Source organism: Mesoplodon densirostris, chromosome 8, assembly GCF_025265405.1.
Source record: "Mesoplodon densirostris isolate mMesDen1 chromosome 8, mMesDen1 primary haplotype, whole genome shotgun sequence".
NCBI lineage: Eukaryota > Metazoa > Chordata > Mammalia > Artiodactyla > Ziphiidae > Mesoplodon > Mesoplodon densirostris.
Genome location: NC_082668.1, coordinates 71771763 through 72327558, shown reverse-complemented (window position 1 = coordinate 72327558; position 555796 = coordinate 71771763). Strand labels below are relative to the sequence as shown.

The following is a 555796-nucleotide window of genomic DNA, read 5'->3' as shown; positions in this document are numbered from 1 at the left end:
TTGATATTGAAAGCTGTGTTTATACAAAATGATTAATTGAAAAACTGTGAAAACGAATTTAAGAGCTTGCAGTAAAAAAATAAACTTGTAGATTCAGAATAGATTTGTTTACTAAAATTGTATCATTTTTATTGCAGAGAATTATAAAGCATTTGAAGATTGAACTGCTTTATTTCTAATGAACACTCCTCTTTACCTATTAAGTCTTCACAGTTTTTCCAGTGACTATAATTACAGAATCAGTGACCTTATGTCTACTATAATCAAGGAAGCCTTAGATTCACTATGATCCAAGAAACTATTGAAATTGACCCTTTTATACAATACACAAATGTCTTTAGGAAAAGACTCTTGTTTCTAAGAGTCCGTTTTTCTAAAACTCGCATAGGATCAGGCATAAAAGTCCTTTTCTACTAGTACATGTCATGAAGCCTATTTTTTTTGGAAAACAATAATAATTCATATTGTTATCTTATTTCCCCCCGTCCAAGCCTTTCAATGTTTAGGCTCTCAAAGCATGCACCAGTTAAATAATTTTCTTGACCATGAAAATAGGTTCCATATTCTTAATTAGTTATGTATATATCTTGAACCTCATCATAACCCCCACATTCCCTCTCCTCCTGTTATGCACTGTGCATACCCCATTATGAACCTGTTTAGCTGATAATGAGGATGCCTATAATCATGTAAGTTATTGCAAATATTTGATACAATTAAAAAATGTGGGCTCAGTGAATTCTAAAAGTTAACATGTGATACTGGCTTGTGAGGTTCTTTTGTCATCTAGTGAAGCGTACAGAATTTTCAGTTAAGACATTTAAAAGAGCTATATCCATTAGGCACTTTACTAAACATACAACCTGCCATTACTGAATACTTTGTTAGAGCACAGAAGAGCATTTTCCAGCAAACAAATATATTTATTACATGTACAGCACATATTTGCATGAAAAAGAAAACACTAGCCAAAACATTTTTTCTATATGCTTTACTGGTTTCTTGTTTGTGCGCATTAAAGTATTTAATTGCAAAGAGTGCACCAAGGTGTTAAACTTAGACTAGACAGCTGTTCAGCTTTTTCTGTAGTAGCATTAGCAATCTGGCCATTTAACTACTTTAAGATATTTACATTTTATGGCAGGTAGCTGTAACAGCATTTACATATATTTCCTAGTCAGCAAGATTACCATATTCTTTCAACTTTCAAAAATCTCTTGTTTTTAATGGCCTCTCAAAGCCTAGTTTCTATGTCGTCTATGTCACGCTGATAGAGAGGTCCATTCAATATCTGTGCACAAAACCAATCTTCCCTTTGCCATCAAGTGTCCATACCTGTTTTGCTTTGCATTCTTATTCAAAAGCTAACAATCTTGGAAAGGGTATAATGTATATTTTCTTGATGGATGTACTTAAATTTTTACTTTGATTTGGCATATTCTTTCCCCTTCCTTTTGTAATACGTTATCTTCTCCAAATGAATAAGGGATATGCATTTTCCTTTCTCTTTTTCTTAAGCCTTAGAGTTTATTGTGTAAATGATACTAAAATACAGATATATACTAAATGAAAAGTTTTATTTTTACCAAGCACATCAAGCACCTTTGGAAAATACATACTCCATAAATACTTTGTTTTTAACTGATTTCATTTAAAGATTAGCAAATGATAAGCAGGAGAAGCAAGTCTTATAATGTTTTGAGGCTGTTTTAACTTGTAGTATAAATCACATATTCTGTAATTTCAGCATATATAATTTCAGAATATGTAAATTACATATTCTGTAATTTCAGTCAGCGAACATGTAACAATGTAGACACATGTGACAATGTGGAAGTGTAGTCTTGGAAAAAAAAGGAATGCAATTTGTCAATCCTGATGTTAATTCTCAAGGCTGTAATGTGACTCCAGTATTATAATCAACCATGTTATCTTGTTTCCTCCAATATTTAAAGCAACACTTAGAAATGTTTATAAATGACTGATGATTCTCGATTATCTTTATACAGTTCTGTTGGAAAGAAAATTGAAATTAACAATTCAGGCTGATAGTCTTTCCTAGTAAGAGAGTCTTAATTATGTGACAATGTGACATTGCTTAGTTCTTAATGAAATGAATTTTTTTAATATAAAACAAATTCTGAGAAAATTATTTGTTCCCTTTGAATAATTTGTTAATTACTTTAATTATTATTGTTGTTGTTTGCAAAATGTATTTTTGGAATGTTAACCTCTTTAACATACCTGCATACTTGAAATTGTCTTTTGTGTGAGGGCCTTAAAATTCATAATAGGAAGCTAAAGCAGTGAAAGGGAGGGAGAGAAGAAAATGATGCCAAAAGACGGTTTGCAAATTTAAACTCCTTGAATGAACATATCATAAAATGTTGTTGAGACCCAGGATGTCAGTTAAGAATGTTTCTAGGCAACCTTAATTTGCATGCTAGTGTATTTTCTTATTACACAATTTTATTTTGGTATTTGCTAAAAAAATAAAAACAAAATAATGCCACCACAGAAATTGCCCTATATATTGATAGTTATACTACCTCTTCTCTAGAGAAGACAATCTGTCTTTAAAGAGAAAACACTTTTCAATAAGTAGGGAATTTATTACTCTTACTGCTAACCTTGCTGCAAAGCTAAATGCATAAATTGTTAAAATATACTTTCCCCTTAGATTTTCAACTGTTGACAAAATGCTCTTGTCACCCTTTCATTTCTTCCATGTTAGTGAACTTTTCTTTGAATCAGTTCACAGTTTATCAGGAGACAAGGTAAATATTTAATATGTCAGTAATCATGGGGAAGAAGACAAACTGCAAGGAAATTGCTTTTGTGTGCAATTTGTTATAACATCTAGCTCCAAATCTGAGAGTAGATTTAGAGATTTGATGTTTAAGTGAAGTTGGCTTGCAAGTTCAAATTTTGTTGATCCTTGACTTCTCCTATGGACACTTAGCCATTTATTGAGTAGGATCATCTTGGACACTCATGTCATTGGAACAAACTTCATATCAATGTTTCAAATAAATGAGAATGTACCCCTTATTTCTTTTATATTTCTGCCTGTATTTCTGTCTTTCATGACACTGTTGCATGTTCTTTTCTTTATTAATTATATAAAATTCATCTTTGAATAACTTTATGAATGAAAACATTATAGGGATTTATGTAATAAAATTTGTTTCATTAGTTCCTCATACCTTTAAACATTAGTTCCTCAACACTTTAAATATTGTTAATGCAGTAACTGTTATGAAGTTACTTAAGCTGTGTCTATAGGGCAGAGAACAGTCCTCTTCTTTTAGATGATAATCATGATCAAACCACTCAATACAATAGTTGTCAGATAGACAACAAGGATAACTTTTCTGTGGTTGACTTAAGCAGTCAAGTTACCAAAATAGTAAAACTGGTTTATATGAGCAGACAGAGCTACAGCATTCAAAAATTACTTGTTAAAAGTTTCTTTTTTTGTTAAAATGAACTTTCTCAAGTGAAACTCATCCTCATGTAGCAAGTATCTCTCTCTACTTGTGGATGGTTTCATACCAAATGCTTCATGTAATTAAGGGACATTATGAGAGGACTAGAAAATATTTCATCAGATAATCTTGACTAAGGGCTTGTAACTCCCACTTACCGTGAAAACATAAATAAGAGTGAATAGTCATGAGTTTGGGGGAGTCATAGTTACATATGAAATTTTCCTTTGTTTCTTTGGATGTATGTAAAATGTTTGTAGAAAGATGGTAGAAAATGTTAATGAATTTAGAGTGTTTGGGGAATACACTGATGCTTCTTCTTTGAAAATTATAGAGTTAAACTGAGGACTATCTAGGAACCCAAATTGGCAGGCCTCCAGCTTTACAATACTTTGTAAGTGTTCTTGGTTATGTTTTGAACACTTAAATTTCTCAACAAATGGCTATGTCTATATTTATGTAGGGGCCACTCTTGCTCTACTTGCATGCCACTTTCACACATCTTTAACTGAAATCAGTGTGAATTCTGTATGCATATGGGATGTATTTTAAGATGCAGGATCATTAATGCTATATTGTTGCATACTATTTTTTATTTTTCATATGCCTTACAATATTTTCTGGGATGTTATTAAAATGAAAGCATTTTATTGCCAAAATAAGCCTATGTTGTTATTTCTAATCTGCATTAGCAGTAGAAAAATAATGTAGCAAAAACATATATTGTATAGTACAAAATTATAAGAGATATATATTTTGCCAATAATATAAAAATAGATTGAGGAGAAAGAAGCACATTTGTTATAGCACAAACTTACAACAAAATCCACTGTTAAATTTGGCAGTTGTATTTTTTAAAAGTATACAGATTTAGTTCTAAGTTTTATCATATTTATTTCCTCTACCATCTTTTTAACTTGCTGCTTGATACTTTTCCAGCAATTTACTTCATAGCCTTGCAATCTGTGGATGTAATTTATTTTACTTTATCCCCTTCCATAAAACTTATTAAATTTTATTTTGTGATAAGACTCCTACTATATTTACTGTTCTTATTTCTTCTCCTTCAGTAACAACTACAAAAAGTCACAGCAAGTGAGCTTATAGGGCTCCTCTGAATTTTGGACATGTTTGAAATGTTTTATATTTTTCACAGCCTACAGTCAGAATGAGAAATAAAGATGTCCCAACAACAAGAAAAAAGTATTTAGGGATTCTTCAATTTGTTTTGTACTGAATACCATTTTGAAACATAAGTAAAAGCCATTAGCTGTTTTTTTTGAAAGGGTGGTGGGAGGGAAAAACATAAACTTATTAATACTAAAAATAAAAATGGCAAATTGATGTAAAAAGATTTCCCTACTATTCTGAGAGCTGTTGATATCCCATACTGTTGCTATATCTCCAGCTACAAAGTGGGAAAAAAATGCTTTTATCCAGTATTTTTCTTTTCTTTAAATTTTAGTTATTTATTTTGATAATTTACCCCCTTTTATTTTTCTTATATAGGTAAATGTGTAGCGTTCTACAGGGCATGCTGGGTAAAATATACTATGCAAATGTGTACAGTGCTGCATGTTTTGTTCTCCCTCTGCTTTAGTGGCTTAAAAGAAAAAAAAAAGTGTTGTTATTTTTGTGAACCAAAACATTTAACAAAGAAAATGCAGAGTGCATGCATATAGTATCCTAATTTCTATGGATTTGTTTTATGGAATTTAAATGTGTACAAACCAACTGCATTAATTTTTTTTCTTTTATATAATAAATGAAAAAAACACTGAAACCAGCGTTATACCTCTCCTTTATATTATTCTAGAGATATACTGAAGATATACCGGAAATCAGTGGTATATGCCTGTACCTCTTATCCAAAAAAAAAGTCTAAACATTGACCCTCAAAACACAGGTTCAATTAAATGACTACTTCCTGAATACTCTGCTGGGTGTTACAAGTGATCGCAAAAGAAGTACTATATTAGGAAAGAGCTTGTAGTTAAATACATACACATACATGCATGTGTGCATGAAATAGAATATATTACAATGTATGTGTGAAATAGGATTGAATACAATATAGAAAAATAAACTAGATAAACCATATTGTTCACAAGAAATCCCTATATGATTATTTTAACAATTATCAGAAGTTTCCAAAGGTATTTTGTACCTGTAAGAATTCCATGGATGGCATACAGCTTATGACTTGACATTTCATGTGCTCAGTGTCAAGTGTCCGTACTATGACTTGATCCATATTTGACTCTTCTCTCATTGCAGTGCACAAGAAGTTCAAAAGAAATGTGTACTATGTTGATTATTACCACTTTATTAGGATTATACAGTGATTTATTATAGCCAAATTACTTCACAAGCATTATCACATTTGATCCATCTGACCCCCCCGATGGAAAATAGGCAGGGCATAGGTTATTACACAACTAAAATAAAGATGCCAAAGCTCATTGTAGTCTTTCTCTCTAAAGTACTGTTATCTAAAAATACATATATTAAATACTTTTAGGCTGATAGTCATCTGAAGCATACAAAACAAAGCCTGGAATACAGTAGTCACTGAATTAATGGTACCTCGGTTATTGGAGATGTACTATATAAGGCTACCCCAACTATCAAGGCATTTCAACCAACAATCTGCAAGTCCCAACTGGAAGAACTGCAGGTCACTGCAATCACTCCATCAACCTGGCCCTGAAGCCACCTTTTGCATCATCAGTGTATCGCCACTAATGAGATAGGTTGTAGAGAGAAGCATCTTGTTTGTCCTGTCATACAACTTGCAGATTAGCATAGTGGTTAGACTGGCCTCTAACCCTTGCCTGTGTTCAAAGCCTAGATCCAGCAGTAACTAGCTATGAGTTTGGGGCAATCACTTAACTTCCCTGTGCCTGTATCTATTTTGGTAGTGTGATTTTTCTTTTGGTTATGGGTCATGTTTTCATGTTTCTTTGTCCACTAATTTTTTTTATTGGATTCAAGATATTGCAAATTCTCCACTGTTAATGACTTGATCTTGCCTTCTTGATCTGTAAAGAACTTTGGCCTTGTTTTGATAAACAACTGTGAGTTAGTTTGATCCTTTCAAGGTTTGTTTTTAAGCTCCTTTAGGACTGGTCTAGAGTAAGGCTTATCCTTAGGCTAGTTTAGCTCCTCTTTTAAGATCTCTGGGTTGTCTACTGGATGTCCTATATATTCGGTGTGTTCTCTTCACACTGGCTGAAGGGAACTCAAATGATTCCTGGCCCTTTGTAAACCCTGGTAATAATCTGTTTTACAGCTCCCCAGTACTTGTTTATTTCCTCAAGTCATTACTGGCTAGCCTGGGGGGGGGGGGTTTCATACTGGTTTTATACTACACACGTACAGATTGATATGCAGCCAAAGACTCAATGCCTCAACCTATGTAGGTTTCAGGAGCTTTTCTCTGGATAGCTTCCTTCTTTCAATCAATCTGCTTTACAAATTCTAGTAGCCTTGATCTCTTGGAATGCTGATCTATGTCTTCATCTCCAGGGAATTGCCAGACTCTATTTGAGTTTCCACCCCCTCTGTAGCTGGCTGGAATTGCCTCCAGGCAGAAATCCACATAATAATAAAACTTGTCCCATTTGTGTCTCTTATCAGGGATCACAGTCCTTTGCTGGGTGTGGGCTGAAAACAGCTGTTTTCTATATTTTGTACAGTTTCCTATTTATTTAGTGGTAGGATGGTAATTCTAGACCATCCCACTCTCCTGTACATGGAAGCAAAATTCTCTCCAATGACATTTTGCATATCACTATAATCATGAATAAATGAGTCTTTAAAAAGTCTCATAAGGAGTCTGTTTTTACAAATAGCTTCATACCACCCAACAAACATTCCCAATTACTTCTTCAGTAGTTCCCAATTTGTATTTCACCCATGGATCCTACAGCTGGACAAGATTGTATTAGGAAAATTTCTTCTCCCCGCCGCCCGCGCACACACCACCCCCCTCCGCCTTTTTTTTTTCTTTTTTGAGACACTTAGAAGATAAGCTGGGAGACCATCTCCCAGCCTATAATGGAGGTTATAAAATATGAAGCCCTAACTTCCCAAGTTAATATGGATATGACACCCATTTAATAAGTTGACAGAGATGTGTGGGGAGTTTGCAAAAAGTTTTAGAGCTGCCAAAAGCATTACCTACAGTGGGCAAGAGCGGAAATTGTTGTTTTTCTAAATAGCCTAGAGAGTACTTTCTTATTTTTTTAGGAATTTATTTATTTATTTTTATTTTTGGCTGCGTTGGGTCTTTGTTGCTAAGTGTGGGCTTTCTCTAGTTGCGGCGAGCGGCGGCTACTCTTCGTTGTGGTGCGCGGGCTTCTCATCACAGTGGCTCCTCAATGCAGAGCATGGGCTCTAGGCACGTGGGCTTCAGCAGTTGTGGCACGTGAGCTCAGTAGTTGTGGCTCACGGGTTCTAGAGCCCATGCTCAGTAGTTGTGGCGCACGGGCTTAGTTGCTCCGCAGCATGTGGGATCTTCCCGGACCAGGGCTCGAACCCGTGCCCCCTACATTGGCAGGTAGATTCTTAACCACTGTGCCACCAGGGAAGTCCGAAAGTACTTTATTATGTAAATATAAACATAACAATCCATAAATTTAAATGGATTAATATAGTAATTTTCTTTCCCTTCATATGTCTCCTCTAAACTTCGTTTCATAATGATAAGCCCCAAAAGAAACCAAAGGACTTCTTCTTGAACAGTTGTTTAAAAAGAGACATGTTTCGGCCCTCAATGCTGCCCTTTGTTTCACAGGTACAAGTTTGCTACAGACAACTACGAAAAACTGTAGACTGTCTTGAGGTCTTACTTAAATGGGTTATTTTTCTATGTATTGAGATGAGATAGTGTATGACTAGGAGAAGTGGTGTGGAAAGGTGGAGTTTATTGCTGAATTTGTTTCATTTCATTTAGCTCTTGCACATGGTGGGCAGAGCAGTTCAAAATGCCTTTTACAGCTCCCGCACCTTTTTCTTTCTCTTTTTACGAAAGTTAAAGAGAATAGAAGGGGTTGGAGCTGTTTCTGGTTTCTTTGTGGAAGGGAAGAAGTAAACAACCTCAGTTTCTTGTTTTCCCACTCTTGCCTCTAACAAGAATAGAGACTAATTATCATTGTTATCAGATGATCCGGAATCGAAGGAAGACCTTAGAGACAAACCCTCTGCTGCTCGAACAGCTTTAGTGGCCACTAAAAATTTTTAAACATGTTGTGAACTGATCAAGATAGTAGTTTCTGGCAAGATTGATTTGAAAGTGAAGGGAGATTGGAGCGGGAACAGCCTTGAGGTGCAGGACGGCCATAAGGCGACCGCTTAGGTAAGGCCACCCTTCAGGGCGTCCAGGTCAAGAGATTTGAGAGATAGAGGTATTCAGCTTCCCTCAGAGCCCCTGATGGAATGCCATGTCTTTGAAGGCCAGGACGTGGGGCTTTTGGTGTTCTGTGCGTGCAGGGTTGGGGATGGGCACTCAGTGACATGTTCACATTTCGGCTCTGTGTAAGAAATGCAGAAAAAAAAAACCAGAAGTCGGCGGGGACGCCAAAGCAAGCAGCCCAGAGCCACCTGCCCCAACCTGCAGCCCGCATTTCCTGGATCCCGTGGCTCAGCCCCGCCGCCTGAAGGTCGTCCGGCTCAGCAGAGAAGCTAGGGCCAGGCCGGAACCCTTTCCCAGACCCCGCCCCTCCGGCCGCGCGCCTGCGCCTTCCCGTGGCCTCCGTCCCGCCCCTCGCCTCCCCCGCCCGCCCGGTCGTCGCCGCCTCAGCTGCCTGAGAGGAGCTGGGGGAGGACGGTGGCCCGCGAGGCTCGCCGCAGACAACGCGGCGGCGATGTCCGCGAGTCAGGCGGGAGCCGCGGCGGCAGCGGCGGGTCCTCGCGCACGGCAGGGCGTCCTGGGCTTCGGCCTCCCTCCGGTTCCTAGGAAGCGGGCCGACGGCCAGCGCGGGAGCAGCAGCGGCAGAGACGGAGGCTCCGGCGCGTCTCTCTCCTCCCCTTGAGCCTGAGCCGGGGGAGGCCAGGCGGCCGGGGTGGCTGGAGGGGGGTCCGCTGCCCGAGAATGGGAATTCTCTTCACCAGGATATGGAGACTGTTCAATCACCAGGGTGAGGGGCTCGGGCCGAGCGCGTACGGGTTAGGGAGAGCGTCAGCCCTGGCCGGGTGGGTGGGGGTCTCCGAATACTTCCGGAGTGTGGGCGGCGCGGTGGCGCGCGCTCTCTGCGCTGGGTGCGGGCTGCTGCGGCTGCGGGCCTTGGGGCTGTTCGCTCCCACTCCCAGCTCGGGAAACTCCCGACTCGCAGCCCTTTGTCTTAGGAGAGCTTCCTAAGAAATCCAAGCCTCAAATACACCCATTGCTCCGATTTCGATTGGGAGTGGAGAGGGTTTCTTGCCTTACGTCCGACGCCCCTGAGTGGCCCCGCTTGGTCCACGTTTCAGTCCTTTTTCTTCAGCAGTTGGGTTTGCACGCCACTGAGAAATGCTGGGGTTCTCTGGGATGAAGGTTACAGGTTGTGGCCCCAGCCGCACCACTGAGCACCCGAGGATTGCAGAATGCGGTAAAACCTGAGGAATCGCTCTTGGCTTGACCAGTACATTCAGGTTTATGAGCCTGCCCTCCACCTCCACCCCGTCCTTCCCCGCTTTGGGGAGATTCTTCTGCATCCTGAGTAGTGATGGTCCTCTCTCCTTTTGCCGTATTGACATCTGTGTTTAAGGTTAAGCTTAAGGTCAGTTTCCTACTCGTGTTGCTTATTTAGAGGTTTTGGGGGGCTGGATTAAAATATGGTAAAGTGTTTCACCGAAAGCACTTAAGAATCATATCATATGAAACATTTGTTAACTGTAGGTAACGACTAAGTTACCAGGTATGGAGTGTATTATAAAGAGATGCTTAAGTTCATCTAAATTCAAACATTGCCTTGAAATGCCTATCAGGTTTATTGAAATTTGTTACAAAATAAGTGTAAAACTGGGGAAAGAAGATACAATTTTAACAAAAAGATTCCATAGTCATTAAGATACACTATAGTTACTGGTGTACTTTTGTTTCTTTTTAACTCAAGTAGTTAAGGATTCATCATCCTGGCTGTCAGTAACTTAGTTTGTGTTTTTCTCTTGTGTAAACTGGTGGTGGTGTCACAGCCCAAAGTTTTCCAGTAAAGACTTAAATGAATGGTGGCATCTAATATGTACAAGCATCCCCGCCTCCTTCGTTATCCAGCTGCTGCTGTAAGAAGGCGATGGAGAGGGAGCAGAACTGGAACTTGTGATCGATCTCTAGTGTATCTTTTAAAAATATAAAGATGATAGTGTCGATCACATGATAGTGAATGGAAGAGCAGTATTTCAAATGATTTTCAAATGACATGGAGAATTTTCATAAGCTGGAGAAAGCCGGTTCTAATCTACACTGTCTCTGGCTAGCTGTTTCTGTTGAGAGAAGGGTGAGTGGGAGCCAGTCACTTAACCTCTCTGGGCCCAGGTCTCACCTAGAACAGCAGGGATCTTGACTGTGTGACTGTGGAGCCCACAAATCCTGAAAACTTAATCTGTAGGTCTTAAGAATTGAAACTTAACATTGCTGTAATACTGGTGGTGCTTATAGTAGATAAGATCTATTCTAGTTTTTAAATCCATAATTTTGTATTATTTTTAGCAGAGCTAGTATTTCAACTCTGATGTGAAATTTAGAAAGGCTTTGCTTGTTAATTGAGCTCTAGTCCTGCAAGAAAAATTAGGTATTTCCACTTTCTATTTTGAGTCAATGATAAAACTATTTGTCTCTGTAACTTAAGAATGAATTAGAACTTTGCCAACAGCTACTTGCCAGTAGTAAATAATGATATGTGCTTTGTTACCACTAGCAATCGCTGAGTAGTGTTCTTATTACTTGTGTTTTGTGGTAATTTTTGACTGGACATTTATTTCAGTGTTGGGAATTAATAGTAAGAGAAATTAATGAAGTTAAGTTCTAAAAATTTAGATGTCAACATTGTGAAAATGTGAATAAACTATTTCTCTCCTGTTAAATGATGTGGTTGTTTTATCAAAAGGGTCACTTTAAAAAATATTCAGCATTAAATCTAATGTCAGGTACTTGTTGGTCTTTTTAGTTCTGTATTAAACTGGATATGTATATGTGTGTTAGATATATCTTGGATGCTTTATTTTACCTTCAGAAGATACAGAACACAGTCCTATGTTCTTTTCACATAAACTGTTGGAAGGAAGTTTTGGGGGATTACAGAATTTGCTATGCTGATGAAACAAACTGTGTAATCTCTCTCTCTCTCTCTCTCTCTCTCTCTCTCTCTCTTTATTTATTTATTTTTTGAGCTCCATTTAAAACACCTTTTTCAGTTTAAGCTTAAAATGTGAGTACACAGTGAAACCTAATTGCATATTGCTCAAACTTGAAAAACCAGAGGTTCCGTTTAGGTGATATTTAAATCAGTAGGGTACAAACTTTGTCCTAGATGCTGTTGTATATATCATTTTTAAGTTTCTACAGTCCACCTATTTTGTGCTGGGGGACTGTTCTAGATGGTGGGGATAGACAAGGAACAAAACAAACAAGACCCCCTGCCTTTATGTGGGGAGACAGAAAATAAGCTAACTTCATCTTTATAGATAAAATAATAGCAGTTAATACTGACATGCAAGGTTAGGTTCTACATGTTTCATGCAGTTGATTTAGTCTTCACTTAATTGATTTACTCTTAACCACAACCCTGTGAGGCAGATATTCTCCCCCATTTTAAAGGGGCAAAGAAACATTAGGTACCTTGCTTCAGGCACTACAATTAAAAGTGATAGACCTTTTAGATAGAGATTTTAACCAAGATAGTCTAGTGCCTGAGTTAGTGCTCTTGAAACAAAACAAAACAAAACTTCCTTTGTATAAGAAGGATTCGTGTTAGATAAAAGGAAGAACTTTCAGACACTAACTATGAACTATGAAAGAAGTTGTGAAGTTTCCTCATGGATAGCCTTGTTTCATTCTTCTGATTGGTTCTTAGAAAAGGAATGATACGTTGTGAATGAGTTCTGGGCAAGCTCCCTGTGCTGCAAGACCTGGTGCTGGGAAAGCCACCTCTGCTTCTGTTGTTTTTTTCATTGTGTGGAATTCAGAAGTGTAGAAGAGTACATATAGAAGCTGAGTAGCCAAAGGGGTGAACTGTGCCTGCTATTAAAAATTTTAGCTCCAAATTCACCCTTTTTCCATGCTCTGTAGATACAGAACTGGGTACTTTAAGTATTTTTCTCTTGCCCTTTGGCACAGTGTTAGGCTCTGTCGGTAGACGGCATTGGAGGGACCCTGAAGGAGGAGAGTGTTTTTCTTCCTGGATATGGCGTGCTGCTCAGCAGGCTCTGTCCTGCTCATGCAGTGTGGACATCTCCAGTGGCTGGCTCTTGGATTGTGTAGTGGTCAGCAGCAGCTTCTTCTAGCACCCACTTCCATTGGTCTCAGAATGGAGGCCCTCTCGATGAACAGTTTTCCCCAGCATCCTAGAGGGAGGATTTCCAGAAAGATCCACTGGCAAGTTTGCTTAGGTACTTCTCTGACATTCAGTGAGCCCTGGCCCGGCCCTCAGCAAGGTCTGCATCTCAGTCCTGGGGAATTGGGGGAAGTTCTCAGCCCTAGAGGTAACGAATGCTCCGTGTATTTGTCATTCCTTTAATCTTTAGAGTTACTTCTTGTTAGCCAATCCCTCATTACTCCAATCCTCTGTAGTAGTTATTTTCTTTAAATTAAACTTTGAAAGTTCAAATTGCTATGTGGTTTATGTTTCCTGATTGGATCTCTACTTTTGCCCTGTATAATTGTTGCTTTTCATTCAGCAAAGTTTTTTCCCCCTGAAACTTCACTACCATTGCTATAAATCGCAAGTTTATTTTCAAACTTTGTTTTTATTGATGATACTTCTAGATTTTGCAAATTGAATTTTTGGTATGTAGAGACTTGATCGGTTATCTCCCTTCTAACTTTTATGTCTTCCAAATCTGATTTATTTATTCATTCATAGTTTATTAAGCACAAGCTTTATTCTGGGCTCTGTGTTAAGGCCTGAGAGAAGTGTAGTAAACCTGACAGAAATGGATTTTTTGCTCCATGTGAGACAGAACCCACGGGGCTTAGTAATAGTTTGGATATGAGGTGAGAATGAAGAATCAGGAGGACTCTCAGTTTATCTGCCTTAGTATTTGTAGTATTTGTGTTTTCTGGCTTTGGTATGATTCACAGAGATAGAAGCCCTCCAGGATGACAGTGACATTTCTTTTTGCTTAATTTACTGACTGGTAGCTGGTAGGATATATATATATATTATATATATATATATATATATATATATATATATATATAGACTCTTAGAACCTGGCAGTAAACAGAACTGGTAGGCTGCCTGCGTATATCAAAAGGAAGTGAAGAAGGGAAACAAGCATTTTCATGACAAAACAGTAAAGTATTGATTGGGAAACTAAAGCCTAAGTGATAACTCAAAATTCCATCCAGGCACTGTGACAGTGTATAGTTGTTTTGGCTTATCTGAGAAACTGCAAGAATGCTATGGCATAGATATTCTAGAAGAACCATACTAAGCAGTAAACTTGTCATGAAAGAGTTGGTATAACCAAAAGTTTTATTACATTTTCCCATAATAACATCTCTTTGTATACATATTATATATTCTATGGAATGTTTGTTTTGAAGTGCATTATAACAGTTTTTAGCTACAAATTTGTGTTTTTCATAGAACATTGTTCTGGTAATGAGAGACACAGGTTGGGGTGGTGAAAGAACCTAAGGATAGTCAAAGGAAGTTGATTTAGTATTAGAAAGTGTGAATAACCTAACACTACTGTTGGGGATAAACTGGCCCTTCACCATTGAGTCAGCACCTTTATCTTTGAGCCCATCGCACAATTATGTCTTAATTTTATAGTTCTCACTGTGACCCATGTGCTATGCCTTAGACTTAGGAAGCTGTTATATAGCCATTGGTGCTTTATTGTAAAAACACACAAATATTCAAATAGAGACAAGTCTTAGGAGGGAGTAGATATAAGTTGGTATTGAATGTGGCTTGTAGGAGTTTAGGTGGGGTGAAGAGGTGAAGGACCTCTGGATCATGGCCTCATTGGAATGCCCTCCAAAGAGATCTCAGACTGTTCCACAGAACATGTGGCTCCTTGGAGATTTTCTGGGTTCTGCACATGTTTGATGTGAGACTCTTTCTTCCTCTTTTCTTTTTAAAATATTTTAACCACTAAAAAAACCCCTCATGAGTTGAAATATGTTAGCTTGCATTCACTTGATTGACTTTAGAAATCTGCTTTCTGTCTTAAGAGTTTGGAGGAATGTTTGCATATTTATGCATTTGTAGGTGACAGGAATTCATTGTGTTTGTAAAATTAAATAGACAGAAGAGGGAGGTTGTTTCCAGTATGGACAGTGGTTTGAGTTGCTTCTTTACTACCCCTATCAACATCTCTGACACTCTTTTCTCCTGTTTACTCTCTACCATGCCAGACATGAATTCTGGCCCTGTATTGTCCACCAAACCTTCTCTCCCCAGTGTGCTTCCTTTATTTCTAGGTACTAGTGAAGAAAGACTTAACCAGACTTCACATCTTTATCTACCACAGGTTATGTTATCTAATTTCAGCTTATTGATTCTCTAGTTCATTCATTCATTCAGTGGCTGTAAAAGATGTGTCTTGAAACTGTTCCCTCCATCCTGTCCTCAGCTGGCAACTAACTTGTGTTAGGAGAAGCCGGAATCCAGTTGTGAGCCTCTTCTGCCATCTGCTTTATCTCAGTGTATGTGTGTTTATCGCACAATGGTTTGTTCACAGTAGTTTCACCTTATCATGTTCATCTTGTGGTCAAGTATGATACAGAATCTTTCTTTAGTTGTTGTTTTTTTTTTTTTTGCCTAGTTAGTCCTTCCTCACAGAAGTGGTAGAAGAGTACTGTGTTTGAAATCAAGAAATAAGTCCAATGGGGCATGGCTAAATTAAGCAGACCACTTTAAAAAACAAAACCAGATAGGGTTTTCACCTTAAAAGCAAAGGAAGCCAGATAGTTTTTCTGCTGATACATCCTACTATTACTCAAAATACCTTTTGAGACTCCTTTTAGAATTTCTTTATAGAGACACATTTAAAAATCATATCATTTAGGAATCACACCTCATTTAACAACAAAAAGGTAACATTCGTCTTAGCTGCCTTTTACCTTATGACTGAGATGATACCACGTGGCTCCCCTCCCCCTTTAAAATCAAATTCATCTTCAGAACACCATTGGGAGTGTTCAAAACAGTGTATCTCAGGCTCTGAAAGCAATGGCAAGAGAAAAGTAGCAAAATATTTTGAAAAACGGTAGCATGGTTAGAATAAGTGTTTAACCTTAAACACAGTGCTCTTGTATTTATGAGCGTGCTCTTGTATTTGTGATCTCTGTGTGTATAATTCATACACACATGCATTTTTTAGTCAGTCTGTAGTTATTTATCATAACTATATATATTCCTTGCCTAAATTTGTATTGTTTGCTTTTGCCCCTATTTTGTACTGTTTTTAGAGTATCATTTCTCTCATTGGTCAGAGTAATTGTATTTTCTTCCTGAGTACTGGCAAGTCTATCTAAATTTAGTCCTGCAGCTAATACATAGGGGTTTACAAAATGATGTTCCTGAAACTTAAAAATAGGTTGACGTTTTAAGAATTATATTATTAAAAATTGGTATTCAAGTGAGAAACTAAAAAAACTTTCATCCAAGTCAGCAGTCAGAGTGTAGCCCAATATGAATTCTGCTTATATTAAAATGTTTACATTGCTTGTATTACTAGAACTGAAGAAGATATCTGTCATCAAAAGGGGAATGCCTAATTTGGGGACATAGAAAAATATAGAGTCAGGCAAAATTGCCATGCCATTGAAAAACTTCCCAGGTAAAAAGGCACCCTGCTCCAGGGACTCAGTAATCTGGCCCTGATGCAGGTATGGCCCTCCTGTGAAGATGGATTTGTCAGTCACCACAGTGTTTAACACTCCCTTTGATGGGATTCCATGCTCCCCAAGTAATCTGATTTTAATTCAGTCACCCTACATACTTCTCCTTAGGCAGAAACTGCACTTGTCAGGTAGTTTCATTTTCTCAGTTTCTTCCTCCTAGTCACCTCTAAAGATGATAGACTGGGCCTGCATTTTTTTTTTTTTTTTTTTTTTGCGGTATGCGGGCCTCTCACTGTTGTGGCCTCCCCCGTTGCGGAGCACAGGCTCCGGACGCGCAGGCTCCGGACGCGCAGGCTCAGCGGCCATGGCTCACGGGCCCAGCCGCTCCGCGGCATATGGGATCCTCCCAGACCGGGGCACGAACCCGTATCCCCTGCATCGGCAGGCGGACTCTCAACCACTTGCGCCACCAGGGAGGCCCTGGGCCTGCATTTTTAAAATGACTTTTAAGAACCTGCGTAGGGGGAGCATGGTGATGTCAGTTTAGGACCCTGGTGGTTCTAAGCTGCCTGCTCTTTCTTCAAAGAAATAAGTGATTGGATAAAATGGATTGTATTAAAAATTTCTATTTACTTGATCTTCGTATTTTTGTATAACAGGAGGTACCTATGTAGCATTAGGAATTCCCCTTTATGGTAAATGTCAACTATTTGGAAAACATCTACCACCTGACTGCAAAAGCTTTTTCTTAAAGATCTCCTTACTCTTAGGTGTTGTAATCCTTAGCATTTATTATTTATAGAATGAATATTAATTCAGCATTTACTGAGTACCTACCTTGTACCAGAAAAAGTTGTAGTTACTAGGAATATGAAGATGATTAGCATGTGATCTATATACTTGAAGGGTGCCTCATTAAGCTGAGAAGATTAGTGAGTGTACATTATTATAAGTGCTGTGTTGGAGGCGTGGCAGAAGAGCAGGAGAAAGTGATTTTTCTTGGGAAGCTAAACCTTAAAGATTAGTAGGAATTCTTTAAATGGAGAATTGGAGAGGATAATTCCAGCACAGGTAAAAACCATGAGTAGACGTAGAGAAATGTTTGCCGTGAACATACGTGGCAGCTTATATAGGGAGAACAGCTTGAACTCCAGCTTAGATACCTGGCGGTAGTGGTGAGGGATAATAAAGCTGAAGCCTATTCATTTGGGACTGGCTTTATTTACAAGGCTGAGAACTTGTACCATGTTTTCCTGTCAAACTGGAGAGCCATCATTTAAATAAGAGAGTGGCATTATCAGCTTTATTGTTTCTAGAAAGATTACTCTAGAAACAATAGGAAGATGGACTGGAGATAGTCTGCTTAGGTACAGTAAGAGATGAGGAGGACTACAACTAGGACAGTGGGAGGAGACAGGTTCGGGATATATTTTTGAGGTAGAATAGAACTTGGTGACAAATTAGATGTTCGGGTTGAGGGACTCCAAAGGCATCTGAATTAATGGTAATACCATTAAGCAAGTTAAGTAAGATAGAATTAGGAACAGGTTTGATTATTGGGTTTTTGGTTATGCTGAGTGGCACTGTGTCTATCCACTAAGTAGACTGGAGTTTAGGAAACATTTGGGAACATGGATTAGGAATTGTCTTTCTTGGTGGTAGGCACACCCCATGTGCTATCTTAATCATGACGTAACCCTGAAAGAGAGGTAGTGTTGTCCCTGTTTTACAGTGACGAAGCTAAGAGTTAGAGAAATAAGTCATTTGCTCAGGGTCACATAACCATATGTATTTTTCCATCTTGCTTCTGTTATCTATTACTGTGTAACAAGCCAATCATAAATTTTATGACTTAGAGGAATAATTTATTACCGTCTCTCGTGGTTCTGTGAGTTCACTGAGCTCAGTTAGGAAGTTCTGGCTTGGGGCTCATTTGATTACATTTGGATGGCAGCTAGAACTGGAGTCATCTCCAACTCCACCTGGATGCATATCCAAGATGGCTTCTCTATTTGTGTGTCTGGTGTCTCAGCTGGAATGGCTAGAACAGCTGGGGGCAACTGTGTGTCTCTCTCCACAAGATCAGGCCACGTGATTAGCCTGAGCTTCCTCACTCATGCATAGCAGTCTTGGGGTAGTCGGACTTGTTACATGGTGTCTGGCTTACCCCAGGGGGAATTTTCCTAGAACCAGGCAGCAGCTGCAAGGTGTGTGATAATCTAGGTGTGGAAGTCATACAGCGTCACTTCTGCATTCTTGTGGTTAAAAGCAAGTCATAGGACCAGCCAGGATTTAAGGGGGGAACTATATAGGGGCATGAATATCCAGAGGCCATCTTTGGAGATTAGCTTTCTCCACACACTGCTGTCTTTCAGAATAGTTTTTAGACAGCGCGGCAATAGATAGGCCCCAAGATGCCTTGTTAAAATGTGAAAGGAGTGTAAGAAGAGAACTCTGGGAAACATGAATGTTTGAAGGAAGACCCAAGGAAGAGGAGTCAGTGGAAAAAAAAATAAGCATCAAGAGACAGAGGAAGAAAACTTGGGAAAAGTGATGCTTTAGAAGCCAAGGGAAGCTTCCCTGGTGGCGCAAGTGGTTGAGAGTCCGCCTGCCGATGCAGGGGACACGGGTTCGTGCCCTGGTCCGGGAGGATCCCACATGCCGTGGAGCGGCTGGACCCATGAGCCATGGCTGCTGGGCCTGCGCGTCTGGAGCCTGTGCTCCGCAACGGGAGAGGCCACAACAGTGAGAGGCCCGCGTACTGAAAAAAAAAAAAAAAAAAAAAAAAAAAAGGAGAAACCAAGGGAAGAGGAAGCTGCTGCCACCATAGCTATAGGTCCTTAAATTTGGTTAGAAAGACCGTATGGTTCAAATGTACTCAGATAGCTTACAGTTGCCTTCTGCCAGCAGCTTTAAAAGGCTGCCCTTTTTTTCCCTTCCCATTCACCCCATCTCACCTATATATACCCAGTTAAGGCCTAAAATGCACATTTAGAACTTAAGTGACTTAGTTAAGTTTAGTTAGTTAAACTTAAGAACTTAAGTTTCCAGTGTGAAACATTTACACCTCAAGTCATCCATAAATTGTTGTGATTACATTTGGGATACTTTACTGAGAGTAGGCTTCCATAGAGTGGAAAGAATGTAGTGCTTCTGGCTTCCTTCAGAGAGATGAGAGTTCTCTATGTAGAATGAGGGGGATAAGGAGGTCAGACCAGTGGCGTACTTCTGGTCTTGCTCTGATGTTCTTTTGAGTTACAAGAAGGTATAAAGTGCCATGTATTGAATTATACCATAGCTGGAAAGAATGGGTGAAATAGGAAAATTTTTAATTTTTGTTTTTGATTAATAAATCACTGGTGTTTTTCTTTTTTTCAGAACACAAAGTTATCATTGTTGGGCTGGATAATGCGGGAAAAACTACCATCCTTTACCAATTGTAAGTACTAACTACTTAAAATTTTTTATTTTATTGTTTATAGTTTTTCAGCCTGAGTGATATTTGATTAATGGAAACAATAAAAAATTATATGGAATCCAAGTTACTCTGTAAGAAGGCTGGTTGGCCATGAACCAGGAGCCAAATTTAAGCAACTGTTTCTTTTCTAGAGAGCTAGAAATTTATATGACATTGAGCATGTTGTTCAGTTGCTTGTGGAGAGTAGAGAAATATTTGTTTCTATAGTTCCCTGGAATGAATCTAGAGTGTTCCAGATAGTCCACTACCTAGCTCCACCTCTGTTTAAACCCTTCATTCACTCTTATGAGCTAGTGGAAAGGGGACATTTGGGTACAAAATATAAAAAGAGGTCATGCTGACTTATCCCTTAATTGAAAAATGTTCAAACAATCTAGCTTCCTTGCTAACTGTAATATATTTGAACTTTTTTTCCCCAGTTCTATGAATGAAGTTGTACATACGTCCCCAACAATAGGAAGTAATGTAGAAGAGATAGTGATTAATAATACACGTTTTCTGATGTGGGATATTGGTGGCCAAGAATCTCTTCGTTCTTCGTGGAACACTTACTATACTAACACAGAGGTATGTTTCTTAATATACTAAGTCTTCTATGAATATAATGCCTGGGAAACACCTTCCAGATATGAACTCTTATAGCTCATCTTTTTGAAATATCACAGTATGTTAATATAAGTAGAGTTTAAACATAGTGGAGTCTTTGATTCCCTCTTTCAGGGTCAGGGTCATTGTTATGTATATCCATTCTCATTGAACCTCTGTAGGGAGAATTGGTGATTGATTAGTCTGATTTTATATTGTTCCTAGAGCTTGCCTTATGTACTTGTTTTAATAAAGAATTCCATTTCACAGTTTGTAATTCCATTTCTCTTACTATTTATTTGTGTCTGCGTAGAGGAAATCCTAGTTAGATGAGAGGGCTCTGATGGTTTGAATTCTTGGCCAGAATTTTACTATGTGTTTTCTTTTATGCAATACAATTGCACATTAAAGAATTCTTTTTCTTTTGATTATAAAGCAATTTAGACATAATCATGTGTTTTATTTACATATTATTTGCCGAGAGAAAATTTCTGACGTTTGAGAGCTTCACTGTATAGACCTTATAAGATGAAAGGCTGTGATAGTTGTTTTTGTAGTGCTGATTATAAGTTAATAAATCTCCAAATGTATATACAGATGAATATTATGTCAGTAAGACACTATTAAGTGTCTCTAATGACTTGATCCCCTAACACTCCATTAAGCATTTAATTATGTCTTTTGGAGAAGGAGGAGTATATATAATTAGCATTCCTATATAAAATGCTGCAGGTATCAAGTTCATGGCAACACCTTGAAAATTAATAGCCTTGTTAAGAAGGCTTGGAGTAGAACAGGTGTTATAGTGATAAAACCACGTATCAGTAAGGTCTCAAGTGAGAGAAGAGGGAAAGTAGCAGTTCTGTTATCCTTCTGCATTATGGTTGATGAAATCTGAAGAATAGAAAAGATCCTGAAAATTACTGAGGTTTATTTGGAAATGAAAAGCTAGTTCTAAACAATAAATAGCACATGCTAATAATAGGCAGTCAGAATTAACTTGGGCATAACAAATGCCATCATAAAGCAACTATATTTGCTCCTGTTTCCCTGGTGCCTTTTGGTGTTCATGGAATTGAAGAAGAGGCACACTGTAGCTCAGCCCTGCACAGCTCCTTTCCAGTCTTTGATTGCATCTGGTCTCATCGTCAGTTCAGGAAAGAGTTGTGCCACTTACATAAGGAAGAGAGCATGGTTTTTGATATAGATTTATTCTTTCAATTTGTTGATTTTTTAAAAAATTGATTTCTTTAACTGTCACTTTATTCTCATATGCATGCCCTTTTAGATTTTTTTTAATTAATTAATTTATTTGTTTTTATATCTGGCTGTGTTGTGTCTTCATTGCTGTGCGCGGGCTTTCTCTAGTCGTTGCTGTGCGTGGACTTTCGCTAGTTGCGGCGAGCGGGGGCTACTCTTCATTGCGGTGCATGGGCTTCTCACTGTCGTGGCTTCTCTTGTTGCGGAGCACGGGCTCTAGGCGCGCGGGCTTCAGTAGTTGTGGCACGTAGGCTCAGTAGTTGTGGCTGGTGGGCTCTAGAGCACAGGCTCGGTAGTTGTGGCGCCTGGGCTTAGTTGCTCCAGGGCATGTGGGATCTTCCCGGACCAGGGCTGGAACCCATGTCCCCTGCATTGGCAGGCAGATTCCCAACCACTGTGCCACCGGGGAAGCCCTCTTTTAGATTTCTAAATTGACATTAATAAATAATGTCTGTCTGGAAGTAACTTAAACTTAGGATCATATTTTTGTCTTACTGACTTATGGTGCAAATAGGCCCATTAACATTCAAGATATTAATTTAGAAAACAGACATGTTACATATTGGTTAGAATATTAGCAGAGTATTCTAAAAGAATGATAACATCATATTGTCTTTTATTTCTCTTAAAAATTAGTAAATATGTTTGAATTAAGGATCAGACCTTTAGGCTTCACAATGTATAGCGGGTATCTCTGGTTTTCCAGTAATACCATACCATAAGGTTCTAATTTCTTGATAGCTGTTAGCCTGTAAATCAAATAAACACTTGATAAATTTTACAAATATCAAATTATGTAATCACTAATGATTTTTTTTTTTGGAATTTTAGTTTGTAATAGTTGTTGTGGACAGTACAGACAGAGAAAGGATTTCTGTAACTAGAGAAGAACTCTATAAAATGTTAGCCCATGAGGTAAGTAGGATTCTGGCATTAGATGTATGGGGGTGGGATATTTCTATCACCTTTGTACTTTCTACTTTCTCATGAGCATACTATTTCAAATTTTTTTTTTTTTTTTTCCAAATGAATATTTTTTTTTATTAGTTTCTGCTTTATAACAAAGTGAATCAGTCATACATATACATCTGTTCCCATATCCCCTCCCTCATGCATCTCCCTCCCTCCCACCCTCCCTATCCCTCCCCTCCAGGCAGTCACAAAGCACCGAGCTGATCTCCCTGTGCTCTGCGGCTGCTTCCCACTGTCTATCTAGCCTACGTTTGGTAGTGTATATATGTCCATGCCTCTCTTTCGCTTTGTCACAGCTTACCCTTCCCCCTCCCCATATCCTCAAGTCCATTCTCAAGTAGGTCTGTGTCTTTATTCCCGTTTTACCCCTAGGTTCTTCATGACATTTTTTTTTCTTATATTCCATATATATGTGTTAGCATACGGTATTTGTCTTTCTCTTTCTGACTTACTTCACTCTGTATGACAGACTCAAAAATATGGAACGCTTCACGAATTTGCGTGTCATCCTTGCGCAGGGGCCATGCTAATCTTCTCTGTATCGTTCCAATTTTAGTATATGTGCTGCCGAAGCGAGCACTATTTCAAATTTTTAAAAAAATTCTTTATCTGCTGCCATGCCTGCTTTATAATTTTGACACTTCCCAACTTGGAAGCGTATCTGGAAGCAGCAGAAAGATTGAGGAGTCAGTTGTAGTATTTTAATTCCGTTTATCTTAGATAAATTTGGTCTAGAAGTTTTCCTGGCCAAAAAGACCTAAGTTGACTTTCATTTTGCATTTTAAATAGATTAATTATACAGACGATTATCATTAGAAATGAGATTTTACAGTGTCAGGGACACACAGCGAGTCTTGATTGTAACTCAGTTATCTGACTAATATTTAAATTTGTTGCTCATAGGTCTCTGATATTGTTTCTTTAACTGAACAAAACTTATAACTAGCCACATTGTTTTAGTCCTTGAGAAATATTGCTGGTAGCATAATTTGAAAATTACATAAACTGAATAATATAGTCAGTAATGATAATAGTAACTATAAAATCATATAATATTTATAATACAGTCATATCTCTCTATCAGCAGTTTTGGTTCTAGGATGCCCAAGGATACCAAAATCTGAGGATGTCCAAGTCCCTTGTATAAAATGGCGTAGTATTTGCATATAACCGGTATGCGCATCCTCCGGTATACTTTAAATCATCTCTAGATCACTTATAATACCTAATACAATGTAAATGCTATGAAAACGTGCAGCAAATTCAAGTTTTGCTTTTTTGAACATTCTGGAACTTTTTTTTCCTGAATATTTTCAGTCTGAGGTTGGTTGAATCTGTGAATGCAGAACCCACGGATAAGGAGGGCTGACTGTAGTGGCAATTGATTATTTTTGTATGCCTTTTATTGCAGATGTTACTTTCTCAACTCAAAGGTGGAAATAGAAAAGTTAATATTCAGTGGAATTTTAATAAACCTTAAGAAAACTGGGATATCTTTGTAATGAAGTTTTATATTAATTTTAATATTGATTCAATGATTTGCTTTTGAGATTTTCATTAAGAATTTTGGTATGTTTCAGATGTAAGGAAACTTAGTAAAGTGGTTACGTAAACTGAAGTTTCTGTTTTGCTTGTGGTGATCATACCTACCAAGATGCACCTTCCCCTGTTTTGGACTGGTTATAGCAGTTGTGCTAAACCCTTTGGGGTTTTTTTAAAAAAACACATCTTGCCTTTGTACATGTATTTAACAGCTTTCAGTTCTAGTTTGAGAAACAGTAAGCAATAAAAGAGGCAGGGGGCTAAGGATTTTTTTAAATTTCCCCTTTGCATATTACAAGAATGTATCATTCTTCATTTTATACCAAAGCGTTATTTTATTGTTGGTTTATGAAGACTTTAGAAAAAGAAAAATAAGACACAAAGTGTATTTGTCTCTTGACTATATTTTTTACTCTGTAAACAGGTAGCCTCCCTATTTGATTCTTACTCTAATTGGCCAGTATGTAGGAGGATCAGTATTATAAAAAGCCCAATAGTAGGGCTCAAACAAAGTCATTGAATTTTATAAGTTGGATCATTAACTTGGATAGATCAATTAACCTCATCTGTTATGGATTAGTACGCTGAGGCCCAGTAGTTTATGGGACTTGAATTTAGGTATTCGCGTCATTCAGGCTCTTTGCTAGGAAAAATAAATAAAAGCCAGAAATAGGGCCTAGCTGGAAAGTGAAAGGAGAAGGGATGAGATTACCAGAGAAGCAGGGAATTACAGATGAACTTGGGAGCTAGAGTAAGCCACTTAATAGGGTCAGGAAGAGCCAAATAGACAGAGTTCTGGAGAGGGACATCCGGATCAAGGATGAGAATGTGTGAAAAACAAATTTTGGCATGGGTTAGTCAGATGTTTCTTGCATACCACAAAAACCAACAGAGTCGTATTATCATCATCAATAATGATTCTTTCTATGTATTACTAAATACAAAGCTATAAAACATTTAAATACATTTCTGAAAGCTTCATCTTAAATGAAGCATAAAACTTTGAAGCTCATGAATTTTTAAAAAGTTCCAAAGACAAAAGGATAGATGAATTTTATTCAGAATAACTCAACTTCTAGGAATTATCTTCACAAAGGAAGCTTTGCGAAACAAACTGACAACTACATATGGCATATAGAAGATGCTAAATCAGTATGCCTTGCATGTGCTGTTATTCATTTTCTTGACTAAACTAAAAAATATTTTTAGACTCTGAAGAACAGAAGTTGATATGTAGCAGAAGTATGTAGCAGAAGTTTTTCAAAGTGTTTAAAATGGGTGATGTGATGTACGAAAGATCACCGCTGTTTACCTTGTACTTTGACCTCTTGTTAAGTCAAGTTGAACAGCCTTAATCCAATGTATCTCTTTTCTACTATTATCATAATGCATAATTGGTTGTGAGGTTATTTAATAAAAAGTAAAGGAAGATTTTCTTTCCTCTCTTCCTAAATATTTAAAAGTGGGTAATATAGCTTAAAAAAAATCAAGAACCCTAAATAAAAAAATTTGAGCTTGTGAAATCTAGAAAAAGTATATTCAATATGGATTTTTTTTCTTTTCTTTTTTTTAGACCTTTTAGTAAATGACTTTATTTCTTATGTTTTCCAATTTTCAGTCCAGAGCCTTCTCCAAATAATTTTGTTACTAAAAGTGATGAAGATAGGTTACTTGTAAATAAAATAGCATAAACTATGTGTCCTAACGTGTGCCAAGTATTTCTGTTGTCAGATATTTCTAAAGTGTGTTCTCTGAACATGCCAGCGTTAGCAATCCTGACCTATATAAAAGATTTCAACACACACTGGCAAGAGATAGTGAAACCTAGACGATAGGAAGATAGGAATTAAATCCCATGGAAAGTCCACCTACTCAATGATTCAGCCATATATCAACTATTGATAACTGTTCCATGTTCTGATTAGGATAAGAGAAAAAATATCCATATACTTGATAATGTATATGTGCACTAGTTATAGTTCTTCCCTTCAAATTTTTGCCTTATATAAATAGATGAACTGAACTATAGGTGAAACAAATTGAATAGGAGCTCTTAAAACTTAATGTTCTAGAGTATCCCTTTCTGACCAAGCTATTCAGGTAACTCTGTCCTTATCTGTAGTGGTGTAGTTGCCATCCTGCAGAGGGCACTGTAACTAAGTCAGCCCCCTTTGTTATATAAAGCATATTGCAGAACTCCTTTTAACCAAATAAGAAATTTACTACTTATATTTTTTATTTGCATCAGAAAGAATCAAAGAAGTCATCGAAACTGTTCTAACAAGAGTAAAATAATGTGGAGCAATGTCAGTTTAAACCTACTGAACACTTTCTTGCTTCAAACACACATACACATGATTGAAACCAAAATATTCCACTAAGATCCCTAAGAAGAAGGTGGCATTCAACACAGCTGGGAAAACTTGCAGACATAGCACCAAAACCTTAGTTTTCTCAATATCTCTTAAAATATATAGGCAGAATTTTATGAGAGTTTAATCCACTTGTTGAGTGCATCTATCATAGTTTCTTAGTCCAGGATCCACAAATGGACTTTAGGATATCTATTAACACCCTAAAATCATACATAAACTTTTTTGGCATAAACATATATACATTTTTATGAGGGAAAGGTTCATAACTTTCCATAGATTATCAAGGAAGCTCCCGGCTGTAAAAATGGTTGAGAGAGGGAGAGGTAGAGTACAGCAAAAGGGGACATAGAACCTTTGGTCTGCTTTGTGAGTAGAGTGTTACATCAGTCATTTGGGGGCATGCACAAGGGTAAAGCTAATCCTCACTTGCAGAGCAAGAAGTGAACTAACATTTGTTGAACTGTCACCAAACCCAGGTACTGAACTGAGTGCTTTAAATGTAGTAATTCGTTCATTCAAACTACATCCCCAGGAGGTAGGTGGTGGTCTCAGCATTTTACAGATGAGGGGCAACAGCTATAGTAGGAAGATGTCAGCTCAAACCTGGCTCTATTATTGAGTAGTTATGTGACTCTGTATGAGTTACTTAGATCTGAGTCTTAGTTTCCTCATCTGTAAAATGGGAATAGTAAAGCCTATCTTGTAGCAGTCTTGTGAGGATTAAAGAGATTTTATTCGGGAAATGGTTAGTATCATGGGTGACTTGCTCAGATTAGATACTCAATAAATGTTAGTTATGAGGAACAGATTCAGAAAAGTTAAAGAACTTGCCTCAGAGTCAAAGCATAGAAGTGGTAGAATTGGGAAATTTGGTAAGTTTAATGGTAGTCTAAGAAGGCCCTATCAAATATTCAAATCTAACACATCTTCATGGACAAAGATAGAAGAGCTAGATCTCAGAAGATGAATAAGATTGGTTTAGGTTAGCACCTTCCAATTGAGAAAAGTCCTAAGGCCTAAGGCGTATATTGTATATAATGAGTTAGTTTATTTCCTAAATAAACTGGGAAGAAGGTTGTAACTTTAGGTATAGATACCTATACCTAAAGTATAGAGTGGGGTAGAATTTTGAAAAGCTCTTGAGTCCCATGCTAAAGAGTAGTTCTTAGTAGCCATAGAAGCCTAGTTTTGGGTTGGGGAAAGGGTTAGTTAGATATGTATTAAATTGGAAGATGTGACTGTTTGTTAAATTTAGCACTTAGGACCATAAAAATGTAATCTAGGAATGTAAGAAATATGTAAATCCATACAAGTATAGATTGATTTATTTAAATGTGTTCGGTTTGATGTTTACTTTCCGTCATAAGAGCTATGAGATACTTTTATGTCAAGTAGTTGAGAAATTCTAGGTTACAAAGTTTATCAAATATAATCTGTTAATTAAATTGGAAAATGTATGAAAAAAATGAACTGGCCCTTACAGTTTTGTTTGCTTTTATAGGACCTAAGGAAAGCTGGATTGCTGATCTTTGCTAATAAACAAGATGTTAAAGAATGCATGACTGTAGCAGAAATCTCCCAGTTTTTGAAACTAACTTCTATTAAAGATCACCAGTGGCATGTCCAGGCATGCTGCGCTCTTACTGGCGAGGGGTAAGATGTCTTCTTCATGAATAGCATGTACTTAACTTTGAAACATGTATTTCTTTTTAAAATCAAATATTTAAGGTTACCATGTACAGAACTTTGTAAGGGAGAGATGTAAGACATAGTCCATGTCTACAGTGAGAGAGATTTTAGCTTGGTTCTGTAAAGAATTAAACACAACATACACAGAATACACATAAACATACTGAACTAATGCATGTGAGCATATGGATGATAGAGTTGCTGTAGGAATTCTGAGAACTGGGCTTGTCATGAGTCTGGAGAAGTCAGGAGATAGTTCCTGCACTGGTGGTGCGACTTACAGTCTAAGAAAGGAACTAACACTTGCTGAGAGTGTCCTTGCCTTTACTGCTCTCTATAGACTGTTTCATTTATTCCTAACAATCATGTAGACCAGTTGTTTTTAATTCACATTTTATGCATAAAGAAGCTGAAATAGAAGAAGATTTGTATGTGGGACTAGTGTGCGGATATGCCATCAGTGCTGTCAAGAGGGAGTTGCTGCACTTAAAAAAAATAAAAGACTTAGAATTGGAGAGAGTGTGGCATGAGGGGGTGCCTGCAGTAGAATTTTGTCCATGTCTAATGCCCAGAGATGAAAGGATTTCAAGAAGGCAGTGGTTGTTAGCATTGTTATATGTAAGATATATAACATAAAATAATCTATACGTGGCATAGATAGATAGTGTCAGTAATTCAATATTTGGTTTACTCTTCACTGTGGTCTTAAAAGGAAGGGAATTTCTGCCACTTCAGGTAAACTCACGTATATTTGCCACAAGCTTCTGCCCTTTCCTGACACCTGAAGAACTTCAACCCCAAATTTAAGACCTTTATTTAGAAGGCTTCATGTATATATTTAAAAGCAGAGAAAAAAAAGAATTAAATTGGGGGGCTTCCCTGGTGGCGCAGTGGTTGAGAGTCCACCTGCCGATGCAGGGGACGTGGGTTCGTGCCCCGGTCCGGGAAGATCCCACATGCCGCGGAGTGGCTGGGCCCGTGAGCCATGGCCACTGAGCCTGCGCGTCTGGAGCCTGTGCTCCGCAATGGGAGAGGCCACAACAGTGAGAGGCCCGCGTACCGAAAAAAAAAAAAAAAAAAAAAAAGAATTAAATTGGAGTTGAAGCTGAATCTTAGGGTAATAGAAGCCACTGTTACCTGATTACAGATATTTGGAAAAGCATAATTAGATCCTCAAAGAAGCAAATCTGTTCATTAAAAAAAAAAATCAGACAATACCAATTGTCCACATACTTATTTAAGTAAAAACATCTTTTACATATTTCTTTGTCGAATAGTTTAATGCATGTCAAGATGCATATATAGATACAGGTATATCTTTATATATTATCTTTGTCTATCAAAGGTCTTTAGGCGAAAGCACTGATTATAATACTAAATTTGACAGCAAAGACAAATCATCTAGGATTGACAAAAGATTTAACTTACATACTTTGAGTAATTGTGTGGGAAATATATCATTAGTTAGGATACATATGAACTCTGGCAGTTTTATTTTTAGAAGGGGACATCAACAGATGGTGGTATCTTTTCAATTTGGGGTTTATGTAGACTTCCATTTGCAGCAGTTGGCAAGTGGAAATGTTTGGTTTGAGGGGTACTGTTGTTTCCCTGTGCAGTCTGACCACCTTGGTCTAAATTCTTGGTTTTAGTATTGGTGACATTTTGACTCCCATCTCTGCCATTTGCTAACCTATCTAAGCCTGGGCTTCCCTCTGGGAAGGGTTCTGGTCTTAGTGTTGTGAAGATTAATGAAGATAATGGATATTAAGTGCTTAGCGCAGTTTCTACTTTGCTGTTAGGTAACTACTATACCTTTAACAGTTTGGAATTAAATAATTTACTCACCTATTATTCTTATTATTTTATATCATTTCCTATGAGTAGTTTAAAAGTAAGGAATCGAGTAATAGCAGAGAAGTATGGACCAACACCAAAACAACCATTTATTTACCTCATTGCCCTTTTTTCCCTTCTATTTCTATCATCTTTTACATTGTTAGACTGCTATACAAAAATCTGAGTTCTAGCTTTTTAAATATTAATATAGTAGCACAGTTTCTCATATCTATAAAAGCTCCTTGTAGATAACGGTTAATGCTTCTTAACAGTCCTTCATTTTCTTATAAAATTATATGTACAGCCATTTCTTTCTTACTAAACATTTAGATTCTTTTACTACAATGAATATCTCTTTCTGTATTTTGGATTATGCTCAATTACCCGTTGTTCAGTGGTAACTGGTGTTAGTGATATGAGATTTTATTTCCTTCAGATTTTTAAAATATATAGGTGTAACATAAATATTGTGTGCATACTTTGTTTTAACAACTCGACTATATATTTAATATCCTGTCATTTCTACTTCATTTATATCATGAGCATTTTTTTTAAATAAATTTATTTATTTTACTTATTTATTTTTGGCTGAGCTGGGTTTTTGTTGGCGGCGTGCGGGCTTTCTCTAGTTGTGGCGAGCAGGGGCTATTCTTCATTATGTATGAGCTCCTCATTGCAGTGGCTTCTCGTTGAGGAACACGGGCTCTAGGTGTGCAGGGTTCAGAAGTTGTGGCTTGCAGGCTTTAGAGCGCAGGCTCAGTAGTTGTGGCACACGGGCTTAGTTGCTCTGCAGCATGTGGGATCTTCCCGGACCAGGGCTCGAACCCGTGTCCCCTGCATTGGCAGGCGGATTCTTAACCACTGCGCCACCAGATAAGCCCCTATATCATGAGCATTTTATCATATTGTAAAATAGTCTTTGAAAGGAAGTTTTTAATATTTCATCATATGATGTTCCATAATTTGTTAAATTTTTCCTCTATTGCCAGACATTTAAATTTTACTTTTTCCTATTAAGAATGCTTTCATGGGGCCTTCCTGGTGGCGCAGTGGTTGAGAGTCCGCCTGCCGATGCAGGGGATACGGGTTCGTGCCCCGGTCTGGGAGGATCCCATATGCCGCGGAGCGGCTGGGCCCGTGAGCCATGGCCGCTGGGCCTGCGCGTCCGGAGCCTGTGCTCCGCAGCGGGAGAGGCCACAACAGTGAGAGGCCCGCGTACGGCAAAAAAAAAAAAAAAAAAAAGAATGCTTTCATGAACAGTCGAAATACATAAACCTGTCTTTATCTCTGATTATTTTTTAGGATACATTTCTGAAAGTAGAAAAAGGGGTAGAGTATTGATATTTTAAACATTTTTGATACTTCTTGCTAAATTACTTTCTGTGGGCATTCACTGTGTAATTATTGAGCTCCTTGTATGTGTCAGGCAGTATTCTAGGCACTAGAGACATAACAGAACCAAAAATACATGGATATACTCTGTGAAAGTATGGCTTCACCACAATAGCACCAACATTGAATACTACTGATTTTTTAATCTTTGTTTAGGTAGATGAAAAATGATATCTTCTTTTAGTTTGCTGTTCATAGCTTTTTAGTTCATAGCTAAAATATCTTAGTTAATCAAGATATTTTATTTTCTTTATAGATTATGCCAAGGACTTGAATGGATGATGTCACGACTTAAGATTAGATGATCTCTACTGACCTATTCTCATAGACTTTGTATAAATGAAGTGCTGGACTTTACCTGAAAGCTGCAAAAATTAATGGTTTAGATATATTTATAATAAACTGATTTAAACAGTTAAACTTTTTCTATAAGAAGAAAAATTAAGACCACTTGTTTGAAAACAAAGATGAAGTCTCACCTTTCCATCTGCTTTCTCATTAGTTCCTTCCAAAGCAAGGTCTTAAAGCTGTGATGGACATTTTTCTCATAAAGAATCCTCTCAGGACATTGTGTAGCCTGTGGTAAGTACAAAGGGAGAGGAGGATATTTTTAACTTTAAGAGCTTTATTATCAAAAGTATTTTGCATAGGGTTGTGTAGGTATTGTGTATATACCTCAAATTCGAGTTAATGGCTTTGATTTATGTTCTTAAAAAAAGGAAATAACACAAAAATTAATAATATCCTTAGTTATAACCATAATGAGATGAGTACTGGCATTGGTGGTAAGTGCCATTTTGTACTTCCCCTATGTTCTCCATATCATACTAACCAACCCCCAAATCATTGAGCTGCTGTTAAAAAAGAAAGGAAAAAAAAGAAAGGCAAAAGCTTGACATTGTGTACCTAATTTTTTGTTGACCAAATCACATACATGGAAACATGTAGTCCAGCTGAGTGAAATATCTGTCATATTCTTGACTTAGTATTACTAATGGGCAGAATTGCACATTGAGCAGTCACCAGATTGCTCCCTTTACTGGACCTTATGTCATCTAAATTTACTGAGTAAATTGTTAATCTATTTTCAGTTAATCATTAATGTGATTAAAATTATCAAGTGATTTATTTCAGCAACTGTTGCATGAAATATGTCTACCCAGAGAAGAAGTATCACACTATAAATATTATCAAATAATTTAGCTACAGTCTTCTTAGATATTAAATTATATGTCAAGCATTTAAAAGTCAATTTAAGATGAAAAGTAAAGCATATTTTCTAAGCAACAAAGATAATTTCTTAATTTGAAAGTTTCTCATTTCTTAACTTAGGAGTTGGGATAGTTTGAGGGGTTTTTTTGTGTCTGTAAGTTTTCCTCTATCATCTTAAACCACATGAATGCATTGTTTGACAATTACAAAATACGAATCCTTTTTAATGTTTTTAAGAATTTGGTTTAAATATTGATCAACATAATGTATTATTTTTACTAAGAAGTAAGTTGGCCCCAAAACCTTTTACGTTTGCTAGGGTTTTTTTTTTTTTTTTTTTCCCCCGGCATCTGAAAATCTAAGGTATTTCTGTTATAAATGTAAACAAACTTATCCTAAATGTGTTAAAACATATTCTTGGGTACTCTGTTGGTATATCTTTCATGCCCTGAAAATCTGGTGACTAATCCCAAAATGGCATGTTTTAGAATATTCAAGAAAAAAAAAAACAAACTACTTTTAGTACCAACCTTTTCAATTTCAAAGATTTTGATGAGAAATAATAGTACATACTATAAGTATTGACAAAACTTTGAAAGTTCCTTTCTATAAAATATAAAATGCTCGTTAATAAATCCAAGTCAGGCATGGGAAATCAGCGTTTAAAATTAGATGTTTTGTGTTTTATATTTATATTATAATGTTCAAAATGCAAGTATAACATTTTAATATTTGTCAACTTGCTTTTACAAAAGTAAATCCTAAATTACTAAGCTCTATTTGTTCATATGTCCTCATACTTTTTCAAATCACTGTAAGAAATTGCTTGTATATTAAAAACCCAAATCCATTTTGTTGATGTTGCAGTGTCATCAGAGACAAATATTCTGTAAAGTAGCCCAGCAAATCCACACCTTTTATCCTGTTTGTCTTTTAATTTGAATAACCATGGTTTAGTCCCTTGAATGGCTGCCACATCAGTTCAACAGTATACCAGCACATTCCCTTGTCATCAAGGTGTTAGCCAAAATTTATTCTTTTTTTTTTTCAAGATTTATTCTTAATTGGATGTTTAAAGCATGTACTACATTGTTACAGTTGGTTTAGTAATTGACATGGCATCATGAGAATGCATGAAATCTTTTACCACATTTATGAAACATGCTTTTTTTGTTATATTCTACCCTCCAGGCCAAGCATTAGAAAAAAGGTGGTACCTTTATACTTGTGCATAAAACCAAAATTACAATGGGAAAAAATTTTTTAAATTTGTGTATGAAAATGCATCGAAATTATTGTAACAGTATTACTTCCAAATAACATGGACAGCCTCATGAATAGTCATATTGGTGATTTATATGTAGTTTTTAAGTGGAATTAAGCAAAGGGCAATGCTTTTGGTTTTTTAATATGCTACTTTTGGGTGTAAACAAACATTTTATTTAGGGTTATTATGCTCAGCTTTGAAAAGAACAAAGCCTCATACCTCTGTACATGTGGCTGTATTTAAATATCCTATGTTTGATACTAATTTTGAAAGTTATGTAACTTCTCTTGATATCTTGGTAAAAGTAACCATATTGCTATACACATTTAAATATGTTTAATTTTGTCATATTGCATTTAGGAAGTATATCTTACACAGTCTAATAAGGATTCTTGTTTGAAATTTTTCAGTTCTATCTTCTTTGGCCCTCATGGATGGGCAAAGAATACATTGAAGGCAGGTAGTTTGGGAGGCAGGGGAAAGTGGGTAGGGAATATGACATTTTGCCTTAAGAATAAAAAAGTGCTTCAGCACTGCTGTCTGGCATTTTTAATGCAGATAAAGTGATTTTAGAAGCGTGGCATGGAATAGAAAAGAGTTACTGTTTTCTGGCCTTCAAGAAGTGCCTAGTAGGTAGTGACAGTGAGATCACAGAGAAGTGCAGTGCACTGAGGAAGGGCTGGAAGTCCCTGAGATGTTCTTTTCTTTTCTGTCTGAGTGTATAGTATTAAGATATCTAGAAATGGGATTCTGTTGTCCCCTCTCAGAGGCACTTTACATCTCTTGCTGTGACTACAGCAACCACATACAGTACAGACAACCTCAAATTTTGTTTATATTAGTGCACATAGAAAAACTGTAGACAGCTTTCTAGTTTTCTCTGCAGGCATTTTTGGGAATATATCTGTAGTGTGTTCTACTTTGTATATAGGGGGTAGTAACACATCCCAGATTATCTGTGGACTTTGGAGTCATCTTCTCTCAGTTACCCAGTCGTTTCCTGGAATCAATCCATCTTTCAAGGCTGGGTAGAGACAAGGTTTCTTTGCATGACTTAACTTTGAACCCTCCCACTGTCCAAATATAATCTGGAACTTCTTGCTTTAGGATTGGCTTTCCCATAGCTCAGCCATCCCCTGCTCTCCGGTATCTTCATTGCCCATCAACGAAGATATGTTATCTTGGTCCTGGAGATATTCTAAACTTTACCCATATCCACTGTTCTCCAAACTACTAGTTTCTAAGTTGGTTCTCTGGTTCTTTGCTCTCCTCCACTGGCTTGATTCATTGATTTGCACTTTGCTCATTAGAGAGTATTATCAGAGTTGTTAAGTACATCACAATACTGGCTTGCTGTATGCACAGCACATAAATACATACCAGCAGTAGAGTCCTTTAAATTACACTCTATTTAACATTTTAATACTTCTTAATTTTAGCTTCTCACACTGAAAGGTAGATTCAGAAAGATAAGAGAACTACCTAGACTGCCAGCTCCTTGAGCTACTACTTAGACTTGAAAGGGATTAAGTTATATGTGTATTATCTTCCCATTACCAAAAATGAGTTTTGAGGAATAAAAGACGCCAGACCAAATTCATATGTAGTGTTTAACCTGAAGACATCCCCACATCCTTAAGACTGTAGACCACATTCCATTTTTTTCCCTCATGTTTACTTAAAGAACAAAGATAAACATTAGCTGTCTAAAGGAATTAGTAATGAGAAGCCTATCTTTACAAAATAAACGTGTTGAAATGGACTTTAAAAAACATCAAAATTATCAATCACCATGTATTGACACTATAGATGCAGACATAATATAGACAATACTTTTTTAAAGTTCCACTTATACAAAAAATAAAACTTCTATATCATGCTCCCTCAAAGAATGTACGATAATTTTAAGAACAGAATGGTGGAGTAAAGGAAAGAAAGAGAATTTAAAAACCTTGGATGCTAAAAAGTGACTGCTTCTATTAAATCCTAAAATCGTGTGTGGGATTGTGAAGAAATTGTAACAGGATACAGTTGGATTAATTATGCAATATTTCTTATTGAATGTCTAGCCCTTGTGTATTGTTCTAAAAACTAAAGTTTGAATCTTATGGTCTTGCTTGCTAGATATTGTGTTCTTTGGTAGAAAATTCCCATAGTCTGTACTCAACAAGTGCCTAAAACTGATTTGTGTTGATTTTTAAGTCCATCTAATAAATTATACATGTTTTCTATGGTATTATATGTGCTTGGCTTACTGATGATACAGCCCTGAGGGTTTTTAAGTCATAATTTTTGCTTGGTTTGACTAAAAAGCCTCAAAACTGAAGATACCCATCCTAACCCTGAGTAAACCATAGGTTAAGGAAGCACGAGCAAAACCATTTTTTCTCTTTCCTAATACAAATATTCCATGATCCTGGTGTTAGTTAATGCAGAGCCTAGAAAACTAGACTCTATTTCTGTTTTTTTTAAATAGTTTTAACACAGAGAAAATTACATTGTGTTTTAAAATCTTTAGTAAAAGTTTGTTGCTTGTGTAAGAGTAGCCTCTTAATTCTCATACTTAGTGGTTAGTAATTTTGAGTCGTATCATTTAGATCTTGAGCCATTTCATGTGTGTGCACACCAGAATCCTTCCTCTTTAGATTCTCCTTATAAAATGAAATATTTGATAGAACTCTACTATGTTTCTCATGTTCATTCTTCCTTCCTTCCTTCCTTCCTCCCTCCCTCCCTTCATTCCTTCTTCCTTTCCCCTCCCTCCCTCCCTCCCTTCATTCCTTCTTTCTTCCTTTCCCCTCCCTTCCTCCCCTCCTTCCTTCCTTTTTCTTTCTTTCTTTCTTTCTTTCTTTCTTTCTTTCTTTCTTGACTGTAAACTCTGGGGGCAAAGACTGTATTTTCAGTGATTCACAATTACATTTTGTTTATATTTAAAACAATCTTGCATGAAAAGTGAAATGTATTTATGATTTTAATTATTATAATATATACTATTCTCTTCCAAAACTTCTTACATTGGTGATGTAAAGAAGTGCTCTAATTATTTTTACTTGAAGTAGTCCTTTAGATGAGAGTAGCCTTTTGTTACATTATGTCCCTCTATGGTTCCTTAAGAGGAAGTGATACCTGCAGAGCACTTTTAAAGATATTTTCTGGGTTAATGTTCAAGATAACACATTGAAAAGGAAGCTATAATTATGTCTAATGAGGGCTCTTTTGGTTGCTAGATATGAGAAAATGAATACTAATTTTAATTTGTGCTTAAAATATATTTTACTAACTATATTGATTTTTAAATATAACAAATTTATCTTGTAGATATTAATCTTCCTTGCTTATTATATTTTCCTAGAGAAACTAGATGAAAATGTGTTCCAACTAGTCTCTATATATTGACATATGTGCTCTATGTATATTGACATAATTGAAGCTGCATTTAATACAACTAATTAGAAACCTTTTGAAAAATTTTAGGTTTGTTGTATTGGAATTTCTAATATGATACAAGGTTTTGACTCAAGCTTTGTATGCAAGGAGAGGTGGAAAATTTTTCTTACCTCTTTATCATTTTATTAACTTGTATTTCTCTGTATCCTAGGAAAATTGTACATTCAAGGAGTATTCCAAAAAGTGATAATCTTAGAGCACTTGGGTGCTTTTGTATTTCATCAGTGCTGATATGTTAGGTACCTAGGGAAATAATGCTTCAGGGCCTTCTTGACAAGACAACTTCGTGGGTGGCTGGGGGATATTTATGTTTGTGCTCATGTTGGGATGGAGTGGCAGATGGTATAGGGACCCCTCCATTGGTAAAGCAGTGCAATCAGCTTCTTTGCAGGTGTGTTACTTCATTATACTTGTAACATCATTCCTGTGTCCATAACTGACTGAAATGTCAAGTTGCAGAAGTGTAAGGCATTGGGTCAGGTGACCAGTAGTAGGACCTTGTTTATAATGCAATAAAGGAATAATGTTAAGGTATGTTTGAGGGGAAATAACAAATATGATTTTACTGGTGAATTTCCATGTTTAATATGTATATTAACTTTTTTTTAAAGTTGCATGTTAACCTGGTAAAAAGTGTTGTCTCTGCTTTATGCTTTGAGTAAAAAGAACAGCAAAAAAAAGACAAGTTAAATTGTTACCCTATTATGTACTATTACATATGCCTTTTCTTTTAGAAAGGTTAATTATAATTACTATTCACACATCCATGTTGTCAGTGTTTTCATTCTGGTTTATTGTCTTAATGTGTGCAGACTTGGTGATGGTAGCTCTATTAACTGTCCAGGGCTGGGATCGCCAGGGCAATTGAAAAGGTATGACGGTTGCATTATTCAAATGAAAAAACGATTGTCCTCATCTTCTCTAAGAACCTTTTTATGGAACTTCGTCAATTAATAGCATTCTATCTTTTACTTCTGGGTATTTGAATTGGACATGAACCTGATAAACAGTGTGACAAGTTTGTGTGATTAATTTGTCTTAAAATGTGAGGAAGGTCCAGTCGTTTAAAATGAATATTTTTAAAGTGAACAGTCATGAGAATGGTTGACAGTAAACAGGAGAAAAAGGAGGAAAAACGTTGTGGATGCCTGGGGACGGCACCTCCACATGCATGCTTGTTGAGTAGCGGTCTCTCTCCCCTTTGCAATGTAAGCTGCAGGACCACAGTGACCGCGATTGCTGTGTTTACAAGTTTACATCTCTCAGCGCCAAACACGGTGCCTAGTATGTGACAGGTGTTCAGTTTATACGTGTTGACAAACGAATTAATGAATTATTAATATTTTTGTGTCCTGCCCCCCACCATGAATGGGTTTTTCTTATGTCTGTGATTGTAACATACTACCTCATTTAATTCTTATTTCAATTTTTATCTCAACTTTTATTTAATTCTGCCTTATTTCAAAAGGAATTCAGGGTGACTATTTTTCTGACTAGTTCTTCTAGTAGAAATAAGACATATTTCCTTAAAAATGGCCTAAAAGCATCATGCAGTGCAAATAAATATATACAAATTTTATTTCTTTGAGATCTGTGTGAATCGGCATCTAGGAATGTCAGGAATGCAGCAGAGTTTGTGGTTTACCATCTGTAGACATTGAAATAGTAAATGGTACAATAGCTCTTTTGGGAAAACATCTGTGACATCATCTTCTTGATCTTTTATGCCCTTTTTTTAGTTTTCACATCTGGAATATCCTCTTTTTGGTGCTAAATAAACTTTATCCCATGAAAAGAATATTTTCACAATGTAAAATAGCCTCCGGCAGTCCTTTTGAATGTGTTCCTAATGACTGGAACCAACTTTTGGGGAATTCCATGAGTTGGGCTGCCTAAGTGACCAGTTATTCTCATCACGACATGGCTTACATTCTAGCAAATCATTCTATATCAAAATGGATAAAATCTTTTTGAAACAGATCCAGTGTTTGAATTCTTCTAGTATTCAAATCCCCAAGTAAGCTTCTACTGTATTTGCATTATTTTATTTTACGAGGAACATTGTGATTGACATCTTCCAGTGAAAGTTGTTTTCATAGTTAGGGGTATTTCTTTTGGCTAGAATCCCAGAAGAGAAAATGGTTTGATGGGATTTGAGAATGCCTATTATTCCATATTTTATTAATATTGTATATTTTGGGTGGGGGAATTTCCACTCTAATAAAAGGATAAGCATGTTGCCTTATTTTGCACATATTTGATTATTGAGACTTTTTCTTATATGCTTCAATGTCCTCTTAATTATTCGTTTTGTTCATTTATTGTTAGAATCTTAGTGTTTTTCTTGTAAATGGAATAAGTTCTTTAAATACTAAATATATTAGTCCTTGATCATTAAACTTCCCCATTTGTCCCTTTAATTTTAATAATTATCTTTTTTTTCTTTTTAAAGATTTAATTTTATTTATTTATGACTGCATTGGGTCTTCCTTGCTGCATGTGGGCTTTCTCTAGTTGTGGCTAGCGGGGGCTACTCTTCGTTGTGGTGCGTGGGCTTCTCATTGTGGTGCCTTCTCTTATTGCGGAGCACAGGCTCTAGGTGCGCGGGCTCATTAGTTGTGGTGCGTGGGCTCTAGAGTGCAGGCTCAGTAGTTGTGGCACATGGGTTTAGTTGCTTCTCGGCATGTGGGATCTTCCCGGACCAGGGCTCGAACCTGTGTCCCCTGCATTGGCAGGCAGATTCTTATCCACAGCGCCACCAGGGAAGTCCCTATAATTATCTGTTTTTTGGTTTTGTTTTGTTTTTGTCTTTGTTTTTGTTTTGCGGTACGCGGGCCTCTCACTGTTGTGGCCTCTCCTGTTGCGGAGCACAGGCTCCGGACGCGCAGGCTCGGCGACCATGGCTCACGGGCCTAGCCGCTCCGCGGCATGTGGGATCTTCCCGGACCGGGGCACAAACCTGTGTCCCCTGCATTGGCAGGCGGACTCTCAACCACTATGCCACCAGGGAAGTCCTATAATTATCTTTTTAGCATATAAAAGTGTTTATGAATATAAAAAAATTACATAAGAAATGCATGATTTCTTTGAGTGAAAACCAGAAAAGAGACATAATAAGCAAAAAGAAAATTAAAATAATTCATTGTCTCATCATTCTAATAAAACCAGTATCAATACTTTGGAATGGGTATATATTTGAGTCAGTATTTTGAATACAGAATTCTAAAAAACCCTGTAACTTTTCCACGATATACTATAAACATCTTTTACACATGAAACATTATTTTACTGGATGTATTGTGTTTGCCTGTTTGGATTATCATAATTTATCTAACCAGTCTTCTGTTGTTAAATTGTTCCTTATTTCTCACCTTTAAAAATAATACAGTTAATACTTGAATTTATTTTTTATTCAAATTACAAATTGAGTTGCTGTGTAAACGTGTTTGAATTTTTAAAAGGCATTTATTTATTATTTACATGTTGCCTAATTGTCTTACCCAAAGAGTACTCACATCCTGGTCAATTCTTCACTCAAGCACATGGCCATCTCTATATTAAGACCGTTTTTTTGTTTTTTGGTTTTTTTAATAAATTTATTTATTTTTGGCTGCTACTCTTCGTTGCAGTACGTAGGCTTCTCGTTGCAGTGGCTTCTGTTGTTGCGGAGCGTGGGCTCTAGGCGTGCAGGCGTCAGTAGTTGTGGCATGCAGGCTCAGTAGTTGTGGCTCACGGGCTCTAGAGCGCAGGCTCAGTAGTTGTGGCGCATGGGCTTAGTTGCTCCATGGCAAGTAGGATCTTCCCGGACCAGGGTTCGAACCTGTGTCCCCTGTTATGGCAGGCAGGTTCTTAACCATGTGCCACCAGGGAAGTCCCAAGACATTTTATATTATAGTAAGATTTGTTGACCTGTTCATCGCTCCTCACAGGTCATCACTACTATCGAGGCATTTTCCGGTTGTGCTGTACATTCACTAGTTCTGCCTCACTTAGCAAAGGGCCGCACAGAGCTTCTCTCTACCCTCGACTTTTCTATGATCTTTAGCCTTTAATTATTGCGCAAAGTTTTCTTGTTAATCCACTTGTAATGTATCCATCCTAATCATAGACTTTTTTTGGAAGAATAGAAGGGAAAAAACCTAAAAAAGATACTCTCAGCTCATGTTTTTTTAATGTGGGGGAAGAGTAATCTCTAACACTTTATCATCTAACAGAGATGACTGGTGTTCTGCCTTGGTGATGCTTTCCTGCAAATGTGTCAGTCTACAACTGGCAGCCTTTAATGCTAGTCCTTTTACTTTTCTTTTAAAGGTTCTTTGTTTTATAGGAAGTTTACATTCATTTTAATAATAGAGATTGTACTCTTTCCCAGTGTAACTGAAACTCCCATCTTACCATTATCTCTTGCAAGAAAATTGCTTTTGATGAACAAGTTTTTAAGTTGCAGGAACACGTCTTTGTATATTTCAAACACTTACTGTTTCATTCTCTTAAATTCTTAGCTACTCTCTGGGTATGTTTGAGGTATGAGATTGAACATCTTCATAGATTTTTGGTCATTTGTATTATATAAATTTTCTACCTCCTTTGTACATTTTGCTCCTGCTTTGTGAAAGTTGTTTTAAAGTACAATGATCTTTTGCCGTGTGTCATTAATCTTTTTACCTTTTGTGTGTGTGTGTGTGTGTGTGTGTGTGTGTGGTATCTTAAGTTGGTCTCAGAAGAATTAAAAATTTTAACTGGATATGTTAAGCTTTCTTTATGGTTTGTTCAAAATTTTTGTGATGGAGAAGATAACTACACCTAATGGTTGTAGGATATTTTTTTTGTACCCTGAGTGGATGATAATGACTTTATATTTATTCCTTTTTTCCCCCAGTAAACTGTTTGTAGTTAATGTGATAGGATCAGTTAGGAGGACATGATTGGCTTTTTATCTACTGGATATATGTCCTACATTTTCTTTGTTCTTAAGATTTTGCCTTTTTGTAGGACCCTACTTAAGCCATACATTGAATACAATTCAAAGGTAAAAAGTGTTGGAAGTCCTGTGTTAATTCATTCAAAATATATATCCAGTGTCCATCCATTAATGTCCAACATCTTAAGGGATTTGTTAAATTATAAGGTGAAACATGCTGCCATTAAATTTTCTTTACAAGGAGATTTTAACAATGTGGGGAAATAACTGATGTGACAGGTAAGTGGGGAAAAAAGGATACAGACTTTTACATCTAATATGATCTCAATCAACTATGTTTAGGAAAAAAGCATAGAAAAAAGGAAGAAAATGTATCCTAACAGTATATATTACAGGTTGTTGTAAGATGTCAGCATTATGGTTGATATTTTTCTGATTCTTTATGCTTTTGTACATGCCAGATATTCTATTGAGCACATTACGTTAATACTTAGAAACCAGTGTTGGATCATTTTTGTTTGTTTTTAAAGAATCTTAATGGGGTAGGAAAAGTACAAAAAATGTTTCTAATTTATAAGTAAATGAGATGCAACTCTGTTTTTTTGTTTTATCTTCGTCTAACTGCATTTGGGGCATTATGAAGAGAGATCAAGGTGATTAGTAAATATTAATTCACTGATACAATACCATTTGCAAACTCCAGTTGCAAGGTTGATTTATTTTGATAGAATTCCCATCAATCATTGTGGATATAAAGATATGAACTACTCTTTTAGCTTATTGTTGATATTTTACTGCTCTTGAAGGATTCTTGACCATGGATAAGATCCATTCAAATGGTTATTTTTCAAAAGATACAAGCAAAATGCAGTGAGAGTTAGAAAAAAGAGGTATTATTTCCTGTGCGGGGTTCAAGAAGTCTTCATATAAGCAGGCTGGTATAGTAAAACAAACACTAGGCTGGGAGACAACCTGAGTGATAAACTTAGATCTGCCGTGTATGCACTTCCAGTGCTTTAAGACCTCAACTTCCTCATTTTCAAAACCCTTTTTTCTTAAGTGATATTCTGTGAAACCCCATGTAAAACAAAAACAGATAAAATTGTTGTTTTATTTCTGTCCATTTTCTGTAAGTTCCCACATTTACTGGGTGAAAAAAAGGGGGAGCAGTATAATTAAAATTTAATTAGTATCAAATTTAATTAAAATTTTACATTTATTTAGGATTTTTTAAAATGTGTTCACTTTTTGAAAATAGGAAAATAATAATTGACAAAAAATGGGAAAGATTGATTTACCAAAGATAGAAATAAATTTTAAATGTTTCATGGTCTTTTTGTACATATAAATAGTGTTAGCATTTTGGCTTCATTTTAATAAAAATAGGATGTATTTGAGAGAGAGAGTGGTAGTCATTTTAAGAAAATATAAAATTTTTCTCATTATTAAGTTGCCTGCTTGTTTTTTGTACTTGATAAATGAGAGCCAACTTAAAATTATTTATAGTTTAATGGATTGCTTCACTAATATTTGCCAGGTGAGAACATTACTTTAATAAAAGATGTTTATACAACATTTTTCATGGTGAGTATGGCTCTCAAATGTTTTATTTTTATATTATCATTTGATTAAAGAACAAACTCATTTGATTCAGACAAAATTATTTGCTACCCCTTAAAATGAATACATTTAAGAGCCCATCCATGAAAAAAGCAAAGTTGATATATAAGGGAATTAATACCAAATGGGTAACAGTGGCTCTCTGTAAGGAATGGGATTGTAGGAAGTTGTAAAAATGACTTAGTTGTAACTATTCTTTTATTTTTATTTAATAATTTAATTATTAGATTAAATTTTTGTAATTAGTATCAAATTAATTACAATTAAACAGTATGTTATACTTTTGATATAAAGTTGGAACAAAGAAATATAAGAAATATAAATATATCTAGTGAATAATGACTATAAGCAAATAAATTATAATTTTCAGCTGACTTATCAAGATTAATTATAATTAATGTGCTGAATTTGAATATTAGTAAACAAGCTAACACTTTAAACATTAGTAATGTATTAAAAGTAAAATGACTCTTACTTTAAAGGAGGATTCAGGTAATTCATGCTAAACTTTCTTTTGACTTTAAGCTGCCGACAAGAGTGCCAACGTGATGACTTTCTGGGTACCGTTGCTGTAAACAAGCATATATTCTGTTCCTGCTGTGTGAAAAGGAGCCACATGTAATGATTGTGGTCTTATTCAAGGACAGAGTGCTGATGATATCATTTCCATAGACAGTACAATGCCGCAGCTGGCTCTGTCAGTCTAGGAGGAGAGCGCACTTAAAAAAAGACCATGAAGTAATTTGCAATTCAGGGGCAGTGTTTTAAAGGAAATGAGCTGGAAGTCTACTCACGAAAGTCAAAGGAAACCTTGTGCTTTTTTTTCTTTTTAATGTTTTTGTGTCTTCAAAGTGTAACCATACCAGCTTGCATAGCCCACGTTAGGAATTCAGGAAAGGGTGGACAGCGTTAAGAATTTTGCTTTTTGGGAAAGTTCTTTGGCGGGAGACCTTGGAAGAAAATATTATATACGTGTCTGGAATTTAAACCTATATTGCTAATTTCATCTAAGACATTTAAGAAATGTGTTTCAGGGATATTTATTAGTTATCTGTTCCCTTGTAGTGCAAGGCTGACAAGCATATAAGTGCACGAGTCCCAACAGCATGAAAGCAAGGAGTCAGAGTTCCCACCCTCCTTGGCTCAAGGAAACACAAGTGAGTAGCATTCAGTGGAGCAATAACCTGACCAAAAATCCATTAAGTGCATAGCTAGTTTTCCTAGGACAGTATTTTAGCTACAAGTGATTTTTTGACACCATGTGTATCTCCTCACTCCTCTTCTCTAGTGTCCAAAAATGTATCTTTCAGCTTCTATGTACAATAGCAAAATAAAATTCAACAGATACCTGAATACCTACCATGTCTTAGAGATGGTGCTAGGGGTCAGGGACGTAGAGAATGAAACCACGTATGTTCCCAGGTTGCTTAATCTCGTGGGGAAGATTTATGAACAGTTAGCTTGGGCAGTGTTAGAACCATAACATTAGACATGTAAGTATTTCTGCTTCTGGTTGTAAGATTTCTGGCCCAAAACTCATGAGAAATAAATCTGTGCCAGAGCATCTCTTTCTTTTATTAGGTATCAGTCACATAGCTTGGTTCTTCTTTGGGATGTATTTTTTTCATATTTGTGCCTACTGACTCCTCTTTCACCCTATATTGTGGGAATTCCTCAAGACACACCACCACTTTGCTACTCCAAGTCATTCAGGGTATTACCAAACCTCCCTCTCCGTCCCTGACCATTTGCTTTTTATTGAGACTCATGTTGCCTACAGACATATGTTGCCTGTGTGATTTCAGATGTCTGAAATGTGATGTGTATGTCAGGAAAATTCATCTTCTCTACTACCCACCTCTTGCTTCCTTTTTCCATTTTCTCAAACTTCATTACCATTGATCTTCTCTTGGTCCTTCAAGTAACAACCTCCTTACATAGAATGGCCTCTCCTTTTCCCCTCCCTCCGTTCAACCTTTGTTACCAGTATCTGTGTTTCTTTCCTTCTTTCCAACTTCAAACAAACATTTGGAAAGTTCTCCTGGTTTAAACTCAAAACTTTATTCCTTCCTCAAGTCTGTTCTTTCAAAATTACTGCTCAAGTTATTTAATACTAATCAGTTACATTATCACAAAAGTACTAGTATACCAAGTATTATTTTTAAAAGATAGATTTAGCAGAACAATGACAACATTTCAAAGAGATGTTTGCTAGTGATTATACATTTAAATAATGTTCTGTATGCATGTACTTCTTGAATTCTCAGTCCACTCAACAAAAATGGTATTAAAATTAATTCTAAGGTATTGTTTGAAAAGTAAGTGGATAGAGAACGGCTCTGAGTTGAACTTTAACATGTATTCAGAGGTTTTTCTAGTTGTCCAGACGTTTATCCTTTCCTCCTTCAAATACGGGAACCAGCTAAATAAGTCCGTTGAACCAAAAATCCCATAAAATGATCAGATGCTGCTGAATTCAACTGGCTGATTTTCTGCAGATTTACCTATTTACCTGTAAACCAATACTTTTTTTTTTCCTTAACAACTTTTCTTTACAACAAAATAAGTCAGAGATTCCTTGAAATTGTTTATTTCTCCCATAATTGTCCAAGGCAGGTGTTCCAGTTTGATGGCCAGGTCCTTCCGTCTTGTGACTCTGCCATCCCCAAGGCCTTGCTGTTAACTGCATCAAGCCTGAAGAAGGGGACAGAGCATGGAGGAGATATGTCTGCTTCTTAAAGGCCTCAGCCCTAAAAGTGCCATACCTGACTTCTGATCATATTCCATGGGCAAGAGCTGGTCACATGGCCACCAAAAGATCCAAGGGAGGCTGGGAAATACAGTCCCTGGCTGGAGAGCCACTTCCTGGTCACCACAGTATCACGATCAATGAGTGGGATTTGGTAGACAACAACTCTCTCTGTCATGTAGGGCATTTGGACAAGTTGACAAATAATTACAGCATGGCAGTAAAGAATACGGTTAACACAGACTGGGGGACAGGTCAAGGAAGGCTTTGGGGAGAGAGTGGCACTTGAGCTGTGTCTTAAAAGAAGAGTGAAAGTTAACCAAGTGAAGAAGAGGAAAATGATTTTAGGCAGAGAAAACGTGAAAGATGAGGTATAAAAGTATGATTAGGAGAACAACAGTAGTGCAGTATAAGTGGATTGCATTGCAGAGCTGTGATAAGGTGAGCCGAAAGACGTGGCTAAAGAGGCTTTAGATTCAAAGGAAAACTTGCGTATTCAAAATATTTTGTAGGATGTAGAATCCACAAGGTTTGGATGGGAGATGAGGTCTGAGATAGTGAGAGGTCATACCACCTATGGCCTTGTAACCACGGGGGAAATTTTGGATTTTATTGTAAATAAGGCTAAACTAAGGACACATGTATTTATTCAATCACAACAACCATATTCTGCCCCTACTCCCTAGAATACAACATTTCCTAAATGGTACATGTCAATGTAGTGTACTAGCATGGGACTCATTATTTTAGAGTGACATTGACATGTTTATTTGAATTAATGTTCTCAGCTGAGCTGTCTCATGGTGAGAACAAGTTCACATGCAACAGAAATGAAGACAACAGGTATAGGGAGAGGAGAGAGAATGAAAATAATGCCAAACAATGCTAATGTGAATGTTGTCTAAAATGAAACGTTTTGGGTATGGTTTTGCAAAAGCTAAGCCAAGATTCAATGTTGGGGGTAGTCTCCAAAAGGAAAGTTTTCCTCTCATTTAAGATAATGGTGCCATTTCCCCCAAAGGCTGTGGTCCAATTCTCGTGGTGTCTATGACAGACACTGGCCCAACTCCATGCAGAGGATTCGGGGAAGAGTTCAAGAGAGGTTCAAGAGAATTTATATTAAAAAACTCCTGCTTCTAAACAAGAATCTGGGACATGATAATATGAAAATGCACTTTTCAGAAGAGCCCTCTTTAGACTCAAGGAAAAATTTTAGGAAAGGGGAAGGTCTCAGAGTTGAAGAGCAGACTTTGACACAGTTGCCTGTAGGATATGATATGAGAGGCATTTCTGAGAGGACTTCCTATTCAAAACGGCAATGTAGCTAATTTTGAATAGCTAATCCCCGGACCCCTTGCTAACCCCAGGAACTTTCCAAAGTGCTTGGTATTAAAATATCATTCCATTGGTCAGGGTGAGATTTTTGTCTCTTAGAGTACAGTGGAATTGCCTTTACCCTGATATGACGGGTGCATTAATAGCCGAGTAACAGACAGGAATCCCATTTTGTAGAGTGTCTCCTGAAGCACCTAACTCCACCCACAGCAGGTACCCCTTCTCGCCCACATGAGGTATTGCAACACTTCAGTGGACAGCTCAGCTCTCCTCTACCATTTTCCTTACTTTCCCCAAGCTCAGCAGACAACCTTGCTTCATAATTTAAAAAAAAAAAAAAAACAGTCAAGGCTATGAGGTGTTAATTTCTTGACTTCACTGCCCTCTTATCTACATATTTACCTCCCTCTGCCCATTTCTGGGAATTTGTTTCCTCCACTCACTGAGGAAAGACACAGATTCTACAAAATGTGTCCTTGAATTTCTAGACATCTAGGCAAAAAGGATTTCCAAAAGGGAGGGAAGCAGGTGGCGGTGCTGTGAGGAGAAAACTGACCTTGCCCTTGGGCCCCATCTCTGCGGGGGAGGTGGTATAGGCTGGTGGTGGCCAGCCAGGGTTTTAGCTGGATTCAGTTTTGAATCGTCTCTCCATCCCTTACTGATTGTAATTTGGAGCAAATTAATCTCTGAGCCACCTCTTTTAGCTTCACTTTTCTTCAGAAAATCGGAATAATGTCTACTTTGTAATGAGAATTAAATGAGATCATACAAGTGTGGAGGAAAGAAAATGTAATTTAAAAACCTAATTTCAGAGGCTTCCACATGAAACGTCCTCAACAGGAAAACATATCCTTTTGATGAGGAAAGCATATTGATGGGCCACCTACTTCTGAGAGGCAAAGTACAGGCCCAGCTGGATCAGAGAGGTTGGGATATAGTGGGTATAAATGTAGCTTGCTCTGAGTAAAGAAGCAGTGAGACTTCCAAATTTTCTCCCTGAAACCCAAGGAAAGCAGTTTGGACCCTGGAACTAGAGGAAAAAGCAATGGGGGAATAAGCCCAGAGTGCTCTTCCCAAAGGCATAGTAGATAATAAAGTGACGGCTGCTTTTTCTTTGGTGCTCCAGTTTCTTGTTACCCTTTCCTGTGTCTTCAGTGAAGCTTTGCAGCTTCCTTAGATTTGTATTAACACTGCCTTAAGGAATCAGTGGAAGGTCATGTTCAGAGCAGGCTGGGGCAGGCCACAGGATGTCGACAGGGAATCAAGAGTTGCGTCTAGGGACTGGGAGCAAGTGGTGAGAAGAACCACCAGGAAAATGTAACTTCCTCTCTGGCGCTCCTCAGAAATATTAGGAAGGGAGCTGGACTCTCCTAGTTATCCATTTATTTGCATTTTGTAGTCTTTGCATCCCTTTGAGCCCAAAAACCTGGAGGACTTGGGGACAAGTGAAATACACTGAGTACTTTGTACTGCCACCACCTTAGAATAAGCTACCACCCCCTCTAACTTGGACTACTACAGGTGCCTCTTACACGTACAGCATCTTCCATTGTCACTTCCAATCCATTCTTCATACAATTGCCAAAAGAAGGTATTTTAAGCATAAAATGGATCAAGCCACCACCCTACTTAAATCTTTTCTTTGGCTTCCCACTGGATAAAATCCAAACTCCTTATCTTGACCTATTAGGCCTGCATGTTTCCATGAGCCGTGTGGTGTCCAATGGTCCCCTTCACCAACAGTGCTCCAGGACCTTCAGGGTCCGTACACACCCTTCTGTCTTCTGAAGTCCTCCTCCTCTTCTTCACGTGTCTGGCTCATCCCACTCAGGTCTCAACACCAGTGTCACCTTCTTGGTGTGATCTTCCCTGGCCACTCTAGGTAAACTCCAGGTAAATAGGTCTCACCCTCTGACCCTTGCTATTATCTATTGTGATACTCTGGCTGTTTCTTCATCACACTTACCCAGTTTTGTGATTATTCATCTTTTTGCTTTCTTATTTACTATCTGTCTCCATGAGGGCAAAGGCTTTGAGTACTTCGCAAACCCCACCATGCATCTAGCACCTGCTTTAGTGCCTGAACCCTAGTATAGGCACTCAATAAATATTTGAAGGATGGATGGATGAATGAACATGCATCCAGAATAACACCATTCAATAGAAATATAATGTGGGCCACATATGTAATTTTAAATTGTTCAGTGGCTACATGTAAAAGAAACAGTAAAATTAATTTTAATAGTGTATTTTATTTACCCAGTGTATCCAAAATCTTATCATTCCAGCACGTAATCAACATAAAAATTATTAATGAGAAATTTTACATTTTTTTGTACTAAGTCTTAAAAATCCATTGTGTATTTTACACTGTCATCACATCTCAATTTGACCTAGCCACATTTCAAGTGCTCAGTAGCCACATGTGACTCTTGGCTCCTGTACTGGACAGTGAGGTCTAGAGCATACTAGGGCTTAATATGTTGTAACTGTTACATGATAATAATGCAAAGCTTCAGCTGAAGAAAGGCTCATTTTGAGAGCTGCAGAGAGGAGATGTACCTACTGGCCAAGTCAACAGTACACCTGAGGCTTCATTCACCCGCTAGCATCTGGAAAAACAGGGAGACCTAGCGTGCCCTAATGGATGAGTAAGGCCACTGGAAGAGGAGTAAGATGGACATCTGTGCAAAAGCCCTTGCCTTCCAGATGCCGCAGAGCGAGTGCAGAGAGGACAGCAGAAAAACAACAGGCTTGCTGTATGAGTGGGAGGACAGTGGACAGCAGGCTTTGCCGGAAAGGTCTCTGCCAGCGGAGTATCTCAGAACGGAATCCATGCAGACACCATCGGAGATCTTGCAGAAACATACTGTTTCTGGGGTTTGTTGGTAACAGAGTATGTAACGCTGATTTTTTTTTTGGTGATTTTTTTCTTATGATTAAAACTTCCTTTGGCTAATTTGTGGCCAGCATGCTTCCAGTTAGGAAGTTAGAACCAGCCAATTAGGCTGTCTCCTGAAGAGTTTTAACCAGTTTTCTGGATAGGAAATTGTCTCCTAAAAAAGTGACTTTTAGATGAGAGCCTCTCACTAGATAATATTCACCACTGCATCCATGGCACAGTGCTTGGGAGAAAAATCCATTATGTATAGTTAAAACTCAGTTGTAATACTCTGAGAGTAAAATGTGTGTAGTATAAAGAGGTAAGCCACTTACTGGTATCCAAAGCAAGAAATGTCTCCCACCCACATTACGTTTCATCGCTCAATGCCATTATCATCTCTTGTCACTGTGAGTTCCTGAATTAGAGGGACAATAGGGCAATTAGTGCCAAGTCACTGAGCCCACCTCTTCGCTCTTACAGAGCAATCTGGGTAGTGGATTCTGAATCGTTTTACACAGAGAGTTCCCAAAGGCATCAGGGGAGATCTGTAAGCAGGAGCACGTTTATGGATGTTTGAGAATTCAGCAGCGCAGATCTGAGAACCCAGCCCACAGTCCAGAGCGAACAGTTCTAACATATTGACGTCTCCTGAAAATGAAGACCCATTCTTTGCAAGTTTCAAAGAATATCTGGCAGTAATATTTTGTTGGAGATCCATGATTTACAAAAGGTCCAATAATTTTGGTGAGAGGTTTCCTTAGTGGGGTGAGGAAGGTAAGACTCTTTCTCCAGCACAAAGAAAGCTGCTAATTTGATAAATTATCAGCTGTGTTTGACAACAAACAGAAACACGCCATGAAAACACAACTGTTCATTTCAGACTATATTAATAGAAAAATCTGGTAAACAAAGAAGATTAGCACAAGAATGTTCTACCAAGTAGATCTGGTTTCTCCAAGGAAATGTTAATCCATACTCGCTACAGGCTTTCACATTAAAAATAAAACATGAGTCATCATTGTCTCACTGATTATTTTAAGAGATTTTATAAAGGTTAACGGGTGTTTTGAGTCAAATGAGTCTTCCTTTTTATTTCTTTTTCTCCCCTTCAAATACTTATAATGAAACAAAACATTAAAATATATTTTTAAGTTCTTAAGGGGCCCTTGCCAGTTTCATGTCTCTTTCCCTCTTAAACTATATTATTATGTCTGAGCTCCAGTATATTTTCTACTTGCTGTATATGCATGTATCCAGAGATAAAATACAGTATTGCCTTTGCATATTTTAATTTTCAAATAAATGGTAACTACTGCTAATACTTTGTGTCTTCTTGCAGAAATTTCTGTGAACATACAAGCATATATGATTTTTTACGTACATAAGCTCATATACGCATTTCTACACCTTGTGCTTTTCACTTAATGTATCTTAGATATCTTTTTATATTTACCCATGTAGAGCTACCTCATTCAACTTAACAGCTCTGAGTATTCCATGTTAGATGCACCTCAGTTTATTACCCCAATCTTATCAATGGGCATTTAAATTGTTTACTTTCTCCTATTGCAAAAATTCCTCTATTACAAATATTGCTGAAAATATTTCTGTGTACTTAAAAAAGTATACTTATGAACTAAATTTCAAAGGCTGTGTTCATTTTAAATTTCAATAGTCATAACTAAATTGCTCTTCAAGAAGTATGAGAGTGTTTGTTTCCCCCTATTCTGGGTATTGTCAGATGATTTGACGTTAGTCAAGCACTGGTGAAAAATGGCATTTTATTGCTTGAATTTGCAATTTTCTAATGTGTGCAATAAAAGCTCTTTTCATCTGCTTATTGGTCCTTTTTTATCCTGTGAACTGCCTATTCATAGCCTTTTCTCATTTTTAAAATGTGATTCCTTTTTCAAGTTGCTATACAAGTGCTTTTTTATATTAGGGAAATTCAACCCATTCTCGTATGTATCGCAATTTTTTTTACCAGTTTTCTTTTGACTTTGTTTACGGTATTGTTTAAGTTACAGAACTCTGCAGAATTTGATTCTTTCTTCTCTTTCTTACTCTAGTCTGGGTCCTTGCCACTCAAAGATTTCCCATTGAACAATTACAGAACCAAAGCGGGGCATTACTAATAAACCTGCCTCACAAAATTGAGGAATCCCAGACCTTGGAATGGTTCAAACAGGCACTAAAGTTTATCTGACAGGACTGTTGTGTGGAGGACAGGGAGACTGGATTTGAAGATATTAAAGTTCCTTCCACTTTTCAGTAAAACCCATGGTGCTATGAAGAATCTGCTTGGAGTCATTTTTTGGAGTCTTTTAGAATGAGCCTTTTTGAGTTCTCCTTATTGTCTGTAGTTACTTGCATTTACTGTAGGAGACTTCACTGTCTTGGCTGCAATTTATGCTCATGTGGCTCTCTGGAAATAAAAGAGGTTGGAAATGTGTGACTCGGGCTTATGGCCAATACTCCCCTCCCCCACTCCACACCTCCTCTGCCCTCGAAGGTCCCAGCACCTCCGTGGCCCAGGTGGGGAACGAGGAGTGGGTTTGTGTGAGGCCTCCAAGGGCTGTTGTGGGACCATCTGTTGATCAGCCAGAACGAAATAAACAGCAAATGTTAGTAGTCATAATAATCCATGGTTGCCCTGAAAAACAACAAACTCTTGAGTAAAATCAGCATTAGTGTACTCCAAACAACCGTCACATCTCAGGCGCCTCAGAGTGAGCTTGCTATTTGGTAGTCAATGACCTTTCAGTGCCAGCCTGCCCCTGGATGTTACTGGAGGGGGACCAACTGCTTTCCCAGAGTGCTTGGGGCACCTTCCGACAGCTGTGTTTGCCCAACTGTTTGATGTCACCTTCCTATTTAGTCTGCGGACTAGATCTGAGAAAAGAAAACACAGCACAACAGCAAGTTCTAAACTGTAAATATGACATGGCAATAAAATGGCTTGTCTGCTTAGATATTGGGAATGCTCCATAGAGACCAAAAGGCTGGAAAGGGAGGATAGGATAAGATTTGGAATCCCCATTTCTAAATTAAGGCCTTCAGAAGTCTAGATTTGTTTAGCGTGTAAATTCCTTGGAACCGGCATTCCTCAATTGATTGGAGAGTCTGAATCTGGGCTGCTGACAGTCTAGAGGAGAGCGATGGGTACAGCAGAGTGATTAATCATCTCATTTCTTTAGAAATGGAAACAAAGATCCTCCGTCATTGTGCTGTGGCTTAGTGGTAAGGGATCTGGAGCGTATCTGGAAACAGTCCCCTAGTTCTGGCACTACCTGGGCCAAGACATTTTATCTCTAGGCTTAGTTTATCTCACTTTGCCCATCTGTGTAATGGGAGGGTCAGACTTCATTAGATTGTCTAATGAAACTCTAAGAGCTTCAGTAACCTTTGCAAAGTTAAACAGAGACCAGAAACTATCCAGGAAGCCTTGACTTTATCCATAAAAAGGGCTTATAAAGACTTTTAAAAATGTCCCCTGTAAATTTTATATAAATTTTGCCACTCCCTAAATCTTCTCTATCTTTGGAAACTAACTCCGAGGAGCGTTAGTTTCATGAATCTACTCACAGGAGCAAAGGGAATTTGACCAGCTGGAATAATTCCTCAAACTTTTAAACTCTGAGTCCAGATCTTGTCTATCACTGTCACTGATAACAGAAACAAATATATATTGAATATTTACAGTAAGTAAGAAACTTAACTTTGCCAGGAACTTGATTAAAAACAAAATCAGCCCTATGCCTAACAGACAGACTCACATGGTCATTGTAGAGGTAAATTTCAGATAACAAGGTAAAACACAGGGGTGGCATTTTCTGGATTACAGTGGAAAATGGCATCAGGATGCTCTGGATGGGGAGAGCCCTGACAGGAGCCTTGAAAAAGGAGGCCTCAGAGTAGTGAAGTGAAGCTGGGATGTGCTCCAAGCCAGGAGGAATTATGCACAAGGGCACACAAGAGCAATATTTGGGAGACACTGAGCAGGTGAGCCTCTGAAAGACAGAACCAGTGAAAGTGAGTGGCCAGCAGATTCGGCTGGAAGTGAGGTTGGAGGTTTTGGCAGAAACTGCTAGTTACTTACTCTGATATCTTTTCTTCTCCTCCTTAGTAATCTAACCCTGATTTTTAGCTGAGCTTCTTACTGCTCAGAATTAGAGATTACTTTTTCCAAGTTCCTTTGCAGTTAAGTGTGAACATGTGGATGAGTTCTGGCCTATAAAATATTGATACAAGCAGAAATGTTCTGGGGGACTCTAGGAAAGTGCATGTTTATCTTTCCCCTTTTTTTCCTGCTACTTGGAATGCAGATGAAGTGGCTTGAGCTCTAGCAACCATCTTGGGCCAGGAGGTGATTTGAGAATGGGTATCACATGCTAAAATTTCTAGAGAAAAAAGGAGGAGACTGGGTCATTAATAATGCTTGGAAGCTGCATACTAGCCCAAGACTGCTTATCTTCAGACTTGTTTTACATGGAAGAGATTTTTAGGGCATAATTCTTTAGTATTTTTCTTTAAAAAAATTCTTTTTATTAAAGTATAGTTGATGTATAATATTACATGTTACAGGTGTACAATATAGTGATTCACAATTTTTAAAGGTTATGCTCCATTTTTAGTTAGTATAAAATATTGGCTCTGTTACCTGTGTTGTACAATATATCCTTGTACCTTTTTTTTTTTTTTGGCCACGCCATGCAGCATGTGGGATCTTATTTCCCCAACCAGGGATCAAACCCGTGTCCCCTGCAGTGGAAGCTCAGAGACTTAACCACTGGACCACCAGGGAAGTCCCCCTTGTACTTATTTACTTTATGCATAGTAGTTGGTACCTCTTAATCCCCTACTCCTATCTTGCCCCTCCCCCTTTCCCTCTCCCCACTGGTAACCACTGGTTTGTTCTTTATATCTGTGAGTCTGTTTCCTTTTTTATTATACTCACTAGTTTGTTTTATTTTTTAGATTCCACACATAAGTGATATCATACAGTATTTGTCTTTCTCTGTTTAACTTATTTCACTTAGCATAATACCCTCCAAGTCCATCCGTGTTGTTGCAAATGGCAAAATTTCATTCTTTTTTATGACTGAGTTGTAGTTTCATTGTGTATGTATATATATATGTGTGTGTGTGTGTGTGTGTGTATATATATATACACACACACTTGCTTTATAGTAATTTCTAATAAAGTTCAATGAAGTTAAGGATAATAATAGTAGCTAACCTTTTTTTTTTTACCATGTGTCCTGTATTGCAAAAAGTATATTACATGTATTATTTAATTTAATGCTAACAGTAACTCTGTATGCTAGGTACTGTTGTAATCTCTACATTTCACATGAGGAAACCGAGTCTTGGAGAAGCTAGTAACTTTCCCAAGGTCACATGGCAGGTTCACAATAGAAATGGACAATATTTCCCTACTTGTTTAAGAAGAAGGTTAGTGAGCTCTCTCTGTCGCCCCAGACAGGTGTAAGCTGAGTCTGGGGTGCTGAGCAGAGATTTCTAGGCTAATAGGAGGATTTATCTGGCTGGTTCAGAGAGCAGGACATCAATTTTGACTCCCTGGGTTTTGAGGACATTTTGACTGTGCTGTCCAAGCATACTATCTGTAGTGATGTTCTTTTTAAATATATCACAGGAGAGAGTTAAAATATGAGAAATACATGTAAGTTAAAGGCAAAAAATGAACCCCCTGTTTATAAATTTATCTCCTTTCTTACAGATTCAAACAACGCATTTGGGGTATGAAGATAAAAGCTTTGCTTATGAACCATGTGTGAGCCACAGTGACTTTAGGAAATGATGATTCAGCAAATGATTCAACGAAAGTTGACAGTAAGCAAACTATTTCAAGTTCTCTTAGAGTCGTACAGTTGGAAGGACTGTGGGATGCTGAGGGCCCCCCAGCATTCCTAATCAGAGGTTGTACAGCCGTCTTCCATACATACCCTTTGGGTTACAGCAACTATTACCTCACCAAGCAGGCTGCTCCTTCGTCAGACAGCTCTAGTTATAAGAATGTCTCTGTCTATGTTAGCCCCTAGTCTACCCCTCTGTGACCCCCCTCGCCCTCCATTGAGCCTCATTCTGCCATTTGGAGCTGTTCAGGGATTCTGTCTAATTCCTCTTCCACATAATATTAACCTATGACTGTCTTTCCAAGTTCCAACTCTGAGGTTGCCTACCTCTGAACAAAAACTAAAACTCTGTGTGTGTGTGAGAGAGAGAGTGTGTGTGCGTATGTCTGTGGCATTGAGGGGAGGAAGAAGAGAAGACCAAGTCAGATCACTACTCCAGGACCGGCTGGTTCACTCTGGTGCTTGAACATGCACGTCCGAGCCTACATTTGCTCAGTGCTAGCTGGGCTTGTTACTTTCAAAGGTGGTTTTGCCTAGTGCTTTCTAGCTCAGAACATCCAACTGCTCTTTGTGTTGCCTGTGAGTTAACACATGAAGGAGGATGAGAGTGACTCCTGGGAAAGGGGACTGTCTTCAAGTTTACCTCAGTCCATGGAACCCTCAGAGGATGGGCATCCAGATGAGCTATCATTCCAGGAAATGCCTCTCTGCCCACACCCCCTCCTCCACCCCCAACACACATACCCTGAGCCCTGAATCAAAGGTAGGGCTGCTGCCACAAAGCTGATGAGGGACAGCTCAGTGGCTCATTAAGAATCGGAGAGGCTACTGCTTACCACAGCTCCACAGGCATCACAGTGACAGGGATACTCGAAAGGAGACACAGAGTCTGATGCTGGCTGTTTGATGTGGGAGCCCAGCCACACACACAGGAGAGAGGGCTCTGGTGTCAGCGCTGCAGCTAAATAGCCATCTTCCTTACCTTCTCTGATGGCCAGTGTCCTCATCTATCAAATTTGGTAGGAATCCCTGCCTTGCAGGCCTTAGCACCGATGTTTACTCAGTAGCTCTAAACTTCCTTCCTTTCTTGGCTCAAAATGTTAAGGCAGGAAATAACTTAATGAATATCATTAACTTGAGATTTCCTTTGTGGTTCATTATAAGGAAAAGAAGGAGAGAGAGAGAGAGAGATATATATATAAATGAATCAAAGGCAGCTGGGTTTGGTAGGATGAACATTGGCCCAGGAGAATCAGGACCCCTGGACTTTTAGCCCCAGGTTCTGCTGCTAACTGGCTGTGTAACCTCGGGCAAGTCAATTGACCTCTCTGGGTGGGCCTCATTTTTCTCATTTCTAAAATGAATGCCATAAACTGGGAAGTAATTTCTAGTGTATTATACTCACAAAAATTCTAATCCTGTTCTCACTCATTCAAGTTTGTTGTGTACCTTTCACACACCAGGAACAATTTCACAGCCAGGAGCAACTCCCGAGGTCCCTGCTCTCGAGGTGCCTGTGTCCCGGGGAGGGAGACAGATAATGAATAGACAAATACATGGTGATGGCTAGTTGGTAATGAGCACCACGAGGGACAATAAAGCAAGGCAATGTGATGGAGAGTGGCCGGGCTGGCAGGCGCTGGCCAGCACACAGTGGAAGGAAGTGCTATTTGGGCAGCAGCTTAATGATAGGAGGAAGGGAGCCCAGTGACTATTTGGGGGAAGAATGTTCCAGGCAGGGGCCACAGCAGGTCTGAAGCCTGGAGCTCCCAGTAAGAAGGCCAAGGGGATTGGAGTCCACTCTGGGGAGAAGTGAGCCTGGAGGGGCAGGAAGCAGGCCAATGCAGGAGATTGGATCTCACTCCAGGCGTGGGGACTTTCATTCTATTTTGGTTCTCAGAGCTGTTCAGTCCATGTGTAACAGGGAAAACCTGCTTCTCCCAGCTCCCTCCCATCTCCAGTGGTGCTGAGAGGTGAGAGGTGCTGGAGGTGAGAGAGGGAGGCTGGGGAGGGAGGTGGGCCGGGGAAGTGGGCATGCTAGGGCTCCTTGGCGAAATTGTGAAGTTGATGAGTGAAGGCAGGAGGCTGGCAAGAGAATGGCTTCCAGTTCATCTTGTATTTTCAAACTCTGAGTTCACTATTTAGAATGAAGAGAGAAGCCCCATTACATCCCACCTTTCCCTTTTCCCTTGTATTTTCTCCTCTGTGAGAACACAGGGGCAGTCAATGGCAGGGCCTGTACTTTGTCTCCTAGCTTATTTATTTATTTATTTTTGCGGTACACGGGCCTCTCACTGCCGTGGCCTCTCCCGCTGCGGAGCACAGGCTCCGGACGCGCAGGCCCAGCGGCCATGGCTCACGGGCCCAGCCACTCCGCAGCATGTGGGATCCTCCCGGACCGGGGCACGAACCCGTGTCCCCTGCATCGGCAGGCAGACTCTCAACCACTGCGTCACCAGGGAAGCCCTCCTAGCTTATTTTTAAAATATTTGCTAAGCCGAATAATTATGTGCTGTGCAGAAATTGTTCCCATATTATCTTCGGTCTTTATTTCAATACAACCTTTTGAAAGCAAAGAAGTAAAACCATTGTTTTCCTGGCCTCGGTATCTCCCGGGGGCGTGGCTGCATGGGCTGATGCATGTGGACATCTACTCTCCAGAGGGGCAAGTTCAAGCCCTCTAAAACAAAGAAAAGAAATAACAGAATAAAATAAACTGATAGGGCTTCCCTGGTGATGCAGTGGTTGAGAGTCTGCCTGCCGATGCAGGGGACACGGGTTCGTGCCCCGGTCTGGGAGGATCCCGCATGCCGCGGAGCGGCTGGGCCCGTGAGCCATGGCCGCTGGGCCTGTGCGTCCGGAGCCTGTGCTCCGCAGCGGGAGAGGCCACGGCAGTGAGAGGCCCGTGTACCGCAAAAAAAAATAAAATAAAAAATAAATAAATAAACTGAAAAATGAGTAAAAAGAGCCAGTCTGGGACTGGATTCATGAATCTAAAGCAAAAAAGGGCAGATACTAATGATGGACACGGATCAGCTACTTCCCAGACCTCAGATCAGCTGTCGCTTCACCCTTCCTTACCTACACTTGGACCAAGTTGAAAGACTCGTGTTTTGCATTTTGCCTCCTCTCCCCAGTTTACCTTTCCTAGAAGTCTATTGAGGAGGGACAGCTCCTGAGGGGGGGAGAAGGAGGAAGGAGAGAAACAGTGGGCAGAATGATGCCCACTCCTGAATTAGCCCCAAGAGCCTGGGATTGGAACTTACCCTCTGCAAGGAATGGTGGCCCTCTGGCCACCTCTGAAAAGTCTGTGCAAGACACCCAATCATCAGAACTAACGCCCTTTCCAGGATTATCAATGGGGACCACAGTGCACGTGGCTGTCACTCCCTGACTCATAACCTTCCAAAAGCATGATCAGGGCCGATGGGATCTGACTCTGATGTGTTCCTGAAGGGTTCCCTGCTAATCTCCTCCATCAATCCCTTCCAGCCTCCTTGGCTTGGCTTTTGCTTAAATAGATCAGGCATATTCCTCCCTCAGGGCCATTATATTTGCTGTTTCTTCTGCCCAGAATGGTCTCCCTCAGACACTCACATGGCTCACTCTCGTTTCATTGAGGCCTGTGCTCCAACTTCATCGTATCACAGAGCTTCCGTGGCTCTCCTGACAAGCTTGCCTCGCCGCCCTTCCCTCTCCTCTCAGAACTTTGATCTGTCCCCCTGTGTACTATCTGTCTTCCTCACTGGTATGTAAATTCAGGAGGATAGAGACTTTGTCCTTTTCAGTCATCACCATATCCACATCACCATTCCTGGCACATTAATTGGCACTCAATAAATATTCACTGGATGAATGCTTTGGTGGGGCAGAGTCGTACTTGCTGGTCCAGCAATGTCTCCAGCACAAGCTTCGTTCATGAGCCTGTGTATATCATCTGCACTAATTATATGCCCTGGTTGTGTGTGTCTGTGTGTGTGTGTGTACATGTGTATACATTCGCATGTTAAGAATAGCTCTAATAAAAGTGCTACATATTTTGATTTTTGAAAATTGTAAAATAGGCATGGTGGCAAGTTCAGGAACCTATGTGGCCAAAAAACAGAGGAAACGTTCAGGACCTCAGCCTTGAAGGCTTTCACTAGGGCTCGGGTTGGCATGCCTTCCTGTTGTCCTCCTAGCACAAAAGGGAGATGCCATCCAGAGCACATCTGGCCTCTGGGCATTGCTGAGGGTGGATCTCAAAGAGGGATCCAATTAATTAAAAAAAATAAAAATAAAAATAAATAAATTCTTTAAAGAGAGGGAATCTATTGAGCTAGTGTTGATAGGAACTTTGTATTGACCCAGATCTCTTTGGGGTCCTCATATCTCCCAAATAGCCTCAGGGACCTCTGTGGTTTCAGCCACATTGGATTGAGGAGTTTGATTGCTTTTTAGCTTGGTTTCTCTGTTTGCATGAAGCTGTTAAAAGTCATGAAAGGACCTCAACACCTCTGAGTTTCCTCTCTTCCCCAAGAAGACTAGCCCATACTGCATGAAATACCCATAAGGCAGTACCAAGAGGAAAGTTGTCACCCGTGTGTCATTCCTACAGCTTTTGTTGACTAGGTCTTTTTAGTCTGGCTTGCATTCATAAGCAGTGACATCATTTAGCATCTGTTAATACAAAATTCACTAAGCACATATATTTTGAATCTATTGGAACATTCAATAAATATTTACTGAGTAGCTACTATAATGCATTAAAATGAAAAACCAAATTCTGCCTTGTTTATCAGGAGCAAAATTCCAACATGTAAAGGAGGGGGGAAAATGGAGAAATTCTACTGTCAGCTATTCCTAGGGTAACCCCAAGAAAACTCCTTCCAACCACCCAGGGCCCCAAAGACCATGGTCAAAAGACCACAGTCAGGAAGAGTATTTTTAAATGTTTAAAAAAAAACCAAAGTGTCCTCAGGTCTATAACAATAGCTGATTTTCAGGGACTTCCCTGGCTGTCCAGTTGTTAAGACTCCGAACTTCTAATGCAGGGGGCGTGAGTTCGATCCCTGGTCGGGGAATAAGATCCCACAGTCTGGGTGGCATGGCCAAAAGATTAAAAAAAAAAAAAAAAAGCTGTTTTTTAAGTATTTGACATATCTCAGTTTAAAAGCCACAGTCTATTTAACCCTCTAGCAAACTATTGAAATTCACACTGCTTGGCAGGTAGACAGGCCAGAGTGTCGATTCAGAGAAAGGAAGGCCCATGGTAACCAAGTGTCACATCTAAAACGCCTGTGTGAGTAGGTGTGCACCTAGATGGGTCAGAGTTCTCTTGGTTTTCTGATACCGTTTATACCACTGTACAAGACAGTCAAGATTCTGACCATTGAACATGAGGTGTATTTATTGCAGTGTGGTCAGTTTAGCCAGCAGCAGGAAGCATTTCTCTCTCTGGTGACTGATTTGAAGGCCATTGCCCTGAGAATTTGGATTTTCTGGATCTTTTCTCAGGCATATGGGAAACAGATGGTAAGCACGTAGTCGTTCTCTTTTCCATCTGATCCTCTGGGCAACTATTGAGGTTGACTGGATGGTTCCAGTGTTCAAGTCATGATGGTTCTGTTAGAAATAACTCAGTTTGCACCTAGGGGTAAATAACAAGATACAACTTTTTCTAGTGAGGTATAAATTGGGTATCTTTGAAGTTATACATTTTGAAGAATTTAAAATGTCCAATACTTCTGAAAACACATAACCTTTAATGAATTGATTTTTGTTTTACCATTTCTTTTCCTTTTGTTATGTATTTCATCTTTCCAGAACTGACATGTTTAATGATAACATGATTATTTTCAACCAATGGTTGTGTAGTAATCATTACAGTAGCCTAGTTGTAAAAGTCATTGAATATCAACTCAAAGACTGTTGACACCAACATCAGAAATTTATACACACACCTACACACACATGTACTTGTGTATGTGTGTGTGTTCACATGTGTGTGTGTTATATATGGAGAAGGAGAAACACTGAATTACAGCTAATATCTCCCACATGTACACTGGACATTGAAGTGATACTCATTTTTAGTTTCAAGGAGTTGTTTCCCAGGCAAATCAGTAAGGCAATAACTTACTTTTTAAAAGATCCAAAAGTGTGTGACTGAAGGCTACTCAGAGGTAAGGGGCAGATCTGAGGTCAACGCTGTGTGACCAACTCAGTGTCTCAGATCCCACAATGTCCTCCAGGGCCATTTGCTGCTGCCCTGGTTTCTCACACCTAGCACCTTTGTATACCTATTAAGTTGGAAAATAGTTCACTATTCAAGGGCTGGAGGCTGAAGGTGGACCAGCAGACAAGGTGAATCCCAGAGGTTCTTTGAGATTCATTCGTTCAGTCAAACGTGCATTTATCGAGCAACTATTATGTGCTGAGTTATAGATGAATAAACACCACCACTCCTGCTTATAACCCAGTAAGATAAGGCAAACATAAGGCAACACATGGGATCCTCTTCTAACAGATGCCTGGACCATCTAACAGGGGCTGTGAAAATAGAGGGAAGATGTAACCTTGTGTAATAGTTTCCTAGAGCTGTTGTAAGAAAGTACCACAAACTGGGTGGCTTGAAATAATAGAAATTTACCGTCTTACTGTTCTGGAGGCTGGAAGTCTGAAATCAAGGTGTTGGCAGGACCATGCTCCCTCTGAAAGCTATAGGGGAGAATCCAATCTTGCCTCTTCTTGCTGCTGGTGTTTGCAGGTAATCTTTGGTTCCTTGGCTTGTAGATGCATCACTCCAATCTCCGCCTCCATCTTCATGTGGCCATCTTCTCCTCTGTGTCTCTGTCTCTGCACATGACAGCCTCCTCTGTGCTTCTCGTCTTTTTGTGAAGACACCAGTCATACTGTTTAAGGGCCTATGCTACTCCAGTATGACCTCATCTTCACTAATTACATCTTCAACAACCCTATTTCCACATGAGGTCACATTCTCAGATCCTGGGGATTTAGAACTTCAGCATACCTTTTTGGGGCGGGGGTGGGGGGATACAATTCCACCCATCACATCCTGATGTTCATTTTGTAAAAGTTAATGTAAAGCTTCTGGAGACTCAGTGCCTGGCCTGTTCCACTTTGTCTTTGGAGACTCATAATCTATTAAAAAACAACTCTTGAAAAAATTTTGTATCAGGATTGCAAGATTATAAATATTATGGGATACTTAAATGTTTTCAATCAACAAATTAACTTATAAAACAAAAACAGAGCGCAATATAATTATGTTACTCATGAGATGATTGCAGAACTTACTTAAAAATCTTAATTTACAGTGTACTCTAGGAGGTGGGATCCAAGTTTTAAGTTCCCTGATGAACGGCAACTTATTTTAATCCTGTCAGTTTATCTTGGTCAGCTATTGTGTAACCTCACTAGACTTAACTTCAGAGGCCTCCTCTTGAGGCCCTTTGTGAAAATGAGGCTGGGCCTCACAGATAGCACAGCTCCCCGTGAAAAGAAGCCATTTTTTATTGAAATGTACTTAGTTCCTTCCCTTCTGCCCACTGAGCCCACACATGCTGCCTTTGCTCTGGTTTAGTTTTCCTCACACCCTCATGCCCCTGACTCCTTGCCAGAGGGTGATGCCCCTGACTCCTTGCCAGAGGGTGGACACATTCTGTCCAGCCCACAGGTGGTTGCTATTTGCAGCAGTGAGCTCCGCATTCAACACTGTGTTGACCCCAGGTCTTGAGCCTGTTTGCTCTTGTCTGATGACCCAAAGACAGCTCAAGGGCTCAAGACAGTTTTCTAAGTGCGGCAAGCATTCTCCAGAGACATTGTGATGGCTCCTATAATATATTCTTCACAGTTTGGTAGAGAATATTGCTTTACCTCACCACATTGCTACTGCCCCCAGAGAAATGATAATAATAAGAACCAACATTTATTGAACACTCACCATGTATTAGGCACTGTGCTCACCTTTTTACAGAAATTCTCTCAATCTGCAGAAAATTTTATGAGGCCAATACAGATGTCTTCCTCATTTTACAGGAAAGGAACCCAAGGTACAAAGCAGGTAGGTTACTTGCTCAAGGTCACACTGTTAGTATCTTTGCACTCAGGTGCTCCAACCTCAGGGACAAGACTCTTCACTGCTCTGGCCACCAATGGAGGACAATGAATGGATGACCAGTGAGCAGGCAGATGGATGGATGGACGATAGAGCAATAGATGGACCCCTGTACAGTGAGCTCAACTGGCCTGCCCTAGAATATGTCGGGTCCTTTGGGTAATGTCACATCCCCACAGCCACAGACATGCTCGTGAGGCAGTAGTGCACAGGGGTTAAGAACTTGGGCTCCGGCGTGGCACTACCTGGGTTTGAACCCTGGCTCCATTACTTCTACGTAATGTTGGGCAGCTTGTTTGCAATTTCTGCTGCCTCTTAAGTTTCCTCTTATGTAAAATGGGATTATCATAGTATTTTACTCACGGAGCTTTAAAAGGATTAAATAAAATGATGCACTTTACAGTCAGATTAGGCCTGGCAAATAATCAGTGCTCACTAAATGTTGGCTAGTGTAATTGTTTCGGTTATTTAACAGCAATACCTTACTTTTGTCTTGTATCTATACCGCAGAGCTTTCAAAGCTTGTTATAATTGTTTTCTCATTTGAGCCTCATCCAGCCCCATGTGATACACAAGGCAAGCATTTATCTCTAGTTTATGGAGGAGGAATTCATCTCAAAGAGTTTAGGGACACAATAAATCCTAGAGCCAAAGATAGTGAATGCAGAATGGGCTGGAAAACAAGTGGCCTGACTGGGCCCTGAGGGGTAAGACCTACCCAGAGGAAAACTGAAAAAGTAGAGAAAAATCTAGCTTTGGCCCCTCCGTCCTCCTTTTCTCTTCACCCCTGCAGCCCGAGTTGCTTTAGGCTACTGATCCTCTCCAAAATTTGATATTGTCTTGAAGGGTTGTTTTTTACATGCCTATGGCTTGTTTAAGGAGGGCACTTGTGGGGTTTTTAAGGCCCTATAAGGAATGTAGCTGTGATAGAGATGGTTCAGGTGCTACCTGAGGAAGTGAAAGGGGAGGTGTGCTGTAGGTACTTTGGTGTGTCTGAAGTCCAGGAAAAGTTAGGCAGGAGCCAAAGCACAAATGGCCTTGCATGAAGAGCTTAAGCATCTTAAACTTACCTTTAGATGACAGACTGCAGTGGAAGCATTTGAAGCACTAGAGGGACATAGCACATTTGCATTTTAGACACACATACACCTAAGGGCTGATGGAGAATAGATGGGAGGCACGGATTCAGGGAGACCAGTTGGGAGACTGCATTGATAATTCAGGTGAGATGTATGGATTGGCCTGAATTAAAGCAGTGGCAATGGAGAAGGAGAAAAGAGGTCATCATGAGAGAGATTTACGAGGTGGCGCTGAGAGTTTGAACAAATGTGGAAGAGGGTAAGAACTGGAGTTAGAGGTTTTTACAGTCAGACTGTGGGTGACAGGAAATGCTTCCTAGAACAGTAGTTCTCACATTTCATCGTGCATCAGAATCACTTGGAGGGCTTGTTAAAATAACGATGCTGGGCCCCTACCCAAGAGAATCTAATTCAATAGGCTGGAGTAGGGGCACAAGAATTTGCATTTTTAGCAAGTTCCCAGGTGATCCTAATGCTGCTGGTCCTGGGACCATACTTTGGGAACTATCCTAGAGAATGGTATAGTTACATTTTGATGTAGCTTCTAGGAAGGATTTAGACACAAATTAGCTGAGAAGATAGAGGAGAGCATTTTAGGGGAGCTCAAAGGCATAGGCGAGGCAATCATAAGAGATCATGACTTGCTTACTGGAGTGGCCTTTGGAGAGCTTCAGCATGTTGGAGGTGAGATTTTCCTTGACAACCATGCCCCTTTGCAGTATAACCTGTTTTTGAGAACTTCCCTTCCTCATTGTGAAATGGCCATTGAATATAACGAGTCTTAGTGTGGATTTTCCGAGGTGCAGACACTGAAGATGGATTAAAGTGAAAGTACTTTATTTAAGAAGCGCAAACAACTCCAGTAAAGAAAGACATGTTATACAGGGAAGGGAAGACAGAACTATTAAGCCTCAGAGAAACTGGGATCAGTGCAAAGCACACACCTCAAAATTATTCCTACCAAGGTGGGAGGGAGATGGAGTATTTGTACAAAAACTCCTGACAGGCACTACAGAGTGTGGTAGCTGGTGACCTGGGGTGGTGTGTTAATTCCTTGGCATTTCTGGTCTGCAGCTTGCTGGGCAGTACAACTTCCCTTAGTGCTGTGGAAAAGAGCCTCAGGGACAGAGATGCAGATATGGCTTTAGAAGTGGTGGAATATGTCCAAAGGGGCAAGGGACAGACTGTACATTGATAAAACACCACCTGGGGGTAATCTTGAGCTGAATGCCAAAAATGGTCTCTGATAAGTCTCCCAGTCTGGGCCTTTAGGCAGCATGGCAAAGCAACAGTCAGCCTTGTAATTCAGTGTTTATTTTCATTTTGTGCATCTGGAGAAAGAGAAAGTCAGGAAGGTGAATTGAGCTGAGGTAGGAGGAAGGATTCCTTTAGCTGGCTAAGGATGGCAGGTATTTAGCCTCTGGGAATAGCACATTTTAGAGTTAGTATTCTCTACCTATTCCCTACATGTAGGACTATTCTTTACTACTCCCTATCTGTAGAACTATACTCTTCTTATTTCAAGAAGCAGAAGTCAGTTCCAAACTGCTAATGGGGTTTGAATTTTGTTTTGGATACTCACTTGAGATTAACACATTGCTAGCTTATTATCTCATAGTTTCTTATTATTACTTTTTCTCCCTGAAAATACCATGACTTAGGTATTTCTTTAAATGTTCTTCCCTGAAAGCCATATTTTCTTTGGCATCTAAATTAGATTTGCATTTTACTTTTGGTCCTTCTCAGTCTCTGCAGCCTTAGGTTCATTTTTAGATCAGCTGGTGTTTAGACCCTTTTGTCATCATTCAGAATTAAGCAAAATAACAGAGAAACGAAATGGTTCTGCTACCTGTTAAGCTCCTGGGGTGATTAAATGAGGCACACCTGTAACCAGTCAAGAACTGTACTAATCACATTGAAATGTCTTTTATTGATTTCATTAAAAAAAAGGAAACAGAAATTTTTTAGGTAAAAAGTCGTTATTAACCCCAGTGGCCCCTGGGATGACTCTAAGGTACATTGAGATGCCTCTTGGGTGTTGACCTGTCCAGAGAAATTGCTTGGTCAGTATTGGTTAGTTTTAAACTTATTATTATTTTTAAATAAAAATCAGGACTGTCATTCATACTTATTAAATTAAAAATATATGTCGTTGCTTTATAGTATAATATAATGGTTTTTAAATAGTGTAAAATGTTTTCTTTTGGAGATCAGATTGGTCTTGTTTGAAAGTTACTATGTGTCAATCTTCAGCTATAAATTCATCCTGAGACCCAAGATATGGAACATCTATTTATGGAAGATTAGCTGTGGTGTCTGTCACTCAGCAGCCCAAGGGGCAGTGGTGAGGTCAAGTTCTAAAGTGAACCTCACACATAGGAAGATATTTCATGCAACGCAGAGCCGAAAGGGTCATACAGCTTGCTCATTTTACAGATAAGGAAAATGAGTCCCGAAGCAAGGGAAGGATTTCCTAGAGTAAGACATTTAGTTGTCAATTAAATGACATGCAGGTCAGAGATGGGAAGGTTGGTAAACTGACCCTCTCTTCCCAGCCTTGGGTGCCAGTTTTTTTTCTGTGCCAGTCCTCAGGGTTTGTTTAGACCAAGGCAGGTCTGGAATTGCCACACTGGATAAATGTTAACGTCGGAATTCACAAAGTATATTCAGTGGGACAAAATTAACTTAAATATATTGTACTATGGTTGAATACTTTTCAGACATGCAAGGAGAAACCAAAGAAACCAGTAGATTTCTCTTCCTTCGAGGCTCTGTTTCTTGGAGCCATTACAATTGAATGTGCCTGCAAATCTCATAGAGGGGTTAGAATGCTCAGCACTTCCCACACTTCTTGCCAATGGAACCCTCTTCTCATGGACCAACTTATAAGACTAATGATTCTCAAGAACTCCTACTGGGAAAGGCCAGTCACAAATCCCTTGTTTACTTTTGAGGAAAGGAAGCCACAGAGAAGTTTTATGGGATAAGCTTCTATTTTGGAAAAAACTTATCTCAGGGGACTTCCCTGCTGGTGCAGTGGTTAAGAATCCACCTAACAAAGGAAGAAGTAAAATTGTCACTGTTTGCAGATGACATGATACTATACATAGAGAATCCTAAAGAGGCCACCAGAAAACTACTAGAACTAATCAATGAATTTGGTAAAGTTGTAGGATACAAAATTAATGCACAGAAATCTCTTGCATTCCTATACGCTAACAATGAAAGATCAGAAAGAGAAATTAAGGAAACAATCCCATTCACCATTGCAACAAAAAGAATAAAATACCTAGGAATAAACCTACCTATGGAGGTAAAAGACCTGTACTCAGAAAACTATAAGACACTGATGAAAGAAATCAAAGATGACACAAATAGATGGAGAGATATACCATGTTCTTGGACTGGAAGAATCAATATTGTCAAAATGACTATATTACTCAAAGCAATCTACAGATTCAATGCAATCCCTATCAAATTACCAGTGCATTTTTTACAGAACTAGAACAAAAAATCTTAAAATTTGTATGGAGACACAAAAGACTCCGAATAGCCAAAGCAGTCTTGAGGGAATAAAAAGGAGCTGGAGAAATTAGACTCCCTGACTTCAGACTATACTACAAAGCTACAGTAATCAAGACATATGGGACTTGCCTGGTGGCACAGTGGTTAAGAATCCACCCGCCTAATGCAGGGGACACAAATCAATCCCTGGTCCGGGAAGATCCCACATGCTGCAGAGCAACTAAGCCCATGCGCCACAACTACTGAGCCTGCACTACTGAGCCCGTTTGCCACACTTCTGAAGCTGGCACGCCCAGAGCCCATGCTCTGCAGCAAGAGAAGCCACTGCAATGAGAAACCCACACACCACTACAAAGAGTAGACCCGCTCGCTGCAACTAGAGAAAGCCCGCGTGCAGCAACGAAGATCCATTGCAGCCAAAAATAAATAAACTTATTAAAAAAAACCCAAACTAATCTCAGGGGTAACCAAGCACCAGTCATGCCCACTCTAGGCAGCTGTCTACTGAAATAATAATTCCAGAGTGCTCTATTTAGGCACAGTTTGGATCTGAGATTATCTGTTTAATTCAGGATCTGCAATGCCATCTTGGCCCTCCCTAAAGCATATCTTGAGTCACTGGAGAAGATAGAATTGACCCAGTTTTTCAGTGACCTCCAGACCACCTGTGTTCAATAGGTCAGCTAGACTGCCCATACCATGCTGAACTGGATTTCAGGAATAGACCTGCATTTCAGGGTCTTCCTGGGGCTACACTGCACTTGAGAATCAATGGGACAATTATTGTCCACTGTTTACCCACCCATGTTTGCTATATTGTCAAACATTCCAACTTCCAATGTTATGTGACTGACCATGTAAACATTGCTGGTAAACTCTCTCCACTTTCCTTCTTAAAAAACAAACTGTTCTGGTCCCGCTGACAGTGACGGAAAGGTGAGTTAGATATTAGTTCAAACTCTGTCAAGTGAGTTAGGCATTCCCAGACTGCTCATTACCTCACAAATAGCATTAAGAACTAGTTAACCTTCTTTTTTTTTTTTTTAAAGAACTATTTAATAAATCACTCTCAAAGGATGGCTTAGGTAGGTTGGTTTGGCATATACAGGACCTCATAAAATGTCACCTCCTTCACATGGCCTTTTCTTGCTAACTAGAAAGTGATACAGCAGCTTCCTCCACTAAGACCAGCTCATACAATCACTAATGGACATGGAAATGTATATTCAATTTTAAAAATTGTCATCTAAGCTAGGTGTACCTTTTATGTTGTAAATTCTATGGCTGCCTCTCTGTTCATATTAACATATACATGTATACACAAATACATGTAATGAATAATTTTTGAACTCTAGACCTTATTTTTAACAACAATGTAATGACATATATTCAAACTAGTATTTGGGAAGTCATTTTCCTGGAAAGATCCACACACACATACATACACACATGCGTGCAAGGATGCACACACACATACACATGTATATTTGTGTGTGAGGGCAAGAGTTGGAGGTACTGACTATGGAGTAAGTTCAAGCCACACAAGAAAACCAGCTTTGCTATTTTATCTTTATATCTCATGTTGGAAACTCTTTAGGAATCAGCAATTTAAGGCTGACTTTTTTGAGACCCATTCATTTGCGAAGTTTGGTTGGCAACGGACAGTAAATTGTTGTAAATTCTGATAATTTACTGCATAACAATTGAATATCTATGGGTAGTGGGTTGAAAGGACAATTTTGGGCTAGGCTGTGGAGAGGGGAGAACAGAAGCAAAACAATGAAAGCCCTTGGCTGTTCTCATTGCAATACAGAGATCCAGAGACTCGCTGCTTCAAAGTCAGGACTCTCGAAACCAGGAAACTTAATGAAGGACTCACTTAGAAGATAAACCTATGTCCAAGACCTCCAAGGAAGCAGGGAGAGGAGAAAGAGAACCTAGAAATGGATCAGAAGGTAATTTTAAAAGCTCCCTCTTCCATGTTTATGTGTTTTTCATTGTAGGGAGCATCAGTAGGAGGAGGTAGGAGTATTTAGAAGGGTGAGTAGGCATATTGCTGAAATTTAGTATGTCTGACATGGATTTTGGAAAGCAAATAACACCTGGGAGTTTTGATAATTTGAGAAATCTCTTATTCATACCTATGTATCCTGCTATGTTTTTGTATCTGCATGTTTCACAATTGAATGTATTTAATTGTATACTGTATAATGTATTTCTGATGTATATTTGTTTAGCTACTGTCTCTACACTAAAGAGACATTAGCTAAAGCTCTACACTATGTAGAAGAGAATAGCCATATGGGAATGTCAGAACATGCCATTTTCCACTGCTTAGCTCGGCATTCAGGGTCCTCCACAGCATAACTTCTACTTTAGAGTCTTCCATTACTTCTCTACATATACCTTACTTGACCTAAACCAGATTAATCTTCATTCCTCAAACATGCCACACACTTTCCCACCCCTATGTGATTGTTCATGCTATCTACTAATCCTGGAATGCTCTTACCCCTGTCATTTCTGGATCTTAAATTCACTCAAAAATGCTGTGTCCATGCTTTGGATTCAAGATGGCTGACTGAGCACACACGTTTATTTCCACCTTTCTCAAAATCCTAATAAATTTTATGAAAAAGTTATTAATAGTAATAAATGACAAATCAATAACAGGAATAAAAAGAACTTGATACATAGTATCTACTAGAAAGTCTATACAAAATCTAATTTACAGTGAAAATAAGTGCTTTAATATACCTAGAAATACACTTATACTATTAATGTGCAAGACCTATATAACAAAATCCATAAAACTTTAGTAATGGATGTAAAAAAGAATCTGGATGGGAAGATTACATTATCAAGTATCAATTCTTGCAAAATAAATCTACAAATTCAATGCAATTATTAAAAAAGAATCCAGGGGCTTCCCTGGTGGCGCAGTGGTTGAGAGTCCGCCTGCCGATACAGCGGACATGGGTTCGTGCCCCGGTCCGGGAAGATCACACGTGCCGCGGAGCAGCTGGACCCGTGAGCCATGGCTGCTGAGCCTGCGCGTCTGGAGCCTGTGCTCTGCAACGGGAGAGGCCACAATAGTAAGAGGCCTGCGTACCGCAAAAAAAAAAAAAAAAAGAATCCAAAGATAATTTTCATGGAACTTGATAAACTAATTCTCAGTACTTCTAAAAGAACAAAAGTATAAGAATATCTAAATGAATTTTAGAAGAATGAAGGCAGCTTGCCCTACAGATATCAAAACATACAAAAGAGCTACAATAACTAGAACAGTGTGATACTGATTTAGGAAGAGTCAAATAGATTAATTGAATGAACACTTTTTAGGGAAATTGATAAGCCACTTCTAAAATTTATGTAGAATATCCAAGACAGGTAGAGCCAAAACTCTCTTACAGATAATATGGTGGGAGGACTTGCTCTTCCAGACATCAAGGCAGATCATAAAGCTACAGAATTACAACAGTGTGATATTGTAAACCAGTGGATAGAATAGGGAGTCCGGAAAGAACTCATACATATATGGATAAGATTGATACCAGAGGAGGAATTTCATCAGTGGGGAAACAATGGAATTTTTAATAAAAGGTGCTGGCATAATTGGCTATCCATATGCAAAAAATAAAATTAGATCTCTTGTTCATTATATAAAAAAAAATTTTCCAGATAGGTTAAACACAAATATGAAAGGTAAGACTCCTAGTATTTAGAAGAGTATACAGGAACACATCTTCATGATCTTAGGGAAGAATTTTTTTTTTTAATTGGAGTATAACTGCTTTACAATGTTGTGTTAGTTTCTGCTGTACAATGAAGTGGATCAGCTCTATGTATACCTATATCCCCTCCCTCTTGGACCTACCCCTCCCCCCCATCTAGGTCATCACAGAGCACCGAGCTGAGCTCCCTGTGCTATACAGCAGGTTCGCACTAGCTATCTACTTTACACATGGTAGTGTATTTATGTCAGACCTAATCTCCCAATTCATTCCACCCTCCCCTTCCCCCTCCGTGTCCACATGTCCGTTATTGAAAGCACTAGTCACAAAGGAGAAAATTGATGAAAACTAAGAACTCCTGTTCATGAAATGTCAGTGTGAAAATAATGAAAAGAACCACAGAGAGGGGAAGATATTTACAACATATATAACCATCAAAGGATTAGTATCCTTTATAGGATACTAATAGATCAATGAACAGGGGGCCAAGAACTCAACAGAAAAATGGGCAAGAGAATTAAACAGACACTTCTCAAAAGACAACAAAACATCCAAATGTCTAATAAACATCGAAAAAAGAGTTCAACTTTACTAGTAGTCATGGAAATGCAAATTAAAACCACAAGATTACATTATTTCACACCCATCAGACAGATGAAATTTAGAAAGCTTAATCTTAAGTGGTGGCCAGGTTAAGAGTATACATGTAAAGAATGTAAAAAATTCTTATCAATTTACATGATAAGAATGTAAATTGGTACCAACATTGGAAAACAGGTAGCATTATTTAATAAAGTTGAAGATAAGCATACTCCTCGACCTATAATTTACCTGCCTACTTACATACTCTGGTCAGTTAATTGTCTATGAGTACCAGAATACACGTGCAACAATGTTCATTTCAACTTTGCTCTTAACTGACAAAAGCTGGATATACTCAGTTCCTCCTCACCAGCAGAATGGATAAACAGAAGTATTGTCATATTGTACAGTAATTAAATTATTACACAATAATAAACATTATTATATGATAATATTATACAATAATAAAAGTAATGACATTAAGTGAAAAGTTAAGTTATAAAAATTACATACAGCATGAATCCATTATATAAAATTTAAAAACAGACAAAACTAAACTATATAGTTTAGGAGTGCATACAGACGTGGCGAAACTAAAAATAAAAGCAAGGAAATTTTTACTCTCAAGGTCACGACAGAGATGACCTTTTTGTACCTAAGTGATAGTTATATAAGTGCTCACTTTACCACCGCTTGCTAAACTGTACACATAAGCTTTATACAGTTTTCCATATATTATACTTCACAACAAAAACAAAATTAAAGTAAAAAACAAAAACAAAAACCCAGAAAGTAAAAGGAGAAAAAAACAAGAAAAAACACAAGAGACTAGAAACAGACATCCATGTTAATTCAACAAGTGCTAAAAGTGGCATTTCAAATTCAATTTACTTGTTAAGTAGTGTCGAAACTGGAAAGAAGAAATTGCCTGATTTGACTGCATGTGGATTTAGAACATCTCTGGCCACACACACCACAAACAACTTGGAGGAAATACAACACACAGAAGAAACACATGGCCAATAGCTATAATATATTAAGAATGACTGGGGCTTCCCTGGTGGCGCAGTGGTTAAGAATCCACCTGCCAATGCAAGGGACACAGGTTCGAGCCCTGGTCTGGGAAGATCCCACATGCCGCGGAGCAACTAAGCCCGTGTGCCACATCTACTGAGCCTGTGCTCTAGAGCCCACGTGCCCCAACTATTGAAGCCCACGCACGTAGAGCCTGTGCTCCGCCAACAAGAGAAGCCACCACAATGAGAAACCCGCACACTGCAACAAGGAGTAGCCCCCGCTCATCGCAACTAAAGAAAGACCACGCGCAGCAATGAGGACCCAACACAGCCAAAAATAAATAAGTAAATAAATAAAATTAAAAAAGAAAAAGAATGACTATAAATCAGTGTAGGTGGGGAGATATGGGCCAATAATATACCGAATAAAAGATACAAATGGTCGATAAACATATGAAAAAATAACCAACTTTATTAGTAGTTGGTAAAGTGCAAAATAGAAAAAAATAATATATAATATGCAGGAAATTTTAAAATACAATGTAATTATTTGTGCAATTATATACTAAACTTATTAAATTATAAAATAATTACAAAATATAAAAATTAAGGGGGTTATTAAAGCCTGAGTCTCCTTCTAGCTTTACCTTTCTTAGTGTATGACTTACACCCTCATGCTCTGCCCCTAGACATTACATCTGTGTCCCAGGCCTAGAGAAGGGTGGAATGGAAAGAGGAAAACAGTACATGCCTGCTGAATCTGACCCTGCCCCTCAGTAAAATCATACCTTTCCCAGAAGGTTTATTCTCTAGAATTACACTTAAATCTTATTGGCAAAACTATGTCACAGTTTTCCCCTAACATTTAAGGAATTGAGGAGGAATGTATTTTTTAAATTAGCATATTTCTGTCCCAAACTAAATTGCGGTTCCATTAAAAAGCAAGAAGTTGGGCCTCCCTGGTGGCGCAAGTGGTTGAGAGTCCGCCTGCCGATGCAGGGGATACGGGTTCGTGCCCCGGTCTGGGAGGATCCCATATGCCGCGGAGCGGCTGGGCCCGTGAGCCATGGCCGCTGAGCCTGCGCGTCCGGAGCCTGCGCGTCCGGAGCCTGTGCTCCGCAACGGGGGAGGCCACAACAGTGAGAGGCCCGCATACCGCAAAAAAAAAAAAAAAAAAAAAAAAAAAAAAAAAAAAAAAGCAAGAAGTGCTTAGTCAACTCCTGCTGCAGGATGGAAGCACCTAGAACAGTGCCTGCTACATTGTACATAATAAATGTTAGTTAAAGGAGTGGGAATTTTCATATTATAATCTACATAATCCCCAGAATGACAGTGAGGGGCATCAAGATGAGACCTGAGTACCAGGAAATTAGGTTGGATAGAACAAAAGGCTCCCTGAGAGATCTAAGGTGAAATGGATATAACTATAAATTGCTACTTGATGTCTTTGAAAACACCAAGAGCGGATTTAGACAGAAAGTTTGAGGTAGTGATAAGCCTCTAGAATTGTGCTGTTAACACCATAACCACCAGCCCCATGTGACTATTTAAGTTTAAATTAAACAAAAAATATATATATAAAAACTCAGTTCTGAAAAAAAAAAAAACAAAACTCAGTTCTGCAGTCATGCCAGCCATATTTTGAATTCTCAATAACCGCACGTGGCTGGTGGCTACCATCTTTGTGGTGCTGGTATAGAACTTTTCCATGACTGCAGAGAGCTCTATTGGATACTGCTTATCTGGAAAAGTGAAGCTGATGGAGAAAAAAAAGGAGAGACAGAAAACAAACAACAACAACAGCAACAAAAACTATCAACTTGCAGAAAAACAAACCCTTGTGCAGGAAAAGAAAAATAATCATAATATATATATGGGGTTCAGCTATGAATGGCCTTTTGCTAATCATAATAATGTAAACATTGAATTCTGAATTACATAAATAGAACATTATTGGGAGGATAGAGTTGGGAGATGAGGCTTGTGTCTGGTGAGAGTGGGGGTTATATAAAAGAGAACTAAAGCCTGATCTTCCAAGGTGGGAACCTGACAGATAATACAAATGACTGGAAAAATCAGAAAAGAATAATATAGACATTTTGTTAAATGTGTAGAGATAAATAACAAAAGATTCAGTTAAAAGGGTTAAAATTATTGTTTCCAGGATGGGAAAAATAAAGGAATAGTGGAAACAGGAGGCACTGATTTTAATAACAAGCCTTGCAAAACTATTTGATTCTTAAATGATGTGCAGATAAAATTTGGTTAAAATAATTAATAAAATCAAACTGCAGCAGCAAATACTCTTTTACAATGCCATTTCCTCCATCAATTCTTTTCTGGTCCCCAGACGTGACACTTCTATACTTTGATATTTCAGAAAGCATCATCTGAAGCTCTGCTATTGGTACCTCACTGTACCGTGCTTTGTTTCGTAGCCAGTTATATAGGCTTATAGCCAAACTCCTATTGATTCATAAATTCTGAGACTAACTACCGACTGGTTTCAGAAGCTTCACAATATTTTGGTATTTCAGTCTAATATAGAGTAAAGAGTAAAGATTCCAATAAAATGTTTAAAGATGTAATAATTTAAAAATAATAATAGCTAACATTTATTGAGCACTTACTATGTATAAGGCATATGATAAGAAGCTACCAATAGATCAGTATCAATTGATTCTTTTTCCACGAAGAGGCCGTTGATAGGCCAGAAAAATAGAGGTGCTCTTTCGTCCTGAGGGCATAACTCCAGATAAGCATTAATCTATGCCTATTTTTTACTTTATATATTTTTATACTATATATATATTTGTAAAAGGCCCGTATTATTTTTCAATTTAACACCATCTTCTAAAAAGCACATAATGAATAGTAAGTCATAATTCTTCTAGTTTGCAGCTGCCAGGTAAATGATCTCATAATCCACACAAATATTCCTTGGTCATAAAACCTGTGGAAACGGGCTTCCCTGGTGGCGCAGTGGTTGAGAGTCTGCCTGCCGATGCAGGGGACACGGGTTCGTGCCCCAATCCGGGAAGACCCCACATGCCGCAGAGCGGCTGGGCCCGTGAGCCATGGCCGCTGAGCCTGCGTGTCCAGAGCCTGTGCTCCACAACGGGAAAGCCCACAACAGCGAGAGGCCCGTGTACCAAAAAAAAAAAAAAAAAAACCACACACAAAACCTGTGGAAACAAAATAAACAGGTATAATTAATTCAGATGATAAAATGATGTTCAAATTTTACCACCATATGAATCATGGAAGGGGGAGAGGTACGTATGTTTGAAATGTGACATTACTTCCTAACATTTAACCAAAAAGAACTATAACAATATGTTTAGTTTCAAATCCATATCAAGATGTGAGTGACCCATGGGGTTTTTGCCTTAGTACAGGGAAGTGGAAAGGGATTAAATCAGTGAAAATTGATTTCAGGTAGAAAATTGTTGGATGATTTTTACAAAGTCAATGTCTTACACTCTGACTTGCATTATAGAGCATTATCTTCCAGTAATTTACTGATTTCCATTTTATCTGCCCTTGCTGTTCAGAAATTGAACGCTTTTGTGCCTGCATTCACACTTTGCTTCTAGGAAGCATTTGAGTAAATAGAAAATCAGTAACCCAGTTACATATGAGAGGCTCTGCATTCCTAGCAGCTAGGCATGCTTAGAAAGGGAGAAGGTGATGAACATGATCTTGGCATCCTCCCCACCTGGTTTCGTAATAGAAAAATGATGGGGCCTAATCTCTCTAATTACGCCCTGTGGATACCTTATCTAGTGTCACCATCAAGTATTTTCACCAATCACTTCATTTTATCACATTTTTAAAAATTGGTTTTGCCAACTTGATGCTTTCTGGATCTTATTCCTCTGTTTCTTTCACATCAACACCTGTGACTTACCTGTGGCTCACCTGGTGAGCTGTATATGAGCGAGCATAGTTATCTCCATGAAGATTGGAAAATTGACAGGAAGAAAACAGTTGCAGAAGGGTTAAAGCCCCTCAAAGTCATGCTGATTTTCTTCTAAATTCTTTTGCATGAATATGGTATTAAACAGAGCTGTAGGAAATGAGAGATTAAACATAAATTTGAACCCCGTACTCTGGAAGTCAGGTAAAATTCCATTACATTTGAATACTTCTATGCAAGCAATTTGTTACCCTTTATCCTTTAGTGGAATTGATGAACAGGTGGTTTTCAGAAGATCACTCAGTATATTTAGCCTCTGAAATTTGAGCAACTCGAGATCTGATTGGCTGCTCTGGCCACATGATAACTCGGAGCCCAGGCTCCTCGCTGGCTCTTGCCTGGGGTTCTCAGGAGGGGAGAGTTGGGAGAGGCTTTGCTGCTGAGGAAATTTATTTGGTAGATTGAAGGTAAGGCCAATTTATGGCTTTTTCTGTAATATTCTTTCAGGAGATGTTCCACAACTTCCCTTGAAGTATTTTCCAAAGTTTGGGTTGTAACTGGGTAAATGAGTGATGCAAATGTGACTAGGGAAGTCTGTAACCCCATTGCCCTACTCAGACCTTACTAATACGTGACATGTAGTGTGTGATTAGAGTCGAGTCCTATATTAACCAATTTATTGCTTGACTGAGTTGGCTCTCTTGTCTAACAAATTTTTTTTTCATTTTTTGCCTTTTTTTTTTTTTCTAAATATATTAGTACAAAAAGGATCTATGTTCAACGTTCCTATATTTATCTGGTTCTACTGGGCTTCATTTGCCTCAGAAGGAGAGGCAGTTTTGCTAGCGTAACAAAACCAGCCACAGCTGGGGTATTGATTTACATGGCAAATATCTTTGGGCGAAAGGACAGCTGCTCCAAATCATCATCCACTTTTATCAAGAGAGAGTCCTACTCTCTGGCGTCAAACTAAGAAGGCCTTGGGAGATCCTTTTGCTAGTTCCTGAATTAGAAGCTTAGGCCAAGACCCACCATCTCATATGTACTTCAATCAATGCTTTAACAATTTGTTTTTTTTTTCAGGTTTGAACAGAGCTACAGAAACAAAAGAGGAAAATCCACACAGGCCAATGGTGTTCGGGAAGAGAATAACCCCGTTGCCTTGAGGTTTCTATTTTTTCTTTTAAAGTCAGTTGACAGATTTATTTTTATGTGTTCTAATTTGAAGCATAGGATCTATTGCATACAATGTAGTAAAACAGGATGGAGACCTAAGGCAGCCCTCCTAGAATTTTGGTGCTACCAGGAAAAACTCCAACTTTTTCTGAAAGCCAAGCTGAACTTTCACTAAAATTTTTGCTTGAAATTTTACTTGAAAACACTGTTCTCCAAGTATCTGGAAATGTAAATACTCTGTACCTTTGAATCCAAACCCTTTACCTCCCTTACCTCAGCTTCCTTTTACAACTTTAGCTAAATTGATCATGTAGCTAGAAGTAGCAATACAAAACATATTCCTGCGGGAATCAAGAGAGAGAAATTTGAAGCCTCAGTTTTTTTAGACCTGTATTTAAATGTCTTTTCTCACTTAGCCTGCAAAAATATATGAATATGTAGAATGGATTAGCCTTAAATTCTGTTTTTAGAATGTTATAAGATGGTTTCAGTCCTGGGGATAGATTCTAATGTGTTTTCTAGTGTATAGATTCTAATGTATTTTCATTCGTCTGGAACATGAAAAGTTTGTAGGTGCCACTACTACTCTGGGAAAATGGCAGATGACGAAGAATATGAGGAGGTGGTGGAGGTAAGATTTTTTAAAATCCTGACTCTGACAGCAGAGAATTTTATGTGGCGACAGTCAAAATCGTGTAGGTGAACTAATCATTCGAAAAACACATTGTCTATTATAACTTCTCAAGGAGTCATCATTAAAGCATAAGAAAGGAATATTTTACGTTCAGTTTCACTATAATTATGTGGGAGTAGAACTGAAAAGAAGTATCACTGTTTCCCACTTCTGCTTTTCTTTAAACTCTCAGAAAAAAAAAAAAAAGTGTGGGATAAAGACAGATTTTCATTTGTGTTCTGAAGCTACATTCTTCCCCACTTCCCAGACCCCATGATCAAAGGGACTGAGGGGATGAAGAGAAAGTTCTGAGAACTGAACTCTATTTCTTAGTGTCTGCACAGCCACAGAGGAAAAAGAGCTACTTACTCTTTGCTTCAATCAGCTAATTATCCACGTATAGGGCAAAATGGACCAAGTGTTCAGAATAATATATATATATGAGCTTATAGTCATATGGGAGATTTTATATATGTGTTTATGTGCACACACATACATATATAAAAGCAAACTCATGAGCTTATTTTTACTTGTCTCACAAGTGACTGCTGGAGCCACACTTCCCCACCAACTCCAATATATTTACCCAAGGGAACAAGACTAGCTTTTGCATTTGAATTTTGAAAAAAAACAAAGCTCATAGTGGGCATCTTGAAATATTCCCTCAAGATTATTGGTGGATATCTGACATGAGTTATAAAGTTGTTAATTGTTTATTTTATATTTATATATTTTTTTATATTTATTTTATTTTATTTTGTTTTTTATTATGTTGTGGGTTTTCTTTACCACCTCTTGCCTTTAGCATCCATGTGATACATTGCCATTGAATCTGAAGGCCCTTAATAATTACCAATTAACCGTGATGATCTACACATGTGAAAATCTCTAAGTGCCCAAGATACATGGAGGCAGCTTTGAAAATAGGTGCTTTTTAATAAGAATGAAATTAACTTTAAGAGTTACCCAGAATCAAATTCAAATTGAATGTGCCAAAATTTGTCTTTGGAGGATTATTTTATGGAGCAGTTTATATTTAGGTCAAGAAAAGTTTATTCTACAAATAAAATTGCTTTTATTACTGAAGGATATGAAGAAGAAGAAGGAAAAGAAAAAAAAAAAAAAAAACACCCAGACTGAGACTCATTCAATATAATGTTCAACTTCTCTGGCTTAAATGCCAAAGGTCATGTCTTCAGTGTTCAGTATTATCACTAGTGCATTTTACATACATCCCTGATGGTCAGAATAATCACTGTGAAGCACTAACACAATTATAAATTAAATTGCCTTTCCTATGATGGTAATACCAGGAGTACTTTTTAGCCTCCAACTTAAATATACCTTGTCTTTCTTAAACTAATCGTGTTTATTGGTCCCTGGAAATTGTCCTTAGTGCTAGATTTGATGGATTTAACTAGATGTCATAAAAATGGAGGAGGCTATTTTTAGGCATCTCACCCTTGCCATTTTGTTCCCATTACTGCTTCTGGGTCTGACCAGCAGGTGATAAACTAATAGACTTTCTGCCAGAGAGAATTGAACCAAGGTCTCTCTGACCTCAAAAAAGATGCCATGAGAATGGGATGGTGGCAGATTTAAGAAAACGGGCAGGGAAGAATTCACAAAACAGACAGGAACTAGCTTTAAAAATATATCTCCTGGGAATCTTGGACAACTAAATAAAATTGTACTGTCATTCTGTACTCAAACTTAAACTTGGAAAGAAAGGAAAAGGCAAAGATGGACTATCTAATTAGTGGCACAGCTCTAAAAAAAAAAAAAAAAAGTGAGATTTGGCCTGCAAGTTAATGCCAACCATTTGGATAATGTTGCCTTTTTTGGTAAGCTTTTTTCTAAGACATATTTACTAATGATGAGAGCCCAGCAAAGGTAAAATTTGATGGCTACCAAAGAGCTGCTTTTACTTGGATGCTAAGAAAATCCAAAATAGTTGTGAATCATTCACTTTAGTTTAACATTTCTTTTCAAGTCACTGATGTTTTGTGTGGCCAGAAAAATGGTTCTATGTAGATCAGCATCAAACAGCATTTCCTAAAGTGTCCAAATGATAGTTCCCATGTGATGAAGGCACAGCACACAAGAGATTCTCTGTCCTGTAAGAGCTTGTGATTTATGTTGCTATGTGTAAGGACACAGAGACAGAATTAGATTTCAAATTTTTAAAAAATAGTACAGGAGCAAAGAAAGCACAGGAGTGGGGGGCATTAAGCAAGTTTTATGCTAATTTTACTGCAAGTGAAACAGACCATGTGGCCTAGTGACAATGGTTAAGTAATTTGATGAGAGTTCACTGAACCAAGGGCAAAAGAAAGGCCCCCGAGAGGGATTTTGCCTTCAGTGTTTTTTCCTTCCCCCAAGAATATGTTTTGGTGGTAAAGAAAAAATGAAGCATAAAATGTTATACATTTTGTTAACTGAGAAAATGAACAAAGTGTTTCATTTTTATCCCTTTCCTTGTATGCCTCGGCCTAAACTAGTCTTTCCTTCTGTTCACCCAGCTTTGCTGGTTGATGCTGGAGGCAGGATTCCACTCTCCTTAGCATCTGAAACAAAATGTCAGCCAGTTCCTATCCACGTCTATTTATTGCTAGTGACGTCAGAAGTAGTTCAAAAGTAGATTTGACTTCATATCCAGCCTGCAGGCACCTCAGAGCCATCAGTGGCAAATCGCTGCCTAACTTTCCCACATTTTGTTGATGAGGAATTTTACCGTAGCAACCCTTTCGGGACCATCATGCTACTAGAAGCAATTTGCTCATCACTCCAGAAGAAACTCTTATTCCTTAGTACTCAGGGTGGTATAGGGATAATTGAGATGTGTCTGTGTTTTTGGATCTATCATTTCCATGATAACAATATTTTAAAATTTTATTCACACTAAGGTTTCTGGTTTTCTTCTTTTTTATTGTTAGTCAGCAGTGAGTTTTATCACAGTTCCTCTCTGCCAACCCACACACTCAAGATATTGTTATTATATTCTTTTCTCAACAAACTCTATCTAGGGTACCGTAAGAAAAGATTTTACTTGTCTCAAGTAAAATAGCTTCACCAGATAAATAGCCAGCATCAGACACTTTGCTCATCATTCTGTCTGCATCTCCTTGTCCAGTCTGAGGGCTTTCACTGTAGCTACCCTGATGTTTCACATAGTTGGAATGCGTTCCAAAATGTGAACAGCCTCCCTCATCTACTTCCTTCCCACAAATATTGAAAACCAACTGGACTAGTGAAATATGCCAAGTGGTTCTACTGAGGCAGAGCAGAGGTGATTTCTGCTTTAGTTCTCATGATAACTTTGTTCTCTATTTACAGTACTACACAGGGGACACAGTCTATGAAGAGGTGCCGGGGGAGGTAAGACCCAGCCCACACCTGCACGAGCTGCATGCTCATTAAAGCAGAAGGAGCCTTCTCTTCTCTCAGACTCCCAGGGCCACCGAACTGGCAAAAGGGAGAATCTGGAGGATCACTCACCTGTGTGCCCAGCAGCCAGTGTTAAAAGAACGAACGTTACCTGTTTTTACTATTCAATATATCCAAAATGGCTAGGGGTGGTTTCCCCTGTTACTCGTATTGAGTTTTTGGTGTAGGTGATGCTTATTAGCATAACGTCATTGGCTATCACCACTCTCTGACTGCAGCAAAGGTATTGCCTTGGACTTGTGATTTGCACGGGGACCAACAGTTTTATTGTGTAGTGTCATAACTTCTGGGGCACCAGCTCTGCCAAAAGAGATGGCACCTCCAAGCCTTTGTTCTTGATGATACAATAAAATGCTACTTAGATTTTGGCACATTAGGAATTCTGAGAAAGTTATTTCCATAAATATTCCAAGTTGGAACTTTTTTTTTCAAGCTCTCTCATGCTTCATTTTCTGCATGGAGCTGTTTCTCTTGAGCATGACAAATAGTGATATGGATGGCTAACCCTGAAGCCTGCATAAAAACTAACATCTGTAGATGTTGTAAATTGGTTAGTTTCTCACCATCAACCATACATCAGTAATAATGGGCAGAGAGCAACCTATTAACAATGATCTGACAAGAGTAGAGGTAGTTGTCATAGATGTACAATTTCCTTATCATTTAGGTTTCTATTTTCATAATTGATGCTGGAACTCTTCCTCTGGTACAGATGATATAAGCTGTGAAGGAAATTTTACTATGAGATGGATTGAAGATTTAGCTACTTATCTTCTTTTCTTACGTACTGTATTTTTAACCTTGGACTACACCCAAACTTTGGACCTTCGTTTCTTCCACTATAAAGCCTGTTGTAAGAAACAACAATCTCCCACCTACCACATATGTAGGACTGTTGTGAGGCTAACCAATTACCACATTATGTTGTCATCATTATTCTTGTCTACCTAAGCATTTATTAGTGTAAGTGGTACTCCAGTTCACATTAATTTTTTTAAAACATCTTTATTGGAGTATAATTGCTTTACAATATTGTGTTAGTTTCTGCTGTATAACAAAGTGAATCAACTCTATCTATACACATATCCCCATATCCCCTCCATCTGTGTCTCCCTCCCACCCTCCCTATCACACCCTTCTGGGAGGTCACAAAGCACCGAGCTGATCTCCCTGTGCTAACTGACTAAGCCAAGAGAATGGTAATCACTTGTAATATTGATGTGATTCATTTTTTCAAGTTCATCATTCTTTGTCTCATACTACAGAATGATTAAAACACCTGCAGAAAAAGCAACCAACTTTTTCTTAGAATCATTTAAAAGTTAATATTAAAGTCAAGAATTTGAGCTTTATTTGATTGTCTTCATTTTTTTGTTCCCTGATCCCAGTTTGCTTTTACTTTACCCATGCAGTTTAAGAAGATTTTTAAATGTTTGAAAATATTTTTATTTTTGATTTTTATCCTATCTTAAGGTGTTCCTTTAGGCAAATGGAATTTTAAGGTAATGTTGCAAGTCAGTAAAGAGGAACCATTTTATTCCATACAATCTGACACAATCAGCATTCAGATTTATGTCACACAATATGCCTTCACATGGATATAGCATGTGATTTCCTGCTTTGGCCTGCTTTAGATGTCGAGAAGTAACACCAGGGATATCAGTCTGACTTGAAGTTAGAATAATGTATATCAAGACTATGGTATCTCAGTTTTTGCTTTCATAACAATGTTGTCAAATTTTGACATAACTGCATGTCAAATTTTCAGACAGTAACAGAAATCTATGAAACTACGACAACAAAGACATCTGACTATGGGCAATCAGAAACGTCCAAACCGGCACTGGCACAGCCAGTACCAGCAAAGCCGGTGGGGAGGAAGAGAATCATTCGAAAGAAGGTGGACTCTTCAAAGTTCATGACCCCTTACATTGCACACAGTCAGAAAATGCAGGATCTCTTCAGCACAGTAAGTTTCAAACAACTTCTATTTATCTGGTTTTATTATTGAGAAATTACTGTTCTCAACCAACTCTGTTTTGGATGCTGGCTGGATTTTGTTTCTCAACCATGTATGAGACAAAACTTATTTTACAGAAATATGTCTTGTAACTCTTGAATTCTGCTTTCAGGTAATTTACTTGCACCATTGCAGCATCAGGGGAAGCATCCTTATTGAAATTATCCCCACAAAATAAGCATAAGGCCAACTATAAAGCATTTACTGGATCTAATCACTATTTGTTAGCCAGTCTAGAATAATGAAATCATAGTTATAGATTTATAGATATAGATTTAGTTGAAATCAGTTCACAGAAGCTAAATAGAACTTAATCTACACTATGTCTGAGCATGATGCCCTTCAAGTAGACTAGCTAACAATATATAACAAGGTCTCTAGGAGGTATAGTGAAAAAGAACGTGTAGTTGAAAAAACCAGGATCAGACTAAGAACTCTTCTGAAACTGAGGATCAGAATGTTTTACTGTACCTTGGAACAGCAGTTTTTTAACTGTGGCTGCACATTGGAATTCCCGAGGAGCTTTAAAACTACTGATGCCTGGACTGTTCTAGTTTAATTGGTCCAGGCAGGCCTGGGACCTGTAGAGGAGGATTTTTAAAAGCTTCCCAGGCTCTAATGTGCAGCCCAGGTTGAGAATCACTGCTTTTGATGATCCCTGGTCCTTACATTTCCATGTACAGTTCTATAAGTTACACTGACTGGCAGCAGGTTTAGACCCCTTTGAATGGATCTGACTTGTTGATTGTCCAGAGTAGAGTGAGGTCTCACTAGGTGGCCTGATTGCACATCCTCTGGAGGTTTGAAAAAGATGAAAGATACTCAGGGGAACATCGGTGGATATAGGATTAATGCTTATGTCAAAAGCATCCTGTTGTGGTTGACCAATAAATATTCATTTCTGGTTGAGTGTTAACTACTGGGGACAATTTGGTAAATTTCTAGTTCAGCTTCTTGAATGGTCTAGAATTTAGGTTTTCTAAAATTTAGATTTCTAAAAACAAGATTATCTTGCCTCTTTTATCACAGTTGTATTCAGCAAAGATAGAAAAATTTGTCAATTTATTGCCATAAAAATCTCATTAATTCAGACACTAATATTCAAGAATTTCTGATGGTCTGAACAAAATGTTGGCAAAGGTTTGTAATATTTTTAAAGTGATTAGTAATGAAATCAATAGTATAATTTAGATTGTTGACTATTCCACTTGAGTCTTCCTGAAGCATTAATAATGATAAATTATGCATATTATTGTTAAAGCAAGAACTCTTATATTTAGCAGAAATAATAAAATTGCATTCCTTTTCAAAATACTCATAATTTAGATATTCCATTAATTCAGCTGGTGTCTCAGTTATCTAAATTACTGAGATTTAGCTGCAACTTCTGAACTGAATATTTTTGCATTGTATTAGCAATCAAATCTTTTCAGACTTGACTCAATTTCCATACTTATTTCCTAAAATTATTGAGGTTCCAGCTTTTCATGTGTGAATTCAGACAATAAAAATATTGAAAGAATCATTTTAGGGCATTTCCAAGACAATATTTTATAATAAAATTTCTACTGTCTCCAGTATTCAGCTGTGTTTAGGAAGAACAATTAACATATCTATTTTAGTTTTTGTTGAGAATCAGGGTAGGGGACAAAAAGAGAGCTATGATAATTGTTATAACCTGCAAGATTAAGAAAATAAGATGGGGATGTGTGCATTGCCTGAAATTTCTGCTACTGTGTTGTCAGGTTTTAGGCTAATATCTGATATTCTTTTTAGAATAAATACAAGGAGAACTATGAGAAAGCAAAAGGGCAGCCATACGCCATCACAACTGATACCCCAGAACTTCGCAGAATCAAGAAAGTACAAGATCAACTCAGTGAGGTGGGCTGCATTGCTAAAATAAAGGAGAGAGACATTTCAAAAATATGCCTACTACTGGGAATTTGAGGGCTTTAAATAGGTGTGGAGAGAATAAGGGGTCGAATTACTATGAGCCAGTCCAGAAATCTAGAGGAAGCAATGGCCATAGATTGTGCTGCTGTAAATGTGAACCTAAAGAGATTTCTAAAAGCTTGACTTAAAGGTGGTATGAGAAGGGAGTTCCAGCTCGCTGTGATCTGCCATACTGGAGCACAGGGAGGCTGAAATTTCCCTGGGAAAGCAGACACGCAGTAAATACAGGTGCTCTATAGATCTTTGGAGATCACAGTTTTCTACCTAAAATGCAGAAACTTGGCTTTGTGATGCAGACATAGAGTGATTGGGTCAGTGCTCTTTATTATAAGGTATTCTTTAATATACTCATATGTTCATGCCTGTCATGAGTTCTAATTGTGCATTATTTTTGCAGGTTAAGTATCGAATGGATGGCGATGTTGCTAAAACTATTTGTCACGTAGACGAAAAAGCAAAGGACATTGAACATGCAAAGAAAGTGTCGCAGCAAGTCAGTAAGGTAAGGTCATGGGATGGATAGCTGGAGTACTAAATAGCATGTGCATTGTCTCTGCCTGGCCTTAGAGGAGAAAACTGGACTGGCCAGATCCTGCTCACCAGTCTCACTTGAACCCACAGGCATGGTGGGCTCTAACGGCAACACGTGTCAGGGAGGCTGCACAGGTGACTGAAGTGGCCGGTCAGAGCTATGGGGGTTGGAAAGCCCAGGCCCTGCCACTCAGCTTCAGGCAGGTGCTGCACAGAATGTGGTCCCAGTGTCACCAGAATCTCTTATTTATTTTTTAAAGAAGTTGGGAGGTGAATGTTTATGAGAAATCTCCAAATTTCAAAGGTAGGCAACAATGTTTTAATTAAAACATTAAAAAAAATACCATCTAAGTCAAACACATCTACCATCCAAATTCAGTGAATGACTGACAGGTTGCAACCTTTGTAAAGAATCTCTAGAGAATCAGAATCATGATTTAGTTTACAAAATTAGGCTTTTCAAGTAAAAGCTTACTAATGCAGGCAAATTATCATGGGATGTCGACATGGTCGATGTTTCCATAACTGATGCTGGTGGCACATCAGCAGGCTTTGCATGAGGACAACTAGAGTTTGAAAGACTCTTCATAGTGCTCTCCTTTGTGCTCTAAATCCTCATGCCCTTGTAGGAGACATCAAGCCACAGGTCCTCTGTTCTTTCTGTCCAGGTTTTATACAAGCAGAACTGGGAAGACACCAAGGATAAGTACCTGCTTCCTCCTGATGCCCCTGAACTTGTCCAGGCCATCAAGAACACAGCCATGTTCAGTAAGGTAAGGACCTCTGCTCTGTCACCACTTCTATCTTCTCATGTCCTCCCACACGTCATGCAGAGGGATACCCCGTAAACCCTGGCTAATCTGGAATACGGTTCCCCAACCATTTTGTGAGTAACCTTGAGGCATGTGGGGCTGCAGGGATAGGGCTGGCCAGGAGGAACGGAGAAGAAAGCTCTTGGGCCAAGTAGAGGAGAGGGTCTGAACAACCGGGGAAAACAAAGATGCACCTGAGAGCCTGCTGTGAGGCCCACAAAGACCCACAGAGTGTAGAGCCTGTGCTACACTTTGGATATTCCCAGCTGTCACTCTCATTAAAGCTTTAATTTTCTCACTCTTATTAAAGGTTTATTAAAGGTTTAAGCACAGCAATTATGCTAAGTGCTTCCTGGCTCCTTACATTTGCATTAGTACTTGCTGCAGGAGGCAGGTGCAGTTACAGAGGGGAGATGAAACAAAATCAGACATATCTGCCCTTCTGTAAATAAGACTTGTCAGGAGAAGCTGGAGAAGCTATTAATAAATATGACTTGGATTATGGAATTTGTGAATTCCACTTACCTTTGCTCTCACCTTGCCCTGGGTTTTTTATGCCAATGATGGATGAATTCAAAGTTATATATTTCAAGTAAATGTGTTCTCACATTCTCATAACTTTCATTCTTCCCTGATTTAGAAACTTTACACTGAAGACTGGGAAGCTGACAAAACTTTGTTTTATCCATATAATGATAGCCCGGAGCTGAGGAGGGTTGCCCGAGCCCAGAAAGCTCTCAGTGACGTAAGTGCAGTGCAGTGTGCACATTTGGGAGTGTGGAATCAGGACACCTCGAATTATGAGTTCTAGCCAGAAGTTCATTGCAACTCCTGTAAAAAGACTAAGTGCTATTATTGCAAAGGAGTACATCTAGAATCACTATAATTTATGATGTCTAATTTAAATTGATTTTATAATTTATATTACATATAAGTTAGTCTAATGCCCTCTTCTTACTGGTGAGGAACCTGAGTCTAAGGTCACATAAGTAGTTAGTGGCAGAGCCCAGACCAAAAGCCTCGTCTTGTGATCCCCTAAGACCAATGTTCTTTCCGCTAGAGTATGTGTCCTTCTACCCCGCTGGCTGGAGTTAAGTTTTTCTGTGACATTAGAGTGGCATTTAAAAAAACGTATTGGGATTATAGCCACCTTCCCAAATGTATTAAGGGGACAATGTTATTGAAGGATTTTGATTTGCTATCCTAATCATAAAGTCTGAACTGTGGTATGTCCCCTACTTCTTCACGGAGGACCTGACTACGTACTTGTCCAAACAGCTTTGTGTGGTTAACTCACAAAGAGCTCTTGCCATTGAGTGTACGTAGAGGATATTTCAGAGATAGTGAAAAAAAAAAAAAGTTCAGCAGCCCCACTGGCTAGAATTTTAGTACCCTAGACCTTGAAATCTTTATTAGAAGAACTTAAAAGGCGTAATAGAGCTCTTTGAATTGAGAGCAGCAGCAGCAAAGATGACCACTTGGGTCCAGCACTAGCCCTTGTTTTGAGGTACTTTATTTCTTGACCCCTTGATTTGCTAGAGGCCATACTGAAAATAAGACTGCTCTAGGCTTCAGGAAAACACTATTATAGAATGAGACATTGTCTTTCATTCAATAGACCCCTGAACCTCTTACATTAAACATAGACTTAAGTCACTTGGCATCTTGAGACTCATTAGAATGCATCCTAGGATCCTATCTTGCCCTGAACTGAAGTTATACATACTCATTTGAAGGTATCTCCAACTTTTGAGCTCTATTTTTTAATTCCTATCATTTGATATCAACTGCAAGTTTAATAGACATATTTCTATCCCAGTTTGCATATAATTGATTAAAATATAGCACAGATATAATCCTATCCTTCCACAGGGTAAACTAGGAAATAACGGACGCATAACAAAATTTTAAGACCAGCTAGTAAATGGCAGCAATTTTAATGTGTGGGGACCTTCTGCCTCTCTTTTTTTTTTTTTTTTTCTGTGGTACGTGGGCCTCTCACTGTTGTGGCCTCTCCCGTTGCGGAGCACAGGCTCCGGACGCGCAGGCTCAGCAGCCATGGCTCACAGGCCCAGCCACTCCGCGGCATATGGGATCTTCCTGGAACGGGGCACGAACCCGCGTCCCCTGCATCGCAGGTGGACTCTCAACCACTGTGCCACCAGGGAAGCCCTGCCTCTCTTTTAAGATTAGCTGTTTGGTTTTGAATCTCATAAATGTACAATGTTGTTGTGTGGCCTTTATCAAGTGATCAATAATATTTTTTATTGAAAGTCCATCATGCATGCATACCTGGCAGGATGAAAAAGTACAAGAAATTTTCATCCTTTCCCCCGAGAATTTAAAACCAGGCTGGTAAGATGAAAGTGTTCTATAACAAACAACAAGGCAAAAATAAACAAAAACAAAAACAAAAAAGCCAAACCCAAACCCTACAGTCTAATATTTGCTAAGAGAAAGACAGGACATGTGTGAATAATCAGAGAAAGCCATGTGGAGGTGGTGATCCCAAGGGAATAGGTAGTGATGAACAGGAAAGGCATTTTGAGGAGAAATAGTACTGGACAAAGGGACAGAAGTGAAATGAGTCTGGAGTTTCAGGGGACAAAGAAAGTGAATGCTTGCTGTGATAAACCATAATGGAAAAGAATATAAAAAAAGAATGTCTCTGTGTATAACTGAGTCACTTTGCTGTACAGCAGAGATGGGCACAACATTGTAAATCAACTCTACTTCAATTTTAAAAAATTTAAAAAGAAGAAAAGAAAGTGAATGCTGTGGGTGCTCAGTTAGGAAGGCACTTGTAAAAAACTGGTAACAGGACCTTGAAAATCAGACAAAATAGCTTTGATATAATATGGTAGGCATTGAGAAGCATCATAAGATTTTGGAGAGGAAAGCAACATGATAAAAGTAGAATCTCAGGAGGCAAACAGCAGAAGCAAGAAGAACTACAGTCCTGCAGCCTGTGGAACGAAAACCACATTCACAGAAAGATAGACAAAATGAAAAGGCAGAGGACTATGTACCAGATGAAGGAATATGATAAAACCCCAGGAAAACAACTAAATGAAGTGGAGATAGGAAACCTTCCAGAAAAAGAATTCAGAATGATGATAGTGAAGATGATCCAGGACCTCAGAAAAAGAATGGAGGCAGAGATTGAGAAGATGCAAGAAATGTTTAACAAAGACCGAGAAGAATTAGAGCAAACACCTGAAAGTAGAATCTGGAGAAATTTTGATGGACCATATGGTAGATTGAGACAGGGAACATCATGATTTGTACAACATTATTTTAGTAACACAGACAAATCAGAGGGATGATGGAGACAAAGGAGAGGAAGAAAGGAATCTGAAGGTGGTATTTAAAAAGTGTTAATGACATTAGATATTGGAGATAAAGGTGAGAAAGGAAACATCCATGAGTTTATGACAGACTGGTAGTCTGGGTGAATAGGGGTATAAGTGGTAAAGATGCCTTTAGTGAAAAGAGAAATAGAGTTGAGATAATGGAAGAAACATTCAGATCAAGGCATTTGATAAACTAGAAATTTAGTTCTATTGCACAGGTGTGAGATCAGGACAAGAGATTAATATTTGAGTCAAATAATTTTTAAAAACTGACAGCTGTAGACATGAAAATGTATGAGGGAGGCAGAACAGTGTATGGCCAAGGGCAGAGTTCTGGAGGACACCCACACTTAGGACACCTGGAAAGGAGCCAACAGAAGAATGACAGAACAAAGGTCGGAGAAGTTGAAGGGGAACCAGGAAATGCCATGTCATGTAAGCCTAGGGAGAAGTTTCCAAGAAGACTCTTGATCTCCAAATGTCTCCTTTTACCCACAAAATGGAGAGATGAAGGGTCACCTCCATGCCACTTTAGTGCTATGGACTTTGAACAATTAAAGTTGACCACATTTTTTGAGATATCTCAATAGAAGACATAATGAAGAAGAATTTATAATAACGAAGTAGAATCTTCCCATCCTTGCCTCAGAAAGACTTGGCAGTTGAGGTATGGCTTCTATTTTTGCTGCAGACCAAGTATCAGATTACCAGCATGCCTATTAATACTGTTGTCAGCACCATGAACTTCTACAATTATTGGACACAGGGACCCAAACAAGCCATTGTCCACAAACATACCACTGGGTAGGTTCATAGATTTTGAGCTAAGGGTTTAGTTTCAGAGGCTCTCTCTCCCTCTCTGTGTCCTTAACCCTACTTACCGTGTTTTCCTTATTATCTAAGTAGAGACAAACGACTTTGCAAACACAGAGTCTTTAAGCCGATCCAGAGTACAGAATTCTAACTAGACAGAATTCTGAACAAAGGTTCTTCAGAAATTAGGACTTCTATATCTGATCTCTCAGAAAGTTCTTGACAGCATGTCATACTTAGTAAGCATTTCTCCTGGCAGAATGTTGCTTTCTCCTTAAGGACTTAGCTAGTCATGGAAAATACAGGTTGCCCTATGCCTAGAATAAGTCTTCACCTATTTATTTATTTATTTATTTTATTTATTTATTTTTTTTGCGGTACGCGGGCCTCTCACTGCTGTGGCCTCTCCCGTTGCGGAGCACAGGCTCCGGACATGCAGGCTCAGCAGCCATGGCTCACGGGCCCAGCCGCTCCGCAGCATGTGGGATCTTCCCGGACCGGGGCACGAACCCGTGTCCCCTGCATTAGCAGGCGGACTCTCAACCACTGCGCCACCAGGGAAGCCCTTCACTTATTTAAAAGAAAATAAGCCATGGAATTAATACAAATACATTTTAAAATCTGTCTTTTGTATCCCAATCGACTTAGTATTTGTGAAAGCGTTTATATAGGCACTAGATAGATATTTTTAGAATAAGATATAGTTAGACTTGGTTAAATTATGATGAAGATGATTGTGACCTTGGAACTGTCCTACCTATTTATTTTATAAATAAGGATACTGCCACATGGAAGAAGAAATCATTTGTAGAAGTCTCACAGCTGAGTAGTGGAAGAGCTGGGAGGATAATTCTCCTCTTCAGATCTCCCCCGATGGCCTTAGTTTGTAAAACACGCATTCAGAAATCAGTCATCAAACCCTTGCTCCAGTCAGGTACTAGACAGGGAACAGGGTTCCCAAATGAGAGGTTGCCATCCAGAGGTCACAATCCAAGGTGGGACAGACATGTAAACAACCAGTTACAGTGTCATCTGATAATTCCTTTAAAGGAGGTAAGGGCCAAGTTGAGTGAGGTCCCAGGAGAAGGTCCTCAAGACAAAAAAGGCTCAAGAGGTGAAATCGTGCTTGTCCTGCGACATGAAGAATGAGTAGCAGTTTGCAAGCAGATGGGGAGAGGGTGGAGTTGGAGCTTCCAGGGAAAGGGAACAGCATGTCTGAGGTTCAGAGGCATAAAAAGACCTTGTGTGTCTGGGGATCTGTGAATGTTCTACATTGTTAGAGGCAGGGGTCAAGACTGGTGGAAGAAAAAGCCAGAGAAGTCAGTAGTGAAGAAAAAAGGGAGAACAGGAGCCAAGGGGATACATAGTTAACGGGCACAATGCTTATTTTAAGGTTAGAGAGGCCTTTTGTAGGCTTAAGGAAAGAAGCTAATGAAGAGGGAGCTGTTGAATCTGTAAGAAAGAAGAGGGGTGGCTTCTAGGGCTGGGTACCCAGTGCTACCGGAGTGAGCAGCACCCCATGTGCGGGACTCATGCCCTGCAAGGGATGCTTCCTCTGAGCCATGCAGGGGCTGGGAGAGGCAGGGATGAGGATAGATAAAGATAAGTGTGTAGCCTGTCTTTATGAAAGAGGAAGCTGAGAGGAAAATGGAGCAGATTGGACAGTGTTGGGGTTTCAGATGAGTCACTGGGAGTAGAGACTGACCAGAGACACAAAATGGGATGTTCAAGCTTCAGTAAAGGCAAAGTAGCAATTGGGTACCATAAATGCAGAGTTTTGGGCACAGAGCACCAAGCAAGTAGCTGTTCACAGAACATACCATTGGGTAGACACATAGATTTCAACTAGAGGCTTGGGTTCCAGAGGCTCCCCCTCCCACCTCTGCACCTTCTTCCAGTGTCCCTTTTAATTACCTAATCCATAGAGTTGTGTGATTTTCCTCAGCAGCACTCAGCATCCTGGATATAAGAATAGCTGAAGTGTGTGCTTGACTTTTCCAGAGCTGGGAGTTTGTGAGCAGGTGTGATGTAAAGACAAGAGGATGGGAGTTGAGGGTGCTAGTTAAGAGAATAGCTTTAGTTGTAAATCATGGTGTGGAGACGAATGGAAGGGGATGGATGTAAGGCCAATAGTCTTGGAGAAGGAAGACTCAAAGAAATTGAAATCACTAGTAAAACTGAGAGAAAGGGCCTGTAACATTTAAAAGGATAAATTACGGTACACTAAAATGTAAGACTTCAAATAAAGTGGAAGACATAGACTTTTCTAAAAAATGTCAACAAATGGAATGTGGGAAGTAGATTAATTTGCTATAGCTCTTGAGCATCCCTGTCTTTTATTTTGTCAGATTGCCTACAAAAAAGGTCACGCTGAACAGCAAACTCAATTCACATCTATTGCGGATCCTCCAGATATAGAATTTGCCAAGAAAGTGACCAATCAAGTGAGCAAGGTAAGTAAATAGGGCTGGGACACTGTTTCCCTTGAAAACTCTGCTGAATAATCTCAAACATCAGAGAAAGTAACTAAGGTAAACCTAAAAACGCAACACAAACACTAAGAGTATTTGTGTATATGACCAGAAAACTCTACAGCTAAAGAAACACATCCATTAACACCATGGCACCATGTTAATACTCAGCCAGCTTGATGACTCAGTGATTGATACATGGGAAAGTGTTTTGAGAACAGGACCCATGTTCTGATGTCCTTTGACATTTTGACTTATGAGAGGGATACTAACAGAGTAACCAAGTAACTGCAAATTTCCACAAAGGATCTGATTGTTTTAATTCAGTGCAGACCCTGTATAGTTTTATGCTCAGAGTCAGACTTGGTGAAAATAAGAGTGCATGAGTGGTCTCTCAGATGTAGTTTGGTTAGACAGCTCTGGAAAGTGCACCTCATAATTTTTAAGGCCCTGGCAAACAGCTTAGTCTGTCTGTATTTAGTCTGGTAAACTAGCTCTGAGGAACGCAGCCCTGACAGAGAATGCAGAGAAACAGATGTTCAGCTGATGAACAGATCCATGCTAAATTCCCATTTTAATTTGGCATAAATCAGGCCACTTTCTTCTGGGATACTGCTGCTTTTAAATACTTTCCTTTGCCCTCTGTGGAGTTGACTGTCAGTTTGGTCTTCTGCTTGAATTGTGATGGGACCTCAAGATTTCTATCTTGTTTAAGTATTTTGGGGGAAAGTATGTCTCCAGTAAAGGAGAAGCAAGAAGATTACAGATGATGAAGTCTATTCAGCAATATTTTTTAGTGTCTGATATTGCAGATTACCTACTGGTGTAACCAAGGGCTATTTGGATAAAAGATCTACTAAGTACAGTAAATTTTCACTGATAGGAATACCGTGAACCTGAAATTTTGCCCAGGCAGGGCTAAGCAGATATTAACTTTAGAACTAACTATTGACAAAGAGGTGGCCTCCTGAAAGTGTTGCTACTATAAATAAGATTGGAGAGAAGGACAATTAGAGAGAAGGATGGTTATTTATTTATTTTGGGGGGGGGGAGAAAAATAAAAAATGGCTTTCAAGTAGTCATTTAGAAAGAAAAATAAATCTATTTTTAATATTTGCAACATTCTTTTACCTCATTTGAGTATGCGGCGTGGGTACTTGAAAGTGATTTTAAAAAAATCTATTTCAAACTCCTCTATAATCAGTCTCTCCACTAATTTAGGCTTGCCAGTTAGTCTAGAGCTGTACTCTTTTTTTTTTTAAACATCTTTATTGGAGTATAATTGCTTTACAATGGTGTGTTAGTTTCTGCTGTATAAGAAAGTGAATCAGCTATATGTATACATATATCCCCATATCCCCTGCCTCTTGTGTCTCCCTCTCACCCTCCCTATCCCACCCCTCTAGGTGGTCACAAAGCACCGAGCTGATCTCCCTGTGCTATGCAGCTGCTTCCCACTAGCTAGCTATTTTATGTTTGGTAGTATATATATGTCCATGCAACTCTCTCACTTTGTCCCAGCTTACCCTTCCCCTCCCCAGATCCTCAAGTCCATTCTCTAGTAGGTCTGCATCTTTATTCCTGTCTTGCCCTTAGGTTCTTCTGACCATTTTCATTTTTTTCTTTTTCTTTTTTTTTAGATTCCATATATGTGTGTTAGCATATGGTATTTGTTTTTCTCTTTCTTTTTTTTTTTTTTTTCTTTTTGCGGTATGTGGGCCTCTCACTGCTGTGGCCTCTCCCGCTGCGGAGCACAGGCTCCGGATGCGCAGGCCCAGCGGCCATGGCTCACGGGCCCAGCCGCTCCGCGGCATATGGGATCCTCCCAGACCGGGGCACGAACCCGTATCCCCTGCATCGGCAGGCGGACTCTCAACCACTTGCGCCACCAGGGAGGCCCTGTTTTTCTCTTTCTGACTTACTTCACTCTGTATGACAGTCTCTAGGTCCATCCACCTCACTACAAATAACTTAGTTTCTTTCCTTTTTATGGCTGAGTAATATTCCATTGTATATAGGTGCCACATCTTCTATATCCATTCATCTGTCAATGGACACTTAGGTTGTAGAGCTACACTTTTAATAGTGTAGCCACCAGACACATGTGACTATTGAGCACTTGAAATGTGAGGGTATGAACTGAGTCCTATATGTGTGAAATATACACTGGATCTTGGATCTTGGACATGACAAAAGGTAAAATAGCTCATTAATTATTTTATATTATGTCAAAATGGCAATATTTGGCATCTGTTGGCTTAAGTAAAATATATTATTAAAATTAATTTCCCACCTGTTCCTTTTTTACATTTTAAAGTATGGCTACTAGAAAACTTAACATTACAGTGGTGGCTTGGATTATATGCCTGTTGGATTGCAACAGTCTGCTGGATGCAGAGCGAGCATTGGGTACTTTGAAAGCATTGCTACAACTGGGTTTGCTTTGTGGAATAACAATATGATCCAAGGGGAGGAGGGCTGTGGATGAAGGTCATTAGATTCAACCACGGTGATAGTTATTCATCCCAGTCTCATCCAGATTTCCAACTTCTTAATGGCTGTTGTGCATCCAAAATAATAGTCACATTGGGAAGAAGTGCTTGTGATGGGTAGCAGTCCATCCAACGACAAACCATCCAGTAAGAGAGGTGTAGGGCTGCCAGGGGTGACCTAGATGTGGGACTCGCTGCCTTTCTTTTGAAGTCTTCCTCACCCTTAAGCTGCTTTGACCCATGTTTCAGTATCATTTCCTTTCTCTCCAAAAAGGTAAAATCTCCTTTATCTACTCCTTTTCATACTTTAATTTCTTAGCATTTTCTTGTCAGATTATGTCTCCCAGATCCATCCCTTTGTCTTACAGCCTCCAGTTCAGATTTTAACATAAGGAACACATATCTGTAATGATTATATTGCCGTTACATTCTGTTTACTATCCTTCCTTACTGTACCTTTCAGAATTAAGTCTCTCACCTTTGTCTTTGGCCAAAGCCATCGAGTACATGACAGCACCTCCTCCTGCCTCAGCGCGTTTTGTAGAGATGGGTAGGCAGGCAGGGCTGTTCGTGTACACCGTGCCTACTACAACCAGCTGGGGTTGTTACAGGGGGTACTGTAAGAAACACTGGGAAGTCCCTGTACACCGTGCCTACTACAACCAGCTGGGGTTGTTATAGGGGGTTCTGTAAGAAACACTGGGAAGTCCCTTTAGCTTCTCTGTGCCTGCTTCTCTGCTTTCTTCCAGACTCGTGATAGGAAAGATATAAGATTTCAGGTTGGAATTTCCAGTTGACACTAGGTCTGGACCTGAAACGAGAAACTGGGATCTAGAATGTTAACCTTTTGAGAAGAAAGGATATAAGGTGTTAGAGAGAGGGCTGGGCTTCCTATAAGTCAAATTCTCTGGCTCTGCGTATCACTCACCCTTGGTACTTGTTCTTTAAAGGCGTAACAGAAAATGACTTTCTTTTTCTTTGAAGAGTATGGTGGGGGTATAAGCAGGCAAACACTTTGAGACCCCCTGGTAATGTCTGTGGACACATTCTATGAGCCAAGGAGGGGAAATTGCTCTAACCCAGCTCTGGCTCAGGCTCATGTCCCAAATTTGGGGTTAATTCTATTCCAAGAACATTCAAGCCAAGGTAGTCAATATATCATGGACTAGGTTTAATTTAACGTAGTTGAACATACATTTATGTGGTAACTTCTGCATACTGCATTTTGTGTTAGATCCTGAGGATTCAAAAATGAAGAAGATGTAATTCCTCTTTCCAAGGAGCTCACAGCCTAAGATTCAGGTGGTGTGGTGTTTGTGAGTTAATATGGGACAGCAGTTCAATTTTTTAATTACTTGTCAGTTCTCATTAAAACTTCTTTAAGTCTAAATCAGGAGGTCTTATTCATTGGCCTACATGCCAAATTTTGTTGTGGTGTTGCTTTCTGGATAACTAGGAGTTTTGGTAAAGCTCAGAAATTAATGGTGAAGTTCATCGGGCATGAAAATCTGGGGTTGAGTGGTTTTATTATAACTATGAATTATAGAAGGAAGATGCATCCGACTCTCTCTTCCCTCAAACATCAGGGACCATCTGTGAGTTCTCAATGAACTAAATCTCTAAACTCAGCAAAGTGGGGATTGATACCCCTATCTCCTGCACCCAACTTTCTTTTGGGCAAATTGACACTATACTGGGAGATTTGAAGACATCTGTTAAGTATCCAGGAAGGGCCTGGTCAAGATATTTTTAAAAGCCAACCACTACCACTTAATTAGCTGCCTTATTTGGCAATTCCCAGATTTTGCTTGTCTTATTTTCTTTCTTTTTTTTTTATCCTAGCAAAAATACAAGGAAGACTATGAAAATAAAATCAAAGGCAAATGGAGTGAGACACCTTGCTTTGAAGTTGCAACTGCCAGAATGAATACTAATAACATCAGCATAGTAAGTAGGAATGGATCGCCAGATGTCCTTGGGTTGAGAGGGTGACCCTTTCCTGTGTGACTTCTAGCCACCTGCTGCTCCTGCAACGGTACTGGAACATTTGAATCTAGGCACCTCTTCTTGGGGGTAAGACCTGTGTAGTGTTCCTATTTAGAAAGAAATTCCACAATCTTTCCTTCCTTTTGAGAAATGCTGTTTTTGTTGGATTCCATTATTCTTGCCTCGGTTTTCATAGGAACAATATGGTTTCAAAGTGAGTACACGTGAAAGGGGCCCTTTTAAGTTTGTTCTGTGTCTGGGCACTCGAACGGTACATTTATGAAACTGATTAGTTTCTTCCTAGATTCTCCTCCCTGGAAAACATAAGTCCTCTTTTTCTCTTCTCTTAAGTTCTCTGCCTCTGGCCTTTGAGAGCTCCTTATTTGAGGTTGTCTTTCAGCCTATTATAATTTTCCCAAGTCTCTGTTAAGTTGCTAATGGTTTTTGTGATGGCACCACATTCTGTAATTGTAATCTGACCTGCAGAAGTTAAGAGGAGCATGGCTTTGGGTAACATCTCCAAATGGCCTCTGTCCTCCCGTATAAAATATTTACATAGTTTGTTCCCTCAGCAGTTCTCCAGCATGTTTAATGTCTTACAGAGGAAATACCAGGAAGACTTTGAGAGTATGAAAGACCATATCTACTTCATGCAGACTGAAACACCAGAGTACAAAGTGAATAAACAAGCTGGGGTGGCAACTAGCAAGGTATGGGGACATTCTCTCTTTTATCTTGATGGTCTCAGTGTGGGTGAATTTCTTACAACTCTTACTTTTATATATAATGGGAAAAAAAGGTTCTTGGGGGACAATAAGAAAAATACTTTGGGATTACAATAGGGCTACCAAATTTTTTTTTAAAAAATTGCCATGTAGGAGAATTCACAATACTCAATTACCATCTTCAGCATTTCTTAGACTAAAGGACATTCTGATACCCAGAAGTAGAAAGGGCAAAAGAATTTCTCAAGAAAAAGCAACTGGCAGCCTTATATGCATATAGACACTTCACACTTACAACTACTATCATCTTTCTATTTTCCTACTAACTGGTGAAAATATAGTCACAGACAAGATACTTGAATCCATGGATCTGCTCATATACTCTATAGAGTGGCTTTGGTAAATAGTCTACTCCTAGGCATTCTAAAGCACTAGAAAGAACAATAAGTTCAAAGCCAATCAGACTTGATTCTAACCCTGGTGCTGCCTCTGCTGGAGCAGTGAAAGCAGAAAGATCACATCACTTAGGAGGCTATTTCAGTATCCAGGTGCAAGACAGTGATATTTTGGACCAGGAGGGTAGCACAGAAAGTGATGAGAAGTATTTTGAAAGTAAAGCTGACCTGATTTGCTGATGGGTTGGATGTGGGATATGAGAGAAAAGTTTTGGTCTAAGCAACTAGATGGATGGGGTTTCCCTTTATCAAGATAGGGAATATGGTGGAAGGAATAGGTAATTTCTTTTTAGAGGGGAGACCTGAGCTCTTCAGATATGTAAAATTTGAGATGCCTTTGAGACACCTAAGTGGAAATGTCAAGTGGGCATTTGATTACATGAGTCTGAAGTTTCAGGAGAGATATCTGGGAAGGCTGTATAAATTTGGGTGTCAGTAGCATATGGACTGTATGTAATGTCATAAGACTGGAGGCCATCAAGGGAGCAAGTGTAGACAGAAAACTCTAAGGACTGAACTCTGGAGTGCTTCCATGTGAAGACATCAGTGAGATGGAATTGGAGCAAAATTAGGAGAAAGTGATGTCTTGGCTTCGAAGCAGGTGAAGAAGGAAGGGAGTGAGCAACTGTGTCAAACGTTTCTGAAGTGGATTTATCAATGTATGGTCTCTGGTGAACTTAATAAGAGCAATTTGGTTGAATCGGCATAGAGAGGGTTCGTGAGTGAATGAAAAGAGAGAAATAGAATGTGAGTGTACTCCACTCTTCCAAAGTATTTTCCTGAAAAGAAAAGAAGAAAAAGGGGTAGTAGCTCATGGATAAGTAGGTGAAGAGGGGATTTTTTTAGTTAGGAGACAAAAATACCATGTTTCTATGCTGATAGAAGAAAAATCCAGTGTAGTGGGAAAATGTGATGATGTTGAGGGCCGGGGGAAGAAAGTGGCTGGAGTGTTGTCCTAGAATAGGGGGGAAGGGGAAGGGACCTGGCACTTAAGAGGAGAGGGGATGGCTTCCCCAGAAACAGGAGAGGAGGTTGCGAATCCCAGATGCAGATAGGCGGATAGTAGGGTTTGTGAAATTTCCTTTCTGGTTGTTTCCATTGTTCAAGGAAATAGATAATTCTATAAGATAGAGAGGTTATCTATATCATCCACTCCTGTAGAACACCCCCTGCGAGTCCCCTGTTTGGGCTCTAGGGGGTGGTGCATCTGTGTTTCAGAGTGTATCTCCTGTCTTTGGATACCAAGATGATTGTATTTGTTTCTGAGGTTCTTAAATGTTGGCAGATTATCTAGGATTCCCTCAACTTGTCTATATTCTCACATTACATTGCTTGAACAAATGGCTGGCACTGGAGATCATGGTCAAGATTAGGACCAGTTTCTTGTTTTCTTTCCTTTGGACATGCGCCTGAAGAGGGCTTTTGTGCCCTCACTTAAAGCTTCTGTCATAGCTGGAATTGAAGGTGCAAAGCAGGGAGGGCAGAAGGAGAAGATGAGGTTGCCAGCATTCATCTAGCCCCAGCCCCTTCCTCTTCCTCCCGCGTGTACATTAAATACACATGTGCTTACACACATAATCACGGATGAGGCATGAAGCTTCTAGCTTTTTTCTTTAAAAATGTGTTGGCACATAGGCAGCTGGAGGTTAAGAGATGAATGAGGGTTCTGGAGCAGCAGGTATCTGGGGCATGATGTACTGTCATTATTATGATGTGCATCTTTCTTTTATTATTTCTCTCTCTCCACCCCCACCCCCCACCCCTGCCTTCCCTACCTCTCTCTCTGAGGGCAGGGACCACGTGTTACTCTTTCTTGTATCTGTCCCAGGGCCAGGAACATAATCGATGCCCTATGGATATTTTTGAATGAATAAATGAATGAGAAGAAAAGATATCCTGAAAATGTATGCAGTTTCCCTGCTGCTGTCATAAGTTACTATGACTATTTTGTTTATGAAATGTCAAGCTGCCATTTTTCTAAAGAGAAAGTCGATTTGTGGAGCTATGTCATAATATCTGTAATAGAGACGAGAGCAAAAATAACCTGGAGAGTTACTTTATCACTTTATTTCACTCCTACAGATAAAATACAAAGAAGACTATGAAAAGAATAAAGGAAAAGCAGATTTTAATGTACTTCCTGCTTCAGAAAACCCACTGCTTAGGCAGCTGAAGGCGGCAGGAGTTGCCCTAAGCGATGTAAGTATATTCTTGTCAAAAGTGTGTTTTTAACCTTAGCAGCAAGAGAGGTGAAACTTCTCTCCTTCTATAATGAATAAATGCAAATAGAACTTTGCAAATACTTTAAGGTTATGGTGTAACAGTTTCCCTGGAGCTGTCTAACCACAGGAAGGCATTAGTGCCTCTGAGTCTGATGTGTGTCCATTTGGGGAGCCTGTGGACTTAGTTCAGCAGGCAGGGAAATCCTCGTTTGCTTATAAGCTCTAGGAGCCTATGCCTTTGTGTGGGCAAAGAGTACATTGTAGGAGTTATGTTGTGATTCTGACAGAGGCAGAAGGAGACTTCGAAAGGGGAGGAGAGAAAGATGAAGCCACTTAGTGCCCTACCCTTGTGCTCTTCAAGCCTGCTGCTAGGAGAAGAAGGGAAAGGTCCTGTGTTTCACAACTTCTCTCCCCAAACTCTGCCATTTTCTACTCAGGTCTTGGCCCCAGAAACCATCATTTGCGGATAGCAGAACTTAAAAGATGGCTCCCTAAGTCTTCAGAGGAATTTCTGCTTGTGGAATATTAAGAGCTTGCCTAATCCATTAGGTTTCAAATAGATTAGATAAGTGAGAACTGGGCCTGGCATTAAAAGACTAACAGCCCAAGACCACTTTGATTATATATCAATATATAAAGAGACTGAACATAAGATCAGTTGAGTTTTTCCCTTTTGGTTAGGCAGTATTAAGTTTTCCAGTATTTGAGGATTATATGTAGCTCTCTGTGTGAGTTAGTTGTCTATTCTTTGTCCCTTGAATTAAGTCAGCACCACAGAAATGTGTACATGTGACTGAGGAGTGGGGCGAGTGGAGTGGCAGGTGAGCGGATGTAAATGGATCTGTTCAAATAGCTGTACTGGGAAATCAATGCAAAGCACATCGCCTGCTTCCTAAATGAAGGTCATCTTTATCAAACATATAAAAACTGAAGTTCAAATCCATTTTGTTGAAAAAGACAGCAATATAAAAATATTGAAAATGAATAGCACTATTTACAATTTCAAAACTGAACATGAAAAAATCATGTTGTGCACTGTAAAATCCAGTAACTTTTAGAGCTAAAGATAAATCCTAGCAGAGAAGAGGAGTTAGTAAACTCTTGTATATACCTTATTTTTAAGGTGTACTGTCTGTTCGTATGATAAGGGATTTTTTTCCTTGGTGGAAAGAGGAAGAGTGTGTATTTCTCTGTGTGCTAGACTTTTTCCATGAAGGTTTGTTTTAAAAAAATGAAAAATTTGCTGTTGCTCAGAGTATTCCTGTTTATTGGGGCATCACTAGTGAGGGAAGAGTATTGAGTTGGGAGGTCTAAAAGGCAGCAATTCAGATACGCAAGAACCTCTACAACTAAGGTCTTGGTCTGAGGCAGTATAGTGGTTTCTTAATTTTTTGGAGAATATTAAAAACTTAGGCTTTACAATAATTGCTAATAGAAAAAGTTTATCATTTATGACACTCCAATGTTTGATTGTCAGTTTTTAGACAGTTGACAGGTAATATCTTTTTTCTTCTTCCTTTGTTTAGTGTTGGAAAATACAAGTGTAATAATCAGGGTGGGAGTGACAGGAATCTACTGTAACTGATTTTTTTTTCTTTGACAGAAACTGTACAAGGAAAACTATGAAAAGACAAAGGCAAAGAGCATAAATTACTGTGAGACCCCCAAATTTAAGCTTGATACAGTTCTGCAGAACTTCAGTAGTGATGTAAGCCACCCCATGGTCATTTCCTCTGTTAAATCAAAGACCCATCACTTTGCCAATAAACAAATGAAATATGTTTTGTCTTTCAGACTAAGTATAAAGATTCCTACTTAAAGAATATTTTGGGACATTATGTAGGCAGCTCTGAGGATCCATATCATACACACTGCATGAAAGTCTCAGCTCAGAACAGTGATGTAAGTTCTAAGGCAATTGTTTGACTTCCCAAATAACACATTTTTAGGGCATGAATACACTGGTTGCATCCTTATGTCTGATTTCTTTTCCTCATAGAAAAACTACAAAGCAGAATATGAAGAGGACAGAGGCAAAGGCTTCTTCCCCCAGACCGTAACTCAAGAATATAAAGCAATCAAGAAACTAGATAAGTGTAAAGATGTAAGTCTGTAGTATAAACTGTGAATGTTACCACCCTCCACAGTATCTAGTGATCAAGATGTGTTTAATATTTTGACACTTTTGCAAACAAATGCAAGCAAGGAGTCTGTAAGAATAACAGTTTGTTTCCCTGTTGTCACCCACATGTCTCAAGCGCTAATTCTAGCTCAATTTCCCAAAGAAAAGTAATCAGGAATCTGAAGATATGGGAAAGTTTCCTATATAGATGTAAGAGCATCTCTCAAAGAAACTGCAGTCTAATTAGAAAAAATGTGTTTTGCTTACTGCAAGTTTCTTTTCTTTTGGGGGATGGGGTTCTGCTTGCTTGGCCTATAGGCCAACTCGGATTTGACAAGTGATACTACTAAACGTGATTCTCTTTCCCCCACAGTACACCTACAAAGTCCATCCAGATAAGACAAAATTCACTCAGGTCACCGACTCTCCTGTTCTGGTGCAAGCCCAAGTCAATTCCAAACAGCTGAGTGATGTAAGTTCCCCTAAATATCCAAGAAATTCAGTTATGAGGGATAGCATATCATAACTCTATACGTGAAATCCAGTGACTTGTCACATTTATAAAAAAGGCTACATAACTTTTTAACAGGTTTAACTTGTATATATTTGTAATCACCTAAAATACTTTCCTATTTAGTTACCTTACATCTTCTTGGGTGGATAACAATTATAGTAAAAGAGTTCTGCAAGGGAAACTAACGTAGCTTAATGCACTGGAAAGAACATGAGTTTTCGAGTCAGAGAGAACTGGATTCAAATTCCAGCTCTATCATTTATGACCTGGGGCCTAGGAAAGTTGTTTAACCTCCCCATACCTCATAGTTCCCTTTGATAATTTGTGGTGGTTTTGAAGATTGTGAAAGAAGATATGCGCATAGTACACATCCTGACCCAGAGCGGGTATTCAGTACATGGGATTTCTCTGTCTCTCAAATAAGTTTTTGGGAAATGGAGTCTTTGAGATACATTTGATCATATAAATTTTCAATGTGAATTTCCAAACTTGTGTTGAACTAAAAAAATGAAAAATAAAAGTAACCTCAGTAGATTATGGCCAGAAATGAAGACTTCAGTTAGAGTATCCACAAACCATAATGCATGTGAGGGGACATAACCAGATTTGTTAGAAAAGATCTTCCAGTGATTGAGCATTGACAGCAGAAAGGAAGAAAGGCTGTCACTCTCAGAACCTGCAGGACCAATTGTGATATATAAAGAGGGGAGCTCCCACATATGAAAGTGCCACCTCTTTCCATTAGGGCCCTACCATGGTGATAGATATGATAACAGCTGTCAACTATCCACCACGCAGTGTCAGTAAGGCAGAGTGGCCCACCCTAGATCTGGATTTCTCTTTTGATCGTAATGACTCTGTCAGTTGTTATTTAACAAAATGTATTTTACATTTTATCTCATGAAATGTACCGCACAAGATTTTTTTTTTTTTTTGTATTTTGGAACAATCTTCTTCTGAATTGAGAACTAATTGGCTCATTCTCTCTCTCTCTCTTGCTCTCAGCTAAATTACAAAGCAAAACATGAAAATGAAAAGTTCAAGTGCCATATACCTCCAGATACTCCTGCCCTTATCCAGCACAGAGTCAACGCCTATAACCTGAGTGATGTGAGTTCCTCGTGCACTATGCCATGTGTTATAATGACAACTATGCTTTTATTTTTGAATTGCCTCATTAAATAAATATTTCAATGTTAAAGATGGGAATAACAGTTAACATTTGTATTGTGTCCCTATGCCTCTGCCAGGGTAACTTTAAACTCACCTTATAAAATGTGTGTAACAATCTTATAAGTAGCTTCACACAATGAGACAATCTTAATATATTTTAACCAACCCTCAAAATACCACCATTCATGTATGTTTAATTGCAAATCTTAATGTAAGCTCTTTTAGCCATATATCCTTTTATACTATACTATAATTTTCTTTCAGAACCTCATATTTTAAGATACAGTTTCATTTTGTTTATTCCCCAGGCATATAAAGTCCCTTAATTCACACAAATGCTACTTATTTCTACATGTAAGAGAACTTGCACTAACAAAGATATAGGGTATTCAAAAGGCATAAGGCCAGGTATCCATTGCTATCTTTCATTTCCAAACTTAATTTTATAGAAAAGTCAAATTACCCTTGAGGGTTTCAATTTCTTCAATTCTTTAAATAAGTACTAAAATTATCCAGCATCAATGAATATTGCAATGATTTGTGAAATAACCTTTTCAGAGGACTTTGAGATCAAATGAAAATGGTGCCTTTATATAATACAAAGTAAGTTAACTATAGAATATTTGTGCCACTCTATAAAATATTCAGTGTTAGGAATCAAATATTAGTATGATAACTAGAATGAAGTTAATATAATGCAATATTCTCATGGAGAGTAGAGAAGCTTAATCTTAGAGAATTGGAAGATTCATCTTGAGGAGAATTATCTAAAATATGCACAATTTCTTAAAGAAAATGGTCTATTTATTTTATATTAAGACAGGGTATTGGGTTACCCTCTAGTCTTTAAAGTGTGATAACATGCATATTACTTTTGCCCATTCCTGTGCTGAAATTTTTCTGTCCAGAATGTTTATAAGTATGACTGGGAGAAGACCAAAGCTAAGAACTTTGACATTAAGGTGGATGCCATTCCCCTGCTGGCAGCCAAAGCCAATACCAGGATCTCTAGCGATGTGAGTATGGCCTGGGCACCTGGACATGGTGGGCCTCAGCAATCTTCTTGATGAGTGAGATCTGGCACGTGTGATGTCTTTGCAGGTGATGTACAAGAAAGACTATGAGAAAAGCAAAGGAAAGATGATTGGAGCCCTCGGCATTAACGATGATCCCAAGATGCTGCACTCTTTGAAGACGGCCAAAAACCAGAGTGATGTGAGTGCTTTTGTGAATCTGTCTTGTTTTCAAGATTGTGTCCCAGTCAACATGCCCAAGGGTAATGATGTAAAAAGATTCCATATCCATGGGCTCTCTCAGGTTCACAACAATGAACTGCTGAGGAGAACTTTAGAAGTAGAATGATTCCCCAGGCTCTTGCACCTCTCATGTTTGAGGAGAGAAATTAATGATTTGTACTTGATCTCCATTTCACTTTGAAAAAACCTGTATTCATATTTAGTAGAATATTGATTGTAATTCTCAACACCTTTTGGAAAACATTAAGATGTTTTCATATTTTCTAATTGAAACGTAACTTAAAATTGTGGTTTAAAAAGTGACTTTATTTTGGAAGAAAATTGTGAGTCAGAGATAAAAATCTTAGTATAGCCAACATTGCTCTTTACTGACTTTAGTAATTAGTATTGGCCTAGGTCTAAGATTCCATTAATTATAGGCCCCATTGAGAATCTGATAAAAGATCTGGTCCATCTCTTTAGGAAAATGGAGTTTTTTTCACATCTTTTGCCTGACTTTCATAGAGAATTCGTGGATTCCCTAAGGATTGCCTTTAGGATATCTATCACATTCCAGTTAAAATTCTTACCATAGAGAGGCAAACATACACTATTGAAAATTGCAATATACACTGTGTTTTAAAATGTTTGGAGAATCCCTTAAGAGTGGTAAGAATGTTCAACATAGCTTGCAAATATTAGCTTTTCATGATGAAAGAGAAGGGTGTTTGTATCATTTACTTTCATTTTAACCATGTGTTCATATTGTGAGCTATTAAACCTTCTTTAAATCATTTCACATTTACTATATAGTCATATAGCACTTTAAACGTCTTATTCAGTTATTTTCTCTAGTAAATTCACACTGAATTAGATACAGTGTGATTATATATAGTCAGTATACAGTGCTCACATACATAATACTATCTTCTTCACCAGTTCCCTTATTTTGTCTCAACTCAAGAAAGTTATAGCTCCCATTGACAGCACATGTATGTTTATCTTTGGTTTTTACCCTACCACAGAACCCATTAGAACAATAAGTTATTAAATGCATAATAAGTGTTCAATAAGTACTTGTTAATTGATTCATGTTGGCAACCAAAAGAGATAGTCAATGATGAGTCATTCTCAAATAATATTCAGGCTAAAATCTAAGCTGCAGATACAGAGCACACATCACTTTTAAAAAGTCTTTTAAAGCCATTTGGGGCTAAACAACATGCCACTAAAAAACCAGTGAGTCAGGCTTCCCTGGTGGCGCAGTGGTTGAGGGTCCATCTGCCGATTCAGGGGACACGAGTTCGTGCCCCAGTCCGGGAAGATACCACATGCCACGCAGCGGCTGGGCCCGTGAGCCATGGTCACTGAGCCTGCGTGTCCGGAGTCTGTGCTCCGCAACGGGAGAGGCCACAACAGTGAGATGCCCGTGTACTGCAAAAAAAAGAAAAAAGAAAAAAGAAAAAAAAAACCCAGTGAGTCAATGAAGGAATCAAAGAGGAAATCAGAAAATACCTCAAGACAAATGAAAATGGAAACAACACTCCAAAATCTATGGAATACAGCAAAAGAAGTTTGAAGAAGGAAGTTTATAGCGATATAGGCCTTCCTCAAGAACAAGACAAATCTCAAATAAATAACCCAATCTACCACCTAAAGGAATTGGAAAAAGAAGAACAAACAGAACCCAAAGTCAGCAGAAGGAAGAAAATAATAAAGATAAGAGAGGAAATAAATAAAATGGAAATTTAATAAAACAATAGAAAAGATCAATGAAACCAAGAGCTGTTATTTTGAAAAGAGAAAAAAACTGATAAAGCCAAGATCACCAAGAAGAAAAGAGAGGACCCAGATAAACAAAATAAGAAATGAAAGGGACAAATAACAACCAATACCACAGAGATACAAAAATTATAATACTATGAACAGTTATATGCCAACAAATTGGACAACCTAGAAGAAATGGACAAATTTCTAGAAACATACAACTTGTCAAAACTGAATCAAGAAGAAACAGATATTTGAACAGACCAATCACTAGTAGTGAAATTGAATTTGCATTAAAAAAAAATGCAAGCAAACAAAAGTCTAGGACCAGATGGCTTCACAGATGAATTCTATGAAACATATAAAAAAGAACTAATACCTATCCTTCTCAAACTATTCCAAAAAATTGAAGAAGATGGAATACTCCCAAATTCATTCTGTGAGGCCACAATTACCCTAATACCAAAACCAGAAGAAGATACTAGAAAAAAATTACAGACCAATATCTTTAAGTATAGATGCAAAACTCCTCAACAAAATATTAGCAAACTGAATCCAACAGTATACAAAAAGGATCATATACCATAATTGAGTTGGATTTATTCCAGGGAGGCAGGATGGTTAAATATTTGCAAATCAATCAATGTGATTCACCACATTAACAAAAGGAAGGATAAAGATCACATGATCATCTCAACAGATGTAGAAAAAGCATTTGACAAAATTCAATATCCATTCATGATAAAAACTCATCAAAGTGGGTATAGAGGGAACATATCTCAACAAATAAAAGCCATTTATGACAGACCCACAACTAACATCAGTGATGAAAAGCTGAAAACCTTCCCTCTAAATTCAGGAACAAGCAAGGATGCCCACTCTTTCCACGTCTATTTAACATAGTACTGGGAGTCCTAGCCACAGCAATCAGAAAAAATAAATTAATTAAAAAAATAATAAAAAGCATCCATATTGGAAAGGAAGAAGTAAAATTGTCACTATTTGTAGATGACATGATACTTTATATAGAAAACCCTAAAGTCTGCACCCAAAAACAATCAGAACTAATAAATGAATTTAGTAAAGTTTAAGGATACAAGATTAATATACAGAAATCTGTTGCTTTTCTATATACTAATAATGAACTATCAGAAAGTAAAAAACAAAAGCTACATTTAAAATTGCATCAAAAAGAATAAAATAGGAATAACTTTTTAAATTCAAACAGAAAGTCACAAAAATTATAATCAACCTCATCAGTTCACTCAGTCCCATGTAATTAATTTTTTTTATCTTGATCTTTTGTTAGCACTTTTATGAATACATCAGTTTTCCATTAGAGTTCTGAAAATGCTTATTCATTCAGTTCAGCAGTATAGTCAGTTACCAGAAACCTGTACTTGTCAGAGTCTTTTCCATGAATTCCTTGAAGATAAAATCCTTTTATAGGAACATTTTTTCAAAAGCATCAGAGTACACCCAGAACTGTCTGTAAATGACAAAAGACTTAAAAATGACCATGGTTAAAGATTTGATGAAAGTTCATAATAATGCAATTGACAAGGAAATTTAGTTTTTTCTGAGATATACATTTTAAAGTAATAACTAGAATTATGACTTATAACATTATACCAGAACATATAAGATTTTTAGAAATTTCATGTAATGTCTGAAACATTTATATTAACGTATTTCCATGCAAATAACCCAAAGAAAGTTTAGTATTAGTTTTTTGTTTGTTTGTTTGTTTGTTTATACTTCAGGTTCTTATAGTCATCAATTTTATACACATCAATGTATACAGGTCAATCCCAATTGCCCAATTCAGCACACCACCATCCCCACCCCACCATGGTTTTCCGCCCTTGGTGTCCATACGTTTGTTCTCTACATCTGTGTCTCAACTTCTGCCCTGCAAACTGGTTCATCTGTACCATTTTTCTAAGTTCTACATACATGCATTAATATATGATACTTGTTTTTCTCTTTCTGACTTACTTCACTCTGTATGATAGTCTGTAGATCCATCCACATCTCAACAAATGACTCAATTTCGTTCCTTTTTATGGCTGAGTAATATTCCATTGTGTATATGTACCAAATCTTTATCCATTCGTCTGTCGATGGGCATTTAGGTTGCTTCCATGACCTGGCTATTGTAAACAGTGCTGCAATGAACATTGGGGTGCATGTGTCTTTTTGAATTATGGTTTTCTCTGGGTATATGCCCAGTAGTGGGATTAATGGATCATATGGTATTTCTATTTTTAGTTTTTAAGGAACCTCCATACTGTTCTCCATAGTGGCTGTATCAATTTACATTCCCACCAGCAGGGCAAGATGGTTCCCTTTTCTCCACACCCTCTCCAGCATTTGTTGGTTGTACATTTTCTGACGATGCTCATTCTAACTGGTGTGAGGTGATAACTCATTATAGTTTTGATTTGTATTTCTCTAATAATTAGTGAAGTTGAGCAGCTTTTCATGTGCTTCTTGGCCATCTGTATGTCTTCTTTGGAGAAATGTCTATTTAGGTCTTCTGCCCATTTTTCGACTGCGTTGTTTGTTTCTTTTTTTTTTTTTGCAGTATGTGGGCCTCTCACTGTTGGGGCCTCTCCCGTTGTGGAGCACAGGCTCCGGATGCGCAGGCTCAGTGGCCATGGCTCACGGGCCCAGCTGCTCCACGGCATGTGGGATCATCCCAGACCGGGGCACGAACCCATGTCCCCTGCATTGAAAGGCAGACTCTCAACCACTGCGCCACCAGGGAAGCCCCTGTTTCTTTAATATGGAGCTGCATGAGCTGTTTATATATTTTGGAGATTAATCCTTTGTCTGTTGATTCGTTTGCAAATATTTTCTCCCATTCTAAGGGTTGTCTTTTCGTCTTGTTTATGGTTTCCTTTGCTCTGCAAAAGCTTTGAAGTTTCATTAGGTCCCATTTGTTTATTTTTGTTTTTATTTCCATTTCTCTAGGAGGTGGATCAAAAAAGATCTTGCTGTGATTTATGTCAGAGTGTTCTCCCTGTGTTTTCCTCTAAGAGTTTTATAGTGTCCGGTCTTACATTTAGGTCTCTAATCCATTTTAAGTTTATTTTGGTGTATGGTGTTAGGGAGTGTTCTAATTTCATTCTTTTACATGTAGCTGTCCAGTTTTCCCAGCACCACTTCTTGAAGAGACTGTCTTTTCTCCATTATATATCTTTGCCTCCTTTGTCATAGATTAGTTGACCATAGGTACGTGGGTTTACCTCTGGGCTTTCTATCTTGTTCCCTTGATCTATGTTTCTGCTTTTGTGCCAGTACCATATTGCCTTGATTACTGTAGCTTTGTAGTATAGTCTGAAGTCAGGGAGTCGGATTCCTCCAGCTCCATTTTTTTTTTAATTTTTAATTTTTTGCTTTATAACAAATGTAATCAGTTATACATATACATATGTTCCCATATCCCCTCCCTTTTGCGTCTCCCTCCCAGCCTCCCTATCCCACCCTTCCAGGCGGTCACAAAGCACCGAGCTGATCTCCCTGTGTTATGCGGCTGCTTCCCGCTAGCTATCTACCTTACGTTTGATAGTGTATATATGTCCATACCTCTCTTTCGCTTTGTCACAGCTTACCCTTCCCCCTCCCCATATACTCAAGTCCATTCTCTAGTAGGTCTGTGTCTTTATTCCTGTCTTACCCCTATGTTCTTCATGACATTTTTTTTCTTAAATTCCATATATATGTGTCAGCATACAGTATTTGTCTTTCTCTTTCTGACTTACTTCACTCTGTATGACAGGCTCTAGGTCCATCCACCTCATTACAAATAGCTCAATTTTGTTTCTTTTTATGGCTGAGTAATATTCCATTGTATATATGTGCCACATCTTCTTTACCCATTCATCCGATGATGGACACTTAGGTTGTTTCCATCTCCGGGCTATTGTAAATAGGGCTGCTATGAACATTTTGGTACATGTCTCTTTTTGAATTATGGTTTTCTCAGGGTATATGCCCAATAGTGGGATTGCTGGGTCATATGGTAGTTCTATTTGTAGTTTTTTAAGGAACCTCCATACCGTTCTCCATAGTGGCTGTACCAATTCACATTCCCACCAGCAGTGCAAGAGTGTTCCCTTTTTTCCACACCCTCTCCAGCATTTATTGTTTCTAGATTTTTTGATGATGGCCATTCTGACCAGTGTGAGATGATATCTCATTGTAGTTTTGATTTGCATTTCCCTAATGAGTAAAGATGTTGAGCATCCTTTCATGTGTTTGTTGGCTGTCTGTATATCTTCTGTGGAGAAATGTCTATTTAGGTCTTCTGCCCATTTTTGGATTGGGTTGTTTGTTTTTTTGTTATTGAGCTGGATGAGCTGCTTATAAATTTTGGAGATTAATCCTTTGTCAGTTGCTTCATTTGCAAATATTTTCTCCCATTCTGAGGGTTGTCTTTTGGTCTTGTTTATGGTTTCCTTTGCTGTGCAAAAGCTTTGAAGTTTCATTAGGTCCCATGTGTTTATTTTTGTCTTTATTTCCATTTCTCTAGGAGGTGGGTCAAAAAGGATCTTGCTGTGATTTATGTCATAGAGTGTTCTGCCTATGTTTTCCTCTAAGAGTTTGATAGTGTCTGGCCTTACATTTAGGTCTTTAATCCATTTTGAGCTTATTTTTGTGTATGGTGTTAGGGAGTGATCTAATCTCATACTTTTACACGTCCCTATCCAGTTTTCCCAGCACCACTTATTGAAGAGACTGTCCTTTCTCCACTGTACATTCCTGCCTCCTTTATCAAAGATAAGGTGACCATATGTCCGTGGGTTTATCTCTGGGCTTTCTATCCTGTTCCATTGATCTATCTTTCTGTTTTTGTGCCAGTACCATACTGTCTTGATTACTGTAGCTTTGTAGTATAGTCCGAAGTCAGGGAGCCTGATTCCTCCAGCTCCATTTTTCGTTCTCAAGTTTGCTATGGCTATTCGAGGTCTTTTGTGTTTCCATACAAATTGTGAAATTTTTTGTTCTAGTTCTGTGAAAAATGCCAGTGGTAGTTTGATAGGGATTGCACTGAATCTGTAGATTGCTTTGGGTAGTAGAGTCATTTTCACAATGTTGATTCTTCCAATCCAAGAACATGGTACATCTCTCCATCTATTTGTATCATCTTTAATTTCTTTCATCAGTGTCTTATAATTTTCTGCATACAGGTCTTTTGTCTCCTTAGGTAGGTTTATTCTTAGATATTTTATTCTTTTTGTTGCAATGGTAAATGGGAGTGTTTCCTTGATTTCACTTTCAGATTTTTCATCATTAGTATATAGGAATGCCAGAGATTTCTGTGCATTAATTTTGTATCCTGCTACTTTACCAAATTCATTGATTAGCTCTAGTAGTTTTCTGGTAGCATCTTTAGGATTCTCTATGTATAGTATCATGTCATCTGCAAACAGTGACAGCTTTACTTCTTCTTTTCCGATTTGGATTCCTTTTATTTCCTTTTCTTCTCTGATTGCTGTGGCTAAAACTTCCAAAACTAGGTTGAATAAGAGTGGTGAGAGTGGGCAACCTTGTCTTGTTCCTGATCTTAGTGGAAATGGTTTCAGTTTTTCACCATTGAGGACGATGCTGGCTGTGGGTTTGTCATATATGGCCTTTATTATGTTGAGGAAAGTTCCCTCTATGCCTACTTTCTGCAGGGTTTTTATCATAAATGGGTGTTGAATTTTGTCGAAAGCTTTCTCTGCATCTATTGAGATGATCATATGGTTTTTCTCCTTCAATTTGTTAATATGGTGTATCACGTTGATTGATTTGCGTATATTGAAGAATCCTTGCATTCCTGGAATAAACCCCACTTGTTCATAGTGTATGATCCTTTTAATGTGCTGTTGGATTCTGTTTGCTAGTATTTTGTTGAGGATTTTTGCATCTATGTTCATCAGTGATACTGGCCTGTAATTTTCTTTCTTTGTGACATCCTTGTCTGGTTTTGGTATCAAGGTGATGGTGGCCTCGTAGAATGAGTTTGGGAGTGTTCCTCCCTCTGCTATATTTTGGAAGAGTTTGAGAAGGATAGATGTTAGCTCTTCTCTAAATGCTTGATAGAATTCGCCTGTGAAGCCATCTGGTCTTGAGCTTTTGTTCGTTGGAAGATATTTTATCACAGTTTCAATTTCAGTGCTTGTGATTGGTCTGTTCATATTTTCTATTTCTTCCTGATTCAGTCTTGGCAGGTTGTGCATTTCTAAGAATTTGTCCATTTCTTCCAGGTTGTCCATTTTATTGGCATAGAGTTGCTTGTAGTAATCTCTCATGATCTTTTGTATTTCTGCAGTGTCAGTTGTTACTTCTCCTTTTTCATTTCTAATTCTATTGATTTGAGTCTTCTCCCTTTTTTTCTTGATGAGTCTGGCTAATGGTTTATCAATTTTGTTTATCTTCTCAAAGAACCAGCTTTTAGTTTTATTGATCTTTGCTATCGTTTCCTTCATTTCTTTTTCATTTATTTCTCATCTGATTTTTATGATTTCTTTCCTCTGCTAACTTTGGGATGTTTTTGTTCTTCTTTCTCTAATTGCTTTAGGTGCAAGGTTAGGTTGTTTATTCGAGATGTTTCCTGTTTCTTAAGGTGGGATTGTATTGCCATAAACTTCCCTCTTAGAACTGGTTTTGCTGCATCTCATAGGTTTTGGGTCGTCGTGTCTCCATTGTTATTTGTTTCTAGGTATTTTTTGATTTCTGCTTTGATTTCTTCAGTGATCACTTCGTTATTAAGTAGTGTATTGTTTAGCCTCCATGTGTTTGTATTTTTTACAGCTCTTTTCCTGTAATTGATATCTAGTCTCATAGCATTGTGGTCGGAAAAGATACTTGATACAATTTCAATTTTCTTAAATTTACCAAGACGTGATTTGTGACCCAAGATATGATCTATCCTGGAGAATGTTCCATGAGAACTTGAGAAAAATGTGTATTCTGTTGTTTTTGGATGGAATATCCTATAAATATCAATTAAGTCCATCTTGTTTAATGTATCATTTAAAGCTTGTGTTTCCTTATTTATTTTCATTTTGGATGATCTGTCCATTGGTGAAAGTGTGGTGTTAAAGTCCCCTACTATGATTGTGTTACTGTCGATTTCTCCTTTTATGGCTGTTAGTATTTGCCTTATGTATTGAGGTGCTCCTATGTTGGGTGCATAAATATTTACAATTGTTATATCTTCTTCTTGGATCGATCCCTTGATCATTATGTAGTGTCCTTCTTTGTCTCTTCTAGTAGTCTTTATTTTAAAGTCTATTTTGTCTGATATGAGAATTGCTACTCCAGCTTTCTTTTGGTTTCCATTTGCATGGAATATCTTTTTCCATCCCCTTACTTTCAGTCTGTATGTGTCTCTAGGTCTGAAGTGGGTCTCTTGTAGACAGCATATATATGGGTCTTGTTTTTGTATCCATTCAGCCAATCTGTGTCTTTTGGTGGGAGCATTTAGTCCATTTACATTTAAGGTAATTATTGATATGTATGTTCCTATTCCCATTTTCTTAATTGTTTTGGGTTCGTTATTGTAGGTCTTTTCCTTCTGTTGTGTTTCTTGCCTAGAGAAGTTCCTTTAGCATTTGTTTTAAAGCTGGTTTGGTGGTGCTGAACTCTCTCAGCTTTTGCTTGTCTGTAAACGTTTTAATTTCTCCATCAAATCTGAATGAGATCCTTGCTGGGTAGAGTAATCTTGGTTGCAGGTTTTTCTCCTTCATCACTTTAATTATGTCCTGCCACTCCCTTCTGGCTTGTAGAGTTTCTGCTGAGAGATCAGCTGTTATCCTGATGGGGATTCCCTTGTGTGTTATTTGTTGTTTTTGCCTTGCTGCTTTTAATATGATTTCTTTGTGTTTAATTTTTGACAGTTTGATTAATATGTGTCTTGGTGTATTTCTCCTTGGATTTATGCTGTATGGGACTCTCTGTGCCTCCTGGACTTGATTAACTATTTCCTTTCCCATATTGGGGAAGTTTTCAACTATAATCTCTTCAAATATTTTCTCAGTCCCTTTCTTTTTCTCTTCTTCTTCTGGAACCCCTATAATTCGAATGTTGGTGCGTTTAATGTTGTCCCAGAGGTCTCTGAGACTGTCCTCAGTTATTTTCATTCTTTTTTCTTTATTTTGCTCTGCAGCAGTTATTTCCACTATTTTATCTTCCACCTCACTTATCCGTTCTTCTGCCTCAGTTATTCTGCTATTGATCCCATCTAGAGTATTTTTTATTTCATGTATTGTGTTTTTAATTGATGCTTGATTCATCTTTAGTTCTTCTAGGTCCTTGTTAACTGTTTCTTGCATTTTGTCTATTCTATTTCCAAGATTTTGGATCTTGGAAATAGAATCTTGGATCATCTTTACCATCATTATTCTGAATTCTTTTTCAGGTAGACTGCCTATTACCTCTTCATTTGTTAGGTCTGGTGGGTTTTTATCTTGCTCCTTCACCTGCTGTGTGTTTTTCTGTCTTCTCATTTTGCTTATGTTACTGTGTTTGGGGTCTCCTTTTTGCAGGCTGCATGTTTGTAGTTCCCGTTGTTTTTGGTGTCTGTCCCCAGTGGCTAAGGTTGGTTTAGTGGGTTGTGTAGGCTTCCTGGTGGAGGGGACTAGTGCCTGTGTTCTGGTGGATGAGGCTGGATCTTGTCTTTCTGGTGGGCAGGTCCACGTCTGGTGGTGTGTTTTGGGGTGTCTGCGGACTTTTTATGATTTTAGGCCACCTCTCTGCTAATGGGTGGCTTTGTGTTCCTGTCTTGCTAGTTGTTTGGCATAGGGTGTCCAGCACTGTAGCTTGCTGGTCGTTGAGTGAAGCTGGGTGCTGGTGTTGAGATGGAGATCTCTGGAAGATTTTCGCCGTTTGATATTATGTGGAGCTGGGAGGTCTCTTGTGGACCAGTGTCCTGAAGTTGGCTCTCCCACCTCAGAGGCACAGCACTGACTCCTGGCTCCTCAATTTGGGATGATTTGTTGTCTATTCATATATTCCACAGATGCAGGGTACATCAAGTTGATTGTGGAGCTTTAATCTGCTGCTTCTGAGGCTGCTGGGAGAGGTTTCCCTTTCTCTTCTTTGTTCTCACAGCTCCTGGGTCTCAGCTTTGGATTTGGCCCCGCCTCTGCGTGTAGGTCGCCGGAGGGCGTCTGTTCTTCGCTCAGACAGGACAGGGTTAAAGGAGCAGCCTTTTCGGGGACTCTGGATCACTCTCCAGCTCCATTTTTTTTTCCCTCAAGACTGCTTTGGCTATTCAGGGTCTTTTGTGTCTCCATACAAATTTTAAGATGATTTGTTCTAGCTCCGTAAAAAATGCTATAGGTAATTTGATAGGGATTGCATTGAATCTGTAGATTGCTTTGGGTAGTATAGTCATTTTCACAATATTCATTCTTCCAATCCAAGAACATGGTATATCTCTCCATCTGTTGGTATCATCTTTAATTTCTTTCATCAGTGTCTTGTAGTTTTCTGCATACAGGCTTTTTGTCTCCTGAGGTCTGTTTATTCCTAGGTATTTTATTCTTTTTGTTGCAGTGGTAAATGGGAGTGTAAAATAGGAATAAATTTAACGAAGGAGGTAAAATACCAGTACTCTGAAGACTATAAGACATTGATGAAGAAAATTGAAGGTGATACAAAACAATGGAAAGATATCCCATTGTCATGGATTAGAAGAATTAATGTTGTTAAAATGCCCATACAGGGCTTCCCTGGTGGCGCAGTGGTTGAGAGTCCGCCTGCCGATGCAGGGGAAACGGGTTCGTGCCCCGGTCCAGGAAGATCCCACATGCTGCAGAGCGGCTAGGCCTGTGAGCCATGCCTGCTGAGCCTGCGCGTCCGGAGCCTGTGCTCCGCAAAGGGAGAGGCCACAACAGTGAGAGGCCCGCGTAACGCAAAAAAAAAAAAAAAAAAAAAAAAAAAAAATACCCATACAACCCAAAGAAGTCTACAGATGTTATGCAATCCATATCAAAATACCCATAACATTTTTCACAGAACTAGAACAAATAATTCTAAAACTTATATGGAACCACAGTAGATCCTAAATAGCCAAACCAATCTTGAGAAGAAAGAACAAAGCTGGAGGTATTATGCTTCCAAACTTCAGACTATATTACAAAGCTACAGAAATCAAAACAGCATAGTCCTGTACAAAATCAGACACAGAGATCAATGGAACAGAATAGAGAGCCCAGAAATAAACTCACGTGCCTATGGTCAATTAAACTATGAAAAAGGAGGCAAGAATATACAATGGAGAAAAGACAGTGTCTTCAATAAGTGGTGCTGGGAAAACCGGACAGCTACATGTAGAAGAATGAGATTAGAACTCCATATACAAAAATAAACTCAAGATCAATTAAAGACCTGAAATCATAAAATTCCTAGAAGGGAACATAGGCAGAACACTCCTTGACGTAGTTCTTGGCAATATTTTTTTGGATCTGTCTCATAAGGCAAAAGAAATTAAAACAAACAGAAAAAATGGGACCTAATTAAACTTAAAATCTTTTGCACAGCAAAGGAAACTGTCAACAAAATGAAGAGACAATCTATGAAATAGAACATATTTGCAAATGATATGGCCAACAAGGGGTTAACATCCAGACTATATAAATGGCTCATGCAGCTCAGTATCAAGAAAGCAAACAATCAAAAAAACAAAAAAGAAAATGGGCAGAAGACTCGAATAGACATTTTTCCAAAGAAGGCATACAGGTGGCTAACAGTCTCATGAAAAGATGCTCAGCATTGCTAATTTTTAGAGAAATACAAATCAAAACAACAATGAGATATCACCTCATCCCTGTCAGAATGGCTATATCATCAAAAAGTCTACAAATAGCAAATGTTGGCAAGGATGTAGAGAAAAGGGAACCCTCCTTCACTGTTGATGGGTGTGTAAATTGTTGCAGCCACTATGGAAAACAGTATGGAGGTTCCTTAAAAAACTAAAAATAGAGCTACCATATGATCCAGCAGTTCCACTCCTGGGCATATATCCAGAAAAGATGAAAACACTAGTTCAAAAAGAAACATGTACCCCAATATTTGTAGCAGCATTATTTACAATAGCCAAGATATGGAAGCAACCTAAGCATCCATCAACAGAAAAATGGATAAAGAATATGTGGTGTATATATACAATCAAGTATCACTCAGCCATAAATGAGTGAAATTCTGCCATTTGCAGCAGTGTGGATGTACCTAGAGAATATTATGCTTGTAAAATAAGTCAGATGGAGAAAGACAAATACTGTATGATATCACTTATATGTGGAATTTAAAAAATAAAACAAATGAACATATATAACAAAACAGAGATAGACACAGATATAGAAACAAACTTGAATTGATAGTTACCAGTAGGGAGAGGGAAGGAGAGAGAGGCAAGATAGGGGTATGGGATTAAGAGACACAAACTGTTATGCATAAAATAGATAAGCAATTAGGTTATATTGTACAACACAGGGAATTATAGCCATTATCTTGTAATAACTTTTAATGGAGCATAATCTGTAAAAATACTGAATTACTATGCTGTCTACCTGAAACTAATATTGTAAATCAACTATACTTCAATAAAAAAATAAATCAGTAGGGAATTCCCTGGTGGTCCAGTGGTTAAGACTCCATGCTTCCACTGCAGGGGGGCACAGGTCCCATCTCTGGCTGGGGAACTGGGATCCCACAGGCCACTCGGTGGGACCAAATAAATAAATAGATAAAAATAAAAATAAATAAAGCCATTTGGATCTTTGACAACCTTTTATATGTGCAGGCATGTGTGAGCTTATCTGAACTTGAACAAAAGGGTCAAAACAATTTAGTCAAAAACACTTCCACACACCAACTGCTATTGCAACATTGCTTTATCCGTTTATTTCTAATAAAGACAAACTGTCTTTATTTTTTTCAGTGTTCTTGCATACCATCAGAAAGTTTCCATATTTTATTTTCATAAACCAGGGCCTAGATTTTACAATTAAGAGAGGAATTTATTCTGTGAAACTGACTACCCACGATGTTTTAGACAGAAGTCTATATTCCCTAAGAAAGTTAAAAGATTGGATTATTTGTAAAAGGAATTTCTGCACGAGATTTATAATGCACATCTATACTTGCTAGCTTGGATCACTGTCTTTAGAGCTTATGTGATTATAGGGAGATATAATAGATTTAGAATCTTCCTAAAGGAAAAATTCTGGGTCAGAATTTTTCTCTCTTTTAAGGTAATTGGTGAGCAGACGTGATGAAGCTGGGACTTTGACCTAATTAACACCCTGTCTAACCATTCCAGAAAACCAACCGATGAAAGTGCCTTCTGAGGCCAGTCAGGACATTTGGTTTATGAGAACACTGTACATAAGGGTCAACGTTACTTCAGTGGCTGAGTTTCATAAATTTTTCTCCTTTGAGGTCTTATAACTGCTGAAATCTGAAACTTCTTTTAAATTGTTACCAAAATTAAACTTAGTATGGAAAAACCTCTGGGGTTCTCAGTGGGGCTTATCTGTTGTCCAAAGTAGAATAGTCAGGTTGAAAAATCAGTAACTATTTACTTAAAGATGACTTTAGAACAGTCAGGAAGTCAAGTGTACAGCTCTACTTATGAAGGAGTCATTTTATAAAATCAGAAGTATGAAATGATTGTCAAATGATTTTTGACAGTTTAAAAAATACTTCTTTAATGGAATACTCTTCCAAGGTTAGATTACCTTAGCAGAAATCATGCTTGCTAGTGGTCCTTGAAAAACCTTGTTTTAAAATAAAATAATAGCTGGCTGAATCAGAAGCTGTGGCCCATTCCTACTGTCTAACAGTTCTTCTTTGATCTAAACAAAGATTTGAGAAGATCTGTTCATGCGTCTGCCCATGATTTTTGGGAGGGGCGGTTTCAATGATGTGAAACATATGATCACATTTTAGGAAAAAAGTAACTAACTAGAAGGAAAAAAAGTCTCTATCTTGTATTTGTTGTTTATGAGAGATCTCTGTGCTTTTCTGGAAATCCATTGAAGATTTGTGCTAATAAATGGTAATTTCCTATTCACAGCATGAATATCGTAAAAACTATGAAAAGTCAAAAACTATCTACACGGCACCCCTTGATATGCTCCAAGTGACTCAAGCTAAGAAATCTCAGGCAATTGCCAGTGATGTGGACTATAAGCACCTCTTACACAATTACAGCTACCCGCTGGACAGTATTAACATGGACCTTGCCAAGAAGGCTTATGCACTGCAGAGTGATGTGAGTAACCAGATTTTCTCTATTCCCTCTTTTTAAGGTAGAAACTGAAAAGGATTTCTAAGTTGAGTGATTTTTTGGCAATTCTCAGAAGTATCTGCATTGTCTTCTGTATGTAGCAAGTATGTAATGGGAAAATTATCCTTGGGATTCTATGAGAGCACGCCTCTCAGAGTTAGAGAGGCCTGGGTCTGGCAAGCACCCCATCCCAGTTTCCTTTTGGGAAAGTGATCAACATTCCTGAGTTTAGAGTCCTCCTGCAAAATTGGAATAATACAAAAGAATTGTTTTCATTATTTAAATGCATTCAAAATACTCTTAGCATGGTGCTGGGCCCTGGTGAATTCTCAGTAAACATTCACTATTATCATCATCACCATTATCATGATTATCACATTCATCATTATCAATAATTTTTTGTATAGATTGCTATCTTGTCTGAAAATAAAATATATTATTTATAGCATAACTTTTTATAATAGCTAGGTTTTTTTCCTGCAGATCAAAACTTCTTTAGGCAAATTAATTTGTCTGAGCTATACAACTGAATACTTTATCCTAACAATTCTATTTTTTTAAATGGTAATATAGACATAATATTTGCCATCTTTACCAGTTTTGATTGTACAGTTCAGCAGCAGTTAGTTACATTCCCATTGTTGTGCAACCAATCTCCAGAACTTTTTTGTCTTGCAAAAATGCAACTCTCTGCACATTAAACAACTCCCCATTTCCTCTTCCCCTCAGTCCCTGTTAACCACCCTTCTACTTTCTGTCTCTGTGAGTTGGACTACTCTAAAGACCTCGTATCAATGGAATTATGCAGTGCTTGTCCTTTTGTGACTGGTTTATTTCACTTAGCATAATGTCCTCAAGGTTCATCCATGTTATAGTATGTGTCAGAATTTCCTTCCTTTTTGAGGCTGAATTCTATTCCATTCTATGTGTATACATTTGGGTTATCCATTCATCTGTCAGTGAACATTTGGGTTGCTTCCACCTTCTGGCTATTGTGACTAATGCCACAGTGAACATGGATGTATGAATATCTTCAAGATCCTGCTTTCAATTCTTTTGAGTATATACCCAGAAGTAGAATTTCTGGATGATTTGGTAGTTCTATTTTTAATTTTTTGAGGAATTGCTGTACTATTTTCCATAGCAGCTGCACAATTTTACATTCTTATCACTAAAAATTCTATTTTAAGCATTATTATCTTATTTGTTTCATTTTGTTATGTTTCTTCCTCCCAAATAGATCATAGGTTTTTCAAAGGCAGGAACCAATGGTTTCTTGATTTTTCATTCCAGTTCGAAGGCCCACACTAAAGAACAATCATCTGAATTTTGTATCTAGAGTACATGTTTTAGGTATCACTTATAGCCAGACAACAGGAGTAGGTCATTATTTTAATAGCATCAAGTAACTGTCTCCCAGATAGGCCCAATTCCAAATGCTAACTGCTCTCCATAAGCAAATTATTGAATACAACTATATTAAAGTGTGTTGTTAGCCAATGTAGAAACACTCCTAAGCTTACCATTACACATGAAGGGCAATATGTGTAAACACTTAATACAAATAACTACTATCAAGTCTTATCAGAAAATGAGCAAAATTATCCACCTACAATACGGCCTTCAGTTATAATCTGACCATAGAAACATAATACATAATATATTCTAGTGAGCAAACATCTCATGTTTGATGATCTAAATATAACAATTTCATTTATTCTTTGAAATACAGCTTTGAATTTAGCAGATTGGAATTATAATTCCACATACTTTGGAAACAAGGATGAAGTAGAACATATGCCAACTAGAAAGAACAGTGAAAACCTAAGGGCTGTTAAAATCTCTCCCCAAGGAAATGTTTAAAATAACCTCAATGTATGGAATAAGGAAACTGGTCAGAAATCTTAAAAGCATTCTTTTGGGGAAAATGTTAATGATTTTACGAAGAAGGATGATGCTGAGTAAAGAAATGTAACCTTTCTCTTGGTGCTTTAGGTCCAATACAAAGCTGACTACAATAGCTGGATGAAAGGTTGCGGCTGGGTACCTTTTGGGTCCTTAGAAGTGGAAAAGGCAAAGCGAGCTTCAAACATTCTGAATGAGGTAAAGCCATCATATCTCTGTGTGTCACAGAGATAGATTTGCGAATGTGACCTGGTAAAACTTCTCAAACCATGGGAAATGCCTCCTTTACCACTTCATTTTCTAGTATTGTTGCTGAGGAAAAAAAAACCCAACTTATCATGTGCATGAATTATCTCGGTAGATAATCATACCTCTTCACATCACCAAAGTCGTTTATGTTAACCACTTATGACAGAAATACTTTTAACAGCTTTATCTAGGTATAGTTTGCATACCACAAAAATTCACATATTTTAAGTGTACACCTTGACAAGTTTTAATAAATCCATCTAGTTGCATAGCCATCCCCACAATTGAATTTTTTTAAACCGGTAAATGCATCTTTATTTTTCAGAAGCAAGATAGAAAATGAGTAGTATATTATGAAATACACAATATAGGAGTGAAATCAGCATGGTCAAGGGAGGTTGGACTGCAGGCTCTGTTAGGTCGTTGGATGCAGTTGATATCAAGAGGTTAGGTCAAGGTTGTTTCAACTTTGGCCTTGGGTTTCATGAGATCCCCCTACTAGTTAGGAATGGTTTTAGCAGCAAGAAAGAGAGAATAGTTGAAGTTATGGAGGCTACTCAAATACTTTGCCTTCAAAATAGTCAGGAGGGAGTTGGCTGCTGGCGTAGATTCAGGGGCTCAGTGATATCAGACCCACAATTGAATTTTTTTTTTTTTTTTTTGCGGTACATGGGCCTCTCACTGTTGTGGCCGCTCCCGTTGCGGAGCACAGGCTCCGGACGCACAGGCTCAGCGGCCATGGCTCACGGGCCCAGCCACTCCGCGACATGTGGGATCTTCCTGGACCGGGGCACAAACCCGTGTCCCCTTCATCGGCAGGCAGACTCTCAACCACTGCACCACCAGGGAAGCCCGAGATTGAATTTTAAGATGCTGCTAGCACCCCAAAAAATTCCCACTCCCATTTTCAACCCCAGACAACCACCGATCTGCTTTCTGCCTCTATAATTTTGCCTTTTCTTTCACTTAGCATAATGTTTTTGAGGTTCATCCATATCTCTACATGTGTCTGTAATATTTTCCTTTTTATTAGTGAGAGTAGTATTGTTTGCACGGCTGTATCACGCTTTGATTGTCCAGTTAGTGGGCATGTGGATTTTTTCCAATATTTGGCAATTGTGAATTATGCATATAATGACTATTATAGAAATTTTCTTTGAAGTATTAGTATACCTTATGCTATATTCTTGATGACTTTGAAGTAGTATATATGTTGTTATTCAGTCTAAGAAGAAACAAAGATGATCTTGGGGCTCTTAAAGCAGTCCCTTCTCTGACAGCAGTTGAACGTTCCCCCTGCTGTCAGGTGAATCCGTCATCCAGGAAGTTAGACCACATAAAGAAGGGTCAGAGGTGCTAAGTGAGGGTTGTCTTCCACACCCAAGTTTTTGTTGTTCTTATTGTTTTGTGCTTCTGTTTGTTTTTGGTGAAAACCACTTTATCTACTCGAGATCTTTCAGAAAAAATTCTGGGTTAGTGGTTTTCAGAAGTCTGAAGTTGAAAGAGGGATGCTACTATATACACAAAAGTGGGATGTATAGTATGAAAAAATGAAGAGAACTAGGAGGAGAATATAGGAATAAGGGTAGCTAGTTGTTGCCAGCTCCCAACTGAGACATCTTCCCCATGACCCCTCTCCTGTGTCTCCTCAGCACTTTAGTGATAACTTATATACTAACCACATTAAGCTTGCAAAGCAAAAGTCCTGCTTTTCTTATTAATAATCCATAGCTATTGCCCTAGTTCCTCACTTCCTCCTCCCTCAACTGGAGAACCTCAGTTGCTGATGGAGTGACAAGGAAAATGACATTCCTGGGAGCTTGTTTAGTGTCATGCAAAGATACTCCAAATGTCCTTGCATGCTTTTCTGTTAATCCTTTAGAAAACTTTGTGATGTTTCGGGATTCTGCTGAGCTTTCACAGTGCCTTCTTTCACATCATAAGCAAGAAATTAAAGTCATTCCTGAAACTTGTATTGGTCTGTTCTGCCCCAAACAATCCGAAATTAAAACAATTTCTTTAAAGGTTGGTTTTTGTATTGTAGTCATTTTTTCCCCCAAGCCAGCAAAGAATCAAATATTTTTATATTTTAAAACCAGGAAAATTTCTCGTCCCTCCAAAATAAATTTAAAATATTTTGATTTATTAGCTTTTGGTGAAAGTATTATTATCTTTCTCTTTTTAATTTGTCAAACAGAAAAAATATCGCCAACATCCAGATACTCTCAAGTTTACTTCGATTGAAGATGCTCCAATTATAGTACAGTCTAAGATTAACCAGGCCCAGAGGAGTGATGTAAGTGTTAATTCTCTCTGTATTTAAATGTTAACTAATAAAATACATTTGTATTCTAAATGTAATGATCACCTGTACTTATTAGGCAATCTAAAGAGACTCAGTTATATGAGCAACTGTATAATTCCCCAGGTTTTCATTAAAAAAGCACACCTAATTCATATCTGTAGATGATTATATATATTTCAGTGATTGGACATTGCTCTCGAAGGAAAAAGTAAGAGGGGCTTCTCTTGATAACCAGAAACACAAGCCTATTTCTAGGAAAGATCAGGAAAGTGATTTTAGACACTACATCATATGAAACGGTTATATTTAAAGTCAGAGGTAAGACAAAAATCATGCTTAGTAAAAACTACCCCTAAGTCCCTTTAGTCACCCACTGCCCACAAAATATAATATAGATAGTTGGTAAATCCCACCCTATTAACTTTTCCTATGCTCAGGAAAGTGTCTGCAGGTTAACTTTGTCTTTGGGTCACTTTCCTGGGCTCTTAGGTAGGTCCCCCTACCTTAGTCTGGAGGTTCTTAGCACATACCAAGGGACTTTTGCCAAGGCTAACAGGCACTAAAATCAGACCCTGTGCAATTGCATAGGAGATCTTAAATGCCTACAGATATTTTCTGGGGAATGTGGGGAAGGCACAGAGACTGTCTTTCATTAAAAAAACTCCTCTGTGCAATGTGATCTGCTCCAAAATTATTCTCCTGTGCCGTTAAACACTTTCCCCTACTTTATTTGTTTGTTTATTCATTTTTTTCTCTTCCAGATTGCCTACAAAGTCAAAGGGGAGGAAATTATTCACAAGTACAGTCTGCCGGCGGACGTGCCCCAGTTCATTCAGGCTAAAGTCAACGCCTACAATATCAGTGAGGTGGGCATGTGGGCTCAGCCGCTCACTGAGGGTTAAGCCTTTTCTACATGTGGTCTGAGTTATCTTCAAATGACATTTTTCTTTCAGAATATGTACAAAGCAGACTTGAAAGATCTGAGCAAGAAGGGATACGACCTGAGAAACGATGCGATCCCCATCAAAGCTGCCAAAGTTGCCAGGCAGGCAGCGAGTGATGTAAGTCCAGCTGGTGGTCACCTGTGTGTAATCAGAAAATGGGGGCAGGTGGGCTTCTTATCCAAGTCTGCGCATCTGCTGTCCCTGACTGGAAGCAAGCCAGGCTGAAACTATTTAGAGAAGAAAGTTCCCTAAACAGATCTGAATTTTCTTGGGGGTAAGGATTTGTATAACCTTAACAAATCTGTTCTAATCAAGCCCCCTAATTTAAAATTCTCATCTATATTTCTGCACAGATTCACGTTATTTCTCTTACAGAAATAAAGAAGTTACCTGCTATTTACATCATAATAACCTCCTGATGGTAAACCTTTATCTCAAAACTTGCTTAATTTCTATGAATTCCCTCTTCGCCTTACCTCTCTTTTCACTTCATTGCTTCTACAGACTGATGAATGGGCTTCAAGTGTCAGAGCCCCTAAGAGTCAGTCATTAGGTTGCATTAAAGTTAAGACTTTTGTTTCTTTTCCTATCTTACTTCAACTCAGATGTGAACTGAAGTCACTTTGCTCTTTGAGATTTAAATAAAATGGACTCCTGCCCCCTCCTGCTGTCCTGCAGGAAGTGGGATTCCCTCCCCATGATTGCTGCATTCTCTGAGGTTTTTGCTTTTCTGATCACCTCAGGCTCCTGGTTTGCACATGATGGTTTTGCTCTGGCTCACCTGGGCTCTCCTCCCCTAGATTTATTCTTTTTCTGCTCTGCATGATCCAGAGATGGAACTCAGCCCTTTCTTTTTGGTTTCCCTCCAAATCCCAAGTACAACTTTAGTGATTGTTTGAAATGGAGTTGTCACTGCAGCAATGTAAATACATTAAGACTGAATAATGAATGTCCATGTCCTAAAAGCCCTGCTCCAGAATTTCTCACTGATCCCCTTTCTCTGTGGGTGATCTCCTCCAGCCACCCCACCCCAGCATACACAAAAACCTTCCCTCACATCTCTGCTTCTCCGTTTCCTGGGTTTCTTCCCAAGTCTCCTCAAGGACGCTTAATTCTCCCCACTTTATTATTCGGAACCAGTTAGTGTTACACACTACTGATTCTGGGTCTCCCTTTGAATATCCAAAGACTCATTAAAATTGTACTATTACTACTACTAGTATAATTCTACTAATAAAATAGCCAGCTATTTGGCTTTAGAAGCACAGTATAATTGGTAGAGTTTGTGAAATATTTATCTTTTCATTTGTCTTTATCACTAAGTGGAACAGAACTTATTTTACTTTGTCACTGATATAAATTATAGTAACGTCCCCACCCCAACCTCCCTTGGGTGGCAGAAGCAACCACAGACAACCAAATGGGCTCTAAATAACATTTTAATTTTAACAGGCTACATTTCAAATATATACAAGCAAATATCAAATTGTTTCATTTTGAAATAATTTCTGGGAAGCTCAGTTGCTCAAATCATGGTCTCATTGTTCAGTAAAACCTTCATAACTGCATTAAAAAATATGCCCACCTTTGTTTCCAACAGGTTCACTACAAAAAAGATTATGAAAAAGCCAAAGGGAAAATGGTTGGCTTCCAAAGTCTCCAAGATGATCCTAAACTGGTTCATTATGTGAATGTGGCCAAGATGCAATCGGACCGGGAGTATAAAAAAGACTATGAGAAGACAAAGACCAAATACAACACACCCCATGATATGTTCAATGTTGTGGCAGCTAAGAAAGCTCAGGATGTTGCCAGCAATGTCAACTATAAGCATTTGCTTCATCACTACACCTACCTGCCTGATGCCATGGACCTGGAATTGTCGAAAAACATGATGCACATACAGAGCGATGTAAGTGACATTTACTCCACAAGACAGTCCCCCTCTAAGGAGGGAGCCTGCGTGAGAGAACCCACTGCCTGGGGCACTCACTTCTCTCTTCTCTCTTTGGTGTAGAATGTCTATAAGGAAGACTACAACACCTGCATGAAAGGCATAGGCTGGATACCTATTGGCAGTCTGGAGGTAGAAAAAGTTAAAAAGGCAGGTAATGCCCTGAATGAAAGGAAGTACAGGCAACATCCAGACACCCTCAAATTTACCAGCATCGTGGACTCCCCAGTTATGGTCCAGGCAAAACAGAACACACAGCAAGTCAGTGATGTGAGTACAACGAAACAGAGGGTGCAAAAGGATGGAGGGAGGCTTCAAAAGATGAGCTCATCATTTTTATTCTCTGAGCCTAATATCTTTTCCTTTTAAAATTATTATTTTATTTCATTTAAAAATAATAATTACACTTATTTTTAGTTTGGGCACTAACATTTTCTTTCTTTTTTTTTTATATCTTGCTTTTTACGTTCCTTTTAAAAATGTCTTCCTTTTTAACTGCCTATAAATACTGTGTTATTGGATAAAGTATTTGAGAAAGTGCAAAAAGTTCTACCCTAGAACGACACACCCACAAACAAAACTTAAGCTTAAATCCCATACACCTTATTGTGGCAAATGCATTATATTCAATTCTATATTAAGTTGCTCATATTTGCTTTTCATATATAAAATATTAGTACAGGGAAATAATACACATGAGTAGATGATTTCTCTCCTCAGAATTCATCATACACAATTATTATAGATACTTTTCTTTACTTATGTCTTGGAGGAGAGTAGTATATTGTTTGCCTGCCTGTCCATGAGCAATGTATACGCTCTGGCTAAAGACAGCTCTCAAGGAAAATTTGGTGTATGAAAGAGCTAAAGGGACATCAAAAACATTCATTCATTAATTCATTGAATGAATGTTTTTGAACACCTTCCATGTGCCAGGCATTATATTATGTGCTGATGGTATAAAGATGAAACAGACAAGGATGTATGGGATACAGGACAAGAGTATAAGACAAAGGCATGGATAGAAACAGCATCATCATATGGAGAGACAAATGCTACAGGAGAGGCATGTGCTAAGTAAGTATAAGAGGAGAGGGTAACTGCCTGCCAGAGCTTCCCTGGCAAATAAGGGAAGCCTGCATTACTGGCAAAAGGAAAAACATAATGACAGTCAAGAAGTAATGAATGGAAGGACAGTGAAGGATGAAGGATTTAGGATTGTAATCCTTCAAGACCTGATTATTGAGGGTCTTGAATGTTAATTTATACTCTGGACATTATGGGGTAGGTAACAGGAAGTACTGAAGATTTTTAATCCATGGAGTTGCATTATCAGGTCTGTGTTTTAAAAGATAATTGGCAAAAAATGCAGAGAAGATATTGGAAAGGGGAGAGATTGAAGGCAAGGAGATGAATTAGAAAGCTGCTACAGAAATTCAACAGAAACCTTATTTGGACCGAACTCAGGCAATAGCAGTGGGAAAGGAGATGTTTAGAAGGTAAAATTAACGAGATTCTCTGAATGTTTAGATGTGGTTTCTAAAGGCAGTGAGGAAGTGAAGATAGCTCTCGGATTCCTAAAAGAAATTATTTAGTATTTGGAGATTCATTTAGATATCAGCCATTTCAGATTTTACTTGTGATACATGCACACCAGTTTACATATGGTATTCCACACAGACATGCCTGGGAAATGGAGGTATATATGATAAATGACAATCAAGAGATTAAAAATCTACTTGGGATTCCAATTCTGTTTTAGTTTTAGAAACTGAGCAATTTCTTTCTTTTTCATTACCAAGAGGAGGATACAGTATGATTTCTACCCCATGCACTTTGGTGTCTTTCAGACATCTTTAAAATGGCAAGATAGGGTAAATATGAAGTGGTAAACCTCTTGCGTAGGCTGGATTTACATATAAGCACCTTTATATTATGAGGAAATTATTATGTGCTTTTTCTGATACAATTATAATTGGAAAGTTTTTAGGGGAATTGAAAGACTCATTCTAACTACGTCTTTCTCTCTAAGAATAAAAAACCAAAAATAAAAAAATAAAAACCAAGACTTTAAGAACTATTAACTCCACTAGCAAAAAATGACCTTTTCTGGCTTTAGTGAATTCTCTTATCCATTTTAGGGTTTCACATTTGAACTCATTTTTTATTCATATCTGGCAAGCAAAGATTTCTATTTTCTTAGGATTTTTTTCTCTCTATTTTAATACAGAGTTTTTGGGTCTTCCTTAATGAGTTTCTTGAGTTTCTTAAAATAGGAAGATGGCTTTGATAATTTTAAGTAATAGAAATTGTGGGGGATTATGCTAGGAATAACTTCATTAAGTGTGTAATTAATGTATTTTCCTTTTTGTACCATCCATAATGCATTTTATTTTTGTGACTATGTGTTGCAGATCTTATACAAGGCTAAAGGAGAAGATGTGAAACATAAATATACGATGGGTCCTGATGTTCCTCAATTTCTCCAGGCCAAGTGTAATGCTTACAATATAAGTGATGTAAGTAGGGTTTTTGATGGGGTGTGAAATCCAGACCTGATGATAAAATAATAGAATTTTAGAGTATGACAGGGCTTTGACAATTTAGGTCAATTTTCTCCATAGCCCCCATTAGAGCATATCCCATGATGATGGTTCTGTACCTCTTGAGTCAGCCTTTTCAAGTGTAGGACAACTCTAAAGGGTATAGCATTCTTCTTTGTGTCAAGCTCAACACATATTCCTCTAGTTTTCCTAGTTCTGCACATGGAGGAAGTTTTTATCCTCCAGAAAAATAAGGATAAATGAAATCCCCCCTCCTTTTTTTTTTTTTTTAACAACAACACTAAAATTTCTAAAGCTAACCACCAGGTCTTTCCTGGACCTTCCTTTCATAAAAGATTGAACTTCATTTTCTCCAGTTGGTTCTCACATACTGTGGTTTCCAGAACCTTTATTATTCTCCTCTGGATCCACTCCAGTTTCTCAATTTCCCTCTTCAATATGTGCCCAAACCAGACTTGGGTGAATGATTAGTACAGAGTCTAATAATTTTATGCTATACAATTTTATGTATGACATTTTGCTAATGTGACTTCTGTTTTTTAAATTGAAGTGTAGTTGATTTACCATTAATGTGACTTCTTAAAACTGTGTGCTATAGGAGATTCTTCTAGCTTCTAGCTGGAAAAGAACAAAGCAATCCCAGCTGTTGAGGAATCAGTGTAGCTGATTACCCCAGAGCATGCTGACATCCTTTTTCCTTTTCCATCGCAGGTCTGTTATAAACAGGACTGGCATGATTTAATAGCCAAGGGCAACAATGTGCTGGGTGATGCTATACCCATCACTGCAGCCAAAGCATCGAGAAACATTGCCAGTGATGTGAGTAAAAATTTTAGGTGAAATCTGGGTGATTGTCTTTTTTACAAAGTAATCAAATGGGTGCTTGTTAAAATGATACCACATTGAAAACAGTATGTTGAATTAATGACATTTAAATTCTCCACAAAATATTGTTTTGAAAACCTGTCACTTTTTCAATATTTTGTGATTCTTTTCAGTTGACCCCACTTGGTAGAGCTGTCATAAATCTGACAGTGGCTTTCTCTCCTGGTTCATAGCCCAAATTACCTTCCCTGACACATTTCCCGGACAGCCCACATTTATTTTCAGGGAGAATACCCCACCTGCCACTAACACGTTAAATTCAGATGACTGCCTGCATTATAATTGTACTAAGAAGATTGAAAAAATGTTAAATAAAATGTACAGATTTTATAAACCAAATGGGAAAAAGCCCACTTTTCTAGAATATAATTTTGATTTATTTCATCTGTAATAGAAAAAGTATACACTTATACTTCTTCTCATCATTGAAAAACAAAATTTTCCAAAAGCACGCACACCCCATAGATTTCACTGTCACACACTATTCCAGAGGCTACACTCTTCATCTGAGACAAGAAAAGAAAGAAACCACATGTACAGACCATGTGGAAGATAGGGTGTAAGAATTCTACAGCCTTCCATGTAGGGATGGTACTGAAAATGTGTTCTTCAAAGCTTTGCACATCACTCTGAAATACATTTCTAGTTTAAGGAGAAAGTGACAGTCTAAAGTATGACATTATCATTTTTATTTTTAGCCCTTACACAGAACTTTTTCTAACATGCCTAGAAATTACTTGATAATTCTTTTGCCTGCTAAACTCTTGTTTATAAATTGGTGCTTAAATGGCAGGAGCAGAGTGTCTTCAGAGTTTGGGTGGATTTGAATTCTCTTATATAAAAATTGAGGTTTTGATTTGTTACCTACTGTAGAGCTCAGTCTACACCCCATTGCCAATCTCAGCGGTGAGAGACCTTGGACCGCAGAGCTTTTGCAGTCAGGCTTTTACTGATGAGGAAAGGTCTCGGTGGTTCCTGCCCTTATTATATAGTTCCTTAATTCATCTGCAGCTGCTTCAGCAGTGTGCTTGGAGAGTAGCTGCTGAGAAATGGGGTTGGGTGAAAGCCTAGCTACCTGCCAGAGAAGAGGTGTTTTTTTTTTTTTTTAACCATATTAGGTCACCTGAGACAACAAACATAGTAATATTTTCCATCCCCCACCCCAAAGAGATCTGAGTATAAACGTCTTGCATGTATAGTTCTTTAGAGTTTCTTCTGCACCTGTTGTGTACATATCCTGGACCAATCAGAATCGAAAACAGAAGTATTTCTAGTATTCTGTGATGTGAACTAACATGTTGGATTAGGAAAATTCACATCCCTGGAAAGCCAAGAGATATATTTGGAATGTAGTCTTATGTTTTGGAATATGTTATGTTTATATTAAGTGTGAAAACTTAATAAAGTTGGCTCTATATAAAGTTCCACATGCAAATCATCTATAGCATTCGTAGCAAAGAAAAGAAACTGCTCCTGAATTTACCATGATACCCATTTATAACCCAGCAATGTTGGAAATAAATGCTTTCAGTCTAAGCTTCCTGGGGTTGGGGGGCGTGGGGTGTGGACTGTATTTCTTGTACAGTCTTCCAGAAAGTCACAATATTCTGAATGCCTTTGTGTGTGAATATAATCGCTCCACCTAATGTTCCCAGTGCTTAGGACTTTGCTAACCAAATTCTGCCTCCACAGTATAAATACAAGGAAGCTTACGAGAAGGCAAAGGGAAAGCATGTGGGTTTTAGAAGCCTCCAGGATGATCCTAAGCTCGTCCACTATACGAATGTGGCAAAGTTACAGTCTGATCGTGAATACAAGAAGAACTATGAAAACACCAAAACCAGCTACCATACCCCTGGGGACATGGTTAGCATTACAGCTGCAAAGATGGCCCAGGATGTTGCCACCAATATCAACTACAAGCAGCCGATACATCACTACACATACCTACCTGATGCCCTGAGTCTTGAGCATACCAGGAATGTGAATCAAATTCAGAGTGATGTGAGTATGTATAATATTATAGACCTAGAGATGCCGGTACTGAACAGGTGATCATTTCTTCCTATTTTAGTGGACTTCACAATACAATAAGGTATTTGAAAAATGCACTTTAAAATATACAGTCATCATTGAAAGAGTAACAAAGGCATGGTAGACACGCTGTGTTTTACTAGCTTTCTGTGCTCCTATTGCAATCATTGATATTATCTTTATTAACTTATGGATCAAAGATAAAGCCATGTTCTACTAAGTACATAAGCCACCCTGGCTCTCAACAAAAGGAAATGGTTACTCCTGGTGGGCCTGCTTCAACGGCAGTATGTATAATATAAAATAGGAGCATTCTCTATTCTTTCTGAAATCAAGAATGTTCTTTTTCTTTTTACTTCTTTTGTTTTTGAACTCAAGGTCACACTCTCATGCATGTAAATCTATGTAACGAGTCATCTAAAATGAACCAGGAGGGCTTTGTGATTGCAGCATGACTCATGGAGAGCTGCATGGGGGAGGGTGTTGAATATTCAGAGCATTTCCTGCTGCAGGAGCCAGGTTTTTGTAAGAATCATCCTTGGTAAAGGGAAAAAATTGTATTCCTTTATTGTTGCTCAGTGAGAATGTCTCTCTCCAACTGAGATGGAGGAGCCCAGGTGGACGGTGTGGGTGAAATTCAAAAGTTGTGGAGATTTCAGTGAAATCAAAAGGAAAGCCCAATTTATTGTCAAAAGAGACACTTTTTTTTTTTAGCAGTACCCATGGAAATATGTGGCCTACATTCTCTCCTGGAATGTTAATGCAGTCTAACAACAGAACTGCTTTTTCTTATGACCAAATTCTGGGTAAGGAGCTCTGTGGCAGAGATAGCCAAAAGCTCCAGTATAAACAGAAGCATGCTGACAGGTTGCTCTTCATTCCCCCCTGGATAGAATTACAGAGTCCAGAAACAGCTCTTGAGTATGCACTAGGATATCTCCTTATCTGAGATTACTCTTTTACAGCATGTATATAAAGATGAGTACAACAACTTCTTCAAGGGCGTTGGATGGATTCCTTTTGGTTCTCTGGAGGTTGAGCAGGCCAAGAAAGCAGGCAATGCATTAAATGAGAGAAAGTACCGACAGCACCCAGATACCATCAAGTTCACAAGTGTGCCTGATTCCATGGGCATGGTTTTGGCTCAGCACAACACAAAGCAGCTAAGTGATGTAAGTGGTTTTCCTTCAAACAGTTTTGTCCATGAATAACCCCATGACCAGTTACTTCACAATCCTTCTTTTTTTTTTTTTTTTTTTTGCGGTACGCGGGCCTCTCACTGTTGTGGCCTCTCCCGTTGCGGAGCATAGGCTCCGGATGCGCAGGCTCAGCGGCCATGGCTCATGGGCCCAGCCACTCCGTGGCATGTGGGATCTTCCCGGACCGGGACACGAACCCGTGTCCCCTGCATCGGCAGGCGGACTCTCAACCACTGCGCCACCGGGGAAGCCCCACAATTCTTCTTAATTCAATTCATGAGTGTGCATCTGTCTTAGCAAATCATCTGCTTTCAGAGGTATATCAAAAGGTTTTACTTTTGAAGCAACTTGGGACTTAAGAAGAACAGGAAGGAGAGAAGGACGATGTTCCAAATTTGCTTTGTTTTCCAAATGTAGCGAGTCTATGTTATTTATAAGCAGACCCCTACACTATACATATGAAATAAAATTATTTCTATTATAATCTATGACCTTGTCTGAATGGCAAACCAGGATATTTATTGCTCTGAGTTGCAAGAGTTCTACCTAGCCAGATGAGGAGAAGGCTAATGTCCTAATCCCCTTGCAAAATAAATAGGGCGACATTCTGAGAGAGAGAGACGCCTCTGGGGAAGAGTTAAGCAGTTTGCTTTCAGAGTCATCCAGAGTCTTTTTTCTGAGCCGAGGTCTATCTGGACCCTTTTTCTTAGTTAGAGGCTAATTACAATGCTCAGTGCTTCACCTCATTTGATAATTTCAGAGTTCTAAGATACCTCCCCCAGAAAGAGAGTGGTAAGTATAAAACAGAGAAGAGAGGACTTTTTGTGTCTTTTTTTTTTCTTTTTTTTTTGCTGTACGCGGGCCTCTCACTGCTGTGGCCTCTCCCGTTGCGGAGCACAGGCTCCGGACACACAGGCTCCGCGGCCATGGCTCGCGGGCCCAGCCGCTCCGCGGCATGTGGGATCTTCCGGGATCGGGGCACGAACCCGTGTCCCCTGCATCGACAGGCGGACTCTCAACCACTGCGCCACCAGGGAAGCCCCGACTTTTTGTGTCTTTAACCCCAGATATTTGAAGGTGGGGAATGCATTCTTCGGTTCAGATTTGAGGGTTCTCTGGATTTTATTTCTCACACCAGTCCCATATTACCACAGATGTTTCAAGATTAATTCTATTCTAGTGGTACTAAATGGTGTAGATTGTTCTGATTTCTTTTGTACTGACCGAGGTGTCACTTCTCCCTGTGTTTTTCCAGATAGCTAGGAAAACCCTAAACTCACTATATGAAGTCTTCTTCATCCCAGTAAATGCCATCAACATCTACCTAATTACTCAAGCCTGAAACCTGGCAGTCACCATTGACACCTTCCCATGTGAACCCCCCTCATCCAATGCATCTACTGAGTTAGCCTCCCAAATCTCTCAGCCATCCAGTTGGAACACTTCTCTGTCTTTCAGTTGCCACCAACCCTAGTTCTGGCCTCCATATCTCATGTGGACAACTGTAATAATCCATTACCTGGACTCCCTGCCTGGGGTCACACAAAAACCAAAAAGACTGTCTTAAGACATAAATCAAATCATGTCCTTCTTATACTTAAAACCCCTTAGTAGCTTCTCCTTGAACTCAAAGTAAAATCTAAACTGTTAACTTGGTTGAAAAGGCCCTCAGCTCTGTGCCCCCGCCCCCCTCCTGTCTAATCCTCCTGGGACCCCGCTCAGCACATTCCAGCCCAGCGACCTTCAGTCCCTCAAGCTGGCCATGCCCCTTCTAGACCCAGGACCCTGAATGCTCTTCTTCTGCCTGGACCCTTCCCTTTTCTTCAAGTTTGGATGTAAATATTACCTTTTTAGAGAGCCTTTGCTGACCCCCCACCCTGACCCTGTTCATTTCTTTCCTAAAGTTATTTTATTTACAACACATCACGAATTCTAGCTCTGTCTTACAGTTTATGTCCTATTCTCTGTTTCCTCTATTGGACTATAAGCTCCAAGAGGACAGGTCTGCCTTTTTCTTTTTAACCACTTTAAACACAGAACCTACCATGCTGCCTATTGATCAGACTGCTGTCCAATAAATATGGGTGGAATGAGCAGTGAATATGTCTGCCAACACTCCCTCTGTGTGATAATGTAGCTAATTGCCTTATAAATGGAAAAACACAAACGATAGTCTTCCTTTTTAAAGGAACGTGTGCTAGATGAAACTTACATTATGTTAGCTAATACGATTTGCACTCTGCCTCCTTTGTTTTTAGTTGAACTACAAGGTGGAGGGAGAGAAACGGAAGCACAAGTACACTATGGACCCTGATATACCGCAGTTTATTCAAGCCAAGGTCAATGCCTTCAACATGAGTGATGTGAGTATTTGGCCTGGTGCCCATCTAGTATTGCTTACATGGGCCTCTCCTTTCCAGTTCTATATAACTCTAGCACTGGAATTTTAGGGGGAGCAAACTGAGTGTGGACCCTTTGAGTCTTTGATGGAGGAGGTCATTGAGAGGACGTGATTGCCAGGTGAACCTTGAGCTGGACCTGGGCAATTGGAGGCTCCTCACCCCCTCCTGTCCTTGGAATGTAAGTTCTGCCCACTGTTCCCACAGTGGGAGCCATTTTCAAGGACACAGCCTTGAGAGACCAATGTGTTGTTGAGACCACTTGCACTGAATCCACTTGAGGCCTAAATAAACTTGTAAGGTTCTGGCAGGCGGGTGTGAAGATCTACTTGTCTTGTGGCTGCCCAAGACAATCCTTGAATGTACGTTCCCTTGTTTATTAAACCTGCCGCCTACCAAGCTGGAGTGGTCAGCCTGTTTTTTCAGTCTCTCCTTGCCCTCCATGTACGGGGACCAGTTTGCAAACCAACAGTCTCCAGATTGGATCCTTATCATAGAATATGAGACTAGAGCCTACCATACATTTCACTTAATGCAGACTTTTCCCAACTGTGAGCTATGACTCATTAGTGGGTTATAAAATCAATCTAGTAGGTTGTGTTCCATTTTTTAAAAAGTAAAACAAAATAGGACAGAGAGGATTGGAGAATACAGGAATGCACAGTCTGTAGTAAGGATAAGTATTGCTATTTCTATAACTTTTGTTTCAGTTATTGGTTAAACTTCTAAACTTCTAAACAAGTTTACCGTGATTTTCTTTAGAAACTCTTCTTTGTATGTGACTAGCATCTCTGTCTAATTGGTGGCGATGTTTAAATTTACTATTATGAATTATTTCCTTTTACTTTTAAAGCAAATTGGTAAATTCTAATTTAAAGACATAATCCAACCTGGATAAAGTTGTTCATTTCTTAAAAGATGATTTAGTCATTCTTCCTAACATTTTAGGCTCTCTTTTATCTCCAAATAAACATTTTTAAAGTACTCATTTCTATGCTTTTGGTTTATTTAAAACTTTTTCCTGCTTTTATAAGTAATATAAGTAATATTATAAGTAATATTAATTAAAGCTGGGTGGTACTACATATGAACTTTTAATTTTACTATCCACATCTTTCTGTAAGTTTAAAATGTTTCATTATAAAAAATACAAGAAAATAAAAGCATTACATGCTTATTATAGAAAAATTGGAAAATATAGAAAATTATGAAAAAATTAAAATCTTCTGTTATCCCACATTCAAAGCAATACCTTTCCATTGCTTTTTTTAATGCACACACATACATTTTTTATGGCAGTTGATATCATACTGTGTATATAGTTTACTGATTTTTTTTTTTAAAGAATAATTTCTAAAAGATGAACTAAGAGCCCTAACTCTGGATTCTTTTAATAGAAAGGGATATATTATGACATGTTTTATAAGAAAGATTTTGGTTTCCTGTTTCATTCCTCTTTTAATTATGTCAGATAATAAAATAATCTTTCCTTTTTTCAAGGCTAAGTATAAAGCAGATTGGAAGAAAACCCTTGCTAAGGGCTATGATTTGAGACCAGATGCCATTCCAATTGTTGCTGCAAAAAGTTCAAGGAATATTGCTAGCGATGTAAGTCTAATTTGCAAGTAGTAAACTCTGTTTATATTTAAAAAACATTTACATGGTGTATGAGGTTATATGAGCTATATTAGGAAGCAAATAAAAAATTGTGGTATAAAAATAATTCCTAATATCTTAGGTACCAATGATTTTTTTATCTTAAAAATATTTAAAAACTCAGTAAGTTGTTACAAAGAAGATAATATTTTTAACTGTCAAATACATGGAATTCTCATTAATATTATTATTATGAGCTTGAAAACTGCTTTTTTTTTTTTTTTTTTTTTTTTTTTGCGGTACGCGGGCCTCTCACTGTTGTGGCCTCTCCCGTTGTGGAGCACAGGCTCTGGACGCGCAGGCCCAATGGCCATGGCTCACGGGCCCAGCCGCTCTGCGGCATGTGGGATCTTCCCGGACCAGGGCACGAACCCGTGTCCCCTGCATCAGCAGGTGGACTCTCAACCACTGCGCCACCAGGGAAGCCCGAAAACTGCTTTTTATTTGGATTTTGTTAAGAAAAAAGCCTTGATATGCTAAAATATTACTAAATCAAAAAATTCTCCCAGTATTTTAAAAGAATACAATTTTTTTATAATATAATTTCCATAAAGAAAAAAATCTGGTGAAATATGGAAAACCAGGAAGAATTATATATTAAATGACAGCATTTCAGTTACCTACTTACTTATTTACTTAATTAATTAATTACTTTTTATAAGTTATATTTTCTATAGGAATTGATATACCTTGATAGAGTAGAAACTCATTCATTTGGAGTCCAATATACTAATTTTTATAATGTCTTTGCTGCAATTTACTCAGGATTATGCAAATACTTTATAAGGTGATGCAACTTAATCATAGAAACAGATAATAAAAACTATATACACCAAAAATCCTTAATAAACTTTTCAGGAACCTTTGATCGTATTCAAAGAATCCACTTATGAATAATCTAGATATAAACTACAATTTATTCCATTCTTAATTATCCCCAGAGCAGATCTCAAGACCATCCATTGGAAATATTTTGCTAGTTGTTTACTTAAAAATACTAAAAAACTTAGGTGTTACCTAGATTCAGACTGAATTTGGCTATTGCTTAATTTGTGGTATAAATTCAATTTAACACTTTAATATTTCATACAATCTACCCTATCAAACTTCTGTCTGCCCTTCTTTTTCATGTAGTTCAAATATAAGGAGGCCTACGAGAAAGCCAAAGGCAAACAAATTGGATTTCTCAGTCTTCAGGATGATCCTAAACTGGTTCACTACATGAATGTAGCCAAAATACAGTCAGATCGTGAGTACAAAAAGGGCTATGAAGCCAGCAAGACCAAGTATCACACCCCCTTGGATATGTTCAGTGTGACAGCAGCCAAGAAATCTCAGGAGGTAGCCACCAATGCCAACTACAGACAACCCTTCCACCAGTACACCCTGCTGCCTGATGCCTTGAACGTGGAGCATTCCAGGAACGCGATGCAGATTCAAAGTGATGTATGTAGCAGTCATCAGATTGTCAGCATAAAATTAGTTATCCATTTCTAGCTGACGGCTAAGAAGAACTAGAAATCGGCAATTCCATTTACTCCATCCTAAACCTGGTTGGACTCACTGTAATTAGGAATCCTCTCCAGAATTTGGAGTTTTAGAATTTCACTCATTTGAACTATATATATAGTTTTCTTTAGTTATTATGTATATATATACTTAAACTTTGGAAATTAGACCCAATATGTGTTGTATTCTGTGAAAGACTAACAGGTTCAAATGGGTGCTATATAATATCCCATCCAGTGTAAAATTCTGTTAACGTTCCCCCCAAGAAAGTTAAATTTTTAAAGGAATTATTGGGTCAGGATTTTCTGTTCAAAACCACTGTGAATACAATCACTTTATAATTAATTTTTTTCTGAAGGATGGTAGGGAATAAAAAGCAGGTTATTCTCCCAGTCCCTCCACCCTTTTTTGTTTTTTTCCTCTTTTTGAAAATGAGCAAATCATCTGGTCAAAGAAACCCAAGCCCTGACTCTTTCTGAAATGAGAATTTCCTTTCTCGTTGTGAAGAACCTGTACAAATCCGACTTCACCAATTGGATGAAAGGGATCGGCTGGGTGCCCATAGATTCACTGGAGGTGAAGAAGGCAAAGAAAGCAGGAGACATTCTTAGCGAGAAGAAGTACCGCCAGCACCCTGAGAAGCTAACGTTCACATACGCCATGGACACAGTGGAACAAGCACTAAACAAAAGTAACAAACTGATTATGAACAAGGTAAGAACTCACCTGCTGGCCTCAGCCTCAGAACCCCTGCAGTGCTCAGACCACTGAACCAAGCAGTGCCACTTTGACCTTCATCAGCGTTTTCATCTTTCTGATGGTCGTGGTCATGGCGGTGGTGGTAGAAGGGGGCAGTCTATAACCGTCATCGTGTCTAGAGAGCTCCCACTTATACCAACCCCAGGCTGTCTGTCAACCTCATGCTGACTGTGTGCTAGAACCACAAAACTCTATGTAATGTGTGGTTGGAGCACGATAGCCTTTGTTGTTTCAGTGGAAGAGGTGGAAGAGTACATCCCTTGTTTGATGATTTTTAAAATCATGTGTCCAGTCTCATCAGCCCATCTTCTTGCTATTTCATTCATTTTCCAATATCAGATTTAACCTCTTCTACCATGGAGATGTGAGTCTCTTCCTCTTGATAGCACATTGCAGATTTGTCCTGCTGTACAGTCATGTGCCTGCCTTTCTTGTTGTAGAGGCTCTACACTGAAAAATGGAACAAAGACAAGACCACCGTTCATGTCATGCCTGATACTCCAGGCATTTTACTCTCCAGAGTCAACCAAATCACCATGAGTGATGTGAGTAGATTAACAACAACAACAAAGATGCAAGGAGCGGGGGGTGGCAGGGGGAGGGAAGAGTTTGAAGGGAACTAATAGTTGTGGAATATCTGTCTTCCACATGACAACCACTTTAAAATTAGGGTCCCCATTCTAACACGACTAACAAGATGCTGGTGTTTTTCTGCTTCATCATTTAGAAACTGTACAAAGCTGGCTGGGAAGAAGAAAAGAAGAAAGGATATGACCTGAGGCCTGATGCCATCCCAATAAAGGCTGCAAGAGCCTCCAGAGACATTGCCAGTGATGTAAGTGTTTCCACTGATGCTTATTTAGTCTAAACGAGAAAAAGAGCAAATGAGCCAAGCTCATGTGTATGCAGGAGCTGTAATCAGCTCTGTCCAGTGTTGGTGGGACCACTGTCCCATGTAACACACAAGACACCTCCCTTCACCCAGTCCAAGGATGCTCTAATTATTTGTTCATCATTCAATGTAAAAAGTGACAGGGTCTTATTAAAATAAGTTACTTTTAGAGTGCTTAAGTTGTTTATGGGCAATTCCTAGCAAACATAGGGATGTGATCTATGCACTTTACCCAGAAGATCCATTACCAAGCTCTTTCCTGAATGTAGAGGTGTACCATGAAAAGTGGTGCCTGCAGCCTTTTCCGCTGGTTACACAGCAGAGTGGGAAAAGCTGCTTTCTAAAAAACCCTAAAACAACTTATTTACACATCACTTTGATTAACTCTGAGATGATATTTTTTCCCTCATGGACTCAAGTCTGTCAAGAAATTTGAAGTAAAAATATTTTGCTCCTAGGGCTTCCCTGGTGGCGCAGTGGTTGAGGGTCCGCCTGCTGATGCAGGGGACACGGGTTTGTGCCCCTGTCTGGGAGGATCCCACATGCCGCGGAGTGGCTGGGCCCGTGAGCCATGGCCGCTGAGCCTGCGCGTCCGGAGCCTGTGCTCCACAACGGGAGAGGCCACAACAGTGAGAGGCCCGCATACCGCAAAAAATAAAATAAAATAAAATAAATTTTGCTCCCAGTTCCCCCACCCCACCAACAACTCCTTCCTTTGTAAGTTTAGAGTAGCTCTAAAACCCTACACCTATGACAAAGCTAATGGCACGTAGTGAATTATATTTTGTTCTCTTTCTTTCACTATCTTCATCACCATGTTTCTTTTCCATCCACAGTACAAGTACAGGCAAGCCTATGAACAAGCCAAAGGGAAACAAATTGGCTTCCGGAGCCTAGAGGACGACCCCAAGTTGGTGCACTTCATGCAAGTGGCCAAGATGCAGTCAGACCGGGAGTACAAGAAGGCGTACGAGAAATCCAAGACATCCTTCCACACCCCGGCGGACATGCTCAGCATGGTGGCAGCCAAGAAGTCTCAGGAAGTGGCCACCAACACTGACTACAGGAACGTGATCCATACCTACAACATACTTCCTGATGCCATGAGCTTTGTATTGGCCAAAAACATGATGCAGATTCAAAGTGATGTACGTGACAGCCACAACATTTGCAGAGCATTTACTTTGGATAATAAGCAAATCATGAAAGACCATAAGTAATGACATTTTGAAAATCCTGAAAGAAATTCATATGTAATTTCCCAATGAGGTGTTTCATTTTTTTACCTTAGATTGAATTTATTTTTTTTAACACAAAAGGGATGAACCCTATCTATTATTGTTGTGAGCATTATTGGATGCTAGATCAGCAGTAACACATGAAATTTGGTTTCAGAAAGAATGTGTTGAAGGAAATATATCTAGCAGAGAGAGTCAGAAGTATAAAAAGTTCCTGATTAAGGAGTAAGAGGTAAAACAGAAAGTCAGGTAACTTGAGAGCTACTGTCCCTCACTCCCAACCAGCTTTCATTTCCAGCTTTATAATTGCCTATCTTACTTACTGATGAAATAATAAGGAGGTGATGGCTGAAAAGCTATTAGAATAAATGTGAGGAATGCACAGAGAGTGTAAAGCCAAGAATTGAGCTATAGAGGCCCTTTGGTGGCTGGGGAAAGTGAATATAAATTATGAACCAAATGCAGGCCATGCTGAGCCTATGTTTCTCTTTGGAAATATAAGAGATGAGCTATAGCTGGGGAGCTACATAAGTACCCAAATGAAAGCAACCGTGGTACAGTTATAGAGGGAAATGTCTGATTTGAGGGGAAAAAATTGAAATTTGCACAAAGTATCAGTGAGGTTTCTGGAATACCCGAAGGAGTTGTAACCATGGTGGCTGCTCAAAGGCTTATAGCAAAAGAGAGAAATGGAGTCCTCTAAGTCTCCAAGGGGACTTGGGGATTTTTGTAAGAAAGTTAGTCCAGCATGGTCACCTTTCTTGAGATAGTAGTCACATGGTAGATTGATCTATTTGGTATTTCTTAGCACTTTTTCTTTATGAAGACATTGAGAGAAGCAAATAAATCACAAAGATATTGCTGCTTGTTTTAAATTCCTCATGTAAGGAAATGTAGAAAAAATAAAATTTAGGGTTAAAAGTAATTAAAGTTGAATATACTATTGGTTGAAAACTGAAGTGGAACTTATGGAATATTAAATACTCGCTCATGGTTCTTGGAAGATTTTGTTTCTTCTCATCCTCGAACTTTTCCTCTTTTGCAGAATCAGTACAAAGCTGACTATGCTGACTTCGTGAAGGGCAGTGGATGGCTCCCTCTGGGCTCCGTAGAGGCTGAGAAAAACAAGAAAGCCATGGAGATTATCAGTGAAAAGAAGTACCGCCAACACCCAGACACTTTGAAGTATTCCACCTTGATGGACTCAGTGAACATGGTTTTGGCCAAGAATAATGCAAAAATTATGAACGAAGTAAGTCTTTCAATAATGTAGTGTTTCATAAGCATCAGGAATAAGCCAGGCATATCCTACATTTAATCTACAGGTTTTGATAACAGTTTTACCGCATCATAATTAATGTTTCCTCTACCTTGAAAAAGGGTCTTGTAGTTAAAACAACAAACAAAAAAGATAGAAATTAGTCCTAATAAGTGCCCTCTCCAAATGCTCAATGAACCACCCTACCTAATAGACATAACAAATTAAGTATGGACTCTTTTCTTTCAATGCAGATCTTGAAAATGAGTCCCATTTGTCTAAGGCGAAGTTAGTAGAAGCTCATTATGCTGAATCAGTAGACTGTAGGGCTGACAACAGCTGGGTGTTGCAGCCCACCCCTGCTTCCTTGCTCTTTTGATGGAATAAAAGAAAACTCCTAGACTACATGGCTGTAGCAGCATTCTGAGCCAGGACCTTCTCTGAGCAATGCTGAGAGCGATAGCTCTCCACCAGTAGTTCCCTGGATCATTAATGACTCCAGCCTTTAGAAAAGCCTTACTGTAGTTTGACATAATTAGCCATAATTTGATTTCAGGACCAACAAGTACATCACCCTTGGACATCTGTTTTTAAGTTGCAAATAATAAAATAATTGCAACAGCAATTGGTTATATTTTGTGCATCATAATTAGAAATGCCATTGATTAACCAAAAAGGGGAAAAATAATTTGGACCTGAACATGAAACGGTTGCAGAAAATGACGTAGAAAGATAGAGCTGTATTACGCTAAGTCTCTGAGTAAATCCTCTGGAGTCTTCTGAGAAAGAATTTTGTCAAGAAGACCAACCTCTTTGAAAGGGACTTGTTGACACAAGGCAAAAGCCTCAGTGCCCCTTTTAAGACTTAGAACTTAAACTACCACAAACATACATTAACTTTTTAAATATTAAATTAAGCCTTTCATTTTTTCAGTGTTAAAGATTACCATTTTAAAATAATCATGCCAAGATGAGAATCACAGAAATAGCAAATGCTAACATTGAGAGATATCTTGGTGGTCATCAGGTTGAACCCCTTCCTTGAAGAGTTGAGGAAAGGGTGGCCCAGAGAGGCAAGGCACCTCCCTTAAAGACACACAGCAGGTCAATGACATGGTCTGGACCAGAACCAGTACTCTAATGACTAACTATTGCTCTTTCCATTAGAATTGTGCTTCCAATACTATAATCACTAGCCACGTGTGATGACAAATCTCACTTAATTAAAATTAATACTAATAATTTGTTCTTCATTCACATTAGCTACATTTCAAGTGACTGATAGCCCCGTGTGGCTAGGGACTGTCGTGTTGATGGCATAGATGACACAGAATGTTTTCAACATTGCATAGTTCTGTTGGGTCGTGCTGGTCTTGATCAGAAGTCAGAAAATGAGTTGTTGTAAATAAAATTTTATAGTAACACAGCCACAGCTATTCACCTGCATATCATCTGTGGCCGCTTTTGCACTGCAACAGCAGAGCTGAGTAGTTCATAACAGAGATTCTGTGGCCCACAAAGCCTAACATTATTTACTATCTGGCTCTTTACGTTTACTGACCCCTGATCTAGAAAAAGACTGTAGCAGAAGTTTGGGGTTTGTTTTTTTAATCAAACCTGGCTAAAACAAAGAGATAGCATTTTTCACCTATAAGATTTGCAAAGATTTAAAAAGTTGTGTGATATACAGTATTGGAAAGGGAGTTAATGTAAACTTCTAATCAACAGTTTTTGTTAATATTTGTTAAAATTGAAACTTCAGTTGCCCAATACCCTTCAGAAATCCTCATGTATGTGCAAAGATGTACGCACATACCTACACACGGTAATATTTTTTGCAGGTTAGGGTCCCCAAAAAGAGATGCTGAGATGGAATTTGGGGTACAGGGCATTTTTCAGGGATCAGTACCAGTGAGGGGACTTGAGGATATGGGGAGGGGGAAAGGTAAGCTGGGACGAAGTGAGAGAGTGGCATGGACATATATACACTACCAAATGTAAAATAGATAGCTAGTGGGAAGCAGCCACATAAAACGGAGATCAGCTCGGTGCTTTGTGACCACCTAGAGGGGTGGGATAGGGAGGGTGGGGGGGAGGGAGATGCAAGAGGGAAGAGATATGGGAACATATGTATATGTATAACTGATTCACTTTGTTATAAAGTAGAAACTAACACACCATTGTAAAGCAATTATACTCCAATAAAGATGTAAAAAAAAGAGGGGGGCAAGAGGGGTCCGACTGTGATGCCAGCCCCACAAAGCCTATGCCAGTGCCCCAGAGGGCTCTCGAGTATATACAGCCTGCCGGAAGTGTCCTGAACTGGGTGGAACGGCCAGGCCTTTGTACCACCACTCTGATGAGTAACTGGATGGCCACCAGGGAAGAGTGTGCTCTTGAGTGAGGCAACAAAACCTTGAAGCAAGTGCCAGTTTGGAGGCTGTCTGCCAATAGTTTGTGCAACCAGTCCTTCCTTGAGTGAGTATCTGGGTTGTACATCTCCAGGCCCACCACAAAGATCATGGCATCATTGCTTATAGTAGAAAAAACTAGAAACAACAAATTAAATGTCTATCAATGGAGAACTGGTTAAATCAATTGGGTTACACCTCTTCATGGAATACTGCACAGCTCTTTAAATGAATGAAGTAAATTATTAAGAGGGCTGAAAGATGTCTAACCTATAATATTAAGTAAAAAAGCAAGATGTAAAACATGTTTTATATAACCTCATTTATATTTAAAAAAGGACTATATGTGGACTTTAATATGCATAGAAAATTTTAGGATGGAGATGCTATATCCAGGCTGTAAAATAGGAAGGCAGGACATTTTACTTTCCATCTTACATCCTCTCCACTGTCTTGTTTGAATGAGCACCTTTTTCCTTTAAATTTTTAAAAAATAAGAGCCAGCTAATAAAAATACATAAAATATTGATATTTGTGTACAATAATATATATGTACTAAGTGACTTCCTTTAAAACTTTTAAATACTAACTTCCACTGGTTTTTTCTTCTCTTTTCTTTCTTTCTTTTTTCCTTCCTTCCTTCCTTCCTTCCTTCCATTTTTCTTTTCTTTTTTTCTTTCCAGCACCTCTACAAACAAGCATGGGAGGCTGACAAGACCAAAGTCCACATCATGTCTGATATCCCCCAGATTACTCTGGCAAAGGCACATGCAATTAATATGAGTGATGTGAGTATAATTCCTCCAGTTGTCATCTTTCTTTCCTACCTATTTGAACCAATAAAAACAAATTAACTAATTAATGGCTCGATTTTGAGAATGACTGTTTTGACAATGAGTGGGAACCCACAAATGAGAATCTTTCTCTTTCTAATCTTGCTTTGCTAAGAGTAGGAGTAGGCCTGTTGATGGAACAGCAGTTAGGAATTCGAAGGGCAGTTGGATTTTGTTCTAGGAGTAGGTACTTCTTATCAAACTAAGAGAAGTAAGGAGAATGGTTTAGAGCCCAGGATAAGAGATAAAGAAAGAGTGAATCCCAGGACTTTCTTAAAGAGTCCCTCTACCAAGCTTTTGAAATGATTCTAAAGAGGCAGTCTTGGGAAAAGTTAAATGGAAAGGGAAGAATAACATTTTGAAGAATTTAGGTCAAGCCCCGTAAGGAATGTGCAACACTTACTGTTAGAAACTGCATAGGTGTTTTATTTCACTTCCTTTCTCATCCTAACCAGTTGCCAGGAAACCTCAAATCCTACCAGTGTTTTTTAATAAAGATTTATTTATTATTTATTTATTTATAATAAATGCTGCATCGTGTCTTAGTTGCAGCACGCGGGATCTTCATTGAGGCGTGCAGGATCTTCGTTGCAACACACGGGCTTCTCTCTGGTTGTGGCATGCAGTTTTCTCTTCTCTAGTTGTGGCATGCAGGCTCCAGGGCAGGTGGGCTCTGTAGCTGTGGCACATGGGTTCCAGAGCACGTGGGCTCTGTATTTTTGCCGCTCGCAGGCTCTCTAGTTGAGGTGCACGGGCTCAGTAGTTGTGGCATGCCGGCTTAGTTGCCCGGCGGCATGTGGGATCTTAGTTCCCTGACCAGGGATCGAACCTGGGTCCCCTGCATTGGAAGGTGGATTCTTTACCACTGGACCATCAGGGAAGTCCCCCTACCAGTTTTTTTCTTTTGTCTGTTTGAATTACACAGGGATTTGGAATTGTTGACTTCTTTTTGGATTGTAGTATCCACACAATTATATACATAAAAGTGTCAATTGCAAAACAGTGAAGTCTTTTGATGTAAAAACATGGCTATTTTATATTCTACTCTTGACTCTTATTTGACAAAATGCATCAGTAAGAATCTACTGGGCTTTCACATTTTTAAAAAGCATATTTACAACCTAATAGAGACCAGTAGCTCTTACTTTTTCTGGTGGTTTTTTGAAGATGTTTTAATTTGTAATAGATTTTGTTTTCAAACACAGTTATGTTATTTGTGAGAGCATTTAGCCCTTGAACCACAAATGAAGCATTCTGCTGAAAGATTAAAAAAAAAAAAAAAAGATGCTGCAGTGCCATTTTACTCTTTTAAAATAAACCCAGACTTTCCTATTTAGAAGAAAACTATTTCCTTTGCCTCTCTTTCCAGAAACTCTACAAACTTTCTTTGGAAGAGTCTAAAAAGAAAGGGTATGATCTCAGAACTGATGCCATTCCTATCAAAGCTGCCAAAGCCTCAAGAGATATTGCAAGCGATGTAAGTCTGAAGGAAAGCGGTCACCTGACTGGGAGTTTCTAATCTACCAAAATAATAAGGGCTGAGTTTTAGAAACACTGAGTGAATAAAATATGAGAAAGAAAGCATGCCTGCTAACAGTAGTCCCATTCTGTTCTGTAAATGCTTCTTAGCCTTGATCTTGTGTTTTCTCTGGTATTCTGAAAAAACAGAATGCCAGCCACATTATGACCACCTTTGTACTCCATCACCAAGGCTATGGCCGGTAGAAATCCAAAGCCCTTCACTAAGTTTTCTTAAGACTTGTGTTGTTCTTGCCTTCTGCCTCTTAGGCTCTGTCTTCCCAACAGGATGTCCCAGGAAGTGGTGTGCTGGGGGTCCTGATCTTTTGTGCTCATGATAGCTGATTATTAAATAATCATGAATTTTGCAAACCAGTTGTTAAACTATTGGTAGCTTGGTATCAACCGTAATGGGAGTACTTACACCACAGAAATTGGCAAACACTACAAATTAGGGCTTTTTTCCCCCAGAGAGCTGGTGTGCCAACACACCATTGCCATAACACATCACCTTTATGAAACTCAATTCTTTCATTTGGTTGTTTCCACAAGAAATCCACTCACAGTGAACATTTAATAATTTGGGGGTAATGAGAGGAGAACATTCAGAGCACTCGTTCCTTAGCCATCCCCCAGGTCTACTTTCTCTTTCCTCTTCCATCTCTGCTCTTCATTTTTCCTACCTACCCATCCCTATCCCACTCCTACATTGTCCTGAGGACTCCAAACTTCTCCCTCTATTGTGCTGGAGTCATTTGGCTCTCCCAGCTCCTAACCCCTAAGTTGTACACCCGAACCCACAAGAGATAGGCAGAATAAGGAGTTTTCCATGCATCAGGATCTCCCCCTGAAAGAGGGAACTTGGTGATAAATAGTAAAATTTCTTCCCCATTATACCAGAGTAGAGAGTCTTAAAAGAAAAAAAGCTCCACAAATATAAAGCTACCCTAAAATTATACTGTGTATCTCATAATTAAGCCTCTTCTCATCAGTGAAAGACTGGCTGGATGATTTTTCAGGGCAACATTAAACTGCTTAGAACATTCTGCTTTTTTTTCTCTCATTTGCTGTACACTTATTACCTACTAAATGTTCTTTAACAACAGTGTATGTGTGAAAATCTGGGTGGTGTATCATCACAAGATCCATGTTCTAAGCTTTAATGACTTTAGGAAGTCACTCACCCCTCTGGCCTCAGCTTACTGTTCTCTAAAATGGGGGCAGTAACAATAACTTTGCTGTCTACCTCACAAGGTATAGTTGTGATGATCAACTTACACAAATAAATGTGAAAAAAGTGTTTTGTGAACTGTAGAATTCTATAAAAGTATCCCTTTTTATGAAATACAGAATATTAACACTAGAATGATTTCTGGTCAAGGGAATAGCTCTGAATAAATATTCAAATTTTTCTTCACAGTATAAATACAAACACAATTATGAAAAGGAGAGGGGGAAGATGGTTGGTTTCCGCAGTCTTGAGGATGATCCCAAATTAGTCCACTCCATGCAAGTGGCCAAGATGCAATCTGATCAGGAGTACAAGAAAAACTATGAGAAAACCAAGACCAGCTACCACACCCCTGCTGACATGCTCAGTGTCACGGCCGCCAAGGATGCCCAAGCCAACATCACCAACACCAACTACAAGCACCTGATTCACAAGTACATCCTCCTTCCAGACTCCATGAACATCCAGCTGTCCAAGAATATGAATCACATACAGAGTGATGTAAGGCTGTCTTCTTTCTGAGTGATGGTTGCATTCTTAGCATGAGAAGGGAGATTACAGGCTCCTGTGCCACAGTTTTGTATCTAAATTGATAAGGTAAAGTAGAATGTGCTTCTTCTCTTTATAGAATGAATATAAGCAGGACTACAATGAATGGTACAAAGGGCTTGGCTGGAGTCCAGCTGGTTCCCTAGAAGTGGAGAAGGCCAAGAAAGCAACTGAAAATGCCAGTGATCAGAAATACCGCCAGCACCCTAGCAACTTCCAGTTTAAGAAGCTGAATGACTCCATGGACATGGTTCTTGCCAAGCGGAATGCGCATACCATGAACAAGGTAGACAGAACAGCTATCCTTCCTTGTAGCTCCCAGCCAGACAGGGCTAGCAGTCTCTGGTTCTTGTTTGGGAAATTTAATTTGGGCCCACCACTTCTATGCAGTGGCAAACAGTACCAGAGCACTCCCCTACACCATTTTCTTCTGCTCCCTACCTCTTATTTTTATTTTACTTGTGCTTCTAATTAAGTTAGGAATTATTTGTTCTTTTAAATTATTTTTTTAAGTCTGAGTTTATGTTTGGTGTCTTTTCTGAATCATATACTACTTTAGTTACTAAATTAACTTAAGCTAATTCAAATTGAGTGCATTCAAATATTGTTATATTTTTTCTTTCTTGTTTGTCCTAAAAAGTTATTAAATTTTAAATGTATGCTTTTTAACTTTCTAGTACCTATACACCGTTGATTGGAACAAAGATAAAACCAAGGTTCATGTGATGCCAGATACACCAGATATTTTACAAGCCAAGCAAAATCAAACACACTACAGTCAGGTAAAGCTACATAAAAATTTTGCTTGAAACTAATTGAACGTTTTAAATGATGGCATGGTATATAATTGATGTAAATGCTGAAGCAGTGGAAATGAATGACTCAAACTGGTTAGCGTAGGGATGTTGCAGTTTATGGTGGTTTAAAGCAAGCACTTTGCCTGTGATTATATATCCCATGGAGTAGGCATTGTGCCTGTTTTGTTTATTTCAGTACTCATTGTGCATGGCGCAGTATAGAAAATTGATAAATAGCTGTTGGAAGAAAAAATTGCACCAAACAGAACTAGTATGAGCTTTGGCTTTGCCATTTATGAATTGTGTAATATTGGGTCTAAACCTTAATTTCCTCATCCCTAAAACTGGGACCATAAAAGTGCCTATGACATTGAATTGCTATGAGGACCAAATGGGAAATTCCATGAAGGGCTCTCATCACAGTGCCTGGCACATAGTAAGCACTGGATGGCCTTCAGCTATTTTTATTATTGTCCAGTTTTAACATGTGCATCCATTCAATAAATTTGATTCAGAAAGATTAACTTATTTATTGCACTTTACAAAAGGCATTTCATTATCTATTACTTTTATCATTTAGATAATTAAAATATGTTATCTGACCCTTTTTTTAAAAATCAATTTAACATCTATAATCAAAATAGTGAGCCTCAACTGTACTTAACTGCAAAGGGAATCTACCTAATATACTTGATATGACCATATGGTGTCTGAACAGAAAAGGACATGATCAACTGCACTACCAAGGGGGTGGGGAGTGAGTCTCAGAGGCAAAAAAAAAAAAAAAAAGAAGCCAGATCATGTGATGCTAAGTCATTGCTCTATTAAACAGCTTGCTTTGTTTTTATCCATATCTTTAGAGATAAGATAGATGATGTTAAAATCTGATGTCTACTCTTTAGGTACACTTTTGTTCAATAATCTGTTTGGGTTTTAATATACACCGAATAATGCTAAATAATTTCTTTAATTTTCAGAAACTCTATAAACTTGGATGGGAAGAAGCTTTGAAGAAAGGCTATGATCTCCCAGTTGATGCAATTTCTGTACAATTGGCCAAAGCTTCAAGAGACATTGCTAGTGATGTAAGTATTGTTTGACTTCTATGAGGATATACTGTTATCTGAATCCAGTACCTTAATGCTGGTAATGATTTTCACAGATAGGCCCTACCTTTCAAAATGTAATGCCGTCCCCTTCACCTTCTCCTACCCTCTTCACTTACCCCAAATTCACTCTTGTTTCTCACTGATCGAATATCAAAAAAGGGGCTGCCTGGACAGAGACTGAGCCAGAGGACCTACAAGATGCATTACACTAAGACATGATGTTTCTAGACATTACAAAAGAACCAGAGATTTCCGTTTTCCCCTGCTTGCCTGCAAATAATTTTCCTGGCTTCTATTTGTTGATTTTAGACAAATTCAAAGAGCCAGATAATAAATAACCTCAACAACCTAATGTTAATAGATTTTTCTTTGCACATATTTAAAATTAGCTTCCAATTCTTTCTATTTAGTCCATCCTTGCATTTACATAATTATAATAAAGTGGCTCAGGGTATAGAAAATACAGAAAGTGGCAGGAATTTAGGTTTAAGATCCAGAGGACTTAACTTTCCCCTGGATATCTTGTCGAAAGTTCATAAAACAAGGATATTCGCTCTCCAAGGCAACTTCTTTTTTTTTTTTTGGCCGCACACAGTTTGTGGGATCTTAGTTCCCCGACCAGGCATTAAACCCCAGGCTATGGCAGTGACAGTGCTGAGTCCTAACCACTGGACAGCCAGGGAATTCCCAAGGCAACTTCTATTTATGATTGGAAAGGGTAGTAAATTTGATAAATAAACTGGATATAGTTCCTATTGATCAATTAAAGTTTTATAAGTATTCAACTTAGATATTCTGCAAACACTAAAACATATAATTTTGTTAACCCCAAAAACTAAGCACCAAAAACTCAGAGAACTTTGGTTATAGAGAATAAATTACCAGAATTTCATAGGGAAGCACAACCTCTTAATCAAAATCTTTGAAACAAAGCAAAACAAGGATTTGGTTTGGAGAGAAAGCATGTCTAAAGGCAGAATCTGACATAAAGAAGATGTGGTACATATATGCAATGGAATATTAGTCATAAAAAAGAATGAAATAATGCCATTTGCAGCAAAGACCTAGAGATTGTCATACTGAGTGAAGTTAAGTCAAACAGAGAAGGAGAAATATCGTATGATATCACTTATATGCGGAATCTAAAAAGTGATACAAATGAACGTATTTACAAAACAGAAACGGACTCACAGACTTAGAGAATGAACTTATGGTTACTGGGGGGAAGCGGGGAAGGAAGGGATAGTTAGGGAGTTTGGGATTGACATGTACAGACTGCTATTTTTAAAATGGATAACCAACAAGGACTTACTGTTTAGCACAGGGAACTCTGCTCAATGTTATGTGGTAGCCTGGATGGGAGGGCAGTCTGGGCAAGAATGGATACATGTTTATGTAAGGATGAGTCACTTTGCTGTGCACCTGAAACTACCACAACATTCTTAATGAGGTATACTCCAATATTAAAAAGTTAAAAAAAAATAAAGACAGAATCTGACAATAAATTCTAAGAATATAAGGGAAGTTTCTCTCTAATTCAGTTAATTAGAAGTGTTGAGAATTAATTAGATGACGTGTTATTACCCACCCTCTGGCTTGCAGGTCAATACTTCATTAAAATGAATAGATGTGGTAATGAACCTAAAGCAGTAATGATGCTTGAACGGTCCCCAGAAAGTAAACTCATTTTCATTTAATGTTAGTGCTCCCCCTGAGGTAAAGATAGTTTAGGAAACTAAATTGTGTCAATACTTTCCTAACAACACAATATTTGATAGTACCTAATTTCTTTTCACGTAAATCTGTTAGAAACTTTTGGAATCTTACCCTAAAGTTAAATTACCTATAAATGAATTTCCCACCATTGTAGAGATTGTATCTCCTCTCAGTTTCAAATGGTTCTTGTATCTATACGATCTAAGGAGAGTAGAGCTATTTTTTATGAGTATTCAATTTAATAAGTTAGAATCATAGAATTTAGAGTTAGAAGATAACTTAAAGGTTATTTAATCTAATCTCCCACTCAGCATCCTACCTCCTCTCCATTCCACTGGTCTCTGGATACTTACAAGTATAAGAATTTTTGTGTCATTCAGGGCAGGTTGTTTCCTTGCTGGATCATCTCTAATTGACGTTATCTATTTCCTTATTTCGAACATGTTACTGATCAACCCTAGGTCTGTGTTTTAGAACACCACAAAAGTAGTTTATTTCCTCTTTGACCTGATACCCCTTCAAACATTTCAAGTTTCTTACTTATTCTCCTTTGGTTTTAGCTTTATAGGTCCTTCAATCCTCTGATCATTCCACTTGTGATTTATTCTATTTTTTCAAACCCCTCTCAAAATAGAGTGCCTCAAAACTCGGTGTTGTTTTCCTGTTTCAGGTCAGGCCAAGCAAATGAGCTTCTGATTTGCCTTTATCTGTACCCCTACAGAATCTCTTACAAAGATCTACTTTTTTAAAAGCAACTTTGTCAGATTGCCCACATTGAGCTTATAATCCACATAGACTCTTGAGTATTTTTAGTAGACATAACCATGAAGCTGGGTGTCAAGAGAGAGTAGAACCTACTTCTGTGAAGTGTAATGTATGTTCAGCATCTGGTATCAAGTAAATGCTATTATTCCTCTCATTATTATCCCTCTTGTCATTGTCATCCAACAGTAATGCAGTTTTTCCCAGTTGAATCTAAATACTAGATTTCACTATTAATTTCTTACATTTATGTAGTTCGTTTGACCTATCTTGGCAATATGTTGAGATCTTGTGGAATTTTGTTTCTAATTTAATGTGTTTAGCTGTTTTTATGTGCATGAAGATATGGATCCCAAACAGGCCAAGTTTATGTGACATAATTATATGGCAAACCACTCAAAAACCCTGCTGCTTAATAAATTAATCTACACTATTAGGCCTGTTCATCAAGTCCTGAATCTCCCCAATTTTTTTTTTTTTTTTGCCATTCAGCCATACTTTTCCATCATTCCCATAAAGATATCATAAGAGCTTTATCAAATGCTACCGTAGAATCAGCATACACAATGTCTAGCACATCCCAATATATATTTCTACCTCTAGTTGAATTTAATTTCTCATCATAACCTGTCCTGATACTCAGCTACATTATGTTTTTTTGGAAGCTTCCACTTAAGTTTTTACATTTCTTGTTAAATGAAATTCTCAGTTTTGGAAAACAAACATGCAAACAAAGCAAACTGAGTTTAACTTGCCCTGTGTTTACGTTAATAAGAGAACTGTTTCCTCTGATTTCAGTTTAAATATAAACAAGGCTACCGCAAGCAAGTCGGCCACCATATTGGATTCCGGAGTCTGCAAGATGATCCAAAGCTTGTGTTGTCCATGAATGTAGCCAAAATGCAGAGTGAAAGGGAATACAAGAAGGACTTTGAGAAGTGGAAAACCAAGTTCAGCAGCCCAGTGGACATGCTTGGAGTGGTGCTGGCCAAAAAATGCCAGGCCTTGGTCAGTGACATAGACTACAAGAACTACCTGCACCAGTGGACATGTCTGCCTGACCAGAATGATGTCGTTCAAGCTAAAAAGGTTTATGAACTACAGAGTGAGGTCAGTTTCTACTAAGTCTCATAGTTTATGTAGTACTTCGTATCTCATATGAGTAGCCATTTAATCGTAGACAGAGTGAAACTAGATAGATAAGTTATTACTGAATATCTAAAATGCATCTGTTTGTAATGCATAGAATCACTTGAGTCAAGGGTCCAGATGAGGTTGGAATTTTGATGGCTTGCTTTGTATTTTCACAGAATTTGTATAAGTCTGACCTTGAGTGGCTGAGAGGCATAGGATGGAGTCCCCTGGGTTCTTTGGAGGCAGAAAACAACAAACGGGCTTCAAACATCATCAGTGAGAAGAAATATCGCCAGCCTCCAGACAGAAACAAGTTCACCAGCATTCCTGATGCCATGGACATAGTTCTGGCAAAGACAAATGCCAAAAATAGGAGTGATGTGAGTAACTTCAGAAATAAATAAAAGAAATTATAGTGCCTGATATCTGGTAGGTGCTCAATAGTATTTGCTTAATAAATTAGTAGAACAGCATAGCATCGCATCACACAGCATAATGTTTTTTTATTTGGTTACTTCATTTGAATTATCAGTTACCCTACACTGGATCATGTAAAAATGGGTTAGTATAAATTTTGTCACCCAAATCTTGCTTGCTTATTTATTTATTTATCCAAATCATAAAGAAAAAACTATTGAATGTATTTTTTTTCTTTGAAACTTGAGTGCATTAAAGACCCAGATTTTGTTGGGATAGAGTATATGAGAGGGAGATATTCTGAGTACCTTACACAGGCACAGTGGAAATGTCATAAAGAGTATATAGTTATCTATTTATCTGGTGGTTCCCAACCAGGGACAATTTTGTCCCACAGGGGACATTTGGCAGCACGCAGAGACCTTGTCATAACTTGAGGGTGGCATGCTACTGGCATCTGGTGGATAGAAGTCAGGACAGTTCCCTCACAACAAAGAATCATCCAGTATACAACACCAATAGTGCTGAGGTTGAGAAACTCTGATCTTTCTTAATCAGAAAGGTTAGTCCAGAACCAGGATAAAGGTATATGGAAATTCACAAGCCTTGGTTTGTTGTAGTCCTGAATGTCTTAATTGGCTCCTCTGGGTTACATGGACCATAGTAAGCATGTTCAGGAAGGAGAAAAGTGTCACCCCCTCACACCCCACACTGCACAACTCAAAGGGAAATTGATAAGTCCAAGGAACCAATGAGACTTTAAAATCTTGTTATATTGAAATAATTTCAGGTATACAGAAAAGTTGAAAATAGTACAAATAATTTATATGTATGTTCATCTTTATACATATATATATCTTTTCACCCAGATTCCGCAATTATTAGCATTTTGTCACTTTTGCCTTTTTCTTTCTCCCCCTCCCACCTCTTTCTCTTAGCTCTGTGTGTGTGTGTGTGTGTATGTGTGTATGTGTATGTGTATAAGTTGCTTCCTGATGCCACTCTATCCCTAAATGTGAATTTCCTGAAAATAAGAACATTCTCTTAGATAACCACAGTGCAATGATCAAAATCAGGAAAGTAGTGTTGAAATAACACTAGTCTACAGAATTTACTAAATTTTACCACAAGTATCCTTTATAGAAAGTAAAAAATCTTTTCTGATCCAGGATCCCATCCAAGACCACACGTTGAATTTACTTGTCATGTCTTTAGTCTCCTTTAATCTGAACTGGTTCCTCACTTCTTTGTCTTCCAAGTCCTTGACATTTGTGAAGAGCACAGGCCAGTTGTTTTGTAGAACCTCCCTAAATGTGGGTTTCTCTAGTGTTTCCTCATGATTAGATTCAGGTTTTGTATTTTTGGCAGGATAGCACATGTTGCATCCTCCTCCATATAGGCACATAATGTCAATCTGTCCCATTACTGATCATTTTAACTTTGATTACTTGGGTGAAATGGTGTCACCAGCTTTCTCCACTGTCTGGTTACTATTTTGTCCTTTGTAATTGATAAGTATCTTGTGGGAAGATTCTCTGACAATGTAAACACAGTTTTTCATCAGACTTTCACCCCCCAGTTTTAATAAATCAATGAGATTTTTGATCGGGTCCCTCTGTCTTCTGTTGAAGAAAGACGGATGATAACCCCGGGACATACAAGACGCTTTGATAAATCTCATACAAAATCCTTTGGGGGAATCCTAATCCTTCCAAATAATTTTGAGGTATAATTATATAATAAACCACATAGGAAATGAGACTCCCTAATATATAGACATACCCTGAATATGTCATCTTTTCAGAAGATAAGGGCTGTCCCCCAGTTAAACACCGAGGGAGACTTTTACAATCCAACAGGTGGAGAACTGCTGCTCCATTTGATGATGTTGGCAAAGGCTTTAAATACTTGGGTTGATTTCTTACAGGCAGGTTAGTTGTAACTTTGAAAAGGTAATCCATAATCTATATTTTTGAAGGCAGTTATGTCTCAGATGAGTCAAAAAATACTATATCTGTTTTCTGCTTATGTTATCTGCTTATGCTATTGTGATGCTTAATTTAGATGAATCAGTAATACTGTTTGAAGTTAACGACGTCACTCACTAATCTTACAGCACCACTGAAAAACACTTATTTCTCATTTTAGAGACATTATAGAGAAGCTTGGGACAAGGACAAGACTCAAGTGCACATCATGCCTGATACACCTGACATTATTCTGGCTAAAGCAAACTTAATCAATATGAGTGATGTAAGTTTCCAAATTCAGCATGTGTTTTCAGAAAGCTCATTTTATTTTTATTTTTTTTAATATTTATTTATTTATTTATTTTTATTTGGTTGCACTGGGTCTTAGTTGCAGCAGGTGGGCTCCTTAGTTGTGGCATGTGAACTCTTAGTTGCGGCATGCATGTGGGATCTAGTTCCCCGACCAGGGATTGAACCCGGGCCCCCTACATTAGGAGCATGGAGTCCCAACCACTGTGCCACCAGGGAAGTCCTCAGAAATCTCATTTTAGTTGCGTCTAAGGCAGTGAATTTATTTGGAATTTATTTTGAATACTTCAATCATTTTAATTAACTACAACTGACTTAGAGTCCTCATTTAGTGGTTTTAAGCCTGAACATCCAAATAATTGGCACTCCCTATGTCAGATAGAGTTGGAGGGATGTGCTCTCTGTTCATTATAGTCCATTACTACTCATGTTGTCATAATGTAATGGTTTGTATAGCTCTTCCCTATGTGGATAAGAACTTCTTGGGAGCAGAGACAATTCATATTTGATCTGCAGTGCTTAGCTAGTATAGTGCCTGATATACATGAAATTCAATAAAATTTAAATGAGTGAGCATAAAAAACTCTCGCACACACACAAAAACTCATGCACCAAAAAAACACTCATTCAGGATAATTTCATTTTTATTTTTATTGTTATCATGGCATAATCTGAAAATAATGGATGTAAAAATTAATATTTTAAAGACAAGTTCTAAATTCTAATACAAACACTTTAGCTTAAATAATGTACTGGAGTAATGACACAAAGGACTAAAATATAAAAACAAGTCCAAGATCAATAGGCACTTTAAACAATCTGGTTTCTAAATGAAGTGCATTAAATTAGATTCTCAATTATTTAATTATGTAACAAATCTGATGAAGCACATTATTTCACTTAAGCTTTTTAAATTCAATATTTAAACTTTCCTCAAAAAATCTTACATTTTAAAATCTTAACATTTTAAAAATTATGAAGCACTTTGTTTCTTACCTAAAAATGTGTATCCTACTTTTGGACAGCCCTATATTGTGAAATAGATTTTGTTTCACAATGTGTTAGCTACGTAGTCCGTTAGGTGTGATTTTCCCCCACTAGAGGTATTAGATGGGAAAAGGCATTGCTCTTGGGCTTCCCTGGTGGTGCAGTGGTTGGGAATCCACCTGCTAGTGCCGGGGACATGGTTCAAGCCCTGGTCCAGAAGGATCCCACATGCCACGGAGCAACTGAGCCCATGCGCCACAACTACCAAGCCTGCGCTCTAGAGCCCGTGAGCCACAACTACTGAGCCCACATGCCACAATAACTGAAGCCCGCGCACCTAGAGCCCATGCTCCACAATAAGAGAAGCCACCACAATGAGAAGCCCACACACTGCAATAAAGAGTAACCCCAGCTCGCTGCAACTAGAGAAAGCCCGTGCGCAGCAACAAAGACCCAACGCAGCCAAAAAAAATAAATTAAATAATTTTTTTTAAAAAAAAGGCATTGCTCTTTTCTAACAAAAACTTCTAATGAAACATTCAAAGTTAATTGGAAAACAGCACCTAAATGATCATTTCATTTCTCTACCAACTTACTTCTGTCTGTCTCATTCTCATAAGTATTTGGGAAGAGCTGACATTTAATTTTATTGATCTAAGTAATTGAAGAGCTTTCAAGTTTAAAACAGGATCATCAGCAATCAATGAGCATAATATCCAATTACATTTGAGTATCCTAGAGCACATATTGTACTATCCTCATGAGCTCTTAAAATATTTAGCACTTTGGGGCTTCCCTGGTGGCGCAGTGGTTGAGAATCCGCCTGCCGATGCAGGGGACACGGGTTCATGCCTCGGTCTGGGAAGATCCCACATGCCGCAGAGCGGCTAGGCCCGTGAGCCATGGCCGCTGAGCCTGAGCATCCGGAGCCTGTGCTCCGCAGCAGGAGAGGCCACAACGGTGAGAGGCCCGCGTACTGCAAAAAAAAAAAAAAAAAAATTAACACTTTGGATTCATTATGGTGCAGATGTTTATGGAAAATAGCTTTTTTCAAAGTGATTTTCATCTCTTAACAGAAACTCTACCGAATGGGTTATGAGGAGCTGAAGAAAAAAGGTTACGATCTTCCTGTTGATGCCATACCACTCAAAGCAGCAAAAGCATCCCGAGAAATTGCCAGCGAAGTAAGACTTTCTCCCTTGTTTGTATTGATTGGATTGCAATTTTCACTTCAAAGCAGTCTCAATTTAATTTTAAATTGAACAGAGTCCTCCAAGTAACAAAACATAGTGAAATGATCCCAGGGATGCAGTGTGAGATGAGGATAAGTTCAAGGATGCATTTATTATGTATGGAATTTGTAGGATTTAGCCTTTAATCTTTCCTATCAAAAACACCTTAAATCTGTGGCTCTCTACCCTTGGTGATATTTGGAATATATGTTCTCTGTAATTTGCCACAAAGATAGTAATATAAGTTAATCTTAAAAAGAATAAGACATGATTTCTTTTTTTTTTCCTTTAGTACAAGTACAAGGAAGCTTTTCGCAAGCAGCTTGGCCACCACATTGGAGCCCGGGACATCAAAGATGACCCCAAGATGATGTGGTCCATGCATGTGGCCAAGATCCAGAGTGACCAGGAGTATAAGAAGGACTTTGAGAAGTGGAAGACCAAGTTCAGCAGCCCAGTGGACATGCTGGGGGTGGTGCAGGCCAAGAAGTGCCAGGCCTTGGTCAGTGACATAGACTACAAGAACTACCTTCACCAGTGGACCTGCCTGCCTGACCAGACTGATGTCACCCATGCTCGACGAGCCTATGACCTCCAGAGTGATGTGAGTATAAGACTTTCCTTTGGCCAACAAAACACCATGTCTGCTTACCTAAGTATCAAAGTTCCCCAAAATGAGGGGAGTTGAGTTTACAGAAGTGAGTTCTACCTCCCTGGACTAATGCCCACTCTCTATCCAGTCACACAGACATCTGAGAACATCATTATTTCCAAAAAGAAAGAACCAGCAAAGCACTGATTGCTTTGATGGAAACCTCTAGATTATTGATCTAGTAGAGTTGGGTTGTTCTCTATGTTCTGCTTAAAATGTTTTTCATCTTCTTTGGAGAAATGTCTATTTAGGTCTTCTGCCCATTTTTGGATTGGGTTGTTTGTTTTTTTGTTATTGAGGTGGATGAGCTGCTTATAAATTTTGGACGTTAATCCTTTGTCAGTTGCTTCATTTGCAAATATTTTCTCCCATGTTGAGGGTTGTCTTTTGGTCTTGTTTATGGTTTCCTTTGCTGTGCAAAAGCTTTGAAGTTTCATTAGGTCCCATGTGTTTATTTTTGTTTTTATTTCCATTTCTCTAGGAGGTGGGTCAAAAAAGATCTTGCTGTGTTTTATGTCATACAGTGTTCTGCCTATGTTTTCCTCTAAGAGTTTGATAGTTTCTGGCCCTACATTTAGGTCTTTAATCCATTTTGAGCTTATTTTTGTGTATGGTGTTAGGGAGTGTTCTAATCTCATACTTTTACTGATTCACTTTGTTATAAAGCAGAAACTAACACACCATTGTAAAGCAATTATACTCCAATAAAGATGTAAAAAATAAATAAATAAAATGTTTTTCAAAATAGGTTTCTAATCTGAATATTTTGTGGATTCACAAGACATAGCAAAATGTTTAAATTTCCCAAGAATCCAAGCATTGAAATATATATATAATATAATGTATTATAATTCAAATTTTTATTTCTTTAAGGCATATCATTATGCTTATGTTTAGTGGTTTATCACTTACAATTTCAGAATTTGTACAAGGCCGACCTTCAGTGGCTCAAAGGCATTGGCTGGTTACCTAGTGGCTCTCTTGAGAATGAGAGGAACAAGAGAGCTACCCAGATTTTGAGTGACCACGTTTACCGTCAGCACCCAGATAAATTCACATTTTCCATCCTTATGGACTCCATCCCAATGGTTTTGGCAAAAAACAACGCTATTACCATGAACCACGTAAGTCCTTTTTTTTACTTGAGCAGGGTATCAATTTTTGTATCTGTATATGTAAACACTGAAATCTGTCTTGATAAAAGAAAAATCACATTCAATTATTTTGCTTGGTATTGAAGTGGTTTTTAAGTGTTGTGCTTCTTACTGATATGAGATACCTAGACGTAAAGGTGTCACAAGTACTGACGCACAGAGCAGACTCTATTTACCCTCATTAAGAACCAGATTCATCACGGGCCTATACTACTCACATCCTTTTTTTGTTTCTTTCAGCATCTCTATACAGAAGCTTGGGATAAAGATAAAACCACTGTCCACATTATGCCAGACACCCCTGAAGTTTTACAAGCTAAACAAAACCAAATAAATTTCAGTGAGGTAAGCAATATATTCATGGTGCATGATATATTTTTTCTTGCACTGCGCTTTATAGATCAAGCTTACGATGATTTATGTCTATTTCAGAAACACTATAAACTTGGCCTAGAAGAAGCCAAGATGAAAGGCTATGATATGCGGATAGACGCCATTCCCATCAGGGCGGCCAAGGCCTCCAGAGACATTGCAAGTGAAGTAAGTGCACCTGTAGAGTTCTTTGCTCAGCTTTGGCTCAAAGATTTCTTTCTCTCTCAAAGATATGTAGTAGAGCAAGTAAGCTATGAAGTTAAGGTTCTAGCTAACAGTTTTTTGTAAGTAAATAGTTTAAAATAATGGTAATAAAACTCTCAACATAAAGGTTAACTTCTAGGTATGACTGAGTCCACAGCAACATACATTTCAAAGTACTGTCTATTACCTGCTGAACAAAAGCACTGGCTACTTGACTATAGCTCACACAGCCTTTTGGCTTTTCCACATTATGTGTACTTATATACAATTGAGCTCATCATAGGATCCCTTCCAAACGCAGCCCATTCATTCCCTGTAAACCAGTGAACCTGCAAGGGCTGAAGAAATGGGACACATTATTCTATTTAAAGTCCAACGATCCATGCGCACCATGTGTTTATCTCTTCATCCTGTGATTGGCTGCAGATATTTACCTATTTCAAAATATGGGTTTACTCACATTTCTAGAAATGTTTGTCCTTCTATTTCTTTTGTCTATGAAGTCAAAAGCATATTTTCCCTTTATATCCAAAATATGGGAAGTAACTGTCATTCTTTAAAAATAAATGTTCAACGATCACAGAATGGTTAAAAGTATTAATATATACCAATATAATGGAATACCTGCTGTCACTAAAATTTATGTTTGTAGGTAATATATAATGACACAGAAAAATGCTTATTTAATAACTGAAATGAGCGGGCACAAACCCATATACAGTATGACTCCTAATTTTATTCTTTCTCTCTCTCTCTCACACACACACCCACACACCCACACCCACAAAAAGCTGTTTTCATCAGCAGTTATCACTGAATGGCAGAATAATGTCTTAATTTTTATTTTCTTTTCTGTATACATATACAAGCTTTATTTTCTAAATGGTTTACAAGATGCAGTCTCACATATTATTTATATATTCGGGGGGAAACATGTTTTTAACGAATAGGAAAATCTGAGCCTACTAATCATTTTATACTAAAAGTTATACTAGGTGACTATCAGTATTTTTCTTCTTCTAGTTCAAATACAAAGAAGATTATCGTAAGCAGCTTGGCCATCACATTGGTGCCCGAGCGATACGTGACGACCCCAAGATGATGTGGTCCATGCATGTGGCCAAGATCCAGAGTGACCGGGAGTACAAGAAGGACTTTGAGAAGTGGAAGACCAAGTTCAGCAGCCCAGTGGACATGCTGGGGGTGGTGCAGGCCAAGAAGTGCCAGACTTTGGTCAGTGACATAGACTACAAGAACTACCTGCACCAGTGGACCTGCCTGCCTGACCAGAGTGATGTCATGCACGCTCGGCACGCCTATGACCTCCAGAGCGACGTGAGTACTGAGGATCATGATGACGTGCAAAGGTGGGAAATCAGTGAATTAACACCCCTTGGATAAGTGGCACCAAACTCACCAGCCCCTGCAAGTGGGGCATGACATTTCTTCTTTTCCTGTGAGTGTTAAATGTCAAACCCTCCAGACCGAAAAGGAATATTGTCTGATACCCTGCCTGTCCACCAAACTACGTTTTCAAGAGTGTTCTTACTTTATTTCATATCCTTTTGGTGAAAATGTTTTCCCAAACCAGAGATAAATATTTATTGGCTATTTGTATCAACAGAATATGTACAAGTCAGATCTCCAATGGCTGAGAGGCATCGGTTGGGTTCCCATTGGCTCTTTGGATGTGGAAAACTGCAAAAAGGCAACTGAAATTTTGAGTGATAAAATCTATCGCCAGCCTCCAGACAAATTCAGGTTTACCAGTGTGACTGATTCTCTGGAACAAGTGTTGGCCAAGAACAACGCCATCACTATGAACAAGGTGAGGCTTCAGAGTTCAGAGAACCAAGGTAGGACTCCTAAAGCTAAACCAAAGGAAAAGAAGCATGATCAGGAGAGGAAAGAAATAGAGCAGTGAGCAACAAAAGATATCAGTCGGTCTATCTATCTATATCTATCCATATCTGTCTACCTAATGTCTATGTCATTTATATTTTAACATTTACTTCAGTAGTTATTTCATGGTTTTGATAAAATGGTACATATTTATGGAAAATCATCTCTGCATAAAAGATATTCTAAATTTCCTTTTGTTAACATACAATTCAGAGTGTCAGAAGGCACTCATACATATCTGTTCTACTATGAACTGCTTACTTTACTTGAAGATATGTGTAAAATACATAATGTGTATAAAATACGTTAACCTTTTGTTATTTCTCTTTATAAAGTTCTTGTGGCCTTGAAGTTTCGATTAACAGTACACTGAAGTTTTTTCCTGATGACATTTTATATTTTCCTTGCTAGCGTTTATACACAGAAGCCTGGGACAAAGACAAGACCCAGATCCACATCACACCAGACACACCAGAAATTACGCTGGCAAGAAAGAACCAAATCAACTACAGTGAGGTGGGAGCAGATGCTAATTCTATGACATTTGCATGGTGTTTCATATTTCAGTTAATCCATTCCATGGTGATGTAATGCTAAATGACAGCTTTGTAAAGAATGTCTTTTCTTGCTCCGTGTGAATACCAACTCTTTCATTTCTCGCTTACCTAAACATCAGTCTTCAAGTAACACATATTTATCATTTCGGAAGTGCAAATTTTAAGAATGAATGATTTAAGCAGCAACCAGAAGATTAACTAGACCTTCCTCTTTTATTAATTTAAGAAATTAGCAATAGACCAAAATACGTTTATCTCCTCCTTATGCTACATGGCTGTGCTAAATGTATTTTGCACATATGACTTATTTTTCCTAAATTGTACTTTAGGGTCAAAATTTAAGATTTTTAATGTACAAGATTTAAGTCAAGGATTAAAATCACAGTACAATCAAATAACGCTGAGCAACAGACAGACAGAGAGGATCTGTCAATATATAAATATATTAGCAAGCCCATTTCCTGTTCACTTTCTGTGAGCATAGAGCCGTGTGCCCCCATATCAGAAGCACAGATGTTTAGGCTGAGAGGTCAGTCTCCTCTAGTGCAGGAGTCCCCGCCCAATAAGTCGTCATCCTGCTTTGCTTAAGTGTTCTCAGTGACGAGGTGCTTATAAATCTCATAAATCAACCTATTTGTTCTGGAGAGTACCTTTAGAAGATGGTTCTCATGTATTGGGTCAATGGTTTCTCTCTGTAGACCCACATAATCCTCCAAGACCATGCAGAACCAAACTGTGCAAACTCCATAGGCACTATGTGCCTCCGCTACCACTTCACCCCAGGTTCTCTTTATAATCCAAACATCCCAAGCTCCTGGGCATTCCTCACATGACATCCCTGCTAGAATGTGACTCTCAGAACCAAACAAAATCCTGCGAGTGAGGAATGACTAGTGTAGCGTACAGTCGACATTGCACTTCCTCTTCTGGACATTTACCCTCCATTTCTGCACTCTGTGCCTTGGGGCTCCTTGGGGCTATGTCACTGCTGGTGTGCGTGGGACTTGGGGTCAACCAAAACCCTAAGACAACTTACATGGGCTTAAACTAGGTTTCCTCTATCTTGTATTTATACATTTGGCAACTTAAATCTCAGTTCAAAGATTGACATTTATCTCTCTGCATTTTTTTTCTTAGAATGAGCCTATTGGTTTAAGTCTGTGGAGATTTTTGTGACTCTAAGATTCTGTCAGATGATGTATTAGTTATTTCTTCCAGCTTTGTGCTACCAGCAAGGAAAATATTGTTTCTTTGACAGCATAAATCAATAGCATGTTACTCTTCTGCTTAATATAGCTGAGAGAATTTAAATTGATTAGCCACCACCTTAAGTCATTTTATTTTTCAGGGGTGCAGACTGTAATTTTAATGCTTATATAACTAGCTCTTAATTGCCACCCCAAACTAAAATTGTCAAGTCCCACTCTCAAATCAAAAATAAGTGAATTTTCAACTAAACCTGCACTATAGGTCCCATAGTGTTACAGGAAAGCGTGTGCTATATGAACAGATATTTTAAGAGACAAAGGGTCCCTGTAACTAGCCACTCAGCATTTCTGGAACTGTCAACTCTGTCTTTGCTGCAAAAGCTCAGAGATGTTGTATGTTGCCCTTGGTTTGAAGAGGCCCAGGAAGAATGCCTGAACCGATTGCCTAACCTGCCTGGTCTGCTTTCTCTGACTTTTCTCTATCAGCTTAGTTCAGTTCTATCATGTTTCTTTCTCGTTTAGCATAGGAAGATAGAATGCAAATTTGACGATGTCACTCCTCCTCAAAGATTGTTGTTGGTTTCCCTTTTCCTATAGAATTAAGGACAAAGTTATCTTAGCACCAGGCCTTCATAGCTGGATTCCTGTTTCTTGTCAGTCCTGTCCTGCCACTTCCTCTGACACTCCCCCCACCCAACCCCGCTTGATGCCCCTGCACTTTCACTCCCCCGTACTTTGATTCATGGAAGTTCCTCTGCCCTTGACCACCATCTCAGTCTATTGAAACCATATTTATCACTCAGGGTCCAATGCCAAGGTCATGCCCTCTGAGGAAACTTCCTGATTTTCAATTCAGAATAAATTTCTCCTTCCTAGACGTCGTTCTTTTTTTTTTTAAACATTGAATCTTTTTAAAAAATATTTATTTATGTATCTATTTGGTTGCGTGGGGTCCTAGTTGTGACAGGTGGGCTCCCCAGCCGTGGCTCGTGGGCTCCTTAGTTGTGGCAGTCAGGCTCCCCAGTTGCGGCCCCTGGGCTCCTTAGTTGCAGCTCTCCGGCTTCTTAGTTGCAGCATTAAGGCTCCTCAGCTGTGGCATGCAAACTCTTAGTTGCACCATGCATGTGGGATCTAGTCCCCTGACAAGGGATCAAACCCAGGCCCCCTGCATTGGGACCGTGGAGTCTTGTCCACTGCGTCACCAGGGAAGTCCCATGGAGTTCGTTCTTAATAATACGGTTAAAGCACCTTTCATGGTCTGACTTTTTGGCAGCTTGTTCCGCAGGTTATCAGTCTTTCCATCAGTTCTCCCAGAAACCTTGAAGATGGGAGAGGCCTCATATTCATCTTTGTTTCCCAAGTACCAAGCACAGTCATGGCACATAGTCGGTGCAGAATAAATGTGGATCAAATGAGTTTCCCTCCTGTCCACATTTTGCCACCTTCGGCCCATGAGTTTCAGCTTAATTTTTCCAGTTCTTTCCAAAACTGATTCATTGTTATAACTAAAAGTTTTAAAACCATGAATAATATCTGTATATAGTTAATGTAACATAAGTTTTAAAATAAAAAAACAAAGGTGCCATATTCCATATAGGTATCATGTTTAAGTCTCAACTTCAGCCAAAACCGCAGAAAGCTTAGAACTCTCAAAAGTGACATTATTACAGGCACCTACCTGTGTAGAACTTTGTGAATTATTTTAGTCCTCTGTCATTTTTGGATATGAATGTCAACATGTAACTGATTTTTTTTTCTTTTTGCCCAAATTTAGAGTCTGTATAAACTCGCCAACGAAGAAGCAAAGAAGAAAGGCTATGACTTGCGAAGTGATGCCATCCCGATCGTGGCAGCCAAGGCCTCCAGGGACATCATCAGTGATGTGAGTTGTCAGTTTTACTCCTAGTATGTGGTCAGTCTGAGGTGACATTTTCACTGAACTAAGTCTTCTAAAAGAACTTCCCTGGCCCTTTGGAAATATATCCTGATGTATTTATGTAGGGTTTTTCAAAAACCTAGTTTTGAGGGAAATGAAAAATTTGATGTTTACAAAAAAGTTTTATAACCACTAAGTCACAGTATCTTCAGTGAAAGCTGATCCACCAAGAATAGAGAAAGATCCATTCATGTGGAATTCGTTAAGAGTGTAGCTGCAGGCTTGGAGATGCTTATATAAAAATTGCCACAGTGGGCCTCCCTGGTGGCGCAGTGGTTGAGAGTCCGCCTGCCGATGCAGGGGATACGGGTTCGTGCCCCGGTCTGGGAGGATCCCATATGCCGCGGAGCGGCTGGGCCCGTGAGCCATGGCCGCTGGGCCTGCGCGTCCGGAGCCGGTGCTCCGCAGCGGGAGAGGCCACAACAGTGAGAGGCCCGCATACTGCAAAAAGAAAAAAAAAAAAAAAAAAAAATTGCCACAGTGCTTATAGGAAGTGTGACTCATAAACTTAAGTTCTCCCCGTGAGATTCAGGGCCTAGCTTTATATAGCATTTTAATATCCAGTATTCAAAAAATGCATATGACACTTGCCATTACACTTCACCCTTGTAAGATCATGAAAAGAAGGCAGTTGATCAGTGCCAGACTAGCCCAAACTTGCACCCTTAACACTAGCTCCTGGCTTGTGGCTTGTAACTCCCAGAATAAAACCATCATCCTTTCCTGGTACCTCAGGGAATTCTTGAGGAACAGACCACTGCTCTAAAAATCAAGACCCACTATTTGGGAATATGGTAATACGCTGCCCTTTATTTTGGAGGATCATATTAGTGACTCACTTTAGTTTACGTATGTTGTACCTTTTCTACAAATGGATTTATGCCAATAATAATATATAACAAAATAATAATAACCAAGAAGTGTTGAGAAATCTGTGCTAAGAATGTTATATGCATTATGTCACTTATTTTTCATAATTACCCTAGGATGTAAGATTGTGATTATCCCTGTTTTATGGGTTGCTTAAGCAACTTGTCTAAAATCAAACTCTTAGTAGGTGATGGAGTTGAAACTCTGGGCAACCTCATTCCTTCCCACTGTACTATATTGCCTCTGCTGACTCGTTTATCCTTTCTCACTCAGTTATCTTTGAGACTAGAAGCATGTATTTTGGATAATTGGCTCGGATTCTAGGACAATGTCTTTGGACATGGAATAATAACAACACTGTTGGTCCATGAGAGATGAGAACCCATGACTTTATTAGGAGCATGCTCTAAGCAACTGGGCTGCTAGGTCAGCTTCCCTAGTATAACCAGTTTCCAAAATGATGCCAAAATTTGCCACCACCACTGAATGCCTGAATCCATGATGAAACAGGAAATTCTCTTCTGTTGCTACTGCAAGTAGTCCTTGACCTTGACTTCATCCTCAAAGGAACCAGGCACTCATTTTACTACTTATTAAACACATCTTGTCCCCAGGTGCATCTCTTTTCTGATGTACTTTTAGTGCCTAACCCACTTCTCCCAGTCCCTTGGTCCACATGGCCTCTCCACTGTGTGCATTTGCTGCCCCCGGAACTATTCCTTGTTACCAGGCCATAGGTGATTTGGGGTGTACACTACAATTAGATGAATTCCATCTATTTTATTACCTCTATAAGCTTCTAGGGGAAAGGTGGGATATTGCCTTGAGTTAGTGCTTAGTAGCAAAAGTCAACGTACAACAGTGATATAAGCAAGATGATTTTGTACAGGCTTGTGACCTCTATGGGCTTATAATAAAAATCTAATTTGTGCATTTTCATCTCAGTACAAATACAAAGTTGGTTACCGCAAGCAGCTTGGCCATCACGTTGGAGCCCGGGATGTGAAAGATGACCCTAAGATGATGTGGTCCATGCATGTGGCCAAGATCCAGAGTGACCGGGAGTACAAGAAGGACTTTGAGAAGTGGAAGACCAAGTTCAGCAGCCCAGTGGACATGCTGGGGGTGGTGCTGGCCAAGAAGTGCCAGACGTTGGTCAGTGACATAGACTACAAGAACTACCTGCACCAATGGACCTGCCTGCCTGACCAGAGTGACGTCACCCATGCTCGACAAGCCTATGACCTCCAGAGTGATGTGAGTATAAGATTTTCCTTTGGCCAACAAAACACCATGTCTAATTTCCTAAATATAAAATTTCCCCCAAAATGAGGGGAGTTGAGTTTATACAACTGATTTCTACCTCCCTGGACTAATGCCCACTCTCTATCCCGTCACACAGACATCTGAGAGCATCATTATTTCCAAAAAGAAAGAATCAGCAAAGCACTGATTGCTTTGATGGAAACCTCTAGATTATTGATCTAGTAGAGTTGGGTCGTTCTTTATGTTCTGTTTAAAATGTTTTTCAAAATAGGTTTCTAATCTGAATATTTTGTGGATTCACAAGACATAGCAAAATGTTTAAATTTCTCAAGAATTCAAGCATTGAAATATATATGTAATATAATGTATTATAATTCAACTTTTTATTTCTTTAAGGCATATCATTATGCTTATGTTTAGTGGTTTATCACTTACAATTTCAGAATTTGTACAAGGCCGACCTTCAGTGGCTCAAAGGCATTGGCTGGTTACCTAGTGGCTCTCTTGAGAATGAGAGGAACAAGAGAGCTACCCAGATTTTGAGTGACCACGTTTACCGTCAGCACCCAGATAAATTCACATTTTCCATCCTTATGGACTCCATCCCAATGGTTTTGGCAAAAAACAACGCTATTACCATGAACCACGTAAGTCCTTTTTTTTACTTGAGCAGGGTATCAATTTTTGTATCTGTATATGTAAACACTGAAATCTGTCTTGATAAAAGAAAAATCACATTCAATTATTTTGCTTGGTATTGAAGTGGTTTTTAAGTGTTGTGCTTCTTACTGATATGAGATACCTAGACGTAAAGGTGTCACAAGTACTGACGCACAGAGCAGACTCTATTTACCCTCATTAAGAACCAGATTCATCACGGGCCTATACTACTCACATCCTTTTTTTGTTTCTTTCAGCATCTCTATACAGAAGCTTGGGATAAAGATAAAACCACTGTCCACATTATGCCAGACACCCCTGAAGTTTTACAAGCTAAACAAAACCAAATAAATTTCAGTGAGGTAAGCAATATATTCATGGTGCATGATATATTTTTTCTTGCACTGCACTTTATAGATCAAGCTTACGATGATTTATGTCTATTTCAGAAACACTATAAACTTGGCCTAGAAGAAACCAAGAAGAAAGGCTATGATATGCGGATAGATGCCATTCCCATCAGGGCGGCCAAGGCCTCCAGAGACATTGCAAGTGAAGTAAGTGCACCTGTAGAGTTCTTTGCTCAGCTTTGGCTCAAAGATTTCTTTCTCTCTTAAAGATATGTAGTAGAGCAAGTAAGCTATGAAGTTAAGGTTCTAGCTAACAGTTTTTTGTAAGTAAATAGTTTAAAATAATGGTAATAAAACTCTCAACATAAAAGTTAACTTCTAGGTATGACTGAGTCCACAGCAACATGCATTTTAAAATACTGTCTATTCCCTGCTGAACAAAAGCACTGGCTACTTGACTATAGCTCACACAGCCTTTTGGCTTTTCCACATCATGTGTACTTATATACAATTGAGCTCATCATAGGATCCCTTCCAAGCCCAGCCCATTCTTTCCCTGTAAACCAATGAACCTACAAGGGCTGAAGGAATGGGACACATTATTCTGTTTAAAGTCCAACCATCCACGCTCACCATGTGTTTATCTCTGCATCCTGTGATTGGCTGCAGATATTTACTTATTTCAAAATATGGGTTTGCTCACATTTCTAGAAATGTTTGTCCTTCTATTTCTTTTGTCTATGAAGTCAAAAGCATATTTTCCCTTTATATCCAAAATATGGGAAGTAACTGTCATACTTTAAAAATAAACGTTCAACGATCACAGAATGGTTAAAAGTATTAATATATACCAATATAATGGAATACCTGCTGTCATTAAAATTCATGTTTGTAGGTAACATATAATGACACAGGAAAATGCTTATATAATAACTGAAAGGAGCAGGCACAAACCCATATACACTATGATTCCTAATTTTATTCTCTCTCTCTCTCTCTCTTTCTGACACACACACACAAAAAGCCATTTTCTTCAGCAGTTATCACTGAATGGCAGAATAATGTCTTAGTTTTTATTTCCTTTTTTTTGCTTTTTATTTATTTACTTTTTTAACATCTTTATTGGAGTCTAATTGCTTTACAATGGTGTTTTACTTTCTGCTTTATAACAAAGTGAATCAACTATACATATACATATATTGCCATATCTCCTCCCTCTTGCATCTCCCTTCCACCCTACCTATCGCACCCCTCTAGGTGGTCACAAAGCATTGAGCTGATCTCCCTGTGCTATGCAGCTGCTTCCCACAAGCTATCGGTTTTGCATTTGGTAGTGTAAATATGTCAATGCTACTCTCTCACTTTGTCCCAGCTTACCCTTCCCCTCCCCGTGTCCCCAAGTCCATTTTCTACGTCTGCGTCTTTATTCCTATCCTGCCCCTAGGTTCTTCATAACCACTTTTTTTTTTTTACATTCCATATATGTGTGTTAGCATATGGTATTTGTTTTTCTGACTCACTTCACTCTGTATGACCTACTCTAGGTCCATCCACCTCACTACAAATAACTCAATTTCATTTCTTTGTATGGCTGAGTAATATTCCATTGTATATATGTGCCACATCTTCTTTATCCATTCATCTCTCGATGGACACTTAGGTTGCTTCCATGTCCTGGCTATTGTAAATGGAGCTGTAATGAACATTGTGGTACATGCCTCTTTTTAAATTATGGTTCTCTTAAGGTATATGCCCAGTAGTGGGATTGCTGGGTCGTATGGTAGTTGTATTTGTAGTTTTTTAAGGAACCTCCATACTGTTCTCCATAGTGGCTGTATCAATTTACATTCCCAGCAACAGTGCAAGAGGGTTCCCTTTTTTCCACACCCTCTCCACATTTATTGTTTGTAGATTTTTTTGATGATGGCCATTCTGACTGGTGTGAGGTGATACCTCATTGTAGTTTTGATTTGCATTTCTCTAATGATTAGTGATATTGAGCATCCTTTCATGTATTTGTTGGCAATCTGTATACCTTCTTTGTAGAAATATCTATTTACGTCTTCTGCCCATTTTTGGATTGGGTTGTTTGTTTTTTTGATATTGAGCTGGCTGAGCTGCTTGTAAATTTTGTAGATTAATCCTTTGTCAGTTGCTTCATTTGCAAATATTTTCTCCCATTCTGAGGGTTGTCGTTTCGTCTTGTTTATTGTTTCCTTTGCTATGCCAAAGCTTTTAAGTTTCATTAGGTCCCATTTGTTTATTTTTTTATTTTTTTAATTTATTTTATTTTATTTTTTTAGCAGTACGCGGGCCTCTCACTGTTGTGGCCTCTCCCGTTGTGGAGCACAGGCTCCAGATGCACAGGCTCAGCGGCCATGGCTCATGGGCCCAGCCGCTCTGCGGCATGTGGGATCTTCCCGGACTAGGGCACGAACCCGTGTCCCCTGCATCAGCAGGCAGACTCTCAACCACTGCGCCACCAGGGAAGCCCCCATTTGTTTATTTTTGTTTTTATTTCCATTTCTCTAAGAGGTGGGTCAAAAAGGATCTTGCTGTGATTTATGTCATAGAGTGTTCTGCCTATGTTTTCCTCTAAGAGTTTTATAGTGTTTGGACTTACATTTAGGTCTTTAATCCATTTTGAATTTATTTTTGTGTATGGTGTTAGGGAGTGTTCTAATTTCATTCTTTTCCATGTAACTGTCCAGTTTTACCAGCACCACTTATTGAAGATGTTGTCTTTTTTCTGCATTGTATATTCTTACCTCCTTTATCAAAGAAAAGGTGACCATATGTGCGTGGGTTTATCTCTGGGCTTTCTATCCTTTTCCATTGATCTATATTTCTGTTTTTGTGCCAGTACCATACTGTCTTACTTACTGTAGCTTTGTAGTGTACCCTGAAGTCCAGGAGCCTGATTCCTCCAGGACCCTTTTTCTTTCTCAAGATTGCTTCAGCTATTCGAGGTCTTTTGTCTTTCCATAGAAATTGTGAAACGTTTTGTTCCAGTTCTGTGAAAAATGCCATTGGTAGTTTGATAGGGATTGCACTGAATCTGTAGATCGCTTTGGGTAGTATAATCATTTTCATAATGTTGATTCTTCCAATCCAAGAACATGGTATATCTCTCCATCTGTTTGTATCTTTAATTTCTTTCATCAGTGTCTTATAGTTTTCTGCATACAGGTCTTTTGTTTCCTTAGGTAAGTTTATTTCTAGGTATTTTATTCTTTTTGTTGCAGTGGTAAATGGGAGTGTTTCCTTAATTTCTCTTTCAGATTTTTCATCATTAGTGTATAGGAATGCAAGGGATTTCTGTGTGTTAGTTTTGTATCCTGCTACTTTACCAAATTCATTGATTAGCTCTAGTAGTTTTCTGGTAGCATCTTTAGGATTCTCTATGTATAGTATCATGTCATCTGGAAACAGTGAAAGCTTTACTTCTTCTTTTCTGATTTGCATTCCTTTTATTTCCTTTTCTTCTCTGATTGCTATGGCTAAAACTTCCAAAACTATGTGGAATAATAGTGGTGAGAGTGGGCAACCTTGTCTTGTTCCTGATCTCAGTGGAAATGATTTCAGTTTTTCACCATTGAGAATGATGTTGGCAGTGGGTTTGTCATATATGGGCTTAATTATGTTGAGGTAAGTTTCCTGTTTGCCAACTTTCTGGAGAGTTTTTTTTGGTAAATTGGTGTTGAATTTTGTCAAAAGCTTTTTTGCATCTATTTGAGATGATCCTGTGGTTTTTATCCTTCAACTTGTTAATATGCTGTATCCTATTGATTTGCATATATTGAAGAATCCTTTCATTCCTGGGATAAACCCCACTTGATCGTGGTGTATGAGACTTTTAATGTGCTGTTGGATTCTCTTTGCTAGTATTTTGTTGAGGATTTCTGCATCTATGTTCATCAGTGATATTGGCCTGTAGTTTTCTTTTTTGTGACATGTTTTTCTGGTTTAGGTATCAGGGTGTTGGTGGCCTCATACAATGAGTTTGGGAGTGTTCCTCCCTCTGCTATATTTTGGAAGAGTTTGAGAAGGATTGATGTTAGCTCTTCTCTAAATGTTTGATAGAATTTGCCTGTGAAGCCATCTGGTCCTGGGCTTTTGTTTGTTGGAAGATTTTTAATCACAGTCTCAATTTCAGTGCTTGTGATTGGTCTGTTTATATTTTCTTTTTCTTTTTTCTTTTTTTGCAGGTTCAGTCTCGGAAGTCTGTGCTTTTCTAAGAATTTGTCCATTTCTTCCAGGTTGTCCATTTTATTGGCATAGAGTTGCTTGTAGTAGTCTCTCATGATCCTTGGCATTTCTGCAGTATCAGTTGTTACTTCTCCTTTTTCATTTCTAATTCTATTGATTTGAGTCTTCTCCCTTTTTTTATTGATGAGTCTGGCTAATGGTTTATCAATTTTGTATACCTTCTCAAAGAACCAGCTTTTAGTTTTGTTGATCTTTGCTCATTTCCTTCATTTCTTTTTCCATTAATTGTGATCTGATCTTTATGATTTATTTCCTTCTGCTAACTTTAGGGGTTTTTTTGTTCTTCTTTCTCTAATTGCTTTAGGTGTAAGGTTAGGTTGTTTATTTGAGATGTTTCTTGTTTCTTGAGGTAGGATTGTATTGCTATAAACTTCCTTCTTAAAACTTCTTTTGCTGCATCCCATAGGTTTTGGGTCATCTTATTTTCATTGTCATTTATTTCTAGGTATTTTTTGATTTCCCTCTTTGATTTCTTCAGTTATCTCTTAGTTATTAAGAACTGTATTGTTTAGTTTCCATGTGTTTGTATTTTTTACAGAATTTTTCCTGTAATTGATATCTAGTCTCATAGCATTGTGGTTGGAAGAGATACTTGATATGAATTCAATTTTCTTAAATTTACCATGGTTTGACTTGTGACCCAAGATATGATCTATCCTGGAGAATGTTCCATGAGCACTTGAGAAGAAAGTGTATTCTGTTGTTTTGGGATGGAATGTCCTATAAATATCAATTAAGTCCATCTTTTTTAATGTGTCATTTAAAGTTTGTGTTTCCTTATTTATTTGCATTTTGGATGATATGTCCATTGGTGAAAGTGGGGTATTAAAGTCCCCTACTATGATTGTGTTACTGTTAGTTTCCCCTTTTATGGCTGTTAGCATTTGCCTTATGTGTTGAAGTGCTCCTATATTGTGTGCATAAATATTTACAATTGTTATATCTTCTTCTTGGATTGATCCCTTGATCATTATGTAGTGTCCTTCTTTGTCTCTTGTAATAGTCTTTATTTTAAAATCTATTTTGTCTGATATGAGAATTGCTACTCCAGCTTTCTTTAGATTTCCATTTGCATGGAATATTTTTTTGTATCCCCTCACTTTCAGTCTGTATGTGTCCTTAGGTCTGAAGTGGGTCTCTTGTAGATAGCATATATATGGGTCTTGTTTTTGTATCCATTCAGCCAGTCTGTGTCTTTTGGTTGGAGCATTTAATCCATTTACATCTAAGGTAATTATCGATATGTATCTTCCTATTACCATTTTCTTAGTTATTTTGGGTTTGTTATTGTAGGTCTTTTCCTTCTCTTGTGTTTCCTGCCTAGAGAATTTCCTTTAGCATTTGTTGTAAAGCTGGTTCGGTGATGCTGAATTCTCTTAGTTTTTGCTTGTCTGTAAAGGTTTTAATTTCTCCGTCAAATCTGAATGAAATCCTTCCTGGGTAGAGTAATCTTGGTTGTACTTTTTTCCCTTTCATCACTTTAATAATGTCCTGCCACTCCTTTCTGGCTTGCAGAGTTTCTGCGGACAGATCAGCTGTTAACTTTATGGAGATTCCTCTGTATGTAATTTGTTGCTTTTCCATTGCTGCTTTTAATATTTTTTCTTCGTATTTAATTTTTGATAATTTGATTAATATGTGTCTTGGGATGTTTCTACTTGGATTTATCCTGTATGGGACTCTCTGTGCTTCCTGGACTTGATTAAGTATTTCCTTTCCCATATTAGGGAATTTTTCAACTATAATCTCTTCAAATATTTTCTCAGTCTCTTTCTTCTGCGATCCTATAATTCGAATGTTGGTGCATTAAATGTTGTCCCAGAGGTCTCTGAGACTGTCCTCAATTCTTTTCATTCTTTTTTCTTTATTCTGCTCTGCAGTAGTTATTTCCATTCTTTTATCTTCCAGGTCACTTATCCGTTCTCCTACGTCAGTTATTCTGCTATAGATTCCTTTTAGAGAATTTTTAATGTCATTTTTTGTGTTATTCATTGTTGTTTGTTTGCTCCTTTGTTCTTCTAGGTCCTTGTTAAATTTTTCTTGTATTTTCTCCATTCTGTTTCCAAGATTTTGGATCATCTTTCCTATCATTACTCTGCATTCTTTTTCAGGCAGACTGCCTATTTCCTCTTCATTTGTTTGGTCTGCTGGGTTTTTGCCTTGCTCCTTTATCTTTTGTCTGTTTCTCTGTCTTGTCATTTTGCTTAACTTACTGTGTTTGGGGTCTCCTTTTCACAGGCTTCAGGTTTGTAGTACCTGTTGTTTTTGGTGTCTGCCCCCAGTGACTAAGTTTGGTTCAGTGGGTTGTGTAGGCTTCCTGGTGGAGGGGACTAGTGCCTGTGCTCTGGTGGATGAGGCTGGGTCTTGTCTTTCTGGTGGGCAGGGCTGTGTCTGGTGGTGTGTTTTGGGGTGTCTGTGACGTTATTATGATTTTAGGCAGCCTCTCTGCTAATGGGTGGGGTTGTGTTCCTGTCTTGCTAGTTGTTTGGCATAGTGTGTCCAGCATCGTAGCTTGCTGGTCGTTGCGTGGAGGTGGGTCTTAGCGTTGACATGGAGATCTCTGGGAGAGCTTTTGCCACTTGATATTACCTGGAGTCAGGAGGTCTCTGGTGGACCAATGTCCTGAACTCGCCTCTCCCACCTCAGAGGCACAGGCCTGACACCTGGCCAGAGCACCAAGGCCCTTTCAGCCACATGGCTCAGAAGAAAAGGGACAAAGAAAGAAAAGTGAAGAAAGTTATTAAAATAAAAAATAGGGGCTTCCCTGGTGGCGCAGTGGTTAAGAGTCCACCTGCCGATGTCGGGGACACGGGTTCGTGCCCCGGTCCAGGAAGATCCCACATGCCACAGAGCAGCTAGGCCCGTAAGCCATGGCCGCTGAGCCTGTGCGTCCGGAGCCTGTGCTCCGCAGTGGGAGAGGCCACAACAGTGAGAGGCCCATGTACCGCAAAAAATAAATAAATAAATAAAATAAAATAAAAATTAAAAAGTAATAAAGAAAGAAAGAAAAAAGAGAGCAACCAAACCAAAAAACAAATCCACCATTATAACAAGCACTAAAAACAAACAAAAAAAAAACGGATAGACAGAACCCTAGGACAAATGGTAAAAGTAACGCTCTACAGACAAAATCACACAAAGAAGCATACACATACACACAAAAAGAGAAAAAGGAAAAAAAAGTATATATCATTGCTCCCGAAGTCTACCGCCTCAATTTTGGGGTGATTCTTTGTCTATTCAGGTATTCCAGAGATGCAGGGTACATCAAGTTAATTGTGGAGATTTAATCCACTGCTCCTGAGCCTGCTGGGAGAGATTTCCCTTTCTCTTCTTTGTTAGCACAGCTCCTGGGGTTCAGCTTTGGATTTGGCCCTGCCTCTGTGTGTAGGTTGCCTGAGGGCGTCTGTTCTTTGCTCATACAGGACGGAGTTAAAGTAGCAGCTGATCAGGGTGCTTTGGCTCACTCAGGCCGGGGTGGGGGGAGGGGTACGGATGCGGGCCGAGCCTGTGGCGGCAGAGGGCAGTGTAACGTGGCAGTAGTCTGAGGCGTGCCGTGTGTTCTCCCGGGGAAGTTGTCCCTGGATCACAGGACCCTGGCAGTGGCGGGCTGCAAAGGCTCCCGGTGGGGAGGTGTGGATAGTGACCTGTGCTTGCACACAGGTTCTTGGTGGCTGCAGCAGCATCCTTAGCATTTCATGCGCATCTTCTGGTGTCCGCGCTGATAGCCACGGCTCGTGCCTGTCTTTGGAGCTCGTTTAGGCGGTGCTCTGAATTCCCGTACCTCGCGCATCCCGAAACAGTGGTCTCTTGCCTCTTAGGCAGGTCCAGATTTTTTACGGGACTCCCTCCCAGCTAGCTGTAGCGCACTAGCCCCCTTCAGGCTCCGTTCACGCAGCCAACCCCAGTCCTCTCCCTGAGATCTGACCTCCGAAGCCGAAGCTTCAGCTCCCAGCCCCCACCCGCCCCGGAGGGTTAGCAGACAAGCCTCTCAGTCTGGTGAGTGCTTGTCAGCACTGATCCTCTGTGCGGGAATCTCTCTGCTTTGCCCTCTGCACCCCTGTTGCTGTGCTCTCCTCCGTGGCGCCAGAGCTTCCCTCGCGCCACCCCCCGTCTCCACCAGTGAAGGGGTTTCCTGGTTTGTGGAAACTTTTTCTCCTTCACAGCTCCCTCCCAGACGTGCAGGTCCCGTCCCTATTCTTTTGTCTCTGTTTTTTCTTTTTTCTTTTGCCCTACCCAACTACGTGGGGAGTTTCTTGCCTTTGGGGACGTCTGAGGTCTTCTGCCAGCGTTCAGAAGGTGTTCTGTGGGAGTTGTTGCACATGTAGATTCATTTCTGTTGTATTTGTGGGGAGGAAGGTGATCTCCACATCTTAATCCTCCACCATCTTGAATATCTTCCCTCATTTATTTTTAAAATAAGTTTATTTGCAATCTGGTGACAACAAAGCTTGTGTAATCTTCAAACAGAGAGCTTCCGAATATATGAGTTCACTTTTCTGTGTCTTAGTTCCTTCATCTTTTTTTTTTTTTTTTTTTTTTTTTTCTTTTTGCGGTATGTGGGCCTCTCACTGTTGTGGCCTCTCCCGTTGCGGAGCACAGGCTCTGGATGCGCAGGCCCAGCGGCCATGGCTCACGGGCCCAGCCGCTCCGCGGCATATGGGATCCTCCCAGACCGGGGCACGAACCCGTATCCCCTGCATCGGCAGGCGGACTCTTAACCACTTGCGCCACCAGGGAGGCCCAGTTCCTTCATCTTTAACCTGTGCTCCCCGGGGCCTGACCGTGCATGCACAAGGCCACCCAGTGGTGACATGCTGACTGCCACACCCCCTCTGGAGCAGCACCCAGGGCCCTGCAGAGGCCGAACACACGAGGGCACACGATGGCTGAGTGCAGGGCAACGTGGGGTCTGGTCAGGCGCAGGGGCCTATTTTCTTTTTTGTATACATATACAAGCTTTATTTTCTAAATGGTTTACAAGATGCAGTCTCACATATTATTTATATATTCGGGGGGAAACATGTTTTTAATGAATAGGAAAATCTGAGCCTACTAATCATTTTATACTAAAAGTTATACTAGGTGACTATCAGTATTTTTCTTCTTCTAGTTCAAATACAAAGAAGATTATCGTAAGCAGCTTGGCCATCACATTGGTGCCCGAGCGATACATGACGACCCCAAGATGATGTGGTCCATGCATGTGGCCAAGATCCAGAGTGACCGGGAGTACAAGAAGGACTTTGAGAAGTGGAAGACCAAGTTCAGCAGCCCAGTGGACATGCTGGGGGTGGTGCAGGCCAAGAAGTGCCAGACTTTGGTCAGTGACATAGACTACAAGAACTACCTGCACCAGTGGACCTGCCTGCCTGACCAGAGTGATGTCATGCACGCTCGGCACGCCTATGACCTCCAGAGCGACGTGAGTACTGAGGATCATGATGACGTGCAAAGGTGGGAAATCAGTGAATTAACACCCCTTGGATAAGTGGCACCAAACTCACCAGCCCCTGCAAGTGGGGCATGACATTTCTTCTTTTCCTGTGAGTGTTAAATGTCAAACCCTCCAGACCGAAAAGGAATATTGTCTGATACCCTGCCTGTCCACCAAACTACGTTTTCAAGAGTGTTCTTACTTTATTTCATATCCTTTTGGTGAAAATGTTTTCCCAAACCAGAGATAAATATTTATTGGCTATTTGTATCAACAGAATATGTACAAGTCAGATCTCCAATGGCTGAGAGGCATCGGTTGGGTTCCCATTGGCTCTTTGGATGTGGAAAACTGCAAAAAGGCAACTGAAATTTTGAGTGATAAAATCTATCGCCAGCCTCCAGACAAATTCAGGTTTACCAGTGTGACTGATTCTCTGGAACAAGTGTTGGCCAAGAACAACGCCATCACTATGAACAAGGTGAGGCTTCAGAGTTCAGAGAACCAAGGTAGGACTCCTAAAGCTAAACCAAAGGAAAAGAAGCATGATCAGGAGAGGAAAGAAATAGAGCAGTGAGCAACAAAAGATATCAGTCGGTCTATCTATCTATATCTATCCATATCTGTCTACCTAATGTCTATGTCATTTATATTTTAACATTTACTTCAGTAGTTATTTCATGGTTTTGATAAAATGGTACATATTTATGGAAAATCATCTCTGCATAAAAGATATTCTAAATTTCCTTTTGTTAACATACAATTCAGAGTGTCAGAAGGCACTCATACATATCTGTTCTACTATGAACTGCTTACTTTACTTGAAGATATGTGTAAAATACATAATGTGTATAAAATACGTTAACCTTTTGTTATTTCTCTTTATAAAGTTCTTGTGGCCTTGAAGTTTCGATTAACAGTACACTGAAGTTTTTTCCTGATGACATTTTATATTTTCCTTGCTAGCGTTTATACACAGAAGCCTGGGACAAAGACAAGACCCAGATCCACATCACACCAGACACACCAGAAATTACGCTGGCAAGAAAGAACCAAATCAACTACAGTGAGGTGGGAGCAGATGCTAATTCTATGACATTTGCATGGTGTTTCATATTTCAGTTAATCCATTCCATGGTGATGTAATGCTAAATGACAGCTTTGTAAAGAATGTCTTTTCTTGCTCCGTGTGAATACCAACTCTTTCATTTCTCGCTTACCTAAACATCAGTCTTCAAGTAACACATATTTATCATTTCGGAAGTGCAAATTTTAAGAATGAATGATTTAAGCAGCAACCAGAAGATTAACTAGACCTTCCTCTTTTATTAATTTAAGAAATTAGCAATAGACCAAAATACGTTTATCTCCTCCTTATGCTACATGGCTGTGCTAAATGTATTTTGCACATATGACTTATTTTTCCTAAATTGTACTTTAGGGTCAAAATTTAAGATTTTTAATGTACAAGATTTAAGTCAAGGATTAAAATCACAGTACAATCAAATAATGCTGAGCAACAGACAGACAGAGAGGATCTGTCAATATATAAATATATTAGCAAGCCCATTTCCTGTTCACTTTCTGTGAGCATAGAGCCGTGTGCCCCCATATCAGAAGCACAGATGTTTAGGCTGAGAGGTCAGTCTCCTCTAGTGCAGGAGTCCCCGCCCAATAAGTCGTCATCCTGCTTTGCTTAAGTGTTCTCAGTGACGAGGTGCTTATAAATCTCATAAATCAACCTATTTGTTCTGGAGAGTACCTTTAGAAGATGGTTCTCATGTATTGGGTCAATGGTTTCTCTCTGTAGACCCACATAATCCTCCAAGACCATGCAGAACCAAACTGTGCAAACTCCATAGGCACTATGTGCCTCCGCTACCACTTCACCCCAGGTTCTCTTTATAATCCAAACATCCCAAGCTCCTGGGCATTCCTCACATGACATCCCTGCTAGAATGTGACTCTCAGAACCAAACAAAATCCTGCGAGTGAGGAATGACTAGTGTAGCGTACAGTCGACATTGCACTTCCTCTTCTGGACATTTACCCTCCATTTCTGCACTCTGTGCCTTGGGGCTCCTTGGGGCTATGTCACTGCTGGTGTGCGTGGGACTTGGGGTCAACCAAAACCCTAAGACAACTTACATGGGCTTAAACTAGGTTTCCTCTATCTTGTATTTATACATTTGGCAACTTAAATCTCAGTTCAAAGATTGACATTTATCTCTCTGCATTTTTTTCTTAGAATGAGCCTATTGGTTTAAGTCTGTGGAGATTTTTGTGACTCTAAGATTCTGTCAGATGATGTATTAGTTATTTCTTCCAGCTTTGTGCTACCAGCAAGGAAAATATTGTTTCTTTGACAGCATAAATCAATAGCATGTTACTCTTCTGCTTAATATAGCTGAGAGAATTTAAATTGATTAGCCACCACCTTAAGTCATTTTATTTTTCAGGGGTGCAGACTGTAATTTTAATGCTTATATAACTAGCTCTTAATTGCCACCCCAAACTAAAATTGTCAAGTCCCACTCTCAAATCAAAAATAAGTGAATTTTCAACTAAACCTGCACTATAGGTCCCATAGTGTTACAGGAAAGCGTGTGCTATATGAACAGATATTTTAAGAGACAAAGGGTCCCTGTAACTAGCCACTCAGCATTTCTGGAACTGTCAACTCTGTCTTTGCTGCAAAAGCTCAGAGATGTTGTATGTTGCCCTTGGTTTGAAGAGGCCCAGGAAGAATGCCTGAACCTATTGCCTAACCTGCCTGGTCTGCTTTCTCTGACTTTTCTCTATCAGCTTAGTTCAGTTCTATCATGTTTCTTTCTCATTTAGCATAGGAAGATAGAATGCAAATTTGACGATGTCACTCCTCCTCAAAGATTGTTGTTGGTTTCCCTTTTCCTATAGAATTAAGGACAAAGTTATCTTAGCACCAGGCCTTCATAGCTGGATTCCTGTTTCTTGTCAGTCCTGTCCTGCCACTTCCTCTGACACTCCCCCCACCCAACCCCGCTTGATGCCCCTGCACTTTCACTCCCCCGTACTTTGATTCATGGAAGTTCCTCTGCCCTTGACCACCATCTCAGTCTATTGAAACCATATTTATCACTCAGGGTCCAATGCCAAGGTCATGCCCTCTGAGGAAACTTCCTAATTTTCAATACAGAATAAATTTCTCCTTCCTAGAGGTCGTTCTTTTTTTTTTTTTAAACATTCAATCTTTTTTAAAAAATATTTGTTTATGTATCTATTTGGTTGCGTGGGGTCCTAGTTGTGACAGGTGGGCTCCCCAGCCGTGGCTCATGGGCTCCTTAGTTGTGGCAGTCAGGCTCCCCAGTTGCGGCCCCTGGGCTCCTTAGTTGCAGCTCTCCGGCTTCTTAGTTGCAGCATTAAGGCTCCTCAGCTGTGGCATGCAAACTCTTAGTTGCACCATGCATGTGGGATCTAGTCCCCTGACAAGGGATCAAACCCAGGCCCCCTGCATTGGGACTGTGGAGTCTTGTCCACTGCGTCACCAGGGAAGTCCCGTGGAGTTCGTTCTTAATACGGTTAAAGCACCTTTCATGGTCTGACTTTTTGGCAGCTTGTTCCGCAGGTTATCAGTCTTTCCATCAGTTCTCCCAGAAACCTTGAAGATGGGAGAGGCCTCATATTCATCTTTGTTTCCCAAGTACCAAGCACAGTCATGGCACATAGTCGGTGCAGAATAAATGTGGATCAAATGAGTTTCCCTCCTGTCCACATTTTGCCACCTTAGGCCCATGAGTTTCAGCTTAATTTTTCCAGTTCTTTCCAAAACTGATTCATTGTTATAACTAAAAGTTTTAAAACCATGAATAATATCTGTATATGGTTAATGTAACATAAGTTTTAAAATAAAAAAACAAAGGTGCCATATTCCATATAGGTATCATGTTTAAGTCTCAACTTCAGCCAAAACCGCAGAAAGCTTAGAACTCTCAAAAGTGACATTATTACAGGCACCTACCTGTGTAGAACTTTGTGAATTATTTTAGTCCTCTGTCATTTTTGGATATGAATGTCAACATGTAACTGATTTTTTTTTTTGGTTGCCCAAATTTAGAGTCTGTATAAACTCGCCAACGAAGAAGCAAAGAAGAAAGGCTATGACTTGCGAAGTGATGCCATCCCGATCGTGGCAGCCAAGGCCTCCAGGGACATCATCAGTGATGTGAGTTGTCAGTTTTACTCCTAGTATGTGGTCAGTCTGAGGTGACATTTTCACTGAACTAAGTCTTCTAAAAGAACTTCCCTGGCCCTTTGGAAATATATCCTGATGTATTTATGTAGGGTTTTTCAAAAACCTAGTTTTGAGGGAAATGAAAAATTTGATGTTTACAAAAAAGTTTTATAACCACTAAGTCACAGTATCTTCAGTGAAAGCTGATCCACCAAGAATAGAGAAAGATCCATTCATGTGGAATTCGTTAAGAGTGTAGCTGCAGGCTTGGAGATGCTTATATAAAAATTACCACAGTGCTTATAGAAAGTGTGACTCATAAACTTAAGTTCTCCCCGTGAGATTCAGGGCCTAGCTTTATATAGCATTTTAATATCCAGTATTCAAAAAATGCATATGACGCTTGCCATTACACTTCACCCTTGTAAGATCATGAAAAGAAGGCAGTTGATCAGTGCCAGACTAGCCCAAACTTGCACCCTTAACACTAGCTCCTGGCTTGTGGCTTGTAACTCCCAGAATAAAACCATCATCCTTTCCTGGTACCTCAGGGAATTCTTGAGGAACAGACCACTGCTCTAAAAATCAAGACCCACTATTTGGGAATATGGTAATATGCTGCCCTTTATTTTGGAGGATCATATTAGTGACTCACTTTAGTTTACGTATGTTGTACCTTTTCTACAAATGGATTTATGCCAATAATAATATATAACAAAATAATAATAACCAAGAAGTGTTGAGAAATCTGTGCTAAGAATGTTATATGCATTATGTCACTTATTTTTCATAATTACCCTAGGATGTAAGATTGTGATTATCCCTGTTTTATGGGTTGCTTAAGCAACTTGTCTAAAATCAAACTCTTAGTAGGTGATGGAGTTGAAACTCTGGGCAACCTCATTCCTTCCCACTGTACTATATTGCCTCTGCTGACTCGTTTATCCTTTCTCACTCAGTTATCTTTGAGACTAGAAGCATGTATTTTGGATAATTGGCTCGGATTCTAGGACAATGTCTTTGGACATGGAATAATAACAACACTGTTGGTCCATGAGAGATGAGAACCCATGACTTTATTAGGAGCATGCTCTAAGCAACTGGGCTGCTAGGTCAGCTTCCCTAGTATAACCAGTTTCCAAAATGATGCCAAAATTTGCCACCACCACTGAATGCCTGAATCCATGATGAAACAGGAAATTCTCTTCTGTTGCTACTGCAAGTAGTCCTTGACCTTGACTTCATCCTCAAAGGAACCAGGCACTCATTTTACTACTTATTAAACACATCTTGTCCCCAGGTGCATCTCTTTTCTGATGTACTTTTAGTGCCTAACCCATTTCTCCCAGTCCCTTGGTCCACATGGCCTCTCCACTGTGTGCATTTGCTGCCCCCGGAACTATTCCTTGTTACCAGGCCATAGGTGATTTGGGGTGTACACTACAATTAGATGAATTCCATCTATTTTATTACCTCTATAAGCTTCTAGGGGAAAGGTGGGATATTGCCTTGAGTTAGTGCTTAGTAGCAAAAGTCAACGTACAACAGTGATATAAGCAAGATGATTTTGTACAGGCTTGTGACCTCTATTGGCTTATAATAAAAATCTAATTTGTGCATTTTCATCTCAGTACAAATACAAAGTTGGTTACCGCAAGCAGCTTGGCCATCACATTGGAGCCCGGGATGTGAAAGATGACCCTAAGATGATGTGGTCCATGCATGTGGCCAAGATCCAGAGTGACCGGGAGTACAAGAAGGACTTTGAGAAGTGGAAGACCAAGTTCAGCAGCCCAGTGGACATGCTGGGGATGGTGCAGGCCAAGCAGTGCCAGACCTTGGTCAGTGACGTGGACTACAAGAACTACCTCCACCAGTGGACCTGCCTGCCTGACCAGAGTGACGTCATGCACGCTCGGCACGCCTATGACCTCCAGAGCGACGTGAGTACGGCGTCCGTAACAGGGCTGTGTGTGGAAATAACTTGAACCATATGAATGTTATCCTTTGTAAACAATGCAGTGGCCTACTCAAGCTAGGATTTCTTGTTCATTGAATGCGATTTGAATCAGAGTATAGTTTTATTGCTTTATTGTGGATACATTTCTAGGCTTTATAAGGAAGTGAAGTTTACCAACTGGACTTGGTCTTATAAAAATAAGACTGGAATTAAGCAGCGTTAGAATTCAGGGTCCAACCCAGGAAGATGGTTTGTTTTATCCTTTTAAGGGGGAAGGAAATAACGCATTTTTATTTTTAAAAATTACTCAGAAATTTGTTTTTAGCTTCCTTGCAAAACAAATGAGGTTATCATTAGCAGAATACTGCTACAACACTAATCGTTACTCTTATGAAATAAAAGAAGTCACTGTGTCTGGAAGCTGTTGGGTCATTTCATTGACACTTTGTCCTCTCAGCACAGCTCTCTTTGTGGAGAGGTCATGTGGTAATGACAGAACCGGTACCTATTAGAAACAGAGGCAGCATCTCAAATCTGGATGTGACAGGCACATTTCCTGCAGCATATATTTTATAGACGTTTAGAGGAATTATTAAGCATTAGAGGACTTTGGAGAATAACATGAATTAACCATAATTATACATTAAATGGCTGTTCCTAGAAATTGTACAGCCTACCTGTGGAAACTCCCACATCTGTTCTGTAGCTTTCCACAACATGCAGAACCCTGTGTTTTGCAAAGAAAGGCTTTGCCTGCATATGAAAGATAGTTAAAAACGGTTAATGTCACCATAGAGTGACAGCATTGACAGACTGCTTGCCTCTGTCTATTTTTCAAGTGCCTTTTTGAGATCACCTCCTTCTCACGGTGACACAGTCTTAATAATGTGGGGAGCATTCGAAAGTTAAGAAGCACTCCAGAGGTGTAAAATGTTATTGTTTTCATTCTTGCTGTTGTTATTTAAGGGGCAATAACTAGTCAGCATAAGGCAATTCCAATAGGCTTTTAGTCTAGACAGTAAAATAGCTGTCTGTATGCTCTACTTAATTGCCGTTACAGGTAAAATCCTTCAAATGATCTGGGCAAAGGTCCAATTCCACCGTTGTGAAGTAGTTATGAATGCCTAATAAGTACACAAAAGTCTTTAGCAGAAAAAAATGACTTAAAGTGTTAAATAAAGATATGGAAAGACAATTCTGGAAAAGAGTCTGTGCTTCCCAGCCTGAGAATTTGGTGGGGAAGAGACGGGTTCTGGACCAATAAGACGGTCGTTTATTGTCCTGAATCTTGGACAGTGTTGAAGTAGTCAAAGGTCTGCCTCAGGGCTTCAGAGGTTCTATGTCATTATTATATTTTAACTTCTCTTTTTTGTTGTTAAACCAAGAGCTTTAAAGATATTTTGAAATATAAGAAAAAATACACAGAAAGCAATAAGAATCCAACATAATCCAACCACTGAAAAAGCCCACTCTTGCTCATGTAATTTATATACAGATAGTTTTATGTGCTATTTTTTCGTTATTGTTACATTAATGACATTTCTACCAATCATTGATATTCTTTAAAATGTGGCTTTTAATGGCTGCAGAGTGTTTCATTTGACTGGACCTAATATTTATTTACTGACAGCCTGTAGGTCGACATATGTGTGGTTTCTCTCACTTTGGGTTGGCATTCTTTTTCCTGTGCACACGAACGGTGAACATCCACTGAACTGGCTGACAGAAGATATTCATTTGGATTCCTCCTGTCCTAACAACCTGAAATATTCTATCATTTTTTGTTACATTTTTGGGTCGTTTTTGAACATACTTCCTCTGTTAGTCTGCCTAATACAGTGAGCCAGTTTTCTATGAAACCAACAAGAGCAACAACCAGAATTGTACTTTCCTACCAATTCTCTTTGCACCTTGACCCTAAATCTTTCAGTCTTACTGAAGAGTTCCTGCCTTTTTCCTCCTCACAGAATGTTTACAAGTCTGATCTCCAGTGGCTGAGGGGCATTGGCTGGGTCCCAATTGGGTCTGTGGATGTGGTCAAATGCAAGAGAGCTGCAGAGATACTGAGTGACAACATCTACCGCCAGCATCCAGATAAGCTGAAGTTTACCAGTGTGGCTGATTCTCTGGAACAGGTGCTGGCCAAGAACAACGCCATCAACATGAACAAGGTGAGCCCCAGCTGCCTCAAGCTTCTCCAAGATGCCCAAAGAGGTTTTTAGACCTTAATGACTAGTGGAGTTAAAATGAAATCCTCTTATCCCCAGTTGTAACCCTGATAACTATCATTAAGACTTAAACCTCCAGCTGAACACCTTATATCCTAGTGTGGTTTATTTTCCTAATTAGATCAGTAACATTCCTGCTTTAATTGGCTTTTTGTAATTCCTATTTCAAATGGTTTTCTTTTTTTTTTCAAATGGTTTTCTATCAACATATTCTTTGATAGCACTTATACACAGAGGCCTGGGACAAAGACAAGACTCAAATTCATATAATGCCTGATACCCCGGAGATCATGTTGGCGAGGAAGAACCAGCTCCACTACAGTGAGGTAGGGGCAAAATCCTGGGGGACCACGCTTGTTTTGTTGTTGTTGTTGTTGTTGTTGTTTGTTTTCTACACTTTTGTGGATATTCTCGGACGTCAGCTATCATGGTACGTGCAGCTCTGTGATATGAACACTCAGCCCATCCAACCTTTCATCTGTGGGTTGAATATCATACGCTATAGGATTCCAGGGGCAAACTGAAGTCACATTATCTTTTCCATTTATGGTCTTTACCAGTGTGGGTCAGGTGGAACTGAGGAGTATTTTTGGCATTTCCAAGGCGTAGGATAACCAGATATAATACTAGCTCATTATTTATATGAAAACATTATTTGTTATTTATCTGAAATTCAAGTTCAGCTGGGCATGCTATCTTTTTATTTGCTAAATCTGGCAACCCTACCAAGGGGACCTCTAATAATATGCACCTCTTTCCTGCCTGGATCCTGAATAAAATTGAGAAGTAAAACAAAGGAGTGGAACTAGAAGTCAAAATCTCACATCTCTTACTACTAAAGTTAGGTTCAAGGACACATTTGTATGAGAGCCAAACAAACCTGCTAAGTGAACCCCAGAATTAGGTTCCCCATCCAGGCACAGGCCACACTGGAGCAGGACAGTCAGCTCTACCTCCCTCAGGGGTGAGTCCTGCTTCGCACAGAGAAGCAGAGGAGGGCACTGGGCATGTTCCTAGAGGGAGGAGGTCAGAGCTGAGCTGGGCATGCCCTGCCATCCCATCCCTACCAATTAGATACATCAGGAAATCACTGCACCTCTCCAGGGTAAAGAGAGTAAAGGGGCAGAGATGAAATAATCGCGCTCCTTTTATAGAAAGAGAACCTCAGGCATGGGGAAAAAGTGTTCTCCATTAACAATACTGATTACTACTTTTTTAAAGTAAAATGCAGTTTTATAGGTGAATGTTTTACTAATATGATCCAGCCAAAAATTAGAATCATAAAGTTGTGATTATAGTCAAGTTAACTATGTTTTAAATTGTACTTTAATTTTTTTCTCATTTGTTTCTTTAAACATCATAAGATATTACATGATTTTCGAAAATGTTTAAGTAATAAAGAACTAGGTAAAAGTATATAAATATATATTTTATATACAAATGAATAATATTAAACACATTGTTCTGCAATTTTTTCATTTAGAAATATGTATAGATTGATGCTTTGCCTATCAATCTATATTACTAGATTATATTAACATTAACATTATATTATGTTGATATGCATAATGTATCATATAATCTATATATTATATATATAGATTACTCTATATGATATAAATAATAGATTATCAATCTATGTTAATGCTCATTGATATATTTCTTTTGTTTCTAATGCTACATAGTTTTATTTGGTAAAATATAATTTATTTACTTTCCAATATTGCTAGAAAGATAGATTGTTTCTGGAGCCTATCCTTTTTTAAATTTTGTGATACCTGTTAGACTCCAAATTGTTGCTATCAAAACTTTGCTTTAACTCTGACTTTCCTTCTATAGACTCTGTATAAACTCGCCAATGAAGAAGCAAAGAAGAAAGGCTATGACTTGCGAAGCGATGCCATCCCAATAGTGGCAGCCAAGGCCTCCAGGGACATTGTCAGTGATGTGAGTACCAACACTCCACATATGTACATGGCTGGGTGGGGGTGGGGCAGAATCAGTATTACAACAGCAAGATACATCCTGGTGCCAGTTAAAGCACATTTACTGTGCTTTAAATGAAATGTTTTTCATTTGAAAAGAGCTTTAATAATTTAACTCCAAAAGATTTTAATATTCAGTTCCTATATGCAGAGGAAGTATCCTAAACTTCATTAAAAAATGGAATTTGAATCTATATTTGTTTATATCTGTAATTATAAGGCATTCATCTGCATATTTTGAGCACATAGAAATAAGAAAATGACAGAAGAGTTGGGGAAAAAGCTTGGGTACGTGTATTGGTTCAGCATAAGAAAAAGATCTGGTTCAGCCAGGTTCAGGAAAATTCACCCTTCCCCAAATCTGGTCTGGATTCTTGCCAACCCTTTCTTTGAAAAATTGCCTTAAGTGCTTCCTTTGGGTTCTTTTTAAATGAAAAAAAAAAAAGTTTTATAACAACCAAAACCAACAAAATAGCCTGATTTCCCTTTCTGCTGTCTCCAAAAGAAGTTCCTTTGGTAGAGAATTCAGACTTCAGTAAATATATGCTAGGATTTGTGTAATTTTGTTGCCTGAAGTGGAGAGAAGCTAATCCAGAGTCAGCTCTTACCATCGCCACCAACAAAACACTTTCTTGTAGTTATATAATCCGCTTTTTCTCCTCAAGGAATCCCAACAAACCTCACCCAAATTTGGTGTCCAGTAGAGCCGGTATACAGGATGGAAACACAAGCCAGTCTATTTCAGGAGTCCTGTGAAAGTTAGCAGAGCCAGATTTGGGAGAGTCGGGGTGGGCAGGGGAGTGAAAAGTTTCCTCTGAACTCAGGAGTTGTTCTCAAAATCATGTGTAAAACTTCTGGGTTAATGATTTCACTGGCCCAAAAAAGATTAAAAAAACGACAGTTTACACTCCAACTGATTTTCTGAAAAGTGCTGCTGCCTTTATTTCCAGAGACTTAGTGTCTGCAAACCATAGAACTATGAAGTTTGGCCTGCTCGCCATTAGAGTATTGCTGTGAAGTCTCATCAGAGTTTAGGATGAGGAGATAAGTTGATATTCAGATGATTTATTTCTCTGCAAGAACTAACCAATTTTAAAATAATAAAGTTTTATATTAATAAGATTTTTAGCCCTTTTCATTCACTTTTATTTTCAAAATGACTACTGTTATTTCAGTATAAATACAAAGATGGTTACCGCAAGCAGCTTGGCCATCACATTGGAGCCCGGGATGTGAAGGATGACCCTAAGATGATGTGGTCCATGCATGTGGCCAAGATCCAGAGTGACCGGGAGTACAAGAAGGACTTTGAGAAGTGGAAGACCAAGTTCAGCAGCCCAGTGGACATGCTGGGGATGGTGCAGGCCAAGCAGTGCCAGACCTTGGTCAGTGACGTGGATTACAAGAACTACTTGCACCAGTGGACCTGCCTGCCTGACCAGAATGACATCATGCACGCTCGGCAGGCCTATGACCTCCAGAGCGATGTGAGTACTGAGACCCATTAAACACCACTGTTGACCATGCTTATGATGATAATACATAGTAATATGCAGATAATGGCTAGGATTAGGTAAAGCCCTCAGAAAAAAAATAATGTTTTTTTCCTCCCCACCCTTAATTTACTGTGCCTTAATTTTCTTTTAGAGAGAACATAATACCATGAACTATATCCAATTGGGCTTCATATTATAAAAGACATAGACATGAAGTTTGGCTATCCACTTTTCCAGTCCTTTTCATTTTTGAAATCAAGAATCCTAACAGCTTCAGTAATCCTTGCTTTTGTGTTTGATCTCACCAGAACATATATAAATCAGATCTCCAGTGGCTGAGAGGCATTGGCTGGGTCCCCATTGGGTCTGTGGAGGTAGTCAAGTGCAAGAGAGCTGCAGAGATACTGAGTGACAACATCTACCGCCAGTGTCCAGACAAGTTGAAGTTTACCAGTGTGACTGATTCCCTGGAACAGGTGCTGGCCAAGAACAACGCCATCACTATGAACAAGGTGAGCCCCCAATGTGGGAGAAAATAAAACAGGGCTGTATGTCCTTGAGAATATCTGTTACTAATTAAGTTAGTCCTTTTGTTTGTTTGTTTTATCTAGTTGTCATCCTGTGTATGGTGATTTGATTGAGTTCTCTATTAGGATTCCCCAAGTATATGTGGGAATTTCTGCTTTGACATCTCTTGTGAAATAGAGTTAGGAGTAGGACAGCTGTTTGGTGTTTAAATTGTTTTAAGTCTATAACAGTTATACATGTTTGGTATCAAGGTTTCTTTCTCGTTGGGTACTTATCTAAGTAAGTATAGAACAAACAAGTCAGGTGCAAATCTTCATAACATTTATCAAAAAGAAATCTAGGGGCTTCCCTGGTGGCGCAGTGGTTGGGAGTCCGCCTGCCGATGCAGGGGACACGAGTTCATGCCCTGGTCCAGGAAGATCCCACATGCCACGGAGCGGCTGGGCCCGTGAGCCATGGCCGCTGAGCCTGTGCGTCCGGAGCCTGTGCTCCACAACGGGAGAGGCCACAGCAGTGAGAGGCCCATGTACAGCAAAAAAAAAAAAAAAAAAAAGAAATCTAGAGATGGCATATCCAGGTACATTTGCAGTTAATAAACAGACAAGCAGACAAAATCATGGGAATAATTTGTTGATACAGCCTCAGTACATATGGACATGAATACATGCTTGGAAAATACTTGCTTTTAATTTAATTGGAGTGGAGGTGATCTTGTAATGAAACACACACACATTTTCTTTTCATATCTTAGTCTACACTTATATTTAGTGACAATAAATATCTTGTAACATCAAAGAGATTGAAGAATGTTGATATTACAGCAGACAGCCCAGATAGTCAGAAGGCTGGCTTTCAACTTTGTCATGATCTCTAAGTTGGAAACCTCTGTTTACAACAAACATTGTTGTTCTAATTCATTAACCTTTTTATCCTTCACAGCGCTTATACACAGAAGCCTGGGACAAAGACAAGACCCAAATCCACGTGATGCCTGATACACCTGAAATTATGTTGGCGAGACAAAATAAAATAAATTATAGTGAGGTAAGACCATTTGTTTTGACCTGAACACGTGATTTTGCTGATGTAGTGGAAAGGTCAGAATTATGGATTTAATTCTCATGTTGACCAATTATTTATTTATTTTTGCCATAACCTACCCTGAATATATGTATCATTATATTCAAGAATAGTTACAGAAAAAATTAACACAAGCTTGTAAATCAACTATACTTCAATTAAAAAAATACATAGGGAAATGGATAAATACAAAAATATCTCCATGTCAGGAGGGAAGGGGAACTCTCAAAGTCAACTATTAATGATAGAATCATATTGTAATTTTAATTAAAAAATAATTATTGCTATTTATCAGATTACTACTTGCTTCAAAATTTGTTCTATGAGTTTTTCTTTAGTTACCTCATCTGTAAAATGAGATAAAAATGTCTATTGAAGAATTTTTGTGATGGCTAAATGGGGTAGTATATATTATATGCCCAGTGTAGAGCCTGGCATACAGTAGCTGCTTAATAAACTTTAATTTCTTCCCTTTACACTCAAGTCACTGTGAAGATTAGATTTATTTAATATGCTCAAAATAACTTCAGTTTATTTACCAGAACTGAAATAAGAATTCTTAAATTCATCCGTCTCAAAATTGCCTGAGGACAATTAAAAAAACATTTTTTTTTACATACTATCTCCAGCCCCACTAAACTTGTCATCACAAATCTTTGCAGAATAGAAATACTGCCGCAGAAAAAGCTTCTTGCCCAATTGTTCTTGCCAAAGTCAAGAATTATCTGGTTCATTCAAGATGAATATTGATTTCTTACATGTTGTTTTGTGTCTTCATTAAACAAAAGAAAAAGGGCAGACTTCCCTTTAGTTTGAGAACATTGGAAATTTTAAATACTCATTTTCAAGACTTGACCATATTATTATTTTACCCATTAATTACTTTTGCCTATCATAATGTAGCCCTAAAGAAGAGGCATGACAAGTGAAATGAAGATGAGAGAGTTTCCTTTTGTCTAGTGTTATAAAACAGACCCAAGGACAAGCCTGATCACAAGGATTGATTGACCTTGGCTTCAGTCATTTTTGAATGAACAACTTTTCTCTTGGCCGCAGGGCTTCTCTGTTGGATTATCTTTTCCCAGACATTCTGCCTCACCCCAGGCAGATGAAGTTAGTTTCTATCCCAAAGGGATAATGCTTTTAAGACTTTCCCTTTTGTTAAAATTAGGTCAGATGAGGTAGAGTATTTTTTTTTCAGACTGCTGACAGGAAATTGGGCTATTTTTTTAATTTCTAAAATTTTCATCTGGATTTATTTCTTTAAAATTGCATGATTATGTTAATTCCCTAAAGACTGTCTCCTGAAGATTAGATTTCAAAACGGCCCACTTGAATTTCTTCTCAACCCGTTACCAATGGTACCTTCATTCCATCTTCGTTCAGTAAAGTTTAACAAAACAAAGTAACTATATCTTATTTTTTTTCTCTTAAACTCTCATTTACCTGTTCTAGTTCTCTTGGATAAATAATATACCAAACATTCTTTAAAACGTAGCCTTGAAGATAATAAAGGTGTTTTCTTTGAAGCCCTGCATCTTTTTCTAATGTTGAAAGAATGAAAAAAATTTGTTTGGCCTGAAGCTGCAAGATGATTCAAGCACATTTTTTCCCACTTATACATAAGGATAAACTTGAGAATTTATTCTTCAAAGGAAAATTATAAAGTGTAAAAGTATTTGACTTGGGCTTCCCTGGTGGCACAGTGGTTGAGAGTCCGCCTGCCAATGCAGGGGACACGGGTTCGTGCCCCAGTCTGGGAAGATCCCACATGCCGCGGAGCGGCTGGGCCCGTGAGCCATGGCCGCTGAGCCTGCGCGTCTGGAGCCTGTGCTCCGCAATGGGAGAGGCCACAACAGTGAGAGGCCCGCGTACCGCAGGAAAAAAAAAAAAAAAAAAAGTATTTGACTCTAGTTACAAAATGAATATCTCTAGAAATTTTTTTAAATTAATTTATTTGTGGCTGCATTGGGTCTTCATTGCTGCACACAGGCTTTTTCTAGTTGCGGTGAGCAGGGGCTATTCTTTGTTGCAGCGTGAGGGCTTCTCATTGCAGTGGCTTCTCTTGTTGAGGAGCACAGGCTCTAGGCATGAGGGCTAGTAGTTGTGGCACGTGGACTGAGGAGCTGTGGCTCGCAGGCTCTAGAGCGTAGGCTCAGTAGTTGTGGCACACAGGGCTTATTTGCTCTGCGGCATGTGGGATCTTCCTGGACCAGGGCTCAAACCCGTGTCCCCTGCATCGGCAAGCAGATTCTTAACCACTGAGCCACCAGGGAAGTCTCTAGAAATTTTTAAAAAGAACAAATGCCCTTGGGACTTTATCTCAAATACATTAAATTTATTCTTATTTACTTTAGCTTTGCCTTGTAAAATCTCAACATGAAAAAAATGTGAATTGTCACACATTAATAATCGACATTAAAAACATTTAATGACATCCTTCTTAGACTCTAAAGTCATTTTAAAATTATTAATAACAAAGCACTAAATTCTTGTAATGGTTCACAAGCAAAAAAGACTGAATACTACTGGTATAGATGATTTGTTTAATTCAGTGGTTCTCAAACTGTGTTCCCGTGGAATACCTGTGTTCTACCTTCTGTGTGCATCTGTCCTGCCACAGAAACTGAACAGTGGGTATTTCCCAATTCATAAAGAAATTATTATTATTTCATCAATTTTGTCCTTTTGTCTCATAAATATCTGGTACCTGCTATCCCTCTGTCTGCTAGCAATTTCCGGCAATCGACAAAATGAATAGAGAGCAAATCAATATTAACAAAGATGTTCAGAAACAATGGATTATCCTCTGTTTAGCACTGTTTGAATACAGGTACATGCTCATGGTGGTAGTGTTGTTGTTATATAATCGTATTCTCTGCTAGTAAAATTGGTCCTAATTCAATTTGCAGTTAAATAAATAGTCATTTCTTGGTTATTTCATGAAAAGAATAAGTGCTGAGTAATCCAAGCACATTTCAGAGTTAATGACTTAATGTGTAAAATCTAGAAGGATTTATCCAAGGAAAAGTTGTGTTAGACCTGCTGAAAGTAAAATTTCAAGTTAAATAAATAGCTTGTATACATAGGAAGTAAAAGGAAGAAAGAGATCTTTTTTTTTTAAATTTATTTAAGGCTAAACATACTAGTGTTGTTCTGCATCCAAAAGTAGTCTTCCTTTGACAGAAATACATTTTTAGGGTGAAAGTGAGCACTGTATCTAAAAGCTACTACTTCTTCCTTCAGAACCTCTATCGCCAGGCCATGGAAGAAGCCAAGAAAGAAGGCTATGACTTAAGAAGTGACGCCATTCCCATCGTGGCTGCCAAGGCCTCCCGGGATATTGCCAGTGATGTAAGAGTTGATCACATCCTTACGTTTGTTACCAACAGGCCAGCCACCTGCATAGGGAATCACACTCTTGGGACACAGCTGGAAGCCTCTGTAGTCATCATCTATCTTAACTGCCTATCTTAATTGCACAGGCAGATAAATAGAGGCTTTGAGACAGTAGGTAACCTGACCAAGATTACAAGTTTCCTAGAGACACACTGGGATATGGTTCCTTTGTTGCTCATCTTTTGGTCTTTGCTTAGTAAGACTGAGTGCCTTGGTCAAAGTTAAATGGACATATGTTGAGCTACTCATGAAACTTCATGAGCTCTCCTCAGGCTACACTCAAGGCAAAGATGCCAATAAAGAAGCAGGCTTAACTGAGTTCCCCATGACTTGAGGAAGGACATAGGATAGCAAAAAAGTTAAATGTCTCTTTGCTATGGGACCCACAAAAGTCAACATTCCTTTACCCTAAAAATTAATATATCAGGTTCCTGGACAACTTAAATATTAAGAGTAAATATTAAGAGTAGCAAAATTGTCCATTTTGGTAGGTTTTTCTTTTAAATCGTAATAAAAATACATAACAAAATTCACTGTCTTTACGATTTTCAGTATATGGTCTAGTAGTATTAAGTATATTTACGCTATTGTACAACAGACATCCAGAACTTTTTCATCTTGCAAAACTGAAACGCTATGCTCATTATCAACAAAAATTACCCATTTTAAAACTACTCCTTCCAGTTTATTTGTGCAGAGGACAAATTATTTCTCAGAATACCTTAAAAAAAAGAAAATTGATGAGCCATGTAAACAAATCCCTCCGATATGTTCTCACTTGGGTCCACTCACATGACCAACTTCTGAGAAACTGCTTGTCACTGTAATTGAACTCATTCAGTGTTCACTTTTTAATCACTTTTTTTTGTGATTAAAACACATAATTTTCTAGCATAATATAAAGGAATCAATGTGGAGTTATTCTCTATAGAGGTGTGGAAATGAACACCATATCTTCTTTTTTGGATGAAAGCATGTGTAGCATCACAGCATGTTTGATGAAATTCCCCTGATGTCTTGAGGATTTCATAGAAAAGCATCACCACAGAGAGAGCAACTGGGACCAGCCCTTGCCGCTTCCTCCTCATTTACTGGGTTCTTTTCTTTCAGTACAAATACAAAGAAACTTATCGTAAGCAGTTGGGTCACCATATTGGTGCCCGGATGATACATGATGACCCCAAGATGATGTGGTCCCTCCACGTTGCCAAAATGCAGAGTGACCGTGAGTACAAGAAAGATTTTGAAAAATATAAGACCAGGTTCAGCAGCCCAGTGGACACGCTTGGTATCGTTTTGGCCAAGAAATGTCAGACCTTGGTCAGTGATGTGGACTATAAACATCCTCTGCATGAGTGGACCTGCCTGCCCGACCAGAATGATGTCATCCATGCTCGGAAAGCTTATGACCTCCAGAGTGATGTGAGTACCCCCAATGCTGCTTCTGCATACTAGTGTTAACAATAATAATAATAACAACAGCAACAATAATACTAGTGCAATAATAATAATACAGTTAGCATGCCCTATTGAGAGTAAAATAAAATAAATAATTAAGATATATCTAATATATTATCTCTATAACACCGCATTACACACTTTATATTTTGTGATTTTGAAGATGAAAATAAAGGCAAGAGTTTTTAAAAAATATCCCATCATAAGAAAAAAAAAGTGTAGGTATGTGTGGTGATAGATCTCAACTAGACTTACTGTGGTGATCATTTTGCAATATACACACATACTGAATCATGATATTGTACACCTGAAACTAGTATATGTCAATTATATCTCAATTAAAAATGCAAATCAAGAGCGTGATTTGTAAAACTTAACATTACTATGTGTTGAAACTCACAACTACAGTTGAATTTCACCTCTTTTCCCTTTAAAAAAAAAAGGCAAAAGTTTTTGTGACTGCAACACTTACGCAGCATTGGTCTAAGTATGCGGTCTTTTGGGGAGCTATTAGAACACATTTTCCAAAGCTAAAGAAACTCTGCTTTTGTGTAAAGAGTCTTGTAATACCCTCAAGGGCAGGACTGTGCTTTTACTTTTCAAAAAAGATCTTTCATCATTCCTAGTACAATCCTCTGTGCCAAAAAATGCTTAGGAAAAAAATGTACTCAGGATTCAATAATGCTTTTGAATGAGTGATTGTGATGTCAGCTTTACCTGTTCATCAGTGCTTTTGTGTTTCTCTAGTATGATCCATTTTGTGACTGTGAATCTGAACAACTAATTAATAAAAGTGTTTCTTGTTGGTTGATTTGAAGAATTTGTATAAGTCAGACCTTGAATGGATGAAAGGCATTGGCTGGGTTCCAATTGGCTCCGTGGAAGTAGTTAAAGCCAAGAGGGCCGGAGAGATACTGAGTGATAACATCTACCGCCAGCGTCCAGACACACTGAAATTTACCAGCATAACTGACTCCCTGGAGCAGGTGCTGGCCAAGAACAATGCTATAAACATGAGTAAGGTGAGTCTTCACTCCTCACCATCGGGTATAGGAATTTACCATAGAATAAAGTAAAAATTCTGACATGTTACTACATTTTAAAGATTCCAGTAGGATTTACAATACCTTTTAAAATGATTTTCCCATTATAACACCATAGTTACTTAGTAATACTTCAGAATAGTAAACTGATGTTAAAAATACCATGTGCTCTAATTATTTCACAATTATAGATATTCTGCAACCCAATTACACTTTTCAGAACTGTTAAAAATTTTTCATAAGAAACAGTAAAAACTCTGAGTCAATGAAATAGTGAGCTAAATACTCTTGAAAATAGTAATTTATCTACATGAAAGGTAGGAATTTATGCAACTTTAGTAATTTTATTTCTACTTTGTACAGAAGAGAGGTGACTGGCACATAATCAAAAGAAAAACTGTCTGAACTCCAAAATAATTTTTCTCATTTTTTTTCATAGCACTTATATACTGAAGCCTGGGACAATGACAAGAAAACAATCCATGTCATGCCTGATACACCAGAAATCATGCTAGCCAAACTCAACCGAATAAACTACAGTGATGTGAGTAAACTACTGATCATATCATGAAGAGAAAGGCAAAAATGAACTATTGTAATAATATCCTTAGTGAAACCTTTTGACTAATTTATTGTACATTCTCCAGAACAACACTGTCAATAAAAGAGACAGTTCTCCCTTGATTCAAGAGATAGTTTTCCCTTGATTCAATTTTGGTCTATGTGGTAGGTCCACAGGTAGACTAGCCTTTTATGAAGATGACACCAGAGAATGAAATGCTTTTGGAGAAGTATCCCAATAGAGAATATACTCTTAAAGCCTTCCCCTACAGGTTAGTGTGCTTATCAAGTCATTATTTTATTCAACAACTATTTAGCAGGCAGTCACTTGGTTAAAACACAGTGAGTTACCGTACTGTGTATTCTTTTGCCGCTTCATTGTGTTCTGGTTACCATTTAATGTTATTTGCAAGCATTTTCCTAGCCATCTCTTTCAGGACCAACATTTTCATCAGAGTGAGGATTCTGAAACCCTAGTCTACACAGATCAATCAAGGTCTGTGATGATAATCCATGGTAAAATGGGAGAAAATAAGGACAACGCATTGAGTTGTTCACAAATCCAAATATATTCAATTTAAAAATACTGTATTTATTCCTTCTCCTTCTTTGGCATAAAAATGGCCTTCCTTTTATATTAAGATCATGACAATAAATAGCTGGGTTTTTGTTTTGGTTTTGGGGTTTTTTTTTTACAGTTTTGCTTGCTTGGCAAAACAAAATTTTAGCAACCTGATGCTGATTTCCCCAAAAAACTTTTGAGATTTACTAATCAATAAAACATCAAAGTTTAAACCATGTGCCTTAAAATCCTTGAGCACCTATGAAAGTTTTCTACAAACTCACACTAATACTTAATTTTGTGTAGTTTAAATGAGGACAGAGAAAGCTTATTAATAATAGTTTCATTTTTTATGAAAGGAGTAACGATTGATCAATTCTTTTTTCTGCAGAAACTTTATAAACTTGCTTTGGAGGAGTCAAAGAAGGAAGGCTATGACTTGCGTGTGGATGCCATTCCAATCCGAGCAGCCAAGGCATCAAGAAATATTGCTAGTGATGTAAGTTGATGTTTCTGGAAGAGGCATTTCTTTTTTTTTCTTTTTTTTTTTTTTGCGGTACGTGGGCCTCTCATTGTTGTGGCCTCTCCCGTTGCGGAGCACAGGCTTTGGACGCGCAGGCTCAGCGGCCATGGCTCACGGGCCCAGCCGCTCTGCGGCATGTGGGATCCTCCCGGACCGGGGCACGAGCCCTTGTCCCCTGCATCGGCAGGCGGACTCTCAACCACTGCGCCACCAGAGAAGCCCCTGGAAGAGGCATTTCTTACTCAAAGATGTTAACAAATGGCAGCTTTTACAGCTTTTCTTGCCAGAAATTTAGCCTGCAAGTCTCAATTTCCTTTAACGACCCCCACCATGTACAAAGTGGCAAATGAAAACAAAGAAAACAAAAGCTACTATGTCCAGTATACCTGCTAATCTGTCAAAGATGGAGTTATGTTCTTTAAAAATAAGTATTTTATGAACACTAAAAATGGGCTCATATATATATATATGTATATATATATTTTTTTTGCGGTACACGGGCCTCTCACTGCTGTGGCCTCTCCCATTGCAGAGAACAGGCTCCGGACGCGCAGGCTCAGCGGCCATGGCTCACGGGCCCAGCCGCTCTGCGGCATGTGGGATCTTCCCGGACTGGAGCATGAACCCATGTCCCCTGCATAGGCAGGCGAACTCTCAACCACTGCGCCACCAGGGAAGCCCTGGGCTCATATTTTTGAGCCTCAGAAGTTGAGCAGCTGATGACCCAGACGTTTGTAAAAAATGTTGTTGTTAAAGACATTGGTAGCACATGTAAATCAGCGAACATAAATGTGAACTCTTTCCTACTACTTCTATCCGTTTACTCTGGCATTAAGGGAAGATGTTAATTATGCATACATTTTAGAGTTTTGTTTAATCCTTTGTTGACCTTTAGTGAAGTTCTCCTACCAAGATGCCCATAACTGGACACAAGAACAAGTTGAGAAGTAAGCAAAGCTTTTACTCAGCACCCACTTTCCTCTCCTCTCTAGTCCTTCCTGTGTCATGAGAAACATCTCCTGAGGGTGTCCAGTACCCTCATTCTGTACCAGGGCTCCTTAAGACCCAAATCCAGACTTTCCTTCTTCTGGAAGTGTCCCAGACCTTAGACATATGCTTCATTCTTTCCATTATAAAAACTTTTTCTGGCTGTTAACCTGGAGAAGCCCACACTATGACCATCTCATGGTAAAATGGACCATAAAGTATTATTCTTGAATTTTAAAAGTAGATAGAGTGTTAACCCAAGTTATTACTCTCTCATGGTTGAAAGTTCAATGACATTGACAGGCAAATAAGGGAGATATTTCCTGGTGAAACTTTCTAAATGTAGTCTGTATCCTTGACCACGGATTCACTATAAATTCTGATTACAAGGGAAATATTCTAAAATATTCATCATATCGAAACATTTTTAGAAAAAAGTCACATCTTTAAATTAAGTAGATGCTCTTTTAAATTGTACACAATGTTTTATCTTTACTTGTTAAGCAAATGTAAACTAGGCAGTATAGTTTAGTGGAAGGGGAAAATATTAGGCACCAGAAGCTCTCCATTCTGGTCTCAGCCCTGCTACCTGCTTATGATGTGACCTTGAACAAATCACTTAACTCCTGGAGGCTTCAGGTTTCTATTTTATAAAATGGAGTTGATAATATTAAACTTTCTCCCTCACACTAGTGGTGGGAAAAATCAAAAGAAATAATGTGTCTATGAAACTATGAAATGTGATATAAATAAGATGTCCATATCATTAGACTTATATCTCTATTCTTTTTTCAGTACAAGTACAAGGAAGGCTACCGCAAACAGCTTGGCCACCACATTGGAGCCCGGGACATCAAAGATGACCCCAAGATGATGTGGTCCATGCATGCGGCCAAGATCCAGAGTGACCGGCAGTACAAGAAGGACTTTGAGAAGTGGAAGACCAAGTTCAGTAGCCCAGTGGACATGCTGGGGGTGGTGCAGGCCAAGAAGTGCCAGATCCTTGTAAGCGACGTAGACTACAAGAAACCCCTTCATGAATGGACCTGTCTGCCTGATCAGAATGACATCATTCAGGCTCGGAAGGCCTATGACCTTCAGAGTGATGTAAGTGGGTTTAATATTCTTTAGCAAGGTTTTAAGAAGGGATTCTAACTTTTGTGCTGTGGAATCTTTTGCCAGTCTGGTGAAACCTATGGACAACTTCTCAGGACAGTGTCATGAGATGCATCACACACACACACACACACACACACACACACACACTCGTTTCAAAAGAAACCGATTACATCGAAATATGGTTATCAAAATATTATACAAAGCAAGGGGAGGGATAAATTAGGAGTTTGGAACTAACAGATACATACTACTATATATAAAATAGATAAAGAGCAAGGGCCTACTGTATAGCACAGGGAACTATATCCATATCTTGTAATAACCTATAATGGAAAAGAATCTGAAAAAGAATATATATATATATATATATATATATATATATATATATATATAACTGAATTATATATAACTGAATCACTGCTGTATACCTGAAACTAACACAATATTGTAAATCAACTATACTTCAATAAAAAATAATAAAAAATTAAAAATAAATTATAAATAAATAAAATTAGATTATCAGGAGAAAAAATTAAACTAAATACATGATGTAGTAATATAGATGCTTTTTTATTGAAGTGTAGTTGATGTACAATATTATGTCACAGGTGCATAATATAGTGATTCACAATTTTTAAAGGCTATACTCCACTTATAGTTATTATAAAATATTGGCTTTATTCCCTGCATTGTACAATATATCCTTGTAGCTAATTTTATACATAATCGTTTGTACCTCTTAATCCCCTCCCCCTATCTTTCCCCTCCCCCCTTTTCTCTCCCCACTGGTAACCGCTAGTTTGTTCTCTATATCTGGGAGTCTGCTTCTTTTTTGTTATATTCACTAGTTTATTGTTTTTTTAGGTTCCACATGTAAGTAATATCATACAGTATTTGTCTTTCCCTGTCTGTCTTATTTCAGTTAGCATAATACCTCCAAGTCCATCCACATTGTTGCAAATGGCAAAATTTCATTCTTTTTTTATGGCTGAGTAGTATTCTGTTATGTATATATATAAACGTCTCCTTTATCCATTCATCTCTTGATGGACACTTAGGTTACTTCTATATATCTTGGCAATTATAATAATACTGCTATGAACATTGGGGTACATGTATCTTTTCAAATTTGTGTTTTTGTTTTTTTTGGATGTGTACCCAGAAGTGGAATTACTGAGTCATATGGTAGTCCTATTTTTAATTTTTTTGTTTGTTTCTTTAATTTAATTTTATTTTTTTATACAACAGGTTCTTATTAGTCATCCATTTTATATACATCAGTGTGTACATGTCAATCCCAATCGCCCAATTCATCACACCACCACCACCACCCCCCACCACATTCCCCCATTGCTGTCCATACGTTTGTTCTCTACATCTGTGTCTCAATTTCTGCCCTGCAAACCAGTTCATCTGTACCATTTTTCTAGATTCCACATAGAAGTGTTAATATATGATATTTGTTTTTCTCTTTCTGACTTACTTCACTCTGTATGACAGTCTCTAGATCCATCCACATCTCAACAAATGACGCAGTTTTGTTACTTTTTATGGCTGAGTAATATTCCATTGTATATATGTACCACATCATCTTTATCCATTCGTTTGTTGATGGGCATTTAGGTTGCTTCCATGACCTGGCTATTGTAAATAGTGCTGCAATGAACATTGGGGTGCACGTGTTTTTTGAATTATGGTTTTCTCTGGGTATATGCCCAGTAGTGGGATTGCTGGGTCATATGGTAGTTCTATTTTTAGTTTTTTAAGGAACCTCTATACCGTTCTCCATAGTGGCTATATCAATTTACATTCCCACCAACAGTGCAAGAGGGTTCCCTTTTCTCTACACCCTCTCCAGCATTTGTTGTTTGTAGATTTTCTGATCATGCCCATTCTAACTGGTGTGAGGTGGTACCTCATTGTAGTTTTGAGTTGCATTTCTCTAATAATTAGTGATGTTGAGCAGCTTTTCGTGTGCTTCTTGGCCATCTGTATGTCTTCTTTGGAGAAATGTCTATTTAGGTCTGCCCATTTTTGTATGGAGACACAAAAGACCCTGAATAACCAAAGCAGTCATCCGGGAAAAAAATGGAGCTGGAGGAATCAGACTCCCCAACTTCAGACTATACTACAAAGCTACAGTAATAAAGACAATATGGTACTGGCACAAAAACAGAACCATAGATCAATGGAACAAGATAGAAAGCCTAGAGATAAACCCACGCACCGATGGTCAACTAATCCCTGACAAAGGAGGCAAGGATGTACAATGGAGAAAAAGACAGTCTCTTCAATAAGTGGTGCTGGGAAAACTGGACAGCTACATGTAAAACAATGAAATTAGAACACCCCCTAACACCATACACAAAAATAAACTTAAAATGGATTAGAGACCTAAATGTAAGACTGGACACTATAAAACTCTTAGTGGGAAACATAGGAAGAACACTCTTTGACATAAATCACAGCAAGATCCTTTTCAATCCACCTCCTAGAGTAATGGAAATAAAAACAAAAATAAACAAATGGGACCTAATGAAACTTCAAAGCTTTTGTACAGCAAAGGAAACCATAAACAAGCCGAGAAGACAGCCCTCAGAATGGGAGAAAATATTTGCAAACGAATCAATGGACAAAGGATTAATCTCCAAAATATATGAACAGCTCATGCAGCTCAATATTAAAAAAACAACCCAATATATTTTTAGTTTTTTGAGAAACCTTCATACTGTTTTCCACAGTGTCTGCACCAATTTACATTCCCACCAACAGTGTAGTAATATATATGCTTTTTATTGACACATTAAATAAAAAGATCTAGCAGTGGGTATAAAACCAGCTTAATTTCAAAGAAGTGATGAACATAAATATGCAAGATGTCTGCAACAACTGTAATAGAATATGAAAATATTTATGACTTCTATTGCTGATAAAATTCCATGTAGTGTTAATACTACCATCATCTGTTGCCTATAGTTATAGCTAAAAGAAATGCTATGTTTCAGTTAGAGGTTAATGAAAATAAAGATGTTTTTTCTATCTAAGTTCATTGATGCCAGGTTAAGAAATCCTGATTTAATGCAACCTGATTTTCCAAATGAATTTATTGCATTATCATTTTTCTGACTACTTAACTTATAGAAAATATCTATTATAGCTTGTGGAAGGAAATATAAGAATGAGTTATATATATCAAGACAATTTTTCTAAGAAGCTGAAAACACTATCTCCCTAGAAATATGTTAAGTATTTTTGTTGTCAGCCAGTAGATTGTCCTTGGGACTCAAATACTACCTTACTGGTATAGTAGCTCCTTGTTTTTTTGATCAGGCTCTGACAAGTAGTCACTTTTGGAAGAATGATAAAAGTGTTGGCATTGTAAAAAAGAGTTTCCCCGAAAGCCATAAAAACAAAAAGAATTGTTACTCTTACTTATGAGAAAAATTCTCCATCAGCCAATTTTTTTAATTTCAAAGAAGAAACATGAAAGCAGGATAAAATATCTTTTTTTTTACTTGAACTACAACACAAGAAGAGGGACTGAGGATAAGATAAGTAAGAGTAAAAATATATATACTCTTTGGCTTAGAAACATGAGTATAGAATCATCTGAAAAAAGATCCCTTTTTGTTGTCCCAAGAAAACACGTGGATTCAGCATGTGGAAGTGTTCATCCTTTCTTTATGTTGTGCAATGTCTGTGAAGGCCCCTGCCCAATGAGATAGGAACAAACTATACTCTAACAGAGAATTATTCTCATACAAAGAGGTATAGGTAATCAAATCAGAGAATAAACACTTTGTATCAGGAGGCAGGCAGGAATTTCCTTAAAATGGTTTTTCATTGATGAAATCACATATTATTAGAGATTTCATAGGTCTTTAAAACAGCAAACATTGACTACCTTCAGGGACAAAGTGCTGGACTAGCCATTCTACACCAAAGTAAGGCAGTCCTGTGTCTTCCCCGAAATTTACACAAGATGCAGAATTATACACCATCTGTATACACCATGCTAAATCAAGATTTGACATCAGGCTGTGGAGGTAATTTCTACACATATTTGACATTGTTTCATTTTCAGGCTATTTACAAGGCTGATCTTGAGTGGCTGAGAGGCATTGGGTGGGTGCCTATTGGCTCTGTGGAGGTCGAGAATGTGAAGAGAGCAGGAGAAATCCTGAGTGACAGGAAGTACCGCCAGCCCGCAGACCAGCTCAAGTTCACATGCATTCCAGACACCCCAGAGATTGTCCTGGCAAAGAATAATGCCCTGACCATGAGCAAGGTGAGTCTCCAGCTTTTGCCAGTTGCCTGTGTCATACCTTCCACAGACTGGGCTTATAAAGTGAGAAATGTCCTGGAGGATTTCCAGAGAAAGGAGAGGTGATGGGCCTAATTCTCATGCAGGCCTTCAACAGAGCATGTGCTTGAATCCTAGTTGGACCTGCATGCTTCTCTCAACCCTGTGTCCCCTCATTCTCTGTGTGGGTGAGGAACTACAGCCTAGGACAAGTTCTCTGGAGTAAGGCATACACTCTTCTGAGCAGTGACCCAGAGACATCCACAAATGCACTACTTTTCTCTGCACATTCTGCTTGGCAGAGCAGACTCAAGGCATCAACATCTCTTTATCCATCCTGTAAAAAAAAAAATACAGTCATTTTGAATTTTGTTCAGAAGTGTTGGAAACACAGTGTGCATAGCAGTGCCAGTGCACAACTCAAATTACTTGCTTCCAAAACCATAGGTGGTAGAAATCCCACTTTGCAAAGTGAGATATTATTGCTGCTTTCATTTTTATTGTACAAGATCGATGATCGATTTTTTCCTCCAGAGTGCTGGCAATCTGTTTATTGATACTCAGCTAATTTCTTTATCCAACAGGTAGGCCCTTAATATGCATGGCTGAGATTGAATTGAACTTTTCTGAATTCTCCCACACCTGCCTGAATGTCTTCCAAATATCTGGGTAGTGAGAATGAGGGCTCAGTGCAGAATATGAAATTGGCTCTCAGATAGCAAACTCCAACATTTGGGGTATTAAAACTCCAGAAACTCTATTCTATACCACACTCATCAACAGCAGTCACAGTGATCATAACAATAGGAAACATAAAATTTGTTGAGTGCCTACTATGACTCAAGCACTTTACATATGTTACAGTTAATCTCCAAAAAATACTCAATAAAGTAATACACTAATTTCACCTCAACTTAAAAAAAAAGAGGTAAGTATAAAGTTTAAAAAAATACTTAATGAGAAAGATATGATTATCCCCCTCCAAAAAACGAGGCATGTGAGGCTAAATTTATGTACCTTTCTCAAGATCACACAGCTTGGACATAGGGGAGTTGGGTTTGACATTGGGATTGATTCTGAAGTCTAGGGATTTCTACTATATCATAGTTCTATAGCCAAGCTCCATCCTTGAAGGTTCTGTGACTAAGCTTGAGAGTCACTGGATGAAAAGAATCAATAATTGAGATCATGATGTTGCTTTACATTGGCTATGAAACGATCATATGTCTGTTTAAATATTGCCATGATTTACTCTCCCCATACCCTTTTGCTTCCCTCACCTCCACGTAAGTTTTCAAAAGCTATTTTACAGTTAAATGAGTTAAATTTTATAATAACTGCAATGTATTGGCTTTAACAAAGGGTTTTACCTCACCTCCCCCGTAGCATTTATATACAGAAGCCTGGGATACTGACAAAACCTCCATCCACATGACGCAGGACACCCCAGGAATCATGCTGGCCAAGAGCAATTCTGCCAATATCAGCCAAGTAAGAGATTTCCTGATTGTTAAGTCAGCCTTTAGTCTAGGAGTAATTAAAATACTTTTTCCATCTTACCACCTTCCTTACTGGAAGTGGCCTGTTAACTTTCTATAACTCTTTTCTTTTTCTGTTGTGTATTATCCTCCACCTAGAAACTTTACACCAAGGGATGGGATGAATCAAAGATGAAGGACTATGATCTGAGAGCTGATGCTATTCCCATCAAGAGTGCCAAGGCCTCGAGGGACATTGCCAGTGATGTAAGTGCTCTCTGTCTAACCCCCTTGGTCTCACCTTGCTGAACAACCACAGTGCAGCTGGTGGTCCACACTTTGTAACTGCTTCCTCATTACCCCTCCAGTCATGCTTCTTACCTTCCAAGACCTTTCCCTTTGTTGTCTCAGAGAAGAAAAACACATTTTGAAATTGTAGTTAGAGTTGTTGCAGAAAAAGTTTTCAGCAGTGAAGATATATGATTACACTACTGTTAACGTTTATGACAGCATAAAACATTAGTTTAAAATTGTTCAGAGATGTCAGAATATTCAAAATATGAAATTCTTATCCATTTGCTTGTGGGTTTTCATGTTGTCTAATTGTCAGCACGCATATGGTTTTAAAACTGGGCTTTTAAACATATATTTCTTATGTTTTAGTACAAATACAAAGAAGCATATGAGAAACAGAAAGGCCACCACATTGGAGCCCGGAGCATTGAAGATGACCCCAAGATTATGTGTGCCATACATGCAGGGAAGATTCAAAGTGAAAGAGAGTATAAAAAGGATTTCCAGAAGTGGAAGACCAAGTTCAGTAGCCCAGTGGACATGTTAGGCATCTTGCTGGCCAAGAAATGTCAGATTCTGGTCAGTAACATTGATTATCGAAATTACCTGCGTCACTGGACGTGCTTACCTGATCAAAACGACATTATCCAAGCAAGGAAGGCCTATGAACTACAGAGTGATGTACGTAACGTGAACTTTGGGAAAAGAGGAATGGGAGGACATAGATTTGTTAATTGTACAGACAGTGCCTCTGTGGACAGACCCATGGGTTGCTCACTGCACAACCTCAGGGGGAGCCAATCACATTGTTAAAACAAAACCCATATTTAGGAGTTATGTTATGGGAATCAAAGAACATAGATGAAGAACCCTACTTAGGTCATGTCCTCCCTGGCCTAGATTCCAGACTATTTTCTTCATGTCCTTAGTACTGTCTGGCAATGAAAATATATTTCAAACAAACGTAAATTATCTGAACATTTAAAAAATAACTGCCACTGTTGTACTATATCCAAAACACTAAACAGAGTTTCATCCTATTACAGGATGAAAAGGAAATGAGATTTGACAAAATATCTTTAAATTGTTTTTCAGTTATATAATTTCTTTGAAATATCAAATAATTACCATGAAATTTAGCATTATTACCATTTTATCCTTATTCATGGCTAGCATAAAAAATTATGCTTTTACAAATTACTCTGTCATGGATTTTGAATCCCCTGATTCATGTGAAATCTCAGGTCCTACTTTTTTGGAACCACCATCTCCTGTGCTTATCAACCCCTTAACCCTGTGAACTTACTTTGCAATTAAGGGGTGCTATGTCTAGCACTTGGAACAATATTTCTGTCTAATGTCTCTGTAGAATGTGTACAAAGCAGACCTGGAGTGGCTGCGTGGCATTGGCTGGATGCCAGAAGGCTCAGTAGAAATGACCAGGGTGAAGGGTGCTCAAGACCTGCTGAATGAAAGACTCTACAGGACACGCCCAGAAGCCTTGAAATTCACTTCCATAGTCGACACGCCAGAGGTTGTCATGGCAAAAGCCAATTCTCTGCAAATGAGTGAGGTAAGAAACATCCTACCGCCAGGCTCTCCTTTAGCAAGACTCTCTTCTCAGAAGATGCCACCCAAACGGAGCATCTGTGGATGAAACAGAGAAAGTAGATTGTTTCTCTTCAAAGACTTAAAGTGCTTGGAGCAACTCTAAGAATCTCTTAGTTTAGTTTAGTGAAGGCACATGCTAAGTAGAACTCTGACAAATGCCAACGCGCCTTTCCCCTACCTCACACACAGACTTGGAAGCACTAAAATGAAAAATGTCACTCCATTACAACTCAGCAAGCAAATACTTATTACAAAACCTGTGGCATAATGCTACACGGTAAATGGTAGAACACTGTATTAGTCAGGGTTCTCCAGAGAAACAGAGCTAATAAGAGGTATGAGAGTTTTATTTCATGGAATCGACTCACATGATTGTAGAGGCTGGCAAGTCCAAAGTTTGCAGGGTAGGCCAGCAGCCTCAAGACCCAGGCAGGAGTTGCAGTTCAAGCCCAAGGTAGTCTGCTGGCAGAATTACTCTTGCTCAGGGGAGGTCAGTCTTTTTTCTCTTAAGGCCTTCATCTGACTGAACAAGCCCCCACATCACAGAGCGTTATCTGCTTTACCCAAAGTCTACTGGTATAAATGTTAATCTGATCTAAAAAATACCTTCACAGAAACATGTAGAATAATGTTTGACCAAATACCTGGGTACGCTGGCCTAGCCAAGCTGACACAAAAAACTAACCACTGCAAACATATAACAAAACATTTTCCCAGGTTAAATAGTTGCTAAGGCTTAATGTTCAGATATCCATCTCTATTGCTGTATTAAAATAATATTTTCCTTCTCTCCACAGAAACTATATCAAGAAGCCTGGAATAAAGATAAAAGCAACATAAGCATTCCTTCTGACATGCCAGTCATACTGCAGGCCCAAATCAATTCCATGCAAATCAGCAATGTAAGAGGCATAAATATGAAGTGTAAATGTCTTTATGGGACAATATCTGTCAGCTTATGGGGTGTGTTATAATGGACAAATTACCTGCCTTAGAAATGTTTACAGCTTTGGGTGCTAGACACTTCCTCTTTGGCTACCATTCCCAATGCAGTATGAATGGAAATTCTCTTTCAAACATTAGTTTAGATACATATCTGGGCCCCTGCACTGCAAGAGGTGGGATACCTGAATCTCACTGGTGTCCTTCTTTCAACCTTGAAATCATTGTCCTATATCCAACGTCCACAGCTCAATATCATTGTATATTAATTGAGAGTAATGAAATCCCTAGTAAAGTGCCTCTTACACAAGTAAGTATAAGAGATAACAGTCTCTATTGTCTTTATAGGTTCTTGGTTGATCCAGAACTTTCTTGTTTGACATTTCAAGGCCATAAGAAAAGTCAAACTTTTAATTATATGCAAAGTGTAGGATAGGTATGATATCTATGTCACATCCCTTTAGCGGGACCTTTGAAAAGTCAAAGGGCAACATTGGGAAAAAATCTTATCAAGTCTTATATGGTAACTTGATGAAGGTTCTCTAGGTTCACAGTTGATTCTTAGTTCCCATTACTGTATAGTGGGATATTTTCACATTGTCCTATATTGTGGTGAATGCAAATAATTCAAATATTAGTAGATTTAGATGTTTAGCTTTAAAATTGTAGTCACAAGTACGCTGCACTCCACAAAGTAAATAGGCAATAACCAAAAGGACTCAGAAGCGACTGTTTTTTCTTATGCTGCCTTCATTTACATTGTGCTTTGTGATTCATATCATGACTACTTTGAATATGTCTACTGATTTTCAATTCTTGTAAGCAAACCTGTGTTTTCCCTCAATAGAAACTCTACCAGAAAGACTGGGATGAGGCCAAGCAGAAAGGCTATGACTTGAGAGCAGATGCCATTGAAATCAAGCATGCCAAAGCCTCCAGAGAAATTGCCAGTGAGGTACAGCTCCTTCTATTTCCTTGTGGATTTTCTTCTCTATACAACAAATTGGGAGAATATTTTTCAAGAATTTTGATTTGGTTTGATTTTTTTTTATTCTATGCAAACAATTGCATTTGCCTTGTGCTAAAGACTTTATTTTACAATATTAAAATGGGATGAAAAACACTGAGGTAAACATAGGTGAAGTATATGTGTAAATAACTTCTAAGCTGTTTCTAAGTAGAAGTAAAATATCATTGGGGCTTCCCTGGTGGCGCAGTGGTTGAGAGTCCGCCTGCCGATGCAGGGGACACGGGTTTGTGCCCCAGTCCAGGAAGATCCCACATGCCGCGGAGTGGCTGGGCCCGTGAGCCATGGCCACTGAGCCTGCGCGTCCGGAGCCTGTGCTCCGCAACGGGAGAGGCCACGGCAGTGAGAGGCCCGCGTACCGTAAAAAAAATCATGAAGATCTATACCAAATTCTTGGGAAAAATTCAGGAACCAATACAATGTGATTTTATCCTCCAAATCTTTAGGACATTCTCCATAAATATAAATCACAGATGAAAGTTTTATACAAGACTTAAGACCGAGATCACATTTTATATACAAGATTTTATGCTGGAGGTGTATGTATACTCCTCTGAGTAACCCTTTGAAGTTCATTTAACAGTAGTTTTAAAACGTACCAGCAGTCAAAATAATTATTCTACCAAGGCCCCCCAGCTCCAAATCTTTAAGCTACCTTTGTTCCTTTTCTTCAAATTCTTCTCTAGTTTTTGTCTTAGTATCCAGCTGTCTCTTCCTTCTTACTTCTCATTTTTATCTCTAAAAAGGCATAGCCAATCCATAGTATCTGCCTTATTCCCAGCTCTCTCTCTCTCCCTTTTGTCCAAACTTTCCTATGTTATCCAAATATAGGAAAGAAACAGAAATGATCTTACTCTTGTCCTAAGACACTGAGAACAAGTGTGGAATAGGTGGAAACTCTTATCCACAGGCCTTTTTTTGTCATCTGCTGATTCAAACCAACAGCCTTGTCTTCCATTCCTGAAACATGCTCCTTTGTTGTCTGTCTCCAAAACCACACATATGATTTTTTCCTACCTGAAGTACCTTCAGTACCCTTGGGGACCATCTGACCTAATTTCCACTTGCCAGGCAACCTTAGGGGCAATGATTGTCCCCACTGTGCCTTACTTTTCCCATTTGAAATATGTGATAATACTAATATCCACATCATAGAGATGTTCTGAGGATTAAATGAGGTTATAATTGCCACGCTTCAACTATTTTTAACCAAAAAATTCAGCAATTTCATATGAATCAACCTAATACATTTGAAGCACTCATAATAGTGTCTGACATATAGTGATTGCTAGTAAATGTTAGCTATTATTTTTTTATTACTCTTGTTCACCATACTATTTCCCTCCTGATTTGTTCGTGTCCTCTGTGAAACTATCTAAAATAGCCCTAATTTCCTTAAAGTGAACTAAAATATATAATAACTACCAATTTGAGCCAATTTACATTAAGGCTAAAAAAATATTCCAAAACCATTTAATGAAAAGTCCTCTTCATACATTATGTCCATATGTCTTTTTATCTTATTTTTTACAACTTTAGTACAAATACAAAGAAGGTTACCGTAAGCAACTGGGCCACCACGTGGGTTTCCGCAGCCTACAAGATGACCCCAAATTGGTATGGTGTATACATGCTTCCAAGATCCAGAGTGACAGAGAATACAAGAAAGCTTATAAGGAGTCTAAAGGAATCCACAGTACACCATTGGACATGATGTCCATTGTTCAGGCCAAGAAATGCCAGGTCCTGGTTAGTGACATTGATTATCGCAATTATCTGCACCAGTGGACGTGTCTGCCAGACCAGAATGATCTGATCCAGGCGAAGAAAGCCTACGAACTGCAGAGCGATGTGCGTATCCTGTCTCCAGACTCTTGGGGAGATGTGTGTCTATGTGTTTAAACACAGAATATTCCTTAAGGATGTAATTTAAACAGTACTCTTAATAGAATCTAACATATTCTGTATTTTTATGTAGAGTTTTTCTGAATATTTTCTATCTTATAGAGGATTCCTTCTTATAAGGCCTTATTCATCAGATGAAAATCACTCTCTTATTCTATGTAACTAAGTAGAAAATTTCAATCCCAGTTGTCCTGATCCATTACATTTGCATGATCAGGTATCTACATGTCAGAAACAGATGTAAGCATAAAAAAATGTTGGATTTCAAGTTTATCTGACACATATAGGAAAAATGTGTATATTTATATATATATTTAAATAATGTGTTTAGAGAGAGAGAAAGAGGAGAGGTGTACATAGATGTAAGTATGTATTTTGCTTTTCATTATACATGCTTCTAAGAAACTTTTTCTCCCAAATTCCTACAGAAGTTATCCCCGGTGGCACATGAAAGGCAGATTTCAAGTAGTGAGCACAGAAACTCAACCTTGCATAAAAACAAAATTATGTGCCATTGCTGCCTGTCATTCCACAAGTGCTAGTTGTTAGCCCTGCTCCAGTTCCTGTAGGATACTCTGAACTTCTCCCAGAGATGTGTGCCAGAGATGTAACACTCAAATATTAACATCTAATGTTGATCCTTGAGTTTCATGGGACTGGCCACCCAGCTGGTTTAAGTAGAGGTAGTGTGTGGTTTGCTGGCATCATGCTCTAGTAGGCAAATTGACTCTTCTGTACTCTGTGGTCCTCTCCTTCTTGTAGAACGTGTACAAATCAGACCTGGAATGGCTGAAGGGTATTGGATGGTTGCCAGAGGGTTCCGTGGAAGTGATGAGAGCAAAGAATGCCCAGAATCTCCTGAATGAAAAGTTGTATCGCACAAGGCCTGAGGCCCTCAAATTCACCAACATCGTTGATACCCCTGAAGTTATTATGGCAAAGATCAATGCTGTACAGATCAGTGAGGTAAGTCAATTGATGCTATGTTCAGACACATGGAAGAAGTCTCAATAAAAATTATAATTGTGAACTTTAAACTGCTAAAACCAGGATTAGAATCTTGAACATTCATGTATCCAGATAGAATTTCATATAGCCCATCAATTAACAGCATCCACATTTCATTTGTTTAGATAATTCTTTGGTCAATGTAAGTGTGGTAGGCATCTTCATGTTCCATATTCTCTGAAGTACACCTTGAACACATTTTGTAGACCTTGCCTGTAATACAGGTCCACCAGTTAATACAATGATCACAAAACCGCCACCTTTTTACTGCTATTCAATGGTGAAATAAGTTGAAAGGTCCAGGGGCAGCCCCAATATTAGACATTATGACAGTTATTTAGGCCAGGACTTGATTTTCAATGTGGATTATCATAGTCACCTGCAATGAGAGCTTACCTGCCAGATAATTACATGTGAATAAATAGAAGAGGATCTATTTACTATCATGTTACTATCATGTTTCTGACTCGTTTTACATTTATATTATAGCACACATGAATGTATTCTTCTTGCTGAAGTCACTTTTGGCACCTTCTAAATAAAAACACAGATGAAAAAAAATGTAATCTCCATTTACATCTGAACACATCCAAAGAAAACCTTTAATTGTACCTATAATTTTATTCATGTGGTAATTGGCTTATTTACTCATCACCGATCCTTTGTTTTTCATTTTTACCAGCCACTGTATCGTGATGCCTGGGACAAAGAGAAGGCAAATGTGAATGTACCGGCTGACACTCCATTGATGCTGCAGTCCAAGATCAACGCCATGCATATCAGCAACGTAAGGCCCTGCACATCCACTTGCTTCACACAGTGTTCTCTGCCTCACCAAACCTCTCGTCAAAATGCTCCAGAGAGCATTTAGCAAAAGGCATTTCCCTAATATTCCTTTTAGTTCTAGTCTTTAATGATAAGTGTCATTTGTGTGTGCTCGCACACCTACGTATGTGTTTATAATATAGAGACGTGTGTCCTTATCTTTGTTGGAAGGAAAAATGCGGTGGTTTATGCCAAACACACGACATCAAAACATATATATACATGTATAGTAATACTTAGTTCTCTTTTTAGTGGCCTATCATTGATTTTTCCCTTTAAAAGCCAAACAATATGTATAATTTTTCTCATTTTCACATGACTTACTATCTTTTAAATTCCCTTCTTTAAAAAAAAGTTACTGGAAGAGAACTTTACTACATGTCATTAAAAATGTACTGGAGCTTAAATTCAGTATGAAACCAGTCTATTTTGTAAATCTTAAGGGGAGATTAATTTTTCAGTGTAACTGTTAACATATTCTTGAACATATCAGTAATGCTGACTCAGTAGCTCCCTCTTCATATTGACTGTGGCACTGCAATCTCCGTTTGCAGAAACAGTATCAGCAAGCTTGGGAAGATGTCAAGATAACCGGCTATGACCTGAGGGCAGATGCCATCGGGATCCAGCATGCCAAGGCTTCCAGGGATATTGCCAGTGATGTGAGAGCTCCTCCTTGCCCTGGGTTAACAAACACTAATTCATAGACACTCAGAGAGTTAATACTTTACTAATCTTTAATTTAATTCCCCAGGAATTATATCTAATAGAATGAAGGGCATTGTTACTAGTGTCTTGCTTTAAAATCCCCAATTCAAGAACAACTTTGACAACAATTTGATGACCCACTTAACTTCTCTGCTTGGTTCTGCTGTCCGTATGTTTAAGCACAGATTTTTATTTTCTTTTCAATATCTTCTCAATATCGGTTAATGCATAAACACTTACAGAGATCCAGTGGGTACAAAGAACTACTGTTTGCTGAAGTGAAGCATGCATAGGTGGTTCCTGTGATAATTTTATGCAGTACATGGACAAGCATTTTTAAAATAGTTACATTGGTTTTAATGTGTGCTAGAAAAATACTGATTTTTTCTCATTTAAATAAGATTATAAATTTTAAAATAAAAATATTAAATAAGTTTAAACTTTAAAATATATTTATTTAGACAAAGAATCAAGTTGACAAAGTAACGTATGAAGTACAGGCGGTGCTTTGTGGCAAAACATGTGAGAATGGCAAACAGTGACTGAAGTCTGGGAAACAGTAGGCAGCCCTATATTGGAATCCAGAAGCACAATTCTTGCCTTTGAGGTGTTCACAATGTTTTCATGCTTACAGAAGACAAACCAATGTATCAAGAAGTATAAAACTTATAGTATGAATTCAAAGAAAAACAGTGCCCCAAAAAGAGTAATGTAAGGGAGATAGAGTTATTTGAGTAGGCTGTCTAGAAAAAGTGAGTTTGGAGAAACAATTCTTCTTTCTTCTGTTCACATCCACCAGTATCTATACAAAACTGCTTACGAGAAACAGAAGGGTCATTACATTGGGTGTCGCAATGCCAAGGAAGACCCTAAACTGGTCTGGGCAGCAAATGTGTTGAAGATGCAGAATGACAGGCTGTACAAAAAGGCCTACAATGACCACAAGGCCAAGATCACCATCCCGGCAGACATGGTGTCCATCAATGCTGCCAAAGAAGGCCAGGCATTAGCAAGCGATGTGGACTATCGCCACTACCTACACCACTGGTCTTGCTTTCCTGACCAGAATGACGTGATCCAAGCCAGGAAAGCCTATGACCTGCAGAGTGATGTAAGTTGTTGCTTGTGGTGCCTGAGGGGTGAGCTATTGCCCAGGAAGACAGCCTTCCACAGCTTTGCCCCGTTACTCCTGCCAGTGCTGAGGAAAATGCAATTCTCCCTGTCTAAGCACTTACTTCCCTTTAGTACTTTACCAAGTTTATTAATGACAAGCCTTAATGCTGGGCTTATTCAGAAGATTTTCATCTTCATTGCTAGTGGTGCTACTAGAATTTCTCTATAGATTTGTTAATGTGTGCACTGTTTGTAGTTTATTAAACATAGGCATCTTCATGGTTCTTCAACTGAATGACAGGGGCTCTCTTCCTTGAAATTAATTTGAAAGGTTAGCAGCATGCTCCAAACTCACTAGTTTCCCTTAACTTGGTATTCTTCACAACATTTTTTAATTAATTTACCTAAAGTATTTTTAGATTTACTTACCTTTTTGCTGACTTAATCTTTTGAAAATGATGAATTCCATCAGGATGTTTGTTTCTTGTACAGAATTAATACCTTCTTTTAATTACCTGAACTTGGTTGCCTTAAGCTTCAGGAGATGCTTTCTCATAATGAATGAGTTTGTTATAGGAAAGTATATCCATCATTTGAAATGAATTGCCAACTGGTGGATTTAGTCCCATTTCTAGATAAATTCAGTCTCTTCATTATCCTGAACCACATTAGTATATTAAGGAATGCATATCAATCAAGTTCTTAAAGAATGAGGAAGGGAAACTTCAAAACCTGTATGTAATCCTCTTCAAGAACCCCTTCTTCCAAATTTTGGGTATCCACAATACTTTACACACTAAAACATATAACATTCTTCATTAAGGTAGAAAGTTCCCTGCATTTTCACTCCTCTTACTCTTTATTTTAGTTTGATATTTGTATCCTATTAAACAGTAATTAAAATACCATTTCTGAAGAACACAATGGTTTTTTTTAATGAAATTAATAGTTGGTGTGTCACACAGAGCAGTTATATCTGGTTAACCACTTAACATATACCTGACAAAACAGGTTTAGATAGCCAAGAAAATGCAAATTCCAATTCAAAGGGAAGTGCTATCTTGGAAAAAGAAAACTCAGTTGAGATCAAAATTGTGGAAGTAGGGATTACATTCTTAATTATCCCTTTAAAAGTAATTATTAAACGCACCATGTGCCAGGTCTTGTGCTAATTACCAAAGGTACAATGGGGAATAAAGAACAAGACAAATTTCCTGACTTTAGGGAGTTCATACTGATAAAAAGGAACAGATGTTAACTAGAGAATATCCATAAAAATGGGATGGCTGAGAAAGAATGATCGTGGCTCTATGAAAAATGAGGTGGGGAAAGCTTCTCTGGGAAAGCACTGATTTAGGGGTAAGAAGGGAGAGCATAAGTTTGTTCCATGAGGAGGACACAGGGTGCATTCCTGCAGAATGACCAATGTATGCAAAAGGGGTGGTATGCAACCCACAAGCTGAAAGGCCAGTGTGGTCAGAACACATGGGTAAAAGGGAAGGACATATAAAATGAGGCTGGAAGAATAGGTAGGGACTGATGCTAGACCATCATCACCTTCTAATCTATGTTAAGATTTTGATCTTTATCCTGAGACCAGTGAGAAACCATAGATTGGGGGAATGTTGTGACATCAAATCTGAATGGTGAATTTTGTAAAGATCATTCTGGCCGTTGTGTGGAGAACTTGCTGGAGAGCCTATTATTATTGCTTTAAAAGTCCACCTTGGCTAGTGTGATGATTACCAAAATATTCAAAAATCTTCCACACATCCCCTAAGCAAAGCACTCCTTCGGCATCCTTCTGCTTTCTAGACTATGCATAGGCACCCCAACACAGAGCCCCTGCCACGGAAAACAAAGTAGGACAAAACAGTGCTATGCATATGAGGAATTATTTTTGTCAGGCCCATGCTCGGCTTTATCATTTTTTGTGGAAGAGAAAATGCAACATGAAAAACTACTTCCTTACTTTACCACGATTTAAAAAAAAACAAAACCCTGCCTCTCCTAACTTTGTTTTCTTTCCCCAGGCCATCTATAAGGCTGACTTGGAGTGGCTGCGTGGCATCGGCTGGGTGCCCGAAGGGTCTCCTGAAGTACTGAGAGTGAAAAATGCCCAGCATATCCTACAAGACAGTGTCTATCGGACACCTGTGGTGAAACTCAAGTACACAAGTATCGTTGACACACCTGAAGTTGTCCTTGCTAAATCAAATGCTGAAAATATTAGTATTGTAAGTCACATTTTTCTTCTGTATTAAAATTAAGTTCATGTTATAGAAAATGATAAATAACCTGGTAATCCATTTGTAAGATAATAATATTGATGATAACAAAGATTTTAATAAGTAATATTGACACAGTTGTTTTATTATTGCTTACTAATTTTAAACCAAAGCTCAAAGTATGAATAAAAGGTATTAATACAGATTTCATATCAAATTTGAGTAACTTATGTGAAAAGATTCTGGAAACTTTTACCTTAGTATGAAAAGATTTTGGATCAGAAAAATCGAAAGTTGTGCACTGCAACTAGCAAAATTACAAATTGTGAAGTAATTTTGTTATCATTGGTTCTTTCCATAGCCAAAGTACAGAGAAGCTTGGGACATGGATAAAACTTCAATCCACATAATGCCAGATACTCCAGAAATTAATCTCGCTAGAGCCAACACTCTTAATATGAGCAATGTAAGTACTGCAACAGACTCCCTTTTTGTTTGGAAAGTCACCCAATTGGTATGAAGATATCACTAGGGAACCCTTCATAGCCAAGGAAGAGAAGATTGAGTGGGTAAGGAGGCCCTTGACCAGGAGTGAGGAGAGGGGCAGACCCCTGGCTCTCAGTCACTGGGCAAGGCCAGTTATGGTGAAGCAATGTCAACATGACAGAAGAGAGAAGGGAACAAGGACAAGAAAGATAATGAAAGAGGAATGAAGAGACACACAAAGAAGAAAGGGGAATTAACAACAGATTCAGATGAGCACAAAGTAATTATGAGAGTTCTTTTCACAACTTTATACAAATTAATTTTAAAACCCAGGTCTAGGGCTTCCCTGGTGGCGCAGTGGTTGAGAGTCCGCCTGCCATTGCAGGGGACACGGGTTCTTGCCCCGGTCCGGGAAGATCCCACATGCTGCAGAGCGGCTAGGCCCGTGAGCCATGGCCGTTGAGCCTGCGCGTCCGGAGCTTGTGCTCCGCAACGGGAGAGGCCACAACAGTGAGAGGCCCACATACCGCGAAAAAAAAAAACAAACAAACAGATCTATAGGGGGCTTTTAAGGAAGTTATAAGTTACCAGAAAAAGAATAAAAACACATTGTAAGAAATTAATATGTTATTAAAGATTGTCCTTCCTCCTCTCTGATATCAGGGTCACCCAGAATGATTTCATAGGGGAATTCTTTCCAAACCTCAAAAAATAAACAAACTGACAGAGAGCCTAATGAAACAAGGAAAGCCATCACCATTATCAAAACTTGTCAAAGATAGTTCCATGAATGAAAACTGTAGACCAATAATAATGGGGAAAATCTTAAATGAAATATTAACAAATCAAATTCAGTAACACATGAATATGATATGATACAAACAACTAGGGTTCATTCAGGAATGCCAGGAGTGTTCTGTATTCAGAAACCTAATAATGTGATAAAACAAAAGAGAAAAATCTTATGCTCATTTTATTAGATTTAAAAAGACATGTGGCGGGGAGGGGGAAGGGTAAGCTGGGACCAAGTGAGAGAGTGACATGGACTAATGTACACTACCAAATGTAAAATAGATAGCTAGTGGGAAGCAGCTGCATAGCACAGGGAGATCAGCTCAGTGCTTTGTGACCCACCTAGAGGGGTGGGATAGGGAGGATGGGAAGGAGATGCAAGAGGAAGCGGATATGGGGATATATGTATACATATAGCTGATTCACTTTGTTATACAGCAGAAACTAACACATCATTGTAAAGCAGTTATACTCCAATAAAGATGTTTAAAAAAAAAAAAGACGTGTGGGACTTCTCTGGTGGCACGTGGTTAAGAATCTGCCTGCCAATGCAGGGGACACGGGTTCGAGCCCTAGTCCGGGAAGATCCCACATGCCGCGGAGCAGTTATGCCTGTGTGCCACAACTACTGAGCCTGCGCTCTAGAGCCCGTGAGCCACAACTACTGAAGCTAGCGGGCCTAGAGCCCATGCTCCGCAGCAAGAGAAGCCATTGCAATGAGAAGGCCACGCACCACAACAAAGAGTAGCCCCTGCTTGCCGCAACTAGAGAAAGCCCCCATGCAGCAACGAAGACCCAATGAAGCCATAAATAAATAAATACTGATGAATAAAAAAAAATTTTTTTAAAGACGTGTGACCAAATCCAATATCCATTCTTATTTTTAAAAATAAAATCTTAGCAAAATAAGAATAAATGAATATTTTCTTGTCATAACTAAGAATAAATCTCATATCAAAGGCCAGCCTCATCCTCAAGTAAGTAAGCTTCTCAGTCAAGTCAGGAATAAAACAAGAATACCCATAACATTACCATTTATTAATATTTGCTGGAAGTAGCTAAGTGATAAGCTTCTTATTCACAGCAAAATAATTACATAAGAATAAGTATAGGGCCTCCCTGGTGGCGCAGTGGTTGGGAGTCCGCCTGCCGATGCAGGGGACGCGGGTTCGTGCCCCGATCCCGGAGGATCCCACGTGCCGCGGAGCGGCTGGGCCCGCGAGCCATGGCCGCGGGGCCTGTGTGTCCGGAGCCTGTGCTCTGCAACGGGAGAGGCCACAGCAGTGAGAGGCCCGCGTACAGTAAAAAAAAAAAAAAAAAAAAAAAAAAAAAGAATAAGTATAAGAGATAAATATTGGAAAGAACAAGGCAAAATTATCATTATTTGCAGAATAAATCATTACATGCCCAGGGAAAGGAAGAGTATCAGCTAAAAAGTCTATTAGATAAAAAGAGAATTCGTTTACATGGCTAGCTTCACAGTTTAAGAAAGTTCAAGAAAGGTACCACCTTCATGGATCACAGCGATTTTTCTGTGTGTAGAACAAGTATGACCTTAGAAGAAGGATACTACCTTAATGCAGTCCACCATGGCTTGGAACTTTGCATCTTTCAAAAACTAATAAATCTTTGTGAGAGAAGGAGGCTTCCAAGCAAAGATTACTCACCATATGCCAAATTGCACCACCAACTCTCTTGTAATGAGCCTCTTGGGAACTAATTTTTTCCAAGGGCTGGGAAGAAAACAAAATTTTGAGGCATTGCTACATTTTTTTTGGGACCAGAATCAGTATATGGTGCAGCGTACTCTTATTGACAAGTGACTGGATGGAGAAACAGCCAGCTCTTCACTGCAGTGTAGTCTCCTCAGCCTCTTCCTTCTGAGCCATAGGTATCTTTGGCAGGGGAATTCTGGAAGTCTCATGTGCTCTCTTTTACATGATAAATTTCTCAGCTGGAAATACCAGAACCCTACCATTAATATCATGATATAAGCAAGACTAGTAATTGAAACTATGCCAAAAGTAAAGCTGTTAAATTTAGATATTTAGATACTAATGAGAATGACTTTTGTTTTGAAAGAAATCAAACATCCTATTTGAATGTTAACCAAAATATACACTTTCTTCATACATGATGTTGCCAGTAGTATAATCTCAATAAAATCCACTATTTTAAATTATTTCCATCATTTAGAAAGTACAACTTTTGCAGAATATTTGTATATCATTTTATGGGTAACCAAGAAAATCCATGTTAAATTAACTCATTTAGTCTTCACACTAATCACACGGGTAAGACTGTTATTTTGTTTTCATCATATGGGAAAGCTGAGACTTAGAAATATTAAGGAATTTGCCCACATTCTCAAAGTTAGTAGGTGAAGAAGTTAGGTCTCAAGCCCAATTTTTTTTTTAGTTCAAATAAAAAATATATTTGACCACATAAACAAAAAAAATATATTACATAAGAAAAAATAGTGTAACAGTATATGTAATAAAACAAAATAAATTTTAAAAGTTTAAATAACATAATTACAAATTTGCATGAAATATTCTCTAGTATAATATGTTTAAATGTGGAGAACACTTTTTTCTTTTGTACAAAAAAACAAGTCAAATGTTAAAATTGGACCACCCAAAATTCATACAAAAACTTGAATGAAAATTCATATAAAACTTGTCCATTACAAGGACAAAATTTATCTAAGCACTTGTTTTTGTGGGGTTTTTTTTGCGGTATGCGGGCCTCTCACTGTTGTGGCCTCTCCCGTTGCGGAGCACAGGCTCCGGACGCACAGGCCCAGTGGCCATGGCTCACGGGCCAGCCGCTCTGCGGCATGTGGGATCTTCCCAGACCGGGGTACGAACCGGTGTTCCCTGCATCAGCAGGTGGATTCTTAACCACTGCGCCACCAGGGAAGCCCTAAGCACTTGTTTATCAAATATGAAAAGGCCATGGAACTGTCAATGATTGAAATTCACTTCTCCTTTCTGCACTGTTCAAGCTCCCATAGTGATAGGTATGATTTCTGATTTATACATTTAAATTACTCTTATTTCTGAGTCTTTCTGACATCGTCAGTACAGAAGGTATCCACTTAAATGTGAATATATTTTTAGAAGGCTATCTGTAAATCAGTCACTACTTTAACTGACTTCTCTTTACAAACAAAACAGTGCTGCACTTAGAAAATAGCCGTTACATCCAATGGTGCTTCAGAAAGAAAATCTAACATTCCCAAACAATATGCATCATCAGTCGTATTAGAAGATCTAAGAAACCATACAGAGAGGAAAAAAACTCAAATGTAAAATGTTTATAATTCTGAAGATTAAAAATGGAATTAATTAAAGAGAATTATTAAACTAGAGAAATTCAATACTAGCCTGCCAATGTCTGAACTTAAACATATCCCAGTGCTACTAATACACCAATACAAGAAGCAGATAAACCCTTTTACATAAACCATGAAAAACTACATCAAAGCTATAATTCAAAAAAAAAGAAAAGAAAGAACTCTTGTCCAGCCCAGATCTTTGGATTCCAGACATGGTTTTGTTCTCCAGTACATTGGTACAGAATGATTCTTTCACCTATTCTCTTTTTTTTTTTTTTTTTTTTTGCGGTATGCGGGCCTCTCACTGTTGTGGCCTCCCCCGTTGCGGAGCACAGGCTCCGGACGCGCAGGCTCCGGACGCGCAGGCTCAGCGGCCATGGCTCATGGGCCCAGCCGCTCCGCGGCATATGGGATCCTCCCAGACCGGGGCACGAACCCGTATCCCCTGCATCGGCAGGCGGACTCTCAACCACTTGCGCCACCAGGGAGGCCCTCACCTATTCTCTTTTTTTAAACTGTTTCTGGGACTTCAAAAACTGCACCCCTCTGATATTAATTCTACTTGAACCCTTGGAGTCATTAGTAGGTTTGAATCTGGAACGATACCTCATTTTTCCTCCTCTTCAGAAAATTTACCGCGAAGGTTGGGATGAGATGAAGATGAGCTGTGATGTACGGCTGGACGCCATCCCCATCCAGGCTGCCAAGGTCTCCAGGGAGATCGCCAGTGATGTGAGTGTGGCCTTGTTTAACTCCTCAGTTTTTCAAACAAATGCCCTAGGTGCATTGAGAGTTCATGCTGTGATCCATCTGCTTTGTTTTTCTGTCTCCAGTATAAATACAAGCTTGACCATGAGAAGCAGAAGGGACACTACGTGGGTACCCTCACAGCAAGGGATGACAACAAGATCCGCTGGGCCCTCATAGCTGGCAAGATTCAGAATGAAAGAGAGTACCGTCTGCAGTGGGCCAAATGGAAGTCTAAGTTCCAGAGCCCTCCGGATATGCTTTCCATCACGCACTCTAAACATTGCCAGGCTCTGGTCAGCGACATTGATTATCGCAATTACCTGCACCAATGGATGTGCCTGCCTGACCAGCACGACGTGATTCAGGCCAGGAAAGCCTACGATCTGCAAAGCGATGTGAGTGGGCTGCATTTTAGCCTGAGCTCTTGAATCATTTTCCCATGACTCCCAGAAAGTTTATGTCATTAAATCCTTGCATCATCACTTCACATCTTTATATAGCGAAGAATTTGGTTTTGGTTAGAACTTATAGTATGGTATCAAAATCACCAGAGCCATGAAGGATCTGGACTTTGTATCAAGAAATAAGTGGTAGTGTGAATATAGTTCTTAACTGTTTCTGGTTAAAGACAGCTACTCTGAAAATATTATTTTAATAGAATTTAAGTAGCAACAGAGGTTTAAATTGTAACTAAAATATCAGCAGTCCATGGTCAGGATGTAGTCACAGATATGCTATTTTAGTTGACACAGTATTTTTAAATTTTATATTAAGTTGCCAAGGTTTTTAAATCAGGGAATTTTGTGTACAAATCTAGGGGTTCCCATTTTTATTGAAAAAAAATCAGAGGATGCAGCTCCAGACATGCGTTAGCCCTTGGCAACAATAACCTGGAGCTGAATTGAGGCTAACCCCCTTTAAATAGCAAATATGTCCCCAGCTGGTTTGTCATACCACCTGGCCTCATAGTTAATTTACTTATGTTACTTGTCTGGCTGCTTGAGTATGTCATTCTTAAATTGCGTTTCTCCATCAGACCAATGGATAGAATAAATATGACCAGGGTCACTGACTTCTTCCTGGTCTTATTTTCACAGGCTATTTACAAGGCTGACTTGGAATGGTTACGTGGGATCGGCTGGACACCAGATGATTCTGTTTCTTTCAATCATGCTAAGCACGCTGCAGATATCTTCAGTGAGGTATTCCAGGATCTTATCCTGCCATTCAGCACATTTCCTAAGAGACTGAACAAAAAATATACGAGCCAAAATGCAGTCATTCCCTATCAGCAGTTTTAACAATTTCAATTGCTGTCATTTAAGCCAACGTACATTTTTCCAAAATAATCCTGTACTGTCCCTTTCACATTATGGAATCACATCCATCTACGCTCAACAATGCTTAGAATTGTATAAATAGAAAACTTCTTTGTCAGCAATAGCAATACACTTGAGAGAAGTTTGTCCAGTTGAAAAAAACATGCACTGAGTTCACATAATGACACATTACATGGCTTTGGGAGCTAACCAAACCTGCTACTTCAAAATCTGTGGAAGGTGTAAGAAGTCAACCCATTTGTTAAAAAATAAAATGCTAAGAAGAAAGCCAAATTGCCAGGAAGATGCCATTGAAATACGGCATTCTATGCCTCTAGTAGAGAAGGGTCCTTAAATGCAGCATATCTTTATCAACTCACACAGGACCAGAAACTACAGCTATCTAAAAGATATTTTCTTTCCCATAGAAAAAATATCGCACAAAAATAGAAACTCTCAACTTTACTCCCGTGGATGACAGAGTTGATTACGTGACAGCAAAACAAAGTGGTGAAATCCTAAATGATGTAAGTACATGACTGTCATTCTAAAATTGCTCTCTTGGGAAGATATCATTTCCAAAGCTTTTCCACTTACTTACACTTAGCGTGCAGTCATTTTCTGAGACACAGATTGTAAACGTTGAGATGAATGATGCTAGCATTTGCTTGGACAACATTATGTTTTCTTAATATTAAAGAACTTACCAACTTTCTTCTCATTTCTAGATTAAATACCGAAAAGATTGGAATGACACCAAATCAAAGTACACCCTCACAGAAACCCCTCAGCTGCACGCTGCTCAGGAGGCAGCCCGAATACTGGACCAGGTATGGATTTTACCTGGATGCCTGGCACTTTGTATGGGGACAGAGGACCATAACATAACGATAGGAGACTTATCCCTCCATTCTGACTCCTTGGTTTAACCCTTTGTCGTGGCTCTCTGTCTTTTAGTATCTCTACAAGGAAAGCTGGGAGAAACAAAAAGCCACCAGTTACATTTTGCCTCCGGATGCTGTGCCGTTTGTTCATGCCCATCACTCTCGTGACGTTCAGAGCGAGGTAATTTATTCTGATATGAGTGTGCTTTGCAAAGGCTGGACCTTCCCTGTGCAAGAACCCATTTATGCTAAGACATGTAGTGTAATGGAGAGTTCCTTGTTGGCTGGCAGGCCTGGCCAGGCTTGGGGATGTTCAGAGTACCTGCTCCCTTCTGGTCCTTTTCCCATGGACTTTTGGCATTCTTCATCTTTTTCTTCTTGGCTTTAAAAACTATCATTTGAAGTCTTTGTTTTTTCTTCTATTCCCTGCTTCCCTAAAACCTCTAAGCTTTCAAATACAATATTGCCAGAATTAGAAAATAAGTGTATATTTTTCTATTTTTAAATTGATATTTCTTCGTATCTATTTATTTCAATGTTTCTGTTTTGTTTTTTAGCAAAGTGATAAAAATAGATTTTATTTAAAAACTATAGCAAAAGGGGAAAAGCAACCTCATTACAGAACTGGGCTCAAGTCCAAATACAGAATGGACAATTGAAGATTTATAGCCAAGGAACAGTGAGGGGTCCAGTGGACTGAAAGTTACTAAGAGGAGATATCAAGGATAGGGGGATTCCTGCTAAACTCTGCTAAAATTTAACAGAATTTTTGCTGAAACTGGGCTATGCAGCCCCAGCAAAGATAGAGACCAAAGTGGAGTCCTCATCAAGAAGAGAGCCCAGGGGAGCCTGACTAAAGTTTGATCATTGAGAGAGTCTGTCAGTACTTACGTAGTTCTCCTTAAATAATTACATCTACTGAGCGAAATAATGATTATTTTATTTCGATTATTTTATACAAAAGATTTATATATAATCTTGCAATTATTTCATGCAATCTTGTTGCTCTTTCCCTTTTACTTTTTAAAAAAAATATCTTTATTGGAGTATGATTGCTTTACAATGTTGTGTTAGTTTCTGCAGTACAACAAAGTGAATCAGCTATATGTATACACATATCCCCCTATCCCCTTCCTCTTGAGCCTCCCTCCCACCCTATTTCAATGTTTTTTTGATATTTATTATTGGGGGAGTAACACAAAAAGCTGGGGGACTGAGTTTGCTGATGTTTCAAGCCCCCTTTGCCTTGTGTGCTTGTCAAAGCTGATGGGATCTCTATTCCTCTTCCCACCAGCTGAAATACAAAGCTGACCATGTCAAGCAGAAAGGTCATTATGTTGGTGTCCCGACAATGAGAGATGATCCTAAACTGGTTTGGTTCGAGCACGCAGGCCAGATTCAGAATGACAGACTATACAAACAGCACTATCATAAAACAAAGGCCAACATCAATATACCTCCTGATATGGTCTCAGTGTTGGTGGCCAAGGAGGGGCAGGCCCTTGTCAGTGATACTGATTACCGCAATTACCTGCACCAATGGACGTGTCACCCTGACCAAAATGATGTTATTCAGGCAAGGAAGGCCTATGACCTACAAAGCGATGTAAGTGATTTTTGTTTCTTAATTATCTAGAAATGTATGGTCTACTCTGAGAATCATAAGCAGCATTCTAGAACCACCAGTCTATGACACTTGGGACCATAAATACTTAGTTTGCTCTCAGAAGGTAATTAAGACTGGATATGAAGTAGAGAAAGGCTGGGAGCAGTGACGGACAGCTTTGCCTACTGACTGTGCATTTCTGAATAACTTTCAAAGTCAATTTTTAAAAAATCTGCTTTTGTACCATCTCTGCCATCAACAGCTCCTCACATTTGCATGGAAAATTATCAACTGATTTAAAATAATAATTGGCTGGGGTGGGAGCTGAGATGGAGTTGGGATTTTGGCTATATTAGATGATAGTATAGTCAGGGACCTGGGAATGCCTCCTTCTTGCTTTGCTAAGCATCTCCTTCCTCATGGCATTTATGAAGGAGTTGCTTACAAGGAATCAAAGCAAAGAGGACACAATGTACTGATGAGCTGCATGAGGCCCAGAATCCCTTACGCAGAGTTTAAAGCTGGGATGGAGAATATATCTCAGGCCACCTCCCACTGAAGGCTGAATCAAGATCTCTACCTGCCACCAGCAGTCTTTAGGGAACTGAAACACAATGCATCGATGTGATGCTCAGGTGTGCCGAGGAGCTAACCCTACCTGGGTCTTCTGATCATTACCAAAACAGAAACAGGATGTCAAAGACTGCCTGCAGCACAGGTGGTGAACTTGAACATCCCACCTCACTGGTTGCTGCAGGAGGATGACCACTGTGGAACTTCAATCAGATTAGCAACTCCTCTTCATTTGGTGTGGGATGGCCTGAGAGAATTCAGGAAGTGAGGGGGAAGGGTAGAGATGGGCTGGAGGGATGCTTCCCCCAACCCTACAGTACATGAGCATTTACTTGTGTGATTTCCTTTACTTAGTCTAAATGCCCCCATGTATTTCTATGTAACTATAACTTCCTTGGTAAAACCTTCTCTTATGCTCACAGATGAAAACAATGGTCCCTTACCCTCAACTCCCACAGCATCTGCATGGTCTTCCTCTCATAGCCCTTAACCACTTTGCACTTTATAAGTAACTTCTCTTTATACTTAGAGGCCTTCCTTATACTTATCCCTCAAATAACCTTCCATAGTTCTTCATTTATAGTAACAGGCTCAAGAAATGTTGCTCAGGTGTACAGATGAAATCATGATTGAATCAATGAGACAACAGCCACTAGAGAGAAAACCCTAAAAAGCTTCTGAAAACATTGTTTCTAACCTGCTGCTTGTCATCCTGTGCCTGAGTCATTTATACCTGCATCATGTCTCCCTTCCTGCTCTCAGAATGTCTACAAAGCTGACCTGGAGTGGCTTCGAGGCATTGGTTGGATCCCCCTGGATTCTGTAGACCATGTGAGGGTTACCAAGAACCAGGAAATGGTGAATCAGGTAAGCAAAGCAAGTTCTTCTTACATAAGGCCTGGCCTCCTTACCTGCCATGTGGGGATATGTACCTATCCCCATGTGGGGGGGGGGTGGAGGGGACACCTGTCTTAATTGTCTCTATTTCTTTGCAGAGAAACTATAAGAAAGATGCTCTTGCCAACTATCCTAACTTTACAAGCGTGGTGGATCCTCCAGAGATTGTTCTGGCCAAGATTAACTCAGTCAATCAAAGTGATGTAAGTTTGCTTTGTGTATAATGAGGTACACAAACTGGAGACTTAGTTGTCTGTAGTTGAACAGGCTTGTGTAAGTCCAGATAACTGCTTGTGAGACGATAGGGAGTAAATTATAAGAAAATCTTTGGGGGAGAATGTCTTTTTTTTTTTTTTTTTTTTTTGTGGTACGCGGGCCTCTTACTGTTGTGGCCTCTCCCATTGCGGAGCACAGGCTCCGGACGCGCAGGCCCAGCGGCCATGGCTCACGGGCCCAGCCGCTCCACGGCATATGGGATCCTCCCAGACCGGGGCACGAACCCGTATCCCCTGCATCGGCAGGCGGACTCTCAACCACTGCGCCACCAGGGAGGCCCGGGGGAGAATGTCTTAAAAGTCACTAGTAGGTGGTATACTGTACCCACTTTTAGATAATATCTAAATTATTATCCAAAACTTTCCATTATATTAGTTATAATGTAAATTATATATCATGTAGTGAAATTTAACCAGTTGGTTAATCTCTAAATGTAGACTAATTATTATCTTGCTAGGTAGATCTTGTGAAACTTTAAATATACATTTAGAATAATCAAAGGTTTTGTTTTGTTTCCTTCCCTCAGGTAAAATATAAAGAAACATTTAATAAATTAGTAAAGGGCAAGTATATCTTTTCTCCAGATACACCATATATCACCCATTCCAAAGACATGGGAAAACTCTACAGTACCGTAAGTTCCATTTTATGTGATATACAACTCAGTTCCGAATTTTAAGCTCTTGTCAGTATTCACATTCTTGGCTGATTTTGTGAGCAACTGAACTTATAAAGAGATCTATTGTTTTTGTTGTATTTAGACTTGTTTATTAGAAGTAGCATATTATTCAGGGCAAATAGTGTTTATCCAGCTGGTGTTGTTTGAGCCCCTGTGATGTGCCAGGCCCTATGAGAGGCACTGAGGAGCTAAAGATCAATGAGACAAACCCTCCAGGAGCCCCTGTAAGTGAGGGAGACATTCAAATAAAGAGAGAGACAGTAACCTAAGAAGAGCTACGTCACTTCCAGGCGCACGTAGGACCAAGCAACTACCAACAGAGAGAAGAGAGGAAAGGCTGGTCCCTCTTTAGCAATCATGTACATATATCTCCAGCCAACAAGTGGAGGACTTGCCCTCCAAATTTTAATTCAGCTAATCTAAAGGTGATGTGTGTGTAGCCTATATGTGTATACGCCGAACGGGAAGCCATCTTTGGTGATTCTCTCTCTGTGTGCAAATTTGTTTTCACTTTTATTAGAACTGTAAATACAGTTAAACTCTGTTATAAAATGCCTCGGGGTCTGTAGATTTAATTTGCAACAAGCCCAAAGACTCTGCCCTGTTCTTAGGTACGCACACTAACAGCTGTTAATGAAGATTTAAGCCTTGCCTTCAAACATGAGTATTTTACCTTGATTTTACCATTTTCTTTCGAGTGGCATCTGAAAGAAGTTGAATGCAAACTTTTGTTGATACACCTTTCTTTGTTCTAGATACTGTATAAAGGAGCGTGGGAGGGAAACAAGGCCTATGGCTACACCTTGGACGAACGCTATATTCCTATTGTTGGAGCCAAGCATGCTGACTTTGTGAACAGTGAGGTTAGTAGGACTTTTTCCTTTCGTAAGTTTGAGAGTCTTTCCAGTCACAAAGGGCTGGTTAGAAAGTCCCAGTGATTTTCAATGTTGCACCTATTTCACAGCTTAAATACAAAGAGACCTATGAGAAGCTGAAGGGTCACTACCTGGCTGGAAAAGAAATCAGTGAGTTCCCCAACGTGGTTCACTGTCTGGATTTCCAAAAGATGAGGAGTGCGGTAAGCAAAGTTCACTGTAACAGAGGATCTGCACACTTAAGTGTAATAATAGTCTGCCTATTTATAATCTGCCCTTTGGTTCAAGATTAGCTGGGGGTGGGGTGGGATGGTGAGGAATGAGCCAGTCTTGAGACTGTCCCCCGCCCCTGCCAGTTAGCCCTGTGCACCTCTGATGGCTGTGAGTTTTCACCCTTTCTCTCCCGCCTCCTCCAAACACAGTGAGGGCTCTGTATTTGGGAAAAGGAGAAAACAAAGTCACTCTTTACCCTGTGTTATAAAAGGATGGGAAATTTTTAAAGAAGAAGAGTATATTAAAGTGTCATTGTTTAACCTCAGTCTATTCTAAAGGTATTGATCTATGTTGAAAATAAGACTATAAAAGAGATTGATGAGAATAATTTACATTTAATTCCTTTCTTATTTTTGTCTTTAAAAATATATTATTCTTTAGTTGAACTACAGGAGACATTATGAGGACACCAAAGCAAGTATTCATATACCCAATGATATGATGAATCACGTGCTAGCTAAAAGGTGCCAGTACATCCTCAGTGACCTGGAGTACCGACACTACTTCCACCAGTGGACGTCTCTTCCAGAAGAACCCAATGTTATGCGGGTCCAAAACGCGCAGGAGATGTTGAGTGATGTATGATGTCCTTTCTGCAGGTTGACTAAGTTACAGACTTCACCCAGCCCTGCCTGGGGCCCCATGTTCTAATTGTCCCTGTATTCCTAAACCCTGCTGCTTTTCAATACAAAGTGGCATGAGTAACCTTTTTTTTGGTGTAAGGATCCCCTTGGAGCAATGAGGCACCTATGTTAAATATTTTATCTGTTCAACACTAGACTAAAACTTAGCTGTTGCTCTCTTCCTAAACTTCTTTAGACCAGGGCATTAAAGACCTTCCAGGTGTTGAGAAACCCACCCTATGACTGCTAAGTACTAAGCACAGCCAAGGGCTGATAGGAAATGATCAAATGCTCGATTGTAAATTCAGTTAGTACCTGTCACCTTTCACAGTTTCTTCTTTCTTGCAGAATGTGTATAAAAGTGACTTGAATTGGCTGAAAGGCATTGGATGCTACGTTTGGGATACACCCCAGATCCTCCAGGCCAAGAAATCATATGACCTCCAGAGTCAGGTGAGCCATCTTCTTAGAGGGACTAGCTCACTGTGGATTGATGAGCTCCATGGTGCTCCCAGTGGAGTGATAACAAGGCTGTCCCTGTGCCACAGAGAAAGCAGCTTTGACAGTGCATGATCTAAGGGAACCAAAGGCCCCTGCCCAATAAAACCTCTCTGGTGGCCTGTTCTGGTGCTGGCCTTCCTCAGTTTGAGTCTCTCCTGTGATTTAAGGCTATAGACATTTACAGCAGAACGTTATCTGGGAGGTGTTTCAGAGTGAACTACTCTCAAGCATCTACACCTTAGTGTTGATCAGGTTAACTGGCAGGGAGTAGAACGTACATGCATACTTTGACCATAAATAGTTAAGTCTTGAAGTACAAAGTAGACATTTGGGAAATTTCCCAGAAGAAATTCAGCTTGGATAGGGCAGACTAATGGAATGTTGAAATTGAGGGGCTGCTGTCAGGGATGGAGTATAGGCATGGAAAAAACAACACAAGGAAGAAGTGATGTGGCAAAGATCTAGACTCCACTCTTGGTCAAGAGAAACTGTTAGTTTTGACAGCCATGCAAAGTCTCAAACTGTACAACGTATCCTCTGTTAGGATTAAAGCAGAAACCCAGAAATAAAGGTACATCTAAGTAGGCACAAACTGCTAAAGCTGATGGAAGACCTGCATTTTACCATTTTCGGTGACTTTTCTTTTTCTTCACAGATACAATACACGGCAGCAGGTAAAGAAAATCTAAAAAATTATAACCTGGTCACAGATACACCGCTTTACGTGACTGCTCTTCAAAGCGGCATTAATGCCAGTGAGGTGTGTCTTCCTTATACTTCTCTCCCAGGACAAGCCGTTATTGTCTTTACATATTGTCAAACAATAGAAAAGAATAACCCATCCTTTTTGTCTGTAGGTGAAATATAAAGAAAATTATCATCAGATTAAAGACAAATATACGACAGTTCTAGAAACGGTGGATTATGACAGAACCAAGAATCTGAAGGATCTGTATAGCAGTGTGAGTTGAGTTCTCTTTCTTTTCTCTGTATTTGAGTTACCTTTTTCACCTTTATAGACAATAAGAGATGAAAAGGGACAGACAACCTTACCCCCAAAGGTCTTTCCAATCTTTTACCTGGACCTTTAAATTCCTACTTTATCTTGTAAGTCCGCAGGGTTACAAGTAAATCAGCCCCGATTTGAATATTGTTCTATTTCATGCAGTTGACACAAATTCACCAACTCCTTCCTTATTGCAGACAGGTACTGTTGAAGCTCTTCTTTGTTGACCCTAGACTTGTTTTTCCGTGGCTTCTCCCTTGGCCAGTGACTTACAGACCAACAGAGGCACACTTTTTTTTCCTGCCTCTGAATTGGTTACATTTTTTTTTTTTTTTTTTCTTTTTTTTTTGCGGTGTGCGGGCCTCTCACTGCTGTGGCCTCTCCCGTTGCGGAGCACAGGCTCCGGATGCGCAGGCCCAGCGGCCATGGCTCACGGGCCCAGCCGCTCCACGGCATATGGGATCCTCCCAGACCGGGGCACGAACCCGTATCCCCTGCATCGGCAGGCGGACTCTTAACCACTGCGCCACCAGGGAGGCCCTGAATTGGTTACATTTTTAAACTTCATTTTGAATTAATTTTAGATTTACAGAAACACTGCAAAAATAGTACAGAGAATTTCCTCATACTTTTCTCTATAGTACAACTATCAAAACTAAGCAATTAACATTGTTACAATGTTAATTATAGGCTTTATCCAGACTTCACCAGTTTTTCCACTAACCTGCTTTTCTGTTCCAGATGCCAAATCCAGGATCCCACATTGCATTTTGTTGTCTTGACTCCTTAGTCTCTTCTAATCTGATAATTTCTCAATCTTTCCTTGTCTTTTTCTCATCTTGACACTTTGAAGACTACTAGCCAGTTATTTTGTAGAATAACTGGCTAGTATTCTTTCCTCAATTTGGGCTTATCTGATGTTTTCTCATGATTAGATTAAAGGTATGCCCTTTTCTTTTTTTTTTGCAAAAATAACACAGAATTGATGCACCCTTCTCAGCACACCATAGCAGGTGGTACATAATGTCAATAACTTGTGATGACCTTGATCACTTGGTTAGGTTGCTCTCTGCCGAGATGCTCCACTGTAAAGTTACTAGTTTTACCTTTGTTATTAATAAATATCTTGGAGGAGATCCTTTGGGACTATGCAAATATCCTGTTTGTCCTTATACTTTCTCTCGTATGTTTTAACATCCATTGATGGAGCTTGCCTGCAAGAATTATTACTGTGGAATATGCCTACTAGTGATTTTCTCTTTCCCTTTTTTCTTTTATATACATTTATTAACTGGAATTCTTCTGTAAGGAAGAGCTGTTCCTTCTCCACTGTTGGTTTGTTTACATATTTATTTATATCAGTGTTGGCTCATGGGTATTTATTTTATTCTATGGTAGAGTCTAATATTATTGTTATTTATTTTGTTGCTCAAATGGTTTCAGCTTTGCTATGGGGAGCTTTTTCAGGGTGACTCCTGTGTCCCCTTGATACACCCAATCACGTTTTTTGAGCGCTTCCTTACTGCTTGGCACCACAAGATGTTCCAGGCTCATCTGTATTTTCCCTGTTCCAGACCTGGAATCAGCCACCTCTCTAAGAAATCCCAGTTTATTTTATTGGAGAATGGTATTTTGAACCAAGATTTAAGCACTAAGTGTGCTCATTACTACTAGGATGTCATTGTTCCTAGGCCCTCTAAGTGGACAGAGCTTAGAAGTATATGCATGTATACTAACCCATGTATGCATACATATCTGTATCTATTTCTATACTTACCTAACTGTATCTATATTTTAAAACCATGAGTTCATACTGATACCTTCAATGCAGTTCAACACCACAGGGTTCATTCTATCCTTCACCCTTTCCTTATGTGTAACTTATTTTTCCAACTTGTGACTTTCTATTTCCTTTCCAGTGAAAAGCCTGCCTCTCATAATCTATGATATATCTACTTATGTGTGCAACCCTTGTATCCACATAAAGTATTTTCAGAATCTCTAACACACTCCTGTGAGAAACAAATTTACTAACTAGAGTAGGGTTTTTTTAAAAAATAAATTTATTTATTTATTTATTTTTGGCTGCGTTGGGTCTTTGTTGCTATGTGTGGGCTTTCTCTAGTTGTGGAGAGCAGGGGCTACCCTTCGTTATGGTGCACGGGCTTCTCATTGTGGTGGTTTCCCTTGTTGCGGAGCACGGGCTCTAGGCGCACGGGCTTCAGTAGTTGTGGCACATGGGCTCAGTAGTTGTGGCCCATGGGCTCTAGAGCTCAGGCTCAGTAGTTGTGGCGCACAGGCTTAGTTGCTTCGCAGCATGTGGGATCTTCCAGGACCAGGGGTTGAACCCATGTCCCCTGCCTTGACAGGTGGATTCTTAACCACTGCGCCACCAGGGGAGCCCTAGAGTAGGGTATTTTGTGTGCAGTTATATTTGCCTATAGCCTTAGAGTATCCAGTCAAGTTACCATTTTCCAAATTTACTTAACTCAGTTGTTTTCTTCACCACTTCCTTCACTGTAGTCTTGTTATACATTTGTATTACAATCAGATTTATTTGCTACAGTTTGTATTCCATTTTAGTCACCTCCTCCATTCTGGCTGATTCTTTGGTTGGTTGTTTTAATTTGCATACAGTAAATTTCACTCTGTGGTATGTAGTACTGTGGCTTATGACAAATGCATAGAGTCATGTTTTCACCATTATAGTCAAAATACAGAAAAATTCTGTATTACCTCCACATTGTCCCTTTGCTGCCCCTCTCCTCTCCCCTGGCATCCACAGAGCTGTTTTCTGTCCCTATAGTTTTACCTTTTCCAGAGTGTCACATAAATGTGATCACAGTATATGATATGTAGCCGTTAGGTCTGGCTTCTTTCTCTTAGCAAAATGCATTTATGTATTATGCACATTGCTGCCTAAATCAGTAGTTTATCCTTTTTATAGCAAAAAAATATATATTCCAAACCACAGTTTGCTTTTCCATTCACAGCTGAAGGACATCTGAGTTGTGTCCAGTTTTTGACAATTATGAATAAAGCTGCTATACACATTTGCATATAGGTTCTGTGTGTCCATAACTTTTTATTTCTCCTGAGTAAATAAATACCTAGAAGTGGAAACATTTTTTTAATCTTTTTTAATATATATATATATATATATTCATATATATTTTAATGTTAGTGGTTTTCATCCTCCAGGAATCCTAGACCTATGAGGGAATGAATATTGTATTGAAACCTCTGATAACTGCCAAACTGTGATAAGTGCTATGGTAGAGAACAAAATAATGGACTCTGAAATTATGGTCATGACATTAAACCCGTTATTCACTTAGGAGTACTTGGCTCCTACAGAGTGAGAAGATCTGGGGATTGCTAGGAAATGTCTGAGAAGGACAAAAACAGAGGAAAAATCCACTGCTGGAAGCTAGCCAGATTGCATTTTTCTGTGTTCACAAGAAGATTTTTAACCCCTATAGAACCTGTACAAGGAGGCCTGGGATAGAGTGAAAGCCACCAGCTATATCCTGCCTTCCAACACCATGTCCCTGACACACGTCAAGAACCAGAAGGATCTGGCCAGCCATGTAAGTCAAGTACAGATATGATAACCTTCCCACCACCCTTTACTCTTCCCTGCCCTCCACTTCCTAAATGTTTCTGGCTGATTCCTGTGTTGCCTGTGTTGCACACCAGCAAATAACTCCAGACACTTTGTCATCACAAAGTTTGTGCACTTATGCTTCCTCTCAAGGGCCCTGAAGTCCAGAGAGAGTCACAGACACTTACATGAAGGACAACGATGTGACCTTTTAGGCTGCCTGCCTGGAAATGACATGCATGGATACACTCTATTTTAGCCAGAAATGGGAATAGGTAGAGGACATAACATGCCACACAAAATACTCTTTTCCAATAGAATTATGTGGACATTGCTATAAAAAATAAACCAGTGATGTACAGCAGAAACTAACACAACATTGTAAATCAACTAAACTTCAATAAAAATTAATTAAAAAAATAAAAAATAAATAAATTGTACCCTTAAAAATAGTGAATGTGGGAACTAGTTATTGCACCAGACCCAAATACATGATTTAAAAGTAAATCATTATCTTTATCACTATGAAATATAAAAATTTTAAAATCTTGAAATTCAATTTTTTTAAAACAGAACTTTTCTTAGGTATAGACGTAATTTTTTTAAAATCCGAAATCACATGAGCTGTTTAAATATAGTATAGTATAAAATCTTAGCACTTTTAACCCTTTATGCCTAATATGTTCTTAAGTAAAACTTTTTATTGTAAAATTCCCTATAACCTTCACTGCAGTTCTAATAAGCCTAATTCTCTTTCAGAAACTTTACTTCTATTAGAGACATTTACTTCTTAATTATGAACATTTTATGTAACACTTTAGACCAGTATTTCTCAAATCTTTTTTTTTTGACCATGACCCACACTGAGAGATTTATTTTGTACTGCAAGTCAACACACACACACACACACACACACAACTGAAGTTTTTGTGAGTGCCTTCTGATATAAGCATTTTACAGAAGAGTACTTATCGCTACACTAAAGGCAGTGCATCCTGATCTTTCAATTCTATTCTCTTCACTTAAATGCTAATGACCCAGGAAACTGATTCCACTACTGTTTAATGGTCCTAGAGAGTCATAGTTTAGAAAAAGACTTTGTTAGACAATGTATGGAATTAATTTAATTTTTACCCAGAGGAAAAGTTAAATCTATATGATTTTTCCCAGAGCCAACTCTATTTGGAAGATTGCAAACAGACTAGCCCAAAGGAGCAAGCTTTCCATTTGGGAAGAGGATTTTTGTAAATAGGATTCAGAAAGTTCAGCAAAGACTTTTTCCTTTAGTCATGAAAAAAATCACAGAATACTATCTTCTTTATAATTGAAGAATAGCTTAGATGTAAGGAGTATGTGAACTAATGTTATGGAAAATTCTGATGGGAATTTTGTTTAGTTTCCAGTCAGTGAAGGGGTTTACTGGAGTTCTGTATATATATACATATATACTCCCATCTTTCCTTTCTTCTTCTTCTTTTTTTTTTTTTTTTTACTGAGATGTGGGTCTCTGAGTTGTGAGAGAATTGTTATTTTATTATGTGCTAGGAGATTGGATCTCAGCCTCTGTAAGGGCCTTACTTCCTAATTCATGAAATCATGAAGGATTAATTAATAGGCAATATGGCTTAAGAACTAGACGTTGGTTTTCCCATAGAAGTTAGTTGCACTGTATTTTTGGAAAACCTTGTAGAAACTGAAATTCAAGTATTGAGTCTCTTAAGCATCAGGCTTGTCAGTTATTTAAAAAGAAAGAAATTCCTGAGTACATTTTTCATCTTTCACTTATGGTTAAGAAAAACAAAACCAATATCACAAAAGAGATCATTTAAAATTTACATCATCTTTAAAAGTAGTTGTGGTAACAGTAGAAGTACCAGTATTGGTACAGGGGTTTTAAAACTGGTACCTAATGAACATTTACACACAGTCTGCTCTAATCCTCAGGTAATCTGGAGGCAGGCACTGTGCCACCTCTGCCTGTGGCCACAGAGAAGGAAACAAGCTTAGAGAAGTGCTGACCCCAAGGTGGCCCATCTTAGAGTCGGGTCCTTCTGTTAAGTCTCATGCGTTTTTAACAATTCAGATCCATTACTCTTCAAAACTGTGTTTCTTCCTTTGTATTTTCTCTCTATAGAACAAATATCGGGAAGAATATGAAAAGTTCAAAGCTCTTTATACTTTACCCAAAACTGTTGAAGATGATCTGAACACGGCACGGTGCCTCCGAGTTGGCAAGTTTAACATCGACGTAAGTGACCCCAAAGGCTGGCTTCAAAAGTCAAGTAACGGAGCCACGAACTATAAATCAGAACATGTTCTGTTCAACAACGCGTATGGCGTTGACCATGCACGTGTGAGGAAGCTAAGTGTTCTTTCAGTCCATACTGCTTCCCCCACTGCCACAATCTGTAGAAAGTGTCAGAAACTTTGAGTCCCCACCCTGCCCCCAACCAACTGCTGTAAATTGGTTCCCCTGACCTCTCTGGTGTCTAAGAAAGGCACATACCGCCATGATTCCTTGCGTAATTCCCTGTGTAACTGGCATGTTACATTATCTTCACAGCGCCTGTACAGATCAGTTTATGAGAAGAACAAGATGAAAATCCACGTGGTGCCCGACATGGTAGAGATGGTTACCGCTAAGGATTCTCAGAAGAAAATCAGCGAGATCGATTACCGCCTTCACCTCCACGAGTGGATTTGCCATCCCGACTTGCAAATCAACAGTCACGTCAGGAAGGTCACAGACGAGATCAGCGATGTAAGCCCATTGCTTATGAAGATCTCTCCTCCCCAGGCCCATACGCCCACCCTGAAGAGAGACTGACTCACCTCATTCTTCACCTGGTTCTTCAGCTCAGCCCTCTTCCAGTATTGCTTTTCTATACACCATAGGTCTGTCAGGAATTTGGGGCCATCCCTGGAAGCAGGGCTCTCTATGCTGTTGTCTCCAGGACACCCATGGCCTCAGGGCATAATGTCTTGCTTTTCGTTCCACAAGGTCATCCTGGGTCTGGAGGGTGTCCATGTCTTTGGTGTTAAAGTTACAGTACAGTTTTCTTTTTCTGACCCCCTCCATCTGATGCAATCCCCTAGATTGTGTACAAGGATGATCTCAACTGGCTGAAAGGCATCGGTTGCTACATCTGGGACACTCCTGAGATTCTCCACGCCAAGCATGCTTATGATCTACGCAATGATGTGAGTTTGCCTTGTTTTTTGTTTTTTTAGCTCTTTAAAGTATGTTTCCTTCTCTGTGTAGTCTACCGTCAAGGAGAGAGTATGTAAAGTATAGACACTGTCACACCTAGCTGCGTCTCAAGTGGTGCTGAGGATGGCTGAGCTGGAAGAAGATGCTGAGGAGCAGAGCGCCCATTTCTCAGGAGTGCAAACAGTGCAGATGAGCTGTCCCACTGTCCTCTGGTGGAGAAGGGACCCCTGGCTCTTCTCGCCACCGTCTGAACTATTCTGGATGTATTACTGCACACATAATCCTCATGAGAAAAAACTCATTTGTTAGGAGTCTTTGATGTTATAGATGGGGTCTATTTGTAAAGAGGATTAGCTAGGCAAAATAATACTATAATCAAGATTTCAGGAAGAAAGCTTAAACATTCCTAGGAAAGCAGTTGTCAAGCCTCCTAGAAGACTCAAAAAGATCCATGTGACTGTAAGCATTGATTACGCCGATTGTTATAAAATTCAAGTGCATGTTAGTCTGTTGAATAAGGGCTAATGTATGTAAATGCCATGAGTTAAAAGCAACCAAACCCTCTGTGAAAACCAGCAATTTCTAATATAATGAATGGTCTAACACAGGCTTATTTTCTTCCTTTCGGCAGATCAAGTACAAAGCTCACGTGCAGAAAACAAGGAATAACTACAAGTTGGTTACTGACACTCCCATCTATGTTCAGGCTGTCAAAAGTGGGAAACAACTAAGTGACGTAAGTGCCCACTGGGAAGGTTACTGCCGGGAGAGTAAAGGCAGGGCCACTGCTCCAGCAGAAGTGGGAAAAACCAAAGTAGGGCAAGGCCAGGCCTTTTCTCAGTGGGAAACCAGAGTTGGTGCCTTAGAAAGTACTTAAGAGTCTGCTCTTATTTCCTAAAACCTGATATGTTCCATCAGTTTCCTGGGGCGGCCTTGTAAGTGATCCAAATCTATGAAATCCATGGATTTAAAAAGCTTTTAGAGCTTCCAAGGTTACTTTTGTATCCTTGTGTCGTAAGCAATGGTTTATGCCTCGTAGAATCAGCCTTCTAATACATTAGTGCTCAGTATGGTAGGATGAGGAGGGGAAGGTCTCTGCAGTTACAGATGTGGCCTCTACCACGCATAAGCAGTGAGGCTTGAGAGAAGCTCTTAATCCCCCAAGCCTCAGCATCCTTATGCAGATGAGTAGAAAGTGGATAGAAAGCACCCCCTGTGATGGCACAGTGACACAGGGCAGGCTGCCCATTTTTTTTTATTAACCCCAAAGGTTAATAAGCAAATATTAACTCCCACCAATGAGTCAGGATGTGAAAACTTACTCTTTTGGAATAGGTAGTGGTAAAATACCCACTCTTCCTCTTCTTGTACCTGAGTTGACTCTTCCACTGATTTTTCAGTGTGAGGTCCATATACCCTGGCTGTGGTCCTGGTGGACAAAGCACAGTATATGAGATAGAGTTCCCAAGTCAAAGGGGAGCAGGCTATTATTTTTTATAATAGGAGACTTGGGTTTGCGTTTACTTTGCTTCTTTCTAACCCTGCTGCCGTAGTCCACTCAGCTCACTCTGCTTCTCTCTGCACCCAGGCCGTCTACCACCATGACTACATACACAGCGTCAGAGGCAAAGTGGCTCCAACCACAAAAACTGTGGATCTGGACCGGGCCCTTCATGCACACAAGCTCCAGAGTGAGGTGAGAAATGAGACCTGGACAGAGTGCCCAGCAGAAATCCAGGACTCAGCTGATGAGGGCCAGGCCTCTGTAGAAGTGGCCTTGGCTTGGGCATCCTCAGCCTTTACAGTTTACATCCTGACCTTGTAAATTGTAAAGGCTGTTTCATTCACATGAGCTAAGCAAAACAAAACAAAAAACAGTGCACTGCTTGTCTTCCCTCTTGGCTGAGAGCAAGCAGTGGGCATTTTTGGAGCAATGCTTGCATAGAAGTTACATAGAACAGGGTCAGTCTACTATCTCTGCTCTCAAAAAGCTTAAAATCCAAGACAAGATGACAAAGACAAGGCAGATACTCATAAAAGACTATTTATTCAGTACAATAAGAGATAAAGCTAGAAATTGCTGTTGGAATTCAGAAGAGAAGGAAACTAGATTCCACTCACATATTTAATATCCCTGTTCTTTGTTATCTGGTGGTGCTACTTTGGTCTCACCTTTAATGCTACTATCCTATACTGAATGTTAAAAGTAATTTGGTTTTTAATATTTTAAATACTATTCTTATTCCTTTAGCTCCCCCGAGAGACAGACTATTTCAAATCACAGATAGAAACTCCTTTCCTCCTCCTGCCAGGAATATGAGCCTCCTGACCTGACAACCTAACATCAAGACACTGTATTTATGGGGCCCTGGGGCTTCCAAAGATGCATCTTATAATTATGACTATCTCGGGGATTGGTGATGGCTTGAATATCAGCTAAGGGTAGGGTTAACCACAGAGGTGGCACTGGGTACCTATTTACTTTTCCCAAATTCTTGCCGGTTGCCATGCAGTCAACCAGGCATATGTTTAGAAACACAGAGGATTACTTTCTATAAACCCCTTCACTCATTGCTCTTTTTTTGAAAGCAATATGTTAAGAGTAATTTGATTCATTGTTTGACTCATAGAATTTAGTTAATTTCTTCTTGAAATCAATTCAGTGAGTGTAAGTACACTAAGTATCAAATTGAAAACCTGGATCTGACTTGTTTAACTTAGATCAGTCATTTGATGTAGCTCTCATTTAACCTGCTCTTCTTTATCCCTGCAGCACCTGTACCGAAGAGCTGGCCTGCACTCCCTGCCCACTGGATATAGGCTTCCGGTTGACACCCCTCACTTCAAACACACCAAGGACACCCGATACATGAGCAGCTATGTGAGTGGTCTCCTCTTCATTAAGATGGGGCTTAAAGTGGGCAGGGGGACGCTAATATTTGTTAATAGTTTATTCTCATCCCCCTAATCACACCCTGAAGTTTCAACATGATACAATGATGGGAGCAGCGAAGGGGAGACCATGTGTTTTCTAGGGGTGCTGCTCCTGCAATTAGGCAGTGCCTGGGTAGCCCAGTGGGTTAGCGTAGGATCTTCATGGGGTTGTATCTGCATCACTCAGTTACCTTGGCTTAGGGATCGTGGCTGCCATGATGCCTCTACTTCTTTTGGCCTTGGCACGGAAGCATCCTGAACTATCCCAAGCCATCTACTGGAAATGCAACTTCACACATGCACTACTGCTGTGTAGCGATAGTGTTGTCTTCCTTCTGCAACATTTCATTGCAGAAGATACAACATCACCGCGTGTTCCTTTGAAAGGAAAGGCTCTGATACGTGCCCCACTACTTACCCTCTGTGCCCATTTCATAGAAATCTCAGAGGGATAGTTAGACTCTCACTACCTGAGAGCATTGCCCAGGCATTAGCTCTGATACCAACCTTTCCCACTAGTGTCAGGTTCGGACTTGATGAACAAGGCCTGAAGAAGCGTAGGCTATCCCAGTGACTCTGGCCTTCAGGTCATACCCACAAACCAACCATCAGCTGAAGAATGAGCTCTTCATTCCACATTGCCCTCCAGAGTCCTGGGAATCAAACCTGCTGACCAGCAAAGTCCCATAGTCTGTGGCCCAATAATATGGTTTCCAAAGCAGAGTCACAGACTTAATCTTCTAACATCATTTTTTAAATAGTCTATAAAGCCATTCATCCATCAGTCTTACAATTAGTCTCTTGTTTCTGCTTTGCATTTCTTAATTTCCTAGCCATATTGGGACTAAAAATACAGGTTTTTCTTGCATTTTGCATACCTACTTACAAACAGATTTAATCTAGGCAACCCTGAGTTGTATTCCTTTCTGGACCTGGCTTTATTAGCCAACAAATAATTTTCAAGACTCAGATTATTACAAAAATTTTGTCAGTGACTTTTTTTCATACTTAATGCTTAGAGAGTAATTTTCAAATGAAAGCAACCGCCCTTTTCCATTTGAGAAATGTGACGCTTACTCTCTGTTCACCCATCAGTGACCTCATTCTCACTTTGCGTCTGCAGTTCAAGTACAAAGAAGTTTATGAACACATGAAGGCAAGTGGGTATACCCTTGGACCCAATGACGTCCCATTTGTCAATGTCCGAAGGGTCAACAACGTTACCAGCGAGGTACTGTAAATGTTAATTTTGTGGAGGAGTTTCAAAGACCATGGCTTTGTTTGAAATGCATTAAGAATTAATTGTATTTCAGCTATAAACTTACACATCAGAAAGGAGTAAGGAGATCCTTTTTTTCACCATTTTGATACTGATATCCTGTGGCAATGTTTTTTTTTATTTTGGTAATGCCATTGTAGAGACCTACCCCATCCATAGACTATAATGCAAATTGATTCCTTCTTTTGACATTTGTATTCAAAAATCTTTAGTAAGGTTGCATGTTAGTCTGACTCATGAACCTGGTTTTCTACATAGACTATTGGTCTGAATATCTAACCCTACTATCCAGCCATCTGATAGAAAGTGGAAAGACTGTGCTCAGAATTCTTCACCCAAACAAAATAAATATCACTTTCTATTTTTTCTAATTTCAATCATTTTCTGTATCCTTAATCTCACTTCTCATGGCTCTTTAAATATGTACAATATTTGATTGTTGATTAGTGTATAGATGCCCTCATCATCCTACACTAACCATCTGGAATGGTTTTCCCTCCAATGTAGAGACTGTATCGACAGTTGTACCACACACTGAAAGACAAGATCCACACAACTCCCGACACGCCTGAAATCCGCCAAGTCAGGAAGACACAAGAGGCTGTCAGCGAGGTGGGTATTTTCTTAGGAGAGAGGGGAGGCCATGGAACCCAGGGATGAATGTCAACCATTCGGTCTCTAATTTATGTGTTTATGGGCATTTTATTCCCTGTAGTTGATTTACAAATCAGACTTCTTCAAGATGCAAGGCCAGATGATCTCTCTGCCATTCACACCCCAAGTGCTCCATTGCCGCTACGTGGGAGACATCACCAGTGATGTAAGCATCTCATACGGGTCTTTCTGGAAGACTCTTACCAAGAGGCAGGCTTGCTCTCAGCAGCATGTAAGCCAATCAGTCTTTGAGCAGCCTTTTGCATTGAGTAAACTTCTAAACTGAGTGTAGAACTTGGAGGTAAAGCAGTGTGGAAGCAGGACCCCATATTTCTCCAGCTATGGAAATAGTAGTAAGAGGACCACTTGGGAGATACAAGAATGGCTGACCACCATTCTACATTCAACAACAAATCATTACCAGCTCCTCACTCCAAGTGGCCTCTGTCCAGGTCATGTTTAGTATCTTTCTCCTACTCACCCCTGCTCCCACCCACTTTAGCTACTTCCTGCTGAAGTTTTTCTTTTCTCCTTGTATGTTTACTTCTCATAAAAATACCACTCCATTTAATCTATGGTATTTTTCATCCATATAATAATAAAATAATAGCCATATCCTCTTCTCAGTTCAGGGTTAGCAATTTAAATTTTAAAAACCTGCGGGACTTCCCTGGTGGCGCAGTGGTTAAGAATCCACCTGCCAATGCAGGGGACTCGGGTTCGAGCCCTGGTCTGGGAAGATCCCATATGCTGCAGAGCAACTAAGCCCATGTGTCACAACTACTGAGCCTGCACTCTAGAGCCCATGAGCCACAACAACTGAGCCCATGTGCCACAACTACTGAAGCCCGCGCGCCTAGAGCCCATGCTCCACAATAAGAGAAGCCACCACAATGAGAAGCCCACACACTACAACAAAGAGTACCCCCTGCTCACCGCAACTAGAGAAAGCCTGAGTGCAGCAACAAAGACCCAATGCAACCAAAAATAAATAAATAAATAAGTTAAAAAAATTTTTTTAAACCTATGACTTATTTGAGTTCAAGCAAACTCAGAGTACAGGGTGGATGTGTTGAACCAAAATGAAAGATCCATCACTAAAAAAGTATCACTGCTCTGTCTTATTTGTTCTTGATTTATATTTGCTCATGACCAGCTATATTTCTATGTTTGTGACACAGATTAAATACAAAGAAGACTTGCAGATCCTGAGGGGACTGGGCTGCTTCCTGTATGACACTCCTGACATGGTCCGCTCCCGGCACCTGCGGAAGCTCTGGGTGAGTGCACACCGTCCCAACACGCAGCTCCTCCTGCACAGCTTCACAAAGCTGGGCAGAAGGAATCTTTGTCTGTAGCTTCTGTTAAGGGGAAATTTGCCATTAACTCACTGAGCAAGTCATGACCCACTCAAGATGATCTGTGCTTCCTAAAAAAGGTAATGAGCTTAGTTAAATGATGGTTATTTTTGGTCCTGCTTGGGAAGACCTCCAGGACACAGGGAGGGTCAGTGAGGCTTGCACATGCCAGCTATTTGAAAGACAACATGTGACCATGACATGCAATTCCTGAAGTGATTAATCAACTTGTATTTCCATTGCTGTTTTTTTTAAGTCTAATTACCTGTACACCGATAATGCAAGGAAGATGCGAGACAAATACAAAGTGGTGCTTGACACTCCAGAATACAGAAAAGTGCAGGAATTGAAGACACATCTGAGTGAAGTAAGTAACCCTGTCACCACAAGGGCCTCCTTCCTCTAGCGATCTTTTTTTAGGTAATTATATTGGGCCAAAATCTCCCTCTGCCTTTAATTACAGAGTGGCCACCCTGTCTAAACAAGTCAGTTGACCTCACTTTGCCTCAATTTACTTATTTTGTCCCTTTTTAATAAGATGAGGCTACTGATACTTGCCCTACCTATGACTAAGACAGCTGAGAGTTTACATGATTTTATAGATTAGAGAGGCCTTCTGTCTTACACTATTGTTGTCTCCAAACTGAATTTATTTCAAAAATTTCTCTCTCATTAATTCCTGCTGTCAGGAACCCTAATCATGGCAGTGCAATTTGAAAAGTTTTTCAATGGCTCTCTGCTCTGCTGCCCACTCAGGAAATTCCAAACAACTTAGTTTCATTTTCATCTGCCCCACCTGGCACCCAGGCTCCTGATTTATTGCCATTAGTTGTGCATAGATCTGATCCTCTCACCTATGTTGGTCCCTTGAGGGTTGGCCCCCCATCTTATTTAGATGTGTATCCTATAGTGCTTTGGCCATAACAGATGTCCGTGTTTGCCAAGGACGAAATGTGCTTTCTAAAGGTAAGGGCACCCCACAAATGTAAATGGTTGCTCCTATTATAGGTCAGTGGGCCATCCTCATTCAACTCAGTTTGTCTTGTGGACTCAGTTATCAGACTCCATAAAGCTGTCAGGCCACTTCATTGATTCCCCATTCTTAATAACTCTGATGGCTGCTGTTTAGGGATCACTTATGTCCTTAGACTTAAAGAAGCCTTGGCAAATCAGGCGTTGCCCTCAGTGGAGAAGATGTGCAGCCTCCTACACTTGGAGTGAGCCAGGGCAGAGGATGATTCATTCTTCAGCTCTTACAAATGCTACATTGAGCACGTTTGCTTTCCTGAGCACTACCCTCTGTTATTTCAACCAGTGCTAGCACTCAGATAGGAATGCGTATGGGGTTTCTTCTCAGTAAAGGTGCCTCTCCACGCTGGCTAAGTATCAGAATCATCTCTGAAATATTTTAAAACTACCCTTGAGTGGGCTCCAGCCTCAAGCCCCACACTAGATTCTCTATGTCTGGACATGTGCATATTTTCAGCTGCCTCACAGATGATTCTAATATTCAAGCAGTGTTGGAAACCACTGCTTTAAAGTATCACATCTCTCCTCCAGCCAATAATTAAATAAATAAAAATTGGTAACTTAAAGTGTTTATTGGCATCTTTTGAACTACCTTTACTTCTCTCAGCTGTCTAGGTTCAGAATTATCTAAAACTTTAATTTCTCTTCTTCCCAATTCCTATTGGGATTTTGTGCATATTATGCAACAACACTGAGGAAGAAAAATAGATATTTTCTAGTAGTGCAATTTCTCTCACACTTGCCTCACTGTAGAATGACCTGAGCTTGAGAAAATACTGATTTGAGCTACTACCCTGGATTCAGAAGGTCTGGGGTAGAGCCTGCAAATCTGTTCTTACTAAGGGGGTTTTAGGATCAGGTGAGTTTGGGAACACGGGCTTAGTAAAAAGTTTGATGGCCAAAAGTTCAAGTTATTGACTTTTGACTTATCTTTAAATTGTGCAGATTCTTGACACATATATATCTGTAGTACTAGGAAACAGAGATGTTGTCCCAAGGAGTATAAACAATGCATACCTAAGTACAGGGGAAATACACTTCAAAGGGAATCATAGAAATGGCATGGGAGAGGTGGGTCTTAGTTCCAGATTTACTTCCAATTTGTTGTGTGACTTTTTCTAATTCACAACTTTAACACCCTAATTTCCTGAGCTAGAGAATTGGACTAGGTAATGATTTGGGCTTCTTTTAGCCATAAAATTCTATGATTTGTTGATTTGATTTATTCAAAAATTTAACCTGGGAGAAACAGTAAATTTCTGTTTTGTTTATCTCCTTTCTTTCATTGGTAACACCAAAAACAGCCCTAAGCAGAAGAGCTATATTTTGTTTCAACTTGCACTTATATATAATTTACATGTAAAGAAATGGACACGTACATACATGTGTATATACATATTATTTATTTCCTACATTTTATCTGTTCAACCAGCATTTTTATCTGTGATTAGGATTTATTTGTTATCCATTTAGACTTTCTCGTTTACCTCATTATATTAAATATCCTCAATATTTATTAGAGGACTACTGTTTTTCAGATCTTCTATCTAAATATGAGGTGATAAAAGAATGATAAAACTGAGCTCCTGCATTCCATGGGCTCATAATCTCTGGGAAGAAACAGACATCAATATCATAAATGGTATCCTATAGGAATGATCAAGACAGTATGGACTCCAGGAGCTCTCCAGGCAGATAAGAGTGGGAACAAAATTCTAGGTAGAAGGCACAGTATGGGAAATTGGCCATAATGAGTTCTAGAAACTGAGACTAGTTTCAAATATCACATGGGGAGTGTAGAAGACTGTTGGGAAATGAGACTGGAGACATAGGATAGAAGAAGCCAGGTTATGAAGACTCGTGGGTGATATATTAATGATCTTGGACTTGATGAAAAGTCATTGATGAATTATTTCTGAGCAGGATAGATCTGAGCATTAACATCTAATTAGATCTGAACTCAAAGAAAATCTCTTTCTTGGGCTTGTGAAAGATGGGTAAGCCATGTGAAGTGTCCAATAGAGGATTTGGGAAGGTGGTTTAGAGGCTCTTAAGGATGTGTAGAAAGAAACAATACAGGAGGCTGAACTAGGGCCATGGCAGTGGGAAAGGAGAAGAAGGTCAGATTTAAGGAGTATCACAAAGTTAGGAGCCCAGGATTCATGACCATCTTGATGGGGGAATGAGGGAGAAGGGGTCTAGGATGACTCCCCAAGTTTCTGGCCTGCATGACTAGGATATCAAGGAACCATTTAACAAAATTTGAAAACCATCAACCTCAAATTGATGGTTGAGGTCCTGGGTAGAGATGAGGTTAACCAAGGAGAATGTATACAGTAAAAGGGGCCAACCCTTAACTCTAGCTAATAGCAGCCTTTGGGGGAGTGCAGAACTATAGAAGGAAGCCGAGGAGTGCCTAGAAAGATGGGAGGCCACCTAAGGGAGAATGGGGGAATGGAAGGCAGAGAACAGAGTTCAGGAATGAAATTGCTGAGCAGTTACAGTTGCTGCAGAAAAGCATTCTAGGATGTAGCAATTGTAATTGTTTGTGGTAGTCTTAATGCAATTCACTTCATTGGAGTGGTTAGGTAGAAACCAAACTATTGCCTTGTGAAATTAATCAAAAGAGAAAAAGGCAAAACAGATAGTTTGCTTGGTTGTGAAAGAAAGGAAAAAGGTCATTGGCAGAACTTGGAAAAGGCTTAATGAAGGGAGGGACTTGGGTCTGTTTGCAGAAGAAGGGAGAGGGCTGGAACACTGGGAGGGTTGAAGATATAGAGAGGCAGAGGGTAACTGCTAGAACACGGTCCTAGAAGGGACAGGTGAGAAGGGAACAAGAACACAGCAGGTGGCTTGGAACTTGGACAGGCTGCAGAAAGTCTCTAATTTTGATACAAGGAAAAAAAGAAAAGGAAGGCTAAGGAGGTTAAAAAAATGTATTGGTTTATTGGACAGAAACTGAGATTGTTGCAGTGGGAGAGGCCCTGCTTTTTCTCTGAAGTAAGCAATAAAGGCATCTGCAGAGCATAGAATGTGTCAATGAAGCAGAAATGATGGTTATGACTGTTTTATGTCCAGCTGGTGTACAGAGCTGCAGGCAAGAAGCAGAAGTCAATCTTCACTTCAGTTCCTGATACTCCTGATCTTATAAGAGCCAAGCGAGGGCAGAAGCTTCAGAGTCAGGTAACCTTCACACATGAAGATCCATAAACCTGCCACAGGGGGTGGTTCTGTGTGCCTGACCACTCCTGTCAGTAGCAGACCCTCACACTTGGCCGTCCTGATGCAGCCTCATGCCCTTTAACTTCAAGAAGCTGTTTTCTTTGGGGCTGTCTTCACTATGGTATGTTTTACATGAGCAGGTAATGCCATGTCTTCTAAGTTCTATACAACTTTAGTCATTGGATGAGTGGTGTGTGGATTCCAGGTGGTGAAAATAAATTTTTTAATTCATTCCATAGGACCTATATTTTGTCCACAGATAAATGAAACCACAATTCAGGCAAAAATGAAAAAAAGAATATGTTGAAGACTATCAGAATCCTCTCATTCTTCTATTAGCATTTTTTATCACATGGATTTAGACTAGACCATACTCAGCAGCAGGAATGTTAGATGACTGGAGCATGTATATGTGTTTCCTAATGTGAGACAGAGGGAGAAACAAACAGAAACACACCTAACAACAACAACAACAAAGAATCAGGACAAGTAGACACTGCCCTCCCATCTTAGGGTTAGAAATGAGTAAAGAGGACTGAATACTAAATAAGGGGTGTTTTATCTCTGTAACATCTGATCCCTATTCTTTGTTTTTAATTCTTATTGGCATATAGTTGATTTATAATGTTGTGCCTATTATCATTTAGTATCTGTATGTTGAACTTGCCACCAAAGAGAGACCACATCATCATGCTGGAAACCAGACCACAGCCTTGAAGCATGCTAAAGACGTGAAGGACATGGTCAGTGAGGTAAGTTGGGAATTCACCCAGGCACTGAGCTAAAGAAACAAATCCTGGGCTTCCCTGGTGGCGCAGTGGTTGAGAGTTTGCCTGCTGATGCAGGGCACACGGGTTCGTGCCCCGGTCCAGGAGGATCCCACATGCTGCAGAGTGGCTGAGCCCGTGAGCCATGGCCGCTGGGCCTGCGTGTCCGGAACCTGTGCTCTGCGATGGAAGAGGCCACAACAGTGAGAGGCCCGCGTACCGCAAAAAAAAAAAAAAAAAAGAAACAAGTCCTTTGCTAAAACCTTCACCTGCTGGGAGTTCCCTGGTGGTCTAGTGGTTAGGATTCGTTCACTGCAATGTCCTGGGTTCAATCCCTGGTGATGAACTGAGATCCCATAAGATATGCAGCGTGGCCAAGATAAAAATAAATAAATAAATTTAATTAATTAAAAAAAAACCTTCACCTGCTGCCTCTGATTAGAGAGCTCATTTCTATAAGTTGTGCTCAACAGCATCAAGAAACAGAAGGCAGAGCTATTCTCTTAACGAGCATGATCCAGTGTGTCCCTAGGCTGGATCTGTTCCATGGTTGTGAATTGGGAGGGATGAAAACACTTGAACTTAAATTTCTCTCTCTTCCATCTTTATTTCTTAGAAAAAGTACAAAATTCAATATGAAAAGATGAAGGACAAGTACACTCCAGTTCCAGATACGCCAATCCTCATCAGAGCCAAGAAGGCTTACTGGAATGCCAGTGATGTATGCATCCCTCCCTTCTTTCTTCATTGTGATGGGGCAGCTGAAGTGGAAACACCTAAGAAGCATAAGATATTACAGTCATATCCATAATTCAAAGTCCTGGCCCACAGTACAGATCAGGAAAGAAACAAAAACACAAAAGCCAAACAGACAGGCACAAACAATACCATTTGGCAAAGTCATTAAGAATAATGCTGAGAGATGCTGAAAACCTACCGCTTTTCTCATTGCTCTTCCAAGCAAAGATATGACCCTTCTTCTAATTCTTTGGTGGCATTTCCTAGGGATACTTGATGTTGCTTATCCATAAAATGTTGTTCTTGGAAACAGCCAAACACGGTTTCAAATCCTGATGCTGTGATTTGCCTGCTGTATGACTCCATATAATTTACCTAATTCTTTGGATCCTCTTTTCTTGTATGCGAGATGAGGATAAGAATTGTGATAATTAAATTAGACTAAACAAGATAACAGATACACGTTTCTAGCACAGTGCAGGGCTCTTAGTTGACACTCAGAAAATGTTTGTTCCAGGGCCTCCCTGGTGGCGCAAGTGGTTGAGAGTCCGCCTGCCGATGCAGGGGATACGGGTTCGTGCCCCGGTCTGGGAGGATCCCATATGCCGCGGAGCGGCTGGGCTCGTGAGCCATGGCCGCTGAGCCTGCGCGTCCGGAGCCTGCGCGTCCGGAGCCTGTGCTCCGCAATGGGGGAGGCCACAACAGTGAGAGGCCCGCATACCGCAAAAAAAAAAAAAAAAAAAAAGAAAATGTTTGTTCCTCTCCTCTCTTGATCACCTAAATCATGTGAATGACATGTTTGTAGAATTCAGAGGGACAGACTTTCATTTCCCATGCCACGTGATCAAGGACAGAGTGCCTTTCAACGGTAATGAGATTATCTGTTAATGAAGATATGAAATGAATCAACCCGGTTAGATGGCCAGTCCTTACCAGTTTTGTGTCCCAGAGCCCAATTATGAATGCATTGCACCTATTACCAGAACCAGGATCTCTGGAGGACTGGAGGACTGGTTGGGACTTAACCCAGCCAAAAGCTCAAAGCAACCCCCTCACCCTCAGTTTAGCAACATAGCTCTAGGATTTCAAGCATCTTAAGTGGTTACAGTAATCCCTAAGCAGAATTGTGAAAGTGTACAGCAAATTGGAACAATATCTTAGTTCCGTAATTTTGTCGGAAATTTTCAGTTGCAGCTAAAAGGCGTCTGCTAGTTGGAAGAAGACCATGTCGGTTTGCTTAAAAATATAAGCTGAAAAAATTATATGCTACCCTCAAAATCTATTTGCTAGGATAGTTTTTGTCTTCTTGTGACAACCCCATCTTTATCACTTCAAGGTTACTGTTGAATATTAATTTGAACCAAGCTTGCTCTGCATCACCACTTCTCAGGGATGTCCACAAAGTGAAATTGGCCCCTGGAGCTCATTATACGCCACTGGACAGCTCTATCCCCAGGGCTTTGTCAGTACCAATACTGGTAACTCTAACCTTTGAAATAGTCCAGCTGGTATGTGGCATTAAATTTAGCCTATCTACCGTGGCTATCCCCACAGGTAGAGCTAAAGGATCTTAGATTACCCATCTGAAAAACAAAGTTAAAGTTAAAGGCCTCCTTCACTATGTGTTTGCTCAGCTACCCAAAAAGAAAAGATTTGTTCGAGATTGAAAACAGAGTGCTCAGAGAAGTACTCATTTTGTGTAGATGAGATGAATCTTCTATGATATTCTTAGGTTAAGGTCAGAGCTGTTGACTTTTGAAATACCACAAAGATAAAGATTGAAATGGAATAAAATTTTAGGACTGCTCCATGGAAAAGGCATTTTAATACCAGGAGTTAGAAACTAAATCTTTCTCCTTTTTCCACGTACATTAGTGTGTCTTGGGCTCAACAAAGTTATGCTTTTTTTTTTTTCTCCTCCCAAATGAGCTTTTTGTCTGCTTGTTTTACGTTTAAATAAACTTTTTATTTTAAGTAGTTTTAGATTTACAGGAAAGTTGCAGCGATAGTACAGGGAGTTCCCAAATAGCCTATACCCAGTTTCCCTTGTTGTTACCACCCTACAATACCATGGGACATTTGTCACAAATCAATATTGATACATTATTATTAACTAAACTCCACACTTTATGCAGATTTCTTTAGTTTTCTCCGAATGTCCTTTTTCTCTTCCAGGATGTGAAAGAGGTTTTTAATCTCTCCAAATTTTTTCAAGGGAAAACATAAGAGATAAGGCTCAGGAGAGTTCAAGGTTAAAAGAGCTTAGTTATTTAACTTGGTAGTTCTTCATAATCCATGTGCTTTTCCTCTTTCCAGCTACGCTATAAAGAAACATTTCAAAAGACCAAAGGGAAATACCGCACTGTGAAGGATGCTCTAGACATCATTTATCATCGCAAAGTCACAGACCACATCAGTAAAGTACGCTCCTATATATTTCTACTTGTGTTGGGCTCAGTAACCCACCATAATTTTTAAAAGTATCCTCCCTTTCCTAAAACTCTCTGGAGACAAATGGACTTTTTTACATTAAATTTGGGTAAGACGTTAAAGCTGTCTTTGTGCTTTTACCACAGATAAAATACAAGGCGAACTACATGAGCCAGCTGGGAATCTGGAAGTCCATTCCTGATCACCCTGAGCATTTCCGTCATCGAGCAGTCACTGATGCAGTCAGTGATGTGAGTCTTGAAATCTTCTATTTTTACATATAAATTAATATGTCCACATGACAACAAAATCAAACACTGCATAAAAACTGATTAAATACTTGACTAAATTTTAGCTCTTGTGTATGGATGTTTAAGTCATAAAGCTCATTGCTAAATAAGTGAGCTTCAACTCAGGAGACAGAAAAATATATTCAAATTTATAAACCGGATTTTTCTTCTAAATGTGTTACATCATAATACACGACTGGAAGTGATATATTTCATGTAAATGATAACCTATTTTTGAGCAACTGAAGAGACAACTTCATGACAATTAAGTAATTAAGACACATGACAATGCTCATTTAGAAAGAAATTTCAGCTCTTTATATGAAAATACAGCTGCCGAGCTAATGATATACTCTCTAGGCAAGTATGCCTGTTAAATTTGAATTGCTTTACTTGGTATTAAAATGCAAAATTCCATATGCAATACAGTACACCATAAAGTGAGCAGAAATCAGTATTTTTGGAAATGTCTCTTAAATAATTATTTCAATACTTTATTATTCTATATACCTTAGTGGTCAGACCTTCTATTTGTTCTACTTGTATCGATCCTAACCTACTGCTATTTGGAGATAGGTACTTAAAACTCTTTGGTGATATTCTTCTCCCAGGTAAAATATAAAGAAGATTTGACCTGGCTTAAAGGCATCGGTTGCTATGCCTTTGATACCCCTGACTTCACTCTGGCTGAAAAGAACAAGACTCTCTACAGCAAGGTATATATCAACTCAACGGTAACGGCCACATCCATGAAATGTACTCCAGTGCCCACGGAGAGAATTAGTACTGAGGAAACAGCTTCTCATATTTCCATCCCTATCTCCTTGCTTCTTGACCCTAAAGTTGGAGTATATACTACATTATTCACTCTCCTCAGGAATTATTTTAGTATTGGCCTCATTGACAATAGTAATCATTTATTTACATCACTCATTTGAATTTGATAAAAGGCCATCTCAGTACAATTCCTCATGGCTCTTCCAGAATTTCCTAATATGTCTCTGGGTGATTTGATATGGAAGCAAATAGAAAGTGAGATTATTTTAATCTACAAACTTGACGTGTGACTTGAAGCAAATAACTTTGTTTTTATGGCCTCATTTTCCTACTTACAAAATAAAGCAGTTGGATTAGCTTCCTTTGAGTTCTAAAATAGAAGTCAGCACACTTTTCTGAAAGGTTCCAGATAGTAAACACTTCACACTTTGTGGACCACATTCATTCTGTCACATATTCTTTGTTACAATCCCTTAGTACTATATAAAAAAGTTTTTTCTTAGTTCATGGGGCTATTTAAAAACAGGTAGTGATCTAGATGCTAGCATACCCCTGCTCTAAAATATTATGATTATCTGATTCATTACTGGAAAACTACTTCTAATTAACGGACTAAAAACTGCCTTCGAGGGCTTCTCTGGTGGTGCAGTGGTTGGGAGTTCGCCTGCTGATGCAGGGGACACGGGTTCGTGCCCCGGTCTGGGAAGATCCCACATGCCGCGGAGCAGCTGGGCCCGTGAGCCATGGCCACTGAGCCTGCGTGTCCGGAGCCTGTGCTCCGCAACGGGAGAGGCCACAACTGAGAGGCCCACGTAACGCAAAAAAACAAAAAAAACAAAAAACTGCCTTCGAGTGCACATGGAAATACATTCAAAGTAAAATAATAATCACTATAAGTATTGAAACAAAGAAGAAACTGATTTGGACTTTTGTCCAATATGGAATATAGATCTATTTGACATCCATTCAATGAAAGTATGTATTTGGGGGCTAGTTTTTAAGACATTGAGGTGGGTATACCCTTCATTGCCTTGGGAGCCAGAGTGTGTTCAGTAATTACTTGTTATCTCTATGAATGAATTAATCACAATTGTATACAATAAATGGCATGTCTCATTCTTAAGATAATCACAGCATGCTATCAAGTAACCATGTTCTATTTTCTCTAGTATAAGTATAAAGAGGTATTTGAAAGGACGAAGTCAGATTTCAAGTATGTTGCTGATTGTCCAATCAATAGGCATTTCAAGTTCGCAACTCAATTGATGAATGAGGTATGTATGACCTGATCCAGTTGAGCCTATTAGCATTCCTTAAGTCTATAAATGACGTTTGATTAAAACCCAATACCTAAAATGACAGGAAAGCCATTTTAGTGTTGATTCAAGATTACGCATTGGGAAGGCTCTTATAATATCACTATCTGATGAGCTCTGCCAAAAGCATGAATAAGAACAAAGGAAAGGGCTGTCCAGAGTGGAGTGAGGTCCCCACAGCCAGCACAGCCTCTGCTCACACTAGCACAGGGCAGCACAGCCCTTTGGGTGACGAGAGCAAAGAGGTAAAGGATTTTGTTGACTCTCAGCTGAACTCCCTTCAACAGGGAGTGTATAGGATTCTGTGTAGAGTTGGAAGACCCAGAAGTTCAAAGTTAACTTAGTATCCCTTACCAAGGCACAGAAATGGCAGCCCTAAGAGGGTAGTTGTGATTCACGCCTTCAAATGTATTGCCATTGTGACTCATACATTGGTGCAGAGAAGTGTCCATTTGCACTCAGAATATTCCTTTACCTTCTACCCAGTTTTTCCTGGAACTGTCTTTGCAATAGTTTAAGGTAAATTTAGCTTAAAATGATGAAAGAAGCAAGCTATGAATTAATGTATGTATGGATGGTTTTTACATTTAATTTCCTATCTTTGTATTTTCCACAGATTTACATAAATTCAAAAACAATGTTAGAAAAATAGTAAAATGTGTCAGAAAGTGAAAATGTAGCCAATGGTATATTTATTTCAATATATAACTTTTTTGTTGTTTATAAATTTGATTTAGTTTATTTTCAGTAGATTTCCAGGTGGGATGACTCTGAAGAATTACTGTTGGTAGCTTCCTAGGAAGACAGTCTTGATATATTTTGTTTCTATTTTTCTAATTCACGAAGGATTTCCAGGTCTCTTTTATAATCAAATAAATTAACTAGCATATTAGAATGTGTCCATGAATATACCTTTTGACTCTCACAGCCTAAAGTAGTAAACCTGTAGCTTGTCAGTGCCTTATTTTAAATACAATGTAAGATGTCATAAAACTTAACATTGCTAATGACGTCATATGTAAAGATGGAACATGTTTAGGTACAAGGTACTTCAATTTTGATGTTATAACTAATCTAGTCCAAGCCCCAGCCTTCTCCAGGCCATCTTCCTTTGCTTAATTCTGTTCACCTCCCTATTTTCATTACCCTGGATGCTTTGGGAACCCACCTCTAGAAAGGACATTTTTTCTGGCTCTCTGAAGTATCTTGGGACATTTGTGTATAGCCTTGAAGTTGTACTCTTGCTATAATTTGATATGATGTTTGAGCAGAAAAAATACAGAGCTGATTATGAGCAGCGGAAAGATAAATACCACCTGGTAGTCGATGAGCCTAGACATCTGCTGGCTAAGATCGCAGGCGACCAGATCAGTCAGGTACTGTGATGGGGCCGCCTGGACGGCCAAGCAGTACTGTGCTCCAAGTTTCTCATGAGATGTCGTCCCGTCTGCTGCAAGGATGTCATAGGTTCTGCCTATGATATTGGGATGTTCTGTTCCAAATTATCTGTCTAGCCACCCAAAGAGCCCACGAGCTCTTTGAGTGTGCCAGTCCATGCTCTGTGTTCTCACGTGTGCTGTGGTGAACATGAGATGCACAGCTGGGTCCTCACACCCTTCATCCTTCAGGAGGGCCTGTGTGTAAACTGCAGTTGTAAGGTGCAAATTAAGGTGCAAACGCAGAAACAAATTAACGGAAGGAAAGAAGACAGAACTCCTTACTGTGTTTTTCTATTTCAGTGATGTCACCTTTTCTATAAGGCAGTTTTGGTGGGACTGGCTCTATTATTCCCCATTCACAAGGGCTGTGGATGGTCAACTGCAAATATCACATCACCCTGCTTGGCATTTTAATGCATTTGCTTGTCTTCACCCACACATACACGTGAAAACACAAAGTGTGTGTGCCTACATCTCTTCACTCAGAGGTGATCAGGATATAGAGCTATGTTCTTTTCTGTCTTCACAAGTCTCTTTTGTGCTTCACTGCTCTTTGCATGAACAGAGAAAATATAAATCTAGTGCCAAGATGCTTCTGAAACAAGGATGTAATGAAATTCTGCGTCCAGATATGTTGACTGCCCTCTACAACACATACATATGGAGCCAGGTAATGTCTGATGTGATGCGAAGAAGAGATTGAGAAGCCTTGGGGGCATTCATTTCTATGCTTTCCCTGATTTCCTTCCCTGGCCTCCTGACCAAGCTGGTTTCACATGACAAAGCTGCATAAATATTCACTCCCTGTAAATGAACTCTGGATGTGGCCAAGTGTGGTGCTGTAGCAGCCAACTTTTGTACGTCTTCTGACACTTTTGGAATTCCAAGTAATATTAACTGAGACTATTTCAAAGTTTTTCAAACTTTTCCAAATTGGTATAACTTTATGTTTTTCAATATTTGCCCCAAAGAAGTAGATTTCTTAGAGATTGAGGATCTTAAGTAAATTTGACAGTATTTAAAAGATGTGAATATTTGATGTTTTCATCTAATGTATCCATTGCTCAATAATGACTACACTGTACCATTTTGGAGAGATGAGGATGACAGCGCAGCTCTTTGAATATTGTGCATATTCATGGCCCCTCTTGAGTTTGATGCTGAATTTGCTAGGTTATTTCCAGCACATCTGTCCTCACACACCCTTGTTAACAGCACTGCTGATCACCTTGCCTTCCTACAAGGTCAACTGAAGCACACACCACCACCTTCCTGTCATACGTTGGAAGGTAAATTTGAAGCAGGAAAAGACAGTGATAATTGCTTAACTACCAGATACGATGTTAATAAAAGGCCATTGTTCCTACACGTAAAGAAAATTTTTAATCAGTCTTTTGTATTAGCAACTTGTTTTATCACTTTAGTTTGACATCAGATCAACACATGAAATGAGGAGGATGAGGTCCTCCTATGAACATTCTGTTTGCCTGAACTTTTACCTTGGTCCCGATATGATCATTAGATAGTTGTGCATGGAATTTTGCTGTGCTCTCTGTGTCTATACTGCTTGAAACCACTTATGTGCATGAAAAAAAAAATCATGACTTGAAAATTTCAAAAATGAATGTCTTTAAAAATAACTATTTCAAACTGTATGTATTCATTTTTTTATCTGTTTCATCTTTGATATGGAAACATACTTAAGAGATCATATATATTCGATGTAGCATATTGTGAGCGAATCATTACTTGCCAGAGTCCAGAGAACATGGGTCTAGTCCTGGCTCAGAGATTCACTCTATATTTGCCCTTAGCTCATACTCTTAACCTCTCTGGGCCTCAGTTTCCACGTGGATAAAATATATGGAAAATATTTATTATTATTATTATTTGCTCACTCTATTACACTATTGCTATCAAATACAGATTTATATAAACATTTCCAGTTAAGAAAGCATGACATCATCCCACACACCTATGGCTTATATAACAATCCTACTCTTTGCCGTGGGACTCTCTCAAGAGGAAAACTAGAGTCCCTGAAAGCCCTCTCTCCTACTTCAAGTAAACTTGTTCTTCTCTACAATTTAGATCAACTACAGGAAAAATTATGAAAAAACAAAGGACAAGTTTACCTCAGTTGTGGATACTCCAGAACACCTACGTACTACAAAAGTCAACAAACAAATTAGTGATGTAAGTACAAGAAACCCTGAATGGATTTTTGGCCTTGGAGGGGAGCACTTGCAAATGTGGAGGGGCATTTTATTTTATTTTTTTTTTATTTTTATTTATTTATTTTTTTTCTTTTTGCGGTATGTGGGCCTCTCACTGTTGTGGCCTCTCCCGTTGCGGAGCACAGGCTCCGGACGCGCAGGCCCAGCGGCCATGGCTCACGGGCCCAGCCGCTCCGCGGCATATGGGATCCTCCCAGACCGGGGCATGAACCCGTATCCCCTGCATCGGCAGGCGGACTCTCAACCACTGCGCCACCAGGGAGGCCCTGGAGGGGCATTTTAGATGGTCACAATGTTTGGAAAAGTGTTTTTTTGGCTGCATTAGGTCTTTGTTGCTGCACCCGGGCTTTCTCTAGTTGCAGTGAGTGGAGGCTACTCTTCGTTATGGTGCATGGGCTTCTCACTGCGGTGGCTTTTCTTGTTGTGGAGCATGGGCTCTAGGTGCGCGGGCTTCAGCAGTTGCAGCACACGGGCTCAGTAGTTGTGGCGCGTGGGCTTGTGGGATCTTCCTGGACCAGGGATGGAACCTGTGTCCCCTGCATTTGCAGGCAGATTGTTAACCACTGCCCCACCAGGAAAGTCCCTGTTTGGAAGATTCTACTGCCATTTAGAGGGAGGGAGGCAGGGACAATAAGTGTCCTACTATGCTCAGGACTCTTCTTTTACAGTAAAGAATTGTTCCAACCAAATTGGCAGACACCCCATTGTAGAGGCACTGGAGCCTTAGCAGAAAGCATGAAAGCACCTGTTGAGTTTATGGAATTCTCTTTCCTTTATATACACTCAATGACAAGAACAACCATGTTGCCTTTCTATGTTTACATTATGTTACAATGTCAATTGAGATACATAAAGTTGTCTCTTTCTGCCTTTTCATCTCCTTCAGATACTGTATAAGTTGGAATACAACAAGGCCAGACCCAGAGGCTACACCACAATCCATGACACACCCATGTTGCTGCATGTCCAGAAGGTCAAAGATGAAGTCAGTGATGTAAGTTACCAGGACGGCTTTGCAGCCCCTCTCACTCTGGCCTCTTTGTAACGTGATATAACAAGCCCAGGTCCACTTATCTATTCCTGTGTAACAAGCACTCTGAATGTAGTGGTCTGAGACAGCAGTCATGCTTTCTTGGCTCACAGTTCTGTGAGCTGAGTGGGCAGTTGAGCGGATGCTCTACCCCACGCGCTGCAGCTCAGGCAGGAAGGCTCACTCCCAGAGCTGGCGCCCGATCACGGCTGGGCTGGGAGCTCAGCCACTGTATAGACAGGAGCCCCTGTACGTGGCCTTTCCGTGTGGTTTGGCCATCTCACGGCAGAGTGGATGGGTTCTAAGAGGCTGGAGTAGAAGCTTCCAGACCAGTCTGAAAAACGCAGTGTGCCATAGACTCTATTAATACTCTATAAGTTTTGTCTTGGCTAAGAGGAAAAGGTAGCCATCAAATTCTAATACTCTGAATTAGAGGAGAAATTATATTCATATATTTTCATATATATAGCTAGATTTTATGGTGGAAAACTATCATAATATTGGTTAAAAAACAGATTAAATATTTTAATGGCTATATGGGCACCATAAAGAATAATGAAGGCAACTATGGAGTCCCTCCCCCAAAGCCTTGACTGAGGCTGGTGCTCAGGAATTCTTTGGTAGCTAAACAAATGGGTTCACACTATTGACTCTAAGTTGCCAAGAAAAATGCTAAATACATCAGTGCACTGTTTATGAAGGCAGAAATGTCTAAATCATTTAAAAATTTTTTAAATATTTTTTATGTTAAAATAAATTTTGACACTTCGAACATGAACATCGGGTATTCATAAATACCTATAAGGTAGATCCCTTATGTGGAGCAGCCCATTCCCTCTCAGTGTAGAAAAATGAAGCAATTCTATATCCATTTCCCTAAATTTCTGATTGTAACAATAACCTGAGATGTTGATGAAAAATATGAATTTCCAAGTCAGTCCCCTAAAGCTACTGATTTACTATATCTATGGTGAAGCACAGAAAATTGTGATTCTTATGATCAGGCAAGTTTAGTAAGCGCTACTATGGCTTCCGTAGAACAGTTTTACTCAGTCACAGTAAGACCTAAGATCCTTCTGCAATAACTAGTGCAAAGTCCCAGATGGAGCCCCAGGGCCCTGAAATTTAAAAGGAGCAAAAGTGGGTGAAGCTAGAAATTCCAGGCTAGACATGAAAAAATGACCAGTTGGGCTCAAAGAGGCTAAGCCTTCCCTTTTTTCCCCCTCCAATTCAAACCCACGCATGCCCAAACTTACCAGCGATGGCCCTAGCAATGACAGTAGTGATGACAGCATTCATCCATCAGTTCATTCATTCATCAAATATTTATTGGGTTCCTAAGTGCCTGATGCTAGGAATGAGGTGATGAATGATACACAATCTTTGCCCTCAAGGGATTCAGCTCAATGGAAAGAATAGACAGATAAATAATTATAACACCACATGATAGCAGCTACAACGGTAGGGGCATGGAAGGAGGGCAAGCCTGATCCCATCTGGGTGAGCCAATGGGGGAAGGCTTCTCTTCCATCAACAGTTTTCAAGATGTTCTGAACTCAGGAGTTTCTGATTTGGGGACAGGAAAACACACATAAATAGCTGTCCAGCTGCCCCTTTCAGCACAAGTTCCGAGGACATAAATTCTATGGTGACACTGGTGAACATACACAATGTGTCCTGGGGAGTTGGTTTTAAGATCTGAGACAGGATGGTGCGTGTCACATAGCTGCATGGCTGCATCCCTTCTTCACAACAGACTGATTCAGTCTTAAGGAGTATCTTATACTATATTATGGTTTTAATTTCTTGTTGTTTAAGATACTTGTGGGCTGCTATATAAAAAAAAAATTGACCTGTGTTTCCTCCCACAGCTGAAATACAAAGAAGTTTACCAGAGAACTAAGTCCAACTGTACCATTGAGCCTGATGCTGTTCATATCAAAGCAGCCAAGGATGCCTACAAAGTCAACACCAATGTAAGTTCCAGAAACGTCCCCAAGCCTAATAGGGGTTCATCAGCTTCTGTAGGGCACATGGCCTCTTTTGACACCTTTTCAGGTGATTGAGCTCTAGTGAGTCCAGATCAAGGGCTGGGCCCTAGAGCATGAGTGATAACACTGACCTCTAAATGCTGCCCATGGTTCTCACAAAGGAGAGTGGGGAAGAGCAAGGACGGCCCATGGATGTTATACCCCCTCAGCCTCCATGTTAGGATGCTGGAAAATGGGGGATTTAATTCTGAAATGAAGGTTACATTTTCGACAGTGTCTCCGGTCTCCATGTTCTTCTCCTGCCACAAACTCTAGAGCCTACTTCTCCTGAAAAAAAAAAAGAGAACACTTGAGCTGCTTGGTGCTGTCAGGAGTTGGCCTAGACCCTCCTCCTGTTCACATCTCCCTGCGCTGACTCATTTCTTTGTGATGGGGCATCTTAAAGCCTCAACCACAGAAACATTGTGCATTTAAATGAGTATCGACTTCCTAAAAATATATAAATGGTTATATAATGAAGTATTATAAAGCCCAACTAGTGCCTACTCGTGCTACAGAGAACTTATATTTATTAGGGCCAGCAAACTGAAATGCCTTTGGGGACTGGCAGGTAGCATACAGGTGTCCTGAGGATGGACAGAGGGATGGGTAGCAGGATTGATGTGGGACAAAGCAAATGCAGTAAAATGTACGTTGTAGAATCTAGGTGCTGGGTGTATGGGTATTCTCTGTAAGATTCATGCGACTCCTCATGCATTTGAAAATTTTCACAATAGAATGGGGAAAAGTTGGATCAATTTTTAACTTATAAAACATGTTTATCTTATTGTATACCAATTATACCTTGACCAAAAAAAGGAGAAAGAAAAAGAGTGAGGAAAGAAATGTGCCTGATGATGAGGGCTCTTCCCAAGGACACTCACTTCTGTGCCTCAGGTTCAGCCCAAGGCAGCCAGTTTCTCCAGCTCAGATGCAAGTCTAGCAAGTCCACAGGCACCTTTGATGCCTGGCTGCCCAGGTTTGAAACCCAGCTCCACTGTTCACTAGCTGTCTCACCTGGACAGCTTACTTAGCCCTTCTAGGCAGTTCCTCAGCTGCTGATTTCATACAGTTGTGGTAAAGAGTAAATGAGTTAATATATATATATATATAAAGCACTTTGAAAACTGCCTGGAATGAAATAAATACTGCAAGTGTTTAATACTTTTTTTAAAAAGTCTGAATTTAGTTACAAATTAAAAGTACTTGAGGGCCTCCCTGGTGGCGCAAGTGGTTGAGAGTCCGCCTGCCGATGCAGGGGATACGGGTTCGTGCCCCGGTCTGGGAGGATCCCATATGCCGCGGAGCGGCTGGGCCCGTGAGCCATGGCCGCTGAGCCTGCGCGTCCGGAGCCTGCGCGTCCGGAGCCTGTGCTCCGCAATGGGGGAGGCCACAACAGTGAGAGGCCCGCATACCGCAAAAAAAAAAAAATAAATAAAAAAATAAAAAAATAAAAAAGTACTTGACTCTGAAGATGATTAGACTGCACTGGCAGGGTGAGTTTGAAGAATTGTTTCGCCAGGAGCCTTTAAAAATTGTAGCCCCTATTCTGAGGCCAAAGGGCCCCACAAGAGGACAACTTGAGTGGCCAACTAGTTGCATCCATGGTACAGAAATTCTAATTGGGGCTCTCTCTTGCATAAAGAACCATGTCTTGTTATATGTTAAAATGCAAGATGAGTCCCTCTGTGCCACGTGTGCGGTTGTGAATTCAGGCCACTGAATGAAGTGACTTGTTTTTGTCTTGTTAAAAACAGCTTGATTACAAGAAGCAGTATGAAGCCAACAAAGCCCACTGGAGATGGACCCCTGACCGACCGGACTTCATCCAGGCCGCCAAGTCATCCCTACAGCAAAGCGATGTGAGATAAGAGAGGCAGTCAGAACTGCATGACATACCTGAGACAGAAAAATTAATCTTTATTCATAATAACCACTGTCACAGGTGTTAACCCTAGCTCATTTGAGATCCAAGAAGGACAAGAAGGGGGGTTGTAAGGTGTGGAAGGCAAGCTCAGGAAGCAGGCCTGGCCACAGAGCCTGGTCTCCCATGGCTGGGCCCAAACACTAATGGCTCAGAGTCCTGAGGGGGGCGGGGGAGAGCCAGGAGGGCTTTATCCTGGCCTTGGGGCTGGAAAGGAGGAGCCCAGCTTGCAGTGGGCCCAGCAGGAAGCCCCTGTCCCCATCCTGGTAGCAAATCCCCATAGTGCCCTTAAGAAGAGGACTCCCTACAAATTCAACCAAATACCAGCTTCCTCCTGTGCCTGTCACCCTTTCCCATCTTCCTCTGTCTTTCTTCTGTTACAGTTTGAATACAAGCTGGACCGGGAGTTCCTCAAAGGTTGCAAGCTTTCTGTCACTGATGATAAAGACATGGTGCTGGCCCTGAAGAATTCTATAATAGAAAGTGATGTAAGTATTCAGTCCCTTCCAAGAGGCCTAAGCTCACTCAGGGCTGTCTTCTGCAGCCCAGTGCCCAGGGGCCTGCAGCGTAGAGGAGGCTGCTGCCCACGTCCACACCAGTGACTTGGCAGAGCAGAACGGCAGCAGTGGGAAGCTGTTACAGCCAGGTGGCCACTCCTGATCTATACGGCACCTCAAGATAATCCACACACCGCAGTGGGGTCTCTGAAGGCCTGGTTGGACTCTATAAGGAGACGTATTCATTTCTGTGGGGTCATACACTTCCTATGCTTCCTGTGTTTCCTCATCTGGAAAGGAGGAATAATAATGCCTCCCAGGGTTTGCGGGAGGGTCCAATGACATATTTAAAAGTGCTGTGAACTAAGGCTGTATGTATAAAGATTCATCGTAAGATTCATTCTGATTGTTATTAAAGCCTCAGCTTACATGAGATAAAATCCTTTTTTGATATTTCCCAAGATTTCCAAACATGAGATCTTTTACTGAGTTTAATGATTCTACTCCGTCAATGATGCTATTCTCCCAGCTCTATTTAGTAACTTGGGAGCCTCATAAAAATATGCAGGAGAGTCAGAGGAGCTGAAGAAATACTTTTTTCACCCCTGCAGCTGAAATACAAACAGAAACATGTCAAGGAAAGAGGAACCTACCATGTCGTGCCCGATACACCTCAGATCCTCCTGGCAAAGACAGTCAGCAATCTGGTGTCCGAGGTAACCCTCCAGCAGCCCATAGGCTTGCCTTGCGTCTTGGGCTGATGCCCCAGGCAGGCATTTAAACAAGCTCTCTGTGCTTTCCCTCAGAACAAGTACAAGCAGCATGTGAAGAAGCACTTGGCTCAGGGCTCATACACAACACTGCCGGAGACCCGGGACACCATTCATGTCAAGGAAGTGACCAGGAACGTCAGTGATGTAAGTGACCAGCCCCAGGACTCTTGGCAGCAGCAATGGCACTTTACCTTAGAATCCAGCAAAAGACTGTCAGCCGCGTTTTTGCTGACAGTTTCCTTTACGTTACTTCACTCTTACCATCAGTACCTATATGTGAATTTTGAATGCTGGTTTAAAAGACAACTCAATATTTATTGGCTTTCCAACTACGGCAACTGTGGCAGATGTGGGTTTGGCCATAGGATGTATTGTCTAGCAATATATGACGTCACTAACCTAGTGGTAATAAAGGGAGGGCAAAAAACAAAAAACAAAAAACATAAATAAAGGGAGGGAGCATTCATGGTAAAGATCAGCCTCTCCCATCATCTCCCCTCTCCTTAAACTGCTGAACAATTTTAGAGAAGTAAAGTCACCTCTTTGTATCTCAGTAATCTCTGCCCACTACATCCTTACGGATAATGCTTTAATAATCATGGTATTGTATTTTATGAGCCCTGTGTGGTTCCATTTATTTTAAAAAGGTAGAAATGGTAAATGAAAGAGTTTAATTTGCTTGTCATCAGTTCTCCAAAGATTGGTGTGTGGTTCAATGACAGGTTCCAGGACAGAAATGACAGGGAAGAACTAGAATATGTATCAGAGACCCCAGTTCCAAAATGACACCAAAATGGAGAGCCACGGATTTTCCTCGAGATCTTCTCATAGCTCTTCAAGTAAAACAATTCTGTTCCCAGCTTTCTCTGCTCACATAAGTAATTCTGGCTCTTTTTAGACAAATTACAAGAAGAAGTTTGTCAAGGAGAAAGGAAAATCCAACTACTCCATCATGCTGGAGCCCCCAGAGGTGAAACATGCTATGGAGGTGGCCAAGAAGCAGAGTAATGTAAGTTTCTCCTCTCACTCTCAGGGGGCCACTTGAGCTGGTGGATCCCACATTGGTATATGCTGGGCTGGGTCCAGTGAGTGGTCACCCTAATTTCTATATCTGGTGGTCTAAAAAATACGGTAGTGGGGTTGACTTGGTTTTAATAAAAGCTTCCTTTCAGAAAGATGGCTTATCTCTCAAGTGAGCAAATGTTTTCTTTTTCCAAATAAAGGTCGCTTACAAAAAAGATGCTAAAGAAAACCTGCATTACACAACAGTGGCCGATCGACCAGACATCAAGAAGGCCACGCAGGCAGCCAAACAGGCCAGCGAGGTAAGGGTGTGTTTAGAAGGTACCCAGTCCCAAGTGGTCACTGCAAACAAGTAGTTGGTGGTCACTGGCCACCTAGAATGTGTTGCCCATACTGGTTTTCTTTGCTGCAGGTGGAGTACAGAGCCAAGCACCGCAAGGAAGGCAGCCACGGGCTAAGCATGCTTGGTCGCCCAGACATTGAAATGGCCAAGAAGGCAGCCAAGCTGAGCAGCCAGGTAACACAGATGGGCAAGCAGCAGCTCTGATGTGAGGAGATGTTTAAAGACCTTGCAGGAAAAGTGATTCCCAGAATGAAAGTGCAGTATTAGCAACCAAAGAGATACTGCAGCCCTCCAGAGCTTTGAAAATTATATCACGAAAAGCTTTGAAAAGTTATATCAGATGCAGTCACTTTTATTTTTTCATTCAGCAAACATATTGAATGCCTGGGCTAGAAACTAGAGGCAGTAGATGCCCTCAGACTATATGTCTATGGCTAAATAATTACAGTTTGGGGTTGTAAGTGTTTGATCGAAGTATGTACAGGGAGCTGAGGGGGAATGCCTAATTCTAGAAGATTTCATATTATTGAGTAGTTGGACTTAGAAATGTGTCCAAACTTGATTGCCCCATTACCTAATTTCCCTTGTGAGACCAATTATCTAGAATACTCCTGAGTTATGACAGGTTTTCAGACTTTAGATCAGAGACCCCATGATCAACCACCAGATCTTTCAGAGAGCAAGTTTTAGTCCCAAAAGACGAGCTCAGGAATATATTATCTATTCTCCAATTCAGAGATCCTACCTTCTTTTCATTGTCTGTTTTCTCAAGTATTTGTTTGAAGAAATACGTTTAGGATACCTATAGTGGTTGTATGTATGACTTTCAGCAATGCCAAACGTGGGATCCCAATCTTTTGGAAGATACAAGTAACATCAAGTGACAAAACAGGAGGGAATTATGAGGAGACAAAAAGTTCAGATGACTGATGACAAGCAAATACTATTTTTTAAAAGTTTTTGAATTTAAAACTCCTATATGGTATTTTTATTAGAAGTTAATGGAATTGTATAAGTACTCGAAACCAAGATATGAAATCACCAGCAAGAAACAGTGGAATCTCTAAGAATAATGAAATTAACACGAACTTTTCAGTGTAAAAAATTTTAATATGTTTTTAAATCTCCAAGGTCATACCACTAGCAAGTTAAAAAAAAGTTGAAATTTTGAAGACTTTGCTGGTTTTACAAATAGAGAAGCCTGTATTTCTTTTTTTTTTTTTTTTTTTTTTTTGAGGTACGCAGGCCTCTCACTGTTGTGGCCTCTCCTGTTGCGGAGCACAGGCTCCGGACGCGCAGGCTCAGCGGCCATGGCTCACGGGCCCAGCCGATCCACAGCATGTGGGATCTTCCCGGACTGGGGCACGAACCTGCGTCCCCTGCATTGGCAGGCGAACTCTCAACCACTGCGCCACCAGGGAAGCCCAAGAGAGTCCTGTGTTTCTAACCCCAAGTGAATCCTATGATGTGGAGAATGAGTCCCAACCAGATCGTTTATGAGCTCCCTTTCCTGGGTTTACTTCCCGGGAAAGGCTTGCCTCAGGATTGACAGCTTCATGGTGTGGCCCCTGGTCCAAGGAGACTTCCCCTCTGTGTGGGCCCTCCCCGTTCTGACTTTGCTGTCTTGCTGGTACTCTAGGCGGAATACGTCAAAGGCCAAAGGAGAGGGTACGGGCACGGCGCCGCATCTTATGACACCCCTATGATGAGGCAGCTTAAGAAAACTAATGTGCTCATCAGTGATGTAAGACTGGCATCAGTGATCCCATATATCTGTCTTCCTCTTTCTCTCACCTATCTTCTTAGCCTTGGTCAGGGGACTGACCAAGTCGCGCTCTTTTCTGTTGGTTTTGTGTTGGAACGTGTAGAATGCCGTGGAAATTTGTCAAAGGATATACTTTTGCACACATCTGTCTTTTCCTGCATGAAACTTTCCCTCTGGAACATGCCTTTGGAATAGGAAGGTAGAGTAGATTTGGAGATAGCCTCCTAACTTCTTTAGGCTGCTGACACCAATCAAAAGATGAAAACAGACTGAGAATCTCATCTGCAACCACACAAAGAAAGCCTCTGCTGATTACCATTGCTGGTGTTTAATACATTTAAGACTGGCATTTAATACAGCCTCTCAGTTCAGACATACTCTGAATCAACAGTATAAACTGCTCAAAATGTTTTCACTCATAGCTTTCACCCTGTTTTACAGTCTCAGTGGCAAGAAATGTTCTAATTCTTGGACCTGCTCTTCAGTCTTTAGAAGCGCCAGTATACAGTTCAAGTCCCTGAAAAGGAGAACAACTGGATGTTAGATCTTTAAATTTAATTGAACTTTGAAAGAATAATTGATCGGAAACCATTTTCTCACAGTATCTGAGCCCTTTGGGGTAATGGACACTGGTATTGCCATTTGCTGATACACGGCATTGCATGGTTGCCTCTCACTTCCCTGGTAAACAAGAAAAAGAAGGCTTTTCCATTCCATGTGCCGTGTGAATGTGGTTTTACTGTACTTCCTGCCTAATCCCACACCTTTCTAAGAATTCTTGGAGTCCTGAATCTGATGTGTGTCCTTACCATGCAAAATATCGTAGTTCTTAAGGTCGAACGTGTCGGCTCAGATTCCCAGCAGTTGTGCTCACCTGCACTTGCTTGGGGCCTTCTTGTGGAAAGAGGAGGCACAACTTTTTTTTTTTTTTTAATTAAAAAGTTAGAAATTTAAATCTACTTAAAATTAACAGAAAAGAACTGAAGTGAGACCAGTAGAAAGCTGCTCTTCAAATATTTTCTCAGAAATGAGTTATTTTCTAAAAGATAGAGGATTTTTAGCATTCTTCTAAAAGAAATGGATTTTATTCTCATCAGAGATGGGCCTTTGCATCTTTCCTTCCCCAGTCTGACTCTGCACATCTAGTTTACTTTGCTTTTTCTGTGTTTCACTGCTCTTGGGATCAGCCTTAGCCTTATGGGTTTCTATATCCTTCGGAAGAGTTTTCTCTTGGTTCAGACAACTCACCACCTCTGACTTTCCTTAGCAGGCTTTGCATTTCTTTATTTGGGGAGTGAACTTCCTTTCAGAGAAGAGCCATTGTAGCATTTATTCACATTGTGTTTTTCTATTATGTTTTCTGCTTCCTCCATTGTGTGTCTGACTCTGTGTGCCTGCATCATGCTGTACTGTTCTGCATGCTTATTTTGTCTACACATTTCCACTGGAGATTTATTCAAAATAAATGAGTCTCAGCACTGTGAATGCTTTTTCTCTGATGTGGCAGATTTCATTGTTCTTAGCATTTGAGTGGTCTCTCCTTTTGTTCCTGTTGTGCTGGATGTGTAAAGTTGTGGGGAAGTAAAGTGATGAAGCATGAGGGGTACTGATTTTAAATGCCTACAGTGTGAAATATCTGGTGACCAGATCCTGGTGTGCTAACTTTGAATGAGCGAGTCTTTCATCTTACCAATAACAGAAACTCTAGGTGTCCCGGAGCATCAAATATTGCCCTTTTAGCTGGCTAACTTCTAGAAATATCTCATTTTTCTTTATTCCTAGAGTGAGTAACTAGTAGAGTTCTACTTCTGGATTAATCCTAGTGACAAAGGCATCAGTCTGTTTTTAAATAAGGAAATGTTTCTGTCACTTTCAGTTTATTCTGTTGAATATCCCTATAAGTAAATCGTCATCTTTAGCTATTTTACCTAGGCGTTATGACTGTCTCTTTCTTTCATCAATCAGATCACATTTATTGAGCAACTATTAGTGCCAGGCATTGCGCTTATTTTTTAAATTGAAGTTATTTTGTCCTTTGTGTATTCTTACTTTTATGTATCCTGCAAGTATATTTAACCTTATTTTTCTCATTATGCTAAAGTTATCTCACTTCTTTCCTTCTTCTAGCCTGAAATCATACCGAAGCCATTAACCCCCAAAATCTGTGCTTCTTTTACTCGGAAGTTATGCCAATTTTTTTGCCAATTAAAAAAAAAATTAAAATGATGTAGCCAAAGTACATAACAATAAATCTCCTGATTTAATAGATTCCTTACTTCTCACCCTTCTTGATCATTTATAAAGCCTCTTGGAACTCCTGGCAATAGACCTAAAGTGCTTTTGGTTTTGCTAGTTAAGAGGACCAAAATGCTCTGAATCAAATATATTAGATCACTTCTCTGAATTTAGCCTGAAGCCTTTTCCCATGCATTTTTATTCTGCATCAAAAAAAGGTGAATATCTTTCATACCTCTGGATAATATAAAAATGAGCAAAACAAATACTGTATCACTTAATCTTATTCTCAATTGCCTGTTGTCCCAACATAATCATTAATAGTGCTTTTACTCTTAAAAATGTCCTAATTTGGATAATAAATTATATGACCCCTTTATGTGTAGCACATACTCTTTTGCATTTACATTTCCTCCATTCCTCAGTCAGATTAATTGATGCTCAGGAATAATTTGGATTTTTGCATTTGCTGTTAGGTTAAATACCGAGAAAATTTCAACAAAGAGAAGGGCAAGACACCCAAATACAACCCCAAAGACAGCCAGCTCTTCAAAACCATGAAAGATGCTAATAATCTCACAAGTGAGGTATGTGTTTGTTTAACTGTGGTAAAATATATAATGTGAAATTTGCCATTTTAACTATTTTTAAATATGTAATTTGGTGGCATTAATTGCATTCACAATGTTGTCCAACTACCACTATTATTTCCAAAACTTTTTCATCACCCCAAACACAAACTCTATAACTATTAAGCAATAACTCTCCATTTCCCCCTCCCACCAATCCCTGGTAACCTCTAATCTACTTTCTGTCCCTATGAATTTGCCTATTAGAGATTTCATGTAAGTGGAGTCATACAGTATTTGTCCTTTTTTTGGTCTGGCTTACTTCATTTACCATAATGTTTTCAAGGTTCATCCATGCTGTATAGCATGTGTCAGAACTTCATTCTTTCTTATGGTTGAATAATAGTCCATTGTATGTTTACATCACACTGTGTTTATCCCTTTGTCTGTCGATGGACACTTGAATTGTTTCCACTTTCTGGCTGTTGTGAATGAGGTATGGTTTTTCACCACCATCCCCAGCACTTGTTTCAGGATGGGACATCTTAGTGTGGTTTCCATTAATACCATTTTCCATTTCCTGTTTATGTGATTTCCTTTTTTCCCTTACTGTTGTACAGGTTAAGTATAAGGCTGACTTGAAGAAACTTCACAAACCTGTGACTGACATGAAGGAATCTTTGATAATGAATCATGTCTTGAATACAAGCCAACTCGCCAGTTCTGTAAGCTCAATCATTTGCTCCAGAAACAGCTTGTTTCACCCATTTTCAACTAAATTCCTTCTCTGAGGTCACTTGCATCTCCTCTGCTACTGAGGCACTATATTTATTAGAAAGCTCTCCTGTTCTCTGAGTGCATTCTTCCAAATTACAACATTAATCTACCAGTTCTCCACTGACTATAACACCTCTCAGAATATAAAAATGCTTCTATTTTGGGGCTATTTAAACTTTTTTTCAATTAACCACTCCCTTTCCCCCTTCTAAAAACATAGACTTACCATTTGGAATAGTTTCTTTCACTTTTAACTTTGCACCTTAAAACCTACTTTGAATAAGCCATATAACCTAAGTGTTTACATCCTTGTATTAACTGACAATACTGAATGTGGATCCTCATCCTTTTAAAACATTTTCTTAACCTCCCTATGTAGTGTTTGCTAATTTTAATTTGGTCTTGGCACTGTTGCTGTGTAAATATCTAATGTAAAGAGGAAAAATAGGAATGCTGAGCAGCTTTGCCATCAATGTGCCTTTTTTGCCACCTTCCCCTCAGTACCAGTACAAGAAAAACTATGAGAAGAGTAAAGGCCACTACCACACAATACCCGACAATCTGGAGCAGCTTCATCTAAAAGAGGCCACAGAATTACAGAGTGTAGTAAGTTGACCAAGACTGACTTTTTTGCTGCACATTCTTCTACAATGTCAAAATTTTTCATGGATTCCACCCCTACCCCCCAAGGATGGTAGTTATAGTTGTAATAACCATTGCTTGAGAAAATACCCAAAGATATTAGGGGCTTTGAATTTAGCAACACGTTGAAACAAATGTTTATGTTATGAATGATAGCAGTGTCAACATACATTGGAGAAATAGTGCATAGACATGCAATATGTGTTATTCAGGTTACTGACAGGGACTGGTAGCATAAAGATTACATCACAAGGGAGACAGACCCCTTAGAAAATATTTCTAAGGATGATAGGGAGCCTTTGGAGCAGGGGAGTGACATGCTCAGGTCACCACTGAAGTAGAGTCTCTGCGTGTGGAAGAAACTGCCAAATTTGTGAAATAATTAAGATTCTCAGAGGAAAGAACTTAGAGAAGGAGCTTGCTGTCACATGACCTTCTATATCACAAATTCAACACTATTTAGGTCCCCCATTGGGCATTAACCAAGAGGTCTAAATTACTAGAAATGCTCTCCTGTCATCTGTAAAGCAGCCCATGATCCCGGGCCTCTTTTATTTTATTTTATTTTATTTATTTTATTTTATTATTTTTTTGAAAATGTGTTTATTTTATTTAAAAATACCTACATCATCCCTTTCATATATATATTTTTTACTTTTTATTTATTTTTTATTTTTTTAACATCTTTATTGGAGTATAATTGCTTTACAATGGTGTTAGTTTCTGCTTTATAACAGAGTGAGTCAGCTATATATACATATATCCCCATATCTCTTCCCTCTTGCTTCTCCCTCCCACCCTCCCTATCCCAGCCCTCTAGGTGGTCACAAAGCACCCAGCTGATCTCCCTGTGCTATGCGGCTGCTTCCCACTAGCTATCTATTTTACATTTGGTAGTGTATATATGTCCATGCCACTCTCTCACTTTGTCACAGCTTACCCTTCCCCCTCCCTATATCCTCAGGTTCATTCTCTAGTAGGTCTGTGTCTTTATTCCCGTCTTACCCCTAGGTTCTTCATGACCATTTTTTTTTCTTATATTCCATATATATGTGTTAGCATACGGTATTTGCTTTTCTCTTTCTGACTTACTTCACTCTGTATGACAGTCTCTAGGTCCATCCACCTCACTACAAATAACTCAGTTTTGTTCCTTTTTATGGCTGAGTAATATTCCATTGTATATATGTGCCACATCTTCTTTATCCATTCATCTATTGACCGGGCCTCTATTTTAATGTGTTGTCACAAGGAATAGAGCTGAGATTGAGCTTTGCTATCAAGATGCTGTGTGAAACAGGCTTCTGTCTCTCTGTCTTTCAATGTCTCCTGTGTAAATTAGGAATATCTATAGGCTCCCCCCATTCCTGGCCACATGTGATGAGGATAAGGAGATTGTATTTGTAAAATAGCCTTGGGGGTCTTTTTGAGAATGACAGGTTTGTTAGTAAGTCAGTCAACAACTAGTCAACTGGATTTCATTTTTAAACCAATCTATATTGGCAGCACTGAATATGTGACCAGTTATGACCTCAATTGAGTTATTGATATATAATTAAAGCTGTATGCATTATCTATTAAATCAAGACCCCAGGTCCCTCATAAAAGTTCTTATGAAAGAAAAACTGGAGATTTTTATCAGAAATATTGGCTGAGGCTCTGGCTAAAATGTTCACATCTACACACATCAAATCTTGGCCAACCTTATCTGTGGGCGGTTTCCCCAGGCACTTTCTTGCCTCAAAGCTTCTCTTAGCTGATTCTTCTGCAGTGATTCCTTTGTCTCCTTGAATTGAACACAAATCCCGACCATGCCTTGCAAACAGTAATAATGTTCTCCCACCGGGCCAAAACAAAAAGCTACTGGATCTGAATCACAACAGGAAACTGTTTTGAGTGGCAATGAGATACCACCCACTGGACATAATGTATCAATTAAAAATACTATTGCTAAACTGGTGTCTGTCTTCAAATTGGCCAGAGAAGACATATCTCATAAAGCTTTTCATGACTAGGTGAAATACAAAGAAAAGTATGAAAAGGAACGAGGAAAGCCCATGTTGGACTTTGAAACACCAACCTACATCACTGCCAAAGAGTCTCAGCAGATGCAGAGTGGGGTAAGTCCTGCACAAACCCACCACACAGCAAATACACCATCAAGCTGATGAAAACAAGCTCTACCCACAGAAGTATCCAGCCTGTTGTTATCACAAAGTTGTGGATGATGGGACTCTTTAAAATGTGATGACTAAAATCTTTTCCATCTCACAAATCCTGTGGTTCCATTATAAAAAGAAATGATATGAATAGTAAACATTTACCATATATGTTTTATTTCAACTATCCTTTTCATAGAACTAGAACATAGAAAACTGTTCCTAACATTTAAACAAATTATTTTGAACATAACATAAATTTTTCTTTGAATGAAAAGTTCTCTCTGTGCAGACCTACTGTTGGCTTTGAATTGCTCATCTCTTAATAGGAAGCCTCCAGTCCCAAAAAGGAAGACTTTTTTCTTTTAATCAGGATTTTTATCAAAATATCAAGTCAACATGACATATTTCCCATTTTAGAAATGTAAGCAGAGGCATCTAAAATAATTTTAATTTTTAAGCAATAATAGAGAAGAATGGATCTTATTTTGAATCTTAGAAAGTCTGTTTTCATTGGGAAACAGGCTTATTTTGGATTTCTTTTTGCCTCCCCTCCATGGGCATATCTCCAACCATAAAGATAAATGTTTTTTAATAAAAGTAACATTTTGGGGAGCTTCCTGGTGTGTAGAATGCCAAATAATGAAAAATTTTGAAGGGTTTCAAACAATTGCTGAATCTGGGTAAAGCATCTATGGGAGTTCCTTGTACTATTCTTGATACTCTTCGATAAATGTAAAATTCTGTCAAAATTAAAAATGACAAAAATCAAGTTCCAACATCTATTCCAAGCCTCCCAGTAAGACAGCCTCATCCAGGGATTGGAGAGGAGATGGGGGAGGTCATGGCCCTTCCTCTCAACAGTGAGCAAAGCCTGAGAACTTGTCTGTGCTACATTATTCACCTTATCTGTTCAGTGACTTAAAATAATAGTCATGATTATGAAAAAGGCCAAATTTGCATTTGGTGCCCTCAGGTTCCCCTTCCTCTGGGGTGTTTTTGGTTTTTTTCCCCCTTGAGTCACTTCTAATTCAGAAGTAAAATCTTTTGTTGCCTTCAGAAAAATGTCATCAGGAGAGATGACAGTGGATTGAGAGTCTTGGTGGCACATCCATCCTTTCACTTTCAGAGGGCCAGCCCCCATCACAGCGGCAGACAGACGAATGAGAGGCCACCAAAGTTCCTCAGCCTCTGAGTTTCCTTGGGCCATTTGCTGTACACAGAGTATTTCCAGAACAATCAGGCATGTTTCAAATGTGTGACCATTAGCAGAATTAAGATCAAGTTAAGAGGCCATACACAGAAGGAAAATATAATTATTTTCTTCCTAGGATTGAGAAAGAAATGGTAATAAACATTCTTAACTTGTCTTTCCTTCCTACTCACTTTAGAAAGAATATAAGAAAGATTATGAAGAGTCCATTAAAGGCAGAAACCTGATTGGCCTGGAGGTCACGCCAGCTTTATCACACGTCAAATATGCAACCAAAATAGCCAGCGAGGTAGTGCCTACTTGGTCTTTTCTTTCCCTCCTGATCCAAATAATTGCACTAATGACACTCATCAACGTGTTCCTTCTACCATTTTCACTACTACCTAACTTTTCAGGTTTCAAGTTGGGTTCACATGTGTTTGGTACTACCCCCTAATCTATTACCCATGTTAATTCTAATTTTTTAATTGAATACCTAATAAAATGTGCTTACCTCAGCATTCTATTAATTTCTAGTTTCTTATTTGATACTGAATATTAACTGATGAAGCTTATACCCTGCCTTTATTCGTATTTTTATTTACTAAACTGTAACTCTTTAAAATTAGAAGGATTTTTTGTTTTGTTTTGGCTCTTCACCAAAGAGGAATAATCCAGGCTTTCTTGTCAGCATTGTTGCTTGTATTTTGTGCCATAGAAAGAGTACAGGAAAGATCTAGAGGAAAGCATCCGTGGGAAGGGTCTCAGTGAAATGGAAGATACGCCAGACATGCTAAGAGCAAAGAACGCCACTCAGATCCTCAATGAGGTGGGCACACAACCAACTGCATGCACAGAATCAACCCAGCATCTTCTCCTTCTTAGCCAAGTTGCATAAAAAAACCAGAAAGCAATAAAAAGAGAGTTTCTGAATTTCAGATTCCATATTCAACATGATTATTAACCATTAAATAAAATATCTCGATTTTGGATGTGTTGATATTATAACAGTCTGTTTCTATAGTGGCTATTGTAACCTGTTATTTATCTAATATTATTTGATTTAACCTTGATACATTTGTTGTGCCCATTTAAATAAAGGCACCACACTGGAGTGGTGGGCACCTAAGTATAATCCTTTACATGCCAAACCAGATTTAAAATGTGCTTTTATACTTTAATTTTCTAATAGAGAATGCTAAAAAGCATTCCAAAGGAGGCCTGGCATGAGTAGAATAGTTTCCTAAAGTGGTCTGCTGTTGTCACCACTCCATCCTGCCACAGGGAAAGGTGAAGGTGACATCAGCAATTGAGGTGGCATGTTATGTAGATCTGTATTCACTCTGCACATTTTTTTTTTTTAATGCTTCTATAGAAAGAATATAAGAGAGACCTGGAGCTGGAAGTCAAAGGAAGAGGCCTGAATGCCATGGCCAATGAAACTCCCGACTTCCTCAGAGCCAGGAATGCTGCAGATATTGCCAGTCAGGTCAGCGTTACTGTTCCATGTCAGTCTTTCAACAAAAAAAGTAGCTGTGATTACAAGGACACAGTGTTGTCCTTCTGTTGTCTTACTTGTTGATCAATTACAGTTAAACACATATAGTGGCATCCCTAAATATCCACATGGTGGAATCCATCTGATGAAAGGATCAGGGGCCCTTTGCCAGGGCTGCTTTCATCTGTGCTTCTCCTAGCTCTTCTGTAAACAATTGATGCCTTACTATCTGTTGATTATCTCTCTCCTTCTGCTTTCCCATACCCTACCCAACGACACCCTGCCCCACCCCCAACTAGATAGTAAGCCTTGCAACAGCTAGGACTCAACCTTTCTTTCTGAATCTCACTCTTTAGCATAAAGCTATAGACACAATAGGGAAGAAATGTTGGCTAGCAAATGAATCAACCCTTTTGGATAAGAAATATTAATCACTTCTTAGTCAAACTAAGCCAACAAATGTGCACATTGTAAACATTTACCCAACTATTGGATGTCCTTTTGCAGGTTAAGTATAAGCAATCAGCAGAAATGGAAAAAGCCAATTTCACTTCTGTGGTTGATACTCCGGAGATCATTCATGCCCAACAAGTCAAGAACCTTTCAAGCCAGGTAAGGACATTCATCAGAATATCACTTATTGACCCCAATCATGAAGAACAAGTCTTTCCATTAATACCGAAGAAGATGCTTTCAAATCACAATTTTTCCCAGTGAAAAAGAAGGGGTTCGTCTATGATGCAAGTTTGAGTTAGAGTTGAGATTTCCGTATCAGAATTAAAATAAAGGAGGGAATTTTAAGGTACTGAAGAACTCTTACATGGTACCACCCATAACTTTTTAAAATTTATTTTCCCAGTTTTATTGAGATAAAATTGATGTATATGACTGTATAACTTTAAAGTGTACAGTGTAATGGTTTGGCTTATATTTACTGTGAAATGATTGCTTCCATAAGTTTAGATAGCATCCATCATCTCCTAGAGATACAGTAAAAAGAGAAAGCAAAACAAAAAGAAAAAAATTTTTCCCTGTGATGTGAACTCTCAGGATTTACTCTCTTAACACCTTTCACATGTAACAGGGCTGTGTTAGAGCTGTGTTCACTGTAGTCGTCGTCATGCTGTACATGACATCCCTAGTACTTATTTATCTTATAACTGGAAGTTTGTCACTTTTGACCACCTTTCTCCAGTTCCACCTCACCCTCACTAGTCTCCTGCCTCTGGTAACCACAAATCTGATCACCTTTTCTAGGCATTTGTTTTGATTTTAAGTTCCACAAATAGGTGAGATCATACAGTATTTGTCTTTCTCTGTCTGACTTATCTCACTTAATGTAATGCCCTCAAGATCCACCCATGTTGTCGAAAATGGCAGGATTTTCTCAGTTTTTATTCCATTGTACATGTATACCACAACTTTTTTATCCATTATCTGTTGATAGAGGCTTAGGTTGTTTCCATGTCTTGGCTATTGTAAATAATGCTGCTATGAACATGAAAGTGAGGGTATCTTTTCAAGTTAGTGTTTTCGAATCCTTTGGATATATTCCTAGAAGTGGAATTTCTGGATCATATGGTAGTTCTGTTTTTAATTTTTTTGTGGATCCTCTATACTGTTTTCCATAGTGTCAAAACCAGTTTACAATCCCACCAACAGTGCACTATTCTCCACATCCTCACCAGCATTTGTTACCTCTTGTCTTTTTGATGATGGCCATTCTAACAGGCATGAGTTACCACCCGTAATTAAAGAATCAGTCTCATAATGTGGATGTAAAATTTGTGGGCAAATCTGGAAGAAACAAAGTAGACCGTCCACATTTGGATTATCAATTTTTTTAAATAAGATTGAGATTATGTCATCAACGCTAACCACACAATCTAACCCTGATTCCTCTTATGATGGGTAACTCTCCATCTTCCCACAAATAGAGAGAGAAAGAAAAGTAAGATGTCCTTCATGCACCAGGATATACCCTCATTTGTTTTAATCTTCACTGCTGATCAGGAATCTGCAGTTTACTTGAGTAGCCCAAAATTAGAATTTTTGCTTGTCTCCTAATCAGTGAGTTCTAAAGCAGTAGTTGCCTGGCCTGACTATACTTTGTAAACACCTGGGAATGTAGATTTCCTGGACCCACCCTGGGAGCTCTGGCCAGGAGCCTGGACCACACCTGCTCACAGCTCAGCGAAAATATCCTTGTCACCAACCAAGGACTGGCATTCAGGAGGCCTTGCTGATGGCTCTTAACCCTCCTGCTTTTCTCCACCTGCCTGTTGAATAGTCTGGCTCCATCCAGTTCACTGTAGACATCCCCAAGTCCCTGCCAGGAACCTCAGGGGCTGTCAACCTCCCTCGTGTGGACCAGTCCACAGGGGCCTCCCTCTGCCAGCTTTGCCATGACAATGGGTCCTATTAAATGCCTGAGCTCAGTTCTCCTGGAAAGAAAAGGCATGGCACTCACTGACCCAGAGGGCTCTGTTTTATAACTCCCTAACATCCTTAAATAGTCAAAAAATATAAAGGACTTCCCCTCTGCTGAGCAGGAAGGGCTATTTTAGGTCCCATTGGCCCATATCCCTGTGTTATTCCCTATCCTTATTTCTTGGAATCTATTTCCAGAAAAAGTACAAGGAAGATGCAGAGAAGTGCATGTCATATTATGAGACCGTTTTGGACACCCCAGAGATGCAGAGGATCCGGGAGAACCAAAAGAACTTCAGCCTTGTGAGTTTTTATTGAATCTAAGACACAGCTCACTGGTACCTGGGATGAGGCGGGGCAAGAAGGATGCCTCTGGGCACACATGCTTGCATACCTACCTGCAGCAGCCCACCACACCTCCCATCCCCTGCCCGGGAGCTGTGTGCTCCTGTCTCCTCTGAGCTCATCTTATATCTCAATCCCAACTCATAGCATTAAAGACCCATCTCTCACTTTGTTGGTGGTTTCCTGTCACTGAATATGAACTATCACTATCTTCCATTGGTGGTGACATCTTTTTCAAAATTAATTCTAGGCAAGATATATATATATATTTATATATATATATATATATATATATATTTTAAACTAGTTTTAGGGCTTTAAATATTTAGTTTCTTCACAAAATTCTTATTAAAGAAATTCCCGTTGGCTATGTGACTATGATTATTGTAGCGTAGAAATTTTTTTAAAAATATAAGGTTTTAACTTCCTTTACACAATATAGGACAATACAATATACAAAACAATGTTGAAATCTTACCAAGATGTTTGCTCTTTTTTCATAGCTTCAATACCAGTGTGACCTTAAAAACAGTAAAGGAAAAATTACAGTTGTTCAAGACACGCCAGAAATACTGCGTGTTAAAGAAAATCAAAAGAATTTCAGCTCGGTATATTTACTATTTATTTTCCATTTAATGCTAACCTAATAATATCAGGCTCCTCTTTAAAAATATACTAGCCGTACGTTGATTCAGACAATTAACATCTAACCTCCTCAGTTAATGCTAGCAGTTATTTGTTAAAATTCCCCATACTTTGCTCTAAAATCATCACCCCAGAGACCATTTGAAATAACAACTTAAATCTGCTAACAAAGGAGCTTTTCTTTCTTTTTAACTTTTTTAATCCCAGAGCAGTATCATGTGTTGTCTTGCTCCAGAAGATGGATTTCTTTCTGACACTGTGATTTATTATCCTTTCCCCAAATAACTGACTTTGTATTTCTTTAATGGATTTTGTGTTTCACATGGGAGGGTGTTTTAATCAACATTTTCTGGTTTTTCTCATCATGTATTAATACAGTATGATAATCTTAAAAGAAATCTCAAGATCTGGAAATTGAGATGTGTGTTGTATACATGGTTTGAGTTATTGATGCTGATGCAGAAGACAGTCCAGATACTCCAGCACTTGCCTAAGAACATTCTCTAGTGTCTTCTGTTTTCACAGAAGCCAAGTTTCCTAGTCTCTCTCCAGGAATTGCTGGGTTTTCCTTTCTTCTGTGTAACACTGTCCTGATTCTGAATGCCCAGGTTTTATATAAAGAAGATGTCTCACCAGGAACGGCGATTGGAAAGACACCTGAGATGATGAGAGTGAAGCAAACCCAGGACCATATTAGCTCGGTAAAGACAGCCACTGGGGACTCACTTTCAAAATTTTCTGCTCGCCTTTTAAGATTTACACTGATGTCTGAGCTGCACTCATGACTTTTGTCACCAGAAGCAGCTTAAGTTGCTAAAATAAGGGTCATCTCATAATGCAGTGCCGAGGCAGTTTTCATGAGGGCTAGTTAGATATAAAAAATGGAGAGGCCTGTGTCAAAGCAAACCAGAGCTGGACAGTAGTTTAAGCAGTTAAAACAACAACAAAAAAAGATTTTTATTCAGGACAATTGCGACATAGGAGAAAAGAGATTTCGGTATAAAGCTGAGCTCAATTCTGAATACAACAAGGGAAAGGAGGGATTTATGGGGGCAGGGATGGATGGACAGGGATGGGGGGATGGGGAGGTTGGGGTGTGGGGAAAGGATCAGTGGATGGAAAATAGAAGAAACATCGGGGGTAAATGGGGGATTCTGCCTAAACCGACCTACCAGGATTTTTGCTGGAGGCAGGTCAAGGTGATCAGACTTCTTCTGGGGGGTTGGGGGCAGAGGGCATTAAGGAATTTGATCAGATATCAAGGATGATGAGACATCCAGGGTGGGGGATTTTGGCTAAACTGACTTAGCAGGATTCTGGCTAAAATTGGGAGGTGCAGAGATGGTCTCGGAAGTCCGAAGCTCAAGGCCTAGTTGGGAAGAAGGTTCAGAGGAGCCTGACTCAAGTTTGGTCAAGAAGAGACTCCTTGTTACCTGTAAGAAAGTAGCAGTTGTGAATCAGAGACTGGCTCTTCCTGGGTGTGTATATGTGAGTGTGTCCATCCTGGGCCAATGAACTGTGGCTGTAAGATATGGGAGACCCCAGGGAAGAGAAGGGGCTTCAGTCTAAGTGTGGACCCCACCCCAAAGAGACCAGAGAGAGCCCAAATGTCCGTGTCCTTGGCACGGACCCAGTATCAGCATGTGGCCCCCTTCCCCCTAAGTATAGGTTTTGTGCTGTTTAAACTGCGACTTCGCACATCGCGGGGCTACTAATCAAACGCATGTACACGTTCCCACTTTTACACCTGCAGGTGAAGTATAAGGAGGCGGTTGGACAAGGAACCCCGATCCCAGACCTGCCTGAAGTGAAGCGCGTCAAGGAGACCCAGAAGCACATCAGCTCGGTAACGCGCCCCCGGCCCCTCCCCCATGCTCAGCCCTCCCCCCGCCGGCTGGCTTGCCTCACCCCGTCTCCCTTCTGCCGGGCTTCCCAAGCCCGGGGATGGCGCGAACCCTCCCTGCCCTGTGAGGGGCAGTGCGGTTTGCAAAAGCAGAAGAGGAAACTCTGTCTTTACGTAATCAAGGAGCACAAGGCACTAGGCTTCGTGATTGCTCATCATACCTGCAGTTTCTAAAGTAAAATGTGCCGACTAGTAATAAGTTTATTGGGATGATCTCAAGGTAGTTGACCAAAAGCATATACATATAAACATAAAAGTAATAGAAAATAAATATGTATACATGCATGGATGTATATACATACCTCCGGGCATTCTCCACGATCCGGAAGACCCTAGGCAGCCTAGCAACGTCTCCGCGGCCACCTCCCCTCCCTGGCCCTGTATCCTCTGCTCTCTCCTTGTAAATACAGCGCGTGTTCAAGGCGCTGGCTGTCATCTACCCACAAGGGTCTATTATACCTTAACCCTGTTCTCTAACAGGAATCGCAGGCACCTGTGCGCAGCGTGTGTTTTGGGGGAGGTGGGATTCTCCCACACCTGAAATATCAGGTTCAGCACACATTTCTCCCGACCTTCTGTCCAGCTAGCCCGGTCTCCGCCCACCCCCCCGTTCCCCACTCCCCCAGCGCGCACGTGCTTCCATCCGTAAGCAGTTTCTAAGCAATTGCTGGCTACTAGCAAAAGATTGTGTGAAGTTTGGGAAATAGTTGATGGCCCATAAAAGGTGAGGATCTTGGTTTCAGAGATCCGCCTGGCCCCTGGAGGCCCTAACTCTCATTTAATTTCCATTATCAGACAGCTGCTATTTCTCTTGCAAGTCGTTTGTATTATTTAGACCTCATTCCCTTCGCATTCCCTGCTTATACTCTGGCTCCCAGTGGTACAGACTGCATTTAGAATTACATGTCCACTAATCCAGGAAAACCAGCCCGCATCTCCTTTGCTGCTTCTGATTGCAACTTCTTGCCTTTCTCTGATTTTGTTTTGTTCTGTGGTCCACAATCTGTTCCATTGCCTTGCTCAGTAGAGAAATACAACTTTGTACCAAGATGGTAGATATTTAAAGATCCCGAAAAGTTTCCTAGCAAAGAAAAGATGTCAACACTAGTTTGTCAGTGATTTTAGGAATTAATCTGTGACAAACCCCTAGGATTTCTGTGTTGCTCCCCAGCCTGTGCTCTAGTGCAACATAGAATCCATCCATTTAAAAAGAATTCATTCCTTCCTTTAGGCTGAAAATTCTTAACATTGGGAGGGAGGGAGGAATGGAAGAAGCTAAGAGGCTCTGGAAGTTCCTTACTTGTTTCATTAACATTTACAGTCCTTTGACACTACCCAGAACAAATAGGGACTTTTCCCTGTTCAGAAACACTAATTGGCAAGATCCAGCAATCATCAGTAAAAATTTCAGAGAAAAATGCTCTTCCTGGAAAAATAAATTGTTTAAGTCTCCTTGCATTAAGGGTATCTGCAGACTAAAGGCCAGCTAGGAATTTTCAGAAGAAAATACAAAACAGACAGAAAACTCTCAACAACTGTGAAGTAACAGAGGATCACATGATTAGAAAAATCTAAGCCAAGCCACCTATTTATTGAAGTACAAACCTATTGTGGACCCACTATATTCAAGGGACTAATACTAGATGTTATGAAATGGTTAGACTTTTTTCATTGTTATATTCATTAGCACTATTTAATGCATTTTAGGAATGTACTAAATGTTGACTACAGAAAATGCATAATTTAATAGTCTTCAAGGTAGTAAAATTACTACTTTTGAAGAGAGAACATAGATATTTGTGGCATTTCCTTCCTTATTCCCTGAGTGTCATGTTTGAAGGCTAGATTGCTTTTATGAGTTTCCACCAAATAGCCCGCATATAGCTGTAATCCAAAGGATTCGTGGTCATTTTACTTTTTTAGATGTTCTCATTATCTTCTACAGGTTTTGTACAAAGAAAACTTGGGAACAGGCATTCCAACCCCTGTCACTCCAGAGATTGAGAGAGTCAAACGCAATCAAGAGAACTTTAGCTCGGTATTTACAAATATATCAAATAAGATACTTGATTTCCCATTAAAAAATTACCGGAATAACCCATCATCCTTTTTTAAAAAGCAACATCTTAACACCAATTTTGTGTGTGTCCGTGTGTGTATGTGTGTTCCACCTGACCAAGACCATCTGGACTTACACAAAATGACTCAATTTTCTGATGGTATTTTAACACTTTTGGTGACTGACAAGTGTGAACGCTTAGATCTGAAATACTGTAAATAGAATTAACATAAGATTCCTCATCATTCTACTTATATGCTATAACTCAACGCTTTCTGTGGTACCTTTTCATGCCCAGAATTAGCATTGTAGAGTTTATCCTTAAAATGTGAAGTAAAAAATAAAAGCATTATCCTTTCTAAATATTACTCACTAAAAAACTCCCTCCTCACACCCACCCCCTGCCCCCCATCTTCTCTCTTCCTTAATCTTTGTGCTTGTTTTGAATGTCTTTTGGGTACTTTCTTGTATCTCACAGGTTTTGTACAAAGAAAATCTGGGGAAAGGAACCCCAACTCCTGTCACTCCAGAGATGGAGAGAGTCAAACGCAATCAAGAGAACTTTAGCTCGGTATTTCTTAGGGGCCAAAAAATAAAATCCCTTAATTTTTATTTAAAATAATATTTTTAACACATTACCAATATATAATTTTCTTCCTGTAAAAATACTAAATTCATATAATTAAAATAATGATACCAAATATTACCCGTTTTCAACCCAAATCTTATTTAGTATTTATTTTAGTTCTGCTGTGAAATTTTAACTATGTTTTTCCTAAAACGTAGCTATTGATCACGTTCCTTAAAAACCTGTAATACTTAGTGTTTCCTTCCTCAAATTCCCCTTGAATAACAGTAGGTGTTTCTAACTGGTGTGGCACAAGTCAAAAGTAAAATCTAACATGCCTCCGAAAGGATAATGTTAGCTAGAATTTTATTTGTATTTATTGTGGCTCTGTTTGATGTATTTTGTTTGCAGCTCTTCTTAAAAGAATGTGATTCTTGAACATTTTCACTCCAGAGACAACATAGCAATTCACAGTAACTCAGAAATACAGATTTACTTGGCTCAGCTATTTTTGGTGTATCACAAGAGAGATAAATGAGCTTTCCTTGGAATAGTTTCAGGATCATTGAAAGCTAATATTTATTTAGCTTTTAATACTTATTTATTTTATTCCCCCAACCCCCCCCCCCTTTTTTGGTTCACTAATTTAGAGTTAGTTCACTAGTTTAGAGCAACTCATGAGGCATGTAAATTTCAGTTAACTTGAGTAGTCTCTGATAAGGCCTAGTCCTTGTCTTTGAGAGAAGGCCTATATAAGTGACTGACTCCTCCTGCAGCCTGGCAGCTCTGTGCTATGAATGCCTCTTGCAGACAGACCTCATACTGTGTGTGATGAAACGGCCAAAGGTGATCTGTACTTGTTCTATTTCTTAAAGTTATTTAGGCCAATTTTATGTCATTATGAAAACAAACAAGCAAAAATACTTTTAGAACCTATTTCAAAAGCTAAGTCTTCCTAAACAATGGGTCCAGGCTGATTTGATTGTTGATTTTGTGCACACAGATTCTGTACAAAGAGAACTTGAGCAAGGGGACTCCCCTCCCCGTCACTCCCGAGATGGAGCGGGTCAAGCACAACCAGGAGAACTTTAGCTCGGTATTTGGGAGAAAGCTCTTAACTAGTATTAAAAAAAATGATAATACTTTTCTATAAAACAAAACTTCTGTTAGTCCCTTTAAAATAATCAGTTTAACACATTTTTCTTAAAAAAAAAAATCTCATCAACTAAATTTTTCTGTTTTCCAGATCTTTTACTCACCATTTGATTCTAACATTTTATACTTCCTATAATAGTCCCTTAAAACTTTTCATCGATTCCTTTCCTTCCCTTTTCACGTTTTATGGGACTTTTGAAGTTAATTGATGTCCAAAACCCCCAAATACTATAGCTTTATTTACTTGGGAATACTTATATTTGATGTAGCTGCGTTAGCACTGAAAGAAAAGACACAGGACTTGAGGCCATGTGTAGAAATAGTGGCCCTTGCTGGGGACAAGGTTTAGCTTAACATAGATCCTATCTGGATAAACAGAGCACCAAGAAAGAAAAGCACTCAGTATTGGAACCCAAAGCAATCTTATCTTGATACTTGTTCTAAACAAGCCATTCCATGAATAGAAATCCAGATCTTCTGATCTTTTAAAAAATATACAAATTAGATTGTGAGTCTATATTTAATGTTATTTTCTTTTATTAATATTTTTGTTGCTAAAAAACTCTATACTACTCAATAGTCTGTGAAACTTTTATATAAGGATCTTAGATTTACTTATGCCTGAGATGGAGAATCAAATGTCATTAGGAAAATCTAGCTGGATTTTTTTGGGGGGGCTGGGGGGTAGGTAGGGCGAGTTTTGATCCAAAATGTTTTTTAATTGTCCATTTAAATATTTTCTGAAAGTTTGATTCTTTCACACAATTAAGTAACTTTCTTTGGTCCCACTGTCTTTTTGTTTTGTTTTAATTACTATTCACTAACAACCTTTTGATTTTATTAAATTTTTGGTATAAATTGATATTATTTTCGGAATGTTATATTCACTGTTTTCCTTATAGGTTTATATTATTATTATTATTCCTTCTTTTGGAAAGGTTTACATTAATTTTCAAAACTATTTAAAAATTATTTTCTTCTGTATTAGAGTAAGTATATTATTGCTCATATCTATTTGAGATATTAATGATCCTGATGATCCTGGACAATTTCTTTCTTTTAAGTAACCATTTGTGTTAATTTTTACATAGGTTGCATTTAGGCAATTTTTATCAAGTGGTGCATAGAGCCTTTAAGATTCTATGGAAGATAAACAGTGCTATGTATTTAGACTTGACCACCTCTATAACTTGAATTTACCCAACAAAGACCAATTTCCTATATCGCATAGATTTGACCTAGGGTTTAAAGTATCTGTTATTCTGTAAAACAGATGTTCTGTGTAGGGAAAATAAATATTTGCCCATCTAATTAAAAAATAACCTTTCTATTGTACACTAAGCATTTTAGTAATTTTATGAAATTTGATTTTTTTTCTTAATTCCTAACACAGAAAACCACCATTTAATATATGAGTTAGCTTAAAAGTTGAACATCACATACACTGGCACTTTAGCCAAGGAAATATGGAGCATGTTTTCATCCAGATTTGTGCTTGAAAAAACAGATTGACTTGGTGAATTTGTCTTTCCTGTTTGACGTCTGTGTTTCATAGTACGTTCCTTACACGATAGATGAAAGGGCTGTTTTTGACTGCTCTTGTTTTTTCTGGATGCTTTCTTGTATCGTACAGGTGTTGTATAAAGAAAACATCGGGAAAGGGATTCCAGTTCCCATCACTCCAGAGATGGAGAGAGTCAAACACAATCAAGAAAACTTTAGTTCGGTATTTAAAAAGCAAACAAACAAAAACCCTTTAACTAATTTTAAACCATTTTAAAAAAAGATTAATGGCTATTATTTTAAAGCCTAATCGACTTATCCCAGTAAAAACTTTGACACGTCTTGTGTCTTGTTTGCAACCTAATGCTGCCATTTCCCATGAATCAGTTTCCCCATTTTGGTTAAACATTAACATCACTTAAAAAATGTTCAATATGATATTCCAGCCTTTAAAAACATAGCATTCCCAGTCTCTAGGCACCCACATTATCCTGCTTTGGCAACTTTCATTTGAACGTAAAGCTTACAAAAATTTATTCTGCAAATAAGTTTAAACTGTTGGCTTCATTTCCTATTCTAACTTTCTTGGTCTCTACTGGTATTTGTATAGATATTTTCAGGGTTTTTTTTTTTTTTTTTTTTTTTTTAGCATTTTGTCACTGTTCTCCATTTAAATATAATTAATTCTTCCCAATATGTTCACCTAAACTAAAAATTAAATACCTTGACTTCTTTTGAAAATCAACAAAAGAAGACTTGTGTGTATGCATCTTCATATATGCAATGTTTATAAAACCTAAATACCCTTATGTGGTTTATTAATAACATTTCCAAATCAAAATAACTTCCTTGGTTCTCCTTCTGTCTCTGTCCTTTCTTTTTTTCCCCCAACCTCATAACAAGCTGGGGGGCGCAGCTCGTCGTTCCCTTCCATGGTGCTCTCCTTTGCTCAGTGATGCAGAGACTAATTCAACAAAACAGTAAAATTCTCCTTTTTAATTTCTTAGTTTCCCTGCTCCTTCCTGCATTCCCTTGCTTTTAAGGATGTCTTTAGGCTCCTACAGGTTGGATCTAGAAGCTTCTGGTATTTCCCTTCCTCTAACTTGTTCTCTTCCTCTTTGTCCTTCTACTCCCAACTGCTCTGCAAGAAGGGGAGAGTGGTTGATTGCTCTTTTTGTTCTGGATGCTTTCCTATCACACAGGTGCTATACAAAGAAAACCTGGGCACAGGAATCCCAATCTCCATCACTCCAGAGATGCAGAGAGTCAAACTCAATCAAGAGAACCTTAGCTCGGTATTTTGGAAAGAAACGGAAAATAGATGCCATTTAACCTCATAATTAAATTGATTCTTAACATTTATTCTTCTTTTAAATCCACTTCCCTTCCTTTGCTTCTAACATACCTCACTTAGCAAAAGGACATACTTTCACATTTCTGTGGTACTACTAGGGATTCTTTTTTTTTTTTTTCAAGTTAATTCTGATTTCTGTTCCATCTGGTATTTAAAAAAATATTTTTTGAAACCTCTTTTCTTTTAGTTTGCTTGGATAACAACACAACCAAGTTCTAACAATCTCAAATCCCCATGTGACTGTTTGGGAGGATAACTCCAGTCTTTCCCCAGCAACTAAGGGCCCTGCTACCCCAGATAGAGTCAGTTTCCTAATCCCAAGAGTGGCTGTCATTACATTTTTTTGTGGCATCTTGTCAGCACATAACTCCTGGCTCCTCGGACTACTGGGTCATTTGATAACAAGGAAGTTGAACTGACCCTTAAAATCTCACAACAAATGTAATGTTACTTATGGTTGTTTTTCTGGATGCTTTCTGATCACACAGGTGTTATACAAAGAAAACATGGGCAAGGGAACCCCTTTACCTGTCACTCCAGAGATGGAGAGAGTCAAACACAATCAAGAAAACATTAGCTCGGTACTTTGGCAAGAAAAAAAAAAAAACTACTTCTTTAATGATTTAAAATAATACATATTAATCCTACTTTTTAAAGACAACTGAAATTTTGTGAATTTCTTAATCACATTTATCCTTCTTTCCTGTAGAGCTACTCCTAGACTTAACCCCATAATAACAAGGTTGCTTTAATCCATATTTTAAAGTTCTAATGTCAGAAAGTAACAGATTTTCCAATAAATCATCCTTTGGCTCCTCTCTCCCCAAACTTACTCTCTATCCATTACCCCTAAGGTCTCTGTTTTACATACTTGTAAAATTTGGGGAGTGGAGTAGTAGGTGTGACAGGGCTCTTTCTAGACATTGGAGTTGTGATTTTGTTGTTTTTGCACCTGACTTTAGGTTCTAATTTACCCTGCCAGATTTGGACAAAGAGACCTTGGGGAAAAATAACCCCTAATCCTCTCCTTCAGGGATAACGACATAAATTAAGATCCAGTTGTGGTTTTGGCAAATGAATGTCAATTTACTTAAAAATGAAAGTGTCGCTCGAACTGTTTTTTGTTTTACCAATTTCAGTTCTCTTTGTTCTTCTGTATTTATCATGGTCTTCGGCTGCTAATTTTAGTAAGCCGTTTTCTGCAAGCCTGCGCTCTGTGATATTTTATACGTTTATAGATTGCCGGGGGATTGGGGTTTGTGTGGGGACATTAGCGTACGCAGTGAAGCGCCAGCGGCCTGCCGCATCTACACTGCCTGCAGGTTTCTCGGATACTGGAACGCAGGACTCCTGAGACTAGTGTGCATCAGAATCACCGGGAAGCCCACCCTCTGTCATTCTGTAGATCTGGCGTGGGCCAGAAAGTTTGCATTTCCAGCAAGGTCTCAGGTGATGCTGACCTTGCTATCCAGGGACCTCAACTTTGAGAACCACTTCTTTGACAGAATTCTTCCTCTTGAATGCCATATCTTGAACCTCCTGTGACCCCAAGAATGACACTGAGGTGACAGCGAGGCTGGGAATTTATCACGATGTTTCCTATTGACTTACCATGATAGTGATCTAATTGCTGAAAACATGTTTCCTTACTACGTACGATGATGTACTGAACTAAAGCAAGAGGCAGAGCACAGACGATAGCAAGGACACATTTTCCTGACCTGTCTATGTGAGTTCAAGGGTGGCAAAAGGGTCCAGGCTCCCTATGCTATTTAGGAAGCAGCCTCCACCTTCTCAGTGTTATTCAAGCGCGTGCCCCTAAGTCCTGTGAGTTGACCTGTCAGGAGCTTGACATGCGTAGATTAGTGGGAGAGTGAAGACAGTTTCCCAGCCCTGCCCCACATCCCGGAACTAGGCACAAAAACTGCAGTTCTGTCTTGCAGGCTGTAAGGATTTCAGGGCAGGGTCCTAACCTAGAAATGTGTGTCTTGCTGTAACTACATCAACTTGTTTTGGAAATGTATTTCTTTCCATCTAACCTTATTGCCCAAATGGTTTAGCACCCTGAGCCTCCTAACAAATGATCTGTTCTGTTTAATCTTTTGGTAACTGTAATTCTTTTTTTCTTTTTGGCTTTTTGGATCCATTGGACTCATGTAGGTTTTGTACAAAGAAAATGTGGGGAAAGGCACCCCAACCCTTGTCACTCCAGAGATGCAGAGAGTCAAACGCAATCAAGAGAACATTAGCTCGGTATTGTCTTGAGAAATGAAAGTGCTTTTAATTTTGCAAAGTAACCCGTGCCGTTTGACCTGCTCCTAACTCCATCCCAGGTTAAAACAAACAAAATGCCAGCTTTTTAGACTCTCCCCTAAATGATATACATTTACTGTTGCCATTAACTGTTTTTTAAGCTTTCTTCTAGAGTTGTACTCACTAATAGTAATAGATTAAACCTGGAGTTTTCTCCCCCAAATTGCATTATATTGAATAGCCTGAATACTGCCTCCTAGTGACTTTCAGGTCCACCTTTGTATTTCACAGGTGTTATACAAAGAGAACCTGGGGAAAGCCACCCCCGCACTCTTTACTCCCGAGATGGAAAGAGTCAAACGCAATCAAGAAAACTTTAGCTCGGTATTTGATAGAGGAAAAAAGAAATGGTGACACTTTTAACAAGCCTGGCAAACATGGTTATACCACTAATTTATCTCACAGTTTCCCCAAAACTTTTATCTTTTAAAATTCTTCTTTACCTACTTAAAAATGACATACCAACCCCACCGGCTCACCTGATTTACTTCTTTCTTCACTTTTTGCTTTCTACAATAACATTTTAATGGCTTTCTCTTCTTGAGGTGTTTTTATAGAGTGTGACATAACTGAGCCATAACAACAGCTCGATGATGGTTTTCAGAACTGGGTTTCTGCTCTCTGATATCTGGATGCTCTCTTGGCCCCTCTAGGTATTGTACAAAGAGAATATGAGAAAAGCAACTCCGACACCGGTCACTCCAGAGATGGAGAGAGCTAAGCGCAACCAAGAAAACATTAGCTCGGTATTTTCTAGGACTAAAGAAGGAGTAGTGCAACAACTTGGAAAATAACATTTTAACATCATAAAAAAGTGTCTTTCTCGTTCAACTGAAAAACACACTAAAACGAAGAGAGAGAGAGAAATGCAACATCTTGGAATATAACATTTTAACACCATAAAAATGTGCATATTTTTATTCAACTGAAAATTCACACTAAAATTAACATAACTGCGCTTTTAAATTCCAAATGATTGTACTAAGACATAACAAGTTAATTGCCAGTGTTTCCTCTTCCCTTTTACTTTACTCTGAGGTAGTCTTATGTAACCAAGTGTAACAAATTGACTTCCTAACATCCTCAATCTTCAGCAATACTTTGTTAAGATACTTTATGAAACAGGTAATATACTCTGAAATGGATGCCTTCTCTTTGATATTTTGGGTTTTCATTTCTGAGACTTTGATTTCTGTGTTAGCATATTGGTTTATGAAATCTGGACATAATCCTTCAAAAAATGATCACTTGTTTTAAAGGATAGTTCTTTCAAACGTCCGTATCACGTTTAGCTCCAAATATCATCCAATGTGCTGGTGCTACAATTCCCAGCAAATTCAAGAGATCACTTTTTCCCCTTCCTTTCAAAATTATACTTTGCCCTGTCTCCTCAAACTCAAAAGAAATCCTTTGTCTCCTTCAAGCCCTGCCTGTTCACCCTCATGCTAACTGTTCCTCTGTCAGTCACGGGCTAGCTGGGGCTTTTCAGGTGACTCAAGCTTCCCTCCCCAGCTCCTTTCACCTCCATCTGTTGGAAAGGTTGTGAGGCTTCAGAATTAGGACGGTACCACAACCTGTCCTCATTCATGGTCTCTCCTCTGTCAGGTGCTTTATTCTGATAGCTTCCGGAAACAAATACAAGGCAAAGCTGCCTATGTCTTGGACACGCCAGAGATGAGACGGGTGAGGGAGACCCAACGCCACATCTCAACGGTGAGTCAGGAATTCCTCAGATTGGGTGGGCGGCCTGTTGGAACATGTAAAAAAGGAAATGATCACACCATCCTATTTTCACCAAGTGAATTCATGAAATTTCAGGTGAAGTATCATGAAGACTTCGAGAAACACAAGGGTTGCTTCACACCAGTGGTGACAGACCCCATCACTGAACGAGTAAAGAAGAACACACAGGACTTCAGTGACATTAACTACCGAGGTATTCAGAGAAAAGTGGTAGAAATGGAACAAAAACGGAATGACCAGGATCAGGAAACTATTACAGGTAACTGGGGCCTGGGGAGAAAAATCAACGTTAAGGAAGGTAGAACACAAGTGACATTATCTAGAGCAAAGCAAAGGCCAGAGGACCTCAATCTGTGTTTTCATTCCATGTGAAAGAAGACCCCTATCATTTCACTGTTTGCAAAGCCGAAATCTACTTTATGCTTTGTTCCCCTCCTAGAACTAAGCTCAATGAGTGTTATTCAATCCGCCTGTGGTTGTTTAGGTTCATGCCTTGGTCTCCAAGTTATCGCAAGCGTCCAGGAACATCTGTGCTGATCCTGAATCTCACTTTCAGGTTTACGTGTCTGGCGTACAAATCCTGGCTCAGTTTTTGACTATGATCCAGCAGAAGACAACATTCAGTCCCGAAGCTTACACATGATTAATGGTATGTGATGCCACAAAAGGCTTACAACGTAAACATCGCCATTTAGTGGGCTAGCGCCAGTGGCTTTTAGGCTCAGAAGTTCATCTCCTCCAGGGCTTTCAATTTCCTGAGTTACCCATTCAGCATAAGAACACCTCCTTGACTAGTGAGCCAAGCTCATTTTCTAGACAAGTTAAAGTTAGGAAAGATTGTTTCACTGCCTAAGGGTAAGTCCCCTTCAGTCCCTATTATTATTATTTTCCTAAAGAAAAAAAGGTAGTACATCTTTCTGTTGGAGAAATAATGGAAAAAAAAAAAAAGAAATATATAAGCAAAGGGAAGAGAATGGATTTGCCCTTTAACAACTTTCTGAACTCTCTTAGGTCAAGGAAGATTAGCCACTCAACAAAACAGGCCACATGGCTTTATGCCTTCTATTCATGTTAAAAGTAAAATATGTAGTGCCTATAAGTCTCAAAGGATTTATACTCTAGTCCACTGATGAAGAGAGACCAGTAAATCAGTGGTTAAACCCTGACATGAACAATTTTAAAGGTCTGCACACAGATTGCGGAAACACAGAGAAAGTGTATCTAAATAAATTTGGAAGTTAGGGAGCACTTTCTGTAGAAGTTGAAAGGTGGAATTTGTGTACATTACTATCTGTTCATTTTAGTGAGCCCGGAAAATGAGCAGGATAGAGGGAAGGAGTAGTAGTCAGGGACAGACTCCGGGATTGGAAGCCTGGCTGTACCACTTAACGGATAGGGGACCTTCGGTGATTAAACTGTCATCTAGAAAATGTATAAGAGTTTTTGAGGGTTTAATCCACAGAAATCTACTTAAAACCCTGCATGCATGACAACAAACAAAAGCCAACTGAGAGTCGATTACCATTAGGCATTGCTGCTATAAAAAGTTTCACCTCTGCTCCCTCTCCAATGGATCTTACCTCCCCAGCACAAGCTCAGCGGCGGAGCCGGGAGCATTCTCGATCTGCCAGTGCGCTGAGCGTCAGCGGCGGTGAGGAGAAGTCCGAGCATTCAGAAGGTGCCCACCTCTCCACCTACAGCGACGGAGGCGTCTTCTTCTCTGCAACCTCACCAGGTACAAGTGGATGGCCCTGGCCTTGACAGCCATGGCCGGCCAGCTAGCTCCCTGGAGGTTACTGTTAAGAGATGCTTTGAGTAAAAACACAACAAAAACATCTGGATCCTTTCTTCTAATGAGAGGACTAGAATTGTGGAGAGGTACACGCAGTTAGCTATTTCATTTTCATTCCTCCTTTCTTGGAAATCATTCTTTTTAAATTAGGGGAAAAGACAGTGCTGCTCAGTTGCTAATCACAGATTAAATGAGGTCTAGTCACATTTTCTCCTAATAAACCATTTTCTCCCTCTTTTCAGCTTACAAACATGCAAAAACCACAGAGCTCCCACAGCAACGATCATCTTCAGTTGCTACCCAGCAGACAACGGTATCCTCCATCCCATCTCATCCATCTACTGCTGGAGTAAGTAGCAATAATTTACTCAAGTCATTCTCACTTTTTGATATGTGCAATAATGATTATAGGTATTCTGGTCTTTTTTTTTTTTTTTATTAACCGAACCTTCTATTTTACATAATGCTCTTTTACTACACATCTCATGCTAACAGTAATAAATTATCAGAAAACCTTCATTAGCAACTCACATTAATTAAAAAGTATTATTCGATGATTGAAAACAAACACACCAAAAAAAAAGCCTAAAGCAAAGTCATCATTTTGGTCTCATTAGACCCACCCACTATCTTAAAGCAAAACATCTGTGGCTTGGAATCATTCTTCCAGAATATACTGGGCTGGCCAAAGAGTTCGTTCGGATTTTTCCCTATCATCTTACAGAAAAACCCGAACGAACTTCTTGGCCAACCCAAATATATGTGTATGCACATGTCACACATGTAATCTGGTCATATCTTAGATATCCCCTATTCAATATACATTGAAGAAATAAGTCAAATCATGTTCACAATTCACCAGACTACTTTAAAACTCTTAGTTTAAAACCCTGGATCTCATTCATAGTATTACAAAAACATAATTCTTTAGGATTGAAATGAACAATATTTATATGTAGAAAACTATCTTTACTAAATGACATAAAGATTTAAGTTAAGTATTGAGACCCGTTATAGTTCAGGAAGGGAATCTTGAAGTCATTTCTCCAGAAGTCCATAAATTCAAGGCAATTCCAATCAAATCCTAGTAAAATTTAAAAAATTTTTATACATTAATCCTATAATTTATTTGAAAGAGTAAAGATGCAAGAATAAGCAAATTTTGAAAATGTTAATAGGAAAGGACTTAACCATATAAGAGCAAAATATGCTATAAAGCTATTATAATTAAATATGAATTTAGCATGAGAATAGATTTAAAAATAGATGAAGTCCATTGGCTTCCCTGGTGGTGCAGTGGTTGCGAGTCCGCCTGCCGATGCAGGGGACACGGGTTCGTGCCCCGGTCTGGGAAGATCCCACATGCCGCGGAGCGGCTGGGCCCGTGAGCCATGGCCGCTGAGCCAGCGTGTCCAGAGCTTGTGCTCCGCAACGGGAGAGGCCACAACAGTGAGGCCCGCGTACCGTCAAAAAAAAAAAAAAAAAAAAAAAAAAAAGATGGAAGTCCAAAAATGGACCCTAAAAGAATTACAAATCAGCAGAGGAAAAAAAAAGGAAAACTAAAATACTACAGAAAAATAGAGACTACTTTTACAATTGGAAATGGTGAAAGCCTTCCTCAGCAGGTTCCAAAATCTAGATATGTAAAGGAAAAGACTGACAGAGTTGACCGTCAAAGGTTAAATGTTTTTATAGCAAAAAGAAATGTCAAACTGGGAAAAAATATTATACTCAACAAAAAGATTAATATCTAAAAATGCATAAAGTATCCAAAGTTCATTGACATATTATCCCCCTTCTCTTCAAAATAAAACCTGGAAGCATATGAATAGACAATTTACAGCAAAATTTTAAAAAATGGCCAACAAAAAAAACATGTTCACCATTTGACTACTAACCAGAAATAGGCAACAATAAAGTAGCATATAAGAACATTATAGTAGTGAACTTTTTAAAAAATCTTACTTAAAAGGCACATGCCTTTGACCAAATACTTTTTTTAAAAGCTTTCTTTTGAAATATCTGCCCAAAGACAAACACTATAGGCTTAGTGGATGAAAACATGGTGACAATTAAATGTCCAGAAATATAGAAATGGCTAAATAATTTGCGATAGTACTAAAATATGGAATTTTCTACAGCAGTAAAAAAGAATGTGATCAATCTATATTTATATGGAAAGACTTCCAAGCTATATTAAATGGAAGGAACAAGTGAGAATACTATTTATAGTAGTATTCCACTTATGTGGGGCAGGGGGGAACCTATCCTTGAATGTGAATATATGTTGTGTATATTTCAGAATGCTAGGGAAAAATATGTAGGTCTCATACCAAATTACTTACCAGTGACTGCTCCTATGAAGAAAATTTGGGCACTTTCAAATTTTTTCTCTCTAAATTGTTACAATTTTTAAAAACCTTATTTCATTGTTGTGAGAACACAAGATCAACCTACGCTTATACTTTTAAGTGTATAATACATTATTGTTTACTATAGATTCAAGGTTATGTACAGATCCCTAGAGATCTCTAGAACAGATCTCTAGGGTTTATTCATCTTGCTTAACTGAAACTTTATGCCTGTTGATTAGTAATGCCCCAGTTTCCTTTCCCACCATGCTACAATTCTTTTTTTAAAAAAAACATTGTGGAGGTTAGCTTTCCAGAAACTTTCACTACTGGTATACTCCCAAATTCCCCAAGTGAGAAAAACATGCAATATTGCTATGATTTTTTAATTTTCTCCAAAACACTAGATTAGTACATCCACTAATGTACTTTCTGTATGTATTTGCCTATTTGGAATAGATATTTCATATAAATGAAATCACACAATATGTGGTCTTCTGTGACTGGCTTCTTAATGTTTTGAGGTTATCCATGGTGTATCATATATCAGTACTTCATCCCTTTTTATTAGCAAATATTTAATTGTATGGGAATACCTTTTCTTTATTCGTTCATCAGTTGGTGGGCATTTGGGCTAGTTCCACTTTTTGGCTGTTACAAATAATGCCATTATAAATATGGGTGTACAAGTTACTATGTGGACTTATGTTCATTCCTCTTGTGTATATACCTAGGAGTAGAATTGCGAGGTCACACGGTAACTTTTAAAATGGGAAGAACTTCCAAAACTGTTTTCCAAAGTGTCTGCACCATTTTCCTTTCCCACCAGCGATTTATAAAGATTCAAGTTTTTCCATATCCTCCCCAATTCTATCTTTTCGATCTCCACCATTCCAGTGTGTGTGAAGGGGTATTTCATTGTAGTTTTGCCTTTTCCTGATGACTAACGATGTCGAGCATCTTTTCACATGCTTATTGGCTCTTGGTTTATCATCTCCTTTGGAGAATTCATATCCTTTGCCCCTGTCCCTTTTCAGTATTGAATTATAGGAGTTTTTTTTAATATAGTCTGGATAGTGATCCCTTATTAGATATATGATTAGCAAATATTTTCTCCTAGTTTGTGAGTTGTCTTTTAGTTTTGGTGGTAGGTAGTTGCACATTCTGTTTTGTGCAAGTTAAGTTGGTGGAAACTAAAATTAGGTGTTCGGGTTAATTGTTGCAAATCTAATATATATTTCCCTTTTTCGTCTTTACCAATAGAAAATCTTCCGTGCCATGTATGACTATATGGCTGCAGATGCAGATGAGGTGTCCTTCAAAGATGGAGATGCCATTGTAAACGTTCAAACTGTTGATGAAGGTTGGATGTATGGCACCGTGCAGAGGACTGGCAGGACGGGCATGCTCCCAGCCAATTATGTTGAAGCTATTTAAGAACTTCAATGCACTGCACCTGTCTACAGCACCTACACATCTTGCCGTCAGCATTTGTTTAGACTCTCCACTATTCCCCGAGTTCTGAAGCTGCGTAGTGCTTTTTGTGTCAGTATGATTCATGGTTGTACCATCCCTTAACTTGTTTCTATATGTACCCCAATATTCACCAGTGAAACAAAGGTTAGTACAACTAATCTGTCCAATTATTAAACTAGACTTCTATCTTCTGGACTTGCACATAAAACTTGAGACAACATTAAACCCATAGGTCTTTTAATTGCCATTATTAAATTTTCCTTCGGGTTTTAAAACATCTAATTTCAGAATAGACATTTTTAAAGTTTCTGCATTGTTGTTGTATTACTGTTGCATCAACCCAGACTCTTTCTCCATTATGAAAATGTTTAACAGTATTTCTTTTCTAAATCAAGAGTTCTAAACATGTTAAACACATTTTTTAAAAAAATGGCAGAGATATTCACCTTTTCCTTGCTGACTGCTGACACTCTTATTTCTAATCCAGTTCTGAAGTTATAAAGCTGATAGTCAATATAAACTGGTGTTAAGCTAGTAACTAATAAAATCTGCAATTCTGCAACAAACACCACTGATGGAATGAGCATTATTTATTGTTAAAGATCTACAAATAAAAACTTCAACAAAAGCAAACCCCTGAAACTAGACTTCACTAAAAAAATTAAACTTAAAAAAAAAAGTACTGTTAAATGCACCAGACACAACATTGTAGATCAACTATACTTCAATTAAAAAAAAAAAGCACAATTGTAGACTTTCTCAAAACTCTATCCATACTTGTGTTCAGCAAGCTTTCCTTATGGCTTCACTTATAATGCTTTAGAAATAGCTGTGGGATCCAACAGTTGTGGGAGCTGTGGGATCCCAAAGGGGATCTTCCCCGTCTGTATCCAGTGGGCTGGCAGTTTGTGGCAAAGGCATGGGCAAAGGGTGGAGTGCCAACCAATAATGGCTTGTGCTTAAGTTTATAGAGTATCCTTTCTAAAAAGCAAAAGATCTGTCCACATTACTTCAGAGCTGTAGTAATACTGCTGTCCTAAAGCTTCTTAATGTGTGTCTGAGACTCAAGAGCAAAGAGTACACATGAAAAGGAAGGCAGAGGGGCTTCCCTGGTGGCGCAGTGGTTGAGAGTCCGCCTGCCGATGCAGGGGACACAGGTTCGTGCCCCAGTCTGGGAAGATCCCACATGCCACGGAGCGACTGGGCTTGTGAGCCATGGCCGCTGGGCCTGCGCGTCTGGAGCCTGTGCTCCGCAACGGGAGAGGCCACAGCAGTGAGAGGCCCGCGTACCGCAAAAAAAAAAAAAAAAAGAAAGAAAATGAAGGCAGAGACTGGGGTGATGCTTCTACATGCCAGGAAAGCCAAAAATTGCCAGCAAACCACAGAAGCTAGGGGACAGGGATGGAACAGCCTTCCTCACAGCCCTTAGAAGGGACCAACACTTGCTGACGAAGTTATCTCAGACTTCTAGCCCCCAGAACCAAAACAATAAATTTCTGTTATTTAAGCCACTCAGCTTGTGGCTGTTAACAGCAGCCATAGTAAACTAATACAGTATTTTTCAACATCACTAAGTATTTCGGGGTTTTTTTCCCTTACTTTAAAAGTATGGATTTACAGCTTCCTAAGGCAAAGAAATAAAAGCAAAAATAAACAAATGGGACCTAATCAAACTTTAAGCTTTTGCACAGCAAACCATGAACAAAACGAAGACAACCTCGGAATGGGAGAAAGTATCTGCAAATGATGCAACCAACAAGGGGTTACTTTCCAAAATATACCAACAGCTCACACAACTCAATACCAAAAAACCAAACCACCCAATCAAAAAACAGGCAGAAGATCTAAACAGAAATTTCTCCAAAGAAGACATACAGATGCAACAGGCGAATGAAAAGATGCTCAAAACTGCTAATTATTAGAGAAGTGCAAATCAAAACTACAATGAGGTACCACCTCACTCTGGTCAGAATGGCCATCATCAAAAAGTCTGCAAATAATAAATGCTGGAGATGGTGTGCAGAAATGTTGGTGGGAATGTAAATTGGTGCAGCCACTATGAAGAACAGTATGGAGGTTCCAAGAAACTAAAATAGAACTACCGTATGATCCAGCAATCTCACTCCTGGGCATGTATCTGGAAAAGACGAAAACTAATTAGAAAAGATACATGCACCCCAACATTCACAGCAACACTATTTACAATACCCAAGACAGAAACAACCCAAATGCCCATCAACAAACGATTAGTTTAAGATGTGACATATATATATATATATATAAGATCTCACACACACAATGGAATATTAGCCATAAAAAAGAAATATCGCCCTTTGCAACATGGATGGATGCAGAAAATATCATACAGAGAGAGAGAAAGACAAGTATTATATGATATCACATATGCACAATCTATAAAATAATACAAATGAATCTTTATACAAAGCAGAAGGAGACTCACAGGCATAGAAAACAAACTTATGGTTAACAAAGGGGACAGGGAGGGAGGAAGAGGGATAAATGAGAAGTATGGATTAAGAGATAAACTCTACTATACATAAAGTAGATACGCAACAAGGATTTACTGTGTAACACGGAATAATATTCAATATCTTGTAATAACCTATAATGGAAATAACCTGAAAAACATATATATAACTGAACCACTTTGCTGTATACCTGAAACTAGCACAATATTGTAAATCAACTATACTTCAATTTTTTTAAAAAAACATATGGATTTAGAAGTGTGTGGAACCCATAAGACCATGAATAAAATAGAGATCCTCTATGGTTAAAAATAGGCCATAAAGAGGGGAAGAATATGAATGGTTCATGTGCTCATGGAGGAATACAATGCTCACTTTTAGGCTGGTATCTGGATTATGTTATTCTCATTCATTTCAGGAGGCCTCACTGAAACACAAAAATTAAAAAAACAAAAACCAAAGAACAACAAGTACCAGAATTTATTTTTTTAGTTTTATTTCAGATTAAAGTGCATTTCTTTAAAAATGTTTCAATGTCCAGTTTCAATTGGCAAGTGATAACAGTCAACTCTCAACAGATTATGAAAGTTTTACTGTGGATCAGACACAGATTCTCCCTCCCTCCACTCAGTCATAATGAACCTGAAAATACAATTTTAGTATAGGTCTACCTGCTTCAAACGTTGTATAAAGCATTACACAAACAAAACTGACTGCACCCTTATTTCCCATCTACTAGTACAGTCAATTGAGGAATGAACAGGTACTTTTGTGAAGTTTCAACTTAAATCATTTGACTTATCAAATATAAATACTTTCTGAATGTAAAACTAAGCTCTCTTAGAGTTTATCAAGTGATGAAAACAAAAATATTACAGGGCTAATAAATGACTGATTTGGCTTCTCTCAGTCCTTTTCTAAGTGCACATTAGTCAAGTCTATCCACAGGAGGTAGTGTTTATATTGAAAGCGATCCATTACTCAACAACACAGAAAGCAAACTCCCCAAAGCCCCAATTGTTTTACAGGTGTGATTTAACCAATTAGTGCCAGATGCCTTTCCTTCACACATCAGGTCCCTTAATATCCATGGCAAACACAAAACAATGTTTTAAGAGTTTGGGAGAAAAAGGCGTACGTAAAAAATACTAGAATCTCCTAGTATATGTGTATTTGAGCAATGGTAAGATATAAATGGAACCAGGGGAACCCATTTTATAAAATAAAATCTAAATAATGGCAATAGAAATTAAATCAATATTCTTATCCTGCCAGCCAGAAGTAGCCAAACTGCCATGTATGAAATCTATCCCTTATGTCAAGGACTGGCACACTTTATGTCAAGTGTCAGATAGTAGTATGTTTGATATTACAAGCCACCACAGTCCTTCAGACTACTCAATTCTACCGCTGTAGCTGGAAAGCAGCCAAATATGTAAATAAGCATGACCGTGTCCCAGTCAAACCTTATTTACAAACAATACAATTTTAATTTTATATATTTTCATGTGCCACAAAATACTATTCTTTTGCTTTTTTCAACCATTTAGAAAACGTAAAAACCACTCTTAGCTCGTTAGATGTAAAAAAGAGGTGGCAGACTTCTCTGGTGTCGCAGTGGTTGGGAGTTCGCCTGCCAATGCAGGGGACGTGGGTTTGTGCCCCGGTCTGGGGGGATCCCATGTGCCGCGGAGCGGCTGGGCCCGTGAGCCATGGCCGCTGGGCCTGCGCGTCCGGAGCCTGTGCTCCGTGACGCGAGAGGCCACAGCAGTGAGGGGCCCGTGTACTGCAAAAAAAAAAAAAAAAAAAAAAAAAAGTCCAGTAAAAAAGAGGAGGCAGGTTGTAGTCTGTCAACCTCTGCTCTTTAAACTTACTAGGCAAAACTGCCGTCTTTCGTTTCCTATACTCAAAATCGATTCTTAATTCCATTTTTCTATTAGAAATTTCCATTCCATAGAAATAAAAAATTCCTCAGACTCCTATTAACTATTCAACTAAGTATCAAAATAGCTATTATACATTCCATTTTCGGTTCCATGACATTTTATTTTGAAAGTGAACTTTCTAGTTTATGCAGCTTATCCATCTAAGAAGTAACACTGTCTTTTGTTGGAAATTATTTACTGATGGGGGGTCAGAGTATTAAATGATAATGTATTTCTAAATAATTATTCAAGAGCTTTATGAACATTATGGTACTGTATTATGTATAGGATAACTCAGGGACCACTGGCTGCCAGTTATTTTCAAAATACACAGAACGGTTTGTCTCTGTACTTAATGACCTAATTGCTTTATTACTATTTCAGCTCAATTTGTCTTTCCCTTTCTCTTCATCATTTATCAGCGCATCAATCTCTATCAGCATATAAGTTTGCCATCTGATAAGCTTAGCTTCATCCAGTTATAAAATGGTACACTGTAGTGTAAAGATATTGTTCCCTCTACTACAAGTAGAAGACCAAAAGCTATGTAGGCTTTCTTCTTCCATGTGACATCAATTTAAAATACTATCTTTAATTTTATACTCACATGCAAAGAGAGAGGTTATCTTTTATTCTAATGGTATATTTCAGGGGAGTAAGCATTTACAGTTCAGCACTTGATTTTAACTGTTCTTTGGTGAAAGGACTGGCATATGAAGAAAAAAACGGTAAAGACCACATTGTAAAATTTAATATTCTATTCCAAGAACTAAGTAGACACTCATAATTGTATCAGACTACTACTCTATTAAGTATCTATAGATTTTCAAATCCAAATGACTCAGATTTTAATGGATACTTTCAAGAAACAATATACAAAACCTGGCATATAATAGACATCATTAATTGGGCCATGAGAAACCACAAAGACCAGATTTGTTTCACAGATTGAGCTATCAGTAAATTTTGATAATCTATTTTTAAAACCCATTACTTAACTTCTGGCGACGTTTCCTTAAGTGCTTTGGATGAGGGCAGCTCTTACAATAAAAGTATTTAAATATGAAGGAAATATAACATCTTAACAGAATGCCAAGAAAAACTCATTTTGGAAAATCAGATTATTCAACTTTCAACTCCATTTTACAACAAAACAGGAAGTTTTAACCATGTAATGTCGCAGCAGTCACCAGAGGTCTTCAGTGAAATGATTATAAGGCACATTTGTCAGAATTGACTTATTACAGCACTGCTAACTTTACTGCCAAATTAAACTTAGTTAGGGGTAGTCTGTTTTCAAGGTTTATTAATGAAATAATGAAGTCCCATAACTTAGTCTCTAAATGAAATCCTGCCTTCTAAATGCACCTCTAATATTGTGAAAATTTACCTTTATATTAACAAAAAAATCAGAACATAATTCACATGTACTCGTAAGGCTCATATTGTCCAAACTACTAAATAAGGTTCTTTATAACATAAAATATTTATCTTCCATATTTAAAAGGCTCCAAATGAGGCAAAATTCTACCTTTTACAATTTTATTTAAATTTTTGAACTGTAATTTGAAGCCTTCAAGACCAACCTGAATCCTCAATTCAAACATTTGAAAAAGTTTCTTTAAAAAAGACTAGCTTTTATCTTTTGTGGCAATAATTCTAAGGACTTAAATCTGCTTGGGATACCAAAACCTAATTTAATTTAGATCTTGAAGCCTCTTATGCTGACGACCACAAATGCAGTCCACATCAGCATTTGTATGGATCACATGGGAATTGTTAGACATGAACTATTAGGCCCCCATCACAGACCTACGTAATCAGAATCTGCATTTTTACAAATACATGCAAGTTTGAGAAGCACTATGTTAAGAGTCAGAACTTCACTCTAATGTTTGTATACAACATACAAGACCTTTCTAATGGCTTAGGGATAAAATGGACATGTGTTGAACTAATGAGCAAGCAGACAACTCCCCTGACTCAAGTCTTAGCCTAATAATTATTAACAACTGCTATTTTATGGTCTCCAAGCCTAGCTCATAAATTATCTCCCTGCAAATCAATTATGAAGAATATGAGATGGAATCTAGGCTTTTCTTAGTGGATTATAAAGTCAAAGTTGGAAGGAATGGCATTAAGAGAAAAATGTGACACTGTAACTCGTATTTTTGGTAAATTTCAACTAAGCCTGCCTTTGAAACAGCACTTATTTTTACTCATTCCTTTAAAAACAGAACTCTACTTGTATGTTTTCCACATACTCCTCCCATTTTTCCAAACTTTCATTTCTTGTCCTGCCACCTTTATTTAAGGCAAGATATAACCCAACTTTCTTGACATTTTTATGATTCTTAAATATGTAACAGAATCCCTGACTACTACACCAAGCTGCACAGAAAGAATGAATCATGGGCAATGTCAGGGTTACCATACTTATAAAGTTCACATTTCAATCTTATTTTTGACTGTATTATCCTACTGCATAATTACTTGAGCAAAAGCTCTCCACTATTCAACACTGGCTTTCGAACTTGTTCAAATAGCAGAGCATCTTTAATAATGGGCTCACTGAAATAATGAAAATTTAAATCCACTATGAAATCCATTTTGGAACATGGAAAATTGTACTATGGCTCTGCATTCAACTAGGTTCTTTATAAATGCATAAAATAAGAAATCACATTTGAGTGTTCTTAGTAATGTTTGCCATGTTTTATTAACCATTAGGAATTATTTGAAAAAAACTGATTTCACTTTAATAGTGAAACAACACACACTAGAGCTGATCAAGGAATATTAATGCTTTCAGCTCTTCTGGAATCACTCAGGAAAAAATTTGCAGAAAATTTTAAGGCAAGAAAATTGAAAATAAGGTGCCTCACATACACACTTATAACTATATCAAAAATGAAGACTTAGCAAACTGGTTTTTGCCCTCAAATATTTTAAAATATATCCTTATTAAACCACAATGTTTTAAAATTAAAATCTGTGCTTGCATCAAACTCAGTGATTTAAGTAAATGGTAATCATTTTGGTCACATTTTCTGCTATACTGTTCACCTTCCCAAGAACTTCATCCCACCAGCAAGTAAGTTTAGTTCACACAAATATTAAGATACGAAGTCATGAAATGAGCTAATTCTGACTCCTCTCAACACACATACACATCCCTTCTTACACATCTTCGCAAAAACATGTATGCCTCTTTACTGTCAAATACAATTTGGGAAATAAATGATAGACAATTTAAACCACAATTATAAATGTTTAAAAAAATTCCTAATTTTTCATTAGTTATTTCTTCAAGCTACAATCCTCAGTTCAGTGGTCCCAGAATTTCTTTTAAAATCATCCTCAGCATATAAATATCACTTAGACCCTAAAATATTTGCGATGTACTGATATTGGATTTATTATTAAATAAAAACCAACTTTTACAGTGACTGGGTGGCAGCCCCCTTCTGAATGTAAAGCTAACCAAGACACAAGGATTAAACTTTCTAGAAAGTTGCTGAAGAATGTGTGCCTTTTCAAGTAAGGGTTAGTTCTAAATAAGTCTGAAACTGAGAAGATCACTCACTCATTCTATTTCGAAAACAAATGAAATACTCTCACTGTTAAAAAGATGAAACAAATATGGGAAAGTCAGGCACTAATACTAGTTGGTAAAATCTACAAATAGTTTAATTACATACACCCTACTTTTTTACTCGGAAAAACATAAATATTTTGAAAGAACAGTTTCAAATTTCTCCCAAGTTTGCTTTAAGTATAGGTAAAAAGAGCAGATAAACTCTAGATTTCTTATGGTCCAAGTTATAATGAAAATACTCAAGCTAAATCCCCATTAAAGAGAAATGTAATGAGGCACACTTTCTAGTGGCTGATACCCTCTTCTAAACCAAAAGGGATGGGGGTTGCAGGGGAAGGTTATGGGAATGAATGGCAAAGTTGTCATGTAACACTTTCTCATTTCTATTACTTTACTCTTTCTGGTTACTTTAGAAAATAAACATATGTTTTAACTAACACTATTAACTAAGTACAAAACTATTTGTTGTTTTATTTGTAGAGACTGAATCCTACAAACATCTGCAGCAAGCCCATGAAGCACTTCTACCATCCATACTGATATCTCAGTATTCAATATATACAAAATTATGTTTCTATTAAACAAAGGTATTCACAAGAAGCTGCAGGAAAAAACCTCATGCAATTAACGAAGACTGAAATTTATAAATTAAAAACTTAATCTATACATAATGTACAAATAGTCGTGCATTTTTAGATGAATATTATATGTCTCATAAGAGTATATTTTCACAGGCAAATGCTGAACAAATATTTGCTAACGCAAATGAATGGAATTTTAGTAAATTCTGCTTTAATATTTAACCCCAGAAGTTGAAACTTTTGATCTTTTTCTTGAAATATAAATATTTTCTTGTCCAAATAACGTTGATGTCTGTGGAAAGCGTTCTGAAAGATTCTCTTGCATCTCATTTGGGGTGTTTTACCAAGAACAAATTTCTTAAACCTCAGGCACAACAAATGTAAATTTTAAAAAAGGAAATCAAGTATAAATACCTTATCAGTTCAGCAAAAAGTTCAAATAAAAATTTTCATTTTTACTTACTTAGAACAGGTATATTACATAAAATGTTCCATTAAAATACGCATGAGTAAGTGAAATAAAATGTATGCTATTTAGTTTTTGCTTTCACATTTCAATATTTAAATTTTTGGAAAAACTACACATAGCAGCCAAGAAAACATGTTATACAGGAAAAAAATGATCTCACTTACAAAACTGAACTTAGTAAGACATTGCCCTTCAGTGTTTGAGATGTTACCAACTTTGCAAACATTCAGTCTGAAATTGTGCTATATTTTAGAACTTACTTTATGAATCAACAAATCCAGTGATTTTTTTAAACTTCAATTTTCTCTTAAAACACTAAATAGAATTTTCATGGGCTGGTGACCTCCAACGTGACTGCAGATTTTTAATTATGGAGTTTGCCATGCTACCAAGTTTCTCATGCATTTCAAATAGCTGGCTTCCTGAATAATTATGGAGATCTTCTGAATCTAGTTGAAGAGCAAGTGCACTAATCTGGGCCACAAGATTTTTAGATAACGGAGTCTCTAAAGCAACAGGATCAATTAAATCTAAAAGAAAGGAAAAAAGCACAATTAAATCTATTCCAGATAAATCTTAAATTATATCTCTCTCCTTTTAAGGTAATAAAAATTTAAGTGCCCAGGTTTCAAATTAAGAGTGCAGGCTGAGGTATACCTGCTCAAGATGAAGAGAACAGGCAACAGAAAAATTACCATAGCTTATTCTGTGCCATTAAAGAAATCATGACTACTTCATTTTTATGAACAACATAACTGGAATGCAATGTTTATAGTTTATATCCTCATTTGAGACCTTGATAAGAGTAGAAGTTGACAATGAGAGAAAAAGCAACTAGACATACTTGAAGTCGTATCAGTTATTTTTTCACATACTTGGCAACTATTACACAAAAAAATACTTGTCTAATTCACAGGGCGTGGTCAAATTAAAACTAAAAGCACAATAACAAAATATTTCTTCAATAAAGTCAGCTGATCTTATAAAATTGTCCCACTTTGCTAAAATATACCTGAGGCAAGTCTTTCTTCATCAGGAGAAATAGATTTATTTTCCATTCCATTTACTGTTTTTTCGGAAATATCAAAAACTGGAATCTCTTCTAGTCCACGAGACTTCACCTTGATTTATACATTCAGACCAGTAAAAACAAAAACAAAAGCGACAAATTGAAAGTAATTTTTAACAGGACTAATAGTAACAGGACCACTAATGCTGGAAAACAATCTGACATACTATGTTTCACAGCCCATTACATGATAAGCTTAGCTAATACTGCTAAGAACCCATGTTCTACTAACAACACAAAAATAGCATTACATAGCACTATTTTTTCAAAGAGGTGGTTATGGGGTTTATAATATTTCCTAATGGACTTGTCAAGAAATATTGCAAATGGTAGCCATGAAAAACTACACTGTATTCCCCAGGTTGAGGAACAGGGGAAAAGCAAATCTAAGGCAGAGATTTCCAAGCTTAAATAATATATGGACTTCTTTTTTTAAAAAGAACACAATTTTCAAAGGTATTCCCAGGGCTTACTGATTGTTGATTGAGAAAATACTAATTTCAGAACGTTAGAGTTACCATATGACCGATCAATTAGATTCCTACATATATACCCAAGAGAAATAAAGAACGTTATGTCCACACAAAAACTTGTATATGAATGTATCTAATAGCATATTCATAATAAGAAAGTGTGTAAACAACCCCAATGTTCAAGTGATGAATGGATAACCAAAACGTTGTATAGCCATAGAATGGGATATTATTTAACCATAAAAAGGAATGAAGTACTAATACCTGTGAACCTTGAAAACATTATGCTCAGTTAAAGAAGTCATTCACAAAAGACTACAGGTTATATGACTCCACTTTTATAGACTGTCCACAATAGGCAATCTACAAAGATTAGTGGTTGCCTTGGGGGTGAAAATGCAGAGTGACTGCTAATGAGTACAGGGTTTTTTTTTCCGGGGTAATAACAAATGTTCTAAATTTAGGTCTTGGTGAGGGTTGTGTACCTTTGTGAATATACTAAAAAACCACTTAATTGTGTGTTTTGGGTGGGTGAATTTTATGGTATGTGGCTGGATCTCAAGCAGTTGAAATGCTTCAGCTATCAAACTGAAAATTACTAATCATTTTTTTTGTTCCACTGGTTAAATGTTTTTAAAGATCAAGTAAAATTAATACTAAATCAAGGACTTTCACGAATACAACAGAAGTCTTCAGTAGTCTGCAAACTCCAGTCCCAGAAATTCTAATAGAACACCGGCTTTCACCCTTAACAAACCCTATTTTTCATATATTCAGTTTTCCATAGTATCAATGAATACATAATGGGTTTCAGGAGAGTCTGTGAATTCTTCTGAAATGATATACAAAATTTTCCATATATTGATCCATTTTTATATGGCAAAAGAATCTTGGCTTTCATAAGAATCTTGAGAAATGTCCATGACCTAAAATGTTTGTGTTAAAAGCTGATAGGAAGAACAAGTAAAAAAAACTGACCACAATTGTGCTGGATATCAAATCAAAATACTGTTAACTACAAATCTGCAAGATTTTTGTAAATGTTTAGATTTGAACATCTAGGTTTTAGAAATGGCAGCCATGAAACCAATCACCTATTTGGTGGAAATAAGAGATAAGAGGGTAGGAAAATTGAATTCAAAGAATAAAGAGGTATTATACACAGTAACAGTACAAAATGAGCAAATCTATGGAATTATAAATGAATCTTTTAAGTTACTCTTAACTGCAGGGGAAGGGAAGATAAGGTATCATATAAAATGAGCTTTTTAAGCAAGAATAGTTTAAATGCAAACTTCTGTAACTGTATTGCTTGATCATTTATTTATACGCGATGTTATGACTAACATCTAAGTTTTTACCTGCTGCTCATGATATACTCTGAGAGCCTTTTTTACATTAGACACTTTTGGAGAACGGATAGGAAGAGTTTTTATTTCAGATGCTGTAAGAGTACTCAAATCACCAATTGTTTTTATATTCTTGGCTCTAATGAGTTGTCCCAGTCCTCTTGCCCTAAAGAGATGACAGAAACAGGAAAAATGTCATATAGTTTTATATTTATTCTGTTTGTAAGGACCTATCCAATTGAATTTCCTGATTTAAGCTCAATCATAACTGAATTTATATAGACCCACCTAGCCCACTCTGAGGACAGGCATATTGCATTTACTTTAAAACAAAATTTGAATCTGATGTGTATACCTGGCTTAAGCAAGATTAACCTTTACAAACATCTTATAAAGTGGAACTAATTATACTCCTTATAGTATTTATATTAGGATTAAATAAGATAATGTATGCAAAACCTGGCAAATATTAAGCACACAATTATCTTAGCCATTACTGTATTATGATCAATGCTTCTATTATTGCCATATCTCACCCATCTTCCCAGCTGTATTTTCATTTATTTCTAAAACAAAGTGTGTGAAAGTACATATAAATCAATTCTAAACATGAGAACCTTGATCATTTAAATATCCCTCTTAAGTAAGTGGCATCTCTAGGTATAAGCCAGAAGCCTAAATAACCACTTACCACATGTTGGACGTAATCTGAGGTAAAATGATGTCAACTGGTGCTACACAGTTCACCAAAGCAGGGTAAACACTTTCTGTTGGGCATGGCACAGATTCCTTAGCCATTTCTGCAATCTTAGAATAAATTTCAAAAGCTGTTAAATAGAGGTCACCTGACTGAACATGAAAATATAAAGTTGCATGAAAACTAAAGCACTTCTTACTAAACACTTCTTTGAGCTCTTAAATTTAGGGCTACGTGATCCTGGGGACAGAAATCCTTTGGCTGAAGTAGTATTATGCTAGATAGAAGAAAGGAGAAAAAAAAAACTCAGAACCCTAGATAACTGTAAATTTTTACAACTTTATTTTCACAACTTAAGCCTGCAGCAATGTCTTAAAATTTTCAGAAAATGTAAAAGGTAACAATATTACTGGATCAATGACTTGCTGGATCATCATTGCCTCTTACCACCTCTTCTCTTCATGTCTGCTTACCAAGTAAGCAGACAAAAGAACAATAAACCAAACCAAGTAAGTTTGTTTCTTAAATAGTTAATTTTAAGACAAATTACCCAACACAATTCTGTCTGCATGTGTATTTTCTAAAGCCTACAGCTTACCTTAGATTGCGCAGTAGGTGAAGTTTTAACACTTTTTACTACGGGAGAACTATTTGAAGAATGGCACCTAACAATAGAGCATCGCCTGTCAATGTCATCTGCCAATCCTGCTTGGTATATAGGATCTGCAAAGGAGACACGGCGAACCTGAAAACATAGGCCATGTTTTTATTTAACAAAATTAAAAGTTTAAAAAAAAAAAACACTGTAAATTCTCATTATAAGGTTAGCCAAAAATAGAATGTGAAGCTTAATTTATTTCACTAGAAGCCAACTGCACATAGTTGTAGTTCTTCCTGGTGACTGCTTTCATAGATATTACTCAAGACCAAGGGTCATTCCAATTATCTATGGTCTAAACTGCATAATACAGCAACAAGCAGAGTGAAAGAAGGATAGCAGCAGAAACTTAATGAAATTGCATGTGACAGTTAAAATTGTATAATCAAATTCTATTAACCTTACAGGCTTACTATGGACTGTAAAGAACAAGGTAAAGAGGCAGAGGCAGTACTAACTGGCCTCTGGTATATCTTACTAAGCTCAGTTCTTAACTCTGAGGGTTCAAGAATCACAGCAATTGGGTGGCTTTTTTTGTCTTTCTTAGCCCAGCTTGAAGTCATTTTGGCCTCTTCTAAACTCTTTATTCACTCATTCAGCTATCTGATATCAGTAACAGAGCACTTAAACCATTAAATATGTATATAAACGCCTCCTGGTCTTGACTCCCAAAAGACTGGGCAGATTTTGTACATTTCTGCTACAGAAAACTACTGTATGTTGTACTGTTGCCTAAATAAAAATTAAATGAGCTACTATCAAACAAAAACATGACTAGTTAACTGATATTAACCATCTAAAGTATACTGAAGAAATCAAATGCATTTTACCTTATGGCCTATTTAAACTTAAGATTAAAAAATAATAATAATAGTAAGAGCCCCCAAACAAAAGCAAACCAAGACCAAACTGAAAAAACCTCAAGTGGTGTTAAGTCTTCCCAAGAACTAATCTCTGAATTCTCAATATTAGAATTTTCAGTATATCTTGGGGAAGTCTTCAAAATGTGCTGGCTAAAGGCAAAAATTAAGTGCCAGTATAATTATATTTATACATACACATTTGTATACATAAACACATGTATTCTACAGTAAACGGTAGGTTCAGTTTCAAAATTAAGTTAAGGAATGCCTACATTGTACTTTTTCAAAACATCTACTTTACTAGAGAGGACAAGTTGAGTTATGTAAGCACATGCAACTTTTCCTTTTTATATTGTATTTGTGCAACAAATTATGTGCAAGTCACAGGGCCAGGGGTTAAAGCAGATACATAGGTAATCCATATGTTTACAAACCAAAGTAGATAAACTTTAGTGAAGAAGATGGGGACATAAAGTAATTACAAATGAAATCATATCCAGAAATTAATGAACGCACAGCCTAAAGAGATTTTTTTATTTTTTATTTTTTTATTTTTTGCGGTATGCGGGCCTCTCACTGTTGTGGCCTCTCCCGTTGCGGAGCACAGGCTCCGGACGCGCAGGCTCAGCGGCCATGGCTCACGGGCCCAGCCGATCCGCGGCATGTGGGATCTTGCCGGACTGGGGCACAGACCCGTGTCCCCTGTATCGGCAGGCAGACTCTCAACCACTGCGCCACCAGGGAAGCCCCCTTTTTTTTCTTTTTAATTAGACAATGTCTGAAAATAAGTTTATATAAATACTTAAATGTGAAACAGCATAATGTCCTAGTACATAGTAAGTGCTACCTGAAGCTACTTTATCAGTTTCTAAGTGTTTCCTCATATATTATGGTATGAAGAGCAGAAAAAAAATCACCATGAGAGATTATCAAGTTTGCAAAAAATGAACAATGGTGATGGTTGTATGAAGATCTGTAGCTTAGTGTCCTGAAATAAAGGAATATCTAAAGGGCTTTCAGGAACTTCCCTGGTGGTGCAGTGGTTAAGAATCCGCCTGCCAATGCAGCAGACAGGGGTTCGAGCCCTGGTCCAGGAAGATCCCACATGCCACGGAGCAACTAAGCCCGTGTGTCACAACTACTGAGCCTGCGCTCTAGAGCCTGCAAGCCACAACTACTGAGCCCGCGTGCCACAACTACTGAAGCCCGTGTGCCACAACTACTGAAGCCCACAGGCCTAGAGCCCGTGCTCCGCACGAGAGAAGTCACCAGAGTGAGAAGCCCACGCACTGCAACGAAGAGTAGCCCCCGCTCGCCACAAGACATAGCCCATGGGAAGCAACAAAGACCCAACGCAGCAAGCAAGCAATAAATTAAATAAATAAATAAATAAATTTAAAGGGCTTCAGTCTCCTTTCTCAACCTTTCCTTCTACCTGCCCTTTTCCCTAGCCACCATGGTAAATACTCAAAATGAATGGTCATATAAACCTAATATCTTATCATTCACCAGGTATCACCATATGGTCAAAATATTCCAATTAAACACGGACTCATTAATATTCAGCCTCAATCCCCTTACCTTGTGAACAGGTGATGAGACTTCATCTTCTTGGGGTCTTTTTAGTCCTCTCTTTAAAATGCTGGTGGATGGAGAAGCCAAAGGAGACCAGACACAGCGTGTCTGCATGCCACTAGGACTGTCATTTGCTGACATGAGTAAAGGATCAAGATCCCTTAATTTTTGAGGAGATGTATTATTGTCTTCTGATACCAGTTCAGAAACAGCTGTTTCAGCTGTCAGAGGTTGTGGCGTCTCCTCCACTTTCTCGAAAGTATGGTGAACTTCCGGTAAAGTTCCATCATTTCCTGCTACCATCTGACTGTCACCTAATTTTGTTTCCTCAAATTTATTAGGTTCAATATTTGTTTCAGTTTTATTAGAGTCAACCTTTCTTTCTTCAGTGCTCATCTCAAGTGTGTTGGGAACAGAGCTATCGATTTCTACATTCAATCTCTTTGTTTCAGCTTCTATAGGCTTAGAGGCTTTGGTAGTTAAGTCCTCATCCTCTGTTTCATTGACACGGTCAGTTTCAGTAGTCACCTCACCAATCACTGTTTCTTCACAATTTTCCATTTCAGCATTCATTTCTCCAGATGAGCCTGGATCAGATTCATCATTTCCTCTGTCTAGTTCCCCAACTGCTATTTGTTCAGAAATCTCTAACTGAGCACTCACTTTTACAGGTGTGGTATTATCAGAATGACCTGAATTAAATTCCATAGTTATTGCTTTGTCGGCACTGAGTTCTTCAGGTGCATCCGTTTTTTGACTGTTTTCCTCTGTTACCTCTTCCTCTGAAATATCAGTTTTGACACTCTTTTGTTCAGAGAAGCTAGCTTCAGATTTATCATTTTCTGCATTCAATTCCATAGCATCTACTTCTCCTGGATTCAATTCTGCATTTGCTTCAACATTAACAAGGTTCTCTATAATACTCAATTCCTTTTTGGGGATAGCCTCTGGCTTTTCTTCTTTGGTCTCCAAAGTAAAACATTCCAGTGAAATATCTTTGGAGTCACCTAAACATGGGTCAATAGTTTTACATTTTTTATTAGATGGCTCTTGGCTTTCAAGAGATATTGCTACCTCAGAATCCCTATCACAAGTTTCTTCTTTAAAATTTACCATTTCAGAAGGAAGAAAGTCTTGAATAGTATTTTCTTTCAACTCAGTTTCAGATATAATTAATGAATCATTAATAGTATCATTCTCCTCCTTGAGATCCAAATGAAAATTCACACTATCATGCTCATCTAAAAGTTTTACTTCTGAGCACAGATCAGCTTTAGAAGTTTCTGATATAGTTATAGGTGTCTCCGCATCTGTCTTTTTTGTTTCGCTGACTTTTACATCATAATTCTCTGTATTCTTTAACCCAGTGAATGACTTTTCCTGAGGTTGTGATTTTTCTCCACAGCAATCACAACCTTTAGATCTCCGCACCCTCTTACTTCTCTTGTGTTGGCATTCAAGTGTTTGAAGAGTTTTTTCAGAAAGCAAAGAAGTGTCTGATGTTTCTGTTTTTGAGGATTCACCCACACTATTTTCTAGAGAGTCTCGCTTATGTAATCTTTTATTGGCATTTCTAGTCCTTAGACTTGATTCCGGTACAGAAGGATTTGAAAAGGAATGTTCTGCACATTTGTTAGTTTTACTTTTTCCCTCATAAGTATTTGATACATCACCAGAAGCTTGTAATAATTCTGAAGATATTGTAGAATCTTGAAGAGTTACAGTATTACTTTCTTCTCTTTTTTCACAGATCTGAGATTTTGTATCTTTGTTTACTTCAGAATTCCCTTTATAATCATGTGTCTGACTTTCAACCTTTATACATTCCTGTTTTACCATTTTCTCTTCTTGATCTTCAATGTCAACACTGTCACTGCTTTTGTTTTTCCATTTTCCAGATCTTTTCTTTTTAGAACCTTCTTCTTTTGCCTCAGAACTATCAGATTCTGAGTTTTCAATGCTGGAAAGTAAACCCTGGGATGCTCTTCTTGTTTGATACCGTGTTCGTCCCCTTACTGTTTTCTCAGAGGATTTATCTGCAATGTCCTGGGCACCATCTCCCTCAGATTTAGTAGTCTCAAGATCTGGCTTTCTTCTATTTTCATCAATTTCAGCATTAGCGCTGGTTTCCCCAAAAGTCTTCTCATGTAAATTATTTCCTTTCTCAATTAAATTTTCCTGTACAGTTTGTTCAGAAATCAATTTTTGCTTAGGTAAAACATCATCTTTTACATGCAATGGACTCCTCTGCAGAGTCTTTTCTTCTTCCTTACGTCTTTCCCTTTTTTGATTATTTTCTTTATCTTGGCTATCAGTGGTTGGCTCTGCTGTTTCTGAACGTCGCCTTAAAGATCGTCTAAGGGTTTTATGATTTGGAGTTATCTGAACATGACTATCCTCATTTACTGTTTGGTCTGTTGTTATTATGGCTGGGGGTGTGTTTTCTTTGGATTCCAAATTAATTTCTACGGTTTTCTCCTCTACAGTATTGTTTTCTAATAGTATAGTATTTTCTATTGCTGGTTTAAGCATCGTATCCTCATACTCCACTGAAGACTCAGAGAGATGAACCTGATTATCTAATACACATTCTGTTTGATTAAGCAAACCAGGTGGGTTATTTTCTAAGGCTACCATGCCATCAACAGATTCCCGAATACTTTTCTCCTGATCAGATCTCATCAAGGGCTTAGACTTTTTATTCCCTATTGGTTCAGGCTTACTCGACCTTCGGCCTGATCTCTTAATCCCATGCACTGTTTTTTCAGAGTCAGATTTTGAAAGAGCCACTTCTCTTTTCTTTGCTTTTGGTGGATTATCTGTTTTAGCCATGCCTTCCTGGTTATTTTTCACTATAACAGCTGATGACATATTATTCAAGGGGGATGGACTAAAGGGTCTATTTTCTGAGCCATCAAACTTCTCCAAAGTAATAAAGGATTGCCTTCGACTTGTAAGCTGTGGGGGAGGAGTTCCAGAAATAGTGGCATTAGAAACCGAGCTACTGCTGACACCAAATGTATTTTCTGTACTAGATGCACATTCAGTTGGCGTCTTCTTTGATACAATTAAAGCCTTTTTTCTGGCATCATTACTGCTCAGTATTTCTGGATTGGTTTCCTCAATAGAACCACACTCATTATTCGAAAGGGAAGCCTTTTCAAGGTGCTCATCCATACCACAGTTTTCCGTGACATGTTGAGGAATGACAATGTCACTCTCCTTTTGTTCCTCCTGCACAGAAATGTACATATACATATAGATTAACCCACAAACAAGTCTGACTTTCTGGGGAAATTTTTGTGTAAAGCTTTAGTAATTCAAAGGGCAATCTGACTTTCAATATTTTGCAAATTTTCCAAAGGTGATGGTAGATGCTCATTAATTTGTGTTTCCAATTATAAGTATTCAATAAAGCCAAATACATTTAAACACACATGCACTCACACACAGATGCAGACCCACACATATAATGACTATAATTCTGCTAAAGTCTGCTAAGGAAAGTTAATGAGATTATACAATAAATCTTAACATTAATATAAGAGACTCCATAATAATGGAAGGGTGATTCTAAAAACCCCCAAATGTGAAATACCAAATATACCTTAAATATCATCTTGGAATCTTCCTTGGATTTTTCAGTTAAAGTAGGAATTTCCCTGAAATAAATAAGTGCATAAATTAGAACACTGTTAATTAAAAATTAGAAAACCAGTTACTTCAACAACTTCCATACTTACATAGACTCTTCCTGACCATACTGAGAAAATAAAGTATCTTGTGAAACATCCAGATTATTATACATGGCAGGAATATCACACCTGAAAAGGATTTTTCATAAGCAACTTCATTATCTGATATTGCTACAACTAGAAATTAAACTTACAATTCTACATCTAGTTACATTTTAACAACAATATAAAATCAAGGTTTAAATGCTTATTTTCTAGATTTTCCATGAAACCATCTCCCCTACCTTTTCCTCCCATACCTCAATAAAGGAATTGTTTAGAAACATTTAGCGCGTTTCAAGGCAGCCTTATACATTATGAAATGTAGTTATGCACAGTCTTTTTGACACTTAAAATACAGCACAGTATACAAATTATCTTATAAACTCAAAATTATGGTTTGCCACATCTAAATGTAAATATGGAATAATCAATTCAAGATAAAAGTATTACAAACCTCTTTGTTTTGAGTACTTCTTTCTGGTGTTCAGTTAGTATTCTTTCCTTTGTTTCTTTTCCTTCTGGAGGTATAAACACAAAGTCAGTAGACTTTTCTTCTTCCAAAGGCATTTCACTCTTTGCTTTTGGAGTTGAAGACTCTAGTTTCAACTGCAAATTGAAAACGTTAATGCGCATTTTGAGTTTCCAAATTATTTTCCAATACTTCAATCAATCGCTCTTCAGGCACTCTGATAAAGGTTTTTGATAATGACTAGGAAGTCTGAAGTTCAAACTCATACAATATTCCTGGTTAATAACAATTAGTACCATGTCCTTAACTTTCATTCTGCCTCTATTAAATACTCAGAAAATAAAAATTATTATACCTCTTTAAAAAGTAGGCAAGGACTTCCCTGGTGGCACAGTGGTTAAGAATCCGCCTGCTAAGGCAGGGGACACAGGTTTGAGCCCTGGTCCAGGAACATTCCACATGCCACGGAGCAACTAAGCCCGTGCACCACAACTACTGAGGCCTGTGCTCTGGAGCCCATGAGCCACAACTACTGAAGCCCATGCGCCTAGAGCCTGTGCTCTGCAACAAGAGAAGCCACCGCAATGCGAAGGCCACGCACCACAACAAAGAGTAGCCCCCGCTCGCTGCAACTAGAGAAAGCCAGCGTGCAGCAGTGAAGACCCAATGCAGCTAAAAATAAATAAATAAAATAAATTTATTTAAAAAAACAAACAATGGATCTCCATTTCCTTTAAAAAAAACAAAAAACAAAAAACAAAACAAAAGGTAGGCAAATGTGTGCTTACCAAAAAAGCATGGGCAAATGTTTTTCAGGCCAACACACAGAAATCAAGTGTTTTGGCAGGAGGAAAGTATATCTGCAGTTTCAAGTTGAAGCACAAACTACTCAAATTAAGTAAAAGTTGCCAAAATAATATGTCCTACATACCAATAATATTGGTACCATAATGTCATTTTTAAAAGTTTTCAGCACAGTTGTTTTCATTCTACTTTTCAGGTGCTACAAGACTGTGTCAAAGTTACTCTTTAAAAATAACATATTTCTTTCATTTTGCCAGGGCCATGGTCTCAAGATTCCAGAACACCCCTTTACTGGAGGTCCTGGAAGAAAGAATTATTACCTGAAAATTGGTTAATTGGCCACTAGCTACTAGATATTTAGTTTTATATATGAGCTTACAACAGATGTCTTGCGGATGCGTTCTCTTCTAATTCATTAACAGAAGTTCTACAACATTCTCCTTTCATGCTACCTATGTTATAGTTAATCTTATTTAGTTTCATTCCATCTCAAGGGGGCTGCTGCCTCGAGTAACTAAACAAATGCTCAGTGTTATGCAGACTTAACTTTACTAAGAAGTAATCATCTCCCAAGGCTTCTAGCTTGCCATGCCATCTTAATAGTCTTCCCAGGCCACACTTTATTATTTCCCTACAATCCCATCTTTTATTTAGTCTTTAACAGGTTTTTCTTCCCATCAGAAGTTGTATATTTGCAAGCTACCATATACTTTAATTTTAAAAGTTCTATTAAATACACTTTGAAAAACATACTTTAGCTGGTGGTTTCATATTGTCTTTTGTATCCTTTGTTTGTGCCAAAAAAGAATCTCTTTTTCCACTTGAGGTTCTTTCCATGCCACTTATCTTCATATTTAACTGTGAATTTTCTGTCTGTTTTTGTAAAAGTAAAACAATTTCACTATGTGCAAATGTTTTTTATTTATCCTTTTCACATTTTGATAATTACAGTCTAATCAATACTCATTTCAAATTTCTTTTGACTATTCATATCTACTAAGATCATGTCAAAGAAAAGAAAGCCACTATCTGATGCAGTAACAGCAAAGATTTGTTGTCTCCAACTTATATAGCAAGTTGTTTTGCATCCTGAAAATAACATATCAAATAAACACTATAAAAATGAATCAAATTACTGAACTCAAATATCCCTCTTATTACTGGAAAATTTTTAAAAAGAAAAACCAAAGCCATAAATCTTTAAACAATAAAACATACATGACAGAAAATACTATCAGGTCCCTCCCAACAGAATATATGGCTTTTTCAGGCCAAATTACACTGAAGGAGTCTAAACAAGTCTAGATAATCATCTGATAAGAATTTTTATTTTACCCAAAAACCAAAACTAAGTAAGAGCATTTAGCTAGCTATAACACTTTTTCTCCTACTAAGGTTCTAAACAAAAACCGTGAGACTCCATTTGTTGTTGAATAGGAAAAAAGTGCCTAAGGGTGTTCTACCTGATGAGTATATAGTGCTTCTATCTTTACTCCTTAATCTTTAGACAGTAATCAAGTACTATTAGCCAAAGTAACCTTGGTCCAAATGGATAATGTGATATCAAGGATGTGTTTCTCTGGCAGAATGAATGAGATTCAATGCAAAGAAATTAGAAAATGAAGTGTAGCTCTTGCTTACATAGGGATTAGTAACTAGTATTCCCAGTTTATATAAAGCAACATTTAACCATATATTTCAATAATTCCAACCTCTGCAAAACAATACATGAGGTGCCATAGTTAAATAAAAAAGATCATTAATGAACAAGAACCAGAGATTATTTAAATGAGACTCCATGGTGAAACTGACTGCCCTTAATTCCTAAGTTTTCTAGGCCACACAACTAACTTTATGGAAAACTCCTGTTACGGAACACTTCTGTTCAGGTTTTACTTGTTTATCACTTCAGTAAAACATTCTAAGCTTTTGTCCTTTTTAAAACTACACTGAAACGCAATAAAAGAACTACTCAAACATCATGCAAAAGTAAACAACACCCCCCCCCAACTTACTGTATCTGAATATGGTCCACTGGATTCCTCAATAATTTCAACATTTTCCAAACCAGGCAACAGAAGCAGAGATTTCTGTTTGGCTTGTTTTAGTATTGGTCTTCAAAAAAATACATAAATATATATGCCTTAAGTAAGCAGTAACGATGACACATTAACAAGAACACTTTAATTATAATTTTAAAGTGGCAAAATACAGCCAACTTAAAGACCGTTTTTTACTCCACATATATAAAACTGGGAGAAATTACAGACAATATTTGAATTTTTCACTAAACTCTTCAGTTTCTGAATTTTATTCTTTAAGAAGTTTTCCAATTTTCCAAATTTTAATCATAAAATTTTGAGCAAAATTTTAAATCAAAATTTTGAGCAAAAGTAGACTGTTACATTAAGTACACGTCACTTAGATTTAACAGCCATCAATTTCCTGCCTTTTGCTGGAAATTTCTTTTGTTAAGGATAATCTGAAATTGCTTTTTATGTTCCTAAAACTAAGGTTACTCTAAGGACCAAAGCAAAGGGTCAAATAATTTTAATAATCACCATGTACTCCAAATAATAATATTTCAACTAAGAAATCCTCTGCAATGATCCCTCATAAGGAAATTTCATGTTAAAACCAAAATGTCAATACACAATCAGAACAGAGTAACTGTATAAAAGAGTTTTGTTGTTAGCATACTTTAACTCCTCAGGATAAATCAACATCGTCACGTTAGCAAATGTGGCATTCCAGAACTGAGCACTTTGTTTTCTAATCTGTTTATTCTTGTGTGAAAATACTATGCATAATAATGGCGAGATCTGTTCAAGAAGTTCACTGTCATAAGTCCCAGTGTAGCTGATGTGTAGACAAGAAATAATTTCTCCTAGTAGCTTTTCTAACTAGGAAAAAGAAAAAGTTCATTAGGATAACACTTAGAAATGTTACTTTTCAAACAGGAAAAATAAAAGCACAAAGCATACTAAATTAAACTCACAGAACATGCTATTATTTCAATTTTTTTTTTAAAAAGCTCCCATCACCTTTAATATATAACACTCTTTATAGGCCGGCAAGAACTTACTTTATCGATACAACAGCTTGAATTCAAGCTTATTCTCCATTAACAGAAAAAATTATGATTTCACATAAATTATAGGAGATTAATAGTTGCCTACACAAGTTTTACCTATAAAACCTTGGAACCAATTACCTTCATATATAAAGGGATGAGACAGGAGATGAGTTATATGAATTTAAAGCAATATTAAATCTTTCTTTAAAAAACTATCCTTTGATTATATCCAAGTCTTGTTACTAAAAGTTCATTAAAATTAAGGTGTAATGACCCTTTAAAAAAATCAGTAAAATTATATTTAAGGAAGACAATTATTTAAATCCTAAAATTTTTCTTCATGAAAGTGTGTTTTATGGACAATGTCTATTTTTACCTTGTTGTTCATACAACTATATACTTTAGGAACTTCATCAAACCTATGAAGAAAAACAGAGTACCATTTATATTTTAGAACATTAAACCTAGAAATATCGTAATGCAGCACAAAAAAATGAGACACGTGTAGTGATATACAAAGGTGCCTGAAGACCTAACAAAAATGGTCAAACTGCAAACATTTAAACATGAAACAAACCTGTCTTTAAAGTAGGAGTTAAAGAAAAACATCTGGAATAGACCTCAAAGTATTAATACTAGTCACTTGTTTCCATGCTTTTTAAAAAGCATTATTATTTTTGATGAAGCTTAAGGACTAAAAAAGATTTGCAAAAACTTAATGGATTTGGAGTTCCATTTTGTAGTTTATAAAATCTGTTCCTAAAGCTTTCTCTGTGAATTTATGAAAGACAGGCTGTATTATAACTGAACCACACAAGCTTGCTATAAAGAACATAATGAATTCTTCCAAAATGCTTCTTTCAAGTATGTTACTTGGGATTTTTTCATGTTGTTTTTTAGGCACCGCTTTCTTTGGTTCAAATGTAAAAGGTAATGTGAATTAATACAAACTTCTGGAGGGTAATTCAGAAATTTAAATGCATATACCCTTTGAACCAACCATTTCAATTTTAGGGCCCTGTTCTGCTATTTAGCGGCAAATGATTTATGTACACATATGTTCAAATGTGATATTGTTAGTTATAAGGAAAAAGACTAGAAAACATATGTCCACCAACAGGAAATTGGGTGAAGTTTCATGAAGCCCTACGCAGACATTAAAAACAATGAGATTCTTAGGTGTATGATGCAAGATGCATCCAATATACTAAGTGCACACCATATATAATACTTAACTGCAAAGCAGTGTGTCAAGTCATATATATCATACATTTAAGAGGTATGCTTTTTGTATTAACAGTTCTGAAAAGACATGCACTAAAGTAAAAAGAGGGTTGGATTAATCATGAAAAATAAAGTGATTTCCAATTTCTATCTCATGCTTATTTATTACTTGAACTATCTTTTTAACAAAAGCATAGTTTCATATATTACCCTTTCCACTAAACTTTAGATTAAGATCTTTAACAGCAAAGCTGATATGAAAACAATTAACGTTTGCTACCTAAATCTAGTTATATATGTTTAATTCAAAGTTATTAAGCCAAAATACTTACTTTGACTTTTCGTAAAATAATGCCAGAGGTCTTGTTAAAGTTGCAAATATTTTTCGGATCATAGAAGGCAAAGAAATATGTCCAAGTACATTGGAAAGAATGCTGGTGATTGAGTTGCCAATAGCGAGGAGAGTATCAGAATGTACTTCCTTGAGGCTCAGAGTATGGAAAGAATAGATCACTCTCACAATAAGTTTAAATAAAGAAGCCAATTTCCCCAAGGGCTCCTTCTTCTTTTTGGACCAATCTGAAGGTCTCTGTGGTGCTAGGATAAAATTAAACTTATTAAAAACTCAAGTGTGTTGAAAAGTGTCACTGTTCATCTTTACAATTTATGTCTCACATTTACATGACATCTACATCTAATACATGTGTTTCTGTAGAGTGATACCCACAAATCTTAAAATGAAATACCATTAGTGGATAAACATCACTACAACATTATCTCTAAAAGAGAATCAGAGATAAGGGAAAACTGTTTGGCAGAGCTAGAATAAGAATTCCAGAAAAATGACTCTATTTTCTCTAAGGAATTTTTAAATGCATTAAAATTTTTATTTTATAGTCTCAGAATTTCAACAACTAATTTGTAAGAAAACACTAAATTATATAAGCTGTGCTCCAAAATTAAAAGTTTAAAGTCCATTTAAAAAATAAGAAACAAGATTTCCCTTAGAATCATTGCTCCCTGGCTCATCTATAGTACACTAAATCCCACAAATTAATACTGAACAAGTCAGAGATCCAAATCCTCAGAAATAATACGAGGAAAAAAGCCTAGATTTAAAGAAAAAGATGTATCTGTCCAACTTTCCTTTGCACCCTTCTTAGACTCCATCTCTCTCCAGGGGTAAACCCATTATGTCTTGTCAAGAAACTCGTACCTATTCCAAAATTACCTTTGTTTCCCTCAAAGAATCCATTCTTTTAAGGTTAAGATATCTCAGATTTAAGAGAAAACTCTAATTCAGTGCTTATTAATTAAAAATATCATGTGCTGAAATGAAAAACAAGTGTTGCTACTGAAAGGAAGTCAACCTTCTTCCCTAGAATCAGTTTCCCATACATGAATAATTTAAACTGGAAAGGCCACCCAGAAATTCTTGGCTAGTATGCTGAGGCTGAAGACAGCCTGTAGTCAGGGGAGCAGTTACATACAAGAGACTGATCAAACAGTATATATACTGAGGCAGGTAAATAGAGAAAAGGGATATCCAAGACCAGAATAAACCTTATGATATGAGAAAATAACTGAAAGTAAATCTAGAGAAACATAACTGTGTAGTTCACAAACACACCAATGTATTTCCCACCTCTGTCCACTCAGAGATCCAGAAGCAGTGACACCTTAATAGCAATGAACAGATTTTGGTTTCTAAATGCCATTCTCAGCTAAAAGGAACCATATTCCTTGGAGATTATGGCTAGTTCCAGGCGGAGGCAGGGAAAAATATAAACATCTTATGTCAAAGTTCTCAAAGAATAATGGAAACATATGAAAAGGTAATAGACACCAATAAATTAAAGCCTACTGAATAACAGAAATCCATGCTGATAAAAACAAAATAAATAGGGGACAAAGGAAGCTATATCTTACGTTAGGATGTCACTTGCACCTGTACGTGTCTGGTGCTTAGTGGCTTGATAAATAATTGTAGAATGGTTTATTATGGGAACATAATGAGATAAATAATTAAAATGGGGACAGCTTTTAGAATTAATGTAATTAAAGCAAAGGAGATAAACTCCTTGATACAAAGTAATATAACGTAATTAAATGAAACAATATGAACTACCACTTCGGGAAACATCATAGTGTTTTAAGCAAGAAGCATCAGTGGCTGAAAAACTCATGGGTAAAAGTATGCTGGGTTAACAAGGTATTTCCACGGTCTCAAATTACCTGCCACAAAACATTAACTTATTAATTATAAGTATTTACTAATTAACTTTACAGTGGAAAACCTGGCAGATACCATCTTAACCAAATAGTAAATGTTAACATCATTAGTAATGGGACAAACTGACGTGTGTGCCTGTTGACATAATGCACTGAAAAAAATACTCCTGTAGTATCCCAGTGAAGAAATGCACTCTCAATCTAATCCTGAGGAAATATTGACAGAGCCCAATTGAGAGACTCTCAAAAAGTAACTTTATTTGTATTTCTTTGCTTTTTTAAAAAAAAAGATTTATTAATTTAAAAAATGAATAAATTTATTTATTTATTTATTTTTGGCTGCCTTGGGTCTTCATTGCTGCGCACAGGCTTTCTCTAGTTGCGGTGAGCAGGGCTACTCTCCGTTGCAGTGTGCGGGCTTCTCACTGCAGTGGCTTCTCTTGTTGTGGAACACGGGCTCTAGAGCGCAGGCTCAGTAGTCGCGGCGCACGGGCATCTTCCTAGACCAGGGCTCAAACCCGTATCCCCTGCATTGGCCGGCGGATTCTTAACCACTGCGCCACCAGGGAAGCCCTGTACTCTTCACTTTTAAAGGTTGTGAAAGACAAGACTTGGGAAATGTTCTAGATCAAAGACTTGTCTACAACTACTTTGAAATGGTTCCAGGAAATAAAAATAAAAAGTATAAAGGGGAGTGGGGGATGAAAATGATGACAAAAGCAATCAACTGATAACTGAGAAATCTGAGTAAAGAATGTTTAGTGTCTGTGTATAATTTTTGCAATGTTTCTCTAAAACAAGTTACAAAATAAGTTATCCAAAAACTCTCAAAGTGATCCTTATGCATATTTATGAATAATAATAATTTTCTTTCAACTAGTTCTAATTTTTGTTTTCTCTCTCCCTCAACTTTTGCTGGCAGCTTTTAGAAATCTCCCCTAGCTTCCATAAATTTAAACAGCAAGAACACCTCTTGCAAGACAAGGAATGAAGACAAAAGACTTCTAATTCTGGGTTTATAGATCATGGATAGAATGGATATTCGTAATTTTTCAGAAGTAACAAAATAGGTAAAATTATGTCCACCTGGAGCTCATCGTCTTGCCTTATCAAACTTCGGTGGCTTACAATTTCTTTTCTTTTTTTTTTTTTTTTTTGCGGTACGCGGGCCTCTCACCGTTGTGGCCTCTCCCATTGCGGAACACAGGCTCCAGACGCGCAGGCTCAGCGGCCATGGCTCACGGGCCCAGCCGCTCCGCAGCATGTGTGATCTTCCCAGACAGGGGGAAGAACCCGTGTCCCCTGCATCAGCAGGCGGACTCTCAACCACTGCGCCACCAGGGAAGCCCACAAAAAAATTTCTGATATCATTGGTTATATAACCTTTATAGTTAAGATATTTAGAGAATTTTATTTTTCGGACAAAGAGGTAATCAGATTAAGTGTTGCTCAGCCCAAAAGGGGGCTGAGATTAAAAACAAAAAATTCAAGCACGTCCATTTCTGTGGCATCGAGGCCGGGATGCTCTGACCTGTAATACACTTTAGTCACATAATATGTTTCTCTACATTACTATTTAAAACTGAAACACCCCCCAAAAAAGCCAAAAACTCCCCCAAAAACCCCTAAAAATATTTTATGTTCTAGTAATCTTTACACTAATTCATCAAAGATAGATCTTATTAAAAGAAAACTGAGGGCCTTCCCTGGTGGCACAGTGGTTAAGAATCTGCCTGCCAATGCAGGAGACACGGGTTCAATCCCGGGTCTGAGAAGATCCCAAGTGCTATGGAGCAACTAAGCCCGTGCGCCACAACTACTGAGGTTGTACTCTAGAGCTTGCGAGCCACAACAACTGAACTCATGTGCCACAACTACTGAAGCCCGCGCACCTAGAGCCCATGCTCCACAATGAGAAGGCACCGCAATGAGAAACCCGCACACCGCAGCAAATAGTAGCCCCTGCTCACTGCAACGAGAGAAAGCTCGCACGCAGCAATGAAGACCCAACGCAGCCAAAAATAAATTTAAAAAAAAAAGGATATGAACCTTAAAAAAAAAAAAAAGAAAAAGAAAACTGAGTATGTTCCCAATCTTTCAACAGGAAAAGTAACCTTTAAACATCCCCATTTTTCATTACTGGAAGGTTCTTTCCTATACAATATGAAAATATATAATCACTGGTAGAAATATATAAGTTCAAAGAACCACTTAGTAGAATAAAATAGCTCAGTATTTATTACAATTTAGAATTAACCAAGGAACATAATTATAAAAATAAGACTTGTTATGATTTCAATTGTCCAATTTTATACAGTAAAAATTGAGTTAAACTTTTAGCATCATTTTAAATTTCTTGTAAAACCATAACTGATTAATCACTGCCACAATTTTCTATGCAGTTGAATGTCAACTCAATGATTATTTCAAATCAGCCTACCAAATAAGAACATTTTAACAAACGTCAAAGTTTTTTGTCCAGATAATCCTTTGTACCAGATGGAGTAAGTAAAATCATTTGTATTATTAGACAATCTCTAAATAGGACAATATTTATGTTTCTGCATAATAAAAAGGAGTTAGATTGGGGCAGGAGGGTGAGAGAGACACACACACAGAGAAGGAAAGAGAGCAAGCATGTGAGCTACTAGCATAGTAACGAATATGGTTACACAGCATCAGAAGTAGGTGAAACGAGATGGGAAAAGCTATTAGGGTTTGCCCTGACGACAGTTCAGACAGCCACGTTTATGATATATTAGGTAAGCAAATAAAATACTTACATTTAAGTTTGGGCTGATACTTAATATTATATGGTGAAAAGTCGATGCAATCAACCATTACAGTAATAATATGAGTGATCCTATCCAAGAACAATAAATTCTAGGAAAGAATAGTTAAGTATTGTATTAGAATCTTTTAACTACTGGCATGGTTTATATAAAGTGTAAGCATGAACAAAAATATAAGACTTTAACGCCCACATATAACATATAGTAACACATGTCATAGCTTATATCATTTAAGGTACATTAAGTATATGGTTATGAATATTTCCCAGTTAACTGCTGTGTGCCAAGTACTGTACCTTTTTTTTGTTTCTTAATATTTATGGAAAACAATTCAGCTTTAAGATGCCCAGAAAACTCAGCATATAAACCAATAAATTGAGAATCGAAGAGCTAGGTTCAAAATTAGATTCTTTACCGAATTTCTCTTCAAAATTACAGAAGTGTTCACTAAACCCAGCAGAAACAAAACAAAATGTGAAATGTTGCTAAAGCTCCCCAATACCCTTTCCTCCTCCCTCCTCAAATCCAAATGAAATAAAAATAAACCCTTAGAAGCATCAGACATTTTTCTGCAAACTTTTTTTAGACACGGGGGGCAAGGGAGACTGAAAATAGAACAAAGGAAATCCCAGCACCATGAGTCAAAGAACACCTCAAAAATAGTGAGCTTTCCTATAAGAAACTGAGTAACAGAAGACACAGGGAGGGTTCTGAGAAAAAGATATGATGGTCATTAGAAAAATCAAATGGGTAATTAAAAGACTACTGAAATTAAAGTTCTATAACACAGTTGCTCTTCTTTTATTCTCCACTACCTTTCACTTGTCCAATTCACTGGACTAATTCACATGTCTGCCACTAAAGACAACCTCCCCCTGTCAGTGTTAAGGACCAAGAGGAGGAAGGGAGAGCCCCCAGTTAACCTAAGAAAACCACATGGAAGGTTCAGTACAGATGATACATCCATATAGAAAACATGTTAAAGCTCCAGTGCTTCCTTCTTGCTCACAATTACAAGGCAAAGCTTGCTTGTAACTACAATTGGCTATCAAAGCCAGAAAAACAGGGGATCTCTCCTGGGTTAGAAAACACATTCCAGCTACCAATACTGTTCAATATTAACCTTTATTGACAAATATGAAGAAGGTGTGCTAAATACCAATAGAACTAATCCACGAGGAAAGAGGTAATAACAGAAACGGAAGAAAACTACTATCTTCAAAGAGGAAATCATATCCACTTAAAAACATAAATGTAAAAATAAAACTATTATAAAACACCTCAGCATTTAAACAGAGAAAGAATGGAAACAGAAGTATCAAGGTCCCAGAAAGCAGTAACAAAAATAAAGCAAAACACAAACAGATATAAAGAAAGAAAAGTAACAGACACAGAAGATGACACCTGAAGATCTAAGCACTCTTCCTGAGATGAAGGCACAGCTCTTTAGACTGAAAGGGTCTACCAAGTACTTAAAACAGTTTAAAAGATGCCTCAAGACACACCATGGTGAAATGTCTAAATTCTAAAGGCAAGAGGAAAACCCAAAAACTTTACAAACTAAAAAAGAGGTTAGTAACAAAAAAATTAAAAATTAGTGGGACTTCCCTGTAGTCCAGTGGGTAAGACTCCACGCTCCCAATGCAGGGGGCCTGGTTTTGATCCCTGGTCAGGGAACTAGAAGCCACGTGCATGCTGCAACTAAGTTCGCATGCCACAACTAAGAAGCCCGCATACCATGCTGCAACTAAAAGATTCCCGCATGCCACAACTAAGACCTGATGCAGCCAAAATAAATAAATAAATAAATGTTTAAAAAATTATATATATAAAAAAATTATTATCAAACAATGCATTTGTAACAGTAGCAGTAAGAAAAATAAGAACAGTCTTAGATGCATAAGTTGTAAAAATGAAAAAAATTTTACAGAAATGAACAAATGAACAGTATCTTCAAAACTGATAAAAATTTTTCTGAAACCTAAAAATTGTAACTAATTACTTAGTTACATATTTGACAAGGAGTTATCAGTCACATACATGTCTGTTATTCCCAAAATACAAAAATTGGACAATGAGGAACTCCAATCTCACTAATGAAGATATACGCAAAAAATTTTAAAACACTTATCTACAATGTTTTAAAAGATTTTCACTGTGACAAAGAAGGGCATCTTAAGGACACAAGTTTGGTTTAACATACGGAAATGCACATTACCAACCGATCTCATATACTCCAGCAGCAACCAAATATGGGCAGCGAAGAGACCATACATAACAGCTGAAGAACAGCTTTAAAACTTCCAAAAACTCAAGCAAGCTTGGTTAAGTTTAGAATTAAATAAATATTCCTTAATAGAAAAACTCAACATTATAAAGATGTAAATTCTTTTCCAAATTAATCTATAAATGCAATGTAACCAACCAATGACAAGCAAAGTCCCAACAGGGTATTTTATAAAACTTGATAGATTCTACATTTCTTGCAGAAGAGAACAAAGATGTAAGCCTATCCAAGACAATAATTTAAAGGTGAAAACTGAGGGTCAAGCTTCTCCCTAACAATTATAAAAGCCTTCAACAAATTCACTGTCTAGGTGGCCAGATAAAAGCCAGGGATATACATCAACAAGACAGAAAGTCCCTAACCTCATGGAGTGTGGGGGAAGTTACAGAATGAAGTACACAAATGATTTTGATAACAAGATGCTCAGACAGAAATTAACAAGACTAATTAAATTAAATAAGATTCTTTGAAGAAGGAAGCACAAACTTCAAGGGCAGTGGTAAGCAGTTAAGATTTTTCCTCCAAATGCAACAAAAAGCTACAGAAGTGTTTTAATCTCATTTACATTTTTAAAGTCGCTCTGACAAATACTATAGTACCAAAATACCATAATCAGAATTATGCCAATATTTTTAAAAAGAGAATATTATAAATACTTCTACTCTTCTCCGCAGGGGTAACCACTATTAAGAGCTAGAAAATCTATCTTTTCAGATGGAAAAAAGCATTCTTCAGAGTAATAAATAAATTTCAACTGGCAAGAACACTGTATTCATGTACATATGTGAGCATAAATATGTAACTTATGGGTAGAAAGAAAGAGGTCTATTCTAGAATGATACATACCAAACTGCTGACAGCAGTTGTTCTTTTTATAGAGTAAGGGAAAGGAGTGAATAGGAACCTATATTTTTAGATCTACAAACTTCTAGAGGATAGACTTTAAAGAGCTAACAGATATGATAAAGCAAGGTCCAGGACAGTAAGGTCCTTGTACGGTTCGTCTAGAATGGCACACACACACCACAGAGTAGTAAAAGCATATCACTGTTAAATGGTCCTGATACATGGACCTTAGAGTCCAAAGACACAAAACTTTTTTGCAAAGCTGTTACTCGTTTTATACTAACTTCATTACTTATAAACTAAAAGCATTAGTAAATGACAGTTCACAAATGTTTTCTCTATTTACTTGAAAAGAATCCTTTACATGCAAAAAAGGTCAGCATCAGGATAAACTCACTGAAAAGCCTTCATCTTCCAAACTGGACATTATCTTGGAAGAAAGTTCCTCACAGCACAAATTCTCCTCTGCAGTTGCCACCAAAGCTGCACAGCGAGCAAATGCTCTATATAATTCTGACCAAGTTTTAAGTAAGGTCTTCATGGTGGCCTAGTAATAAAAAAGAAATTTAGAAAACACATCTACACATCAAAACACCTAACAGAATACATCTTTAACATTTTTAAAACACGGTAACGTTTAAGGTGTCAAAGAGGAGACTAGTATAGGGTAGTGAGTTTGCCACCTCCACAGAGCTCTAACTGAAGAACTGTAATAATGCCACAATACCAGCAATTATCAAAGGTCAAGAGGAGCTTCTCTCTTCCTTCACCACTTTCCTTTCTCCTAAGCTGATTATAGGTCATAAGAAAGTCTTGTTTTAGGTAAAATTACTGTAGGGGTTCATTATAAAGGGTGACATAATATTTTCAGAAAAATGCAAATTCATCAAGTAAAACTTTGCCTTACCACTGGAATTTTCTGTGCTGAAAAAACATGGTTTATCGGTAAAGTCAGTGCACAATAGATGGCACTAAAATTATGTTCTAAGGCATCACCTTGATTCACTTCATTGGTCTGAAACAAGAAAAACAATGAAAAAGTTAGACAAATTACCATCTAATTCTAGCTCGAAGTAGTAACATCTTACTATGTGTAGTGAGTAGAATTGTGTCTCCAATGTTGAGATGTTCAACAGATGGTGAACTCCTAACCTCTGTAACCTTTGGAAATAGGGTCTTTGCAGATGTAATCATGCAATAATGAAGTCATGCCGGTTTAGGGTGGGCCTTAACAACCGGCATCCTTATAACAAAAGGGGAAGTTGAATAGACAGAAGATACTTTGAAGAATGCCATGTGAAGATGGAGGCTGAGACTGAAGTGATGCATCGACAAGCCAAGGAACATCAAGAATTACTGGAAGCTAAGAGAAGAATGGAACACACTCTCCTTCAGAGCTCCAGAAGAAACCAAACCTGCCAACACCTTGATTTTGAAATTCTGGCCTCAAGAGCTATAAAAAAATAAATTCCTATTGATTTAAGCCATCAGTTCATGGTAATTTTTTAAGCAACCCTGGGAAACAATGCACTGTGTTTTAAGTCCTAAAAAAGAATCCCAAAGGAGACTCCAAAATCTTTTACTATACACAGAAGGTAGATTCAAGCAAGGACTTATAAAAAGGGCCTCTAGCATCCTTTAAACAGTGGGAAATTATTTAGGAACATAAACTTTTTTTCTTCGGGAAGAATATGTTTAATGGAGTGTTGGCTCGAGCAGCCAAAATAAGGGCTACTGTATAACCACGTAACAAATTCTTTGGAGTCTTCATTCCATTTGAGAGTTATAACAGATGCTTTATCTGATGAACAGATAAAGCAGCTGATGAACTATTAATAGTGACAGAACTTGAGCTCCATACCCTGACAATATTGCCACTTTTTAAAGTAATTAAACGTAAGGGTTAGTCAACTCCCAACAATTAATGATTTAGGAACTACAATATGGCTCTGAGGTAATCACCAACATAGGATCCTATTGACCATGGGATCCTAAGAATATAGTCTAGTCAAGATACCCATATTATTCCCCGTAGTACAAATGAAAGAATCCAAGATATAAACAGGGGAATCTGTATATACCATGTAAGCCTTCTGGCTTTCTAATTACTGGAGAAAATGGACTGTTTAGTCCCCACTAAGTTATACTTTCTTGAATAAGGCAGAAACATGATGAAATCAACTAATCTAAAGAGTAGAAAATTAACCAATCCTGCAGAAAAAAATATGCAATATCTTCCATTCAAATACAAACTTCTATTCATATATCCCTGTGCTCTAACAAGGAAGAAAAATAGGGAAGATATTAAATTTGGGGGAAACATGCAGCTAAAATATCATACCTGATTTATCCATTCAGTTAATGGGGTGACTATAATACTCCACATTCTCCAAAGATGCTCCTTGTTTTCCAACTGCTTTGCATTTTGATTAATAACATTTAAGACAGAGTCACTGAAAGCTAGCGGTGAAGTTGGACCAGAAAGAACACAGCCTACAAGTGTTTCCAGGTTGAGAAAAAACCTGGAAAAAAAATTTTCAACTATGCATTAACTGTACTTTCTTCGAAAATACATTAATTACATTATAGCAAGGTTATAAAAATAACTGACAGAAAAGACAAAAAATGAATCTCAACTCTTATTTTGATTTTTTTCATTTTTAAAAAATTTAGAGTAAGTCAAAAGAATATCATTCATCACATGACAAACTTTACAAGATAAACAAAACTGTTTGTTTAAAATTACCTTTCATCTTCTACACCACATGCCAATAGATTATTATTGAAAATTAACTGAATTAAGAACAAAGCAGGAGTTCCCTGAAAAAAGATGGGAGATGGCAATCAATCTTCCTGTTACAAACAGTATACCTTCTTGTTATACTTGTTTTCTACAATCAATTATGTGAAATACGACCGTTTTAAGCTTGAGAAATTTAACTTTCGAAATTACTTAGGAAATGACAAAAACGATAGCAAATGTACTTCCACAAACTACATACAAAAAGCAAGCTTTTAATCATAGCTGTTATATCTATGTGAGCAATTAAAGAACAGAGAGAGATTCCAGATATAAAAAAAATGTTGACTTATAACTTGCTGGATCAACAATACCTACATCCAGAAGATATTAAATATACTTCACCATATGTAACCCAATGCTACTAAGCTTCCAAAATTTGTAACAGTAACCTAAACTATTATTATATAAAAGCAAAGAGAAAACTTTCCTTCTAGAACCCTTTGTTTAATCCAGGAAAACAGTTCCATTAATAGTGCCATACTTAATTCTTCACATTAATTATAACTAGTGTACCTTGTTTTATTGTGCTTTGCAGATATGGCATTTTTTACATATTGAAGGTTTGTGGCAACCCTATGTCGACCGAGTCTATTGGCACCATTTTTTCTAACAGCATTTGTTCACTTCATGTCTCTGTCATATTTTGGTAATTCTCACGATTTTTCAAACTTAACATTATGTGTCCTGACGGCTCCACTAACCAGCCATTATCCTGTCTCTCTCCATCTCCTCTGGCCTCCCCATTCCCTGAGACACAACAATATTGAATTTAGACTAATTAATAACACTACAATTGCCTCTAAATGTTTAAGCAAAAGGATTAGTTGCACGTCTCTCACTTTCAATCAAAAGCTAGAAATAATTAAGCTTAATAGGGAAGGCATGTCAGAAAGGCCAAAAGCTAGGCCTCTTGTGCAAGTTAGCAAAGTTGTGAACGCAAAGGAAAAGTTATTGAAGGAAATGAAAAGTGCTACTTCCGTGAACACAAGTAATAGTAAGAAAGCAAAACAGCCTTATTGCTGACATGGAGAACGTTTTAGTGGTCTAGATAGATCAAACCAGCTACAACATTCCCTTAAGCCAAAGCCTAATCCACAGCAAGGTCCTAACTCCTCAATTCTGTGAAGGCTGAGAGGTGAGGAAGCTGCAGAAGAAAAGTGTGAAGCCAGCAGAGTTTGGTTCACGAGATTTAAGGAAATAGCCCTCTCCATAACATCAAAGTGCAAGGTGAAGCAGCAAGTGCTCACACAGGAGCTGCATCAAGTTATACAGAAGACCTAGCTATTTAATTAATAATGATGGTGGTTACCCTAAACAACAGATTTTCTACCTGTTGATAAAACAGCCTCGTATTGGAAGAAGCCATACAGGACTTTCACAGCTAGAGAGGGAAAGTCAATGTTTGCTTCAAAGCTTCAAATGACAGGCTGCCTTTTATTAGGGGCTAATGCAGCTAGTGATTCTAAGTTGAAGCCAATGCCATTTACCATCCCCAAAATACTAGGGCCCTTCAGAATCATGCTAAATCCACTCTGCCTGTGCTCTATATAAATGGAACAAACCCTGGATGACAGCTCATCTGTTTACAACATGGTTTACTGAGTATTTTAAGCCCACTGTTGAGACCTACTGCTCAGGAAAAAAAAAAAAAAGAGAATCCTTTCAAAACAGTACTGCCCATTGATGATGCACCTGGATACCCAAGCACTCTGACGAAGATGTACAATGAGACTAATGTTGTTTTCATGTCTGCTAACACAAAATCCATTCTGCAGATCAAGGAGCAATGTCGACTTCCAAGCCTTTTTCAGAAATACATTTCATAAGGTTATAGTTGCCATAAAGAGTGATTCCTCTGATAGACCTGGGCAAAGTAAACTGAAAACCTTATGGAAAGGACTCATCATTCTAGATGCCGTGAAGAACATTCATGATTCATGAGAAGAGGTCAAAATATCAACATAAACAGGAGTCTGGAAGAAGTTGATTCCAACCCTCCTGAATGACTTAGAGGGGTTTAAGACTTCAGTGGAGGAAATAACTACAGATGTGGCAGAAACAGCAAAGAACTAGAATTAGGATTGGAGCCTGAAGATGTGAAAGAATTGCTGCAATCTTATGATAAAACTTTAACAGATGAGGAGTTGCTTCTTATGGATAAGCAAAGAAAGTGGTGTCTTAAGATGGAATCTACTCCTGGTGAAGATGTTGAAGCGACAACAGGATTTAGAATATTACATAAACTTAGTTGATAAAGCAGCAGTAGGGTTTGAGAGGACTAATTAATTCTGAAAGAAGTTCTACTGTGGATAAAACGCTATCCAACAGCATTACATGCTACAGAGAAATCATTTGTGAAAGGAAGAATCAATCACAGCAAACATCACTGTTGTCTTATTTTAAGAAATTCCCAGCCACCCCAGCCTTCAGCAACCACCACCCTGATCAGTCAGCAGCCGTCAATATGGAGATAAGACACCCCAGCAGTAAAAAGATGACTCACTGAAGGCTCAGATGATAGGCAGCATCTGTTTAGCAATAAAGTACTTTTAAATTAAGGGTTTTTTTTTTGTTTTTTTTTAATAGTAATAATGCTATTTACTCACACTTAACAGACTACAGTATAGTGTAAACATTAACTTTCACATGCATTGGGAAATGAAAAATTTCATGTGACTTTCTTTACTGTGATATTCACTTTCTTGGCAGCAGTCTGGAACTGAACCTGCAGTATCTCTGAGGTACGCCTGTACTTTGTCTATCATTTTTTCCTTTAACATAATCAGCGTATTCAAATTCAATTCTCTTGGAACTTTGCAATCTAAGTTTCACTACCTTAAGAAAAAAAATACCATGGATCTTTTTGTTTATTAGCTAATTTAGTATCATTACATTTAAGATACTTGCATTAAGAATATCCATATTAGCAACCTGATATGCTGGAGAACCTAGTACTTTCTGAGGAAGTCCTTTAATTGTAATTTCCATGAGAACCTAAGAAAGACAAAAGGTTTTACTGTACATTAGCCATAAAAGTAGTACCTTACTTAGTAAAAATCTTATAGTATTAACTATATTTTTAACAATTTATTACAAGTAATGTTCGTTCATTAATGTAAATACATTCTCATTAGCTTAAAATGTTCAAATACAGAAATATAAATAATAAAATGATGAAGTCCTTTCTTATCTCCAGGAATAATCAATGTTACTGGTTTGGAGTTTATTTTTTAGACCTAAATTTCCATATATGTAAGTACAGAGAAACGTTTAACTTCCTAGGCTGGCTGTCTTGTACCTATTGTTTTATACCATTAATGATATTGTACTGTAAGATACTTTGGAACTAATTTTCTTCACCTGACTGTGTTACAGAGTTTTCACATCAGTCTATGTAGACACATTCTTAACTGATAAACAAATGTGCAGTTTGTTCAAACTTTTTAAAAATTAATGCTCCTTGAGGCTATTTTCATTTTTTATACTACAAAAAGAAATTCTGCAATCAATTATGTACTCACTAGTGCCAGAAGCAAGTATTTCAAAGAACTGCTAACTAGAAGCTGTATCTAAGACACACCTCTCAAATGTGACAGAGATTACCAAACTGCCATCCAAAAATATTATTATACTGGTATTAACCTGAATTATATAACATAAGTGAATAACATGACAAAAATAACTTAGTGAAAATAAGCTTTCACGTATTCTCATTTGAACAGACACTAAAGATAATAATTAGCATTTGTTGACACATTTATTTTGTCCCAGCTCCATAATGCTCTGCATTTCATTATGAACTACTACTACACCTCTTCTTTATAGAGAGACAAGAGTAGACAGAGTGTCTAAGTTCATGCAGTTAATAGCTGGGCTGAGGTTCAACCTAGTCTGTACCAGAGCCCTTGCTACTAACCACTATCCTCTACTGCCACAGTAGATATGGTTGTCATGGCACATAAAGGAATCACTCAGAATCTACCTACGGGTGTGGTTTGTTCCATCTGCGGTTTATTTTGGGAAACTCACTATTACAAAAAATATATCCAATTCACTTTTCCCCTCTCTACTATGCGGGACATATTTAAAATGCAAAAGCTCTCCAAGATTATTACCAGATATTTTTTTAAATGTACATACTAACAATCAGTGGAGCTCAGCAATCTTGTCACAAAATTAGTGTTCATCCGAGTTTCTTCAGTTCAAGTTTCATGCCCCTTATCCCATTTTCTCTGTACGGCCTATTATTTTTCCTATCACACTAGAAGATTTCTGTAGTTGCCACTGTCATCATTTACTTTATTAAGAAGGTTTCAAATGACTCTATTTAGTCAATGGAACAGCATTTATTACAGGGCTAAATTGCTGATAAGTACTTGATATAAAATATCTTCCCAAATCCTGATCTGTGGTAGTAACTTCAATATAAAATTCAATTTCAGAATATGGTTTTAAAATTCCAGCACATATAGGTCTTATACTTACCAGTGTTTTCAATACAGGAAATACTCCTGACTTCACTATGCTTTCCAAAGATTTTAATAGAAGAGTCAAAACTTCAGAACCTGGTCTCTCTTTTTTGTTACCTATCAAAAAGGAAAAGGAGGGGTACAGTTCTAAACATGTACTTTTAGGGGTGAAAATACAGTCTTTTCAGGGGTAAAAATATATACTCAGAGAGCTATTAAAAAGTAATTTTGGGGGGCTTCCCTGGTGGCGCAGTGGTTCAGAGTCTGCCTGCCGATGCAGGGGACACGGGTTCGTGCCCTGGTCTGGGAAGATCCCACATGCCGCGGAGCGGCTAGGCCCGTAAGCCATGGCCGCTGAGCCTGCGCGTCCGGAGCCTGTGCTCCACAACGGGAGGGGCCGCAACGGTGAGAGGCCCGCGTACCGCAAAGAAGAAGAAAAAAAAAAAGTAATTTTTTTGTTTTTTCTTACTAAAGTGCTTTGTTTAAAGGTAAAGTCTGGAAGATAAGATACTTCAAAAAATGATTTTAAAATTAATTTCATATATGAAAGCCAAGCAATTCACTGGGTGCTATAAAAATCTTTTGATCATTATAGTGCTTACCAGATTCAATAACTGACTTCACCAAGCTAACCAGCTCCTTCCAAATAGCACTGACAATTGCATCTGCCAAACAAAATAAAAGGTACTTTAGAATGAAATAGATATGACTACAAAAGCTCTCCCTTTCAAGCTTATACTACAGAAATAAATTGAGCAATACTTAAAAATTTAAAATATAATTCTCCTTCTAATAGTCAACCTTGTAATCAGTTTACAATATACTATTCACCTCATTTTTGTTTAAAGAAAGAAATGTTTTTCAAAAGGACTGTTAACATACTCAGGGTAATTCTTTTTTTCATCGACTGTATTTTCTGTATTGAATACCTTTCACTTTTGAGACAAGGATTAAAGACTGAGAAGGATACCTGAAAGCCACTAGAAAAAAATTCTCCAACCAGTACAATAGCAAACTATTTAATTTTTAAAACCTGTCATCACTACTTAATAGGCTTTAAAACACAGGAGTTTAGGTGTAGATACTAAAATCACAGAGCCTAGGCCTGAATCACAGCTCCATCACTTACTATGTAACCTTGCACAAGTTATTTACTTCTCAGTACAACACAATCCCTTATATGCAAAATAGGCTAACACAGAAGGTTGCTGTGAGGATTCTATGAATTATATGTAAAGCTCCTGCAGCACAATCTGGAAACAGGTGGCACTATATAAATATTTACCATTTTTTCTTTTTAAACACAGGTTTAAATAATAAAAATCTTCTCTTAAATATTTACCAGAAGCATCTTTTCTAACTGCAACAAAGCTATCATGAACAGCAGTGATAAATGTATTTGCATGTTTGGAAAAAAAAGAAGAGCTGCTGATTAACGGATGTTCAAGTCGCTCTAAAAGAGAAAAAAAAGACAATTATGCAAAACCAAAGCTTTATGAAATAAATTTCTCGATGTAAAATGTTAGGTGGTCTGATATGTTTTCTATGAAAAAGATTTAGGGACTTCCCTGGTGGCGCAGTGGTTAAGAATCTGCCTGCCAATGCAGGGGACACAGGTTTTAGACCTGGTCCAGGAAGATCCCACATCCCGCAGAGCAAATAAGCCCGCGCTCAGCCACAACTACTGAAGCCCGCGCGCCTAGAGCCCGTGCTCTGCAACAATGGAAGCCACCGCAATGAGCAGCCCGCGCGCCACAAGGAAGAGTAGCCCCCGCTCGCTGCAACTAGAGAAAACCTGCACACAGCAATGAAGACCCAATGCAGCCAAAAATAAATAAATAAATTTATAAAAAAGAAGATATAGAAAATCTCTTTCCTCACCCCAAAGTACAGTGTTCTGAACTGTGTTAGTAATTGAAATGATTTTTAAAACAATTAAATACCTAAGCTCAGCGTAAGTTTGTTTTGCTTAGCAAAACTCAAGACTTCTGGACCCAACAAAAAATGAAGCAACATTTCAAGCCCCAAAACTTGTATAGAAGGGATTGTGGCCATTCCACCAAAATTTGAACTCAAGTTCATCCGGGGAGCTCCATATGGAGAAGCACCTTTAAACAAACAAACAAAATTGCTAAGTTATGTACAACTAAATTAGTTACCCAAATAAATATAGTTTGTTTACTTCATTTCAATGCAATGTACTTTTAAAAGTAAATAATTTGTTTTTCAATAAAAGTTGAAGAGTTTTTGTTTAAAGCCTACAACAGAGTTCCTAATTAAATACTAATCTTACTAGGTTAAGACTAGTGTCACACACAATTTAAATGAATTCTCAGACATTAATCCATACCTTAACATTAATATGCAGGCATTCCTAAAACTTAAAATATAAAAATTTGACTTAGAATAGTTAACGTAAAATATGAACAGCAAATAATTTTCTTTCACTGATATACATACTAAGCCACATTCCTTACATCTGTTAAGATCTGATATTTTTAATTATAACTCTAATATTCTAATTCTGAAACAAACGTAAGAGTCTGTAACGCAGTTCACATAATGTAGTGGAAAAAAGTTGATCTTATCCAACTACGATAACGCAATGACAGCAGTACACAGTAACACATACAGAAAACAAAACGATTTTGTGATAAGGCAGCCAAAATTATGTGAATTACACGGAGCAAAGACTTGATTCAAAGCCTTTTTGTAAAAATAAAGGAAAAAAACCCCAAGTAGGTCTATCTCTTACCTTTGTGTACAGGGGTCGCAGGATTTAAAGCTGGAGAAGTAGCTACACGAGATGAACTGCCTTGAGGTGAAGCATTAGAATCAATGCTTATTGTGCTTTGAATCAGAGGCACACAGACCTATTGGGGTTTAAAAAGAGAGAGAGATGGAGGGAACTGAATCTGTAAATATGTATAACTGTCATTTTTTAAAAAAGTCTTGTATAATACAGTTAAATATCCTTAAGAAGCAATCTCAATTGTTTTGATATGTTGAAATTTTATTGGCCTTTTTGATGCACAGGGTAAAAACTGAAATTTGGAAAAGTGAAAAATTTTATTACAAATATATTTGCCCTAAATATGTACTATCTATAAATTTCAACTCTACATTCCAGATGGAAAATTATACACATAAATAGCTTTTACAGCTTTTACAAATAACATCTACATGAGTTTTAATGCTATTGGTAGACAGACCATTTTAAACATTTTAAAAAACACCTTAAGAAAATATGAACTAAGACAACTCCAAGCTTATTTCTAAGATCATTCCAATACCTGTCAAATGTAGCCAATGAGTATGCCAAGGAATGAATGGGTGGGACAACTGGGTGAGATCAGCCTACTAGGAACTTAAAATGGTAGAATTTGAAAAAATTATGACCCAAGTTACAATCAATGCCCAATTTTAATCAGTTCATGCTCTATCAAGTTTAAAAACTTTAATGTATTAATCAATTAAAAATTTAAAGAGAACTTGCTAAAAAAAATCCAAGTATACTTGAGGAAGAACTGATAAATTCAGCAAGGTATGAAGGATATAAGACTGACATACAGAAATCTGTTGCATTTCTTTACACTAACACTGAAATATCAGAAAGGGAAAGTAAAAAAAAAAAAAAAACACCTTTTAAAATCACATCAAAAAATGAAGTAAAATACTTGCTGTACACCTGAAACTATCACAACATTGTTAATCAACTATACTCCAATATAAAATAAAAAGTTAAAAAAAACCCCAAAAATTGCTCCCCCTGCCTCTCTCTCTCCTTTTCTCTCTTACTCCTCTTCCTCTTCCTCTGCTATGTGAGGACACAACAAGAAAGCAATCATCTGCAAGCCAAGAAGAGAGCTCTCACCAGAGCCCAACCACACTGGCATCTTGACCCCAGACTTCTAGGCTCTAGAACTTACGCGGGCCTCTCACTGCCGTGGCCTCTCCCGCTGCGGAGCACAGGCTCCAGGCACGCAGGCCCAGCAGCCATGGCTCACGGGCCCAGCCGCTCCGCGGCACGTGGAACCCTCCCGGACCGGGGCACGAACCCGCGTCCCCTGCATCGGCAGGCGGACTCTCAACCACTGCGCCACCAGGGAAGCCCTGAACATGGATCTTGATGTTTGAATATGTTTTAACCTTGCATGATGTCTATACTAACATTGTATGGGTTGTTTGATAAATAAATACTTAAAAATAAAAAATAAATTAATTAATTAAAAAAAAAACCCAAAACTTAGGAATAAACCTGACCAAGGAGGTAAAAGACCTATATGTCAAGAGCTATAAAACATTAATAATGATTTAAAGAGATGGAAAGATATCCCATGCTCTTGGATTGAAAGAACTAATATTGTTAAAGTGGCCATACTACCCAAAGCAATCTACAGATTTAGTGGGATCCCTATTAAATTACCCATGGCATTTTTTACAGAACTAGAATAATCTTAAAATTTATATGGAACCATAAAAGACCTAGAATTGCCAAAGCAATTGTGAGGAAAAAGAACAAAGCAGGAGGCATAACCTTCCCAGACTTCAGACTAATACTACAAAGCTACAAAGTTATCAAAACAGCGTGGTATTGGCACAAAAACAGACATATAGATCAACAGAACAGAATATAGAGTCCAGAAATAAACCCACACTTATGGTCAATTAATCTCTGACAAAAGAGTCAAGAATATACAATGGAGAAAAGATAATCTCTTCAGCAAGTGGTGTTGGAAAAGTTGGAGAGCCACAGGTAAATCAATGAAGTTACAACACTCCCTCACACCATACACAAAAATAAACTCAAAATAATTTAAAGACTTACATACAAGACATGACACCATAAAACTCCTAGAAGAGAACATAGGCAAAACATTCTCTGATGTAAATTGTAGCAATGTTTTCTTAGGTCAGTCTCCCAAGGCAACAGAAATAAAAGCAAAAATAAACGAATAGGAGCTAATCAAACTTACAAGCTTCTGTACCATAAAGGAAACCATAAACAAAATGAAAAGACAACAAAGAATGGGAGTTTGGGATTAGCAGATGCAAACTATTATATATAGAAAGGATAAACAACAAGGTCCTACTGTATAGCACAAGGAACTATATTCAATATCCTGTACTAAACAATAAAAGAAAATATAAAAAAGAATATATATATGTATATAACTGAATTACTTTGCTGTACACCAGAAACTAATACAACATGTAAATCGACTATACTTCAATAAAAAATAAATCAAAAAGATAAAAGTTATCAGGGCTACCCTTTTTTACTTAAAACAAAAATAAGATTAAGCTTTTATGTTTAAATGCAGCAAGGATATCAAAATCTAAAGGAATCTGTAAAACTCACGTGTAACAATAATGAAAAGCTACAATGGGATTAAATGATTGGTTATCACTATGTAGCCTAGAAAAAGGAGATACAAAAAATTAGAATTGATCCAACTCTGTGTAGCACATGATTTCTATTTCAGTAATGCTGACTCTACTCTCAATTATATTCTAAGTCACATGCAATTCCTTTAAAAAAAGTCTTTCTTAATGCCTCTAGAGTAAGAATAGATATTTGAGTGTTACTGATTAAAAAGTTAGATGCTCCATTTCAGACGATTGGAGAATATCCTTTGAGGAAAATGAACTCAAGTTCTGTGTCTGGGTGAAAAAATCTTTTATATAACGTGCTCTGCTAACACAGCAAAAACAGCACTGAAAGATTAGATTGGTAAGAATCTAAGAACACATTAATAAAAAAAACCCACATAAAGTATTGTAGTCAACACTTTAATGTTACCTGTTCAAAATTAGCAGGAAGATGAGGTCCTAGTCTCATCAATAAATACCACCAGACTTCTAGTTTTGTCAGCGCTAGGGTTTCTGTTCTCACATGGATAGAACTCAAAGGCTGCATTAACAACTTCAGTCTTTTTGCACTACATAGTATTTCTTAAAAAAAAAAAAAAAAAAAAATTAGCACCCAGATAAAAACATTAAAGAGGTAAAGATTAAACTTTAAGAATGATAGTATGCAACAGCCTACTATAGCAAGAGAATAGATTTAAAAAAAATTTTTTTTTAATTACCAGCTGTTCCTGTTCTACCCAAAAGTTTCATCTTGACAAACTTTAGTACAATCAGGTCACAATACTTAAGGATTATTTTAAAAAATAACAACTAATATTTATTAGATACTGTGTGCCAGGGGTGATTTTTCCACCAGTCAGCAGTGTCTGCAATATTTTTGGTTACAACTGAGAGGCAGGGATACGGAGACTGCTACTGATATCTAGTGGGCTGCATCCAGGGATGCTGCTAAACTTCCTCTAACACACAGGGCAGTCCTCCACAACAAACTGTCCAGCCTAATATGCTAAAATGTTGAGAAACTCTTTCTAAGCTGCTTTAGTATTCTCATTATCCTCATTTCACAGATTAAAAAATAGAGGTATATTTTTACCTCAAAAAAAGTTGTCATTTAAAAATTTTACTAGTAATTTATTTTATCAAATACTTTAACTGTTGGTGCAATTAATGAGATTTTGGAAATCTAAATATTCATGTAGATTTAGTTCTACTCTACATTAGCGATAAACAGATTGCTTAAATTCCACACAAACACTAAATACACTTCTTTAAACAAAATATTTATACCAGAAGTGTTTACTATATCAGTGACGGGAGGATATATAAAATAATACAGTCTGTGCTCAATCAACTTATCAAAAAGACTTAAAAGGATTGTGAAGCATCTGTCAAGTCATGTATTTGGTGGAATAACATTGATCAATGTTTCTTACAAATATTCTGTCATTCAGCTTTCAATTAACATTTTTATAAGAAGAAAATAAAGTCAGACCACTGTGGAAACAAATCCTAATCCTTTCTGAACTCCTATCTATGAGAGGAGGAGAATACCAACAACTGCTGTGCAATACTCCATTCTCTTTTAGTTACAAGATCTGCTTTCACTCAGAACAGTGATGGGTATCTACTCTTTGACTACTTCATCTAGTTTCCCATTTAGCTATTCTCCCAATGAGATTTTTAAGTGGAACTGTATGTGGCATTTCTGAAATGTTGTTTACAGATGGCTGACTCAGCTGCGAAGCAGCTCATTTTTGCCCCTTTTGCCTTCCCCTCCTTCCTGTAGTCTGCAATTAAGGCATACTGAAGATGACAACAGAAAAAGACAGGCATCTGATTCCTTAATGACTTCCTGGATCCATAATATCAGTCATAGACTCTAGCTCTTGACTTATTTCAAATAAGACAGCATTTTATTTATCTTCTTTAAGTCACTCCTATTTGACGCTTTAACACAACTATACATAATTCCACCAGATTTAATCCTGGATACTTCACGCTGAGGTTCATAAACAATAACCAAAAAAAGGTGACATTTCCCATTAAAATCTGTGTCTGGCAATATTTTCAATAAAAGTAGTTGTAGTTAATGCAAATAGTTATTTACAAAACACATTTTAAAAGGGATTAATGGTCTTTGGCAAGGGAAAACATAGGATGAAATCAACATTATTTAGCAGATCTTGTAAACTATCAATTATACCTAAGATTAACTACCCAGTTAAGTAGGTACTCATACTGACCCACTTTTGGGCGAAACACTTTCTCACATATATATATTAAGCACCTCCAGTGGACAATAAAAAGGGTAAGGTACATCAAAAGGAATCACTACTACATATTAATGTTAGCCCACTATCAGGCACTGTTCTAAAGATCCTGAAAAAAAGTTCCTCAGTCGCTGATACTTTGATTCCATAGCAACCAAAATTGTTTGCTATCATCTATTGGCTATGTGACCTTTGATGAACTACTTAATCTTCCGAAAATAGTGATAATGCTTACCATCTAAGGTCTACTGTGATGATTAAATGAGAAGTATGTAAAATGCTCAACTAAGTGCTGGAATTCACTAAGAAAGCCACAAACAGCATCTGTCACTTTGTTCAGTTTTTGAAATAGTGTAAAATAGACTTTATATCTGTGATTTTCAATAATGCCTGGCCTTTGAATTCTACTTTTAGCTACAAATTTATTCCCCTAAAATAATATTCAATGATAGGTAAATATTCGATATAAAGCCCCCCCCAAATCAGAAAAGCTTTTTCATCTTAAGTCATAAAAAATCGAATTTTTAAATATTACTTACCTGGATTTAAAGCAAAATTATCTATTAAACTCTTCCAAGCAATAAAAGCTATTTTTTTAATCATGGGTGCTCCACTACGAAATCCCAGTTCTTCTAGCTGTAATAGAGAATTGATGAAACTCCCACTTCGATGCAAGGTCTAAAAAGGAAGAATCATTAAGAAGTTACTTACCTGCCTGAAACAATATATAGGCACTATCATCATTCATTTATCTAACTTACCCAGTGTTAATTATGTAAAATCTAAGGAATTTAAACTTTTTAAAGTACTGAATTTTGTATGCATATTCAAAATTCTACATCACAAAATATAAAGCTCCATGAAATAGGTAATGCATAATACACAACATTTCTAAAACAGAGAATATCAGAAATGTGATAAATCCCAAATTTTACTAACATAGTAAAAAAAGTATTCATATGAAAAAATCTGAATATTAAAGAAAAATAAGAAACTCAAACTAATAATCTTTTCAAATACACTGAAACAGGCAGGAAAAACAGTTAAGTAAAAGATGGATAAATGACAAGTAAACAATGCATCCCAAGAAAAAAAAACACAAAAAGAATGTTAATAGTCATTAAGTGACTATAGTCCACACATAATCTGAACAGAAATGTAACAAAAACAACTTGCTTAGAAATTCACAAAAATCCACAAGAAAGCTACTAGAGCCAATAAAATCATTTCAGCAATGTTGCAGAGTACAAGACCAACACAGAAAAATCAGTTGTGGTTCTATACAACAGCAATGAATGATCTAAAAAGGAAATCAGGAAAGCAATTCCATTTACAATAGCACCTAAAAGAATTAAACACTTAGAAATAAATCTAATCAGAGGTGAAAGACTTTTAAACTAAAACCTACAAAGTATTGTTGAAAGAAATTTGAAAAGGCCTAAATAAATGGAAAACCATCCGGTGTTCATGAATAGGAAGATTTAATACCATTAAAATGTCAATACTACCCAAAGCAATCTACAAATTCCACACAATCTCTATCAAAATTCCAAAAGCCTTTTTCACTGAAAAATAAAAGCTGATCCTCAAAAATTCATTATGGAATTGCAAAGAGCCCCAAATAGCCAAAACAACTGTGAAAAAAAAATTATAAAGTTGGAAGACTCACTTCCTTGACTTCCAAACCTACTGCAACAGTACAGTAATTAAAGCATATGGTAATGACATAAGGAGAAACATAATAGACCAATGGAATAGAGATCCCAAAAATACTCTCACATACACTGTCAACTGATTTTCAACAAGAGTGCAAAGACCATTCAACAAAATAGTCTTTTTAACAAATGGTGTTTGGAAAATTGAGTATCCACGTGCAAAAAAATGAAGCTGGACCCTTGCCTTACACTGTATACTAAAATAAACTCGAAATGGATCAAAGATCAAAATTTATGAATTAGCAAATCCAGAGAAAAAGCAGAATGGAGGTGACATGGGGCTGCAGAAGGAGGGGCAGAGGGAGTCACTGTTTATGTAACATGTATAGTTTTTGTTGGGGATGATGAAAAAGTTCTGGGTGTAGACATTGGTGATGTTTACACAACTGTAAATGCTTTTAATGCCACTGAACTGTATACTTAGGATGGTTATGATAAATACTATGTTATGTTTATTTACCACAATAAAGAAAATCACAACTCCACCCCCTCAAAAAAACCTGGCTTAAAGACAGAACATACAGTTGATTCTCATTATTCACCATAGTTACGTTCTATAAAGTTGCCTTGACACTGTATTAGCAAATACTGAGCCATGGCTTGTAGGGAAAATGCAGGGTTAGGTTCCTGCCAGCCTCTGATCACATTTTCATCAACCATTTGACACACAACCTTGTTTTGTTTGTTTTGGTTTAAAGACATCTTATTTAATATATATTGTTGATTCACTAACATTGAACTCACAGCAGACAGCACTGTAACTCATGCCTGAACAGTCTATCTAGCACATGTATTTCCCCCCTAAGGCACATCACAGCCTTCCACTGCTTAGCAACCACAGACAGCACTTCAGCACTACATTTTGGGGCCATTTAAAACTGAAATCACCAAGAAAAAGCATGAAACGTGAAAAATGTAGCATTAAATGGATCATGAAATTGACATTTGTTTAAAGGACATTAAGAATTGAAGCAAAAAGGCAGAACGTAACCTTGCTCAACCTCAGGTGGGAACATGCATGCTGCAGGACTCAAATTTTTTGCCACTACACATGCCTACAACTGACTGCAAAAGCAGCACAAATACTGATGTTGGGTTAATAAATAAATTTTAGTAATTTTCATATACGGCATGCATAAATAATGAGGATCAACTGTACTATGGAAAGTTAAGAAATTAAAGGGTCTGGCATGTAAAAACTGTTCATTAACTGTGTACTTACCTTCCCAAGAAGTTTGACAAACAAAGGCCATAATTTTAACACATAAGTCTCATTTTTACTCATAAATAGCTTCTGGAGTTCCGAAAGTAATTTCTAAAAACCAAAGCAAAAATATTTACCAAAAAGACTCGTGGAAAGAAAAAGAATACACTATTAAATTGATCTTCTCAGCCAAGTAACTTTTCCCAGTATTTTATCAGGAAAACTTCACATATATAGCAAAGCTGTTAAGAGTTTTACAGTAAATATCCAAGTATAAATACCACTAACATTTTACTATGCTTGTCTTATCACATATCTGGCCATTCTTCCATCCATCAACAGTTTTTTTCCCTACCAATATACTTTACCCTAAAAACTTCAGCTTGCTTATCATTAGAGTTCAAATGATAATGCTTTAACCACTCACTCTAACTTTAAAAATTAATAGCTTCATGGGTAACACATCTGAGAAAATTTAAGTTCAAATTTATTAAGAATTTTATACAGTGGACCCTTGGACAATGTGAATTTTAACTGTGCGTTCTACTTATACTCAGATATTTTTCAGTAGTAAATACTACAGCACTGCACAGTCCGTGGTTGGTCAATCCAAGGATGCAGAGGAACCACGATTACAGAGGGCCGACTATGAATTATACAAGGATTAAACTCAAGTTGTTCAAGGGCTGACTGTATACACACTGAAGAAATTAATAAATTTATCAATACAAAAACTTACAAAGACACTGGCGTCACTTTTAGACTCCAAACCTTACCATGAGGCATCCTGAATTTTTAAAAATAAAACCACAGGTTTTAGAATCTGGATGTCTCCACCACCTCCTGGATTACTGTAATGTCTCCCAACTAGTCTCCCTGTTCCTACGTAGAGCTTTTTCTCAACGCAAAGTGATCCCTTTAAAACCAAAGTGAGTATGCATATCACTCGTAGACTCAAAAGCTTCAAATATGGTTTTCAATATAACCCAGAGGAAAAACCAAATGCCTTACAATGGCCCCCGAGGTCCTATGTGATTTGGCCCTGTTTCTGCTATCTTCTCCTCCTCCTCTCATCCTCATTGCTCTAACCTACTGCCCAGTGTTTGCTGAACACAACCAAGTACTCATATCAGAGCAAGGCCTTTTGCGCTCATGGTTCCTCCTGCCTCAAATGAGCTTACTGCATATTATTCAGGTAGCTAACTCCTATATCGCCTTCAAATCACCTTTCAAATAACCTATTCTTTTTCCTTCCCTGACCACCTCACCCTTCCTCTCCGATGGCACTTTGCATCCAGTCCTTGCTGTTTTCCATTAATGCTCTTTACCAGATATACTATATACTTTATTATCTCTCCCACTAGAAAATAAGCTCCACAGGTTGCTTTTGTTCACTGCTATATACACAGTACCTAAAACAATGTCCAGTATATAACAGGTGCTCAATAAATGTTAGGAGAAAGGTTGAAAAACCTAAAACCTGAGGCAAGTAATAACTTTAGGAAACTGTACACACTAGATGCACTTGTGTGCATTAAATTTGTATCTACTGGGATTATGCTATAACAATCCAGATAGCGATGAATCAGTTAATGTTCTCGCTCTTCCAAAAATGCAATTTCTTGCAATCACCCTTCTTTGGGGATGGGGTAAAATGCCTGGATTGTAATAACACTGAATAGACAGCTCCCTTCCTTACTATAATATAGGATCAGTGTGACTACATTAACTTAAACAATTCTTTGTTTTAATTCAAAGAGGAACTTCCAGATCATAGAGCTATTACATCAATATGAGCCCTCAGCTTGGTGCAAAACCTTACAATGCAGTATCCAAAAAATCCTTAAAGTATTACTTACGGTAGTCATAAGCTGCTCTGTGATAGATGCTATTTCTTGTTGTTTCTGAAGTAACAACGGCATTCCCATCTCTAGAGCAGTAGCTCCCCGCAAATGTACCTTTTGGGCTGAATGAACCACTAAAGGTATGACCAATTTTGCCCATCTAATGGACTCTTCTCCCATTTGAACTGGGGCTTGTTCAATTAGCCTGTGTAGAGAAATCAATGACTAAATTAGTTTGACCTCACCTTTCACATCTAAAGTACCAGGAAAATATACAGTACACAAGTACACAGAAATATGCATAGTATGGTCCAACTGTTTTACAATACTATATACACATATATACACACACAAAAATAGATCTAATTTTTAATTGCTAATTTGTAGACTTCCCTATTATTTTTATAAACTTTTCAAATAAGGAGAACGTATCATCTTTCCTTCAGATTAAAAAACTTTAAATACTAATTATTTTTACAGAATTAAATTCAATATTCTTATAGGACAGGACAGCTAGAGAACCATGATACACTGTGAACATCAATCAGGGCATCAGAACACTAAGTAGTTAAAACATATAGCTCAACAACTAAAGAAAACTTTCAAAGAATGAAAAACAAGTTAAGACAAAGCACATCAACAGTTTATGCTGTCAGCACGTCCATTATGAAAAGCAAGGATGTGTAGGAAGAAGATAGGGGATTTTCCTGTTCCCCTCATCTGCTGCTAGGAATTACTTAATGCTTTCCTAAATGCCTGTTTCAGCTCACGTAAAAGTCTGTATTATTTTTTAAACTCTTGCAAAAGCTTTAACAGAGATAATTTTTAAAACCAGAACTGTGTTAGCAGCAGCAGCAGCAGAACCAAGGCTGTATTTTAAAGACTGTCTCAGTAAAAATAAAGAAACCTAGTAATTTATGCACATCTACTTCCTTCTTCCTGCTACTCTTTGACTTTTAGTCTAGAAGACATTTCCTTCTTTTAATGTTTGACTCAAATTCAAGTCCCAAAAGACTACTCCTTAAATTCTAAATTTACTGAAACTGCTCTTCTAAATTCCATAGCATACAAACTCATACCTTATGATGACATTTAATGCTTCATAATCCACAACAGCAGAATGCGTCTCTCCTCTATTAAAGACTATTTCTAATGAATCAATTATACTAGATACCTGAAAGACAGAACCAAATAAATACAAATCGAATAAGTCTGATTTTTTTAACTGGCATGTGGTTAAGAAGACATATACAAAAACTATACTCACTACTTTGCCAACAACTTCAGTGGGAAACGTCTGTTTGGATATCACCCAAAGTGCCCTAGTACGTACATTTTTATCTGAATTCTTAACAATATCATTCAGTTTTGAAAGCAGTTCTTGAATATCTGTCTCTGAAAAATAAGTAGTTTTAATTATGTGGAATCATTTACATCCTTTAAAATCTCTAACAGAAAAATAGAGAAAAATCCTGTTCCCTTCAGTGTCAAAAAGTTAAATGCATATCCAGAGAAGAGGACCAGAGAACCAATGTTGATATCAAACTTCTTCCCAAAACACAAAACTCGGGCCAGAGGGAAGGTATTCTCAGAGAAAACAGATAGTAGCCTCCAAATCAGATATTTTTCAATTAAAATATTTCTATAAGGTCTTATTATTAGGTATGAACATACAAGCCAATTTTTGGCAAGACATTATGAATCCTATATCTCTGCTCCAAAATGAACAACTCCTACTTTAGATTGCTAACATCTCTATATATAAAAAAAAGTGTTAACTTTTTCCTCAGAAAAAAAGATGGTAACAACTTTCTGATATCCTTAATCCCTATTCCTAATTTCCTCTCTCTAAAGATCACCTCCCAGTTTTCCTTTACCATGACAAGCTACTTACAGAACAATAATTAAGATCACAACCCTCCCCTGATATCCATGGGAAACTGGTTCCAGGACCCCCTCTCAGGAATATCAAAATCCAAGAGATGCTCAAGTCCCTTATGCCTTGCACATCCGTGGGTTCTGCATCCAAGGATATAGAGGGCCAAGGATGCTTGAAAACTCAGAAAAGCATCAGATCCTGTGCTTTCATTACCACTTTTAGCTCCAAATTATCTCATTTACCACTAGGTGAAAGAACTTTTCAATTTACAGCATGTTCCTTAACACATGCTTGTGTAAAATAAATGACCATCTAACTTCCAAAATTAATTCCATCTAATTATAAACTTCCAAAGCAGGTGTGTTTTTATAAAGGACAAGGTTCAGTTTTCTCAACAATTATTTTTAAATAGGCTTATTTTATTTTCTTTTACAGCAAACTTTATGGTAACAAAGTCAGAACTACATCTAAGGAAAAGAAACCTTCCAACAATGATATAACCTAAACACTCTCAAAAGCAAATCCTAAACTACAGGTTATGAAACTAATAGAGAGGTAACAGTACTTTTAACAGTATCAAACTATAAACTGTAAAAATACTATATCACAATAAATTTACCTGATAATCCAGAGGTAATTTTCGGATTATATAAGCAAAACCCCAAGGCCTGCAGAGCAGCACTACTGAGCTCTGAGTTTTGACTGGCAATGTGAGTCTTCGAAAACAAAATAACATTTGTTACAAACAAGTACAACTGTAAATTAATTTTTAGATAGCAAAAGTTGATTAAAAACAAAATTACATTTTAATCCCAACAATCAACAAATCTTTGAGAGCAGATTAAAAAGGAGTAAGATCGGGCTTCCCTGGTGGCTCAGTGGTTGAGAGTCCTCCTGACGATGCAGGGGACACGGGTTCGTGCCCCGATCCGGGAAGATCCCACATGCCGCGGAGCAGCTGGGCCCGTGAGCCATGGCCGCTGAGCCTGTGCGTCCGGAGCCTGTGCTCCGCAGCGGGAGAGGCCACAGCAGTGAGAGGTCCGCGTACCGCCAAAAAAATAAAAAATAAAAAGGAGTAAGATCAAGAGGCCATGGATACACCTTGGCAAAGAAAGAGGGAAACTAGGTAGAGATCAGCTAAACAAAGAATATTTTTCTTAAAAGGAAAAGAACATCTCCACACATCTGAAAGCCAAAAAAAAAAAAAAGCCAACAAATGGAAGATGCTGAAGACACTAGACAGGAAACAAAGAGTAGGAGCAAAACCCTTCCACAAAAAGGAAGCAAGGCTCAAAGGCAAAAGCTGACGTATTAGCTATGGAGTGGAGCAACACGTCTAACACAGAGAGGGAAGGAGATGGAATGTAACATTTACTAAGTAGCTAAAGTGCTAGGACCTTTAAACATTATCTCAATACTTCACAGACAGGAGAATTTGAGTCCATGACCATCTGGAATTCAAAGCCCAATGCATATTCTATATGTAAAAGTTATAAAATCCCAAACCTGTCAAAGGGAGTCTTGCCGTATGCCCCAACCCTACATTTACTTGTAACCCTGCATTTTTGGTACCATTTCCCATTCCAAAGTGATTTATCTTCAAATCCCCCCATTTCTCTGAATCCAATATCCAAGGAATCCTCGACTATCTGCTACTCTTGACAGAGAAGAATGGTAAATGTTAGTAGTCAAATATAAGAACAGACACTTCCTTGGAGCACCCCTTTCATAATTAATCAAACCAAACATACAAAATACTACACCCTGAGATACAGTCTTAAACACTTAAGACGATGAGAGCTACTACTATATCTCCTAGATAGTAGCTAATATGTGTGTGATCAACTTTTGATTTTCCTATCATTAACCACCCACATGCTTCTAAATAATTATTAGGCATTTTAGTTACAAACCCTATTTACAAACAATGCAACTTGACTCAAAACGCATGCAAATTGAGTTTCTGATCCTCCATGCTCTCAAATACCAAATACATTATGCATGTCTTCATCACAACAAATACACTACAAGAATGTGGAAAATGACAATGAAGAAAAATGGGACAATAAATAATACCATTAATATTGTTTATACTATTAACAAGTCCTGACCTACTACACAATAAAGTTCTTGCTTACGTGAACAAAAACCACTGATAACTATAACAGGAATATTTAAGGGTAGGCAAGGTAGTACCCCCAATGCCTCAACATTCGGCCCGAAATCATGGTAAAATGTATAATGAACATCTTGACAGAATAATTCCATTTAAAAGCACAAAAACAGGGTCACAAAAATAAGAACTAAAAGGGACTTCAGAGATTTAGTTCAACCTGTTCATTCTTAAAACAAGGAAATTAAGTTACGTGTTAAGGAAAGTCAAGTCACAAAGGCACAGTGTACTCAAGTGACGACAAGACCATAGGTCCTCAGTTTGATGTTAAACTACACAACCTCCCTATAAACAAGCAAAGATAAACAAGATAACCATAAGCAGTTTTTTAACTAAGCAAGAGTGGCAAAAACTAAGGGTGAGTGAAGATAAAAAAAATGAATGTTACCCATACAGTAGACCAATGACAAAACTACAGATTCATTTTATTTAAAAGTACATTGCTACAAAAGGAGAAAAAAAACAGATTAAATAATCTCTGATCACTGCTTTCCTATTAAGAGTGCAAATTTTGGATTCAAGTGGCCACGGCCGACTTTAGGCACATTAAACTAATTTCTTCTGCAAAGTGGGGATTAAAGACTAGCCTCACTGGGACAGGGAGGATTAAGTGAGAGAAAACAAGATAATTAAGATAGCACCTGATACATTGTAAGTCCTCAAATAGTACTATAATAACCCTGCTGTTATTTTATTTTAGACTCAAAGTTTTTGAGTTAATTGGCAAAACCTGTTTTCCTCACAAAGTAAAAACTATTTACTATTTACAACAAAGATACATACCTTTAAAACTCTGAATAGCTGAGGAAGTTTCTTCTCAATTTCTATAATGATTTCTTTTCCATCTTCTCCAGTCATACGACTTTAGAAAAGCAGAAAGAACACAAATTTATGCACATAGCAGACACAAAAATGAACTATGAAATACCTGCATAATCTTTTTAAACATTATGTTAGAACACGGGCAAACTAATTGACCCAGTGCTTAAGATGCTTAAGAACATATAAGAATATAAATGCGAAGAAACCCTCAGAATAACTTGTGCATCCACACTGTACACAGGTTTTGACAGCTTCCCTATGTGAAGAGAGAACAGGGAAATCTATCCCTAGTTACAAACTTAGAAACTTACTAAATCTTTATCGTTTTGTACCAGTTGTTACCCTTTCCTTGCAATTTCCAAACTACGTTTAACTAGAAAAACATGGTCTGTAGGGAGGAAAACAAAAAAACGTGGTAAGTATTTGCACTTAAAAGAGAACTCGGTTTATTGCTCTCTATTAAAAAACCAATTGTGGGTTCCCCCCCACTGTCCCGAAACACAGGTGGCTCACGATGAAAAACCACTACTCCAGCACGCTCCCTTCCAACCAAACTTTTCTTAACCCTTCGCTTGCAAGACACACGTGCAGGCTTCCTCATTCCAAACTTGCACCTTAAGAGCAGCAGCACCCGCAGCCGGGAACGTCACCTAGCACGCCGCACCCCGGCGTCCCCGCAGCTGCCAAACTTCCAGAATACACAAACTCGCTTCGCATGCCCCACCCGGACTATCTCCTCCCCAAGACCCGCCAGGGCGCCCCACCCCATACCCCCAGCAGGCCTCACCTGGTCAGAGTCAGGTAAGCGTCGGTCTGCTCTCCATGGGAGGCGGAAGGGTCTTCCAAAGTCTCCAACAGCGGCACGAGGGGGCTGTGGCCCAGGGCCGTCATGTCGGCCCCCCCTTGAGGCCCGGACCGGAAGAGGAGACAATCCAGTGACCGATGGAAACAGCTCCGCGGCGGCCCCGCGTGAGTCCGGGCCCCAGCCCCGCGCGCCCGCCCCCCCCTCCCAGAGCCACCGCGTCCACGCCCCGGGCCCCTGGCGCACAAACCCAAGGTCCTAACCTCCGCCTGCGCGCCGCAACACGCACCCAGGCCCACGCCGCGCTCTGCCCAGGGCCCGCTCCCGCCACCAGTTTCCCGGGCAGCTTTCAACAGCGGGAGGAGACCAGCGCGGCGGCGGGAGAAGCACGGGGAGAGAGGCGTCTCACCGCGAGGGGGCGGAGGTTGCGCCAGGCTGACGGTTCCCCGCCGCCTAGCACTGTGACCCCGATATTCACCCCCCACGTACGAAGATAGGCCTGCGTCCTCTCCGCTGCTGCCCTGCAGCACCCGGACGCTGCCCGACCTCGACTTTCCCGGCTCCCGCTGTTTACTCACGCGTGTGGCCCGCTCCCTCCTAGACCAAGATGGCGGCGGGGGCGGGCCCCGGAGCGCGCGGGAGTAGGACAGGCCTGGTGGGAGAGGCTCGAGCCAATCCAACAGGCAGCGGCGCGCCGAGGTCATCGATCGCCTCCCTTCCCCGCCTGCTGCCCCGCCCTACCCCTCAGGTCACCTTGCAGGTGGGGGTGTTTTGGCCCGTATTTAACCCGCGAGGGACTTGAAATTCAAAATGTAAGTGAATCGCCCAAGTTTACCAGACTAAATTTAGTGGGTCTTCAAACTGCAAGTCCAGTACTTCTTGAAGTATTAGCAATAAATCATTTAGCAACAGGAGATAACTGTACTGTGATGTTTAAGAGCTGCGTTTAGATTGGTCTAGATTCCAACCCTAGTTCCGTGTGACCTTAGCAAGTTAGTCAACCTTTTTATGCCTCAACTTCCTCCTCTGTAAAATAGGGATGATAATAGTACCTACTTCAGGTTCAGGTGAAAGCTAACTGAAAAAAGTTTGGAGAGTCCAGAGGCTCTCAAGTTTTAAGTATACATAACAATGGTCTGGGGATATTCATGATTAAACTGCTGGCTTCTGGGCCCCGCCTTTAGACATTGTGATTCCATAGATTTAGGATCTGCATTCTTTTAATTGGCCTCAGATGTTGAAGGGTGGGACTTGGCTAACAGTTAACACTTGGAGAAACTGCAGTATACCCGTTTTGTTTTTGTTTTTGTTTTTGTTGTCGTTTGTTTTTCAGAGAACTTTAATGCAGAAAATACACGAAAAGATTTGTATAAAATTTCTGGTGTTTTGAACGAATTGGAAATTGAGTACTCATAGGGAACAAGTTTTCCATCAGTTGTATACGTGTGACTTAATTCATAACAGTGAGTACGATAACTATTTACTCTATGAAAATCTGATTATGGTTAATACGGAAAGATACAGATTGACTTTGTCCAATTAGATTGGAGGGCACTGGACTTCTAGGCAGATAAAACCTTGCACATCGATACTCCACCTCTCAAAATGCATTTGCCGCCGTGGGCTTAACCCGCGGTGCTAATGAAGCTCGTGGCAAATGACAAGTAAAGCAAGCACGCGATAACGAAAGTGTTAGAACCAAAATGATGCTGTTATGTTTTTTTCAGTATCTAATGTGCATGACTCTGAGTGAAGACAACAAAGTGAACAGGAACGCTGAATAATCCCCTCCTAAATGGCCTGTAAAAGTCCTTTGAAATTGTCAGAAGAAAATAATACATACAGTATACCCTTAATGAAATAATACAGTATACCCTTAATGAAAGTCAATTCTTACCTTTTTATAGACCTCTGAGCACTTTCCACAGCACACAGAATTGTATCAACTTTAAACCAGGCATTTAAGGCCCAACAGCAACTGGTCCTTCCACTGTGGCCTCACAGGTTCCAGGCACCTGGCTTGAGCCTCTACTTATCCACACACAGTACAACTGCTTATCAACACAGTTCCAGAATTCAGGCTGTGGTTTGCCCACCTCTGTGTTATCTGCATCTAGCAAAATGTCTGCAAAACCAAGCACTCAACACAGAACATGTATCAAATAAAAAGATGAAGGAAGAGAGGGAAGGAGACCTGCAAGTTTTTGTTTTTGTTTTTCCAGAGCTTACCTCTGGAAATTAAAGACTCAAGAAATGGTGAAAAGCTGTGTCTGGGTGAGGTGTAGAGACACTAGAAGTAATGGCAGACACAGCTTTTCAGTTCAGCCTGATAACAAGTTCTTTAACCTTCGGAGGGGAATTTGCTCCTCATTTTCTGGACTTTGGCAAGACAATACTTAAGAAGGTAAAGAGGTTATTAGACAATGAATGAAATACATGGACAGGTTTGCAACATTGCGATTTCAGTATAGTGGAGCTGTTGTGTTGGAAAGTGAGAGAGGATCTTGAAACCCTATTATTTTTTATGGTGGCTACGAGATAAGTGGAAAGAACATTGAGTTTGCCTTTAGACAAGTACCTCCACTCAATCCTTGTGTGCCTTACCCGGCTTTACTCTTCTTTCTAGCACTTATCACAATCTGATATTACATTGTATATCTATTTTTTATTGTCTGCCTCTCCCCACTGTAATGTAAATTCCTTGTGTATAGGGCCTTTGTTCTATTCATTTTTTTCTAATTTCTCATTTATAAAGAAGAGGTTGGAGTGGTCATCTTGATCCTCTTTCAAATGTGTAGAACAGTGATCTTCCTAAAATGTTATGTAATATTTTATCATTGTCACTCCCATGCCTGAGATTCTTTAGCAGTTCCCATCAATCAGAGGATGAATTTCAAAACTCTTGGCATAACATGCAAGCCTATTATTATTGGGCCACTGCTTCATCTCCAGCCTGACCCCCACTTCACAGTCTGCCAGGATCTCTAACTTTTCTATGTCTTTGAAGGTCTATGTCGTTCCTTGTGTTTAGAATATTAAGTCAATTTTTCAAGTGTGATAAATGAGTCAACTAAAATCACACCTTTTAATGAAATCCTTCCCTCATCTACTCTATCCCAGTGGAGAATTAAATGTTTCTGCCTCCATGCTGACATAGCGCTTTGTACATAAACCTGTTAAAATGAGTAGCCCATTGATTTGGTTTTATGAGTCTGCAGTGGCAGAGTTGAGGGTTAGCCTGAGGGAAATTAGTTCCAGCCATTGTCTCAATCAGGGCCCCTTCCCTGTTCTTTAGTATTTTCTGATCTAAAGTACTAAGAGATTATAAAGTCTAGACAAATCTCATTCACCAGCTAGACCCTTCTCCAGACACCCTTCCAACCAGATTGCTACTCCCAAGCTTCTCTTTTATAGGAATTCTGAAGCCACCACCATGGACCTGCTCCCACAGAGCAATAAATTTGTACTGCCTGACACTCAATGAATATTTTGAGTTAATTTGTTTATTTGTCCATGCATTAATTCATCCATCCTTCCATATATTCACTCAACTAATATCTATCTGCTTTGCCTCTCCCAATCCTATATCTTTGTTTCTCTTCAGAACATCTCCCTCGGGATGAAAAGTTTTGCAACCTCAGTCCCATATTCCTGCCTAATTTCCCCATTCTTGTCTTTAATCACACATTTTTCAACAAAGATCAAGCCTATAATCTCATATCTATCAATGACTCCTTTCTCCTTCTTGCCCCAGTGGTCCTAATAATTCTTCTTACCTCATAATTCTTAGATCTGTCCAACTAGGATCCCAGTTTATAGCCTAAACATATCATTTCAGGATTATAATATTGCTTTTTTTTAAACTGTTTTTACTGAGTGCTAGATATATTCCTCACAGTGGTTCTAAGATGAAGTACTTTTCCTGGATTTACAAATAAACAATGTGAAGCTTAAAGAGTAAACTAGGGAACTTTACTGTAGTCATGTGTAACCCAAAACTAACCTATTTAAGCTGCATTCATTCATCAACATTTAATGAGCTCTGCTCTGTGGGGTATGCTTTTCATTGGTAGATTTATTCTTGAACATTGTAAGAAAAATTCAATATAAAGAGTCCTATGAAAACTCACTATTTACTATAGTAATCATTTAGTAAAATAAAGTATCCATCTGTAATCCAAATTACTAAAGTTAATGCATTGCACCCAGTTTTGGAGTCAAATTGGTGAGGATTGAAATACTGCTTTGCCACTGTGCAATTTAAGATCTGCCCCCCAAAATGCTTAACTTTGCCGTGTCTACATCAGTAAAATGAGAAGAAAAACAGCAACATCAAAGTCCAATAAATGATAAACATTATTACCTAGTGCCTAGCACAAATCCTGGCACATAGTAGGTATTTAATTGGTGTTTATTACATGAATACATGAATACATTACATTATTTGAAAAATCAGGTTTTTTTATGAAATACATGAGCTAGTTTAAAGTTTGTCATTTAAAAATTGTGGAGTATGAGGGTTCTGAAAGACATTTGAAACATTACCCAACATGATAACTATTTTACTGGATTCATTTAAAGAAAGGTAGTCTTTGAGATTGTTTTAGCTTTTTAGTCCTGTGTTGCTAAAAGATCCCGTGATGGACTTTTCAACAGTTAATAGATGGTAAAAGAAAATTTTTTTTAAGATTATTTCATCCCCTCATTAGTTCAGATACAATAAAAATATATAGCTAATAACATACTCCATGACCATCACGAAATCTACTACCTTTGCATTCAGACCTACTCCACAAAATTATACAATTGTATTAACTAAGAGGTGCTTTTAATCCTTTAACAGACCAAAGGCTTTATCTGTACATGTAGATACATGCTTTCCAGTGAGCTGTGCAGAGTTCCTACCATTTAGGACCAAGCCAACTGCTTTTCAGATGAGAAAATTGAGCCCCTTCAAGTTAAAATGAAAAGAGAGGGTCAACATAGTGTAACAGAGGCTGATTGCTAAGGTTTGAATCCTGACCCTACAACTTCTTAGCTGTGTGACTGGCAAGTCACTCAACCTCTGTGCCTCAGTTTCCTTTGCTGCAAAATGAGAGTAATTGTACTTGCCTCATGGACTTGTGAGGTATATGTAAGTTAATATCAATTCATGGAAACTGCCTAAACAATGAGTGTGTACATACTATAAATATTCAGAAAATGTTAGCCATAGAAACATTGGTTTCTCAGGTTTAAGTAAAACAACATGTTATAAAACCATGAATACTTCCCATCCCCTCCAAAAAAAACCACCACTTTTTCACTGAAATGGGTTTCCTAGCCCACATTAGAAGTATGAGACTACAGTCCATCAGCAATAATTTAATGTTATATTTCTCAAAGTGTGGTTCCAAGATCATTGCATCAAAATCACTGGAAATCTTCTCTATATGCAAATATCTGGTCTATACCTCTCAGACCTACTGAATCAGAAGTTCTTAGACAAGTCAGTAATCTGCATTTTTAATATGCACCTGAATGATTCTTTTCAATACCAAAGTCTGAGATTCCTACTGTGTTCAAGGCACAAGTTTTCTTTAACTTTTGTAGGACAGCTCTTAACTATTATTTGTAATTGGAATACAAAAATCTAGTTTTGAAAAAACCCACCCATGTATGGCAGAAATTGTTTGCCTATATTTCAAAGCAGATTCATGGAGAGAAAACAAGTCTTTAGAAGCTCAAGAGCTACAAAGATAATTGAAACTGACAGCCTTGAGGAGCCAAAAGGGATATGACTGATTGTTATGCTTTAGGCCCTTTTGGAGAAGGAACATAATCACAAATTTAGAAAATTAATCCAGTTCAAATTCATCACCAGGGCTATTCATGGGCATGATTAAATGCTCTACTTTTCTTGATCACTGGATTAAGGAAATTTTTCTTAAACTGCCTATTCTAGTAAGCTAATATAACTGAAAAATTTAAATCCTCGAAGTGTACTATGGATAAAACAGAATTTTGACCTAAATTTGTAAGCTTCATTGTCAGCCCTCATATGATACTGGTAGAAATGTAAATTGGTACAATCTCTTGGAAGGACAATTTGCAGTATTTATCAAAATTACAAATTTCCAGAGTTTTTGATGCAAAAATTCCACTTCTAAGTGATTATCCTACAAATATGCTCATTCATAAACAAAATAAAGTTTGGAGACATTTCATTGCAGAATTGTTCGATTTGAAAAAAAAAGAGATTAGAAACAACCAATGAGGACATGTTAAATAGATTATGGTACATCTATATTGTATAATACTAGTCAGCTAACTATATACTTACTAATATGTAGTGAAATCCAAAATATTTTAATGGAAAAAAATGTTTCACTAAAAGGAATCAGACATCCTTAGAGAAATGACTAACACCAGGGCTGGGGATGAGAAAGTATAAGAAAAGCCTGGAATATCTTTTTTGTGCCAGAAAGTATACAGTGCTTAAAAATGTTGGGAACACGTTTAAAGGACTCAGGAGCCAGCTTGAAAGGCTCCCACTGGCTGAATCTGGAACAGTGGATTATAAACCATTGAATAAAAAAAGAATCCATGAGCCCATACTGATACTTAAAATATAAATAAATAAAGAGAGGAGAAGGAATGACAGAGTTAGGAAATTGAGATTTTGCAACCATGATAGTAATAATTGATTAAGGCAATAATCATCAGTAAGTGTTAAAACCATTGAGCAAAAGTCTCATGGGGGGCACAGTCTCAAAGTATCTCCTCATAAGCAAATAAGAAGAGATAAATGGCAGCTTTACAATGGAGACACCTATGAAAATCACCAAAACTTGCACAAACTAGTATCACTGAGATTCCCTGAGGTAAGTCACTGGGGAAGCAACATCACTTCTACAGTGTGCCTACCAAAAATTCATAACCTGAATCTCTCCATGAAGAAAGAATCAGAAAAATACATATTGAAGGTTGTCCAATAAAAACAAAAGTCAGGGACTTCCCTGGTGGTACAGTGGTTAAGAATCGGCATGCCATTGCAGGGGACACGGGTTCGAGCCCTTGTTTGGGAAGATCCCATATGCCGTGGAGCAACTAAGCCCGTGCGCCACAACTACTGAAGCCCGCACGCCTAGAGCCCGTGCTCTGTCACAAGAGGAGCCACTGCAATGAGAAGCCTGCGCACCACAACGAAGAGTAGCCCCCGCTCACCACAACTAGAGAAAGCCCATGCGCAGCAAGGAAGACCCAATGCAGCCAAAAATAAATAAATTAATTAAAAAAAAAAAGTCAAACAACAAACTGGCCTATATTCTTCAAATGACAAGGTCATGAGGAACAAAGGAAAGCAGAGGAACCATTTCAGAATAAAGAAGATACAAGAGCCATGACAACTAAATGCATGCACGATCATGGATCAGTACATTTTGGAAACAATAAATTTTGCTTTAACTCATACAACTCAATATCAAAAACACAAACAACTTGATTAAAAAATGGGCAGAAGACTTGAAAATACATTTTTCTAAAGAAGACCTACAGATGGCTAACAGGCACATGAAAACATTTTCAGCATTGAATAATTATTAGTGAAATGCAAATCAAAGCCACAATGAGATATGACCTCACACTCATCAGAATGGCTACCATCAAAAAGTCTACAGAAAAAAAAAAGTGTACAGAGGTTGGCGAGGAAGTGGGGAAAAGGGTACCCTTGTATACTGTTGGTGGAAATGTAATTTGGTGTAGACACTATGGAAAACAGTATGGAGGTTTCTCAAAAAACTAAAAATAGAACTACCACGTGATCCAGCAATTCCACTTCTGGGTGTGTATCCAAAAAAAACCAAAAATACTAACTCAAAAAGATACATGCACTCCAACATTCATAGCAGTATTATTTACAATAGCCAAGATATGGAAGTAACCCAAGTGTCCATCAACAGATGAATGTATAAAGAAGACGTAGTATATAAGATGTAAAATATATATACATATACATATACACAATGCAATATTAGTCATTAAAAAGAATGAAATTGTGCCATTTGCAATAACATGGATGGACCTAGAGGGTATTATGCTTAGTGAAATGTCAGACAGCAAGACAATACTTTATGTTATCATTTATATGAGGAATCTAAAAAATAACACAAATATATATAACAAAACAGAAACAGATCCACAGATATAGAGAACAAAGTGCTTAAAGTGGTTACTAGTGGGGAGAGGGAAAAGGGAAGGGGCAAGATAGGGGTATGGGATTAAGAGATACAAACTACTATGTATAAAATAAATAAGCAGCAAAGATGTACAGCACAGTGAAATATAACCATTATTTTGTAATAACTTTAAATGGAGTATAATCTATAAAAATATTGAATCACTATGCTGTACACCTGAAACTAATATTATATTGTAAATCAACTATACTTCAATTAAAAAAATTTTTTTTGCTTTAAAGGAGTAGTGAAATTTTTTTTTTTTTTTTTTTTTTTTTTTGCGGTATGCGGGCCTCTCACTGCTGTGGCCTACCCCGTTGCGGAGCACAGGCTCCGGACGCGCAGGCCCAGCGGCCATGGCTCACGGGCCCAGCCGCTCCGCGGCACATGGGATCCTCCCAGACCGGGGCACGAACCCGTATCCCCTGCATCGGCAGGCGGACTCTTAACCACTGCGCCACCAGGGAGGCCCGAGTAGTGAAATTTGAACAAAGATTTGTTACAACAAATACGTTTTTTTGTTTGTTTTTTGTTGTTGTTTTTTGGGGGTTTTTTTTTGCAGTACGCAGGCCTCTCCCTGTTATGGCCTCTCCCGTTGCGGAGCACAGGCTCCGGACGTGCAGGCCCAGTGGCCATGGCTCATGGGCGCAGCCGCTCGGCGGCATGTGGGATCATCCTGGACTGGGGCACGAACCCATGTCCCCTGCATCGGCAGGCGGACTCTCAACCACTGCGCCACCAGGGAAGCCCCAACAAATACGTTTGATAACTGTATTGTAGTTATGTAAGAAAATCAGAATGAGAAATTCTCACAAATTTAGGGAAAGATCGATTTTTCTGTAGCCATAGAACAAAAGTCACAATCAGAACACATTCAGTTGATAAGCACAACTCATCTCCATGAACCTGCTTTTGTAAGCCAACTGATCATCATTAGCCGCTTGTGTATTACAGTCAGCTGATCAGGCATGAATTCACTCCAGAAAAGATGCCTTTGAGTACCAACCAGTCAACAATTGTCACTCAAGTAACCAAGCTTTTAAGGATCATGCCAACCCTTTTATGCCTCTCAAAGCCCACCCATCCTGAACTCCACGCCTTCCAAAAACCCTATGAGTCCAATAGTTGGCTTTGCTCAGACTCTGTCTGACCAGCATAGCTCTAGATTACTATAGTAAGCAGTAAATTTCAGCTTTGTCTTTTTATTTCAGATATCAATGGCAGTCTCATTATCCTTTGGTAATTCTGGAATTTCCACCAAGGTTTTTTTTTTTATTAGTTTCTGCTTTATAACAAAGTGAATCAGTTATACATATACATCTGTTCCCATATCCCTTCCCTCCCTCCCACCCTCCCTATCCCACCCCTCCAGGCGGTCACAAAGCACCAAGCTGATCTCCCTGTGCTATGCGGCTGCTTCCCACTATCTACCTACCTTATGTTTGGTAGTGTATATATGTCCATGCCTCTCTCGCTTTGTCACAGCTTACCCTTCCCCCTCCCCATATCCTCAAGTCCATTCTCAAGTAGGTCTGTGTCTTTATTCCTGTTTTACCCCTAGGATCTTCATGACTTTTTTTTTTCTTAAATTCCATATAAATGTGTTAGCATACGGTATTTGTCTTTCTCTTTCTGACTTACTTCACTCTGTATGACAGACTCTAGGTCTATCCACCTCATTACAAATAGCTCAATTTCATTTCTTTTTATGGCTGAGTAATATTCCATTGTATATATATGCCACATCTTCTTTATCCATTCATCTGATGATGGACACTTAGGTTGTTTCCAAAACTCGTTTGACAGTATTCCAGGTAAGCTCTGGGCCAACAGGTACACTTACTGATCCAAACTTTGCCATTAGGTCAGCTGCCAGGTGAGTCAGTCTCAACCACCTGAGCTCTACTTTCATTGAATTCTCATTACTGTGTGTATTCTTTTAGCCTGGGATGTATAACCAAGTAGTTTTTTTGCATAAGATCATTACGCTTAGGTCTTTGTTCTAAGTAATTAGACCTTTTGGTTTGGAATAGAGCCATTTGGTAGTTACACTGAGAAGTTTAATAAGGTTAATAGACCTTTTGCTTTGGAGGTCTACCATTTAAAAATGTTTGCCATTAACCTGCATATTCTCCTGCTGCTTACTTTGGTTTTGTTTTGTTTTTCAGAAATTTTTAAATATTTACTTTTAGAATTCATTTAAAAACAATAATCAGCCCACTATATGTTAATGTAAATATTATATTTTAATTACAACAAGATTTTATGAAAAAAATTAGAAGCATGACATTATGTTTTGCTTTTTTGTCTGGTTTAATAGAAGACTGCTAAGTTCTCCGAAAGGCTTCTACCTTTAATTTATTGTGCTGTGTAGTTTTGTTGAAGAGTAGGAAGAAAATCCAACCTGGCATAGGTATGTAGTTGGAAGAAGCAGTATTTTAATAGCCTTTTCAGATAATTGTGGATATTCTCCTTTTATGTAACACCAAAATTTGACAAGCAGCAGTTTCTCAAAGATTAATTGCAATGCGGAATCTGAAATCATACCAGTGAACTTTTTATACTCTGTTACATTAAAATACTTTGGTGTATCTTGAATTTTGAATGGATCTTTTACCCATGCATGATTTTATGTTAGTATGCATTGGTCACTTGAAAAATATTGTCATTGAATAATGTGCATCTTCCAAATGTTGACACATTTCGTTATACGTTACCAAATATCACCTTTGTTAATATCACTACTAATCTCATCAGAAAGTTCTTTCTATTGGTATATACTTAGTGGAATTCCTGGGTCACAGGAAATGAGAACATTTCACTTTATAAGGCTATGACAACTTATTTTCCAAAGTACTATTCCTAATTTACAATCCTACAAGCAATCTTATAGGAGAGCTCAACATTTTTTCCATCATTTGATAGTTTTGAACATTGGCATAAAAGAGTAACTTGTGGTGGTCTTGATCTGCATTTTTCTTTCTTTTTTATAAAAATAAATTTATTTATTTATTTTTGGCTCCGTTGGGTCTTCGTTGCTGCACACAGGCTTTCTCTAGTTGTGGTGAGTGGGGGCTACTATTCTTTGCAGTGCGCGGGCTTCTTGTTGTGGTGGCTTCTCTTGTTGTGGAGCATGGGCTCTAGGCATGTGGGCTTCAGTAGTTGTGGCACACGGGCTCAGTAATTGTGGCTTACGGGCTCTAGAGTGCAGGCTCAGTAGTTGTGTGCACAGGCTTATTTGCTCCACGGCATGTGGGGCCTTCCTAGACCCGGGGTCGAACCCGTATCCCCTGCATTGGCAGGAGGATTCTTAACCACTGTACCACCAGGGAAGCCCCTGCATTTTTCTGAAAATGAATTTGAGCAACTTTTCATATTTATTCTATTTTGTGAAATAGATGTTGTGCCTTTCATTTCTCCCTTTTTTTTCTAACAGCTTTATTGAGATAATTTACGTTCCTTACAATTTACCCATTTGAAAGGTACAATTCAGTGGTTTTAGTATGTTCACAAATTTGTGCAACCATCACTAAAATCCATTTTAGAACATTTCATCACCCCCCAAAAAACTCTATACTTTTTAACTATCACCCCACTCTCCCCCAAACACTCCCCTCTCACTCCCAAACAACCACTAATATAATATCTGTCTCCATAGATTTGTCTATTCTGGACATTTTATTTAAATGGAATCACATAATACATGACCTTTTGTGACTGGCTTCTGGCACTTAGCATTTTGTTTTCTAGGTTCATCCATATTATATAGCATGTGTTAGTACTTCATTCCCTTTTATGGCCAAATAATATTCCATTGGATGGATATACCACATTTTGCTTATGCATTTATCAGTTGATACATATTTGAAGTTAAATTAAAATCCTAGTGTATCAGTTACATCTCAATAAAAAAATCCTGGTCTAGAGCTAAATTAAGGGCCATACAGGCATGCCTTGGAGATATTACAGGTTTGGTTCCAGACACCACAGTAGACTGAATATTGCAATAAAGCAAGTCACATGAATTTTTTGGTTTCAGTCCATTTAAGGTTATAATTACACTATACTACAGTCTATTAAGTGTGCAATAGCATTATATCTTTTAAAAATGCACATCCTTAATTAAAAATCAATGCTGTTGAAAGAATGGTGCCAATAGAAGTGCTCACTGCAGGATTGCCACAAACCTTCAATTTGTAAAAAATGCAGTATCTGCAAAGCTGAGTAAAGTGAAGTGCAAAAAAATGAGGTATACCTGTAACTAAAGAATTTCCTAATCTCCAGCAGTACAGGCAAATTTTTGCTATAGAATCTGGAACTCTTAAAGATACTTATTATCATGGGCTACAGATCTGTACCAACTAATTTAATTACTTATAAGCCCTTCCGAAGGGAAAAATGTCTAAAATCATCAAGGCATGAAAGAGGAGATTTTTTAAAACTCAGCTGTGAAAATTTTTTAAATATAAAAAGAAAAAATATAAAGCAATTAATAGAAGCCTCTATTTTAAGGGTAGACTGGACAAAGATTCAATGTTGTAACTTAAACAGACTTCAGGAAACTTTCAAAAAGTATTCTGGGTTACATTCAGTATCTGGAATTAAAGAAGCCTTGTCTTCTCTTTTTTGTAGATTTAATAAAAAAGAAATTAATTAAAATGTAAAATTGCTAGTTTAGAAAATATCTAATATGCGGCTCAATGTTTCCAGATAGCTTTAAAAAGTAAACAGGCTAGGGCTTCCCTGGTGGCGCAGTGGTTGAGAGTCCGCCTGCCGATGCAGGGGACACGGGTTCGTGCCCCGATCCCGGAAGATCCCACATGCCGCGGAGCGGCTGGGCCCGCGAGCCATGGCCGCGGAGCCTGTGTGTCCGGAGCCTGTGCTCCACAACGGGAGAGGCCACAGCAGTGAGAGGCCCGCGTACAGCAAAAAAAAAAAAAAAAAGTAAACAGGCTAGAAATCAATATATCGTATGGCTCTGTAGATGAAATACCCCAAAGTGTCTCTGTTCTCTAAGATGTGAGAGCCTACAGATAAGGATACGTGTAAATATAGTGAATAGAAGGACCATTAAAGAAACTATGTACCATGCCAGGTAAGAAACAGGACAGCTATTCAAAAATCTATCCAGGGGCCTCCCTGGTGGCGCAGTGGTTAAGAGTCCGCCTGCCGATGCAGGGGATACGGGTTCGTGCCCCGGTCTGGGAGGATCCCATATGCCGCGGAGCGGCTGGGCCCATGAGCCATGGCCGCTGGGCCTGCGCATCCGGAGCCTGTGCTCCGCAACGGGAGAGGCCACAACAGTGAGAGGCCCGCATACCGCAAAAAGAAAAAAAAAAAAAAAAATCTATCCAGTGATATGGCTCCAGCGTAAACAAGAGCGCCCAACAATTAGCAATCCTTTTTCTATTTCCCTATATTTTATATAGTTATCACTTTATCATTAGTTCCACCTCTATATCAGAGTAAAAGATTGTCTAAAAAGCAAGAAGAAAGGCAAGTTGACTTCTCATGAAAAAAGAAAACAAAAAATTTTGTATTAAAGTAAAAATGATAGTGCCATGTTGGTTTTTTTAAAAGAAGACAAGAAAAATTTGAATGTATATAGTAAATTGTGGAGGACTTGAGAAGAAATAAACATTATTTACCTTGGTTTAATAGAACCACTCAGGTAGTCAAAATCTCTAACAATTCAGTGTCTCAACTATAACTGATATTTTGAGATCATTATCAGAGGGGTATTCTTTATTCTCTGTGATACAACATTGTGAAGAAAGTAATCAACAGAGCAAGCCTGAACTGCTATCCTTGGAAAAGCCTGTTTGCAAGGTTGAGCCTTGACTGGCATCCAGGAACTTAAATTTCAGAAGGGTTCCCAACATCAACTGATGAGAATGACTCACTAAACTGTTTGTACAAACAATATGGTTTCTGCTGAACCTTGCTTTTCCTTCTGGGTGTCTGGAATTTGGGTACATGCCAGACAGTGGGGCCTATGTGATTAGCCCCCAGTAGAAACCCAGGGTACTGAGTCTCAAGCTTCTGTGGTTAGTGACATTTCACACATTTCATACGTGTTGTCACAGCTCATCACTAGGGAAATTAAGCATGTCCTGTATGACTCCATTGGGAGAGGACCCTTGAAAGCTTACATCTGGTTTCCCACAGACTATGTCTAAGTGCCTTTTCCCTTTGCTGATTTTCTTCTAGATTGTCTATATCCCTTAGCCATGAATACAACTATATGCTGAGTCCTCTCAGTCCTAGTGAATCATTTTACCTGGGGTGGTCTTGGGGATCTCTAACCCAAACATCTATAAATGTAGTAAGTAAGATCTACTTTTAGACAAAAATATACTGCAGCTCTTATACTTGATTGGATTATAGTTCATCTAGATATGGGAATGTATGTGGTTCTAGAAAGTACCAAAAAGATAGCTATGGTACCAGAATTCTTATGGATGAAAGATTCCACTGATATAGGCAGATTAACTTGGAGCAGAGTCCATAAAATTACAGATTGATTTTTTTTTCCTTAATTGCATTATTTATTTATTTATTTATTTTGTACAAACATGAAAATGTTAGGCCATGCTCTATGGATTTTAACTCACTAAAACACCATTGCCTATAAAACCTATCTTTTTTTTTTTTTTTTTTTTTTTTTTTTTTTTTTGCGGTACGCGGGCCTCTCACCGTTGTGGCCTCTCCCGTTGCAGAGCACAGGCTCCGGACGCGCAGGCTCAGCGGCCATAGCTCACGGGCCCAGCTGCTCCGCGGCATGTGGGATCTTCCTGACTGGGGCACGAACCTGCGTCCCCTGCCTCGGCAGGTGGACTCTCAACCACTGCGCCACCAGGGAAGCCCAAAACCTGTCTCTTAAAGAAGCAAAATAAATAATTCTCTGTCCCGCTGAGTAATTACAGGCCTCAACTTATAAGTCAAAATAGCCTCAGATCTTCTACTAGACCTTTTAGTCTAATGGTGGCACACGTACTCAATCACTATTGCTAGCAGAAACCACTCGTTTTTTACTTATTGATTAACTAATTATGAATTATCATCACTTTCTCCTTCTCATGTAACCAAATACTGGTGTAGCATTCTTAATCCAGCAACTCCATAACCCTGTGAAGGAGAATCCCGTACTTGTGTTCCTGTAAATCAAGAAGACAACCATGATCAGAACAGAATTTTTGACACTATAGTATCAAATCCTTACTCAGTATTGTTTGTTGAAGGGTTTTATGTTAAAAATATGAAAAAAATATCAGGCTAATATACAAAAAATAGTCCTGTTTCTCTTATAAAATTTCTTACCAAAAGCCAAATTGTTCACATATCTGAACCATGTTTCTTTCTAGGGTGTATTAAATGGTTAGTATAAATGTGTGTATATATATATATATATATTACACTAAGATTAGTAGCTTTTAGAATAATTCACTTCTTTAAAAGGATATACAAATGCAAAGATTTCTAAGGTATCCTGTAAAATTGAATAACAAACACATCAATTACCTGGTGTCTTCATGTTAAAACAATTGTTGTCATAAAGCCAGACACTCATAGTAGAAGAGATATTACAGAAGTTAGTATACTATACTATAATCATTATGGAAATATTTTGCATATACAGAAATACATTAACAGATTGTCATGCTAACCAGATTTCTCTGATTAAAATCATTATGCAGGGACATCATTAAAACATCAAAAACAAAAATAGTAACAATAAATTGATGTAGAAGTTCAAAGATTTCATCACAGATGGGCAAAATCTGGATACCCAAATTCTGAAGATAAACACTGGGAATGATTAAGTTACAAGATCTATGAGGATAAAATCTGGCAAATCCACAATGGCCACCTGATAAGCACCCAGTAACACCCCAAATGAACACTTGTGGAAATCTTCCCTCAAACAACCCATCCACAGTCGGGATAAATTGGCCACAGAATCAAACCATTATGAGAACACTTCCAGGAACAGAGGATTTAGCCAGTTCAGGCCCTATCTGAAAACCAATTAACCTGGAAAAGTTGTAAAGATAAGGCAAAGACTAAGATCATGCCCTAAAAGATCCTTTGAGATCACTGAATGAATTGTAGCAATTGCTTCCCTCTATCATTTATGAATGTATACTATTAATAGTACATTTGTTTCCTGGGTAGGTTAAAACATTTGCTTGTTGAAAAGCCACAGCATTCACCATGGTTAAAATATTTACCATTAGATCTTGTATTTCCTGTGTAGAACATTTCGTCTTGTTTATCCAGCAGTATGGGGATACATTTAATTAGAAGTTATTCATGATTTTTTAGTAACACAGGATTTTGCTTACTCCAAAACCTTATTGTCTGTATCACTGACAATCCTCTAGAAAAATATAAAGGACCTTGACACAACTGAAAAGTTACATCTATTGGAGATCCTAAACTGACATTCTCCAGAGACCCTCCAGAAATTGATGGTTCTTGAAAGTGGACTGCTGTTTCAAGATATTAAGAATAAGCTGGTAACTACACACTGTGAAATGTGTTTTCACAAGACCATTGGGGGAGTTCCCTGGTGGCCTAGCAGTTAGGATTTTGGGCTTTCACTGCCGTGGCCCAAGTTCAGTCCCTGGTTGGGGAACTGAGATCCTGTGAGAGCCACATGGCTAAAAAATAATAATAATAATAATTCCCCAAACTGCTGGGACAATATTCTTCTGTATAGCACACTTAAGAAAAGTACTTTTATATAATTATGCTTTTTATTCTTTAGTGATTTAAAGTTGTGTGCTTTTGACTCAGTCTGTTATATTACCCTAACCAATAATAATGATGTGCTTATATGTAAGCTTTACCAAAAACAGTCACCACCTCTCCTCAATAAAGCTGGAAAAGAATAAAATTAAATAAATAAATAAATATTTTTTTAATGCTGGAAAAGAAAAAAATTAAAAATAAAAACGATCACTTTTCTAATTCTGTAATTGAGCTCTCCTAAGCTTGGCTAATACAGCCAGTTTGAAAATAATTGAAGGTATGTTACATAATAAAACTATAATAATTTATATTATAGATTATAAAATATATTTTATATATCAATAATTATATTAAAGTAATAACTGTATATCAGTTAACAATATTTAAGATAGTATATTATATTAAATTATATTACAATATTATCTATAATATAGTAATGAAGAAAAATATTCTTTTGCTGCAAGAGAGGGATATAACTATTCTTGGGCTGTAGCAGTAACTGTTTCTCATCACTACACCCAAAGACAATATATCTATAACTTCAAGATTGATTGTACCTTTTGGGCACCTCCTGGATTCTTTTTCCTATGTGAAAATCAGTCTCTTCAGTGCTGACCCAGAACCAAGTCTGTACAAGTGTTCTGTGGGGCTTTTTGTGAGATCATTCCATGAGTTTAACTCCCCAACACTCTCAATGAACTACATTTCTTAAAAAAGAATCTGAAAGATAAAACCCTTTGTAGCAAAAGATTCCCCTAAATATTTTCACCCCACCCACAAGCACAACTTGAGATGGTAATTAAAAATTTGTCCCTTCACATTAGCCCGACAGGCAATAGAACAGCATAGCCTTAATTTTTTTTGGTCAGCCAGGAGGGAGTCTGTGCCATTACTAAGACTTCTCATACAGGGAATAACACTTTGGGTGAGATAAAACAATCTATAGCCAAGTTAAAAGAAAAAACAAACTGACTAAGGTAGACTCAGGGAGTTGTTAGGCTTTGTTTTATTCCTCGGGCTTGTAAAATCTTGGTTCACAGTTATGGAGTATCTTCCGTTCCCTTTTATTACCAATATTACAGGTACTTATAGTTTTACTTGTTTGTCTCACTGTTGTTCAGTGTCTGTTGTCCAAACTTTAAAATGATTCCACACAGCCACTGGGCTAACAGTGATTCAACAAATGATTCAAAGACAAAAACAAGATAAAATCACAATGATGAACGTGCAAATTGAAAATCATATCTCCATAAAGGGAACCTCGATATTCAAGAACCATGAACAACAATGGTGAAAATCTGGACTTTTGGTCCTTCTTTCAGCTTTGGCTGAATGAGGACGAAAAGAGAAGACTGAGAATAAAGGAGTCCCCACAAATGCAGGAAAACACTGCTTACTCAGAAGCCATGATACTAAGTAACCATCAGAACTGGTCTTAAACCTGTTCGATTGATCAGCTACTCACCTCAGTGAACAACAAACTGATCAATGTCAGGTCCTCACTTCTGACAGTCAGCCAGCCAGGTATGAGCTCAGTCCAGTAAACATGACTTAGAGCGCCAGTCAACAACAGCCTCGCTAAGTCACCACACTTCAATTGCTGACGTTTATGCACGTACGCTTCTGAAAGCCTGCCAATCCCAAACATCCTATAAAAAAATCTCTTCCTGTAGTAAGCAAGAAATTCAACACTATTATATCGAGTGTTGGTCATATCATCATTGGACAAATATCACGCTGTTTTAAAGGATTTTAGAGTAAAACACGTGATGTCTGCAATTTAACTTCAGATGGTTCAGTATATTTGTTCATATCAGAGACAGAGAGGTAAAGCAAATGTGGTGAAAATATTAACAATATTTTGTGAGTACATCTAGGTGAGCATTCATTATAGTAGCCTGTAACTCTTCTGTAAGTGTTACCGAGTCCAACCTCGCCCTGCTCGCCACCCAACAGGCCAATGAGTCGGAGGCGAGGTGTTGAGGCAAGGAAGACGACTTTATTCGTAAAGCTGGCAGACTGACAAGATGGCAGACTAGTGTCTCCTATAAACCATCCTATCGGAGTCTGGATGCCAGTTTCTTTTATAGAATCAGAGAGGGAGAGGTGGTGAGGAAGTAAAGTAAAAAGGCAGAATAGAGAGGGAGAGGTGGTGGGAAAGTAAAGTAAAAAGGGTCATCATTCTTACAAAACATCTGGAATGACCAGCCTAGATGAGGGGATGTGTTAATTTCTTCTTTCTAGCAGCCATTCACAGGTGGGCAGGGTCAGATTTTCTCCCTGGGAGCCGAACAGAGGCACTTTAGTTTAACATTGAGGCAGAGGGGTGGGGTTCCCTGAGGCAGGCCATTATGTATGATTATAATAACAAAAGCAATGAAAAGCAAAGGTTAAAGTAGAAGAAACAGACCAAATATGGAGTCCAATTTAGCTCTTCCCTGTTATATAAGTTTAATTTTTCAAAATTAAAAAATGTAAACAAGAGCAGTGACATCAGCAGAATGGTGGAATAGGAAATTCCAGGCCTTTGTTCCCCATGGAGACACTGACTTAACAACAATATAGGTGCCAAATTGCCTTTATGAGAATTCCAGAAACCAGGTAAGAGGTTGCAACATGCCAAGTGAATGCAAGCCAAGAATAGACATAAGGAAGCAGGTAGGAAAGTTCTTATTTGCCTGTCCTAGTTCCTCCCCACCCCCACCCCCACCCCCAGTAAAGCACCAGGCACTCCCAACTCTCAGATTCTCCCTTGGGAGGGAAACAGAAAAGTGGAATGTGCATCCAATGTTCTGGCTTTTCAGAGGGCTGCCCAAGGGACTGGTTTCTGTCTTGCCTGACTCAGTGTGCGGATGGGAAAAGAATGGATGTGTACTTTGAATACCAGGTTGGGGGCAGCTGAGAACAATGGCCAGCACAATAGCTTGTTACACTAGAGAGACTGCAGTACTGCAGACAGACACTAGGGAGAGAAGGAGATTATGGGCTTCTAAGCAGCAGAGGCAAACTTTAACTGGGAAATCACTTGCACAAGTCCAGAGAAGATGCATACCCAGAAGAGGTTTGAGAGGTTCCCAAATCTCTAGCTAAGCTGATTCATTTTTCAGATGCCCAAATTTCAACAGATGAGCACAAGACATACAAAGAAACAGGGAAACACGGCCAAATCAAAGGGAAAACGAGAATAGCCAAAACAACTTTGAAAAATAAGCAGAAATTTGTAAAACTTTCTGATTTCAAAACTTATTATAAAGCTTCATGGGACTTCCCTGGTGGTCCAGTGGCTAAGATTCCGCACTCCCAATGCAGGGGGCCCAGGTTCAATCCCTGGTCAGGGAACTAGATCCCACATGCCACAACTAAGAGGTCGCACGCTGCAACTAAAGATCACGCGTGCCGCAACGAAGAGCCTGCATGCCACAACTAAGATCCAGTACAGCCAAATAAATAAATAACTATTAAAAAAAAATAAAGCTTCAATAACCAAGTGAATGTGGTATTGGTATAAAGATAGACCTATAGATCAATGGAACAGAGTTCAAAAATAGACCTACCCATGTATAGTCAATTGAATTTCCACAAAGATGCCTATGCAATTCAGTGGGAGAAAGGATACTCTTTTAAAGAGTGATGCTAGAACAATTGGATATCCATATGCAAAAGAAAGAAAGAAAAAAGGAAGGAAGGAAGGAAGGAAGAAAGACCATTACCTTATACCATTTAGAAAATTAGCTCATATTAACTGACCTAAAGGTCAAAATAAAACCTATGAAATTTCTGGAAGAAAATATAGGAGAAAATCTTAGTAACTATGGAGTAAGCAAATATTTCCTAAATAGGACTTAAAAAACATAAACTATAAAGGGAAAATGATACATTAGACTTCATTAAAATATGAAACTTTGCTCTTCCAAAAATACTGTTAAGAGAATGAAAGAACAGACTGATAGAAATATTTGCAAAACATATACCAAAGGACTTATATCCAGAACAAAGAACTCTTAAAACTCAATAATAAAAAAGACAAAGAAATAAAAATTTTAAATGGGCAAAAGAATTGGGCACTTCACTAAAAAAAGGTGTATGGATGGCAAATAAACACATGAAAAGGTGCTCAACATTGTTAGCCATTAGGGAAATGCAAATTAATACCACTCAATATTTGCTAGAATAGCTAAAATTTAAAAAAAGAAAGAAAAAAACCCCACCACACCAAGTTTGTTTGTTTGTTTTAATATTTATTTATTTGGCTGCATCAGGTCTTAGTTGAGGCATGTGGGATCTTTAGTTGCAGCATGTGGGATCTAGTTCCCTGACCAGGGATCAAACCCAGGCCCCCTGCACTGGGGGTGTGGATTCTTAGCCACTGGACCACCAGGGAAGTCCCACCACACCAAGTTTTGATGATGATATGACCAGCTAGAATTTTATTCATTGCTGGTGGAAATGCAAAATAGTAGACATTTTAGAAGACAGTAGGTAGATTCTTAAAAAGTTAAATGTAAATTTACCATACAACCCTGGAATTTCAGTCCTAAGTATTTACCTAAGAGAAATGAAAATATCTGTCAACATGAAAACTTGTATATGAATGTTCATAACAGCTTCATTCATAGTAGCCAAAAACTGGAAAAAGCACATGTCCATCAACTGGTGATACCAACAATTTGTGGTATGCAGTGGAACAGTACTCAGCAATAAAAAGGAATGATACAAACAACAACATGAAATAATCTCAAAATCGTTGTGCTAAATGAAAGAAGCCAGGCACAAAAGACTACATACTCTATGATTCCATGTCATTGAAATTCTAGGAAAGACAGAACTGTAGTGACAAAAAGAAAAAACTCAGTTATTGTCAGGGGCCAAGGGATGGCAGGAGAGGATTGACTACAAAGAGGCACAAGGTCACAATTTTAAAAGGTAGACATATTCTATATCATGTTTATTGTGGTGGTTATATGAGTATATATATTTATCAAGGATTATTGAATTATACACATAAATTTGATGAATTGTATTTTATGTATAATATAAATAAAATTAAGATAGAGAGGAGTGTGTATAATATGCTACAAAAAAAAGTTGAGTGGGGAAGGGAAAAAATATGCATTTACATACACTGTCTTTTGAAGGATATTGAAGACACTGGAAATAGCTCTTGAGGACCAGAAATGGGTAGATGGAGAAACAGGATAGGAGGAAGAATATTCATAATACATCATCTGTAAATTCTTAAGTTTTGTTAATATGAGCAGATAAACTAGCCCAAAATTAAATTAAATTGAAAGCAAAAAGAGAAAAAGAAAAATCTTAGTTGACTAGATGAAGAGCTGTATTAAGTAGATGATCAACAGTGCTGAAGATACTGCCGTTTAGGCAGAGCATACATGTTGCTTTTCCCCATAGCAATAACACTTTAGCTGGAACACTGATGTTTATCTAGCACTGCATTGTCCTCTTTAGCACTTTTAAACTTGATTACCTGTAACTTTTAAATTGAAAAAAAAAAAACCCAACTCATTACAATTCTAATCATTTTTACCTTCTAACATTGCTCTTTCTGGTTTTGCAAGAAACAGCTCATATACTGAAGCAATTTTTCCTACTTCTGCCTACAATATGTGAAGACACTGTCAATGAGGCATACTTATCAGGTATATAAACATACCTCTAAGTGATTCCTATTCACTGTAGCAGGGATAGAACTTCAAAAAGCAATATGAAAATTAGTTTTCGTACTGTATTGTACATGTAATTTTATTTTAAATGAACATCTTGACTCAGTTAAATCTAATACCATGTAACTTTTCTTTTGACATCATGAGAACTACTGTGAGGTTACTAATACTTAGGCAAGTAATAGTCCTATTTATAATTGTTTGACAGTCAAATAAGTGCTCAAAAACTGTTTTATATTTTATGAATACTGCTAAGGATGTGGCTTTCTCAGTGGAGGCCCAAGAGCCTGTGTTTTTAGGGAGTTTACTTTTATATATTGAGGTTTTGTGGGATGTGATTTCTTCTTGTGGTTTTCTTTGCTGGGAATTTGTTCAGAAGGAAATTAAATAGCTGTGGATATATATTTTAGACATTTAAAAACAGCACAAGACATGAAAACAATTTGCCTTCAAAATAAATTTTTTTTGAGGGGAATGAGTTGTAAAACATATTCTGAAAAAACTTCCTTTCCAAAAAATTTTCTTCAAAAAGATCTGAACTCAAATGTTATATTAAATAAAGTATTGAATATGTACGTATGTACATGTATAAGCATTAGTCAATTTGTTTTATTTTCAGAGAATGATATTGATATCAAGATCACATTCAATTGAAAGTAAGTAAAACTTAAAAAAAAGAAACCTCCCAAACCCACACATAAACATGACAAAGAAAAAAAATAGAGAAAAATACCTACAGATACATCTAAGCAGGTATTAAACTGAAAACATTCAAGTGAAGTGGAATTGCTAGGACATAAAAAATACTAGAGTAGACATGCAAAAGATGCTCAATTGAATAAAGAAAATCAAGTTTTAAAAAATGTTCTACAAGGTCACTTTTTTTTTTTTTTTCTCGGTACGCGGGCCTCTCACTATTGTGGCCTCTCCCGTTGCGGAGCACAGGCTCCGGACGCGCAGGCTCAGCTGCCATGGCTCACGGGCCTAGCCACTCTGCGGCATGTGGGATCTTCCCGGACTGGGGCACGAACCCGTGTACCCTGCATTGGCAGGCGGACTCTCAACCACTGCACCACCAGGGAAGCCCAAGGTCACTATTTTTTTTACTAAAATTATTATTAAAGATTATCTATATATATATATTATAATTCTTCCTTTCCAAGTATTTCTATAGATCTTAGAATATGATCATAATGTATCCTAAATCTCAGTAGGAAGGCTTGTAAATAATTCAGTCAAATCTCTAGAAGTCATTATAAACCATCTCTGATCCTGTGTATAATATTCTCATATAATACTCTCACTATACCATTGAGATATAGGGGAATCTGGGTCAGTGGTAATAGATAACATTTAACATCATTCTAAATATTCCATACATCTGAATATTATTTTCAGGAAAATCTTAGAGGATTTATATTCATTATCATCAATAATAATACCTTATATCCTAGAGTGCATTGTAATTTTCAAGTTAATACACATTCTTCAATTTACTATTTAAATTCCATTATCAAAATTTCCAAAGAAAAAAAAAAGTTAATTCTGATAAAGACCAAAAAGCCTGTGGAGGGAATATAGTCAATAATATTGTAATAACTTTGTATGGTGACAGGTGGTAACTAGACTTAAAATGGTGATCATTTTGTAATGTATAAAAATATCAAATCACAATATTGTACACCTGAAACTAATATAATATTGTAAGTCAATTACACTTCAATTTTTAAAAACTGGCGGGTGGGGGGGAAGACCAAAAAGACTATGGGTGGGAGGAAAAGAGTAAAAAAAATACTGGAAAAAAAAATTCATGATCAAGGAAGTAAAAAAAGTTTACATGTAGGCAGGAAAACATATGAACAGAGAAATGTTATACTAGCCTTAAATAATATTCCCCTAAGTTAATTTCTCTGAGTTTAGAAAATAGCTATCTTCTGTTTACAGCTTCTTATTGTTTATGCTTTGTCATCTAGAATTAGACTTTTATGTCTAAGTCTAACCCTGCATGAAACTGATTAAAAGGTGTTTCACCTTTATATCACTGCTCCCCCCAAATTGTAACATACATAGTAGCTTAAAACAACATGAATTTATTATCTTACAGTTCTGTAGTTCAGAAGTCCAATGGGACTCTTTGAGCTAAGATCAATGAGTCAGCAGGGATGCATTCCATCTGGAAGTTCTAGGGGAGAATCTCTTTGCCTTTTCCAGCTTCCAAAAGCCACCCACAATCCTTGGCTCATGGCACATTTCCTCCATCTTCAAAGCCATCAATGTTCCATCTTTCTGACTTTGCTTCTCTTGTCACATCTTTTTTCTGACTCTCTTTTTCTTAAGCCTCCCTCATCCACTTTTAAGGACCCCTGTGATCACATTGGGCCCACCTGGACAATCCAGGATAATATCCCATTTTAAGGTCCTTAACTTAATTACTTGTGCAAAGTCCCTTTTGTCACCTAAGGTAACATATTCACAGGTTTTGGGGATTAGGATGCAGACATCCTGGGAAGGAACACTGTTCTGCCTGCCACAAAAGGTTATATTTAATATCTTATTCTCTGACCACTACCTACTATCTCTCCAGTGCGTCCCCTTTCGTACTCTGATTTGACAATTCTTTGAGCCCACCACTTTTCTACTGTCTCTCATTTCCTTACTGTCCTCTCTTCACCCCTTATCGCACTAAATTCCTTGGGTTATCATTGCCGTCCCTTCTTACCCATATCCTCTACTCCCTTGCCCCTGTCTTATTATACTCACTTGGCAAAACTGACCCTGCTGACTCCTGCTCTCTCACTAATCTGTCTTTGTCCCCTGTCGCTGAACATGGCCAGAGGAAAAGAGACTCGCTGACCAATCTCCTGTTAAAGTCCATACCACAAAGGTCAAATGGACCCTTAATGCTGCTGGTTAACGACCCGCTATTTTCCTAGTCCATTCACTTTCTCACTCCCCTAGAGGATGTCTTTGTAGGCTGAGTGAGTAGTGCAGCCCACCAGCCATCCAGCCCACCCCCCCCCATTAGTGTCGTAAAGTCCAGCTTATCTCCCTCAAAAACATTTTTTTATTTTAATTAATCTCTGACTCAGTAATTCTACCTCTAGGACCTTATCCCAAATAATTAGAGAGCTATACAAATACATATATGTCCAAGGATGTTTATTGAAACAATATTTATGAAAACTACCTATAATTCCCACAATAAAGACAGGCTTACATAAAGTATGGAACAATCATAGCATGGGCAGTTTACAGAATACTGTAAATGAAATCATGTTTTTGCAGAATACTCAATGATAGGGGAAAGCGTGTACACCGTAAAGTTCAATGGTAAAAAATCCAAGATATCAAATTGTATGTAAGCAGCATTCCAAAATTTGAAATACAAATACATATAGATACATATATACATATACCACACATCAAAAAATGACTAAAAGAAAAATATATGAATGTTAGTGCTTGTTATTTTTATGCAATGGGATTATGGGAGATTTTATTCTCTCATTTAAAGTTTTCTGTATTTTCCAATTTTCCCCAAATTATCAGGTATTGCTTTCACATTTAGAAAAATAATAAATAAATGTTAATAATAATATAAAAGTGAGATCAAAGGGGCTCCAAAAGATAGAAACATAAATGCGGAATGTCTTTCTTTGCTTTATAAATGGCTAAATCTTCCAGCTAAAAAGTTTTTATTTCCAGGAGAAGTAGTACTTGTATTCTTTCCTTGACTGGATTTGGATAGAGGATCCACTGCAACATATTTGATTTGGAAACCTCCTGCTGTCACTGAAGCATCACTTAGAAACTTCAGGGTCATGACATTTCCTGGGGAGGAGGAGGATGCAAAAGAACCAAGATGTTACTCTCCTTCAATTTGGCTGACAATTCAAAGACTCATTCTCATAGGAGAATATAAAAATTCATGAACAAGACTCCCAGAATTCAGAACTAGATTCTCAAGCTGTAGAGTCTGTAGTTTCACTGCCAACTGGGACCAGGACTGTCATATTTTTTCCTGTGGCTCTCCAATCTGTCCTAGAGGAAATTTTGTCTATTCTGTTTTCAAAGGTATTATTTGTAGAAGGTACATCCATAGAATTACAGGAGAATGGCAGGCAGTTCACACCATTAAGATATGCATGGATTATTTACTAAATGATGGCAACAAGCCTTGCATTTGTTAAAAAAAAAAAAAGCCCACAAAGCTAGATCCTTTTACACAAAGCACCTAACTACATTTTACCTGCATTAAAGACCAAAATGTACCAAAAACAAAAAGGAAAAATGTTATTGTATAAAATAAATATAGGAATATTTTTCTTTTTCAGGAAGGAAAGACCTTCTTAATCCAGATCACAAATCCAGAATTCATTACAAAAACCCCATATATATAAGATGAAAGGCACAGCTTTAAGTGCCTTTCATCTTATTTTCCAAAGCAACACTATGAGGTGGATACTATTAAAATAGTCATTTTTATAGATGAAATTGAGGCACAGAAAACGTGAGTAGCTTGCCCAAGGCCACAGGGTTATAAATGGCAGAACCAGGTTTGAGTTCAGAGTTCATCCTGTGGTTCACTGTACTTTTCTCAAACTTGAAAGAGTTGTTTAAATTTAAAAAAAAAAATTTTTTTTTTCAGATTACTCAACTGGTTAAAATACAAATTGGCACTGTAGGGCTAGTGCTAATTTGGTGACATCTATCCACATCTAAGTGCACATCACCTATGATCCCAAAATTTCACTTCTAGAAATTTACTTTTTAAAAATAAAATAGCACTACAAAATAGAGGTTTAAAAATGGCTAGTGAAATGTTCAATAGCAAAAGAAAAAAAAATCAAAAACAACCACCTTCAGGATGTTAAATATTGGTATATGACAAATTATGGTACCTATTAGGTAGTCATTAAAAAGAATTAGAATGATCTAAATATTATACTCTGACTTGAAAATAGCTCCATGGTCTCCATGTATTGATATATAATGTTTGTATAATACAGGAAGACATCTGGAAGGACGGTCACCACATAGTTATACAATGCCTTTCTTGGGTGGGGAGAGATGAGAAGAGATTCTTTCTTTATATACCTTTTTTTTAAAGTGGTACAGTAATGGGTAATTTTTAGTTTATTTATTTTCTGTTTTTGTTTTTTAATATAAATATCCAGGGGTGAGTAAGTATATATTTAAGAAGAAAACTAAATCAAAATGTTAACAGCATTACTCTTGACTGATAGGATAATACTTTAAACATATTTTATATCTTCTTTTTCTATTACTTTGTATCAATGTATTCTTCCTGCTGTTTTGCTAAATCTTTGGCTTTTTATTTAACTATGCTCTTTTCTGTTGATTTGTTTCTCTTTGAATAATAAATTGTGTGGGTTTTTCTTTTTTTAGTTCCTTGCAGTTGTTCAAGAAAAACACTGATTTGGTGTTACATTTGGAGTAAGTTTTGTCTGTTTTGAACAAAACAAGAAAAATATTAAGTTTCAGGCTTCTTTTTGACTCTCCCTCTGTTTCATTTTGTTTTTATTTTAAAAATAGGATTCTCACCCCCCAACTACCTCCTACATCTCATAAAATGTCTTCTTTTAGTTTTCTGTTAACATAAAATATGTTCTCAAGTAAAGAATAAAAGATAAATAAAAAGTTTAACAGTTTACTCTTCCTAGGGAGGCTGTAACAGAGTAATGAATTCATAAATTTTAAGCATTCCAAGACTGAACAAGAATTTCCATCTCTTGTAATGATTCATAAATGAGAATTGCGTGCACTGCAAAGCTAGGGTGTGGGACTAATTTTAGCTAGTAGTATCTCAGCTTAAGGACTGCTTAGAAATTGCAACTCAATGTAGGTTTGTTGTTTTTAGTTGGAGAAGTATTGTGATAATATTTTATGATGTGGAGGAAAAATAGAGCAAGTCAGAATGCCAGGGACTTCCCTGGTGGTGCAGTGGTTAAGAATCTGCCTGCCATGCAGGGGACACAGGTTCAGGCCTTGGTCCGGGAAGATCCCACATGTCGCGGAGCAGCTAAGCCCATGCGCCACAGCTACTGAGCTTGTGCTCTAGAGCCCGCGAGCCACAACTACTGAGCCCATGTGCCACAACTACTGAAGCCAGCGTGCCTAGAGCCCGCGCTCTGCAACAAGAGAAGCCACTGCAATGAGAAGCCCCCGCACCACAACAAAGAGTAGCCCAGCTCGCAGCAACTAGAGATAGCCCACGTGCAGCAACGAAGACCCAACGCAGCCAAAAATAAATAAATTAATTAATTCAAAAAATTAAAAACAAAAAAAGAATGCCAATTACTGGTGCTGGTGATGAAAATAAAAATGAAATGAAGACATCTAAGAAAGTAAAAGTTCACAGAAAGTAGCAGTTTGAGGCAATAGCAATGGTATTGCTTATTGAGATAAATGTATGCTGCTACAGGGACATTTCTTGGGGTACATTTCAAGGAACAAAGTCACACAAAATAATTAGCAAGAGGAAAAAGATTTGGAAAACATTGCCTACTATAGCTAGCCTTTTTAGATTTACTATGCATAATTAGCATAGTAAAAATTCTCTGACATCTTCTAATAAAGAAACCTGTTTCACATTGTTTAATCCAATATTTCCCAAATTTACTTGACCTTAGAGCCCTTTTCTCATGTAATATCTATTAAAAACATCTAACAGAACTGTGTTCTTCACAAGACTCTCTGGGGATTGCTGTACTAATGTGAAAATGCAATACATATGATGTAAAAATTTTTTCAGTGATAGAAGGTATTTTTAACAACTTTACAAATTACTTCAATCCTTTATCAATGAAAAGTTTGGACCTTTTATTACCACATTTTATGGGAATTATAAGCTACAGCAGTATTTATGGATTTGCAGATTCAAGACTATCTCAGACTGCATTTCCTGCAAATAACCAGAGTACACATTTTTAGTGCAAGGAGTTGGTAAAAGTCTTTAAGTATAAATAAGCACTTCTTTGCCTTTCACAAGCTAGCAAGCTATATCTGTCTTCAGCTCTCTCAACTTTATAAAGTATATAGTAATAACTACTGAGTCCTTCATTTTCACTGACACTGAGAAAGCAAATCATAGTTTTGTTCTTCAATTTAGAGGCATTACCTGTACTAATAATGTCTTCTGGAAGCTCATCTCCACAGTATCTGAAAGAGAATTTTTTAAAAAGAGAGGTCACATGAATGATTATTATATAGCTATTGCAAGTGGCTCTTACTGATAATTGACGTACTTTATTTCCCCTAAGTAATGGCTCATTTTTCTATTATTTTACAACATTTTATTGTTATATTTATTTATTTTTACTTGAATTTGTAAGAGAGAAGAGAGGTTAAAACATTGTTTGAAATATCCTTCTCACAGTATTAATGAGATTCTTAAGAAAGAATTTGTGGCATTACTGTGTGTCTACAAAGCTTTTTGTGTGATAGACAATTTGAATCTATTTGGAAATTTTAAAAATTTGTTTCTGATTAATCTCGTAAAGTTTTCTTCACAGTTAGAGAAGAATGGGTGTATGACTGATTTAAAAGGGAAAGAATTACGTTGGACCTTATAGACATAAGAAGGTGTGATTTTTATCTGAATCATGGCTTGAAAGGAATTCCCTTGCACATGATAATATAAAAAGTAAGGGTTTTTATGAGTTTCTAAAACAATGTAATTTATTCCTGAGAGGGAGAAAGTCTATTCTAAAGGTAAATCACACAATATAATCCAATAAATAACAAATTAGCCTGTAGATTAAAAAATCATTTATGATTTTTTTTTTTTTTTTTTTGCGGTGAGCGGGCCTCTCACTGTTGTGGCCTCTCCCGCTGCGGAGCAGAGGCTCTGGACGCGCAGGCTCAGCAGCCATGGCTCACGGGCGCAGCCGCTCCGCGGCCTGTGGGATCCTCTCGGACCGGGGCACGAACCCGTGTCCCCTGCATCAGCAGGCGGACTCTCAACCACTGCGCCACCAGGGAAGCCCCATTTATGATTTTGTCTAGAGCTGTAATTGATTTCTGAAACTAGGTTTAGAATAAAAATGTTACCTTAATTCCCAAGGTAGGAGGTCCATTCTTTCAAAAAAGACTTTGTTCTTAATTCCTCCAACCCTACTTCTAGTCTTCTTCAAACTATTTTAAAAAACTATATATTTTTTCTATAGTAGTAGTCTCAGCTAAAGAACAAAACAAAACAAAAACCACTTTCCATACAAAAATTGCTATTCATTTATGCAACAAATGCCTTTGTTTTTCTTTGTATTTAAGTTACAGATTTCAAAGTCAATAAAAAGATATTGTCTGTCATTTTTAATTATCCCCACTACTATTTTCTTTCATTAAATTACTATTATGGATAATAGAGAATTGATAACTGATAATCTATTGATAATGGATAGTCTAAAATACACATTATTAAGTGGGGACCTGAATACATAAAACACCTTAACTGTACACTCTTTAATTTACAATATTTTGTAAAATATTGCAAATTTTTGTATTGTAAAATTTAAACTATGTTAAAGATATGGATGGGAACACAAAAAAAATGTGTCCCAGCATGTTAAAAAACCCAGGGAAAAGTACTGAGGAAAGAAATACTTGTTTTTTATGGCAAAGAAAGTTATTTTTAAAAAGATATCCGGAAGGGATGTGGGAACAGATGTATATGTATGACTGATTCACTTTGTTATAAAGCAGAAACTAAAAAAAAAAAAAAAAAAAAAAAAAAAAAACTAAAAAAAAAAAAAGATATCCATTGTATATTTAGCTAAACTATATGAGAGAAGGGGCTATAGTTTACTTATTTGCCTTATATCCATAATGCTTAGTACACTGCTTTGTACACAGAAGAAAGGCAACAATTATTGAATTTATAATTATTTTTAGGAGGTTGACCGAAATCAGAACATTTAAACCCCCCCCAAAATTTCCCAACTCATATATCTTCTTTCTCCTGTTAGTCAAATCTTGAGGTCTTTATAAATAGAATATGTAACTAATTGTTACAACTTAACAAATCAAAAAGCAGCTATAACTATTTTAATAAGTAGACATAGCAGCTGACTATGGCTTGTTATGAGTAACGGAGCAAAAAAAAGTTGTGGTTAAAAAAGGATACTCTGGGCTTCCCTGGTGGTGCAGTGATTGGGAGTCTGCCTGCCAGTGCAGGGGACATGGGTTCGAGCCCTGGTCTGGGAGGATCCCACATGCCGTGGAGTGGCTGGCCCCGTGAGCCACAGTTGCTGAGCCTGCATGTCTGGAGCCTGTGCTCTGCAACGGGAGAGGCCGCGATGGTGAGAGGCCCGCGCACCGCGATGAGGAGTGGCCCCCGCTTGCCGCAACTAGAGAGAGCCCTCGCGCAGAAACGAAGACCCAACACAGCCATAAATAAATAAATAAAATTTAAAAAAAAAAAAAAGGATACTCTGGGGCTTCCCTGGTGGCGCAGTGATTAAGAATCCACCTGCCAATGCAGGGGACACGGGTTCGAGCCCTGGTCCGGGAAGATCCCACATGCCACGGAACAGCTAAGCCCATGCGCCACAACTACTGAGCCTGCGCTCTAGAGTTCGTGAGCCACAACTACTGAAGCCCACACGCCTAGAGCCTGTGGTCCGCAACAAAGAGAAGCCACCCCAATAAGAAGCCCGTGCACCACAACAAAGAGTAGCCCAGCTTGCCACAACTAGAGAAAGCCCACGTGCAGCAACGAAGACCCAACTCAGCCAAAAATAAATAGATGAATAAATTAATTTTTTAAAAAAGGATACTCTGTTGCAGGAGAATAGATAAACTGGAAAATCAGTGTTGTAGGGACAGTTGGAGAGAAATAAAAGAAACATCATTCAAAATATTGGATGTTCATTAGCTTCCTGTATGGAGAAACAATACATACCTTCCCACAAAGCCATGGACATCATCGTAACTGTCATATATTTCAACATAGTCAGCCAAGCAAGCTGGATCATCTTCAAGGTCAAAGTCCAAAAAACTCAGGTGAATACGCTGACCATACTTCAGTCTAATGTGCCAGTAGCAGATTTGGTTATCATCATACTCATTTGGGAAGCCTGGAGTTTTAAAAATTTGCTTTGGATCTGTGAAGACACCACCACACTCCTTTGCTGAAAAGAGAAAAAAAAATGATAAGAAAGCATTTTTTAAAAATGATTCCTACTTTAAAAAAGATATTCATTTCTTTTCTTTTCTTTTTTTTTTTTTTTTTGGCGGTACGCGGACCTCTCACTATTGTGGCCTCTCCCGTTGCGGAGCACAGGCTCCGGACGCGCAGGCTCAGCGGCCATGGCTCACTGGCCTAGCTGCTCCGCGGCATGTGGGATCCTCCGGGACTGGGGCACGAACCCGTGTCCCCTGCATCGGCAGGAGGACTCTCAACCACTGCGCCACCAGGGAAGCCCATGATATTCATTTCTTAGTATCCATCTATTTAGTACTTCTTAAGAAATAAAAATAAAATGATTTAATATATAGCATCCATAGTATATTGTGTGTAACTGTAGCTAAAGAATAAATGTTTTTTCATTAATAGTTGCTAAATTCTCTAAAATGAACATAGACCACTTGTTAATTTTTTTTGTTCTAACTTTTTAAAAATTAATTCATTTTTGGCTGCATTGGGTCTTCGTTGCTGCGCGCGGGCTTTCTTTAGTTGCAGCGAGCGGGGGCTACTCTTTGTTTCGGTGCGTGGGCTTCTCCTTGGGGTGGCTTTTCTTGTTGCAGAGCACAGGCTCTAGGCACGTGGGCTTCAGTAGTTATGGCAGGCAGGCTCCAGAGCACAGGCTCAGTAGTTGTGGCGCATGGGCTTAATTGCTTCGTGGCATGTGGGATCTTCGAGGACCAGGGCTCGAACCTGTGTCCCCTGCATTGGCAGGGAGATTCTTAACCACTGTGCCACAAGGGAAGTCCCCACTTGTGAGTTTTTTAAAAAGTAAAAGAGCAAGAAAGAATAATAATTGTGCTCCTGTTGACACTTTTGCTCTGTTTACATTTTAAGCATAGGATGCATGTCTTATGTGTACACTTAAATGTGTTTTGACAAATACATATGCCCATATTACCAACAGCCCAATCAAGATGACAGGGATTTTGTTCTGTGGTGTCACCACTGTGTCTTCAGGGACTCAGACACTTAGAATAATGAGTCCAGTAAATTCTGTTTGGAAAATCAGTATAGAATATGAAGGTCACTTAGGGAATTTGAAGGTCACTCTAATCCAGTTAAAGAGAATAATTTATAATCATTCTGTACTCCTTTTACTGGTTTAAATTAGCACCTTAATCCTAATACTATTTGAGGATTTGGTGGAGATATCCATGTTGGTTTTTTCAAGTCTTTTACCATTTCATAGATTTCTGTCCTGTCCCATAACCTGTTATAAGAACAAACAATCTCTACCAGAACAGTGATTTTACAGTATTCCTAGAGAGAAAGCTGTGGAAGGGCCCCAGTTAATTTTAATTCCATATCACCTAAATGTCTAGTGTCTTGAAAAAAAGATACAAACTGGAAACTCAAAAATAATCTGAGTGGTGGTGATGGTAGTGGTGACTCTGGATAGCATTCAAAAGTATTTTTTATTATATCAATTAGAGGGTTTTTTTTTTTTTTTTTGGCCATGCCACGCAGCTCGCAGGATCCTAGTTCCCTGACCAGGGATCCAACCTGTGCCCTTGGCAGTGAAAGCGCCGAGTCCTAACCACTGGACCGCCAGAGAATTCCCCAATTAGAAGTTTTTTTACAAGAATATTCTCCTTTATAATAACTATTACAATAAAAAATTGTGTTAGAATCCTTAACACCATAGAAGTAAAGGAAGCTTATCACCCCAGGGCAGAACAGGCTCTTAGAAAGGCAAGGAAGTGACAAAAGAGGGTCAGGGATCTAGTCTGAGCTCTGCGTCCAGTCTATACCTCAGTTTCTTCATTGGTAAAATAAATATAGTCATGCCTCTCCTGTTACCTCCCTCACAGGACTATTCTGAGGATAAAATATAAAGGATAGCTTAAGAGTATTATGCAAAGTGTAAGCTATTCTTATTGTATTATTAAATATTATATAATACATAGTTTATATGTGCACATAAGCATGCACAGTGCCCTCTTTGGGAGTAATTTTCTCTGTCCCATAGCATCCTATCTTTGATGTATATATCATTAGATTAGGAAAAATATTCAAATATTGAACTAATTTTTTTTATATTTAGCTATATCTATTCAACTCTATACTTCATGTTACATATAATTATTGCCTCATCTCTTGCTTATTTAGAAAATGACAGATTTATAAAGCAGGCTGAGTCCCTGAGGACTGACAGCTAATTGATTAAGAAGTATTCATACAGGAGGCAGTCGGCATCATGCCACACATTCGGAACTTGAATGAGCAAGCTGACTTCTGAACACTTCTGAATGACCCTATTCTTCCTTGCTTCAATCAACTCTAACTTGGTGGTATTGATTAATTAATAATCATTGCTTTATTTTTCTGATACCATTATGATTTTTTTCATTCCAATTATTTTTCAATGAACTGTTCTCCCAGTGCTAGTTCAGGGGGCCCCCAGTCCCCTTCAGGTTGACCACATCCTAAATAATCAGTATATCACTGAATCCAAAAGTAAGCTGAGACTTGAGTAAGCACAAGTCTCCCAGGATTCTGTACACACATTCCCAGAGTAAAAAGCATTCAGCCTCTATGAGAAACAAAAGCAGCTTATAAAAATGTGTAAGTTAAGGTGGCATTCTTATAAAAGGGCAATGAAATACTGTAAGAATCTTTCCATTTATACTTCTACATCTTCCTTAGACTTTGACCTTTGGAAATGATTGAGTAGATGCTCAGAGATCCTGAAGTTTATCAATCAAAAGAATCAGATAATATATTTGGAAATAGAAGTTACTCTTAAGAATAAAAAGAGAGTTGCCTGTATAAATATATTTAAGAAAAAGGAAGAGAGGAAGAGAGAAAGAGAAGAAAAGAAGATATATGAATTATTAACAATGACTAAATATAGGACTAAATATAGTATACTGTAGGCTTAAAGTATGTCAAAGTGATTTGAAAGTTATAGTCTATATGAATGCACATGTTATTCATATTTTTTGAATTTTATTTATTTTCTTTATACAGCAGGCTCTTCTTAGTTATCTATTTTATGCATATTAGTATATATATGTCAATCCCAATCTCCCAATTCATCCCACCCCCCCATTTATTCATATTTTGTCTCAAGTGGGAATAGGTAACAGCTCTAGGAAAAATTCTTTACTACTTGGAGTATACATTATTGTGAGGTATAGGTTGGTTGCAAATGTGAGAAAATGTTCTCCAATGGTTAATACTATTAAATAATAAATTCTATAATAATATGCTAGAACTTCATTGTAATCTCCTACTTTGTCATGGACATTCTCGAAGGTAGATCCAAATGGGATACCACCTGAGGATGTTTATGATCATATATGTGGGAAATACTTTGTAACATGTTGTAACACTTTGTAATATTATCCTGGGGGAAATACATCCCAGAACAACAGTCTACTTTTTTCTCCAACAGCATTGACCAAGAATTACTGTTTATAATAATTATAATGTGTTAATTTTCTCTTTAAAGTTTTCCTAGCTGCAATCAACCATGGAAAAAGAATATGAATAAACAGGTACTTACAATAATAACTAGCATATCCAGTATATATTTGTTAAAACAAACCACAGAGTGAGGGTTGCTTAGTTTGGAAGTTTAAGAATTTATGCCCAAAAAGAAATTAGGGAAAAACTTTGTTTATTGTCTCCTTTTTCTCATTCTATTAAAGGGATAATTTTGAACAGTTAACATTTGGTAGTACTACTTCATAGTTTTAGCTAATTAAAGGTGACAAGTTTATAATCTTTTTTTTTTTTTTTTTTTTGTCCTTTGTAATCAGGAAGTTCCCTGGCACAGAAAAGAATTAAGTCATGATCTCACCTGCCTGCTAATTACTGGCTGTCTGAAAGTTACTTAAGCTCTTGAACTTTAGTTTCCTGAATTCTAAAAAGGGTATAACAATAAAGTGACAGTGTGGATGAAGAGACATGTCAGTGTGTGGCACAGCATAATCATTCTATGAATGGTAGTTGTTATTAATAATTATCGTTACTAAATTGCTCTCTCTCTGGAAGAAGAAGTCATTTCTTTTTACTAACCTCTTAACAACCTGTACCTGTTTTTTTGTTTGTTTGTTTTTGTTTTTTGCAGTACGCGGGTCTCTCACTGTTGTGGCCTCTCCCATTGCAGAGCATAGGCTCCGGACGCGCAGGCTCAGCGGCCATGGCTCACAGGCCCAGCGGCTCTGCGGCATGTGGGATCTTCCCGGACCGGGGCACGAACCTGTGTCCCCTGCATCGGCAGGCGGACTCTCAACCGCTGTGCCACCAGGGAAGCCCCCTGTACCTGTTTTTATATAGTATAAAATTATTGTTTTTGACAAACCATGTGGGTTGTAGCAATAAGCATCCCATCTTTCACTTCTGTTCAGACGGACTCCGTAATCAATAATACCAGTTTTTCCAAATCCACAGTTGGGCCCTGGCTTCACAATGGGGTATCCAACTCTGCCCTTGGCCATCCACCCAGCAGCACAGATGTGAAATCCTGCAAGAGAATGGAAGGGTAATGGCTTAACTGGTTATTCCCTCAGCTGAGCGAATGTCATCTCAACCAAGATGACCCCTTGCAACAGGGACAGTGTCTTAACTGACCAAATCCACTTCATATAAAAGGGGAAGAACTGTTTTCTTAAAAAATAAAGTTTGAACATATATAAAAGTCCTTGTGGGCTTCCCTGGTGGCACAGTGGTTGAGAGTCCGCCTGCCGTTGCAGGGGACGCGGGTTCATGCCCTGGTCTGGGAAGATCCCACATGCCGCGGAGTGGCTGGGCCCGTGAGCCATGGCCGCTGAGCCTGCTCCGCAACAGGAGAGGCCACAACAGTGAGAGGCCCGTGTACCGCAAAAAAAAAAAAAAAAAAAAAGTTCTTGTAACATCTGACTTTTACTAGAAAATGACATCTTACTTGGAAAACAAAAAAAAGCAGATGGATTAGGAAATAATAATACCATGGATATGAAAACAATCCAATTTCAGAGCTGGCTTCTTTTCACAAATGACCGAGCTAGTGCCATGAATTACCATCAATACTGAAAACATTTTTTTCAGATGATAATTTCTCCTTCAGGATCAGTCAGGATATCACTAATATTTAAAAAATTTGAATAGGGATAAAAGTACTCATACATTTCAAACAAAGCCTCAGCATTGTTTTCCTTACTCAACTTTGGAGGCTGTTTTAATATTTGCCAATGCCACCCAAGAACGATTTGACTACAAGTCCCCCATGGCTAGTAATGTCTCTGGCCTTGGTATACCTCATTCCATTTACTGCGTCACACACAGCCCTAAGGGTATAGACTGAGCAGTCATCTGGGGAGACTTTGGGGCATTTTCGAGAACACCTTTATTTTTGTCTTGGGTAATGTATAATAATAGTATGAGCTTTGCCAGGTATGTTCCTATCAGCAAAGGGATATCTTCAGTGGAGAAGAAAATTCTGAATTAGGGTGGCCTTTTGGATTCTCCTGAAAGTCCAGAAGAGACAGTAGCAACCCAGTTTTTTTAATATAAAGAAGCAAACAGCATTTGTTAATTACTGGGTTTTCACCAGGTGTCCTGACATCATCTTCCCAGTTTCTTTCATCTGCCACCTTACAACTTGCCTATCCTCCTTTTCTCATGGCTTTTGATCCTAAAGTACAAATGCATTCTCCCACTTAATGTAAAAAAAAAGAAAAGGAAAAAATTGAAAATAATTGGAAAAAAAAATCCACTAAGTTCACTATTTCTTCTACCAAGTAAATTTCTTTGTAAGACACAACATAGTAGCATCATTTAACAGCTGAGGAAAATGACACACAGACGTCAAGCAGAGATAGAATGATATTAAAAATGAATAGCCATGGCATTAAAATTAATGAGGGGTTTAAATGATATCGAGATAATGATGTCTTCATTTTCTTTTGATGTTTATTTATGAGCTCCCAATGGGGTGTGACCCCAACTAAGTTACTAGTAGTAGGAATTGTCTACCAGCTCTAGGCAGAGAAGATGGGAAAAGCTGGAGGAACTCTTAGCAGGGGTGGAGAGAAAAGTCTTAATAAGGGGTTGCAGGAAAGGTGGAAAATTTTTTTTCCAAGGGTGAAAAAGAAGAAGATTATTGTCAAAGCTGTTACCAATTTTTCTGGCTGCCTCTAACTGCTTGTAGGTGGCAAGACGGCCACCTTCATATTCACACACCGCCTTCGCTTCTGCATAGGTGAGCTTGTACTTGCCAGACCGCGCTTCTCTGTGGTACACGCCTGCTGCTTGTTCTGTGAATTCACAAAATGTCGTCAATGCACTTTTATCCATTCTTGTGGAACAAGGGAAATTTTGTGGCCTCAGCTGGAAGATTACATCAGCTATTGTTACTGCCAAAGGGTTCCCTGGGTCAGCTGCCTTGAGTGGCTAAGTTTTCATTGTTAGAAAGCTTTGGGAAAAAAATATGAATGAGGGGAATTTGGGGGGACATAGATAGAAACTTGAGGCTAAATTATTTTTTGAACTGATAACCTGAAAGAAAGTTTTAACACAACATTGTATTTCTGCATTACCCAAAGGTGATAGAGTTTTGACTTTTTTTGGGGGGGGGGCTTTGTTTTAAAAACTTGGAAAGGTAAGCAATAGGAAAAGAAAAGGAGTTGAAGGCAAAAGAAACCAATGAAAATTGGCTTACAATGAAGGAGAAAAGTAAGCCAAAATATCCATTTGAGGGAAATGACTAATGCAATATAATTGAGAATTTAGTAAACAAATCAAAAACTGAGGAAAAGTTTAAAGGAATCCAAAGCAAGCAAATATTACATTGAAGAAAAGAAAAATAGATTTAAATACAGCAGAGAAAAAGTGGGACACACCTAGCTACCAGTTCCTAAGTTCTTTATCTGGTTTGTCTTTTTCGGTTCACATTTGTTCCCAACGTATTTCAGATAGTGTTAAGTCATACATGAGCTGTCTCCCAATAGATCACTGTTTAAAATGATTGTTTTAAGTTTGGAGTGCATTTTGCCATAGAAACAATGTGAAAAGATTCCCAAGACAATAATCATAACATAGCTCTAATAGTCCTATGTTGACTGTCAGATTATTGTTAAGTCTTTGTCCCCTGACCTGTGCAATCAGCCACCATCAAGACCATTTCCAACGAGAACGTATGTTTCTTGGCATGCAGCAAGATATGAATCCAGCAGTATTAGAAATACTCTCTTCCCCAAGCTGAAGTTGACAATGCCACAATTCAATAGGAGATGCTGCTTGGCATTTTTCTGGACTCCCAAGGGATACTGCTCTTATACCTTATATGGAAAAAGCCTGTCATTAATACACAGTACCTTAGTGCATCTGATACTTATAGGTCAGAGAACACAAGGAACATCAAAGTCATTTTCCCCTTTGAGAGTCACCTACTTCCCAAGTGTCCTTCATAGGGTAAAGCCTCATTAACTAAACTTTTACTCGTTTCCAATTTGGCTGTTTTAAGAATATACCATGGGCTTCCCTGGTGGCGCAGTGGTTGAGAATCTGCCTGCTAATGCAGGGGACACGGGTTCAAGCCGTGGTCTGGGAGGATCCCACATGCCGCGGAGCAGCTGGGCCCCTGAGCCTGCGTGTCTGGAGCCTGTGCTCTGCAACAAGAGAGGCCGCGATAGTGAGAGGCCCACGCACCGCGATGAAGAGTGGCCCCCGCTTGCCACAACTAGAGAAAGCCCTCGCACAGAAACGAAGGCGCAACACAGCAAAAATAAATAAATTAATTAATAAACTCCTACCCACAACATCTTCTTTAAAAAAAAAAAAAAAGAATATACCATGAGGTACTTTGATAGGTGCTGGGGATCAAGCCCTATTCTCAAGCAACTCAAGCACTAGTGGGCAATGCAGGTACATCTATTTTGAAGTACAGGGGTACTAAGGCTTTTAGCAGAGAAGGAGACATGTAGTGCTTACTAGTGTATTGTGATGGAGATTATTGTTACTTTTTAAAAATGTTAAAACTGTATCTGTTCTCTAAAAGATCTTTATTTGAAAAAAATTTTGTAGGAATTATTTTGTCTGCCAAGGTTTCTCAAACTAAGATTTCCGTGATATTTTACTCCAGAAATAAAAATATGATGTACTAAAAACATGACAGCAAGCTCCAAATGGAGTCCCTTATGCTAAGCCCCACATCACCAAACCAAGACTTAAGTATGGTTTCGGCTCACCCAGAAATGGAATCTTAAACCAGTCAGTCAGAAATCTCCTGATCACCACCAGTTAGGTCATCTGCCTGATAGACCCCTGCCATCCCCTGAAGGAAAGTAACCTTGCCATAACCAACCTGCTTTTTCACCTAGTAAAACTTCCTTCTGCCTGCTCCCTTCTGCCTATGAAAGTCTTGCATTTTGTACCACTCCTCGGAGCTCCTTTCTATCTGTTAGATTGGATGCTGCCAAATTCAAATGGATTTTTGCTCAGATAAACTCAAAATTTTAAGTGTGCTTCAGTTTTTCTTTTAACAGATGTTTGCAGGAAAAAAATAAATTAACAGAAAAAATTTTTAAAATAATTTTAAATTTTCTTCCTGGTAGTTTTTCTTAAACTTTTGGCACCTCTTAAACTTGTCTAGTAATAAGATAGTAACTTAAATAGCAGAAATGTCTATGCTATAATTTTTAGTTTATTAAATAATATTAATATTCCACACTGTTCCTGAAAGAGACCCAAACTTCCCATTATTTTGCCTTATGAACAAGTTGAGAACCCTTGGCATGTGTACTTGACAGTTTTAAGCACACATTTATTTTAAAGTATTTCTCAATTCAGAATTTTAAACTACTAAGATGGTCCTTTGTACAAGAAGTCCTAATCTAAAAAATTTCACCTTTCAGAGGAAGTAATAATTTATTAATTTTTCTAGCTGTCATTCACTGAAATTAAAAATCTATTTAACCAGTAACTTCCTTTTCCTTTTAGTAAGTGGTGACACAATACTATGTTGGCTCTGATTTCTATTTCTGGTTCTACAGTGGACCAGTTGTGTGACCTTGTATAAATCACTGCCTGAGCTTCAGTTTCTTCATGTATCCAATGAGAATAATGACAGCGATTTTTGGAATATATAAACCATAAGACCCATAAGCATAGCTTCTGTATCCTAGTAGGAGCTCATGATAATGTTGCTTTTCCCTTCTCCTTTTTTGGATTCAATACAATGGCTAAAAAGAATTGCTTATCTGTACATTTTTTGATTTTCATAATCCATTTAAACTAGTTGAAGTCTCTTGTCCTTAAGTGTCTTTTAAAAAATTACTATCTAAGGAATTGGAGGATACAAGAGTTAAAAATAAACCTTAGGGGTCCCTTACTTCAGACTTCTCATTTTACCAGTATGGGACTGAGACCAAGAATTTAAAGTGCCTTGTTCTTGATAGTTGCTAGCAGATTCCTGCCTTCTAATTCAACTCTCTTCCCTCCCTAAATAGTTTTCTAATACTACATTGGCCTAACCAACTGTAAACAATTTATGCTAGGCTGACTGATCAATAATTTTTCTCACATTGAAGCATGAAGTGCAATCACTCCGGGCCTCAAATGTGCAGTATACTATTAACAAACATTTGGGTTTGCTCCTCTCTATCTCTAGGACAGAACTCCTATTGTCTAGGTTTATATTTTGGTGATATACAACATCACTTAAAAAAAAAAAACAAAAAACAACTCCAAATTACTTGATCATTAGCAAATTTGACAGCATTTCAAAGTTTATCCATGTGGGTTTAACTCTTACTAGCTTTATGATCATCTTTGTCATTTCTGACAAATAGGTGTATATTTCCCAAGTTTGATGGTGTGCAATGAAAATAAAGAGACTTGCTCATTCCTCTAGTAAATTCCAGACCCCATCTTGGCCAAATGGATTGCACTATTCAGCATGAAAGCTGTTCACTGGCTCAAACTGAAAAAAGAGGCTGCAAGGCTGTGCATTGCAATCGAGCTTTCTAATGAAATCCGCATGGCTGCAGTTATTACCAGAGAGAAACATGCTGAAAGGGAAAATATTCTATAACTATGTGCTGCTTAGCAAGCATAACATCAAGATCTAGGTTAATTTTGCTTTCTCTTTATTTCTCTATTTTATACAAGGATCTGTCAGTTTTCTTCTTGAGCAATTCAAATTTTTTTCACTATCAAACACAACAGTGAACATAAAGCAGTATTAATTTGTATCATGAGAATTAAAGCATTGTTTAGAGTACTATATGGGGTATTTTGGGTTTTCTCTATTTAGCCTTTTTTGGTCTGTTGTTTATATTCACAGGTCTATGTCATTCCTTACATTTAACAAAACAAAACAACAAAAGAGACTTTCCTTGTCTAACAAAAGAGGTAGAAAAGTATTTAAATGGATAGCTCAAACAAAAGAAATCAAGTGGTAAGAATGCATCCAGAAATACAAGCTTTTTTCATTTTTTTCTATATTACAAGCTGGCTTTGTCAAATTTGTCAAAAGATGTTTGGAAAAAGCATGATATACACTACAGGTCAGAGTACATGGAGCAATGATTATAAAATTATTGTATATTCCAATTTACCTGTTGTAATTCTCTTATGGTTACCTGCTATGAAATCTGACTAGAAATGCATTGAAATGCGAACAAAATAATATATTGGTGGTTTTATTTTGTTAAGGAAACATTCTGCACTATACCACCACATCTTCTTTGAAATTTTTAAAGCATATTTTCATATGGAATATAAATATTAACCTCTATTTTCTACTGAGCTGTTCACTTTATAAAAAGCTCTTTTAAAATTTTAGAAGGCAGAAACACTTTTTAAAAAATGATATATGCATTCCAGTAGCTATCTTTCCCAAGCATTTTCTTTGAAAACATCAGCCTTGAACAGAAGAGAAAAATTTACAGCTTTGATTCACTTCTCCATGAATTCAAAGAAGCGACTTTCCCAACAAGAAGCTCATGAGTGAAGTTTCTTACCAAGCCATATGGAGTTATGAAAAATTCCATTCTTGAATCCCCATCCGTGAGCCTCTTCCCACAGCAAGACAAATAAGTAAATTAAGATGATCATATCTCAGTTGTAGAGAAGGAATAGCCTGTTAGGGGCTGCTCAGGATAAATCCCCAGAGCAGAGGCTGAAATGTGTCTGAAACATCTGGTTTCCACATCTTTAAATGGTTTTTCTTTTTTTTTTTTTTTTTTTTTTTTTAGCTGTGAGGTCAGCAAGTACTCTCCAATGGCATTTTCCTCTGTAGAGTTATACAATTAACTCACTGTCTGAGGCAAATTCTCTGACTCATTTGCATTGGCAACCAAAACTAAGGATATAGAATGATCATCTACATTTTAAAATTCACTTACTTTGAAAGGGGATCATTTATTCTATCTGTCATGGACACTTTTCTCTTAGGAAGTTTGTTTAACTTGGTGCAGATACAGCAGTGGTTTCAAAACAACAAAAGAAAGACACCAGTAGGAATTTTAAGAGAAACCCTGAATATCTTATTTGCAGTAAGTCAATTATGTGGTATGGGGTTTGGGGTTAAACACTTGAACTTGACCCTGGTAATGTTACTTTAGTTTTCCTTAAACATTGCCAAGCTTGTACAGAAAGTTTGAAACAAAAAGTGTGCACAGCTGGCAAACTCTTAACTGTCTCCAGTGATGTAGCATTTCTTTACCCTCTCCTCTGTCTGCTTTTGTCCTGGGTGGGGTCTGTTGCAGTCCTTGGTTTATTGTGGTCAGTAGGTAAATACGTCAGCTTCCAGAAAAGTAGTTCAGTTTCAGAGACTTAGGACATTCCAGCATTTTGGGGCTATCTTATAATACAAATTTTTCCAGGCCACAAATCCTTGATTTTTTGGGAGGAAGGTGGGTGGGTAGATAGTCATAAAGTTAATTAAAATATGGCCTTAGGTTCCCCGAACCACTCTAACTTTGAAGATGATCGAAATCATAGGTAACAGTTATCATAGAAGAGTCACCATGCCTTGAAATACCCCCAAATTTCCTCTCCTTCTGTGCAGGGTCCTTGGGGAACCTGTCTGGTAATACCCCACTGCTCTGATGCTAGTGGCATTTCCTGTTGATTGACAGCCATTTTTTTTTGGCAGCTTTGGCTTCTCTTTCTCATTTGTCGTTCTTCGCTACTTAGCGTCTCTACTCTTGCTACCAAACTACTTCCCATTTGCTCCCATTATATTCATTTCTCTCATGCTTTCTTAGTTCCGCCATTGATATTGGAATCTGGATTTGCTCTGATCTAAAGTTAGCCTTGAATCCCTTAGGCATCTTTGTGTTGCACATCAAAGGCTTAGACTGATCTTATCTCTCCTGGAAAGAGCAGTTGGGGGGGTAGGCTGAGGGTGCAGAATTTACTGGATACTCAATGAGATGCACATAAAGCTGTTAGCGTTCAAAACTCTCTATTTTGGACCCACAGCAGATGAGAGATGAGGGGATTATAATATCCCAGTTCACTGACAGAATTAGAGGGTTTAAGTTTGGTGCAAAAGAGGATCTAGTCTAGACCAGGTAGGCATGACTATGAAGAAGATAGGCATGGTCAGCGGGAATAGGATAAATAGAGAGTTGGAAGGAACAAACCATATTTCTCTGGAAAGTGGAATTATATGAGTATTTTTTTAATTAATTAGTTTACTTATTTATTTTTGGCTACGTTGGATCTTCGTTGCTGCGTGCGGTCTTTCTCTAACTGCAGCGAGCAGGGGCTACTCTTCGTTGCGGTACACGGGCTTCTCATTGCAGTGGCTTCTCTTGTTGTGGAGCACGGGCTCTAGGCGCGCAGGCTTCAGTAGTTGTGGCTCACGGGCTCATAGCTGTGGCTCGCGGGCTCTAGAGCGCAGGCTCAGTAGTCATGGCGCACGGACTTTGTTGCTCTGCGGCAAGTGGGATCTTCCCGGACCAGGGCTAGAACCCGTGTCCCCTGCATTGGCAGGTGGATTCTTAATCACTGCGCCACCAGGGAGGCCCTATATGAGTATTTTAAGTTCGTGGTTTAGGAAGTAAATATAACTTTACTTGTGCAAGCCTACAGCAGAACCATCACAGCCTTCCCCATTCTTTTCCTTGTCATATTCTCTGCCCATGTGCTTTCTGCATCTCTCTAAAGTACTCAGTTCCCTCTAGGTCACATTTATCAAAAATTACTCTCAGGAAAGGGTTGGAAAAAAAATTTTTTTAAAGATGTTGGGGATAGGAGTTTATTAATTAATTACTTTTTTTTTTTTTGCTGTGTTGGGTCTTCGTTTCTGTGCGAGGGCTTTCTCTAGTTGTGGCAAGTGGGGGCCACTCTTCATCGCGGTGCGCGGGCCTCTCACTGTCACGGCCTCTCCCGTTGCGGAGCACAGGCTCCAGACGCACAGGCTCAGTAGTTGTGGCTCACGGGCCTAGTTGCTCCGCGGCATGTGGGATCCTCCCAGCCCAGGGCTCGAACCCATGTCCCCTGCATTAGCAGGCAGATTCTCAACCACTGCGCCACCAGGGAAGCGCAAGGGGTTGGAAATTAATCTTTACTTAGGTCAAATAACGAACAAGAGATACCCTTCTTTGTTCATCTGCATTTTAACAAAGCTCCAAGTATAGCAGGGTGTAAATGTTCAACTTGTTTTAACATAACATTTAATGATTACTTTGATGGATTAACCCAATCTAGGGTGGAGGATTTCTTTCTCCCCCTCCCATTTCCCCATGCAATTCCCCCCACCTCTGTACAATGTTTGGAAACCCTATCATTCAGCAAAGAGAAAACAGTGCCTAATCGTGTGGGCTCTGGTTTTGAGGGGGTGTTCAGAAAAGAGGAGAATGAGGGTTTTGTATGGAAAAGATGCAGGGGATGTGGGTGGGAATTCAGAGGAGAACCAGAGGGAGAAGGAGAGAGGAGAGCAGTGGGAGTTTTGTTTGTGAACTTACCTTGGAAGTTGCCCAAGATAATAAGCACTCCCTGCCCACCCCCCAGTACACACTACCCAGGATGTGTCTAAGGAGCTGAGAGAAGATACACGGATGAAAATTCCTTTCAAGGGCTCAGAAGACTTGGCCAGTCCAATGCTCTGCCTTCAGGGATAGATGTCACCACCAACACCCCCTGCCCCCAATCTCTTGATTGCACCCACCAGTCACTGGCTGAAACCCCAGCAGGACTGCTTTTATGCAGAAGTACCTCCCCTTTCAGCTGCTTCCCCACAGTGTTCCAATGCCCATAAGTCTAAGCAGCTACTAGACACCTAAAGACAAGGTAGGGACAACTCTACACTTGATTTGGGCTAAGACTGCACTGAACAAGCTTTAAGATCTCCTAAGCTGGCACAGTGGTTTAGTGATGTCACTATTCCACAAATTTAAAGTAAAAAAAAGAGACTCTAGGGTGGAGTTTCAAATATCTGTCAGAGGAAGAAGAAGACATTTAAAATCCTTTCAATATGCTTAGCCTCAGCTGACCGGGAAAAAGTATGGAGAAGGGTCAGGTGGATGTGGACCGAGGGGGAGAAAAAGGAAGAGAGGAAAGAGAAACACGTTCTAAGAGATCTCACGTCTGATTATACTTAAAAAAGACTGGATTTCAATTTCCCAGCAAGACATTGTGGGAAAATGCAATTCTTTGGCATACAGTATGAAAACTAAAACATAAATTCTATCATTTATTGATTATATCATATATTTTGTAATCTTGGAAAGTGAAGGAAAGAGAGGAGAATGTAAGAAAAGAAAAGTGTGGAGCTCAGTGAATTACGAAATATGTCAGTAGAGAACATCTTTAAGAACACTGCCAGTAAGGCCATTAAATAACAATACAGGGGGCTTCCCTGGTGGCGCAGTGGTTGGGAGTCCGCCTGCCGATGCAGGGGACACGGGTTCGTGCCCCGGTCCGGGAAGATCCCACATGCCGCGGAGCGGCTGGGCCTTTGAGCCATGGCCGCTGAGCCTGCGCGTCCGGAGCCTGTGCTCTGCAACGGGAGAGGCCACAACAGTGAGAGACCCGCGTACCGCAAAAAAAAAAAAAAAAAATTACAATACAGGAATGCCCTACCCACCCCAAGAGCTCCATATGGACTATGGTATGAATAAAGGTAATAAAAGCTCACTATGGTATGAATAAAGGTATAAAAGGAAATAAAGCTCACTTCCCTAGTGCACGATTTAAAACAATTGGAGAGAAATTCTAATGCATGGCATAGAGCAAGTTTTAAGAAATGTGTGGCATTCCACTCATTCATTCAATAAATACTTAATCTTCACATGGAATGCTGCAAACTTTTACAGGGCCAGTAGTCTGGATAGAGCCTATGTAGAACAATGGGAAATATATGGAAAAGTGAAACATTTAGTTATTTTATATCAAGAAGTTTTTAGAAAGTGAATATGGCACTGAACAGAACAATGGGCTTTCAAGTTTATGGGAAAACAGAAGTCAGAAAGAGATCTGAAACTGACATTGGATTTCCCGTAGGTATATGGTGTGACATTCATTAGTAATACCCACCAAGTATTTCTGGTTCTCCACCTTCCAGCAGCACTTTGGTAACATTGTACCCTGTGACCCTCTGTGGTTTGGTGGGATCATGTGACTAATTCTGGCCAATGAGATGTAAGCAGAAATTAGATATGTTATCTCAGAGATGAGCATTTGATTGCTGATTCTCCAGAACTCTCTTTCCCTCCTGTATGGAGGGAACTATTTGAGATGGTGGCTGCTCTATCGCTTGGATCCCTGATTGAGCCTGATGTTATGCAGCATGAATGAAATATAAACCTTTATTGTTTTAAGTCATTGAGATTTGGGAGTTGTTCATTACTGCTAGCATAACTTAATCTGTCCTGATTTATAGGAAGAAGTGAGTGTGTATGGGTGCTTAAAGCGAAGGATGACTCCAGAAGTCTGGGAGTCTAGGGATATTCAGATGCCAAAGCTGAAGCCAGGACGAGAAGGAGAAAGAGAAGAGCAAAGAGAAGGAGATAATGGTTAATGTACTTAATATCCTTCTTCTCCCCACCCCACCTCCTTATAACACACAACTCCCCAGTTTGCCTATGATCTGCCTTCCAAATTTATTTATGCATTCATTCCAATCAAACAATTCCCTATACCTCTGATAAATCTTGAAAACTCTTGCCTCCTCCTCCCTACCTCTTCTGTTCCCTTATTCTAGTTAGAAAATCACAGAACTCATTGCTGGGGACTTAGAGACCAACTGGTTCGAATTCTACCTGTGTTGTGAATCCCTGCTATGCTGTCCTTACTTATGTTGACCTGAAATCCTTTTAGTTAAACTTTGACTCATTTGTGTTCTCGAGGTTCACAGAATAAGTCTTACCTATATCTGCTTTCAGGAAAAATTGCCATGATCTATGAAGCTGGAACAAAGAATACAAATTTGAAAACAAATTTAAAATATACTCACTTAGAATTTGCTTTCTAAATATTTTTTTAAAGTAGGTCCAGAGGGCTTCCCTGGTGGCACGGTGTTTAAGAATCCAACTGCCAATGGGGACACAGGTTCGAGCCCTGGTCCTGGAAGATCCCACATGCTGAGGAGCAACTAAGCCCATGCGCCACAACTACTGAGCCTGTGCTCTAGAGCTTGTGAGCCACAACTACGGAAGCCCACACACCTAGAGCCCGTACTCCACAACAAGAGAAACCACTGCAATGAGAGACCTGCACACCGCAACGAAGAGTAGCCCCCGCTCACCGCAACTAGAGAAAACCCACACACAGCAATGAAGAACCAACACAGCCAAAAATAAATAAAATAAATAAATTTTAAAAAAAGTAGATCCAGAAATATTAAGTTCAGAGTGATCCTATCTTGATAAAGGAGAGATATGTATAAATATATATGAAATGAAAAGTCCAGAAAGCTATACATACAAATGCCAGATATCTCTGCATGGTTGGGTTATGGCTATTTTCTATTTTCTTCTTTTTGTTTTTCGTTTTGTATTTTGTAAATTTTTGTTCAATAAATATGTATCATTTGTATAATGAAAAAAGTTGTGATTCATATACATATATTTAAAGGCATTAACTTAATTGACATGGCAATGAAACTGATAAAGAATACCAAGAAAATCATGACTAGAAAAGAATATAAATTCTAAGAAAATTGAGTATCGTGCATCTAACCAGGTAAATGGGTGAAAGGATTAAACAGTCTTTCCAAGGAGAATGAGTTTAGTCATAATGGTATCAAAACTGAAGCCAAACCATAGTTCATAAATTTGTACTGAGGTCACGTGGCATACGTGCTTGCTTTCAGGTAACTTGTTATGTATATAATCAATCTGGACCTTAGCCAACCCATAAATATTTAATTTTTTACAAATGTTTACAGAGGGCATAGTTTATGTTAAGCATTATACTGTGTACTATGTGGGGATATAAAGATTAATAAGAGATGATCTCAAAGAGTTCACAATTTCCTATTTAAAAAGTTATGAAGTAGGCTTGATTCTTTTTTTTAATTAATTAATTTATTTATTTTTGGCTGAGTTGGGTCTTCATTGCTGCGCGCGGGCTTTCTCTAGTTGGGGCAAGCGGGGGCTACTCTTTGTCACAGTGTGTGGGCTTCTCATTGCGGTGGCTTCTCTTGTTGCAGAGCACGGGCTCTAGGCGTGCGGGTTTCAGTAGTTGTGGCTCACGGGCTCTAGAGCGCAGGCTCAGTAGTTGTGGCGTATGGGCTTAGTTGCTCCACGGCATGTGGGATCTTCCCGGACCAGGCGGATTCTTAACCATTGTGCCACCAGGGAAGCCCCAGGCTTGATTCTTTACCTGGGAGTTTTTGGAAGGGGTGTAGTTAAAGGTAATACTATGCCCGTTGTCTTTGCACATTCTCTAACCCAGTGAAGGGAGGATCTACCAGGAAGATTTTTGGTCTTAGCATCTTCAGTACTGATAATGCTGGCAAGACTAGCTGCTGCTTGCTGCCACCAAGACTGGTGGCTCTGCTCACTAAGTATTAGGTATAATTAGGTGAGTACACCCTTCTTCAAAGAAATACTTTATATCATCAGGGACAGCTTCCCTTTAGGGTAACTTCCTCCCTTTCTGCCTTTATGTTTTGCTCAATTGCTATGGGCAAAATCTTCTTGTCTCCTTCCATTCATCCTCCCTCACAGAAAGGTGAGGGATCAAGCATATATCCTAAATCTTCTTTGACCCCTGTTACCAAGCATCACTAGTGAGAGATCCTGAGGCTTTCTTCTTTTTTTTTTTTCAATTTTTATTGGAGTATAGTTGATTGGCAATGTTGTGTTATTCAGGTGTACAGCTGAGGCTTCCTTCTTGATTCCTCTCTTCCTTTCATCAGTTTCACCCCATCCATTCCCACAACCTGTGATCTCTATGTCCAAAACAAAATGGCAGCAGAGATTGTTAGATGATTACCAAACCAGGTTCCCCTTCTACCTGGGCATAGTCATAGACTACATTTCTCTGCCTCTTTTGCAGTTAGGTGCATGGAGAATGTGGCTAGTTTCTAGTTAATAGAGTGTGGGTTAACTTGATGAATAACAGTTTCAGACCAGGCCCATAACAATTTCCCACAGGTGGTCATGCATTTGCCATCTCATGACTGAATGAGGAGGACTTTCATGGTCCTGGAGGAGAGTGCAGTCAAAAGGTAAAAGGAGCCCCATTCTCTCTGTACCAGATAGAAAGAAGCACACCAGTCAGGAAGACCAAAGAAAATTCTACTCTGTTAAACCACTGAGATTGGGATTTACTTGTTACCTTAACTCATATAATACAGTTATATTGTGTTATATCTGCCTTTTTCTGTCTCTATGCTTCCACCCTAGTCCGTGACACCATAATCTCTTGCTTGGACTATTACAATAGCCTCCTGTGTCCTTCCATGTTTGCTTTCTACAAGTCATTCTCTGCATAGCAGCCTGAGTGATCTTTCAAAAGCATAACTCAGAACTTGTAATTCCCCTGCTTAAAAACTTAAGTACTCCTGTGGCACAAAAATAACGTCAGTCTCCTGATCTTGGTTTCTAACCTCCCCCATGTTCTGGTTCTTGTTCACATTTCCAACCTCACACGCCCTGCTCTAACTTGAACATGCCAAGCTTATTCTCACCATAGAGATTTTGCAAAAAGGCACGCCTTTCTCTTCATCTTCTTCCTTACATTCAAATCTCAACTTAATTATGACCCTCTCAGTGAGGACTTTGTTACCCAATCTAAAGCAGCCTCCTATAGCTTTTTATTGTAGGATCCTATTTTTTAAAAATAAATTTATTTATTTATTTTTTAGCTGCATTGCGTCTTTGTTGCTGCATGCGGCTTTCTCTAGTTGTGGCGAGCGGGGGCTACTCTTCATTGCGGTGTGCAGGCTTCTCACTGCAGTGGCTTCTCTTGTTGCGGAGCTTGGGCTGTAGGCCTGCGGGCTTCAGTAGTTGTGGCTTGCAGGCTCTAGAGTGCAGGCTTAGTAGCTGTAGCGCATGGGCTTAGTTGCTCCATGGCATGTGGGATCTTCCTGGACCAGGGCTGGAACCCATGTCCCCTGCATTGGCAGGCAGATTCTCAACCACTGTGCCACCAGGGAAGCCCTAGGATCCTATTTTTTAAAGGTCAAGTTTTTCAAGATTTAATTTACATAGGGCGAGTCACCCTTTATAAGGTGTACCATTCTATGAATTCTGACAAACATATACAATTGTGTACCACCATAATCAAGATGTAGGGGATCTCAAAGAGTGGATACATGTATATGTATAACTGATTCACTTTGCTGTACACCTGAAAGTAACACAACATTGTAAATCAACTATACTCCAATAAAAATTTTTAAAAAGATGTAGAGCATCTCCATCACCCCAGAAATTTCCCCAGTATCACCCTACTTTAGATCTATCACAACCTAATATACTTAAATACACTTATTGCGATCTAATATTTTTCTTGTTTATTTACATATTTGTTTATATTTTAACTCATTTGTTTGTTTTATTATTTGTCATCTTCTGCAAGGATATAGATCCATGAAAGCAGGGACCTTATCTTCCTGGTTTACCTCTGTATGCTGTGCCGAGAATAGTACCTGTTACATCACAGATTCTGAACAAATATTTGTGAAAGGAAGGAAGGAAGGAAAGAAGGAAGGGAGGGAGGGAAGGAGGGAGGAAGGAAGACTCTCTTTGGGTCTTGCTTGACATATGTTTTTGTATGTCCAATGGGGGTATGTAATAGCATCCCTTTTAGAGTACTCGTGAGGAGAGGAGGAGAGGAGATGTTGCCTCTAAGAGCCCCTAGCATCATGCTGGCATTTAGTAGTGTTCAGTACCTAGAGTTCCTGTGAAGTCAGTTCATCAGCCTTCCTTGGCCTGTTTGGCACTTTCAGTTAGACTGGTCTTATTTTTACTTTTGCTATTTTGTTCTGCGGTGCTGCCCTCCACGGGTCCAGGGCTTCTCTCTCACTAGTGTCAACTCTTCAGGTCAGGGTGATCAGTGACCTCCCTCAATAGCCTCCATACTAGCAGAAGAGAGAAGAAGCTTCCAGATTTCTTCCTGCTCTGGCCAGTAATTACACGTGTTTCTTTCACAAGACCCACAGTGCTATTATGAGGAGCAAGATAAGGGATTCTCTGTTGTCTCCTGTCTTTATGGTTCCAGTGACTCAGCAAATTGAGTAGCTCACCTTACTGTGAGGCTCTGGGCCCTCTCAAGGATTTATTCCCCACTCTGAGCCCCCTTTAGTGCTCAAAACCTCAAGAGAGTCAGCACCCTACGTGTCAGCCCTGACATACTTATCCAAGGGACCACTGCCCACAGCTGATGTTCATCTAGCTCCAGGTTACAGTTGTGAAATTTCAAGTGAAAATGCTTTGTCACTATTCCCTAGCTTCCATCTCAAGGGGGCTTTTATCTGCATACGCTGGAGACCTTTGTTTTAATGCTTCTTAGCCAATGTATGGTGGGAACAAAGCTCAGAGCACAGACTTTTTGCTGTAAGTAAAGCAGATACATTAGAAACTATACAACTTCTTACTAGGATGTTCCCTCTAACACCATGTATAATAAGACAAATTAGAAGCAACTGTGATGTAAATCGACAAAGGAATGATTAAATACATGATGGTTTGGCCATATCTTGGAATACTGTGCAACAGTGTAAAGAATGAGAAGGAAGAATTCCAAGACTGATGGGAAACATTTTTCATTAGTATTATTATTCGAGTATTTAAAAAATAATGTTGGTGGGCTTCCCTGGTGGCGTAGCATTTGAGAATCCGCCTGCCGATGCAGGGGATACGGGTTCGTGCCCCGGTCCGGGAGGATCCCACATGCTGCGGAGTGGCTCGGCCTGTGAGCAATGGCCGCTGAGCCTGCATGTCCTGAGCCTGTGCTCCGCAACGGGAGAGGCCACAACAGTGAGAGGCCCGCGTACCGCAAAATAAATAAATAAATAAATAAATAAATAAAATAATAATGTTGGTTACTGAGTAATTAAATTAATTCAGAAAAAATTTTTTTAATTTATTTGATCTCTTACCAAATTTGAAAACTGGGAGAGAGGTGGAGGAGCACCTTTTTAACACCCTCTTGTGGAGAGTGTATCCTCAATGTAGAAACAGAGGCCCAGAGAAATTATTGTGTTGGCCAAGAGGTTCGTTTGGTTTTTCCTGTAAGATGGCTCTAGTAGCACTTAGCTGTCTTTAATTTCATTTGAAACAATTTTATTAGTTTGTATTGTGACAGCTGTCATATCAAAATGCATTTAAAAAAATCAAAATTGGTGAATTTTAGTATAGCCATTTTAATACTGAAGATGGAAGGAAAAAAGCAACATTTCTGGCATAGTATGCTTTATTATTTCAAGAAAGGTTAAAAACACAACTGAAATGCAAAAAAAAGATTTGTGCAGTATACGGAGAAAGTGCTCTGGCTGACAGAATGTGTCAGAAATGGTTTGCGAAGTTTCATGCTGGAGATTTCTTGCTGGACAATGCTCCACAGTTGGGTAGACCATTTGAAGTTGATAATGATCAAATTGAGGCATTCATTAAGAACAATCAACCTTATAGCATGAGGGAGATAGCTGACATACTCAAAATATCCAAATCAAGCATTGAAAATCATTTGCAGCAACTTGGTTATGTTAATCGCTTTGATGTTTGGGTTCCACATAAGTTAAGCGAAGAAAACCTTCTTGACCCTATTTCCACATGCGATTCTCTATTGAAACATAATGAAAACGTTCTGTTTTTAAAACAAATTGTGACAGGCAATGAAAAGTGGATACTGTATAATAATGGGGAATGGAAGAGATTGTGGGGCAAACAAAATGAACCACCACCAACCACACCAAAGGTTGGTCTTCATCCAAAGAAGGTGATGTTGTGTATATGGTGGTATTGGAAGGGAGTCCTCTATTAAGAGCTCCTTCTGGAAAACCAAACGATTAATTCCAACAAGTACTGCTCCCAATTAGATCAACTGAAAGCAGCACTAGATGAAAAGAGTCCAGAATTAGTCAACAGAAAACACATAATCTTCCATCAGGTTAACACAAGACCACATGTTTCCTTGATGACGGAGCAAAAACTGTTACAGCTTGGCCAGGAAGTTCTGATTCATCTGCCGTATTCGCTAGACACTGCACCTTCAGATTTCCATTTATTTCAGTCTTTACAAAATTCTCTTAGTGGAAAAAATTTTAATTCCCTGGAAGACTGTAAAAGGCACCTGGAACAGTTCTTTGCTCAAAAAGGTAAAAATTTTGGGAAGATGGAATTATGAAGTTGCCTGAAAAATGGCAGAGGGTGGTGGAACAGAAGGGAGAATACGTTGTTCAGTAAAGTTCTTGGTGAAAATGTGTCTTTTATTTTTACTTAAAAATTGAAAGCACTTTTTGGCCAACCCAATAAACTGTCTTGGCTTGTCAAGGTCATATTTATCAGAATCTGGATTAAGACCCAAGTCTGTTGATTCTTGTTCACACATCATTAATAAAGCCAACATGTTTTCTCCCAGAGAAGGGAAATATGGTGTTTTCTGAAAGCCTTTATACCTACCTAATACCCTGGCACTGCACGGCCAATGCTCAGAGATATTGATGGCCTTAGGGTCAAGGGGAGGCTGACACACATAAATCATGCTGTGGCATCCTTGAAAAGGAAGATAATATTGCATATAATGGGATGAAACATGGTAGCTAATCGCAATAAACACATTATCAGTTGGAGTCTTTAAACAAGGAATTATCTTTAAACAGTGTTAATATTTGGATGTGATAATCTTGCCAGGGCCAAAATGTTCTAAGCAGAGGAAAATACACATGTGGAAATTCAGAAACTGAAACAGCTGATTCCTTTGGAGAACAGCACGTTCTTCAGTTTAGCAGGGGAAAGGGGCATGGTAGGAGATGGGGAAGTGATCGGAAATGAGACCAGAGGGAGGCACGAGCCAAATCTTCTTTGCAAACCTAAGGAGTTTGAATTTTTATCCTGAAGTTAGAGGGCATCTCTTAAGGGCCAAGAAACTGTCTACAGCATGTTTCTTTCCATAATTACTTCAACTTTCATGGCTCTTTTCAGGAGTCCTCTAGTTCATGAACTTCTATGACTCCTTGGTCCAATTAAATTCATTTATTTGAGAGAATTAAGGACTGCAATCTATTTTTTTAAATTTATTTATTTATTTATTTATGGCTGCATTGGGTCTTCGTTGCTGCATACGGGCTTTCTCTAGTTGAGGCAAGCAGGGACTACTCTTCATTGCAGTGCGAGGGCTTCTCATTGCAGTGGCTTCTCTTGTTGTGGAGCACGGGCTCTAGGCGCACAGGCTTCATTAGTTGTGGCACGTGGGCTCAGTAGTTGTGGCTCACGGGCTTAGTTGCTCTGTGACATGTGGGATCTTCCTGGACCAGGGCTCGAACCTGTGTCCCCTGCACTGGCAGGCAGATTCTTAACCACTGCACCACCAGGGAAGTCCCTGCAATCTGTTCTGAAGGAAGAGACTTTTTAATTTAATGGCAAAGCGTGTGTGTGTGTGTGTGTGTGTGTGTGTGTGTGTGTGTGTTTGTATTACCATATATTTAGTATACCTTGCCATTAGGTGCTATTGGGAGAATAAATAAATAGAAATAAATATATACAAGACCACACACATATATACACATTTTTGAAATAATTATTTATTTACCTATGTTTCAATAGCACTCAATGCATAACATTAGATTTAAAAGTCTCCTCCATGAAGTAAGTCAGACAAAGACAAATATCGTATGGTATCGCTTATATGTGGAATCCATAAAACAAAAAAACAAAACACATACAAATGAACTTATTTACAATACAGAAACAGTCTCAGAGACTTAGAGCACGAACTTACGGTTACCAGGGGGGAAGGATGGGAAGGAGGGATAGTTAGGGAGCTTGGGATTGACATGTACACACTGCTATATTTAAAATGGATAACCAACAAGGACCTACTGTATACCACAGGGAACTCTGCTCAATATTATGTAACAATCTAAATGGGAAAAGAGTTTGAAAAAGAATAGATACATATATATGTATAACTGAATCACTTTGCTGTATACCTGAAACTAATTATGACATTGTTAATCACCTATACTCCAATATGAAATAAAAAGTTTAAAAAAAGTCTCCTCCATAAGGAACAGATTGTAGCCCTTAACTCTCTTCTTTATAGAAATTCCACAGCAGCCACAAAATTTAAAAATTTAAGAGAAAAATGCATTCATAGAAGGACTAAAAATCAGGAAAACGCCATCATCAAGCAGAAATTTTGAAAAATTCCAAAGAGAAACAGATATGGTTAGCTAAGTAGAGGAAAATACATAAGCAGGAAAGTGCTTCTGCTAAAGGTGGGATTGGCTTCGGGATTGCTCTGAACACATAGCAGTGACTGTAAGGAATAGAAAGTGTCCCTTCAGCAATCATTAGTATGATTGGGGAAGCATCCAGAGTGGTCAACCAGATCAGCCCTGGCCAGGCAAGAGGGAGACAGCAGAACTGTTCCCTCCTAACTAGAACAGTGAGGGTGAGCACTTGGGCCAGAGGCAGGGCACTACGCTGGGGGACTTTTTTTTTTTTTTTTTTTTTTTTGCGGTACGCGGGCCTCTCACTGCTGTGGCCTCTCCCGCTGCGGAGCACAGGCTCCAGACGCGCACGATCAGCGGCCATGGCTCACGGGCCCAGCCGCTCCGCGGCACGTGGGACCCTCCCGGACCGGGGCACGAACCCGCGTCCCCTGCATCGGCAGGCAGACTCTCAACCACTGCGCCACCAGGGAAGCTCCCTGGGTGACTTTTTACACTCAGAAAGGAGCTGGTATTTCCAGAAGATAAGCTACTGTAACATTCCCAATAGGCATCAGATTCAACTCTTTCCCAGCAATAACTGGTGCAGACTCTGTTGAACAGAAGCAGAATTCTCAGACAGGCAAATGTGGTATCTCAAAGACACGGAGGAACTGAAAAGCAAGCATCGCCAACCATTAAAGGAATAATCACAACCGTGAAAGGGAAGCACTTAACTCAGCTAACATCTGTGGAAGTTGAATTTATAGAGCAAGAGGTAAGAGTGGGTTGTAACCATGAAACAAGAACAGAATATTATGAAAGAGATCCAATGAACAATGATGGTAATGAAAAATATGATAATTGAAACAAAACCTCAATAGATGAGCTGAATAGCAGAATGGAGACAACTGAAGACTGAATAAGACCTGGGATATAGAAAAGAGAAATTATCTCGAAGCCTAATAACGCAAAAGGACAGAAACATGAAAAGTATGAGAAACATTGAGAAATGTCTTATAGCCCCCTAGATTTCACATTTACTTAGGTAGATCCTAAAACAATGAGGTTGAATATATTCTTGTATGCTTATTGATCATTTGTATTTCTAGCTCTGGGACTCTCTTTTTATGCTAGGCTGAACTACTAAAACTGGGTGGATTTTAAGGATTGGCAAGAATGGTGACTCAGACTTGTCTGAGATCAAGGATACAATATTGTAGGGATGCTCCTTTCTAATGCACCTCATAGTTATCATGAAAGTGTGTCTAAAGTTTGGTCATCTCTGCTACCTGTAAGAATGTGGAATTCCTCAGATCAGGAGGTCCCAGAACTGTGGGCTTGTTATCCCTTTTTGGCTTGGAGAGGAAGAAATGAAAGTCAGGAACATCAGCACTCATGAGTCTACTTTATGATCATTTCAAGTACTACAAGGACATATTTCCATGTTTCATTTTTGCTGTGCCATTGGATCTGCTCAGAGTTTCAGTGCCAGAGAACTGCACATTGCTTTTCACACAACTTTTGCCATTTTTCATTGGGTGTTGATATTTGCCATTTCTAAATGTACCACATACATCTGTTTCCCCTTCCTCCACCAGAAAACAATCTATTCAAAATTTTGTTCCCTCTCCCTCATGAAACCTTCCTTTATCCTCCACAGGTAGAATGAATTTCTCTCAGACTATCTTAAGAGTTCATTTTTATGATAATATTTTCTGAATCAAGAGTCAATTCAGGACATATCATTGGCACATCAGTAAGGTTTGTTGAGCAAATGAACAAATATATTCTTGAAAACAGCCCTGTTTTGGTAAAGCCCTGCCACAAACATAGTTATTCCATTGAATTCACCTTCAACCTCAGAAGCGTACCCATCATAATAATAATGATAACTTGTAAGAGAGAGACAGTGTGGTACTGAGAAGAGAACAGATTTGAAATCAGATGGATTAGCTCTATGACCCTGAGCATGTTTTTTGTTTTTTTCTTTTTTTTCTGAACATGTTTTATCTCACTGAACTTCAGTTTACTTGTCTGTAATATGTGGGTAAATAGGTTGCAGGGTTCCTGTGAGATTTCTGTGAGCTAACACATGGGAAGTACCAGGCATATAACAGGCACTCAGTAAATGCCAATTCCCTTGGTGCTTTATAGCATATTTTTCAAAGAAGTCCACATTGATTATTCCATTGGAGTATCACAATCCAGGTGACATTCTTAATTTTGGAAAATTAGTTATGGTACATGACTACTGGTCCCAGAATATATAATTTGCAAATTAGAATAAAACATAAATCTGTATTTTAAAAGGTCTTCCATTTATTCTTTTCTTTTTTTTTTTTTTTTTTTGCGGTACGCGGGCCTCTCACTGTTGTGGCCTCTCCCGTTGCAGAGCACAGGCTCCGGACGCGCAGGCTCAGTAGCCATGGCTCACGGGCCCAGCCGCTCCGCGGCATGTGGGATCCTCCCGGACCGGGGCACGAACCCGTGTCCCCTGCATCGGCAGGCGGACTCTCAACCACTGCACCACCAGGGAAGCCCAGGTCTTCCATTTAAATTGTCATTATCCTTATATCTCTCCCCCTCACCAATAGAGCAGGGTGGAGATGGCAGCAGAGGTGCAAACCAACTGGCAACTGAATAACTTCAAATTCCCTCTCCCTCCCACTCTCCCTCCCTTCCTCCTCCTTCTTCTTCTTTTTCTCTGTCTCACACACACACACACACACATGGCTTGAGGAAATAAAGAGAAGAAAGACATTTCAAGAAATAGTGTACATTTAGGACTCTCCAAGTGGAATTTCCTCTCTTTCCCTTCTTGGCTTTTATCCCTCTCAGCTAGTCAAAGAAAATGTGCACAGCTGGATGTGAGAGGCGGGGGAGTCCTGTGTACTCTGACTGCTGGCCCATCCCCTCCTCTGCCTGGGATTTCCCAATTAAGAAGCGATGAGGAGATGGAAGAAGAAATTTTTAAGGGAGGACAGAGAAGTTTACTCTAAACCAGGGAAAAGGAAGCAGGGAGACTCAGAATGCAGGCAGACGTCTACTGCTCTCTTTTCTTTTAGTTAATAACAGTTACTGCCAGCTGTTACTGCTGCATTCAGATCTTCCTGGGTTTTTAAAAAGTGTATCTCAGGGACTTCCCTGGTGGTCCCGTGGGTAAGACTCTGCACTCCCAGTGCAGGGGGCCCGGGTTCGATCTCTGGTCAGGGAACTAGATTCCACATGCAAGCCACAACTAAGAGTCCACATGCCTCAACTAAGAAGCCCACATGCCACAATGAAGATCCTGGATGCCGCAACTAAGACCCAGCACAGCCAAAAATAAATAATAAATAAATATTTTTTTAAAACGTATCTCAAATTTTCCTTATTTCTGTCATCCTTCCTGGTGCGCTTGTGGTTATAGAAGTTCATTAGTAAAAGCGACAAACATGACTTCTTTATTAAAATTGATTTTTTTCAAAATAGTCAATATATTATAAAATAGAGTTATTTTATTCTTAAATATTTAATACAATTATAAGTGGTAGTGTGACATCTCAGGCTACTTGTCACTACCAGCTCATGCCCACTCCTTGCTAACCTGGCTGCCCTTTTGCTTGGAACAAATTCCACTTTAGCTTCCTAAATATTTGTATCTATGTCAGCCTTCTTGTTTCATCTTCTTTTTTGCCAGATTAGGGGTTTTTGATGGTTGGGGGGAGGGAGTGCTGCAGATAGGCAATTGTTTAACTTGTCTCTATGTTACGATTTTAAAAGTAATGTCAGGAACTGTCTCCCACCTCTCCAGACACATCAAAAGTCTCACTATTGATGAGTATGCCTTTCCACGCTGCTGTGTTTTTGTATAGTGATATGTAACTCTGGAGAACTGTGACTAACTTCTGAAATTTTTCTCTCTGACAGATGAACTTTTATTACTCTTCAAAATCCTATCCAAATGCCATCTCTTGTGAAATGATCTTTGCTTCTTTTGAGCAGTTTATTTCTTGAATCATTTCTACTTCTCTGTTCCCATAGTGCACGGAACACATTTCTACCATGCATACTATGGTATCCTTTTCATTTCTGTCTCCTCCATGTAGACTGTGATGGGTCTGAATGTTTTAAGGACTTTTAATACATAATACCAGCTTGCTCTCTAGAAAGGTTTGCACTAATAAACACTCCACCATCAGTATGAGTACCATTTTTCTTCCACTCCAACAAACACTAGATAGAATAATTTTTAAAAGTTTTGCTAATTTGGTAGACCAAAACTGGCATCTCATTATTATTCAATCTTACATCACATGTGGTGAAACACTGAACAATGCGTTTTGTGTAATAATGGCTATTTGTGTTTTGAACTAGTCATATTTTGAGCTCGATTCAATTCTGTTATTTTATTATTAAGCACTCCACCCACCCCAACCTCTTACCCCATTCTGTTTAGCCCTTCTGGGGATTATAGTACTTATTTGCAAAACCGCACTATGGTGATCTGATTAAGTTACTTCATGGGAAAGTACTATTAAGGCCATAATATTTTCCTGGAAAACAGCAGTGCTGACTTAATTCTTTGTGGTTATCTCTGCCCAGTCACACTACTTCTGAATTACACATCACTACCAGTAAGTCCAATAAAAATTTATTCCAAATGAAGTATCACTAATAAATCTGGAAATAATTTGAAAAGTCCCTGGTATCAGTGGAAATATTTTTTATGCTAATAAAATTTTATAATATATTTTATGTATTTGTGTTGAAGAACCTTATCAGGGAAAGAGGAAGTAGATTTAGAAAATGGTTAGAAAGTTTGTCAGTATTTGATTTCACGTGAATTTTAATAGTTCCCTGTTAATGACAATAATGATAGTGGACTAACAATAACAGCAACAACAATAATAACTAAGATATATTGAGTGTTTAAAAGGTGATGGGCATTGGGAATTCCCAGGCGGTCCAGTGGTTAGGACTCTGCACTTTCCCTGCCAAGGGCACAGGTTCCATCCCTGGTTGGGGAACTAAGATTCCAAGCCTAGCAGTGTGGGCAAAAAAAAAAAAAAGATGGACATTATTCTAAAGGCTTTACACATTTTAGCAGATTTAGTCTTTATAACTTACTCTACCCATCTCCAGCCTACTCAGTTTCCTGAGAGCTGAGGTTTACAAACAACATTGTTGGAGTCACTTGCCATCTGGCCTTTAGGGTGTCTGGCCAGTGGGAAACAGGTAGGAGATTGGAGGGAGGCAAGAGGAGGGAGATTGGGGCCTATATTTCCTGGCCTCCTTCCCATCAGCTTGAGGCAATTATCCGCATCCTCTGCTAAAGGATGCAGCTCTTGTCTTGTAACCATTTGCGAGAATCTACCCTCTGCATGCTAGGAATTCATTCTTCCCTTTGTGCCCTGGTGGTAATAGGCTCTGCTCAAACCTTCACAGCCAGTTCTTTTATTAAAGCTTCTCCATTATCCTCCTGGAGTGCACTCTCTCTTTTCCGGCCAGGATCCTGGCTGATATGCTTGACTGATAATTTATAGAATTCTCAGTTAGAAATTATCCTCCTCAGAATTTTAATGACATCAAAGCTTCATTGCATCAAGCTTTCCAGTGTTGCTGTTGAGAAGTCTGATGATATTTTGATTCCTGAATTTCTTTCTCCCCAACCCCAGAATCTTGTTAAATCTTCTCTTTGTCCCTGGTGCTGTGAAATTTCATGAAGTTGTATGTTCTTCGAGAGACTTTCCCCACCATTGTTTTGGATGGTGGGCTCCTAGCATCTGGAATACTCAAATATTGGGAATTTTTCTTTTTTCTCTTTTTTTTTTGGCCATGCTGTGCAGCTTGCGGGATCTTAGTTCCCCAACCAGGCAGGGATCGAACCATGTCCCCTGCAGTGGAAACGTGGAGTCCTAATCACTGGACCGTCAGGGAAGTCCCTTGGGAATTTTTCTTGATTTATTTGCTGCTTTCTCCTCTCTGTTTCTCAAGTTCTCTCTTTCTAGCATTCATATTACTGTATATTAGATGTTGGAACTTATTGTCTTATCCTCTAGTTTTCCTGATCTCTTCTTCTGTCTTTCACACTTGTCTTTTTTGTTTACTTTTCGAGAGATTTCCCTAACTTTATCTTCCAACACTTCTATTCAGTTTTTCATTTCTGCCATCATTCCTCTCCCTGCTCCACCCTCCAACCCCCTGAGATTGCTCTTCTTCCCCTGGAATGAACCCTTTTAAAAGTAGATATTTGGGCCTCCCTGGTGGCGCAGTGGTTGAGAGTCCGCCTGCCGATGCAGGGGATACGGGTTCGTGCCCCGGTCTGGGAGGATCCCATATGCCGCGGAGCGGCTGGGCCCGTGAGCCATGGCCGCTGGGCCTGCGCATCCGGAGCCTGTGCTCCGCAACGGGAGAGGCCACAGCAGTGAGAGGCCCGCATACCGCAAAAAGAAAAAAAAAAAAAAGTAGATATTTATATTTCATGGATGTACAGTCCTTTTGACTGAATAAGGATATTGGTTTGTTGGATTTTGAAATTTTCTTCTCTCTACTTAGTCTCTGTTGCCTCCAAGTCCCTTTTGTTCATTTGTTTTCATCACTGTTTTTTGTATTAAATGCTTTCTCAATTTCTGGTGACCCTTGAGTGTTTGCTCATACTTAAGAATTGGAAGTAAAAAAAGGAAGACCCAGAGTACACAGGTGAGTCTTGTTGGCCGGGATCTTCATTTTAGGGTGATTTGGCCGGGCTGTGTTGTTGTGAAAGGTAGCTTAAATCTGAGCTCTTAGACTGGTCCTATTCCCCAGATAAGAATCTTCCAATAACTTGCTTGGAAGAGATAGTCTGGCTGCCATTACCTGGAAGCCGAGTGGGGAAAGAAACCAGGGCCTCATCATTCATTATGAAAATATCCACTTAATACCTCTGTTTTGAGTACATTACTTCTACTCTCTATTGTAACTGATTTTGGCCTGTCCAGAGATCCTCTATTTTGCCCTCTTCAAAGGGGGAAAACAACCTTTGAGTCTTCTATAGAAGGAGAAGAGCAGTGATTAAGCTGATCAGAGTTGGGGTATGGATCTGGGAGTTACGATGATTACTCGACACACTTTCAACCAATTCTCACATTTTTACCACTTATGCAAGTATATGACACTATCAATTTTTGAGCATTTTTCTTTTGCTCTACAGTGTAATGGTTACTTCTCAGATTCCCTCACTACTAAGACAGGATCAAGCTTCCTTGTTCTGCTAAGGTAGTTGCCACTCACGTCTGTTTTCTAGCATCCAAAATCTTCATATTAGATAAAGATCTTTTAAAATATACCCATTTAGTGTCATTTTAGTGGGATTTCAGGAAGGAGAGAATAGTAATGCATTTGTTAAATCCACCATGTTTACCTATTTAAACCTAATTATAACTTTCTATGGCTGAAAAAAAAGAGATCCATAATAACCTGTTGTTTGCTTTCTATATACTTTAAAACGCTTCCTTCCCCAATATGTGGCTGTTTATTGATTGCTAATGAAACAAGACCACTTTACAATTGTTGATACTGGTAAGATATATTATTCTTATATGAAAACGAGTGATCTTCTGAAAAAGCAAGGTAACTCAAGAACTGTGCTCTGATATCACTGTGAGAATATCATATTAACAAGTTAATAATAGTCCACAATTTTGCCCTTAGCCATGGCCACCATGCAAACTGTGGCATTTTGTTCTAGCACTCTCATCTACCTTTTGAGAAATCTCCCAATACATGTATTTTCAGTGGGAGATAGTAGCCAACTTGGCCTTGACAGATTCAGGGGACATATGGCTTTGGATCTTCCTATTGGACACTGTCCTGCACTTTGTCATGCAAGGTTGTGAGGTCAGATCTATCACAGAGGCAGAGGCCTTGTTGTCCTCTTAGGTGACCATTGCCATGGTTTCTGTTGCTCAGCCTGGTCATACTGTCCACCCTGAGATTATTCCCATTTCTCAAGTGGGGCCATCTGGCCTCTCATCAATTTGGTCAGCCCTGATGACCTTCTAATAAATTTCTTTTTTGCTTAAGATAGCCAGCCATGATTCAGTCACTTGCAGACAAAACCCTTGACTGATAAACATGGCAATAAAAGGAAGGCTATTTGCAAGTGCCACCGGAGGCTGGATGCTGGGATGGATAGACACAAGTTCAACAAGTCTTCAGAAAATAAATTGAAAATTCTTGCCCTATTAGGAATGGATGGCCAGTATCCCCTGCCTATGAAAATGATGGTCGACTTTTTACAATCTCTGCTGCTTACAGTCTAAGAGTAGATCAATGCTCACTTCTGTGCCTCTAAAACCCCATGTTAGTTTTATCAGAGCCAAAGAAAATGACTCACTAATGAGCACCAGATTTGCCTTTGTCTAAAACGCCAAGAGAGTTGTTTAGTGATATGTGGGAATAATCCCTGAAAAATAGCATAAATCTAAAAGAGTCCGTAATAAATTAGGTGGGAAACAAAAGTCATTTTTGGTCGGCCAATATTATATTACTCCTATACATTCAGTTAAATACGTTCAATTTGACTTATATGAGTTACTTGAGGTTGGCAGCAATCTAAAACGCACACACAACATCTTAAAATATTACAAGTACTAAAGAAATGCATGAAACGAGCTTAATGTAAAAATAATTTGAACAATACTGAAATATATAAAGTGAAACCAGAAAGGCCTCTTCCCTAATCCTCATTCTCCCCAATCTACCTCCAATCCCATTCCCTCGCCATACGTAATATATATGTTATTCCTACATATCTCTACACACCTTTGTAGATCTACACATTTTTACATGTTTGTAACCTTATTATACGTGTTACTCTGTGACATGTTTTCATTTATCCAATACATCTTAGTGATCTTTTCATGTAAATACATATAGATCTCCTCCATTCTTCTTTTTTTTTTTTTTGCATAACAAGTTTATTTTTAAAAGGCATATAGACAGTAAACAAAGTAAACATCCCATCGAGATCTTAAACTTCAGCCAAGTGTTATCTGTCCTAGAATTGCTCCATTAAGTTCCAGTCTCTAGACGTCTTAAATCCAATAATCGTCATCTTCATCAGAGTCCATTACTTTTCTTCTGCTGAATTTAACTGTTGTTTTCTTTTCTGTTTGTTGGCTTACTTTTTCGAGGATTTCTATTAAACCTTGTTCTGATACCTTCCCACTTAGTTGTCCATACCGTGCCATCTGTATAAGGTAATTCTCTACTGCTTTAGTTTTCTCAGGCCTTACAAGTGCTAAGTTACTTAATCGGGCCCGGGCTGACTGATCCAGAACTTGGGCTAAGATACTGTTCCTCATTTCTGCTTCCCTTTGCTTTGCTTCCTGTTGTGCTACATCGCCAGGGTCCCCGTGCTTCGCTTGCAGCTCGGCCAGCCTGTGCTTCCTCAGCACTTTGAGCTCCTCCTCCGCCATGGTGCGGCCGTCCGGAGAGAGCAGCCGCGGCCACGCTCCAGCCCACTCAAGAGACCGCTGGCAGCCTCTCAGCGCGCCCGCCACCCTCCCCACTCCTCCATTCTTTTTAATGATTACAGAGTATAAATAATATGGCTAGGGCTTCCCTGGTGGCGCAGTGGTTGAGAGTCCGCCTGCCGATGCAGGGGACATGGGTTCGTGCCCCGGTCCGGGAAGATTCCACATGCTGCGGAGCGGCTGAGCCCGTGAGCCATGGCCACTGAGCCTGTGCGTCCGGAGCCTGTGCTCCGCAACGGGAGAGGCCACAACAGTGAGAGGCCTGCGTACCACAATAATAATAATAATAATAATATGGCTAAACACAATTAACTTGGTGAGTCCCACATTTATGAACGTTTGTTGTTTTGATTTTTCTCTATACAAACAACGCTAACATGGATATCCTGTGTTTTATATTTCTATATGCATTTAAGTTTTCTGTATGATAAACTATTCCCAGCAGTAGAATTGTTGGTTAAAGGCTGTGCATGTTTAACACTTTGAAAGATCCTGCCCCCCCAAAAGATCTGCTATGACTTTAATTTGCATTTCTATGTTTACTAGTGGGTTTGAGCATCTTCATTCATGTCTTTGTTTGTGAAATTAACTGTTTATACTATTTGTGCACTTTCCTGTTGGGTTGGTTATCTCTTTCTTGTTGATTTGATTGAAAAACATATTTATAATGAACCATGTTCATTCTGTGCAGTAGAAGTCTGTAAACAAATGGCAGTTTTACCTCCTTACCCGCATTTGCCTTAATTGAAGCAATATAAAAGCCTAATGGCTTACTCAACTTTTTAAACTGCAATGTCAAGGAGTCAATCAGTGCCAGCCATAGGCATTAGTCCAACTTGTACTATATGTCACAAAGTAATTTAAAAAGACAAAAATATGACTGAAATAGTATTCTCTAGATAGCTCTTTTAAATTATATACATTTAATTAATTTAAAAATTAGGGTATTTGGAGACCTAGATAAATTTATTCTAAAATTTATATGGAAAGGCACAGTCCCAAAATAACTAAAAGCATCTTGAGGAAGATGAATAAAGTGGGAGGAATCACTCTATCTGATATTATGGCCTACCAAGTAGCTATAGTGATCAAGGCAATGTGGTACTAGCCGAGGGGTAGACACACAGATAAATAGAAGCCAGAAATAGACTCACAGAAATATATCCAACTAATTTTTTTAAATAAATTTATTTATTTTATTTATTTTATATTTGGCTGCGTTGGGTCTTCGTTGCTGCGCGCAGGCTTTCTCTAGTTGCGGTGTGCGGGCTTCTCATTGCAGCGGTTTCTCTTGTTGGGGAGCATGGGCTCTAGGTGCACAGGCTTCAGTACTTGTGGCTTACGGGTTCTAGAGCGCAGGCTCAGTAGTTGTGGCGCATGGGCTTAGTTGCTCTGCAGCATGTGGGATCTTCCTGGACCAGGGCTCAAACCCACGTCCCCTGCATTGGCAGGCGGATTCTTAACCACTGTGCCACCAGGGAAGCCCTGTCCAACTAATTTTTGACAAACATGAAACAGTAATTCAATTGAGGAAAAACAGGAATAGACTTTTGTTACTGAACCAGGCTTGTTTTGCCTGATGCACAACAAGGTTTGCAGCAAAGAGAGGGTTTATTCGCAAGGCAGACCGAGGGAGGAGAGACAGGGGGACACATCTCAAATCCGCCTGCCCGAAGGCCGGGGGCTTGGAGCATTTATAGGGTAAAGAATAAAGAAACAGGGTAGTCTGAGGTATAGGGAGCGTGGGGAGTGTGAGGAAAGGTGACTGGGAAAAGGTGTAATAATCGTGGTTCTGTACAAGCATGACTAAGCTATAGGCCTCTGCACATCCCAGAGGTCACCGAGTGGACACTTCTGTGGGCCCAGTTGAAGGGTTGGTGGTCCCATCCAGTCTTAACCAGCTCAGCTGGAACTAGACACAGCTGACTCTTGGCTTAACTCAAACTACCTGAAGCTGACTCCAAGTTTGTGGAATGATTACTCAGGTAAACATCTTTCTGTTTAGGCTATGTGCAGCTTGGAGGACATGCAAGTCTTTTGTAGCAACAATTAAAATCCCTTGATTAGTGAAGGCATGTTATAGGGGAAATGGATTTAACTAATGACTATCCCCAAAATGGTGCTAGAGCAACTGGATATCCATAGGTCAAAAAAGGAACCGAGACTTAAACCTCACATCTTATTAAAAATTAACTCAAATGGATTATGTACTCAAAGGCAAAATGTAAAACCAAACTTTTAGGGAAAAACAAAAACAAAAACAAAAACAAAAACATGAGAAAACCTTCAGAATCTAAGACTAGGCAGAGACTTTAGGATCAAAGGACTAGGTCTTAGATTGGACCCTAAAACACTATCTGTAAAAATGAAAAACTAGTAAATTGGCCCTCATCAAAATGAAAAAATTTTTTCCTTTGCTCTAGGAAAAATGCTGTTAACAGGATGAAAAGGCAAGCTACAAACCGGGAGAAAACTTTGGAATTCATATATCTGACAAAGGACTAGTATCTAGAATAGATAAAGAACTCTCAAAACTCAATAGTAAAAAACCAAATAATCCAATTAGAAAAATAGGCAAACTTATGAACAGAATGTATAACTCACTGAAGGAAGTGGATAGTTGGCAAATAAGCACATTTAGATGTTCAACATCATTAGCCATTAGAAAATACAAATTTATGGCCTTCCCTGGTGGCACAATGGTTAAGAATCTGCCTGCCAAAGCAAGGGACACAGGTTCGAGCCCTGGCTGGGTAAGATCCCACATGCCGCGGAGCAACTAAACCCATGTGCCATAACTACTGACCCTGAGCTCTAGAGCCCACGAGCCACAACTACTGAGCCCACGTGCCACAACTACTGAAGCCCTGCGCCTAGAGCCCGTCCTCTGAAACAAGAGGAGCCATGACAGTGAGAAGCCCGGGCACTGCAACAAAGAGTAGCCCCCACTCACTGCAACTAGAGAAAGCCCGCGCACAGCAACAAAGACCCAACACAGCCAAAAATAAATAAATAAATAAATTTATAAAAAAAAAAGAAAATACAAATTTAAAACTGCAATGAAATATCACTATACATCTATCAGAATGACTATAATTAAAAATAATGACAACACCAAATGCTGATGAGAATGCATATAAACTGGAATGCTCATACGTTGTTGGTAGGAATATAAAATGGTAAGCCCATTCTGAAAACAGATTGGTGGTATCTTATAAAATTAAACATGCAAAGACAACCCTCAGAATGGGAGAAAATATTTGCAAAGTCTGATAAGGATCTAGTATTCAAAATATATAAAGAACTCTTACAACTCATCAATAAAAAGGCAACCCAACTTAAAATATGAGAAAAGCATCTGAACAGACATTTCTCCAAAGAAGATATACAAATGGCCAATAAGCACATGAAAAGATGCTCAATATCACTAGTGATCAGAGAAATGCAAATCAAAACCACGATGAGATACCACTTCATACCTACTAGGATGGCTAGAATTAAAAAGTCAGATAATAACAAGTGTTGATGAGGAGGTGGAGAAATCAGAACCTTTATAACACTGCTGGTGAGAATGACAAATGGTGCAGCCACCTTGGAAAACAAGGTGGCTGCACCATTTGAAGTTCCTCAAAAATTTAAACATGGAGTTACCATATGACCCAGCAATTCCACTCCCAGGTATATGCCCAAGAGAAATGCATATATACGCTCATGCAAAAACTTGTACATGCATGTTCATAGCAGCATTATCCATATAGCAAAAGATAGGAACAAGCCAAATGTCCATCAGCTGATGAGTGGATCAACAAAATGTGCTGTATCTATATAATGGAATATTATTCAGCCATAAAAGGAACAAAGTACTGATACTTGTTAGAACATGAATGAACCTTGAAAACATGCTCAGTGAAAGAAGCCAGTCACAAAACCCCCACATAATTACACATATATGAAATGTCCAGAAGGGGCAAATATAGAGACAGAAATTAGATTAGTGGTTGTTTAGGATTGGAGGGTTGGGGAGACTGGGGAATGATAGCCTAGGGATGTGGGGTATCTTTTTTTTTTTTTTTTTTGAGGTATGCAGGCCTCTCACAGTTGTGGCCTCTCCCGTTGCAGAGCACAGGCTCCGGACACGCAGGCTCAGTGGCCATGGCTCACAGGCCCAGCCGCTCCCGGACCAGGGCACGAACCCCTGTCCCCTGCATCGGCAGGCAGACTCTCAACCACTGCGCCACCAGGGAAGCCCTGGGGTATCTTTTTGAGGTGATGAAAATGTTTTAAAATTAATTGTACTGATGGTTGCACAACTCTGTGAATACACTAAAAATCATTGAGTTGTACACTTTAAATGGGTGAACTATATTTCAATAAAACTGTCACAAAAAATACCTAAACGTTCAACCACTATATGGCCCCAAAATTGTACTCTTGGGCACTTATCTTAGAGAAATGGGAAGTGTATGTCACTTAAAAATCTGTACCAAGGGCCTCCCTGGTGGCGCAAGTGGTTGAGAGTCCGCCTGCCGATGCAGGGGATACGGGTTCGTGCCCCGGTCTGGGAGGATCCCATATGCCGCGGAGCGGCTGGGCCCGTGAGCCATGGCCGCTGAGCCTGCGCGTCCGGAGCCTGCGCGTCCGGAGCCTGTGCTCCGCAACGGGGGAGGCCACAACAGTGAGAGGCCCGCATACCGCAAAAAAAAAAAAAAAAAAAAAATCTGTACCAAAATGTTCATAGCAGCTTTATTTGTAAGAGCCAAACCCAGAAAGAACACTGATGTCCTTCAAACAAACTGTGACACATCTATTCCTTGGAGTACTACTCAGGAATAAAAAAGAATGAATTATTGTGAATCACAGACACTTGGACAAACCTCCAGGGAATTATGCTGAATGAATAAATCGAATCCCCAAAGTTCACATACTGTATCATTTCATTTATAAAAAAATTCTCTAATGACAAAATTATAGAAATGGAGAACTAATTAGCCATTTCCAGGGGTCAGGGGGTGGGGTTGGGGGAGGCAGAGGGAGGTGGGTATGTCTATAAAAGGGCAATGTGAGGAATCTTTGTGGTGAGGGGCCTGTCCGTTTCTTGACTGTATCAATGTCAGTAACCTGGTTGCGATGTTGTTGTACCATAGTTTTGCAAGACGTTCCCATTGAGGGAAACTGGGTAAAGGGAATATGGGATCCTTCTGTATTATTTCTTACAACTGCATGTGAACCTATAATTTTCTCGAAATTAAAAGTTTAATTAAAGAAAAAAGACTAGGCACAACGAGGGCAGGAGTTTTGTATAATATTTAACAGAAAAATCAATTAGTAAAAAAATTATGGTAGATATCTTCAAGTCAACTGTATATTCAGAAAAGTTCCTTCTTGGAAAGGAAGCATTCATTTCAACACCTTAATTTCTTTTAATTAAATTAATTTTTAATTTTTTTTGGCTGTGCCATGTGGCTTGCGGGATCTTAGTTCCCCGACCAGGGATTGCACTCGGGCCCTCAGCAGGACCACCTAACCACTGGATCACCAGGGAATTCCCTAAATTTAATTTTAAATTTTTATCAGACTTTTAAAAGTCAGACAGTTCTAGGGGCTTCCCTGGTGGTGCAGTGGTTAAGAATCCACCTGCCAATGCAGGGGACACGGGTTCGAGCCCTGGTCTGAGAAGATCTCACATGCCGCAGAGCAACTAAGCCTGTGCAGCACAACTACTGAGCCTGAGCTATAGAGCCCGCGAGTGACGACTACTGAGCCTGCATGCCACAACTACTGAAGCCCACGTGCCTAGAGCCCATGCCCCACAACAAGGGAAGCCACTGCAATGAGAAGCCCACGCGCCTCAACGAAGAGTAGCCCCTGCTCACTGCAACTAGAGAAAGCCTGTGCGCAGCAATGAAGACCCAGTGCAGCCAAAAATAAATAAATTAAATAAAATTTTTTAAAAAGTTAAAATTAAAAGTCAGACAGTTCTATAAGACAAAATATAGAGATCTTTTGCCTGACCTCTCTTTAATCTAATCTGCCCCACCCCTTCAATTCCTACTTTGAGTCAATCATTTTAGATACTTTCAGTAGTTTCTTTAGGTATTTACCTCTGCCTTTCTATTATAAAATGCTTATACTACCATTTCTAAAGCTTTTACTTTTAGTTATTATCCACTGATTTTCTACCATAAAAAAATAAGGATTTAGGGGCTTCCCTGGTGGCGCAGTAGTTGAGAGTCCGACTGCCGATGCGGGGGCATGGGTTCGTGCCCCGGTCCGGGAGGATCCCACGTGCCGCGGAGCGGCTGGGCCCATGAGCCATGGCCGCTGAGCCTGCGCGTCCAGAGCCTGTGCTCCGCGACGGGAGAGGCCACAGCAGTGAGAGGCCTGTGTACCGCAAAAAATAAATAAATAAATAAATAAATAAATAAGGATTTAGCTCTAGTATCTCCTTCCTATCATCTCCACACTTCCCCACCCTCATCCTCCCAATATAATTATACCATAAATATAAACAAATATTTAAGTGCTTACACTATTGTGACTATGTAAATACTCTCCTTAGCTGAGCCAGGTAGTATACTGTGGTTAAATATCCATTCTTGTACACGGTGGATATTTTCTCTGAAGATAACATCAATACTTGCCTTTTTTCCTGTTTGTTTAGTTTTCTCTGTGTATATTGTTATTTCAGCTCTAAACTTCCCACAGAATAATAAGGCTGCTTTCAATATAGGCAAACATATTAACTAAACGATCTGTTCAAATTTGCTTGGAGACATCTCTGCTAAAGCCGTCTGCAGAGGAGGGAAGATCTGTTACCTGGCTGTGCAGGGGTGGTGAGGAGATCTAGTGGTCGAATTGCTTTTATGCAAGCCACCCACCTCTTGTTTTCAGCCTCATCTGTTTCCCACATTCAGAGACAACTTGTGGCTCTAATTTCTGGGCTTTGAAGGATTTGGCAGCCTAATCAGCATGCTTCTTGGCATCCTCCATCCTCCCTCTTACTGCACATTTCATTTCTTCTTCCTCTAAGTCAGTTATCCTAAGTCTGTTTTGTTAATGTCTCTTAGCTATTATCTCCTCTCCCATCCTCACTATGCTTGTAAATTTTTGAGGTTTTCTTTTAAAATTTTTTTTACCATGATTTCAGTGAGATTTTTGGATAAGGACAATGAGGGCCAATAGGTGTTTTGCTTTGCCATATTTGAATGGCAGTCCAAACTTTTTGCATTCTAATATGAATATAAATGGTGATTGCTTCCCAATGATCAAGCTTATGGAACGCCTACATTCTTAGGGCATCAGAAGACAACTGTGGCTCTGCCTGCTAATTGTTCTCCACAGATTTCTGGCCAATGGAAAATAAAAAATTGATGAATACTAATTCTGCTACCTGGCACATAGACATGGACAACGTGGATGAAGGAAGCACCCTAGAGATGGCAGAGCAACAAAATAAAAAATCTGGGTCCTTGACACTATGATGCTCTCACATACTTGTGCTTGGAAAATTATGTGGGAGAGAAGTTTACTTTAACTTCTGTTTTATACAAACTTCTCTCATTGCTTTTTATTTAGTTATTTGGTTGGTTTACTGCCACCAAACCAGTATCTTACATAATGAACACAATATTTTTTGCTAAGAAAATCAAGGATATGAGAACAATCATGAAGAGGAAGGCAGAAAAAGAGAGGGAGAAAGATAAAAGAAATATTAAGAATAAGTTTTTCCCCCAAAAAAGAGGATAAGCATATGGGAGGTGGGGCAGTGTGGTAGAAATGAGTCAAGTGGAGAGTGGGAAGCCCTTGGGGTCATAGAGACCTAAGAGAAACCCATCTCTGTCATTCATGGGCTCTGTGGGGCACAGTAGCTTACCCATCACAGCAGCACAGTACCATTCTTGGGCAATTCACTCAGCTAGAGTGTAGCTGGAAAGGTGTTTTTAGAGAAAACTGATGGGGGAGAGGCTTTCAACTACTCTTACTCGTATTGTGGGCTTCCTCCACTATTGCTACCATTCCTACTTGTTCCTAGGAAAATAAATGGTGAAATGAAAAAATCTAAATAAAAGAAGTAAAATTTAAAATAATTAATATTACAGAAACAAAGAAAATATCTGAAGGATAACTTTAATCAGATTTTAAACTCTGGAATAAAAAGATTAAAATCAGTTAAAAATGAAAATATGTCATGATATAAAAATAGAAATTAGATAAATTGAAAGATAGAAACTACAAAGTTAATTAAATCAGAATAAATTATAAACACAATTTTTAAAACAATGTAAATGTGCCATGGTATATCCTCAGTAATAAAGAGTAAAATCATAGTTGGAAAAAAATGGTTTTCCTATGAGTGATTTTATACTTCATTAAAATAAAACATCACTCCTTTAAAATTTAGAGTATGAAAATTCTCATTCTGCTTTTAGAAATCTTTCTAAAAAGATCTCTGTGCACTAACTTTGATTTTTTTCTTTAATATAAAAATATTGGAGAAAAAATAGCATCATGTTCTACTTGGTAGCTGACTAATCTTAGGTTTATTTTTATTATTAGTGAAAAATAGAACTCTTTCTTCCATTCTTATATCTTAGTCAGACATGATATCATGCAAGCTGATTACATTAAAATAGTTTTTCTCTGGTAATTCATCATCTTTCTCATTTCTTGCACCACCATGTCTAAGTTCTTGGGTTGGAAGAAGATGACGTTAGACTGATATGTTTTATTTAACATTGATTAAAAGAGTTCAGATAATTGACATTACAACTTTTGTTTTTAAGAACTAAGCCTACATTACTTTTATTTTTATTTATTTATTTATTTATTTAATTTATTTTTGGCTGTGTTGGGTCTTCGTCGCTGCGCGCAGGCTTTCTTTAGTTGCGGAGAGCGGGGGCTACTCTTCATTGTGGTGTATGGGCTTCTCATTGTGGTGGCTTCTCTTGTTGCAGAGCACGGGCTCTAGGTGTGCGGGCTTCAGTAGTCGAGGCATGCAGCCTCGGTAGTTGTGGCTTGTGGGCTCTAGAGCACAGGCTCAGTAGTTAAGGCTCACGGGCTTAGTTGCTCCACGGCATGTGGGATTTTCCCGGACCAAAGCTTGAACGTGTGTCCCTTGCATTGGCAGGCAGATTCTTAACCACTGCGCAACCAAGGAAGTCCTAGATTACTTTTTAAAGATGTATGTTTATTTTTGCTTTATTATTCTTTTATTTTATTTTATTTTATTTTTTATTATTCTTTTAATGGAGGTATAATTTACATAAAATGCACAGACCTTAGATGTCTTCTTCAATGAGTTTTGACAAAACAAGACACAGAACATTTTCAGCTCCACAGAACTCTTCCTGATGCTCATTTCCAGGCAATACCCTTCAAACATCCTGCGTTAAACATTGTTCTAATTTCTGTCATCACAGATGAGTTTTACCTGTTTTAGGATGTCATATAAATGGAATCATATAGTGTATATGCTTTTGCAGCTATTTTCTTTTGCTCAACATAACTGAGTAAAATTTTTGAGATTCATCTATGTTTCTGTGTATATCAGTAGTTTGTTCTTTTTTTTTATTACTGAGTAGTATTCCATTGTATGAAAATAATACAATTTAAAAATCTATTTTCAATCAGTATTGTGAAAATGACTATACTACCCAAGGCAATCTACAGTTTCAATGCAATCCCTAACAAATTACCAATGACATATTTCACAGAATTAGAACAAAAAATCTTACAGGTTGTATAGAAACACAGAAGACCCTGAACAGCCAAAGCAATCTTGAGAAAGGAAAATGGAGCTCGAAGAATCAGGCTCTCCAACTTCAGACTATACTATAAAGCTACAGTAATCAAGACAGTATGGTACTGGGACTTCCCTGGCAGTCCAGTGGTTATGACTTTGCACTCCCAATGCAAGGGCCCAGATTCAATCCCTGGTCAGGGAACTAGATCCCACATGCATGCACAACTAAGAGCCCGCATGCCGCAACTAAAAGATCCCATGTGCTGCAACTAAGACCCGGCACAGCCAAATAAAAAAGAAAGAAAGAAAGAAAAAAAGACAATATGGTACTGGCACAGAAACAGAAATATAGATCAATGGTACAGGATAGAAAGCCCAGAGATAAACCCACTCACCTATGGTCACCTAATCTGTGACAAAGGAGGCAAGAATATCCAGTGGAGAAAAGGCAGCCTCTTCAATAAATGGTGCTGGGAAAACTGGACAACTACATGTAAAAGAATGAAATTAGAACACTACCTAACACAAAAATAAACTCAAAATGAATTAAAAACCTAAATGTAAGACTAGACACTATAAAACTCTTAGAGGAAAACACTCTTTGACATAAATCACAGCAAGATTTTTTATGACCCACCTTCTAGAGTAATGAAAATAAAAACAAAAATAAGCAAATGGGACCTAATTAAACTTAAAATCTTTTGCACAGCAAAGGAAATCATAAACAAGATGAAAAGAAAACCCTCAGAATGGGAGAAAATATTTGCAAATGAAGCAATGGACAAAAGATTAATCTCCAAAATATACAACCAGCTCATACAGCTCAATATCAAAAAAACAATCAAAAAATGGGTGGAAGACCTAAATAGACATTTCACCAAAGAAGACATACAGATTGCCAACAAACACATGAAAAGATGCTCAATATCACTAATCATTAGAGAAATGCAAATCAAAACTACAGTGCGGTATCATCTCACACTGGTCAGAATGGCCATCATCAAAAAATCTACAAACAGTAAATGCTGGAGAGGGTGTGGAGAAAAGGGAACCCTCCTGTAATGTTGGTGGGAATGTAAATTGATACAGCCACTGTGGAGAACAGTGTGGAGGTTCTTTAAAAAGCTAAAAATAGAACTACCACATGACCCGGCAATCCCACTACTAGGCATACACTCTGAGAAAACCATAATTCAAAAAGACACATGTACCCCAATGTTCATTGCAGCACTATTTACAATAGCCAGGACATGGAAGCAAGCTAAGTGTCCATCAACAGATGAATGGATAAAGAAGACATGGTACATATATAAAATGTAATACTACTCAGCCATAAAAAGAAATGAAATTGGGTCATTTGTAGAGGTGTGGATGGACCTAGAGTCTGTCATACGGAGTGAAGTAAGTCAGAAAGAGAAAAACAAATACTGTGTATTAATGCATATATGTGGAATCGAGAAAAATGGTACAGATGAACCTATTTGCAGGGCAAGAATAGAAATGCAGATGAAGAGAACGGACATGTGGACACAGGGGAAAGGGGAGGGTGGGATGAATTGGGAAATTAGTTTTGACATAAATACACTACCATGTGTAAAGTAGATAGCTAGTGGGAACCTGCTGTATAGCACAGGGAGCTCAGCTTGGTGCTCTGTGATGACCTAGATGGGTGTGGGGGGGAGTGGAGGTCCAAGAGGGAGGGGTTATATGTATACATACAGCTGATTCACTTCATTGTACAGTAGAAACTAACACAGCATTGTAAAGCAATTATACTCCAATAAAAATGGTACTGGCACAGTATCATGGATAGATGTGGTAGGCAGCTTCTGGCATGGTTCCCAGGGATCCTCACATCTAGATATTCATAATCTTGTGGAATCCCCTCCCTTCAAGTGTGGGTTGGACCTCGTGGCTTTCTTCTAATGAAAAGAATATAGCAAATGTGATGGAATGTTGCTTCCAAGAGTTGGGTATAAAGGACTTGACTTCCATGTCTCTCTCTAGTTTTTCTTTCTTGCTTGCTTTAAAGAAGCAAGCTGCCATGTTGTAAGCTACCCTGTGGAGAAGTCTACATGGCAAGGAACTGAGGGAGACCTCCCACCAGCAGCCAGTGAGGAACTCTGGCCGTCATTCCAACAGCCTGTGAGGAACTGAATCTTGCCAACAACCATGAGAATAAGCTTGGACATGGATCCTTCCCCAGGTCAAGCCTTGAGATGATGGCAGCCCAAATCAACACCTTCATTGAAGCCTTGTGAGAGAAAAGACGACTTCTTTTTGGTGAGATTCTTTATCCACAGAAACTGTGAGATAATAAGTGTTGTTTTAATCCACTAAATTTTCAGGTAACTTGTTATGCGGCAGTGGGTAACTGTTGCAATAGGCATTTAGGTTGTTTCCAGTTTGGAGACTATTATGAATAAGACTGCTATGATTATTCTTGTAGACTTTTTGTGAATATGTTTTATTTAAAATGTGTTTCTTGTAAATAGCATAGTGTTGGGTTTCCTTCCACCTCCTCTGCCCCCCGCCACCCTTGTCTGACAATCTCTAGCTTTTAATTGGCGTGTTTAGTCTGTTTGAACTTAATGTAATTATTGATATGGTTGGGTTTAAGTCTACCATTTCATCATTTAGTTTCTACTTGTTTTAGTTATTTTATGTTTCTCTTTTTTTGCCTTCTTTTGGGTGATATCAATTAGTATTTAATATTTCATTCTTTCTAATCTATTAACATTTTTAGCTACATCTCTTTAGTGTTATTTTTTAGTGGTTGCTCTAGAGATTAAAATATTCACTTTTAATTTACCTCTAACTTCAAATAATATTTTACTGTTTAACCAACAATGGGGGAATTTTACAACTGTGTAATTCTATTTACTATCCCTGTCTTTTGTGCTTTTATTGTTATATGTGTTACTTCTACAATATATTGCTCTACTTTTTGCTTTAAATATATGTAAAGTATATTTAAAGCAAAAAGAATAACAATGATATATTGCTTTACATATATTTAAAGCAAAAAGTAGAGCAATATATCATGGGATATAGATATAATTTATAGCAAGTATAATAGCAATATATTTAATTTAAAATAGCATTTTATATTTGCCTAGATATTTATTGTTTCTGGTGCTCTAAATTCTATCCTGGAGATCCAGGATTCCATCTGATAACATTTTCCTCAGCTTTTAGACCGAGTAATTTCTCTTAGCATTTCTTATAGTGCAAATCTATTAGACACAAATTCTATCAGCCTTTGTTTGCTTTATTTTGACTTCATTTTTGTATATTTTGAATTCTGGATTGAAAGTTTCCCTTCCCTCCCCATTTTAAAGATGCTATTCCATTGTCTTCTGGCCCTTATTGTTTTTGATAAGAAATCAGTCATAATTCATATTTTGTTCCCCTGTAAATGATGTCTTTATTTCTACTTTGTTTTTAAGATCTTCTTGTTTTTTTCTTTTGTTTTGTTTTGTTTTTTTGTTTTATTTTGTTCCCAGCAATTGGACAATAATGTTCTTAGGTGTGTTTTCTTTGTATTTATCATGTTAAGTTTTACTGAGTTTTTTGGACCTGTGGGGTCTTTTTAAAAATTAATTTTAGAAAAAATATTTTTTAAGGATTTTAAATAAATTTGAACTTTATTTATGACAACAGTATCTCCATTCCCCTGAGAGTAAGTAGTCTAGATATGTGTTAGATGTATTGTCATTTCTATATGTAGACAGGACTTGGTGCCTGAATGGATGCAAGAAACCCATGATAACTTCTGCATTCACAGGTTGAAAAACTTGGTTCTGAATAAGGTTGGCAGCTAAGTTCCTTCTTTTCTCAGAGTGTTTTTGGTCATGCTATTCTTGTACTTTAGTGCAAAACCTGAGCTAAGAATGCTGGCAGGAAGTGCAAAGAAAGAAATACCAAGGAGTGCAATGCATCTGGAAAGCAATCTTCCCAGCCAAGTTAGGGGAGTTTTGTCTCCATAGCCAATATCGTCAACGTAATAAGATTACCAGTTAATTTTAGAAGGATATAACTCAGGAATAGCCAGATGATAGAGATGCATAGGACAAAGTATGTGGGAAGGTGCAAGGAACTTCCAGGCTCTCACCAGGGGTCCACTCTCCCTGAATCTCCACGTGTTCACCAACCCAGACTTTCCTTAGAAAATTCTTGACCACTATCTCCTCATATACTTCTTTACCCCCATTCTTTCTACCTTTCTTATGAGGATACAATACATATATGTTAGACCATCTGTTGCTGCCCAAACACTCTTGGATTCACTGTTTCATTTTGTTCACTCTTTTTTCTTTTTGTGTTTTCACCTATATTTGAATTGATCCTTTCCTCTGCTATGTGCAGACTTCTGTTGAGCCCATCAAATTGATATTTCATATTTTTTATTTCAGGTGTTTACAATAAGTTCTTTATTTAGCTGGCTGCATCGGGTCTTAGTTGCAGCATGCAGGATCTTTCGTTGTGGTGTACGGGCTTCTCTCTAGTTGTGGTGCGCAGGCTCTATAGTGCAAGGGCTCAGTAGTTGCAGTGTGCAGACTCTCTAGTTGTGGCGCGTGGGCTCCAGAGTACGCGGGCTCAGTAGTTGCAGCACACGGGGCTCTCTAGTTGTGGTGCATGGACTCTAAAGCATGCAGGCTTAGTTGCCCTGTGACATGTGGGATCTTAGTTTCCCAGCCAGGGATCGAACCCGTGTCCCTTGCATTGGAAAGCGGATTCTTAATCACTGGACCACCAGGAAAGTACTGTACAATAAGTTCTTTTTTATAGGTTCCATCTCTGAAGAAATTATCCATTATTCATGCATATTATCTAATTTGTCCACCAAATCACTGAACATGTTTAACACAGTTACCTTAAAGTTCCTGTCTCTGGTCTATAGTTTCAACTTTGAGTTTGCTCTCTTGACTACATTCTCTCTTGACCTTGGGTCACATCTTGCTTCTTTATGTGCCTTGTAATTTTTTTATTGTATGCCAAACATTTTGTGTAGAGTCTGAAGTAAATTGTATTGCTTCCTCTGTTAGGTTACTAGTCTGGTTGACTGAATCAATCTGATCTGTGGATTTCTCCTTCTCCCTCTGGTCTGCTAGTAATTAAAGCAGCTATGGGTCTCATCTTTTCTAGAATGGGCTTATCACTTTCAACAATTTAGTTAACTTAAGGGGTTTGTTTTTGAGGGGAGGGTGTTCTTAGTTCTCTGATAAATATGTATTTTAATTGAGGTGTAATTGACAAACAACATTATATTAATTTCAGGTGTTCTGATACGTTTCTTTAAAACTATGATTTTCTGGCTAATATCTTGTTCTTACCAGTAGAGTAGAAACAATGTCTCTCAAGACTTTGTAAATTTTAATTTGAAATGGAATTCCCTGTTTTTTCTTAATATGTTTAATTGTGCAAATGACAGGCAAATGTGGATCAATGTAGCTCAAGAATCAATTTTTCTCTCCCTTTAAAAGGTCAGAAAAAATTGTGAAAAACTTTAAAGTGAGCAAAAGTTTACTGGTGGCATTTTCAATGGAAAATTAGGTATTGTATATTGTACCCTCTAAGTTAACAGACTTTATAGATATTTTTGCCTTTCATTATCTTTGAGCTATTTCACAACTTTGTAAATTAAACTGACAGTACTGCAAACTATTCTTGTCCATACAGATGTAAATAAAGTTGTCCAATGGAGATACAATTAGTTATTGTCCTGTGGCTATTGGTCAGTTTTGTGTCTATTAGTTAACTAATTTCAGCATTCCTGATTGCCTATATCTGTGTCTGCTCTTTGGATTAGCATTTGAACTGTTTTTAGTTAGGTTTTCTTTCTTTTTTTCTTTTTGGCTGTGCCACGCAGGTTTCAGGATCTTAGTATCCAACCAGGGATTGAACCCGGGCCCACGGCAGGGAAAACACGCAGTCCTAACCACTGGACCACCAGAAAAAAATCCCTAGTATTTTTGTTTGTTTGTTTGTGAACATTTTACTGTATCCCTGATTAATGAGTTAAATGAAGTATGTGTTCATTTTATATTTTATTGAGAGTTATGACTGTATCCTTTTTAAAAATTATTTTTTAACACGGGTCACCTTTCTCTAGTATGTTGTTAGTCTGGAATCCTGTACTCTCTCTGCTGCTCCAAGTTGCACGTTGGACCACCTTGCTGCCATTTTCTGGGCTTCTTGGGCACAGACTTTCAACAGCATGTTATTCCCTCTGATTGAGCATCAGGTAAATGTGTGATAAGCCTTGATTCCACGTACAGCTCTTTTCCTTTATTTTCCACAACACCGCCACTTAAGATCATAAAAGGGTTTTATACTTTACTGAAGAATTTGGTAGGTAGCAGACATCTGTCATTTGTGACTAATTGGAATCTTTTGAATACCTTCTTCATATTTTGATAGTTACCTACTGTAGAAATCTTTCCATCTTAATGAAGAATCCAAAAACATAATTTCCAACTTCCTTGCTGCTGGGTACAGATGTTAATTATGCCAATCAGATATATCACATGACACTGGCACAGAAATGAGTTACTTGGTAAAAGTCAGGACATAGATCATCCATTTTACTGGCATAAAACTAAGCAGGAGCAGTGTTGTTTTGGGTCTGGCTGCTGTGACCAACTTCTCAATCATGACAGACGCAGCAGTTGCCTATTTTACATAGGGCTGAATGAATGTAATAGAGTATTATAATAATGACCTTCAATGAATCATGCCTCTCTGTCTGTATCCTTGTGTAATGTGACCTTGCAATCACTACATCAGGAAATGAGCCTATTTCTCCACTGTCTGGGACCTGGGTTGGCCTTGATCATCATGCTGTGAAGACACCCAGTTTAGCTTACTAGAGAATGTGGGACGTCATACAGGAAAAACAAAGTTCCTCAGCCAACAGACAGCATGACATTCTCAGAAATGTCGTAGGCCATCTTGGACTTTCCAGGCCAGCCTGGCTTCCACTTGGAAGGAGTCATATGACCAGCAGCCCAGAGTCTAGGTGAGACTGGCAAAACCATCCAGAATGCCAAACTGCAGAATGATAAGAAATAATAAATTATTATTGTTTTAAAGTCCCTAAACAATAATAAGGTGGTTTAGGGTATTTTGCTATGCAGCAATAGATAACTGAAACAGGAATCTGGCTGCTGCTGCAACAAAAACCTAAAATAGTGGTTTGGGGATCAGGCAGTAGGCAGAGGCTAAAAAGGTGGCAAGGAGACTGTTAGTAGAGGCTGGAAGACCAGTGAGGGTAATTGTTATTAAGACTTCAAAAAGGGCAACTGGTGTAACGTAGCAGTGGAAAAATTAGTGACACTGTCACCTTCTTTAACTCATAAATTAGAAAATGAACCTAGTAAATTGGAGCTGGCTGATGAGAACATGGAAGGTGCAAATGGCTTCTTTTAGCTTTGGATAAAAAGGTGTTGTAAAATAGAGAGGAACTAAAAAAGGAACCGTTTTATTTGCAAGCAGAATGCAGAAATGTGGACAGCCACAACTTGCTAGCAGATGCCACACATCCACTATTTCCTAAATGAATTTATCTTCCTCTTTCTAAGCCTGCCCATATATTGGTAATGGTATCAGTAATACCAGATGTCCACACTGGAAACTGGGACTGACTTTAGACTTTTCCTTTTTTATTCATTCATCCATTCATTTATTATGAACTCAGATACTTTGTGCCAGGGGATATAACTGTGTCTATCAATCCTGTATCTTCACAGACCTCATAGCCTGAAAAGCTCTAATTGATCACCAAGTCCTCCTACTTCTGCTCCCTAAATATCCCTGGAATCTACCCTTTCCTCTCCATTCTCTCAGTCCCTACTTTAGTCCAGTTGTCATCATCTGACTATTCTGTATTCTGCCATATTTCCCCCTTTCATTCGTTTGTTACTCTGCTGCAAGAATGGTCATTTTACATGCAAGCCAGAGAGTGTCCTCCCTTTCTTAAAATCCTCCAGAATAAAGTTTAAACTCCATAATTTGATGGTAGCCTATATTTTCCACCCTGCCTGAAGGTGTCATCTTCTTTCTCAACTCTCTGTGTCTTTTGCCTCTTCTCTCCAAAACACATTTGGTGAATTCATTCTTCAAGGTGACAGGTGAAACCTCATCTTCCCTGTGTAGCCATCCCCAACCATTCTATGCACATTTTTAATACAACACTTAGGATAGCATATTACAAATCTTTTCTTGGCTATATTCTCCACTCTTGAGTAGAGGAAATCTAAGTACAGGAGGGTAAGAATTTAGTTATATTTGTCTTTGTTTTCTGAAATAGTACCTGGTATATAATTAATTCAATAAATAGTTTTGAATAAGTGAATGAGTGAATGAGCCTGTGTAATGGATATAAGATTGAGCTCACCAACTCTGGAGTGACAGTCACCTTCTCTCGCACATTTAGCAAATTTATTCAACACTTATTTGTCCCAGACATCAATCCCAACATAGTAATGAATGAGACATAAAAAGTCACTGCTTTTGTGGAACTTACATTCTAGTGACTGTGACAGATTAATAAAGCAATAAATAAACAAACGAGAACATCATCAGATAATGATAAGTGCTTTGCAGAGACACAGTAAGATGATATGATAGAGAAAGACTGAGGAGCTTCTAGAAAAGAAGGTCAGGAAGGGCCTCTCTGAGGAGGTGAAATTAAAACTTAGATTTGAATGATGTAAAGGAGCCAGCCATGCAAAACTAAGTGGCCAAGTGTGCCAGATAGATTGAAAGGCTGGAGAAAAAGCTCTGGGGCAAGAATGAACTTGGCCTGTTCTCCAGGAACAGAAAGGAGACCAAGGTAATGGAGCTTAATGAGAGGGGAAAAGCAGGCAATGGCCAGTACTATGTGGTTATGGAAGCCACTTCAAGAGTGTGGAATTTAGTCTATGTGCAGTAGGAAGCTACTGGTAGGAGATGCCATGATTTAATCTATGTTTTAAAAATATCCCTTTGGAGCCTCTTCAGAGAATAACTCGTGGTGGGTTACGAGGGAAAACAGGAAGTCATGTAAGGAGGCCACTGCAGATGTCCAGGGAGAGAGATGGGATGGTGGCATAGGCAGTGGTGGTAGCCATAAAGAAGGGGAAGAAGTGTGCTGATTTGGGAATATTGTGGTTTGGAGGTTTGCTCTTGAGTTTGATGAGCAGAATGAGAGGATAAGAGCTTTCAAGCATAATTTGATGAATCCAAGTCCTTTATTCACTTTTGTTACCAGTTCTTTCTTGTATTCATCATGAGAGAAAAGCGTGTAGAAGGAGACTCAAAGATCTTGCTTATGGCTATTAAACAGAATGTAAAGGTGGAAAAGAGTGTGTCCTTGGATGAAGGAAGTCCATGGAAATACTGAGTCTTTCCTTGAGGAAGGGAGTGCCCTGGCTACCAATATTTAATAAGTCCAGGACACCAAAACAGATCAGCAGGAGGTCCATGGGATCTACCCATGCCAGCAATATCAGAAGTTAAAGATTCCAACACAAAAAGAGCTCCTAGGCTTTTCCTTTAGGTGCATCAGTGACTGTGAGGTGTGGAGAGACAGTGGGACTTGGGTAACCAAAGTATTTTTGAAAACACCTTCTAAGAAAAACATCAGGTTGCCTACTGGAGCACTTTTCTAGTCAAATAGGAAAAGTGTGAGTGCCTTGAGGGCAAGGATCATGTCTTAGTCATCTCTGAATTCCTACTCAAGGCTTAGCCCCATGCTTGACATACAACAAACCCTAAAGTTCAGCATGTATTGAATAAAGGAGCGGGGTGGAGACTCAAGCAAAGAGAAAAACGACAATTGTCTCAGATGATACCTCAGCATTTTGTGCTCTGTTATCTTCAATATCAAATTTAGGTATTGTGGTTTAGTTTTGATCCTGTTAATACTAATCTCTCTGTCCTTGGAAACAGGAGGCCATCACCAATTCCTTCACTCCATTTGTTTTGATTAGACCAAATTCTCCCAGGTACATTTCAAAATTAATTCATGTTTTTTGTTCTGTTTTGTATCATTAGATAACTAATCGCCACTTCAATTCTGTTCATTTGTGAGAATAAACATACTTTGTAGATACTTTCCTCATTTATTGAAGAAAAAATAAACCTTAATTGAATAAAAATTAGAAGATACAAATAAAGGTAGAAAATAAAGAGCACCCATGACTTTACTTGCATAGAAACTTTATATATTTCTGTAGGGAATTTTTTTCTATGTATACACACACAGATACACACACACATTTGGGAGGGGACAAAAATGGCATCACTGTAGACTTAATGTTTTGTAATTTGGGTTTTAATATTGTTTTAAGATAAAATTAATAAGTGAGAAAAACCTGAGTTTTAGTTTAGAGTGTGCTTATTTCTTCTTTTCTCTCTTTTTCCTGAAAGTAGGTTTTTTTTGTAAAATTATTCTATGAGCCCAACTGAAAAAAATGAGTGAAAGGTCAAGTAAGTAAGATGCCAGTCCTACTGAAGGAACAGTTGTATAGAGAGGAGTCAAGCATCTGGCTGACAGTTGGACCGCATGAACTCTGAATTCTCCAACTCTGAGATTCTGTGAATGAAGACAGGAGACAGGAATTTCTAAGCCTAACCAGACTGAAATGGCTGACGTAAGTTAGTGTAAGGGAGTTCTGGGAATTAGATTGGAAAGTCAGATTTCAACCTGGTTGCATTTATATCTTGGATCCAAAGCTGGGTACGCAGTCTATGTGTGTGGAAACTTGTGGGAGTGAATTTGCATGAAAGAAGATTGCTAAGATCAGGAGTCATTTTCTTCCTCTTCTTCTTCCTTCTTCCTCTTCTCTCTTTTCCTCCTCCTCTTTTATTTACTTTTCCATGGAATGAACAACATTCTGAGCCTCCTCTTTCTTGAATTCCCATATGAAATAACTTGAGCTCACTTCCCAATAAGGGGGAGTTTAATGCTAGATACACAAATCAGTCTCCTTTTTTCCCATCAATCTGAAAACTGTAAAACAGTGATTGATTTTACTCACATCATTTTACAATGTTATACAAAAGTTCACATGCAAATAGGACTACAGTTTTTATTTTTCACTGTGGTAAAATACATATAAGTAGAATTTACCATTAACCATTTTAAACATACATTTCAGTGGCATCAAGTACATTCACATTGCTGTGCAACCATCACCACCATCCATCTGTAGGACTCTTTCATCATCCCAAACTGAAATTCTGTACCCATCAAACAATAACTCTCCATTTCTCCCATCCCCCAGTCCCTGGCAAGCATGATTCTACTTTCTGTCTCTATGAATTTGACTACTCTCGGTACCTCATATAAGTGGAATCATACAATATTTATCCTTTTTTTTTTTTTTTGGCGGTACGCGGGCCTCTCACTGTTGTGGCCTCTCCCGTTGCAGAGCACAGGCTCCGGACGCGCAGGCTCAGCGGCCATGGCTCATGGGCCCAGCCGCTCCGTGGCATGTGGGATCTTCCCGGACCGGGGCACACACCCCTGTCCCCTGCATCGGCAGGCGGACTCTCAACCACTGCGCCACCAGGGAAGCCCTGTCCATTTTTGACTGGCTTATTTCACCTCGCATAATGTCCTCAAGGTTCATCCATGTTGTAGCTTATGTCAGACTTTACTTCCTTTTTAAAATTAAATAACATTCCATTGTCTGTATATACTGCATTTCGTTTATCCATTCATCTTACTAAACATTTTCTAATGATAATCTTGTAAACCGCAGTTAAGGCCTTCTCCTGCTTTTTGGGCCTGGAAAAGTTACTATTGTTTCACTTGAAAGTTTCCCAACATTTCCAGATTTTGACAGCCTAGAATTCTTTGAGTTGTTTTTTTTTTTTTTCCTCTCAAACATAGCTGCTGTTCTCCCAGGGAGCAGGGCATCTTAGGGCCAGGGCTATGGAGTAAATAGGTAAAGAGTGAGGTCAAGGCCATAAGTTGGTTCATATTACCTTATTCAACAAGTATTCACAGGTCACTTCTGTGTACAAGGCATCACGTTAATCACTCTTCCCGCAATGGCCAGATGTCCGTTTGGTGGAGAGAGTGGACAAAAGTGCTAAAACAGTAGGCTTAATACTACTTCGACTCTGTGCCCAATAACCAAGACAGATGGTTGGAGAGAAGTTGTATGTTTCACTCACACACAGGGATTGCCATAAATCAAGAAACAGCAGAAAATAGTCAAGTAACTCTTTGCTCCCCCCACCATCCCACCCTCCTCACCCCAACTCCTTGCTTCCTGTAACTTGGATTTGAGAGCCTGTTGTAAATTAGCTGCACAAAAGCAGGGAAATTGCTTCTCCTGACGCTCTTTTCCTGCACCACCCGAGCACCCCTGAATCTTACGTTATCATCACAGTATTTTCGGTGAGGATACACCCACATGTGGTGCAGGGCACTGCAGAATGCTGTAGAGAGAATTCATCTTTTCTTTTCAAACACCTCAATATCTCATCACAGTTGTCAAAGCAGATGAAAACTAGGGCTGCTGTTGAGTCACAGCCTCTTTTATCGCACATCCTCTCTTCTGTGTGTGTCCAGAGAATTGATGTAATTTCTTCAAACAGTTCTTGGAAAATATCTGCTGTTTTTTGTGCCTCTCAGTAATATTACTTTGGTCTATGGCCAGAAAAGCATAGGTTGACTCTAATTTTTTTTAATTTATTTTTTATTGAAGTATGGTTGATTTACAGTGTTGTGTTAATTTCTGCTGTACAGCAAAGTGATTCAGTTATATATATATATATATATAAACTTTTTTAATATATTCTTTTCCATTATGGTTTATCACAGGATATTAAATATAGTTCCCTGTGCTATACAGGAGGACCTTGTTGTTATCCATTCCATATATAATAGCTTGCATCTGCTGACCCCAAACTCCCACTCCATCCCTTCCCCACTGGGCCCCCTTGGCAACCACAAGTCTGTTCTCTATGTCTGTGAGTCTGTTTCTGTTTTGTAGATAAGTTCATTTATGTTATATTTTAGAGTCCACACATAAGTGATATCATATGGTATTTGTCTTCCTCTTTCTGACTTATTTCACTTAGTATGATCATCTCTAGTTCCATCCAAGTTGCTGCAAATGGTATTATTTCATTCTTCTTTATGGCCAAGTAGTATCCCATTGTATATATGTACCACATCTTCTTTATCCATTCATCTGTTGATGGACATCTTTTTGTGTGTGTGAATTAAAACTTATTTTTTTAACTTATTTTTTGAGTTGGTCCCAATATTTATTTTTTTCTAATTAATTTTTTTTTGTTGGAGTATAGTTGATTTATAACATTGTGTTAGTTTCTGCTGTACAGCAAAGTGAGTCAGTTATACATACACATATATCCACTCTTTTTTAAGATTCCTTTCCCATATAGGTCATTACACAGTATTTTATATATATATATATATATATTTAAATTTTATTTATCTATTTATTTTTGGCTGCGTTGGGTCTTTGTTGCTGCATGTGGGCTTTCTCTAGTTGTGGCAAGCCAGGGCTACTCTTCATTGTGGTGTGCGGGCTTCTCATTGCGGTGGCTTCTCTTGTTGTGGAGCATGGGCTCTAGGCGTGCGGGCTTCAGTAGTTGTGGTGCACGGGCTTAGTTGCTCCGTGGCATGTGGGATCTTCCATGACCAGGGCTCGAACCCGTGTCCCCTGCATTGGCAGGCAGATTCTTAACCACTGCGCCACCAGGGACGTCCCATTACAGAGTATTGAACAGAGTTCCCTGTGCTATTCAGTATATTCTTATTAGTCATCTATTCTATATATAGTAGTGTATATGTGTCAATTCCGGTCTCCCAACTTATCCCTCCCAGTTGGCTCTAATTTTAATTAGCATTTATTGACCTATTCTTCCATATTATTGGCTTTTGGCGTTCTCTTCACTATCCACGTCTAATGTCTTTGTAGTAGTAGTGAGCCCCAAGAAGAAGTTTCTGACATAGGAACCAATCCAAAGATTAATAGTATATAAAAGACTTTCTAGGGCTTCCCTGGTGGCGCAGTGGTTGAGAGTCCGCCTGCCGATGCAGGGGACATGGGTTTGTGCCCCAGTCTGGGAAGATCCCACATGCTGCGGAGTGGCTGGGCCCGTGAGCCATGGCCGCTGAGCCTGCGTGTCCGGAGCCTGTGCTCCGCAATGGGAGAGGCCACAAGAGTGAGAGGCCCGCATACTGCAAAAAAAAAAAAAAGAAACCTTATTAAAAATGTTTGGATCCCTCATGAAGCCCTACTGTACTCAAGCTTACCAGGAGATCTGGGTAGGAATGGCGCTGATGGGCTTCATCGTTTATAAAATCATGAGTGCTGATAAAAGGAGTAAAGTTTTGAAAACTTCAAGTCCTGGGCCTGCTCACAGCCATCATTAACCAGCTTTACTTAGAGTGCACATCAGGTGAAGTGCAATCTGGCTGTGAATTTAAGTAAGCTCTGTTATATGGAAACATGGAACATCACTGTACACCTGTATAAGGGCCATATCCTTCATGGAATGGATAAATGTACTTAGAAGATGCAAAAACAAAGCAAAACAAAACCCAGTTAATTCATTAGGTTGATGTTCTGGTTCTATAACATTCCTTTGAAACCAGGGTCCTTAACCTAGATTCCATGGACTCCCAGGAATCTATGAATGGCTTTAGGGGATATGTAAGACACCTGAAATTGTATGCACAATTTCATGTTGCTGTGGATATTTCTGAGAAGAAAGTCTCTAGCTCTTATCAGAGTCTCAAAGATGTCTGTAACTCCCTCACTTTCTAAGTGAGGTCATTTAAAATGACCACATTATGGTGTATTGGTTCTCAGTTACTCATTCAATCGATTTTCATTAATAAATATAGGATAAGTAATTGCCCAAGAAAGGCACTATGTTTGACATTTAGGGAGAGACAAAGATACAGTACAACTCTTGTTTTGGAAAAGATTACTATCTTTTGGGGATGAATTGTACAATAGTCCCCAAAAAGACAATTAACAATGCAAGGTTATGAATGTACCTAGTAAGTGGTATGGGCAAAACATGCTAAAATAATTTAGAGAGGGAGGGATCACTACTTCTGGGGTTGTTGGACAGGAGCTGAACTTGAGCCTGGAGATGTAGCAACAAAGCCTGACACTGGTGTTCAGCCACTGTACCCTGGGTGTTCATATCAGATGTTAAATAATGAAGTATTTCTGTGCCAGTTGGTTGCAGTCTTCCCCCAAGCCCACCCCAGTGCCTCTACTGCCCTGACCGTATCTCCACCAGGAACTCCCAGCACTCCCCCCACCCCCCACCACCTTCTAGGATCCAGTAACTGTAGGATTAATGCCTAGCCCAGAAAGATCTTCTAGGACACCACTCCAGCCTTCTGGCTAGAGTTCTTCTGATGGTTCAGTGTCCATACTGATCAGTTATTGATATCTTGAATATCACCACTGCCTTTTTTTTTTTTTTTTTTGCGGTACACGGGCCTCTCACTATTGTGGCCTCTCCCGTTGCAGAGCACAGGCTCCAGACGCGCAGGCTCAGCGGCCATGGATCATGGGCCCAGCCACTCCGCGGCATGTGGGATCTTCCCAGACCGGGGCATGAACCCCTGTCTCTTGCATCGGCAGGCAGACTCTCAACCACTGCGCCACCAGGGAAGCCCTCACCACTGCCTTTAAGGTATGATATGTGTTTGTTAGGAGTTTATGTGTATAATCGTATGACTGAAATAATAGAAAGGAGAAGGAAAACATCTAAGGAAAGGGAAATGGTAAAAGAAAGAAGACCAGTTGGTTGATAAGACTATTCTGGATTTAGAGGATAGCCGACTAATTTGGTTGGATACAGAGAAGAAGAATAGTGAATGATAAAGTTAAAAAGACAAGCTGTAGCCAGCTTGTTGTGGAAACAGTTTGGGATTGGGCGCATGGGAGGGAGGGTAGGTGCTGCACTCTGGAGTTTGGGATGTATATGTTAGATGTCACCTGTAAATGCTTAAGGTGTGGAATGACATGATGACAGCGGAACTTTTAGAAGAATAATATGGCAGGGGTGTGTAGGATGAAAGGACAAAAGGAATCATTAGCAAGGTAAATTCTAGATGTAAATTAGCCATCATGAAAATTTTCCTGTGAAAATTAGACAATCAACTATGAATTTTAATGTGAGAGGGTGTGGAGGAAAAGACACACTGGCTGTGGCACAGAATGAAACTGGATAGACTATTTGAAAGGGAGTCTTAAGAAACCTGGGCCATCTGGTTACAGTGTCCCTAGGAGAGGGCAGATCAGGTTAGTGACCACAGAAAGGAGCCAGTGAAGAGCAGGGAAAATCGCATTGCTGTTTGGGATACATTCAGGGTAGTAGGATAGAGACTAGACCACAAAAAGCCACTCAACAATTACCTGTCTGTCTTATGTAAAGTTCATAAACTAACATGACAAAATAGCTGGGGGAGAGAGAGAGAGAGAATATGATTGAATCTTGGACTTATTTGACTGACTTGTTCTTACTTGTTCTATCTAATTCTAGACCAGCAATCAAGCAAGTCTTGGCAGCCCAGAATCCCTCCCTAGCGTGCATTGCACATTTTCAGGGAACACCAGGAATTTCCAGGGAACACACTGCATGTGAATGTGTAGTGTGACCAGTGTGACCCTGTAGTAAGGGTCAGAGCAGAGACTCAACCCAGTTCTCCTGGCGATTTTAAGGTGGTGCAATTTCCATGAGAAGCCAGCTACAGCTGTTGTTCATCCACCTGAGAAAGCTTTGCTTTGAGTATTGGCACCAAAATTAGAGTTCTTATTCTTCAAATGGTTGAAAAACAGCTGAGGTCAACCTCCCAAAAGGCAATAGTGTTTCTATTCCAATGCATAAAGTCACCAAGCAATAAGATCTGAAGGACACTTCTTTGTTTTATTTTTATTGGGAGTGAAGACTGTTTGTCTTTTTTAATTTTTCTGGAGGAGTTTAAGCATTTAGAGGGATGAATTACCTCTGGCTTTATGTGTCCAACATCATCAAACTGCCCCATGAAGATATTTTGTTGCTAAAATGAGCCCTGTGTGTGAGGTCATTCTATCTTGTTACACCGGACACCAAGGCAAACTATTTAGAATAAATTGAAATGAATAACTAATGAAAGAGAAAAGAATATTCCTTTCAGGGTTCCTGGATATACTAGTCTTGTTCTTTTTTTCTGGCTTCTCCTTACTTCTTTCCACTTTTGCATCCTTTTGACCCATTCACCCTCATGGCTTATTCCTTCCTTTCCATTTCAGAGTAGCTGTAATGGCAGCCTAGCTGCAGACAAGGAGACTTTGTCCTCTGAAGGAGATCGCATGAAAGACAGGAACTGCTGTTGTCCTGTCTACCATGGACGTCAAGATATGCCTTTCCTTCTATTCATGAACCTAGGCCACCAGGCTGGCAAACAGGAAGAGGCCCTGTGCTCCCTGGCTGAGCCACACAGTACACAGTACCCTGACTCTGGAGTGAACATTTCTGCTCCCTCTTTGTTCTTTAGGGAACTGGTTAGTCTACAGCCTTGCTATTCAAAGTATAGTCCAAGACCCAGTGCCATCATGCCATCACCGTCACCAAGCAACGTTCAAAGTGAAGAACTTCCACCTCAAACCTATGGAATCAGGATGTGCTTTTTTTTTTTTTGGCCATGCCACATGGTTTGTAGGATTTCAGCTCCCCAACCAGGGATTGAACCCGGGCCCCAGCAGTGAAAGCTCTGAGTCCTAACCACTGGACCGCCAGGGAATTCCCAGGATCTACATGTTAACAAGATCCCCAGCTGATTCGGATGGGCATTAAAGTTTGAGAAGCACTGGTCTACAGGACGTCCTCTTACCCACAGACACATTTTCCCTTTCTGGTGAGTTTGGGACACGATTCAACAGAAATCATACACTATACTGAGGTATATCTTAGTAGAAATTATGCCCCTACATATACCTAGGTACACTAAGAACAAATTGAAAACAAATTTAACTTAAAAAGTTGAGTTCTTTGCCTGATATGTTTTTAATACTCTGAATAGACTGGTGAATTTCCTTGTTGCAATGACTTGACACCTCTTGTGAACTATTCAAACCAAGGAAATAATCAGAAACAACTTATCAAACACCAACCCAAATCTTGCTACTTGGCAATTTTTAGAACCCCTCAGGCAAAAACAAACTACAAATTCCCAGTCAAAAAAACATAGATAGTTAAGCAAAATAATTTTTTTAGTTGTTTTCACTATGTTTGTGCATATTCTCTTAACTGCTGAACTCCCTGGGAAGCTATATTGATTTATTTGGATGCTTTGCCCAATTCCTTCTCATTTGGGATTTTTGGTGAGAACATAATCAGAACTTAATATTTCGATTTTTCCAACATTCCAAAGCTATGTTCTTTTTAAGCATTCTGAGAATCTCAAGTTTCTTTAAGCTTTTCCTCCCCTGTGATTTTAAGTTCAAGCCAAACAATTGGATTTATCCTACTGTCACTTCACCCTGAGAGAATTCTGTCAGAAGCAGTATTCATTTGTTTTTATAACTTTTTATTTTATATTGGAGTATAGCCAATTCAGAAGCAATATTCAGGGGCTTCCCTGGTGGTGCAGTCGTTGAGAATCCACCTGCCAATGCAGAGGACATGGGTTTGAGCCCTGGTCCTGGAAGATCCCACATGCCAAGGAGCAACTAAGCCCGTACGCCACAACTACTGAGCCTGTGCTCTAGAGCCCGCGAGCCACAACTACTGAAGCCCGCGTGCCTAGAGACTGTGCTCTGCAACAAGAGAAGCCACGGCAACAAAAAGCCTGCGCACAGCAACAAAGAGTAGCCCCCGCTCACCGCAACTAGAGAAAGCCCATGCACAGCCACAAAGACCCAACAGAGCCAAAAATAAATAAAATAAATTAATTTTTTTAAAAAAGCAGTATTCAGTTTGCAAGCAAAGCAGGAAAACATCAGCAGTATTCTCAGATTCTCTTAAAATAATTTCCATAATATAATATTGAGGTTTACTGCTTGATATCTTAAGGATATCAAGGATCAATTTTTATTTTTGAACCTCTGTTTCATGAGCAAAACACTTACTTGTTCTTTCCAGCATTGTCCAAGGACAGTAGCCTTATTCTCTAAATACTTTAACAGAACAGAATTTTCTGACTGATCAAGTATGTTTATATGATAAATCAGTGGCCCAGGCATGATTCAAGAAGGTAATGTCCTTTATTCTTTAATTTTATTATTATTAGGGAAGGGATGTGGGAACAGATGTATATGTATGACTGATTCACTTTGTTATAAAGCAGAAACTAAAAAAAAATTTTATTATTATTTTACTTGGATTAACTTCTATTATAAACTTCTATTTATAAATATTTGATCTAGCTCACAATATTTTGTTCACTTAGACAAACTTATTCATACACTAACATGAAAACCTATAAAAAGGGGTTATAATATTGAGCTTAGAGTATTTGACTCCTACTCTTGTATCTAACTACTAGTTAGAAATAGGTATAATATTTATATTACTAGTACTAGGTATAGTCATTTTACTAGTAACTGCAGGTGACACAAAGGAAATAAAAAATGGTCTTTGTCTTAAGTGTACTTTTTCAGGTAGGAAGACAAAGCAGAAGAAATGTGCAAGAAGAAAATGGAAAAAAAATTCTCACCCAGGTATATGATGGTAACAGCTACCTGGGCCACCAGTGTCAAGCTACTTGAATGCTTATCCTGGGTAAGGCACTGTGCTTAGACCTTGACATGTAGCAGTATCTCATTCACAACAGCTCCATTCTACAGAGGAGAAAAATGAGGCTGGGAAACTTCAGTAACTTGAAATTGGTATTCAAACCAACATTGCATATCAAAACCAGGCTCTTAACTATATAGTACTTCCTGCCTGATAGAGAGTAAGGGATAGAATATTTATTTTCATTTGCTTTTAAAAAAACCTGTTGTCTACTATTTTTTTTTTTTTACAGCTTTGTTGAGATACAGTTGAGAAATAACATTGCGTGAGTTTAAGGTGAACAAGGCATACAACATATTGATTTGATACACTTATATATTGTCAAATGATTACCACAGCTAAATACCTCCATCATGTCACGTAATTATCGTTTCTTCTTTGTGGTGAGAGTATTTAAGATCTACTCTCTTGGCAACAGTCCTTTACTCCTGATATTTCAATTGCAAACCTCTTGAAAATGAAAATGATGTTACCTAATTCCTTTGTGTCACCCAGGACCCTGCACAATGCAGGGCACAGTATAAATGTTGCAACTTCCCCAAGGATGAACTGCAAACAGGATTACCAAAATCTTGGCAACTAGCAGCATAAACTTGGTGTGCTAGACCTTTTCTAAAAGAAAGAGCATAATATAATAGATATCAGGTGGTTTTCTCATGGTTTGTATATCCACTAAACTCATGATGCCTCTGGAATTTTTCATCTGACCTTTGGTCTCAGTTCACTTCCTCTACCTTTAAGAGTCAACTCAATCTTCACCTCTTCTGCGGAGGAAACATTCCCTGACTTCCTGAGGTAGAGGGGACTGTTTTCTCCTTGGTGTTCTACTACTCCTCGTATCACACTTCATAGCACACATGGTACAGTATGTAGCACTGGTGTGTGTGGGGATGGTGCCTGGGAGGAGCCCATTGCCACCTGGTGGGGAGATAAATTTCTAACACAGTATACATCTCATATCATGGCAGTGTAGATTTACATGACATGTTCAAGGCATCTCATGTGCAATATAATATTTACTGAGTCTGTGATAGATAGATAGATAGATAGATAGATAGATAGAAAGAAAAAGTTTTCCTTGGCCCTCTTAGGGTTCCTGGCTGGGTCTGAAAATGAAACTGACAAAGACAGATGAAGAGGAGAAAAGCCTACAAATTTATTTAACATAAGTTTTACATGACACAGAAGTCTTCATAAGGAAATGAAGACCCATGGAAACAGAACTGAGTATTTTTATGCTAGGTTTGATGAGGAGAGGATAGTCATGGAAGAATATGATAGGTCAGAGAGTATGAGGTAATTGAAGTAAACTGGAGAAAACCTAGCAAAGCTGGTTTGTTAGGATTCTTCTCTGGGTCCATTTGTCTTTGGAGATAAGAAAGCTCCTTTCCTACAGGTATAGGGTGAGCACCTCTCACAGGAGCCTTTTTGAACTATTTCAGAGAAGGATGGTAGTGGGGGGGAAGGTCAGAGTGACCGTCTTGCTTCTACTGTTTTCTCAAACTCCTTCCACTTAAAATAGTCAATATGCCAAGGTGCCATATTTTGAGGAAGCAAGTCCTCAATCATTAAAATCATTAGTAAAGCATTACTCAAATTGCCCCACTAGAAACTTTTCAAGATTTTAATAGCTGCTCCTTGAAAAAAAGGCTTTAGTGGTCAAATGAGTTTGATAAATTCAAGATTAAATAAAATTAAACTTTTAAATGTATGCTATAATTTTTCCCTGCAATACTTCTCAAAACTCAACATGCGGATGTGCATTGTGAATCTCCCAAGTGTGAATCCAGTACGCAGCGTTTCCTAATCATACTTGCCCATAGAATTCCCTCTTTTTTCATGCCCTGTAGAACATAGTGTGGAGACTGACTTCATGGTTGAGAGTAGAGAAAGATATCAATGTCATCGCAGATTAATTTCCTGGTTTTGGGTCAGCACTTTAAGCCATAGTTTCCTGATGTACAAAATGGGGATAATACCTATATCTCATATTGTTGTTGGCAAAACAAAAAAGGTTTATAAAATGCCTAGGAGTTCTCAGTAGATCTTCGCAATTACGATTGTTAACAGTAATATATCTGGGAGCTAGGACTTCCCTGGAGGCGCAGTGGTTAAGAATCCGCCTGCCAATGCAGCAGACATGGGTTCGAGCCCTGGTCCGGGAAGATCCCACATGCCACGGAGCAACTAAGCCCATGCACTACAACTACTGAACCTGCACTCTAGAGCTCATGAGCCACAACTATTGAGCCCATACGCCACAACTACTGAAGCCCGCACACCTAGAGCCCATGCCCAGCAACAAGAGAACCCACCGCAATGAGAAGCCCGCGCACCCACCACAATGAAGAGTCGCCCCCGCTCACCACAACTAGAGAAAGCCTGTGCAGCAATAAAGACCCAATGCAGCCAAAAATAAATAAAATTTAAAATGTATATATATATATATGTGTGTGTATATATATATATATATATATATATATATATATCTGGGAGCTGCCTATTCATCTTCGGAACCCCTGTGCTTTGCAGAGTACTGGACCTGAAGTTGACTTGAGTTCAGACTGTTACACATGGCTCAGCTTCAGCATGTGGGTGGCCCAAAGGCTTCCCTACTAACTGTATCCTTTGTTCTTTAACAGGATTGGAGTCAATCTTAGATGAGTCCTGTTCTGGTCATGGTCCTATTGCTTAGTATCTTCTCATAAAAAACAAAAATAAGATAAAAGAAGAAATGAGGTTTGAACTAAATAACCTCTAGAGTTCATGTTCTCTAAAACTCTAAGGGATGGAAGTTTCCTGGCGGTCCAGTGGTTAGTACTCAGCGCTTTCACTCCCGTGGGCCAGGGTTCAATCCCTGGGCAGGGAACTAAGATCCCTCAAGCCTTGCGGTGCAGCCAAAAATAAAATAAAAAGGTTGGGGGCTTCCCTGGTGGCACAGTGGTTGAGAGTCCGCCTGCCGATGCAGGGGACGCAGGTTCGTGTCCCGGTCTGGGAAGATCCCACATGCCATGGAGCGGCTGGGCCCGTGAGCCATGGCCGCTGAGCCTGCGCGTCCAGAGCCTGTGCTCCGCAACGGGAGAGGCCACAGCAGTGAGAGGCCCCCGTACCGCAAAAATAAATAAATAAATAAATAAATAAATAAATAAATAAATAAATAAATAAATAAATACAATAAAAGGGGCTTCCCTGGTGGCGCAGTGGTTAAGAATCCGCCTGCCAATGCAGGGGACACGGGTTTGAGCCCTGGTCTGGGAAGATCCCACATGCCGAGGAGCAACTAAGCCCGGGTGCCACAGCTACTGAAGCTCATGCACCTAGAGCCCTTGCTCTGAAACAAGAGAAGCCACCGCAATGAGAAGCACATGCACTGCAACAAAGAGTAGCCCCTGCTTGCTTGCAACTAGAGAAAGCCCTCATGCAGCAATGAAGACCCAACGCAGCCAAAAATAGATAAATAAATTTAAATAAAAAAATAAAATAAAAAACAAATTTTTAAAAAACAAAATTTTAACCCAATGCAGCCAAAAGTAGATACATTAAATAAATAAATTTAAATAAATAAATAAAATAAAAAACAAAATTTTAGGGGAGACCAAAAGTAATTCTCAGGCTGCCACAGTTAGAGTTTTGGTACTATTTTGACTGGGCTGATGAGTACAAGTGTCTATGCACCACTTTATTTTTTTCACTTAGAAAGGCCACTTTAAACTGATTGCCATCAATATTCTTTTTTTTTTACATAGAAAAGGTGAATATTTAATACACCTGTACATGTTTATTTCCTTTTCCCTTTGCAGAGCAAATCAACTTTTAATTCAGGAGTGACATGCAATCAAAACCTATTGATATTTACATCATTTGGAAATATCTCAATGTATTAATTTATTTGAAAATGCATATAATATTCTTTTTTTTTTTGCGTTACGTGGGCCTCTCACTGTTTTGGCCTCTCCTGTTGCGGAGCACAGGCTCCGGACGCGCAGGCTCAGCGGCCATGGCTCACGGGCCTAGCCGCTCTGCGGCATGTGGGATCTTCCCGGACTGGAGCACGAACCCGTGTCCCCTGCATTGGCAGGCGGACTCTTAACCACTGTGCCACCAGGGAAGCCCGCATATAATATTCTTGATATAAAGGAATTTGACTTTGGTTAATATTTCATTTTATCAGATTATATATCAGTTATATATGAATATACAGCACTGTAAACTAGAATTTATGCCTGGAAGTCGTTTTGATACATCTCCTCCCTGACCTCTATTTACCAGCCAGTGCAGCTGTGCGGTGGTTCTCTGTGTAGGATTCAGAAACAATGCAATTTTTGAAGTCAACCAGATGTTTTCCATTTCAGAGGAAAAGATCACAGTGAAGTATTTATTTATAAGCTTCACAACAAAACAAAAGATTATATAAGAAAACTTTCAAGGGACACGGGTCGTAGAAACCAACTGAACACCACAGCTTTCCCAACTTCCTGGGAAGTTGCAAAAGAAATACCTGTACACAAAAGTTGACCTTGTGCTGGCTGCAAAGATTTGTAGATTAAGGTTATAATGACCAATAAATTACAATGAGAGTTACCATTACAATCTGATGAGAGACTCCCACTTTGGTTTTATTTGGTTTCTATCCACTTTTTCCAAAAACACGTCCTGTAACACATACAAAGGAGTGGTTTTTAAAGCATGTCCTAAAATGAGTGTCTATGGAAACTTAAGGAATATTTTGGGAATAAATTCCCTCAAAACAAAAACAAAACCAACACGTTTTAAAATTCGAAAGTGAAAATAGGTGTAACTTGTTAGTGACTAATCATTGGAGACACCAGGTTTGGTATTCGAGCAGTGGCTAGATTTAAAGAAAATCATCATTTGAGTAGTTTTCTTCTCCTTTTATTCTTTCTTTCTTTTCTTTCTTTTTTTTTTTTTTAAAGGAACCAAACTGTTGATCTGAGGGACACCCACTTGAAAAAGGCTCAAGGCGCTTCTGGACAAGGCAGCGCCAGCCGGGCCCGGAGGTTCCAGCGACTCCCGCGGACGCTCCACCTACGCGCCGCCAGCGAGGTTTCCGGGAACCGGGGCGCGGCGCTCGGCGGGCCGAGGCGGGTGAGTGGGTGCCTCGTTCCCCTCCTGCCATCCCCGCTCCTAGTGGTCCAGGGCTGGAGAGGCAGTGGATGGCGACGAGGCAGGTTCCTTGGGACTCGGGACCTCCCGCGCGGAGACGCCCGGCGGAGAGCCAGGGGCGGAAGGGTGCCGGGCGCAGACCCCCAGCGCCGCGCGCCTGCGCTGCCCGCTGCCGGGGTCGCGGGGACCACACAGACGCCGAGGGGACGCGCCTGCCCCCGGCCCACGGGGCCTTCTCTGTGCCGTCCCGGCCTCTGACCCCGTCTCCTTTGCTTTGCTTCATTTCGGAAATTGAAACTTAAAATGGTTTGTGTTTCCCCACTGTTCTTGTAGTATCTCTGGAGACAGTTGTTAGGAAAACAGATTCCTTCTGGACATTTACTCTCTTGGCAGGCGCAGGTTTTGGCAGTCGTGTCTCACTTTTCAGAATATGCAGGGGTTTTCTTGAAAGAGACATCCAAAAGAGAATGCGATGTTTCCCTATCTATACAACATGCAGAAGTTTAAAAAACGAAAACAAAACTAAAAACAACTTTGTGCATCACCACCTCCTTTTTTCCTTCCTTCTCCTCACTTCCTTTCTTTTTGCCGCCAGGCATGCATATGGGAAGATTTGCTTCTATCAGGCGGGGCACCACGGTGATATGAGTATATTAAGGGAAATAGGTGGTGAATGGGTATAGGTGATTTGTGCTGGTTTTTTCATTCGCTGCCGTAACAAATCACCACAGACTTAGTGGCTTAAAAGCCACAAGTTTATTATCTTAAAATTCTGCAGGTTAGGAGTCCAACTGGGCATCACTGGGCTAAAATCAAGGTGTCTTCAGGGCTGCCTTCCTTCCCCGAGGCTAATGCGGTGAACCTGTTTTCTCGTCTTTTCCAGCTTCTGTAGACTGCTCACCTTCTTTGGCTCAATGGTGCCCTTTCTCCATCCTCAAAGCCAGCAATGTTGCGTTTCTCTGACTATTCTTCTGTTGTCACATCTTACTCTGATTCTACTCTTCTGCCTTCCTCTTTCACTTTGAAGAAGGACCCTGGTGATTACATTATTTCCCCACCAATAATCCAGGAAGATCTTTGTATTTATATATATGTATATATATATTTGGCTGTGTTGGGTCTTTGTCGCTGCATGCGGGCTTTCTCTAGTTGTGGCGAGCAGGAGCTACTCTTTGCAGAGCACGGGCTCTAGGCACGCAGGCTTCAGTAGTTGCAGCACATAGGCTCAGTAGTTGTGGTGCACGGGCTTAGTTGCTCCGCGGCATGTGGGGTCTTCCCGGATCAGGGATCGAACCCGGTTCCCCTGCATTGGCAGGCAGATTCTTAACCACTGCACCACCAAGGAAGTCCAAGATCATTATATTTTAAAGTCAGCTGATCAGCAACCTTAAATCATTCTACAACTTTAATTCTCCTTTGCAGTGTAACCTAACATATTCACAGATTCTGAGGGTTAGCATGTGGGCATCTTTAAGGGGACCATTATTCTGCCTACCATTTGACTGTATAAAAGGAAAGCTATTACTGTACATCCCATTTATGCAAAGAGGGAAAGTATCCAGATACTAGATATGCTGTAAGAAGTCCTGGGAATATTATGTAGTAGACCATTCATATGAGTTAAATATATTATTGAGAGCCTTTATTACAAGCCTTTATTATTATTCTTAGTCTATATTAAGAATATAGACTAAAAAAACAGTTAAATAATGTTGCAGTTTCTGCTTTCTGGAAATGTAATAAGAGAACTTCACATGCTTGGGATGTCCTGAGCTGAATAAATACCTCAGTCAAGATACTGCACAATTCTATAAATATTGAGTGTTTTCAGTGTGTGAATGTGTATTGTGTTCTGAATGGATACAAGGAAGAATGGACGTGGTCCCTGGCCTCAAGGTCATGACCATCTAGTCATGGAAAATGACACAGGTACACAAATAAAGCTCCCCAACAGAGATAATAGCGGGAGAAGTAAAATCATTTGGGGGAATCAGACAAGGCTTCAAGAACTTGGAGAGGAATTTGGGATGGATGTTGAACAGTAGGTTTTCATTTGGTGGAGGTTAAGGTTGGGAGGGAAGGAAGGATGTGACATTGAGGGACAGGAGGGAGAAGAGAAACCCTTAGAGTGTTCAGTGTGGTTAAGGGACTTGGTCCAGGAGTTGTCTAAATAAGACTAGTTGGGGTTAGATTGTGTAAGACCTGGGATGAATACCGTTATAAGGACACTGCAGTTGTTAACGCAGTAAAGAGCTACTTATATATACCTTTTTTTATTTTTAAACTCCTCAAACTTACAGAAAATCTGCAAGTAAAAAATTGTCTTTTTCCTGAGTTATTTGAGAGTAGGTTTCATGACCAATTACCCTGGAATTCTTGAGTATTTATTTCCTACAAAAAAGGTGTTCTCTATGTAACTACAATACAGTGATTAAAATCAGAAAAATTAATATTGATACATTATGCCATCTAGTCCTTGGATCTAATTTGAATTTTGCCAGTTGTCCCTATAATATCCTATAACAAAAGGACCCAGTTCAGAATTATGCATTGTGTTTAGTTGTGATGTCTCTTTAATCTCCTGCCTGGGACAGTTTCTCAGTCTTTCCTTGGCTTTCATGAACTTGACACTTTTGAAGAGAACAGGCCAGTTTATCTCATGTTTCCTCATGTTTAGATTCGGCTCATGCATCTTTGGCAGGAATATCATAGGAGTCATGCTGTGTTCTCGGTGTGCCTATCATATGTCAGATGATTTTGATGTATCTCATTATTTACTTTGATTACTTCATTATGGTGTTGTCCTCCTGGCTTCTTCACTGTAAAGTTATTCTTTTCCCCTTTGAAATTAGTGTTTTGTGGAGAAGTATTTCTTTTGTTTGTTTTGTTTTGAGAAGCTTTATTCATAATAGCCCCAAACCAGAAATAACCAAATAGCCACCAACGAGAGAATGGATAAACAACTTGTAGGCTGTCCATGCATGGAATACTACACAGCAATAAAAAGGAACAAACTACTAATACATGCAATAACAAGGACAAGTCTCCAAAACATGTTGAGCTTAAAACTCTAGCACATATAAAAGGGTGCATACCAAATGATTCCACTTATATGAAGTGCAATAACAGGTTGTTCAGTGTAAGGAAATTTTAACTCAATTGAAAACAATCATTTCTTGAGTATAGACTATATCCCTGGCACTCTTTTGGGTACTATTAGGGTAGCGTTCTAGATGAACTAGAGCATACTTTAGAGAACAAAACAAAAATCATAGCCCTTACAGTGCTTATATTCTTGTAGTTCAGCTTGACATGTTCAATGCAAAAGGGCAAACTGATATTTATCCCCATTGAAATTGTTGATCTCCTTCAAGGACTTGTCAGTGCCAGGACTTGTGAGTGCTCAGAACACCTAAATGATTGAAATTGCACTGATTTTGGTTTGCAGTACTTGTGGGTAAGTATTTTGAAACTAATTAAATGGTCCTTTCCTCACAAAACTATCAATTTATCTATCTATCTATCTACCTATCTATCTAGCTAGCTAGCTAGCTATGTTTACCAACTCATAGTTCTCTGTTTTGCTCAGTGGATTTAATTATTACTGTCATTATTTCTTTCTGTGCTTAATTGATTCCCAGATTTGTCCAGTGAGAACCTCATCAAGGTGGACTCTATGTTCTTTTGACATATCCTCATCATTCTTTGAGCACTTCTTGCTTTCTGACATCATAAGATGCTTGTCTTGTACTTTTCCTGTCCCACTCCTATAAGCAACCATTTCTCTGAATAGCCTTGGTTCCTGGTAGCTGAGAATGGTACTAGAAACTAAATTCTGGGTGCTAGATGTGCTCACTGCTATTGTCTTTGTTTCCAGGCCCTTTTAGCAGACAGAACTGGGGAATATCACACACTCACATACTTATATCTATATTTAAATTTCTGTACTTTTCTATCAGAAATCATGAGATTATGCTGATATCTCCAGTTCTAATTCATAGCATTCATTCTATTTTTCTCCCTTTTCATATTTATAATCACATTCTCTGACAATGAAAAACCTGACTCCTGTTATCCTCCATATATTTACTTACTTGATAAATTGTGCTTATGTACCTTTGGCCACTGGGAGCTCCAGGCTCATCTTGTATATTTCCTGCCCCAAAGGTAGAATCAACCATTGCTCAAAGGAACCCTAGTTCCTTTTATTGGAGAACAGATTGGAAACCAAGATCTGGGTGCTAGATGACCCCTTTTTTTCTAGTTTTATTGAGAAATAATTGACATACACCACTGTACAAGTTTGCAGCATGATGGTTTGACTCACACATATTATGAAATGATTACTATAATAGGTTCAGCTAACATCCATCTTGACATATAGATACATGTCAGATAGAAAAAAAAGAAAACAGAAAAAAAGAAAAAAATTTCTCCTTGTGATGAGAACTCTTAGGATTTATTCTCTTAACAACTTCCCTATATATCATATCAGTGTTAGCTATAGTCATCATGTTGCACATTACCTCCCTACTACTTATTTATCTTATAACTGGAAGTTTGTACCTTTGACCACCTCCCTCCAATTCCCCCTCCCTCCACCCTCTGCCTCTGGTAACCACAAATCTGATCTTTTTTCCATGAGGTTTTTTTTAAGATTCCATATGTGAGATCATACAGTATTTGTCTTTTTCTGTCTGCCTGATTTCACTTAGTATAATGCCTTCAATGTCCATCCATGTTGTTGCAAATGGTAGAATTTCTTCATTTTTTATGGCTGTATAATATCACATTGTATATATCACAATATATATACCACAATTTCTTTATCTATTCATTCATCCATTGATGGACACTTAGGTTATTTCCATGTCATGGCTATTGTAAATAACACTGCAATGATCAGGGGGTACAGATATATTTTCAAGTTAGTGTTTTCTTTTCCTTTGTATATATTCCCAGAGATGAAATTGCTGGATCATATCAAACTAAAAAGCTTCTGTGCAGCAAAAGAAACCATAAACAAAGTGAAAAGACAACCTATGGAATAGAAAAAAAATTTCCAAACCATATATCTGATAAGGCTTTAATATCTAAAATATATAAAGAACTCATAAAACTCAATACCAAAAAAACAAATAACTCAATTAAAAAATGGGCACATTTCTCCAGAGAAGATATACAAAAGGCCAACAGGTACATGAAAAGGTGCTCAACATCACTAATCACTAGTGAAATGTAAATTAAAACCCCAATGAGAGATGTTTAAAAAAAAAAAAAAAGGAGAACAAAAAAAATAAAACCCCAATGAGATACCACTTCACATCTATTAGAACCGGCATCATGAAAAAGACAAGAGGTAACAAATACTGGAGAGGGTGTGGAGAAAAGAGAACCCCTGTGCACTGTTGGTGGGAATGTAAATTGGTGCAGCCGCTATGGAGAACAGTATGGAGGATCCTCAAAAAGTTAAAAGTAGAACTACTATATGACCCCTTTTTTTTGGACACTGCTTGTGTTCACACTGAGTAAACTAAGCCATGACTAATTTTTTGCTAGTCTTCTATTTTATTTTTAGAGAAGAATACATGTCTTTTCTGTTTCTTCTATAGGAATAGTGAGAATTTAGCCACTTGAAATCTTGGAAGATTGTGTTAACAGACACATTATTAATGTGCTTCTAAAACAATAAAAACTGTTGTGATAATCCTTGTGTCATATTTGATCTGGGACAACTCCATCTTAGTAAATTGATATGCAGGCAAGGTTTCTTAACTTGTTTGGTGCCAGTCTGAAAAAACTTGTGGGCCTTTCTCAAAATAAAAAGTTTTTAAGTTGTATAAAACAAAATACATAGAATTATAAAGGAAACCAATTACACTGAAATATGATTATCAGGTTATTTAAAAAGCAAATATTTAATATAGTAATATATATCAATACACTACAGTTTATTACAAGACCTAGTCGTGAGTTTAATAACTATCATAATTTTGAAGCAGGGTTAAACACAAGCAATGTTTCAGGATATCTGGAAGAGTTAAAATATTTTATGAAAATATCTGTACTGTCTTGGTGACTTTGGTCACAGGGGCTGCAAATACTATGTGGCTTGTTGCCTATATTCATATTTGAAGAGAATGCTAAGTTTCAATCAGAGGTTATTAGAAATAAAGATGAAGTTTTTTTCCTGTCCAAGTGTATGAACTCGGGAGGGTTTGTGAAAACCCCTGTACGCATAGAGGAACGGTGTTTGGAGGTCTTTTTACTCCATTACATTTGGGGAGTATAATAGGGAGAATTAAATATTTAAATAAAAACCTTTGAAAAAGTCTAGAAGACCAAAATAATAGTCTTTTAAAATGGAGCATCATATTATGATTGAAATGAGAACTACAAAGGAATGTTAATACCTATTATTTTCTCTTACAGTGTTGAAAAGCAAAGAATTTTTAGAACCTTTTTATATATTTATAGGTGTGAAAGTTATTTGAAATAGAGGCTTTGGATATAATCCACATGATAATAAAGACTTTGGTGATAGGAAAAAAACATATAGCAAAGAAGAGATGTTTCTTCTGTAAGAGGGTAAAAGTTATTTTTTCTTCTTGAATTTGTGTTTGTACTATTTTTAAAGTATTTATTTTTTATAGTAATTAGGGAATCATGGCAACTGATGAAGATAACAAAAAACAAGTTCTTAAGGAGTATGGGCCAGCTGAAGAATTTATGAAAGATGAACAAAACCAGGTAAAAAGGAAAAATTACTGAGTACTATTAAAAATTAACTTACATCTATTAGTTTTGCAGTGAGGCATGTTTCATATGTCTTTGTCCAACATTATGTTGAATTTGGAAGAATATTAGGGTTTTCAGGTTTTTTTTTACCTCTAGTATTCAAGACTGACAAGAAGAATCATATTTCTTTTCTTTCTCTTACACAGCTTACAATGTTAGCTGCTTTTTCACTTCCTCTCTCATTTCTTTGATTTGCACCTAGAAGTTAAGAGCTTCGTTAGCAATTATCCAATTAGACCTAAGAGGGAATGGAGGCTCAGGTAGTTAAACCACTTACTCAAGGCCATCTGTCTGGCATGTCAAGGCAGCTATACTGTGGGAATCACAGAAAAAAAAATTTTTAATTGCCCCAGAGTAACATATGTCCACAGTTATTGTGCAACTTAAAAGTCATATTGGAGTCACAAATAGTTAGGAAGGAATTGACAGAGCATTGAACTAAGATCCAGAAGATAGGGGTATCAATCCTTGCTCTACTATAAACATTTCTGTGACTTTGGTTTAGTGTGAAAGGTGGTTTCCTTTTTTGTATAATGGAGATAATAATCCTTGGCAGTGGTAAGAAAGTCAACAGGTGATGATGTAAAACATTTGACAAAGGTATTATTCACATGATCATATTTATTCTGAGACTGTCTAATGTCTTTCTTTGCCATGTTCAAAGTGAGAGAAATTTTGCTTCTTTAATTAATTAGAAAAATGAGGTCGGGGCTGGGACTTCCCTGGTGGTCTAGTGGGTAAGACTGTACGCTCCCAATGCAGGGGACCCGGGTTCCATCCCTGGTCGGGGAACTAGCTCCCACGTGTATGCACAACTAACAAGTCCACATGCCACAACTAAGAAGCCCACATGCCGCAACTAAAGATCCCACATGCTGCAACAAAGATCCTGTGTGCCACAACTAAGACCTTGTGCAGCCAAAATAAATAAATATTAAGAAAAGAAAAGAAAAATGAGGTCAGGACTGTTTAAATTTTGGGTGTTATTTTATTTCCTTTTTATTTTTAGAAATTAATTAGTGAAATTGAAAAGGAAAATATTCAGTTAAAGGAGGAGATCCAAAAGCTTGAAGCTGAGTTGCAAGCGACAACCAGGAACTCCCAGGTACTTCTTTAATTATTTTATGTATCTCATTTTTCACAGACCCCCTTTTTCAGGAAAAGCAATTTATCGATACAGAATTCATTTCTAAAACATTATGGTCATCCATGGCACCACTGTTTGCAACAGCCCCAAACTGAGAGCAGTAGGATGAATTAATAAATTAGGGTGTATTCACACAATGGACTACTACACAACAGTGAGAATGAACAGGCTACAACTGTATGCAATAACATCAATGAATTTCATAAACACAGTGCTGAGCCAGAAAAGGAGAAAGAGGGCACACCATATGCTTCCATTGAAATAGAGCATGAAAACACGATGTTAGAAGTTACTATGGTGGTTACTCTTAGAGGCAGGTAGGAACTGGAAGGGAACCCAAAAGGGCTTCTGGGGTGTTGGTCTTGTTCTGATTATTAATCTGGGTGCTGGTCACAGGTGTGTGATCACTGTAGAATTTCATCTTGCTGCACACTTATGCTAATACATGTTTTAATATTCATGTATATGTTCATCCAAAACTACCCCCAAATGATGGTCATTATCAATCACTTTTGGATCAAATTCTTGATCTTCTCACCAAGTTCTTTTATTGTTTTCCTCATCCAAGTAATTTAAGTGAGTTTCACAGTTAAAAAAAAATTGGATGAGTATCTTCACCATTTAAATTCTTTCTTAATTTCTCCTGTGTTTGAGTTAGACATAGCTTTCACTCCTTTTTTCTTCATAACAACACAGGTTGTTAAAAAAAATACTTTAATCAATACTTTTAAAGTATTTTTTAAATACTTTAAAAAATACTTTAAGCAATCCCCCATTTCAGAAACAAAAAGTGACAATGCTTTAAGCATTGTCACTTTTTGTTTCTGAAATGGGGGATAGGATGTTGAATATCAGGAAGTGAAGTTTCCGGTGTTTGTGAGATTTAGAGAAGTCTCTGTTAAGATTCTGGATACTTCTCAGGCTGGAGCCAGAATCATTTAGTCCTACAACTCAAAGGGACTTGGGAACCCATCCAGCTCAGTTGATTCACTTCACAGAGGACTGAAACTGGGGTCTAGAGAGCATAAGTGAATTGCTCCCTGCCACGGTCTACTCAGGACTAGAAGCAGGCATTCTCACTCTCACTCTGGAAAGCTCTTGACTTCTCAGGGTATACTGGATGTTTCTACATTACTGGGAAACACTCTGCCTTTTCTCAAGACACTGCAGATCATTTTGAAATCAGAGTTATGGTAATCAGAAATTCTACCAAAGTTACATGTAGAATAAATGTCAGATTAGATCAAATGACTCACTTGATATTTCTAATCTCTTTGCAATAAAACATTTTCTTGCAACATGTAAAATAACCATGGGAAATAGAAATGCAAACACTCGATTCATTTGTGCATTTATGTGTGGTTGTACTGACTGTTCATCCTAGTGATTTTAAACAGCTAAGTATAACCCCTTAACTTTATCCTCCAGATTACAGATCTTGCTGGTAGTGTCCCTTCACATTTTTATAAACCTAAGTTGGGGTAATGGTTAAAAAGTTGATGGGCAGGTGTTGAGGAAGGGGGAATTTAAATTTGATAAATTTTAAGTCATTGAATTCAGGAGTCTTTCTTTTTGGATGAAGTTATCTGAGTTTGCCATCAAAATAACCATATACACCTGACTATTTCATACCTCTTTGTAGTGAGGCTAAATATACTGTGCAATGATTTCTTTGTGAGATAGCCTATTATTGTCACAGTTGTTTAAAGGGTATTTTTCTACAGGAATGATGTAGGCTTTAGACTCAAACACTACACAATATTGACCAGTTTAAACACTTAGAAAAAGTGAGAGATTATATACTTACAATTTCATCTGTGAAATAATATTAAAGGATCAGCATCTGACTACATTACTGAGTACTTCCCTGGGAAGAAGCAATTACTAAAGATATTAAATAAGACCACGCTCAGTATTCCGTGGGGCTCTGAAGTCAGTGGAGAGTGAATTATTGGATGATCCAATCGCATTATCATTGGAAGGACTTAGGTTATTTCTTGTCTTGATTTTAATCAAACATTTCTGTTTGAATTAGATTAACGAGGATATTCCCGAAACAAAGATGAAGTTCACAGCTGTAGAGAATCCTGAGAGTGACAGCCAGTTTTCAAATATCTCCTATTCGTGTCAAATGAGCTCAAAAGTCCCTTATGAGCTACAAAAAGGACAAGCACTTATCACCTTTGAAAAGGAAGAAGGTATGACTCATGTTCAAAAATTTGACCATGTTACCTTTGGAAAGCACTGGGACTTTCAAAGAGTTTTTGAAGATATTTGGCCATTGCTTTACAATTTTTACATTTATCATTTCATCTCATCCTCATAGTGACACCCTGAGGTAGGTATGATTATCCCCATTTTACAGATGAGAAGACTGACTCTGAGACGTTGAGTGACTTGAACATGATCCCTCATTCAGGAAGTGACAACGCTGGGACTCAAGCCCAGGTGTTGTGATGTCCAATACCAATGCCTTTCTACTGCAACTGCTACCTGCAAATGATAATACTAGTGATAATGTTTCAAGGTTGTAAAGCTCTACATCGTTCTCGGAGAGTTCTCACAGACATTATCTCATTGTATACTCACATGAATCCATGAAAGAAATAAGATAGAGAGTTACTATTTACATTTTATAACTAAGAAAACAGATTCTCAGGTGTTTAAGTGATTTACCTAAGTGCACAAGACCTGTGAATGGCAAAAGCCCTGGAGTCAGAGATTTGGGGATGGGACCTGATGTTTGCCAAGTCCGTCGTGGTGTGGGACCCTCTTGAGATCTGGGGGCACCTTAATGAGGAGAATCTGGCTTTGAGTGCCAGCTGTGCCCCTTTCTAGAAGTGTAATTTGGTTGGGTTCTTTATAAATCTCAATTTTTTTATGACGGGTTTTGTGGCAGTACCTACCTCAGGGGGTTGCTTTGAGTATTAAATGAGAAATGTTGAAAAATACTTAGCACAGTGTCTGATATGTAATAAACACTTAATAAATGTTAGCTGTCATTATTGCTACATGTTAGGAATTTTTCAGCTAAAGAAACAGAAGCTTACCTAAGATAAGGAAATTGCTCAAGGTCCATACAGGTGATAAATTGCAGAGCTGAGAGCCAAACCTCAAGTACGCTTGTACTTTCTACTGGACCAACATTCCTCTGAGCAGGCCACCATCTGCGCTTTTTGTTCTCATATTTTCCAAGTTAGATTAAGTTATGGGTGGGGTCAAATGGTCTTCACAAGCCCTTCCACTGTTCAGATTCTGGGAATCTATGATTATAACTCATGTCTCCTTGACGCCTGGTTTGTTACTATAGCCTGAAAATAAATAGAAAGGCATTCTGGCAGGTCACTGTATGCACATATGCTTTGTCCACCCTGGGTCCGCCCCTGCAGCTGAGGGTGAAGGGGGAGGCCAAGAGCCCTGATGGCAGTTGGCAGTTGGCAGTGGTAATTGGGATATAACTGAAGGATGGAAGTGAGGATTTGGGAAGCAAGGATTCTGCATAGGAATTACCTGGGGATGCTGGGAACAGGATTTTCTTCAGAAACAGCTGCATCACTGCTTCCACCCTTGGCATGGCTCTGAGGTCATGCTCTTCTGGACAACTTTGGGTTTCTACACAATTAAACAGGAGTTGGCTTTTGACAGAGTCACAGAAGTTGAAACACAAGTAGGCCCTCTCAGCTGTGTCAGATCACCAGATGTTGGAGGTTTGGGGGGTGGGGGAAGGGTGGGGATTGGGAGGGAAAGATCATCATCTCAGTATTACTTACAGTTGATAATCTCTGTTATTGTTGCCTGTTGTCAATAACAACAACAAAAAGCTGTAATTCAAGTTATAGAGCCATATCATGGTACAATGAGTCTGAATTCCCACATGACAACGCCCTGTTTTCTAGCCTTGTTTCTCTCTTACTCCAGCTGTGGTGTGCTGTCTTGTTATAAACACATGTGAGGTTTATAAGACCGGGACTAATTTGTCTCTAGTCTTTATGACATATTAGAGTAAGCAGCTCCAAATATCAACAACTGAAGGGTTATAAACTCTTATGTCACACAATTAAAAATAAACACATACCCACATGCATTTTATTTTGGTTTTTTAGTATTCTTATTTATTTATTTATTTATTTTTTGCCTCATCTTAGTTCCCCAACCAGGGATTGAAACCCAGGCCCACAGCAGTGAGAGCACTGAGTCCTAACCATTGGACCACTAGGGAATTCCCCGCACATTCATTTTAAACTGTCATATAGTTGCTATTGGATTTCTAATGATTTTTGGCATAATTATATTACTAAGCCTTTCCCATTTGCATGGCTAAATTAGACTAGATAGTTTTGTGATCAGTTTTGATATCAAGACTATCGACTTTTTAATGAATGATCTCAAGAGCATTTTAAGGAAAGTAGAATTCTTCATTAAATATGACCAAAAAAAAAATAAAAGACTCACTCTTTGGTATTCAAGTCTTTGTGGTCTTTAATATGTAATCCTGGGGAAAGACAGAGACAAGAACAAATATTTATTTCTTTGTTGCTTGTAACATACTAAGGAGCAGTGACAAATGATAAATAAGATTGTCAGAATGATACTGACCTAAAAAGTTTTCCCAGCTTACTCAACATGGAAGAAATTTCTGGCTGAGCTTTAATGTACTAAGGGAATTCTCTGATAATTCTGTCAACAGTGGAAAGGAAGGGTGTGTGGCTGTACTGAAGTAATACATGAATTTCTGAAGGATCATCAGGCTTATCTCCTAAGAGATGAATCTAGAACTTATTGAGAATTTCTACATTGTAATTTTTTGCTGATGTATTTTGACATTAGTATATCCTACTATGGTGGCAAGACCATCATCACTTAGAAATCCTAAGAAAAATGTAAAAATTAGATCCCTTAAAATTAAAGAAAATTTAAAATATTCAGGATTATTTGTTGTTAAACCAAACATGTAAAAATGTATTGAAATATTGGAAATTAATACTTCCCAAATTATTTTTCAGTTGCCCAAAATGTGATCAGAATGGGGCACCATCATGTGCAGATACAGGATGTAAATGTGCAGGTTATGGCCAGCCCGGTTCCATTAAACTCAGGAATCAGATTCCAGGTAACATGATGATTAAAGCGTTTCAGAATTCTGTTAAACACGGACACTTTTCTCATCCATATTTCTGAACGTGAACCGATTTCCCAGGTTCACGTAGAAGTGTCTAAAATGAAGATCCACGTTACTGACATTCCTGATGAACTGCCTGAAAGTCAGATGAGAGACAAGCTAGAACTGAGTTTTTGTAAGTCGCGCAACGGAGGCGGAGAAGTGGACAGCGTGGAGTACGACAAGCAGTCCCGGAGCGCCGTCGTCACGTTTGTGGAAAGTGGAGGTATTCCCGCAGAGAGTTAGACTGTATTCTAGCGTTTAAATTACGTTCTGCCATGTCTGAAAGTATCCCTTTCTAGTGCTTTTATCTTTTTTTTTTTTTTTTGCGGTACGCCGGCCTCTCACCGTTGTGGCCTCTCCCGTTGCGGAGCACAGGCTCCGGACGCGCAGGCTCAGCGGCATGGCTCACGGGCCCAGCCGCTCCGCAGCATGTGGGATCTTCCCGGACCGGGGCACGAACCCGTGTGCCCTGCATCGGCAGGCAGACTCTCAACCACTGCACCACCAGGGAAGCCCGCTTTCTACTGCTTTTATTTGGAATTTATTAGACAGCATAATAACAGGGGATTTTTTTCTTTAACCTTATGAAATGGTAGAGTCCTCAAAATGATTTCCCTGAGTGCTACTGAGAATGATAGGATTACAGATAACAAGTACCTACATCTTAGTGCATTCCTATCACGTGCCAGGCATGGAGTCTTTGGTGTTTTATACATATATCTGCTCAGATCCATAGCACAGCTCTGGATGTAGGTGTTATACTCATTTTATTGATGAGGAAACTAAGGCGTACTCAAGGTAAGCAGCTTACCCAAGATCTCACAATGGGTGTGTGGCAGAGAAACATTCTGAAAAGATATATATATAAAACTGTCTCTTTATCTCACTTATTATGATTGACAAGGATCTCAGGTGGAGGTAATTGATTCCAGGAAGAAAAGGGGGTAATAGAACAGCTGTTCCTTTTTTAGGTAGAAATGGACTTTTACCAAATCATCTTAGGGAGGTTTATATTCTTATAATGAAAAATAGAAGATTCTCCAAGTTCTTTTGTTAATATGTTCAAATGATTCTCAATGTAAAAATCTCTTCCTCTAGTTAATCTAGTTCTTAGGGCTTCTCCTGGGTTTACACATATGATAGAAATCCAAATATACAATTAAAAACCGTTGACTGATTTAAGTTTTTTCATAATAAAGTAATGCATGCTTTTTAAAGAAAATGGAAATAATAGAGAACAAGATTAATTTAATAAAAATTGAGACATTTCCTTAAATTTCCAAACTTCCCTTTCTCCTGCTATGTAGCTAGTTATGGTTAGGTGAATGTCTTTCCAGATCCTTCTGGAATTGCTGAATAATATGGTAATTCTATGTTTAATGCTTGAGGAACCACCATACTGTTTTCCACAGTGGCTACACCTTTACATTCCTACCAGCAATGTACCAGGGTTCCAGTTTCTCCACATCCTTGCCAGCAAGGATCTACACTCTTAGCCACTGTACTATATTGCTGATTCAAGGTGGACTGGTGAGAGGAGAAAAAAAGTGATTGGATATTCTTAAGAACTGTTTCTGTTAAACTCTATGCAATCTTGACACATTACCTTTTTTCCCTCTAGGAGAGAAAAGCTGCTAAAAATAAATCAGGTTATTTTTTGTGTTGGAGGAAATTGATGAATTTTTGTTATTTGCCTTCATTTTTTTTAGATGACATTCAGCACCCCTCCACCTTTGATTAACATCATTATACAGGTTTATTGAATGTCATGTATTAGTTACAGGACAATTAAATAATTATATATATAATAGTAATATAGTAATTTGCTATAAGTATGTATGTGTATATATATATATATATATGCACAGAAAGAGAGAGAGAAAGAGGGTATTCTAATCGTAATTTGCATGTGTACTTCCTGAGAGACTGGGAAACACTGGGTTTTGTTAGGATGGCTGGGTTATTTTTTGCAATAATTTTTTGCTGGGTTATTTATTTATCACATTTTATGTAGCTCAAGGTAGGTCTATCTGAGGACATCGCAGCTCACTGTGCATTGATTGACTGATAGTTTAAGACAGATGGAGCTATTTAAATCTCATTATCATTTGGTCTTATGTTTTTTAAAATTATGTACTGTGAATTTTTTAAAGTGGACTGTAGAGTTTCTTAAAAATTAATCCCTCAAGCCACTGTTTACTCTGACATTCTGTTTGAAGGAGGTTTTAACTTTGGTTAAAAATGTTTGATATAAAGGAGAAAATAATTTTTTTAAATTTACTTCTAGTTGCTGACAAGATTTTGAAAATAAAAGACTATCCTCTTTATATAAATCAAAACTGCCAGAGAGTTACTGTTTCTCCGTACACAGAAACATACCTGAAAAAGTTTCAGGTAAAGTCCACAAAAAATAAAAAGTTGTGATTCTGTTTCCGTTTGAATCTTATTAATGAACCTAGCCTGCCATCCTGAAAGCTAGAACTCATGCCTAACTCTTGGTTTCGCTTCCCCTCCAGCATTCATGTCGTTATTGATCTTGTCACTTCCACCTCTCACTACCTCTCTAACTGGTCTCTCTGTCCGTAGAGTTGCCCTTCTTTCCTTTATTTGTCACAATGCCACCAGAGTTATCTTTCTGAAACTCAGATCCGACTCTGATATTCTCTTGCTTGAAAATCTTCCTGAGGCTCATTGTCTCTCTCAAGATAACATCCAAAATATTAAGCAGAGCTTATAAATGTAGTTTTGTAATTCAAAGCGCTTAGAAAATTTTCTATTTATCTTTTTATTTTACTTCTTAGGTGTTTTCAGGAGTATCTAAGAAGACAGTGCTTCTGAGTGGACTGGAAGACCTTCAGATAGTAGATGAAGAAACTGTGGAGGATTTTATTAACATTCACTTTCAACGGGAGAAAAATGGAGGTGGAGAAGTTGAGGTAGTCAAGTGTTCCCTTGGGCAACCTTACATAGCATACTTTGAAGAATAGACTCATGGAGTCCTATGAAAATTAGAGCTTTTGAACCCAAATCACTGTTAATGCTTGACAAAAATGAATATCCTTTTCCTTAAAAAAATGAAAAATTTAATTCTTTAGTGTTTGTTTATTCTTAGATACAAAATATATTTCTGTTTTTGAATTCTTTGTTTCCACCTGTGCTGAATGTTTACAAATGCAATAACTATGTTAAAACAGTTTTGTTCATAAATTTTGTGGCTGGGTGCCATGCCAATTGAAATGAACCATAAGTGATCCAGTTGTCCGCCTGCCATGTTGGCTCATTCTGTCATGGTCTGAGCCAACAGCAGAATTAAATTCATATTAAAATGCTGGCAGAAATGAAATGCCTTTAGAAAAGATTCTAAACCTAGACCTATCCAATGCTGCCTGCCATCTAAAATAAAGGGAAAAACTAAAAAGAAAAAAGGCTTGGTTTTGCTTCTGATATTTTATTTTTAGGTTTTCAAGTTGATATACCACCATCAGAAATACTCATTACTCTCACATTTCTCTTTGGAATAAGAAATGTTGCCTGTGGGGCTTCCCTGGTGGCACAGTGGTTGGGAATCCGCCTGCCGGTGCAGGGGACACGGGTTTGAGCCCTGGGCCAGGAGGATCCCACATGCCGCGGAGCAGCTGGGCCCGTGCTCCACAAGTACTGAGCCTGCGCTCTTCAGCCTGCGAACCACATCTGCTGAAGCCCACCGCACGCCTAGAGCCTATGCTCCTCAACAAAGACAAGCCACCGCAATGCGAAGCCTGTGCACTGCAATGAAGAGTAGCTCCCGCTCGCCGCATCTAGAGAAAGCCCGCGTGCAGCAACGAAGACCCAACGCAGCCAAAAATAATAAATTAATTTAAAAAATATATTAAGAAGAAAAATTTAAAGAACCTCATTTAATTTCGATTGGTACAGTCTCACTAGCACAGAGGGTATTATATTTAGTCTATGGTAGACTGCCAATTAGAAATAATTTTTTCCTAATATTTAGTACAAAGTTGGAAGCAGTCACTTTTGTTCCTTTTGGGGGCCTTCCTCAGGCAGTAAAATAGATAATTTCATCTGATCTTAAATTTTCACAATGGTTTTGATAAATGTTACTTATCCTAGAAAATTATGCTTTTTCTTTGTGTTCCTGTCACCATTCCACCTCTGTGTTATCTGTCTAGAACTCAGAAATCAAGCACTGGCTCTCCTGCTTGTTTCCAGAGTTTTACAGATTTTACAGGAGGAAAGTTTTCTTTAAAATATACCAAAAGATACTGTATTGACTATTTAACGTATTGCATGTTACGGTAGGAAGCCTTCAACTATGTGTCCAGGATAAGCTATCTCCACTTACTAATGTGTGAAAAGACTTTGTCACCATATAAGTCAGGAAAGACAAATAATGTGGAATTACAAGTCCCTTTTGCTGTTTGTAGATTTATCAGGAGAGGCTGGGCTATGCTGTGATAGCACAACCTCCCAAATCTTGGAGACCTAGTAAAATGAAAGTTTAATTCTTGCTCATGCTGAATGTCCAACAAAAGTTGGTCAGGGACTCTGTCTTAATCACTTCAGGCCCCATCTTGAGACATGCTTCCAGAATCATGCAGGTGGGGAAAAGTGAAATCTGGAGAGTCTTGGCACCAGCAATTAAATGCTGTGATCCAGAAGTGACTTGTGCCATTTCCTCTCACATCTCATTGGCCAGGAATAGTCATATGGCCTCACTGAAACAGAAGGGGGCTAGGAAGTTCCCTGGCGGTCCAGTGGTTAGGACTCCTCTCTTCCCCAGCAGGGAGCATGGGTCCAGTCTCTGGTCGGGGAATGAAGATCCCACATGCCATGCGGTGTGTCAAAACAAAAGAAAAGAAAGAAAATATAAGGGGGCTAGAAAATTCTGTCTTGTAAAAATGAGAACTAGATATAGTTGAGCCAGAATAATAAAGAATAATAAGCGTAGTATGTCCTGTCCTACTGGTCATAAATATGTTTTTTTTTTTACCATCTTTATTGGAGTACAATTGCTTTACAATGGTGTGTTAGTTTCTGCTGTATAACAAAGTGAATCAGTGAATCAGCGATGTGTATACATATGTCACCATATCCCCTCCCTCTTGCATCTCCCTCCCATCCTCCATATCCCACCCCTCTATGGGGACACAGAACACTGAGCTGATCTCCCTGTGCTATGCAGCTGCTTCCCACTAGCTAGCTATTTTACATTTGGTAGTATATGTATGTCAATGTTACTCTCTCACTTCATCCCAACTTACCCTTCCCCGTCCCCATGTCCTCAAGTCCATTTTCTACGTCTGCGTCTTTATTCTTGTCCTGCCCCTAGGTTCTTCATAACCTTTTTTTTTTTTATTCCATTTATATGTTTTGGCATACGGTATTTCTTTTTCTCTTTCTGACTTACTTCACTCTGTATGGGAGTCTATAAGCCCATCCACCTCACTACAAATAACTCAATTTCATTTCTTTTTATGGCTGAGTAATATTCCACTGTATATATGTACCACATCTTTTTTTTTTTTACCATCTTTATTGGAGTATAATTGCTTTACAATGGTGTTAGTTTCTGCTGTATAACAAAGTGAATCAGCTATACATATACATATATCCCCATGTCTCCTCCCTCTTGCGTCTCCCTCCCACCTTCCCTATCCCACGCCTCTAGGTGGACAAAGCAACAAGCTGATCTCCCTGTGCTATGCGGCTGCTTTCCACTAGCTATCTGTTTTAAGTTTGGTTGTGTATATATGTCAATGCTACTCTCTCACTTCGTCCCAGCTTACCCTTCCCCCTCCCCATGTCCTCAGGTCCATTCTCTACATCTGTGTCTTTATTCCTGTCCTGCCCCTAGGTTCTTCATAACCATTTTTTTTTTAGATTCCATATATATGTGTTAGCATACGGTATTTGCTTTTCTCTTTCTGACTTACTTCACTCTATATGAGAGTCTATAAGCCCATCCACCTCACAACAAATGACTAAAGTTCGTTTCTTTTTATGGCTGAGTAATATTCCATTGTATATATGTGCCACATCTTCTTTATCCTTCATCTGTTGATGGACACTTACATTGCTTCCATGTCCTGGCTATTGTAAATAGAGCTGCAGTGAACATTGTGGTACATGACTCTTTTTGAATTATGGTTTTCTCAGGGTATACGCCCAGGAGTGGGATTGCTGGGTCCTATGGTAGTTCTATTTTTAGTTTTTTAAGGAACTTCCATACTGTTCCCCATAGTGGCTGTATCAATTTACATTCCCACCAACATTATAGGAGGGTTCCCTTTTCTCCACACCCTCTCCAGCATTTATTGTTTCTAGATTTTTTGATGATGGCCATTCTGACTGGTGTGTGGTGATACCTCATTGTAGTTTTGATTTGCATTTCTCTAATGATTAGTGATACTGAGCAGACTTTCATGTGTTTGTTGGCAATCTGTATATCTTCTTTGGAGAAATGTCTGTTTAGGTCTTCTGCCCATTTTTGGATTGTATTTTTTGTTTTTTTGATATTGAGCTGCATGAGCTGCTCATATATTTTGGAGATTAATCCTTTGTCAGTTGCTTCATTTGCAAATATTTTCTCCCGTTCTGAGGGTTGTCTTTTCATCTTGTTTATAGTTTCCTTTGCTATGCAAAATCTTTTGACTTTCATTATGTCCCATTTGTTTATTTTTGTTTATATGTCCATTTCTCTATTAGGCGGGTCAAAAAGGATCTTGCTGGGATTTATGTCGTAGAATTTCTTGTTCTAGTTCTGTGAAAAATACCATTGGTAGTTTGATAGGGATTGCACTGAATCTATAGATTGCTTTGAGTAGTACAGTCATTTTCACAGTGTTGATTTTTCCAATCCAAGAACATGTTATATCTCTCCATCTGTTTGTATCATCTTTAATTTCTTTCATCAGTGTCTTTCAGATTTTTCATCATTAGCGTATAGGAATGCAAGAGATTTCTGTGCATTAATTGTGTATCCTGCTACTTTACCAAATTCATTGATTCGCTCTAGTAGTTTTCTGGTACCATCTTTAGGATTCTCTATGTATTGTATCATGTAATCTGCAAACAGTGACAGCTTTACTTCTTCTTTTCCGATTTGGATTCCTTTTATTTCTTTTTCTTCTCTAATTGCTGTGGCTAAAACTTCCAAAAGTATGTTGAATAATAGTGGTGAGGGTGGACAACTTTGTCTTGTTCCTGATCTTAGAGGAAATGTTTTCAGTTTTTCAACATTGAGAATGATGTTGGCTGTGGGTTTGTCATATATGGCCTTTATTATGTTGAGGTAAGTTCCCTCTATGGCTACTTTCTGGAGGGTTTTTATTATAAATGGGTGTTGAATTTTGTCAAAAGCTTATTCTTCATCTATTGAGATGATCATATGGTTTTTCTCCTCCAGTTTTTCAATATGGTTTATTACGTTGATTGATTTGCATATATTGAAGAATCCTTGCATTCCTGGGATAAACCCCACTTGATCATGGTGTATGACCCTTTTCATGTGCTGTTGGATTCTGTTTGCTAGTATTTTGTTGAGGATTTTTGCATCTATGTTCATTAGTGATATTGGCCTGTAGTTTTCTTTTTTTGTGACATCTTGTCTGGTTTTGGTATCAGGGTGATGGTGTCCTCGTAGAATGAGTTTGGGAGTGTTCCTCCCACTGCTATATTTTGGAAGAGTTTGAGGATAGGTGTTAGCTCTTCTCTAAAAGTTTGATAGAATTCACCTGGGAAGCCATCTGGTCCTGAACTTCTGTTTGTTGGAAAATTTTTAATTACAGTCTCAATTTCAGTGCTTGTGATTGGTCTGTTTATATTTTCTGTTTCTTCCTGGTTCACTCTTGGAAGGTTGTGCTTTTCTAAGAATTTGTCCATTTCCTCCAGGTTGTCCATTTTATTGGCATATAGCTGCTTTCAGTGATGTCTCATGATCCCTTGTATTTCTGCAGTGTCAATTGTTACTTCTCCTTTTTCAATTCTAATTCTATTGATTTGAGTCTTCTCCCTTTTTTTCTTGATGAGTCTGGCTAATGGTTTATCAATTTTGTTTATCTTCTCAAAGAACCAGCTTTTAGTTTTATTGATCTTTGCTCTTGTTTCCTTCATTTCTTTTTCCTTTATTTCTGATCTGATCTTTATGATTCCTTTCCTTCTGCTAACTTTGGGGGTTTTTTGTTCTTCTTTCTCTAATTGCCTTAGGTGTAAAGCCAGGTTGTTTTTTTGAGATGTTCCTTGTTTCTTGGGGTAGGATTGTATTGCTATAAACTTCCCTCTTAGAACTGCTTTTGTTGCATCCCATAGGTTATGGGTCATCGTGTTTTCATTGTCATTTGTTTCGAGGTATTTTTTGATTACCTCTTTGATTTCTTCAGTTATCTCTTGGTTACTTACTAGTGTATTGTTTAACCTCCCTGTGTTTTATTTTTTACAGATTTTTTCCTTTAATTGATATCTAGTCTGATAGTGTTGTGGTTGGAAAAGATACATGATACAATTTCAATTTTCTTAAATTTACCAAGGCTTGATTTGTGATCCAAGATGTGATCTATCCTGGAGAATGTTCCATGAGCACTTGAGAAGGAAGTGTATTCTGTTGTTTTTGGATGGAATGACCTATAAATATCAATTAAGTCCATCTTGTTTAATGTATCATTTAAAGCTTGTGTTTCCTTATTTATTTTCATTTTGGATGATCTGTCCATTGGTAAAAGTGAGGTGTTAAAGTCTCCTACTATGATTGTGTTCCTGTGGATTTCCCCTTTTATGGTTGTTAGCATTTGCCCTATGTATTGAGGTGCTGCTATGTTGGGTGCATAAATATTTACAATTGTTATATCTTCTTCTTGGACTGATCCCTTGATCATTATGTAGTGTCCTTCTTTGTCTCTTGTAATAGTGTTTATTTTTAAGTCCATTTTGCCTGATATGAGAATTGCTGCACCAGCTTTCTTTTGATTTCCATTTGCATGGAATACCTTTTTCCATCTCCTCACTTTCAGTCTGTATGTGTCCCTAGATCTGAAGTGGTTCTATTGTAGACAGCATTTATATGGGTCTTGTTTTTGTATGTATTCAGCCAGTCTGTGTCTTTTGGTTGGAGCATTTAATGCATTTACATTGAAGGTAGTTATCAATATATATGTTCCTATTATGATTTTCTTAATTGTCTTGGGTTTGTTATTGGAGGTCTTTTCCTTCTCCTGTGTTTCCTGCCTAGAGAAGTTCCTTTAGCATTTGTTGTAAAGCTGGTTTGTTGGTGCTGAATTCTCTTAGCTTTTGCTTGTCTGTAAAGGTTTTAATTTCTCCGTCGAATCTGAATGATATCCTTGCTGGCTAGGGTAACCTTGATTGTAGCTCTTCACCTTTCGTCACTTTAAATATGTCCTGCCACTCCCTTCTGGCTTGCAGAGTTTCTGCTGAACGATCAGCTGTTAACCTTATGGGGATTCCCTTGTATATTATTGGTTGCTTTTCCCTTACAGCTTTTAATATTTTTCCTTTGTATTTAATTTTTGACAGTTTGATTAATATCTGTCTTGGTGTGTTTCACCTTGGATTTATCCTGTTTGGGACTCTCTGTGCTTCCTGGATTTGATTGACTATTTCCTTTCCCATATTAGGGAAGTTTTCAACTATAATCTCTTAAATATTTTTTCAGTCTTTTTTTTTTCTCTTCTTCTTCTGGGACCACTATAATTCGAATGTTGGTGCGTTTAATGTTGTCCCAGAGGTCTCTGAGACTGGCCTCAATTCTTTTCATTCTTTTTTTTTTTTTATTCTGTTCTTCAGTAATGATTTCCATTATTTTATCTTCCTGGTCTCTTATCCATTTTCTTCCTCAGTTATTCTGCTATTGATTCCTTCTAAGGAATTTTTAATTTCATTTATTGTGTTGTTCATCATTGTTTGTTTGCTCTTTAGTTCTTCTAGGTCCTTGTTAAATGTTTCTTGTATTTTCTCCATTCTATTTCCAAGATTTTGGATCATCTTTACTATCATTACTCTGAATTATTTTTCAGGTAGGCTGCCTATTTCCTCTTCATTTGTTTGGTTTGGTGGGTTTTTACCTTGCTCCTTCATCTGCCGTGTATTTCTCTGTCTTCTCATTTTGCTTAACTTACTGTGTTTGGGGTCTCCTTTTCGCAGGCTGCTGGTTCGTAGTTCCCGTTGTTTTTGGTGTCTGCTCCCAGTGGGTAAGGTTGGTTCAGTGGGCTGCGTAGGCTTCCTGGTGGAGGGGACTGGTGCCTGTATTCTGGTGGATGAGACTGGATCTTGTCTTTCTGGTGGACAGGACCGCGTCTGGTCATGTGTTTTGGAGTGCCTGTGAGCTTATGATTTTAGGCAGCCTCTCTGCTAATGGGTGGGGTTGTGTTCCTGTTTTGCTAGTTCTTTGACATACGGTGTCCAGCACTGTAGCTTGCTGGTTGTTGAGTGGAGCTGGGTCTTAGCATTGAGATGGAGATCTCTGTGAGAGCTTTCACCATTTGATGTTACATGGGGCTAGGAGGTCTCTGGTGGACCAGTGTCCTGAACTTGGCTCTCCCACCTCAGAGGCTCAGGCCTGACACCTGGCCGGAGCACCAAGACCCTGTCAGCTGCTCAGATCAGAAGAAAAGGGAGAAAAAGAGAGAAAGAAAGAAAGAGAAATAAAATAAAATAAAGTTATTAAACTAAAAAAGAAAAAAATTATTAAAAATTAAAAAATTTTAAAGTAATAAGAAAAAGAAAGAAAGAAGAGAACAACCAAACCAAAAAACAAATCCACCAACGATAACAAGCACTAAAAGCTATACAAAAACAAAAAACAAAACTGGACAGACAGAACCCTAGGACAACTGGTAAAAGTAAAGCTATACAGACAAAATCACACAAGCATACACAAACACACTCACAAAAAGGGAAGAAGGAAAAAAATATATATTAAAAAAAAGGAAGAGAGCAACCAAATCAATAAACAAATCTACCAATGATAATAAGCTCTAAATACTAAACTAAAATAAACATAAAACCACAAACAAGTTAGATGCAGAAAGCAATCCCCAAGTCTACAGTTGGTTCCAGAGTCCACTGCCTCAATTTTGGGATGATTCGTTGTCTATTCAGGTACGCCACAGATGCAGGGTACATCAAGGTGATTGTGGAGATTTAATCCGCTGTTCCTGAGGCTGTTGGGAGAGATTTCCCTGTCTCTTTGTTCGCACAGATCCTGGGATTCAGCTTTCGATTTGGCCCTGCCTCTGTGTGTAGGTCGCCTGAGGGTGTCTGTTCTCCACCCAGACACGATGGGGTTAAAGTAGCAGCTGATTCGGGGGCTCTGGCTCACTCAGGCTGGGGGGAGGGAGGGGTACAGAATGCGGGGCGATCCTGTGGCGGCAGAGGCCAGTGTGACGTGACAACAGTCTGAGGCATGCCGTGCATTCTCCCGGGGAAGTTGTCCCTGGATCTCAGGACCCTGCCAGTGGCGGGCTACATAGGCTTCCAGGAGGTGAGGTGTGGTTAGTGACCTGTGCTTGCACACAGGCTTCTTGGCTGCAGCAGCAGCCTTAGCATTTCATGCCCATCTCTGGTGTCTACGCTGATAGCCGCCACTTGCACCCATCTCTGGAGCTCGTTTTAGGCAGTGCTCTGAATCCCCTCTCCTTGCGCATCCCGAAACAATGGTCTCTTGCCTCTTAGACAATTTCAGAGTTTGTCCCGGACTCCCTCCCTGCTAGCTGTGGTGCACTAGCCCCCTTCAGGCTGTGTTCACGCAGTCAACCCTAGTCCTCTCCCTGGGATCTGACCTCCAAAGCCCAAGCCTCAGCTCCCAGCCCCCACCTTACCCAGCAGGTGAGCAGACAAGCCTCTCAGGCTGGTGAGTGCTGGTTGGCAGCAGTCCTCTTTGTGGGAATCTCTCTGCTTTGGTCTCTGCACCCCTGTTGGTGCGCTCTCCTCCATGGCTCTGAAACTTCCCCCCCACCCACCCCCTTTCTCTGCCAGTGAAGGGGCTTCCTAGTGTGTGGAAACTTTTCCTCCTTCACAGCTCCCTCCCAGAGGGGCAGGACCCATCCCTATTCTTTTTTTTTTTTTAATTAAAAATTTTTTTAATTATTTATTTATTTTTTAATTTTTTGCTCTATAACAAATTTAATCAGTTATACATATACATATGTTCCCATATCCCCTCCCTTTTGTGTCTCCCTCCCACCCTCCCTATCCCACCCCTCCAGGCGGTCACAAAGCACCGAGCTGATCTCCCTGTGCCATGCGGCTGCTTCCCACTAGCTATCTGCCTTATGTTTGGTAGTGTATATATGTCCATGCCGCTCTTTCACTTTGTCACAGCTTACCCTTCCCCCTCCCGAAATCCTCAAGTCCATTCTCTAGTAGGTCTGTGTCTTTATTCCTGTCTTACCCCTATGTTCTTCATGATATTTTTTTTTCTTAAATTCCATATATATGTGTCAGCATACAGTATTTGTCTTTCTCTTTCTGACTTACTTCACTCTGTATGACAGACTCTAGGTCTATCCACCTCATTACAAATAGCTCAATTTCATTTCTTTTTATGGCTGAGTAATATTCCATTGTATATATGTGCCACATCTTCTTTATCCATTCATCCGATGATGGACACTTAGGTTGTTTCCATCTCCGGGCTATTGTAAATAGGGCTGCTATGAACATTTTGGTACATGTCTCTTTTTGAATTATGGTTTTCTCAGGGTATATGCCCAGTAGTGGGATTGCTGGGTCATATGCTAGTTCTATTTGTAGTTTTTTAAGGAACCTCCATACCGTTCTCCATAGTGGCTGTACCAATTCACATTCCCACCAGCAGTGCAAGAGTGTTCCCTTTTCTCCACACCCTCTCCAGCATTTATTGTTTCTAGATTTTTTGATGATGGCCATTCTGACTGGTGTGAGATGATATCTCATTGTAGTTTTGATTTGCATTTTTCTAATGAGTAAAGATGTTGAGCATCCTTTCATGTGTTTGTTGGCAGTCTGTATATCTTCTGTGGAGAAATGTCTATTTAGGTCTTCTGCCCATTTTTGGATTGGGTTGTTTGTTTTTTTTGCTATTGAGCTGCATGAGCTGCTTATAAATTTTGGAGATTAATCCTTTGTCAGTCGCTTCATTTGCAAATATTTTCTCCCATTCTGAGGGTTGTGTTTTGGTCTTGTTTATGGTTTCCTTTGCTGTGCAAAAGCTTTTAAGTTTCATTAGGTCCCATGTGTTTATTTTTGTCTTTATTTCCATTTCTCTAGGAGGTGGGTCAAAAAGGATCTTGCTGTGATTTATGTCATGGAGTGTTCTGCCTATGTTTTCCTCTAAGAGTTTGATAGTGTCCGGCCTTACATTTAGGTCTTTAATCCATTTTGAGCTTATTTTTGTGTATGGTGTTAGGGAGTGATCTAATCTCATACTTTTACATGTCCCTATCCAGTTTTCCCAGCACCACTTATTGAAGAGACTGTCCTTTCTCCACTGTACGTTCCTGCCTCCTTTATCAAAGATAAGGTGACCATATGTCCGTGGGTTTATCTCTGGGCTTTCTATCCTGTTCCATTGATCTATCTTTCTGTTTTTCTGCCAGTACCATACTGCCTTGATTACTGTAGCTTTGTAGTATAGTCTGAAGTCAGGGAGCCTGATTCCTCCAGCTCCATTTTTTTGTTCTCAAGATTGCTTTGGCTATTCGGGGTCTTTTGTGTTTCCGTACAAAGTGTGAAATTTTTTGTTCTAGTTCTGTGAAAAATGCCAGTGGTAGTTTGATAGGGATTGCATTGAATCTGTAGATTGCTTTGGGTAGTAGAGTCATTTTCACAATGTTGATTCTTCCAATCCAAGAACATGGTACATCTCTCCATCTATTTGTACTGTCTTTAATTTCTTTCATCAGTGTCTTACAGTTTTCTGCATACAGATCTTTTGTCTCCTTAGGTAGGTTTATTCTTAGATATTTTATTCTTTTTGTTGCAATGGTAAATGGGAGTGTTTCCTTGATTTCACTTTCAGATTTTTCCTCATTAGTGTATAGGAATGCCAGATATTTCTGTGCATTAATTTTGTATCCTGCAACTTTACCAAATTCATTGATTAGCTCTAGTAGTTTTCTGGTAGCATCTTTAGGATTCTCTATGTATAGTATCATGTCATCTGCAAACAGTGACAGCTTTACTTCTTCTTTTCCAATTTGGATTCCTTTTATTTCCTTTTCTTCTCTGATTGCTGTGGCTAAAACTTCCAAAACTATGTTGAATAAGAGTGGTGAGAGTGGGCAACCTTGTCTTGTTCCTGATCTTAGTGGAAATGGTTTCAGTTTTTCACCATTGAGGACGATGCTGGCTGTGGGTTTGTCATATATGGCCTTTATTATGTTGAGGAAAGTTCCCTGTATGCCTACTTTCTTCAGGGTTTTTATCATAAATGGGTGTTGAATTTTGTCGAAAGCTTTCTCTGCATCTATTGAGATGATCATATGGTTTTTCTCCTTCAATTTGTTAATATGGTGTATCACGTTGATTGATTTGCGTATATTGAAGAATCCTTGCATTCCTGGAATAAACCCCACTTGATCATGGTGTATGATCCTTTTAATGTGCTGTTGGATTCTGTTTGCTAGTATTTTGTTGAGGATTTTTGCATCTATGTTCATCAGTGATATTGGCCTGTAGTTTTCTTTCTTTGTGACATCCTTGTCTGGTTTTGGTATCAAGGTGATGGTGGCCCATCCCTATTCTCTTGTCTCTGTTTTTCCTTTTCTCTTTTGCCCTACCCAGGTACATGGGGAGTTTCTTGCCTTTTAGGAAGTCTGAGGTCTTCTGCCATGGTTCAGTAGGTGTTCTGTAGGAGTTGTTCCACATGTAGTTGTATTTTTTTTAAATTAATTTATTTTTATTTATTTATTATTTTTGGCTGTGTTGGGTCTTTGTTGCTACACGCGGGCTTTCTCTAGTTGCGGCGAGTGGGGGCTACTCTTCATTGTGGTGTGTGGGCTTTTCATTGTGGCGGCTTCTCTTGTTGTGGAGTACAGGCCCTAGAGCACCGGGGTATCAGTAGATGCAGCGCATGGGCTCTAGAGTGCAGGCTCAGTAGCACATGGGCTTAGTTGCTCTGTGGCATGTGGGATCTTCCCAGACCAGGGCTCGAATCCGTGTCCCTTGCATTGGCAGGCGGATTGTTAACCACTGCACCACCAGGGAAGCCCTGTAGTTGTATTTTTTTTTTTGCTGTACGCGGGCCTCTCACTGTTGTGGCTTCTCCCATTGCGGAGCACAGGCTCCAGACACGCAGGCTCAGTGGCCATGGCTCATGGGCCCAGCCGCTCTGTGGCATGTGGGATCTTCCCGGACCGGGACACGAATCCATGTCCCCTGCATCGGCAGGAGGACTCTCAACCACTGCACCACCAGGGAAGCCCTGTAGTTGTATTTTTTATGTATTTGTGGGAAGGAAGGTGATCTCTACGTCTTACTCCTCCCCCATCTTGAAGGTCCTTCCTGGTCATCAATATTTGGATTACTGTTCTTCACACACAAAATACACTCACACTCACCCCATCCCCAAGGGAGAAAACCCCCAAATTTCACCCAATCATAACAACATACTCAAAGTGCAAGAACTCTATGTGATATGTGGAAGTTTCTGTATCAGGGCTGAATGTTACTTCTCTTTATCTAGAGACCCCCAATATGCAGTGGTGGGACCAGAACAAGATCACTGCAATCAACTCTCTCACATTTGAAAAAGGAAGCAATGGGAGACACATAGCAGTCACTAGGCCAAAGCCATTCTGAACTCCCATGGAGTTATTGGGTAGGCTGTGATTCCACTCTGGAAATTCTTCTCTTGCTCATTGTCCTCATAGCTCCTGGACATTCTTCATTTTCCATTATTTTCCTGGGCCATATCTAGAATGGAGATTCATAATATATTTTTCTTGGAGGCTGAAAAGCGTCCTCACTTGGCACACTTCCTATGATTAATGTTTGAGACCAAGTTTTTAAAGTTTTGAACAGTCATAGTCTCTTTACCTGGGCCAGTGGCAAGTTAGGTGATGTAATTCAAAAACTTAACAGGCTTCTTATCTATTAAAATAGACTAAAGTCTGGTCAGCTTACATATGCCAATAGCCACACATACAGTTTTTTTTTTTTTTTTTCCTAGACTTCTCTTTTTAGAGTAGATGTAATTCTCTGATTTCTTGGCCCCCTTCTCTCCCTGTCTTCACTTAATTTGAGTCTATCAGGACACTTAAAATTTCTTTCCCTGAATTAGTCCAGTTGAAAGGGTTTATTGAATTCTGCAATGTTACTTGCTGTTTTTGCTCTGAGGGACCTTAGCTTGTTCAGAGATTTAAACCTTGATTTGATCATTGATTTGATCCTTGCTGTAAAGCAAAGTTTAATCAGCCTTTTTTACTCAAAGGTGTTCTCAGTTTTATCATTTGAGAATGGAAAGTGTTGTTTACATCCAACACTGCAAGTTCCCATATTTCTGGACTTTATCTATTCCCTGTTATTCCTGCTTTCAAACTGGCCAAATTCTTTTCTAAGCTCATTTCTTTCTTATATTACTTTGTTAAATGCACCAAGACATATGCTACTAATTTTGGTTTTCACACTTCTTTAAAAAAACCTACAAGCTAATTAGGTATATTATTTGCCTTCCAAGCTATCATGTGTGACAGTTTTACTGAATGTTTTTCCACTACATAATATGGATCAGCATCCTAATCTCTGATAACTATTTTATTTTATTTTTTTATTTTTTATTTTTGTGTTATGCGGGCCTCTCACTGCTGTGGCCTCTCCCATTGTGGAGCACAGGCTCCGGACACGCAGGCCCAGCAGCCATGGCTCACGGGCCCAGCCACTCCGTGGCATGTGGGATCCTCCTACTGGGGCACGAACCCATGTCCCCTGCATCGGCAGGCGGACTCTCAACCACTGCGCCACCAGGGAAGCCCTCTGATAACTATTTTCTAATCACCTGCCATTTGGTCTCTGAGCCAAACCCTGTATTTTAGATTGTGTTGTGAATTTTTCCTTTCCTTTCCTTTCCTTTCCTTTTCTTTTCGCTACAACAATACTCCACTTCAGAATACCAATTTCTGTATCAGTTGGGATAGACTGATGCTGATGTGACAAATTATCTCTAAATTTCAGAGACCTAAAACAACAAAAGTTTACTCATTGCTCATTCTACATGTCCATGTTGGGTCAACAAAAGGAATGCTCATGGTAGACACTCAGTGAACTAGAGTAACAGCAGCCACCAATTTTATTGCTAGATGCCATGCCAGAGGAAAAGAATTTTGAAGGGTCTTGAACTGGCAATGAAATTCTTGGTCCAAAAATGTTCCTTCCATTCACAACTCAACCAGAACTAAATATACAGCTCCACCCAACTATAAAAGAACTTGGATGTTCAATCCTATCATATGCTTGGAAGGCAGAAAGCCAAAACTGTATAGTGAATAGCATCAATGATATCCTGTTGGTATTTGTAAAGAAAAAGATGCTTATTCTTGAAAAATACACAAAGTATATTGAAGATAATAAAAATCACCAAAAATTCACCCCCACAGATAATGGTAAACATTTTTATGTCCTCCTTTCCAGTCTTTTTATTTTTTAATCATGTTACATTTCACCTTGTGAAAGTATCCCATGTTATTTTTTCCCTATTGTTGGACATTAAGATTGTTTCCAATTTTTTCATACTTATAAGTGCTAAGGTGTACATAAACCTTTATATATCTTGTTATACAGATCTTTTTTCTGCAGTTTTGACCTTATTTCAAGGTGATACTTACTAGTGTGACAGGTTGAAGGATATAAATTCTTTTAAGGATCTTGATACATATGGCTACAATTGCTTTCCAGAAAGGTAGGCATCAATCTGTACTTTTATAAATAGTGCAATAAAGGACTATTTCACTGCTCCCTTTCAGCATTGACTGCTACACCTTTAAAAATAACTTTCTTTTTATCCTATTTTTAGAAATCTTCCCAATGAATGCCACATCTTATGAAAATAAGTAATTATCAAGATACAGGTGAAACATCTAGTAATAGGTTTTGTTTTTGTTTTTTCAGTATCACAAATTAAAAATATTCAGGAAAATGTTGACCAATTTAATTTTACTTAAGCTGTGAGACAGAAAAAAAGTATAGTGAGATAGGAGGCCTTCTAATTGGGGCTGTGAGAGATTAAAATTTTTTCTTTTGGATGTAGTTTTAGTAATAAGTTGCGAGACTTATTTTGGCCACATTTGGACTCATGCTTCCTGAGAGACAGTTTGGCACTGGGGTGTGCGTGGGGGGGAGTTTTCCTCAAGCCTCTTAGGGTCCCTGTTTGGATCTGGAAATTAAACTGACAAAGACAGATTAATGGGAAAAAAGCATACACATTTATTTAATATAATTTTTTTGTGACACGGGAAGCTTCACAAGGAAATTAAGACGGGAAGAAATGGTTAAACCCGAGTGTTTCCATGCTAGGGTTGATGAAGAGTAATGTGGTAGAAAGTGGAAAATGATAGGACCTAGAGTATCAGCTAAGTGTAGTAAACTGAGGGAAACTTAGTAAGGCCTAGTCACTCAGGTTCCTCTCTGTGTCCCTCTGTCTTTGGAAATAAGGATGTTCCTTTCCTGTGGGTATAGGGAGAGCACTTCTCACATGAGGGTTTTATGACCTGGTCGGGGGGAAGGTCAGAAAGTCCTTCTAGTACATGCCATTTCCTTCAGTTTGAAATATTCAATATGCCAAGGAGCCATATTTTGGGGTAGCATGTCTTGAATGCTGTCAGCACATACAAGTTGGAATAGTTGGCACATACAAGGTTAAGGGTCACCCTGAGTCAGATTTGATCTCACAGATGAGTAGACCTGCATTGTCGACTCTAATATGAGATCTCTCATTATTCCCTGGAGAGGATCCCAGTTTGGATTATGGTGCTCATATCCATTTACAGTTAATCTTTATTTCCACCTTCAGCCCAAGGCATCACTTTTCTACTTTCGCTCTTCACATATTTGTCTTTTCTGGTTAAATGTGGCCACTATATGGCCTTTTGTGTCTAGTTTTTTTGTACTTAGTATGATTTTTTTGAGCTTCATCCTTGTTATAGCATGTATCAGTATTTCATTCCTTTTTATTGCCAAGTAATATTACATTGTGTATAAATGTGTGTATGTGTATACATATATAATATACATATAATATATATATATTATGTACATAGTATATATATATATATATATAAAATGCATTTTATTTATCCTTTAAGTAATTGATTGCCATTTGGGTTATTTCTATTTCTTGGCTATTACTATAACGTTATGAACATTTGCTTATAAGTCTTTGCGTGCATGTTTTCATTTCTCTTGGGTATTTATCTAGGAGTGAATTTTCTTGGTCATATGGTAAATTTATGCTTAACTTTTGATAAACTGCTCAACTGTTTTCAAAGGTGGCTGTAACATTTTGCTTTCCCACCAGCGATGCATGAGAGTTCTCATTTCTCCACATTCTCCACATTTGCTGTCATCTGTCTTTTTGATTACAACCATTTTAGTCAGTATGGAGTGGTATTTCATTGTTTTAATTTGCATTTCTTTAACGACTAATGATGTTGAGCATATTTTCATGTGCATATTATGAATTCATGTATCTGCTTTGATAAAATATCTATTCAATTTTTGTCCTTTTTTCTTTTTGCAGTACGCGGGCCTCTCACTGTTGTGGCCTCTCCCGTTGCTGAGCACAGGCTCCGGACGCGCAGGCTCAGTGGCCACGGCTCACGGGCCCAGCCGCTCCACGGCATGTGGGATCTTCCTGGACCGGGGCACGAACCCGTGTGCCCTGCATCAGCAGGTGGACTCTCAACCACTGCGCCACCAGGGAAGCCCCAATTTTTGTCCATTTTTTAGTGGGTTATCTTATTTTTGAGTTGTAAGAGTTCTTTGTATATTCTGAATACAAATCCCTTATCAGATGTGTGATTTGCAAATATTTTCATGGTGTTCTTTTTTTCTAATGGCTTGGATATATTAGTCAGAGTAGGCTAGGTGATATTGCTGAAAAAAAGTTCAGTGGTTTTAAACATCAAAGTTATTTCTCATTCACGTAAATTTTGTTATGGGTCCAGGCAACTCCCTCTTGCAGCTGTGTTCTAAGTGTTGGCTCACTGATGCATGTTGCCTTCATTACATGCTTCTATGTGCACCAAGGCAGAGAGAGTGTTGCAGACTCTTGCACTGGCAATGGCAATGAAATGCTTCCATCCAAATATGAGACATGTCCATTCTCCTCACATTTCATTGGCTGAATGAATCATATGGCCATGCCTAACATCAAAGGGAGAAGGGCGATCCCTCCACACGGGACTGAATTGACAACAAGGAATGTTGGTGAGCAGCACTACTGTTAAGGGAACCACTGACCAAAACCACCCGCCCTGGCCAGGCCCTACTGTAACCACTTGCATGAGTTATCTTATGACAGGAGGTCCTGGTAAGGAACATGGAACTAACAAGGTACCACCAACCAGAAGAATTCGGGAAAGGTCAAAAGGAGAGAGGAGACACCAGTCCATATGTCCTACAAACCTCCCAGGATCCTTCTCGCTGGAATCCATCTTGGCTGAGCCATGCACCCGCCACCGGGAAGGACCCTGAGTCAGAGTGATTGGCCAGAGACAACCTGGAAACTAACCGCATCACCATAAAACCCGAGACGGCGAGCCACGTGGCAGAGCAGTTCTCCTGGTTCCCTTATCCTGCTGCTTTCTGCCGAGCGCCTCTTCCCAATTAAGTCTCTTGCTTTGTCAGCACGTGTGTCTCCTCAGACAATTCATTTTTGAGAGTTAGACAAAAGCCCACTCTCGGGCCCTGGAAGGGGTCCCCCTTCCGGCAACACTACTGTCTATTGTGTTGGCGGGTGGGTGGGTGACAGGTAAGAAAAAATAAACAAATGTATCTTCATATTTTTAGAAAGGTGTGAGTGATATTTAGATGGAATAACAGGGTGATAGAATAATAACTGGGGGGACAAATTTAGACTGGGTGATCAGAAACAGTCTCCCTGAAGAGGGCTCATTTGAGCTAAGGCTCCAATGACAGCAATGAGCCAGTTAAGTGAATATCAGGGAGGAACCATCCAGGCCATGACGTAGAAACAGGGCTGGGGAAAAGCCCCCTTGGTGGGGAAGTAAATTTTATTCAAAGTGCAATGGGAAAACAATGAAGTGTTCAGACAGGGATCAAACCTGGTTTACATTTTAAAAATATCATCCTGGGTGTGGTATCCAGAATGAATTGAACAAGGCCGAAGGCGGAGGACGCAGTTGATCTGGGTGGTAGAGATAAAGTTGGAGATAGTGTGTAGTTTATGGAATGTACTAACGGAGCTAAGGAAAAGAGGAATTAAGGAAGACAAGTGAGTTCTGAGTTTAAGTTCCTCACTGGGTGGTAGTGCTATTTACTGAGAAGGAAGAATGGGAGGAAGGTCCTATTAGGCTTCACATGCTTATCAGACGTTCAAGTGGGCATTTAAGTGTAGGAATCTGAATATAAAATATAAATTGGGGAATTACATATAGATCTACCTTATTGTTTTAAAATCTTCATAGCCTTAGGCCTTAACAGATGTGCCATCGACCATATAATAAATAGTTCTATTTCATGGTTTAACTGGGTGGATCCCAGACTTTCTGAAAAAAAATTATTGTATTACAAGCAATGCACAATTAAAATATCTGTACAATATCTTAGTTCTACTCGTGCACTGTAACTTCAGTTCATTTCTGAAAGTGGAGTTGCTAATTCTAAGGATATATATGCATTTTTACTTTTTCTTTTTTACACTTTACATTTTTGAGAGGGGCCAAAATCCTTAGAAATGCTTACACCTATCTATGCTTGCAGCAACATTGATGTTTCCTCATACTCTGGCTGACACTGGATATTACCAGCACTTTTTAAGTTTTGCCACTCTAATCATGGAAAAAGGGGATCCTGTTATGATTTCAATTTGTATTTCCTTAGGAGTGGAATTGAACTTCTGCATACTAGCCAGCTATTTGCTTTTCTTACTCATGCTCTCTTTGACTTTGAAGCTATGTATGTAGATTACCCGTGTCCCTGTAGGTGCCAGACTCAGGAATCTGAGCATGGGATGGCCAGGATGGTGAGCTCTCTTTTAGTAGGGACCTTTCATCTGTGCCCTGCGCACCTGGTCACTGGTCCTGGGCAGGGGACGAGAGAAACAGTCGTGGTGTGGTGAGAACACAACTAGGGAGATAAAGATGGCGTAGGAAGGACGATCCACTGCCCACAGGACAGACACAGCACCCGGAGAATACCCGCATTCGCGCCGGGGAATCCCTCCGACCTCTCTCCAGCTTGATTTCAAAAGTTGCGAAACTACCGAGGGCGTCCGGACAGCAGCCGCCCCAGATCCGGGCTCTCATCCCGAGGCCCCGAGGCCCCGAGGCCCCGAGGCCGCAGAACCGCGGGGTGGGGTGGAGGGGCTGTCTCCAAACAAGCGGGAACAGAAAACCGAAACCAAAACCCGTCAGCCAGCTCCCGCCGCGCCGCCCACGCTCCGCTAGCTCTGGGCCCGGCCGGCCGCCGAGGGCTCGCCTCTCCTCCGCCATGGCAAGTTGCTTTTGCTTTGGGTTTTGCAGGGCGGAGTGGTCCTCGTCCCGTCACCACGGTCCCCCAGGAGGACGCGGAGCCGGGCAGGACGGGCGAGGGTGCGGGGTGACCGGGGAGGCGCGGGGAGGGACCCCGAAGGCAAACCTAGCCCGGTCTTTCTGCACCTGTACGGGTGGCAGTTCCGCGCGCTTCACCGCAGGCCAGCTCCAAAGGGACGCATCGCCGCGGCCTCCTCCGGCACCTAGTGCCTGGTTGTCAGGGACACAGCTGTTTGGTCGACGAGTGGCCTCGCAGGCTGTGTTAAGGCTTAACTGTTGTCCTGCCACACTTTGGGAGCAGGAGAGGAGAGAATTGCCCAGAAATGGAGGCCACCGTTTCCTTTTGTAAGGGAAGGATTCGAGCCAAGGACACAGTTGGGAAAGCAGCCTGACGTCTTAGCGGGAATTCTTTTCTCTTGTGGCCTTAGTTCTTTCTCCAGACACAAAGGGCTCTGTTATCACCATCTTTGCTGCCTAGCAAGAACAGTTAGCAAATTTAAGATTTAGGCTTCCGTGTACTCTGTATCAAGCGCTTAAAGGCAGTGCCAGGGCCTTCAATTCCTGGTCAGAAGTGCCCAAGCATTTGTGAAGTGCAAGTGCGACTTTGTTTACCGGTGGCGGTAAAGGCAACGTGGATGAAAATAGACACCTAATTTTGAGAAAAGGAATGTAAGCGAACGCAGTGAATAAATTTAACTATCTCTCCCAAGTGCTTTACTTATAAAAATAAACTCAGTTTTTCTTTTTATCTTTTTGTTTGCTGATACTATGGTCAAAAGTCTCTTAAAATGTATCATTGATGCAGGGAAATTGCCGTCATTTTAATACCTGCCGACCAAAATGCTGCTCATGTTTCAAAATTCTTTATCTCCATATGGTAACTCTTGAAAGGGCTATCTCCAAGACCTCTCTTTTTCTTCTTAACGGTGGATAGAAGAGATTAATAGCCATCAAGGAGAAGTTTCTTTGATTTCAAAGATAAATGTAGACATTTGAATAAAGAAATATGGTATTAGTTGATGAGGGCAGAGGCGGAGTAAGATTTTCCGAATTTAAATTGATTTAAAGATTTTCTTTGACACTGATGAAGAAAAGGAAGCTAATTCACTAGCCACTTATCCGTGGAGGTTGGTGTGGACTGTTAGAGCCAGATGGATAGTAAATCAAGACAAATCTCATGTGAAACAAAAATCCCCTTAAAGTCTCAAAAATCTTTTTTTTTTTTTTTTCCTTTTCTAGAAAGAACTATTTTGGGATAATTACATCTTACCACTTGGGGCTAGGATGGAGGAACACATTTTTATATTTTTATTGTTTCCTGTGCAATTTATTTGTCCCTGAATATTTTAAGAAACTGTTTTCATCCATTAAAATTACCTCCCATAACAAAGAGTCCATAATTATTATGAGTTTCCTTTTCAGGAGACACTACCTTTGCTTTATATGTCTCAATATGAGCCATTTTCATCCTCCATTCCTCTGTCCCTTTGCTTTTGCTGTGAACTCTTTTGCATTTTTAATTAAATTTGACCATTAGTTAAAATTCGACCTCAGCCTTCAAGGTCTCTCTTTCATGAAGCCTTCTTTGACTGCTTTAGACAGAATTAATCTTGCTTCCTAATCCTAAGTGACCTTTATTGTGAATGGTCCTGTATCCTTTTCAGATTTTGGGGTGTTGGTCTGTTCTTCTTTTCTTTTTTGCAGTACACGGGCCTCTCGTTGTGGCCTCTCCCGTTGCGGAGCACAGGCTCCGGATGCGCAGGCCCAGCGATCATGGCTCACGGGCCCAGCCGCTCCGCGGCATGTGGGATCCTCCCAGACCGGGGCACGAACCCGTATCCCCTGCATCGGCAGGTGGACTCTCAACCACTGCGCCACCAGGGAAGCCCGGTCTGTTCTTCTTGTAGAGAAGAAGACCTCCCTCTTTTTGTGCCTACCAAGCTCTGTTGAAATGATTTATGTATGTGCCTGCCTCCTTCTCATCCATAACTTAGAGGCTCTTTTTGTGTGTGTGTTGGTAATCTTAAGGCCCATCCAGGTGCCCCGCACATAATAAATGCTCAGTAAATTTTTATAGTGGAACAATTTCAGGGTGAGGGGTGTGCTTTATGTCTTCGTATGTGTCATCTTTGGTACCCAGCATATTGCCAGATATAGAACACCTGCTTCATTAATACTTTATTTGTAAATTGATTAACTAATTGACAAGATACTCTATATTCTAAGAAATGCAGGTACATTTTTGCCACCTTATTTTATAACCACCAGCTGAAAAGTCAAAGGAGATGCTGAGAGAGTGCATATCCTGGGGGCGGTCATCATTGACTTTAGGCATTTTCTATTATTGAATTCTTGCTGTGATAAATGAGGATTTCACTCAAGTAACCTCTGACTTCTCCCACCTTTCAAGCTTGAAAGTTTTAGTAATATTTTAAATTCTCCTGTGGACTATTTTTGTAACTTTCATAATATACTTAAAATTTTGATGGTATTACATGATTTTCAGTAATATAAGTATAGATGTTTCTTTTTTTCTCAACTTCTGTTAGTTTTACCTTTATTCTTACATTGACAGGGTTGAATGTTTCCATTTTATTCTGTAATCATATTTAAGTCTTTGGTATTTTGAAGATTAAACAGAATTAGTCTAAAAGATAAAAACCAATGAGAGTGTCTATATTATTATGCAAACAGTAAATACTGTTTACAGCAGGGCCTAATAATAGTGTGCTGTGATTACTTTTTCTCCTTTTTGTCCAATGTCATGTGTATTTCTCCTTTTTCCACTTACAGAAAAATGTTCCTCGCAGCTGTGTCAAATAGGTTCTCTTTTTTTGGTATTCTATAATTTACTGAAAACATGCACACTTTAATTTACTTATGATCTTTAGGCTTGGGCCCTTTCAAATGCCAGAAAGTGGAGGGGGAGGGGGCTTGCTCTGGGGTGCCAGCACCCATACTAGCAGGTCAGATTCTCCCTAGTGTCCATTCAGTTTTGTTTTGCTGCTAGCTTTTCAACTAATCTTTCTGGTTTTGGTCCCTTTTTTCATTTCTGAGGTTCTGCCATGAAAGTTGTCACCTTTCCATTGCAACCCCCTTTTCTTTATTCTGGATTCCCTCTGTCTTATCCTTCAACATACTTCTGTATCTCTTCCGTCTTCAAGAAATTGTTGAAATCTCCCCTATGCTGCTGATTGCTCCCCTTAATTGTGTTTACTCTCTTTTTTATTCTTCTACTTTCATTTTAAGATGCTCCTGGGTTAGAATGGACACTGTGTGTGTGCTTAGACTGTTTTCTTGATCGGGAAGGTTAGAAGCTGTTTGCCTATCCCCAGTGAAGCCCTACTCTGAGTATATAGAGTCCTCTGAACTGAAAACCAAAACATCTTTATGACCTATTAACCATTATTTGGACCTGTGAGACATCCTGTCCTCCCTGGGGGTAATTTAGGATAGATTATGTCTGAGCTCTGGTGTAATCAAGCTGGACTACCTATATAAGCATTGGGAGAAGTTTATAGGTCCACTGCCCTAAATGAGCTGGGGAACAAATTAAAACCTTAATACAAGAAGTTCACAGAGAGTGAGCCCAGGGAAGGATCTACTTGCACTTGGTCCTCTGTTCCCAGGGTGGCACAGTCTACAATAGCATGTGCTCTCAGTGGTGGAATTCTATTTCAGATATGTGCTGGAAGGCAGGGTTTACTTCACTGGAGCTCCAATGTTATTGCCAGGGTTTTATTTTTTTATGGTGACTTTTTCCTAATTTTACCAAAAAAAGAAAAAAAAAGAATGTGTTTTTTATTACCTTATGTACTTTCAACTCTACAATCAAGAAAACATACAGCCAACTCCAAACTACAAAATTTTGTGGTTACCTTGACTTTTTTTTTCTTTTTTAACATCTTTATTGGAGTATAATTGCTTTACAATGGGGTGTTAGTTTCTGCTGTATAACAAAGTGAATCAGCTATACATAAACATATATCCCCATATCTCCTCCCTCTTGCGTCTCCCTCCCACCCTCCCTATCCCACCCCTCTAGGTGGACACAAAGCACGAGCTGATCTCCCTGTGCTATGCGGCTGCTTCCCACTAGCTATCTATTTTACATTTGGTAGTGTATATATGTCCTTGCCACGCTCTCACCTCGTCCCAGCTTACCCTTCCCCCTCCCCATGTCCTCAGGTACATTCTCTACATCTGCATCTTTATTCCTGTCCTGCCCCAAGGTTCTTCATAACTACTTTTTTTTTTTTTTTTTTAGTTTCCATATATATGTGTTAGCATACGGTATTTGTTTTTCTCTTTCTGACTTAACTTCACTCTTTATGACAGTCTCTAGGTCCATCCACCTCGCAACAAATAACTCAATTTCATTTCTTTTTATGGCTGAGTAATATTCCATTGTATATATGTGCCACATCTTCATCCGTTCATCTGTCGATGAACACTTAGGTTGCTTCCATATCCGGGCTATTGTAAATACAGCTGCAGTGAACATTTTGGTACATGACTCTTTTTGAATTACGGTTTTCTCAGGGTATATGCCCAGTAGTGGGATTGCTGGGTTGTATGGTAGTTCTATTTTTAGTTTTTTAAGGAACCTCCATACTGTTCCCCATAGTGGCTGTATCAATTTACATTCCCACCAACATTATAGGAGGGTTCCCTTTTCTCCACACCCTCTCCATCATTTATTGTTTCTAGATTTTTTCATGATGGCCATTCTGATAGTGTGTGGTGATACCTCATTTTGGTTTTGATTTTCATTTCTCTAATGATTAGTGATATTGAGCAGACTTTCATGTGTTTGTTGGCAATCTGTATATCTTCTTTGGAGAAATGTCTATTTAGGTCTTCTGCCCATTTTTGGATTGGGTTGTTTGTTTTTTTAAATATTGAGCTGCATGAGCTGCTTGTAAATTTTGGAGATTAATCCTTTGTCAGTGGCTTCATTTGCAGTTATTTTCTCCCATTCCGAGGGTTGTCTTTTCGTCTTGTTTATGGTTTCTTTTGCTGTGCAAAAGCCTTTAAGTTTCATTATGTCCCATTTCTTTATTTTTGTTTTTATTTCCATTTTGCTAGGAGGTGGGTCAAAAAGGATCTTGCTGTGATTTATGTCATAGAGTGTTCTGCCTACGTCTTCCTCTAAGAGTTTGATAGTGTCTGGCCTTACATTTAGGTCTTTAATCCATTTTAAGTTTATTTTGGTGTATGGTGTTAGGGAGTGTTCTGATTTCATTCTTTTCCATGTAGCTGTCCAGTTTTCCCAGCACCACTTATTGAGGAGGCTGTCTTTTCTCCACTGTATATTCATGTCTCCTTTATCAAAGATAAGGTGACCATATGAGTGTGGGTTTATCTCTGGGCTTTCTATCCTGTTCCATTGATCTATATTTCTTTTTTTTTTTGCCAGTACCATACCGTCTTGATTACTGTAGCTTTGTAGTATAGTCTGAAGTCAGGGAGCCTGATTCCTCCAGCTCCATTTTTCTTTCTCAAGACTGTTTTGGCTATTCGGAGTCTTTTGTGTTTCCATACAAATTGTGAAATTATTTGTTCTAGTTCTTTGAAAAATGCCAGTGGTAGTTTGATAGGGATTGCATTGAATCTGTAGATTGCTTTGGATAGTATAGTCATTTTCACAATGTTGATTCTTCCAATCCAAGAACGTGGTATATCTCTCCATCTGTTGGTATCATCTTTAATTTCTTTCATCAGTGTCTTACAGTTTTCTGCATACAGGTCTTTTGTCTCCTTAGGTAGGTTTATTCCTAGGTATTTTGTTCTGTTTTTTTCATTGGTTAGCTTGACTTTTTAAAAAATTTTGATTTAAAAAAATTATATCTCGGGACTTCCCTGGCAGTCCAGTGGTTAAGACTTCCCCTTCCCCTTCCCATGCAGGTGGTCCCTGGTCAGGGAGCTAAGATCCCACATGCCTCAGGGCCAAAACACCAAAACATAAAGCAGAAGCAATATTATAACAAATTCAACAAAGACTTTAAAAATGGTCCACATCAAAAATAAAAAATCTTAAGAAAAATTTATATCTCAATCTTTTCCTTTGTGGTTACAATTATTTTTAGGTCTTTCTAAAATCAGACAAACGTTAACCAGTGTTTTCCATTTATTAAAAAAAGGGGTTTCCTTTTTACATTTTAACTCTCAAATTTATATAGAGTTTATGCTGGCATATGGTATGAGGCCAGGCTCTAACCTTAATATATTTTTTCAAGTATCTAATCAATTGCAAGAGCACCTTTATTGAATAAAATAGCTTTTCCTACTGGTGTGTAGCATTGCCTATATTAAGTCGAATCCTATATATTTGAAGAGTATCCTACTGTGTTTTTGCAGGCATCAGTCTTGAAGGTCAAGGAATCCGAAGCTTCTGAAAGAACAATTGTAGTTGCTGGTCTTCCAGTTGGTTCCGTTAATGATCAGTCACTGGCCGTATTAGTGAAGAGTCACTTTCAAGATATTGAGAATGCGGGTGGAGTTGTTGAAGATGTGATATATCCAACAAGAACCAAGGGAGTTGCATATGTAACATTCAAAGAAAAAAAAGGTATTTCCCAATCAAGTTTTTGTAATCTTAGAAATACTTTTGAAATGAAATTAAAAATTGAATTTCATTAAAATAATTCACGGGATTGGTAAAGTTTAAAGTGTATTTAAAAAATAATAATTCTATTTTTTAACATCTTTATTGGAGTGTAATTGCTTTACAATGGTGTGTTAGTTTCTGCTTTATAACAAAGTGAATCAGTTATACATATACCTATGTCCCCATATCTCTTCCCTCTTGTGTCTCCCTCCTTCGCACCATCCCTATCCCACCCCTATAGGTGGTCACAAAGCACTGAGCTGATCTCCCTGTGCTATGTGGCTGCTTCCCCCTAGCTATCTACTTTATGTTTGGTAGTGTATATATGTCCATGCCACTCTCTCACTTTGTGCCAGCTTACCCTTCCATCTCCCTGTATCCTCAAGTCCATTCTCAAGTATGTCTGCATCTTTATTCTCATCTTGCCCCTAGGTTCTTCATGACCACTTTTTTTTTTTAAGATTCCATATATATACATTAGCATACGGTATTTGTTATTCTCTTTATGACTTACTTCACTCTGTATGACAGACTCTAGGTCCATCCACCTCACTACAAATAAATCAATTTCGTTTCTTTTTATGGCTGAGTAATATTCCATTGTATATACGTGCCACATCTTCTTTATCCATTCATCTGTTGATGGACACTTAGGTTGCTTCCATGTCTGGGCTATTGTAAATAGAGCTGCATTGAACATTGTGGTACATGATTGTTTTTGAATTATGGTTTTCTCAGGGTATATGCCCAGTAGTGGGATTGCTGGGTCGTATGATAGTTCTATTTTTAGTTTTTTAAGGAACCTCCATACTGTTCTCCATAGTGGCTGTATCAATTTACATTCCCACCAACAGTGCAAGAGGGTTCCCTTTTCTCCACACCCTCTCCAGCATTTATTGTTTCTAGATTTTTTGATGATGGCCATTCTGACCCGTGTGAGATGATATATCATTGTAGTTTTGATTTGCATTTCTCTAATGATTAATGATGTTGAGCATTCTTTCATGTATTTGTTGGCAATCTGTATATCTTCTTTGGAGAAATGTCTATTTAGGTCTTCTGCCCATTTTTGGATTGGGTTGTTTGTTTTTCTGATATTGAGCTGCATGAGCTGCTTGTAAAGTTTGGAGATTAATCCTTTGTCAGTGGCTTCATTTGCAGATATTTTCTCCCATTCTGAGGGTTGTCTTTTTGTCTTGTTTATGGTTTCTTTTGCTGTGCCAAAGCTTTTTTTTTTTTTTTTTTTTTTTTTTTTCCTTTTTTTGCGGTATGCGGGCCTCTCACTGCTGTGGCCTCTCCCGCTGCGGAGCACAGGCTCCGGATGCGCAGGCCCAGCAGCCATGGCTCACGGGCCCAGCCGCTCCGCGGCATATGGGATCCTCCCAGATCGGGGCACGAACCCGTATCCCCTGCATCGGCAGGCGGACTCTCAACCACTGCGCCACCAGGGAGGCCCTGTGCCAAAGCTTTTAAGTTTCATTAGGTCCCAGTTGTTTATTTTGTTTTTATTTACATTTCTCTAGGAGGTGGGTCAAAAACGGTCTTGCTGTGATTTATGTCATAGAGTGTTCTCCCTATGTATTTCTCTTAAGAGTTTGATAGTGTCTGGCCTTACATTTAGGTCTTTAATCCATTTTAAGTTTATTTTGGTGTATGGTGTCAGGGAGTGTTCTGATTTCATTCTTTTCCATGTAGCTGTCCAGTTTTCCCAGCACCACTTATTGAAGAGGCTGTCTTTTCTCCACTGTATATTCATGTCTCCTTTATCAAAGATAAGGTGACCATATGAGTGTGGGTTTATCTCTGGGCTTTCTATCCTGTTCCATTGATCTATATTTCTTTTTTTTGCCAGTACCATACCGTCTTGATTACTGTAGCTTTGTAGTACAGTCTGAATTCTGGGAGCCTGATTCCTCCAGCTCCATTTTTCTTTCTCAAGATTGCTTTGGCTATTTGGGGTCTTTTGTGTTTCCATACAAATTGTGAAATTTTTTATTCTAGTTCTTTGAAAAATGCCAGTGGTAGTTTGATAGGGATTGCATTGAATCTGTAGATTGCTTTGGATAGTAGAGTCATTTTCACAGTGTTGATTCTTCCAATCCAAGAACATGGTGTATCTCTCCATCTATTTGTATCATCTTTAATTTCTTTCATCAGTGTCATAATTTTCTGCATATAGGTCTTTTGTCTCCTTAGGTAGGTTTATTCCTAGATATTTTATTCTTTTTGTTGCAGTGGTAAATGGGAGTGTTTTCTCCATTTCACTTTCAGATTTTTCATCATTAGTGTATAGGAATGTTAGAGATTTCTGTGAATTAATTTTGTATCCTGCTACATTACCAAATTCATTGATTAGCTCTAGTAGTTTTCTTGTAGCATCTTTAGGATTCTCTATGTATAGTATCGTGTCATCTGCAAACAGTGACAGCTTTACTTCTTCTTTTCTGATTTGGATTCCTTTTATTTCTTTTTTTCTCTAATTGCTGTGGCTAAAACTTCCAAAACTATGTTGCATAAGAGTGGTGAGAGTGGGCAACCTTGTCTTGTTCCTGATTTTAGTGGAAATGGTTTCAGTTTTTCACCAATGAAGATGATGTTGGCTGTGGGTTTGTCATATATGGCCTTTATTATGTTGAGGAAAGTTCCCTGTATGCCTACTTTCTGGAGGGCTTTTATCATAAATTGGTGTTGAATTTTGTCGAAAGCTTTCTCTGCATCTATTGAGATGATCATATGGTTTTTCTCCTTCGATTTGTTAATATGGTGTATCACATTGTTTGATTTGCGTATATTGAAGAATCCTTGCATTCCTGGGATAAACCCCACTTGATCATGGTGTATGATCCTTTTAATGTGCTGTTGGATTCTGTTTGCTAGTATTTTGTTGAGGATTTTTGCATCTGTGTTCATCAGTGTTATGTAGTTTTCTCTCTTTGTGACATCTTTGTCCGGTTTTGGTATCAGGGTGATGGTGGCCTCGTAGAATGAGTTTGGGAATGTTCCTCCCTCTGCTACATTTTGTAAGAGTTTTAGAAGGATAGGTGTTAGCTCTTCTCTAAATGTTTGGTAGAATTCACCTTTGAAGCCATCTGGTCCTGGGCTTTTGTTTGTTGGAAGATTTTTAATCACAGTTTCAATTTCAGTGCTTGTGACTGGTCTGTTCATATTTTCTATTTCTTCTTGGTTCAGTCTCAGAAGGTTGTGCTTTTCTATGAATTTGTCCATTTCTTCTGGCTTGTCCATTTTATTGGCATATAGTTGCTTGTAGTAATGTCTCATTATCCTTTGTATTTCTGCAGTGTCAGTTGTTACTTCTCCTTTTTCATTTCTATTTCTATCGCTTTGAGTCTTCTCCCCTTTTTTCTTGATGAGTCTGGTTAACGGTTTATCAATTTTGTTTATCTTCTCAAATAACCAGCTTTTAGTTTTATTAATCTTTGCTATTGTTTCCTTCATTTCTTTTTCCTGTATTTCTGATCTGATCTTTATGCTGTCTTTCCTTCTGCTAACTTTGGGGCTTTTTGGTTCTTCTGTCTCTAACTGCTTTAGGTGTAAGGTTAGGTTATGTGAGATGTTTCTTGTTTCATATGGTAGGATTGTATTGCTGTAAACTTCCCTCTTAGAACTGCTTTTGCTGCATCGCATAGGTTTTGGGTTGTCGTGTCTCCATTGTCATTTGTTTCTAGGTATTTTTTGATTTCTTCAGTGATCTCTTGGTTATTAAGTAGTGTGTTGTTTAGCCTCCATGTGTTTGTATTTTTTACAGATCTTTTCCTGTAATTGTTATCTAGTCTCATAGCGTTGTGGTTGGAAAAGATACTTGATACAGTTTCAACTTTCTTAAATTTACCAAGGTTTGATTTGTGATCCAAGATATGATCTATCCTGGAGAATGTTCTATGAGCACTTGAGAAGGAAGTGTACTCTGTTGTTTTTGGATGGAATGTCCTAAATATCAATTAAGTCCATCTTGTTTAATGTATTATTTAAAGCTTGTGTTTCTTTATTTATTTTCATTGTGGATGATCTGTCCATTGGTTAAAGTGGGGTGTTAAAGTCCCCTACTGTGATTGTGTTCCTGTGGATTTCCCCTTTTATGGCTATTAGTATTTAACTTATGTATTGAGGTGCTCTTCTGTTGGGTGCATAAATGTTTACAATTGTCATATCTTCTTCCTCGATTGATCCCTTGATCATTATGTGTTGTCCTTCTTTGTCTCATAATATTCTTTTTTTTAAGGTCTATTTTGTCTGATATGAGAATTGCTACTCCAGGTTTCTTTCTTTTTTTTTTTTTTTAGGTACGTGGGCCTCTCACTGTTTTGGCCTTTCCCGTTGTGGAGCACAGGCTCAGTGGCCATGGCTCACGGGCCCAGCTTCTCCGCGGTATGTGGGATCTTCCCTGACCACGGCAGGAACCTGTGTCCCCTGCATCGGCAGGTGGACTCTGAACCACTGCGCCACCAGGGAAGCCCCCAGCTTTCTTTTGATTTCCATTTTCATGGAGTATCTTTTTCCATCCCCTCACTTTCAGCCTGTATGTGTCCTTAGGTCTGAAGTGCGTCTCTTGTAGACAGCGTATATACGGGTCTTGTTTTTGTATACATTCAACCAATCTGTCTTTTGGTTGGAGCATTTAATCCATTTACGTTTAAGGTAGTTATTGATATGTATGTTCCTATTACCATTTTCTTAATTGTTTTGGGTTTGTTATTGTAGGTCTTTTCCTTCTCTTGTGTTTCCTGCTTAGAGAAGTTCCTTTAGCATTTGTTGTAAAGCTGTTTTGGTGGTGCTGAATTCTTTTAGCTTTTGCTTGACTGTAAAGGTTTTAATTTCTCTGTCAAATCTGAATGAGATCCTTGCTGGGTAGAGTAATCTTGGTTGTAGGCGTTTCTCCTTCATCACTTTAAATATGTCATGCCACTCCCTTCTGGCTTGCAGAGTTCCTGCTGAAAGGTCAGCTGTTAACCTTATGGGGATTCCCTTGTGTGTTATTTGTTGTTTTTCCCTTGCTGCTTTTAATATTTTTTCCTTGTAGATAGTTTGATTAATATGTGTCTTGGCGTGTTTCTCCTTTGGTTTATCCTGTATGGGACTCTGTGCTCCTAGACTTAAGTATTTCCTTTCCCATATTAGGGAAGTTTTCAACTATAATCTCTTCAAATATTTTCTCAGACCCTTTCTTTTTTTCTTCTTCTTTTGGGACCCCTATAATTCGAACGTTGTTGTGTTTAATGTCATCCCAGAGGTCTCTTAGGCTGTCTTCATTTCTTTTCATTCTTTTTTCTTTATTCTGCTCTGCAGTAATTATTTCCACTCTTTTATCTTCCAGGTCACTTATCTGTTCTTCTGCCTCAGTTATTCTGCTATTGATTCCTTCTAAGGAATTTTAAATTTCATTTATTGTGTTGTTCATCTCTGTTTGTTTGCTCTTTAGTTCTTCTAGGTCCTTGTTAAACGTTTCTTGTAATTTCTCCATTGTATTTCCAAGATTTTGGATCATCTTTACTATCATTATTCTGAATTCTTTTTCAGGCACACTGCCTATTTCCTCTTCATTTGTTTTGTCTGGTGGGTTTTTGCCTTGCTCCTTCATCTGCTGTGTTTCTCTGTCTTCTCATTTTGCTTATCTTACTGTGTTTGGGGTCTCCTTTTCACAGGCTGCAGGTTCGTAGTTCCCGTTGTTTTTGGTGTCTGTCCCCAGTGGCTAAGGTTGGTTCAGTGGGCTGTGTAGGCTTCCTGGTGGAGGGGACTAGTGCCTATGTTCTGGTGGATGAGGCTGGATCTTGTCTTTCTGGTGGGCAGGTCCACGTCTGGTGGTGTGTTTTGGGGTGTCTGTGCCCTTTTTATGATTTTAGGCAGCCTTTCTGCTGATGGATGGGGTTGTGCTCCTGTCTTGCTAGTTGTTCGGCATAGGGTGTCCAGCACTGTAGCTTGCTGGTCGTTGAGTGGAGCTGGGTCTTGGCGTTGAGATGGAGATCTCTGGGAGGTTTTTGCCGTTTGATATTATGTGGAGCTGGGAGGTCTCTTGTGGACCAGTGTCCTGAACTTGGCTCTTCCACCTCAGAGACACAGCCCTGACGCCTGGCTGGAGCACCAAGAGCCTGTCATCCACACGGCTCAGAATAAAAGGGAGAAAAAGAGAAAGAAAGAAAGAAAGAGAGAGAGAGAGGGAGGGAGGGAGGGAGAGAGAGAGAGAGAGAGAGAGAAAGAAAGAAAGAAGATAAAATAAAGTTATTAAAATAAATAATTATTAAGAAAAGTTTTTTAAAAAGCAAAAAAAACAGAAAAACGGGCAGACAGAACCCTAGGAGAAATGGTAAAAGCAAAGCTATACAGGCAATATCAGACACAGAAGCATAGACATACAGACTCAGAAAAAGAGGAAAAAGTATATATATTATTGCTCCCAAAGTCCACCTCCTCAATTTGGGATGATTTGTTGTCCATTCAGGTATTCCACAGATGCAGGGTACATCAAATTGATTGTCGAGGTTTAATCCACTGCTCCTGAGGCTGCTGGGAGAGATTTCCCTTTCTCTTCTTTGTTCGCACAGCTCCCGGGTCTCAGCTTTGGATTTGGCCCCGCCTCTGCTTGTAGGTCACCGTAGGGCGTCTGTTCTTCACTCAGACAGGACGGGGTTAAAGGAGCAGCTGATTTGGGGGTCTGGCTCACTCAGGCCGGGAGTAGGGAGGGGTACGGATGCCAGGAGAGCCTGCGGCGGCAGAGGCCAGCGTGACGTTGCACCAGCCTGAGGCATGCCATGCGTTCTCCCGGGGAAGTTGTCCCTGGATCACGGGACCCTGGCAGTGGCTGGCTGCACAGGCTCCTGGGAGGGGAGGTGTGGAGAGTGACCTGTGCTTGCACACAGGCTTCTTGGTGGCGGCAGCAGCAGCCTTAGCGTCCCATGCCCATCTCTGGGGTCCGCGCTGATAGCTGCGGCTCCCGCCCGTCTCTGGAGCTCCTTTAAGCAGCGCTCTGAATCCCCTCTCCTCGCGCACCAGGAAACAAAGAGGCAAGAAAAAGTATCTTGTCTCTTCATTAGCTCTAGACTTTTCCCGGACTGCCTCCCGGCTAGCTGTGGCTCACTAACCCCTTCAGGCTGTGTTCACACCGCCAACCCCAGTCCTCTCCCTGGGATCTGACCTCCGAAGCCCGAGCCTCAGCTCCCAGACCCTGCCCGCCCTGGCGGGTAGGCAGACAAGCCTCTCGGGCTGGTGAGTGCTGGTTGGCACTGACCCTCTGTGTGGGAATCTCTCCTCTTTGCCCTCCGCACCCCTGTTGCTGATCTCTCCTCTGTGGCTATGAAGTTTCCCCCGTCCGCCACCTGCAGTCTCCACCCGTGAAGGGGCTTCCTAGTGTGTGGAAACCTTTCCTCCTTCACAGCTCCCTCCCAGTGGTGCAGGTCCCGTCCCTATTCTTTTTTTTTTGCGGTACGCGGGCCTCTCACTGTTGTTGCCTGTTCCGTTGCGGAGCACAGGCTCTGGACGCGCAGGCTCAGCGGCCATGGCTCACGGGCCCAGCCGCTCCGCAGCATGTGGGATCCTCCCAGACCGGGGCACGAACCCGTGTCCCCTGCATCGGCAGGCGGACTCTCAACCACTGTGCCACCAGGGAAGCCCCCGTCCCTATTCTTTGTCTCTGTTTTTTCTTTTTTCTTTTACCCTACCCAGGTAGGGTAAGTTTCTTGCCCGTGGGGAGTTTCTTGCCTTCTGGGAGGTCTGAGGTCTTCTGCCAGCGTTCAGTAGGAGTTCTGTAGGAGCTGTTCCACCTGTAGATGTATTTCTGATGTATTTGTGGGGAGGAAGGTGATCTTCGTGTCTTACTCTTCTGTTATCTTGAAGCTCCTCCTCAATAATTCTATTCTTCAATATAAAAGTGGCACAATAGTGTGTTAAGCAAGAATAAATGTGAAAATGTCTCATGATAGAGTTGTCAATAACAGGCAGTCTTAAAGACTTTTTTTCTATATTTTAAATCTGTCTATATCTTGGGATAAAGATGCTTTATTGTAGAAAATTTGTAAAATACAGAAAAAAACCCCACAAAAGTTATCTATAATCTCACAAAAAAGATAAATACTTGGAGAATTTTGAGGTGGCTTCAGCAATTTAATTATACCATTTGCTTCTCTTTGATCAAACCAACAAATGGATATTCTCATATAGTATCTGCTTTATTACTGGGAAAGTTGGACTGAAGATATATGGCTTGGATCTGAGGTCAGAGTGAGCCACTCTGTTCCCCACCTCCAACCTGACATAAGTGAGGAAGTTGGGTCCGCAGATCTATTCACCCCTCCAGCCTCATGGATGGGGCAGCCTTCTGTACAGCACAGTGGCTGGTAGAATAAATTGCCAAAGAAAGCTGAGTCTCCATGCCAGCCTTTTGGAGGTAAAAGTACTACATAAGAGTAGGAGCAGAAGAGACCTCGCTCTGCTTGAGGGAAGATAGGGTCCAGAGAGAGATCCAAAAGACTGTGGGCTATCAGTACCTTTATCTCTCACCATTAGTTATGTCATTCCTTCTCAATGGGGATGTTCAGGTAAGGGATGGCGGGAAGGGCTCCTTATTATTTCTCTAAGCGGAACGTAGAAGTTAATAATTTTATATTATTAAGGGAAATTATTAGTTTTGTGTATTGCATTGGTTAACTCAGAGAGAGAAAGAGAGGGCTCATTCATTCATTTATTCCCAAGTATTTATTGAGTGCCTATTACTTTTCAGGCACCATCCTAGGCCTTGAGGCTATACAGCAATGAATGAAATAGGCAAAATTTTTTTTTCATGAAGCATACATCTGTGGAGAGATAATAAACAAGCCAATAAATGAATATATAATTGTTGTTTGCTTTATTTATTTGTATATTTATATATACTTTTATATTTATACATATTAATATATAATATGGTGCTATTAAAAATATAAAGAAGAATAAAGGGATAGAATGTGATGGATAGTGCTACTTTAGGTAGAGTGGGTAGGAAAATACTCTGTTTATGTGACATTTGAACAGAGACTTGAATGAAGTAAAAGAATGAGTCATGCAGATAAGGGGGAAGAAAATTCTAGGCACAGGGAAGGACTGGGAAACATTCTCTGAGGGGCAGCCTGCTGGGCGTTCTGAAGAGCAGTGGGGAGGTTCGTGTGACTGGAGTGGAATGAGCAAGGAGGAGAGAATAGGAGATGTGGTTAGATGGGCAGCTGGGACCAGGTTAGGTTTAGGAGCACATGGGTCAAAGCAAGGTGTCTGGATTTTATTCTAGGTGACATGGGAAGCCATTGGAGTGTTTTAAGCAGAGGACTGACAGAATGTGATGGCCTTTTTTAACGTGGTCCATCTGGCAGCCATGTGGAGAATAAGAGCTACTAGTCGGTGCTTGACTAGGCTGGTAGCAGGGCAGGTGATTGAAAACTGGTGGGTGTTCAGAATTTGTAGATGGACTAAGTGTCATTTTCTGAGATGCTGAACACGGGAGGAAGAGTACTTTTGGAAGGGAGCTAGTTATTAAGAGTTGAATTTTGGTCGTTGAGACGTCTATTCAGATAATGAAGTAGAGATTTCCACAGGCAGAAGGGAGAAAGGTCGATGTTGAAGAGAGGATTTTCGAGGTGATACATAGAGAGATGATGTCTAAAGCTGTGGAAATTGTTGACATCACCCAGGGGGTGGGTGTAAGGTTAGCAAAGAGGTGTGAGGCCTGAGGCGGTGAGGCAGGGGGGTGGGAGGGGGCATGCCAAAGCCTAGAGAATGGGGAGAGAAGGATAATTAGCGAAGGAGACTGAGCAGGTCAGCCAGTGAATTAGAGGAAAACAAACCAGGACAGTGTGGTATCCTGGATTCAGAAAGGTGAAGTCTCCTCATGACCATAATTAACAGAGTGGTGGGGGATTTACTTTTAGGTGTTTGTTATGTATTATATATAACATACAAAACATGCAAGTGTTTTATGTATGTATGTATACATATATATGTATAAATTTTAATGTGTTAAAGTAGAAGGAAAAACTATGTAAATGCTGAATTTAGAGGAAACACAGAAAAAATCTTAGGTATTTAAAAAGAATTGAACATCTCTATTATTATTAATTAAAATAATTATTAGTGTATTGTGCCATAAACACTTCTGGTGGCCCTTTTTCCACTTAGCTGCAGAGAATGTCATCAGAAAAAAGAAACACTATCTAGCAGAGATAGTCAGACCCGCTCAACTCACCGTCTCCCATTTTAGTGAAAAGGTAAGTGTAATGCTGATTATCTGGATCCCATTTCTTCTGCAGAGTATCTCCTCTACATAGGAGGCACAAAGAACCCTCATCCCATGACTTCTAGAAAAGAAAGTGCAAACTCCTGTTAACCTGAGTCGGTGTTAAAGGTCAAAACTGTGTCTTGAAATTTTTTGGTTATTGCCTGGTCATTTTTATGTTTCTCTATGACTCTCTTAATGCTTTTAAAGTGACAGTGAGCTTTTCTGCTGTCATGGATGATGTCAGGCATCTACCTAAAGACTTCTTTTGTGGGGGAAAAAACAATTAGGATGAACATTAAAAAGGAGCTTTGAAGACACAGTAAAGGTGGAAGTAAGAGGAAAAAGTAAAATTCAAAGCATTGGTTTAAAACTTTATTCTGTAAGAAACCTAGGGTTCTGTGCAGCCATCTGAGGAACTTCTAACTTGGAGGGCTCTCTACGGGGACCCTTATCCACAGAGCAGAACCAGAACAGTGTATTTCTCTGGGTTCTGCTTCAGACTTTGTTTCAAAAAAACATTCTGCCTCTGAAAAAATATTTGACCACGTCTATTTAAGGGAATCCAGTGAGAAATGTGAATCCCAAATCGAACACTGTGGCCTTGATAGGGTTGTGGCATCCATCTGATGGGCAGCTATGGCGCAAGAAGCCAGCTGTGCTAGGCAGTTGAGGCCTGGTTTAGGGGCTACTGCAGGGGAAACCAAGAAAGTGACAGAAAAAGAATGTGTTTATGTAGTCTGCTCCACTAGGTGGTGCTGTTTTAATTTCTCTGTTTAATTTTAGGTCTTCAGCTCTGTAAATGCTGTCCTTGATCTTTCTGTTTTTCGGAGTCAGTTTGGCCTGAGAAGTCTGGTCATGGACCTGAAAAGGGAAATCCCATCTTTATGCTTCAGTCCTTTGGAAGCCAGTGGAAGAATCTCCGTTCAAGGATCATTTCTGGCTATCAAGAAGCTCAAAGAATCTTTGCTATTAAAAGCAAGTTCTCTTTTAGAAAAAAACAGGAGTAGCCCCAGAGGAAGTACATGGAAAAGTAGTCACTCTTTAAAGCCACCCAGGTCCTCAACACCTGAGACTATGAGAAGAGGAGAAAGGCTTGTTCTCGACACAGATATTTTCCTTTACCTGAAAAAGATGAGTGGATTTTATGAAAGCACACTGAAAAAATTTCATGCTCTATGTCAAGAGACAGTGGATGGTGAAATTACCACACTTTGTATAAGGAATGCTCAAAGTGGTTCTCAGCCAAACAATGAAAAACAGGTAAAAGAGCTCATTGAGAAATATTCACATGCTCTTCACTTCGAGCTTAGAAAGGAGACATTTATTTTGGAAGGAAAGGAAAATAGAGAGAAAAGAAATATTAAGCTGGCATGTGAGCAACTAAGTTCAAGGTACCTTCAGGTTCTGGTTAATTTTTATTATACGCACATTGACATTATAGGATCTTCTTCTGACACGTACTTGTTTAAAAAAGAGGTCATGAAATTAATAAGGCAGAAAGTTAGGTAATCAAATCCTCAGCAATAGTAACAAGAATGGCTGCTGCCTTCCCTTACTGAGCAGTGGTGATGTCATGAGTGATCCCAGCTTTACAGACATTATCTCATTTAATTCTTTTTTTTTTTTTTTGGCTGCACCGCACAGCTTGCGGGATCTTAGTTTCCCAACCAGGGATCAAACCTGGGCCCCCTGCCGTGGAAGCGTGGAGTCCTAACCACTGGATGCCAGGGAATTCCCTATCTCATTTAATTCTTGTGACCATCTTTCATCACAGGCATTTCCATCCTCATGTTATAGGGGAAGAAACTAGGATTTGAATAGGTGAAAACACTTGTCTGAAGTTATCTACCTGCCCATCAGCAGGAGTTAAACCCAAAGATAATATCTAAGGTATAAAACTTCGAAAATTATAAAACTAAATTTAAAGAAACTTCACTTTCTCTGCAACCCCAAATTCTTAGAAAAAAGAGGTAGCCTTCATTCTAACATATAAGAAGTTTGGATGATTATTATGCCATTGGCAATTTCTTAACATTTACAAAATTTGCGTTTACTCCAGATAGAATTAGACTCCTAGCAAAACTCACTTGAGAAGCTACTTACATGGTATTTCTGATGCAGGTAGTCATTACTTGACCAAATCCCATATTAGTATAAGGCTATTGGACATACAGAACATTTTTACTGCTGCTTACTTAGGCTAAGTGCTTACATAAAATGTTGGTTCTCCTGTTGGAATTATGAAGGGAGTATAGTGTCTATTTTATAATTGTATTATAAAATTAATAGCATTTCAGGAATAAGATCATGGATGATAAGAATAATAGCAAACACTTACTTGCTAGGCATAATTTTAAGTGCATTACATATCTTTACTCATTTGGTCCTGACAGCAGCCCTGTGAGGTAGGTGCTGTCTTTATCCCCCTTTCACGCATGAGGAAACTGGTGCCTAGTGATGTAATGTAACTTGCCCATGGCTCTGATTACCGAACGGTGCTTCTCCCTTTTGTAGTCTCTCACAATTCTACTTAAACAATTGAGAAATGTTTCCTTAAAGATGACAGGATTTGAAAATTCTTTACTGAGGGGCAGCCAGAGCTTGTAAGTCATTTGGCTGTCTGTGACTGACCTGCATTTAACTTAGCATTAAGCCAATTTTAAGTACCGGGGACACTGCAGAGACCCTCCCAGGATAATAAAACGATACATCTTGCTCATCTCAAAGTAAACAAACATGGTTATGATGATTTGAACTGTTTATATCAGTAGAAAAGCATAAGAAAAATCTATATGCTTTCATTTTTCTTAGCTACCTAAATCCCAAATATGTAAATGATTTCTATTTCTTTAAATATGTTATTTCATTTCTGTATGACTAAACTTTTTGCATGGGAAAATTCTCTTTATATGAAGTGTCCAATAAGAGATCTTTAAAAAGGTGTTTGACTTTCATTTTGCTTCTAGGGGTTTGTCTCAGTCTGGGTCCAGTCGGGAGAGAGAAGGCACACAGTAATTTGAACAGGGAAAGTTTAATATAAAGAATTGTTAACTATGACAGGATTGGAATAATGAGGGATTGGTTCGTAAGAAACAGAGAAAACTCTACCCGATATAGGAGTAACAGATATAAGGAGTAGTTTAGACAGAGCGCCCAGGGAAAACCTCCTCCGCCCACCCTACAGCCCCGAACTTAGATTCAGACTTTGCCGTAGGGTTTGTGCCAGGGAATCTTGCTGGAAATCCATCCTCTAGGGTACTGGAGGAATCTGTTTAGAAGGTGTCTCTCCAGCGACCCTCCATTACAACATGCCTGAGGGGATTTCTGGGGGGAGCTGCTGTTGGCCGGGTGCTGCTGGCCATTTGGTACTATGGGCACTCAGTGCTGGGGAGGCCTTGGGTGTGGGTGTTGGACACTGGAGCAGCTGCCCATGCTGCACGAGCCTAATGCTGGAGAAGCTGCGTGCGCTGAAGAAGCTGTGTATGGGGGAACCTTCCTCTGCTGGGGACCTGGATTCTGAGGAGCCTGCCAATTGAACACACTGAAGGAGGAACAAGGCTCTTTCCTCCTGCAGTGCCTCTACAGTGCCCTCTACTGAGAAAGTTTAATATCTTGCCAGCTACAAAGGAAGGATAAAGGGCCCAAATTTGTTTTTACTGAGTAGGCATATAGGATAAATTTAAAGCTGAGTCAATAAATTGATAACTGGCAGTTATATTTGATACCTACCAAGGCTTTCATTATTACCACAAATTTAATACCAATAGAATAGTCTTTCAGGGACTTCCTTGGTGGTGCAGTGGTTAAGAATCCACCTGCCGGGCCTCCCTGGTGGCGCAAGTGGTTGAGAGTCCGCCTGCCGATGCAGGGGATACGGGTTCGTGCCCCGGTCTGGGAGGATCCCATATGCCGCGGAGCGGCTGGGCCCGTGAGCCATGGCCGCTGAGCCTGCGCGTCCGGAGCCTGCGCGTCCGGAGCCTGTGCTCCGCAACGGGGGAGGCCACAACAGTGAGAGGCCCGCATACCGCAAAAAAAAAAAAAAAAAAAAAAAAAGAATCCACCTGCCAATGCCAGGGACACGGGTTCGAGCCCTGGTCCGGGAAGATCCCACATGCTGCGGAGCAACTAAGCCCGTGTGCCACAACTACTGAGCCTGAGCTCTAGAGCCTGCGAGCCACAACTACTGAGCCCGTGTGCCACAGCTATTGAAGCCCATGCGCCTAGAGCCCGTGCTCTGCAACAAGAGAAGCCACCACAATGAGAAGCCCTCACACTGCAACAAAGAGTAGCCCCTGCTCACCTCAACTAGAGAAAGCCTGCGCAAAGCAACGAAGACCCAACGCAGCCAAAAATAAATAAATAAATGAAAAAAAATCCTATTAAAAAAAAGTCTTTCAACAAAGAGCTGGATCAGAATAGTGAGTCTCATTCCTTGACTGGATAGACACTGAATGCTAATTGGTTTATGGGTATGAATATAGCATCTTCTGCTTGAGAAGATTATGTATTTCAGGTGTTTTACATATTTCTGTCCATTTTAGAGTTCATTTAACAGCACTGTCCTTATAGTATGCTAGTCGTGTAACCAATTTCTATCAATAAAAACTGACATTTTAATTTTCAAAATGGTAGTAATTTTTATTAAAATTTACTTTTGAAGGTTACTGATGCTTAGGAAGATGATGTGAATTCTATCCTGTTCTAGCCTAAACCCTGTGTGTGTCTGCCATTGGGAGAAAAACTTATCATTTGACTAGATAATAAGTTGGTACTTTTCAAAGAGGTTGCAGATGGTTGAGAACGCCATTCTCAAGTTAAAAGAGAAGATGTGGGAGTTTCAGCTTATGATGAAAAAGAAGAGTGGGAGAAAGTGTGGGAGAAAGGAGAGGCATTTTGAGTATGAAACTCATTCAGGGATTTTTGTTGAGCTCATCCTCTGGGTTCTGGAGACAACAGTGGGATGTAAGACAGAAATGTTCAGTGACTCCTTAGAAGTTACTGCCTAGTCTGGCAGAGAAGGCAGGCAAACAAGCCATTACAATAGTGCTTGCTATAGAAGTACTTGGGGTAGGGTTGGAGGGTCATTTCTTACCTGGGATATATTAGTCATTTCAATATTATCAGCCTGAGCCTCAGAAAAAGACGGTAAGCATGAATTAAAGTTTTATTTATATTATTATTAAGGAGTAAACTAGCAGAATGACAGAACTCCTTCAAAAAGAAAGTAAGAAGTGAAATTAAAAAGTCAATAGGAAAATGCATGTTAGTAAAAATTGCTAAATTAGAAACAAAATTTGGTGTTATAAACCTGATTTGGAAGGTTATTTTCTCTGCTAGACAGAAAAGAAAATAATCACACTTTATTGTTTTTTTAAGAAGTTAAACTTATCATTTTACAGAGTTGTAAAATGTCATTGCCCTTATCAACTGTGATATTAAGTGAAACGAACTTACATTCCTCAAAAGAGATGACCCACAAGTGGGCTTATTAGAGCTTGTCCAGCAGGGCATTAAAAGGTCACAAAATTATTTTTTGCCTTACTTCTGTGTTTTGAGTAATTTTCTTTAACAAGCGCAAGAAGAAGCTCCCAGAGGCTGAGAGCCTGTGGATGGGTTAGTCCAATGATGGGATGAAAAGGCAGGACAGCTCTTGGTTTGGCAGATGAATGCCAAGTTTAGGGATGGCTGAATTTTGTTAGCTTAGTTTTTACAACTTTTAACTGAGGGACAAGGTTCCTTGATTCCTCAATAGAAGACTTACACATATAAAGGTGTAAAGGGAAGGAAACGTCAACTTTGCCTTGTGAATTTCTCCATATAAACCATGTTAGCGACAATGTATGGAGTCTCCCAAAGATAGTAATTTAAGGAATGTAACTATCCTGCCAAGATTTCGTTACTCTAGGATCATTTCCTGGTATAAATACTGACCTAGGAAACTCGTGTGGGTGCTCTTCCATATTCTCCACTCACCCCTTCTCTCCCATCTTTTACCTCTTCCAAACTGAGGGATTCTGAGAAAGTACCTCACTCCTCTAGCTTCAGTGTTCTCAGCTGTAACCTGAAAATCATACCTATTTTGCAGGGTTCTTGTGAGTTTTAGAAAACATGTTACATAACAGATGTTCAAGAATAGTAGCTATAATCTTAAGAACTTGGTAATACCAACACCCCAAGAAAAGCTCCCTTTGCTTGGAATCCCTCATCTCAGAGCTGGCACCAATATGTCATCCATGCTGGAGAACACAGAGTCGTTCTGGGCTCCTTCCTCTTCTCTCCATTTATATGGCCACAACCTTAGATCAGGCTTCTGTAATCTCTTGTCCGGTTTAGTGGGTTGAATACTATTCCCTCAAAATTCATGTCTTCCTGGAACCTCAGAATGTGCCTTTATTTGGAAATAGGGTCTTTGCAGATGTGGTTAGTTTAGAGTGATGCCCTAACCCGATGACTGGTGTCCTTATAAGAAAGGGAGAGGACGCAGACACTCAGAGAAAACGGGGAGTAAGTTCATGTGATGACAAAGGCAGAGGGTGGAGTGATATACCTACAAGCCTAGGAAGGCCAAGGATGGCAGGGAGCCACTAGGAACTGGAAGAGGCAAGGAAGAATTCTTCCCTGGAGTCTTCAGATGGAGTGTGATCCTGTCAACACCTTGATCTTAGACTTCCAGCCTCTAGAACTGTGAGAGAATAAACTTCTGTTGTTTTAAGCCACCAACTTTGTGGTAATTTGTGATGGCAGCCCTAGGAAACCAATACACATGGCTTTCCTTCAAAAAATTCCTGCGACCTCCTGATCCTTGCAGCTGGCTCTGTGTGTGGGATCCTATTGTATGCTCTATAACACCCTCTCTGTGACAGCATTTCACAGTACTGTTTGTTTGTTGGTTTCTTGTCTTCCTTTCCCAGTACATAGTGGTTTCCACGAGGACAGGAATTTTGTCTTTTTTCTACTGTATTTATCCCCTGTTAATAACAGAGTGCCTGGCACAAAGTAGGCATTCCATAAATATTTATGAAATATATGAACGATTTTTGTGTTAGCCACAGAATTTGGTACAGGGTTTTTTACTGAAATAAGTGTCTTATAAATGTGTGTTCATTGGAATTTCCTGTCTTTTGATACAGTCTTCCCACTTGCCAACATCATAAAACTAATACTAATCTCTTACCATCTCTTCAGGATATGTCCTCATTTCTTACTTGTATCATTTCCTCCAATGTAGGAAATTCTGGCAAGACCAACTCAAGCAGGTTGGCCAGTTACTGCCCTGGCAGGAAGGCTCTGGCCATGTTCCCTGAATTCCCTCCATTTGCCTAGTTCCTGACTAGATTTCACCAGTGACACAAAAGTCTCTTGTGACTTAATTTGATAGTTATGAAGATTCATGGGGTCTGTCCATGCTGGTATCTGGTTGTTGTCAGCTTTAGCAGCTCACTGGAGAATTCTCAATGTCTATAAGCTGTCTACCCGTTAATGCTTGAGATAGTAAAGCATTTAATTAGAAGAAAATACTATTTAGCATGCGTAAGTTTGTTAAGACCATCCTTCAGTTAACAAATTTCTGAGAAAAGCAATAGGAGTAGAATATACCTCCTTTTGATTATCTATGAAATTTAGTGCTAGAGGAAATTAGTCTAACAAATATTTTACTGACTTAGATATTATAAGAGGATTAACTTTAAAAGTAGGGACTTTTAGGGAGTGGGTGGGAAGAGGGATACAGAATATAAAGGTTCTTTTTGTTGTTGGAGAAACTTGCTTAAAATAAATAAGTGATTTCATGAGAGGAATAAAAAGATAAAATGTAAAAATGGTAGTGTTTTCGAGGGATGTGTATGAAGATTGGGAGGAACAGCTTGAAGATAGATGTTTATGGGCTAACTGTTTAAGGTTTATCAAAAATGTCAGCCAAAGTAGACAGCTCACTCCCCTTCTTTCTCCCTGGCAAGGTTCCTCTTTGACTGAAAACCTCACAGTTTCCTTCCCTCACCAAGCATTTTGGATTCCATCTCCATATCATCCTTTGTATTTGTTTCCTCTTTTCCATTCTCAATGACACTGCTGTAATGAGCTCATACCTGAACTGTTGCCATATTCTCCTAACGGGCCTTCCTGGCTCTGCCCTTCCCACCCCCATGCCCTCAATCCGCCTTATATGCCACCACCAGATTAATGTGTCTATAGCGATTAGTGAAATTTGGGAGGCTTCTGCTGTCTGGCTGGTGTTGTCCTACCCTGAAATTTCATTGCAACATTTAATCTTATGTTCTCCTTATCCCTTTATAGCATGTGTTTTTTGATAGGTATATACTACTCATGCTCATAAAAGATGAGTGTTTTGTCATATATTAACTCATATTCTTTTTTTTAATGTCTAATATTCAGAAGTGAATAAGTTTTTCTTTTTTTTTTTAAGCTAGAGCTAGTAAGCATAACTTACTTATAGGTAGTGTTAGGGGAACCACTGACTGAAGCTGTCTGTCCTGGCCAGGCACCATAGTAACCACTCGCATGAGTTATCTTACAATAGGAGGTCCTGGTAAGGAACAGGAACTAGCAAGCTACCACCAACCAGAATAATTTGGGAAAGGTCAAAAGGAGAGAGGAGACGCCAGTCCATATGTCCTACCAACCTCCCAGAATCCTTCTCGCTGGAATCCATCTTGGCTGTGTGATGCACGCACCACCAGGAAGGACCCTGAGTCAGAGTGATCGGCCAGAGATAATCCGGAAACTAAGGCAGTTACCATAAAACCTGAGACTGAGCCACGTGGCAGAGCAGTTCTCCTGGGTTCCCTTATCCTGCTGCTCTCCCCCCGGGCGCCCCTTCCCAATAAAGCCCCTTGCTTTGTCAGCATGTGTGTCTCTTTGGACAATTCATTTCTGAGTGTTAGACCAGAGCCCACTCTCGGGCCCTGGAAGGGGTCCCCCTTCTTGCAACAGTAGCACTAGGTCAGGAGAACACTGCCTATGTGGTAATCAAACGGCATGGAGATTGAGAGCATGGGTTTTGCAGCTTGATGGGTCTAAGATTGGATTTTAGCAATCTGACTTGTGACTCTGGGCCTTCAGTTTCCACATCTATAAAATGGGAATAATAACTGACCCAATAAGATTTTGTGATGATACGATGAAGTTCCCAGCCCAGGGCTTGGCTCCCCGCAGCAAATCGAAGCCATTTCTGTCACTCCTGTCAATCAGAGGAGAGAACTTGCAGTGGTTCAGACTAAATACAGTAAGATGACTTAAAAAGTATTCCTTATATTTGCTCTTGTTTCAGGCCTTTATCTATAATAGGAGGAACATGGGAAGGAAGACACTGCTTGATGGTAAAAAACATCTCTTATAAAAAAGAGTGCCCTCCGAAGTGGTCTCCCCATAGGTACAGAGGTATAACTGAAGCAGGCTTCATTGTTTCACAGCGTAATCTTGGGAAGGAATATCAGAATGTCTCAATATTTTTCATGCCCCGGGGGGAGGAGGAAGTGGCTTCTGTTCGGGCAGATGACAATAGGTGACTCGACCTCTCACCCACTTAGAGGGCTGAGCTCTGGCTTTATTATGTTAAGGGACATGACTTTCAGTAGCTTTTAGCCTCCAGGAGCCTGGACCAGCTAATAGATTCCTGTAGTTTTCAAATTTCCCCCTTGATTTTTTTGCAAGGGTGGGGGTGGAGGTGTGGGAGGTGTGGGTGTGGGCAGGGGTGGGGGCACTGAGAGAGGGAGTACTGGAGTGTACACCTGCAGTTAGTTGTATGTCATCAACCACTACACCTGGGAAACTGCTTTAAACCCTTTTAACTGATCTATACTATTTCATCACATCGGGGTATAAGATTAGACTCTTAAAATATATAAATGAATGACTCCAATCCTTATTTTTTTTTCCACAGTGAGAAGGCCTTTCTTCTTTTTCTGGGGTCCTCTCTGTCTCTGACTCTGAAATGTCAGGAGGGTCAGACTTGAAGGAGAGACAACTGGTAAGCCCGCCCAGTTTGCCAGAGGAATTCATCCTGGTTAACAAGTTGTCCCAAGTGGTCTGTCATTTCAGTGTGTCATCCTAAATAAAGAGGTAAACTGAGGCAAGCTCACATCACCAGAAACTGAATTTTTACAGGAATAACCGAGAGAAATTGCAATTCGGTAAATGCATTTTATATAGCAAGTACGTTGAGGCTTTAGGGCTGGCTGTTATCTATGGGCAAGTAATCAGAGTCCAAGCAGTGAATTAGTTGGCCTGAAGCTGGGGAGAGATTCTTGGGAGATGCTCACTGGTCAGCAGGTAACTCCCCAGTCTCCTGTCAATCAGGCATTGATGGGAAATCAGTCTCGGTTGGTTCCGTTCTTCCGAGGGCGCATGCGTGAGAGCCGCCATTTCTTCTCCTCCGGGTCCGTTTTTGACTGACGTCGTTTAACAAGTGCGGTCCTTGTCCTCAGGGTGGTCAAGCCCAGTGCCCGTCACTGTACCGGTAGTAGTTTCTGCAAGTGAAGAAAGCAGCATGGCAGCTGTTATACGCGGTCTTCACCAAGGTCTTCACGACGCGCCAAGGTAGGCCGCCTCCTGGGGAGTTGCTTCTTTAGGGACGGAGCTCGCTCCTCTCACACAGAGTCGGTTGTCGTTATTCTTGGAGTCTGTATTTACAAAGTAAGATACGCTGTAAAATTTATCTGTAAGCCCCATTCCCAGACATGCGCGAAAGCTCACAAAAGTCGCCTGACAGGCATGTACCCAGCTGAGGGGGAACAAGGTGACACGCTAGCTTCCTATTTCAGCTCTGTCACTGTCGACACGTGTTGTTTACACGGTATTTAGTGCCATGTTTTTCACGTCTGATTTTTTTTTTTTTTTTTTTTGCGGTACGTGGGCCTCTCACTGTTGTGGCCTCTCCCGTTGCGGAGCACAGGCTCCGGACGCGCAGGCTCAGCGGCCATGGCTCATGGGCCCAGCCGCTCCGCGGCATGTGGGATCTTCCCGGACCGGGGCACGAACCCGTGTCCCCTGCTTCGGCAGGCGGACTCCCAACCACTAAGCCACTAGGGAAGCCCCATGTCTGTGCTTTTTGGGGGGCGATTTTGCCTTTTAAAGTGGCCCCGGTGGAGAGCTGCAGTACTGTCTAGTGTGGGTTAAGTTTGAGAAGGCTGCCGTGGCCTTTACCAGAAGAGACGTGTGGTAATAAACTTATTTCAGGCAGGACTTAGAGAGCTGAGTTCTGAACTCATGTCCTCTAAGCTGAGGACTTAGAGGACATGAGTTCAGTGTTAATGAATCAACAACAGATATTAAATAAGGCACCTTTCAGCAGAAGCACACATAAAACAAGGTTGTGTATTGATGGGTTGACGAAAATGCCGAGACCAGAGGCTTGCAGGAATCTAACTCTATATTTGCCTAGAAGTGATGGCTCAGACCCATCATCTGTTTCAGTGTTCACTAAAACTTGATAGGACAGAACTACCCTCGATAATGAGAATCGGCGGTCTGGACAGCTGTTTCTCTTAAGATGTGCCCATGGTGCCTGGAGGATGAGTCAGAAGTGGTCCTTCTGTAAGACCTGTGGAAGGACCAGACTCTCCTAGGTTCCACAGGGGTCAGCCCTGGTCCTCTTGCTGTTCCCATTGGGGTGGAACCCACACGGGGGCTGTGTCTTCCTTGTCACTGCCACTAGCTGGGGTGGGGCAGTGAGGGTGTGGCCTAGGGCAGGAGGGTAATCCAGACATGTGACAGTGCAACTCACCTTGGCCTCTGTGGGCAGCCTTCCACCAGCCCCACTCCCGTGTCTCTCCTTTGAACTCAGCTATGGAGAAAATTCCTCTTTCTGGCCTCAGAATGAATTGTAGTGGGAATATCTACTGTCTTTGCTCTCATCCCCCCAACATGTAATTGCAAAAATAAAACAGACACTCATCCATTTCCTAAGGTCTGAGCTATCCAGTTGAAGCCAAGGTCACCCTGATAGAGAGTGATGTAAACACTAAAAACAGTTATCCATCGGTCCTGTTTCTATCATTGCTAGAATAAAACCTGAGGCTTCAGTGGAGAGTGAGAAATAAATCAACATTGCCTGCAGTCAAGTCAGGTTTGAGCTGGGCTGGAGATTGAATTCATGTTTAATCAAAATTATATTGGATTTTGTTGTTGAGCCTTAGCTTTTTGTGAAGAATTTGAAGGTGGCAATGTTTTCCTAAATTTGGCATTCTCTTGACACAGTTGAAAAGATTTCTCACATGTGTAAGAGACCAGTCTTGAATACCTAAGTTACTACTATCCTGAGAATTTCTATGAGGGACTTTGGGGTTGTTCGCCTAGTATTCAAGAGATGGGGTATAATTTATACCCTGCCTCCTTTTCACTTTAATTCAGCTTTACTTTCTTCTTTTAGGAGTGCATTTTTAAAAATGGCTTGTGGCAGAACAATGACAATTTTTAAACATAAATAAACAAAATATCTTTAAAGCTTAGCATTTTGGCAGACGAATGCATGCCTATCCATGTACTTACTCATAGGTGCGAAAATTATTCAAGGCAAACAAGTCTTAACTTGATTAGGTGTATCTTTTCTTACCTTTTTTTTTTTCCTGAGACATGCAGATCTTTTAGTGTTATTCTCCTGTTTTTTTTCTCCTTTATTTTATTTTGTTTTAACATCTTTATTGGAGTATAACTGCTTTACAATGGTATGTTAGTTTCTGTTGTATAACAAAGTGAATCAGCTATACATAAACATATATCCCCATATCCCCTCCCTCTTGCGTCTCCCTCCCACCCTCCCTATCCCACCCTTCTAGGTAGTCACAAAGCACCGAGCTGATCTCCCTGTGCTATGCGGCTGCTTCCCACTAGCTGTCTATTTTACTATTGATAGTGTATATATGTCCATGCCACTCTCTCACTTCATTTTTTTAATATCAATTATAACACTTTGTATAATCAATTATTATTTTAAAATATATTAATTTAGCATATGTTGATTATATATAATAGTATCTATGCCTCTCTCTTCCTGTGCTGCCTGGTGCTATCTCCCAGTTTCAAGGATTGTCATAATCTGTTTTTCTTTCATTGTATCTCTCTCTTCTGTTCTATCTTTCATCATCCTGTGCAATGACAAAAAGAACTGTAAGACATCGGAATTGCTTTTAGAGAACCCCCTGTGTACCCTCCAAATATAGTAATGTATAGAAAGAAACCATAGCAGTTTGAAATAAAGGTGCTATTAAAACAATAGGGGGATCCCGGAGGAGTGGGAGAGGAGCAGAGGGCGATTGCCCCTCCCACTAGAGCCCAGGAAGCCTGCTGAACTCCCAGGCCAGTCCCCTGCCCTCCAAAGCCACCTCCAGGCCACATGGGTCCTTGAGGGCATAGGAAGGAGGCTGAGAGGAAAACAGGAGGAGCGGAGGGCGACTGCCCTGCCCACTCGAGCCCAGGAAGCCTGTTGAGCTCCCAGGCCGGGGTCCAGCCCTCCAAGGCCACTCCCCCCAGCCGCATTGGTCCAGGGGGCATAGGAGAGAAGCCAAGGAGATTAGGAGAGGCAGGTGGGAGGGGCCCTCCCAGACTGGAGGAGCAAGAGAGGAGACAAGGGTGTTTGCCCTCCCCACTTGAGCCCAGGAAGCCTGCTGGGCTCCCAGGTGAGATTCCCCTGCCCTCTGAGACAGGGGTGGGGGGCACGCCTGGGCCCCTCTGTTCCTTGAGCCTAAGCCCCACCCCCCACAACCCCCAGGCCCCCTTTTTTTTTACAACTTTATTGGAGTATAATTGCTTCACAATGGTGTGTTAGTTTCTGCTTTATAACAGAGTGAATCAGTTATACATATACATCTGTTCCGATATCCCTTCCCTCTTCCGTCTCCCTCCCTCCCACTCACCCTCCCTATCCCACCCCTCCAGGCAGTCACAAAGCACCCTCCCTGTGCTATGCAGCTGCTTCCCATTAGCTATCTGCCTTATGTTTGGTACTGTATATATGTCCATGCCTCTCTCCCGCTTTTTGACAGCTTACCCTTCACCCTCTCCATATCCTGAAATCCATTCTCAAGTAGGTCTGTGTCTTTACTCCTGTTGTACCCCTAGGTTCTTCATGACATTTTTCTTTTTTCTTAAATTCCATATATATGTGTTAGCATATGATATTTGTCTTTCTCTTTCTGACTTACTTCACTCTGTATGACAGACTCTAGGTCCATCCACCTCATTACAAATAGCTTAATTTCATTTCTTTTTATGGCTGAGTAATATTCCATTGTATATACGTGCCACATCTTCTTTATCCATTCATCCGATGATGGACACTTAGGTTGTTTCCATCTCCGGGCTATTGTAAATAGAGCTGCAGTGAACATTTTGGTAAATGACTCTTTTTGAATTATGGTTTTCTCAGGGTATATGCCCAGTAGTGGGATTGCTGGGTCATATGGTAGTTCTATTTGTAGTTTTTTTTTGTTTTGTTTTGTTTTTTGCGGTATGCGGGCCTCTCACTGTTGTGGCCTCCCCCGTTGCGGAGCACAGGCTCCAGACGCGCAGGCTCCGGACGCGCAGGCTCAGCGGCCATGGCTCACGGGCCCAGCCGCTCCGCGGCATATGGGGTCCTCCCAGACCGGGGCACGAACCCATATCCCCTGCATCGGCTCTCAACCACTTGCGCCACCAGGGAGGCCCTATTTGTAGTTTTTTAAGGAACCTCCATATTGTTCTCCATAGTGGCTGTACCAATTCATATTCCCACCAGTAGTGCAAGAATGTTGCCTTTTCTCCACACCCTCTCCAGCATTTATTGTTTCTAGATTTTTTGATGATGGCCATTCTGACTAGTGTGAGATGATATCTCATTGTAGTTTTGATTTGCAATTCTCTAATGATTAATGATGTTGAGCATTCTTTCATGTGTTTGTTGGCAGTCTGTATATCTTCTTTGGAGAAATGTCTATTTAGGTCTTCTGCCCATTTTTGGATTGGGTTGTTTGTTTTTTTGTTATTGAGTTGCATGAGCTGCTTATAAATTTTGGAGAATAATCCTTTGTCAGTTGCTTCAATTGCAAATATTTTCTCCCGTTCTGACGGTTGTCTTTTGGTCTTGTTTATGGTTTCCTTTGCTGTGCAAAAGCTTTTAAGTTTCATTAGGTCCCATGTGTTTATTTTTGTCTTTATTTCCATTTCTCTAGGAGGTGGGTCAAAAAGGATCTTGCTGTGATTTATGTCATAGAGTGTTCTGCCTATGTTTTCCTCTAAGAGTTTGATAGTGTCTGGCCTTACATTTAGGTCTTTAATCCATTTTGAGCTTATTTTTGTGTATGGTGTTAGGGAGTGATCTAATCTCATACTTTTACATGTCCCTATCCAGTTTTCCCAGCACCACTTATTGAAGAGACTGTCCTTTCTCCACTGTACATTCCTGCCTCCTTTATCAAAGATAAGGTGACCATATGTCCGTGGGTTTAACTCTGGGCTTTCTATCCTGTTCCATTGATCTATCTTTCTGTTTTTGTGCCAGTACCATACTGTCTTGATTACTGTAGCTTTGTAGTGTAGTCTGAAGTCAGGTAGCCTGATTCCTCCAGCTCTGTTTTTCATTCTCAAGATTGCTTTGGCTATTCGGGGTCTTTTGTGTTTCCGTACAAATTGTGAAATTTTTTGTTCTAGTTCTGTGAAAAATGCCAGTGGTAGTTTGATAGGGATTGCACTGAATCTGTAGATTGCTTTGGGTAGTAGAGTCATTTTCACAATGTTGATTCTTCCAATCCAAGAACATGGTATATCTCTCCATCTGTTGGTATCATCTTTAATTTCTTTCATCAGTGTCTTATAATTTTCTGCATACAGGTCTTTTGTCTCCTTAGGTAGGTTTATTCCTAGATATATTATTCTTTTTGTTGCAGTGGTAAATGGGAGTGTTTTCTTGATTTCACTTTCAGATTTTTCCTCATTAGTATATAGGAATGCCAGAGATTTCTGTGCATTAATTTTGTATCCTGCTACTTTACCAGATTCATTGATTAGCTCTAGTAGTTTTCTGGTAGCATCTTTAGGATTCTCTATGTATAGTATCATGTCATCTGCAAACAGTGACAGCTTTATTCTTCTTTTCCAGTTTGGATTCCTTTTATTTCCTTTTCTTCTCTGATTGCTGTGGCTAAAACTTCCAAAACTATGTTGAATAAGAGTGGTGAGAGTGGGCAACCTTGTCTTGTTCCTGATCTTAGTGGAAATGGTTTCAGTTTTTCACCATTGAGGACGATGCTGGCTGTGGGTTTGTCATATATGGCCTTTATTATGTTGAGGAAAGTTCCCTCTATGCCTGCTTTCTCCAGGGTTTTTGTCATAAATGGGTGTTGAATTTTGTCAAAAGTTTCTCTGCATCTATTGAGATGATCATATGGTTTTTCTCCTTCAATTTGTTAATATGGTGTATCACGTTGATTGATTTGCGTATATTGGAGAATCCTTACATTCCTGGAATAAACCCCACTTGATCATGGTGTGTGATCCTTTTAATGTGCTGTTGGATTCTGTTTGCTAGTATTTTGTTGAGGATTTTTGCATCTATGTTCATCAGTGATATTGGCCTGTAGTTTTCTTTCTTTGTGACATCCTTGTCTGGTTTTGGTATCAAGGTGATGGTGGCCTCGTAGAATGAGTTTGGGAGTGTTCCTACCTCTACTACATTCTGGAAGAGATTGAGAAGGATAGGTGTTAGCTCTTCTCTAAATGTTTGATAGAATTCGCCTGTGAAGCCATCTGGTCCTGGGCTTTTGTTTGTTGGAAGATTTTTAATCACAGTTTCAATTTCAGTGCTTGTGATTGGTCTGTTCATATTTTCTATTTCTTCCTGATTCAGTCTTGGCAGGTTGTGCATTTCTAAGAATTTGTCCATTTCTTCCAGGTTGTCCATTTTATTGGCATAGAGTTGCTTGTAGTAATCTCTCATGATCTTTTGTATTTCTGCAGTGTCAGTTGTTACTTCTCCTTTTTCATTTCTAATTCTATTGATTTCAGTCTTCTCCCTTTTTTTTCTTGATGAGTCTGGTTAATGGTTTATCAATTTTGTTTATCTTCTCAGAGAACCAGCTTTTAGTTTTATTGATCTTTGCTATCGTTTCCTTCATTTGTGATCGGATTTTTATGATTTCTTTCCTTCTGCTAACTTTGGGTTTTTTTGTTCCTCTTTCTCTAATTGCTTTAGGTGCAAGGTCAGGTTGTTTATTCGAGATGTTTCCTGTTTCTTAAGGTGGGATTGTATTGCTATAAACTTCCCTCTTAGAACTGCTTTTGCTGCATCCCATAGGTTTTGGGTCATCGTGTCTCCATTGCCATTTGTTTCTAGGTATTTTTTAATTTCCTCTTTGATTTCTTCAGTGATCACTTTGTTATTAAATGGTGTATTGTTTAGCCTCCATGTGTTTGTATTTTTTACAGCTCTTTTCCTGTAATTGATATCTAGTCTCATAGCATTGTGGTCGGAAAAGATACTTGATGCAATTTCAATTTTCTTAAATTTACCAAGGCTTGATTTGTGACCCAAGATATGATCTATCCTGGAGAATGTTCCATGAGCACTTGAGAAGGAAGTGTATTCTGTTGTTTTTGGATGGAATGTCCTATAAATATCAATTAAGTCCATCTTGTTTAATGTATCATTTAAAGCTTGTGTTTCCTTATTTATTTTCATTTTGGATGATCTGTCCATTGGTGAAAGTGGGGTGTTAAAGTCCCCTACTGTGAATGTATTACTGTCGATTTCCCCTTTTATGGCTGTTAGCATTTGCCTTATGTATTGAGGTGCTCCTATGTTGGGTGCATAAATATTTACAATTGTTATATCTTCTTGGATCGATCCCTTGATCATTATGTAGTGTCCTTCTTTGTCTCTTGTTATAGTCTTTATTTTAAAGTCTATTTTGTCTGATATGAGAATCGCTACTCCAGCTTTCTTTGGTTTCCATTTGCATGGAATATCTTTTTCCATCCCCTTACTTTCAGTCTGTATGTGTCTCTAGGTCTGAAGTGGGTCTCTTGTAGACAGCATATATATGGGTCTTGTTTTTGTATCCATTCGGCCAATCTGTGTCTTTTGGTGGGAGCGTTTAGTTCATTTATATTTAAGGTAATTATTGATATGTATGTTCCTATTCCCATTTTCTCAATTGTTTTGGGTTCGTTATTGTAGGTCTTTACCTTCTGTTGTGTTTCTTGCCTAGAGAAGTTCCTTTAGCATTTGTTGTAAAGCTGGTTTGTTGGTGCTGAACTCTCTCAGCTTTTGCTCATCTGTAAAGGTTTTAATTTCTCCATCAAATCTGAGTGAGATCCTTGCTGGGTAGAGTAATCTTGGTTGCAGGTTTTTCTCCTTCATCACTTTAAATATGTCCTGCCAGTCCCTTCTGGCTTGCAGAGTTTCTGCTGAAAGATCAGCTGTTAACCTTATGGTGATTCCCTTGTGTGTTATTTGTTGTTTGTCCCTTGTTGCTTTTAATATGTTTTCTTTGTATTTAATTTTTGACAGTTTGATTAATATGTGTCTTGGCATATTTCTCCTTGGATTTATTCTGTATGGAACTCTCTGTGCCTCCTGGACTTGATTAACTATTTCCTTTCCCATATTAGGGAAGTTTTTAACTGTAATCTCTTCAAATATTTTCTCAGTCCCTTTCTTTTTCTCTTCTTCTGGAACCTCTATAATTCGAATGTTGGTGCATTTAATATTGTCCCAGAGGTCTCTGAGACTGTCCTCAGTTCTTTTAATTCTTTTTTCTTTATTCTGCTCTTCAGTAGTTATTTCCACTATTTTATTTTCCACGTCACTTATCCGTTTTTCTGCCTCAGTTATTCTGCTATTGATCCCATCTAGAGTATTTTTTATTTCATTTATTGTGTTGTTCATCATTGCTTGTTGCATCTTTAGTTCTTCTAGGTCCTTGTTAACTGTTTCTTGCATTTTGTCTATTCTATTTCCAAGATTTTGGATCATCTTTACTGTCATTATTCTGAATTCTTTTTCAGGTAGACTGCCTATTTCCTCTTCATTTGTTAGGTCTGGTGGTTTTTTATCTTGCTCCCTCACCTGCTGTGTTTTTCTGTCTTCTCATTTTGCTTATCTTACTGTGTTTGCGGTCTCCTTTTTGCAGGCTGCAGGTTCATAGTTCCCATTGTTTTTGGTGTCTGTCCCCAGTGGCTAAGGTTTGTTCAGTGGGTTGTGTAGGCTTCCTGGTGGAGGGGACTAGTGCCTGTGTTCTGGTGGATGAGGCTGGATCTTGTCTTTCTGGTGGGCAGGTCCACGTCTGGTGGTGTGTTTTGGGGTGTCTGTGGACTTATTATGATTTTAGACAGCCTCTCTGCTAATGGGTGAGGTTGTGCTCCTGTCTTGCTAGTTGTTTGGCATAGGGTGTCCAGCACTGTAGCTGGCTGTTTGTTGAGTGAAGCTGGGTGCTGGTGTTGAGATGGAGATCTCTGGGAGATTTTCACCGTTTGATATTATGTGGAGCTGGGATGTCCCTTTGGACCAGTGTCCTGACGTTGGCTCTCCCACCTCAGAGGCACAGCACTGACTCCTGGCTGCAGCACCAAGAGGGTTTCATCCACACGGCTCAGAACAAAAAGGAGAAAAAGTAGAAAGAAAGAATTAGGAGAAGTAGAAAGAAAGAAAGAAAGAAGGAAAGAAAGAAAGGAGGGAGGGAAGGAGGGAGGGAGGAAGGAGGGAAGGAAGGAATGAAAGAAGAAAGAAAGAAAGAAGATAAAGTAAAATAAAATATGATAAAATATAATAAAGTTATTAATATAAAAATAATTATTAAGAAAAAAATAAAAACATAAGCAAAAATGGATGGATAGAACCCTGGGACAAATGGTGGAAGCAAAGCTATACAGACAAAATCTCACACAAAAGCATACACATACACACTCACAAAAAGAGGAAAAGGGGAAAAAGTCATAAATCTTGCTCTCAAAGTCCACCTCCTCAATTTGGGATGATTGATTGTCTAAAGGAGGGAAGGAAGGAAAGAAAGAAAGAAGATAAAGTAAAATAAAATAAAGTAAGATAAAATAAAGTTATTAAAATAAAAAATAATTATTAAGGAAAAAAAATTAAAAAAAACAAAAAACAACAAATAAAAGGACAGATAGAACCCTAGGACAAATGGTGTAAGCAAAGCTGTACAGAGAAAATCTCACACAGAAGCATACACATACACACTCACAAAAAGAGGAAAAGGGGAAAAAATCATAAATCTTGCTCTCAAAGTGCACCTCCTCAATTTGGGATGATTCGTTGTCTATTCATGTATTCCACAGATGCAGGGTACATCAAGTTGATTGTGGAGCTTTAATCCGTTGCTCCTGAGGCTCCTGAGAGGGATTTCCCTTTCTTTTCTTTGTTCTCACAGCTCCTGGGTCTCAGCTTTGGATTTGGCCCCGCCTCTGCATGTAGGTCGCTGTAGGGCGTCTATTCTTCGCTCAGACAGGACGGGGGGTTAAAGGAGCAGCCGCTTCGGGGACTCTGGCTCACTCAGGCCGGGGGGAGGGAGGGGTACGGAGTGCAGGGCGAGCCTGCGGTCGGCAGAGGCCGGCGTGACGTTGCACCAGCCTGAGGTGCGCCATGTGCTCTCCTGGGGAAGCTATCCCTGGATCCCGGGATCCCGGCAGTAGCGGGCTGCACAGGCTCCCCAGAAGGGGGACGTGGACAGTGACCTTTGCTCACACACAGGCCTCTTGGCGGCAGCAACAGCAGCCCCAGCATCCCACACCCGTCTCTGGGGTCTGCGCTTTTAGCCACGGCTCGTGCACATCTCTGGAGCTCCTTTAAGCAGTGCTTTTAATCCCCTCTCCTAGCGCACCAGGAAACAAAGAGGGAAGAAAATGTCTCTTGCCTCTTCGGCAGCTCCAGACTTTTTCCCGGACTCCCTCCCGGCTAGCTGTGGCACACTAACCCCCTGCAGGTTGTGTTCACGCCGCCAACCCCAGTCCTCTCCCTGCGCTCCAACCGAAGCCCGAGCCTCAGCTCCCAGCCCCGCCTGCCCTGGTGGCCAAGCAGACAAGCCTCTCGGGCTGGTGAGTGCCAGTTGGCACCGATCCTTTGTGTAGGAATCTCTCCGCTTTGCCCTCCGCACCCCTGTTGCTGTGCTCTCCTCTGCGACTCCGAAGCTTTCCCCCTCCGCCACCTGCAGTCTCCGCGCACAAAGGGGCTTCCTAGTGTGTGGAAACCTTTCCCCCTTCACAGCTCCCTCCCACTGGTGCAGGTCCCGTCCCTATCCTTTTGTCTCTGTTTATTCTTTTTTCTTTTGCCCTACCCAGGTACATGGGGAGTTTCTTGCCTTTTGGGAGGTCTGAGTTCTTCTGTCAGTGTTCAGTAGGTGTTCTGTAGGAGCTGTTCCACATGTAGATGTATTTCTGGTGTATCTGTGGGGAGGAAGGTGATCTCCACCTCTTACTCTTCCGCCATCTTCCCCGCAAGTCCCCCAGGCCCTTTTCCAGCCCTGTGAGTCCTGAACATAGGTGCCGCCCACTGTCCAAACCTCCCCCTTGCTTAGGCCCCGCCCACCACAGCCAAGGCCTTTCCCCCCACCCCCTTTTTTTTCTTTTTCTTTTCCCTCCTCTTCTCTTTTACTGTTGTGGTACTGGTGTACCTTCCAGTTGTTGATTGATCTATATTTTTATTTTTACATTCTTTCTAACATCTGTTAGTTTCCTAGTCTAATTTTATTTTTTACTTTGTTATTGTTCTTCTTTTTTTTTTTTTTTGCTGCCACATGCGGCTTGCGGGATCTTGGTTCACAAGCCCAGGGTCGGGCCGAAGCTCCTGCCGTGGGAGCTCCGAGTTGGAACCACTGGACTAACAGAGAACCTCAGACCCCAAGGAATACTCATCGGAGTGAGGTCTCATGGAGTTCTTCATCTCAGCACCAAGACCCAGCTCTATCCAATAGCCTACAAACTGCAGTGTTGGAAGCCTCAGGACAAACAACCAGTAAGACAAGAACACACTCCCACTCATAATAAGATGAACAACACAATAACTGAAATGAAAAATACACTAGAAGGAATCAGTAACAGAATAAGTGAGGCAGAAGAACTAATAAGTGAGGTGGAAGACAAAATGGTGGAAATAACTGCTGAGGAGCAGAATAAAGAAAAAAGAATGAAAAGAATTGAAGACAATCTCAGAGACCTCTGGGACAACACTGAATGCATCAGTATTCGGATTATAGGGGTCCCAGGAGAAGAAGAGAAAAAGAAAGGGTCTGAGAAAATATTTGAAGAGATTATAGTTCTCAAGTGCACATGGAACATTCTCCAGGATAGATCACGTCTTGGGTCACATATCAAGCCTCGGAAAATTTAAGAAAATTGAAATCATACCAAGCATCTTTTCTGACCACAATGCTAGGAGGTTGGAAATCAGTTACAGGGAAAAAACTGTAAAAAGTACAAATACATGGAGGCTGAACAGTGTGCTACCAAATAACCAAGAGATCACTGAAGAAATCAAAGAAGAAATAAAATAATACATAGAAAAAAAAGACAACGAAAACACAACAAATCCAAAACCTATGGGACACAGCAAAAGCAGTTCTAAGAGGGAAGTTTAGAGCAATTCAGTCTCACCTCAAGAAGCAAGAAAAATCTCAAACAATCTAACTCTACACTTAAAACAACTAGAGAAAGAAGAACAAAGAAAACCCAAAGTCAGTAGAAGGAAAGAAATCATAAAGATCAGAGCAGAAATAAATGAAATAGAAATGAAGAAAACAATAGCAAAGATCAATAAAACTGAAAGCTGGTTCTTTGAGAAGATAAACAAAATTGATAAACCATTAGCCAGACTCATCAAGAAAAAAATGGAGAAGACTCAAATCAATAGAATTGGAAATGAAAAAGGAGAAATCACAACTGACACTGTAGAAATACAGAGGATTATAAGAGACTACTACAAACAACTATATGCCAATAAAATGGATAACCACAAAGCAATGGACAAATTCCTGGAAAGGTACAATTTCCAAGACTGATCCAGGAAGAATTAGAAAATATAAACAGACCTATCATAAGTAATGAAATTGAAACTGTAATTAAAATTCTTCCAACAAACAAAAGCCCAGGACCAGATGGCTTCACAGGCGAATTCTATCAAACATTTAGAGGAGAGCTAACACCGATCCTTCTCATACTCTTCCAAAAAATTGCAGAGGGAGAAACATTCCCAAATTCATTCTATGAAGCCACCATCACCCTGATACCAAAACCACAGAAAGATATCACAAAAAAAGGAAATTGTAGACCAATACCACTGATGAACATAGATGCAAAAATCCTCAACAAAATACTAGCAAACAGAATCCAAAAGCACATTAAAAGGATCATACACCATGACCAAGTGGGATTTACCCCAGGGATGCAAGGATTCTTCAGTATACACAAATCAATCAATGTGATACACCACATTAACAAATTAAGGAATAAAAACCATATGATCATCTCAATAGATGCAGAAAAAGCTTTTGACAAAATTCAACACCCATTTATGATAAAAACTTTACAGAAAATGGGCATAGAGGGAAACCACCTCAACACCATAAAGGCCATATATGAAACCCACAGCAAGCATCATACTCAGTGGTGAAAAACTGAAAGCATTTCCACTAAGATCAGGAACAAGACAATGATGTCCACTCTCACCATGTTATTCAGCATAGTTTTGGAAGTCCTAGCCACAGCAATCAGAGAAGAAAAAGAAAAAAATGGAATACAGGTTGGAAAAGAAGAAGTAAAACTGCCACTGTTTGCTGATGACATGATACTATACATAGAAAATCCTAAAGATGCCACTAGAAAACTACTAGAACTAAACAATGAATTTGCTAAGGTTGTAGGATACAAAGTTAATGCACAGGAATCTCTGGCATTCCAATACACCACCAATGAAAAATCAGAAAGAGAAATTAAGGAAACACTCCCATTTACCATTGCAACAAAAAGAATAAAATACCTAGGTATAAACCTGCCTAAGGAGGCAAAAGACCTGTACTCAGAAAACTGTAAAACACTGATTAAAGAAATCAAAGATGACATAAACAGATGGAGAAATATACCATGTTATTGGATAGGAAGAATCAATATTGTGAAAATGACTATACTACCCAAAGCAATCTACAGATTCAATGCAATCCCTATCAAACTACCAATGGCATTCTTCACAGAATTAGAACAAAAAATTTTACAATTCGTGTGGAAACACAGAAGACCCTGAATAGCTAAAGCGATCTCGAGAAAGAAAAATGGAGTTGGAGGAATCAGGCTCCCTGACTTCAAACTATTCCACAAAGCTGCAGTAATGAAGACAGTATGATACTGGTGCAAAAATAGAAATATAGATCAATGGTACAGGACAGAATGCCCAGAGGTAAACCCATGCACATATGGGCACCTATTTTATGACAAAGGTAGCAAGAACATACAATGGAGAAAAGACAGCCTCTTCAATAAGTGGTGCTGGGAAAACTGGACAGCTACATGTAGAGGAATGAAAGTAGAACACTTCCTAACACCATACACAAAAGTAAACTCCAAATGTATTAAAGAGTTAAATGTAAGACCAGACACTATAAAACTCTTAGAGGAAAACATAGGAAAATCACTCTGACATAAACCACAGCAAGATCTTTTTTGACCCACCTCCTAGAGTAACGGAAATAAAAACAAAAATAAACAAATGGGACTTAATTAAACTTAACAGCTTTTGCACAGCAAAGGAAACCATAAACAAGACAAAAAGACAACTCTCAGAATGGGAGAAAATATTTGCAAATGAAAAAACAGACAAAGGTTAGTCTCCAAAATATACAAACAGCTCATGGAGCTCAATATCAGAAAAACAAACAATCCTGTTAAAAAATGGGTGGAAGACCTAAATAAACATTTCACCAAGGAAGACATACAGATGGCTAAGAGGCACATGAAAAGATGCTCAACATCACTAATTATTAGGGAAATGCAAATCAAAACTACAATGAAGTATCACCTCACGCCAGTCAGTATGTCCATTATCAAAAACCTAGAAACAATAAACTGGAAAGGATGTGGGGAAAAGGGAACCCTCTTGCACTGTTGGTGAGAATGTAAATTGATACAACCACTCTGGAAAACAGTATGGAGGTTCCTTAAAAACTAAAAATAGAACTACCATATGACCCAGCAATCCCACTACTGGGCATACACTCTGAGAAAACCATAATTCAAAAAGTGTCATGTACCAAAATGTTCATTGCAGCTCTATTTACAATAGCCAGGACATGGAAGCAACCTAAGTGTCCATCATTGGATGAATGGATAAAGAAGATGTGGCACATATATATAATGGAATATTACTCAGCCATAAAAAGAAACAAAATTGAGTTATTTGTAGTGAGGTGGATGGACCTAAAGTCTGTCATACAGAGTGAAGTAATTCAGAAAGAGAAAAACAAATACTGTATGCTAACACATATATATGGAATCTAAAAAAAAGAGGTACTGATGAACCTAGTTGCAGGGCAGGAGTAAAGAGGTAGACATAGAGAATGGACTTGAGGACATGGGGTGGTAGGAGGAAGCTGGGGCGAAGCGAGAGTAACATCGACATACACAGACCACCGAATGTAAAATAGTTGGCTGGTGGGAAGCAGCAGCATAGTACAGGGAGATCTGCTCGGTGCTTTGAGTTGACCTAGATGGGTGGAATAGGGAGGATGGGAGGGAGGCTTAAGAGGGAGGGGATATGGGGACATGTGTACGCATATGGCTGATTAGCTTTGTTGTGCAACAGAAACTAACACAGTATTGTGAAGCAATTATACTGCAATAAAGATCTATTAAAAAAAAAAAAAAACAAAAAAACAGTAGGGGTATCTTAGAGACATTCTGGTGTGAACAACCGTAATGTTACTTTGAATGATGAACTGTGACATCTTCCATGATAGAAAATATCATGATGAATTGACTCTGTATTCGGCATTCAGTAACTTACCTTTCATTATTAAAAGGAAGAAATAATTCCTTTCTTATAGTAGTATGATGTAAGAAATACGCAGCTACAAGTACGGAACTCTTTTTTACAGCATGGAACTATTTACATCAGGATTTCTTTTCTGTTTCTTAATTGGTTTGAGAATCAGTTACAATTTGAAAAAAGCACTAGAGGGAGACAGACCCCTTTCTGATGAATTCTTCTTTGTCCTGGAGCTGGAGCACAACATTTAGATCAGCTTGTAAGCTTGTGAATTTAGTGCTCACCTCCGTACGTAGACGTGATTACATGTGTATTTGAAATTTAAAAATCACAGATTTTAGAGAGTAAACTTTTATACATTAAAAGGGACTTAAGAGACTTATCATCTAAATGCAATCTGTGGACATTGTTTGGGTCCTGATTCAAACAACCCAACCTCAAAAAGATGTTTGTGGGACAACTAGGGAAATTTGAACAGGCATAAATATTACATGCGGGAACTATTGTTAATTTTATTAGGTGTGATAATGGTACCTTGGTAATGCCAAAAAATTCCTTTAAAATCCTATTAAAGATACATGCAGAAGAATTTTTGCTTGAAATTATATGATGCCTATAATTCATTATAAAATATTCTGCAGTATAAAAGTGTGTGTGTGCGGGTACATGTGTGTGCATGTGCATGTGTGTGCGTGTATGTGATAGCTGATGAAACAAGACTGACAATATCTTGATAATTTCTGGAACTGGGATTCATTATATTATTCTCCTTTTGTGAGTGCTTGACATTTTTTCATTAAAAGTAAAAATTAGAAAGCACAGACATTATTTTCTCACAATTTATATTTATGATCTAGTTTATGATCATTTATGGCTAATGCATCTTTCTTACAAGCTCAGGTATTCAAGGAAATATCATCTTTTCCCCTGAAGTGTGGCAGAATATGACACTCCAAACTGTGACTGTAGGAGTTTAGGACATTCCACCCCAAAATATGCTGCTTTGGCTTATTGATTATTTTGGGCTATAGGCACTTGACAAACAGCAAATGCAGGGAGGGGCTTTCTCCTAACTCCCCTTCTCTGCTTAAAGACAGATCCTCCCAAAGGAACTCAATTGTCATAAATCCCCTCACCAGGAAGGAGTTTCATCAACCAGAGAAGATTGACTCTTATCACAGGAGAAGAGACCAGAAGTCAGCACCACACCCAGACAAATGTTGTCTTGAACTTTTATACCTCCCATCTATTCTTCAAGGGCCCATTCATCTTTCCTAAAAATTATTTACTCTGCCCCAAGAGGCTTACGTGCCCCCTCCCCTTTCCCTATTAAGATGGGCTTTAACCTTGAATTCTAAGCCATCTCGGGGAGTTACTCATTTTTACCTGGTACCACCCAGGTATATATGAGTATACCTGTTAATAAGTGTCTGTTTGTTTTTCTCTTGTTAATCTGTCTTTTATTACAGGGGTCTCAGCCAAGAACTCAGAAGGGTAGAGGGATAATTATTTTTTCCCTCCCTATACCCCTCATAATTTAATTTATCTTTTGAATTTCCATTCTACTAGATATCAGAAACTAAATATCATTTAACTCAGCATAATCTCACATTGCACTGAGTCAAAAACTTAATTCAAGGTGAACTTAGTCAATTTTGGATTTTCTCTCCTCCATCTGCATGGCAGGGTCTAAATCTCTTAGAATTGCTCGGTGAAAGCCAGTGAGTGGGAGGTGGTGATGGTGACGGGGGGCTGGTCCTTGGTTGTCACCTCTGTAGTCAGACATCCTGAAAGACAACGTCTGTCTTCTCTCCTGTCAGTTTGTCCTGCAGACGACAGTCATGTTGTTGGACAAACTTCTGCAAGGGCCTCTCCAGAGCTGCCTCTCCTCAGGGTGGCCAAACCTCTTGGAATGGAGGAAAGACCCAGAGGTTGTCCTACTTGACTCTGGCTTTCTCACCCTCCTTGGCCATTTCAGCTCTACTTCTCCTATACCATGTTTGTCATGGAAGGTTCTGAAAGACTTCCCTGGGACACTTCACACTTTCATAGGTTCTATTTGGGGACAAAAGCACAGGTACTTTCTGCTTTTAAAACCCTTTACAAATCTGGGGGTTTGGGGACATACTCAGAAGAGAGGGATGCACACAGGCCACCTTCTTAAGGAAATATCACAATATCTAATATCTCTCCCTGAAGCCCGTAGTGTCTGTCTAGTCTGATGGGAAGGCCAGCACATAATTTTCTGTAATGATTGCTTATAGCATAAACATGCCCAAGTCCTTCAGAGCTCTGGATGCAGAGAAGGGTCAGGGATTAACAGGAATTAGGAAGAACATTTTTGATCAAATTAATATAATAAAACATCATTCTACTGAATAATTTTAATTCTAAACTTACTGCTTGTTTCTCATGCAGAAGTGAGGGGAAGCAGTAGGTAAATAGTGGTTAAGCATGTGGGTCCTCGTCTTAGATAGACCAGTGTTCTAATCCTGCCTCTGTGTCTTTTTAGTAGGGATCAGCACGAATTTGTTAAGGTTTTTAAACTTCAGTTTCTTATGTATAGAGCAGAGGCAGTTAATATCTAAAATGTTTTGGGGAGAGTTAAATAAGAATATATAGAGAGAGTGCACAAAGAGAATTTGGCCCTTTGTTTAAAACCTGTAAATGACAACCATTTTTATTAAGAATAACATAAGAACAAAAAGCCCCATATGGAGTTCCCAAGTTATTAGATCAGGTCTTTCAGGACCACATGGGAATTCGGGTGCTGCCCCAGAAAACTGAAACTACTACAACTTAGAAAAAAATTATCTTTCTTGTATACAGAGCCTACATTCTCTTGGTATTTTAAGAGTAACTGCTTAGCTTTCATTCCCAGTGTGGCCCATCCTTTATGAACTGTCAGTGGAAATGAAGCAGATGAAAGGAGGAATTCCAAGTGTCTAATATCACCATGGCCTCATGAAACAGGGGAAAAGAAACCAAACAGTTTATAGTGGGCAAGCTTCCAGATGTTTATTGCCAGGACCTTCTGCTCAGAGTGAAAAGAAAATCCAAACAGATGCCAGGTCCCTCTCCTGTAGTATAAGAAAAAGCAAGGTTACTTTACTCACACTTTTTTTTTTTAATTTCTTTTTTCCCCCCCGTTCGATTTGGTGTTCTGGATAGGAGGGGAAGGTAAATTGCTTCTCTGTTTTCCTGGAGGGACTTGACAGTGATTCTGTGTTGAATAGATTTCTGATTCCTCTTTGTTGGACATTGGATTCCAACCCCCTTGGTAGAGATGTCCAGCTCTGTAATTGGCCTCTTTCTAGAGGTAGTATGGTGATGGTAAGGTGCCAAGAATTGGCTTGGAGTCAGAAACTGCAGTCTCCAATATATACAGTCTCTTTATTCAAATACAATCTATTAATTAATATTCACTGAGAGTGTTACATTAAATTTTAATGCTTTACTGATTAAAGTCAGTTCTGTGAAAAAATGTGACTCATATTCAGAAATCAGTTGATCTCACACTACTATTTAACACAAAGCTCTTAAAAAAGTGTCCTTGGTGGGCACTTATAGTAGTTTCTATTGCCACTGTAAACACTGTGAAGGGTCCATCCAGATAATTTCTCCATTTCAAGATCATTAACATAATCATATCTATAAAGTTGCTTTTTTCTTATATTCACAGGTTTTGGGGACTAGGAGGGATATCTTTGGGGACCATTATTCTACCTATCACGGTTCACCTTCTATCCCTTCCAAATTTACTTCTGTCCCACATGTAAAATACATTCACCCCCTTCCCAATAGCTCCAGAACTGTCAACCCATTGCAACATTAACTCAAAGTCCAAAAATCTCATCTAAATCTCATCAGCTCAAAAGTTCTAAATCTCATCAGATATGGATGAGGTTCTGGGTAGTCATGAGGCACAGCTCATCTCCATTTGTGAATCTGTGAAACTGAAAAAGCAAATTACCTGCTCCCCAAACACAATGGTGGGATAGGCCTAGGGCAGATATAAATATTCCAGTTCAAAATATTCCAGTTCCAAATATTTTCTCTACCCATGCTCAGGTAGAGAAATTTGCTCAGGTAGAGAAAATGGAAGGAATAAAGGAGTCACCGGTGCCAGGCAACTTTGAAATACATCCATGCAAATTTCATCCATCCATGAAATTAGGTTTCAAGGCCTGGGAATAATTTTCTGTGGTTCACAACTCCACCCTCTGGGCTTGAGGCTCTCTCCCTTTGGAGTCATCCGTTTTCATGAAGGATAGCATGTATTTGCAGTTGAGTAGTTTTATTGGCCTGTTTCTTGCCTGTACAGTTTTGGGAATCTGACAGTCTTCTTTTATTTCATCCTCTCTCTGTCCCCTTTAGGATGACTTTTAGACACTGAAAGTCAGTTTGGGTTGCAAAAAACATATTAGGGATTAACACCTGAGGAAGGAAATGAGCATGGGTAGAGAAAATATTTGGACTTTGATGCAGGCCTGATAAAACCTTGGCCAACTCAAGGCTAATTGCTATCAGAGTTGTCCTGTGTTGGGCCAGAATGGTCAAGCTTTCATACCCCCACCTTGCTCAGCTGCAGAATAGGTGTTACCTATAGTCAGGCAGCTTTCTGCAGCTGAGGCAGATTGTGAAAGAGCCAACAGTTGGAGGCTGTCTGCTGATCACCCTTGAAGGGTGATACGGATCATGCATCTTTGTATTTATCACACATATTGGGTCATGGTGAGTATGAAAGAGATTAGAAAGTAGGCTTATTAATTCCTGCAGCCTTTGAGTGTTGAATTGGAAGCTTCTCCTGGACCACTTCTTAAGTCCTGAAACAGTAGTGGCAGAACTATCATGGTATTTAGGGCAGCTAAGTAGCTTAGGAAAGAACTCAGTTGTGTTCCAGGCACCAAGGGCCATTATGGAAGTTTTTCCTCTAGGCTTAGCCCCTTCCACTTGGAGGTAGGTTGTTGGGGGAGTCTAGTTTATTCAGGCTCAGACATAACCCTCTATCTGCATGCCAATAATTACTGTCATCATTAAATTCCACATTGCTATTATTTATTGAACATTTACTCTGTATCAAGCACTGTGCTAAGGATTTTACGTGTAACATGTCATTGAATCATTTCAATATGCCTCTGAACATTTCAAGGAGTAGTTGTGGGTTAAGTAAAGGAGCATACAAATGTTCAATTCTGTGCTCAACGATCCTTCCTGAGATGTTGTATCACGGCTCAGCAACAGTAACCTCCTCCTAGTCAGCATTTACTTTTGCCCAAGTCCTGACATTTAACTGCAACATGTAACATAGTGGCATGGGGGTCAGTGAGATAAGTTGTTTGAGTTCTAGAACGCTTAGGAACCTTGCCATTCAAACAACTGCCTCTATCCTGATGAGTTCCAGATGTATTATAATTCTGGAGGCCAGAGATCCAAAGTGTGTCTTACGAGGATAAAATCAAGGCCTTGGAAGGGCTGGTTCCTCTGGAGAGAGTAGAGGAGAATCCATTCCTTGCCATTCCAGCTTCTAGGGACTTCCTGCATTCCTTAGCCCATGGTGCCATGTCACTCTGACCACTGTTTCCTTTGTCATATCTGTTTCTCTGGCTCTGACCCTCTTGCTTCCCCCTTATAAGGACCCCATGATTACACTGGGCCCAGCTGGATAATTCAGGATAATCCCCCCACCTCAAGTTCCTTAACATAATCATACATGCAAAGTCCCTTTTGTGATGTATGGTGATATGTGCCAGGTTCGAGGGATTAGGTGATGGTCTTCTTTGGTGAGCCATACTTACCTTGTATCCACTCATATTGAACCTCCCAACTAAAATGAGTCCAGCTAGACAGCTTCAATGGCTTCCTACTTCTTCCCACATCATATCCATATTTGGGAATGCCTGCTCTTCAATCCATCTAAATCCTACTATTATTTAAGGTTCATGCTCAAAGGTTCATGCCTTTTATCTGAGACTTCCCATGAAAACCTCACCTTCTTTGGTTTCTCTCTTCATGGTCTTCTAAAGCATTTGTAGATCTTGCACACAAATTTTGTATATATGTTTATAGATACAATATTAGTCTTTAGCTGTTACTTCACTTGTGTTTTCCTTGCCTCATTTTGATTATAAGCTCTTTGAAAGTAGGAAAAATACCATATTTCTTTTGCATATTGAATCACTCTTAGCATGGCGCTAAGGACATGGTAGTGTCAAATAAGTATTTACTCGGCCTCATTTGGAGTTCTCTTTTGGTAGGTCCATGACTTTCAGAAACTTCCACTTAGAATATAAGAAAATAGATCTCAACTTAATATCTACTGAATAAGCAACAGAGGATTCTGTACAGATCCATTCCATAACCTACTGTAAAGCTATTTTTCTTCATTTGCATTTTAAGATCTTTGATTTATAATCTTTATAACTCAACTTTCTCCATATTGCGATAAAATGGCGTACAGTGCAGAGTGCATACTCTGTCCCAAGGTGACTTAGCTTTGTGTGTTATTGTAGTACCCCTTTGGTTTATGGAGGACTGTGTTGCCTTTCCTGAGCAGATCGCGTCCTGCCATCAGAAATTTGTTGCATTGGCCTCAGAGTGAGTCTTTCATGCCAGGGGAATTTTGGAGGGCTCGAACACAGAGAGTGGGGCTTTTTCAAACTTAAAACAATAGATCATGTGGCTTTCCTTGTGTTTGCTTGCTAGTAATTGATGGTGCATTTGGTAGAATTTTGCCTAAGACTTGTTTTCATTTTAATACTCTACCAAGAAGGAAATTGTGGGGAAGGGGGAGATGCTCCCCTTTATTTCTAATTGTGGAGTCTGTTATCAAGGAGGATTTCATCATTTACCAAAAGAACCTGACGATTGTTGAATGGCCAATTTGACTTGGGTCAGTTTGCAATAACAAACCTAGGAGAAAGATATTATTATTAATTATTATTATTGCCTGCATTTTATTGATGAATGTACTAAAGCATATGAAATTAAGTGACTGGACAGTGATGGAGCTAGGATTTGAATCTAGGCAGTCTGACTTGAAGGTATTTGCTTTTATCTTTACGCTAAACAACTGGGGTATGTTTATGTTCCCCCAGGGTAATTGGCAAACCTGATATATAAAGAATATAAACTGACATATAGAGTAGGGCCAGAAAATGTTCAAAGACTTGAAAGTGCTAAAATAAAAATGGCTTCTCTACTAGACGAGAAACATTTAAAAGCAAGGTACATCTTTTGCATGTTAAATAGGCTTATTTTATTTCTTGCTTCTGTTGCTATGGAAGAGAGGGTAAGTAGAAAGGAACTTATTGATTTCCTCCAAGGCAAACTTGCTAGTTGCACTTTGCCTGACCAGATCTCCCAAGGTGGTGTAAAGGACTGTTGGCCTGTATAGACAGTGTAGTTGTTTCCATAGTAATCGATTCCTGAATATATAAAGCATATATATAGAGTATATGTATATGGAATATATATAAATGGGATATATATATATAGAATATGTATATTCTATAAAGCTGTTTTGATTAATCTCAGTCAGTTCATTTTTCTCTGTCTTGAAGTCTCAAATTATAGAACTGTTTCACATATTTTTTTAGCTAGAAATACTTAAGCCTTCAAGGAATATAAATATTGACTATAGTGAAATACCAGCATGTTGCTTCTACATCTGTAATAATTAGGATGGATATTAAACAAAAATTAATTTTAACCAAAGCCATTTACATTGGGGTATCATTTTCAGTAAAATTTATGAAACACTTGACAGAGCAAAATAAAGAATTTGGCTCTTAGCGGTAACTACAGATGTCTGATTTAGGCCCTGTGAACAAAATATGAAACAGCTAACTGCATCTCTATAGTTTATGGAAGATTAGAATAATAATAAAAAAACTACTTTTTAGAAAAGATGCAACAATACAAAGTGTCTGTCTTTGAAATTTTTTTTTTTTACTAACTGGTAGACTTATCTCCATTAGGGAACATCTTTAATCATCATCAAATAAATAAATTCCTGCTGTTACTCATCTTGGAGCAGAATTCATAGGGTTTGCCCACATGAGAAGTAGCTCTATCACAAACCAATGCTTATATTATGTATATTATTTGCCTTTATAACTTTTGATTTATGGTTCATGTTTGAAGCTACAGTTTATTTTCTCTATTCAAAGAATTTTCATATGTATATGATATTTTTTCAGACCATTACTCAACTTACTATCTTATGCTTCAGTTTCAGCTGTTTTTAAGCATTGTAGTCTGTATTTTTGCCGTGTTCTCTGGGTTCTTCCCAAGCACAT

At 38.8% G+C, this 555796-nt stretch overlaps 7 protein-coding genes and 1 non-coding gene across 17 annotated transcripts; 4 read left to right on the top strand and 4 right to left on the bottom strand.

Annotated features, from left to right (window-relative positions):
- The first annotated feature begins 9270 nt into the window (after positions 1-9270).
- On the top strand, positions 9271-36332 carry ARL5A (ADP ribosylation factor like GTPase 5A). Of its 2 annotated transcripts, XM_060106515.1 has the most exons (6): positions 9271-9628; positions 19864-19924; positions 20383-20530; positions 22640-22723; positions 28199-28350; positions 31874-36332. In XM_060106515.1, the coding sequence occupies exons 1-6, from the start codon at positions 9583-9585 to the stop codon at positions 31920-31922; spliced, it is 540 nt and encodes a 179-aa protein (XP_059962498.1). In that variant the 5' UTR covers positions 9271-9582; the 3' UTR covers positions 31923-36332. The 2 variants fall into 2 exon arrangements, with proteins under 2 accessions (XP_059962498.1, XP_059962499.1); XM_060106516.1 differs by lacking the exon at positions 22640-22723.
- LOC132495550 (U6 spliceosomal RNA) lies at positions 23254-23360 on the bottom strand. The gene has a single exon (XR_009533280.1). It is a non-coding gene; the product is annotated as a U6 spliceosomal RNA (small nuclear RNA).
- A 44341-nt stretch (positions 36333-80673) lies between the features above and the next one.
- On the top strand, positions 80674-308496 carry NEB (nebulin). Its single transcript, XM_060105956.1, has 140 exons — positions 80674-80709; positions 84088-84129; positions 85967-86167; positions 87995-88102; positions 88572-88676; positions 89374-89478; positions 90158-90262; positions 96032-96136; positions 100489-100593; positions 101235-101342; positions 103895-104011; positions 105638-105742; positions 105829-105936; positions 106034-106138; positions 106530-106628; positions 107676-107780; positions 108752-108859; positions 108945-109058; positions 123921-124118; positions 126129-126236; positions 128485-128583; positions 129354-129458; positions 129546-129653; positions 131137-131448; positions 131554-131760; positions 133905-134009; positions 134766-134873; positions 136632-136943; positions 137939-138145; positions 140431-140535; positions 142072-142179; positions 143362-143673; positions 144244-144450; positions 144936-145040; positions 145223-145330; positions 146224-146535; positions 147671-147877; positions 150978-151082; positions 152497-152604; positions 154066-154377; positions 154505-154711; positions 155103-155207; positions 156200-156307; positions 159608-159919; positions 160120-160323; positions 162509-162613; positions 164703-164810; positions 174659-174970; positions 175423-175626; positions 175897-176001; positions 176089-176196; positions 185372-185683; positions 185973-186176; positions 186662-186766; positions 195933-196040; positions 197254-197565; positions 197883-198086; positions 199042-199146; positions 202429-202536; positions 203692-204003; positions 204858-205061; positions 205522-205626; positions 206597-206704; positions 208511-208822; positions 212919-213122; positions 214524-214628; positions 214775-214882; positions 215279-215590; positions 226082-226285; positions 226638-226742; positions 231522-231626; positions 231728-232039; positions 232742-232846; positions 233392-233490; positions 233692-233793; positions 233921-234028; positions 235142-235453; positions 236789-236893; positions 237022-237126; positions 237726-237833; positions 238634-238741; positions 238843-238956; positions 239408-239605; positions 239998-240102; positions 240806-240910; positions 241008-241112; positions 244639-244746; positions 246895-247008; positions 247324-247521; positions 247857-247961; positions 248603-248707; positions 249560-249667; positions 250745-250852; positions 252029-252136; positions 252692-252796; positions 252900-253004; positions 254020-254118; positions 254453-254563; positions 258304-258408; positions 259095-259199; positions 259831-259935; positions 262269-262373; positions 262529-262633; positions 263284-263388; positions 264619-264723; positions 266037-266141; positions 268296-268400; positions 269328-269435; positions 271343-271447; positions 273259-273363; positions 273809-273913; positions 274534-274638; positions 274729-274839; positions 275594-275704; positions 275919-276020; positions 276131-276235; positions 280538-280648; positions 281251-281355; positions 281909-282013; positions 284065-284169; positions 285600-285710; positions 286119-286229; positions 286776-286889; positions 287406-287510; positions 289527-289631; positions 290177-290281; positions 290927-291019; positions 292072-292164; positions 294167-294259; positions 294759-294851; positions 299349-299441; positions 301021-301113; positions 301405-301497; positions 301827-301919; positions 302779-302886; positions 302992-303175; positions 303473-303565; positions 304505-304651; positions 304951-305057; positions 308323-308496. The coding sequence occupies exons 1-140, from the start codon at positions 80674-80676 to the stop codon at positions 308494-308496; spliced, it is 19260 nt and encodes a 6419-aa protein (XP_059961939.1).
- A 3029-nt stretch (positions 308497-311525) lies between these two features.
- Positions 311526-367730, bottom strand: RIF1 (replication timing regulatory factor 1). 7 transcript variants are annotated; one of them, XM_060107410.1, is made up of 36 exons: positions 367681-367730; positions 367088-367202; positions 366262-366340; positions 363925-364021; positions 362694-362821; positions 362506-362600; positions 361442-361631; positions 359601-359693; positions 357203-357341; positions 354824-354975; positions 351776-351893; positions 350964-351128; positions 350363-350473; positions 349623-349685; positions 349037-349137; positions 347459-347545; positions 344495-344568; positions 344090-344270; positions 342656-342763; positions 342146-342295; positions 338607-338706; positions 333924-334188; positions 332744-332786; positions 331992-332194; positions 331307-331406; positions 330045-330164; positions 328473-328624; positions 328025-328105; positions 327889-327943; positions 324288-327515; positions 321784-321930; positions 321385-321462; positions 321180-321295; positions 320501-320654; positions 318610-318718; positions 311526-318127 (listed from the first exon to the last, which is right to left on the bottom strand). In XM_060107410.1, exons 2-36 carry the CDS (start codon positions 367189-367191, stop codon positions 317913-317915), a joined length of 7401 nt encoding a protein of 2466 aa, XP_059963393.1. In that variant the 5' UTR covers positions 367192-367202; positions 367681-367730; the 3' UTR covers positions 311526-317912. The 7 variants fall into 7 exon arrangements, with proteins under 7 accessions (XP_059963393.1, XP_059963396.1, XP_059963392.1 ...); XM_060107413.1 differs by having other exon boundaries at positions 347483-347545; XM_060107409.1 differs by lacking the exon at positions 367681-367730 and adding an exon at positions 367581-367672.
- Positions 367731-386308: 18578 nt separating this feature from the next.
- Positions 386309-411090, bottom strand: TNFAIP6 (TNF alpha induced protein 6). 2 transcript variants are annotated; one of them, XM_060106546.1, is made up of 6 exons: positions 410910-411090; positions 406065-406202; positions 404270-404431; positions 399676-399904; positions 396895-396935; positions 386309-386352 (listed from the first exon to the last, which is right to left on the bottom strand). In XM_060106546.1, exons 1-6 carry the CDS (start codon positions 411001-411003, stop codon positions 386324-386326), a joined length of 693 nt encoding a protein of 230 aa, XP_059962529.1. In that variant the 5' UTR covers positions 411004-411090; the 3' UTR covers positions 386309-386323. The 2 variants fall into 2 exon arrangements, with proteins under 2 accessions (XP_059962529.1, XP_059962528.1); XM_060106545.1 differs by lacking the exon at positions 386309-386352 and adding an exon at positions 392907-393584.
- A 22557-nt stretch (positions 411091-433647) lies between these two features.
- Positions 433648-434227, bottom strand: LOC132495190 (programmed cell death protein 5-like). Its single transcript, XM_060106895.1, has one exon. It carries the CDS (start codon positions 434164-434166, stop codon positions 433783-433785), a length of 384 nt encoding a protein of 127 aa, XP_059962878.1. The 5' UTR covers positions 434167-434227; the 3' UTR covers positions 433648-433782.
- A 34492-nt stretch (positions 434228-468719) lies between these two features.
- NMI (N-myc and STAT interactor) lies at positions 468720-485414 on the top strand. Of its 2 annotated transcripts, XM_060106619.1 has the most exons (9): positions 468720-468844; positions 472237-472319; positions 475516-475612; positions 476670-476765; positions 478843-479005; positions 481811-481917; positions 482005-482191; positions 484256-484362; positions 484770-485414. In XM_060106619.1, exons 3-9 carry the CDS (start codon positions 475529-475531, stop codon positions 484953-484955), a joined length of 930 nt encoding a protein of 309 aa, XP_059962602.1. In that variant the 5' UTR covers positions 468720-468844; positions 472237-472319; positions 475516-475528; the 3' UTR covers positions 484956-485414. The 2 variants fall into 2 exon arrangements, with proteins under 2 accessions (XP_059962602.1, XP_059962601.1); XM_060106618.1 differs by lacking the exon at positions 472237-472319 and having other exon boundaries at positions 484770-485413.
- Positions 485415-504399: 18985 nt separating this feature from the next.
- On the top strand, positions 504400-525355 carry RBM43 (RNA binding motif protein 43). The gene is made up of 4 exons (XM_060106485.1): positions 504400-504624; positions 511023-511233; positions 521425-521513; positions 522308-525355. The coding sequence occupies exons 1-4, from the start codon at positions 504622-504624 to the stop codon at positions 523031-523033; spliced, it is 1029 nt and encodes a 342-aa protein (XP_059962468.1). The 5' UTR covers positions 504400-504621; the 3' UTR covers positions 523034-525355.
- Positions 525356-555796: the final 30441 nt, after the last annotated feature.

What these genes read in the sequence shown, in the direction of transcription:
- NEB (XM_060105956.1), top strand. Translation starts at nt 80,674, where the DNA reads ATGGCAGATGACGAAGAATATGAGGAGGTGGTGGAG. An exon ending in CAGGCGACCAGATCAGTCAG is followed by an intron (nt 266,142 to 268,295) that starts GTACTGTGATGG and finishes TCTACAATTTAG; the next exon opens with ATCAACTACAGGAAAAATTA. An exon ending in ATCAAAAGAATTTCAGCTCG is followed by an intron (nt 290,282 to 290,926) that starts GTATATTTACTA and finishes CTGAATGCCCAG; the next exon opens with GTTTTATATAAAGAAGATGT.
- RIF1 (XM_060107410.1), bottom strand. Translation starts at nt 367,191, where the DNA reads ATGACGGCCCTGGGCCACAGCCCCCTCGTGCCGCTGTTGGAGACTTTG. An exon ending in TAATTTTGCTTTAAATCCAG is followed by an intron (nt 354,976 to 357,202) that starts GTAAGTAATATT and finishes TTTTTTTTTAAG; the next exon opens with AAATACTATGTAGTGCAAAA. An exon ending in TGGAAGATGAAGGCTTTTCA is followed by an intron (nt 338,707 to 342,145) that starts GTGAGTTTATCC and finishes ATTCTTTCCTAG; the next exon opens with AATTTATTGTTCTTGGATAG.
- ARL5A (XM_060106515.1), top strand. Translation starts at nt 9,583, where the DNA reads ATGGGAATTCTCTTCACCAGGATATGGAGACTGTTCAATCACCAGG. An exon ending in GAGACTGTTCAATCACCAGG is followed by an intron (nt 9,629 to 19,863) that starts GTGAGGGGCTCG and finishes TCTTTTTTTCAG; the next exon opens with AACACAAAGTTATCATTGTT. An exon ending in ACTACCATCCTTTACCAATT is followed by an intron (nt 19,925 to 20,382) that starts GTAAGTACTAAC and finishes TTTTTTCCCCAG; the next exon opens with TTCTATGAATGAAGTTGTAC.
- NMI (XM_060106619.1), top strand. Translation starts at nt 475,529, where the DNA reads ATGGCAACTGATGAAGATAACAAAAAACAAGTTCTTAAGGAGTATGGG. An exon ending in CACCTTTGAAAAGGAAGAAG is followed by an intron (nt 479,006 to 481,810) that starts GTATGACTCATG and finishes ATTATTTTTCAG; the next exon opens with TTGCCCAAAATGTGATCAGA. An exon ending in ACTCAGGAATCAGATTCCAG is followed by an intron (nt 481,918 to 482,004) that starts GTAACATGATGA and finishes CCGATTTCCCAG; the next exon opens with GTTCACGTAGAAGTGTCTAA.
- RBM43 (XM_060106485.1), top strand. An exon ending in AACATTCAAAGAAAAAAAAG is followed by an intron (nt 511,234 to 521,424) that starts GTATTTCCCAAT and finishes TTTTCCACTTAG; the next exon opens with CTGCAGAGAATGTCATCAGA. An exon ending in TCTCCCATTTTAGTGAAAAG is followed by an intron (nt 521,514 to 522,307) that starts GTAAGTGTAATG and finishes GTTTAATTTTAG; the next exon opens with GTCTTCAGCTCTGTAAATGC.
- TNFAIP6 (XM_060106545.1), bottom strand. Translation starts at nt 411,003, where the DNA reads ATGATCATCTTAATTTACTTATTTGTCTTGCTGTGGGAAGAGGCTCAC. An exon ending in TCATAACTCCATATGGCTTG is followed by an intron (nt 406,203 to 410,909) that starts GTAAGAAACTTC and finishes GTGAATTCACAG; the next exon opens with AACAAGCAGCAGGCGTGTAC. An exon ending in AGAAGACATTATTAGTACAG is followed by an intron (nt 393,585 to 396,894) that starts GTAATGCCTCTA and finishes CCTCCTCCCCAG; the next exon opens with GAAATGTCATGACCCTGAAG.
- LOC132495190 (XM_060106895.1), bottom strand. Translation starts at nt 434,166, where the DNA reads ATGGCGGAGGAGGAGCTCAAAGTGCTGAGGAAGCACAGGCTGGCCGAG.